Here is a 531,198-nt window from a genome sequence, read left to right as displayed (position 1 = left end):
TGAGAGTGGAAGGGTGAGGGGGCTACGGTGTCTGACGCCACAGAAGGGAACCCAGACCACTTCCTCTCCACCGTGTTTGGATCCGGAAGGTCCGTCTGCTCCATGTGCCCTTCTCAGCGGGGACAGGTGCACATGGATTAAAGGATTAAGACAAGAACTGATCTGACCCTTGTAACGCCCTCTCAAGGAAGCAGAAATAGAAACCCTGACCACAAACTTGGGCTGGCTTTTGCAGTTTAAAAATGTACAGCTAATCCACACTACTATGACTTTTTAAACAAATTGAAGTATAGTTATTTACAATATGGTATTAGTCTCAAGTGTACAGCCAAGTGATTCAGTTATATATATTTTTCAAATTCTTTTCCATTATAGGTTATTACAAGATATTGAATACAGTTCCCTGTGCTGAACAGTAGATCCTTATTGCTTACCTATTTTATGTGTGGTAGTTTGTATCTGTTAATCGCATACTCCTAATTAATCACCCCCCCCTCCTCTTTGGTTACCATAGTTTCTGTTTTGTATATAGATTCACTTGTGTTATTTTTTAGACTCCACGTATGAGTGATACATAATATTTGTCTTTCTCTGTCTGACTTACTTCACTCAGTATGATAATCTCTAGGTCCATCCATGTTACTGCAAATGGCCTTACTTCATCTTTTTTTATGGCCGAGTAGTCATGGTTACTTTTGAGCTTTAACTGTAGTAGTAACGTGCGATCACAAAGGGAATTGTGAGATATTTCTTATAGCCCAACCTTAAGTATAAAAAAATGGAACTGAAAATGAATTCAACCCATGAACCATCATGGACACCTACGGGATTGCTTGCTCTGCATGTGGGAAGAGTGGTGTGGGAGAGGGGGCTGCAAACTAAAAAAATGTGTGATGGAATCTCTGGTCCCGAGAAAATGAGTCAACACCTGTGGTAGAAAAGATGGCTTAGGAATGAATTAGTACCACTCTGTGTGTTGACAGTTTGAGGCTACATGTGCTAGTAGTTTTCTAGAAAGAGATTTTCTACATTTTGAGAAATACTGAAGAGGTAGGAAAGCCACCAATGTTTGAGTCCACCCTGTGCTTTCTGATGATCTGCATGTAGGCAAAGTCCCTGTGCCTGACCCTGGGGGAACAGTTTCCTCTGCCAGTAAGTGCTGCCTGGGGAAACCTGCAGCAACCATCTTTTTGGAGGCCCGGCCAGACTCAACTCACTGTACGGAACAAAGGTCCTGAAAAGAGACTCCCTTGGAGTGGGCTCCGAGCTCTTCCCTCCGTGATCCCCTGGCACCGTGGTCCAATTCGTGTCCCTAAAATTGACCCATCCTACAAGAACTCCTCCTCTTTGGAAGTAGCCGTCATGTCACTGGGGCTGGAGCCCAACTCTGGCCACAAAAATAATGTGGCCAGTGGGTAGGAACTCAGGTGAGGGAGGAGTAATAGCTTCAGCTCGGTTATCTGTAGGTTTCTGATGACCCCCTTCCTACGCTCCACCGCCGCCACCGCCGCCACCGCCGCCACCGCCGCCGCCCTTCTTCTCTAGGAGAGGGAAACAGCTGGCTTTCTGGACACTGGTCTCAGCAGACCAGGAGCTGCATAACTAAATGCCAAGCAAGTAACAGAAATTACAAAAGCCTGCTGAGTGTCAGGCCTCCTGAAAAGGCATTCAGATTCAGGGAGTTTTGCTTGCTTATTTTTGTTTTAACGTTGTGCTGGCCAAACAAAACATATCTGCCCGAATTCTAACTACACAGGCCGCCAGCGTGTAACTTCTGATATAAACCACTCTTTCTTTTATGGACAGCTTTTAAAATGTTATTTGTCTATTTATTTTATTGAGGCATACTTGATTTATTACGTAGGTTTCTGGTGTACAATGTTGTGATTCACAATTTGTAAAGGTTATACTCCATTGGTAGTTATTATAAAATATTGGCTGTATTCCCTGTCTTGTACAATATATCATTGTAGCTTATTTATTTTATACATAGTAGTTTGTATCTCTTAATCCCCTACCCCTATCTTGCCCTTTCCCCGCTGGTAACCACTAGTTTGTTCTATCTGTGAGTCTGTTGTTTCTTTTTTGTAATATTCACTAATTTGTTTTATTTTTTAGATTCCACATAGAAGTCACATCGTACAGTATTTGTCTTTCTCTGTCTGCTTTATTTTACTAAGCATAATACCCTCCAAGTCCTCTCATGGACAGCTTTTAAGGTACATTTGTAGTGTTGGTGGCCTAGAAGAGTGATTCTCAACTCCAGTTGTGCACATAGGTCACCTGGGGAGTTTTATTTACTTACTTACTTACTTAGCTGGCTATCTCTTTTTAAATAGGCTTTATTCTTTTAGAGCAGTTTCAGGTTCATAATAGAACTGAACAGGAAATACAGAGTTTGCACATAGCCCTCCCCACCCACATATACTCCCCTACCCTCAACATCCCTCATCAGTGTGGCATATTTGGTACAATCGATGAACCAACACGGGGACATTATTATCAACCAAAGTCCAGTTTACATTAGGGTTCACTTTTGATGTTGTACATTCTGTGGGCTTTGAGAAATGCATGATGACATGTAGCCACCACTGTAGTATCATACAGAATAATTTCATTGCCTTAAAAATCCCTTGTGCTCCATCTATTCATTCCTCCCTCCCTCCCTCCCTCCCTCTCCCCAAATCCCTGGAAACCATGATCTTTTTATTGTTTCTGTAGCTGTGCCTTTACCAGAATGTCATTTAGTTGGAATCTTACGGTTTGTAGCCTTTTCAGACTGGCTTCTTTCATTTAGTAATAATGTCTTTTAAGTTTCTTCTATGTCTTTCATGGCTTGATAGATCTTTTTTTTACTGCACATATATTTTTAAGTTTACACATATGTACTGTTCATTGATTCTAAGAACATTTAGAGCTTTAGCTTTTTAAACTTATATAGTTATCAAAGGAATAAAGCCAACCACAAAATAAGAATTAACTCAAAAAGATACACAGACCCTGCTATTAACAGCAACATTATTTATAATTGCCAAGATTTGGAAGCATTCTAAGTGCACATCAATAGTTGAATAGATAAGGGAGATGCAGTATACACACACACACGTATATATGTAATGGAATACAACTCACCCATTAAAAAGGATATTTTGCCATTTGCAGCCCTTCATTCACTTTTTTTTCCGCTTCAAAAACCAGAATTTTATAACTGGCAGTTATTTCCATTACATCAAAAACAACAAAATACTTAGAAATAAACTTAACCAAGGAGGTTACCTATACTCTGAAAACCGAAATGACACAAAGAAATGGAAAGATTTCTTGTGCTCTTGGATTGGAAGAATCAACACTATCAAAATGGCCACACTTCCCAAAGCAATCCACACATCCAGAGCGATCCCCATCAAAATACTCATGACGTTCCTCACAGAACTAGAACTATTCCAAAATTTATAAGGAACCACAAAAGACCCCGAATAGCCAAAGCAATCTTTTGTAGGTCTTTTTTTTTTTCTCTTTCTTCTTTTTGTTCTCTTTTCTTATGGTTAGATGACTAGAGAGGGTCCTTTAACATTTGTTGTAAAGCTGGCTTGGTGGTGCTGAAATCTTTTAGCTTTTATTTATCTGTGAAGCTTTTGATTTCTCCATCAAGTCTGAATGAGAGCCTTGCTGGATAGAGTATTCTTGGTTTAAGCTTCCCCCTTGCATCACTTTAAATATATCATGCCCCTCCCTTCTGGCCTGTAGAGTTACTGCTGAAAAATCAGCTGATAACCTTATGGGAGTTCCCTTGCATGTTATTTGTTGCTTTTCTCTTGCTAATTTTAATATTTTCTCCTTATCCTTAACTGTTGTCAATTTGATGACTATGTGCCTTGGTGTGTTCCTCTTTGGGTTGATCCTGTGTGGTACTCTCTGTGCTTCCAGGCCTTGGGTGACTGTTTCCTTTCCCAAGTTGGGAAAGTTTTTGGTTATTATCTCTCCAAAATTTTTCTCAGTTCCTTTCTCTCTCTCTTTTCTCTTTCTGGGACCCCTATGATGCAAATATTAGAGCACTTCATGTTGTCCCAGAGTTCACTTAAACTATCCTCATTCCCTTTCTTTCTTTTTTCTTTGTTCTGTTCTGAAGTAGTGATTTCCACTAATCTGTCTTCTGGCTCACTGATCTGTTCTTCTGCCTCATTTAGTCTATTCTTGGTTCCTTCTAGTGTATTGTTCATTTCAGTGATTTTGTTCAACTCTGAGTATTCTTTATGTTTTCCAACTCTTTGCTAAAAACTTCACTCTGCGCATCTATACTCCTTTTGAGTTCTCTGAACATCTTGGCCATCATTGCTTTAAACTCTTTCTCAGATAAATTGCCTATCTCCTCATCACTTATTTCTTCTTCTGGGATTTTATCTTGTGCCTCGGCCTGGGAGATACTCCTTTGCCGCCTCCTATTGTCTATCTTTCTATGTGTTTGTGGAATCCTTCCACAGGCTTTGGGATTGTTGTTTTCTTATTTCTAGTATCTGCCCCTGGTGGATGAGGCTGGACTAGAGGCTTATGCAGGTTTCCTGGCGGGAGGAGCCAGTGCCTGCCCACTGCTGGGTGAAGCTTGGTCCTGGACCTCTGGTGGGTGGGGCTGTGTCTAGAGGCCTTTGTGGCTTATTAGGAAGTCTGCTGACAGGTGGGGCCGTGTACCCACCCTGTATGTCGTTTGGCCTGAGGCTTCCCTACAGGCTGTTGGGTGGTACTAGGTCTTGGTGCTATTGATCCAATCAAGATGTCAGCCTCCAGGAAAGCTCATGTAGATTAACACTCCCGGAATGTCTGCCACCAGCTTTTCTGTCCCCTGAGTGAGCCGCATCCATCCCCCACGTCCCCAGGAGACCCTCCAAATCCAGCAGGCCAGCCTGGCCCAGGTTCCTATGAAATCATTGCCTCTGTCCTTGGACCTGGTGCACATGAGTTTCCATGTACACTTCTCAAGTGAATGGAGCCTCCGTTTCCCCCAGTCCCATGAGGCTCCCAGAGCCAAGGCCCCCGGCCTTCAAAACCAGATGTCCTGGGGTCTCCTTTTCTTCCCAATGCTGGGACCCGAGCTGGGGAGCCTGACGTGGGGCTTAGAGCTCTCACTCCTGTGGGACGGCCTCTATGACTTAACAAATCTTCAGCTGTAGGTTGCCCACCCAGGGAGTATAGGGTCAAATTATATTGCAAACACACCCCTCCTACCATCCTGCTGTGGTTCCCTCTTTATGTTTCCAGTTCCAGATCTTTTTTGCTAGGTTCCAGTCTTTTTTTCGATGGTTGTTTAGCATTCAGTTGTGGTTTCGTTGTAGTCATGAGGAGAGGCAAGCTCGTGGTCTTCTGGAGCTTTAAAAATATACTTATAAATGAGTTCTTGATTCTACCCTGGAGCAATTCATTCAGGATCTCTGGGGGTAGGAACTGGGCATCAATAGTTTTCAAAAGCTTCCTTAAGGAGTCTGTTGTGCAGCTGGAGTCGAGGACCACTATCTTCAGGCTGCCTTGCCGCTGCGCTCCCAAACCCACAGGTGTAAAGGCAGCACTGAGAAGCCAACAGGAAGTGCCCTTAATACCCTTTGGGTGAGGCCTAATTTGCAAGAGACACTTTCAGGATGTTGCTGGTGGGCCCTGCAGTTCCTTCAGACTCCCACCGACCTGGCTTACACCTGGCCTGTGCCAGATTTAGACTCAGCCTTGACAACTTGACCTAAATATCTTTCCCTATAACTTTTCCCTCTAACTACCCACCCCCCAACAGTTGTATCCACCACCAAACCCAAATGCTGAGAATTAGACCTTGACCTCCAGCAAGGCATGAATCCAGTCCCTTTATGACTCCAGAGGATGTGGTTAAAAACAAAGGGGTTGAATGGAAGAAAAGAGAACAGAGCCAGAAGGAACAACATGTAAGGAAAGAGAGAAGGGAGGAAATGTTGGGTTAAATAGCAGCAAAGGGCCCAGCCCAACCCCAACTTCAATGCAGGTCACACAAGTCCCACATGGTTACGTGCAAACATGGTCACAAAGAATTGTGTATTAGTGCCAAACTTTACTGCCACTTTATCAAAATTGAATCTGCTATCAGCTTAAGGCTTAAAGTGAGTTGCTTTATTTTGGTGTATCCAGGCTCCTTTGTGGTGGATTGCACAAGAAATAGCTGAGAAGTGAGTCTGTTATAGGAATAAAGTCCTCTCTGCATCTTCAGTTTGAATGTCAGGCTGAAAGAAATGATAGTCCAACTTCCATTTTTTAGATGTGAAGAAACTGGGGGCCAGGATGGTGAAATGATTTGTCTGAGGTCGTATAACTCTCTTGTGCAAAGCTGGAAGTGGTATCAAGATCCACAGTCAAGACACACTGCTAAACAATCAAGACATTCATCTCTACTAAGTCTGGGTACAGCCTCAGAATCCTTCGCAATAGGGATTCTTTAAGGCCCACTATCAAGGGGTCAGAGTCAGCACTTGAAAGGAAACCTGTTTTCCTCTCTGTTCTAGGGTATGCACTGAGAGGGAGGGGGACCCTGAAAGATATATTTATAACCCACAAGAAACCCTTTCACTTGACCCCATATTTGGACATGCAGAGCCCTGTATCATTTCTGTAGTATCTATTTTAGACTGGGTGGGTCAGTGACTCAGAGGAGCCCTATACTAGGGGAGGGAATCTGGACACTGAGTATCTGGAAGAAAAGAACAAATTTCAATCATCCAAAATTCCAAATGTAGCCAAATAACCACATAATTGACTGCAGTTTAAAAAAAAAAAAAACCACACACAATTGAATACATTATCTACCAATTGCTGTTATTAAAGGATAAAAACTCATTCCCATCCCAAGTCATCCTTAAAAATGAAGCTTAAAAAAAGTTGAAGGCATTTTAATTCCTTCTGGATACTCATTCTTAATTCCCAGCCTCTTTATTACCCAGCTGGGGGTTTAGCCTTTCACTGCTGGCTCCCCTTGTGTTTCTCTCTCTTCAGCTTGGACACCACATTGACCTTGAGGTTTAGCAGTGGCTCCTCCTTCATTCTCCTGTGGATTCTCTCTGGCTCATGTGAAACAGAAAAGCCAGGGGCTCTAGATAGGCTCTCAGTGCCCAGGAGACTATCCCAGGGAAGACCCCGCCTCCCTCTCCCAATCTCTGCCCGGCTGGCCAAGCAGCCCCACGGCTGTGATCACTCCCTCAGCTCTCTCTGCTCCCTGACCCTTGGGTCAGTGCCTCATTTCCTCAGAATCAATTTTTTCCCCCTCAAATAAGTTTCTCTGTCTCATATTTTAGTAATTATTTATCCATCTGTCTTTCCTAAGAGAATTCATACTTCCTGAGGACAGAAACTATGTTTCTGTCATTTTGTACTTTACAGTATCCAGTAGGTTCTACAGTTAATGAGTCATTATATAAATGGGTGAATGAAAGAAATAAAGACAAAAATGAAGGAAGCAATTTTCCTATCTTTGTTTATGTCGATGGTTCTCCCTCTAAGGGAACTAGCGATTTCGTCCAGCTGTACGGATAAAAGCAGAATTAGAAAAGAAACATTTCAAAACACAATTTTACAAGAGCGTCTTCTGGCTGCTTATGTCAAAAATAAGAACCCAATGAACCTAAAGTTAATGTTAATTTTGAAAATGTGTTGATTTGGTGCTTCTTGGTGATTTAATACAGATGGCCTTTAGACTGGGGGGAGGGGCAGAGAGGGTGCATAGAATTAGCACAGAACCGGCCCCAAAGAGACCAGTTGAAAAAGGAGTAAAAAATGCCCCCCACACAGCTCCCCCACTGGCTGGCTGCAGAGCCCTAACCTGTTGGAATTAGATCTCTGAAAACTGTAATAATTAAATAATCAGACACTGAAAGCCTATGAGTCATCAGATCTGGGCATTTTACCATGGATATTTCTTGTCTACAGGCATAGAACATGAACTGGTTGACTCGGTAGCATGGGTTGTTTAATTTATTAACCAACTGGACACCCTTATCTCCTAGCAAAGATCAGGGGTCTAAGGAAAATGGGCAGGTAAGTTTTATTGGCCAATATTCTTCCACTGGAAGTATTTCCTTTGACACTATCTGTTTTTGGTGACAACTTCTGTGGGATGGGATTTGCCCAACTTTTTTTTTTTTTTTTTTGCCAGTCTTACGAAAAAGAAGATTTCCTCTTCCTTTAAATGAATGTTCTGTTTTCCTAAAGAAACAAGTCAGCTTTGCCATTTGACTAAATGCCCCACACCATGTAGCCCAGGGCTTATGCGTGGCCGTTAAGGCTCTCAGGCAGGTAATGCCATCTGCACATGCCTCAGGGGGGTATCTCTTATATGACACCAAACAAACATTTGCAACTTATTAAATAACTACTTTATTTTTAAAAAGCTTAACTCAGAGGGTACATTTTGTCATTATCCCTGGAAGATTGCTTATGGCTGTATAGTTTCCTCAAAGCCCACTGTGGAGTCTTCGACTTCTTCTAAAATTACAGATGAACCCCATGAAAAATCCCTGCCTTTCCAATTCTGCTACCAGAAAATTGATCCTTAAGCAAGTTATGTATTTCTTCTGTGTCAAGTTTCTCACTCTCTGAAATGGTTGCAATGCTACAACAATCAGACAAAGAAAAGAAAGAAAAGGGAACCAAACTGGAAAGAAAGAAGTAAAACTGTCATTGTTTACTGATGACATTACAGATACATAGAAAATCCTAAAGACACCACCAAAAACTACTAGAGCTCATCAATGAATTTGGTAGAGTTGCAGGATACAAAATTAATACACAGAAATCTTTTGCCCTTCTATACACTAACAATGAACTACCAGAAAGAGAATTTTTTAAATAAAATCCCATTTATCATTACATCAAAAATAATAAAGTATCTAGGAATAAATCTAACTAAAGAGGTAAAAGATCTGTACTGGGAAAACTATAAGACACTGAGAGAAACTGAAGATGACACAAACAGATGGAAAGATACATCATGTTCTTGGATTGGAAGAATCAATATTGCTAAAATTGCCATACCACCCAAGGCAATCTACAGATTCAATCTGATCCCTATCAAAATACCAATGGCATTTTTTCACAGAACTTGAACAAATAATTATAAAATTTCTATGGAAACACAGAAGACCCTAAATAGCCAAAGCAATCTTAAGAAAGAAGAACAGAGCTGGAGGGATCATGCTCCCTGACTTCAGACTATACTCCAAAGCTACAGTAATCAAAACAGTATGACACTGACACAGAAACAGACACATAGATCAATGAAGCAGGACAGAAAGTCCAGAAATAAACCCATACAGTTATGGTCAACTGTGACAAAAGAGGTAAGAATATAAAATCGGGAAAAGACAGTTTCTTCAATAAGTCGTGCTGGGAAAACTGAACAGCTACATGTAAATAAATGAAATTATTTCTTTCTCACACCATATGCAAAAATAAACTCAAAATGGATTAAGGACTTAAATGTAAGACTGGAAACCATAAAACTCCTAGAAGAGAACATAAGGACAACACTCTTTGACATAAACTATAGCAATATTTTCTGGATCTGTCCTTAAGGCAAAGGAAACAAAAGCAAAAATAAACAAATGGGACATAATTAAGCTTAAAAGATTTTGCATAGCAAAGGAAACCATATAAAACCAAACAAAATAAAAAGACAACCTACTGAATGGGGGAAAATATGATATGCTTAACAAGGGATTAACAACCAAAATATATAAACAGCTGATGCAACTCAATATCAAGAAAACAAACAACCCAATTAAAAATGAGTAGAAGACCTGAATGGACATTTTTCCAAAGAAAACGTACAGATGGCCAATAGGCACATGAAAAGATGCTCAACATCATTAGTCATCAGAGAAATGCAAATAAAAACCACAATAAGATATCACCTCACACCTGCCAGAATGGTTATCATCAAAAAGACCACAAATAACAGCTGTTGGTAAGGATGTGGAGAAAAGGGAACCCTTGTACACTGTTGGTGGGGATATAAACTGGTGCATCCACTATGGAAAACAGTATGGAGATTCCTCAAAAAACTAAAAATAGAACTATCATATGATCCAGCAATTCCACTCCTGGGTATGTATCTGAATTAAAAAAAAAAACACTAATTCAAAAAGATACATGCACCCCAATATTCATAGCAGCATTGTTTACAATAGCCAACATACGGAGACAACCTAAGTGTCTATCAAAAGATGAATGGATAAAGAAGATGTGGTATATGTAAATGTATGTATGTATGTGTGTATACACACACACACACACAATGGAATACTACTCAGCCACATAAAAGATTAAACTCTTGCCATTTGCAACGAGAATGGACCTGGAGGGTATGGTATTATGTTTAGTGAAGTAAGTCAGAGAAGACAAATACTGTATGTTATTACTTATATGTGTAATCTAAAAAATAAAATGAATGAATACAACACAACAAAAACAGATTTGCAGATACAGTGAACAAACTAGTGGTTACTAGTGGGGAGAGGGAAAGGCGAGGGACAAGATGGGGTGGGGGATTAAGAGATACAAACTATGTATAGAAAAAATAAGCTACAAGGATACATTGTACAGCACAGGGAATTGTGTCAATATTTTATAACTTTAAATGGAGTATCATCTATAAAAATTTTGATTCACTATGTTGTATACCTAAAACTAATATAATATTATAAATCAACTATACCTCAATAAAAAATAGAATAAATGAAAAATCAAAAAAAATAAAATGGTTTTGATATCTGGTCCTACTTTTTAAACTGTCCTTAGGTAATGTATGTGCATGGAAATACGCATTCACAGACAAACACATGGTAACTTGTGGACGTTCTAGTTTGTTAATAAATTATAAATGCAGATTCAAATCTCTTTGCTCTAAAACCCAAGTAGTTCAAATGACAGATTTGGCACTTTTAAACCATGTAATCTTGGGAAATTATTTGCCTCCTATGAAATTCAATTTTCCATCTATAAAATGGAGATAAAGAAAACATTTTTGCACAGTCATTGTAAAGATTACATTAGTTGATTTACAGAAATATACTCAGCACAGTTTCTGGTACATTGTGCCTTTAAACTGTTAATTTCCTTTTAAACTATTATGCTTTTTAAATTTATGTTTGCAGCTCTTGGGACATAATGTGGAAAAAGATATTAGAAACACACAACTTACCAAGACTGAATCAGGAAGAAATAAAAAAATCTGAACAGACCAATTTCTAGTATAGAGATTGACTCAGTCATCAAAAATCTCTCAACAAAGAAAAGCCCAGGACTGGACAGTTTCATTGGTGAATTTAACCAGACATTTAAAGAATAATTAATGTCAATCCTTTTCATATTCTTCCAAAAAAAACTGAAGAGGAGGGAATACTCCCAGATTCATTTGATGAGGTCAGCAAACCCTGATATCAAAGCCAGAAAAGGACACGACAAGAAAAACAAACTATAGGCCAATATCCCTGATGAATATGATTGCAAAAGTTCTCAGCAACGTCCTAGCAAAGCGAATAGAGCCGTACATTAAAAGAATCATTCACCATGACCTAGTGGGATTTATCCCTGGGATGCAAGAATGTTTCAAAGTATGCAAATCAATGTGATCTACCACATTAATAAAACAAAAGAAAAAAATTATATGACCATCTCAAAAGATGTCAAAAGAATTTGACAAAATTCAATATCCATTCTTGATAAAAACTGGTAACAAATGGGTATAGAGGAAACATACCTCAACGTAATAACCAACAAATATGACAAGCCCATAGCTAACATCATATTCGTGGTGAAACATGGAAAGCTTTTCCTCTAACATCAAGAACAAGACAAAGCTGCCCACTCTCACCACTGCTATTCACTCCCAAAACATATTAGGGTGTGTTCTTTGTTTATTTGTTCCCCATCTTTGTTACCCGACATCTTGTCAGATGAGTCTCTTGGAAGTTTAGGATAAATATACACAAATACTATCAAAATTCCATAGCTTGTTAAGTCCCAGGAAATGAATGTTAAACCTCCTTCCCCTCCTCATACAAAAATTCTAAACACAGGTCAGATTTCATTTTGAAACACTAAGAAACTGCCCCTGATTCCTCCTCCTCCTGCCCTGTTCCTCCTCCCTACTCTGTCTAAAATAAATGGATCGCCATCTAGGCTTTGAAATTTAAGCTATTTATGGTAACTTGACTTCACTGTCTATTAACAATGAAGAAACCTCCCTGAAGGGACTACTCCACACAGATGCACCCAGGCTTTAACAGCCCAAAGAAATGTTCTCCAGTGTTCCTTCTTTGCAAGTTTATTCCTTGCCTGTTTTATGATGGCTGGTAACTGAACCAGGCTACAGAAATAAATAATTATCGGTAACCATGTCAACCTATCAGAAGATTCAGGCTCCATTTTCAAATACACACACATGCTGAAGCTGGGAATCTTCACTTTGCAGGTTGTAAAAACTCTTAATCATTTATTTAAAGAGAGAAATGTGATTGTGTAATTGTGGACCAATGAAATTTTATGTGGTTGATGATTTCATCGATTACCTCAATGTTTGACAATCTTATTAAACTGTTTTCCAGAAAGAGTCCATTCAATTCAAACTCTCATCCTCTGAAAATCATAATAAGCCACTTTGGTAAACACACTAATGTATATAATCATTAAGCTTCTCTATAAAGATTATATTTCTGTTTCTGCAAGATTTTTTTTTTTTTTTGGTATGAATGTGAGCAGTAAAGTTAGAGCAGTCCTGGTGTGATTTTCTAGCTGGGAAGCTGGGAGTCGTTCTACTCAGGGCTACTGCATTGTGCTCCAGGAGGCGCCATTTACATACAAAACAAAGTGAATGATGCTCCCTGTAGTTGTGCAAGGTTCTAGTCCTGATTCAACCGTCCTGAACCTCAGTTTCCATATCTGAAGAATGGGAAGACTAGTAACACCCAGAGTGGTTATGGAGGTCAAATGGCAATGCTTGTAAAGAGTTGAGCACAGTTGTCTGGTCCATAGTAAGCGCTCAAGAAATGGCAGCAGCATTAAAGACGGTAACAATGCCCAATATTGGAAACAATGGATTCTGCTGAAGGAGAGGTGATCTGCATGTTCTCTTCCAGTACCAATGTTGTGATCTGGAGGTGGTTCCATGTAACAAAGACAACGTAGACTTTTCTCTTTTTAAATTATCATTTCTTTCTCCTGATGAAAAGCCATAATTTTAGTTATTTAACTTACATCAAAGAGAGAAGTTTATGATTCTCCCACTCCATGAATAAATGCAGTGTTTTCTTTGAAGTGAGTCACTTGTAGTACCATTTCTTGAAGACATCAAGACCCAGCACCTCGCTGATATGCCTCTGTAGGCTTTATTTTTCCCAGGACATAGTGCACTGAGAATTTTTAGGAAATAAACACTTACTTAGTTATCTACCTAAAGAGCAACTAGGTTATTGTTCACAAAAGCTATGCTAGCCAGCAAGCTCAACTGGCCAGATAAAAATCAAATCAGAGAAGCAGGAAGTTAGTAGACGAGAGAATGAAGTTCGGGATGGAGGCTGGGAAGAGTGTTCAGAACTGGGTCTTTTAGTGGTACATGTGCACTCATGTTATATTTCCAGCCAAAAGACCACTGAGAGGAGAGCAGGCCAGGGAGACAGGGAACTGTTCTTGTCCTAGCTGCACCCCTGCGCCTTAGCTAATCACGTAAACCTCTGGCTTTCTATGTCTTCATCTATAAAATGAGGGAGCTGGATTAAAGCAGCATTTCTCAAACTATCTGTTAAGATCCATTTTATGAGAATCCTCAGTGAAAATCAAGTAAATGCAGAGCTGCCTCTGGGAAGTTGGGTAGGTGAGTCCAGAGGTAATGACCCTCACTTCTTACCTCTGGCAGCTCCAGAGGGAAATCAGAGGGGATCCATCCAGGGGTTCCTTGGAACATAGATCGAAAACCACTGAGTGGAATGAAATGCCTTCCAACTCTAACACTTCCCTCTCTAGCTTTGATCTGTTTCCTCAGAGAAATGACCATGTTTGACACTCAATTATGTAAAGTTTTATTCCTCATCATCCTTCATAGCCTCCTTTATCTTCCAACAGCTCTGCATGGAAGCCATTATTTAGCTAGCTTTGTTCATGGGCAAATTGTAAATCTTACTTGCCCAAGGATTTTGAGGGACACAAGGTCAGAGCCAAGATTTAAAAGCTGCAAACCTTGCCTCTGGTACACAGACTGAGTAAGAGACTAGTTTTAACAACTGTTCCAACTCTTAGGGCTGCAATTCATGCTGATTTTCTTTGATTCAAAGTGTTTTGTTTGTTTGTTTAATCCTCATCTTCCAAATAACTGGATTTCTAGAGTCAATAGCCATGCATGGTGAATTGGTCATGAAAAATTTCATGCCATTTTATTTATTAGACTTCAGTGAAGTTGCTGGAAAGCCTAGAGGGAAAGCAGATGGTTTAATAAAAATATTCTTTCCCAGTGAATTTGGGGTACTTTCCTACAAGCAATTACAGACCATTATTTTCCTTGTTATACCTTTAGTCAGACAGATGGCACAAGACAGAGAACAAGAATTCTAGAGAGTTTCCATGGCAATCGCAGCAGGGCCTTGGCCTATCTGGTGTAATACGCAGTATCTAGGGTGAAGGTAGAATCACAGGGATTCTTTCTGCAACGCCCACTGAGTTTAAGCCTTTCCAGTGGCATTGGTTGAGTTCCCCATTGTCTCAAAAGCAATCTCCTAGTTATTGGGAGAGGAGAGAAAATGTCAAAGGCAACACATTATTGGCTTTTCCTTCTAGAAGTTTACAGTATTGAGTGACACATATACAGGTACTATAAGGGCACTAATGAAATCCGTAAGTGTGTCCTTAACATTGGGTTTCCTTTAAACAAGTGCTGTCCACTTAGGCCGTGGCATGGATGCAATCCTTGTAACCTGGGGTAGTGAGCAGCTTCTCTGCATGCCGCAGAAGAGGCGTTGTATAGGAGCCCTGGGACTCTGAGGACGGGTTCTGAGCCAGGCTGCCTGTGTTCATATCCAAGCACTGCCGTTTCTTAGTTGCCTGACCCTCTGTAAGTTAAGTTTGCTGTATCTCAGTTTCCTCATGTATAAAAATAGGAATCATAATGGTATGTAGCTCATCAGGGAGCTGTTAAGAGGATACTGTTGAGTTTATGCACGGAAAGGGCTGGGAACAAGGTAGGCGTTCCATACGTGTTCAGTGTTAGCCAGAGGTATAAACCCTCAGTGCAATTTTATTCACCGGTTTTCAAAAGGCCAAACTCATCTGACCTAGAGTAGACAAAGAACAGCGTGGTTAAGATGATACATTGTCTAGCTCTGTGACCTTTGGCAAGCATCTTCACCTCTCTGAGCCTCATTTTCCTCATCTGTGAAATAGAGAGCACTCTATCCACCTGCTGTGGTGACCTTGTAGAAGTGAGATGGACCCCCTACCTAAAATTTGGCTTGGATGTTGAGACCAAGTATGCCGCACAGACACCAAGGGGGTCTGAAAAACTTTAGAACTCACAGAAGGAGGCTTCCTGGGGACAGTAAGGTGGGCTCCAAGAATGGTTTAGGGAGGCAAGGAAAGGACACTGGCTTTGAGGTCTTAAAATGGGACGATGGGGCTGGGGTGATGGTTCCCCCTTGCAGCTGGGGTTTACATGGCTTGACTTCCCAACAGCGCCAAACAAGGGAGCACTTGGGCTTTTTTTTTTTTTTTTTTTGTAAGCTTGCCAAGATCTAGGGCAGAAGGGCAAGGGGCCTGGTGGGGCTTGACAGCAGCTGAGCATCAAAGATGGAGTCAGATTCATTATTATATCACCTTAGAGGCTTGTTGTCAGGATTAAATGAGATTATACACAAACAGCATTTAACTCCGTGGCTAGTAAATGGTAAATACTCAATAAATGTTACCTTTTGAAATTAACACAGTTCCTTTTAAAAAAAATCACTCCATTTTAAAACTCACCAAAAACACAAGCAGCAAACAGAAACAGATTCACAGACATAGTTAACAAACTTGTGTTTACTGGAGGGAAAGGGAGTGGGAAGGGATAAACTGGGAGTTCCAGATTTGCAGATACTAATTACTATATATAAAATAGATAAACAAGTTTTTTCTGTATAGCAAGGAAACTATATTCAGTATCTTGTAGTAACCTATAATGAACAACTATGAAAATAAATATATGCATGTATATATATGACTGAAACATTATGCTGTACACCGGAAATTGACTATACTTCAATTAAAACAAAAAACAAAAACACAAGAAGCAACACCATCTTTTCCCTTGTTCTATTTGTTTATAACTAGGTGCACTTTTTAAAAAACTTCAACATAATCTCTATATGTGAAGAAAAAATTACCAACAGTCTCCAGCAACAAAAAGGCCATGTTCTAAAAATTCTGTTTTAAATTGTCACTTGGAACACTTTTCCCATAGAAACAATGTTATAAATAGAGTTAAGTTCCCAGAGGGATGCTCAAATTCTTCTTAAACCATAATATAGCTAAAATAGTCCTTGACAGAGTAGAGAACCCTGAATCCTACAACAGCATGCGGACCTCTCAGAACTCCAAGCTTTCCCAGCTCAAGGTGAACCCAAAGAAGCTACTGCAAGAGCAATAAAAAGGTGTCTGCAGAAACCGGGAACCATCCCTGACTCCACATGGTATCCATTAAGCCCCATCGATGCCTTGACTTTCTCCCAGCCACTCTCTTCCCCTTTGCCTGGTGGGCACTGAGCATCCACAGGACTCACTTGAAGCCCATCCCTGTCTCTCCTGACCCAGTAAAAGTGCACAATAGTATCCTGGGATCCCCTGCTGTAACAACTCTGAATACTTGAGCTTCCCTTGTCAGGGACTTATCTTCCCACTGGACGGCGGCTGCCTTCCCTGTGCCCTCAACACGTAGGACAGTGTAGAGACTTCATCATCATTTGCCTCTTCAATAAATGAATTTCATTTAACATAAGCAGACTCCATGTGTACAAGGTATGAGATCAACAATGAAAACCCCTTGATACAGTTGAAAATTTCTGAAAGATGCATTTGATCTTTCTGAGTACCATTGTCCTACAGGCACTTTTGGCTGGAATCTACATTTAGATTTTTTTTATGGAAATATTTACACAAGAGCATGTGTGTATGTTTAACTTACATAGATTTTTTTTTCAAGTAATCACCACCTGGCTGGAAATTTTAACCAAACTCATACCAATGGGGCAGTATTATTTTTTTTTATAAAGTCATTATTGAGAGAATTTATAGAAGAGTTCAATATTAATGTTCTTCTAACAACAGGCAATGAGATAAAAAACATTTGATGCTCATTCTTTGAAAACTTTTCCTTTACTTATTCATATAAACACGCCACCAAAGCCTCATGCTATTTCATTAAATGCAATCATTTTACTTAGTCTTTGCATTACCCTCACCAAAGCAAGTGTGGACAAAAAAATGTCACCTGTCATTTCAGTAAACAACGAGTGTTGCCTGCCATCAAGCCATCCATCAGCCACTGCAGCTGCTGCCCCCGACCCGGATGGTGCACCCAGAGGGGAATTCAGGATGGAGAAAAACATGATGTGGGCCCTAAACAGTTAAGATGCATATCTAAGGAATAATTTCAATAAGCTCAGACTCTGGCATCTTCCTATGCATAGACAAGCACTAAAATCATTAACTTGAGATGTCTGTTTGGGGGATTAACAGTAATCTTTTGATGTTTGACTATGTTAGTTGTTTTTTTCCAGGAAAAAATCTTATATATCATAACCCCTCTCTCATGTCTTTGGAACAGTTCCTCAGAGCTATCTGAGAGGATCCTTCCCAGGCTATCGTCCTCAGCAAGTTCTCCAAATAAAACTTAACTTGCAACTTGTTAGGCTGTGCATTTTTCTACAGTCAATACTGCATCCCTTTGGAATCCGTGTACCTTAAATATCCTGGAGTGTGCTCCTTTACTTTCAATGCTGAGGACTTAATTGTTGCTCTGATTACTCAGTATCCCACACCTAGGAGTCCGGGTAAGTTTCACTGCAGTCTTCCATGACCAACACTTCACAGCAGCCTTTAACCTCCAAAGTTACATGGTGGGTTGTTGAAAGCTAATTCCTATTGAAACTCCCCTGATAACACTAAAATATGCCCCAGGAACTCTTTTAAAGTTCCATTTCTACACAGAGATTGCACTTTGTATTCCCAGACATTCGGTGGTTTGAGAAGAGTTTTACCTCTTCATAATTATGCCCCATGTGAGTAAAGTAAGTGCTCTAAAAGTCCCTGGACTTTTCCTAACAAGCTTTGTACTTGGTAATTATTAAAGCAGTCTCTACAATTTGACTACTGCTTTCACTTTCTTGTGGGTGCATTGAAGAGAGGGGTGGCCGGCTGGTCGTGTTAAAAAAGTACTTCGAAGGCTGTAAAAGTTCCCTATTGACATAGACAAAATTTGAATATCAAAAAAGGTTAATTGCAGGCTGCTAACAATAAATCACAGTAAAATTTGCCCCACATTCTGCAATTTTCAGAACATTGTGAAACTAGGTATGACTTTTACCAATAAATCTATGTTTAAAAGTCAGATGCCCCTGGTTGTCACTGCTATACCAGCCTGCCTTTCCTCAGGAGACACACAAGAAGCAAATGAAAATCTTCTCTAAATGTCACACATTTGCATAATAATAACACCAGCTATCACCTCCATAATGCTTACTGGGTCCCAGGAACTGCTTTATGCCCCTGACACAGGTTAACACATTTAATCCTCACCACAACCTTGGAAGGCAGATGTTATTCGCATCCAGGGAAAGTAAGGCAGAAAGACCATCAGAAATATTATGCAGGGTCACGTACTCATGATATTTGTTGTAGCCAGTACACCTCAGCTATAAAGTACTGATTTGGGGGTGTGTGTGTGGTATTTAGGTCTACTTATTTATTTTTAGAGGAGGTACTGGGGATTGAACCCAGGAGCTCATGCATGCTAAGCATGTGCTCTACCACTTGAGCTATACCTTCCCCCAACCCCCGATTTTTTTTTTAACTTGATGAAATTTTTCTTTTTAAACTTAAGTTTATTTCAAAAGGGAACTTCATGTCTCTAATTGTAAATGGAAAATCAGTATCACTTGCTATAAGTAGGAGGTAACTGTGAACACGGATAGGATGAATGCAATACAATAGTATTAACTTCTAGCTTGATTCCCTTGCCTGCCAACATCAGAGATTTGCTTTCTCTTTGTTAAGAAGTGGGGGAGTAGAGAGAAGCAGGTGTTACCAAGGTGCTAAAAATATATTAAAACCAAAGTATAAGACAAAACAAATAACAAAAAGGAAAATTTAAAGTATGCATTAACACCAGAGTGAGACTTTCTCCTTCATATAATTGTAATGAATGAAAGATTCAAACATTATTTTCTTATTATGTGCCGTGGTTTCCAAATCTGATTGTGTGCCCTCTTTGCCCTGTGTCATCTGACTGCCCTGAGCCTCAGTTTTCCATCTGAAAACAAGAACAACCTCAGAAGTTTAGACGTATACACGGAGCTGGGCACACAGTAGGCACTCAATAAAGCACTATGATCAATGCTTACTTCCGGGGGCAGGGAAAGATGTGCCACCTCTCTTAGTTCTGTGCCTGATGTCAAGCGGAGCAGGGGCAGGCTGGGGTAGGGTGGTGTGACAATCACATTCAGCAGAGGCAAGGTAAAGATGCTTGGAGGGCTACTGGTACGAGGAATCTGCTTATCTGCAGATCCTAAGTTGGGGTCCTATGTAGGTGGTAAGGAGAAACAGCAAAGTTCAATTCTGAATACCTTAAAACTGCTGGGAAACAAGGGAGATCACAGAATCCACTACCCCTGGGGCCATGGGTCAGGACACTGACCCTTTGAACAGCAGAACCCTGCCCTTGGCCCCTAAGCAGACAGAGGCAGCCAGATACAGCACTCCCTTCCCAATCACTGTGCATCTTCCCGCTCAATGTCCCTTCAACATCCTTCTCTTGAACCAATCAGCAGCCCCAGGCTCTGAAACCCGGAAGGCTCTGAAGACCTATAACCCCTATTTCCAGAGTCTGGGTCCCAGGATCTTAATTTCCAAAATGATTATTGGCTTCAATGCTATCTACTAATTTGCTAAAACCTTAGTAGCTTTTCTTAGAAAATCAGAAAAATGTTACTCTCTTGCCAAGCCCGGATCACATCCATTCTCCAAAAACTATACCAAACCAATCCAAATCCATTACCCAGGGGAAAAAATTCCACTTGGGGCTTTGGTCTGTCTCAAGACAATTTTGAGTCCCTCGAGAGAGCACTTGCTGAGCCACATGCTGCGGAAAACAGCCTGACCTTCCAGCTCCCTCTCCAAAGAAGAAAGACAGTGAGGGAAGACAGAAGGACAGCCTGAGAGACAGACAGGTTATAAACCTGTCACTGAGTGGTGCAACCAAGTTGCAGAAAAATCAGAAGCAGGAAGCCCCCAGACTGCTCTCCGCCAGAGGGGCTGGGGGTGGGTGCCCGTGGACCGGGCAAGAAGACAGAGGAGGAAACATTTAGTTCCAGGAGAAAGAACACCATGAAGTGGGACTGGCTGTGATCAAAGCAGGTTTCCAGAGAACCCAGCTTCAGCCAAGGCTGCATTAGTTTGGTGTGTAGAGCACTACCCTCATAGAGGAAGCACGTGAAGAAAGAGAAACACTTAATTTCACCAAAACATATTCAACTGGAAAGAAGGCAAAGAGAGGGAAAAGAATCAGAGGAGTCCACGTGAAATATTAAGTGGAGATGAGGCCAACAGTACCCAGAAGCACGGTCATTAAGAACTTCCCTGGAGCTCCTCTGGGAACCACAGCAGACATTATTCCCAAGGCCAAGAAGACAGCAGCCGCCTCGGCCTATTCTTTCTCTGAATGGACAGGGCAGGGGAAACACTGCCGGGGACTTTACTTAAATGCAACTTGAACTCTCGCCACCAGCAGAGGTCTCCCCATGCCCTGATGCGGGAATGAGTGGGTGTTTTACATTTGCATCTGGCAGGTGGTGTGGAAAGGTAAGAAAAGGCCTGTGCTTCCTCTCTGTTGGGCAGTGCTAGCGCTACAAGTGATGGAGATGCTGGCAGAGCCTCTACAGAATGCAGTGCGTGCACCTACATGGCCTGTCCCAAGATAACTTTCTCGGGAACATGAAATTGCTTTTTTTTATTAAAGTATAACATGTCCCTTTCCCTGCTAACCCCCTTCTGCATCTCACCCACGTTTGTCTGATCAGCAGGCTGCTCAGAATCACGTCAAAGGGGAGATGTGGGGAGGCAGGGGTCAACCACACTGTAATGTTTAACTATATTACTTACAGCAACTGGAGAAAACTCATTTTAATTTTCAACTCCCAAGAGAGGCCAAGGCCAAGGGGATTACTGTAGTATCCCCTGGGGACATATTGAGGAACAACCTGCTGAAGGGCATGAAAAATAAAATGAGTGAGGCCTGTTAAAGTCAGCAGCCTTGCTGTCCCCTCTCTGTTTGCAGGCCTGATGTGGGCAGAGGAGCAGAAGAGACAGAAAAGTAATGATTGGCAGTAGAAGGTAGAGAATCACACGCCTTCAGGTGTCGATAAGTCATATCTCTGAATGTGTTTTCTGATTAGAGACAGAGAAGTCAGACTGGGATGAACCATTGCAGAGATCTGATTAGTCAGCAACGTACTTCTGTCAGATGAGTAACCGAACCAGACTCCTGGTGAACACAGGTGCTTCTGTTAGACAGATGAAGCTCTGAGGGCATTGACAGCCCTACTTGGAATATTACAGTAGTTCAAACCTCCCAGAATCTTTCAAATGATAATGTTCCACTTTCAGCAATCAGGTGTTCTTTTAAAGATGTGACATCAAAATTGGCCGCCATAATTATTTAAAGAAACGTCGTAAACACAGTCTTATATCTATTCAAAAAAGGATGACAGCTGGGTACCAGACCCTTGGTGCTGTGGTACCAATGTGAAGAGGCAAAGCAGAAGCCATCTTCGCCTTGATGGAACTTAGTCTCATAGGGAATATAGACCTTAGAACAAATAAATAATTATAACTGTGCTATGTGCTCTGATGGAAGGACCTAATCTTACTCAGGCCTCCCTAAGGAGGTGACAGCCTTCTGAGACTTCAACAAATAAATAAGGGATGGTTGGAAACATTAAGAGACGGAGGGAGAAGAGAGTTCCTGGAAAGAAAGGCATCTCTAGAGGCCGAAACATGAGACAGTATAGTACGTATGAAAAACTGAGGGAAGCCCCAGATGGGAAGCTGTGAGGGCTGGACAGGGGAGACAGCCAGGGACCAGTTACAGAGTGCCTTCCAAGCTCGACTGATTTGTAGCTTTACCCTTCGATTTTAGTAGGGAAGTGACATGGTTAATAGATCCCTCTGTTTGCATACTGAAGAATGGATTGGCAAGGGACAAGAAATGGTGTGAAGAGTGAGTCAGGAAGCAAATGCCCTTGTCCAGAAATGAGATGAGAGTGGTTTGGATCAGGATGGTAGCATGTAAAGGAGAGGAGTGAAAGGAATTTCAAAAATACCTTTTTAAAAGGTACTTGGGGGCGAAATAAAATTTAGAGACAGAAAATAGTGTGTGAAGGGCCAAGACTGACTCCGAGGATTCCAGTTTGCCTCAGTGGGTAGATGGTCGTGACAGTCCTTGATGCAGGAGACACAGGAGGGGGAGCAGCTTTGGAGCTGCCGGCAGGCCTGAAAGGGAAGATGGCAAGTCAGGCTCTGTGAATTGCTTTCTTGGAGGACGGGCTGAGCAGGCAGTTGAAGATACGGGTTTAAAACTGACATAGACAGACAGGTAAAGTCAGAGGTTTGAGGTAAAGTCACACACATACACGCAACACACCAGGAACAAAAACTACCCCGACCAATTCTTACCTTTCCCATGTGTGATACTCGGTGATTCTCTGTTCTTTCCCCTGTTCCGGTTAAAACTTCTATGTTGATTTAATGGCCTGACAATGAGTTACTACCCACAGTTTGAAAAGTCTAATTTAGAGAAGGCATGATGAGAAGAAAAGAGGGTCCAAAATAGAGCCCTGAGGAAATCCATTGTTTACGGCGTAACTGGAGAAGGTGAATGTCAGCAGTCTTGAGTGAGTAGGCCGTGGGACCCAGGTCAAAGTTCACAATAACTTGCACGTGCATGAGGTAAGAAGTAAATGCACGCATGTGCCGATAGCATGAGTAAGCATTATGAACAAAACGCACGCGCAGGCACAAAAAAAGGATAAGTGTCTACACCCCCTTGGACTGCAATGAAGTGCTCTTTTGCTCTGTGCTGGCTCCTCGCGCCTTCTTCCAGTTGGGCAGCTCACTTCCTCAGATCCCTCTCCAGCCTCCTGAGGCTGACAGTGAAGAAGACCGATCGGACGGCGAGGTGGGTGCCAGCAAGGTCTCTCCTTTCACTTGGAAGTTGAACACAGCAGCTCCAAGGACCACATCTTCACCGTAACTTCCAAAGCCGAGAAGCGCCAAGTCTCTACCTTGGGACTCCTTGTTAGAGCAAAAAAGACTTCCTAAAAGCCCCCATCAGCCTTCCTTTCATCTCATTGGCCAGGACTGGTCACGCCGCAAGGCCCAAGCCAATCCCTGGCAATGGGAGTAGAATTACCGTGATTGACTTAGGCTGATTGACAGGCTAATCCCATGAAGCGGAGGAGAGGTTACTCTCTCCGAGCAGGAGGGAGGGTAAACACCTGACCATTAGCGCTCTAACAAGGGGCTAGGGGATGCAGGCACGTAGCCTCTGTGCTACTTAATGGTGGTCCAGGGACCAGCTGTATTGGCATCACCTGGCAGCTTGCTGCAGGATTTCAAGCGCCACCCCAGACCTGCTGAATCAGAATCCGCACATTCTCAGGATCCTCAGGTGATTCACAAGGACTTGCAGTTTGAGACGCTCCAGCCTCAACACCAAGGGCCCTCACGGTGTCTGCCACATCACTTCCCGCTGCTCCGCTCTTTTTCCATTTCTTCTCTCATTTGTCAGTCACAAACCCCGAGCGCCACACATGCTTTGCAAGGTTTTGCTTCATTTACTCTAACAGGTCCTCTTTTCCTTTGCTGCATAGGAGATGGAGCAGGGTTTTAGTATAACTACAACAGGCTTCCAGCTGTGCCCCACCCAAGCCAAAAATACTGTTCCTTGAGATCACCCTGGTCCAATAAGATGTGAAATCCAAATCCAAATTGCGGGGGTTTGTCTGCTTTTTAACTTTTAAAAAATGTTTAGTATAGCACCTTGTACTGAGTCTAGGGACTGCAGACTCTGCCTGAGAACGTCCACGCGCAGGAGGGAGGCAATCCTCTCCCCGAAGCCCCAGCAAATATGTAGTATGGGGGCAGGTTCTCATTTAGCAAGTTCTGTCCCGTGTTTGAGGTTCTGGACTTTAAGAGACACATAGAGGACCTGGAAAAATTTCAGAGAAGAACAAACCGGGAGAATCGAATGTAAGAGGAAATGTTAAAAGATCGACATTTGCTGGCAGAGGAAAAGAAGAATGGGAAGTAATTAACATGTAGAACTGGGTGACATTTTACTGAGGCCTCAGCCAAGAAGCAATATTCACTAATTTTTGTTCTTGCTTTCTTCAAAAATAGCAGGTGTTGGGACTCAGAATTTGACAGATTGTCGAAGGTTTAACATATAATGTCTTTCTCAACTTTCTTCCTACTGATTCATTCATTCGTACTTATTGATCACCTGTTATGTACCACGCACTCTGCTCAGACAATCTTATTTTACTCTAGTTGGCAGGAGAACACAGCCTTCTAAGAATGGTGAACATGCTCAGACGGTCATTCATTTGAGACGACCTCTGATACAGTTCTGATAAAATGCGGCAACCTTGGTATACACGCACTGTGTCCTTCTGTGGCATTTATACTTCCATAGTCTGTGCCCAGATGACGTCTCCAGCCTCTTATTTCATTGCTTGTCTCATGTAGCTGCTTCCCTATCCCATCAGTCTACCCATCTTTGCCTGAACCTGCCAGACCACTGCATGGGGTTCCCTTAGTTGGAATGCCTCTCTTCCAAAAATATCCTTCAATGCTTTGAAACCCTTTGAGCTTGTAAAGCTCATCTGTATTCTTCTCTGCAAAGGCTTCTGTGCGCATGCCATTTAAAATCCATCCTTCTTTCCTCTGTGTTCCCCTAATGCGATGCTTATTCTATAGTTTGGCGCTTATTCTCCTCTGCCTTGTGGTTGCTTGTTTGCATGTCTCACAGGACGTTTTCTACGGACAAAGACCATGTCTTGTTCTTTGTCTCCCCCCAGCACCTACTGCATGCCTGGTGAGAGGTAGTGCCACTCACCAAAGATTTCTGGCTGTTAGAGACTTCTTGGTCTATAACAGGTTTTCACTTCTTGGTCCCCTGTTGTTGGGGACACGTGGCCAATTATCACCAGTGAGTTGTAAGTAAAGTGGTGTGTGACACATCTGGGCCAAAATTTAATCCCCAGTGCAAGACACTTCAGGTCATTTTTCCTCTTGGCTATTGTGATTCATGCTCTAGAGAATAGCTCATCCCTCAGCTAGAATTATGTCAGCTAATAACAGAGCCCTAGCTGACCCATGATGGACACGGGTGAGTGAACATGAAATAGATTTTTGTTACTTACAGTCATTGAGATCAGAGGTTATTTGCTACAAGGCAAAGCCTAGCCCATCCTGACTGATACACTTGTTAAGTGGTAGGTGCTCAGTAAATACAATGAGTCTATAATTTTCTTTAAAATCCATTAGAAGCTGCAATTAATAATTTTATCAATTGTAAATTAGTCAGGTGAAATCACCAGATTTAAACTCAGCTGTCAAGAGAGGCATTGTGATACACGATGAAGAGTGTAGGAGACAGAACCAGTTAGGTGTGGGTGTGCAGACTGGCTCTAAATGACCTTGCTCACTGCTCCTTTCAGAACTCAGCCTCCTCCAGTCTCGACTGGGGCTTATGATAACTACCTTGTGGAGTTGTTTTGAGAATGAGAGCTAGTAAATGAGTGGTACCTGGCACATGGTGGTACTCAACAAATCGTTATTAACAATTGTCTTAGGCGCATCTTCCATGTTGGACCAAGTGATGTGGTAAACATGAGAAACTATACATATTTCAACTTACACCAGGGTATTCACCGCTACTCTTTCGATTTTATACATCAGCGGCAAGTTGTCCCCGCCATGATTCTTTCACTCATCTTTCAAAAAATAAATTAATTCGGGCCCCTACTGATTAAAAAAAAAAAAAACCCGTGAGACTACTATATGTGAAGAGATACTTTATGTGCAAATCTCACTTCTCATTCAGACAGAGGAATATTTTCATGAATTATTCAATTTTACTCTTGCTAGACACCAGTGATTCATATGAAATAAATAGATGCCTTGAAAAAGGGAAAGGGGAAAAAAAGTAAGACTCTGGATTTGTTTTTTAGTTTTTGTGGATAGAAAATGGGAGTCATCAGCTTTTGGGCTCTCAATTATATTTATAAAATTCGAAAAAATAATTCTGGGTTCGATGAGCAATCTTCTCTGCAAGGATCATATTGTCTTTTGCTTTCTTGGTTTGATTTCCAGCACTTGTTCAGTTGTAGTGAACTGTTCATCCCATTACACTTAAATAAAGGTTTCTAACAATCTGAGTGTCACAATCCCATGATAGTTTACAGCTCCTGTCATGGCGTTTTCACAACTTGATTACACCCCTGGCTGTGAGGAGACATGATTTAAGTCTCTCAACATAAACAGAGAATGACTCATCCTTCTGAGACAGTAAATAGCAACTTGGGTAGATCAACACTATCTTTATACTTCTTAATACACCTGCAACTTAGAAACATATCCCCTTGGAAATATTTTATACATATTGTGATATGTGCTGAAAGAAATATTGTGTTCCAAAGATAGGTTCTTGTTTCTAGGGCTTTAGTAAGAGGGAGGAAAATCTCAACCTTTGTATTTCTCAATCCAACTAAAGATCAACTTTTTTTAGTGAGGTAAAATTGGTACATAATTTGACACATTATATTAGTGTCAGGTGTACAACATAATAATTCCATCTTTGTATACACTACAAAGTGATCACCACCATAAGCCCAGTTGCTACCCAACACTATAAAAGTCACCCCCTTCACCCATTTCACCCAACCCCACCATCCACTTCCCCTCCGATAACTACCAATCTGTTCTCTGCATCTAAGTGTTTTGTTTTGTTTGTTCATTTGTTGTTTGTTTTTTAGATTCCACATATAAGTGAAATCACACAGTATTTATCTTTCTCTGACTTATTTCACTTAGCATAATACCCTAAAGGTCCATCCATGTTGTCACTAATGGCAAAATCTCCTTTTTATGGCTGAGTAGTATTCCTCTGTGTGTGTGTGTGTGTGTGTGTGTGTGTGTGTGTGTGTGTGTGTGTGTAAACCACATCTTCTTTATTCATTCATCCATCAATGGACACTTAGGTTGTTTCCACATCCTGCCTATAGTAAATAATGCTACAATGAGCATAGGGGTGCATGTCTCTTTTCAAATTAGTGTTTTTGATTTTTTTGGATAAATTCCCAGAAGTGAATTGGTAGTCCTGTTTTTAGTTTTCTGAGGAATCTCCATACTATTTCCCATGGTGGCCTCACAAGGATCAGCTTCTGTAATAGTACAGAAAGGTAGGAGAGGAGGGGGGAATCAAACCAAAACCCAGGAAAGCACACATACATTGTTCCCTCCTCCCAAATCCCCCTTCCTCCCTGCTTCCCCTTTCCACCTCCTGCTCCACATCTCTGCATTGGTCCTCACCTATTCAACTGAAAAAACAATCAGACTGAATCAGGAATACTTACGAACTACTGCATGCCAGACGTTTCAATACTACAAAACTGACATTTTCTCTCTCCTCAAGGATCTTACGATTTAGTGCCGAAGAAATAAAGAAAAATGAGTATATGTACTCCAGGATGATGAACTATGAAGTTTCATTCGAAACATGCTACCATTAAAAATGTTTTAAAAAACTAATGTTGTTCTAGCAAAAAAAGCAAAATACAAAATTACATATACAGTGTGACCCTAATTTTGTAAATATCCATTCATATCCTCATACACTCAGAAAAAATATGGGGATCAAATTGGCAGGCTGAGCACACCTGTCTGCTTTTCTCTCTCCCCTAAATTCCACTGAAATTCCAAAAAAGGAAAGTTACATTCAAAGATCAGAAAATGTGAAGATTTCCCAGAAAACAGAACAAAGATAAAATTGGATTGAATGAGCAAAAGAAGCCAAAAGAAGAACACTGCAAAGGTAAGCACGAATCTTCTAGAGGGTCTTCAAGCTCTGGGTTAACAGTACATGCAGGGAGGGACCTTGTCAACAACTATCTGGTCAGTAAATTAAAAGACTACATTATCAACTGATGGGTTTATCATGATCCACGCATGTCCCTCATATGCCGAAATTCTGGCAATGGTGCATTTGCTCCTGTGTTAAAACCTCAATAACTGCTTTACCAGTGAACGTGGGTGGTCTCCTATCAGAAGGGCGGATTCTGGACAGAGAAGTAGAGCAGAACTTGATAACTCTATACGTACAACAGTAAAAACTGGAGTGGGGAGAGGTGGCAAGAAAAAGAAATCGCGAGACGTTTCCGATATAAGACGTTCCCGATATAAGACGTTCCCGGACCTCAGATGCTGGAGAGAGGAACCTCCCACACCAAGCTACTCTACCTACAACATTCTACTCTACACACCTTAATCAGAACCTTCATTCACTAGGATGATTATTGCAGCCATAAGATAGAAAAGCAGCCTTGTGAAAAAAAATCATCAGACTGCTGGATTATTGAAAATATAATCACCATTACTTCAAAATTGGGCTGGATTCCCAAATGGACACAGATGAATAATATTTTAATAAGCCGCAACATTGGGCCAAAAAAGTCTTTCAGAACAGTGCAAAGATATACAGATATTTCCAGACGCTCCTACATCTGTCTCGAGAGTTTGTAAGGGAGGTAAGCAAAGGCAACTGATGGAAGGGCATTCAAAAGTTCAGAGAGGACTGTTTTCCAGGACTGAAGAAACATTATGAACTCATGGATTTTTATGTAATTTATTTGTTTCAATTCATTTCAGTTTTTGAAACTTCAATGCTCAGATTGCCCCATCTTGGGCTAGTACTGTGGTTCCTGACTAGGGACAATTCTGATTCCCCAGGAGACATTTGGTAATGCCTGGAGATATTTTTGATTGCCATGGTTGAGTGGATAGAGGTTAGCAGGGTTTCTAATAAACAGTGTACAACAGGGCACAGGGAAGCCCCCACTGCAAAGGATTATTTGGCTCCAAATGCCAACAGTGCTGAGGAAGAGAAACCCTGGGCTAGTACGGGCCCCTTCAGGTTGGCTCCTACACCCCTTAGACATAACTCCTGGAGTTTTTGTTAGTTTCCTTGTTCCTCGGGTCAATATTACGTCTCCTAGATCTTCTGCCTGAGACCTAGAGTCAGACATTTTTTACAAAGATTTTGTTTTGTTTTGTTTTGTTTGTTTTGGTGGGAAATGGTAGATAGAGACCACAATCTGAGTGCTATGGATGCTTTTTGCAGCTGGGTTGTCATTGCTTCTAAATGCCTTTTCAGCGCCAGATTATATGTAATTTTCATAAAGAGAAAAATAAATCATGAATCCATAGTGCTTTTATAAACTAAAATTTAAGATCATGCAGCTCCTATTTAACTTCTTTGATTTTTATTTGCATTTTATACTGAAATGTTGATCTATACTGACATTAACCTACTTGACTTACTCTACAATGTACATATAAAATTTTTGAAAACAATACTCTATATTTTTACTAACAATATGACTACTTAATACATATTTGGATTTATTGGTAGGTTTTGTTTTTGTTTCCTTTTACGTTGAAGTCTTTCCCATTAAGTGATAATACTGCATTAGACTTAGATTATTTTCACCCAGAGCCCACAGTTTATATTAGGATGCAGTCTTGGTGGTGTCCATTCTATGGTTTTGGACAAATTTATGACATTTATCTTCCATTATTATATCAGCCTCTCCTTTTTTACACTCTAAACTCCATTCCGTTTACTTTGCCTTTTTGTCTTATCAACATATTCTGGAGATCATTCTATACTAATAAAAATATATTACTCATTTCTTTACAACTATGTAAGATTATATTATGTAGCTGTACCTTAGTTTATTCAACTGACTCATTATTCATAGCCATTTGGGTGTTTCCAGTCTTACGTAATTACAAACAGTGCTGCTCTAATCAGTGGATCTGTGCATTTATACTTCTGGTTTTTCGCCAGTGTATCTTTGGAACGAATTTCCAGAAATGTGATTTCTGGGTCAGAAGAAAAATACAAATGTGATTTTGCTAGATTTTGTGTTCCCACCAGTAACATTTGAGAGTGCCTTTTCCCAAGCCTTACTAACAGAATGTGTTGTCAAACTTTTGAGATTTATCAATCTGATAGGTGAGAGATTATATTTTAGTGTTTTTCTTAAGTAAGGCTAAACATTTTTTCATTATTTATAGGGTATTTTCATTTCTTTTTCTACGATGTACGTATTTGTATATTTTGCTCATTTCCCCCCAGTATAGCCCTATCTCTATTTCTTTTGTATTTTTAAATTTTTATACAATCTTAAAGGTTACTTTCCATTTACAGTTATGGAGGTGGGAAATAGAAAGTTAATATTAAAGAGAATTTCATGAGGTGGGATACAGAACCCACTGCATATTTACAAGTCACCAGCGATCATGCCAAGGGGCATAACTCAGGCAGTCAAATCTGCCCTGGTTTGAGGCTTCTGCTCTGATGCAAAGTGGCCACAGAGGTATGGTCTCCTTTCAGTTTTCTAAGGCTCCAGAAAGAAATTAAATCTCTTCTGGCTTATTTATGGAAGCTGAGCTCACTCTAGAACAGAATTTGTCTTCTTGTTTGGTCTTCAGACATGACCCAATTTCCTCACCAAAACTTTACTTAGAGAAACAGAGGGGGCAGCCCATAAGCCATGTTTGCCTATTTGATTTTTTAAAACATTATTTGAAAATTTGGTTTCTCTTGCTAACAAAGATTTTGGCACCCCTATACGCGCTGTTCTCTAGTTGAGTGCCTCACGGGCCTCACCCCACTCAGGCCTTGCTCAGAGCCCTAGGTTCATGCCAGGGTGACTATGAGTCTCGCGTGCTGGTTCAGCATCTTCTTCCCTCACAGCGCTACCTGTTTTCTGTGGAGCATTTGTGCCCTGCCAACCTATAAATGCCTCCCTTTAAATCTTCCTGAGGGAGTGAAGGAGGAAAAGAGAGATGGGGGAAAGGGTTGAAAGCAAAGAAAACAAGGAGCGGGAGAAGGAAGTGGCCAGTGCCCAGTGAACCCGCAGGTGTGAAAGGCTAATCCGGAAATCACTCAGTAATCACCACCATGAAATCAGAGCGGGTGACCTCACTCACTACGCAGATGCTCACCTTCCCCACCTCCCACAGAGCCTCGCTTCCTAAACCGAAGTGACCTTCTGAAATCTGGCCACTCTGCCCCAGCTCTTGGCCCCAGACCCCTCCTATGCACCACTGTCTACACACCATTAGCTTCCTTCCAAAGTCCCCTCCCCAACTATTTCTCATCCAGAGCAATATGCTTTTCCTGCTTTCAAGAGAATGGCCCGCGTGCCCAGTAAACAAAGACTGGAGCGCAGAGGGCTGTCAGAAGTTCCCAGGCACTGATGTCTTCCATGGGAGAGTTTGAAAAAAAGGGTGAGGTTTCGGGGGCTCTGACATTGGAAGGCAGAACAGTGCTGGGAACTCGGCTGCACTCCATGTTCAGAACAGCGCTCGTGGGTCGGTCACGCTCAAAGGAACAGAGTGTTGAAAGAGTGATTATGTTTTAAGATAGTTTGGCTGCCCACCAAACAACATGCTACTGCCTGCTGCCAAGTCAGGCACTACTGCTGATGGGTGAATTTTTAAGAATGAGAATAATAAATAAATAAACTGATTTAGAAGCAAGACATCATTTCTTAGGTGGATCTCTTGTGGAGGGGATGACATTGGCTTGGCTTCCACTGGGTCTCAGAACATTTCTCTATAGAAGGTGGGCCTCTGTCCACGCTCCTCCGAGTATCCATTTTCTCGTCAATCCCGTGCTGACCATATGAACTTAGGTGAGTCATCAGTCTCTGTCTCTTGCAGTTTCTCTGCTTTTACATGGAGTCAGTATTCTTGGCCCCTTCCTCTTGCACTCGGTGCTGGCTAAGTGGTGAGGTGGGCAAGAACAGGAAAGCTGGCTGCGAGAGAAGGCAGACCCAGAAGACAGGGCAGGGCCTACGGAAGTCCAGCCAGGGGCCCAAAGGTCTCCCGAAGCTGACTCTTTAAGGTGATTTTTAAAGAGTTTTACTGGCTCTTTATTGGATTCTTTTCATTTTTCCCCAGCCCTGAGGATTTGGCCCTCTTCTCTCTTCCATCCTTACAGCTGCTTTTCTGCTTGGGTTTCCGCCCCTTTGAGACTGATGAAGACCAGGAGGCTCTCTCCCAGCATTTGTGCTACTTCACTGTTAGGCACGCATCTACTGTTATTTTTCACTTTTCAAGAATGTTTCCACTGCTAGTGATTGTGGGGAAAGAAACACACACACACACACACACACACACACACACACACACCAGGGAAACCACAAGTAATTAGGATTTTTTAAAACTACAGATCACTGTTTTACTTACCCTTGGTCATTTCTGAGGGCAATTATGCTCACAGAGCAGTAATGCATATGGTTCAGAACTGAAGCAGAGTTACAGTAAAAAAGTAATTCTTTAATCACTTATATATTTAATTCTGACAAGAAACACAAACATGCAAAAATACTTGGCCTGTGTACTGATACATGGGTGAGAGTGGGCATCAAATCAGGGCAGTATTCAGAGCCAGCAGTACACAGAAAAGAATGATCTAAAAGTTTTTTTGTAAAACATCAGTATTTTCAATAGTGGAAAATTTAATTCCTTGCTTATTACATTTATAATGGGCACTGCACACAAAACTGCTTCTTCCATTGGGAAAGTAAATGAGAAATAATAGTAATGGAGCAGCGAAGAAGAGGGGAAATGAAGACAGGAGACTTTTGGGCAGGAGACTTTTGGCAGGGACACGCCAAAGCATCAAATAAAAAAGGAAGGAATCAGGGCATGAACCAGACCTGGAATAGGGTGTCTACAACCAAAGACAGACAAGATGGAAGAAGCAAATTCCAGATAGGAAACAGAAGGCTGGTTCCGAAAGGATTTTTTTTGAGGCAGTGCTACATAGAGCAACGATACAGCGGAGAGGACAGGGGAACATTTTTTTAGCAAAATCCTATCAAAACAAATTTCATTTAATATGTATTTTATGAGGGGCAAAATTGCAGGACTTTTCAGAGCCTTTAAAATGAAATTCTGAGATGTGTGTGAGGGAGGGTAAGGATTGGACTGGCAGCACATGTCACACGTATTTGTTTTGCATGGAGGTGGAAACATGCCACACATATTGCGGGGATGTTCTTTTATCAAATACCTACAGCTTATTTGAGAGCAGGAAGGGTGGGATCTGGTTTAAATGTTTCTAGTAAACCAAGAATGGTGGCCAGTGGCTGAGTAAGAAGCAAAAATAAATTATCTAACATCTATGTACGAACCAGAAATGATCCTAGGATGTCAACACTTGGGTCCCAACAATAGGAAAGATACAAAATCAGAATCAGAGCAGAAGTCACCAGATCGTTACCATTTACAACCATCCTCAGAACTCGCCTCACTTCCACAAAGTTCTGTCTATTACAGTCCTTCCAGCCAGCACTCTCTTTCCCCTCCTGCTGATGCTCCTGTTTGAATCAGGGAGTTCACCCCTGGGCTTTTTTCTTGGAATTTTTCCAACATCATAGTGTGAGGGCAATAAAGGAAGATTCACTGAGAGAGGCAAGCCAAACATGGTAAGAGCCTTAAAAAATATATCTTTTTAAGACAGAAAAAAAGGAAGACGCCATTAGGAAAGGACTTGCTGCCAAACCACAAAGAAAAGAGTTCAGCAAGGAATGTGAAATGTCTCTAGCATTAGTTTGGAATCACCTGCCATGGGGATTAAGAGACCCCTTTAATCAAAAGATGGGAGACCTTCCCGCAAATAACTGGGGTCAGCCTAAGGTTCTGTCCAGCTCAGAAGAGCAAGACAGTGATGAGAAGCCACCCCCTCCTGCAGTACACAATGCTGTGTTTTTAGGTCAATCGTCCAAGGATATTACGGTTACTTTCAATAGTTAATGAATAGCTTCTAAGTGCCTGCTTCATTTAATTGTCCAAAGGCCAGCTGGTCTCAGAATGTATAAAGCCTCGAGCTGGCTAATGAGAGCACTCTCTCTGGGCAGAGGAAGCCAGGAAGTGGCCCGGTCAGGGAGCTGGGTTCCAAAGGAGCAGGGATGCAGAACAGAACCAGTCTGCTCTGTGCCTTTGCCCTCCTGGTGGGCTTTCTGATGATCTGCCTGGGGGCCTTCTTCATTTCCTCAGGCTCTGCATTCAACTGTCAGGGGAAACTGATCCTGGCCTATCTGCTTCTGCCTCTGGGGTTTGTGATCCTTCTGAGTGGAATTTTCTGGAGCACCTACCGCCAAGCCAGTGAAAACAAAGGGGTGTTTAGCCGTGTGCTCAGACAGCACCTTGCTCAGGGGGCCCTGCCCCTGGCCACAGTGGACAGGTATGTGCTGGGAAGCCAGAGCGTTGGGGAGGGCTGAGATGGGGCTGAGTTCTGGAAAAGGTAAATGGTTTCTAATCCCACTGTGGGGCAATTTACTGTCCCATGGGGTACGTGTCTGCAACTGAAGCTACATAGTCAGGGAATTACTCTGGGATTAGCCATCAGGAAGAATGCTGCTGCCTTTGGGGAAAACCACGAAGTAGAGGGAATTTATCTCAGAGAATAACCACCCCCATCCCCACCACTGAAAACCCACCTAAACCAATTTAAGAGGCTCAACTCAGGTTTTTGCGTTGTATCGTGGGAACTGTCCCCAAAGGCAGGTGATGGTTAGTTAGCCCCCATCGCCTGGCTACCGGGTTATCAGGAAAGCAAGTTCCAGACCAAATTCTGCCACACAACAAATGAGAAATCAGACATGAAATCATCTCTGCAGTCTCTTCGTGAACTCAGTGAAGTCCCAGCTTCCTGTCCTCTTAGGTGCTCTGATCACACCTTGCATGAAAGAGTTCTTTGAGGGAAAGCAGTCATATTCCAGAGGTAAGATGTGGTTAACCTCACCACCTCATACCCATTAGGTTGTCAAAAACATAGAAAATATCAAGGTTAGCAAGCATGTGGAAGAACTGGAAACCTTGTGCCCCGCTGGTGGGAACGTAAAGTGGTGAAGCTGCTGTGAAAAATGGTAGGAGGTTCCTCAAAACATTAACCAGAATTACCATTTGACTTAGAAATTCCACTTGGGGTGTACAGACAAAGGAACTGGAAGCAGGGACTTGAACAGATATTTGTACACCAATGTTCACAGCAGCATTCTTCACAATAGCCAGAAGGTGGATGGACGGACAAACAAAATACGGTATATGCACAAGATGGAATATTATTCATCCTTAAAAAGAAAGGAAATACTGATGTATGCTATCACATGGATGAACCTTGAAGGCATTACGCTAAGTGAAATAAACCATTCACAGAAAGACAAATACCACATGATTCCACTTACACGAGGTACCGAGAGTAGTCACAGTCACAGACAGAATGTAGAACCATAGTTACAAGGTGCTGGGGGAGGGGGAGTGGAAAGTTATTGTTTAATGAGTGCAGAGTTTCAGTTTGAGATGATGGGAAAGTTCTGAAGATAGATGATGGCAATGGTTGCAAAACCACATGGATGTTTTTAATGCTGGTGAACTGTACACTTAAAATGGCTAAAGTGGTAAATTTTATGTTATGTATATTTTTACTACAATAAAAAATTTTCAGTTAACCGTATGGTCAGTAGCAGACAACCAAAAATCTCCTAATTCTTGGCTGAACATAGGATTATTTAGGGATAAAACCTCAGGCAATATCCTTAAGGTACAGGCTGTTAGACTCCACAAATTCTTTTGCTCGCTTCTTCTAAAATATATCTCCTTCATGTATCTTGAATATAAGTAATTTTATCCAAGACAGCTGATTTTGACATTATTATGCTAATTAATAAGATACTAATCACAATAACCAAAACCCATCTCAAATGTTTATTATACTAACCTCAAGGTCTCTGGGTTTGATTAAAAAATTAAACATAAGTGAAGTCATTGTAGATGCTTCTAGAGTGATGATTTTTTGGTATAAATGTTAGATGACTGCCCCCAGAGTGTGAATGCCTGATAAGAGTGACTGGTGGCCTTTTAGCTTAAATTTACTAACGTGCATAATATTATACTCTCTGTGCTGAAATACTTAAAATTATGGACATCAGGACACCCCTATTTTACTGCCTCTTTCTGCTGTGTCTAAAAGATGCCCAGCTCACTAAGAATGGCTAGTAAGTCAGTAAATGAAAAGTTGCATTTCTTAGAAGCTTTTGCATTAAAAATGGGTACCCAGCTTGAGGTATCAAAGCAAATGAGTCTACAGTGGTAGAATTCAGGACACTGGGAATGTGAATGGGTGTGGGGAAGGTGGGGACACTGGGAATGTGAATGGGTGTGGGGAAGGTGGGGACTGGAAGAAGTGGATGGGATATGGGGGCAGGGGGCAGTCATCCTGGAGCCTCTCAAATCACTCCAGGGAACAGCTCACCCTCTGTCTTCAATGTCTTTACACATGTGCCCTAGGACACAGCCTTGGCTATTCTGAGCAAAGCCAGAGATTTATGCTGTACAGTAGATAGCTCCTTCAGCTACTTGGCATTGGGCCTGGTAACATTTGGAATGGAGCTGTGGCTACAAATGGCAGTCCCTGTTCTGTTGTGGTTACACACCAAAACACTCCCTGTAGGCACTAGAAGGATTCGCTCTATAAATACACAACTCAACCAAGTTCACATTCTCTCTTCCTCACCTCCACACCATCCCTAATCTCATTCATGGTGGAGAAGCCGGAGAATTTAGCAGTTAGCAGCATTGGACAAGATTACCATTTGTGCCATCAGCTCTGGTACGAATGGCTCCTTTCACCATTGGCCTGTTGGCATGGAAGGGGCCACTACTGAAATCTACACAAAGCTGTCAGTTCAAATAGTTTGAGAAATGAATTTTGTTTCACTTTGAAACTGGTTGCTAAGACTTGAAAGAATGATAGGAAAGAGAGAAGCAACTGACATAGTTCAGGAATCTGCACAGAGCTGGTTTTCGTTCATTATTTTCTGGGCAGTGATTATCCAAGACGGTGAGTGCAACTGAGCAGAAGATGATGTGTGTGAATGGCGGCGAAGACGTGAATGAACTAAACAACTGGGTAGAGGGAGGTTCCACAGTCAAGGCCCCCAGGTCCCCACCCCTGATAAGGATCTCATGCTGGAAGTTCCTGGTTCCAATGAAACAAGTGAAAGAGAATAGCTTGGAATAACCCACTGGGAAAAATATGACTGTAGAGAAACACATCCCAAGGCTGATAGAGAGGGTTCTCCTGGAAGAGCGGTGTTTTTTTAAAAAAAAACTAGTGATGTCAGGGAAGAAGAACATCTGTTTCAAAATCAATGTTTCTTAACAGTTTAACTTCACACAATGTGATCTGAGAGAGGCAGACATATGCCGCTTTGGCAGTAACCACTTAAATAACATATGTATGTTTGTGGCATTTTGTCCCCCAGGCCAGATTTTTACCCTCCTGCTTATGAAGAGTGTCTTGAGGCTGGAAAGCAAGCCTGCTGGGCAGAGGAAGAGGCCTCGGGTGTTCCTCCACCTCCGTATACAGAGATGGGCCTTAAATCTGAGAATGAAGATGACGCCCACCCGGAGGCCCCACCATCTTACGAGTCCATAGCAGGTGGGGTGGCGGCAGCAACCCCACCGCAGGATGCAGAGGGACAGAGCTGAGAGTGCTGGGGCCGGGGAAGCTCTCCAGCACTCATGACACACCCTCATGGGATGCAGCTGCTAATAACAAACACACACAGGGACTGTGGGAGGAAAAGTCACATCAGTGACCCCACCCGAGAGCTCGCAGAGGGGATGCTGTGGGAGACAGCAGTGCAATTCCACACACGTGCTTGGCCTGCAAGGGCAGAGTGGGGCCCTGGAAGGGTGTGGTCAGCACCACGCAGTTATTTCAAAGGATTCGAACTAACCCTGACCCAGGTGAGCTTTTTGACTGCAAAACTGATGTGAGAGCCCTGCTTCACAGAGAGCCTTTCTGCTCTCCCTCAACTTCTAGCCCATCACCTCGGTCCCCAGCAGAGAGGAAGAGAGGCCCCTGGTAGGGACACCGGGTGCTTTCATGTACCGCATTATCTAATAATCACGAAGGGAGAGTATCCTGGAGGTGAAGGGCCATTACTGTTTAAATTCTAGGTTTTGCTGGGTGGTTTCATAGTTATCCTCATTTACTGTATTACCCGAGTGACACAGAAATTCACATTGTAAGAGATTCGTCCCTGGAACCTATGACTGTTATTTTGTATGAATTTATTTTAATTATGTGTATTTTATTTCTATGTGAAAGGAAAGCGACTTCAATATTTGCTTTCCAAATGGCTCAAAGGCAAAATTTTAAATGAGTATTTTAAGAACAGGATGGTTGGACAAGCAGATATCACAAGATTTCTTAGAAACCCAAGTTGAATAGATAGAATACTTAAAAATTCGTAATACACAGGATTCAGGAAAAAGAATTTGTACTCGCCATTAATTTGCCTTAATACAGAATTTGACACAAATCTTGAAAAGTTTTAAAATACACATGAATCTATTTTAATAAATCATCCGGTAAATCTCTAGGATTTGAAAGAAAGGAAACCATATTGTAGTACTTTGATCATTAATAGAAAACTCTTTGTGTTTCAAGATATAGAGCCAGGCATTTTTAGACTCAGGACGTTTATTTTCAAGCCCAATTATTCCTATTCAGCGTTATTATATTTTATTATGGGTTTTAACACAAGAGGACAAATTGGGTGGCGGAGTGGTGGAGGGAGAGGCAGCCTGATGCTTTAGAGCTTGAGAAAGAAACTTCATCTCTTTGGGCCTCAATTTCCCCCCTATCAAGTGAGGAATGTATACTGGGATTAACATCTAGCAGTTAGGGAATGCCTTTTATATGGCAGGCTCTGTGCTATGAACTTGTTAGGCTTTTTTTTTTTAGCCCTCACTATATCCTTCAGAGATCAGTGCTATGGTTATTCCCATTTTACAGATGCATAAATCGAGGCTTTGAGAAGTTAAGAAACCTTTCCAACAGCACAGAGTTATTTCCAGGAAGATGAGGAAGGGTCCAGAGAGGGGCATGGGAAGACATACATACTTCACACTTTTGTGCTCAGATGGGTTAATTTAACCCTGTTTTACTTCCCTCCTCCCAGGGAGCAGTTTGGATTTCTCTCCCCTACAGGAAGTGGGCCCTCACAGGGAGTGGAGCCCCAGGGTTGCTGCATGATCTTAAAGCCCTTGGAGAGGCAGCAAAGCTTGCCTCAGGGCTAACAGCCTGGCTCCTTTTAAAATGTAAATAAGCCCTAGGAGCTTGGCCCTCACCTCATGGTATAGTTTCCTTTCATACTGATGATGAAAGATGGTTCCTAGTGATAACAGACAGCCTTGGAAGGGCACAGGAGGGCTTTGGACAATGGTGGGAAGGATGAAGGGCTTTCAAGAAGGATAAGGGTGGCAGAGATGGGGTGGGGCCTCTGCGGCCTCCTCTTCCCTCTTGTTGCTGAGTGCTCAGATAAAGCTTGTCCTGACAAATACACAGGAAGCCATAAAAGGAAATCCCAGTTCCTTTACACAAAGCATGACTTTAGGCATCCATGATTTGAATCCTTGACATCAAGAGCATAACTCGATATGAAGGTCACTCATGGTTGTCCAACAGGAAGGCAATCATTTATCAGCAAGGCAATGTATTATTTCTCTCTTGCCATCTCTTTCCATTCCTCTACCGCGATCGTTAGCCTGAAATTTTCCTCGGGGTCTGAGCACATTCACTGACCTCAACAAGCTCTATCACTGGGCATTCGTCCAGAGTTTGAACTTGGAATGGATGGTCTTTCCAACTACTGGTAGTCATGTGAAACCAATGTAATTTTGGTTTACATAAGAAAATTGTTTTAATCTCTTTACTGCAATAAATTTTGTACTTAAACTTTCCTCCCTTTTTTGCTGTTGTTCTGTATCAGGAAAAAAAAAAAAAAACAATAGAGGTGCATAAGCCAAAGTTTTCTTCTCCATGTGAAACAAACACAGCATCCAGATGAGTTCGTCCTTTTGTAAAGCCTAACGTGATTGAACACCAACTACTGATTCAGAAAATAAGCCAGGTGCTTTTCGAAAAGAAAAACTACTAATAGGCATTTGTTGCCTTCTTAAAAAAAACATACTCTGAAGCGAACATCAAGAGCAGTTATTACCCCCAACAAATCCTGCCTTTGAGAGACCCAGCAATTAAAACGCACTGGGCAAACCAGATGACAGTACCCTGTTGTGATTAGTAAGAATTCACCGGCCATCCCTGGAGGAAGAGGGAGTAGACATTGTATCTCCTCTTCCTGAAGTTTATGATTAAAATTAATGGTGATGGATTGAGAACCACGATTCCGTGAATGGCAGAGGGGGTGTCACTTTGACTATGAGAAAATGGAAAAGAAGCAGATCTCTACTACAGTCTTTGCCCATTCCCTCCTCTCAAATGTGAACAGTGGGCTCACATGTCACGGGACAAGGGAAATTCTCAGAGGTGATGGCTCTCCTGTGTTTTAATCTTATCACGTTTCTCTAAGTAGCAAGTGTAAGTACCCCCCCCCCCACCCTCCTGCCCCTGCCACCGCCACCACACAAACACGCATGCCACAGAAGATGAGCACAAGGTCGTTTACAGACTACATTGTGCTGCATCTTTTGTATATCTGAGATGTAGTGTGTATATTTTTGGCCCCTCCACTCAAAAACTCACAAGCACTTTTACTGACAGTCCTATCCATCCTTCAAGTTTCTACTTAAACACACAGTCTTTGGTGAGGTATCTCTCCAGCTCACCTGTTTTGCAGGGCATATACGAGGTGCTAAAAGACATGGAAAGAGGACAAAGGCACGGGTTTAAACCACATCTCTTCACCATATTCTGTAATAGTCCATAACAACTTAGGGTGATTCACCTACCAAGTAAGCTGTCAACCGCATGAGCCATCCACTGATAAGGTTTCCAGCCGGTTGGAGTGGAGCAGGCATTCCGCCAAGCTCTGCCACCTCAGATAATCTCTAGCTGTTTGTAACTGCTAAAGGGCCAAAGACTGATTTACTGGCTGTTACAGCATTCCCAAAGGCACGTGATTTCTCAGATCCTTCTCCACTCAGGAATGGAAATCTCCTCCAGGCAGGTGTTTGGGATATCACGGTCCACGAGTTTCGAGAGTGCTTAGTGCCGTAATCAAGAATCAAATTGGAGTCATCTGTTCTATCACTATCAGTTCCCGCAGGTGTGTTTCAAATGCCCCACACCCACCATGGCTGATGGATGTGCTGCCAAGGTAAATCCCATGCCTTACACTGAGCCACACAGGCCAATCAGAAGTCACCACGCCATTATCCCTGCCATTGCCTGTATCAGTTGCAGAGAAGACTGGCTCAGTGCAGCCAACTGTCAGCCCGTTGGGCCACCATGGGACTGATCATCAGTCTGAGGCTTCCTGTGCAGACAGCCTTCATGTCACGCTCAAGCCCTTCAACCTGCAACGTCATGCAGCACTATTTGTCCCATGAGTGCAGTGGATGTAGGCTGCACCTTGGATCAGTTAAGACTGATAAATGATCGCATCTTCATAATGGCTGTCTACCTATTTTCAAGGTCAGCTAATAAACTCAAGAATCATAGATGAGGCAAAGCAATTTTTTGTTCTAGGGGACTAGCTGACACCTGGCAAGATATTTTGCATCCTTGGTCCCCTCCCACTAAATGCCTCCCTAGCACATATACACCCACATTTGCAACCCCCTACCCCGGGTGGGTAGTGGCACTGCCCTGACTGGGAACCACTGCATCATAAACACTGTTGCCTGTCATCGTTCCAGAGGACGTAGTGCAGGGAGTGAACCCTTCAGTATGAGCCGATAACAAGGGTGGCCCTGACAGTTGCCACACTCTTACCATAGTTTCTTCTATGCTTGTCTCCTGTGGTCCCATAAAGTTCTTGGACCTCTCCAGGCATTTACTCCTAAGAAAGGCGGATAGCTGCAGCTCTGTCTTTAAGGACACAAAGAACATTACGTGTGGAATTATGACCTCCTGTATTTCACCTCTCCAGAAAATAAGGCAAGAGGACGCGCATGTATAACTCGGCAAGAGAAGCCTGGATTTTATGTAAAGCAGAAATCATCTTCTGGCCATGTGAATTTGAGCAGCTTCCAGAGGCAGGCTCTGTCCCAAGCCACTCCCGGACCTTCCCTTTGGCAACCTTGCTGAGAAAAAGCTCTGTGAAAATAGGTGGCTGTGCAGCTGCTTCTTTCCAGAGCTGGGCGCAAGCATTTGCTCTGCCTGGTATTTATAATACTGTGTCTGCTTCAACCCCACTCATCCAAGCCAGCTTCTCGCAGGACCCAAAGCAAGCCTCCACTCCAGCTATCCCACCTCTCCACTCCTAGTCTTTGTTCTGGCTACATTCACCCTTGATGAAATTATATAAATGGTTACCAGGCCCAGAAAACTCCACTCTTTGTGGAACCCCAAAATGCCTAGTGCCTTCTATCTTTCAGTCAATCCCCTGTGCGTTCCCATAGCAAGTAGTCTGTACGACTGACTTTCATGTCTACTTGATTCTTTGTGCACGTTTGCCATAGCTTCTTGTCCCCAAACTACAAACTCACAGGAGCAGGAATAATGTTTTCTGCATCTGTCTGCTGTACCCAAAACAGGACTCTGCACAGAATAGTTGTTCAAACCATGTTTGCTGAATAAATGAATGAATAAATGTATATTTGGATGACTGGACATACATGACTCCATACTGAAATAAAGAAACAGGATTTTGAAGTCAGGGTTAATTTACATTTGAACTTCAAAATGAGAGATGATGAAAAGTTCAGCAACTTGAGAGAAAATATTGAGAGACAACAGGCTTAGCCGTCTCAGCCTAAGGATGCATCTCATCGTGCTGCCCGCCACGGATCTCCACCTTAAAGAGGATGAGAACCAAAGCAGCAAGGCAAGCTGCATCCCACTGCTGATACATTTCACAACTAGTTCCTTAGCCGCTCAGCTCAAAACCACCCTCCTGTTGTTCTGAAATGAAGATACTTATGATGCAAGACTAGATGTCACGATCATTTCTTCTGATGCCCAAAGGCAGTTTTTAGCAGTTTGGCTTCTCTGTTCCATTGATTTACTAAAGCCCCAAGGTCATAATAATGAAAATCAGCCCTTGCAAGGGTTCTGAGTGGCAGACTTATCCGAAGTGACCACTACTGGAGTTTCTCAATGAAAGAAACAATAAGCAAAAACCCACAATTCTCGCATAAGATTGAAATCAGGAATTCCTTTGTTTTATTGGATACTAAAGGACCTAGCAAGTTTCTGGAAGCATAGATAGAAAATGGAAACAAATACCTTGCTGGGAATGTTTCCGGGCTTGCACTAATCTTGACTACAGCCATAACGCATTGCTCAACAGTCAAAGCACACCACATCATCTGTGCAAATGACGTGATAAGTGAGTGTCGTTCCCAAGGAAGCAAAACATATGCAAACAGGTCCCGTGCACCGAGGGTTCTGGCTGAGTTCTGATAGGGCTGCCAGAGCTGCAGTAGCCTTTTTCTGGGTAAAGAAAGCCAGTGGTGACCCTCTGCTTTCTTGTAGAGGACCTCACCACCATCTCCATCTCATCAGGCCCATAACAGTGCTGCCAGTAAGGTTTTCTTCCAGCATCCACTTCATCTTCTCTTTTTACAGCATTTTGCTGTCTCCTTTACAGCCATGGTGAGTAAGATCTGAACTGTGTCCAAACAAGTGCATGAAAACAAGCCCTTACTGGGAGATAAGACAGCAGAGAGAGGAAGTCAGGGAGATGGCACACATGGTGGTATTTTGTCTTCTCAGCAGGAATTAGGATTAACCCATGTGTCCACCCGGGTAATAGAATGGTGGATCGGCCTGAAAATGGTAAGCATTCACTGGCAGAGTCCTGCCAAGAAATGACCTCCCACCTGCATAATGAATGGCTGAATTTGAAGGAACGCAGCCAGCTTAACAGCTAAAATTATTTACGACCGAGACAGAAAAACACCCTTTGCTATGCTTTGTTGAAAGTGTGCCATGGTGATGTGTAGAAAGCTCTAGAAGACGCGTGAAGAGGAGGCACAGGGACTTTGGAGATGGGAAGGAGGGTGAGTGGGCTGCCAGGTGGCTGCTGGGCATGAAGTGGGCTATGAGGAGTTCAACAACTTTTGCCCGTGGGAGACCTGACCTGGGATGAAAAGTTAAATTGTCCCCCTGCTGAGGAAAGTCTTCTTAGGTCTGCCCAGGGGCACCTGGGGCTTAGGGTCAGCTGGCTTCTGGCACTGCATGCTCCTCGGTTATTCCAGAAGCTCCTCTCACTTGGCACCAATGATGCACAGATGCCATGACCAGAGTTCTCAGCCCACTTATTCTCTTCTCAAAAGGGCAGGTTCCCTCGTGTGATCAAACACAAGTGCCAAACGATAGTGCAGCTCTAACACACCAGCGAAGACTCTGTTGCATTTGTTGAAACAGACTAAAACCCAAACAGATTTTTTTTTTCTTTTCCCATCTACTCCCCCATCCCACCCTCCCCCCTCCAAGCAAATCATCATTTGGTGTTTTTCAAAGTCATAAGAGGCACAAACAGGTAGCAAGAAGGCATGAGTGAAGTGTCTCCCGCCGAGCACACTCTTTTGGCCCTGCTGAGTGGTCTTCCCTCCGCTCAGGTGATGACAGTGGGGCCCCTCCGGCCGGTTCGCTCGTGAATCTGGGATATTTTCAGCGCGATGGCAATGAGAGGGCTGAGCACCGCCTGGAAAAGGAGGAAGAAAGTCTGTGAACAACTGGAGTCAGGCACGGGAAGGCCCCAAGGATGGGTTTCTATCAGAAGCATCTGGATTCAGTTCCGATGTGTGGCTCACGGGCGGAGTCTCTCGGGCAGGACACCTGTTCTCAGGGCTGTGGTTTCCTCTTCAGTCAGAGAAGACTGGAATGGGCAGGGTCGGGGTAGGAGAGGGAGAAGATGATCTCCAGAGTCTTCTCTGGCTCCCAGAAACAGCGCTCTAAGATGAGAACTTGGCAGTTAGGGCGTTTTACCAACAGAGCGCTGTGAATCAAGTTCAGAAAACCACCCCCCAACCCCGACTTCCTCGGCCACACTCCCTCCCTAACACGTACCCTTCCCCGGCCCACACATGCACATACACACGTAAACTGCAGGCAAAACGCTCCTTCTCCATCCTAAGACCATGGCCTGAAGGACCTACTCTCTTGAAGTTTCAGAGAAGACAGACTGATCCATGGGCTAGACCTGCAGAAATAACTGCTCGTTTCTTTCCGTCATGTAACACAGTGGCTCAGGGGCAATTCAGTGTCCTCTAGAAGGAGGTGGGGGGGTGGGAGGCCTAAGGAATAGATTCTTGGAAAGGCGAAGAGCAAGAATCACATCTTGTCTTTTAGCTGCTCATCACTTCGCTGGAGTCAGGTACTGTTTTCCAAACTGTGGAGCACATGCTACTCAAGATGATTTGAGGTGGTGCAGGAGATTATTTTAGCTGGTGCGTGAACACGGCACCAAACCACTGTTTTCCATTCTTCTCCCATTCTCCTAATTTCATCAAGGAGAAAAATCTACTTGCTGCCAATCTTCAACACTTTTACCCAGACACAGCATGCCTCGGGGAAGAGTTAGATGGAAGGTAATATCATTGTGTGATTTTATTGAATTCATTTGTATGGTGAATTTTATTTATCAAGGGATATTGTTTTATCTATCAAGGGACTTTATTTATCAAGGGTTACTGTTTTTTCTTCCATGTGGAGCACTGATATAAACTTTCTATAATAAATAAATAGATTCAAATGAAAATAAAGTAAGTCCATTTAAAGGCAAAGACTGATAAAGGGATACTGGGATAAGGGGAAAAAAGATACCATCTTTAGGAAAACAAAACCTGTCTTTTTGGAGGGGAGAGGGAGATTCTGTAACTTGCAACCTTCACCTATTCCTTACAGATAGAGGCAGGAAGGGGACGCATGCATTCTATTCAGACAACAAGAGCCCAAGCAAACACCCAGGGCACCGGAAGCACACATAGTCCAGTGTGTCCTGAGGAGACTGTGGACACAGAGCCGTCCTGAACAATAAGCGAACAAGCCTTGTTTGGAGGGACCTAAACACCGGGGCCAACTGTCAGGATTTAATGCATTAGGCAAGGGGAGATGCTGGAGTTTTTGAGCCAAAAGGTGACACTATCAGGGCTGTGCTTTGGAAAGATGGCTCTAGCAGAAAGCCCAGTAGTTTAATACATTTGTGGCTAAATGTATTGAATTAACTTACTTTCTAAAGATGGCTAGATGAAGCAGCTCAGATGTCATCTTGGAAGCTAGATGAGAGATGAAAATCTAGGGAATTCTGAGAGGGAGCCCTAAAAGTGCCCCAATTTGAATTTTTTTTGTCAGTCTTGTGGAATGGGAGCTGCAAGTCACAATTAATTTAAGGATCAGAATGAATTTTTTTCTTGCCTGAGTGTGTAAATAAATATATGCTGGAATGAATGGTCACACCATGAGGGTGGGAACTTAGTCTAATTTAGGGCTTAGAAAATGCCTGCTATTTAGGAGCTGAATAAATACTGGTGGGATAAAAGAACGTGATATCAGTTTGATGAGAAAAAAATGACGGGGCAGATAGAGACTTCGGTGGCCACTCATGCAGGGCACTCTGGGTGACTGGGAGGGTCAGAAGTACAGAATTTTTCACCGTTATGTTTTTCTTTCGAAATCATAGCTTTGATACACGTGAATCCCAGAGACTTCTCATGTCATCAGTCATGCATCATGGAAAAGAGAGAGGGGAGATTAATTTTCCTCAGGCAACTGAAAAGGCCCTCAGGTTGGAGCATGGGAGGAGGGGTTAAAATCATAAGCCTGCAGGTGTGAGATTCTTGAGAGGGAACTGGACACAGAGCTTGAGAAGCAGGGAGGAGCCTGGGATGGTCTAGTTTCATCCTTTCATGTCACAGACGAGGAAACTGAGCCCTGAGAGGAGACCTGATGGGCCCCGGGTCACATGTCTGTTTGGTGGCTGAGCTGGGATGAGAATATAGTGATTCCTCCTCTATTGCTCTTGCTGTGTGTGACACAGTTCTAAATATGAGACCTGTGAGTGAGAAGGAAAAACAGCAGACAAAATGAGCCTACATGGAGGGATGGGGGGAGAAAAGGAGGATCATCATCCCATTGTACCAAACAAGCCCCATGTCAGACGAGGGGTCGGAAAGGACTGACCAGCCATCCTCACTCACCAGGAGCAGGTTGACAGTGGGGAGAAGAGCATTGGTGGTTTGTTCCAAGATGACTCTTCGTCAATAAAGGAAATAAACTAATAGTGACTATAATCCATTAAAAATATAGCATCTTCCTTCTAATTCCAGTGCTTCTTAGAGTACCTGACATAGCTTTTTTATGCTCAGGAGTAGGAAAGAGCGAGTGCTCATCCTGCAGCAAACCGAGACGGCAATGCACCCATTCAGCAGGACTCACACTGTGGCTCCAGGGTTCCTCCTCCACCTGGAGAGGTGGGTGGATGTCGCTGTCAGCTTGAGTTAATAAGCCTATCTGGCTAACGAGGGAAATGGAACTTGTCTCTACTTAAAATTTTGAAATTTTATCATAGATTTTTCTGCATTGGTTTTGATTTTTTAAAATCTTGCATTACAATATTTATCTTGATCACTGAGCTTTTTTTGGCACCCTGTTAAACTTTGCAACTTGCTAACACCACCCTCATTCTGGCCCTGTGTTAAGTTTTAACCTGTTCATATCCCCTGGAAGAAGAGAGACGTTTTTTCCTTTCATTTTCTTTCCCATCTTCTCTCTTGCTTTATGTTGTTGATGCTTTGATTCATGCTGATGTAAACTAGAGCCATAAAGAGAAACCCCTAACAAATGAACTTCTTACCCTGACTGGTAATAGACAGGAGAGGTGTAAATGATCTGAATGTCACAAGACTCAAAGTAAATAGTTAACTGATTTTTTCTTTTTTTTGGGAGAAGAATAAATCGCTAACTACAAACACAATCATTTATTAAGTGAGGTTTGTTATAAGGCCCACTTTATAAGCGCCCTGCCCAAAGAGGCAAGTGGGGGTGGAAAATTAAGCCAGCTCCTCTCAACAAGCCAGGCATCCTGGCAAGAGGCTGCATCTCCCCAGAGGAAGGCATGCCTTTTGTCTTCTCACCAAGGTGCCCAGCCCCACCATCCTGTGCCTTTCTACAGAGGGAGCCTTTTAAAAATTTGCACGAAGATGCCCTAGAAGCCAGATGCTGCCCTGTTTATAGGAGTCAAAATTTTAGGTAACAAAGATAAGATGACTAGCTATTTAAAACCCATTTGAGAAGCATCTAGAAGAGAAACTGTAACTGAAAACAAAATCAAATCTGTTTCTTTGCTGATAAAAGTTAAGTGAAAATGATAAACACTGCTAACATTTTGCTCTTTATTCCAATACATACAACCACGCTCCTAACTTTAATCCCCGTTTCATGGAATAAATCTACCTGTCTATCTTGTTCCAAAATGGACCTAAAAATAACCAAAATATAGAATATGAAAAATGACTGTAGATAAATCTGAATTCCGAGCCCAACCCCAAGGGAACCCATCTATCTTATGAATATCAGAAAACAGGCCTCTATAAAAGCTCTCTTCTGAGAGAGAGAAAGCCATTCCAAGATATCAGCGGATGAAATACTCCCAAAGAAGTTCAATCAAAGCAAAAATTAAACTAAACCAGGGCTTTGGGAATGCAGTGACGAGCCAAACAGAAACCACACTGACCAGGCAGGCTCGGCATCCTTCTCCACCACCCTCCCCACCTTTGCAGTTGATCTAGGACTTCAGGAAGCGAAAGGCGGCGCTAAGGTTGCAAACCCAAAATAAAGGAGAGAAGTCATGAAGCCAGTGTTCCTGTTTATTCAAATTGGAGCTGCATTTGGTTCCACGCTTGGGAGTATCATGCTGGGTTGGAGAAGGAGAGAAAACAGATGTGCTGGCCAGCCTCTGGGGGGCACAGCTGAAAGGCATTACACAGGATCTTGGTGGCCTTTCATGGTCCTGTCCTGCAAACACAGACCAGCCTGCAGGAGTTCACAGCCTCTGTTTCATAGAAGTGCTCTCCGGTCACTCTTTCCTTCCCCCTTTTCCTCTTTCCTCTCTTCTCCCTTTCTCTGCCCTCCTCACACTCCCCCAACCTCCACCGTCTGCCACCAAAAACATTGCAAAACGATGGGAAATGACTGATTGGTTCAGATCACCACAATTTCTGCCAGCCTCCTCAAATGTCCCTATCGTGTCATCAATGTTTCTTTCCCTTCATTGGTTCTCTCCACAACAGACTTCACATTCCCTGATGTGGAATCCACCTGCCAGTTTAGAGGGGAACTAGAGTTGCCCACCCCCTCTACTGTCACTTGCAAAATCATTAGCAAAAATATAACTGAACTGTATAAGACTGAACGCAGAGGTTAAGAAAAAAAAAAAGAACCATTATCCAGTTCATGTGCGCAAAGGACTCTCCTTGTAGCCATTCGCCTCCTCTTTTCCCCTCTGTTCCCTAGCCACTTCCACAGCCAAGGTCTAGGTTATCAGTCATCCCTGTAATACTTTAAAAAACTGAGTTGGAACAATAAGGTGATTCAGCTTGACTCTCTACGCGTAGATCCTAGAAAGCCTTGCTCCTTAGAGATGGGTTAAAAGCACCAAAAGACGTCTCCCAAAGATTAGTCAGCAGACTGCTACCTGAGGGCGAAGTAAGACTCGCCAGGGGATGCTGCTGTGGGCTTCCGTCATGGAGATGCTGTTTCAGTGAATCTGGGGACCAAGCAGGGGAGGTGTAGCTCTAACAAGCTCCTGTGGTGCTTCTGGTGCATACCCAGGTCTTCAAATCACAATTAGAAAGTGGTGTGCTACCTGCTCTAGAAGCAGTAGCCTAGAACAGTGGTTACAAGCATGGACTCTGAAGACAAAATGCCTATTCTACCCTTTATGAGCTGTGCAAGCTTGGGCAAGCTACTTAACCTTTCTGAACTTTCATTCGCTTTACATGAGATAGGGAGCAGTTACCTACCGAGATGGAGCTAGATTAGGGCATGCAAACTGGAGAACAATGGCCACCAGATCTACTCCATGATCGCTTATTTTTGCTGGCACAAAATTAATATATATATATTTAAAAATATGAATTGAAATCCTTTAGATGGCATGCCAGTCCTAACTAATAACTTCCTACTGTTTTATGCCCTGCTGCTCTATTCACATTGGTGAGTTATCTGCCTGTCATTTGAATTTCTGACCTCAAGGTTTGAGCTTTAAGATGTCCAAAGATCTTACATCCTCCCCACCCTGGAAGAGTACCTGGGTTTAATGACCCAAATGGAACATATATCAGGACTATGGGGTATCCCTGAAGACCAGTGATTCTTAGACATAGGTGGTCATAGGTTTCAAGGTGTACTTCAGGATGGTTAAACCAAGCTTGGAACTCCCTACCTCCTCAAATGCATGGTGTCCACTGGACATTTGAAGTTGGTGTATGTAACAGAATCTGAACACATTCACATTCACATTCATCCAAATTAGCTTACTTTTCTACTTTTCTTCCAAAGGATTAGTTACAAATATTTGGTTCCAAACCCCTCAGAAATGTAGGCTCAGAAAGTCTATTTCAAATAATTGAAATATAATAAGTCTATTTCAAATAATAATTTACGTTCCCTTTCTTTCACGGCACTACGCATCACTGTGGTAGTCCTTGGTGCCACACACCAGTACCTAGAGTTCCTCTCCTCCCTGCAATGGAAGGGTGAGCTTACAGTCCCTCTTATAGTCAGAAAGGGCCCTCTGACAGTTTCCAGTCAGTGGGTTAAGAGCAGGGGAGATACGATCACTTGCAGCCCAAGCTCTTCCTCTCCTTACAGAAACCAGCTGTAGGGGAGCAAAGTTTGCCACTCCAAAATGTCTCTTTAGCATGCTGATTCTTTTGAGCTGAAAACATCAAGTCCTAAAAGACTCAGAAAGAAGTTTTGCCTTCCCCCTAAGTGCCTAAAAAAAAAAAGAGAGAATTAGATAGAGGACCTGTTCCCAGAATAGAGTTATCGCCAGAGATCTCTGCAGAGAATATATGCTGGGTATGATGGTACAGAGTGCATCAGGGAGCAGAGTGCACTCTGAGTCCCATTGTCTGTGCAGGACCCAGCAAATATTTATTTACCAAACATTTGCTTCTCCATCTCCAGGTCAATTGCCTTCCTCCCTTTTGAAGTCCCTGCCCTCAACATCCTCTTTTGTCTTTAGCTGAAGATGGTATTTAAGGTGAAAGGTTCAGCCATTTTGGCGAGTCACTCTGTGCTTCTGGGTCTCTCCCACTGTATACATATTATCAAAATTTTGTTTGGTTTTCTCTTGCTAATCTATCTCATGTCAATTTAATTCCTAGACCAAAGAAGAAACTAGAGAGTAGAAGAAAATTTCCTTCTCCCTGACACTGTGATGTTCCAGATGCCTGTACTGTATACCTGGACACTGAGGAGCGCACCCAGCCCAGGTGTGGTGAATATATAATGGGAATTAGAAGCAAACCTTATTTTCAGTGGTGGTTTTAAGCCAGTGAGATTTTAGGTTGCTGGTTACCATGGTATTGTCTAGCCCAACTGGACTGACTAAAAGATTATTCACTAAAATGAAGTGGGAAACGCCATTTCAAAAACACTTTTCCAAATCAGAAGGTATGAAGAAAAAGAATGTCTTGGAAACCCCATGCTGCTGACTCTTTGTTTGCTTTTAGGCATGGGGCCATCTTTATTATATCGGATATTCTGAAACCAATTAAAAGAATAAGATTGATGTAACAGTTATAAAACATGGCTGCACATTCTTTGGAATTCTTCCCATTAAGAGGTGGGGTCTACTCCCTTTTCCCTTGAAACTTGGCAGGCTTGTTCAACCGATAGAGTTTGGCATTAGTGCTGTTTTATGGCTTTTGAGCCTGGGTCACAGAAGCCCCGTAGCTTCCTCATATTGCCCTGAGCAACCCTACGTGTGAGAAGATGGACTCTCCTGAGCCCAAAAGCTGAAGAGATCTCCAGAGGATTCCAGGTCCCAGCCATTCGAGTCACTCTGTTTTTCTAGTTTTCCTACTGGAGACCCGAGATATCAAGGAGCAGAGGCAAGCCATCCCACTGTGCCACGTCCAAATTCCTGACGACAGGGCCCAGGAGCACACTGAAATCACTGCTGTAGGGGGCTGCTAAGGGTTAAGGCGATTTCTTAAGCAACGGTAGCTGAGCAGTCTAAACCAAACAGTGCTTTAGGCTGATACATGGCTTGACTGTTCATGAGTTGGGGAAAGATGTTAAGGCTTAAGTAAAATGGGAGACCATATAGCATGTTGGTTGAATGTATGAATCCATTTGGCTTGGGCTTAATTCCATCTCCGGCACTTCCTAGGTAAGGTTCTTAATCTCTCTGTACATCATTTTTGAAATTGGGATGCTAATACTAGTTCCTGCTTCCCGGGGTTGTCGTAAACATGAAATGAGACACAGTGTGGCCCTCAGCAGCATCCCCAGGCCTGTCTCTGTGGCTCGGTCACTGAAGGCTGCCAGGAGGCCTCACCCTGTGAACCACACAGCTTGCACATAGGAACATCAGAACGTTCCCACTCTTGCCTAAGCAGTCTTGGAAGCCAAAAATTGTTATGTCTCCTGGCTAGGTGTAGGTCACAGGCAACAGAACTGGCTATGCAACAAGGCAGAGATTGATTTATGGGCTCGTGAAAGTCTTGGGAAAAGGAAATGCCTCCTCTTGCTCTCATCCATAGTTTGTGCTTTGGGTTCTTCAGCGGTTTTTAATGGCAGACACTGAGTACATACTGTGTGCTAAGCACTCTTCCAAATTCAGGTATGGAGTTAATTTTTATCACAGGTTGTTATATCTTTATATAGTCTACAATAGATATATCTATTCCATGATGTAGGTCAGATGATCCCATTTTACAGATAAGAAAACTGAGGCTCAGAGGCATGCATAACTTGCTCAAAGTCACACAATTGGTAAGTGGCAGAGCCTAGCCCAGAACCCAGTCAGTGCCGTGATTTTAACTGCAAAGCTGGGCTGTATCTCACTACCCTAGACTGCCCTTCTACTGAGAGAAAAGTTTTCATTTTCTGAAAATTTAAAATATTTGCCTTCATGCCTTTACTGTAAAAAGTCTCTCTGTCGCAGGTACACTATTTGAAAACTACCTTTTTCAGAACTGTGAAGTACAGCAATCACAGGGAAGTGCATAAAAGTTATGTACTTGAGTTGTATGTAAAGCTGATGCTTGTAATTCTGGAGCCCTAGAGCGTCTGAGTTCCACATGAACTCATCAGATCGTTTCCCTAGTTAGCATGACATAGAGTCAGCACATAGAGCCTGTGTCCAAGATTTTTCTCTAGCAATACTCTTCATGAGATTAAAGGACTTCATTTTGATTCCTATCTGCAGAATTTTTATTATTAATAGACGATTTAGAATTGGATTTCTGTTTCTATTTTGTTACTACTTTCTAACCTAATTGCCCTTGTGATAATACTCTGTATCACTTCATTCCCTAGTATATAATTAATTTTTACATGTGTTCCTTGTGGTATGAAGAGAATTTGTATGTTGATGTTGTTTGGTGTAGTACCTACATATGTCCATTAAACAAGGCATGTTAACTATGTTGTTCAAATATTCTATAGTCTTACTAATTTTTCTATTTCTTTGTTCTAGTAATTGCTGAGAGGGTGTTAAAATATTCCAGAGCTATTGTAGATTTCTCTTTTCTTCTTATATTTTTGTCAATTTCTTACTTTACAAATTTAAAATTGTTAGGTCTTCCTGGGGGAAGGAAATCTTCGATCATTTTGAAGTATCCCTCTTTATAGTTAGCAATACTTTTGACCTTTATCTGAAACTAATAGAGCCAGATTTTTTATTATTTTATACATTGTTTTCCATTTTTTTAAACTTTCAAATTTTCTATATTTTAAGATGTATCTCTTATAATGAGCTTGTACTTGTCTTTTTAAAAAAAATCCAGACTTTGTCTTTTCCCTGGAGCATTTAGTTCATCCACATTTAAAGTAATACAAATATATTTATATTTAAATCTACCATCTTACATGTTTTTTATTTGACAAATCTGTTTTTTCTTTCTTCCCTTGGATTGATTTTTTTATGTTATTCTCTTTTCCTCTCTTAGATTGAAAGTTACATGCTTTTCCTCTTTTTTCTGTGATGGTTACCTAGAAATTACAACATGAATCCTTGATCCATCAGAGTCTCATAATGATCTACACCTTTACTTTCCTCCAAGAGATGCAACAGTCTTAATATATCTTAACTATGATTACTTTCACAGTGCTCAGAGCTATTGTGGTTGTATATTTTAGTTCTTTATAATATTAGTATGATAAATACTTGCAGCACCACAAGACATTACTATTAATGTTTCATACAGCCAGTGTTCGTATAAATCAACACTTTTAACGTTTCTTTGCATTTTATTTCTTGATGCATCTCTGAGGTTCCATGTGGGCTAATTTTCCTTCTAACTGAAAAACATCTTTGAGACTTTCTTTTCGTGTGGGTCTGCTGGTAGCCCATTCTCTCATTTCTTGTTTGTCTAAAAATGTTTTTATTTTGCTTTCATTTCAAAAAGATAGTTTCTAGACTGTCAGTTATTTTATTTCCACCTTTGGATTTTCAGTGTTGCTGTTGAGAAATTAATTGTCAATCAAGCAGCTTTGTCTTTGATTTTTAGATTTAGATTTTTTTTTGCCTTTGTCTTTGATTTTCTGCAGTGTTAGTCTAGACAAAAATTTATTTTTATTTATCTAGAACCAGTGGGCTGATTTCCTTCACTGGTTCTGGGAAATCCTCAGCTATCATCTTTTCAAGTTTTACCTACCCCTCAGTCTCTCTCTCCTCTCCTTTTGAGACTCGAATTAATTCTGTTAGACCTCAGTGTGTCCTACATGTGTCTTACCCTCTATTTTAAATTTTCTATTGATTCTGGTGCACATTGATTTATCTCTTCAGGTGCTTTGTAATTTTTTATTGTTTGCTGGTCATTTTGTATGAAAAAATTACTTATAGAAATACCTTGAGACCTAGGATATTGTTTGCATCTTTCACCTCCTTCTGTGAGACTCCTTAGGGTGCTTTGTAGTTCAAAACCATGGATTTATAACCCCTGGGTTACAGTCTGTACTCTGCCTTTGGAATGATTCCCTGCGAGTTTACAATTCCCAACATGGGTTACCATACCAAGATCTCTGCCTTTGGTGAATTCTTAGCTCGAGCTATTTTTCCTTCAGCCACATGAATCTGCCACCCAAGTCTGCCCCTTAGCTGCCTCCTTTGGTTAGTCCTTTGGGCAGCAGGGGCAGCTGGAAATAGACCAGGCTCTCCACTGGACCTGACACCTGTCACCCACACCTTATGGAATTCACCAAAAGCAGCTGTTCCTAGCACTTCTCCTGGCTAGGCAGACGCCCCAGGACACAAAGAGCTCTGGCTCATTTTCTTACACTCCAGCCACCTTCCTATTTGTGTTGCTATCTTATTAGGTCATTGGTCATTGATGCCTCTCAAAAGACGCCTTTATAGATTTCTTTCAGTCTTTTTCTTTTCAGAGGAGGGTTAGTCTGAATCACCTCGCCCACCCACAGCAGAAGCTCTTCACACAGGGGTTGGTTTTGTTTTGGTAATTATTTTCCTGCCAATATTTAAAAATCAGATTTCACATGAAAAATCTAGATTTCTGAAAATTCAGAAGATGTGGCAACTTGGGCTCATATATTAATAATAATTAATAACTGGAGAGAGCTGAGTGTCACCAGAGTTCCCACCGTCTTAAACTAGCCCCAGTCCCGGATCTGCTGCCTGTCTTGGTGGGCATCTGAACTTGCTACCATTGAACAAGCAATGATGGAGCAGAAGCCATGAAATGATTTCAATATTAATAAGCATACATCTTACCTAAAGAATTATATATCCAGGAATCTAGGACATACTAATTAAAATTTTTTCCTTTTTCTGAAATAGAGATTCTCACTGTGAGGAGCTTTAAGACTGTGAGAGAGGGCTGGCAGATTTGCATGAAGAGCCCAGAACACATTTGGGGAATGAAGGTGCTGAGATCCTCCCTAACCCCTATTCCCTGAGATTCAGACTCAGCATGGACTGAGCCAACCATGACTAAGACACAGGACTGTAATCCACGAACTCTCCTCTCAGCCCAGCCCTCCCCGGGAAATATCAGAACCTGGCAGAGCAGCCACGTAAAGGAAGCCCAGAGAGAGATGCTGAGACCCTAGGTCCACTCTGGCAGGGAGAACTCCTGGCTGAGTGGAGCCCTGAGAATATGGGCTCCTTTCCTCTCCCATCTTGAGGAACTGCCAAGGCCCAGGGGCATCTTCAGTGGCCTAGCCCCGCCATCTCCTTTCAGGCCCACCCCCGAGGAGCCCAGGCTGGGATGGTGATACTGCTTCTCCAGGGGAAAAGTTAACAGCCTCTCTGCATGTCCTACAGCTGCCACCCCCAGCGCACCTGGTGTAACTGGCTACAGTAACACTGTGGCATTCCCTAGCCTCTAGAAGGTACAGCCTTCTAAGAGAGGACCAGCCCTTTGGAAAGGATTTGAGGGCATAAACGGGGGTAGGAAGTCTGACAGGGAGACCAGACTTCCCACTACTCTGGAATTGTGGGGCTCACAGACTGCATCTGAGAATACTCTCAGAGGATGGGCTGGGTGCATCAACGATCTGCCAGACTAAAGATGGGCACCCTGACTAGTCTCATTTATTTTTTCATAGGTGAGTGCACATCCCTGTATTTTTTGATAGCAGATAGCTTGGCACCCTCATTAAGACCATGGGCTCTAGGGTCTGGGTTCAAATACCAGCTGTACTACTTAGAAACAGTAGGTTATTCAACTCCTTGGGGCCAAAGGTCTCCCATTTGTACATCATGAATGGTTGAATACCCATCCCACTGGATGGTGGTGAGAATCAGACAGAACACACACAAACATGGAGCAGTCTCCCTAGCCCAATACAGGTGGGCACGTGATACATGCTAATGAATATTATTATTGTTCTTGTTATTCTTGAAGCAGGAAGCCTAGCTTGCTGGAACAGGAGGGTGGAAATGAGTGGACTAGCATTCTAGCCCCAGCACGCTGACCTTTAGCAGTTAGACAACAACCCCTCTGCCTCCTGCTCCCTTGTCCATAAAATGAATACTGAAGTTCCTATGATCTTATCTGATGGAAGAGCAGATAAAAATAAAATTAAGAATATCACAAGTATTCTCAGCAATTTGAATGAAAGACACCCAAAGCCACTCCAGTCAGAGGGAAGATCTCTCTCTAACAGTGCGATGCTCTGGGCCCCAGGAAATCCCATCTTTCTTTCTGTTTGTGTGCACTGGGGGCCCCCTCTATCCAGCCACAGTGAACACAGTCAAGATTGCAGCTGGACAAGACAAAGCTGAAAAGAGAAGGAACAGAGGTTGCTGCACTCAGAACACATTCCTCCGGGGGTGTACCCCCCTTCTAAAGCAATGCGTTTGCAAGGACTGCCACACGGAGCACGAGGAGCAGAATTAGCATGGGAAGAAAGAGAACTTCTGCTGTGAAGCTGCTTGGACCTTAGCACAGGGCAGTGCCGCAGGCTCGTGAGCACTGGGCTCTGGAATGACAGAAGTCAGCCCTCTGCTCAAAGCCTCTCCCGTGACATAAGGACTGTGAGTGGAATTTGTGGACAGTGAACATACATTTTATGAGTGCAGTGACTGAAGGTTTCCTCCACTTTTGACAAAGGAAGATGTTCCTCTGTGGACTTTGCCCTTGAGATGCAGTTACCATACCACCATTAAGTACTTTAAGTATGTTATTGACCTTTACCTAGTAACCGAATTGTGCTAGACCCACAATTTTAGCAAGGCTTCCTATCTTGGTAAAATTAAATCAGAACTTTCTTTGTCCCCAGGTTATTCTGAATCTCTTAGTTTGACTAGTACAACTGTGCAAAGAAAACACAGTCTAACACTGCAGAGTTGGTACTGAGGCAGGGTTTCTATGGAGATGCAAAGTGAAATTGATTTTCTTGTTTCTTTTTTTTGTAAAGTTTTCTGAGAAGAAGAAACAGGTCTTCAAAGGTCTTGGGACATTTGTCTGGGTTATTTTCTGCATTTCAGGGGGTAATTTTCCAGAAGGAGGAGGGAAAAGCAGAGGCTAGATCCACACCCCCAAGCCTCTAGTCTACAAATGCTTCCAAGCGGTTTGGCTTTAAAGGGATTTATCTGATCTGGAAGGAAAGCAGAGGTGGAAATAAGGATCCTGAAGGTCGTCACAGCAGGAATGCTCAGACTTGAAAGGACACAGATCCCCTGGGAAGCTTGTTAAACTGAAAAATCTGATTCAGCAGGTCTCTGGTGGGGCCTGAGATTCTGCATCTAAGAAGCAACCAGATGATGCTGATGCTGCTGGTCCAGCGACCACCCCTTGGGCAGCGAGTTGCAAATACTGATAGAAATAGTATAAATTATTTTGCTTTTCAACTGTTCAGCGAATCTTATCCATTACACAGATGGTGAATTCATCATGACTGCAAATTCTGAAATACCCTATGTTAATATAAGTAAGGGTGAGTAGTGGGATTCACCACATAGAAATGCCCATGTGGTCAAAGACAGTATCAGATGTATAGCTGAAAAATCTTAATCAATCATCAAAGTATCTTAGCTTTTGTTGAACACCATGCTGCCCATTCCTGAGATTGTAACTAAAAGGAAACCAAGAACAAGAAACGACAACAGACCTGACTTCCTAAGGGATGTGGGGCTTCCGTGGGGTCACTGAGAAAGCATCTAAAATGCAATGGTACCTTGTTACCAACTCCTGGAAGCCCCATTCACAGCAGAACACAATGCCTAGGCACTCCTGGCTTTGTTCAAGTGCTGACACGGCCCACACTTGCTGCCCATATCTAAGCATTCTCCAGGGCTCTCTCCCATACCTTTCTTTTTTCATCCCGTTTATCCCCGAGTCCTTCCTGAATAGTTTTCCTTTGTCTTCCAGCATAGTTACAATGCTGCTCATCTGAAGTTCATTTGTAAGCAATCACTTTAAATAGAAAAAGAAGGATTCTTTTCTATGAGAAACCAAACCCCTGAAAAAGGAATTCAATTTCATGAAACAAACATGCTTGAAGACATCTTCCTTTCCTGTTTTGCTGCAATCAAAAGCCAGGGAGAATTTTGGAGATTTCCAGAGATATTTGATACTTTTTTCCCAAAACCTTAAAAATTCTCTCTATATAAACACATGTGGATACAAATGTAGTTTTACCTTTTACCAAATGTATCATTCACCTGAAGTCACTTGGATGTATGTGTTCCTGAATGTAATCAGAAATTGTGCGTCATGTTCGAAAAGACCAGGGTCAGCAAACTACAGCTCTTGAGCCAAATCTGGCCCATTGCCTGGTTTTTGTATAGTCTGTGAACTAAGACTGATTTTTACATTTTTAAATGGTTGGAAAAAAATCAGAAGGGTATTTTGTGACATGTGAAAATTATATGAAATTCAAATTTCAATGCCCATAAATAAATTCACTAGTTCGTTTATGTACTGTCTATGGCTGCTTTTGTGCTACAATGGCAGTTGAGAAGCTGCAACATGGACCGTATATCTAGTGTTATGGGCTGAACTGTGTCCCCCTCCAAATTCATACGCCGAAGTCATAACCCCCAGGACCTCAGAATGTGACCTTTGGAGATAAGGTCTTTCCAGAGGTAATCAAGTTAAAATGAGGTCATTGGGGTGGACCCTACTCCAGTGTGGCTGGTTTACTTATAAGAGGGGGAAATTTGGACACAGGCACACATAGAAAGAAGATGATGTAAAGAGATACAGGGAGAAGATGGCTATCTACAAACCAGGGGGAGAGGCCTGGAACAGAGCCTTTCCTCACAACCCTTAGAAGGAACCAACCCTGCCAACACCTGGATCTTGGACTTCTAGTCTCCAGAACTGTGAGACAACACTTTCTGTTGTTGAAGCCATCCAGTCTGTGGTATTGTTCTGTCAGCCCTAGCAAACTCATACAGCCAGTAAGACAAAGTATTTACTAACTGGCCCTTTACAGAGAAAGCTTGCTAACTCCATGGGACTAAATTTTTGCATTTAATACTTTGAAGCCAGTAAGCACACGCTTCACCATCAGCAACAGAGACTCCAGAAATCCTCTTCAGTAAGCCTACCCTTTATTTAACACACACCCTAATCTTTTAATCCTTTCTTTCTGGAAAATGGGTTGGGAAAAAACAACACATTGCCCATTATCTTGGATAAAATAAGACTACTGAACAACCCCAACTCAGCACCTCTTGCTTCAAGCCAGGAGGGCAGCAAATTTGTTCAACCAGCTCCATGGACATAAGGATTCTAAGTGATGGGAGGAGGGAGAAAAGAAAAGGAGAATGGAAACACAGGAAGAGAATCTTACTCAGTTTTGAACCTTTCAGTACAGTATTGTGTCTCTAAAACACCTTGTCACAAGGCCCTGGCATCCTCTTATTAGTCCAAGATCTTTAGAAGCTGCCAGTTCTCTTGGGATATCTCCCACATATCCAGTTGGCTCTCAGAGAATTTAATGGGAGAAGATAAGATAAGACAAGTTAATTCCGTTATAAAACAAATCGCTAATTTGCCTGAGACTGGTCCTCATGCGATCAGAAAACTCATCTACATTGCTATTAATAAAAATAATGGCAAAAATAATAATATTAATGATAACGAACTTTTACTGAGCCTTTTTTATGGGCCAGGCATTGTTTAAAACACTTTATATGAATTATCTCATTTAATCATCATAATAATCCTATGAAACAAAAAGTATTTTTATCCCCATGTGACTGATAAAATAACTGAAGTGCGCAGAGATTGAGTTGCCCAAGGTTACAGGACTGGAGAATGGCAGAACAAGGGCTCGAGACCAAGAATGTAAGATTCCAAAGCCCAACCTTTGAATGGTGGGCCATTTGGCCTTGGTGGTTGGAAAAACAAAATCACGGTGCGCTCACAATTTTATTAACCTGAAAAAGGTATTCTGTTTTCTTTTCTTCTTCATATCAAGCATGTCTTTTATTCTGATGCTTTGACATCCTGGGATCTTGCTGACACTGAAAGGGACTGCCCCTTCCAGCGTTAGCTAATTTCTAGAGACAGCAAACCGCTCCCATGGGAGCACACCTTTCATATGCAGATCAATTCAGAGCCCAAACCCCAACCACCTCCCTTACTGGGCTCCCACACTCGGACCACTATCCACTAACCCTAATCACTCCAGGGCCAGGTACCAGACAACCAGGAACAGTTCCCATGCCCCAGAGCCTGCTGAAATTTATCAAACTAGCCAATCCTAAGCTTACTTACCCTGCCTTCTTTGTTCTTTGCCATGGAAACCACAATGAAAGCTCTTGCCTACATTTCCCCGTATTCCTTCTGCCTCATAACCAGCCCCAGTGCTTCCGCCTGTGGCCCTGTGTGGAGTGATGTGACCCTTCTTTTGGGAATGGTGAGTAGTAAGCTATCTTTTCAGTGAGAACTGTCTGCTCATCTGTTGACCTCACCATACCCAAATAGTAATAAAACTTACATTTAAAACCCTCAGAGCCTCCTCTACCTCCCCCCACTCCCCATCACTAAGTTTGGAATACTCAGGCCCCAACCTACCAAACAGTGCCTCACAGATGACTTCTACCAACAAAAGTGCTCAGAAATGAAACAAAAAAAAACTAAACCCAAGTCCAAACCAAAAAACAAAAACACACCAGAAAATTGTAAAACAAGAATTTCATAAACCTTTCATAGCATTCTGGTATTGAAATGCTGCTCTCCTGAAGTTTGTCACACCTCCCAACTTTCCTGGGAAGCAAAAACAAAGGGCAAGGAACTCCCTCACCTGCATCCTGAACAGAGTTTCTCTTCCTGGGATTAGGGTATCAAACTTAAAATCATCCAAGAGCAAACAGGAGAGCTAAAACAGCCACACTCCTCACCCCAACTGCTGGATCCTGTGTTCACCATGGGAAAAAAGCAAGACTGTGGTGGGAAACTCAGCCAATGTCTCCTCCTCCTGGGTTGGCTGGAGTGCACAGTCTGGTTCTGAGCCTTCTGAAGGTCACAAGGCAAACTCCAGGTTCACCATCAGTGTTTATTTGCCAACATACACCCTTATTATGAGCAAAGGATTTACTATCCACCCCAGAAGGGCACTGATTCAAAGAAAGCCTGAATCGCTGCCAGCCAGTGAGCCTTTGGTAGGTTTTTTGCTGAAAAGCATGAAAACCCGGTTGTGCTGTGCATCTGGGCTGGAACAAAGAGGATGCTGGGAAAGTCCGATTGTGCTGGCCACAGCTTGTCAAACCCATTCATCTGGTGAGAGGAGTTATGGCCAGTGACCCTCTGGACTTGTGTGGCCAAAGCAAATTCATTCATGCTCCCTTTTCAGGCTGAGTAAACAGAACCAGCAAGGCTGATTTGTGTACATAAACGGCACCAGGTTAACCAATAGCTGGATAAGCATGAGCTTTGGCCACAGCAAAGCAGAAGCCCCAAAATAAATAGCATTGTAAGGAAAGAAAAATCAAAGTTTTGTTAGATTTCCTTACATTTATTTTTAAAGATAATTTTGTATTTATTTTGAATTACATATGGGGATGTGGGGAGGGAAAATATCATTTTTTTAAGTGCTTTGGTCTTTAATTCAAAATTGACCCAAAGCCAGGATCAAGGCACAACTTTTAGCTCTTCTGCTTCTTAAGACCACTAGGTTCTTGGGGTAAACTGGCAATACCAAGACAGTCCTCCAAGATGTGGAATAAGGGTCTTTTTGAGGTATAAACTGCAAACAAGGGAGCTCTCTGAGATAGGCTCTGTCTGTGGGATTGACACGAGAGGTTCACAGTGGCAGTCAGCTATCAGGGCACACACTTTCCCACAAGTCCTAGAACATCCACAGTGTGGCTGGACACAGTGGCTCTGCCCCCAGCCAGCACACACTCAATACCTTGAAGGGAGTTTAGATCCCAGCAGAGGCCGAGGGGAAGGCCCATTGTCACCAAAACCCTAAACAGCCCTGGACTGTGAGAGTCACTAGCCCCTTCAAAACTCCTGCCAAATCCCCAGCCCAGGGGAGTTCATCACACACCATCAGATGACCACACCAGGAAATGTTCTCAGTTCCAGGGAAAACAATCCATCGAAACAGCAGAGCCTGAGTCCAGATTTCAGTATCTAAGTGAGCAAAAGAAGAACTGTTTGCCCTGTATTTATTTTTTAAGGAGGCAATTCAACTAAATGAGTAGAAATAAAGAAAACTCATACATATTTGCTTCTTAAGTTCGGCTCCAAGAGACTCATTTGTGAAAACACAGCTGCTCTAAATTCCTCTCTAGACCACTAGAGGGAAATCTAACCCACCTGACCAGGACTTACTTCTTTTCTTCTTCTTTTTTAAAAATAATAACCACAGAACTAAATTTTTAAGGCTCAAGAATACGTTGAAACGTTATCTTTCTCTGTCCTTGCCACCAGTGCCCATATTTTAAAGTGATTTGAATCTATGTGGTCATGGAGACTTCTAGAAAAGCCCAAACCAGCCATCCTAATTGAGCAGGAGCCCTCACAGTTGGGAAATTGTTCCAACAGTCATCCTGAATCCCTTCCAGTTCAGCTTGAATTTATTTCCTCAAATTACATATTCATCAGTTATGGAGAACAGCTGGTCATCTTTCTCTGCATCATATTATTCTTTAAATTCCTGAAGACCTCCAGGTCACGCCTCTCTTTCAAGCAAAATGAGCCAGCTCTTTAACTTGGCCATGGAGTTTGCATCCCAACCCTTGAACCACGTGTTTCTTCTCTAAACTCACCCTACATCACTCCACCCTCCCCTACATTTCCATGTTACAGCACTACAGACTAAACTCGGAGGAGCAAAATAAAATGAAGTATTTCCTCATGTTTTCCCTTGCACGTATGGCTATTAATACAACCCTGTGCTGGTTTTCTTTTTAAATAATAACATAATGTTTTTGATATATATTTATCTAGTATGATTCCAAAACCATGTATATGTGTATGTACATGTATCATACAAACACATACATACATAAACACACATATGTATACATACAGATACATATTTTTTATCTTGTTATGGAAATCAAATGCTTAAGTTAGTATCACTTCTGAATTCCATTTTTTCCACATAACATAAATATTATTTCGATTTCTAACTTTATTCTCCAAGTTTTTAAACACTCACTTCAGATCCCCAATTAGGTATACATAACTGGTATGTATTTAGAACATAATTCTTTCAAAAACCTATTCATGGCTAGTTCAAATTAAGGGAGAGAAACTGATTGTTTTCTAAGCATTCACATTTATCAACATTTGTAAGTATAGGATAATAAAAAATATACTTGGTCTTTGTCCCCTGCACAGAACTTCCAAAATCCCTTGAATTTCCTGAATGATGAGTGTCAATCAAAATAAGCCCTTTCAACCATGCCTGAGTTGATGCCAAGGAGGTGACTCTTGGTGGGCCCCTAGACAGCTCCAGGACGAGGGCTGTAGCCCAAGGAACCAACCAGGCAATGAGAGGATTGGAAGTCGGTGCCCAAACCCCACTTCACAGGCAGTGGGAGAGGCTGGAGTTTGAGTCCAGTCAACAATGCCCAGTGATTTAATCAAACTGCCTATGTAATGAAACTTACAAATACCTCTAAACAACAGGATTCAAAGAGTTTCTGAGTCTGTGAAGACCTCAGGATGCTTCGAGAGCACCATGCCGGGAGACGGCAGGGAACTCGGACCACCCTTCCCCTCATACCTTGCCCTATGTGTCTCCTCCATTTGGATGTTCTGAGTTGTATCCTTTATAATAAACCACTAATAGTAAGTAAAGTGCTTTTCTGGGTTCTTTGAGTCATTCTAGCAAATTATCAAGCCTAAGGGGGAATGATGGAGACCCTTGAATTTGTACTCAAATGGGCAGAAATGTGGGGAGCCTAGTGTCCGAAGTGGTGGCAGTCTTTTGGGACTGAACCCATTACCTGTGGGTCTGGGCTAACTCAGGGTAGTTAGTGTCAGAACTGAACTGAATTGTTGGACACCTAGTTGGTGTTTAAGAATCAGAGAATTGGTGTGAGAAAAAAGTCTGTCGATGGATAACACTGAACTGAGGCTCCAGGTGCAGCCTTGGCTTCAGAAGTACAGTTTAGAAGAAATTCTCTCTCCTCCGGACCTCAAGTGTTACCATGGACAATATGGGTTTTGTAAAGACCTAGTCTGAGTCTCCAATCCAGAAATTACCTGATCCTTGAGCCTGAATGTTCCCTGACTCACTTTACTTACCTGCAAAAGCAGGATGATTACTCTGGGGACCCTTGGAACAATTTGTAAAATAAAGGATATATTGAAAATATGTAGGATGATGCCTGGCACACTGTAGGGATGTTAAAAATGACAACTGGCTTATTCAAACCCTCAATCATGGAAGAAAACCTGATGGTGGCACCAAGGTTCATACTAAATAGTTCCTTGTGTGATATAATCAGTCTGAAATATTCCAAAGTAATTAACACTGAATATAGATCTTCCTCAGCTCAAGATGGGTAACCTCCTAATAACCTCATCTTAAGCTGAAAATACCGTAAGTCAAAAATGCATTTAATACAGCTAATACTGAACATCATAGCTTAGCCTAGCCTGCCTTAAACGTGCTCAGAACACCTAACATTAGTCTACACTTGGGCAAATTCATCTAACACAAAGCCTATTTTATAATAAAAGTGTTCAATAGCTCATGTAATTTACTGGAAACTGTACTGAAAGGGAAAAAGAATGGTTGTACGGGTACGGAATGGTTGTAAGTGTATCGGTTGTTTACCTTTGTGATTGTGTGGCGGTGGCTCACGCCACTGCCCAGCATCCTGGAGAGTATATGGTACCACATGTCACTAGCCAGGGAAAAGATCAGAATTCACTTGTGGTTACCAGGGGGGAAAGTGGGTGGGAAGGGATAAACTGGGGAGTTCGAGATTTGCAGATACTAACTACTATATATGAAATAGATAAACAACAAGTATAGCACAGGGAACTACATTCAATATTTTGTATTAACCTGTAATGAAAAAGAATATGAAAAGGAATGTACGCATGTATGTGTATGACTGAAACATTGTGCTATACACCAGAAATTTATGCAACATTGTAAACTGACTATACTTCAATAAAAAAAATCAAAATTTGAAGTATGGTTTCTACTGAATGCTACTGCTTTTGCAATATCAAAAAATAGAAAAACCGTAAGTTGAACCATCATAAGTTGTGAACTGCCCATATTTCATTCAATTGGCAAAACTGTATTGGACATTTGCTGCCTGCCAGGTGGTATTCTGTGCATTAGGGAGAGAATGAAAAAAAAATTAAGCCTTCGCCTCCTGGTGCTTTTATTCTACTAGGTGGAGACAGACAGTAAAACAAATAAACAAGTAAATATATATGTGAGATGAGACTATGTGCTGCTAAGAAAAGTAAATCAGGGCAAGGGAGCTAAGCAGTACTCAGGTGTGAGGCCTATTTTATGTATGGTGGCCAGGGGAGCCCTCACTGAGAAGTGAGAGGCCAAGCCATGCAGATATTGGAGAGAAAAGCATTCCAGGAAGAGGGAACAGCCACTGTAAGTGTCACTGTGTTCTGGGCATGTTCACAGAACAATGGCTGGAGTGGAGAGGGAAATGGATGAGCAGTGAGAGATGAGCTCAGAGGGAGAAGGGGGCCACTTCCAGTAGAATCTAAGACCACAGGAAGGGTTTTGGCTCCTCTCTGAGTGAGATGGGGAGCCACTGGAGGATTTCAGAGGAGTGATCTAACACATTTCTTGAAAAAATTCTTTTGGTTGCTGTGCTGAGACTAGGGTGTGGGCAGGAAGTGGAAGGGAAGAGACCCGATAGGGAATATGGCAATAATCTAGAGAGAATGGCAGCTTGACCCTGGGTAGAAATGGTAGAGGTGGTCAGATGGGATCGGACTCTGGCTGTGTTTTGAAGGTCGTGTTGATAGGATTTGCTATTGGATGTGGGGTAGGAGAGAAAGAAAAAAAAGAGTCAAGGATAAATCCTAGATTTCTGGCTGAACCTACTGGAAGGATGGAACTGCCACATACTGAAAGAAGTAGAATTTGGGGGGGGTGAGGGAGAAAGGTGCTGGCTCGAGCTCAGTTTTGCACATGTCAGGTTGGAGATGCCTAGAAGACATTCAAGTGGAGCCCAGTGGGAACTGGGAAGTCTAGAGGGCAGCGGCCCACACAGGCACAGGCACTGAAAGCAGGTGCTGCCTCTTCTACTGTTTTAGATTTCAAGATCAATCAACTACACTTTAACTTAAAAAATAAAGTGATTCTGAAAGTTAAAAAAAAAATTTTAATAAAAATTAAATTTCCTCCCTAAAAGTTTTTTTTCAATGTCCTGTTTTTAGGGATTCCCAGTTCATCTAAGTCTTTGCTGTTCAAAGTGTGGCTCCTGGACCAGCAGCACAATATGCCCAGGGACTTGTTAGAAATACAGATCTGACTCAGATCTGAGTCAGAGTCTGCAGTTTAAAAAGATCCTCAGGTGATTCATACACACATGAAAATCTGAGATGCATTCAGCTAATCAGAAGTCTCCTGGGTGATTTTTAAAACTACAGGCCCATCCCAGGATAATTATAGTCAATCTCTGGGAGTGGGCTCAGGCACTGTGTCCTCACCAAGGGCCCCAAGTGGTTCCGATGTGCAGTCTGGACGAGAACCACTGATTTAACTCTTCCCTTACTGGCCTGCTCTCTCTGTTTACACTACTAGGTTTATATTGCTGATGTTCTTAGAAACTCCTCTCCAAAGAGATGGGCAGATCGAAGACAGCACAAAAGTGTGTAGCTGGAGTAACCATCTGGGATAGACTCAATTATTATTAGTGCCCCCTTCCACTCAGAAGTATCATGGTTTAGATGATAAATTATATGTCCTCCCAACATAACACAAAATGGCTCTGTGCTTTATATTTCTGGATTATAAAGTCATAATAAGAACAGGTAGAGCAAAACATTACATGGCCTTCCTTTTGACAGATGAATCCAAGGCAGAGAGACTTCAGGTGCTTAGATATTAGTTTTTAAAGTATTGTATGTACAGCTTATCAGAAATACATACTTAAATTCCCTTGATTTCCGAGGAGGGCTGGAGAAAACCTGGCTCCTTCCAGGGCTTAGGTGGGGTGGGGTACTGTTCTAGTCTGCAGCTAAAGTACCAAAGCCAACTGCTGATTAGCAGAGAGCTGATTATCAGTCTGTGATTCTCCTGGCCCTTAGCAAAACTTCTCCTTCCTTTTCCTTTGGGCTCTTTTGTTATTCATTAGCTACTCCACCCTCAAGTTCAAAGGGGCAAGGAAAGAAGGGGAATAAAAAAGTTAACCTAGCAGCCCTGCTAATAAACTCTATGGGAAGGAAAAAGAAAACAATTGGACTGTTCCTGGTTACCTGTGAGTTGAAATTCTTTTGGCTCATCCCTTTTCCCAAATTATTACCAGCTGGTTTGAGGGCTCGTTGAAGGCCTACTGATTGCCAGTAAAATTAAAGTAATCTTGTATTTTTAAAGCTATGTAATCTTCCAGAAATAGGCCTTGGAAGTTTTCCTTCCTGATTTACCAAGGGCACAGGGTGAGGGCGAGGCTAACCACCTCCTTATCTCGTCAGAGCCCTCCCCTTCCCCTTCCTCCCCTCCCCACCAATTCACAGGTACATATGAATAGAACTTTTAAAAAATACTTTTTTGATGTAGATAAGAAATTATTTTACATCTGCTTAAAACAAATAGCATGATCACTGTTAGGCAAAAGGACCCAAGTGGAAAATCTACACGCAAGAGTAGAGCCTCCTGCGTATAGACTGCATCACAAGGCTTCCTAGTTGCCTCACCAGGATAGTTATGAAGGCTTCCGCAAGGCAGCCACAGTGTTAGTGTTTAAAACATGTTATGTTCACATGTGTTTAAAATGTCTGGGAAAGAAACTATCTACGGGCAAAGGCAAAGAGCCAGATGCCGACGAGATAGTGGAAGGGAACTCTTATTAAACAGCAATCATAAGGGAGTCTTCTTGTTAAATAACTTGAGTGTGGATGGGTATTGAGTTGGGGGTGTGAAAAAAAACAAAAAATACCTGTTGACTTGGAATAAGATTATCAATGGAATCTCTAAAGATTAAAGAGATACTTTACTGGGTTTCTGAGTGCAAGAGATAGTGTAAGGGTCGGGGAGGGTGGGGGTCTGTTCTCTGCTTCCTGGACTGTAAATCGGAATAAGCTAAAAAGGGTGGGAAAGGTCTCTGCAGCTGAGAAAGCGTCACAAGCTGGTGTTGCCCTGCCAGGCCCTGGACCAGTAATAACGTTAGCAGCTTGAGGAGCAGGCCTTGTTTTTTTTAATCTCTGTTAACTGTGAACCAAAGGCTTTTCCTTCTAGAGCTCTTGGAAGGCAGAAGCAGGTGGTCCTGGAAAGCTGTGCTGGAAGGAGGCCCCCAGTGGTTCAGACTGCATGCCTAGGTACAGCTCAGCAGTAACTGAGACCGTGGGCCTGCTCAGAGATGCTGCTTCCTTCTCCTCAGGGGTTTAGATGCCTTTTAAAATCTTACTTTAACTTGTATCTGGACTGAAATGTATTACACAATAAATTTAGCTTTAAGTTGGTGAGTCAATGATGTCTGGTAGTTGAATAAGGAGTTCTATTTTAATCTAAAATTTTTAGCTAGATCATAAACTAAATATTCCGTGGCCCACCTAGCTAGGTCTGGGAAAACCCTCCCTTATGATTAGGAAGGGAGGGAATATCAGTGATTAGAAGAGCTTTATCAATGAAGGGATTTCCCAACCATTCAAAATGGTAAAATTTCTAGACCAACAGGATGGGAAATCCACACGGTGACTATAACAAGCATTACTTTTGTTTTTACCCACAGATCGAAGTATGTACTTATCACACAACCCTCTAGCAGCATACTTGTGGTGGTTTTCAGCTTCAAAGGAAGTCTTTTTTAAAAAGTGGCACCACTTGCCTTTTGGGGACCACCTCAGAGAGAGACTCTTATGTACCTAGGATTCTTTTTACACATGTTTGATGGCCTGGGCATCATACTTCTGCAGTCAGTACATAGGTAAATAAAAATAAGCAAATATCACAGCCACTTACCCCATGCAAATAGGGAAAAGAATGCTGAGAAAAAAATAGCCTCAAGTCAGAATGAGTCAGAGCTGGTGAGGCCAGGAATGTCATTCCTCACCCTGTACGTAGCTCTGGACTTTCAGGCCCTTGCTTTAATCTGGCTTCCCAACATGAGATGTTAGAAGAGTTTCATATGGAAAGAGGGGGTTAGCCTCCAATTCTTGCATAATTTGGTACTATCTTGGGTGAAATGTACTCACTAACAAATTATGTTGGCAGAGTTTGGCACATCCCTGCAGGGAATGCCTGTGATCCTGAGAAGGAAAGGCCAAGGACTCGATGCTGGCCTCATGCTCTGCCCCTTCACACTCTCGGTGACCCTGACCACAGCCCCCGGCCTTGCAGGTCTCTACTTCCCCATCTGGGATAATTTTACTCCAGACATCTGGTGACAGGGTCAGGGGTAAGGATCTATGGTACCATTTTATCAAGTATTTTGAGACTCTTCAAAGAAAGAAACCATTAAAAAAAAAAAAAATCAAAACCTAAAAATACTGAACTACTGACAAAGAAAGATAACCCTCCCTGGTGCCTTACGCCATCCATGCCACAACTTTGGCAAATTATAACCGAAAATTCTGGGTGATTCTAAACTGAGAAGCAGTGTTTTTCTTTTCTTTTATTTCTCCACAATAGAAGCATTGTATGTGGAACCAATGTTTTCATCTCGAGGAACTGTCTCATCAAGACTGCCTTAAAACCCAGGTTGAACTAGAGACCAGCGGGGGCAGAGGCAGCCAGCAGTGTAGCTGGAAGTGCCCGACACGATAGCGGGTGCTTTCTGGTGTTAATTAATGTTGCCTGGAGCTTTAGCAGATATGAGAGTGGGGATATGGTTGTGCTCTTGCTTTTTTAAGTGAGTTTTTAATTAGCTCTGCATTGACAACCTGGGGGAGCTGTGCCAAACATAGGCTAGCCTGGCTTTGTCAGTGCCCTCCCTTAACTTTAACTTCAGACCAGCCATGGCCCCTCCCTGCTCTGCAGCAACTCGGAGAAGAAACCCAGGGTAGTATCTGTACTGGCACTTCAAGGTCATGGTCCAACCCAGAGTTTTCCAAACACTTGCAAATTCATCATTTATATGAGTACAGTTGAGGCTCTGAAGAGTTTGGCCAGCTTGCCACTAACACAAAATGTCCTTCACTTACCTATACAAGGTGCCTCTCTCGAGGTCACCACAATCAGCCAACTGCAGGACAGTCACGAGAAGCAAGCGGTTTGGGAAATGCTGATCTAAACTCATCACAGATGCCAGAGAGCAATTTTTCTGTTTCAAACACTGCAGTGAATGAGTTAAATTTGTCTGGAGTCACTCTAAGCTTGTCCTTCAGCTGGAGCTATCAGTGCTCCTTTCTAGAAAGTAAAATCACCCCGACCAAAGGCCCTCAGCAGCTCCCTACATTTGCCAGGAGAGGTAAGATGACACAGTGCGGAGAGCGCAGCTCTGCCGTGGTACCTGGGGCTCCCGGTCGTGGCCGCTGGGGTCCCTCTCGTAGCTTTCTGCATACAGTCTGATGGTGGCCCGCACGCCGCTGGAGGAACTAAGCCGGAAGATGAGCCGCGATGCGTCGGAGAAAATGATCCTCAGGCCCTGAGAGCAAGAACATCCAGGATGGATCAGGGAACAAATGAATGCACAGGCAAAAATAATGAATACTGGCTTTGGAGATCAGACATATTCCTAGGACCCAAAGATGCTTGGCATCATGACAACTTATAATTGGCTCTCCCCCTACACCAAGCAGGACAGCGAGGCGAACCTAGAAGCTAAAGCTGCTTCAGGTTAAGTATTTGTCTCCATTCTATTTCTGCTGCCTTGTGGTTAATGTGGGGGACGGTTAGGAGCAAAACTATGAACAGATGCTCAAGTTCCCTTGGTCTGGTGATGTGGGAATCAGGAAAGGTGGAGGTAACAGGGATGGGATGTTATTTAATAAATGTCCCTGGAGTCAAAGTTTGTCCCTTAGGAACCTGCTGGATGTAACTGGGTAAGCAATTTATCTCTTACAGTAAGACAAATTACCTGTGTTAAAGCTACCCCCATGTGATGTTAGACTTTGCTTTAAGTTCATCTCCTCTTTGTTTCTGTCCTTATTCCCAAGTTCTTCTGGTAAGCAGTGGAATCCTTCAATAAAATGCTCAGGGCTGGAGCTTCCACTGGGTTCTCAGGGTTTCTGTACACGTCCCCATCCTCTTGGTTGTCTCCTTCCTTCTCACTTGTAAGACCTGGCCACAGGGTGGGGTGGAGCCAGAGCTGCAGTAGCACCTCCCATGGCCACCCAGGATTTGATTTTGGCTCAGAACATCCCCATTCTCTATGCATGTTTTCTCATTAGTGGCCTTGATATTTTTTAAAATATGACCAGAAGATCATAACTTCTGTTATGACTTCTGTTGAAGGAAATTTGTTTTCTTAAAACAACTGATAAAGTCATTGTCATACGTGAGCCTATTGGCAGGGGCCAGAGGAGAGAAAGCAAGGAATAACATAAGATGTTTGGTCACTTGCTATTTCTGAAGAAGTCAAAATCACAGGCAACTTTGATATCAGACATTTTCCCAAAGAAATTTATCCTTGAAATTTCTCGGGTCTCAACTACTGCTTGTTAAGAACAAGCCATAATTTGAAATATTCATACATGTCATATAAATCTGACTGTCAGTCCCTTACCCCAACCCCCATCTGGAAATAGCGGCTGGGGAACACTGTGATTCCACCTGAGTGGTTTTCTGCTTTTTAAGTTCTGTAGGCATATTTTGTTCCAATCCCAAAACAAAAAGCTTAGTCTCTTTTGGAGTAGTCCAGTGTCTGCCACAATTTGTGTCATAAAAAGGAGCCATGTCCCTTTCCTGGAAGCCCATCACTCTGTGACACTAGCCTTGTAGACAGGATGATATCGTCCAGGATTCATTCACTGGGCACACATTTTAGAGTGACCCTTATGTATCTGATACTGGGCTAAGCCCTGGATATACGAAGGTAAAGAGTATTTGTGCTCCATAAGCCTGGACTGTTCTATTATAATGAATAAAACTATTCTCTTAACTACCTTATGCTGCTGAAGTGAATAGTTAGGACATTCCAAATGGAGCAAACAAACCTATTTCCTACTATCCAGAGAGTATGGTACACCAAATTCTGTTCAGACTGACAATGAAGCCCCAAAGGTTGATTCCACCACTGTATTCACAGCCGTGTTTTTACCAACTCTACGGCTGAAACCCTAAACCACCTATTATTGCAGATACTAAATCACTTGATGCCACCTTTTCTGACGACCTCCCAGATTTAATCTTTGAGATAGCTAGCTTCATTACACAATTAACTTCCCAGATTAGTTTATGACCGGTGGAGGGTATTTAAGAATTCAGGCCATGATAAACCATCAATATATATTACCTGCTCATAGCTAAGCCCTTTTTACAGTGAAATCATGTTATATTTTTTCCTGAGGGCAGCCACATCTTTGGCTGTACTCATGGAAGGTTGGTTAGAATCTACATCGGGTAGCCTAGAATAGATTTTGCACTTGAAAAGATGATAAAGGAGTGAATAGCACACATCAGCCTGATGGAAATAATCTAATGTCTTCTCTCTCTCCTAAGGAACCATGAGATCTTAATAGAGAATCCATATTGCTTTGTGAGACCTCCAGGTGAGGAACATAACAATTCTCCTTCTCCACATGGAACAAAAATGCTTAGGCCCAGCCCAGTTCTGGCTGCAACAACCCTAAGTTCCCTGTCTGTTGAGTGTCACTTGGATGTATGAATAGTTTTACTGGATTGCTTTGGGGTCTGCCTGTTCCTCCAATGAACTTAATGAGTTTGCAACCTGAACACAATCCATGTTCTCTCCAGCATGTATCATCACCTACTATCAACTAAATTATGAGGCCAAAGTCACCACTGACCAAGACTTGCCAAGTTTCTAAACATTCCATAATTCCAACAAAAGAATACTGATGATATACTTTGCTTTTTAAAATTCTTTTAGGTTAAACTAGGGGTTGGTAAAACAGTATGTCAGCCAAATTTGACCAGCCACCTGTTTTTATAAATCGAGTTTTATTGGAATACAGCCACACCCATTCACTCATGTGTTGTCTGTGCTCATGTGCTGACTGCAAAGCTCAACTATTATGACAGAGACTGGCCCACAAGGGTTAAAGTAATGACTACCAGGCCCTTTACAGACAATGGTGACCCCTGATATAAACCATTCGATTATCCACAACATGGAATATGTACCTGTCAACTCTACCCCAGAATATCAAAAATATAACCATAAGCCCTATTGAAATCCCAGTAGAGGGAAATTATGAAGACTATTATAAGGGTGTCCCCCAGGTATTCCAGCTTTCAGCCATAGGTTTATCTGGACATATATTTGGCCTGAATCAACTTACTTCTGGTCACCTACTCAAGACAGAAATGGATTTATTAAATTTCATTTTAGTTTTATATCCTCACTTTCACTGCAGGGTCTGTAGGGCACTGGTGGTTATAAAATCCATTTTTGCAGTCACTACAGGAATATTGTTGGAGACTATGGAGCTCCGCATGAGACATTTCCTCAAGAGCCAAGATTAGGAAAGCCTTTCCTTCCCTGAGGAACCGGTATTTTTTTGTCTTTCTGACAATTAGAACTTTATAACTAACCATAGTTTCCATCTCAATATGGCTGCCAGGACACTTAATGCCAAATTTGAGTTCAGCCCAAGTGGATCGTTATGACTTGCATAATTATGAATTTTTCTTCTTCTGTTATTGACTCTCCACTCTTATTTATATTTTCCCTAGTCTTGATTTCTGTTTCTTATTTATATTCTAACAACTTCATTATGTGTGTTTGCTGCCACAAATCCTCCTGAAGAAATAAGGCCCAGTGCAAATGAATAAAGTAAGTTTTCTCAACGATCTTAACCCTAAAGTGTTGGAATCGCTGAATTATGTCTTTGGGTCCCTCCTTAGCTGATAAGCTCTGGGAGGATAAAACTCTTGATGTTCCCTTTTCACTATTTATCAACTGACACAGCCCAGGATGATGCCTGTACACAGTAGGCCCTCTGCAGATACTTGCTGAATGAATGTCACTACATGTTCAACAGCTAGTGTGAGCACCACTGGAAGGCCTCGTTCCACATTTAACAAGGCCAAATGGAAACACATTCATTCTCCCCTGGTGAACTGGCACTCCCACATTCACCTTAAAGAGTAATTGTAAAAGATAGTGTGTCTCTTCATCCTTCATCTTTAAGGCAATTGTCAGTTTTAGCTAAAAACAATGGAGTTGAATCATGGTAGGTTCCGGACAAATCATTAGCTAGCCCATTAACTGCAAACTTTACTGCACATCGAAACCAGCCAGGGTGTCTTTAAAAAAATAGTGGTACTTGGTTCTCACCACAGACATTGTGATTGGGTTTGCATGGGGTGTGACTTGGTAATTGGGATTATAAAAGTTCTCCAGATGATTCTAATGGGCAGCCGTATGTGGACATCACTGTAGTAGCTTTTTACTCTGAGTCACCTGCCTCATGTATCAAGTGACTCACTATACTACTCAGTCTTACGCAAGATCCCCTTAAGATCTGTGGTTTCTTGTATACACCACCATCAGACTGGGCTCTTGTGAGGCCATAACACAGGGGCCTAATAAAACATCATGTTGCTGCTGAGTCCTGAAAACTGCCCCCTGGTGTCTTGTCAGCAGCAGGACCACTAGAAGTATCTCCTCTTGAGCATCTGAAAATAATTGTTTCTAGTACACTCTCCTGAGGAATTCCTGAAGCAACAGTGAAGGGATCTCTGATACCACCACAGCCACAGCAGTGACGGAGCTGGAGTTTCCCGGATGACACAACAGTCACAGCTCAAAGAAGGGACACAGATGCCCTCGTCCATTCGAAGACACGGTGAACTACGGGGTGGAGTCTCCTCAGAGCGCTGCACTAGCCAGCCTAGCATTTCTCTTCCCTTTGAGTGTCATAGTTGCATGCGTCAGTGGCCCGGGGGGGGGGGGGGTTCTGCCCTTCTTAGCTTTGTCCCAATGAAAAAGGATTATTAAAGAACCACTCCACACAACAGTCCTCCCATCTGCTTCCAGCTATCTCTGTAGCATTTCTTTTTCTCCCTAGATTTTTCCCCGCTTTGGTTTGCTGTTCGTGGAGAGTCAGAGTTTGGAAATGATACAGGAATAACAACTAGAGAAGCAGGCTAGAATTCCGCCTTGGCTGGTTAGCCGGTGGTCGTGAGTCACTTAATCTCTCTAAGCCTTTGTTTCCTAAAAAGTGGATGAAAAATAATACAGCCTGGCTTATGGGGTTGGTGCAAGCAACAGATCAGAAAATGTATGTGGAAAGTCCTTTGAAAATGATAAATCACATATAAAGAGTTATTATTCTTATGTTAAAGCTTCTGCTGAAAATGGTATTATGCTCTAACTTGTCCAAATTTCCAGATTTTGCAAAAGATTGCCACATAAAGCCTAAATGGCGATGGTTTGAGGTGCCATGCTACATACTTATTTTTAAATTAGGCAGAATTAAGATTAGTTTTATTTTTAAAACTTTGCCACATCCTCTGAAATCACTGCTAAACACACGGATCTGTTACCATTTATTTTTTCCACACCTCACACTGAACGAGCTTCTCTGGCAATAAAATACTCCTTCCTGATTGGTCGATTTATTAGACTCCTAAGATCCTGAAAGAAGGACCTTAGGGTCATGCAGGCCATCTCCTTCTTTTACCGAAAAGAAAGAGGAAGTCAAAAAGTTTGCTCAAGGTAACACATCCAGTAAATTGAGGAACCAAGGTTTCAGCCTAGGTCTTCTGACTCCAGGCTTATAATTTCAGGTTGAGCCATATGAAACCACTGACAACCATACATTGCTTCTCATGTGAAATCTATGAACAATATCTCATATGTTTTGTACGGTCTCCCAAACTGGCACAGAGCCTTACGTAGAGTAGGTATCTGATAAATATTTGATAAATGAATGTTGGGTTCTTTTTTTTTTTTAAGCTCTTGTGTAAATCAATGCAGGGAAATCTGCAAGTTGCTAAGTACATGCAGAGCTGCCAGATGTTAGTCTGGAGACGATAGGACATGTTGCAGCCAGGTGGGGCAGGAAGAACTGTACATTACCAACAGTTATTTGGCAGCATCTGACCTAGTCAAAGACTGGCTTAGGATGGATTCCAGGGGAAAACAGCACATGGCCCTGAAATCTAGTACAATGTCGCATATACAGTCATTTGGCCACCCCAGGCATGTGAACCTGGAGATAGGACAGGCTTGGAAGAGAGAGACTCTGTGAGATGAACTCAGATGTTATCTCCCTTGGGAAATCCTTAGGATTTATCTGGAAAGCTTCAAGGTGAAAATATTGCTGTGTAACATCTGAACCATATTTTGTAGAAGAAAGTATGCAGCTTATAATGCAGAAGGTTTGGATTGGACAGACATATCTCTCCATGAAAAAAATTACCTAGATATTACCCCCATTCTACTTTAAGCCACAGAATTAGCTGCGAGCATGAGTTCAAAAGTGGCTGCGCAGGGCAACAGCTAGTCCATATCATGCCTTTATTTAAATTACAAACAGTGCCCCCTCTGGAAAGACAAATTACAGAAAAGCATCCTTCCTCTTGGCTGGTCTGGACTTCAGCTTCTCCTCTCCCGTTAGGCCTGTGCCTTTTGCAGTGCACTGACTACACAGCCATACCCAGCTGCCCTAACCCTAGGAACAATTCTCATTTAGCCTTTTTTACCACCAGCCAGCACTCTTGGGGGCCAATTGTAAATAATTATCTGGGAAAAATGAAGGTCAAATGGCTTCTTAAGTTCACTTTTAAAACACCCATCCAGCAAAAACCATTAGGTGATGAGAGGGCTACCTGGGGACTGAAGACTTAAAAGCTAGTCCTCATCCAGATTCCAACCATCAAGCTTGGAACAACGGAACTAGTCACACATGTTCCATTTTCCTGTGTCTTTGGCCAAAATGGCTGCTGATGCCTGTTCACTCAACACCAGGCCCAGTTCTGGGTTATTCTGGTTTCAGACATACTTTACCCAGACAGGGGGTAGTTTCCTCCCTCAGTTCCTGTGATAGTTTGCAGCTTTTTCCTTTAGTATTTATGTTTCCTGGTGATGGCCACCCCCTTGACTACATACAGACATTAGTATTTCAGTAGGAAGTAACTGGGATGCTATTCCAGAATGCTTAGACTCTTAAAGCACATCTTAACAAGACTCTACTATCATGATTTTAGAAGAGTCCTAAAGCAATCAACTTATGTCAGCAGAAGGTAATTTATTATAACAAAACTCTTAACCAGTCAGAAGCAGGGGAGTAAGAACTTCTCAACTAACCAAAAACTATCTCCCTGTGTCTGTTTTCAAATCAGCCATCAGGTCGTTATAAAGCACTGAATCTACGTTTGGTCCTTGGAAGACAAATAGGCAAAATCATAGAAAAAGTATCCAATATTAAACAAATGTGATTCATGGTTTTCAGGTGTCCTAGCAAGAGAGGCCCAGCTGTCTTTGCTCACCACATCTACAGTGTTGTAGCACGAGCACTGGAGTTGAGAACCGTAACCACAGCTATTGTAACATCGCATTGAGAGTGTGATTGCCTATAGGAAATCCTAGCTCTTTACCTGAAAAGCTGAACAATGGCATAAGTACATCTGATGGAAGAAAAGCATGTGGTCTGATAAGAGAGTTTCACCTGAGCCAGCTCCCAACCACTCTTCAGGGCACAGCTTCAATATCACCTCCCCATGAAGAGCTTTCCAGAACCCTGGTTTAGCTTCGTTCCTTCTGCTAGGCACTTCCAAATAAATTATTTCTCTAAAATAATGTTCAGTAAACTCCGTAGTCATTACAAGTTTAATGTCAGTTCGTCTTCCCTGCTAGCCTGTCCTCTGCGCTGCTGCACCCTCAATGCCCAGCAAGCTGACTGGCACGTAGTAGGTGTTTGGAAAATACTCATCAAGTGGATAAACACATGAATGAATCAAACTTCTACTACCTTCACCATACTGTACTACGGTGGGAAAGGCAAGTATATTTTTTAAGGGGAATTAAAATAAAAAATCACAACGTCCAACAGAAAGAAAAAGGATTTTTTAACCCAAATTTGATCATGACATGCATGTAATAGTAACACTTCAATCCCTAAACATTTCTGTCACTCAACATAGGAGATACTAACATTAAAATTTAACTAGAGTCCATAGTGGGGATAATCAGTCTAGCTAAAGTGATTTCTTAAATTCTACTTCTAGATGCACAAATCACACTCCAGTAAATGGCACATTAAAGGAAAAGGATTGTTAATACTACAGTCTCTTCAGCTGGTTCATTGGAATGTAACAAAAGTTGAAGCTTGAAGTTAAAGGTTGACCAGTTAACTCTGAAGAGAGAGCGCCCCAAGTTTTCCAGCTGACACTGTTCAGTTGCCTTCATACGAGGTCACCAGAGATGAGGCCTCAGTAAACTTCTCCATGTCTGTTGACCAGGAGTTGGCAACACCACAGTATATATTAAAGCACTATGTGCCAGACTAAACTGTGATTTCAAGACTGCCAATTCACTTTCTTAATTATTTATAAATACAGAAATTAAAAAATACAGGCACCTTCTTGCATATTAAAGTAACAACACTAAAAGCAAACTGACTTCAGAATCAGTCCTCAAAGTGTGCTTCTTCTCCGAAATAATTTCAAATGGTTATTTTTTTCCAGGTTGAGGACAACATCAAAATGTTTCCACACGGGCTGCGTAACTTGAAGAGGTATTAATGAGCTCAGAGTCAGCCTGACATAATCAAACTGGATTCGGCTTTTTCCACATCAGGTAACTGGTGTGCACTTACTTACATCAGTTCTTTTTTTTAATATCAGCTGAACTTTTACTTGCAAATGACTTCAGCACTCATAGAATTTAATGATTTCTGATCTTGTTAAACAGAAATAAAGGAGTTGGATGAGTCATAGAGACTCGGTTAAATTTTGCCCACAAAGTGTCACGGTTTCTCATTTCAAAGCTAATTTTCAAAACACAGGTCATAGTTCTGGCTTGATGCCCACCCTAGTGGCAATATACCATCACTCAGTACTAGTACCATTTGTCAAACTGTCTTTCATTCAACACACCAGGATTGGAGTACTCCTTCTCCCAGAGCCACGAAGAGTCTCATAATCATGGCTACAAGGAGGAGATGGGGAGGGCAATGGTAAGAGATAACTTGGTTATCGATAATGTTCCCCGAGATGTTGATGGTGAGGGGAAGGGAGAGAGTGCCAAGCACCATGGAAAATCTTGATATTTGCACAATGAATTCATCCTTGAGGAAAGGCTGGGCCACACCTCTGGCCTTAGGGAGTCACCTAACCTTCCCTCATCTCTCCCATCTCTTTACAAGGCATAAACCGGGAACCACTTAAATTAGTCAGCAATTTGATCAATCTGCTCCCCTACTCTCAGAGTCGCTACTGGCTGTTTTTCCCACTCACATTTGACAAAACCATCACCATTCATCCATGTGACTAGATTTTACCAGAAAATAACCAGGGACACAGGCTCATGGGACCACGGAGAGACAAGCTGCAGCTGTTGAGTTGTGCCTCCTTAAATTGCTATTTCCAAATCAGAGTCTCTCTTGGGTCCTGTTTAATGGAAGGCACACATCAACTTTTCTCTTGGCGCTCAAGGTTAGAAAAATATTGGACACTTGGAAGCAGCCATAGACCCGACAGGCTGCAGTGAGGCAGTGAGGTTCCTGGGGTTTCCTTCTTGCTCCTTGAATGACCCCTACAGGATCTCACAAGAAGAATAGACTTTGCTGAACATTTCCACAACAGTGGTGTGGATGTGGGGTGGGGAGCTTATCACCAGAACAGGATTTTAATTTCATTTTGGATGAAGAAGCGTTTCTTCTGTATCTCCAGAGATATATGTGAAACAGCTTTTTTCCCACTGTCTGTTTCCTGACTGACTTCAAATGAAGGACAAAAAGGAGACTGAGCTGTCTTAAAAAACCTTCTTCTTTCTGAAGCAAAGTGTATATGTGTGTAGGGGGTGGGGAGGCAGAGAAATATGAGTTTGAATTAATTCACAGATAACTCAGAAAATGAAGAGTCAGTCCTACATCTTCATGTGACACCCTACAAAGTTGTATGTTGTCCTGTGGGTTTTTGTACCCTGGATTTTCTTATCATTTATGGCTCATTAAATGCTACAAATCTTTCTTTCCCAAAGATGCTCTTTTAACATAACTTATTTTAGTTAACCGTTTATTAGTGTTTATTATGTGTCAGGACTTCATATGTACTACCTGACTGAATTGTCCCAATGGTTGTATGAGGCAGCCACAATTACTATTCCTATTTCCACAGAAAAGAGAAAAAGGCACAGGGAGGTTGGGTAACTTGCCTAAGATCACCCAGCCAGGAGGTGGCAGAGCCAAGACTCAAATCCAAGACTTTCTGACTTTAACACGGCACACTTAAGTGCCACTCATGCTCTTTCCTCAAACTGATATTCAGACAAGTTAAGGACTCTGATAAGGGGGAAGGTACCGATAATTCTTGGGCATCAAATGGGTACTAGCTACTGTGCCTAAGGGCTTTATAACTCTTTCTCCTCACACCTTCTCCATAACCCAATATGGTGATTATTGCCAGCATGCCATCCCACCACCCTTCATCATGTTGAAGTTCAAAGAAGTTAAGTAACATGCCCAAAGTCACAAATCTCGGCAGTGACAAGGCCAACCTTCAAACCTATGTCTGACTGACATGAGAGAACACTGGGGAACCATAGTAATCTACCTCCCACAACAAACGGAGATGCTGCATTATGTTTCTTTCGGGTTTTGCTAGGCAAAGCATATTTCTGCTTCCCCCTATGGAGGTTAAGTCTCCTTGTATCTTAATTTTAAAATAATCCATAATGTAGTAGGTTATTTTCAAATTATAGCACTCTATAATCAAAAAGACATATAACACGGGCTGATGAAAGCGTGCAGAAATTGGAGCCCTCATACACCACTAGGAGGAATGTAAAATGGTACAACTGCTTTTGGAGACTATATGGCAGTTTCTTCAAAGGTTAAACACAGACTAATCATTTGACCCAGTAATTCCATGCCTAGTAATATACCCAAGAGAACTGAAAACCTATGTCTGCACAAAAACTTACATGAATGTTCACAGCAGCTTTATTCATAATAACCAAAAAAGTAGAATACCCCCAAATGTCCATCAACTGATAAGTGGATAAAACAAAATGTAGTTTATCTACACAGTGGAATATTATTTGACAATAAAAAAGAACGAAGTACTGATAGACAGTACAACGTGGATATACCCTGAAGACATTTTGCTTGAAGTATCCAGTCACATAGGACCACATACACTTTTGTGAAATGTCCAGAATAGGAAAATCTATAGAGACAGAAAATAGATCAATGGTTGCTGGGGGTAGGAAGGGAGATGATAGCTAAAGAGTACATAGTTTATTTTGGGGGGTGATAAAAAATGTGCTAAAATGGATTGTAATCATTGCACAACTCTCTCTATATATTATAAACCATGGAATTGTACACTTTAAACAGGTGAATTGTATGGAATGTGAATTATATCTCAATAAAGCTGTTGTATGTTTACATTAAAAAACTGAACCATGAAAAAACCAATACTACGCATTTGGTAGGCTCTCATGAAATATCTACTGAATGAAAGCACCAAAGTACTTTATGACTATTTAAAATAACACTATTTTATTTAAATTCAAATATGTCTTTTAGGAATAGATATTTATTTTGCAACAATGTTCCATAAAATATGCCCCAGACTCAACTATCCCCGGAATTAAATGCTGATAATACAGACATCCCATGAGTAGTGGAAGTTTAGCAATGGCTCCACCTGTGGAAGAATTCCCCTTCTATGCCAACAGGACCAGCTGTGGTCAAAGAACCATCTGTGACTTGCTGACAACAGGGATGCTGCTGAGTGTTAACTGGTCTTTACTGAGCCAAACCCAGACCTGCAAGAAGCTCTAGTGTGATCCAGGGCCACCAGCTAATGAAGGTATCACTTGGGTCCTGGAATCTGGGCAGATGAACAACTATCCTTCCTTTATTACTAGAGAATTTCCCAAGAGCAGGTTCTGGTAACACATCTATTTATGGCCACCTTTCAGGACAGACGAAAGAGTATGGGGGGGAAAGTCAATAAATGCCACGTAAAAATGGAAACCAATACTCGGGGCTGAAGCTGAGGGGACGTGAAATAAATCAAAGTCCAAACTTAAGATCCATTTGAGCAATGAGCCTGATGTGAACAGTTAAAGAAAAGTCAAGGAAAAAAGCATCCAAATACTGAGTGCATTGGAGAAGAAACAAGGCAGAGTATTAGCAGATTTAACGGCAAAACAAATGAGCTCAACAGACAAGCTGTGCATGAGTAGATAAAGTCCAGAACCTACCAATGACTAGACAAGCATGTATAAGAAGATAAGAATTTGGGGATTTCAGAATGGAACTTCGCTTAACATTACTCAGGGTGTCTTATTTAGACTATAAATGTTAAAATGTGCTTCCAGAGTGGCCAGTATTGCCATAGCCAGTAAATAAAATTGAGAAGAAAAATAATTGTAATAGGTTTCACTGTCCCTTACACAATTCACAGGGATGAGATCATAATAGAAGTTGTGGCTGATTGTGCCACTTACCTTCTGTAACAATTCTCAACCATAAATCTTCCTTTTGGGTTTATGGGGCAAATTTTTCAATTGTTTCTTCCACTACAGGAGTAGCAAACCTATCTGACTAAGCTCTTATCATTCCTCAGTGACATAAGGTAATAAGAGGTGAAACATCCCTGCATCTGGGGGTCCCAAGGAAAGGGATCTTTTGCTCTTGGAAACTTTTCTGAATCTGTCACATGTAATGACTGCTGTATGGAGGGAATGCAGGCTGCAAACATTTCAGAAAAAGTGTTGGGTCTAAATCTATTTGTGGCACTGGCCATCAGTTACCAAGTGGAAAGAACACAGGACAGAGAGCCAGGGCCCTGTGTTCTATTCCACCCTCTGCCATTAAGTAGGTAAACAACCTTTCCCAAGGGCTTTCCCCTCTCCTAGCTACACGGCTGTCATCTGTAAAATGAAGGGCTCAGGGTAGATCACCCCTGAAGACCTCTCTGGCTGGAGGACACCTTGGCTCTCGACTGCTTGATAACCTGTCCTGGCGATTTCCTAGCAAGTACCTGTTTCTTGGTCACGGTGCCGTCCACGGGGTCCACGTATTCAAAGCTGTCTGTCTTTGCCACACTGTAGACATGGCTCCCCACTGCAAACTGCTGGCCGATGAAGGACTTGTCTGTGACCAAGGCCTCCAGGTCCCTCATGATGTAGTACGTCGTCTTGGGCTCTAACCCCTCATAGTCAAACCTGGTGAGGGAGGGCAGGGCACAGGATAAACACAAGTCCAATCAGAGAACCAGCAGCTGGGTGAGCCTCCCAAGGCCATCTACACATTGGTTTCGTTTCCATGGAAGAATTGCACATAAAAGCACCCATAGCTGGTCTCCCCTCCTCCCTTGCCCCCGCACGCACAATCCAGTCCTCACACAGCAGCCAGCATGATCTTGAAAACTTCAAATCATGTCAGTCCTTTCCTTTAAAACCCTCCAAAATGTCCGTCACTTTGAGAACAACATCAAAACCCTAACCGCAGTCTGTAAGGCATTGTGGGATCAGACCTGCCCACCTCCTTGCCTTGGATTTGTCTCGTTCCAGCCACTCCTCTCAAGTCCTCAGGACACTTCGCCCTTCCTGCTTCGGAGCCTTTGCTCTTGCTGTCTGATGCCCCTCTACCTGGTACATTCTTCCTTAGGCTACTCAAATAGCTGACACATTCTCTTCCTTCAGTTTTCAAATTCAGTGTCACCTCCAGAAAGTGACCTTCTCGGACCAACCACCTAAGGTAGCTTCCCTCCATCTCTCCCCAGCTCTCATCATCCTTTATATTTTATTTCAGTAGCTATTTCAATGTATATTTAATTTGTATATATATTTGTTTGCTTATTTCTTGTTTTTGCCCATGAGAACTGTAAGCTCAGGAAGGCAGAGATCTTACCTGTTTTCTTCTCTGTTGCTTCTGGGGTTCTTCTGTTGGGTTTATTGGCGGGAGGCAGGTAATTCGGTTTATTTACTTATTTTAATGGAGGCACTGGGGATTGAACCAAGGACCTCGTGTATGCTAAGCACGCACTCTACCACTGAGCTATACCCTAACCTCTCTGTTGCTTCTGATAAACAGTGTTTTGTAAGTAGTGGAATGAAAGGTGGAAGGAAGGGAAAGAAGGAAAGAGAGGAATCAAGGCAGGAGAAGAGAGACGGAGGGAGGGAACTCAATGTTCCATAAAACTCTCTTGAAAACTTGGAAGAAATATCACAGTTGTTCCATTAAAAAAAAAAAAAAAGATCCTTCTAGCCAAGAACATCAAATATAACAATGAGGCTGGGAGGTGATTAGGGGGAAAAAAAGACCAAAAATAACACCTACCTCATTTGTTGTTGTGGGTTTAAATATGATAATGCATACCAAGTAGTTGGCACGGTGCCAGACACCAGTGCTGAAAACTATTAATTACTTTAACATTTATGCACTACCATGAAGACACTGTAGGGTCTTTCCCAATGTCAAGTCCTAATGACACACCCAGGGGGTCTGTTTAAGAAGGAAGCCCCAGGAGGGGCAGCTGTGCTCATGTGGCTGTGCTGGGATCTCACACCCAGGCTCTCTGCAACACAGGGAAAGGAGGTGAGTGCTCAGAGTGACTGAATGAAGATCTGAATAGTTGATACTCCTTTTTTTCACCCAAGATCTTTGGAGACTTCCAGTAAATGTCAGGGTATTCGCCAAAATGGAGAACATGGGGTGATACCCTGCCCAACAAAGGGTCCCCTTCACCTACATCCCTTTCTTTTATTCTCTCCCTCCGACCCAAGGTGTGTCCTCCCCACCTTAGAAACAAAGCACAGGGAACTCTCTCTGAACATTCTTTCTCAGCAATGTATGTGTTCTAAGCCTAGATTCTCCTCAAAGACAGTGTTTTGGGAAGGTCAAGACCTAACCAAACAGAAAGGGCAGGAGGATGGGATAAGACGGTCTAGTAGGAGACAGAGAGGCACTGAAAGAGATTTAGAAGTTGAGAAAACACAATAACATGATAGATCACATTCAGTCTATGGCTGAGGTCATCAGAACAGCTGCCCAAGCTCTCATCATCCTTTATATTTTCTTCATACACAGGCAGGTCCCTCCCCTCTTGTGTTCCACAAACAACGCCCCCTGACCATCACCACTACCAACACATTTTCAAGGGAAGACCTTTTAAAATGGAGAATTCCTTCTGGGGTCCACTCCTACAAGGAAAATCGTCTGGCTTCTCAGATAACAGCTTCAGGCTCAGTATCAGTTGAACCAAAATTGTTTAATTGTCTCCTCCCCACCAACAAAACAGTCAGGCTAGGAATCATTTTATTTCACAAGCACTTTCAACCTACATTTCCCAGAGGCTGAAGGAAATGTTTGCTTTCATTCTACCTATTCTGTCCTTCCATTTTTTTTTAATCTCTGTTATCTCCTTGGACAGAAAACTAAAACATAATTCAGTGTCCCACAAGGATTTAAATCTCCATTGCATTATTTTCTCTAATATGGTATTTGTTATGAAAAGAGTAATTATCATGTAAGCTCTTGGCCACAAAAAAATGAACAATATTATAAATACACTTATCATAACACCACGTCTTCAAAACACTGGCAGAAAGCTAGATAATCATTCCACAAATTATGAGGAACACATCCCTGACTCAAAGTGATCTCACTAAGCCAGAGGCTGGCAATCATAATATATTTTATCAGGTTGAATTTTTTGGAACAGCTTCAGGTAATAAAAGGATCCTCTGTGCCAATTAGTCCCTTTGGTATGCCAAAAAAAAAAAAAAAAAAAAAAAGCCCACAGGATTTTTGGCACTTGTTAGAAATACCAGTGAATAAAACAAGTTCCCACCAGCCTTGAAAGTCCTTATTTTATACTACAATGAATAATTTGCAAACTATCACATCCTCAGCCTTCTTAACTAAACAGGAACCAAGAATATTATGGTGCTGTCTGCATTTCCCCGACCACTGTTGTCTCTTTGATTTTAATAAGTACTGTCACAGGCTTCCTTCTTCTCTGATATTTGTCTACGTAAATGACCTCTTAAGAGAAGAAACAATCACCTTATAAGGGAAGTCTAAGGCTTTCTTTCTGTCCCTTAAGCTCTTGAAGCACAACCAAACATCCAAAAGTTAACTGTTCGTAAGCAAAGCAAATGAGCCACAGTCTCTGTTCGGAACACACAGAGAGCCTCTGAGATTTCCCCAGGATTCCCTTGCCCTCTCCCCACATTCTCTACAGTTAACACCCTTTCCTACCCTAAACCACAGCTTGGTACTACTTACACATACCAAGCATATCTAGGTACACATATCTAGCAGGCAACCACACAGCCAGAAGACTTTGCCCCCGATTCCTGCTTTCTTCAACAACAGGAAGTGGTAGAGACCCCCAAACCCTAAGTTCTTAGCCACTGACCTTTCCCCTTCCTCCTTCCCAGGGTAATACTTCACTTTTCTGTAACTCCTTTCATGGGGACAAAACTTTAGCAAAATCTGGGGCTCCTGGACCATGTGGTCCCTTCAGAAGGATGCCAGCTCAGGCATCTGGGTCACTGTTTGGACCATTAGTGGGGAGGTAGGACAAAGTTAGAGAGAGGATTACAAAAGCACCCTGACCTATTGCAATTTCTGTCTCTTCCCTTCCTGACTTTCCTTGATAATTATGGGTGGAAAACCAACAATAAAAGCCCCTGGTCTGGCAGTGGAACATCCACGGCCACCAAAGGACCTCTCAGATTTCCTCTCAGGATGGCTGCCCACCTCATAGGCACTGATGAAAAGATTACAGAGTGACGTCACCAAGGGAGGGGATATTTGTGTCCCCTAGTTTGGTAGTCCTTGACACCACCCACAGCCACTTACGGGGGATTATCTGGCTCTAGCCTCTGTGTTTCTCAGATTTTCCTGAAAGATGCCTCTTTCTTAAGGTTCTAGGCTCCTGGTTTTAAAAACCTTCTCTAGGAGCAGTTCCCTAGGGTCCACACGGAGACCCTTGCCCTTCTCACCTGCAATAGTAGTGGCGGCCAAATTTGGCCCAGTGATCTCGGACAATTTCCTCCACACTCTGCTTCCGGGCAGCGATAATGGAGAGCCAGACCAAGACAGCCCAGAGGCCGTCTTTCTCCCGGAGGTGATCAGAGCCTAGGGCAGAAAGGAATATTCTGCTGAGGGTTTGTTCATGGGGGAAAAGTAAAAGCTAAATAAACCATGAAGACCAGTTAGCACTTGAGTTTTATATTGAAATGGTTGCACATATTTATCTAATCTGTTAAATATATGTTCCACGATATACTTACATTTCCAAAAATATGCAACTAAAATTCAAATAACATAAAATAATACTGAAAAATAAAATAAAACCCTAGAAATTGTTGAAAGGCTCAAAGAGCCGAGTTGACATCACATTTGATTAATGATATCATTCATTCAGTAAATAGTGGGTGATTCTTACAATACATCAAGCATTGGTCTAGGTACTAAGGATACAGCAGTGAACAAGATAGCTCTTCGCTTATAAAGCTTGAATTCAAGTAGGTGGGGGCAGGCAACAGAAAAGCAGGTGAAAGAACAAGACACATCAAATAAGGACAAGAGCTATGAAAAAAATGAACTGGGTGATGATGTCACAGAGCATGACATTAGCAAAGACTGCTTTCCTAGAGCAGTGTAGCTCACTTAGCGTGGGACTGAATGGCGCCCCCCCCCCCCAAAGATATGTCCACTCAGAATGTGTGAATGCAATCTTATTTGGGGAAACAGCTCTACAGATATTATTAAGTTGGGGATGGTGAGATGAGATCAGCCTGGATTATCTGGGTGGGCCCTACATTCTAATGACAGATGTTCTTAGAATAAGAAAAGACAGAGAGGGGAGAAATACAAAGGAGCAGGTGATGTAAAGACAGAGGCAGAGATTGGATTTATGTTGCCACAAGCCAAGGAATGCATGGAGCCACCAGAAATGGAAAGAAGTGGGGAAAGATTCTCCCCTAAAGCCTTCAGAGGAAGCGTGGCTCTGCCAACACCTTGATCCTAGACTTGTCTGGCCTCCAGAACTATAAGAAAATAGCTTTCTGTTGTTTTAAGCCATCCAGTTTATGGTAATTCATTATGGCAATCTTAGGAAACTAATAAGGTAGCCCAGGTCAGCCCCACTGAGATGACGACTTTTGAGCTGACGCCTGAGAAGTAGGAGTCAGCCGTGCTGAGATCTGGTGACAAAGCATCCCAAGCAAGCACCAAGCCCCTGAGGCAGGAAGGACCTGGGAAGCTTATTCGTACAGCTATTTATATAGAAAAAGAGGGAGTAAATATTGTGGTATTCACACAAATGAAATGTGCAGGTGAAACACGCAGCTTCCTGTGCAGAAAGAACCCAGAAGAACGTGCTGGAGGCCTGTGTAAGCATCTGTCTATTGGCCAATTGTAAGCTCTCCCTAAAGCAAACAAAGCCCTGAATACCAAAAAAAAAAAAAAAAAATGTGTTGCAGTGTAAGAAGGGTGGTATAATGGAATAAGCATGGGGAAGGCTTTGGAATTGAGGTTTAAAACCAAACTCTGCTACTCCCCAGGCATGTGAGAAGTTATTGCAAAGGTGTCAACCTTTCTGAGCCTCAGCTTCTCATCTGTAAAATGGGGACACCCTTGGGCATCTTGCAGGGTTGTCGTATGACTTTAATTAAGCTCAGAGGGCAGGCTCTCCAGTCACATTGTTCATACTCAAATTCTGGCTCGGCCACTTACCTTTGTGTGACTTGGTGTCCTCATTTGTAACATAGGTAAATAATGGCCCCTACCCCATGGGTTGCTGTCAGGATAAAGTGACTAAATATGCCTAGATATTTAGAACAATGACTGGGATGTCACAAGCAGTGGTTGTTGCTGTTGATCTTATTGGTAATTCACACAAACTACCAACATGGTGCTGATTCCTTGATACACACTGAGGCAAATTGTCCTCAGTTATTCACATAATTTTATCCTGACTCTAGCAATAGCAATGTCTTAAGAAAGGGGACTCAAACCAGGGGGTGGATAATTTCTTCTTGCAATAGAGCAATGAGAATGGACAACAGTACTCAGGTTTCATGGCTATGAAACATACAGAGAAACTCAAAAAGGGAGACCAAAGCTGCTTAAACTTTGAAAAAGGGCTGAAACAATACCTTAGTTAAGGCAGACGTCTTGGGAACTTGTCACCAAAGCTATGAACCATTTATACTTCTTATTTCATTTGCAGTTTTAAATGTTAAATGCTTTTTCCTCAAAAAGGGAAACATACAACCTTGAGAGGGCAGTAAAGATACTTAAAAGGAGGATTGATAAAGTCTCTGCTGCTTCTATACACTGATCAGTGGTCTGCTGAGGACACATTTGGATGTCTGGCTGCGGCTGCCTCTAGCTTGAGAAGACCCTGGGCCTTTAATCATCACAGCAAGGAGTGACTCAGGTCCCATCCAGGGAACTCTGCACACTGCTACAAAAATGGAAGAAATTTGGAAGGTGCTGGGTTAGCTCCGTGGCCAAATGCCAAAAGAACAAGTGTAGGAAGCCCTGCCCAGTGGGATAATTTTAAAACCTTTTGTCCTTATATAGCTGGAAAAAATCACTTTTATTTACTGGCTAGAGAGAAATACCTTTTTGTTTTAAAACACGGGCTTTGCATTCCTTGAACCTCCAGCTGGACTACACTACCTGGAGATAGATCCATTAGATGCTGTTAAGTCTGTGAGATAAGATGTCATAATTTAGGGCAGAGAGACATAAAGTTCTCTTAGCAGGATCCAAAAAAAAAAAAAAAAAAAAAACCCACAAAAACCCACCTCAACTATTTGCAGCCAACTGCATAGTAAATGGTAAACTGGCTTGGATATCCTAACCTATAAATTAAATATCTTAGATATCCTCGCCTACAAGTTAAACACTGCCAAGATTCATAAGGGGCTGATGATCAACGAAAATTAACTGTGCTCTTTACAGCTCTTTGAGGAGGGGATAGAGACACCAATGACGGCACAATCAGATGTTTCCACTGAACTCTTACAGGGCGCTTTGGAGAGGGTTTTGTGGATACAACTCTCCTTTTAATAACTCTAAGGCAAGTAAACTATAATGTCATATTAGTGACAGATAAACAGGAAATGTAGAAAATACAGAGGTATCAGATGGTCTCCTAAAACCCCAATATAAACAGAGTGAAAATGGAAGGGAGAAATGCTCACAGTAATGACAGAACTAACAGAAGTTCTATAAAAAAAATGTTTTTATAAGTCAATCAGAAAAAGGAATTCCCATAGAAAACTGCATGGATGGGTGCAAATGAACAATTTTCAAGAGAAAAATATTAATAGTCAAAAACATTTAAACAAATGTTTAATCTCACTTTAGTCAAAGAAAAGTCCATAAAACGGAATCCTATTTGGGGACTTTCAAATTAGCAAGTGTTCGTTAGGAGCAGGGGAACACCTAGTACCAGCAAAGTACCAGTGCCAATGTGTACAGTTCAGTAGAGTAAGTTGGCAACAATGATCAATAGCTTTAAAATAGTGCCCAGTTTTGGACCCAACTATCCCATTTCTTAACCTTTAGTTAAAAGGACGTTCACTGAAGCAGCTAAAAGAAGAGGGAAAGTTGAAAAAAAAAAAAAAAAAAAAAAAAGAATGCTAATAGGTAAAGAACAGGAAATTGTGGAAAATCCACACAAAACCTTGGGTAGACAAAGTATTAAGAATCTTTGGTAACACCTAGAATGATGTTAGTCCAATTTTAATAAATGTAAAAAAAATCAGCTTACCAAAAAAGAATAATCAGTAAATTTTTGTAGAAAAACACACACAGATATGTATCTATATGTGTGTGCAGGTGAACAGGAGAAGGCTATGCACCAAACCTTAGCAGTGTTATCTCCGAAGCAGTGGAACCGCAGATGGTTTGCCTCTCTCTGCAGTATTTCCACAATAAACGTGTTACTTTCATTATAAGGAAAAAATACAACTTTTAAAGTTGTCAATGCTGTGTAGAAATTCACATTTGAACGTATCAAATCCCATGTACCAAGAGTTAGCTGGGATATTAGAGGGGTCGATACCACTGATGTACAGGTGATACATTTTGAACCTGTTGCTCATCCCATGTCTTAGCTTGAGTAATAGCTTTTTAGAGCATAGAGACTGAAGAGGACCCCCTTGTGGGGCTCTCAGGTCTTGGGGTTAGGATCAGGGATATACGGCTTTAGGACTTGACAGAAAGTGAGGCCAGAGAAGAGGGAGCACTGCTGAGCTGTCAACACTGGCCTTGGGGGAAGCGAGGCTTAGGGGACGGGTTTGTTCACCTCCTGGGGAGACCCCACTAGCAAGGACAAAGCTTCTGATTCATCTCAGCAGCCCCCAGGGCATGGCTGACTGGGGGTGCAGAGGGGCTTACCCAGTCTGTATTTAACTTCCTTTCTTCCTCCCAGGCAAACTCTCAACACTGTGAAGGGTTAAACAACTGTTTGGCGGGGGGAAAAAAGCAAATAAAACAGCTCTTTCAGGTCCTCATTTCATACATTCACATCTGCTCCACCTTTAGAAGATGAGATTCCAGAGAAAATTCTTCCACACTAACATTTACACATGTATTCTATTGCCAGTACACTTTTTTAACAGATTTTTTAGAGCAGTTTTAGCCTCATAGCAAAACTGGATGAAAAGTACAGAGTTCTCCTAATAGTCCCTGTCCCCAAACACAACCTCCCACCATCAACCTCCCACACAGAGAGGGACATTTGTTACAGATAATGAACCTACACTGACACACCATCACCCAAGCCCATAGTTCATGTTGGGGTTCCCTCTTGGTGTTGTACATTCTCTTTGTTTTGACAAACATGTATCCAAGCTCATAGAATCGTGCAGAATAGCCGCACTGCCCTAAAATCCTGTGTCCTCCTGCCCTCCCTCCTAGCCCCTGGCAACCACTAGTCCTGTTATCATCATAGTTTTGACTTTTCCAGATTATCATATAATTGGACTCATACAGTATATGGCCTTTCTAGTTTGGTTCCTTTCTCTTAGTAATAGGCACTTAAGTATCCTTTTCATGTCTCGATAGCTCATTTCTCCTTAGCACTGAATAATACAGTAAATTTTTTAAGTTTCCTTCCTCTGGATTCCTGGCTGGTGGTGTGACCAGAGCTTCTCACCTGGTTTAGAACATTGCAAGGAGGCTTTACCCATTATTTCCAAAGCCTGTAAATACCACTCAACTGGCCTTCCTCCATCCAGGCCAGCCCAGCCCAGCCCAAAACCTGCTCAGACTTAACTCTGAGCAGCCGGAGAAGCAGCCATGGGCCCCATCAGACACCAAAAGGAGGACATTCAGCTCTGCCACAATGCCAGCAAAAACTGGCACCAAAAAAGGGTTTATTTTTTTCTCATCAGAAATATCCCTATTTTTCCTTGCCCCAAATTAGACTTTGAATTTTCTCAAGCTTTAAAAGCATACTACTTTGAGCTAGGCAGTACACCAGTAAGGGTAGTGACCTCACCAAAGAAAAGGGAAAAAGGGTACAGAAAGGAATTTTCCTCAAATGGAAGTGCCAACATGGGCAAATCAACTCAGTAAAACATCACACATATTACTAAGAGACAGATCAAGTCATCTCAGCTGACATTCAGATCAGGAAAGTCTGAATTTGTCCACTGGGAAAGCATAAATCACTTCACACCTGTTGCCAACTCCAAGCTGGCAATAAGTTAGTGGTTCTCAACCAGGCTGCCCAATAGAATCACCTAAGAAACTTATTTAAAATACCAATGCTCAGGCCCCACCTTGGACCAATAAAATCAGAATTTTTGGCAATGAGACCCAGGCATTGATATTAAAAATAAAATTCCTTGGGTAATTCTTATGTGCAGCCAGAGTTGAGAACCACTGTTTTAAGAGGAGGCTACTCAAAATAGTCTCATACTGTTGGCAAATTACTTAGCTGTAGTGAACCAGGCCTCCTCCTCTATTTGCTCAAATTTGGCACTAAAGGAATGTGGACACTGGTCTCTAGTTCAATGGATGTAAGTAGCCCTACTCAGTGGGGGCCTTTCACTGGAGTTAGATTCATCAGCATGTTTTTTCCCTGCCCCTTTTGTCTGAAAATCTTGTGAGGGCCTTGCCAAATCTGGCATAACCAACTTATCCTGCTGTGTCTGGGACTTTCCTTGTTTTAGCACTAAATGTCCCACATCTCAGGAAACCTCTCCATGCCAGGCACACCAGAGTGGCTGGCCATCTGATAAGAAAGGCCGCTCGCTCAAAGAGGTCCCTGGTGGTTTTTAGGATATGTGCACATTCAGCACATACCCTAGCACACATACTTCCTAGAGCCAGAAATGACAGGAAACATATTTATATATATATACTTGCTCTTAAAGCAGAATTACACAGCAAGATAAATTCCATTCTATTATCTAATGTTGACAATTTGATAGCTTCCTTTTACAGATAAGAGATTGAGGCAAGGTAATTTGTATGACGTCACATGGCCACTAAGTGGTGAAAAGAAGGGTCACACCTGGGCAGTTTGGCTGCAGTGCCTGCGGACATAACTATTACTGGAATGGCCCGGTCATGACCATGGTCCTCAGGAGCTGCAATGCAGCACATAAAACGCCCCATGTGGTTAGAGCTGAGGCCGCCCTTTGGAAGATCTGGGTAATGGATTTGCACTTCCTCCTCCTTACAGTAGACATTCAGGAAAATGTGCCAAATCTCCCTTTACTTCTCCTCTCCTATAGATTTACCATTTTCATTTACAAATATTTTCATTAATTTGCAGTGAAATTCTTCCCATCTTCTTTTCATCCACTCAAGACAAGGATTGTCTTTTAAAAATAGTGAAGTTATGAGGGAACACTGGGTGGTACCCCTTGCAGGGAATTTGAGATTTGAGAACACGCTATTGAATTGTGACAGGGTTTTGTTTTTTTTTTTCCCAATGTCTCAAAGTGCTCGTATTCAGCTCTTTAAATCTGGCTATAGAGCAGGGCTCATGGAAAAATTATAGCTTTTTCATGCTTAAGAAGAAATGAGTTTTTAAAAATCAATGCTCTAAAATGCTTCCCAATTAGAGAGCAAAGCTGTTCTGCGTGTAAGCGGGCCAGAGCCGGCTGTCAGCTCAGAAAGGTAGGATGGTGGTAACTGATAGGTGTAGCTCATGCTGTGCTGTGGGCATACTGGCTCCCAGTGCTATGTGATAACTTTGATGATGATGATAGCATTTGACATAATAACACTGCAGGGCTTTTGGCTAATACCCTGACCATAGTAACACCCTGTAAATTCCACGAGGGAAGGGCCTGCGTCTGACATTACTTGTCATTCTATCCTGGCCCCGGTTTATAGGAAATGCACAGTAAACATTCGTTGAATGAATAAATAAATGATTAAGTGAAACTCTAGTACATAGTTTGATATAATTCATCAGATCCACTCCTCACCAATAGCTAGAAACAACCTGGAAAGCTATATTGGAAAAAAAAAAAAAACTAGACATCATCTCGTTGAACAGATTCATCTTATAAATGAGGAAACTGAGGCCCAGAGAAGTTAAGTGATCTGTGGGGGGTAGTTCAGTGACAGAGAGGGGGAGTCAAGATTGGAGCCGGGTCTGTCAACTCCTGGTGCTGCTCTGTTTACACGACACCAATCTCCCACGTCCCCTGACATTCATCCCATCCCCATCTAAAAGAATAACCAGATGGGAGAAAAGGATCCCTCAGCATGTCCTTAAAAAGGGGCAGCAGAGTACTATGGGGCCAGTAAGACTGGGTTTGAATCCTGGTTCTACCATGTGAGCCTGGCTGGCAGCTTGACTTTCCTCCCTAAGCCTCAATGACCTCATCTGTAAAATGGGGGTCATTATGGCCCCTGGTTCATTTCATAGTTGAGAAGTCTCAACGAAATGATGTATAGGAGGCCCTAGGTATTGTACCTACCACTGAAGAGGTGCACAATACATAACAAGTACTAGTGCTGCTTCATTAGCACGTGCCCTGAGGCAGCTAGGCCATCCATCCCAGAGGAGGAGAAAGCATTAACAACGTGCAGGCCGGCCAGCTGACGCCCTTCCCTCCCACGAGCACGCCAGCACAGGAAGGTCAGGGGCAGTGGGACATCCTGACTCAGACGTCCCATCCCATTTCTTTGTCACCAGTGCTGATGGGAACAACACAACTCTCTAAGAATTGTCCCTTGGTGGGTCGTAAGCTGACCCAGAAATCTCTCCAGCAGGTTTAAGGCCTGCACCACCACCAGGACTAAGAATCTGTCACTCTGTAGTCATTATACTTTGTTCTCAGTGAGGCCACCCAGCAACTAGGGGAGAGAAGGCGGGGAAGCCTCCAAGCACAACGTTGGGATTGCATCTGAAATACCAAGAGACGAGCCCCCTTGTTAAAAGTCTCTTAGTAGACACTGTGGAAAGAAACCTGTTTGGAATTCTTCAATCCGTGGCACACAGGATTCCCAGCCCCAGAAAACCCTGGTAAGTGTGGACACAGCCTCAGAGGCCCCTTTCCTTCGTTTCGGCTCCACACTGGGGTATCACACGACAGCCGCTCTTGCCACTTTTCATCAGCTTGGAGGATGAATTGTAGGGTCAATGGAACTGGAATTATGGCAACCCCAAGAAAAGGAATTTTTTTTTTTGATGGAGGCATTCTTCCCACTCCTGTGGGAGCTCTCTTTCCCAGCACAGGGGTTGATAGTTTACAGAGGGGCCAGCGAGAGTTTCAGTTTTCAGCATTTACAAGGAGGCTCATGGGGGTGTCAATCACAGCACCTCTGGCCCAGCCTAGATTGAATTGCACATGTGCACACAGACTGTTTCAACCAGCCCAGCAGAGAAACTGCTCTCCTAGCGCTGATAATGCTGTCATCACAGCCGCCTTACGTCACATCTGCGACCCAGCCAAATTTACACAAATTGGCCAGAAATAAGAGAAAGAAATGTGGTAGAACTTCAATTACCTGAAATTCACAGATATCTCCTTCTCTATCTTCAAGACTGGACAGCTGTGAAAACTGCCAACTGAAGAGTTAATGATGATCTAAACAGGGAAAGAACTAAAGTTTTCCTTTATTATGTCTCTTACAAAATATATGGTATTAAATAAAATACTTCTATAAGTAAGAGACAGTTAAACCTATTCAATATTTGTTCAACAGCACTACGGGGAACCCAATCTTGAGTTAGGATATACACAGTTGATACGTGAAATCTAAATGAAGGAAGAAATATTGACCTGGACATTTAACTATTATAAACTGTTAACAAACGTTATAAATGTTTAACTGTTAGGGGAAATAAAATGTCCATTCACAAAGCAACTGGAGAATAAGTCAGTAATATAAACCGTAAGACAATAGAGTAGAGGATGTGCTAAAGGCTGTAAGAATTTTGCACATACAAAAGATCACTAAAGCGAGAACCTGGCTACTGGTGAATATGGCTATTTACAGGTCATTGTCAGCACCCTGCACCCCACCCCCAACAAACACACACACACACACACACACACACGCACACACACGAAATAATCAAGTTAATAAAATGAATTATAAATACTTAACAATGTTGAGAATGTTAAATCTGTTCATTAACACAGGGTCTGGGAAGGAGTCTTCCTAGAAGCACTTTGTTAGCTATTAATTTGACCTAATAATGATATGATTGAAAATGTCAAAAATCTATTTTAAAATTTTATATAATTCTGATTTTACTATAATTCATAACCTCCTTGTTCATCACCTTCCCACTGGTCTGCATTTGAGTGGTTTTGTTTTTATGAATCCTCACAAATCTTGAGATACCCTAATGCCCATATTTCCAAAAGTACAAGCACTCAAGAATGATAAAAATATAAATACTAATAATGCAAAGAAGAAATACCAAAATGGAAATTCATTTTTTCTTCCTCCTTTCCTTCCACCCACCCTGCATCCATCTTTGCAGCCTTTCCTCCATCCTTCCTTTCTTCCTTCCATTCTTCAATCCACCCTAAAAACACTCAAAGCCTGCCATATATCAAAGAAATAGAGCTGAACAAGACAGACTCGGCCCCTGGCCTTGGGGCATTTACAAATGCATGGCAAGCAGAGGGATCCAGAAAATCTCAAAAGACTAGAGAGATACTTGAGATTTCTTCTGACATGAAATATCGTCATACTCTGGGCCTCTCCCTTTTGTGCTAGAAACTGGGCAGATATAAAAACAGCCAAATTCAAGGGCACCAGGCTGTCCTCCAGAGTTCAGAGTAGAAACAGTGTGACAACGATGGGCATGCCATGTTGGTACCAGGGGACTTGAATTCAGTTCAAAATTTCCAGAAAGAAATGGACATATACAAAAAGCTTAGCAATACTCCAGCACATACTAAGTGCTCACTTAAAAAGATAACTGTTGTTACCGTGAAAAACTCAACAGAGAGCACTTTCTTGGAAAGAGTAAACACTGTTGTGTTGCCTGATTTTATTTGACAAATTTGTACGGTTACTGACATTAGCTTTTTAAAAATACATAACAAAAGTAATAGTAATACTCAGGCTAGTGGTCAGCTTGGAGCTCTTCCAGGCATTCACAAACAGGGCATTTCTTTATGTTACCTGTGATGTTATAATTCATACACTCCCCAGATGGTATGACTTCTTAGAAAACTGATGACACTGGTGGAAACCAGTAGCACATCATGAACAAATGCCCCCAAACTTCAAAGTTTTGGGGTTTTTTTAGATCTTAGTTTTAGCATTTTAGTACGTCCCCTTTTGTGTATGGGAACAAGTCCAGATTCATTCTAATTTGGAACATTAGAAAAGTAGGCAGAATGACATTTTTTAGGTGAATAGTTTTCTTCTATTTGAATCTAAGGATTTATGAAATCTCCTTTCTATCTGTAAAGAGTTTTCCAAAGTCCTTCCCAGAAATGAGTACCTGGTCCTAGCACAAAAGATGCTTTGGCTTCTGAAATGACCTTGGCTCTCTAAGAGAGCAGTAAATACAGGTTTCCTATTGTCCAGGACCTGGACCTTTCCATGGGAGAGAAGCTTGAACTCTGATTCTATCATCAGCATGTTAACCGTGGAAAGTTCTGAGAGCTCAAGATGCCGGGAAGGGAAATTTACACTCAGGGTATATCCTGTTCGTCTTGGACAAGAAAACTTGGCATTCTTGAGCCTGGGGCAGATCCGTATTTTCAAAATTTATTGGCACTGAACTATGCATTCCTAGTTGGTACACAGCTCCATGCCCCAGGGGCACTGAAAAAGGCCTCCACTCAAGAAAGCATTGATGAGTTTAAAAAGCATCTCCCCAGAGTCATGCCTAAAACCCTTCCATCTCTCTGTGTTCTCCTACCCTAATTAGCTCACTTGATTTTGAAACCTATATCCCGAGGTGGATTGGGAGCTCCTGTAATCAGCTGACTTCTACAGGTTGGAACTGTAAGGGGTCAGGGAGGCCAAGTAGCCTGTCCGTAAGTAGCAGGTGAGGGATTGAATGTAATGATCAGCCTCACTTTCCTGGGTCTCTCGACTTCCTGAACCAAACCTGGAGTGGCATCTCAGGCACACTCTATCCTTCCTGATGAAAAACAAATACTGGTTCTCACTGGAGCACTGTTTCCTTCTCCTAGCTGCACACCAGAATCACATGAGGACACTTATTTAAAACGTAGATTCTTAGGCTCTACCTTGCTGGGGATTCCAAATAAAGGTAGGATAGAAAATCTATATTTTTAGCAAGCTTCCCAGGTGATTCTTACACAACCAGCTCAGTGCCTGTCTAAGAACCAGCATTAATAAAGAGCAGAATGAAGCCACTTTCTCCTTCCAAGACTGAGTGGTCCAGTTCCTCAGGCCTTCTAACAGTCATTTACGGTCGAGTGCTGGAGAGATGGCATTAGTCATTGCTTTCATCGGAAAGACTGATTAGTACCGTGGAAAGCGGCACACACCGCAGGGCACTGTTTTTCAGTTCAATTGTGGTTTAACTCAAGTGGAGGCCTTTTCCAGGCGCTGGGGCCCTGGGTGAGTCACTTAACTACTTCCTGGGCTCAAGAGCTTCATCTGTCAAATCATGCTAATGCCACTAGAACCTGAAGAATGCTGGAGGAGGCGATACTGTTAGGGCTCTATGCCTTGACAAATCTCTTCTGCTCCTTGAAAGGAAAATGACAGACAAGTATAACAGTGACAGACTTGTAAAATTTCCTTCCGGTCCAGCCTACACTTTGCAATCAGCACAACAGTCTGAAAGCAAAGCTTGCTGCTGGAAAGTGGCTGCAGGCAGACCTCCCTCCTGTGCAGACCACGGTTTCCTATTTCCAGCTGAGTCAAGTCCCAAAGTCAAAGCTAAACAAGCAACAGGCTTCAAAAATGAGCCCCTCCCCACTGGTATTTCCAATACTGTTTCTTGATACTCTATATGTCACAGGTTAGTGAACCCATGGGCCAAATTTGGACTTAGGCCTATTTCTGTACGTAAATTTATTAGTACACAACCACACTCATTTGTTTATGTATTGTCTGTGGCTGTATTTGTACTACAATTACTGAGTTGAGTAATTGTGACAGAGATTGAACATATTTGGGAAACACTGCTCTAAACAAGGTGAACACCTGGCTACTTGTAACACATGTCCCTTGCTCTCCCACTTCTGTTCCTTTCTTGACATTGCTCCCTCCACCCAAGGCCCTGTCCTTTCATCTCTGTGTGTGCAAACCCTTCCTATTCTTTAAGAACTACCCAGCTTCCATCTCTTCCATCCAGTCTGCTTTGAACCTCTAGTCCCAAGTCATCTTCTCCTTTTCTCATCTCCCACAGCATTTTTTCTATTCCTCAACTGTGGCTCTTTAAAGTTTCTGGTTCGTAGAAAAGTCACTTATGCATCTTTCTAATTATGAACTCTAAAGCTCTTGAGTTTCTTAAGGGCATGGTCTTAAGTGTTTTGTATTCTACATACCATCCAATGCAGCACTCTTGTAAGTACTGAATAAATGCTTGTTAAATTGAAGTCGGCAAATATTTGTTATTAAGGGTACAATATAGTTTATACATATTTTATCCTTTAATTTTAAAGACTATAAACTTGTAGTATATTGTAAGCACTCAATAAAGGTTTATAAAGACAAAGAGAAAGAGGGGTAACCTGGACTTACCAGTTTCCATTCCAGTTGCTACAACTGTGCTATTTTAGTAACCAGCAGGCAGAATTATTATAACAATATATAGTCTGATTTTTTGAGTCACAGTCACTGGTTTAGACATACAGAACACTAAAAAGGACACACAGAACATCCATTTTTTAGGACCTCAGCAGCGGAAAAGTGTAACAGTTTCAACTGTCCTGTGCAGACCTGCCATCCATACACCATGAGATCAAACAGCAGGACCTGAGAGAGCTCGATATGGCCTCTCTTCTTCCAAGGAGACAAAGATGCCTGCCAGCCTTTCTATGCCATTAGTGGCAATGCTGCCAGGGTCTTATTGATTTTGGCAGAAGAAGAATACTTCCTAGGAAAAAATTCTTTCAGGAACCCCAACAAATTCTGAAATGCAGTCATTATGACCAGTTAGAGTGGTTTTACTGAAATCTGTTTAAGCATGACCAAATAAGACTTATTCTTAGGAATTCAAAGATGGTTTGTTATCAGCAAATCAATCATGACATTTCATTACATTCACATAATAAAGAAGAAAAAACATTAATATATCATTTGGTTCTGAAAGGACACCTTCCAGTGGCCATTTCTAATATAATTCTAAGTAATATGAGAACAGGAAAAAAACCCAGTTTTAGTATTTCATGAACTATCACAATTGTAATTTAATATTATTTTGAAGATTATAGCTAATTCAATAAGATAAAAACATGAAATAAAATGTCTAAATATTAGAAAACACAAAAATCTTTTAGTCATAAATTATATGACTGTATACCTTAAGAATCCCAAGAAAATGTAGAGTTTTTAAAAAAGAAAATGCCATAATTAATAACAGAATCTGTTATGGTGGGTTGTAAGCCAGAGAAAAGGCATATTAATCAATAGCTTCTCTTTATATAAGCACTAAACAAATTAGAAAGGAAAATGAGGACATCAACATTAAAATCAAAGCTGGTAAAAGCTTTACAGGACATAGGACCCAGTTTCTTCAGTGAATAAATTAGAAAGAGAAAATGTAGAGGGAAGAAATGCAGATAAAAAGAGAATTAAGAGCTATCAACTAGTTGTGATTTAATACCTTTGGACCCTAATTGTAAAATCTATTAAGGGGAGGAATGCTGAGAATAGGAGGAATTATTAAGCAATTACTTTTGGAGTTCCACTTCTGCACTTCTCTACAGGATGTGGAAATCTATAAGAGAATATCACTCCCATCATCCCAGTAATAAAAAATGCCAGGAAACCCACAAAGTCATAGCTTTTTTTGAACTGATTAGAGATCTGAGAGTCACAAGCCCCTCCAAAGAAAGACAGGACACAAAACCATCTCCCTTCTGGCAGAGCACAGGATAAAAAGGATGCTTCCATACAGGTGAATAATAAGAAGTCACATTAGAGTTTTAAAAAATCTTAAAGGCCACCTAGAGCCCACCATGTTAGTTTAAAGTTGTCTGGAGTTCCAGATATAAGGGGCGCACTTCCCAGTTCATTAACATAGACTTCACTGGGTACTTACAAGAAAGATTGGAAAACGAGACAGAGACTTGGTGGTGCTGACATGCAGATGATCAGCTCCTGCCAGGAGACAAGCATGAAAGAAACCCTTCCAGTTCCCCAAATCTTTCTTTCATAGAAAACAAGTTTTAAGCTCCTGGATGAATGAGCTGCAAACCTTCTCACATCTAGGACCCAGTCAGAGATCCACTGCTACTGAAATACTGAAATAGAGTTGTGCCCTTGTAGAAAGGGTAGGAAACCCTGGGGCCCAGAATCCTATACCCGTACTAAGCAGAGGTTTGCTGCCACTAGAGAAGGGTTGAGGACCTGGTGATGGAGATCTGTTTTGTATCACAAACATGCAGTAACTGCTGAAAGCTGTGAATGAAGCAGAAATACTGAAAAATCTCCACCACCCCATCCTCACTTTCTGTGCATAGTAAAAATATCTTACTTGTGGAAGAATTTGAAGACTGTGATACTATAAATACTATAACAGAAACAATAAAATCAAACACAGCTCAACTCCTGACTATATTAAACTTAACCTTGCACACTAATGCCTTGATAGAAGTATGTCTATTTCTGTGTGTAAATATTGTTTACCCAAGTCTCAACTGTTCATATATATATGTGCAGTCCAGCATTCGGTGAAAAATTATGAGATGTACAAAAAAGCAAGAAAGAGTAAACCATTGCTTCATCAAGAGACAGAGCAGTCAAGAGAACCAGAGTCAGAAAAGAACCAGATATTGAAACAATCGGACAGAAAGTTTAAAATAACTATGTTTAATATGTTAAGTGATCTAACAGAAAAGATAAACAATAGATATAAACAGATCAGGAATTTCATCAAAGAGATGAAAATTATTTTAAAAAAAAGAGTTGGCCGCCTCTCTCACTCCCTTGTCTTCGGAGACGGCCCACACTCTGTGGAGTGTGTGATCTACTTTTACTTTAACCTAAGCACCCAACCCCCACACCTCATGGCCTTTCTCTTGCCTTCCAAAAGTTACATATCTCTCTAAATAAATCTACCTTTACTCAAAAAAAAAAAAAAAAAAAAAGTCAAAGAGAAATGCTAGAAATAAAAACAACATCAGAGATGACAAAATCTTTCCCTAGGCTCAGAAACAGACTGGACACAGCTCAGGAAAGAGTCAGTGATACGCCAATAGAGATTATCTAAACTGAAACACAAAAAGAAAAAAGTAAACAAAATGAAATAATGCATGTAAGATCTTTAAGACAACATATGCTCACAAATTATCTAACCTATGAGTAACTGGAGTCCCAGAGGAGATGGGGAAATAGAGAAGGAGATACAGTCAAAAGCAAAGGGCTGACAATTTTCTAAGATTAATGAAAGACAGCAAACAACAGATCAAAGAATCCAAAGAACCCTAAACAGGGTTAAAAATAATACATGTACTTAGACATATTTAATTAAACTGTAAAAAAAAAAAAAAGATAAAATGAAAATAACGAAGGCAGCCAGAGGTGGGAGGTAGGGGAAATTTAAATACAGAGCAATAGCAGTAAGAGTTAGGGCCCACTGCCTGGAAACTACGCAAGCCAGAAAACAATGGAGTGAAATCTTTAAAATACTGAAAGAAGAAATTAACTTTTTAACATTTTAGGTGTGATAATGGTACTGTGGTTTTATATATATATATTTATTTAAAATATATTTTTTTTCAATAGCTCTATAGCTAAAGATTCACACTAGGTTCACAAAACTCAGAGAGGAGGCCTCCCTTGTAGACGAGGGTAGAGATAAAGTAAGATTGACCATGAGTTGCTGAATTGATGATGATGATGGTTGGAACTAGGTTATGAGCACATAGGAATTTGATATGACATTTTCTCTCTCTCTCTCTTTCTCTCACTATATATAATAGTGTGCATGTATAGTGTGCATGTACATACACACACACATATATATATATTTAATTCCCATAGTAGAAAATTTTTTTAAAAAGAGACATTTTTTAAATGGAAAAGAAATGAGCAGAAAGAGGTGAGTGTGTCATAGCACATATTCCACTAGGTTCTCTGATTTTTTTTTTTTTTTTTTTTTTTTTGCCTTTAACTCTCCCTCCAGCTTTTGATTCACAGTGAGCTCACAGGTCCCCAGACTGGGGTCAGAGTGCTGGAGACACCATCTCTAGTAACACCAAGCCCACAAAGCCTACCAGTGCCAAAGCTTTCTTCTCCACACAGAGAGCACCGTCCCGAGTCCATCAGATTTGAGAAGAATCGCCATCCAGCTGGGGTCTCATACACTGGAACCTTCATTGATTTGGCCACTCTAAAAAATGAAATTCGAGTCAATGGTTAATTCATATTTCTCCTTTCCTTTTTCTTTATCTCAGCACATAAGTAAGTCTGTAGGATCTGTTAATGTCATAACTAGATTTTTAGAACATCCTGAACAACATGGACAGTTTTCAAGATGTCAAGCCGTAAGGTAGAGAATGATAAATAACCTATTCCAATGGTACTCAATTTTGCTTTCCCCATAATATAGAAACTCTTAAGCTAATGCATAGAATATTGTCACATTTATGTTTCCTTTCTGTATATATATTCCTTTATCTTTGTGATAAGATCCCAGTTGGGGATCTCAGAGTCAAAATTAAGGTGGTATTTGGGTTCAAACACTTTGGAATATTGTTTGACAGTATCCACTAAAGATGAATGCATATATATATTATATATATAGCCTATGAACCAGCAATTCAACTCCTAGAAATTACTAACAACATGTGGTTGACACTGGTGCACTGCTCAGCTTCACCTGCGACACACACACGCACACACACATTTCAGGACTTTTAGGACTGGAACAGTCATTCTACCAGCTGTTAGGAATGTTGATGGCTGACAGCCCAGAGATGTGACCCCCACTCTCCGCCAAAGAGAGATGTCTCACTCAAAATAATGCTCCCTTCCCTCAGTCAATCCTCCTCCAATGACTGGCAAATGAAGGATGTATAAAGGTCTAGCCTTCTTGCCCCTACTTGGCACAACTCTGTAGGTCCATTCCAGCCACAGAGCTCCCGCATAGGCTGGCTGAGACTCTGTTGTGCCTGCATTGCAGTCCAAGTTCTCTTTCTGTCTGATCCTCCTTCTTTACTCCCCCCATAGGTGTTGCTCTTGAAGAAAACTTTGATCTTGATGGCAGAAAGAAGTAAAGTTCCTCCAAGCAAATCTCTCTCAGGGCTGCTTCCTGGCGAACCCAGTGTGTGACATTACTCAACAGAGTATGTACACAAGACTTTACAAAAATGATCATAGAATCACAATTGGTAACAACTGAAAGAACCTAAATGTCCATCAAAGTAGAATGGACAAGTGATTTGCAATATATAATGCAATACCGTAAACTCCTCTGATCAAACTACTGCTACATGCAACAACCTGAGTGAATCTCAGAGATGCAATATCAGGAAAGAAACACCAATAATAAAGGAATACACACTGCACTGCTCCATTTCGATAAAATTCAAAAACAGCTAAAGCTAACCTATATTATCAAAATTCAGGCTCAGAAGACCAAAGAGGTCAAGAGTTTTGTTCAAGATCTCACAGAGCTAAGAAGCAAAGCTAGAATTTGGACCCAAGTCTGCTTAATTTCTGCTCATGTTCCATTCTACTACACCAAGCTGTCTCCCCAAATGTTTTAGTACTTCAAGACATACACAGATCTCAAAGCATGAGCTGCTACCACAGACACTGGCCTGAAGAGTTTCATCTTCCCTACATGGAAGCAACAAAAAGAGAAAAACACCAAATGCCTGCCACCAGCAAGGTTTAGTTCTTTGTAGATTATAAGTACAGAAGACGACCATGGAGAAGAACCAGTGAGGGTATCTTGGTGAAGAAGTGGAAGAAAAATAACACATAAGACAAAGCACACCATGTAACAGTGATTTTTTGGGGTTTGTTTTGTGGCTTACTAGAGGAAAAAAATACCTAGAAACTCTTGCCACAGGAAAGTGAACCCTTCTCTTCCCGTAAAACCCAAATATAATGAGTGTGCTCAGGATCTTGAGAAATTGGGTGCTAAGTCTCTTCCAAGTTTGCTTTGAAAAGAAGCACCTTTTAGAAGCTTGGGTGTTACATCAAATGTTCTGTTTTCTCTTTTTCTCAATAGTCTCAACAGTCTCAATAAGAAAGATATACAATCAGGCTTAATCCTGGTAAGAATAATGAAATAAATCCTCTCCAAATTTTAGAGCCAAGGTAAGTTTTCAGAGCCAACAATTTCATGGTCAGAAGATCAAGGAAGGAGAAATAATTCATATAAAAGCCTTTGAAGGCAGCACATAGTAAAGCCTGGGTCAAAATTAGTCTAGCTACAATGAATGTACATGATTACCAAATAGAACGTGCAACATGGGGCAGAGGTGAGGGTAAAGGAGAGGCTAAAGGGTGTTCCCTGGCCAAAACATTCTTGTTGGTTCAAAGCCAAGTTGGCAGATCTGAAGGGAGGGGTAAGGATTTCCCCAGCTCCCACCCTTCTCAATTAATCACTGTCACGCGGTCATCAGGGTGAAGGCTGAGGCTGCAGTTTAAAGGACCGGATACTTCTATAACTATGAGCCACAGTTGCAGCTATACAAGCTAAGATAAACAGTATGGGTAATTAAGTTCCAGGATCCTGAGCATGAGTTGATTATGTCCTAGAGTCGGAAAGGAATTCCCCTCCCTTCTCCTTTGACTGAACTTGGGATCCATCCCAACCATAGCATTCAGCACACACCATGCTCTGGATTGGTTTTTGGCAGGATGCTCCAGTGAAGTCTCTGAAACCCTCGGGTACAGAAGCTAAAAATGAAGCTGCTCATGCTGAGGGTCTGTACCCCTCTCCTTGACTACCGTCACCATGTGTTGGAGACAAACACAGAATTCACTTTGTAGCAAAGACCAGCATTTGAAGGAAAAGGAAAAAAATGAAACTGGGCCACGATTTTCCTGCAAGTGGGAGTGAGTCCAGGTAGCCAAATAACCCTGTGAAGGATAGAAGCTCCTCAGGGTGGATTTTAAAACCTCTAAAAAGGTGGCTCAGGTGGGAAATAGCCTCAATCTGTCTTTCCAACACTCCATGCTACTCCCACATGCTCCTAAAAAACTGAACCATCTCTTATTTTCTAAATCTGCCTTTGCATTTTTTTGTTGTTTATTTCTGAGTCCTTCTTATTTTTCTTGTTACCTGGATTAATCTTCCTTTATAATCTCACTTGAAATACTTCACGTTGCTTCAAAACCTATCTTAAATGCCCTGCCATCATGAAGCCTGTGGCAAAACCTCCTGGGTGGTCAACAAGTGCATCTCTTTTCCTGGACACACGGCTGGACTACACTTGCCAGCCTCCCTCAGGGCTCACTATGGCCACATGGTGGAGTTCTAGCTAATGGAACCTGAGTGGAAACAACGCACACTCTTTTTCAGATATGGCTATTAAGACTTCCCATCCTCCATGTTCTTTTCCCTCATGCCAGCATAATGGAGACAAGCCTAGCAATCCTAGAAGCTACATGTTGAAGACGGTGGACAAACAAGTTGGAAGGATCTGAATCTCTGGATCACCATTTGGTGCAGTAGAATATTACTGGATACAATAATGAAGCATTGTATAATTAGGTTAATAGGTATTTAGCATGCATAGAATAGGAGAAGACATTTGCATCACATACATCCCCCAAAATACTAATATCTAGTTTACATAAGAAACTCGTACCAAAAAAAAAAAAGATAAGATAACCTTTAAAAAATGGGCAAATGTCTTGAATAGGCACTTTACAAAAGAGGATAGTCAAGTGACTAATTAGCATATGAAAAGATGCTAGAAAGAGTGGTATTGCCAAGTGCTGGTGAAGATTTGGAACTCTCATGTATTGTTAAAGAAATGCAATTTTTTTTTTAAGTGGGCAAAGGATCTAAATAGAAAAATAAATTTCTCTAAAGAAAACATACAAATGACCAACAGATATATATGAAAAGATGCTCAACATCACTAATCATCAGAGAAATGCAAATCAAAACCACAGTGATATATCACCTTACACTTATTAGAATGGCTATTATTAAAAAGACAAAGGATAAGAGCCAGCGTGGATGTGGAGAAAAGGGAACATTTGTGTATTGTTGGTGGAAATATAAATTGGTACAGTTATAGAAAATAGCATATCGGTTCCTCAAAAAATTAAAAAGGAACTATCATATGATGCAGCAATCTCACTTCTGGGCATTTACCCAAAGGAAATGAAAACAGGATCTTGAAAAGATATCGGCACTCCATGTTCATTCCATCATTATTCATAACAGCCAAAATATAGAAATGACCTACACTTCCATTGACAGATAAGTGGATAAAAAAGATGCAGCAAATAAACACAATGAACATTATTTCACCATAAAAAAGAAGGAAACTTTGCCATTTGCAACAACATGGATGAAACATGGAGGGCATTCTGCTAAGTGAAATAAGCCAGACAGAGAAAAACAAATACTGCATGGTATCACTTATATATATGGATTCTAAAAAAAAAAAAAAAGCTGAATTCATAGAAATGAAGACTAGATTGGTGGTTGCCAGGAACTGGGGGATGAAAGAAATGGGAGGATATTGGTCAAAGGTTACAAATTTCCATTTGTAAGATACATAAGTTCTGAAGACCTAATGTACAGCATGATTACTATAGTTATTAATATGTATCGTATACTTAAAATTTGCTGAGAGTAGAATTTTTTTGTACCAAAAATAAGTAACTATGTGATGAAAGTATTAATTAATTTTATTGTGAAAATCTTTACAGAATGTATGTATCAAATCATCACATTGTATACTTATATGTTATGGTTTTATTTGTCAATTATACCTCAGCAAAGCTGAGGGGAAAGTAACCAAAAAAGCTAGTCATTGGTGACAGAAATCAGGATAGAGGTTTTACTTTTTTTTCTGGGGTGAGGCCAGGTAGTGATTAGGATGAGGATCAAGGGAGCGTCAGGAAGGCTGTTCTGTTTCTTGATCTACAATGGTAGTTACACGGGTGTGTTCACTTTGTTACAAGTCTTTGAGGTACATATGAGTTGTACCTTTTAAAAATACACAGTATGCTTCAATTAAACATTTATTTAAAAGTAAAAGCACTCTGTAATATTTATGACTGAGAACATGTTGGAATTAGCCATGTTTACATCATTCCAGGAAACAAACTACTGAAGATGGAGTTTGGTAGCATTCTGAATACGCTGGTTAATGTCTAGTAGCCACGTACCAAAACTGCCCACAAACAAGTCCTTCAGTATTGTCACATCACTCCCAGATCCCTTCTTTGATGTCTGGCACTGCTGGCTGGAGCTGCTCTGAGGTAAAAGGCTTATGGGAGTTTGTACTTTAAAAGCATTTCTAAGGCAGCCTACTCAGCTCACAAATAAGAATTAGGCAGAGGCTAGCCAGGCCTTGTTTTGCAATACCAATCTCGAACGCCACTCTCCAACTCATCTTTTGGATGGAGCAACTCAGACCTCCAGGTAAAATAAATATAAAACATGAGGCTGTCATAATAAGATGACCACCAAAGGTTTTCAACTATATATATATATATCCATCAAAGGAAATGATGTATAAAGAAAAGAAAGTGCGCTAACCACTGCAAAATGTCCTGCAGAGTTAAAACTGTTTCTGGTATTGAATCTTTCACTTAACCCAAAGGGAAATGGACATATTTAAAGAATATTTACAAGGAAAAGCAATATATAACTGCATGTCCCATACTCTCTATAAAATTCTAGATTTGGGCAAATGTAAAACAAACAAAGGTGGACCCCAAACCCAGGGGCCTTTGCTGTTTTACCTAAGAGCCTCTGCACTTTCATCTTAGGGAAGCGTTTGGGGGAAAATAGGACCCTCCCCAATTAGATTTTAACTTTCGTTAGGAGACATAAGGCAGGCATATTTCTAAGGATCATGACTTTACTTAAAAGAAAAAATTTGACCAAAGATCCAAGAGTAAAAATACGTAAAACTGAAACAATCACAGGTTTACTGTCTTAAGCTAGTAAATAATCTGGAACTCTGTGTCTGGGAATTAATAAGTGTCTTGTGTTTACTATCTTGATGCTTGAGCACTTTGATGTGAACTGTTCCTGGTTCTAATTATTTTCAAAGAAGAAAAACTGTTGAGGGACTAGGGCTGGCAAATTTTAAGCCGCAAGTGTTCCAGTTCAGTGGAGAGACAAAGACAAGATTGTCAGCTATCCTTTAGATTCCCACAAGACTGCTCCCTGAAGAACAAAAGGTGAATCATCTCGTCTTTTTTGTTTTGCTTTGAATTTGTGGGTATGTAGACATCTTATTGAAGGTTTTAAAATATCCTATATAATACCCTTGGAAGATTTAGAATCAATTCATTTACTCCAACAGACAAAGAGCAATACATAAGAAATGATGTGACAGCTCTAACCCGGGAGATAACATATCTCGCCAAACAAAGCTTCTCTTCTTTCTTAAACCCTTTCCTTTGTGTTCTCTTCTGGATTCAATTAGAATCTCTTCCTGGATGGTATTAAAGAAATCTCACTGATCCTATGTCATAAAACAGGAGAGAGGGGACATCTGGGCATGGGACATTAAGCAAATATACAGTAAGTGGATACTCATTTTAAATGAAGAACAAAGCCTAGAGAAAAGGAGTATTCGTGTAACGATGCATCGAGATTCTATGGGTAATACTGTGAGCAGAGGTCAACATTGAGATGGTATGGCATTATTAGTTTTCCCAAAGATCCGTGGCCTAATGTATGACCCTGGTGGCTGTTTCCTGGGAAACAAGTTCTGAGTCAAGTCATCAGGTAGCCGTCTCTCAATGGGCTCTGAGAAATCGAGTATGTATGAAAGGTCACAGAAGCAGCCATTCCACCCAAAAGGTACCATATACTCAAGATTGCACTTACCCTTCCAGGATTTTCAGCCTTTCTCAGGATTGGGTTTAACTTTGCCAATAAATGTAAAGAAAGCTCATGCCACATTAATTCTGCGCTAATATTATCTTTTTAGAAAGTTTTGGTATAATGAGACATAGTGATGATGAAAGGAATTATTGAAAAAGTTGATGTCCTTTTCTGGGAAATGATGTCGACAGCACAAAGTAAAGCTGAGTGGACCGGAAGGGCAGGCAAAGATGCACAGCTGTGGAATCCAGTGCAACCTCGGCACGGATGAGAGGATGGAATATGGATTCTGATTGCCCGAGTCACCATCCAGCTCCATCCCTTCTTGGCTGGATGACTTTGACCAAGTTACTTAAACTAAAGAAGCCCAGTTCTTTCAGCTGTGAAATGAAGTAACAATGAATCTCCTTATTCAGGGAGGTCTAAACAGGGTGATTTGGGGGAAGCCCCAGACACCCAGAGCAGTGAATGGAGAGCAGCAACAGCTATTAGCATCGTTCCCTTGGCAGCTGCCACTTCCTGCATTTCCCCCAATCTCCTGTCCAAGCAAACTACTCTTAAAAAGAGCCTTCTTAAAGTACCATGCAGCTTCAGATCCTGGCACACACAGTTCACATAGATGGGAATATTCTTTATATCAGTGACAATCCCAACAGGAATAGACGATAGACTCAAATTGAGTAATTTGAGGAGAGTTTAATATAGGAACTATTTACACAGGTGTGAGCAGTGGAGAAGGGGTGCACAATGGGCAGTGCAGCCCCCCAGGGCAAGTAACATCAGGGCTAGCATTACCCTACCCCCAGGCTCATTCCTGGAACAAGAGACAGAGCTGGGCGGAGAGGGCTGCCTGGCAGGAGCCATGACCTTCAGAAGAGGCACGCTGCCAGACCATAGAAACACAATAGGGAGAGAAATAAATTCCTGACCACATTCTCCATCAACTGTCTGATATCTGCAGGGCTCCCAATTGTCCAAACCCAAGTGAAATCTGGGAGGAAGATGATACAGTCTATAGAGGTCAGCCCGTGGGCCAGAGTTTAGGGAAAGCATGGAGAGGAGGTCTTGGGGGAAATGGAAGATACCCAGCACTCTCTTCACTCAACCCCCTAGACTCAGGCTACTTCTGATGGTCCAGGTTAGTCTGTCCAGTCCCTTCTTTGTGCTGCCACCGTAAACCCCACCAGTTACATACTCAGCCTAGAGAATTGCCTTAGATGTTGGGACAGGCGACTCCCTCTAATCTATGAGTCCCTAGAGGGCAAGGGCTCTGACTGGCACAAAGCAAGTACTTAATGACATTTGTTAATTCCATGCAAGCATCGTGGGTTCTATCAGAACACAGACTTCTCCTACATGGGTATAAAACGTCATTCAGATTCCAAAACTAAGTCCCTCAAATACCAGAGACTACTGAAAGCTCAGGATAAAAGTAAGTTACGGTGAACAAACTTCCAAATGGAATTACATACAAAAGAGTTGACTGAAAAGACTGACAACTTTCCTTCTAAATAAGTGTAAGTGTACCAAGTCCAGCACTGTTAAATTTATTGTGAAATGATAGGAGATTATGGTAAAACTAGTCTCTCTTTATCTTTGTGGGATTTCTCAGAACTAAATGCTCATTTCACCGTAAAACTTTATAAAGAGATGGTAGGGGCGTATTTCTCGTGTTTACAAATAGCACCTCGTGGGGCTGATGTTTCATGCAGCACAAACACTGGTTAAGATAAACCAAGAAAAATATTCTTCATATGACTACGGCAGGGGTGTGCTTCAAAGGACGTTACTCCCACTGAACACTTTTGAAGAGCAAGGGAGAAGGAATATGTCAAATAATCTTAAGTCACATCAAGGATTCTCAGGAAGATGCCTTTCCCAAAGAGGTTTTGAGAGATGAACTGCAAGGGCCTCCCAGGGAAGCAGGTACCTCTCCTCCAGGTCCTGGGCAGCAGAAAGCTCTGAGCTCAGCAGAGAGAGGCAGCCCAGGGGAAGGACCAGGGCGGGTGGTTGACAGCAGGGTTCTTCACTCTCTAAGTCTGATCCTGGGGTTCAGTCCCTAGGGAGGTGGGAGGGGAAAAGGAAGGAGATGGGGAAAGCAGCTGTTTGCTTTCAGAGTGACCTGTGCAGTAGGATGGACTCGTCATCTCTGGGGGATGGGGACCAAAATAGGTTGGCAAGAACACACAGTTCCTGAAATTAATTGAAGAAGCAGAGCCTCCACGGGGAATCAGAATGCCACTCAGCTGCTCTGTCCTGCTTCTCAGAGACTGACGCATGGAAACATTTCTCTGTGTGGATCCATTCCATGTTTTGGGCCGATGCTGGGCCTAACAGGGGGCGCACAGAGGAGGGGCAGAGTCAGGAGAGGACATGATGGCTTCTGGGCATTGTGAACCACTGCAGGGCACAGTTTTGTGCGAGAGGAGCAATTCTCTTAAGGTCAAGATCTCCCTTGAAGGGATGATAAAGATGAGTGGAGCAGCAGAAGCACCACTCTGTGTCAGCCCAGGGCTGAAGCCCTAGCAGTGCCTTTGTGCTAAAGGTACTGCATCCTCTTTGAGACCAAACATCTCCCATACAGTGTTGTAGCAGACTGCCTTCCTTACACGAGAGCACTTCAATGCCATCTGCTGAAACACTGTCACAATAAACGTTTAAGTATAAGTGTCCTCAGTGTGAACAGTGCCTCTTGGAATATGGTACCCTTATACAGTGCACAACCTGTGCAACTGGATGCCACCACTCCCTATCAGCTTCACCTGAATGTAGCCAGAGGTGACGTGACTGCTCTCAAGGCCCTTAAACATATTCCTTGTGTATCAGCTGGTGGATCACACCCTCCCCAATAATCATCTGACTGAGGGTAGACCCTAAAGCCTTTCACAGTCTTTTAACTGTTGAAGACACAGCTCTGAACAGCACATTTTACTTTTCTTCATCCACATGCCCTGTCCAGTAGCATTCGGAAGTGGTGAACACTGAGTGTGCATGTGTGAGAGGCCTCAACCCATATCATACCAAACATATTAAAATACATCCACATCTCACATAAAATCATCTTTCTGCTTTAAAAGAATCTTGAAAGGATTTTTATAATTTGGTTTTGGCAATGAGGCTACCAGTCACTCATTTAATTAACTACTGACAAGATTTCTCACCTATCATGCACACTTGGGAATTCTTTCAAAATGAGAAAATATGTCTTACAAATTATCTTCCAGTGTTATGATTTCTTGCATACTAAATTTAATAATAAAGTGACAGTATGTTACATTTGTACACATTAAACTAGGCATTTCATCACACTGATGTTGCAGTTTCCTTCATCTTGGAGCTACTACAGTTGACCCTTGAACAATGCAGGGGTGAGGGGCACCCAGCACCTGCGCAGCTGAAAATCCAAGTATAACTTTATAGTCAGTGCTCTGTACCCGCAGATTCAACCAATCTCGGATCATGTAGTACTGTGGTCAGTATCTGGCGAATGAAATCCACGTAAAAGTGAACCCGAGCAGTTCAAACCCAAGTTGCTCAAAGGCCATCTGTAACTGTTTTCAGATCTCTACTTTTAAGTCCATGAATATCAAAGACCCTAGGCAAGGGGCTGAGGGTGGCAGTGAGGGACAGCATGACCCAGGTGCATGTGCGCATGTGTGTTTGTGTGTGCTTGTGTGTGTGTGAGCATATGTGTGTGGGCGGGCAGGTGTATGTATGTATATGTGTGCGTGTATGTATGTATATGTGTGCATGCATGTATATTGTGTGTGTGTGTGTGTGTGTGTGTGTGTGTGTGTGTTAGGGACAAGGGAAGGTGGTGTAACTCTTGTCAGAACCATAGGTCATTCCTTGCGTAATAGGGTTTCAGGGAGAACGCTTCATCTTCTCCTCCACTGTATCCCTACAATATTCTGCATATACCATACTTATTTTCAGCAGGTCCCAGGAATTTATTTCTGAACACCCCATCCCAGAATTCTCTCAGCCAGCTCCCACTTTCTCTGCCAATATACAAAGCTGTTAATTATGCCCCATCTGGAAAGCCAGATATGGACGCATGCAATCTCGGCACACTAACCGGGTACTGGCTACTGACTGAGTTTCTTTGAAAATCTCAAGGCAACGTTCCAAGGGTCAGAAAAAGATACGATCATTCACTTGTAACAGATTTTCTAGCTGGATGAAATATGATAGTTGAGTTTTCTCCCCTCATGAAACCAGACATGCATATTTAACTCAAACAAAAGTAGCAAAATGACTTAATATGATGTAAACTTTCATAAACCTAGAGTAAGATGACATCTGTGGGGTACAGATAGTGCTTTTAAGGGCTTAATGTGGCACACTAGCTTGGGTGGGATTCCCTCTTCTATTGTCTAGATGGAGGTGCTTGATTACTCAGCTTCACAGATGAGGCCAGTGCTTCCCACACTTTCTTGATAATAACAATCATCTGGGGGTACTTATTAACTATGCAAATTCCTAGGCCCCTCCACTAGACTATCTTGAATTAAGTAGGTCCTGGTTAGGGCCCAGGAGTCTATGCTTATAACCAGTAGTGTTTCTTTTTTTTTTTTCATTCACACAATGTCTGGAGAAAAATTTATAAACTATGGTGATGTTTATCAGAATATTAATTGAAGGATTAATCAGTATCAGAATATTAATTGTATGTATCGACAGATGCATAGATGATCGATAGATAGCATTTTTTACAAAAAGTCCTAGAAAAAAATTATCATTTAAAAATTAAACTTCCAAATGCAAATTGGTCTTAGCACATAATCAACCATTTTGTTTCAGAATCATCCACACTTTCTAAAACATAAGTTATAGACATGTATGAAGCATACGGTATATTTTTCTTTTGTAAATAAGAAAAGAGTTTATCTGGGATCTTAAATGCAGTTTGGGAGGCACAGATTCCAGTAGCAACTCACATGTGCTCCTGAAGTACATAATATTTTAATAATTTACAAATTCTTATTTAATGTTTGTCTTCCTAAATATTTGGGAAAAAATACAGATAATTTCATCTATTAAATGTGGCAAATTGATTTATAAAATAAATTTAAATGTAAAAAGATAAATTTTATGGCAATATACTGAAGAAGACAACAGTACCATTACCAAGTCAAAACTAGAAATAACTTTTAAATGCTAAATCATAAACATCAAGAATATCTACTGTAAAGTTTAAAAATGTTCAACAGTATTGCTTTTTTCACACTGAAGTATTTTCATATTTTTCACTTTCAATTTCTGATACATATAGTATCTATTCTAGGCAGGTAGATTGTTTTCTCTGGTTTTAATGCAATAAGCAGATCATTTTCTTCATGAGAAAAATAATGCTGTCAGTCAATTGTTAACGTACTGAAAACTCAAAGATTATATAAAATACACTTGGGGGCACAATTGTCACAACATACCTCAGTGTAATACAAATGAAAGTCTGCTTATACTCTCCATAAATGAGGAAACCAGTAGTTTCTTATTTCTAGAAGGGTTTGTAAAAAACTCTTGAGTTAAGATAAACTATATGCAAATGATAGTGATCAATTACCCAATGCAACAGTGTGTGTGTATACATATGTGTTCAAAATATTAATAACCCAATTTTGATGCACATATTGCATAATGTCTAAGAAGTCCTCAGAGGATGTTATCTGACTGGGAGTCCAGACTCAGGCTGACACTAACCATCAGGGTTAGCACAGATGTGAGTCTGTCTTGGGAGGACATGGACGATGGCAAACCCAGGCAGTGCGAGGCTCAGCTCTTGCCTCACCACCATACTCTGAGCAAATGTGAGCAACAGAACCAGCCCCCAAACCTGAAAGTATCGCACTGGCTTTGAAATCTGGCTTTGAAACCTGGTTCAAGGCACAGCTCTTACACTTTAAATCGTCTCTTATCCTCTCTTACTTGGGGTTTGCCTTTAAGAAACTGGAATAACAACAACACCTGCTACTGAGAGGGGCTGGTTTTACTTCCCCACTCATTTCTCACGCAGTGCTCTAGGGAAGCTGTGCAGGAAAGTGGAACAAGCTTGGGCTTCTTGGGTGGACCAACCGGGGTTCAAATCCTGGCTCCACCTTTGACTGACTTCTGCTGGTAAGTCGCTGTATTTCTGTGAGTCTCGGTGTCCTCACAGCAGGCGACGGGGGTGGATGTGACACAGTAAACATCCCAGAAATGCAGCACAATTTAAAAGGAGGAAATTCTCCCCCTGGTTGGGGAAAGCGGGTCTTTTGAAGGCTTCCAAGGAAAGCAACTCACCCACTGGTGATAGCCTGCAAGGAAATGGGGGCTGCCAGCATGTCTGAAGCTGAGCTGGCTGTGTGGGATCAGGACCTGCCACCACCCTTCTCCACACCAGCCCTGTGGACCCGCACAGAGCGTTTCCTGGGAAGGCGCTGGGTGTGAATTGAAAGGGCTTTGCCCTTGGGGGCCCCAGGGCACTTACAGCTGAGCCTGACATCCAGGGAGTCTGTCCTCCCTCAAAGGAATACTCTCCAGTTTTACCTTCCAGGGACTCCAAAGGCTTGCAATTTCCAGATAAGCCTTCTTTCTGCCCTCCAGGACTTGGGGATACACCTTCCCTCACTTTAGCTAGCTGACTCTTCTGGGAAGACGCTCCAGACCCTCAGAAGTTCCATTAGGGTGATGAGATCACCCCACCACAGGAGCCTCTTCCGCTCTCCCATAGCCCCAGGCAGCACATCGGGGTCCTGGTCCATCTCCACCAGCAGCTCCAGGAGGACAAGGGCTGTGTCTTTCTCTCAAGGCCAACTCCTAGCACAGGGCCAGGTATTGAACGGGTGCTTGAGGGATATTTATTGATTGAAAAATGGCCTCTGGGCAAGAAAGACTACCAGAAACTCAGAGGTGGGGAGCTTCTAATACGCAAAGCCCCAGCAGCCTTGAGAATCACTGCAGGGAGTAACGGGGTGCTCCTGATGGGAGTGGGCTATGCCTGTGACCAGAAAAGCAGTTTGAGAACCTCTGATCTAACCAAGAAGAGAAGCGAGGTCCCAACCAGAGCAAATTTGTTAACACAACTAGCACGCGGCTCTGGGGTATCGGACAGAAGGCTCTGGGTGAGACCAGGGCTCTGCACTAAAGGTGCAGGGGCCTCAAATGACGTCGCATGCAGGCTTCCCTGAGTGTTTCCTGCACCCCATCTTGGCCGGGATGATTCGGCTACCTGGTTGCCCTGGCAGCATGGCTGATGCTGGACCCACCCAAACACAGTGGCGGGCATTTGAAGGATACACAGTGTCCTGTTTCTGTCATCCTGACCTATCCTGCAGGACTTTGTTTCCTAGGAAATGTAGCTCAAGCGGGTGAATTTCACAGAAGGGAGTGAGTGTAGAATTAGCTGCAACCACAGGAGACAATCTATGTACCTACAAGTGGAAGCGCCCCCTCCCTTCAAGGCTCCTCTTGCTCTTACCTCTTCCCAGACTGAGCTGTCTCCTCCTTCCCCTTTGAATTCTCACCCAGAATTGGCATCAGTGCTCTCTTTCCTCCCCCTGTCTTTGGTGCAATAGCTCTAGGAACAGAGGGTCTACTGCCTGGGAAGGGAGTAGGGATGCGGTGGGATCAGCGAACACCTAGTGAGCATTTACCTAGCACCAGGCACTGAGCTGGGTGCTTCCGTGCATTCATGCGTTGATTTCTCCCAGCAATCCCACGAGGCAGGCATTATTACCATCCTCCTCGTGCTCTATTGTTGCCTCTTCCAGAGAAAGCGCTCCAGACCACAGGCCCTGTGGCAGGTGATCTGAGCTGATCGGACCAGGGCTGAACTGGATTTCCACCAGGTAGACCTCAGAGAGCAGCTATGTCTCCACCTAACAGTCCTCGGAACCTCACTTTACTTCCTTGAAATTGCTATAGGTTTGCAATAAGCCCTGTCTTTGTCCTGGCTCTATACTTGATTCATTTCTGCCCTTGGCAACCAAAACGCCTGGATTCAAACAACCATTATCACCAGACTACAGACCACAAAACAGAGGTACCAAGAGATTAAGTCGTTTGTCCAGTGCCGTAACTGATAAGTGGTGGGTCGGGGATTCAGGCCCTGACCTGCCTGATTCCAGGACCTATTCTCTGTACAATGAACTGTGCCAAGACATTCCTCGGGGTCGCTAAGAATACGTCTGGATGTGTTCTGCCTCTAAAGAAAATCTGTCTGTAAAAAGAGTGCTGGATCAGAGCAGTGGGAACTATAGGAAATTCTTGCTGCAAAGAGCAGAACTATATAGCTCTTCTGGCAGCAACTGTAATAATAATAAGAGCTAACATGTATCAAACATTTCCTATGCACCAGGCACTGTGCTAAACACTGCATAATGGATTTTGCAGCATTTATCTTCTCCAGTGTTAGATAAGGACGCTGGGCCTCAGAGAGGTTGTGTAACTGTGCCCAAGGTCTCAGAACTAGGGAGAGGAGGCTCTGTGGTTCACGGCCAGCCTCTCTGAACTCGAGACTTCACGCTGTACAGAGACAAATGCTGTAGTGCAGATAAGACCCATCTGAAATCTTTAGGAGGCCGTGGTCACCTTGCTGCAGCGTCATAATTATTCATAATGGGGAGGGGAGGGTTGTCCAAATGAATGTCAGGATGTGTAAGTTGTGGAGTTCTCACTAACAAGTCAGAAGACCAAGTTGTGAGATAGGCTTTTAGTGAAAACTAAGAGGCCGACAGCCCTAGGCAGCGAGCATGGTCCTCCGAGGTTTCCTCCCTGGAGCTCGGCGCCAGCAACCCTCTGTGATTTATGGCTCTAAGTGACACAGAGCTTGCAGGCACCAACCCTGCAGTAGCGAAGAAAATGGATGGGCTGCCTGGGGATGTTTTCCCTGCACGCACCATGTTCCCTTAAAAGGCCTCGAGTGTATATACAGTTCTGACATGAGGGCAGAACCAAATAACACGGCGGTGCCTTGCTTTCCCTTATATGGTCAAGTATGACAATGGCACCCTCCCTCCTAATTTATGAAGCGCACGAGTAGAGGAATGTCGATCAGGAGATGTGGGGATGGGATGTTTCACCAGAGAGAAGATAGAAAGCTCATCCTGCTGGCAAAGGACTTACCAGACCAAGTGGAACAGAATGCATACTTGCTGAGGTCTTTGTTTTGTTTTGTTTTTTTAACTCTGAAGAATAAACACTTTTGTTCCTCTCTCAAATATCAACATTTCTTAAAGCCAAAGAATATGCTGAACTCCCTTCAAGTATCAGGGAAAGAGAAAAATAAAGCAAGAATAAAAACTTGCAGAATTTATCTCTCATGCATTTGCCCCCTTCAACCCTAGACTTTGTTCCTCCATTCAACACACACACACACACACACACACACACACACGGCATATATACAACCAATCTACCATCTGAAGAGACAATTTCATTCAAAACATAACACAGAAATAGGACAGAGTCCTATTTAGAAGCAGCCAGTTCCTATTAGGAACGCTCTACAAATGCAGAGCTCTTATCTATAAAGGGCCTTAGCCATTTTGTTAGAAGCTATAGACCAAGTTTTCCCATCCAATCTCTGACCTAAGATAGGAACCAATAAAGACAAAAGGGTATCAAATGAAAATGTGTAGGAAAGTGCTTTGTACATCACAAATCATATGACATCCACAGTTAACTCAAACACAGTGTTAATGTACTCCTAGAATTGTAATTTTTTAAAATTACTATTTATTACTTTGTGTGTTACTTAGTACACAATCTGGTTTCCTGGATATAAGCAAGTATAAGTTACATCACTATTTAAAACACTTCCACCCTTGTACTTTTCTTTCATTTGGTCAGGACTCTGAATCTATCTGAAGAACATGCTGGTCCAAATGATCAAATTCTTCTATCCTGCCTCAAAAAGCCAAGGAACCCTTGGCTGTTCACTGTAGGTTTTAATGGCACATTGTATAAGCTAGTAGACCGAGAAGGATTCAGGCATTTTATACACATAAAGCATATTCCTTCACTAGTTACAAACAACATGTATGCATGGAGAACACTGAGTGAAATATTTAAAAAGCACTTTGAGATCCCAAGAGGGAGGGTGCAGTATAAATGACAAGACTCAAGAAAACAATGGTCAGAACAGGCATCATTAAAAAGCCTGCAAACGACAAATGCTAGAGAGGATGTGGAGAAAAGGGAAACCTCCTGCACTGTGTAGGGATGTAATTTGGTGCAGCCACTATGGAAAACAGTATGGAGATTCCTTTAAAAGCTAAAAATAAAGTTACCATATAATCCAACAATCCCACTCCTGGGCATGTATCTGGAGAAGACACATGCACCCCAATGTTCATAACAACACTATCTACAACAGCCAAGACATGGAAGCAACCTAAGTGTCCATCAACAGATGACTAGATAAAGAGGATGTAATACACACACACACAAACACACACAATGGAATACTACTCAGCCATAAAAAAGAATAAAATAATGCCATTTGTGCAACATGAATGGACCTAGAGATTATCATACTAAATGAAGTCAGACAGAGAAAGACAAATAGGAGATCACTTATATGTGGAATCTAAAAAAAGATACAAGTGAACTTATTTACAAAACAGAAATAGACTAATAGACATAGAAAACAAAATTATGGTTACCACAGGCGAAAGGTGGAAAGAGGGATAAATCAGGAGTTTAGGATTGGCAGATACAAACTACTATATATTAAATAAACAGCAAGGTCCTACTGTATAGCTCAGGAAACTATAATTCAATATCTTGTAGTGACCTATAATGAAAAAGACTATATGTATAACTGAATCACCATGCTGTACACCAGAAACTAACACATTGTGAATCAACTATACTTCAATTTGAACAATAAATAAAATAATTTAATTTTTTTAAAAAAAGAAGAGAACAACAGACAGTGCATCCTTCAACACATCCCCAAATGAGATGTGTTTAATGTGAAAGTGTAGACTGGAGGCTTGACTGCTTAAAAACAGAAATTTAGAAATCAGACCCCACTGATCCCAAACACATGTCCACAACCGTAAAGGCCTATTTAAGAGCCTCATACAACTGGCATAGTAAGGCAAGCTCTCCAGGCACTCCTGGTCGATCTCGACCCTCCAGCCTTACCACATGGCCACATCCGAGGCAGGGAGCGTGAGGGGCATGAAGAGAAAATGCAGGAGCCCTGGGTGGTTGTGCCTCTTGTCCACTACACGGATGAGGGTAGAGCCCCTGGCTACCCTGGTGTCCACTCTCTCCCCAGCATCTTCACACTATCTAGGGGGCCCACAAGGGAGCTTTCAGGGGCATGCCGGTTGCCCTACCTTAAACATTTTTAAATGCCTGCAGCTCCAACTAAGGAGGTTCCCTTTTGTTTGACTGAAAACCAAACAGCTAGTATGCAAGTCCGCAGGCCTGCTCATCTGCATCAGAACTACCTGACACTTTTGTTTAAAATGTAGATGCCTGGGCTCCAGTCAGCAAGGCTGAATCCGAATCTCTGGGGACAGGGATTTGGAATCTGCATTTTAACAAGGGCATCTCTACCCACTCAACCCCAGAAAGATTCTAAGGTGCTCTAACATGTAAGAACCACTGCTTTACACACTCAAAAAAATCCTGTTGAATTTAACACGGTCTTATACTCAGCTAGGGAATACAGCCATGGTCCTGGTCCCAAAGTATACTTCTAAGATTTGTAGCAAAACGGGATCTTAGGGAACAGCTAATGCAACCTCTTCATTCTTTGAATAAGGAAAGCAGAGGTCCAGGAAGAGTAACGGACTTGCCGTGGGGTCATATTGCCAGCTTACGGCAGAGCCCTTTGTGAGTTCTGGTCCTGGTCCAGTTCCCAGACTAGTGCTTGTTCTGCCACAACACCCACCGCCCTGCCTAGCCCTCCCTGCACCAAACCCACGCCCAATCACACACTCCCCAGAGCTGTTTTGTTTAAAATGTGGAATACCCAACAGTGGTGATCTGGAAATGGTTGTTTCTGCCTGTCCAATATCCAGCCCCCTTCTCAAGGAAACAGGTAAACTACTCCCTTCCCCACTGCATGTCACTCAAGATGATCCCCTCTTCCCTGGCCAAAAAGAGAACATGTAACTCACCCTAGACTGAGCCTTGAGTGAAGTGACTTGGGGAAAATGTATGAGGTTTCTTCCTTGATGGGGAAGGAGAGATGGCCCATACATAATTCCTGCCACCTAGGTTCCTACTGTTTCTAAGACCAGCTTTCCCTCTGATTCTGAGAGTAACCCCTTATCCTTCCACTGCATTCCTCTTAAGTAATCTAAAATTGGTCTTGTCCTTTATATGCCAAGAGACCTGCCTGACCCCTGCTTCCTTAACCCCAAACCATAGATTCACAAGCATTTGATTCAACCCTATGGAAAGGGAAGTTGGGGTTAAATATCTCCTTTTTAGAAACAGAAAGGATATGAGACTTTGCAGTTGGATAGGCAGGGGTGCAGTACTGAAAACCCCTGTCTCCATCAATACCCACCACTCTACTCTTTCAAAATAGCCTAGTAATTTGCTCTTGACCCTCATCATCCCTAAACTGAAAGATACTATCTGTGCAGCTGAAAACAGAAGTAGTCATGAACCCACAACTGCAAAGTGATCCAAATGACTCTTCTAAGTAGTATATGCAATCTCAAGATCCAGAGCCAAGAAGTTATTGGGCTCCACATCCACAGAAGTGGACAGATTCTCCTCCTTGTCAGCCTGAGTTTAATCTTTAATGTCCTCTCATCAGGGCAGCACTGTGGTCCCTGACATGCGGTACATCTGTGTGCAATTTCCACAAAAGAGGAGCAAGGCTCAGTTATTTTAAAGCCACAAGTGCCATTAAGGTCTCTCTGCCAAAACCCACATGGCTCTTTTGTTACAAAGCTATACAAATATTTGTGTTTTCTGTTGGACTTGGCAGCAAGGCAAACTTTCAGACTATCTACTGCTCTTGCTTTAAAACAGCTGCCTATCTCCTGCTGCAGGTTATTTACTATTTATTGTGATTCTCCAAAATAAGTTCTAAGTTTTTGGAGGGGAGTTCCAAAACTCTTTTGTTTAGGAGACTCATCATTGGGTAGTTGCTCTAGAGAAGTGCTGTTCAACCCAGACAGCACCTTAGCATTAAGAGGAAAGATTTTTAAATTTATTCTAATTTTTAAAATTAATCTACAGTAAAATGAACTTTTTGGTATATTCTAGTCTATGAATTTTGATGTATGTCTAGGTTCATATAACTAGCACCACAATCAGGAGACAAAACATTTCCATTACTCTCAAGAAACACCCTCCTACAGTCATAATTATCCCCATCCCTAGCCTCCGGTAACCATTGGTCTGGTTTCATCTCTTTAGTTTTGTCTTCTTGAGTGCTGTATAAGTGGATTCACACAGTATATGACATTTTGAGTCAGGCTTCTTTTACTCAGTCAGCATAATCACCTGAGATTCATACATGTTGTTGTGTATCAGTAGTTTCATTTTATTGTCAAGTAGTATTCCACTGTATGGATGTACCACAGTTTGTTTATCCATTCACCTATTGAAGGACTTTCCGTTATTCCTATTGGGGGAATATTACTAACAGAACTGCTGTAAATATTTGTGTCCAGGTTTCTGTGTGAACGTTAAGGTTTCAATTCTCTAGGATAAATACATAGGAGTAAGATTATAAAGTCACACAGTAATCATCTGTTTAACTTTATAAGCAATTGACAAACTGTTTTCCAGAGTAGCTGTATGTCCCATCTTGCATTCCCACCAACAGCGTATGAGAGCTCCAGTGTGCATCCTCAGCAGCACTTGGTATTAGCAGGGTTTTATTTTAGCCATTCTAATTATTATGTAGTGGTATCTCAACCTGGTTTTAATTTGCATCTCCGAAAGGCTAATGACATTTAATATCTTTTATTGTGCTTATTTGGCATCCATTCATTCTCTTTGCATCAAATCTTCAGCCCATTTTTAATTAGACTGACAGTTCCAGTTCTTCCAATATCCTGAAAAAATTATATTTTCTTCTGTGAATTGCTTTAGCACTTTCGTCAAAAATCACTGGCCATATTTATTTAGGTCTACTTCTGGACACTCTTATCATGTCTCATTGATCTGTATTTCTACCCATTTGCCAATACCACATTGCTTTCTGCTAATGAGAAAATGTGATTCCTTCAGCTATATTTTTCTTTTTCAAAATTGTTTTCCCTATTCTAGTTCCTTTGCCATACAATATAAACTTTAAAACTGATCTGTCTATATCTACCAAAATCCTTGGGAATGTTTATCGGAATTTCATAAAATCTATATATTAACTTGAAAATAAATGCCATTTTGCTGTGTTGAGTTTTCCAATTTTTGGTCATGGTATGTCCTTCCATTTAGGTATTTTTTTCATCAATGTTTTGTAGTTTTTGGCATATAAATCCTGTATGTGTTTTATTAAATTTATGGCTAAGTATTTTATTTTTTTAAGCATTGTAACTAGCATTGCCTTTTTCTTTCATTTCAGTTTCCAACTGAACATTGAGAGTATACAGAAGTACAGTTGACTTTTGAGCATTGACTTTGTATCCTCTGCTCTTTGTTTATTAGTTTTAGGACTTTTTTGTGGATTCCTTGGGATTTTCTATGCAGACAATCATGTCATCTGAAAATAAGAACAGCCTTATTTCTTACTTTCCACTCTATATGCCTTTTAATTCATTTTCATGCCTTATCATATTGGCTAGGACTTCTGGAAGAATGTTGATTAGTAGTGGTGAGAGTGGCCAACCTTGTCTTGTCCTGATCTTGAAAGGGGGCAGGCATTCAGTTTTCCACCATTAACCATAATTTTAGCTGTAGATTATTTTGTAGATGCCCTTTATTAGATTGAAGAAGTCTTCTTCTAACTTTAAATGGATATTGACTTTTTGTCAAATAATTTTCTGTCTTAATTGATATGATCTTTAAACTGCTAATAAAGTATATTACACTGATTGATTTTTGAATATTAAACCAGCCTCACATTCTCAAGATAAAACTCAAATTTTTCTTTTTATATGTTGCTGTATTTTTGTATTTATATTTTGTTAAGGATTTTTACACATAAGTTTAAAAGGATAAGTTTAAAAGTTTGAAGGATATTGGTCTGTATTTTCCTTTTTTTATACCACCTTTTCTGGTGTTAGTGTCAGAGTAATGCTGGCCTTATGAAATGAGTTGAGAAGAGTTTCACCCTATTCTATCTTCTGGAATAGACTGTATAAAATTTTCTTTTTAATATCTGGAAACATTCACCAATGCCTATATCTGTACTCAGAAGTTTATATTTTGGAAGGCTTTAAACCATGGATTCAATTTCTTTACTAGCTGCAGAAATGTTCAAATTATCTATTTCATTTTGGGTGAGTGCTGATAATTTGCGTCATTTGAGGAACTGGCCATTTCATCTAGGCTGTTTAATTTATTCATGATGAGCTGTTTGTAGTGCTCCCTTATTTTCCTTTTTAATGTTTAAAGATTATGTAAGGGATAGTTTCATTCCTGATACTTGTAATTTGCGCCCTCTCTTTCTCATTGTCACTCTTGCTAGATTATCAGTTTTATTCATCTTTTCAAAGAACCAGCTTTTGGATGTTGATTTTTTAATTGTTTCACTGTTCTCAGTATCATTGATTTCTGCTCTTACCTTCATCACTTCCTGTCTTCTCCTTGATTTATATTTATTTTGCTCCCTCTTTTCTAGTTTCTTAAGGTGGAAGCATAGATTATTGATTTGAAAACTGTCTTCTTCTTTACTATGAGTATTTGATGCTATAATTTCCCCCTTCTGTAATGCTTTATCTGCATCCTACAATTTTTTAGGTGTTGTATTTATTTTCATTTAGTTCAAAGTATTTTAAATTTTCCTTGAAACCTTCTCTTTGATTGACAGACTGTTTAGAAGCATATTGTTTAAATTCCAAATATTTAGAGATTTTCCTTTTATTATTGTGTTAGCAATTTTTAGTCTAATTCCTTTATGATCAGGGAACATACAATTCTTCTATATTTTGTTATTTTTATTTGTTTTAATGACCCAGGATATGATTTACCTTGGTGAATGCTCCATGCACTTGAAAAGAATACACATTCTGCTGATGGTGAGAGTGTTCTATAAATGAATATAAGACACAGTTGATGGATAGCGTTGTTCAGTATTTCCATACCCTTGCGGATTTTCTGTCTAATCTGTTTGGTTTTGTCTGTTCTATCAGTTTCTGAGAGAAAATTATTGAGTCCTCCAACTGGAATTTTGGATTTCTCTATTTCTTCTTCCTGTTCTGTCCACTTTTGCTTCATGTTCTTTGAAGTTCTGCTATTAGGAACATATACATTTAGGATTATTATGTCTTTTTAGCAAATTGGCCCAACATAATTTCAGTTTTCAAAGACTCTGCAGTACTGCTGAGTTCTCAAAGCCAATGTATACTGTTTAAGGTCAGATCCATGCATGCAGTTTCATACACAACTTGAGGGTCAATTTTCCTGACTCTACCCTCTTTTTGATCTCCCTTATACTTTCCAGCTTCCCTGGGGCTCTTATTGGTACTCTGATCAGAAAGCTGGCACTTTACTTACTCCATTCTGCCACACACTTCCCATGTCTGCTCATTTCTAGGGGTAGGGAGAGTCAAGCAGTGGGAAGACTGAGAAGGAAAAAAATGGTGTTTTTCCCTACTCTCTTGGAACTACTTCTCCAGGTGAGAGAATGTTTTCCTTCCCTCTAAATGTTAGAATGCTGTCAGCCACCTTACTACTACTGCTACCACTCTCGAATTTCTTGGGAGCTATGGCACAAGAGAATGGAAAAAAGAGAGGAAAAGAACAAAAATGAGGAATTTGCCCCACACAAACTCTCTGAGTGTTAAGCTCTTTGAGCCAGAAGTAAAGGAATTATCCTCGTGTTCTATCTGTGCTGATGTTCACTTCCAGGTTTTAGGCAGCACTGAGTTCAAGCTGGAGGGTACTCGACACACACAAAAGGCAAACTCGTTACCAGTTTGGTGTTACTTTAAGTTCTGGTCTTCTTCCCCAACCTGTCTGCTACCGTTTACTTTTCAGAGTCCTCAAATAGTTGTTCCATACTCCAGTCTAAATTTTACAGCTGCCTTCAGTGGAAGACAGGGTGGATAAAATGTGCTTACTCCTGCTTACTTAAAATCAGAAACAAGAGGGGAGCTTTTTAAACCTTCAGATTCCCTGGCTCCTCCACATCAGATCTACCAGATCTTACAGGGGAATTGGAAGTGGAAGACAGCAACGTAGATTTTTGCAAAGTGCCGCAGGAGATCTCGATGCACAGCTGCCCTGGAGAGCCACTTCTCAGGACATGGTCAAGCCACAGTAGGTTACCTGCAGCTGCTCAGATTCTGCCCCAGATTACCCGGTTATGGCTGAAGAATGCAAACGCCAATGCCTCCACAGGCCACACAGTTCAAGCAGCTAGCTGGACCTCTGACATCAGAGGATGGTGGGGACAGCGGTGAACTAGGAAGCCCATGGCTGTTAAAGGTGGCCTCCACTAAGCTCCAAACAACTATTTCCATGAGGGAATGCAGGCCCAGGAGTACCAGAACTGCAATTTTTCAAACTAAACAATAACAATCTGGATTTTTATAACAAAATCTCCCAATTTTTAAATGGTAGCAAAATAATTAAAAAATAGAACTGCAGGGCATCCGTTTGCTGTTTCTGGTCTAGAGAAACTGGTAGCATTTCTATAAAGTAATTTGGTCGTGCATATGTAGTATATGCGTGCGTGTGTGCGTGCATGTGTGTGTGTGTGTATTTCTTTGAAAAATTTCATCTGTGTCCTTGAGACACCTGGAAATCCCTTACATAGAGCCAAACTATTCATTGTTTAGAAACTCTGTGGTGCAGCCCCATGGGTGAAGTATAACACCCTTTCAAAAGAAATATTTACCAATTTATAGATAGTTGCCAATGAACTGGGCTTCCTGAGATATTACTAAGAATTCCTTCTTTCTTTAAGGCATATCATTTAATGGAACTTGCCAAGCTTCTTTTTCCTCCACTATTAATATCTTTTATCAAAGCCTCTTCTTTCAACAAGAACGCAGAGAAAATGAAGCAAGCGGAGGAAATTAGGAAAAGAAAGAAAAATCGCAGAAGTTACTTAATTTACATTGCCAAGAATTTTTAATTTGCAAGTTACTGAAGGGTATGTGACATGTCTCATTTAACTTTAATTTCAAAGTGATGTGATCTGACAGGGATAATGAAGTGAAATGCATGCTACAAACATTTTATATTCAAACCAGTGCTTAGTTATTGTCAATCATAGAAAATCAGGAGTTAGTTATGCATAAATATGACACCACATTTTACTTTTAATGAAGCAATCGATTAATAAAGATGAATTTACAAGTAGTCCGAAGTTGGTTCACTTAACTGGTGAGAGCATATTGCTATCAAATCTGAAGTTAAATACCTGAATGTGTCAGGAAACGTATCTGAGTGCACAGCATAGAGTGAAAAACTGGGGCTTCGGAGCCAGATAAACCTGAATCTGAATTCCATCCCCCTAACTTATGAGAATATGACCTTGAGTCTTGGTTTCTTCATCTGTAAAATGCAGTTAATAATGAAAGTTTTTAACTCACCTTTTCTGACTGCAAGGAACAAAGTCTCAGCTCAAGCAAGTTATCTCAAATAATAGGGTAGGATTCTGTGGGATGAAGTACTTTGTAAGCATACACTTCAGAATGAGGGCATACAAATTTTGACCACGAGGCCAAGTCTTTAAAGAAATCCAGGAAACAATGAACAACCAGGCTTCATGTGAATACACTTTTCAAAATCCTTCTCACTGGCATCCTCATCTTCCATCCTATGTGTATTTTTTTTTTCACTTTTTCTTCTAGGTTCTGTTTTTCTTGTTACTCTGGCTCTGACTTACCTACAACTTCCAATCACTTGTGACTGTCATGACCCCACCAGATCCCTTCTACTTGATGACCTAAAAGCTTCTGCTCCTGCTTAAGGGGAATTCTCACTTGGTTCTTACGTATTCAAATGACTAAATTCAAGATTATTTTAAAAGAATCTCATAGTGTTTTAATTTCCTGTTTTTGAAGAACTTTTTGCTCTGTTTCAAAGGACACTGACCAAGCTGTGAATAGGCCACATTTGAGCTGACTGTCCATCCCTGGCCTAACTTGTTATGGCTCAAATCATTTAAAAATCAAATTTATACCACTCTTTGGCACTCACCATGGTTAGGTTCCAACATCACAGAGGGATCAAAATTCTAACACTAGGTTTCATACCTCTGGCTAACTAGCTCACAGATTATTTACAAACACTCTTTTGCAGAGTAGGCCTAAAAATATCCTACCAGTGCAAATTCTAAACCACACCAGTATCAGTTGGAATAGACTTCAAATCCACTTTGATATTTGCTGTTTTAACCCAGGACTGTTTCCTTGAGGGAATCCTAGGAACTGGTGAGTACTATATTTTACAGAGGATGGTTCCAGACGTCTGCAGACTGGTTCAGTTAAGTAAGGAAAGAGCAAAATCCCCATCATTCTACCTTTCCCCTTCTTTTGGCTCTGAGCCCTTAATAAGCAGAAGGTTGAAAGAAACCAAACGAACATCTTTCCCAACCTCTTCATTTTATTTATGTATTTGATTTTTACAGGGTTCAGGGAGCAAAACGTGGCCTTTAAATGAAAGATCACCATCACAGGACTGCTATATCTGACTTGGAACTTGATGAAAACCAAATCTGTTCATTGACCAACATGTCAAATGTGCCCTGTGCAAGTACCGGGGAATGTTTAAGAGCATAAACACCCAGCCATCAAACTGATTTGAAATGGACAAAATAAACAAAATCTGGCCTAAATGGGGGTCTGTTTAGTAATGTCTCTTAGCTTTCAAAAAGCCCTGGAAGAAAAATTCACAGCTTGAATATCTCAAAAGATCTTTCAGGGGGTTAATGGATGTGTTTATTAATCAAAGCTAAATCAGAAAGGACTTAAATTACCTTTGCTCTCGGCAATCTTTTAGAGAGGAGATTTTCATATTGGTTTGGGCAGCTCTTAACAGTTCTCTGAAATTGGGCAACATCAATTTGTAAACATAAAGATTCATGGCCATCGGAACTCAAGGATCATCACCTGCCTTACTTCCCTCATTTCACAGAGAAGAAGCCAACACAGAGGAGGGAAAAAGCAACTTGCTCAAAGTGCACAATTAGGTAGCAGTAGAACTCAGAATAGAACCCGTGCCTTTTGGGCCAAAAGTTTTTTTCCTTTGGGGAGGGTTGTTAATTCTGCAGCAGCAATTACAATTTTGAAAGCATACTCTCTTTGATCTAGAAATTGCACTTTTAGGAGCCAATGGTATAGAAACACTAGGACAAATGTGCAAAAATCACATATACCAGGATATTCACTGCACCATTGTTTGTAGAATGAAAAACTGAAAGCAACCTACATGTTCAACAGTGGGGGAATTATTGAGTGCAAGAGTTCATTATCACGCAATGGAACAAAACAGCTGTTAAAAAGGATACAGTGTATGTAAATGTTCTGACATGGATGTTCATGACAAACTGTAGAGTGGAAAAGGGAATTTTCAGTTCAAAGAATGAGTATGACCTCATTTTTTGTTTGAAAAACAAATTAAAATTGTGTGTGCATATGTGTGTGTGTTTGTGTATGTGTGATGTCTGGAAAGCCACACGCCCTTGTTTACAGTGGTTATGTATAGAGGGAGGAATTTTAAAAAACAAAAAGTGGCACAACAAAAAGGTCCCAAGAATAATAAAATAACCTGAGAATACGTTAGTAACCCGAGGCACACTGCACTCAGGAAAGGCTCCTGGACTGCAAACAGCTCACGCCTGAGCAGTGTGAATTCCCCAGGCGGACTGGATGGTGGTGGGGTGTGGGGTGGCTCTGGCTCTGCGCTGATCTCTAGCAGCCGCCACCAGCCCTCTGTTCTTTGATGTGAAAAATGACGTTCTCTCCATCTTACATAAAGTGCTTTTCAAACCCAAATTTCATTCTTCCCAGCCCTCTTCCAACAAGCTGCCTCTTTCAGCTTTTCCTAGAGGGAAATTCTGGAAAACCACAGCAAAGAGTCCAGGAAAAGCCACCCTCCTTTCAAGAAGGAATAGACTCAGACTCTTCACAGTGCATTTTGCCCCTATATCTGTTACAATTCTAGGAGAAGATTGTAAATGTATTATCTGAGGTTTCTCTGAGCACACATTCCACTGCCATGGGCTTAAGAACTGTGGATAAGTTGCCTCTTTTGGAAAGCTTAACCTAAGCTAAGTAAAGCTAGGGCTTTAATAGCTGTATTAAATCCTTGTGTTCTTTTAAAAAATGCTTTTGAGACAGAGATAAAATTTATTATTATTTGAGTATTCCTAGCCTCACTTTGAACCCTGGAGGCCTCTGCTCCCCAGTAAAGATAATTTTGTCTCTGCCTGCTTAGTGTCTCCTCTTTGCCTAGCCTCTAAAGAGACTTTTTTTTTTTTTATTTTGCCAACCTAATTGCTGGGTTCCTGTTATACAGAATAAGAGGAATGAGAAGAGGCAGGACTAGAAAGACAGAATCCAAGAGGTAAAAAAAAGAGTGGAGAGCACTGGGGAGTCATGGAAAAGAGAAAGTGGAAAAGGTTCCAGGTGGTCTCCAACAGTAAGGAAATGGAAGAGCAGGGTAATGAGAATCCTAGGTAAGATCCATACACTGGGTCCCCTTTAACATGTTCTGAGAACTGCAGGCAAAATTTAGAACCACAGTTCATCTGCTTTTGGCTGTTTCTCTGAATGTCACATTGCCCTGAGACTTGGTTATGTAAGGCCAGAATTCATTGTTCTGGAAACAGAAAAGGCAGTTTTAAGAGGAAAACTTAGAGCTATAAATGTATACACTGAGAAAAAAGAAAAACATCAAATAAACAACCTAACATCACACACCAAGGAATTAAAAAAAAAAGAAAAACAAAGAAGTTCAAAGCTAGTAGAATGAGGGAAATAATAGAGATTTGAGCAGAAATAAGTGAAATAGAGAAAAGGAAAACAATTGAAAAGATTAAAAAAATTGAGTTGTTTCTTTGAAAAGATAAACAAAATTGACAAACCTTTAGCTAGACTCACCAATAAAAAAAGAGAGGAATCAAATAAATAAAATTATAAATGAAAAGAGGAAATATTAACAGCTGATACCACAGAAATACAAAAAGGATCATAAGAGACTACTAGGAACTTTTTGCCAGCAAATTGGATAAATTAGAAGAAATGGATAAATTCCTAGAAACATACAACCCACTGAGACTGAATCAAGAAAAAACAGAAAATCTGAACAGACCAATGAGTAAATTGTATGTGTGATGTTTTTGTACCCTTTAAATCAGTAATCAAAATCCTCCCAAGAAAGGCCCAGGGACAGATGGTTTCACTGGTGAATTACACCAAACATTTAAAGAATTAATGACAGTCATTTTCACATTCTTCCAAAAAGTTGAAGAGGAGGGAACACTTCCAAATTCATTTTATGATGCCAGGATTATCCTGACACCAAAGCTCGATAAGGACACTACAAGAAAAGAAAACCATAAGCCATTATCCCTGATGAATTTGCAGAATAGATGCAAAAATTCTCAACAAAATAGTAGCAAATCAACAGCAGTAGTAAGTTCATCAGCACATTAAAAGGATCCTGCACCTTGATCAAATGGGATCATTCCTGGGATACAAGGATAGTTCAACACATGCAAATCAATGTGATATATCACATCCATATAATGAAAGATAAAAATAATATGATCATCTTAGTTAATGCAGAGAAAGCATTTGACAAAATTCAATATCCATTCATGATAAAAACTCTTAACAAAGTGCTATAGAAGAAACTTACCTCAACATGATACAAAAAGCCCACAATTAACCTACTCAACAGTGAAAAGGTAAAAGCTTTTCCTCTAAGATCAGGAACAAGACAAGGGTGCCCATTCTCACCACTCTAATTCAACAGAGTACTGGAAGTTGTAAGCAGAGCAATCAGGCAAGAAAAAGAAACAAAAGGCATCCAAATTAGAAAGGAAAAAGTAAAATTTTCTCTGTTTGCAGATGACATTATCTTATACATAAGAAACTCTAAAGATTCCACCAAAATCTATTAGAACTAATGAATTCAACAAAGTTGCAGGATACAAAATCAACAAAACAATCAATTGTGTTTCTAAACACTAACAACAAACTATCTGAAAAAAATAAAGAAGACAATCCCATTTACAATAGCATCAAAGTAATAAAATGCTTATTTGTGAAATCTTAAAAAAAAAAAAAAGAAATCATTGACAGAGAGAGAGTAGATTGGTGGTTGCCAGGGGTGGAGGAAGGGTTGAGGGAAATGGGTAAAGGCAGTCAAAGGGTACAAAAATATCCAATTATAAGATAAACTAGTTCTGAGGATGTAATGTACAGCATGGGGACTGTAGTCAGCAATACTGGGTTGTAGAATTATTAAGTTGCTAAGAGAATAGGTTTTAAAAGTTCTTAGTACAAAGGAAAAATGGTAACTATGTCAGGTGATGGATATGTTAACTAACCTTATTGTGGGAATTATTTCTCAATAAATATGTATATCAAATCATCACATTGAACACCTTAAACTTATACAATGTTATATGTCAACGGTATGTCTATAAAGCTGGAGAAAAAAAAGAACTGTGGTATAAAATTCATTGCAAAAACTATTTACTGAGAAAATTTAAATATTTGATGCATTTGTGCATAATATGATTGATTACTCTTATTTCAAATATCAAAGAACCTAAATTCAAAGAAAGAATTAAGTGAGAAAATAATCTAATTAGGAAAGAACAATCATCTAAAAGTTTTCAAACTTTCTGGCTGTCTTTGTTTCTAATCATAAAAGAGACAAGATATGGAGAACTCACGTACCTATACATAAAGGTATCGGAAAGAAAATCTGAGATTTCCCTAAAAATGGGAAAGTTGAAGCCATTTTTACACCTGGAAACAACGGCGACAAGTCTCCAAATTAGATATAATATCCAGGGAAATTTGATTCCAGAAGAGTTGATGGATGTACTTAATGTCATTGGGCCTTGAGAAAACCATGACTAAATTAGGAAATAAGAATATCTGAGGGTCAGTGAGGAAAGTACATAAATGCTCTCCTAATGTTGCTCTTAATTATTTACTTCTCATACTAATGACATGCTAGAATAGATTACAAACAAAGAGGACATCTGCAAGCAGACTTTATTTTAACAGAGTAAACATTCTGGAAAGGAAAAGCATGAAATGCATTCATTTGATTATCCACAAGACACGGAGCTGTCTAGGCCCAGGGCCACAGCTCATGTACTTCCACCACAAGCATGAGAATTGGGCTATGAAACAAACAAACAGAAACACAGCCACTCTAGCGCAGGCTAGGAAATTCAGTCTGTGGAAGGATGACAAATATCTCAAGGTTATATTTAAAAAGACTATGGAGAAGACAAAAGGAAAGTGTATATTTCCAAAAGCAATAATTTTTGAGAGCTATTTCAATAATACATGCTTATTTTTCAGGGTATTTCTACATTTCAAATGAGATATCTCAAGATAACAACAGAAGTTTTTCACTTGGGTTTCGACTTTCAAATAAAGCTCAAGGGTGTTAAGAGAATAAAGTGAAAAATAACCAACCTCAGATACCCAGATACTGCTCCTCCTCCCAGCAAGACCAACACTGAGCCCTATTCTAGACCACTGCATTCTTCCCTGGGTAACAGGACTGTGACGTTCATCTCCAGCTCTGGCTGTTGTTCAAAGGATGTGGAAGACAGGATAAAAAGAAACTGTCTTAAACTGCAGCAATATAGATTATCTGTCAGAAAGATTTCAGAACTGTGATAGCCATTAAACTCTGGGATGGAGGCTGGGGAGAAAACTGTGGCCCATTCTTCTCCAGATGCTGGGACAAGTAGAATAAGTGCTCTTTAATCCAAGACGGTGTAACTCATAGGAACCAATGAAAAATTATACTTGGGGGAAATATTTCACCACATTTCATTCCAAGTATATTTTATACTATTTCATTCCAAAATGCACTTGTTTCGTTTTACTCCCCAAAACACTGACAAAGAACACTGTTAGGCATTGAGTTTTGTCTTCTGTGGGATATAAGGCCAACAAATACTTCTTGAAGGGAGAGTATCAATTGGCAGTTTGGATTAACTCTTTGATGTAAGGCTGAGTTTTATGAACCTTGTGTTAGTAGGAAGTACCATTAAGTGTCATTTTACTGCTTTAGAATCTGGATTGATTTCTTGGTTGGTTGATTGGTTAGTTGGTTGGATGTTTGGTTGTTTTTTTTTTTTTTAACAATTGATTGTATTTACTCTTAACAGAAATTAAGAAAAATGCAAACTCCCCACACTAGGCATGTATTTAGTTTAATTAGAACTGTCTCATTTCAGAGGCAGAGAATTAATATTTGCTTGAGACCCTTAAGGTGATAATGGAAACTAATACATACTAAAAGCCTACTGTGTGCTAGGAACTGCTCTAAATGCTGTAGAGCAGTGCTTCATATAATACTTACAGCAAGACTGGTATAATCCTTACAACAGTACAATTATTGAAGCAGACCCTAAAGTATTTAATCTATATACCTTGGACCACTGGACGAATCTAAACCAAGACAATTTCCATCTTCATTTTGCAGATGAGGAAAGCAAAGGACAGAAAGGCTAGAAGATTTGTCCAAAATTACCCAACTAGTAAGTAACAGCGTTGGCATTTGAACTCAGCACTGCACCACTGGTTCCACCTCCCCAGTTATGTGGCAGTGAGTCTACACAGGAAATCTGAATTGTGGGGAGCATTCTCCATAACACAGATACTCATAGAAATTCCACAAGTTTCATCGGATTTATGTGCATGTGAGGCTGCAGAATGTGAAAGACAGAGATAGCAACTTCTGGGGGAAACTGGGTCTCTAGCAGCTGCTCTGAATTAACTTTAAGGGCCAACATTAAGAAACGAGAAGCACAGAGCAGAGTTTCCTCTAGCAGGCACTCCTGGAAATCCTGATTCCATATAGCATCACAAACTCCAGATCTATATTTCCATACTCCTGACAGGTTGTTAGCTTGCAGCTGAAACAGAAGATGTGATCTTGGCTCAGGGGAAACAGGAAATTAGCATGTCTGCCTGAAAGCCAGTCAACAGAGGCAAAGCCAGTCAACAGGCAGTTCTGAAATAGGAGCTGAAATGAAAAAGTTGGAAAGAATTTGCTTATCAGTATAAATTTGGGATAATGAAACCATCCATGGATAGTCGACAATAAATCAAACACCTACCAAACCTCTAACTACATCTGCACATATGAAATTGCAACCAATACCTCATGCAAGACACCTGTGCTATATCCATCTTCCTGCTGACACTTAAAACTTGTGGGTCGTTCGTACTGTCTAAAAGGTAGGATATCTCTCTAGTCTCAGAGATAAACATTGTTTAAGTGACAATATGGGGCAAATATCTTGCTGGTCAAATTAGAACAATTAATAAATATTATCAGAGTTTCATTTGAATTTGATAATATTTATCAAACCTTATTTATTTAGTCCAAGAACATTTATTTTTAAACTCTACAGATGATAGGACCACAATGCATAATAAAGTGTATAATTTTTTAGCCAAATTTGAGGAGCTCTTTAACAGAGCATAAAAGGAGAACCACAATGTTCTAAATCCTAAAGAGGACTCCAAACCATTGCTCAATGGTGAGAAGTCCAACATGAAACAATCTGGGGTCTGAAAAAACACGTTTGAGTTCTCTGAGGGTTTCCACAGAAAACAACAGTAATTAGAATTCTGGAGCAGAGCTGCCCTCTTTGACAATCTCTGCCCTCAGAGTTCAAGCAACACCAATGCTACAAGAGGCTTCATACTAGACTCAAGATTGGCTTTCAGCCAGCCTTTAAGAAATTACATAGACTCCCAAGGAATCAGTTGCAAAACAACTCAGAGTCTGAGGCCAAGAAAATTTTTTCATTACTGTTTACTCAATTTTTACTCCCCTTATCAAAGTTTTCCAGCAAGAGACAAGTGGCATACATATGCTATTTAGACACAGACTTATTCACACACCAATCAAAAGCTCAGAACTCTGATCTTTCCTGAATTGGCCAGAGACCCCCAGCATCCATGCCCACAGCAGGTGGCCTTATGATGCTCAATAGGCTCAAACAGGGATTTTCTGCTCCAGAGGGGATTTGGAAACCCTCCCTACACCCGCTGTGTCAAGGAACTCTGTTTTCACATCCTGGCTCTCACAGCGCAGTCTGGAGTTCTCTGATACAGGATATGGTTATCCAGCAACACAGCAGAAGCCCCTTCTGTCATCTCAACCTCTGTAACGAGAGCTTGGTTACAGAATGGCAGGTATTAGGGGTAGATGATTAAAATATTTGACCAGAGCAAGAGCCTTCCTTGAAATCATATTACATGGGTCAGGACAGCTCCACCCCTTAACCCCGTCTCAGGGAATTCGCAGACTAAAGACCAAAGTCTTCCACTCCCACTGGGAACTCTGTCTTAGGGCAATGAGGCCACCTGTGCTGCATCTGCCTTTCTCTCTAGTTTCTAACACCAGTGTCTGCCATTTTTAACAACTCTTTGATGAATGTATGTTTGGGCAGGTCAGGTGACCGTTAGGAGCCTATCCTGTATTAGCCATCTGCTCAGTTAATTTCCACTGAACAAGCACACCCTGAGATCTTATGACAGGCCAGGCCACGCTGGGATGCAAAGATGATTAAGGCGCCGTCCTGCCCTGGAGGACCCTGTAGTGTAAGGGGAGGCCACATAATTCAATTGTTTTGATAGAGCCTAAAGATGGAAATATGGCCACCAAATGTGGATTCCAAATCCTGCTGGCTGCTTTCAAGAGGGCATTGAAGCATTCTCTGACATTCTAGGAAAGTTACCAAAGGGAGGGGTATTTGGATGAAGGAAAAGCTCAAAAGACAGGACAGATAAAAAACGTTCATTCACTTTGACTCCATAATCCCTCTTCTGGAACTAGTCCCAGAGAAATTGGTCAAAAAAAAAAAAAAAGCCTAAATGTAGAAAGATGTTTTTCACCGTATTACTATAATAGGGAACAACTGTAAACCATTTAAATGTCCATCAATAGAAGAAAAGCTAGTAAATTATAGCACAACCTAATGTTAAATGTAAAAAGTAGGACACGAATTTGTAGAAGGTACTGTGACTGGAACCACAGATACATAAACAAAGATCAGAAAGGAACTAAAGGTAATTACACAGATGTATAAGGAAACTGCAAGCTTCTTTTACATATCCTTTGGTTGGATACTCCCAACAACCCTGGGAGATACTATGAACCACATTTTTTAATGATTCTGAACCACATTTTTTTAGTGCCTGAGGAATGGAGATTGTGCAGGATATGTGACTTGTCCAAGGTCAGCACAGAAAACTTAAACACAAGAAAGACACCTAATCTCAAAGTCCTTTCCATCATACTACTCTGTTTCTGCAAAAATGAGAATTGTTGCTGGGTTAGTATATGTGAAATATTTGCTAATTGTAAATTATCAGTGTACATTGTTCGATAATTTAAAGTGCTTTCAGTAGTAAATTTAACTGTTAAAAACGTATCTAGAGTAACACAGAGGTGTTTCACACACCAGATAACAACAAAAATCAATTTTTCTGAGAACTAGGAGGTGTTTCTTTTTTACCTAAAACTGAAAATCAGGAAAATGCAAATCCTAGTCTGCTTACAATACAAATTCATCTTGATCCCAAGTGAAGAAAGTTACTTCGGGCATTCCTTGTCCTTTTTGTGTCCTGGGTTTACCGACAGTGAAAAGTTAAAACTTTGCTTTAAATTATAAAGTCAATAAAAGTTGCTAAGGCGTTATCATACTGTTTGACCAAGTAATACAATTGCTTCAAGATGGTTCCCCTCCCACATACCAAGCAGAAAATAATTTTATCCGAATGTCTAGCATGGAGCTGTGCTGTATTAAAGATATTTCTGGAATTTGGGGATCTTAACTCCAAAATAGGACAATGCTTAGGATAGGATTTGATCCAATCCCAACATTCTCTAACAGTATGCTCTTGACTTTTTCTCTCCATTATGTATATTAAGGAATGAAACATCAAATATACATTTGCAAAATTCCAAGTCCACGTCCTCCAAGACTCAGGCACAATTGAAAGGCTGTGGAGCAACAGGACCTTGGAATCTGCATTACTCAGCACTTTACTCTCTCCCCCTTTCATGGTGGATTGGATTGTTATGACATCATTAACCAGATGGGACACTTTCACCAAGAGCTTTGCCTGTCATCTTTTGAAAACAATGTGGCTATTTGGGTGTTTCTACTGTGTCATCAAGGGAGTTGCCTCTCTTGCCTTCCTCTTGCTGGTTTTTTCTCACTGAAGTTTTGATGTAGAAGTTTGATGACTCTTGCTTGTTCCTAAGCTTGTCCTTTTGTCTGCCAAAGTGCAGAAAACAAGAATGAGGTGACCCTGACTAGAAAGAGCATACAGAGAAATTCTCAAAACAAACAAACAAACAAACAAAAAACCCCTCATTATAAATCGTGAATTAATTACTTATTTGGAATAAGAAACCTCACTTTTTAATTTAAGTATAGGTTGATTTACAATATTGTGGTAGTTTCAGGTATACAGAAAAGTGATTCAGTTGTACATATACATGTATTTTTTTTCAGATTCTTTTCCATTAAAGGTTATTAAGAGATACTGGTAATAGTTCCCTATGCTATAGAGTAGGTCCTTGTTGTTTGTTTATCTGTTTTACATACAGTGGTGCATATCTGTTAATCCCAAACTCCTAATTTATCCCTCTCTCTGCCTCTCCCCTTTGGAAACCCTAAATTTGTTTCCTATGTTTGTGAGTCTGTTTCTGCTTTGTATCACTATTTTAGACTCCACATGTAAGTGACAGCATATGATATTTGTCTTTCTCTGACTTATATCACCTAATATGATAATCTCTAGGTCCATCCATGTTGCTGCAAATGGCATTATTTCATTTGAGTAGTATAGCTGAGTAGTATTTCATTGTGTATATATACATACATATACCACAACTTCTTTTTCTAATCATCTGTTGGACACTTAAGTTGCTTCCATGTCTTGGCTACTTTAAATAATGCTGCTGTGAACACTGGGGCACATGTACCTTTTCGAATTAGAGTTTTCTCCAGAAATATGCCCAGGAGTAGGATTGCTAGATCATATGGTAAGTCTATTTTTAGTTTTTTAAGGAATCTCCAAACTGTTTTCTATAGTGGTTACACCAAATTACATTCCCACCAACAGTGTCAGAGGGTTCCTTTTTCTCTACACCCTCTCCAACATTTATCATTTGTGGACTGTTGAATGATGACCATTCTGACCAGTATGAGGTGATACCTCATTGTAGTTTTGATTTGCATTTCTCTGATAACTAGTGATGCTGAGCATCTTTTGATGTGCCTATTGGCCATCTGTCTTCTTTGCAGAAATATCTATTTAGGTCATTTTTTGACTGAGTTAAGATGTTTTTTAATGAACAGCAAATGAATAGATAGAGACTTGCATTAAATTTGCGTTGCCAGAAATGTGTTTAGTCACCTAATAACATTAATTTCAGATAAAGAAGGAAGGTCAATTTTGGACATTAGAAGACATATCTGAGTAGAGAGGGCAACTTGAAATGAGACTGTCAGATTTTGGAAGGGATCTTTTAAATCAAATAGTTCAACCTCCCTCCTAATAAAAAATCCTTCCTGTAAAATCTATGACAATGAAGCCAACTAGCTTCTGTGCATTTCAGAGCTTCCATTTCAAGGACGTCCATTTAATTCCTTTGCAGAGAAGAGTTAACAATTAAAGTTTCTCTTATATTGAATCAAATTTTGTGTCTCCCTAAAATTTCTACCAGCATCTGCCCTCTGATAAAACAGAGAATAAACTCGTAGGTTAGGATCTCTCTCAAGTGATTCCCAAGGAACCCTACTGCCCTAAGAGACGTTAGTAGCTGCACCTGGGTTGGCAGTTCTTTGCTCAGATAAGTTTGGGAAAGACTGCATTCTGTACCCCTCTATTGGAGAATCACAGCAACCTGTTAAAAGCTGTGAAAGGTTCTTTTTTTTAAGAAACAACAAACCCTATTCTATCTTTAATTCATCCTTTTTCAAACTTATCTTGTTTATGGGACCTCTCTGCCTTGATCTGGAATACCCATTAATGTTTCTCACAAGCAGTGTTCTAAGAAACACTGTGGGAATTGCAAGACTAGGTCTTTTCTTTGGTAAACATCTCTGGTTTTGCCAAGAGCTCCTCATGGGGATAATTTCCAGACACTTCACCATCCTTGTTCATCTGAGATCGGGCGTGCAAGAAAGGCAGATGTGGGAAGGGAGGAGTGAGAAGAGGAGTTCTGAAATGATAGTAGGAGAGAAATGACCACAAACTGCATCTCTTTCTAATTTTGTCAAGGGACATGGCAGCAGTGACTGGATAAGTTTGAAAGTAAACTCAGCCTCCTTAAATTCAGCCCCATCTTCCCCATTTAGGTTAATTCTGTCTCCTTAATGCTTTCCTGTTTCCTATCCACTCTGTTCTTCCCATGGCAAGGAGAGCAGAAAGAGAAGAAGGAGGTAGAGTTACACATATGCATATCACAGTTTTCCTGTTCAAAATGTGGTGTAGTATTTGAGGACAGTCTCTAATTATTCATGGAATGCTAATGGGTCTTCAAGGACCTCAGCCTCCAAAGAAAAGTGAGAGTAAAATAAATCACCTGCATGAAAGTGTTTATCACTCTCATATTATTGCTGATTCAGATCTCAACCATGCAAAGCTTTTCAGTCCTGCTCCTTAGAACCTTCTCCCTTCAAAGGAGTTGTGCCACCCTAGAACTTTGCTACTTTTAAATTCAGATTATTGTGTATGTGTTTTTAAGTATTTTTGCCTTCATAGAATGCTTTTATCCTATTACTTATTTTTCTATCCGTATGCTAATTTATTTTATTTTCCTTAATTATCTCATCTACATGTTTACATTTTTTACCCTCTTAAATGGGGAAGAGGGACCACCAGAGCATGAAAAGAATCTTGACTATCAGTTGTGCTACCAAGAGGGAGGAGGTAGGGAGCTTTCGCCCCACCCTCATTATCTCCTTCAATCCCTCTCAATAATTTAACTAAATGAGAACAAAAACTGAGTCCTGGCTGTGCAAATGAAGTTTCAAGACAATTCCTCTAGACCCCTTCTGTAAAGATTATGGTAACTACCCACCCCCCATACAGACTTTTTGAAACCAATTGGTGTTATTAAACACCTTGTTAAGTCATCAAATCATTATTTTGTCATTGTTGGGGATTTTTCCTCTTACTAGCTCTGTCAAAAGTTAGGAGAATTACAGTAAGTTTTCTCACTTCTATACAGTTTCCCCCCAAATTATTGCATATTTAAGAATATTTACCTATTTTGATGTTGTTATTTGATGTGTAATGATTTACTCATGACAGTTATTTGAAAACAATAAAAATCATCTTCATTGCTTTGCCATTTTCTTACCTTGATTTTTGCTTCTCTTTCTTTTCTCCTAATTTTTTTATATATCTTTGCCTGTTTTACTTTTAACCATTTAAACTCCCTTCTGAGAGTCCTTGTCCTTTAAAAAGATGTATTAATTCTTTTATATTATAATCCATCCATGGGCACAAATCAGGGACTTCTTTCTGTCACCTTGCTCTGTACTTTCTGTACCTTTATACTTGTTTGCTAATTCTGTCTACTGCTATAGGGACTCAGTTTTACTGCTTTTATTTTCTTCAGTGATTTGGCAGGAGTACATCCCATTCTTAATTCTATTTGTAGTTTATTCACTCCATACATATTTGTTGAATACTTACAATATGCAGGTACTGGACCACCTGCTTTAAACTTCAAAAAAAATTATAATTAGAACACAATGTTTTAAAGTAAGGTTAGGAGTAATTTCTCTTACACACTGATACTTTAAAAGGTTGGCATTTTGATCATTTAATCACAACCTTTAATTGCTCATCTCCATTCTCAGTATAGCTAATGTAAGCTAAGCTAAAACTCATCACTTGACTCTCGTACTTGTTCTGAATCTCAATACAGATGTTTTTAAGCCTTTCCCCAGATGCAACTGAAATGTTAAGATCTGAGGGACAAAAAACAAATGTAGAACTGTCTAACATTTTAAGACCCAAAGAATTCTTAACACACTGTTTCAACGGCTTTTGGAATTGGAAAGCCTATTAATCACAGAGTACAGTGCAGTGATTTAAAGTCATCTCAGACCCTTCCATGATTAAGAACTTTGGAAATTACATCCTATAAGGATTTTTTTAAAGACATGATGACTCAAAATAAGATAACATATAAGCAGAACTCAGAATTAATCATATGTAAATGCAATATTAATGAACCCAGATTTAGATTATAATCTCTCTCAGTATGATTTCTGGAAAATCAAGCTTGAGTTTTTATTTCATTCGTGTTTATTGCATGATGGTATTGATCTTATCCCAGTTTATAGATCCAAGCTGAGATATGGCAAACTCAGGCACTATAAAACATCTGGTTGATTACTCTAAAGTTTTACAGAAGGATTTTGAGGAGAAAAACTTGTTAACCAAAATTTCAAAAAATCTGTTCCAAGACATTAGATCCCAAACTTTGCTTAACTGCTTATTTTAATTAAGTGTTTAAACAGATTCAGAGTACATTCAAAACAGTCACCCTGTTTTAAAATAGGGTAACTAAATTTACAGACCTATAGTTTGCTAAACATTCATTTTAAATTCTATATCATCTTTCTTCTCTACAAATTGCTGGTACTCATGTCTTAATCTAATATTCTCCTTTGAAGCAAATATCTTGTATCAGTCAGGGTCCAATTAGGAAAGAAGAATCCACTCTAGGTATCTCAAGCAGTAGGAATTTAATATGGAGAATCAGCTCCCAGGAGATGGAGTAGTGAGCAGCCAAGCAGAAGAGAGTGAGATCACCCAGAGCTCTGCAGTATCAGGAAATGGCCACAACCTTCAGGGCTGCAGGAACAACAAGAGGAACGCAGATGCTGCAGCCATCCAAAAGGAACTAGCTCCTCACCTCTGGGGTGAGAAAGGAAGCTGGCGGCAGACAAGGGCCTAGGAAATGGAGCTCCTGAGATACAGGGCAGAGCAAGGGAAAAGCAGTGAATGGATCTTAGTGCACAAGTGAAAATGACCAGAACACATCTTAATTCATACTTGTCACCTTATGTCCTCTGTCATGGACACAAGCACCCACACGTGCACAAATGTGTGCACATAAACGCACATGCACTCATACACACATACACATAGCACATTATTCATTCATCTGTCTTTCCTCAGTCTCGCCTTCCAGAGAAGAAATTATCCATGACCAAAGCATGAATCCCAAGTTAATATAACTTCTTTCAAAACTTCTATGATCATCATAAAAACTTAAACTTCTGTAACACTCCACTGTTTCATAGCACATTCAAAACCATCCATGCTTTTTTATTTCAGTTTTCACAGCCACCACATGAGGCAATTCATGTATTAACATCCTCATTTTACAAATTCGGAAATTTAGAAAGATTAAGGTATCTGACTAATGTATGGCAGAGTTAGGTCTAAAGTCTCGGAATCTTCAGGCACCAAGACCAGAATCTTTATCTTCTGCCTACTGAAGAGTGCCTGAAGGTCACAGGTGAGCAAAGTAAGATCTCTAGGCTCTAAGTCACCATACCTGTCTGTAGACTAATAAAGGAGGCTATACTAAATTAATCACAGGAAACACTCAGCCTCTCTTAATTAACTTTATGCTCCAAGTTACCCATTTTCTGACACAAATGAACTTATTTACAAAATAGAAAAAGACTCACAAACATAGAAAACAAACTTATGGTTATGGGGGAATAGAGAAGGGTGGAGGGATAAATTAGGAGTTTGGGATTTGCAGATACTAACTACTGTATATAAAACAGACGAACAACAAGGTCCTTTTGTATAGCACAGGGAACTATTTTCAGTACCTTGTAATAGCCTATCATGAAACAGCATATGAAGAGCAATAAAAATATGTATAAGTGAATCACTATCCTGTACAGCAGAAATTAACACAACATTGTGAACTGACTATAATTAAAAAAGCTACCTATTTTAAGAAAAGTTCATCATAGCAATAATTTGTACAGTGCATGACAGCTTCCAAAGTGCTCCCCATTTCCTTGTTCAATTGACAATATTCCTGAAATATATCATGATAACTAGCCCGTATCTAAATTGCAGGCATTGTAAGTGCATAAGCTCAAGGTCAGTGGGGCTTTTTTTTTTTTTTAATTCCTCACAGATAATATGAATTTTGTGATCTACTGCATGAATTCAAAGGGATCCGTTTCCTTCGTTTGAACTCAAAATCACAATTAGAGGCTTTTTCTTCAAATGTGACCTATTTCTGACTATTTTCCCTGACCCACAAAACTCACAGACCACAAAGCAGCTCTGACTCTATTTGGAACACACCACACCTCAGAGGTTTGCCGCTGGGAGTAACACAGCTCCGAGGTCTTCAGAGTCCCAGCGTGAGGGTTGGACTGTACCTGCCACCGGTAATGCAGGAATGGCCAATCCCATTAAATAGCTGGGACTCCTCCTGGTGTACATGTGCATAGAGTGTTTGATAGTAACCCGATGGAGTCTAAACAGTGACAGCTCTAACTACTGAAATCAAGGCACTTTCCATGCATCTGGCAACTATTCTTAAGCGGGTCTGCATATCCAAGGCTGCCACATCGTTCAGTACGGAGCATCAGAGCCTAACTGGAATCTGACTGTAACAGTCTTCTGGCAGGGCTAGCACTCAGAAGAACGGAGAGGACTTCTCAACAACGTGAAACCCTGACAGAATTATCACAGGAGGAGAAAGGGCCATTTCAAGAGACAGAAAGCCTGTCCTAGTTGTGACACCAAAATCCTCTCGTTTCTGTTATGAAAACGTTCTGTTTGGGCTCTGAGAATATGCAGAGGGCATGCTTCTGTGTGTGTGACTGACATTTCCAGACAGGGAGCATTTAAAGGCTAAGGAAAAAGAACAGTGAGTACTGGTTCCCATGAAAGGCTTCTCAACAGGGCTAAGTGCCTGAGGAGATGATTTGCAGAAGTGCTGTGGGAGCCTCCCAGGTCACACTTCCTCTCCCAGGTCCTTTCAAGCATGGCTGCGTCAAGCTCAGCTTTGAAATGCCCAGCGGGGTCTGAAGCAACACCCACTGTGGCCCTGGTGGACGCAAATCTCCCCAGGCACAGCTCCACACACAACCAACTCCTTCCAATCAAGACACCCTTCTCAGTGGGGAGGGTACAGCTCGTGGTGGAGCGCATGCTTAGCATGCAGGAGGTCTGGGTTCAATCCCCAGCACCTCCATTAAAATAAACAAACATTTAAATAAATAAATAAATTTAATTACCTCCTTTCCTCCACTAAAAAAGGTTTCTTTTCTCTGTCTGGACACCTAGCTGGTGGTAGAAATGCAGAAGAAACAACACTGAGGTCCGGGAGCTGTTCATTAAATCTATGTGTGTTTTACTGTTTTGCCCAGAAAATGTCCAGTGATAAGTACTCCATATATTTGCTGAAAATTATGAGCAGACAGAAAACTTTAAAACTTAAAAAAAAAAAACCTCAAGACATTATATCTCCTGTTTCTCTTCTGGCTCAGACCGTTGAAACTACCTGTAACAGTGCCTTTATCTCCCTCCTAATTAAAGAAATAATATGCAATGGAATTGAGATTGATTATGTATTATATTAAATCATATTAATTTGGTACGATTTCTTTCATCTGATTTTCCTGTCAAAATCCCAAAGCAGGGGTTTATTTCTATGCACATGGAGGAGGTGGGGGAGAGGCACTTGGTAAAGTAGTAAGTGAAAGTTACAACCACTGTAAAACAGGCCACCAAATCCTTACCACGCTCTCTTTTTTCAATGGACCCTAAGCTCACATAAGTCGGATTCCTCTGGCTGGATCAGTCTGCCCTCTGAACTTCCATCTGCCCACACCTCCTCTTCCCTCCCTTGGACTCTGACACCCAAATCCAGAGGCTGTGGGTTGGTAGGAGGGGGGTCCAGGCAGGCAACCTGGTGGGGGTGGGGGTGTTCCAAAGGGAAAGAGAAGAGGACCTTGACAAGGGGGCCGGTCATGCCCCACTCCTAGCAGCCAGCTGATAAAACCGACTCCCCTGGGCTCAGACAGGATTAGGTGAGGTGCCACCAGAGGCACAGCCCCTCGCAGGGCCGGCGCTGTGAGTCATCTGGACAAAGAGCAGAGGCAAGGTGAGAGGAACAGAAGCCGCCTGCAGTGGCAATGCGGAGCCCAGTTCTCTTCTTTCCTGAACACAAGGCATCCTTTCTTTCATCGCCCTTTCAGCTCAGGACAAGTTATCAGTGACGGGGTCTGATTTCCAAAGCGCTTCTCTCTCACACCCTCAATGCGACAGGATGTTAACCAAAAGGTCTGTGAGCTAAAAATAAGACCACTTGTCTATCAAGCGGAGCCCAGGGGCAAAGCCGGGTTCAGAGCCCGAGAGGCTTTTTGTTAAGCCAAGCAGAATGGGAGGACACAGAAACCCCACAGGGCAAATTCTCAGGGGATGCCTTCCTCCGAGCTCATAGAGGTAGATAAAGAAGCATTCCAGTGGATTTGCCCTGTGAAGTGGGGCACTGGGGTTTGGCAGGCAGGTAGGACCTCTGGAGTTCAAATAAGCCCGCGGTGCCTTCGGTCAAACACAGCAGAACAAAACAAGGGACCCTGCAAGCAGGTGAGCACGAGACAGTAATCCGGGGGGGAGAGAGAGCAGAACCAAGTGGAGAGAAAGGGCTTCCATGACGCCAAGAAGAACAACTCTGGCTCCTGTCAGGGCAGAAACAGGGCAAAAAGGAGAGATCAAAGGCAGGAGGATGAATTCCCTCTCCTGGCTGGTGTCAGAAAAGGCTCTGGCAACGGTGTGTCTCCAATGAAGTGTAAACCAGGCAGGCAGCGGTTACTGCCGGAGGTTCTGTAACACAGACAGTAAAATTAAAGTAGCCATGAAGCCAACGGCAGGGGAGAGACATGGTCCAACCGAGGCAGAGCTGAGAGGCTTTTCCCAGCTTCCTCCAAGGTCTGGCAGATGCCATCAAATCCTGGAAAACATGGGTGGCAGAGTAAAAGAAAAACCTTTCTTGACAGCCAGAAAAAGAAGGCAGGCCTCAGTGACTACAGCTGAAGTCAGTAGGTTTTGAAGACAGGTTTTGACCTACAATTTAGCAGCATCTATATGCTTTTAGCCTCTTCTTGCTTGATTAGACATATAGTGTATCTTTTCCAGCACTAATTTCATTTCTCAGTACAACTTTGTGGTTAAAAATGCCTGACCTATATTTTGGATATTGCTGTGAAGGACAGAAATAAGAGGATGGGTGACTCAATGTTCCATGAGATGGATCATACAGGTACTCGGTCAAAATTCTCCACAAACACAGATGGCCAACAGGCACATGAAAATATGCTCAACATGGCTAGCTCTCAGAGAAATGCAAATCAAATCTACATTTATCACTTCACAAGGTCAGAGCACTATCGTCAAAAGTCTACAAATAACAAATGCTAGAGTGGGTGTGGAGAAAGGGAACCTTCCTAAACTGTTGGAGGGAGTGTAAACTGGTGCAGCCACTATGGAAAACAGTATGGAAGCTCCTTAAAGAAAACTAAAAATAGAGTTACCATATGATCCAGCAATCTCACTCCTGGATACATGCCTGGAAGAGATGAAAACTCTGATGCAAAAAGATACATGCACCTGAATGTTCACAGCAGCACTATTTACAATAGCCAAAGACATGGAAGCAATCTAAGTGTCCATCGACAGACAAATGAATAAAAGAAGATGTGGTATATATGTACAATAGAGTATAACTCAGCCATAAAAAAGAATGAAATAATGCCATATACAGCAACATGAGTGGACCTGGAGATGATCATACTAAGTGAAGTGAGCCAGACAGAGAAAGACAAATATCATATAATATCACTTACATGCGGAATCTAAAATAGTGATACAAATAAACTTATCTACAAAACAGAAACAGACTCACAGACATAGAAAACAAAACTATGAATACCAAAGGGGAAGGGAGACGGAAGGATACATTAGTAGGAGTCTGGGATTAGCAGATACACACCACTGTACTTAAAATAGGTAAACAACAAGGACCTAACTGTATAGGACAGAGAACTATATTCAATATCTCGTAATACCCTGTAATGGAAAAGTATATGAAAAAGAATATCTATATGTGTGCAACTCAATCACTTTCCTGTACATGTGAAACTAACACAATATTGTAAATCAACTATACTTCAATTTTTAAAAATTCTCCACACACAGAGATGCAGTACAAGCATTCCACTCTTCCGCCAGGGCCCGGGAGAGCACACTCTCCCCGTTCTCTGACTCTTCATTGCTTCTTTCCGGAGGTCCCCCAGGTTTGGCAGAAATCTGGGAGTGAGTGAAGAGCTATCACATGTGCTTCTCTGCAGGAGTAGCCTGAAAGCTAAAGGCATAACCCACTGTCAATGAAGGGGCTCCAAATATAGTTCTGTTACTGTATCATAGGACCTTCTGCTAAATCTAATTTAAAAGCCATGCCTATTTTGTCCATCTTTGCTGCAGACTGTGCAAAGACACCAGCAGATCACCATTCCATCAAGTGGGTGGTTATCTTATCAGGATGGAGAACTTACAAGAACTTACATGGGACCTAAGCTTGCCCAGTCTTCACACCTCCTGTTGGTATTTGATCCTGACTTTCCGGCCAACCTGTTGAACCCCATGAGGAAAGAAACAATCTGTCAACATTCAGAGCTAAGGAGGAAATAGCATTTTTGAGATAAAATCCCCTTTGTGGCAGATGTGTATTTTACCAGCTTTATCAAGTGTCTTTCCTCAACAGCTGCACAGCAGTAGATTTCATAAAATAACAAAATCACACATCATCATGAAAGCTAGAAGCACCCCCTTTGAGATTTCCTGCTTAGAGGACTCTGAGATAAGAGCTAGGCACATTTCTGCGTTATCCCACCATAACTGTGTAAAGTTTCTCTGCGTGCCTTAATTTTTTTCATTACCTACTTTTCAGAGGCCAGGCACAAATAATTGGATCTGCATAACTCAGGGAAATTTTAGGGCTTTAAAACATATCAACACCAAATGAGAAGAAAGAAAAAGTAGTCCTAATGCCTTATCTGGGTTCCCCAGGAACAGATTTGAACCCTGAAGCAAGGATTCAAGTACACACTTTGATCTGGGAGGTGGGGGAGAAAGTGGGGAGAGCGTAAGCTGGGGAGAAGGGAAGCAAGACACAGAAGGGAAGAAAGTTAATAAAGGTCAGGCTCTCAAGCCAGGTATCACAGTAGGTAACTGAATCTTAATCTTGCAAAGATGCTCTGGGAACCTGTGAAAACACATGGCTCGGGAACCCACTGAGGGGCAGGGGAGCCATGGTATTTCTACACCAACTCTCATTAGGCACTCGTGCAGGAATCCCAAGAGAGCCATCCATACCTCCTTGTGTGGACTCCCTTGGACTCAAAGGACTTCATTAATATTTAATTTTTTTCCTCACTATTTCAGTGTTTTGTTTCTGTCTTTATTTTGAGGCTGGCAGGAAGTCATCCGCTAACTAATAACCAGATCAGCAGAGCATTTGTGGGAGGAATTCCTCAGATCCTACATTCTCCCAGGAGCAGGCATAATTTATTTCAGATCTGATAGAAATGCCACTCACTCTGAGCCCTCCAGAGGCAAATACCAACTTTACTCTTTTAAATAATGTCAGATACTTTTGAATAGTGTCAGATGCCAATTTTACCCTTTTGGATAATGAAAAATGAGGCAGTTCTTCCTATAAACCAATTCTATAATGCTAAAGCATCTTTAATTAATTCTAGGTAGTAATTCTGAAGGTGGGGAGTGGAGGCAGATATAGCCTAAGGGGTAGATGACAATCTCTAAACTTTTATGAGTGGATGTGAGTCTGTGTGTTTGCACACTTGTTTCACAGATATTTTGACACCTTAGGGGGAGAATCCTTCTCCACAGGGAGACATTCTTACTCATGAGAGAAGATATGGTGAAGAATGAAGGCTGAAAAGTGTACACCCATCATTGAAATCCAGAATAGAAATGGGATGAGAGAGAGAAAACATAAAGCTAAAAAGACATGAAGAGAGAGTCAGACAGGTTTCCAAAGAAATGGTTTCGTTTGAAAGAAGAAACAGCACCAGGATACTCTCAGATAGTGAGGCTTACTATGCCCATATTTTGACAAATGAGGTCACATTGTGCTGCCTGTTCAAAAAGTCCCCATCCCAGGCACAGCCCTGGCTTGAGAAATGGAACTCACATCATCACATCAGGTTTCCCACTCATGCTGATGTTGGAGCAGATGAAAGCAGATGTTTCCTGTCAAAATGTGAATCTCTCCCCAAAGATCACATCAGCAGCCTCCATCTCTTCAAGCCACACATAAGACCAGGGGCTTCCATGCAACTGGATTTCTCCTTAACCTCACTGTCCCATTTACTAGATCCGTTATCCCTAAACTGCAAGCTCTGGAATACCATGTTCTTCTCATAAATGGAACATGGCACGCAGTTTCATAAAAGGGAAACACTATTAAGAAAATGGTCCCAGGAGCCAATTGGAGGAAATAGTCTCTGATATGCAGCTGCCATGACTCACTGACACTCTTAGCTTAAAAACACCTAACACCTTCAGGGGGTCGCAGGGGAACCCAGAGCATGAGCCCTGAGATCAAGAAACACCCGTGGAAATGGGTCCCGTCAACAAAGGGTGATTTCATCAATTACGGAAAACCCAGCCACTTGTGGAGAATATTTGGCAACTCTTCAGTAGTGCATCCTTTCCTATTTTAGGAAATAGAAAACACTGAATAAACAGAATATAGGAAACAGCATGTGATATTTCTCAGAGTCATAGAGTCTGTTAACTCTATGACTCTCAACTAAGGTATCATGAAGCAAAGTATGCCTAAGGCTCACTTCCAGTCATCAGAGACATTCTGATTTAGAGAAAACATCTTCTTCAACAAGCATTTCATAAAATTGAAGACTTAGGTGAGGGAGGAAAAAATAAGGCAGACTATGTTATTAGGTAATAATAACAGCAGTATCCATTGAGTGCTTATTCTCTGTATTAGCCCATTTGAGCTGTACAACAACCTGACGAGGTCAAGCACTCTAATTTTCATTTGACAGATGAGAAAACAAGCACCAGGACGTTAGGTAACTTCCCTACATTTACACAGCTGAGCCACGGTAGATCTCACACTTGAACTCTGGTCTTTGTGAATTCAAAGCTCTTACTCCTTGACACCATACTGTAGCACCTTTTTTGGCTCACAATGGATAGTATGCTCCAGAGTGTTTTCTCTTTCCCTGACCTGATTTACCCCTGCTTATCACAACGAGCAACTACTACAGTCAAAGCATGAAACTCAGACTGAAAAAGAAAGAGAAACAACAAAACGTGGTCTCTGTTCTTAAGGAGCACAGCAAGGTCTTCCAGTGAGAAACACCCGTAGCCTAAGAGAAAGAAGTTCCATTACAGCCACAAGTCTTTTCAGGAAATGTCCGTAATTCTAGAACGTCCTTGAATGGTGGGCAAAAACTTTAAATGAGTTAGCAGCTACTGACAGTTGCCCACCCAAAGTCATTCACACTGACACCCTCATTCACAGAACAATGACTTTATTATTCATCCCCAGTAAAAGTGAACGTGCTATAGAAAAGGAAAATACTGCACTGGACAGCTTCTGGAAAAGTTTTCTTGACTTTCAAAAGACACATATATAAAAGGCAGTCCCTCTTCTCCCATAGAACTACATCATATGTAGGGGAAATAGCTAGAGTTTCTGGAGCCTTTCCATGAGGAAAGCTCACCAAGGACAAAGACCACGCCCTGAGGACGCCAGAACCTAGCTCCTCACTGGTGAGGCTGAGGCAATGAATGAGCGCCCCGCTCCAGCCAGAACTAGTCCTCTCTAGACACTTTAGTAAGTGAGATATACCTGTCCCTTATTGTTTATGTCATCTGGAGTTCAGTTTTCTGTTATTGGCAACTAAAAACCACCTTGTTTCCTTCTCAAAAACCTTGCTTCCCAATCTCTGTGACTATATCATAGCTCCAGAGGTACGGATGGGTGTTAGTGGACTTCTCCCACTATGAGCATCAATTTATTTATTTATAAAATGAAGAAAATAATACTTTTTCCCTTAGGTTGTGAGTTGCTATATCTTTTATCTTTTCTTTGGTAGACATTCCTCCTCTTCCTCCTCCTCATCATTAATATCATCATCAATATCATCATCAACATTTATGTCATCATCCTAACTTCTTTAGTCTAAAGAAAAGAAAAAAAAGATTTTCAGCATGTCAAAGTTTAGAGAAAATAATACTTTATATCTGCAGAGACAACAGTATTCCACACAGAATGTTTAGAACATCATTTAAACCTATGGCAAAGACTGCTAGCTGCCCCTCTATAACCATTCCCCCCTTCCTTATTGATAAGAAAGCCCTTGATTTTGAGCTGTGCACATGACCATTCCGAGTGAAGACTCCATTTCCCAGCTTCTCTTGCAGCTAGGTATTGCCATGTTATTAAATCCTGGCTTGTAGGACATAAGCAAAAGCATCAAATACCCCTCTGTGAACTTCTTTAAAAGACAATGTATCTATCTTTGCTCTTCCTCTTTTCCTTTATCTTTGACTCCATTCACTGCATGAAGACTCAATGGCTGGAGCTCCTGCCATCTTGAAACGTGAGGGGAAGAGCCACATCCACAGAAGGCAGAGCCATAAGCTAGAAGGAATGTGAGTCCCTGGGAGCTCTGTGAAAAATAGCCACCACACCAGCCCTGACTACCTCCCTTCTAGAAGGGGAGAGTCAGGCTTTGAGAAACGACAAGAACCAGGGATAAGGTCAGATGTACCAACATGCTCACTCGCATATCTCCTTTTGCATTTTATTCAGCTGTTTCTCTATGAGAGTTCCCTCTGTCACCCGACTCTGGCTCAATGTCATGCCTGCCCAGAGCCACAACACATCTCTGACCTACTCCAGGAGGTGGTCCGTAGGTGGAAGTTTCCTCTACAACTCCAAACAGCCTTGTCCAAATAAACTCACATTCTCAAATTTCTCATGTTCCTGGCACCCACCTGCTTTGATAAGATTCATGTATATAAACTTCATCTGGTGAGGAATACTCACCTTTCCACCTCCCAGGTCTCTCTCTAGTGCACCAGAGTAATTAGCTAATGGGTTTGTGGATAAAAGGACTACAGAGCTTATAAATTTTCTAAAAGTCATTATAAAAACAAGAAACAACTATTATAACAATAAGTTGGGACTGAGATGCTAACTGTTAAGAAAGGACGTAGCTAGTGGTGTATTAGTAACAAAGAAAGCCATTTTCACCAATCCCTCCTCTGTCCTCTCACCCCTACCCACAGGAATGCCACAACGCAATTCATTTGGTCATAGTATTTCTCTGATTTTACTTTTTTAGCTTTTGGCTGAACTACAGAATACGCTGTGAAATGGGCAAGTGCTTACGTTATGCACACAAATCATATTATACCTTTTAATGGGATGTGTATATAACACAACATCAAAATCCTATCACCAGAATTAGCAGTGGGGAAAAAAACTTTGAGCTCTGTATAGGGGTTTAACAGTTTGGGCTAAAATTCAAACAGACACAGGTGTGTTTTAAAAGAAAAAAAGGAAACTCAGTTTTCCCAGAAAGACAATTTTTCTAAAGAGACAGGATTTCCAGGGTCCAACAGTCCAGGGGCCAGCTGCTTCTACAGAAGCACCTGATAGAATGAACAAAGCACTTCTCATTTGTAATGACGGTAAAGGACATTAATAAAAAGGCAAAAGATCAAATGGGAAAGGGTCTAATTCTGGATCCCTAATTTAAAGATTCCACATACACATAGAGAAGAGCTAAAGAAAATTAACAACCATTACTTACAAGGTAACCTGAAAAACTACAAATACAGATATTCAAGGTTCACACGGCAGTCTTCTAAGAGCTCTGTTGTGCTGTGAGATGTGAGGGACCCACAGAAAGGAACACAACCCAATCACTGTTATCTACACGGGGGAGATGGGATTTAAGTGCACCCACTGGTTACAGTTTAGTCCAAGTTCCTCAGTGTGGAACAACTGGAGACTAGTCATTAGAATCCACTCTCCATTCCAGAGTTTGTTATCTATAAAACTCCATCACCATGATAATAATGCTAACCTTCCTTGAGCTCTTACTGTGAATGGCACTGCTTTAAACATTGTTCATCCATTTATTACCTCATGTTACCCCAATGAGAGTGGTGCTGTCATTATCTCATTTAGCATGGAAGACCCTGACTAGGGAACCAGCCCGAAGTCAGAGGACCAGAGAGCAGAGGATTCAAATCCAGTAGTCTGAATGCAGAGGCCAATGGAAGTCAAGGAGTACCACGTTCCACTTAGCATATGAACATGTTTGGGAATACTGGGAGGCAGAAGTGTGTACACTCCTTAACCTAAGCCCTCTCTCTCTAGCACACATACTCCTGACCTCCCACTCCTAAATTTAGGTAGTAGAATCTGTGTAAGGCAATCTGCAAGAAACAACATCATGATCTGGAAACACTCTCTGAGTCCATCATTAACATTCATATCGAAGCCAGGAACCTCTCTGAATCTAGCAGAACGCCTTCCATGAGAAGAGTAACAGATTTTGTTGACAGTGAAGTTTGACAAAGGAAGAAAGGATGCAGAAGAGAAGATGAATTCCAGCAGTGTTTCCAGAACCTAGCAGTATGCTTGGCACAGAGCTCGTGCTAAAAAATGTTTTTTGAAAAATGACAAAGTGGAAGGGATGTAAGCAGAGAGGAAGGCAATAAAGGAAGGAGAGAAGAAGGAAGCAAGGAAGGAAAGAAGGAGAGAGCAAGAGAGATAGAGGGAGGGAGGGAGAAAGGAAGGAAGGGGTAGAGAAGAGAGGATGAGAAAGAAAAACAGATGAAGCACTTGCAAGGATCTGAGGCAAGAATCACTGTTTGAACTCTAATACCACTGTCAGTTACTGGTAAGTAGCAGAGGGTCTACAGGGGTGTGGGGCGGTAACAAGAAGAAAGGCAATTTGAGTTCTTAACCAGGTCCTGAATTCTCCCTTCAGAACTGCACCCCAACGCACTCACCTAGCTCACATCCCTTTGCCACCTATTAGGTCCCCAGTTGCTGCAGATACTCCTTCTGGAAGGAGGAAGAAAAGCTCTGCTTTGAAGGACACCTCCATCCATTCTCTGTCACTTGGTTTGGGAAGGAATAATTGTCGTCCCAGCTCCACTTAATAAGGGAAGGGGCTTAAAACTTTCAGCCTATCCCACCCTTCATGGCCTCAGTGAGACAATGGGGTAGAGAGATACAAACCCCAACCAGAGTCAAGACTCAAGGAGATGTTCTCAGTTGCTTCTTTCTAGAAAAGTTTTGTCTCATAGACACACATACACACAAAAAAAATCCTTTATTCGCCTGGACAAGTAGTTTAAGAGTGAGGCTTGGAAATCCTATAGACATTTGCTCCCTCAGAGAGAGAACCTGGAGAGCCAGAGGCAGAGAACCTGAGGAAGAAAGTGATACCTTCTAAGGCAAAGCACACAAGGAATATTCAGGTCTCACTGAGCTGCTGGATAAAGAAGGTTCACCTGAGGCCAACTCTACTTCAGTCTATGCGGACCAACACATACCCTTTATTATTCAGGTCCCATTCCAGCCAGTTTTCTCTCATTTGCAGCACAAAGATCCTGACTGACATAATCTCTCTGTGAGTCCTGGATAGAGATCGTGCATTCTTAAACACAGGCACCAATTCACCAAACAGTTTTCTTTCATGCTAGAATATAAACCACTGATGCAGCTGGGGACTCTAAAAGAACTTGTAATTCCAAATGACAGATTTAAACCTCAGGCAGAAACTTGATCAGAGATGAGATGATGGACCCGCAGGTCTGAATTCTACCCTCATCTGTGTGAGGCATGCAGACAGGGGCTGACATGATTTTTCTTTTCTTTTTTTAAGCATCGATATCTTAAACCCAACTGCCAACACATTATTTTCTAAAGGAGCCAATTGTGTTTAATTGGTATCTTTCATGTTTCTGCACATTAGTGTTGTCTGTGTGAGATCAAAAACCCTTAGAAGGAACATACAGGCTTAACCCCCTTTACACAGAATGTTACAGAGGAGGGCTGCTGAAACCTGATAAAGGGCTTTTCGTGCAACCACTGCTGATTTACCACTTCACGCAGATCCTGAGGTAAGGGTATAAAATTCAAACCTTACCTTGAACTCCAGTCAACATTTTCCTGGAAGTTTTAAATTAAAGCCAGGAACTGCTTCTTCTAGAGCTTTACTAAACAGTAGTGATATTCAAGGTCAAAATTATAAGACATCTTGGGGTTGAAATTAATTGTGCTTGTCTGATGTCATCCATCACACACCTGGGTTCTCCCTATACACACACCAATAGACACAGATGACTTTCACCCAAAATACAGTCAGAACTGTTCTCCTGTTCTCAACAACAAGGAACAGCAAAGAAATTTTGACACCTGGAATTACACAATCTGGTACTAGTCTCAACTGCTTCCTTCTGGATGCACAACCTTGGGCGAGTTACTGAATCTCCCAATGTCATATTTTTCCTATTAAAAATATGTTGATAATAGCACTGTCTCAAATATTTCTGAGGGTTTGTGTGAACATCAAACAAAATACTGTAATGGAATTCACTGTAAATAAAAGTGCATTTGCCCTCTTGCTCTTTGCTGAGGAGGCAAAACTTTGGGGAAATTTCTTGATTCCCTTGTGCATCTCTCTGAGATACTATTCTTCCTTCAGCCTGACAAGTAAGTGAAATCGATGATATTTAGCAATTTAAGCCGTTTCCAACAGGTTCAGCTTAATACCGCCCTGAGAAGTTGGGCTTGGACTCCATTAAAAAAATTTTTTTGGTGAGAGTTACAAAATTCATTTCAAAATATAAAGCACGTAGAAAAAGCACATTTTTTTGGTACAAAAATCTCTTTCTCTCCAGAAGGATGTTCAGGCCTGAGGTGATTTATTATTATCCTCCATCATTTAAAAGCACTGTCAAGTGCCAACGCTTCTCTGGCTGCTTGACAAAGCATACAGTTCAGAGTTGTCTTCCTTGTATCTTTTATGCCACCAATAAATTTGAAATGATAGACCTTGAAATCTTAGAATTTCCAACTCTAAATGTAAGTCTTTTCTAAGACAAGACTGCAGGTAATGTATTGATTTTCTGGCTCACCAGATGAGGAGGCAGTGGATAGTGACTCCAAAGCCCACTGGACCCACCTGAATCCAGCCAGTGTTTACTGATGGTCTGGAAATGCATGTCTCCATGCTGGGAACCAGGGTCATTCAAAGAGCCATGACCCATGATACTGATCATAAAGGAAGACCCAAGAGAAATGCTGTTTTATTTTCCGATAAATAGGGTTTGATTATTTTCATCACCTTTATCAAGGTATAACTGACATAAAATAAATAGTTCCATGAATCTTGACAGACAGACAGGTAGATATAGAGTTGTGCAACTACCATCATAATTAAGATATAGAACATTTTTATCAGCCCAGAAAGTTACCTCGTGCCCATTTGCATTAATGAATGGGATTTATTTTTAAATTGTATAAATATTTTAAGTCACTAGAAAAAAAAAAAGAGGAGGTTATTTAACCAAATGGACCCTCCAAAAACCAAACTGGAGATTATAAACAAAGGCAGGTCATGAAGTCAACACTTCCATTGGAAAGCAACTGCATGCCACTCTGTTATGTGCTCTAGACTGGATGGCACTGAAACCCCTGCTTAAAATGACCTTTAATCCCCAGTCAGCCAGGGTGGTGTCAAGGAGATACTTTCAGTACTGGCAGAGTCCATCAATGGTCAAAATTACTTGCCAAATGCCAACAAGTGCCGAGTCACTTGGTGGAAGGGCTGAGAACAGGACGCTGGACACCCTTAACAATGACCATGCCTTTCTACAAACAGAACCAAAGACTGGCAAAGAATCCTTGCAAATATAGCAGGCAAGAGAGAGCTGATTTCTAAAAATGGTCTGTCCCTGAGTCCACGTGGGAGAGTGATGATGACTATATATTCTGGAACTTGGGTCACTTAATGCTCATCCAAAATTGTTTTTCCAAACGACACAGATAGCAGAACCCAAGACGACTCTGAATAATTGAAAAAAAAGATGGTTTATCCAGCATCTCCAAAGCTCTTGCAGCTTCCAGTCTTAAATGTTACCACTTTATTCCTCTCACTTTAGCTAATTAATTCTGTAAGTGCTCTCTACTAAATGTACGCATGAAATCACTTTCTCATCCGACACCAACTCTTAGAAATACTAACAAGCAGGGCTGAATCCTTGTCAGCAACTTTTCCAGTCGGTAAATACAAAAAGCATAGAGGAAGGCAATGCTAGGCATCTTCTAAGTGTCCTAGGAAGAAATCCATTTCTCACCCTACTCAGCAGGGCAAGGAATAAAAACCCAAGCTTAAGTTCAGGCTGTGCTGAGTTTTTAGTTCTTGATTAGATAATAACGGCTATGTTGTTGCTTTCTTTTACCTCACTTGTATTGTTATAGTCAATACTCACATATCATTACCAAAAATCAACTCACTACAAACTTACCTAAAGGTAAATGAAAACCGTAAGTCAGGCACGGTTTTATTAGACCCAAAGAAGACTGTGCAATTACACATCGTTCATTGTCTTCTTATCATTCTTTTACTTTTCCCGTGCAAACAGGTGATACAGCAACGACAAATTTATTTTGTGCAAAAGTCAAAAGAAGCATGTGGGTAGTCCATGGTAGTTAACTTTTAGAATTATGTGATTAGATCTGTGGAGTCACTTTTTCTCCCAAATAAAAAGTAACCAGAAAGGGGGGAAATCTCATTCATTCATTTAACACGTGCTTATTGGGAACCTACTCTATGTCAGGCACTGGCTAAAACCTTCACCTTTGAGGGGCTCACAGGACATCAGGAATCAGACAAGCACATGTTTTCAACCCCTGTGATGATTGTGATAAAGGGGTCTCTGAAGAACAAGTTCCATATGCTGCTTTGGGGTGGAGAACAAGACATCAGAGGAGTATTTACCGAGAAGGTGATGCTGCCTCAAGTCTTGAAAGATCAGGAAGAACAAAAGTGGGATACGGATGGGGAAAAGGAACACATTTCAAGGAAATAGAGCAGGTTAGCAAAGGCACAACAGTGCGAGAGGACACCAAACTGGGAAAACCATAAGCAGCACAACACATCTAGAGGACAGGATAGAAACGTAGGCAAGAGTGCGATGTTCGTGATTTGAAGATTGCGTATGTTTTAGAATCAGGAGACAGCATCTCATTCTGCAGGCTTTTGAAGTCACCAGGACATTTTAAGCAAGGGAGCATGGCTTTCTGCCTTAGAATGATTGCCCTTGGGGTAGTCCAGAATAGGGAATGAAGAAGAGGAGGTCTGGGGCTAAGGGGACTAGCTCCCTGACTATTACAAAAAAAAAGCCCAAGCAAAAGATTTTGAGAATGTGAACTAGGAAAGTAAAAACAAGGATGGAGAGGAAAGAATGACTCATGAAATATTTAAAGGATTTTCCCAACAGGACCCAGTGACCAATGGTGCACTGGGAATGAAGAATAAGTAGTCTAGGATTATGTTAGGTGATACACTTAGACAATAAACATAAACAAGAAGGAAAAACATTTCTTAGGGAAAATTTTAAAAGTTGCTATTTACACATATTAAATTTGAATTGTCTATAGTAGAGCTGTCTACTGACAGCAATTTGGATATAGAACTTGGGTAAATTTTTTTCTGAAGGAAAAAGATAAAAATCGGAAGTGCCTAAAATTAACAAGGGTCTAATACCTAGAATATGCAATGAGCTCATGCAAATCCATCAAAAAGGGGGGAGAGCCCTAAATAGAAAAATGGGCAAAGGACAGAAATAGACAATTAACAGAAAGGGAAGCCCAAAATCTCTCAAGCACCTGAAGAGATGCTCATTAGTAAAATGAGAAATAAAAATTTAATATGGCAATGATAGATTACTCTCTATTCCAGTGGAGGAAATAATCAGAAAGCTAGACCATAGAAGTATTGGCTAAGATTTGAAGAAGCAGGACCTGGTAGAAGAAATAGACTAGTGAAGCCATCCCAGAGTACAATCTAACACAGGATTTGGTCAAATGAAGTATACACACTGCCTCTGGCCCGACAATTCTGGTCTTAGATACACATGCCAAAAAATTCTCACATAAATCCCAAGGGGGCTGTGCAGCACTATTCACTGTGTGGGAGGTGAGAGGCAGCCTGAGTGTCAGTGCTGGGGGAATGGAGGTGAAAGTGGACGCGCACCACGGACCACCACGCAGCAGCTGGAAGCCACACACGAGATGCGCACACAGCCGCTGAGAGTATCTGAACACAACGTCCTCAGTGGAAAAAAGAAAGAAACCAAATGCAATTTATTATATAGTACTAGTTAGTCACAATCATTTAAAATACATGCCAATAGAACAACAACATATACAAATCAAAATGATACCCAACAAGCCCACATTTGTGGTTGTCTATCAGGGGAAGGCGGTCAAAGAGAAATACATTAACTTTTTATTAATAAGAAATGAGTCTCCCATCGAACAAATTATGAAAGGATTGTTCAATGATGAGTATGATTCACTCAACTTGCTGCACCTGAGGTCCAAAAACCTGGGGAGAGGATAAGACAGGGAGATCAGCAAGTCGGGATTACCAAAAAAGACTGGCCGTTGCACTGGTTATGCTGCTTACTCTTTGTTTGCCACCTTCCACCCTAGAGTCTGCATTTCCTTCGAGGCCCATCTTTGCCCTGTTCATTTCCCTAGGCGGCCGACCTCTACAGGTTGCCCCCTGGCTTCCAGTTGGGTTTGGTCAATAGGGCAGCGTCAGCAGGAGATCGGAGGGTCGGGAAAGAGGGAAGTTGGGGTATTTACACCTCCTTGACAAGTTCCATCCCTGACAACTCCAGACCTCACCAGGCTATGGTTACCCTCATCCTTCCTTGACCCTTTAGTGCCGGGGGAACTGATATTGTGAGTCCTGGGGTGCGTCTCCATCACTTCTTGATATTTTTGGTTTCCTTAATTAACATCACACATACTTCTGTGGACCAGGTTGTGAGGTTACAACTACAAAATACTTTTTAGCAAACCCTTTTGAGGGTGCCATCTCTTTTCTCCCTTGACCCTGACATGCACAGCTGTGGAGAGTTTTAGGGCAATAACTACTATAATAAAGGTTTTTTTCTTCTCTTTTTTGTATTTTAACATAGGCTATACTTGAACATCTTTATCTGCTAAGGCAAAATAATTTCTATCATTCTATAGCACAAAGGAGGTTGGGAGACTGAGTAATTACATAGTAGTTCACAACACTATCTCTCCCATTACTGCCATGAGTCCTGACTGATTTTGGAGACAAAACAGCACAGATCTAAAGGATGCATCAAGGACCAAGGTCACTGAAGATAAGTAGATACTTGCATACTTGCACAATTAACACTGTCTGGATTCCAAGGACCAGCTGAATACATTCAAGATAAAGCTACAGCACACATTTCAGACTGGGGACTGGCAACAAATAGCTGTAGACTACATTCTGAAAAATAAGTATTTTCACATGTGTTATGGGCCATTTCTAATCTCAGCATCAAAGCCGGGTCCAGCTGCATGTTTCTGATCTTCTGGTCTTACCTCAGAAAGCCCTTCCCTGGCCACCTTGTCTAAGCAGGATGCTTCATGTCCACCAGCTATTACTACACCAAGGTCATTTCCCCTGTTATAATGTGTGTTCATATATTTTTTCTTATTATTATTTATCTTCTCCACTATGACTATAAGTTCCATCAGGGCAAGGGACAGTTGCCTAGGACCTAAAAGGCCCTTAATAAGCATTTCTTGATTGAATAAATGGAGAACAATAGGAGTGACAGAGAGCAAAAACAGGGTAGAAGAGCATGAATTTCCTTCACCATCATATTTGTGGGCAGTGGACCTTACATGGCCTCCCTTGTAGTCAAAACATACTTCTCAGATCTGGCTCCCTTGCAGTGTATACGAGGATGCTAGCTAGCCCTGTTTGAGGCTCTAAATATCTCTAATGAGGACAGCTCAAGTCTGCATGTGTTTGCCTTGTTTTACACAGCATTCAGCACAGCCCCACGCACAGATGGGCACTTCATAAATATTACTGAAGGATGATGACACAGAGGATTATTTAGTACCTCCTCGTGGGGTGGAGACAGACCTCGGGCCACAAATATACTTTGAATGTGCTTTACTTCTCAATTAATTTGAACCAAAATGATTTCAGCAACACAGATTCATCTGCAACCACAAATCAGACACATTCCGGACAACAAAGCCCCAAAAGAATGCCATTTTTTCAAGGCTGAAACTGCATTGTTCTGGGGTAAATGGAATCCTTGTTTTAGTGATACTGTAAGAGGAGAAATTAAAGATACTAAAAGTCTTCCCTTGGGGAACAGCAATTATCTGTGAACAATGGAAGTTTGTCTGAATAATTCAACAGTTTCAAGGGTGCAGGCCCCCCTTACTCTGGAATCCCAGAAGTTTGGGCAAGTGTACCATTTAATGTGTCTCAACCACTCAGTTGTCATCCTTCTGGGCCTGGCATTTATGGGCACATTACTATGATTTTATTAATTAAAAAAAATAACCTAAATGGGAAGGTTAACCACTATCAAGATAAAATTTTGAGACTGCATCTATTTTATTAAGAAGAAAAAAGCTTATAAAGTGTCCATCATGAGAATCCACCTGGGACTACACAAGAGATCAAATACCCAAAGCAAACCCCCACGTCAGGGCCCCACAGAATTCTGAATCCCAACCAGTAAGCATGAATAATCCTTTTAAATGGTCACTTACATATCAGAACAGGTTCTTTGTGAAATTTCTAAGCAAGGCCTCTGGTTTCTGACTGAAACAGAGATTTATTGGGAAGGGGGGATAAAGTGAAATCAAGAACTACTGGGAAATTTCCACAAGAAAAGAGGACAAATGGTTTTTGCTGTCAGAATGAAACCAGCCTCTCCTGGCCAGGCTTTGGAAAGCTACTGACACAGGAGAGTTGAGCAATATTCTCAAATGGTTTCTCAGGGACCATCCTGATCAGGTTGTACTTACTGGGCAGATGCACTAGTTTCAAATTCTGGGCCACTTTCTTATTAGCTGTGCAACCTTGTGCAAATCACGTAACCTCTCTGATAATTAGTGTAACATCTTTAATATATTGAGGGTAATTCCTACCCAACCGCCTTATTAAATTATTGCAGACATCAAGTGACTTCAAACTGATGAAAATTCTTTCTAAATTATAAGATTCTGTATCAGTGGAAGGTGTTATTGAATATGCTCCCACAATATTAAATAACCTACATAGCATTCAGGATATGACTCTGGGTTCTCCATTTCTAGAGATGGTCCCATTTTTGTTTTGCTCTCCATGGTTTTACTGAATCTTTTTTTTTTTTAAGGAAAGATATAAACAAAGGCAAAGTGGGGGGGAAAATGGAATCGTACATCCTACTTTTTGGTGCTGTTAGGCAAGAATTTTAGACTGAGGTTGGTTCAACATCATGGGTTTGATATCAGTATCATCACCTGCAGGCAAAGTAGGGGGCATCCAAAGGCATGTGATTCATCTCCCCACTGGTGGAAGAATAAAAGATCGATTTACAGAAATCAGTTCTATTTCTAATTACTAGCAGCAAGCAACTGGAAAATTAAATTAGAAAACTATTCCATTTACAATAGCATCAAAAATACATAAAATGTTTATGAATAAATCTAACAAAAGTCATGTAATACTTCCATGCTACACTACAAAATATATGTAAGAAAAATTAAATTACAAAGTATGTGAGAGAAATTAAAGAAGCTAAATAAAGTAAGAGATATATCACATTGGTGGACTAGAAATCTCCATATTATTAACATGTAGCTCTTCCCAGATTGCTCTATGGACTCAACACAATCTCAGTCAAAATCTCAACAGGCTTTGGGAAATTGACAAGTCAATTATAAAATGTATATAGAAATGCAAAAGCTCTAAGATACATAATTTTCCTATATGAAGGAGAAAAAGATTTGGGGAAGTCACCTGATTTAAATGTTTACTTTAAAACTTCAACAATCAAGACCATGTAATATTGGCATGAGGACAGACAAACACATCAATGGAACAGAAGGGAGAATCTTGAAATCAACCCACATATATGTAGTCAACTGGATTTTAACAAATGCATCAAGGGAAAAGTAAATTCTTTTCAATAACAACTGGACATGGGGAAAAGTGAACCTGGACCCCTGCCTTATACCCATACAAAAATTAACTCAACATCATCAGAGACCCTAAATGTAAAAAAATAAAGCCACAATGATTCTAGAAGAAAACATCTTTTTGTTTTCTCTAGGGAAAATATCTTTTTGACCTTTGGGTAAGCAAAGTTTTCTTACAGAGGACGAAATAAGTATATACTAACTATGTAAGAAAAAAATATTGGACTTCATCAAAATCTAAAACTTATGCTCATCAAAAGACACCATTAAGGGCATGAAAAGGCAAGTGACAGGCAGGGAGAAAATATGTGTAATACATATATCTGACAAAAGACTTATGTCCTGCTGAATTCTTAAGCCTTTTGTGCAGCAACATGGATACTCCTGGAGAATATCATTCTAAGTGAAGTAAGCCAGAAAGAGAAAGAAAAATACCATATGCGATCGCTCATATGTGGAATCTAAAAAGAAAAACAAAAACAAAAACAAAAACAAAAAAACAAAGCATAAATACAAAACAGAAATAGACTCATAGATATACAATACAAACTTGTGGTTGCCAAGGGGGTGGAAGGTGGGAAGGGATAGATGGGATTTCAAAATTGTAGAATAGATAAACAAGATTATACTGTAAAGCACAGGGAAATATACACAAGATCTTACGGTAGCTCACAGAGAAAAAAATGTGACAATGGATATATATATGTTCATGTATAACTGAAAAATTGTGCTCTACACTGGAATTTGACACATTGTAAAATAATTATAAATCAATAAAAAATTTTAAAAAAAAAGACTTATTATCCAGGATATATAAAGAATTTCTACTATATATATGTTCATGTATAACTGAAAAATTGTGCTCTACACTGGAATTTGACACATTGTAAAATAATTATAAATCAATAAAAAATGTTAAAAAAAAAGACTTATTATCCAGGATATATAAAGAATTTCTACAAATCAATAACAAAAAGACCAACAATGCATTTTTAATTGAGCAAATACATTTTGGACAGGTACATAACAAGACAGTTTATAAATGAACAATAAGCATATGATAATGAGCTCAACATCACTAGTTATTAGGACAATGCAAATCTAAATCAAAATGAAATAACATTTTGCACTGACTAGGATGGTTTAAAAAAAAAAGACTGACAACACCAAATGTTGATGAAGATAATGAAGCAATTAGAACTCTCATACACTGCAAATCAGAGTATAAAATGGAAAAGAGTTTGACAGTTTCTTATAAAATTAAACAGACAACTACCCAACAATCAGCATTCTACTCCTAGGTATTAACCCTGGAGAAAAGCAGGCGTGTCCACAAAAGACTTGTTGTAAGAATGTTTATAATGGCATGATTCATAGTGGCTAATAAATGAAAACAACCCAAATGTTCATCAAGAGGAGACTGGAAAAATGAACTGTGATATATTCATAAATTGTTATACCGCACTGCAACAAAGGGGAATAACTAGTGACACATGCAATGGATGTAGATGAATCCAAAAAATCCATCTTAAATGAAAAAACCAGCAACAAACAAATACATAATATGTGATTCTATTTCCATGAAGCTCAATAACAGGCAAAACCTAAATTGGCAGTAGAAATTATGACAGTGGTTGTCTAAGGAGCACTGGAAGGAGGGTGGGGGACTTTTTGGGGTAATGGGAATGTTCTACTTCTTATTCTGGGTGGTTGTTACACAGATGAATACATTTTTCAAAACTCATTGAATTGTACCATTAAGATTACTCATGTCACCGTATATAAAATTTACTTCAGGAATGACTGAATAAATGGTAACGCCATGAGGAAATAACCACACAAATCCAGAAGGTGGGATTCTGTGGGACAACTGGTCAGGTCTCTTCAAAAATCATTGTCATTAAGTAAAAGATAAAGGAACTGTGCTAGATTAGAAAAGACTCGAGGGACGTAACAACCAGATGCAATATATGGTGTTGGACAGGATGCAGCTTTGGGAAAACCATCCATTAAAGACATTCTGGGGACACTCAGGGGAAATTGGAATATAATCTTGGTTTTAGATGACATAAAAATGTTTTTATACAAAGTTGGAGATTGTTGATGGAAAAGAAAAATGTTACAAAGCAGTATGTACTTTCAGATCTCTTTTTGGTATTATAAAAAGGCAAATGTGTATTATACATATGATATATGTTATATCATATGTATAATATACAATTTATAACCACACATGTAAATTATACATGTATAGAAAGAGATCCAAAGGAGATATACACTTATCTATTAATACAAGTAAGTCAGGGAGGGAGATAGGATGTTTACATTTTCTTATTTTTCTGTGATTTCTGACTTTCCACCATGCACAAGCACTGCTTCCACAATGTTGCTTGAAAATATTAGACTCTAAAATTCACTGTTTTATCAGACAAGTTAAAAGATGGATGGGTAGGGAAGGGAGAAAGAAACCTCAGATTGATCTACTAAGTGACTCTCCTGTTGGGCATCTTCCACGCGTATCTCATTTCATTCTCACAAGAAACCTGTAACGTGTCATCCCTGTTTTTATGGAACTAATGATAAGTTAGCATTTTCACGTAATATTATCTGACCTCAAGACTCATGTTCTTTCCACCTCTTTTGTAAGTTTTATTATTAAATATTGATGAAGAATTTACTATGAACCAGGTATTCTGTTAAATGCTTTACAAGAGTCATCTCATTCCTACCTCATAACAATCCACGTAAGGATGATACTATTAGTATCCTTATTTTAAAGATAGGAAAACAGAGGCACAGAAATCAAATAAGACTCCCAATTTCCCAACAGCTAAGAAGTAGCACAACCAAGAATCAAGTTCAGGCCACCTGATTCGTCACACTCCTACCCGGGACACCATACCACATCTCTAAATTCTCATGCTTTCAACAAGTTCCCAAGGGAGTAGAGGAGAACGAGTGACAGCTACCAGCACAGGGGACATTGACATCAGAGGTCTACCATGAAGTTTTCATGGTGACATCCTTGCTTACCTGTCGAGGGCTGTGCTGGTGGGCATACTCCTCCCAAACCCGCGGACCCCCATCTGACGGAAATATGGAATGCAAGAGAGGTTGGCGGCAATAATGGCCAGGGAGTCGGAAGGGCTCACGAAGAAGCCATTTTGGCCTAGGATCATATAACGGTCCTGTGGGAGAGAATGTGTGAAAATGTCCAGACAAAGGCACCTGCTGCTAGCAGCCCGTTCCCATCATCTTCACAAGCCACATAACTGCCATCCCATATTTAAGCGATGTAAAACAACTTGAATGAGTCCAAAGAGGGCCTGGGAAACCAAAATCCCTGAATACTGTAGGGCCCAGAATCTTGACACAACTGGGAATGTATCCCACCTGTCGACATGTGAGGATGACTACTTCAGGCTTCAATAGCCTTTATATTCTTAATTCACACTTCCCCCCAAGACATAAAGGAGAACACAGATTACTGCTGAAGTGGCTGGTTCTTTAACATGGTGATTTCTACAAAATCAGCCATGAGTAAAGATTTATTGCATGAATTTTTTTTTATAAAAAGAAATAACCTCTTTATAACAGCATGCTTACTTGGAACTAAGAAGGGTAATGGCTATTTAATAGCAATACTTAGCCACTAAACAGAAAGGCAGATGCAGAGCCAGTTAGGATTCATACGCCCCATGGACGTCAGCCCGAGAGGTATTCATTAATTCTCTGGGTTCCAATGCTTGGGTCATTATCTGGTAAAAGGATAGTGGGCAGAAAACTTTCCTACTTACCCCATCAGCATCAAATGCAGCTCCAAAGCCGTATTCCCCTCCTTTCATAGCTTCCAGAAGGGTCGTTGCATATGTCAAGTTGGGGTCAGGATGCTGCCCTCCAAAATCTTCCAGGGGAACACAGTTGATTGCAGAATTGGCTGGGGCCCCCAGCTCATCACACAGAACTTTTCTCACATAGGGTCCCATAACTGGAAAAAAAAAAAAAGATACAGAGTAATGTGGAATCTTTGCAGAACCCCTCAAGAGTGTTTTGTTCTGCTTAGAACAAGTAAGGTTATGTAATAGCACAAGAAAAAATAAATTCCACAAGTTTTTTCAAGACACCACAAAGAATAATAGTTACTTCAATGACTCCTCATTGAGTACCTACTGTGAACCAGTGACTGTGTTAGGCATATAGAAGTTGTCTTCAATAACCTAGTTACGTGAAATTTTTCTCTAAAAATTTTCTAAAATGTCAGAAAGAAATCGACTACCTAATAATGATTCATTGTCTGTTACTTTTTATGTATTAAAAGCTTTACGTAAATATATGCAAAAGCACTTAAAGGCTCTTGTGCTCTGGCAATGTTCTTTGCCTCTGCAATCGCTTTAACTCTGCCAAGTGTATAATTAAACTCTGTAAACCACTGACGCGTATAAAACCTAAGCACATTTTACAAAAAAATGCTAAGGGATTGTGTTTTCCAATTCAACAGACTTTCATGGAGTGCCTAACACGGAATGCCTGTGTGAAGAACGGAGGTCATCAAGGGGCACAAACACCCAATTCCTACACACCTGGACTCACTCTCATAGTGGGATGAGTCAGATCTACAGGTGAGTGGTTGCAATGGTAAGACTAGATCTATTCAATGTATATTTATGAAATAATTAGATCCAATAGCTTAAAAGAAGAAATGACCACAAGTGGGGCTTCAAGAAGGAGGCAGCATATCTGGGAGGACTTGGAAGAATATAAATTTGACAGGGGTGGGGAGTGAGGATGCCATCCAAATGGAAAGAACATTATGAGCAAGGGAACAGCGCCTGAGGTAGAACATACAGTACATTTGGGGACCAGCATGTAATCCTGTTGGCTGAAATATACGAAAGTACTGCTTTCCATTTATTTTCCACTAATGCAACAAGAGCCTCAGACAGTGAACATCTTTTGATTTTGCCTGCCCAGCACCCCTTCCACTAGTAGCAGCATTTTGGGTTTCCTTTGGAGAACCAAGCCTTTTCCCACCTCAGTTCATCTGATCCTGGTGTGGCTCAATCCCACTTCCCCCAAGGCTGGGGAGGTGACCTAGGTCTGTCCGTCAGTATCCTCCATCCCTCAACCAGAGCGACTGATGCAGAAATGAACATACAGTGCAAGCTAGGCAATGAGGCTCAAATCCAGAAACATTGCTTAAACTATTTGGAAAGAAAAGCCATCTTCCCTCTAGGCCAGATAATGCTAAGGCAAGAAACCGAAAGATCCTTTTCTGGAGAATATAGCCAGCCCAACAGGAAAGAACAACACAGCCCAGCCAGAAGACCTCAGAGTAAAACCGGTGGAAGATAAGTTCCACACATGGGCTCAGAGCTCCCAACAAAAATTTTAGTGCCTCACTCTTAAACATGCCAGAGAGCCAAGGACCACCAAACTTTTGAGGCATGCATTAAAAATGAGACCAAAGCAAACAGAGAAAAGAGTGACTTGAAGGAAACAGAAACTACATAGGCAGAAGAAATCTTTTGAATTATGTATCCGTCATACCCCAAAAGAGACCAACAAGATATGGTAGAATAGCTAAAACTGGAAAGATTGACAATACTGAGTGCTGGTGAGGACATGAAGAAACGGGAGCCTCCATACTCTGCTGGTAGTGCAAATGGTGTAGCCACTTTGGAAAATAGTTTGGCAGTTTCTTATTAAGTTAAACATATACATCATCATATGAACCAGCAGACCCACTCCTAGGTATTTGTCCAAAACAAAGGAAATCATATATTCCCATAAAGACTTGTTCACAAATGTTTATAGCAGCTTTGTTTTGTGGTAGCCAAAACCTAGAAATAACCCTAATTATATCAACTGGTGAATGGATAAACAGAAATAGTGCATCCATATGATGGAATACTACTCAGTAGGAACAAGAAATAACTACTGACATGTACACCACCATGAATGCATCTCTAAAACATTATGCTGAGTGAAAGAAGCCTGAAGAAAAAGGCTACATATCATATGTGTCTATTTATATGGCTTTCTGGAAAAGGCAAAAAGCGGATGAGTGATTCCTAGGGACTAGGGGAAGGAGGAGAAGTATGGCTACAAAGGGCCACAGAAGAACTTGTTGAAGTGAGAGAAATGTTCTGTATCTTGACTGTCATAGTGGTTGAATGTTTGTCATATGTTTGCAATTTTACTGCATATAAATTATACCTTGGTAAACCTGATTTATTTAAAAAAAAAAGATATGGCACTCATGAAATATGAATATGAAACTATTTTTTAAAACAGGTTATTTGGAAAATTTAAAAAAATGGTTTTGGGAAATGAAAAATATGAGAGTGGAACTGAAAAACTAAATGGAAGGACTTAGAGATAAAATTGAGAAAATCTACCAAAAAGAAGCACAAAACAAAAAGAAGGAAAATGGGTGGTGAGTGAAAGAATAGTATAATTAAAGGTCCAGCCCAGTGGGATCAATATCTGAACAACAGCCATTCTAGAAAGAAAGGAAAGAGGAAGTAATGGAGGAAATTATCCAAGAAGCAATTCAAGAAAATTTCCCAGAATTAAAGGACACAAGTTTGTAGATTGCAAGTGCCCAGCACAACAGAGGAAAACAGTCCCACACGAAGGCCCATTACGGTGAATGGAAGGAACACTGAAGATACGTCAAAGGCCCTGAAGCCTCCAGAGAAGGAAAAAAGAAAGATTTCATAACATGAAGTCAGAACAGCATCAGATTGCTCAAGTTCAATAGGAGCAGCTACAAGACAATGGAGCAATGCCCTCAAACTTCTGAAGGAAAATAATATCCAACCTAGATTTCTATCTCCAGACAGGTATCAATTCAGAGTGAACATAGGAAAAAGGCATTTTCAGATGTGCAGTGACTCAAAACATTTACCTCCCATGAGCCTTCTCTCTCAGACTTCCTGGAGAATGTGTTCCTCCAAAATGTGGGAATAAATCAAGCAAGTGGAAGACAAAGGATCCAGAAAGAGGAGAGTCAGTATCAGAAAGGAGTAAAGGGAATTGCAGGATGATGACAAATGGAGATTCCAAGACCACTGCAGCTCAGAGAGCAACCAGTGCAGAGCAGAGGAGATCCCAGGTCTCCAGGAAAACAAAAGGAGAGGAGATTTAGACACTGGAAGAATAGGAGGGTTAATAGTGGCAAATATACTTAACAAAAACTAAACAGTGAGAAAACAAGGCAACTAATTCCAAAGAAGTAAAAAAAAAAGAAAAAAGTTGTACTGTAAGGAAAATATAACTATAGTTTTTTGCATGGCTCAGCAGTGTTATGATAATGCAGATACTAGATACTGATCTTACCAAAATGATGATATAATTAGCTTCAGAAAGTATGCTTGGATTTAGTGAGTGGAAAGTGTGAAAAAGAGCTACAACCTCATCTTCTATAGTACAGTCATTAACACCTTAAATTGAAAAGTCAACAAGGAGCAGTATATTCATGGTATTTAAAATAGGGAGATAAATACCTAAAAAAAAAAAAATCACTGGAAGAGTTGTTTGTTTTTTTAATGGTTGCCTTTGGAAAGTAGGAAATTAGGGGAAGGAGCTGGGAATGGGTTTTTTTCATAATAAACTTTATACTATTGGACTTTTTAAACTATGTACATATACTGTGATCAAAAAAAATTTAATTACTACAGTTCTGCTATCTCAAATCCACACTCAAACAGGCATAGCCTCAAAATCATTTGTTCAAGCTTTGTTTTCACTTGTATCTAAAGAGAGAAATCAGAGCCCTGAAGTTTTCCAGAGCATCCCAAATACCTGAAGATACATAGGTTGTGTGAATACCTACAAATCCAACCTTCCTCATAATCCCAGAAACCCCACAAGCATAAAGGTCTCTTTATCATTTCTTGCCCACCAGTTGGTAGAGGACCCCATGCTTACCTCCGTGCATTGCGTCAACCCGGATCTTCAGTTGGCCGGGCCCAGTCAGCAAACTCTTGATGGCGTTAAAGTCAAAGATGGTCCGAAGGAGGTTGAGATAGATATCCACTGGGTCCACAATCTCCACTAAGGATAGGAAAGCAAACGGAGACACCAGTGACTACCAGTGAAGGGTTCTTGGAAGCATAAAAAAGCATGAAATTACGATCACAATTCCAACATAACCCCACACATTTATGTGAGAAGCAAAGTGTCCATTTGCAAACAAGATCACAAATTAAAGCGCAATCAGGATGCTACAAACTTTTCTGATAGTCAAACAGTATAAAAAAAATCTCAAGTTATAAATGCTTCTTTGCAAGTGAAAAAATCAACCACCAGAATAAAGTAGTTAAGATAAAACTATACTACACCTATTGTCCCTACTCCCACCTTCTTTCCACCACCTCCCTCCCTAAAACTGAAAGCACCTCTGTGCTCAGAGGCATCCTGGCACAACGGGTTGCCTCTCCTGCGGGGATGACCGAAGAGTGACTCAGCTGGCACGAAACAAATCAAGAAGTGACCCCCTACTTTCCAAATGCCATTGTGCCAAACAGATCCAGGTTCTGAACTGGTGATGAATGATATTTTTCTGAGTTTGTGTGCCATCTCCTGGGTGCCCAACCTAGTACCAGTTTCAGGGTGTCAGATATGTAGAAATCCTCATTAAACACGAATGTTCTCCAGTGTCCTGCACTATCCAATGACCAGGAATCCAAAACAAGTCTTTCCCATTTATTTCACAGATTCATAAAACCCAGAATATATCTCATTTTCAAACTTAGCAATCAGTATGTAATTAATACTCAGAAAATACTTTCCCTAAAAGTAATAAATATCTTATTATAAGCACTAAAATTTGTCCACGAGCCGTACCTTTTATATCTGTAGATAAAATCTGAAACTTACATATGTTGTTTTTCAAATTTTTCAAATACATACAACTTTGGAGTCATGAGATATTTAAACTTACACTAAAGATATTAACAACCCATCTTTAATAATTTTTAGTACATCTAGGTGCAATATTTAATGAATGAGATTTTAATATGTAATATGAAACTCTCCCTTCATCTGGTTAAATACAAATCTAAAACTATTTTTCCTTGCATTTAAATGTAGTATGTGTGTCCATTCAAATATAATGTAATTACTTTTTAAGGAACATAGATAGTTTTTAATCATCTTTTGACATGAGAAGGATATTAATCTATAAAATAAATTCACTAAAAATTCATCTATATGAACAATATATCTAAAAATGGTTAACATGGTAAACTTTATGTTGCATATATTTTACCACCATAAAGAAACTATTCTATAAAATAAAAGGTTATGGCCTGAACATGTTTGAAGTTTTACTCATTCTGAAATACAGGATAATATTTTTGGCATTTCATCCTGGTTCTTTAATTCCTGAACCACTTGCCTAACTACATGTGGTATTTATAGCAGATAACACATAGTACCGAACAGAAATGTAAAAAACAAGAAAGCAAGCAGAATTCCGTGAAAACTGAAAGTTCACATCACACAGTTCACGTTCTTCATCTTTTAAGGTGAAATGCCAAAGACAGATTTGTTTCTGATTAACTCAAGCCTTGCTCAACATTTAAAACAGCAAGAACACAGCACATAAATTATCCCAATTATCTCCAAATTCCTCCTGGGAGCCAGGAAATTTCTTTATCTACCTCTTTGTATCTGTAGCATTGTAGAAAACTCACCAAGCTAGCAATGTGGCTAAAGCAGTGGGCCTGAATCTGAGCTAACCAAAGGGCTAGGTCTCTTGGACAACTAATAAAATTGTGAAGATACCAAAAATTAGTGAATAAATAATAAATAAATACATACATACATACATAAAATTTCTTCCTGATGGTAATGCTTCATTTTTCTCAGCTGTCTTATTTCCTAGTCCTTCCAAATATATGTGATTAAGAATACTTAAATCATTTGTTTGACATAAAATATCCTTTGCTTTTAGTTGTCAAGTGATTATGTGGACATACATGTGTCTTTGTGTGTATACTTCCAACTAGATTAATAAAAGCAGGAACCCTGCTTCCAGTAAGTATCACATAGTTTTCAATTAATTTCTGCTTACTAGCTAAGCAAGCAACTGACTCAAAGTATTCCAAGAAAAATGTAGTAGAGTTGGCCCAACACTATGACTCTTGAACATTCCATTTCAAGCTCTTCTCCGTCCCTAAAATAAGACATGGCCGTGAGCCAGGCATTTCATCTTTTTAGCTAGATTAAGTTACGTATAAAATAAGGATACCACCTTAACACAAACAGGATTTAAGCTTCTAGGGGCACTAAAGGAGTAAATAAATGTTAGTATTTATTGCCATTTGTATGTCTTCTAGGAAAAAGCAATAGTATAAAATAAAGGGTGAAAAAATTACACGCATATACGTGGTATTATTGCTGTTATATAGTTCAATATTAATCTATAAATTGAAAGGTTATAATCTGACGACTTAGAAGTTTTATTCACTCTACAATATAGCATATTTTTGGCAACTTCATCCTGGTTTTTTTTTAACTCTTGAACCATTTTCCTAAATCCATTTGGTACTTAATGAATTCCTTTCTAAAATCTCCTAATGTGGAGTGTGGTATAGAGCAGGTGATCAATGATTGTGCATTGAATCAAGATGAACGGCATGGTTCTGGCTTGGAAAAGAAATGCCCACTTTCCATGGGAAATTTTAATAACCTCACCACATTGTTGGTCTCTCCTCAGTTATCTAAAATATTTCGGCATCTTCACCATAATTGCTTAGAAAAGCAAGACACGTTTTGGCAATTCACCGCCTATTCTTGGAACACTGTCAAAGAGTCAGCCGTGAAATGTTCCCTATGTCAAAAATGATATAGAGTTTGGAAAGTGGTTTTTGAGAGTTGCCAGTTCTAAATATCTTGGCTGCTCTCGCTCCAGTCTGCACCACATGCAGATTGCATCTCGTTATCAAGGGCCACTCATGAGACTGATCATTCCATCGCTTCTGCGTGCGCTCTCCCCCGAAGAAACCAGAATCGCCCCCATGCATGGAGTTATTCTGACTTCTTCAAAACAGAATTTCTCTATTACCTCTGAACGGTTTGAATTTGTTCTCCAGGTCAAATTCTTGTCTTCCTAGTCGAGATAGGTCAATTCGAAGATCAGGGCATATGGCGTATTCCTCGATTGTTTTGCTGATCTGGTAGATTTTGTCTGACACAGCATCTGGCGCAGGACCTAAGATTTGAAAATAACGCACCACTAAAAATAAATCTGCTTAAAAAGTCCATCAGAGAAACGTTACCTCCTCCTCCTCCACCAAGCCAGAGAAAGATTCATTTGTTCTCTAGACAATGGTCAACACTTCACAGTTCAATTAGCCTCAATATTTTTTATTCATCCACTACAGAGGAAATGTGGTCAGCCTCACCTGTTCCATGTAGGCCAGTAACCTACAGCTTTGTTTGTTTTAATCCACTTCTAAGCAATGATACGTCGTCCCTAAAAATAGTTTCACACCTGCCAGGGAGACCCGGTTATGTCATCAGCTTTATTCAGGATGTGAGACACAAACAGGATATGCATTTGACAGAAGCGAGGGATTCCAGATTTAAACTGCAGCTTCCCAAGTGCACCTAGAGAAAGAAACTGTGATTTCTACTCCCAGGTCTGCTGCCTAGTTGAGGTATAAGCTGACCAGGGTACATTATTTTCCCCAAGTCACACTCTCTAGTGACCCCCCCCCCAATAAAACTGCAAGTCACACTCTCTAGTGACCCCCCCCCCCAATAAAACTAAGTGAGGTTTAAGTGAAAATACCTCATGCACTTCCTTAGAAAGGTCAAGCCAGCAATTAAGCTGTGATAGGCTTTAAATGAAGTGAATATGAAATCAATAGTTGTCCTCCAGTTTTTCTTTTCTTTTTAATTTTTGTATCTTAATGCAAAGCATTTAAGTTTTTTTTTTTTTTGCAACAACTTTGGGAATCTAATAAATAAATAGATTGAAAGATCTAAAATAAAAATGACAGAGAGACTGAGAGTTAGGTAACTTTGTATACTGACCTCACTTACCAACTATAACTTTCTACTGAACAGAAATCATTTCTTGATTTCTTTTACATCCCAATCCTTAGAGCTACACCGTCCAGTTCTATAGCCACTAGCCACATGTGGCTGTCAAGCACCTAAAATGTGACTAGTCAAACTGAGATGTGCTGTAATTATAAAACACACACCAAATTTTGAAAAGTTAATAGAAAAATAGATTGCATTCATATTTTTATAGTAACTTGCTGAAGTGATAATATTTTGGATACATTAAGTTACATAAACTATATTATTTATTTCACCTGCTTCTTTTTACATGGCTACTAGAAAATTTTAAATTACATACATTGCTCACAATGTATTTCTATTGGACAGCGCTGCCTTAGAGCACAGCACTGTTACTGCCTCCCAGTAAAGGTTCACTGACCATATGAGAAGGGAGAATGACCAAACTTGTCAAATCGCATACATTATATACATGCAGATTTGTGCTATAGCAATTGTACCTCAGTAAAGTTAGCTGGGAGGAAAGGAACAGCAAGAGCACCATTTCAGCAGGTGGGAAAGAATTTTACTCATGTTTTCTTGTATAGGAAAAGTGAAGACCACAAAGAAGTAAATGTAGCCCTTCTCAACATTATTCACTACCATCTCTTATACTTTTGCAAAACTTACAAAGTAAATAGTCTTATTTAGCTTTTGCATTTTTTATGCTTGCCAGATGATACACAAATATCCTCCTGCCTCCCAGGCACCACACTATGTTCTTGGGCTGTTTCCATCACTTTTTTTTTTTTTAAGAGTTTCTGAGTTTGTATGCCAAAGCACACTGATTTCCAAAAGTAAAACAAAAAAAAAGTTCTAGCAGGACTGGATGCCACTCAACCAGCCATGCTGATAACCTGTAAGTTCACCAGCACCCTTTGTATTCCTTTGCATCTCCCCAGTCCACATCTCCCATGCCAGTGACTTACCTCTTCATTTTAGTCAATGCCTGGTACAGTCATACCATATGTATTATTGTCTCTTGAAATCCTTCTTTCAAAAATATCAAATTTGAGTGTCTTCGACCCCTAAATTCCTAATCCTCCATTTACCCTACTCTGCACCCCTGCTGAACCTGTTCCTCATTCCTATACTGATGCCCATCATCACTTGATTAATCCCAGGCCATCGGTCCATTCTCATTTCACTGGTCTCTTAACCCAGGAAGGACCCTATGGTCTAGCATTTAAGCCTTGCGTTGGTTAACATAATGACACAAGGCAACATTTACTGAAACTTACATATACCACATTTCACACCTTATATGGAATTTAACACTCACAAAAAGTAGAGGAAGAATTACTAGTATCATCATTTTCAAAATAGGGAAACTGAAACTGGAAGAGGTGACCTTAACCAAGGTCACATCAGCGGTAACTGACGGAGGCTGGGTTTGAATCCTAATAGTCTGATATCAGCTCAGACACCCTTAACAACTACCAGACCTCCAGATGCTCTGTCACGCCCACACTGCCATCCCCCAATCCCCGGAATTGCAGATTGTTTTCCTAAAATATTCAATAGTTGCTACAAGACTAAATGTTGGTCCTAGATGTGCTTTTTTGTAAAGCAGGATTTCTCTAATCACACCTTCAAAAACAAGGCTCTTTGTAAGGTGGTTCTTTTTTTTTTTTTTTAACTTAACTTGAATAATATTCCTTCTCTGGATAATGTCCAAAATGGCTGCGAGGAGGGGGAGATAATGTACCTTCCCTTCAGGATGTGCTATTTTGCCTGGGGCCAGGAATAATTCATAATGGTAACTGCTGTTGGTTAAAATGCAGCTCCCACCCATGTATACACCAAGACTCAGTGTGTATACACCAAGACTCAGTGTCCCAGTTTAAAAGAGATTTAAGAGACTTAACAACCAAATGCAATGTATGGTTCTGGAATGACTCTTGGTTTGAACAAAACAGATTTGGGAGATACTTGGAAATTTTTTAATATGCGTTAGGTTTTAGACGATATTAGAGAATTAGTGTGGTCATGTAGATATATAGGAGTATGTTTTTCTTTTAAAGAAATGCATTCAGAAATATTTAGGTGTGAAATGTCTTTATGCTGTAATTCACCTTAAAATTCTTCAGGACAAAAAAGATAAGCAAAATGGAAAAACAAAATAATGGACACATGGTATCCATTTATTATTCTTCCTACCTTTACATATGTTCAAAAATGTTTTTAATTTACCCCTAATACACATATGCCGCCCCACCAGGACCTCTAAACAGTAAAATTTCTATAAAAATATATGAAAAAGTGAAATAATTCCAAGCATGTCAGTGAGAGAAAGTCAACACTCTAGGAAAGAGGGAGTGCAGGACTTATGCTAAGAAGTTGTCCGTCTGGCCCTAAGCAGCCACATGACCTTGAGCAAACAGCCTCTCAGGGGGGCTAATTTGTTCCTGTGTAAAATGAAGAAAATGATCTAAATTACTCTGAGGGTATGTCCCAACTTTAAACTCCAGAGTCCTTCCATGTCAGATCAGCATGAGCATTCACTCATTTCACTGTGCTGAGGTGTGCAGGGGACCACGACACCAAATGAGTTTGAGACCCCATTATGCCACTTTCTTGTCATGTCACCTTGGGCACCATGATGCTTAATTTTATATGTCAACTTGCTTGGACCACAAAGAGCCCAGATGTTCGGTTCAACATTATTCTGGGTGTGTCTGTAAGGGTGTCTTTGGATGAGATTAACATTTGAGTCAGTAGACTGAGTGAAGCACAGGGCTTCCCCCAGGGTGAGGGGGCCACAACCAACCCACTGAAGGCCTGGACAGAACAAAAAGACAGAGAAAGGGAGAAGTCACTCTCCCTCCGGCTGTCTACCGTTGACACACTGGTCCCCTCCTGCCTTCAGACTTGGACTCAGACTGGGACTTATACCATCAGCTCGGCTGTTCTCAGGCCTCTGCACTCAGATCAGAGCTATAACATCGGCTCTCCTGGGTCTCCAGCTTGCCAACCACAGATCTTTGAACTTCTCAACCTCCATAATCCCATGAGCCAATTCCTTATAATAAATATCCTTCCAGAGCTTCCTCAACTTATGATGGAGTTATACCCAATACACCCATTGTAAGTTGAAAATACTGTTAAGTCAAAAACGCATTTAATACACTTAACATCATAGCTTAGCCCAGCTTACCTTAAGAGAGCTCATAGCACCTGTATTAACCTACAGTTGTGCATAATCATCCAACACGATGCCTATTTAATAGTAAAGTGTTGAATAACTCATGCAATTTATCGAATACTGTACTAAAATGGAAAACAGACTGGTCATATAGGTACCGAGTGACTGTTAAGTGTATCGGTTGTTCACCCTCGTGACTGGCTGGGAGCTGCACTCTCCGCCACTGCCCAGCACCACGAGAGAGAACCATACCACATGCCTCTAGCCTGGGAAAAGATCAAAATTTTAAATTTGAGCAAAGTATGATTTCTGCTGAATGCATATTGCTTTCACAATGTCGTAAATTCAAAAAAATCTCTGAATTGTACCATCATAAGTTGGGGACCATCAATACATTCTGTTGGTTCTGCTTCATTGGAGAACACTGACTAATACAGGCATCTTACTAGATTTTTCTGAACCATTTCCTCTCTGCCTTGCTTGTCTAGCATCAGAGGGTCACTGTAAGACTATCACAATATAAGAGAAAAGAGTTCATGATGATTAAGGCATATTCTGAACCGCATACCTCCATTGGCAACATTAAACTTCACTCCAAACTCTCCCCCAGGTCCTCCAGGGCAGTGGCTGGCTGTTAGGATGATTCCACCAGTGGCTTTGATCTTTCTGATAATGCAGGAAACAGCAGGTGTCGACAAGATGCCATTCTGTCCAATAATCAGTCGACCAATCTAGATTAGCCAGGGGAAAAAAGAAATCAATTCAATTACATGGGATTGAAGTGCATTTCATGAGAAAGTGTCCCAGGCTCTGTTATCAAGCACTAGAATCACTTGGCAAAAAGAACTGAGTGATCCCGCTCCTGGGCATATATCCAGAAGGAACCCTACTTCAAAAATACACTTGCACCCCAATGTTCATAGCAGCACTATTTACAATAGCCAAGACATGGAAACAGCCTAAATGTCCATCAACAGATGACTGGATAAAGAAGATGTGGTATTTTTATACAATGGAATACTATTCAGCCTTAAAAATGACAACATAATGCCATTTGCAGCAACTTGGATGTCCCTGGAGAATGTCATTCTAAGTGAAGTAAGCCAGAAAGAGAAAGAAAAATACCATATGCGATCGCTCATATGTGGAATCTAAAAAAAAAAAAAGAAAGAACATAAATACAAAACAGAAACAGACTCATAGACACAGAATACAAACTTGTGGTTGCCAAGGGGGAAGAGGGTGGGAAGGGACAGACTGGGAGTTCAAAATGTAGAATAGATAAACAAGATTATACTGTATAGCACAGGGAAATATATACAAGATCTTGTGGTAGCTCACAGCAAAAAAAAATGTGACAATGAATATATGTATGTTCATGTATAAATGAAAAATTGTGCTCTACACTGGAATTTGACACAACATTGTAAAATGACTATAACTCAATAAAAAAATGTTAAAAAAGAAAAGAAGAAGAACTGGGTGAGCTTTATGTTGGGGGTTTGGGAGGGGGACGGGGGTGTAGCTCTGACGTTGTGTTTCCTGCCCAATGTCTCCAAGACCATTTGGGACTTCCACACCTAGCAGTCAGTCATTAACCTATAAATGGGATCTGCCTCACTGATATTCAGTAGTCTGAAACACCTGTTGCTGATGACCAAAGGTTTCATTGGAGTCACACAAGAAGTTCTTAGTTTGTTACTGGTTCAGAAACTGGATGTGTACATGCTGGAAATTATAAGAAAAAACAGCACTTCTCTGCTTCACCTTCCTTCTCCACCTTATCACAAGCTCACACAGTAGGGGACCTGATCTGCTCCAGCCTCATTGTCAGCAAGTGTATTTTAACTGTACTCAGAAGGCCCACTCTCCCAAAGGCAGGAATTTTATTTCGGCCACCATGAGACAGCATGTGCTGGGGACATTGGAGAAATCCAGCCATGCTAGGCAGAGATCTGGAGGTCATCCATCAGTGTGGCCAGACTCCCTATAGCTACAAAACCGACGCTTTTAAAAAAAAGAAAGCAGCACAACCCTGCAGAGCATTACTCCACATGCTTTGTTTTAAAATAGGGCCCGAGGTGGGGAGGGTATGGCTCAGTGGTAGAGTGCATGCCTAGCATGCATCAGGTCCTGGGTTCAACCTCCAGTACCTCCCCTCAATAAATAAATAAACCTAATTACCTCCTCCCAAAATAACCTAAAATAAGACCCAACATCTTCCAATCTGGTGGTTCTCAAATGTTGCTACAAATTAGCATCATTAATGAAGCCTAGAAAATTCTCAATACTGACTGCATTCCAGACTAATTATGTTGGAATCTTGGGGTGGGATCCTGACATTCACAGTTTTTAAAGCTTGTCAGGTGACTCCAACATTCAGCCAAGCTTGGTAATCAAACCCCCTCATTACTCAAAGGACCATCAACTTCAAGTTTGCAAGAAATACAAAACCTCAAGGCCCACCCCACACCTACTGAATAAGAATCAGTACCTTAACAAGATCCCCACCCCTCCTTCCAGATAATTCATTAGTCCATTAAAGTTTGAGAAGTACTGATGTAGCCCAGAAGCCAAGGCAAGCTCTTGTGTTCAGCTCAACAGCAAAGTCAACCAACAACAGAATTGCTAGAAGTGGGTCACTGACCAAATGTGACAATGAGGAAAGATACAGGGAAAAAAAAATTTTAAGAGCAAACACCAGAGCTCCCCAAACCAAGCAGTCTTGGGATCACTTAGCATGGAGAGACCCACACATACCGCAACATTCCCAGAGTACATGTTTTCAAGTGGATGAGGCAAACTATTAACAAATAAGCCTAATAATAATAGTAGCAGTAGTAATTACCAGTTTGATATATATTGGAAAAAATCAGTGAAATCAGCAGGGTTCTGTGCTAGAGAATAATGGGGCATCAGTGTTAATAATAACAATAATAATTATAGTAATAATAGCTAAGGGAACATGGATATTATTCTAAGTAAAAATGGGAATACATGGAAGGGTTTTAAGCAGTGGAAGTGACCTGATATAAGTTACATTTTTAAAGATCATGAACTGAGCAATCCAACTGATCTTACTAAAAAGCAAGTCATATCATATCAGCAAAACATTCCAATGACTTTCCTTTCCCCTCATCAACCCAAGGTAAAGCCAAAGTCTGCACAGTCTACCAGGCCCTACACGATCTGACCCCCATCACCTGCCATTCTCCACTCCCCTCCCTCCCTCTGCTGCAGCCACACTGGCTGGTCTGCTGCTCCTCACATACATCAAGCATGCTTAGGACTTTTGCATTTGCTATTTCCTCTGCTTACAGCACCCTTACCCAAGTATTCAAAAGCCTGCCCTCTCCTGTCCTTGGGATGCTGTTTCAATGTCAACTAATCAAAGCTGGCACCCTTGACAGCTCCATGTAGTGCAGAAGCACCTGTAAGTCCCTAATTTCCCTACTGTCCTCTGTTTCCTTTACTCTGCTTAGTCTTCTGTATTACACATATTACCCCCTAATATTTTCCATTTTATTTGTTTATTTATTTCCCCCAATATATATAAGCTCTAGGGGCTTTTTTTCACTGCTATACTCTGAGAATCTAGAACAAACCTAGCATATAGTAAGCACCCAGTGAATGTATGTTGAATTAATTAATTGGAAAAAATGAATGAATGATGAATGAGTGGCTGCTATGTGAAAATGCCTTAGAGAGTGACAAGAACAGAAGGAAGAAGATCAGATGAAAGGCTGTCACAGCAGAGCTGAGTGTGGACTAGAGTGACCTGGACTAGACTAGAGGCAGGAGAAATGAAGAGAAGTGATTATAGGTGAATATATGTTTGGAAGGAGAATGAACAGGACATGTGGGTCAAATAAACTGGAAGAGAGATGCTGTGGTAGCCAGCCTCCAAGATGGCCCTCATGAACCCTGCCCTCTGGCATTCATGCCTCAGTGCAGCCCTCTCCCACACTAAATAAGGCAGATCTGGATGACTAGTAGAACATTACAGAAGTGTTGGTGTGACTTTCAAGGTGAGGCCATAAACGGCTTTTCTGCTTCTGCCTTGCACTCTTGGACTGTTCATTCTGGGGGATACCAGCCACCATTTCACAAGGATACTCAAAGAGCCTGTGTAACCACCTGTATAGAGAGAAACTGAGGCTTCCCACCAAAAGCCAGCACCCCCTTGCCAGCAGTGTGGGTGAGCCATCTTGCACTGGATCCTCCAGCCCTTTAAGCTCTCATGTGACAAAGCCACCACCAAATATGCAACTGTGACCAAGTCAGAATAACCCACCTCCTATCCTACAGAAACTGTGAGTAATAATAAATACTTGTTGTTATTTTAAGCTACTAAGTTTTGTCATATTTCTTACACAGAAAAGTAAATAACTCAAACTGGGGCAGTGAAGAAAGTAGTCAACCCTCAGCTTCTAGCTATAATAACTTTATGGGTGGTAGTACCATTTATCAAGATGGAAAAGACATAGGACAATAATTACACTCATATCATTATCCAGGGCCATGATAAGTCATGTTCCACATGATTTTGTTAAAATTTATGTAATCATTCCACAGAAAACAAACTTATAATTACCAAAGGGGAAAGAAACGGGTGGAGGGGTAAATTAGGAGTTTGGAATTAACAGATACACAAGACTATAAACAAAATAAACAACAAGGACCTACTGTATAGCACAGGGAACTATATTCAATATCTTGTAATAACCTATAATGGAAAAGAATGTGATATATATAGATATAGATAGGTAAATAGATAGATAGATAGACAGATCGATCTGATGTAACTGAATTCCTTTGCTGTACACCTGAAAAACTAACACAACATTGTAAATCAACTACACTTCAATAAAAATTTTTTAAAATAAAATAAATAAAATTTATTTAGTAATCCAACTCATTTTATCCAGTACTATCATGAAACAGGCAATGCAGAAGATCCTGCAGATATAGCAGTGGATACAAATTAGTCATTACCCTCAAGGAGTAAGTCTGTAGATTCAAGAATCTGAAACATATTTGTAACATTTGTTCATAAGTTTCCCTCTCTCCCATTTTTCAGAATTATTCTTAAAGAAATAATCTTCAAAGAGGAAAAAGCTGTGCATGTGTTGACACTTCCTACAGCTGTATTCATTAGAGGTGAAACATTTAAAACAATCTTTATAAATGTCTAACAATGAAAAACCTATGAAATAAAGTATGATGTATCAACTTATAGAATATTCCTCAGTCATCTAAAAGGACAATTATGAATTTGGTAGAGCTGTAGCAGACTTGGTCCACAGAAAGCTATGGCCTCCTTCTACAGGGCAGAGTTCTTGCTGAGGACCAGCTGCCCAGCCAGGGCTACATTTTCTAGACCACTTTTGCTCCTAGCTGTGGTCATGCGACCAGTTTTCACAATGAGTAATAAACTAGTGTGAGAATGAAAACACAAGTAACGTGTTCCTTCCAAGCGAAGGATGTTAAGAAGCAGATAGGCCTTCCCCTCGCTGCTTATTTACCCTTCCACAGACTCAATACAAGCAACCACATGGTGCTAGGAGATGCCAGAGCCACAAGACGGAAGGAACCTGGGTCCCTGTCTCACCGGATGGACAAGGGTCTTTCCCCCCAGCAACACCCACATTGTACTATTATGTGAGTGAGAAATCACTTTCTATTGTTTTTAAGGCAATAAACATTGCCTACATTTCAGGTTTATTTGCTAAAACAACCTGCATTTTCTTTAGTAGTAGAAAGGGAACATAGTCAAAGCTTTAATGCTAAGTCAACAATGCTGAAATCTAAACAACTTTTATGCTATCATAACAATGTACAACCACGTACACTTTGGGGCTAGCACTTAGAAAAACAGGGAAATCAATATGTACAGTTTATTTGTTAAATAAGAGAGATTATAGATACATTTTGTCTTATTAAATTTGAACTTTTTGGAAAAGGTTAAAAGTGAGAAAATATATTTGAATAAAATTTCAACCTGAAACATTTTAGTTATAATTGGAGGATTAACATAAGATTAAATTCTAGTTATCTGGAAGTTTTACCTGGGTGGACCTGCTCGTTAAGCCACTAATACCCGTAAAGTGAGGTAGTTCTGGACACTACACATAACTCCAGTTGAGGGACTTCTGAGAGGCGACAAGTACTGCAAAAAATGCAGGAGAGTGACAGATGAGGCTTTGAAGGTAAGCGGTGGAAAATCGTGAAGACGTTTGTGTCCCATGTGAATGCTCACCAAAAGGTGACCTCAGCAGAGGAGGATTTTATTAACAAGTGTATATGTCAGCCACTTCCCTGAGCCACTCCTGTCATTGTCCAATGGGCTCGTGAATAAAGCGGCCATGGTGGCAGGGAGGGAGGTCACGCATGGACCTCCACTTACCAAGGCTGATCTGCCTACAGCCACTGCGGAGAGCCCCATCTGCCCACAGCAGAGACTGACCCTCATTCCAAACTCCACCTCTGTGTTCACATCACCTTCTTGGTATGTCTGTTTTCTCCTCTTCTGTGAACTCTCCCTCTCCCAATTAACCTAAAGCAAATGTGGTCAGAAAAGCTATGGAAGCCCTGCTGTATAAAGAAAAATTACCCAACTTGAAGTTAAAAGATCAAGATGTGAGTCTTGGCTCCACCCCGACCTAAGGCAAATCACATCACTTCTCTGAGGCTTCACGACTTCATTTGCAAAGCTGAAAGGGCACAGGGTCATGAAAATTCACTTTAGATGAGATTGTATAAAGGGAAACTCTGAAATTCAACATAATATACATCACGCTCTTGCCTCCACCAAATGCCCTCCCCTATCCCCTACATTTAAAATTCATTTGTAGATCACGGATTATCCCTAAACCACCACTTCACTCTCTGAAAAAGTCTTAGGAAAATTACCCTCTGCCAATGTTGCAGACTGCCACCTTGCAAGGAAAAGATGGTCTACTCACATAAGTAGCTTTAGTTTTTTGTCTGTAGCAGCGGAGCAGGCAACATCTGACTTTTATTCCTGGGTGGAACCCAGACCACAGCCTGGGGAGGTCTGAGCCATGGCATTCTGCTGCTCCCTGGCCAACCCTCCCAAAGGCATACTGGAAGGACTGCCGCTCCCATGCCATGCCAGCCTGTCTTTGGCCAGAGGAAGGGGAACCCCACCCAGCCCTGCAGAAGGTGCCCCAACCCGGGTGGGCTTAGTCCACTGTCACTTACACACACACCTAGAAGGCACATGGGTACAGATCCCAGGGTCCACAGGTAACCATGAGAACTCTGTCACACCAGTGCCCGCAGACACATATGTGAGGCACACACTCTCCCAGATACCCAGATACCCAGGCCCAGCGTGAACTTGTCCCCACCCAGGCATGACTTCCAAGTGTGCTTGGGGAAGGGAGGATGTAGCAGGGAGCCCGCATTTCCCACAGTGCAGTCACTTGTGATCGCTCTGAGTCTGTTCCCTAACTAGTTGCCAGGGCCTTCCACCAACTCTTAAACTTCACCTGGACTGTATCACTGTTTACTGCCCCCATGAATGGGCACAACAAGTGCCAAGGGAAACAGTATGCCCCTCCCTATGCCACAGACCAGTGTTCCGAAAAAGAGAATATTTTATTTCAGACAGCTTTCTCCCAGCATGTCTATTCTTTACCATAAACAGTGAATTGTTTAAATTATTTTATTTCTGATGACCCCCACTTTTCAGAACACAACCAACCACTCTTCTAAATTAGATTTAATATTAGTTCAGTGTCTAATTAGCTCAAGTTAAAGTCCTGGAGAGCAGTGATATACAATGTAAACCCTCAGGCTAGAATCTCAGAGTGGACGCATAATTTTGATTCCAAATGACATTCCCCCAGTAACATAACACTAATGAAAGCAGGATTGTTTTCATGTGTGAACTCCCTTAAATAAGATTTCCCTCTTAGGATTTCCTTTTAGCTTTAAATAAGTTATAAACAAAAAGAGTCCCACGGAGAGAAAAGTAAAAGTAAGCATGACATTTTACAATATCCTCCTTTTACTGTGTCATTTCCCTTTGATTCCCAAAATGAATGAGAGAGAGTGAAGAGAGCCCTAAACAGAGACTTCCTTGATGGTTGGCAGAGAGAGTGCTGTAAAGGACCACACAGCCACCGCCACATCCACTTACGAAGTGCACGGAAAGCCATATACACAAAGATGCCTGTTTCTCATCTTCTCATTTTAAAAAAAACAAAAACCAAAAAAACCTAGAGCCAAGCTGCCATGGATGGTAGGGCTTCAGTCCCTCAGTCCCAGCTGTCAGAGAGAAGTGCCAGCCCTTGACCAGTGCTGCACATGAGTAAGCAGGAGATGGCTAAGTGGAATTTTGAGAAATAACAAACTCAAGACATGGATGTGATTATCCAAACATCAAGGGACTTCTCCATTTGCACATGGATAATTGTGCAGTTATACGCTTTGTTACATGGAGACCAGATGGGAGCACCCGAGCTCATCCTCAGCTGCCTGCTCCCCTGGAAGTCTTTACACACACACTTAGGGGCTGGAAGGAAAGATGAGAGTTCATTAGAGACAAACAAGGTGGATTTCACATTCGATTCCTAACATCTGAACAGGTGCAGAAAAGTCACAGGCATCTAGAAGACTGACCCAAGTTCTGTTCTTCAATCAGCCCAGCAATTCTCAAGATTTCATTGATAAGATCCGGTAATCTAGCTTGCCTTTTTGCAAAATGGGGGTGATGAGATTGGAACTTATGTCCCTACTGGTAACTAGGTAATTCAGTGCTTGAAAATCCTGAAATGTTTACCTTAAGATGTAGAACTTGGCTTGCAGAAACAAGAAAGGGCTCTGTCTGCTGCAATTTTATGAGGTGATCAACTCAACTGGATACCAGCTGGCATCCACATACGTGTATTTTAATTGATTATGATGACTATCAGAGAAAAACACATAGCTATAAAGAGAGACTGAGATTTTGGTATCTGAGATACTGAGAGACTGAGATTTTGGTATTCATTGGGAAAGGATGCAAAAACAGACTTGCCACATACTGGCTATGTGACTTTGAACAAGATCCTGAATCCTCTGTATCTCAAGTTTTGTTTCCTAAAAGATAAAAGGTGAAAGAAAGTAACATAGCCAAACTCCAGTTCAGTGTCTGGTACCCAATAAACTCTCAGTGTACTTCCCTCACCTTCCTTGTGGGTGTCATTTCTTAATTCTTAATTATGGGAATGTCTAATCCTTAGTAATTGAATGAATCTGTTATTTTCTAATTACAAATATATATGTATATATATACACACACATATATATTTACATTTACACAACATTTAGGAAGTATACATAAGCAAGGAGAAAAGAAAAATCGTCTGTGAACTAAACATGACCCAACATTTCAGTGTCTACTGTCTGTCTGTGTGTCTTGGCGTCTCTCCCTCTCCATCTCTGCTCCATTTACATACTCACATACGTCCACAAAAGGGATTTTTGTGGAGCCTACATCTTTCACTTAACCCATCTAGCCCCTCCCTGGAGTCTATTTTTCTATGTCACTGAATATTTTCCCACAACATGATTTTAGTGGCTGTATAGTCTTCCATTATTTAAATGTCCCACAGTTTATTGACCAAAATAAAAGTGTTCTTTTACCTGAAGTTTTTATATGTGAAACTGAAAAAAATCTTTGAGGACTAAACCCACACTGTAATAAATTAAACTGAAAGTAGCTTGCTGCTAATTAAATAGAAAATTAATTGTAACATGCCTTCAAAAGTATGTCTTCTTTTTTTCTTTAACCGCCAAACCTGCTCACTAAAACACTGCCGAAGCCCACGGGGAGGAGTAACAGGACTACGTCTGTATCCTTCCTTGTGTTGGCCCAGATCTTCTTTCATTGCCCCATCTGTGCCTCTGACGTGTACACCCGCTGGTGTGTCCCAGGCTGGGCTGCTGACTTACCTGTGATGCTGAACTCACAGCAGAGAGCTGTCCATGCAAGAGCGATTCCTGCCTGGAACAGCAGAGTTTACACTATTTACACTCCTTACTATCGGTCCATCTGACTCCAGCACAAGTTCTATTTGTTATCGTAGAAACATAGGTCATTTGGGAACATTTAGTTACCTCCTTCAACTCTATGCTGTCTTCGAAGATTTCTGACATCTGGGACTCTGATCTACTGTCTTCTTGAATATATCCAGAGAAGAAGATGTATCTCTGGGGAGGGGGTGTCCTGTGCACATGTGCATACACATATGCTACTTGATAAAGTATCTAAATGCTTCAGAACACTTTCCATCTGGTAATTTTATAGGTAGACAGAAAATAATATGTGTGTGTGTGTGTGTGTGTGTATTTTTTCCCAGAAAAATCTCAGTCTTTCTGTATAGCTGTGTGTTTTTCTCTGAGTAGTCGTCACAATCAATTAAAATACATTTATGTGGATCTTTAAATAAACTCCATCAGACCAGCATCTATCTGGTTGGGAGATAATTACTGCCCATTTGCTAAGTGTCCCCACCCCTTAGACTATGTTCCAGTGAACTAAAGACTTCTGGCAATCATAGATTTACAACTCAGCAAGATTAAACAATTTACTGTTATTTATGACAGCAAAGCTGGGTCTTCTGTATTATATTCCACATTAGCATCTGTCACTTTACATTTGGGAGATCCTGTCCAAAAAAAGAGTATGCCTCTGAAGCAAACATTCAGCAGGGCTGCAGGAACAGGCACCCTGACAAACATCCTGACAAAATACTTTAAAGCATCGCTAGAGCTTGCAGCTGTGCGTTTTCAGACCACTCGGCAGATGAGCGTGGAGACGCTTAGCCTCTGCTTGGTTTGTTCCTCTCAGTAATCTCTCACATGGCCCAGTCCATTAGGCTTGAAAATCCTCATGAAATGAGCAGATTAAGATCTGGCCTGGGTTGGGGGCAGTGGAGCGGGTATGGAGGGGTGGGTCTGCTCTTAACACAGCCTGAGCCTCAGAAAGGTTTCAGGTTGAAAAGCATAGCATTGACTCAGCTAATTCGTAACAGGAGATAATACACGGACAATACAAATGTAAGTCCTTTATGTTGAGTTGAAGTCTTTGCCAGGGCAGCTGCTGCCACCCCAAGTACCATGACAGGGTGTGTCCGCATCTGTGTTTATGCGTACATGAATGAGTGCGTGTGCGTGCGTGCGCGTGCGTGCTGGGAGGGGCGAGAGGATCACGACTTCAGCAGCCACCACCCAAGCCTCAGCCAGCAGCGAGGAGGAAGTGCCGAAAGTCAAGAGGAGGTCTCACCAAAGCAACTGTGAGCACCACATCAGCTGGCCCCTTCTGACCAGTACAGCTACAGAGAATAAAAAGCACATCTGCACATGTCCTTCTTTTATTTTAATCGGAGGAAAAGAGTCTGATAATAATTGTGTTATATGAATCAATAAAATAATTGATAATAATCCATTACTTCATTCAATCCTCCCCAAAACCCTGGATGATGTGGGAAGCAAGTATTAGAACTTTCCCGATTTTTATAAATGAGGAAACAAACCCCAGAAAATGAGGTGACTTCCCCACAGTCACAAAGCTGCAAATGGTAGTGCCATTATTCAAATTCAGAGCTTCTCCTTTTCCTTCCCTACTCTTTAGTGACGTATTTAATTATGAAAGCAATGCATACATATGTGTGTGATTACTTAATAAAGAGAAGTATATGAAGTAGAAAAGGAAAGGATTCTGCTCCCCCCACCACACCCACTCACATACTGCAGATACATTCACTGTTAACTGTCTGGAGTATGTTCTTCCGGCCCTATTTTCTATGTCTATGTTATATTCACAAAAGTGGGATCGTGCTACACATGATCCTCTACTAATGGCTTTGTTCCACTTAACAAACTATCATCCACACCTTTCTCATGTCACATATAGATCCACCTCCTTTGTTTATGGATATTAATGCATTCCTGGTATGGTTGTCTCATAAATTATGTACCTGTTCTGTACTGTTGAACATATAAATTGTTTCCAAGTTTTTCTTCGGCAAAATGCTGCAGTGGGTATTCTTGTACATACTGGTAAACTTTTCCGCATTTGCAAGAGAAAATTTACAGGACAGATTCTTAGATTAAGGGATTCCTGGTTTATTGGACAAGTATTCTGTTAATTTAGATACATACTGTCAAATTGGCCGACCAAAAACTTGTATTGGTTTAACTTCCACCAACAGTGTACAAACATGACAACTTTACAACATCTACACCAGCTCTAAGTATTTTCTGTTTTTTTCAAATTAATGAATTGTTTTTGTATTTCTTTGGTTATTAATTAGGTTGATCACCTTTTCATGCACTTGTGGTTGCTGTTGACAGTATTTCTTCTAAATTGTATGAATTTTCTTATTGATTTGGAAAAGCTTCTCATATATTATAGATAGTCACCATTTGTTTTAAAACTCTCCTCCCAGTATTTTGTGGGGTCTTTGGTCAAGCAGAATAAACTTTGGTCCTCGAATTTCAAATTCTTTTCTCTTTTTATTATAAATCCCTAAATACAAAACTAGATACCCCTAGCTACAATACCAGACTCTTATTAGAGGAAAACAATAGAAAGGCAGTGATTATTCTATTTTTACAAAACACCTATTAGTAGAGATGTGGAATGGGAAAGAATTTTCTGTGACCTTATGCCAAGAAAAAGAATTTCTTTGGGGATTGAATGTTCCTGAAAATTTTCTCTTCATACAAATAAAGGCATTACTCCAAATCTGACGTCACTAACAATGTAGGAGATGAAAGATATTTAAAGACTCAGAAAATGTGGATTTTTTAACAAGTCTTGTATATATCCTAGACATCCTCCTATTCATAATTAATGAGAATCAAGTCAGATGAAAGAAACTAAAACTTTCCCTTTGGCTACGCAAGTATAAACAGTAAAGGCATATTGGCCAAATCTTGAGTGTTTGCAATTAACTGTCAAGGCTGTAGGCTAACAAAGGACATTGCAGCTCAAGATTTTTACCTTCAATTTTAAAATCCCTGGGAAATTTAGACTTTTTTTTTTTGCTGCCTATCATACCCAAATAATCCTATTCAAATCTTATTACAGTGTTTGTTCATGTCACGGTTGTCTAACAGAAGGGTGGCCAGGACCCAGAAAATGAAGGTTAAGGTTGGTGAAGCCAATACCTCTGCTTAGACTCCCCCAAAATAGGTTCCAACTCCTATTTCTCAAGGCTGTACAGAAACTAGCAAACTTCCAAAGTTCACTAAGAGCTCAAAGAGAACAGATGTTTTATAGAAGATTCTTAGGCTAAGTTTCAAATATAATGTTGCTGATGTGTATCTGTCTTCTCAATAAACATCATTATGCTTTATCACAAGATTTAATAAAGCAGCTTAGTTAAAAAAAAAAGCCATCTGGGTCTCTGGACACATTAAACAAAGCTTAAAATAACCCACCCCCAGCAACTGGGAGGACCCAGCTGTTCTTAGAGCCTCTCCCACTCCTTTTACTTCCCCATAAAAATGTGAATGAAGACTTGAGGCTAAAGGAGTCAAGAATGAACTGATCCATACAGGGAAATGGATGGAACCAAGGGCTCCCTAAAATTTGCTGTTGCTCACGTGATAGATTTCCCATTTCCACAGTCCAGGGATGAGGATTTGGAAGAGAAGCTTCCTCATTGTGCCTAGAATGGCATTCAGTTTTTCTGATACAGATTTTTACAAACTTTAACTCTTGTTATATAATAAAACATTTTCTTTTCATACAAAAAAAAAAAAAGACAGAACAAAGCTATGGAAGGCTCTTTTGGGTTTTTCTAATGCAATAAAAACCAGTCCTTTCTAATGTCTGGGCCATAGCAGCCCATCCCACTCACCTACTCTGTAGTGAACACCAGTAGTAAATACAGAGCTATCACCACCTGGGTCTTTTTTCTTTTTAGAGACAGGATCTGGAGCCAGCCACACCCAGATTTCCAGATCCACTTCAGGAGAGAAGCCTTACGTGTTGAAGCACATATTTCCCTGTCTTGCTTCTTTCTTCTTTCCTGCTTCCCACCTGCCACCATATGCTGCTCTGCTTCTCTTCTAAATATATGTTCCCCGTCTTTGGGACCAAACCAAAATTTGTTCCCCAGATAGTTCTTGTAAATGCCAAGGTGAGTATATTCTCATTCTTTGGAGCAAACACCTCTTCGTGACCTGTTGGGATCAAATACAATCTGTGCTAGCATCTCTCCAGAGGGCCCGCCTGAGCCCCTTGCTGACCCAGCTCTCCTCAGGTCATTTCACTTCATTTTCTCCTTCTAAAAGATTTGGCGATGCATTGAGAAAATCTTGAGTTCTGTAAGCTGCACTGTATGCCAATATTATTATCATTAATGCTGACTGTCATATGGCCAGCACAATGCATGGCTAGCCTACAAACGGATTTTCTCTTGGCTAAAACTCGTAACAGAGTTCTAACTTGTTTTAGTCCATACACACAGTCAAATCATTATTATCTGAGCTGTATTCAAGTGACCATAATAATACTCTTCGCATTTCTTAATGCTGTGGACGTTACAAAATGCTTTCGTAAATAGTGTTTCATTAGATTCTCAAGATAATTCAGTGATGCTGTCATCCCCAATTTATAGATGGTAAAGTAAGTGGTTTCTATGTATTTCAAGAGGCCAAAGCATTTGCACTGCAGCTTGTATGGCAAAGGGAGGAAAAGAAGGCAAGCCTTCCAGTTGCTGATACAATGCTTTTCCTACCACACCTCGTCGCCTCCTGGGCTAACGTCAAAAGAGAGTGTGGTTATCACATGAAGAAATCTGGTTTGGGTTTGCCAATTAGGTATTTGTAGTATTTGGTGACCTACTTTTATTTAAGCTGTAGTTGCTTTGGGTTGTCTGGCTCTATTAAAAAAAAAAACTACACACATTTTAAATGCTGTTATAAAACTGGGCTGTGATAGAACTGTGCTGTCAAGTACGGTAGCAGTCACTTGCAGCTATTTCAGTTTAAATTCTAATTAACTGAAATGAAATAAAATGTAAAATTCAGTTCTCCAACAGCATCAGCTACTATTTCAAGTATTCAACAGTCATGCGTCTTTGTTGGCTAGGACAGTGCAGATTACAGAACATTTCCATCATCATAGTAAGTTCTGTTAGACAGTGTTGATAAATGTCATCATTCAGAGAAAGATGACTTTAGAAAAACTCAGCAACATATTGAGGCAGACACAGTGCTATCATCTGTCCAATATTAAAGGTAGTTTAGGACTAAAAAAGATTATAACAAAGAAGAGAAAGAAAGAGGGATGCCATTGGCCACAGACGGATCCACCCAGAGAAGGGCAAAGGCATTCTTGCAGACATTATGATGCATTTAGCTCTTCAACTCTTTAAGACATTAGAATAAATTGATAGATAGAGGATCTAAACCCCTGAGGAGGATCTAAAGCAGATGGAAATAGAAATAGGATAAAAAAAATCAATTAGTTACAAACTAATTTTAATCACAATTCATTTAAATAGCACTATTTATTCTTTGTACTTAGTAGTTACTTTTCTTCTGCTCTTTAGCATGATATAGTTCGAATCTTCAAAGAGTGATGAAATACTTCTGGGGATCTTTTAGACAAATTCACATAGTCACATAAAAACCACAAAAACAGGTTTAAAAAGTACCTTTCATTATTCACTTATCTATTCAAATTGATTATAGAAAAATACAAGAGTCCATAGTGATATTCAAAAGAGTGACAGCAAAACAAAACAGAATTCATGTGTCGCCAATGGAGGTGGCTATTTCTCCAAATCCTTACTCTGAAAATTGGTAACTAAAAAAAAAGAAAGAAAGAAACATATATCCTGCCTTTCCAGAAGATATTACAGGATAATCAAATAGCTCAGCAGTGAGGAAAATGCCCAGTTTATAGAAAAATTTCAGCTAAACCATGTAGATGGAATTAGAGAATTTGAAAATCACTATTTTGAAACCACTGATGAAATAATCAGCTCAAGCCAGTATCATATTAATGCTAAATGCTAAAATAATTGAATAAAGGTTGAAAAGGAACTGACTATTCACATGATACAAAGCTTGCTGCACAGGCTACTAGGTAATCCCAAAGGGAAAAATAATGGACGATACCAGCATATCTGTATAATCATCTCAGCATCACAAAGGGTGGAACAACCAGAGATTATGTTTCCTTGTATTAAGCAACTGAAAATACACCATCTACACCATCACCTATGAAATAATCTTGTAAAAAAAAAAAAAAAAAAAAAAGAACCTGAATCTAATTAAGCCTTTAGAACTTACTTCTAGTACACACACAAATGGGGAATAGAGTGAAAAGTTTAATGACACCATAAAAGTAATCAGAAAATTCCAGAAAGGGGTGCAAGAGACATTCTACAGGACAATCAACCAAACTAGTCTCCTCAACAGATCAATATCACTAACAAAATAAGAATAAAGAGGGAAGTACTTTCTAGGTTAAAAGAGACTTAAGACAAATGTAATATGTGTTCCTTCATCAGAAGAAACTAGTTTGAACAAATCAGCCAGAAAAGACATTTCACAATAACTGAGGAAATCTGAGTGTGGACTGTATCAATAAATGATACAAAGAAGTCATTTTTTATTTTGCTTGGAATGATAATGTTATTGTAATTATCAAGGAAAATGGTCCTTTTTTTTTTTTTTTTAAGAGACCCACACTGAAGAATTTAGGGGTAAAATCACATTTTCTTTAAAGTGCTTTAAAATATTTTAGCTCTCATAAAGATAAAACAGATATAGAAAAATGTCAACAATCTAGGGTATGAGCATATGGATCTATTCTCTCCACTTTTCTGAAAGCTTGAAAATTCCATAACTTTATAATAACTTAAATAAAAAAATTTAAATTCCCAAATTGTACAGATATTTGAGAATCTATTTCAACTTTATGAGATATTAAAACATTAATAGTGTACTTTATCATTTTAGAAATTCCAAGCTTCTGTTCTTCTCCAGCAATTAGATAATCAAACAGCAACTACAGTTTTTTACAGAAAAATCAATTCAAAGCAAGATTTTTCAGAGAGAAAGAATGCACCCTACCCAGTTAGATTCAAGTCAGTTCAAAGAGAATAAATTCTATTTTCTACTATTTTTCTAGCCTGTTAATGAATATCCAATGGGAAATCAAAAAAGGCCAAAGCATTTCGAATCAAAGTTCCCCACTCATGAGCATATCAGCAGGCCAGGTCAGGAGGCAAGTGCATCCCCATCAATCTGCAATCATGAGAGACCAACCATGTTTACAGTGGTCCCTTTAAAGCACCTTTCTCCTCAAGCCAGCCTTCTGATTATCCACTTTGCTTTAGCAAAAGCTCCTAAGAAGGTGAACAAAATGAGGAAAAGATTGCTGAAAAATGGCTGTTTAGAATTTTCATAAAAGTTGACCATCCCTTTCCCTGGTGCCCATTCATCTTAGAACTAATATTTTCAGATTATTTAAGAGCTGAGGCTTTTATGTGGACTTTGCCATCCCATCCTTCACAGTAACTGCTAGATTAAATTGGATTCTGTTTGAAGCACATATTAACATACGCTAACTATCTCCTAAAATAAGCACCACTCTTAAAGTTACTAAAATGTGTCTATCAGAAAAGACCTATTGAACTAAGAGGTTGAAGAGTCTTTAGGGTAAAGTGTGCCAAGAAATAATAAAGCATATTAATAATTTGCCCAAGCAAATCAACAACTGTAGCTTCAAAAACATCCTGAGCTGCAATAAATATGGTAGAGGCTATGTTTCTCTCACTCCTTGGGAAAACTGGCCCAGGAAGGAGTGTGACAGTGGCTACAGCTCTCCCAAGTCTCCTTATTCTCCATCATTTCCCCGGAACAGCTTTGTCAGACAAGAGTAAAAGACCATTTGTCAGCCTCTCTCCAAATCCCTGATTCAAGCCAACTTTCACCAATCCCAAGTGAGGAGCCAGAGAGAAATACAAGTCTGGTATCTCCAGCAGCATCATCTGCTGGGGATGGAGATCACACTTCTACCACCCGACTCATCCCCACCTCCAGCCAGGCCCTGCTTCTCCCAACTGCTCTTTGGTTATTTGAAAAAAAACAAAAAACAAAAAACAACTTTCCCCATCCCTGAAACACTGAGAAGGGGAAATTACAGTAAACAAATGTGAAGCATGGACAACCTCAAAACTTTTTTTTTAAAGCAAGAAATGAGAAAATAAAAAAGAGAGTTGGAAAGAAGGGAGGGAATTCAAAAGCCAGATAATTGTTTAGTTTCACTTTTTCAAAGGGTCACACTCATTTATACATCTGCAGAGGTTTCACTTAAAGAAAAGTTCTATGTGTGTGGATCTGATGCGTTAACAAGGCAGAAATTCTTTTTTTAGACAACGTTTTCCACAGAGAACTCAAGGACTCTTGAAGTTAGGTATCCCTCTAGAGATGCTTTTGGCTTTGGAAAGGAGGAAATCAGGGTATAGGGATATACCAAAAGATGCGTTGTACGATAAGGAGAAAGGAGGGAGAAGGAGAAAAACCCAAGGTCTGAGTTTTCAGACTGTAAAAGAAGACTGCAGAGGTCGTGGGAGAAGGGAAAGAAAATGAGAATGAAAACTGCAAGGGAGAAGAGGCATGAAATGCTGTCAACTGCCAAAGGGCATCTTGAAAAGAAGTTGGGAATTGCTTTAAGAAAGGCATTGCAAATCTCATTTCTGAACATTTAGAGATGTGCCTCCCGGGAACTGAGAGCCCAGGCTGTATATTTTCAAATGGATCTCCGCCCCATCTCTTCCCTAATCAAGTCAATCATGAAATAACTGCACAGGGTTAACGAACCAATGATATTAAATACCTTCAGGGTCCAGGCTTGCCAAATATGTCAGGGATCAACATTGGAGAGAGAGAGAGAGGGAGAGAGGGGAGAGGGGAGGAGGAGAGGAAGGGAGAGAGAGAGAGAGAGAGTTTTCTGAGACAACCACTGTTAAATTTGGCAGAGCCGAGATTTAGGGTGGAAGATGATTGCAAATAGGACACGGGTGGCGAGGGGAGCTATGCTGGTATCCTAGGAAAGAAGTCTGTTTGGGGACGAGTGTAGGGAAAGCTGTCAGAGCAAATACTGTTCGAGGGCTGAGAAAGAGAAAGTCGAAAAGAACCCTGAGCAGGTGCGAGGCAAGGGTAGAGTCCTGGGGAGAGTTCAGGGCGATGTGGCAGGTAGGGGATACCCGACGGGAATCGAAGGGCGAGGAACCCTTAAGGCCTTTCTGAGCGGCAGATGCGACACAGCCCGAGTGTCCCGGGTGTGCCGGGAAGGCTGTGGGGAGCGGCGCTGGCGGGACGCGGGCGGAGGGGACCTGGGGGAGCGGCGATCCCGGGAGCGTGCGTGGTGGGAGTCGGGGCTCGGCCAGGGCCGGGCTGGTGGAGGGGGCAGGCGGCGGCGCCGCGGGTCGCGAGGGGCGGCCGGGTCACTCACCCCGTTGGCCGCAGCCATCTGCACCACGATTTCCGTGGCCGTCCTGCTGAAGTACCTGCCGTCGCTGCCCACCACCATGGTGCAGCCCTGGCGGTCGCGCAGGTCTATGGACGACAGAACGCTCTGGATGAAGTTGGGCAGGTAGTTGCGCTGGCCCTCGAAAAGGCCGGTGGGCCTCCTCAGCCCCCCGCCGCCGGCCGGCCGCTGGTCCTCATAGGGCGCCGTGGGCACCGTCAGCACCGGGATGGGGCTCCCCTCCATGGCGCCTCCTGGCCGGTCCTGCCGCGGCTCCGGGAGCCAGAGGGAATCTGCGGCCCGCCGGGGCCCCCCACTAGCCTGGCGGCGCGCCCGGGCTCCGCCTTGCGCCCAGGCCCCTCCGCGGCCCGCCCGCGCCGTGCGCCCCGCGCCCTCCCGCCGCACTGACAACTCCTCCCTCTGCACGCGGCCCCTCGCTGCCCCCTCAGAGTTTGGTCTCAACCTTCCAAGAAAGTTTGCTCCCGCCCAACTTCCTCTCCGCTTGGAGCGCCCGAGGTGCCCGCAGTTTCTTCTCCCAGCTGAACTCACTTTGGGGGCGTCCCGGAAACCCCTTCCCAGTGCCAGCTACCTCGACTCCGGGGTCGCCTCCTCTAGAGCCTGGCCCGAGCCTTCCCCCGTGATCCTGTCTCCCCCGGGCACAACCTCCGCTAGAAAACAGCCTGGCGGTGGTGAGAGCTTGAGCAGGATTTGGGGTCCTCTCCCGCACCCGCAGCCCCTCTCCCCTCCCACCCGCAGCCCTGCCTCCAGGCCTCCCTGGGAGTGAGCGGTTTACAAGGACCAGTTTCTCTTTTGAACAAGGATAGCGGAGGGAGTTGGGAGGGGGCTGAAACCTTTTGCCATCAGCGAACAGCCCCAGACAAAAATAACCCTGGAAAGGCGAGCTGAGAATTGTTATCTTCTGCCAGCGCTGAAACTGGAGGCTGGGCGCTGCGAGTGTGTCTGTCTGTGTGTGTACACCCCCCCACCCCCCACCATTTGTTGCCGGTAATCACATACTGTCAGGCCCTTCAGTCCAGCAGGACCCACCCAGCCATCCACACTTTGCTCCAGGCTCTCTTGAAGGCAGCGCACTTTTCAGGAAGAAAACATTTTTTGTCCTTGCGTGTTTGTTGTGGGTTGCAACAGCAGCCACACAGACGGGATTTCCTTCTTCTTCTTGCCTTTCTCACCCTCCCTAGCCCGGCTCCTGCTTAGAAACAGGCTGTCCCACACTGTTTGTCCATACTGCCAAGCTCTTACCGGGAGTCATCGCTTTCACTCGGAGAATGGAAAAGCCCTTTTTAATACCTTACCGATGTCCGAACAAACCCAAAATAAACAAGGACAGGGTACAAGAAATGGGGCTTTCATATGCATTCTCCCATGGCAGGTGGGGGGCAGAGATGTTCTTCCCACTCTCCATAAAGCCCACCAAAACTCCCAAATCAAGAAATTCTCCATAGAAAATCGGAGTGAAGAGAGAACAGGCTAAAAGGACAAAGCCCAAAAAGGGAAGAAATAAATAATTTTGCTTCTATCTCCTTCCACTGTCAAAGCATTTTTGCACCCACTGAAGTCACTGAAATCTCCTGCTGCTTCTCCTCCTCCAAATGTTGTCCACTTCCTGGGACTAAGCTTGACTTGCTAGGGTTATAAAGGGTTTGATCATAGTAAGATGACTATGAATAACAGCTCACACTTACATGCTGTTTTGTAGCTGATAAAAGGCTTTGCATCTGTTTTCTCTTTGGAGGCTCAAAACAACTAAAACATATAGGAATGGCATTTGTATCATTCTCATTTTACAGATGAGAAAAAGGAGGCTTTCTGTGAGGTTGAAAGAAGTGCCCAAGATGGCATTGGCATTCGGTCCAAATTATTGTATGGCCCCTCCCCTTTTTATTAATATCATTAAAGTGTGAAGTCATCAACTGAATCCTGTTGGGGCTTTTTAGCTTTTCTCTTAAAACAGCAAAGTTTTTGTTTGTTTTTGTGAGTTTTTGTTGTCATTGTTGTTTTCTTTCTACTCTGTCCTTGAGCCCCCAAGAGTTCATCCCCCAGTAAAGTTCCTGACTCTATGGATGAGAGAGCCTTGTCTTAGCACCAGATAGAACATAAACTCTTCTAAGGACCTGTGTATATCTCTATGGCGTGGGATTTTTTAAATCACTTCCTAATAACATTTTATTTTGCAAGGAAGGACAGCATCATTCCCAAAAGAAGAGAGGGTGGTTAAGTCCTCTGTCCCAGTAAAGAAGGAAATGATGCAACCCCTAAACCGCAGAGATGAAGGTCTCTGGGGCTCCATCACTCCACTTCTAGGACCTGCCTCTCTCCTGACATCACCATCACCCTCCCCTGCCACAGCCCAGCCCCTTCCAGAGGGCTGAGGACAAGTCACGTACATCTCAGACAAGATTTTACAGCTTTACCAGCCATGAGGAAAGCCTCTTCCCTTGGTTCTAATCCTCAAATTCCCGAAGACTCTTGATTGGTCCAGTCTGAGGCAATGTGCCCAATCACACAGCAGAAACCCCACGGTGAAAGGGGAAACAGTCCCTCTAAAGTCAGGGGGTACTGGTCCCCAGAGGGAGGAGAGACAGGCAACCAAACCATAACTGTATGGCATACTCGACACTCTCACCCATCAAGTCTTTCAAAAATTATTGTTTCTCTGACTTCATATAGCACTTTACATCACTCATAAGGAATTTCAATAAAGCTTCTACAATGCTGCTACACCTTTTTATATGTCTTCTCTCCTCCAGTTGTATGTGACCTTGGAATAATACCTTACCCTCTCCTGACTTCAGTGTCATCACTGTGAAATGGCAAGTATTATAACCCCTACCTCATCAACTGCTGGGAGGATGAAGGTATTAGTACAGTGCCTGACAAACAGAAAGGCATTCAGTAAATGTTAGATGATTGTATCATTGCCAGCAATGTCATCTTTGTCATTATTATTAATGTCCTATATAGCCAGAACTACAGTTTATATCTTTGGAGACCACTACTGTACGTGAGGATCTTTGGGCAAAGGTGATAGCATATAAAGTTTGGTTGAATTAATCTGTGGTTTTTGCCAATGGAAACTCAAAACATATAGAGGAATTTGCCCTTGAAGCATACAAAAAGGGTTTATGAACTAAAGAAATCTCTTCAAAGCTGCCCCAGTTTTGATCAAGTTAATTCCAACAAATGTGTCACAGTGATGGAGACAGGAACCCAAGAGGGCCCAAAAGGCATTTCTTACCTGCCCACAGTTGCTTGCTGGTAAAATGAGAAGGTCAGATTAGATCAGTGTTTCCCAAAGGGTTTTCTGCAGAACACCAGTGCCTCCCAAATGCTGCACAAGCAAGGGTATCATGTCCGAGTAACTTTAAAATATCTTGCACACTCTAGCCCATTCTTGGAGCTTCACTACGCACGCTTTCACATCGAAAACTGAGGGGTCCTGCAGAAAAGACATCGGTTTAAACTTTTTTTTTTTAAACTGGTGCTTTTCAACCTACACTCACACAGCCAGTTTGCTTAGGGAAAGGGTCTCAGACCAGCTTGGCCACTCCAGCTAGTGACAAGCCACTCCCTGCTTTTGTGTGTCCTCAGTGGGGTAGGTCAGGGATAAACACATTTACCTGGTTCTAAGGGGCTGGTCACCCCTTAGAGCAGAGTTCAGAGCTTTTCAGCAGGGTGGGTCTGGGTCACAAAGAAGGGCAGCCTTGTTCACCTACAAATGCCGTTCAGCCTTCTCTGAGCCTCTAGGGAAAGGCCTCTCACTGAGAATTCTCGGCATGAAACAGGAGCAACAGATACATCCTTCCTTCCCCTTAGGATTTCCTTGTTCTCAAAAAGGTGTTAGCCGCCACCTTCATGCAGAGACTACACTACCTGGCTCAGCTAGACGAGTATTTCTCAAAAAGAGAATTCGGGATAGAATGAGTCTTGAAACGTTTCATACTTTATCCACCTTCTTGTAAGCAGACAAAGCACATTAGCAATATTAGACTTCATGAAGTTCTGCAGGAAAGAAACCTGTTTAACGTTAACCTAGCATTTCCAAATTTTATTTGACTGTGGGGCACGTTTCCAAAACACCTATTAACAGATCAAGGGCATTAATATTCCATGAAACACTTTAGATCTTTGGGGTCTCTTCCAGCCACATCATTCTATGATTTGCTTCTTTACTTATGAGGCATTAAAAGATTCATTTCTATCGGACTTCCATTTAGGAACTTAGCAGAATGTGCAAGAGGGAGCAGGTAAAATTGCCCAATTAAAAAAAAAAATACCCTTGAGTGATTTTGAGACTTAAAATGAATTTTATATATATATATATATATATATATATATACACATATACACACACACACATATATTTACATAGAATTTTATTTTCTATGTTCTGTTCTTCCACATTCCCCCACCCAGATCCCCTGGCTGGCAGGAAAGTCTGGCACACTCATCTGGCCCATGGTTGCTCTATATTCCTACTGAGTTGGAGTTCACTTCTAATCACACAAGTAGTGCTAAAAACATGCTGTTGACTCATTGACTCTACAAGCAGAAGAAAGGCCAAGAGTACAGGACAAGAGGCAGAAAAGCAGGTGGAAAATGTTACAAGGAAGTTCCTCTAAGGAAGGGCTAGTTTCCTTTTCAATCTGACCAAACACCTTCTGGTCATGGAGAAAGTCAATTATATATTTCTCCTAAAATACTACCTCCCACTAAGCCTTCTGTTCCCCCAACAAATGAAATAATATATAGTGATTCCAACAGAACTTGATGCTTCTCTATTTCCTTCAGTGTAAGGCCACTATGTGACTGTTCAAGTGATGGAAAAGGGCATGTCACCTGCGTATCTTGTAAATGTTTCTGCACTTGTCTCTGTGTTCTCACATCTCAGGCTTCAAAACTTTGCTTCCCACCTTCATCAGTGACTACCCATGCAGCCTTGGACAAGTTGCTTACCTTCTCTAAAGTTCAGTTTCTGCATCTGTAAAATGGACATAACGCTAACTACCTCCTAGGGTTGATGATCATATTCAAAGAGCCAATACATGGAAATTGCTTAGCACAATGCTTGGAATATAATAAGGGCTTAGCAAATGCTGGCTGTAATTATGATGATGACAATGATTATTACCATCACTAAAATAATAATTATTGCTATTATAATCATTATTATAATAATTACTATAATATTTTTACTATAATAATAATGATACTTAATCTTTGTGTCAGATAGTATTGTCTTTGAGGCAGCAACGGACCAGGTCTGATTAACCTTTTCAGCATAATATCTAGCATGAGAGCACATGCAAATTAGGGAACTAGTGTTAAGGATGAAAAAAATTATTTTTACGAGCCTTAAAAATTTTGTAAGTAACTGTGCAAAAACAGCCATCAGCCTCACACATGGAAAATCCAGTTCTTCTGGAGTTGGTTTTTGGAGATAGCCACAGGATGCCTGGGAACACTGAAATGTTGTTTTAAATCTCCTGAGGCCGGGGCAAGACGGTGATGGGCAAAACGCATGCAGGTTTGTTCTCCTGACTTCTGCATGTGCTGGCCCCAGCTTTGAAAATCACTTAACGTTGACTAACTCGTAAAAATGATGGGTTTTGGAAAGCAAAAGGTTTCATTTTAATTCATTCTTACCTAAAACTAATAGGCCTCTGATCTGCCAAGGATGAAGATTTGATGTCCAAGAGTCCCCCACTGAATCTGGAAACAGCAGTGACAGACAGTAGCAGAGTATTAAAAACTTTATAAAGAGTCTTATCAAAGTTCTTTATTTTAGAACAGGCAAAAAGGTTTACTTTTCTAAAGGAATCATAATACTTTATGACAGTTGAATTTTGTAAAGTCTTCAAAAAGGAACACAATTTAGATCTTTATTAAAAAGGAAATGTATTTTCCATGTTTTACTTAAATTATATTCCATTCATCATTTGCAATCATAGCTCACATGGAATTTTTGTTGGTGGTTTTTATGTTTGGGTTCTAGAAGGGACCCCAATATATGGCTAATCTCTGAACAAGTACTTTAACATTCCTATGTAAAGTCACGTTTTAAATGCTATTTTATATCCATCTATGTCATGAAGCTAAATAGCAGGTGTGCTGTACAAGCCAGTATTCCTGCCTTGTGAATGCTTTTTTTTTCAGCCATGAGGTCTGGGTGAATTTGCATGACAGGTCGTGAAATACTGCGTTATCAGGACCAGCCAGTTTAATGCCATCCTCAAGTCCCTCAAGCCCAGCCCAGGCCCAGCGCAGGTTTTTTTCAACCACTTATCAGGAACCACTGTCCCCAGCAATTCTAGGCACCCTGCCGGACAAGTTTTCTCCATGAGATCCTTCCAGCTTTTCCCTCATTCCTTCAGAGCACATCTACAGAGGACATATGCATTTGAAAAGTGACTCAAGCAAATAGAGAAACAATGCACACAGCAATGGCATTCTAAGCTAGGGTTTTCTGGACACGCTGTTTTAGCTCAAAACAGTGCCAGTGGTTGGGGTTTCCTGGGCTAAAATATGGCTCCCAGCTTCACAGGGATGCCCAAGGGTCCTTCGTTGTTTGGCATTTTTCCCCCTGTTTCTCATGTTTCCTTGGAAACCAGAAAGCAGTCACATTTCATTTATCATGGAATTGATTTTTCCAACTTTCAGTAGGAGCTGAAATCAACCTGGGGGTGTGTATCCAACAACTGTTCTCTTTGTGCATCTGAGATTCCCCCAACATGTGTGACTTACTCAGGGACATTGTTTGTGACAGCAGTTTAGAGCTCAACAGTAACATTTTGTCACTGACCCTGCCAACAGTCCAACATAGGGTATTATTCCCTTTCACTGTGTCCAAATTTCTGACAGATATTAATCATCGGGATTCAAGCATGAGTAAATGGAATTTCTGAGAATTCTTAGGAATTCCAGAATTCACATTAGCATTCTGTAATTTTCATAATACTTGAAAAATATTTCATAATTTTTGAAAAATAGTAAGCGACCATAATAATAAGCAGAGAATCGCTTTTCTGTAATAGGACTGTATGAGAAGTTTCCATGGTCTTCTCTTAAAAAAGATGTAATAATAAATGTATGGTTTATTATTATTAGTATTAACCAACATATTGTGATAAAATTATAAAATCCAGTAACACGTAAAAATGCTCTCTATCTGAAACAGACACAGGATAATAGAAAACATTAAAAAGAAATGAACATTAACACAAAATAAATGCTAAATAAAAATAACTTTTAACTTGGAAGATAATTCCACAAATATTTTAAAATTATCATTCTTAAATAAAATTTCTGACCCCACAAAGCATCAATTGTCCTCTCCAACAGAATTCAAATAATGCAGTATTTGGATCTCCTGGCCAGGTTCAGAGTACTACAGAGAAGCAAATGTCAGAATACCCAATTTAAGGATATATTTTGTTTCCAAAACCTGGTTATTTCTTAGAACACCACTCAAACAATTCATTAAAAGCACATTAGGCCATAAACTTATTAACATTCATTCACAAGAAGTATTCGCCGTCAGCAGCAGACAGAGCCATGAACACACACTTAGACACTTAGAGTGACAGACACAAAAAAGAATGACTGACGCTTCTCTTCCGCTGCTCACGTCTCTGTTCCCAGAAGTGCTGACCTTGATCTTCAACTCTGTATCAATATTTCCTGCTCTTGCTTCCAACTTGCAATCAGTCGGTTTCTTTGAATCAGTAAGGTCTCCACATGGACTATTTAATTCTTTAATAATTCTCACACGAGAATTTTAACACTTCTTCTGGTTTTCTTGATTTCTCACTGATTTTTCTCAGAATCCAGAATTCAGGAGTCCATATACATTTCCCAAGAAATGCCAGGAAGGAATTCATAAATGGAAACACTCTCCTTGTGTTTCTTTTCAGAAGAAACCATAAACATAGAGCTTTCCTTCTCATCTCCAAATTTTCTCTGCTCACTGTGGTTTCACCTCTGGAGATGCCCTGCTCACAATTTTCCCTCTTCTGGGAATAGCCCAAATACCATGAGGTGGACAGGTTCTTGGTGGCTGTTTCCTTTCTGTCTTACCCTGCATTCCTGACCATATACAGGAGGTTGACCTAGGGAGGATACCTGGCACAGAAGGATTTTCTTACTGTCTCTGAAATCTGAATATTGGAACTCAAGACATATAGAGACTGGGGGCCGCTGTGGTTTGGCCATAATGATACTGATCATGGGTGTGGGAGGGACTGAATCTACAGTTACCTGTTGCTCATATCCCAGAAGCTGCCCTAATTCCCATTTCTCAGTCATGGGATACTTAAGATGCCTCCATATTCTTCATGAAATCCCTCTACAGTTTCAGCTAGCCAGAATTAGTTTGTTGCTTTCAATCAAAAGAACCTTAGCTAATACATCATTATTCCCTGGCCCTAATTCCTTTTTTCCCCTTTTTTTTCTTTTTTAAAATTTCATTTATTTTTTAACACCTTTATTGTGGTATGATTCCTGTACAGTAAACTACACATATTTCAGATGTACAATTTGATGAATTTTGATAGCTGTATAGGTGATAATGAAACCACCACCACAATCAAGACAGCTAACACTTCCATCACTCCCCAAGAGGTGCAAATTTCAAATTCCCAATTTATCCCTTCCCACCCTCTTTATCCCCTGGAAATTATAAGTTTGTTCTCTATGTCTATGAGTCTGTTTCTGTTTTGTAAATAAGTTCATTTGTCTTTTTTTTAGATTCCATGTATAAGTGATATCATATGGTATTTTTTTTCTCTTTCTGACTTACTTCACTTTGAATGACAATCTCCAGGTCCATCCATGTTGCTGCAAATGGCATTATTTTATTCTTTTTATGGCTGAGTAGTATTCCATTGTGTATATATACCATATCTTCTTTATCCAGTCACCTGTCAATGTACATTTGGGTTGTTTCCATGTCTTGGCTATTGTAAATAGTGCTGCTGGGTATATATCCGGAGGAAAATATAATTTGAAAAGATACAGGTACCCCAATGTTCACAGCAGCACTATTTACAATAGCCTAGTTCCTTTAACTTTCCAGGAAAAGAAGGAAAAAGTGACAACATAAGATTCCATTTATCTATCATTTGGAAACACACAAGGAATACTAGTCCAGTTTATGATACATATATGTAGTATGGAGATAAATCGTGAACAGTGTGCACATCTATATAAAGATCATGGTTGCCTTGTGGGGTGGGGGAGAACATGGGCCAGGAAGAGGCACAAAGGAAGACTTCAACAGTTATAGTAATGCTTGATTTCCAGGTGATCACGTGACCCAATTTGCCTGGAGCTGTTTAGTTTACATTTGTTATCCCAGCATAATTACCAACAGCAGCCCCCTCTCTCAAGAGCATTCCAGTGTGGATGTTAAGCTCTATGACCACACTTTAAAAGCACTTCAGATAATTATAGAAAAATACTTCTCCACATTTTCTTCTACATTTGAAATATTTTATAACAAAATGTTTTTGAAGGGGAGGTAATTAGGTTTTTATTTATTTTATTTATATGGAGGTTCTGGGGATTGAACCCAGGACCTCTTGCACGCTAAGCACACACTCTGCCACTGAGCTATACCCTCCCTCCTCAACTGAGCTATACCCTCCTCTCTATTTTTTAAGTTGTTACATATACACAATATTGCTACCAAAGCTCTTTACTTTGATATCTGAGCCATGAATCCCTCTAGAGCACCTTCTGCATACAGCTCTTGTGAGGATTCAGTTGAGACCAGCTCTCTGAAGCACTCATCAGTGACCTGCACTGAGTTAGAGACAGTCACTATTAAGGTGACATTTCTTTATATTAACCAAGTTTCTGGTAAGTTATTTAGGGATATTTTAATTTCAATATTGTATGTAGGTTACACATTCATGGGGTTCAAAATTCAAAAAATACAAAAAAGGCAATGAAAAGCTTTCCCAGCCCTGACCTTGTTCATCTCCCTGGAGACAACTAAATGTTTCTAGATTTTTAATATTCTTAAAGAATATCCTATGTACAAACATATATATTTGTGTGTATATATTACCCCATTTAAAGCTCACAAAAACTCTTTGAAAAGATACCATTATTACTCCCACAGCACAAGATGAAACTGAGACTTGGCAAATGAAGTGACTTACTTAAGGCCATATAGCTGGTAAACAACAAAACTCAGACTCAAATCTCCTAACCACTACAGGTATTGTCCCAAATTTTGAAAAAGAGAAAGTGGAATTAACCTACTAAAATGAAGGCCTATTTCAGGCATTGAAGAAGCAGGCACCCACATAATCAGGCTAATTTGGAAAACTCACTTGCCCAAAAGTATCTCCCCTTCTCATATGAAATTCCACCATTTCAGAGTTTTACTTAGGAGCTTAGAGTGACCTGCTTATCTCCTAGACCTCCTAATTAAAATAGAAATAGAAACCTTGGAAGGCCAAATATATACAAACACTGGGAAATCTGCAGGCTCCCCTTCCTAAGGCACGGCCCTGAAGGGGAGGGTCAGATGGGGTGAGTAGGGGGCATCCTGGAGTAGCAGGGACGGGAAACTGAAAGGCAAGATAGGATGTGACAAAGAAAACCCACCTCCTGGTTTCTCCTTGAACTTGCCCTGACTGAGGTTCACTAGCTGCAGCCACTGACCACCATTCAGAAGACCAGTTAGTCTGCTGGTTTTAACATGATGATGAACACCGATCTGGTCCCTTCATCCAACACTTGCATCTAGCTCTTCTTTTGACCAAGGACACACATGCTGCCGGGAAGAGTGTGGCAGATTCATTCTCCCACCCAGGAACCTGAAGGTTCTGAGTTAACCAGGACCACCTCCATAATAACTGCCGGTTTATATCCTGAGTCGTGAGTGACAGTCCCCTTCCCTCCATGCATCAAATTCTTGGTCTGGCACAGCCCTTAACACAGCAACATCCAGCTGTCTGGTGGGCAAGTCCCAGGCATCCAGAGGCAAGAAAACCCATACTAGACTCAGGAATAATGGACCAAACTGCGTTTCTGTCTGAAAAAGGATATTAAGAGCTTCATTCAGCTTGCATCAGAGCCAATCCTCAGAACCAACCGGAAGCTCAGACATAACAAATTATAAGATGGAGGGAAAGGAGGGGTCTTGCCTTACCTTGGCAAGAGCTGGCAACTGGCTCGCGTGGTATAAAATATTTGTTCTGAACAACAAGTTTCTATTGCACAGCACAGGCAACTATATTCAATATCTCGTAATAACCTATAATGAAAATGAAAAGGAATGTATATGTACGGCTGAAATATGATGCTGTACACCAGAAATTGACACATTATGAACTAACTATAATTAAATTAAAAATAAATAAATAAAATAAAATATTTGTTGCAGAGCCAGATATTTGCCTGATAATTTGGATACTGCTTGCACAACCAGAAAAATAACTTAGGAAAATGTGTTGCTGTCTGCTTCTTAGGACTCAGCTACCTATAATTACAAGGGAAGGCAACATTTTCATCCAAAATGAGTGCCTTTGTTTGCCTTGGCTGCTTATTCTAACATCAACAGCCCCTCAATAGTGTTGAAGATCACAATTAACCCCCTCTTTCTCCATCCTTCTCATTCCTCCCATACAGTTTCAGTTGCACAAAGTCCACCATTAATAAGTCTTTCTGCTGAAATCTGGCTGAGGAAGAGCATCCAGACACAGAAGACATAGATCAGGGAGTTTCTTCCTACTAGAACTGCTGCTTTAGCTTAACTTGAAAAGGTCCACACCCACTTCCTAATGGAAAACATCTGAACCACCAGGTCTTCCCACCAGCAAGACAACACTTCTGCCCTCGGCATGCTCCATTCTCCATGCAACCCACAGATTGCTTGCTGAGAAACAGAGCCTGCCTGCCAAGAGAGCAACATTCCACCAGACCCTGATTTAGCAAGACATTTCCATATCATACCCCCAACTGGCTGGAAATCCTCCACTGCTTTTGTGAGAAGCTCTAACTCATCTTGCTGAATTTCCTGATTTAAAAGTCTAATTCATCTCACCGAAAGTGTGACAGAAGGAAACCAAGTCCACCAGGCTTCTCCTGCCAGATTGCCCCAGACCAAAGCTCTTGCATCTTCACTCTTTTAAAAAAGATTGGTCCAAATATGCTGTCCAGTGGGTACCAGTCCATTGGTCATCCTCTTACTCTTGCTGCAGAATCTTGGCTGATAATACTGGAGGAAAAACAAGTTTATCAATTACAGCAGCCACTAAACTCACTCCTCCATGAAAAATAATAGCAAGCCTAATGTCTCTTAAGCTTATGAAATAAGCACTGCAAAAAACAAAGGAGTCACAGTTTCAACATGTGACACACTTTCTCTAAGCAGTGAGCTACCTAGAGATGCAATGTTTACATTGCAAACCCTCCCAGAGTAGGGATTATGAGGCTCAGCTGTCCTTCAGTGTTCTGGGATGAGGGAGAAGATAAATAGGTCTGCCAGGGGACAGTGACTTAGGGAAAAAGCCTATGAGAAAAAAGGAAGTAAATCTATTTGCTAATTATAAAAATCACACACACTTACATGCAACTATACGTACATACATGCATATATATACTTTTTTAAAAAATATGGCTTTCGGGGGGAGGGTATAGACCAGTGACAGAGCTCATGCTTAGCATGCACTAAGTCCTGGGTTCAATCCCCAGTGTCTTCATTTAAAAAAATAATAATAATAAAATAAATAAATAAACCTAATTACCTCCTCCCCCAAATAACTTAAAAAATATATGTATATGGCTTTCGCACATGTAATCAGCCCATAGTGACTTCTCCTGGCTAATTATCATGGTAAATCTTTTCTCCCTTTCCTGCATCTTTCTGGGTTCCTTTTTTTTTCTTCTTTTATATATAAATGATCAATTCACTTTCCATAATTTGTAGTCCTCTCCCCTTACCTCTCCTACATTATCTATTTATACCACCATCTGCCACAGCTGCTGGGCATCCTCAAACTCTGCAACCTCCCTCTTATGTTAGAACAGTCAGGCATGTCCCATAGGCACCACTACATCATCCATACTACTTTATTTAATTTTTTAATTGTATTTAAGAAAAACATCAAGATTGCAAACCAGAAGGAGACAGAGCTGCCTCCACGTATCTCAGGAGAAATAGAGTATCATATGAAGAAAGTTTATCCTACTAGTCAACAGGAACAATCCTTCTGATAACAAATCCTCCTCTGAATGCACTTGCCAGACTGCTTGGAAATGCACACGGGAAAATGGTCCAACAGCACCACTTACAGTAAGAGCTGTTAAGTGCAACGGAGCCGGTTCATGTCAGCAAAGAAAAGCAAGCTGGCTCATCAGAAAGGTTGACCTCCTCAGATCGCCGCAGAAAGACTGTGCCCAGGACAGGAAGCCAGTGCAATTAGTTTGTCATCACTTGAAAGGAACACACAGATTCCAGCAAATCCTGGGGAGGAAATGTTCATATCATGCTGTGCTGACCGATGAGGAATGACTCCCACTTGAGACAAACTGATTTTCACCAAAGGCTCCCAGTGTCTGGAAATATAGACCAAGGAATTACATCTGGTATATATAAATAAAGTGTTTCTTCCCTTGTAATCAAGGCTCTCCTTAAAACTCAAACAAATCCAGACTTTAGGATCTGCCTCCTCCAACTTCTAACTAATTTGCTTTCAGGGTCTCTAGGTCAAAAAGAAACACAGCACAGAGACATTTTTCTCCTTAAGGATCATACACAAGTTCACTCAGTCTGTTTCTTTTCCACATAGATCAACAAAGCCATCAGACCACCATCCTCCCTTTGGCTCCTTCTTGGTTAAAGTAAGATAAATCTTAGACTCTGTCTGCAGATGGCAGATTACAGGCGAGGGAGGCTTGGCTGGGGATACTTGCCTTTGGAAAAGTCCACTCACGCCTCTGTACACAAGCAAGCCAGAGTGGAGAGGCAAGAGCAATTATGATTGTGTTTCATGTGTTTCAATTTCCCAAACTCTACAATTAAGAATGGAAATTTCTGTTTGTCCCTTCCCATGTGTTGGTGAAAGAGGGAGTTTCAGTTACCCCTTTTATTGGCTACATGTTTAAATTTATCAGTGACTCCATCTTCACTTTGCCTGGGGAAACCCAATTCAGAACACACTTTCAACAGCTTTAATGTCCTCAAATCAAAGAAAAGAATCAGCAGTAATATAAAGTTCATAATTCAAATAAGGTCTTGTTTTATCTCATTTTTATTTTTAATGCACCCATCCCTTCGAGTGCCATAATCAGATAAGATCACAAACCCTGATTGGGCAAAGATGTTATTAGAAAATGCAGTTCTTACAACTCAGTGTCTAACCACACTTTTAATAAGCCCTCCACCCTTCCCTACGTATTCCCCATTAGACATTCCTTCTCAAATTTAAAATCATAGATAACCAAAATGTGATGTCTTAAGAGAGTCTAGTGACTGACCAATCCTGTAATTTGATGGGTGAAGACATTAAAGCCCAGAGGAAGTTAAGCCATTTGCTCCCAATGCCTTAAGTAAATAAAAGGGAAGATGACCAGTTGACCATCCCCACTAATGTTCAAGGGCAGAGGCCCAGGATCACAAGGTATCTGTAAATTGTGCTACGCTCCTGCCTTCTCATTTAAGAATTTCAGAAAATCCTTATTTTGAGTCAGAGTCAGTGACTTCTTTTTCAGGCTCATTGACTCCTGTCCTCATGGGCTGTCACATGACATCCTGCTATCAAATCACACAAAGACCACTTAGCAAGTTCAAGAAATGAGCCCAGCTCCTTTCCCCATGTCTGGTAAATGAGATCTATCCATTAGAAGTTGTCAGAACTGAAACTTGCAACTCCCCCTGATTTTGATTTGTGCATAAATGAATTATTGTGTTAAGACAGCCTTCCTTGCTATTAGTGAGCAAGACTTTCTTTTTTCACATTTTTATAGTGAAATATTAAATTAAAAAGTGGGGACTTGTTTATTTTCTGACCTCTTATCCACCTATAATTTTCCTGTGGACATGAATGATTTGTTTCTGTCTTCCTCCCCAGTGACTAAAAGAGTATCTAGTGCAAAGCAGGCACTTGACAAGTATTTTTTTTTAATAAATGATTCCAGCAACCCAGTACATGAGTGTTGCAGAATGCCTACCCTCACAAGATCTTGTGGTAGCTCACAGTGGAAAAAAAAATGTGACAATGAATATATGTACGTTCATGTATAACTGAAAAATTGTGCTCTACACTGGAATTTGACACAACATTGTAAAATAACTATAACTCAGTAAAAAAAAATGTTTAAAACAACAACAACAACAAAAAGAATGCCTACCCTCTAAATGATCTAATCTCATGCAACCAATCAAAATCAAGGGCTACTTTTTTTAAGCTCTCATAGCCCTTTTTGCATCCGCTTTCTCAGTATTTCTCAAACTTGAATCATTCTCATCCTATCCTCGTAATTTTGCTCTGTCAACTATCTCTATTTTTATTTATTTAAATAGGCTCACTTTCTAAACTTAAATACATGTTTTTTAAAAGGAAGCTTTATAGCTATTATATATTGAAGGCCAGTATCACTTGCTCTAAGTAACATCCTCATAACAATAAATTCACAACTATTAAACAAATTTGAATGTTTACCCACACACACTCTAAATTCATGAAAGATGTGCATATGCTTTGGAAAATAACTCTGCATTATCTACTCAGTTTTCTCAGTGTCTCTAGGAGATAGGTAAGGCAGGAAAAACCTTGGGCCCAAAGAGTTAAGGTGGTGGCCCAAGCAAGACAGCAGCCAGATAAAGACAAACAATGACTGGGAAGCCAGGTCTACTAAACCCTTGGTTAATGCTTTTTCTTTGATCCCCAGATTCTGTTTCTCCAAATGTCGCTGGCAACCCAGAAGCCTCAGTTTTCCCTGGAGGCTTGTAAATACTATAGACGTTCAGGCTCCACCCCAGGCCTACTCAGTTAGAATCTGCATGTTAACAAGATTCCAGATGTTTCAGGTGCACATTAAAGTTGGAGAAACCCTGGTCTAGACCAACGTTTCTCTAACTTGGCAGCACATTAGAACCATCTTGGGAGACTTAAGAAATACTGATACTCTGCCTCCCAGAGTTTCTGATGTAAGTGTCTGGGGTTTGACCTGGGCCTAGGTAGTTTTTCAAAACTCTTCAGCTCACAAAAAGCTGGCAGCGTATAAACAAGCAAAGTGTGTACAGCCAAGTTTAAGAAAGAGGAGTCTAGATCACTGGTTCTAGAATTCTAGCTGCCTCCAAATCACCTAGAGGGCTTGTTAAGCCACGGATGGCCCGGCCCCGCCCCCAGAGTTTCTAGTTCAGGGTGTCCTGGTGGCACGGGAGAATTTGTATTTCTAACAAGTTCCATGCTGAATTTGTATTTCTAACAAGTTCCATACTGGTCCTGGGAACTTTGAGAATCCCTGCTAGTTAGATGGACCATACAACATCAAAGCTCAAACTCATTCTAAGAACTTTTCCAGGCGCATTAACAAGCTGGAGTTTGAAGCAAACATCCTAAGGGTGAAAAAAGTTTCATTGTGAACTATTTAAGGCATTTCATCTATTCCCTCACATATTCTTATTTCTCTCAACGTAAAAATGTTAGGGGTAGCGCCCAGCTGACTTGCCTTCATCATCAGAAAATCTTTTCCACCAGAATGAGGTCTACACATAAATTGTAAAAATATCTTGGGATACAGCCCCTGGAAAAGCCCCGAAGGAATCCAGCTCAGGGTTCCAGCCCAGGTGGGCAGGTTGCAGCCATCCCTGCCTGTGCGAAGAGCGCCCCCTGGAGTTCTGCGGCAGGTGGTGCCCTGAATCTGACATTTGGCAAAAACCACAGCCTCTGCTTTCCCTCAGGAAGGCACCCAAAACCCTTCTAAGGAATCCCTTGAAACCCATGTTATGTCTAGGACAGCATGCTTCTCTGAAAGCTCTTTGCCTTTTCATCAGATTTACTATACAGAAACAAAGAAAAAACCCCAAAGACTCAAAGGTTTCTCTCTTTTCAAAATTCATACTCAATTCATTGCACATTGCCATTATCAGTCTGTGCAAAGACCTCCTCTTGCTTTATTTTTTTTCCCTCTTATTTCTGATCCCCACATTCATCCCCCTTACTTCTTAGGCAACCTCTCTAATATGTTAGAGTATGTCCTTAAATATGAGTGTACCCCTGCAGAAATAAGTAGGGCTGTTTTGTATGCATATGTGGCTTAAAATCACACAATGGCATCATATTATAAATCTTTTTTTTCTTATTATTGCACTCAACATCATGCTTTTAGGACCTATCCATGCTGATTTATGTCCACCTAAGATGCACCCAGCTACACTTTGCTTATTGAGGAGTCGCCTTTATACATCTGTTTCTCACGCTGAAATCAGCATGCTTTGGGGTCAGAGCATTTCAGATTAAGCAAGATTGTTTGCTGGAGTTAATCTGACACCAGATGCATTTATCCCTCTTTTAGGACTGTAACTAATTCCTTTCCGCTCCATGTGGCCCTGCTCGCTAGCTGGCATCACAGGTGTCTTCTTTAAAAAGAAAAAGATTTTGCGCCTTGGTTTCCTGGCAGTCCCCCACTTTGGGGGCTCTTTGTCACAAAATTTGTACCAAAAAGCATAGAGATGGACTCCTCCAAGAGAAAAGTCTCTCTAGAATCTACGATTTATCCTTGCTTAAAGAAGATCATTCCAACCAATGAAAAAGTATTTTTAAAAAAATAACAAAAGTTACCTCAATCTTGGATTACAGGTTTTAAATCAAAATGAAAAAATAGTCAAATTGCTTATCAGAGAGTGTTCTGTGCTTACTCTTACTTACTCCTTTTGCAGATGTAAGTAGTAAATCCAAAACCAAATTCTAACAAGAAAGTGAGGTGAACTCCCACCAACACCCATGAGGAGGAAATTGGCTCATACAATCACCCTTAATTAAAATGTATAATTTCCACATGTACGTGAGAGAGAAAAAGAATGCATCTTTGGGCCTATTTCCAGCCCAATCCTTCAAAATATGTGAAATTGTACTTCTTTATCAACTGAACCCTATAAAGTGATAAATATAAGATACCAAGATTTTAAATGTAAGAAATACTTTCCTCAAGATTCTGGGATGAGCCCTTCACATGTCCGTAGTCATAAATATTAAAAATAACTACTGTGTTTTAGGTGTTTCTAATGTATCAGGCACTGTACTAGACATTATTTGCACATTTTCCCATTTAATCCTCATAAGCCTAGGACATAGATTTTTTAATCCCTGTTTTCAAGATGAAAGACCTAAGACTCTGAGAAGAAAGAAAAAGAAAACTTGAATTCCATTATGCAAGATTAGCTCATTTCCCCTGAGCCAAAAATTACATCTCCCTTCTCCTAAAGCAATATTCTTTAACTTGTTTCCCCCTCAAGGGCCCATCCTCCCTCTCCTTCTCAGACTTCAGCCCCCATCTGGAATTCTCTGTGAGTACCCACCGCCTTGGTATTCTTCCTCCCTTCTCCCCTCAGCTCCTGGAAGTCTGGGTGCGTCTCACAGCAGTGACACAGGAAGCCACTTCCTTGGTCCATAACTAACTCAAACTCTGAATCTCCCTGAACCCATGGCCGTCCCCTGTCTTAAATCCACTCCTGCCTAGATTCCTTTGGCGCTACATGGTCTCAAGTCTCTTCTGTCTCTTTCCACATCTGCCCAGATTGCCTTGCTGATTCTTCTTCCTTGGCCACCCTCATGCATCCATCCAGGCACAGCACAACTCCTGCCTCAGTCTCTTTCCTTAGTTCCTGCTGGTGTCCCACCAGCCCCCTCTCCCTCAGACTGGAGCCTGTGTGTTGGGTAGTTCCCTTCCCCACCCCTAGACCCTCAGCCCTTGCCCACCAGTGGCTAGCACAGGTGCCTGCCAATTTCTCAAACTCTGCCCCTTCCACAATTTCCCAGTGTCAGCCATTTATTACCTCTGTGAGCCTGGGCCTCAGTTTCCTCTTGTATGAAACAAACAGCATGAACACAATGATCTCCAGTGTCCTTTTCAGGTGTGTCATTCTTGCACAGTTCCTCTCCATAAACAGAGCAAACTCAAAACTCTTCAACCCGGCATTCAAAGCCTTCCACTCTATGCCCGCAGGCATCTCTCCCTGCCCCCCCCCCACTCCTGGAATACTCTACAGGCCTCTCAGCCTTTCCCTGAAACAGACCTGGAGGTGCTTCTTTATCTCCAATATCTGCTTGCCAAAGTCCTGGGTGAACTCCAGAAATCTCCACTCCTCCAAGCAGCTTTCTCAATTGAAAACCATTCCCCTCCCATCCGTCACAGCACTTGTGACAGTCTTCACAGTGGCAGAGCTTGGTGAATTCGCACATGGCCCCGCCATCTACCTGGGAAGTTCTAAAGGCATTCTAGACTCCTCCAGACCTGTAGCCAGACAACTTACGTTTATTATTTTCTGAATATTATGGCATTCTGGCATCTTCAAATACATTTCTAGCTGAGGAGAGACTGTCCCTCCCAGGGTCAGCCAATTCTTAGAGATCACAAAAGGCCCAGCCAGAGCCTACTTCTGATATGCAAACTAACCAGTCCAGAGTCATCTTTTCTCTTCCTGGTCCTTACACCCCAGGAAACAACATTCCTCTGCCTTAATCATCCCAGGTACCAGGCACAACTGAAGACCGCCCTGTAGCCCAAAGCCCACCAAAATTTCTCACACTAGCCAGTCATAAAAGGGAACCCCAATACAAGCTGTGGCCTAAGTTCTCCCACATGAGACCGTCTTCTGCCTCCAGACCACCCTGGTGTTTGCCCCTGCAATTCTGCATGGCGCGCAGTGACACCCTCTCTGGAACCTGTGAGTACAAAAAACTTATTCTTTCCAAGCCTCATTTTCATTTCCTTCTGTGGCCACACTGACTTATCATACCATATCTAATATGAACATTCTCAAGTCAGGGTTCAACTTCAAACCCCACTTCTTATTAACTCTAAAACTGTAGGCTACTGAACATGCCCAAGGCCCAGTAGGATAAGTTAATACCGCTGGCCTCAAAGGGTTATTGTAAGGATTCAATGAAATAACATACGCAAGTATATACATAATAGAGCTTAATAAAAGTTATATTTAAATTACATTTAAAGGTTTAGTATAGTAGCCAACATATGATAAATATTAGTTGCTATTAATACTGTTATTATCATTATTACTGGATTTATTTTTCTATCCATGGAGCACAAGGATACACTGAAAAGCAAGAGGTGATGTGATAGTTCTAAAAAGGAATAGTAGCCAACTTGGTCATCTTTTTGAATGAATGCAAAGGCAGCTCCAGGTTGTCCATCTGAAAATTAACTTTAGGGTCCACAGTGTGGTGGGGGCAGGAAAGAGTGTGGAAAATTAATTTGCATAGAATTTTGCGTGACTTTTTTTTTAAAGCTGATATTCAGTATCAGAAAATGTTGTGGGTGCTACAGTAATCAAAACAGCATGGTATTGGCACAAAAACAGATATATGGATCAATGGAACAGAATAGAGAGCCCAGAAAGAAACCCATACACCTGCCGTCAATTAATCTTTGACACAGAAGGCAAGAATATACAATGGAGAAAAGATAGTCTCTTCAGCAAGTGATGCTGGGAAAGCTGGACGTCACATGTAAAATCAGTGAAGTTAGAACACTCCTTCACACCGTGCACAAAAATAAATTCAAAATGGCTTTAAGATTTAAACATAAGACAGGACACTATAAGTTTCCTAGAAAGGAACATAGACAAAACATTTTCTGACATAAATTGTACCAATGCTCTCCTAGGTCAGTCTCCCAAGGCAATAGAATTAAAAGCAAAAATAAACAAATGGAACTTAATCAAACTTATAAGCTTTTGCACAGCAAAGGAAACTGTAAACAAAATGAAAAGACAACCTACAGACTGGGAGAAAATATTTGCAAATGATGTAACCTCCAAGGCTTAATTTCCAGAACATATAAACAGCTCATACAAGTCAATAACAAAAAACAAACAACCCAATCCAAAAATGGGCAAAAGACCTAAGTAGACATTTCTTCAAAGAAGACACACAGATGACCAACAGACACATGAAAAGATGCTCAATATCGCTAATTATCAGAGAAATGCAAATCAAAACTACAATGAGGTAGCACCTCACATCAGTCAAAATTGCCATCATTAAAAAGTTCACAAATGATAAACTCTGGAGAGGGTGTGGAGAAAAGGGAACCCTCCTCCCCCCCTCACTGTTGGAGGGAATGTAATTTGGTGCAGCCACTATGGAGGACAGTATGGAGATTCCTTAAAAAACTAAAAATGGAGTTGCCATATGGTCCAGCAATCCCACTCCTGGGCATATATCCAGAGGGAACTCTAATTCGAAAAGATATATGCACCCCAATGTTCATAGTAGCACTATATACAATAGCCACAACATGGAAACAACCTAAATGTCCACCAATAGATGACTGGATAAAGAAGCTATGGTATATTTATACAATGGAATACTACTCAGCCATAAGAAGAATGAAATAATGCCATTTGTAGCAACATGGATGGACCTAGAGATTATCATACTAAGTGAAGTAAATCACACAAAGACAAATATCACATGATATCACTTACTTGCAGAATCTAAAATGTGATACAAATAAACTTACTTACAAAACAGAAACAGACTCAGAGACATAAAAAACAAATTTATGATTACCAAAGTGGAAAGTGGTGGGGACAGGTAATAAATCAGGAGTTTGGAATTAGCAGATACAAACTACTATAAATAAAACAGATAAACAAGGACCTACTATATAGCACAGGCAACTACAGTCAATATCTTGTAATAACCTATAAAGGAAAAGAATTTAAAACAGAATATATATATATATGTATATATGTATATATATATACACACACACATACATTTTATATATATATAAAATTGAATCATTATGCTGAACACCAGAAAATAACACACCATTGTAAATCAACTATACTTCAATTTTTAAAAAAAATTTTTTAAAGAAAATGTAGGTGGTAGCTGGTAGAGACTGTGGGAGAGGCTCCAAACAATTAGAGAAAGTGGAATCTGTGGTACCACAGTCGCCAAAACAAGAACAAAGACCAATAAATAGTAACAGTCACATGACCTTAAACTTCACAGATGTTCAAACAGATTATGCACGAGTTGTTTCAAAGAACTGTTTGTCCATCAGGCCCAAGTCCATGCTTTCCCTGAGTCAAGGAGTAAATCCTGATGCTTCCTGCCACTCTGCACCATAAAGTCAGGAGGTTTATGTGGACTGAATGTCTGTGTCCCCCCCCAAACTTCATATGTTGAAACCCAACCCCCAGTATGATGGTATTAGGAAATGGAGCCTTAGGGGGTTTTAGTTCATGAGGGTGGAACCCTCATGAATGGGATTAATGCCCTTGTAAGAGACTGCATGGTGCAGGGTATAGCCCAGTGGTAGTGTACTTAGCATGCAGGAGGGCCTGGGTTCAATCCCCAGTGCATCCATTAAAAAAATAAATAAATAAACCTAATTACCACCCCCCCCAAAAAAAAGAAGAGAGACTGCAGAGAGCCCCTTCACCCCTTCCACCACGTGAGGACACAGCAAGAAGGCAGCCCTCTATGAACCCAGAGGCAGGCCTTCAGCAGACACCGAATCTGCCTTGGTCTTGGACTTCCCAGCCTTCAGAACTGTGAGAAACAAATTTATGATATTTGTAAGCTACCCAGTGTATGGTAATCTGTTGGAGCAGCCCCAAACAGACTAAGACAGGAGGGAAGCACCAAAACCGCAGCCTGGCAGGTGGATTTTGTTCTGGAATTCCATGCTCCAGTGGAGAGAATGGGGGGAGGGGGGATCTAGGGGTAAGTCAGTCCCTCAGATGAAGGCTATGCGATTTTACATTTGTACTCCTCTGCTTTCTAGCTCTGAGTATTTGTTCACGTCTCCTACTAACTTTGCTGTGACATTTAGGAGAGCCTGAATTCTGCTACCTCCATGAAAATCTGACCTTTTTTCCCCCACACCCTTGACCTAGCTTTCCTCCCTTTTCCTGGCAAAGTCACATTTTTTTGCATCTAATTAGCCACTTTTCTATTCATTTTCTTGCCCTCACCTCACCACACCTACATCTTATCATCTACCTAGCCATCTACATTTCAGTGTATGTTGTCCTCTTCCTTTCTCTGTGAAATAATTTATAATCTTGGAAGGTGCAAACTTCCTTCATTGGCTTATAATCTGCTTTACTGAGTTTTCATACTTGAATTTTCTTCCAAATCAAACAATCAAAGAGATGATTCCCACGCCGGAAGAAACAACATCATATACACGAGGAGAAACATAATTTCATATATGTCATATACATGTGTGTATATATACATATATACAAAATCCATAAACCCTGCTTCCCATTTCTAATTAAGCTATAAGTTAAGGCAAGAATTCATGCAGCAGCTAGAAGGCTGGTGAGAAGAGGAAATGTGCATAGTATTTTAGGCAGTTTGGAAATAAACAGAAAGGATGGAAGCAACCTTGTGGCTTCAGAAGGTGGGAGCTCCCAGACTCCTGTCTCAGACCAGGTGGAGCGGTCTACGACTGGTTCTCAGGCTGCAGGGATGTGAGCAGCTCCACCTCACCTGACTGAAGGCAGCCTGGACCTCCCTGGGACTTCCTGCTTGGACAGCTGGCACCTGTAGGGCTGATTCATTGCTGTTCTCCCCTCACCTGAATGCTCTTCGTCTCTGTTTTCTCCCTTTTTCTTTTTCTCCCTTCGGTACAAAGTTTGACGTGACCACTGGGATCTCAGATACTGATTCTTACTCTATTATTCTGCCTAAAGATAACAACCCTTCTGACAGTATGGAGGTTCCTTAAAAAACTAAAAATAGACTTACTATATAATCCAGCAATCCCACTCCTGGGCATATATCCAGAGAAAAATATAATTTAAAAAGACAAATGCATACTGATGTTCCTAGCAGCAGTGTTTACAATAGACAGGACATGGAAACAACCTAAATGTCCATCGATAGAGGACTGAATAAAAAAGTTGTGGTATATATATACATAAATATTACTCAGCCATAAAAAAAGAATGAAATAATGCCATTCGCAGCAACATGGATAGACTGAGAGATTATTATATTAAGTGAAGTAAGTCAGACAGAGAAAGACAAATATCAAATGATCTCATTTATATGTAGAATCTAAAACTAGAAAAGATACAGATTTTATTTACAAACCAAGAACAACTCATGAACATAGAAAACAAACTGTGGTGACCAATGGGGAAAGGTAGGGGGAGGGATAGATTAGGAGTTTGGGATTAACATCACTATATATAAAACAGATAAACAACAAGAACCTACTGTATAGCACAGGGAACTATATTCAATTTCTCATAATGAGTTGTAATGGAAAAGAAACTGAAAAAAAAAATACGTATGCATATGTATGACTGAATCCCTTTGCTGTACACCTGAAACTAACATTGTAAATTGACTACAGTTCAATAAAAAATAAGAATTAAAAAAAAAGGATAGTATCCCTCCCTCCTTTGAAAATAATTCTCATGCTCACTCTGAGGAATCATGCTTTCGTTCTTTTTTTCGTCCCTGGACCCTGTTAGAAGCTGTTCCTCCAGCTCCCAGTCCTCTGTGGTAATAGCCTTCGGGGCCAGTTCTCAATAAAGTGGAGGGCATAACAGGAACACTTACCCTTCTTATTCTGCAGAAGGCTTTTCTGGAGTTGCGTCTGAGATAAGGTCTCAGCAGAGATATGCCTTCTGAGGCTATAGTTTAGCAGATACAGGGTTTAAGAAAGCATGAGCCCTGGAAAGTTAATACACCCATCAGAGGGTCTTTCTCAAGAGTCATGGCTGAGTGCCTGATGCCATCAAAGGGCCTAAATCCTCCGGGGCGGGGCGCTGCTGAGTAAGCAGGAAGCCATGAACATCATGTTCAGATATGCACACATCAGAGCTTGTATTTTCGGATGAACGTCTTGACTCCAAATTGTACTGAATTGCCCTCCGTTTATGCTGCATGATGTAATAAAAGAGCAAGGGTTTTGAATTTATGGACAGAGGTTTGAAGCCCAAGTCTATAAATTACAACCTGTCAAGCTACAATTAGAAATTACAATTAGCATGTATGACTGAAGCATTGTGCTATAGACCAGAAATTGACACATTGTAAATTGTCTATATTTCAATAAAACATATATACAAGAAAAAAAAAAGAAATTACAATTAGTCTTTCTGGACCTCAGTTTTGTCAGCTGCAAGAGAGGTGATAATAATACCAGCCTCCCATGCTTCTGTCAAGAACTGAAAGTTCTCATCACGAGAAAAAATATTTTGTAACTATGTGAGGTGATGGATGTTCACTGGACTTACTGTGGTGATCGTTTTGAATATATATATATATATATATATATATATATATATATATCAAATCCTGTTGTACACTTGAAACTAATATAATGTTATGTTGATTATACCTCAATAAAATTTAAAATAAATTAAAATAGAAAAATATATTGGTCTTGGGAGAAAAAATGTTCCACATTTAATAATAAGGTAAAAAAAAATTAAAAAGCTTTCTCTTACTTTATGTAGCTTCTACATAAATTGCCACCCTGATAGTAGATGCAAACCGGAGCTTTAAAGAAAAGGATTTTAAATAATGTATGTAAAAGTGCTCAGTATGGCGCTCATTACAGTTAGCCTTCAGTATTGATGGGTATTGGGTTTTTTTCTCACTGAGGCAAAGGCCCATTTCATTTGCACATGGATGTGAGTCTCAAGAGCAACTCTGTTAGGAGCAAGATTTTCCTCAAAAAATAGCTTAAAATCTCACATGCATAAATAAATTTTGATTCAGTCATGGTTCCCACGGTTCTGGGTCCTATAGTGGAGAAAGGACAAAAAAGTTACGAAAGCAGGAGTTACTAATCAACTGCCTATCAGAACAGAGGTTCTAACTTCTAAGGAGACTAATGTCTTCATGGGACCAACTAGGATGACTTCTACGCAAAACGCGCTCCAACAGGAAAGATAAAGCAATGATTTTTCAGTCCTGGCTACATATGAAAAATCCAAACAATTAATTTAGAATCACTTGAAATGGAGCCCAGCATCAGAGTATTTTTAAGGGCAGTGATTCTGGTGCACAGACAGCATGAAAAATCACCAGATTTTTTTTTTTTAATGACCTATTGGATGGAAGGTAAGAATTCACTTTTAAACACTTGAAATTTCTTCCAAATCACACCTGAGTCTCAGAATAATTGCTGCTAAATCACAGTCTGAAAAGTGGCTAACAGCCTGGGAGCAACCAAGACGTCCTTCAGTAGGTGAATGAAGAAATAAATTGTGATGTGTCCAGACAATGGAAATTACACAGCACTAAAAAGAAATGAGCTATCAAGCCATGAAAAGACATGGAGTCGACTTAAATGCATATTACTAAGTGAAAGAAGCCAATGTGAAAAGGCTACTCTACATAATTCCAACCATATGGCACTCTAGAAAAGCCAAAACCATGGAGACGGTATAAAGATCAGTGGTTGTGGGTTTAGGGGGAGGGAGAGATGAATGAGCAGAGCACAGGGGATTTTAGGGCAGTGAAACTACTCTTCATGACACTGTAATGGTGGATACATGTCATTACAGATTTGTCCATAATGTAAACTATGGACTATGGACTTTGGGAGATAATGACATGTCAATGTAGGTTCATCAGCTGTAACAAATGTACCTCTCTAGGGGCAGGGGGATGTTGGTAATAGAGGAGACTATGCATGGGGAGGGGAGACAGTATGTGAGAAATATCTGTACTTTCCACCAATTGTGCTGTGACCCTAATACTGCTCTAAAAAATAAAGCCTATTTAAAAAAGAGGGATAAATTCAGATTTTGAGATTGGCAGATACACACTACTATAGGTCAAAATCATGAAAATTGAGGTCCCAGGAAGTACCAGGATGCCCCAAGTATAGCTGACTCATCACCTGAGACCAAAAGAAGTGGGTCTGCAGTTAAAGAAGCAGGTCAACTAAGGCTCCAAAAAGGAGATGGAGCAGATGCAATGGGAAGTCTGGAAGGAGAGCAGGAGCCAATCTGACAACAAGACATGAGGATGCAGAGCAAGGTAGTCATCGAATGACCCTAGTGGACAGCACATTCCTTGACAGGCAGCCTGAGCCCTCCTGCTGGAAGGCTTGCTCTGGATACCGGTGAGCACGTCAAGTAGGTGCTAACACCACGAAGTTGGTTTTTAACTGCTGTGTGTTGGCTGTCTTTCTAACAGGCACAGAGGACACATGTGCTTCCTCACTCCCTTTGAAGTGAGGCACAGGCATGTGGTTTGATCTGGCCAGAGGGATGTGAATGAAAGTGAGTGGGCACTTCCAATGGAAACTTTAAAAGCCACTGCACACTTCAACATGCCTAGGTCACTGACTAAGGATGCCTCGTGTTAGAGCGAAAATTAAACTTTTTTGTGTTAAGTCACAGAGATTCAGAGGTTGGTTATTACTGCAGCATAACTAGGATCTACTGATTAATACGCTACAGTTTGAGATTATGAATGGAACTCTTTTAGTTCAGAGTTTCTTTGACTGCCATTTGGGGTTGGATAATGCAGTGTTGGAGGAGTGGCTATGCTGTGTCTTGCAGGATGTTGAGCAGCATCCTTGCCACAAGACACCAGGAGCACCCCTTCCCCAGTTGCAACAATTAAAAAATGCCTCCAGACAGTATGATTCCACTTATGTGAGATATCTAGGGTCATCAGATTCATAGAGACAGAAAGTAAATGGTGGTTGCCAGGGACTGGAGGGAGGAAGGAATGAGGAGTCATTGTTTAATGGGTACAGTTTCAGTTTTCCAAAATGAAAAGCGTTCTGGAGCTGGCTAGTGGTGATGGAGTCACAACAGTGTGGATGTACTTAAAGCCACTGAATTGTCCACTTAAAAGTGGTCGAAATGGTAAAGTTTTATATTACATGTGTTTTGCCACAATTTTTAAAAGTGGAGGGAAAAAATGTCTCCAGACACGGCCACATGTCCCCTGGGAGGCAAAATCACTCCTGGTTGAGAACGACTATTCTAGCTGTAGCAGCGCCTCACTGAAACGTGGATGTAAAAATGCAGGGCTAAGGCTCGGTTGTTTTACATGATTAAAGGTTAGAATTTCAACTCTCCAAAAATGGTTTTTATCTGCTCTGATTTTAGGCCAGGATCTCCACAATGATTAAACAGTTTGATCCAGAAAAGGTTCCTCCCTATGGACCCAAAACCGATGTGATAGAAATAAGCCCTGCGAAAGTTTTTACATTATTTTAAGCCTTTCCCTCCATTTGAGAAACAGACTGCCCTAGGGATTTTATTTGGAATAATTATTCCTAAAACCCACTGGTTCTTCACATAGACGCTAAGGTTAAGAGGCAAAGGAACACTGAAGCAATAGAATGGGGAGAGAGGAGGGGCTATCCAGCTGATTTGTGATTCTACCACTTGGAAGTGCTCATGGGTTTCCCTTCTTGAGTTCGCCTTGAAGAGCAGTCCTCAAGTCTGAGGAGAAAATTAAGGCCAACACAGGAGTCCAAGTGGCAACTGGCTCTGCTCTCTGTGAACTGAATTCCATCTGACATTGAGGGCTTCTAATATCCACCCGCACCGCCACCACCCTGCCTGAATTACCTTGGGGAATTCTCTTTCTATACCAACGTTGGATACATTCTTATCCCTCCATCCTTTTCCATATTGACTCCCTCCCACTGCCACAGTCTAGGGCCATGACATGGAGGGCAACCCAAGTGCTAGATGAAGACTTCATCTCAAAGTCAGGGACAGGCGCCCTTGTAGGCAGGGCTTTTCTCTCTGGCCCTTAGGGACATTCTCCAGGCTGACACGGAAACTGCTCCCCCAAAGCTCTATAATAGGCATGAACAGATTACCCTCCTCTTCTTGGTTCCCATGGCCAGAATCCTTAACTAATTCTCAACCCACAAAGGAGGGCTAGTTTCACAAGCTGTTGTTTCAGCTGCTCACTTCAACATCTGCTCCTGATTTGCTCACTGAACACCTCCAACACGCACAGGGCCGCACAGTCATGCTTCAGCCCGCTCAGCATTTTGCCCCCTCCACCCATGAACACATTTGCATCTGCACACACCTGTCCCACCCCCTCCTACCCCCAGTGCTGCCCACCGTTGTTACATGCACCTGTGCTCCAGCCCGCTACTCCTCGAGAGTAGCACCATCATTCCTTGCTCTTGGTCCAGAATCTGACCTTTCCATCTGCAGGTCTCGTCATGTATTCAACAGAGTAACATGTTTAAGTCTCTCCCATCTTGGAATTTAAAATCCTTCCTTTACTCCTGCCTCCCTCTCCAACTTCTGAAAGCTTCTACAATATTCTTTGCTACTTATTTGCCTCTGGGTCGATCAGTGACCCCTGCAAAATTCATGTCCTTCCCAGAAACCTAAGACTGTGATCTTATTTGGAAATAGCGTTGTTAACAGATTTAATCAGTTAAGTAAAGGGTCCAATATGGCCAGTGTTGAGCACATGGGATGAGCACTGATCTCTAACCGCTACTGCTGTGAGAGAGTTATGTTCTCCCTCCTTTCCCCATCTCTGCAGGCATCTCGTTCTCCAGCCAGTCAGAATCACTGTCTCATCACACTGCGTTTCCCTGGCTCTGGCCTCCACACACACTGCCTGAATATATTTCCCTCTCCCCTCTCAGCCCGAGAACTCAATGAACACACTTCAGGACCCATCTCCTCTGTGGAGCTGCCCTAGCCACCTCTCCAGTGGGGTTAGACGTGCTCCTCACCAGGCCGTATAGGATCGATCCTCTGTCAGAACACAGATCATACTAGATTATAATAAATTGCACCCGGTCAACTCCTCAGGCAAGGACTTTGCCTTATTGATCTTGGCAATGCCAGCACTGGCAAAGCCAGGTCAGTAAAGGTTGTGGGATTAAGTAATGCGTTATTCAAGGCAGAGTGGAGGTGGGGCACAAATATGTCCCAGGCCACCTGGGCGGTCTTGTCCTGGACACAGTCCTGATATTATTCCCAGCACCCCGTTCACTTTCAATAGTGTCCCCATGTGCATAATAAATTAAAAAGTCACTCTAGGTATGAGAGCCGTGATTCTCACCCTATCAGACACAATCTCCCTTTGTCTAACGACTACTTTGAAATGTCTCCATTTACTATGCTTAAAGCTTAAATAAAATTGATAGATAATATAATCTCAATTTCCAAATAATCGATGTAATGCGCTAGATGGAAGTTAAAGATTTAAAATGAAAGTAGCTTAAAATAAAATTATATGTATTTTGATGTACAAATGCTTGGGTAAATGACTTACAGTAAGAGAGATCAAAATTACCCTCTCACCTGAAACAACTAAAAAACTGACAAAAGGTATGAAATAATGGTCTTCAAGACACCAGAATTAAGCAACAAAGAACAGCAATTCCCCAGATTCGGGAAACAAACGAGGTGAGCCCTTCCACTGTCCCAGTTTACTGCCTTGGGAGGGTTCCCAGGCCACAGCACAGGGAAGGGGATGCAGACAGAGCCTAGGGGTGTTCCTGAGCGCAGAGGACAGAGCTGGGAGTCTGGGAAGGCTAGAATTCCCCAAGCAGGGTACTGGGGAGAAGAGTGCTGCTCAGAACTGAAGCAAACACTCATCTCCCTGTGCATCCGGCAGAGCCCTGACCAGAGCATCTGTGTGAGAAAACTACCTGAAACTGGAGAAAGAACGATCCACGAGGGAAAAGCAGTGGGTGCTCACATGGGGCCACAATTAGTGTCTGTTGTCATCAGTCAGAGTGGAAAACCTCAATGGAGATGGGTTTTTCCTCATTATGACGCAAAACAAGCCCTAGACCAAATACTGTTCTTATCGCCCAATGAAGCAAGGTCTGAGAGGCTCAGACCCTTTCCGAGTAGCTTAATGCTGTGACAGAACAAAGCTCAAGAATATTTATAGGAATACAAACCTATCACATACCCAACAAGGTAAAATTCACAGTGTCTGTCATCCAATCAAAAATTATCAGGGCTGTGAAGAGGCAAGAAAATACAACACACAAAAATAAATCAAAACCAATCCAGAAATGACAGAAATTACAGAACTAGTACACAAGTACATTTGAAAAGTTCATGTAACTCTATTCCATATGTTCCAGAAGCTAAAGACTGAGCATTTTAACCAGAGACACGGGAGATCGAGGAAAAGACCCAAGTTCAACTTCTAGAGATGAACGTTACAATGTGTGAGATTAAAAAAATACACTGGATGAGATTAACAGCAGATCAGACATTGCATAACAAAAGATAAGTAAATTTTAAAACACAGCAATAGAAATTACCCAAAATGAAACAGAGAGAAAAAAATATTTCAAAAAATTTAACAGAGCAGCAGTGAGCTATCAGACAACTTCAAGAAGCCTAAGTGGGGAGGATATAGCTCAATAGTATAGTGCTTGCCTAGCATGCATGAAGTCCTGGGTTCAATCCCCCATACCTCCATTAAAAAGAAAAATAAATAAACCTAATTACCCCCCCAAAATTAAAAAATTTTAAAAAGAAGCCTAACATATGCTAATATATATATATTTGGAATGGGGTGGAGGAGGAGAAGGGACAGAAAAAATACTTAAAGAAATAAAAGTTAATATTTTTCCAAATGCTCAGGTAAGGCTAACCTTGAAGACCGTGAACTAGACATGTGCGTACGTTTAAACATGTAAATCACCATGACAGCGACAGCTACAAATGCAGACGGTTGCAGGTGGTGTTCTACTGGTAATTCAAATTCAAATGAATGGTTTTCTTCCTTGAGTGGGACTGTCTGGTATATTTCAGGACGTTAATCAATCCTAAACCTCAACTCAAAAAATGTCAGTAATGCTTCCCAATCACTGAGCCCAAAACACAAAAATCCCTCCCTAGAGTGTGGTGCCACTTCTCTGAGAGCCATTGGCCTACAAAAGACCAGAGCCAGCAAACTATGGGCTGAATTTGTATGGTCTGTCAGCTAAGAATGGTTTTACATTTTTGAAAGGTTGTGAAGAGGAGAAGAGAGAGAAAAGAGAAGAGGAGGAAAAGAAGATGAAGTAGAAGAAAGAGAGGAAGAAAAGGAAAAGTGACAGATTATAAGTGGCCCATGAAGCCTAAGATAAGATTTTGCTGACCCCTGGTTTATATTCCAGAAGAAAAAAGATATTATATGGCCCATTCCCACAAGACATTTATAACCCAAAGGGGAAATGTATGCTAGGATTCAATCCGAGAAGCAGAACCACCATGAGCAATATGCAATAAGGGATGTATTACAGGGATTAAACTTCATGCAACTGCAGGAACTGGTAAAGAACTACTGCAGGCTGATGCCTCTGTGCCTGGCGGGGGACGGAGGTCACTGCAGGCTGAAGAAAAGCTACACCAGATGGGGCAAGCAAGGACAATCGGGAACCCACCAGAGCCAATTGGAACCCATGAAGACAAACTAGAGCCTGTGACTCTCTCACCGCCTCCAATCTCATTGATGAGCGTGACTGAGAAGCTGGTGCCCTCTGCTATGGAGCTGCATGCACGCACTGTCTCTCTATGGCTCTCACAACCCGTGGGCTTACCCAGCATTGCCCATATCATACAATCCTATAGTTGCCTGCTTTCTTGTCTGTGTCTGGACTCTAAGCCCTGGTGGTGGGGGCTGCATCTGTCCTGTTCATCATTGTATTATCCCTTGCTTCCAGCACAGTACTTTGCACAGAGTAATTGTTCAATCAACATTATCTGGGTGAATGAGTGAAAACCAAATCGACAAATCAAGTGAAAATTAAGCTGGGCAGAAATGAAGCAGGTGATTTATTCGAGAGGAGGATGCTCCTGTGCTAATTCTAATTTTAGAGGTGTTGTGGTGACTTCATGTTATTCTACGGGGCTTCAGTGGTAGACAAGAGCAATTCTCTTTATAAACAGGAAGAATTTACCCAAAGGGTGTGTACTTCACCATACTGGTCTTTGGGAAGTGATGATGCACTTGATTGTCCTCACACCAGAAGGTTGAGCTAAGCTAGTAGGAGACCTGCACTGGGAAACTTCTGACAGGAAAGAAACAGCATGCCCAGTACACCACCCACGTGGAACAGGAAATAAAAGATGCCCTCCATGTAAAGACTGACCACGACACAAGAAAAAGGGTATTAGGCAAGGTTCCACCAATACTTAGGGATACGTCATAGTTATTATCATCATTAAATAACAGTTAACATTTATAGAGCATTTACCCCATGCCAGGCTAAGCACTTCATGTGCATTATTTCAGGTAATCTTCACAATGAAATCTATAATTATCACCATTGTATAGATGCATACATGGGGAAATTGAGACTTTGAGAGATTAAGTTGTTTGTCCCAGGTCACAGAGCTAGTAAGAGGCAGAACTGAATTGCAAACCAACATACTTTTCATCCAGAGACCCAATTCCTCACTACTACCTATCCTTGGAAACTGGGCTATTCTCTGAGAAAACATGATTCTAAGTTTTATTTAACAAACAGAAGCTGTTTCCCTACAGTAGGTATTTAAATAGTTTCAGTAAACATTGGAAATCTACTCCAGGATTAACATTTCAAAACTATTGAATATCAAATATATGTGTATATACATATTTGTATATCATATACAGATTTGATATGTGATAGCATATTGATAAAGTGCTGAATGCAGTGAATCTGGAAATTCAGGTAAACAAAAAATACCCAACAGCATTATATAAAATACCAGCTATTTACCAAACAAGTATCAAATGATTAAGAGTATGACCTATTAATTAAGGTATTAGAACATACAAATCCAGTTTTACCTAAAATCTCTATTTGTTCTAGGTGAATAATACTTTTTGAACAACATTTATAATTTGAATAATATTTAGGCCCATCTAACCTTAAATTAGAGCCCAAAATATGTACCACTCTTTTACACACTTATATTATAGATACAATAGATTCAAATTAATTTCATGTGGAGAGAGCCCTCCTATTTACTAGATGGGATGCTTTGCAATTCATGAATTGTTGAATAAAGCCCATTAGATCTTCAAATTAAAAAAAAAATTCACATGTATTGGTGACAACATGCTGGGAATTGTTTGGGATACAAAGATGACTAAGATTTGATCTCTACCTACACAAGGATTCCAGAGACTGGGGGACACTGAAATCTCTGCAAATAACTGCAGAAGGAGACAAATGATAATGAAAACCCAATGTAAAATGGAAGAGTGGAAATGGAAATTGTATTTAGTACACATACTCATTAAAATTATAAAGACTCCCCACAAATTGGCATCTTTTAATTTTTATTAAACATATTTCTTATGTTAAAGTGCAATTTTTTTCTGTCCAGTCTAATTTCTTTCATATTTCACAATTCCTAAAGCTGTTTAATTTAGAATTATCCTAAAATGAATTTTCTTCTCATGAGCACAGAATTTATGCTATTCCCCTACCCCTGCCCTCAATAAATGTTACCAATTTTCATTCTGAAATACAAAACAATATAAAACATAAAATTTTGAAACATGTCTTTGGAACTTCAACTAAAATTTTAAAGGTGCAAAGAGGTTCATTCATGCCAAAATAAGACTAGATTTAAATTTTTAGACAAAACATTTGATTGGTAATTTTATATTTCTATAAATATACGGAAAATAATCTCATGTTTATAGTTGTAAGAAAATGTTTTATTTACATTTAGGAAAAAATTATGCCAGAGTCACACTTGCCCTAATAAAATAATGTTTTCTCAACCATTGACTCTTAAAGGTATCTTAACTAAGCCCTGCCTCTCCACGAACAATATTATCATTTGCTAATACTCAAAAGTCTAAATAAATAACTTTATCCCTGGGAATATCTTTAAATATTATTAGAATATTATCTGTAACCACAAGATCAAGAATGCCAAATTCTTGAAGACAGCCCAGTTTCAACAACAAAAATGCAATTAAAAAAAAAAAAAAAAAGACTGGTGAAACCTAAAAGAGACCTAAGAGACTCTATCAACCAAATTGTGTAGCCCTTATTTGCATCCTGATTCAAACCAGCCAACTGAACGAAAACAGTTCTGAAAGGACTGAAGATATTCAAGTACAGCTTGGATAAATTGATGCTATTATCGAATCATTTAGGTGTGGTGGTAACAGTATTGTGGTCACACTGATGGAATACCTAGTGTTTAAACAAATGTTCAAAAACATCCGTGGATGGAATGATAGGATATCTGGGATTTGATTTAAAATAATCCAGTAAGAAAGGACTGTCAGCAGATAAAGATTAGCCCAGCCAAGGGGTACACAGAGGTTAATTATATTAATTTCTCCACCTGTGTATATGTTTAGAAATTTCCATTATAGAAAAATTTTCAATAAAGGATAAAACACTGCTTGAAATATAGCATGTCTCTTATACAACAGATACCTTGAATAACATGATAATACAGTCACCTTAATTTTAACTTATAAACCGTGATAATATTAAGGTAGTTGAGCAATAGGAAACCAATGTTAAACTGAATTTCAGACTGAGTCTTCAAATCCTTTTTTTAACCCACACCTGATTTTCTTGGTTTTTTGTTTTGTTTTTGTTTTTGTGGGGCAAATTTTGGTATTAATAGCTAGTATCTATTTAAATTGTTTGCACCTAGTGATGTATATGGAATCATGAATGGTTAAAACCCATTTAAATAATTTCAGTGTTGATATAAAAATATGGCCATTAAGATTAAACTATTTTTGTAGAAATTACAGAAAGGTGACATTAGCAATTAGACTAAGATTACAATTTAGACTGGAGTCATATGCTAACGTGGGAAGACATTTCTAAACATTCTTCCTAAATGCTGGGGAAAATGAGAGCTATGAGTCCCCCACACTTCAATAAAATGTGAAGGACGGGCTCAAATTCTTAGAAAATGAAATTTGCTCTCTCTCTCTCCCCCAGCCTTGCTCATTCTTATCGCCATTTTGATTCCATTTTCGTAGTCTACTCTTTCTCTAGATTTTCTACTGTCTGTTATTGCATCCAAGTCAAAATGAAAGGAAAGCGGGTGTCTGGTTTAGGGAGAAAGATGAGAGATGAGAGAGGTTCCTGAATCATGAGCTACGTTCCCTTGAAAAAGCAAGTACCAAGCATTTGGGATTCCCGATGTACGCTGGAACAGAGCAAATAGAACGTTACCTTGGGGCCAGGTTGCAAGGCGCGGGGCGTGCAGGCTACCGATAAGCACCCAGGCTTGCAGCCTTCGGCCACCTTGGGGGACTCCAGTCCTCCCGACCCCCGGACGCTCTCCCTCCTTCTCTGCAAGGGGTCCCCACCTCCACTCCTATCTCTGCAGCCCGGACCGGAGGGTGACTGAGGGCTGGTCCTTCCCCAGCCCGGGGTCCCCGACCCCTCCGCCTCTCCCTAGGCGGGTTTAGCTCAGCTTCCTGAGTACATCTGGATCCAGTGCCCGCGAGGGGCGCGAAGTGGAGCAGGGTCAAGATTCCCTGTGGCTTAGCGCGGCTGCGTGGGGCTGTGCGGGGTATGGGCTGCCTACCTCCACCACCGAAGGCTCGCAGCGGGGAGGAAGCGGCAGCTCCAGCCCTGCAGGCGGAGTTCGTGGTACTGCGGACGCCTACGTCGAGGGGTGCCTCGGTTCCTGGGGAGCAGGAAGGGAACGAGTGAAAATCACCCTCTGCTGACTCCTCTCTGGGGGCCATGGGTTAGGCGGAATCCTCTAGTCCGGTGTGGGCTAGGCCATGTCCACAGCTCCTCCCGGGCACTACCTCGGGAAACGCAAAGAGCGGAGCCAGGGCGCAGGGGTGGGGCTCTGACTGCGCCGAACCTTGGGGAGTCCGCGTCTTGGGGAGAGAAATGAGCTTGCTGGCGTGCGGAGCTTGCTGGCGTGCGGAGCTTGCAAGGAGGATTTGGGACCCCAGTCTCCTTGAAGGCCTGGGCCTCTGCAACCCACACGAGGCCCAGGCAGAAGAAAGTCGCGAGCGCCCATAAGGCTAGTAATTCAGGAACCAGACGGGGCCCAGGACCACTGCCTAAGGGTCCTCGGGGGAGTTTCTTAATTTCTCTAAGTCGCAAATTTCTTATCTGTATAATGGAGTTTCCGTAGTGTCTTCTAAATTGGGTGCTGGGAGAATTAAAGGGCAATTCACTGCCTGCAGATTGGGAGCAGGAGAACGAGTAGTTGATATTGTTACTATTATTATTAATAGTGTTATTATCAGCGTGCAGAACCTCAGGGAGGGTTGCTTTTCCCCGGTTTCCGTTTTGCCCTCGCCCCAGCCCCTCTGTGCCTCCCAAATCCTTCGCACTCTGCTCCAGCCCTTAGGCTCCACTACCCCAGCTGCTCTGGAGTTATCCAGTTAGCCTGGCCTCAGGAAGACGAGCCCGAGGGTTGAAGATGACCCCGGACCCCCATCCCTTCAAGCAACTCGGAAGCAATGTGCCTCAGGCGTGAGGGTTTAACGTGGACCCGCATTCTTGCCCAAGCCTTGGGAGGCGGCCAGAAGCCTCGGAAGCCTGAGGCGCCCTGACGTCCCTACTCAGAACCACCGGGGCTGGGGCTGGGAACCAAACCTGCATCCTCGCGCTCGGCGCGGTCCAGAACGCGGCCCGGCCTGCCCACTGTGCCGAGCACCACGCGCCCTCAGCACATTCCCGACGCCGGCCGTCCCTGCCCAGGAGGCTGTGGCGCCGCCGCAAAGCCGGCGGGAACGCGCCAGCCCCGCCAGCAGAAATGGCTCGGCAAGCGCTCGTCGTCGTGGGTCGGCTCGCAACCGCTGAGGCACCGGGCGCGGTCGGCTGAGCGAGCCTCGCGGGTCCCACTGCGCGAGCCCGCGTCAAGGCCCGGCCTCTCTGCGCAGTCGCGGCTCTCCGTCCAGGTGGACCTGAGCGCCGCGTTTTGATTAGAGAAGAACAGTTATTTACTATTCCACCGAATCGATATTTTGCTGGAAAATTCATTGTTCGACGTGGTTTCATTCGGTAATAATTTGGAGCTTGGGAAGCTGGCTTGGGCCGAGCACCACCCTGCAGTCACCCGTGTGCGTAGCTCGGCTGGTCTGGCCTGGGCCGCGGGAAAGAAGACTCCGCGCCTCCTCAGGGGGCGTGCGGGAGAGTTGCGGCTCGGCTCTGTGTTCATCCGCGGTTGTAACCGGCGCTCCGACGTTTGTTGACCGAATAAATGAATGAATGTGGGCCTGGAGAGTTTCTGCACAAGGGGCAAGGTGGAATTGGAATGTGAACGGGTGAGTTGTTGGCTTGGAATTGGCTCCCTTTTTATTCTCGCTTGTTTCCAGACTCTTAGACCAGACTTGCAGAATTTGCCTAAAGGATCTTAAAGCTGAGGTGGTGAAAGTGAGACAGCCTGAGTTCACTCTTGGGCAAAGCCTGAGAGAGAGAAGGGAATGAAGGGGATGAGGGGGGTTTGAGGGATCGCCTGCAGGCCGAGAATAGAGGCCAACATAGGCAACTGGTGTTGCCTGACCTGCGGGCGAAGACGACAGGTGCAGAGCGGAGGGCAGAATCGGAAGCTCGAAGCTCTCGTCCGGCGGCTACCAAGGGGCTGGGATTAACAATTTTCCAGGACATCCCCGGAACCGAACTGCTGCAAGCCAGGAGGAGGTGGGGATCACAGGCGGAAGTTCCGAGTAATGGAATGGAGATGAGAAGCTGGAGTAAAACTGGACCTGTAAAAACGTGTGTCTCTATATGTTCCCTCCCTCCTGGAAAGAGAAATTCATAACTGGAAATTGAGTAGATGAGGTGGAACGACCTTTCTTACGCTCACGGAGTGGCTTCTTCCAAAGCGGCCCGAAATACAATTCTTTAGAAACGTGAGCCCTACCCACTTCAGGGAGAGCAGCAGTGTCTCTAGATATTTGCTTTCTCTGGCTGAAGTATTTCTTGATGAACGTCTTCGTCTTGTTTCCCTCCCACCCAGTCACCAGAAGCTGAGTACAGTGAAACCTTTCTGGTTGCAAAGTTCTTTCAGAAATTCTTTTCGGGGGCCGGTGGGGGGCGGAGTTCTTTCTAAAGAAAGGGAATTGGAGTCCCTAGAAGGCACCTGCCTGGAGAGTTTTTTAAAATTGCAAATTATGGGATCCGAATGCTGCATTTGATATTTCTCTCTTCTTTGGGTCCTGGTTTTGAAAGTTCTATTTTTTAAATTGCCTCCTCCCTCCCCCGATAAACTTTGACCACTACATTCCATATTTTTAAAGACAACTTTTTCAACTTCAAATATTTGGAAGTTTTAGAAGCTATTTTGAAAATAATTGTCAAACTAAATTGTTTAATTGGGAGGGAAGAACCACGTTTTAAAAGAAGTTTCATTTAGAAAGTGAATAATAAGAAATAATATAAAATAAACGATGTCATGTGATTTAGCATTTTATTTAGTCTGTATAGTTAGGCATAATTTTAACATCTCTCTACGGAAGATGGCACATCAGACACACAGATCAGAAATAAATCCTCTGAAATTAAAATTCTACTTATATTACACATCGATTTCAGGAAGACGTAAAGAGCATAAGCATTCTGCACTGGACTTGGGAATAATACCTGCAGTTCCTAGGGAGTGAAGACGGAGAAATACGTTGTGCATTGGATGCTGTATTTTCTTTGTATTTCTTTAAATACCAGAACACAATGCCCCAGTCATGTTCATAATTCCTCTGGTAATGTGCAAATCAGAAAAGCTCTGGAAGCCACAACTGGAAAAGAAAAGCTGAGACTTGACGCTGACGCGATCGAACGTTTACGTTCAGGTTGTCTTAAGGGAACAGTAACCGTTAACTTTTCCTTTGTAAATACTTCGCAGAGAACCAAAATTAGTTGTTGCTCGGCTGTGGGATTCAGATGCACACGCCTAGTCCCGTCTGTGCAAGGTGGAGTACGCCAGGGCAGGCGGCAAGGAGAGAAGGATCTGGGTGGCTCCGCCCTGCAGCTTGGCTCGTCTTATGCCTCGCTGAATCCGCGCCAGGGTAGGTGTGGGTGCTATTCAAAAGGCCGGCGAGGGCCGCTCTCTGCCTGAAGGGACAACCAGCGACGTCAGCCTAGAGGCCCCTCTGCTCCGGGCTGACACCCCAGTAGCGCCGGGGTGGCGGACAGGTGCTGGCTCAGCAAAGCGACCTTGCTAGGAGCGCAGCCCCTGGTACTGTACTGCGGCTGCTGCTGTTGCTGCACAATCGTCCGGGCAGCGGATGCCGCGGCGGCGGCGGCGGCGGACACGTGGAGCAAGGGGACGGCGGCCTGGGGATGCAACAGGCACGACGGGCTCTGCAGCAGGTGGCAGTAGCTCCACGGGGTAGGGGGCCGACTCTGCGCAGCACCTGTACTCGCTCCCCGGACCCCTTGCATGATACTCTCGATGCTGAAGGAGGTGCATCTGCTTCCCGGCAGCGACGCCAGCCCCTTGCCCCCCTCCCAAGGCTGGGAGCCCAGAGCGGGCTGCAGCGCTGGAAGGGCGCCGGGGGTCACCAGATCCGCACTATGCGCTTTGCTGGGAGCCTCAGCGTAGGCGGGGGCGGAGAGCAGCAGGTAGCGGAGCGCATGAGGTTGTAGCAGCGTACATGGGCGGTTCTCCGTGGCGGCCCCCAGGACAGGCTGCAGTGGTGCCGGGGCCCCGAGCAACAGGCCAGGATAGGAACCGTGCAGGGTGGCGGGCGCAGCGGGCAGGGGAAATGGGTGGTGCGGGTGGGCTCCTGGGGACGGATGGAGGCGCTTGAAGCGCTTCCTGCGCCGAAGGAAGCTGCCATTGTCGAACATGTCCTGGGAGGCGGGGTCCAGGCTCCAGTAGTTGCCCTTGCCCGGGTGTCCCGGCTCTCGGGGTATCTTGACGAAGCAGTCGTTGAGCGAGAGGTTGTGTCGGATGCTGTTCTGCCAGGCAGGGAACTTGCGGCGGTAGTAGGGGAAGCGGCCGCTGATGAAGGCGCAGATGCCGCTAAGCGTGAGGCGCTTGTGCGGGCTCTGCAGGATGGCCATGGTGATGAGCGCGATGTATGAGTAGGGGGGCTTTGCCGGCTGCGGGGCGTCCCCAGAGGCAGCTGCAGATCCCGTCGATGCCCTAAACTTGGGGCCAAACTCGGAGGAGTCGCTCGGGCAGCCGCTGCTCTCGGTGCGCTCTCCGGGAAGCGCACCCGAGCACCGCCGCGCCCCGTGCAGCTCCGGCTGGTGCAGTTGCTCTAGGGGCCGCTGGCTCCCCTCTGGCTCCTCGTCTTCCTCTTCCTCCTCCTCATCTTCTTCCTCCTCTCCCAGGATATCGATCTCACCGTCTTCCCCATTGGAGCCCCGGAGGCTTCGCGGTGTGGAGCGAAGTCGCTCAGCTCTTGGCAAGTTCATGGAGTAGGAGGTCCTGCAGACGCCGGAGAGGTGGCGGCTGTTCACCTGGCCCTGGGTAGGCCGGGCTGGAAGCCTGGATTAAGAGTGTTCTGAGAAGCAGGGACGCTTGCCGTTACCTTTTTAGGTAGTCTTTTTCTTCTGCCAGTTTCTCCTCCGTTCCTACACCATGTGGCAAAGATGTACTTTGCCTCTTATTAAAGCTTCTTCTAGTCCTGGTGTGGTGGACACACCCCCTTTATACCCTTTCCTGCCCTACCTCAGAGCGCTCCCACTTCCTCCCGACGCAGTCCAATGAGGGTCCTTTGCGCATTACCCCACGCGGCAAGAGCTTTCAGCCTCCTCCTCCTCACACCCACCTGCCATTAAGGAAGATGCTCCACTCCTCAGGCTTAGCCAGCCAATAGGGCCAGGAGTTGCACAGGCTGTTAATGTGCTTCAAAAACCGCGCAAATAAAAAAGAGGTAGGAAAATATGTGCCCCCAAATCCCAAAATGGGAGGCAGGGGGTGGGGGGCGCAAAGGCACTGAAATGTATACGGTGTTAGGTTGTAAAAGAATGTGTAACAGTAAAAGTGTTTTTGTGTTTCATAGCTGGTTAATCACTCATTTTCATTGGTGTTTTCTGTCCTCATCCAGAATGATGAGTGGAAATTTTAATGTTTTAATTATATCCCGAGCTCAGACTGGAACATGAGAGGGTGTTACGTTGTCCCTATTACCTCCATCTCAGTTTCCCAAAGTATCTGACTCAACGTTTTCAGAAAAGGCTGATAAGTTCTACCAACAAGTTGTAGAAATTCAGCGTGAAGGGAAAGCAGGGGGGCTAAAGAGAAGTCTTATTCCAGCTGTGATTGTCAACTTCTTTGAACATTTAACCAGAGTATTAAGTACATTTTATACTGCGATCTTGCATACACAGACTTACATAACTAAAGTGGGTTTCATAAAACAAGGGATCACGGTTACTTTTTTTTAACGGCCATGACCAATTAAATTGATTCTGCCACATACTAACTGGCAGAATCCCGTTTTAAAAATCCTTTTCACAAAAATGGCCCCTGAAGTCCAAAGGATGCAGTCTGTGAGTCACTCTCTCTCTCCTTCCTTCCTTCCTTAAAAAAAAAAAAAAAAAGCCAACATTAAGCACTTTTACTGTAATAATAAATACTAAACTTGAAACTTAAATGGGAAAAAAGGAGGCTGCAGTTTCAGTGTCTTTAAATCACCAGGTCATCATTCCTTACTCTCAATGGAGAGAAACAAGACGACAGAGAACACTGTTTAATTTGCTTCACATCCTTGGAAGTAACAGGATTTTTAGATTGGCTTCATTTAACTCAGCTCAGGGAATAAAGTAGCAATACAGCACAATGTAACATAATGTGCGTTATATAACTAGGGATCTTATGGTGAAATACTGAGCAACAGTATATATTCATAATTGAATGCCCACCTACTTGTGAAAAGAATTTGAGGTGGCATCTAATAAAAACGCAGCATAAATATATTGTATTTTGCCATTGGTTGTTACACAGTAAATCTTTCATTAGTGTTTTTAAAATGACAGTGAATTTTCACTGAGAAATTGGAAGCAGGCTAACATAACATATAGCAGCTTAAAGTAGCTAGTTTCTTCGGGATACAAATTTGAAAACAGCTTTCTTGCAAGTCTTTAAAAAGTCTTATCCTCTGCTTCTGAGGTGTTTACCCTCTAAGGCTTCTCAGTTATGTGTAGCTTGAAGTAGTACAAATAACAGAAGGTTTCAAGCCTACCAGATTTGTGTTTGAATCCCAAATTAACCAATTACTACTTGTGTGAACTATTCAACTAAGCTTCAGGAGGGCTGGGACAGGTGTCTTATTCATTCTTAGAATCCCAGATGCCTCCCCCTTAGCCCCCTGCAGCTAAGGTATATTTCTTCCATCAGCATAGGAATCCGATTACCTGGAAAGGAGGCATTGTTAGTTTTCCTAGATTCAACTTCTATAGGGATTTTAGTTATTTAAAAATGAAAAGAGAAAAGTAAGGGGACTTGTAAAAAAAAAAAAACCAGAACAGAAACAAACAAAAAAACCCCAAAAAGCAAAACCACCCCCACAAATGGAAGTATGTCAAAGGGGACAAGGAGACAAGAAAGAGCTCCCAATGGCCAAAGCTGGGATAGTGTTCGATTACCCAAGGCATAAAATAAATATTCATGTGTCTATACTGGTTAAAAAAAAAAAAGAAAAGAAAAAGATGATTGAGAAAATAAACAGGAGAGGCAAATCTCCCCTGCAGAAGAATTCCAAATAAATTATGTAGGTATTCTGCCCTCGAGGTAGTGGCATATAACCCCTACTCTTTTACTGTGGGCAGTGCATAGATTTCCTTCCAAAGAATACAGTATGAAGTTGTGGGAAGGTGAATGACATCCTGGAGAAACCTGACAAAGACTTGCGATCAGGTAACCAATGTCAATGTCAACAGTCATAAATCATGTTGATAGTATACACCCTTGATACGAGATGAAAATGGGAGACATGACTACCAACTGTAAAGCGGTGTCCTGGGTGGGATCTTGGAACACAGAAAGGACGTTAGGTAAAAACTACAGATATCTTTGGTTAATAATAATTTAACAACATTGGTTCACTAATTGTAACAGATGTACCATACTACTGGAAGATGTTAAATGTGTGAGTGTAGCAAGCTGGGGAAAGAATATGGGAATTCTCTACTACTATCTGCTCAATTTTTCTATACATTTGAAACTGTCCTGAGAATTATATTTTATTTAAAAAAAATTAAACAGGAGAAAAAGGGCCTGCAGCCAAAAAGTAGAAATTCAAATGTTCAACAACCGATGAGTGGAAGAACAAAATGTGGTATACAAATATAATTTTTTTCAGCCATAAGAAGAAACAAAGTGCTGATACATGCTACAACATGGATGAACCTTGAAAACATCATGGTAATCTAAAGGAGTCCCAATAGGCAAATCTCTAGAGACAGAAAGTAGATTAGTGGTTGCAGGGGGCTAGGAGCTGGGGGAAACGGGGAGTAACTGCTAATGGATACAGTTTCTTTTGGGAGTGATGAAAATGTTCTGGAATTAGATAGTGGTAGTGATTGCCACCACCTGTGGATATACTGAAGTCATGGATTGTATAATTCAGAGGGTAAATTTTATGTGAATTGTATCTAAATAAAATTAATATACAAAACATATCAATGTAAAAACAAAGAGCTGTATCAATGAAAACTAAGTTAAATGCTTTAGAAAGACTCGACTATGGCAAGTCATTCTTAAAACAAACAAACAAAAAAAGCCTTTCTGTCCCATCTGATAAATTTTTTAGTGTTGCCTTACTTTGTGCTCATGAAACTGTGAAACATTTAACATGGGGCCTAATGCTCAGTGACCACTCAATAATATTTGGAGATTACTTCTTTCCTAACACTGAATAGGTTTTTATCCTGAGCAAACCTATCAAGGGCTCCCCAAACACCATCCTACTTTGAAAAACCAAACTTTCTACGCTACTATAGAGAATAATGATGATGTCTGGTTTCTCTCCATTTCACTCTGAAAATTAAAGGCAATCTGGTTGATTCTAATACTAAATAAGTAAAGTTGATTCTAATATTAAGACTAATTCTGAAGGGGAAAAATGTTTATTTCATATCAAAGTAGGGCAAATTGCTGGACATTCAAAGACAGAATTCACTTTTTTCAGTATCACTTCCACAATGGATGGCATTTCTAGAACTGGGAAAGTCATTTCAAAGCAATCTAAAAATACAGTTTTCCCTTCTACATTAGTAATCCAAAGGAAACATTCCGTTTGTAGCAGCTACCAAGCCCACAAATGTTTACAAGTCTTTTAGATTTGGTTGATAATTCCCTTTAAACTTCATGAACTAGGAATCACAGACCCTTTCAGTCACCTAGTCTTCCTTCGCCCACTGGGTTGAACCTCCCTACAGCTATCCTAAACTCAGTACCAACGCTCCTGCTCCTTTCACTAAAAGCTGGAAAAGCCCAGGAAAGAACCATCTGTTTTAAGAACCTGTGCAGAAGCTTGAATAATTTATCAAATCTTTCTGGAAAAGGATAATTCATATCTACTGAAATTCTGTATCCAGGGTGCTTTAAATTTAATCCCTGGAACAATCCAGAGAGATTTGCATTTTATCTCCATTTTATGAATAAGGAAGCAAAGGCTCAGAGAGATTTAGTAATTTATTCTGTATTACTCAGTGTCCTATAAAGTTACAGATGAACTACGCCTAAACCTTGATTATCATCATCACCATAATCATAATACCCTGCAAATTTTCTATGATTAGCAGAATAATGGCCCATGCTGTTAGTTACCGATTTCCATTATAAAGATAAAAAATCTTCTCTGGAATATCTATAGCAGCTTCCCAGCTCCTCTGAAGTGCAGGTTAAATTGGTAATGGCTCTGATCACTGAAAAATACTCCATTTTGGGAAAAATAAGAGTGAAGAATAGGACAATGTATATTTAAAAGACATATAAATAACATAAAAATACAGTGAAAAGTCTAAATTAAAACAAGATGCCATTCCATCCAGAATGGCAAAGGTTAAAATGTGTTACCCAGGTGTGGAAAATAGGTACCTTTATATGCTACTGTATTATGGTAAACAGGCACAGCCTTTTGGGAGGGCACTTTATCAATATCTATTAAGAATTTTAAATGCACATCTCCTGGAAGCTAGTGATTCCACCCTTTCATATCTCTTCTAGAGAAATATTCTCACATAAGAATAGAGACGTTCACTGCAGCACTGTTTACAATTTCAAAAACAGGAAACTAGCTCATCTGCCACAATGACCACAACCACATCACTTGTCCAGCTCAAAACCCTTCACACCACTTCCCAGAATAATCCAAATGTTTTGCTTTGTGCCATAAGGAGCACAAAGCCTGGCCCTGGCTTACAATTCCAATCCCACCTCATACCCTAGCTTCTGCCACCCTTGCCTCCTTCCTCATCTTCGCTAGGGAACGCTATGCTACTTCCCACCTAAAGGGCCTCTCTACTACTCACTCCATCTGTGTAGAACCTTCTCCCCTACTTTGCATGAATGACTCCTTTTAATTACATTCCTAACTTAAAAGCTACCTCTGGCAACCCTGGTGAACCTTAAGGGTATTATGTTAAGTGAAATAAGTAACCAAAAGACAAACAATGTAGGGTTTCACTCATATGTGGAATATATAAACAAATGAATAAAAGAGAAAAACAAACAAAAACAAACATGTAGACACTGAGAACAGAGCAGAGATTACCAGAGGGGAAGGAGGGAGATGAGGGCAAAATGGAGGAAGCTAATCAACTGCATGGTGAAGGATGGAAACTAAATTTTTGGTGGTGCACCCTGTAGTGTATACAGAAATAAAACTAGAATGTTGTACACCTGAGACATAATGTTATTAACTAATGTCATCTCAGTAAGAATTTTTTTTTTAAATGACAACTCTCCCCAAATTGTACTATAGATTCAGTGCAACCCCAGTTAAAATCCTAGCAGGCTTTTTGAAGACACTGACAAGTTAATCATAAGATTTATATTGAAAACCAAAAAATCTAGAATAGCTAAAACAACTCTAAAAAAGATCAAGATTGGAAAATTTACATTACCTAATTTCAAGACTTACTCTAAGGCTATGGTTATCAGGACAGTGTAGTGGTGGAGTAAGGACACCATATAACTCAATGAATCAAAATATTGTCCATGAAAACACACACACACACACACACACACACACAGAGCAAGTGATTTTTCAGCAATAGCGCAAGATGTAATTCAAAGATGAAAGGGGTTTTCAACAAGTAATGATGGAACATTTAACTTGAAATGGATTGTGAAGCTAAGTTTTAAGAGCTAAAATTAAGTTCCTAAAAGAAAACATAGGAAAAATCTTTGTGACATTGGGATTTATCAAAAGTTCTGAAACAGGGCACAAAAGAAAAAAAAAGCCACCCCTCCTCAGGGAAGTGCCCACTCACTCTAAAGACGGTCTTGATTTTTATCAGCCTTCTTCAGGTACCTCATTTTTTCTCATTTTTCTATGTCCCTCCACTAGAATGTAAGCAGTAAAACCTGGCCTTAAACTGTCATGTGTAGTTTCAGCCCCATCAGTAATACTGGGCAAACCTGAAAGCTCTCAAAAAACTTTTTTTTAAAGAAATGTATTCTATGTTACACTATGAATTTCTGTGTTGCAGTTAAAGACATTTATATGCACTATCATGGAAAAATCGAATAGTTTTTTTTTTAAGCTAGTTGTATTACAATATATAAAGAATAATGTTTTATTTAAAACACACATAAAAATAAAACCTTTCCTTGAGGACATTTATGGCAAGTTCGTAAGCTTCCTAAAGAAATACCTTAAACTATAGCTTTACTATTGGAAAATAATTCACTTTGGGAAACGAAATAAACCATAATATGTGTAAGTGAAAAGAAATGTCTAAAAGGATAGACATTAAACTGACAACACTGCTTACCCTGAAGAAGTGACAGTGACTGAAGGAGAAAGGTCAGGGGAGATTGACTTCATCTGTAATGCTGGCATTTTTACAACACAAATGTATTCATGCAATACTTATGCAATGAAAGATACTTAAAGATTAATATATTTTAAAGAAAAAACATATTTATGAGTTTAATAAACACAGATGTTTAAGAGTTTAGATTAATGTTACCTCAAACATTTCTCCTACAATAAGACAATTAATTATAAGCCATTTCTCATGGTCTAGGACAGATGAATCTAAATAATTATTATTTGTCAATGAACATTATGAAATATTACCATGACTACGTTAATTATAAACTTTAAATTGTTAGCAAGAAGAAAATATTTATCTATGCTCTGTTGTGGGCCAGAAGCTAAGCTGGGTGCATCACAAATCTATTTAACCTTCACCACAACATTGAATGTTTCATATTATCACTGTCCACTTTAAAAATAAGAAAACTAATCTCAGATAAAATATTTGACCCAAGATTATACAGCCAAGAAGCAGCAGAGCTGGAATTAAAGCCCAGATCTGACTCAAAAATCAGCTGACTTTCCACTGAGCAATTTACTGCCACAAAATAAGTGTATTCTCTCAACCACGAATTAAGAGAATAGATTCAGGAGGCAAATGGATAAATAGAGAAGTTATATGAAAAAGGTACAGAATGCAGGGGAAGGGAGACAGATAATCTAATCAGTTAGCCTGCCTCCAACCAATGCAACCACTCAAGATACGCAGATGTAAATCTTTTATTTAAAATTCTGAAAAAATGTTCCAAAAGTCATTTTGACAGCCTTCTGATATTCAACGACCATTAGTTTGGGAAAGATCATCCTTAAATTCCAGCCAATCCTTTCTTCTCTTACAATCTGAATATAGTTATGCTGACCTGGCCTGTAGTAGGAATGGGAGAAAAGTAACCCATTGTATACTTACACACCATTTATATAAAGATTCTTAAATCATCAAAAATTACCTGCAGTTACATCTGAAGTTCTGTATCTTGTCACTTTTAGCTTACATTGAAAATTAAAGAAGTTCAAAAATACCAAGATGAATGTAATACCAGTAGTAAAATCTACTCTAAAATTAAAAGGTCTGTAACTGAAATCTTTGAAATAGATTACAAAGTGAATGGTTGAAATTCCATTGCACTGACTACCACCAGTAAGGCTTAGAATTTGATTAAGAGATGGTTTCAGTTAATTTCTTTGACTTAGGTTTCTTCCACTTCTAAGTCTGTACTTACAATAAAACTTTTACTACCTTCAGTAAAAAATGGTGACATTATTTGTTTTTAAAAATTTTTTGTTACTAACAATAAAATTACATCCATGCAACCAGCTGAAGTTCTAAGGGAAAATGACAATGTTGAAGTAAGTTTCATCATCATTATTATAAATAACTTCCATGGGTGAGAAATTCAGCCTATGTAAACTCCAAAGCCAATTCTGAGAGACATTTTGGTGAATCATCTGTCTACACAAACACACACACGTGCACACACACACACACAAACTTCAGAGGATACTTTATTGTGTGAATGTCAAATGTTTTACAATACTGATTTGCTATATTTTATGTATTCTATAAAATAAATACTATTTTAAAGTACACTGAAATTCATAAGAGAAGTAATGCAAAGAACAGACACCTACATCTAGTAGGAAATATATCTAGTAGGAAACTTATTTCCAATTTTATCATCCAATCCTTTTGATAACGCTTCTAGTGTTATGGACAAACTTGATCTTCTTTGAAATGTGTTGTCCACCATTTTTCTGTTTCAGCCACAGTAGCTATAAATAGTTGTTTAAGGATATCTTTATCTAAATTCCTGCCTGTAAACAGAAACAAAATATGGTATGATTATATTATGCTTATTAAAATAACACAGTTTACCTATCAAGTCCAGATCATTAAATGCTTCATGATTTTCAGAAATTTACAAAAACAATAACAATTAGAGATTCCTTCCTTAACTTTCCCTTAGAACCAAATTGGCATTTGGATTAATCACTTTTCTAAAGTTATTTGAAGAAGAGTAAAAGGCTTAATGAATTCTTATGAATGTGTTATCACATAATTAAGACAAATACATTAACCAGAAGCTTATCTGGATTTACAAAAGTGGTTCAGATAGGCTAAAACTGCTTAAGGAGCACATCATATCTGTTTCAAATATATCTTTTACTTTGCTTTAGAAATTTAATTGCTTGTCACCTACCAATAAGAACCAATCGATTTGTTCTCTCAGTGTCGTCTTTCCAGCTCACTGGAGTCTCCTCCAGATCATACAGCTCATGGACACCTTGGACAATCACTTGCTGTGGTTTGTCTTTGATCGACACCAGCCCCTGCTCAGAGAATGACCAATTGGCCTCAGTTTGAATTTAAATGCAGAAATCGAGGATCAATGTTAATGGATTCATTATTCCTATTCTTTTTTAAAATACAAACTCATGAAGAAGATACTGTTAAAATTTACTTAATTTCAGTTATTTGTGCATCAAAGAGTTTCCTAAAGCCTCCAATTTTTACAAAGGTTGCTGTGCGCATGGATTTTTTTAAATGATTTACTATTTCCAATGATAAAGTTAATACACATACTAAGATGTTTATTCAGTGTTTTCACAACAAAAAAAATCAAAACAACAAATGATAAAACAAGTTATGTATCAAATTCAACTGCCTATTCTACTTTTAGGGATTTTATACTTGTTTCACAGTTTTAGTGGGAAAATGTGAGAAGTTAAATAATTTTGGTGATAATTTGTTTTTGAATAGGTTGCAATAAATGGAGTAGATAATAATGAAAAAAGGAAAAGAAAAACATTTACCTGAATAAAATTTGTTTTATATTGATTTGCAGAAATAAGGAACAAATTATCTGACAAACTAGCTCCTACTGGAATGAAATAATTTCTCTGAAATAATGTTTGTTATATATATTATAAAAATAATACATATATTGAAAAATAGTAAGAGACACATCTCTGTCATTTCTACCACACAATTTTTGTGTATTTTTGGTGTATTCACGTATTTTGGGTGAATGTTCTTCTAGTTTTCTTTTCTCATGCCGAGTTTTGTCCTCTGCTTTTTAAATTTGAGTTTTAACGTGAAATAACAAACTCCTCAGAAAGAATTACCTAAGCATCAATTTTATATTTGTATAAAGACTTTAGTTAACAACAAGGTCCTGCTGTATAGCACAGGAAACTATACTTAATAGCTTGTATAACCTATAATGAAAAAGAATATATAGCTGAATCACTATGCTGTACACCAGAAACTAACACAGCATTGACTATACTTCAATAAACAAAAACAAAACAAAATTTTTCAAGTCTTATGAAAGATGAAAAAAAAACTTTGAAGTGTCAGCTGTTATTAAAGTTAACAATTTAAACATGTTCATTATTATAAGACTAATACTTTGCAACAGCGAAGAGAAGGAAGTCTATGAAGAGAAAGACCATGTTGCCTCAGATGCCCCAGTGTTGCTGTGATGAGCTGAAGGCCAAAAGAATATTCAAGGAGGAAAACTGCAGAAAACCTATCACATATCTAAGGACAAAATTCAAACTAGGATAGTGCAGGATGAGCCACTGAACTCTGTACAGAGAACTGCTGGTGGTGTTAGTATAAACACCCAAACGGCTGCTATTCTAGGTAACCACTCCACTTCAGTACTAGGGGACAAAAGCAGTCATAGAATGAAACATGATCTTTCAATTAAGATCACAGAATGCACATGAGGATACAGTCATAAAGCAGCAGGATCTGGCTTAGTTCTTTCTGGTGGGAATAATGTGGGCACAGACTGGGATTCACCTGTGTTGCTCTTCAGCACCAATCCCAGGTAGTGCTAGCACAGGAAGTAAAGAAATCTACACCTAGAAACTGTCATTCTAATGACCCAGGAAGTTGGCTGCTAACTGGAGAATCCAGTTACTAACAATAATGATAAAAAACAGTAATAATAAAACCTTTTGCACACTTCTGGAACCACAAGAGAAGACACACAAATGACTGCTGACTGGTTAAGCACACAGCCTAGAACACACTGCTCCCTGGGAAAAAAACACCTTTTGTGACATAAATACTCAAATGTCAAGAATATGAATGGGTTTCCAAACACAGCAAGAATTCTAGTCCTTTGTAACTTTGTTTCACAGTATAACAAATGTTTAGTGTTTGCTAAGTGCATCAAGAAGCGTAAGGTTCAGTTGCAGGAAGATTTCTATTATTCCTCTGTTAATGAAGCTCTCTCAGAAAAATCAACACGAGAAAATGTTCAGTTTTCTCTGACTGACCAAGCAGTGTGCCAAGGGGAGGAGAGCTTCAACAAGTTAAACTCACTGGCCAGATTACTGCTTGGAGTACCTGGGAGTAGAAAGCAGGGATCCCATTTCAAAGCACACAGGTTGTTTTAGCTGCAACATTCAGTGAAGCTGTGCAAATAAATCATGCTTTATGCAATGACTTCCAAAGCTTTTTTTCCAGCAATGGACATAAGGAAAAACGAAAACAGATAAAGGTCATTTGTACTAAAACTAGTGCTTGTGTTTAAAACTACATCTGATTTTATGAAACAGCCAAGAAAGGGAGTTTGTCCAAAAGTTTAAAACTGTAAGCTGTGTACCGCACCTTTAGTCGTATGACCTCCATGCAGTCGTCATCCCTGTTTCTCACATTCTTTTCCCACAGGAGATTCTGTATCAAGTGACATATTTTAATAAGATTTCAACTACTGCTAATAGGAACAGCTATGTGGCAAAACAACTGATAAATCATTAATCAGTTAAAAACTGCACTCACCTGAATATATACATTTAGACTTTCTTCCTTTGCATTTCCTGGTACTTCAAATGTGACTGTAACAATACTCTGTAAATCAAGAGATAATCAATAATGATTTTTATAGTAATATTCAACATATTTTTTAATTACAAGTTTTAAGATGAAAAGTAAGGAAACATTCATGGAAATTTATGTTGCCTTAACTATATTAAGTATATCCTTTTCATCATATTTGCTGATTTTTGGTATCTGCAACTCCATGTTCTATATTCTGTAAAGTTGATCAATGGTTAGTATTTACACAGAGAAACTCTTATGAAATGGTTCCCTCTTTAATACATTCTTTCCAGGATTCTCAGCACTAAAAAGGGAAGGTAACAAAGACAGTGTATCAACCATGTACTGAGGAAGGTACTTTTGCCTGGGTCACGTCATCTCACCTTCTCATTTCCTCATGACAACAATCCTGTGGAATAAAGGGAATTATTTCCATTTTATAAATTCAGGGAGATGAGGCCTAGAAAAAAATCAACTACCCAGAGCCAGGAATAATGTTCTCTAGGAAAAATAAACACAAATGAGAGATTCGGTTTATCTCTGACCAAACAAGTGCCAAGGGGAAAAAAGTTCCTAGAGATGAGAATAACATAATGTCACCTTTGGTTTCAGAAAGCTGATGGGTACTTGCAGGTTCATCATACTATACAAATTTTACGTTTGAAATTTTCTACTAAAAAGTTTTTTCTAATGCTCTAGCAAAAGAAATGTTAGGAAGATAGATATAATAAAATCAGCAAAATATTAAAAGCCATTGCAACTAGGTCATCTGCACAGGGTATTCACTTTTAATATTCTCTCTACTTTTGTATATCTTTGAAAATGTATATATTAAATGTTAAAAATATACACACACATTAATTTGCACATACCCAAGGTCCACTCCTGGAGATGTGAAGGGTGGGGACCACTGAGGGTCCAATAGTTTTTAAAAAGCCACAAATGACTCTGATGTACACCCCGCAGCTTTTCATTCTTATAACAAATATTTACTGAGAACCTACCATATACCACATCCTGTGTTAAGCAATGAGGAATTTATATTTAGGAATTTATAGACTACCATAAGGGAAAAGCATTTCAACTCAAACTACAAGGCATTATAAATGCCACAATAGGGGTACATTCAGTATATTATGGGTGCAGATACTGGCTTTTATAAAGGTTCTTGAAAGCAAATACTACATATTCTTCATCACCCAGAAGATAAGAATGTGATGTGCTTCAAGTTCATCTTTATGACTAACACTGAGTATCAAAAAACAGTTGATTTTTCTCAAAAATCCTACCTCCAGGGACTGGTACTTCTCTTATTCACTCAATAAATAAGATGTATGTTTTCATGGGTTGGAAGAATATTGTTAAAATGTCCATATTACTGAAAGCAATTTACAGATTCTATGCAATCCCTAACAAAACACCTATGGCATTTTTCACAAAACTAGAACAAATAATCCTAAAATTTATATAGAACCACAAAAGACCCAAATAGCCAAATCTTGAGAAAGAAGAACAAAGATGGAGGTATCACACTGCCTGATTTCAAACTATAATATAAAGCTGTAGAAATCAAAACAGTATGGTATTGGCACAAAAACACACACACAGATGAACAAAACAGAATAAAGAGCCCAGAAATAAACCCACACTCATATGGTAAATTAATCTATGACAAAGGAGGCAAGAATATACAACAGGGAAAAGACAGTCTCTTCCATAAACAGTGCTGGGACAACAGGAGAGCTAGACGCAAAAGAATGTAACTAGACCATTTTCTCATGACATGCACAAAAATAAACTCCCAATGGATTAAAGACTTAAATGTAAGAACTGAAACTATAAAACTCCTAGAAGAAAACAGAGGCACTATGCTCTTTGACATAGGTCTCATCAGTATTTCTTTGGATCTGGCTCCTCAGGCAAGAGCAACAAAAGCAAAAATAAACAAATGAGACTACATCAAACTACACAGCTTTTGCACAGCAAAGGAAACCATCAACAAAACAAAAAGGCAACCTACTGAATGGGAGAAGATATTTGTAATTGATATGTCTGACACATGATTAATATCCAAAATACATTAAAAAGTCATACAACTCAACATCCAAAACAAAAACAAAAACAAAAACCCAACAACAACCCAAACTGATTGAAAACAGGCAGAAGACCTGAACAGACATTTTTCTAAGGAAGACATGAAGATGGCCAAAAGACACATGAAACATCACTAATCATCAAGGAAATGCAAATCAAAACCACAGTGAGATAATTACTTCACATCTGTCAGAATGACTATTCTCAAAAAAGACAATGAATAACAAGTGTTGGTGAAGATGTGGAGAAAAGGGAACCCTCATGCACTGTTGGTGGGAATGAAAATTAGTATAGCCACTATGGAAAACAGTATGGAGGTTCCTCAAAAAATTAAAAATAGAACTATCATACAATCCACCAATTCCACTTCTGGGTATTTATCCAAAGAAAATGAAAACACTAATTTGAAAAGATATATGCCCCTCGATGTTCAATGAAGCATCATTTATTTATAATAACCAAGATATGGAAGCCTATGTGTCTATCAATAGATGAATGGATAAAGAAGATATGTTTTTATGGCCGAGTAATATTCCATTGTGGACTTTCACAGTGGAATATTACTCAGCCATGAAAAGACTGAAATCTTGCCATTTGTGACAGCATGGTGGGCCTAGAAGGTATTATGCTAAGTAAAATAAATCAGACATAGAAAGAAAAATACCATATGATTTTACCTATATGTGGAATCTAAAAAGGAAAATAAATGAACAAACATAACAAAACAGAAACAGACTTAGGTAACAGAGAACAAACTGGTGGTTGCCAAAGAGGAAGGGGCAGGGGGATGAGCAAATAGGTGAAGGGGACTAAGAGGTACAAACTTTCAGTTGTAAAATAAATAAGACACAGGAGTGTAACCTACAGCATAGGGAATTTAGTTGACAATATTGCAGTAATTTTCTATGGTGACAGATGGTAACTAGCCTTATGGTGACCATTTTGTAATGTATAAAAATACTGAAATCACTATGTTGTACACCTAAAACTAATAATACTGTGTTCTATAATAATATTGTAGGTCAATTATACTTCAATGAAATAAGTAATATAGATAACTGAAGATGAATATTCTATTAAGATAGGTTTCTAAGAGAAAAATGCTACAAACATGGTAGTATAGCTCCCCCATAAATATGAGCCAGAATGAAGACAAATGAACATGATATGTTGGCCCTATTATAATTAATGATTCAAAAAATAAGTGATAGTTTCAAGATAGAGAAGAAAATGCTATACACACTGCTCACTCACATGCTCCCTTCTTCTATGTTTAAATGGAAGAAAGAAGTTACCCATAAGCTCTACCATCATGACTTGCTTAAAAGAAAGATGGGTACAGTGAAAATATACTTTCTTTGTTCCTAGCATCTTCAATGTTTACCTCAGGAATTATAGTTTTTAAAACACTTTAAGGAGTTCAAACTTACCGTGCTATCTGAAGCTGAAACTCAAAGTCAATTTTTATTAAATAAGCCATGGATGCTTATATCAGACTTTTAGTTAAAAACTAGGCTACATATAGGGGATTAAGAGGCTCAAACTCTTACGTATAAAATATGCTACAAAGACATATTGTACAACACATGGGGACTACAGCCAATATTTTACAATAACTATAAATGAAGTATAACCTTTAAAATCTGTGAATCACTATATTGTACACCTGTAACTTATATAATATTGTACATCAACTATACTTCAGTTTTAAAAAACAGGCTGCAAATAGAACCCCTAGGCTGTTTTTATGCAGTAATTCCCACCAGAAGAACTAATCAAAATATGTTGACTAACCTGTAGAATGGAAACGCTAAAAGGCATGATTTTCTAAGATTCTAAATAATTCTGGTTTGATGAATCCCTATTATGCATTAAGAAACCAGATTAGATGACCTCAAAAGCATTTAAATTCTAAAAACTCTCAAAGCAGTTCACAAATACTTTTTAAAAAACAATTCTAATAAGACAATCCTAAACAGAACCAATTTAGTTAAAGAGTTACCTTAAAAACATTTTAAAGATGTATTTTACCTGATCAAGGTGAAGTGGTGTTGCTGGCACATGTTGAAGTTTTTTCTGCAAACTAAGAATAACTGATTAGAAATTCAGAATTCAATACAATTCTGACTTAACCTTATATATTACTTCGAGAGACAAAGCTAACTAAGAAAGAGTTTCCACAACTGAATCTATTACATAGTACCACTTTTACATGCTGTTTACATAGTCTAGTGGAGAAACACTGGCAGATTGTTTAAACTTTTCTTAAAAATGTACATACATTCACATACATGCATATACTCACAATACAGAGAAAAACTAATTTTTAGCAACACTATTTGGTGTGGTTATATATGTCAGTAGATTTCTTTTTATTTCCAATAACTCTAATACAGGCCTAGGAAAATATACATAAGCATTTTACAGTTGCTCAGAATTTCATCAAATCTCCCCTTGCTTCCTCATATGAAAATAATGCTGGAACATAAAGAAAGTTAGAAGGGTAAATATTTCCTTTATCAATGTTTTTCCTTGAACGTGTCTACCTTTGAAAAAACAAACAGTTTTCATAAATGGAAGCCTTCTATATAGTCAGTTACCAGTGGTTGAGAGAAAACAAAGTCAGAATCTTAAAAATACAATGTACTGATCTGAAAAGAGCAAAAAGATCAATATGGCATAACAAATTATAACCATAACCACTGCAGCATACCTTTAGAGACTGATGGGGGTAGGTCAGGAGAAAGAAAAGGACTTAAAACCTTGCAGATGTTTTGCCTTGAAGAACAGTGAGGGGTAAATTAGTAACAGCAAGTGTAGGAAAGAGAAAAGACTTGTAGGAACTGTTGGAGCAAATGAGTCTCACTTGGGGGTCCTTGTAGGAAAGTGTCAAATTAAATCCCTCCCAGCTGGTTGCTCAGGAAAGGATTCTCTTGTTAAGCATCTAAGCACAGTGAAATGTTATGCAAAGGCCTTATGTGATTTCTAGCAGGGGCATCACATTCAATAGCTACTTCTTCCAGTGTCACTAATGCATTAGAGCTGTTCTTCAGCAAGTGTGGAATGAGATCACCTTAGAAAATGTTTGAAAAATTACATGTTCTTTCCCTATGTTCAACATTGAATGTTGTTGGACAATGACTACCTACAACTCCCACAGGGAAGAAGTTTTCCTCTACCCTCTTAAGTCCCTGCGTGGGTCTCAAAATTAGACTAACAAAAGATTAATAAGAGAAATTTATTTAATAACGGTTTTATTTGACAAAGGAGCCTTCATAGGGAAGTGAAGACCTAAAGAAACAGTTAAACCTGAGTGTGTTTATGCTAGATTGATGAAGAGTAGAAAGCCTTGGAAGGATATGATAGCACAGAGTATGAGCTGAGCATAGTAAACCAGAGGAAACTCAGCAAGGCTAGTGCTTTCAGATTCCTCTGTGTGTCCCTTTGTCTTCAGAGATAAGGACTTTCCTTTCCTCCAAGTATAGATAACATACCTGTCACGTAAGGGTTCTATGGCTCATTACATCAGAGGAAATAAGAGAAAATACTTGCAAATCATGTATCTGATGAGGGGTTAATACCTAGAATGTTTAAGAACACCTATAACTCAGCCACAACAACAACAACAAACAAATAATACAACTAAAGAATGGTAAAGTACTTGAATAGACATTTCTCCAAAGATAATACACAACTGGCCAAGAAGCAAATGAAAATCAGTATGGAATCATTAGAGAGATGCAAGTCAAAACCACAAAGAGCTATCACCTCACACTCAATGGGTTAGTTACTACCAAAAACAACAGAAAATAACAAGTGTTGACAAAGATGTGGAAAAAATGGAACACTCGTGCACTGTTTGTGGGAATGTAAAATGGTGCAGCTGCTATGGAAAACAATATGGTGATTCCTCAACATACTAAAAATAGAACTACCAAATGATCCAGCAATCTCACTTCTGGGCATATATCCAAAATAAAGTAAGATCTCAAAGAAATATCTGCACATCCAACCCATGTTCAGGGCAGCATTATTCACAACAGCCAAGAGGTAGAAGTAACCCGAATGTCCATCAATAAGTGAATAAATAAAAAGTGATGTGTACACACACACAGGAATATTACTTAGCCTTTAAAAAGGAAGAAAATCTTGTCACATGCTACAAAATGGATGCCTTGAGGACTAAGTGAAATAAGCCAGTCACAAGACAACTATTGTACAATTTCACTTATTTCAGGTATCTGAAGTAGTCAAATTCTTAGAAACAGATAATAGAATGGTGGTTATCAGGGGCTGCAGGGAGGGGAGAACAGGGAATTTTCATATAACAGGTACAGAGTTTCAGTTTTCTAAGATGAAAAGCTTCTATAGATAATGCCATTACAAACAATGTGGATATACTTAACACTTCTGAACTGAATACTTAAAAATGGTCCATAGAATGAACAATATCAAAAGTGAACCCTACTGTAAACTATGGACTTTGGCTGATAATAATGTGTCCATGTTGGTTCATTGATTGTACCAAACATGCCACACTGATGAGGGATGCTGAAGGCAGGGGAGTATGTATATGTGGGTGGTGAGGGCTATGTCGGAACTCTTGTCTCTTCTGCTCAATTCTGTTGTAAACCTGAAACTAATCTAAAAAAATAAAGTCTACTAAAAAATAAATAAATAAATATTTTTTAAAAAGAGTCATCTAGGAAAAAAAAAAGGTTAAGGATCATTATAAAAAAAATACTGATGTCCAGAGAAGAAAGATTCACTCTTTCCCTTATGAAAAGGATTCCCTCTGGGGAAGGAGGCAGGAAACTGATCCATCACTATGAGGAAAGCAGTTATCTGTGGGAACACCCCAAACTAAAATTTTCTATGTATTTCATGCATTTTCTCATAGAAAGAAAGTATTACACACAGCAGTTGGTAAGGAAATATTAATGATTAGTCTCTAAAGTTAACTACCATTTACATTATAATTTCTGTAGGAAAATGCATGTGATTTCCAAACATCCAGTTAGCAGTATCTTCAAGAATATAAAAATTAGGAATGGTCTTGTATGCCAGAGGAATGACAGGAAGCATAAATCAAAAGTGCAAGTCTGTAAATCACTCCTGTAACTCCTGTAACTGTGGAATGAAATGTGCATTACAATAAAAGTGTCCAAAATACAGGAAACATACCTTACTCCAGAGAGACTGTCAAAGGCATGAAGATCTAATACATTCGAGAGATCAACTCTGAAAGGAAGAAAACCAAACAGTGTGAAATTCTGTGAAATATATTCAATTAATAAAGAAAAAAAATCTCTATTTTGCCAGAAATGTAGACATAAAGGTTGATCCATATATACTATTTTAGGAAACACAGAAAAATGACAAGCAAGGAAAAAAAGCTGTTGTAAATTTTTTTTTATAGAATTTACACTTAAAATTTTAAAAACTGTATGAATCATATATGACCAATGCAGGAAGTTACTTGGTTATTGCTTCAATAAACTATAGTTTTTTGTTTGATTTTACTTTCAACTATCTTTTCAATCTTGAAAATTTGAGCTTTTCGAATACATTTTTATAGCAAAAAATAAAATCAATTAAAGAACTGAAACTTTTCAAAAGCAGCAGTTTATTACTCAAAAGATGAAGTGAGGTAAAATGAACAAATGGAAATACCATAGTAGTATAGGTACAATGTCTCTGGAATTTCTTTCATTCCACCTCCCCCCTTTCATGACATAACAGGTAATATCATAAGAATATGAGGAGTCAAATAACCAATGTATAAATAGTCACTCTAGGACCGTTATCTACAGCCAAAGGATGTGATCTGATTTTATTTCCTTCAGATGGGGTTGCACAGAGACTGAAACTTCCCAGTTAGTGCTCTATCTGAATAAACGTTATTCCTTAGAATTATTTACTGGTAATTAAGCCTTATTAGGAAAGCAGTTATTGAAGTTAGAAGAGAGTATCATATCAAAACTTAAGTTTGGTTTAAATACATAAAAGTAAATTTATAAAAACTAGCGACCCAGTTCCAATTTTTATGTCAGGCTATAAAATAGTAAAAGACAGTCATTTCTCCATATCAAAGCTACAATGAAGGAATGTTTACAGAAAACAACAACAGCAAAGTTTCAAAATTAGACTCCAGGAAATTGCCAAACATTGAATAAATTTTCTCACAAAGAAAACAAAACTTTGTCAAATTCAAAAATTTTTTAAATATGAAAACACGTAAGCTAAGCCACCCCCTTTAACTTAGGTCTGACCAGCTGGGCCCGCTTTGTTCATTCTCAATAGTCTGCATATATTCGTACTTTTAGCAACAATACTCTGTTAGATTAAGAACATTTATCCTGGCACAAGGCAGGCAAATTCCCGTCTTATTAAAAGAAGAACACTCCAGAGTTCTATGTTAATAGACTGTAACAACATTTCAAATTCTGGACATTCTAGATGAGCAGAATTAGGAAAATAATCAAGCAAAGAAGTAAATGTTCCATGACGAAATTTTTGAATATCAATTTACCTATGAGACCAAAGCCTTATAACACTAAACATACTTCCTTTTTCACCATTACAGTTGAGCAAATATTTATACTGACAGGTGACAAATGAATGAAGGTTTCCACCAAGTTCATCATCTTTACTTTAAGAAATAACTTAAAGTTTAAAAAGTTTACACATGCCAACTGTGTGAATACCAAAATTCAGGCCAACTGTGTGAATACCAAAAGATAGTTCTGAAACACAAGAATCTAAATTGACTAAAGTTTTCACTGCAACAGTGTCCTTGAGAATATTTATCATAGATTTAGAAATAATTCTGCTTTATACCCAGATTCTTTTGATAATTCCAAAATAGACAAGATCAACAATAGATCTGTACAGATTAAATTCTACAGAGAATATTAAAATATCAAAGTCTCTCATTGTATCTCACCAGATTCTCAATGGAGAGGAAAAGAGGAAAAAGTCTAAGGTTCCAGATGAAAGTTGCTATGGATTTTCCCCAAATCTAGTGCCACCATGAAAAATAAATTCCTTCACTCATTCAAGGCATATGACTAGAAGACTAATTTCCATGGCATCCAATTTCATTTAATTTCCACCTTCAGAGATAAAAACATCAGATCTTTTCCAAAACATTAATACAGATATTAATAAAACAAATTAATACATAAGATAAATTAATAAATAAAAATAAAAAGGCTATTACTATCATGTAAACACTGAATGGCAGAATGAAGCAAACAGAGGGGGAAGAAAAAAGTTCCAAAGTTCATCTTTTCACCTCATCTCTTGAACTATCTGTGCCAGGAGTACCTAGTTCTTCTCCTTATGCAGAGCTTTCAATTTTCTCTAGGTCTAAAGACTGCTTTAAGTAGCCTAAGACCAGGGACAGGAGAATGATAAAGGAAGATGGCTCTGGCTGTCTAAGAGGAAGGGAGTTCAGCTCTTACTCCAGGGATATAGTCATGTTTTCAAAGTTCAGTTAGTCTCAGAAACTGGGACCTCCAGACAACCCAGATCTATGAGTTGTTGATACCATCCAAAACTAAGTCTTGAACTCCAGAGCTAAATTTCCAAATGCCTTCCCCAGTGGCATCTCAAACTCAGTGTTTACAAAACTGAACTAATCCCCTTTACCAAACCCACTGCTATCACCAGCCTACCCCAAATTGCTCTTCCTTCCTGTATTTCCTAGCTTGGAGAATAACACCATACTCAATCCATCTCCCAAGAGTCATACTGCTTGTAAAATCCTTCATTAATTCCTTGCTGCCTACAGACGAAAATCCAAAGTATGTGTCATGGCACTCAAGACTCTCTGTGGAAAGTTCTCCATCTCTACAGTCATACCTCTTTTTCTCTCCACAACATAATGCAATGCATTCTAGCCATTCTAAAATATTCACAGGTTTCTGGAATACAAAATCTTCCTTATGCCTGGAAAGCCACTGCTACTCTTGTCCATCTGGAAAACTCCTATTCATTCTTTAAGACTCAGGTCAATGATCAACTTCGCAGTCAAAATTTTCTGACTCCTCACCAAGAAGAGTTGAAGAGTTGTTCCTCTATCTTTCTGTTCTTATAGGATCCTGTGAATCTAATATCCCTATTAAATTAATACTATTTAATAAATTACTTTTGCTGTTTTCTCATCTCTTCCAAATGACTAATCTCTGTAAAGGCAGCATTTTTATGTAATATATTGCTTAAATCCTCAACATGCCATGAAATGCCTAGCAACGAGTGGAATGCTCAATAAACTGCGAATTGATTAACTTATTATTGATCAACTGGACTTTGGGTTTCCTCTGTTCAGTCCACCTAAATCTCCAAGATTAAAAAAGAAGTCTGCAAAGGATAAGAATGGCACTTCTAATCTTCCACTCCTACTTCTGAAGTCCATTAGAACTTCCTTTTGCCTCCAAATCAACTTAAGTCTAACCAATAAGACAATACATCATTCTCATTCCATAAATATTCAAGGTAAGCCTTTTCTGTATATGTTTATTGCAGTTTTATGATTGTCAGTTTTAGTACTGTAAATGCTGCCATCCATAAAATGCTTAAGGTATTAAAAAAAAATTTTAAGTACTATTTCAGAAATGCACTGGAAAACACCACACACTGAAGAAACAGAATAAAAAAGGAGATATTATTCACTTATTTATTCATCCATTTGAAGTAACAAAATTTAATCACTGCATGTTTTTCTGTAATTAATAGACTAAATATTAGAAATGTTATATAAACATCAGAATTGTTACCAAATAAACTATTCAAGATGAAACCTTTATGCAGGACATAAAGGTCCAAAATGATAATCAACAAAAAGAAAAATTAAGCAAGATAAATCCTGGAGCCTTTAAAAATTTGATTTACAATGTTCGTAAATACAAACCAAATAAATGCTATTACAACATAACCACAGCTATTTATGGACCTGATTTTTAAAAACGTTATTTAAGCATTATGTGGTTGTCTGTGTGCCATTTTATAAAGAGGAGAAGTTTTAAAGAGAAAGAAAATGGTAAAACGCAACAGGAGGAAGACAGATACTGAGGAAAGGCGCATGGTATGAGTTAGGTTATCAGAGATTTTCTACTTTGGAATTTGAAATGCAGGGAGCACATGTGGTGTATGCTTGTAGAAGACTTAACACTAAGGGCATTCTTCTGCTACCTCGCCAGCAGATGAGTGGCTTCTGAGAATGCATACCAAATTAATTCCCCAGCTGCTCACATGCATATAAGCAGCTGCTGCTGTTACTGCCTAACACTTAGGGAAGTCTGTCAGCACCTCTAATCTCTACCACAGCAGACAAGCCACTCAACTAAGGCCTCTGCAGGACTTCCAAGGAAAGAATCTCTGAATTAAGAACTGGGTGGCACTGGACTGCCAGCTGTGAGCCTCAGAGCTGCTGGCTGCAAGTTGCTGGGTCCACAGCTGCTGAGCCATTCTCGCTAAAAAATGAGCTTAACAGAATGCCCCTGTACAGAAATTTTCTGAAATAGTGATAGCGCTCAATGCAAAATAGAGTTCAATCTACAGAAATCCATTTTACAGAGGTTTTAAGAACATCTCTAGTTTATAAAGTAATGTGTATCTGTATGAACAGAATTTTAAAAAGATAAGAACCTATAGGAAATCAAAATCAAAATTTTAAAACGAATGCATCAGGAACTTCAAGCTAAAGGTTCCATGTATTTTTATAAGACAGTTTATTTTTGTAACTATGAAACACTAAGAATATTTTTAAAATATTAAAAAGCCATTTACATACCTTACATTAAGATAAGATTCCTATTAGTATACCTTTTCAGATTTCTATACTAGTTACTTCCTTGAGTGGTTCAAAGTCCTATTGTCTTCTTCCTCATTAAAGCAAAAGCACAGGTATATAGAATAATCATGGCTCTGTAGTCTGAGTTACAAGAAGGAGAAGCAAATATATTAACTAAATATGCCAAAGTAATTTACAAAGGGCATTTGAAACATTTTTGGCCTCATTTTTTAAAATGCACACCCCTATATTATAATCAAACATACTTATCAATTACTTACTATTTATTATTAACTAAAGTTATATATTGTTAATATTAGCCATGGCTTTGAAAAGTACCTTGATCTTTGTGTTTCTAAAATTTTTCCCAGTCCATTTATTGATCTGAAATAAATATAAAAATGAAGAAAGTAAAAAAGTAAATGTTAACTTTTTTAAAAAGCATGCCATCACATTATTTCTAAAACATGAAGCAGGTATATACAAACACATCTAGAGCTAGAGGAAAACAACAGAAAAGCAAATTTATATTTCTTTATAGTTTAAATAGTCTTTTCCTTCTAATTATAAATCAGGTATATTCCACTTATGCATTAAAACATGATATGCAAAAATCTACTGCACAACTTACAGACTAGGGGCTACTTTGTGATTTATAAAAAGATCCTTCACTTTAGAAAAAATGATTAATAAATAGCCAATAATTCTACTGTTCTTTAAATGAGTAGATAAATCAAAATTTTAACTGACACCTGATCTTCCTCCACACACATTGTGGAAATGGCTATACACATACTAGAAATAAAAACTTAGTTACGAGTGGCTTTGACTCCAGGTTGTCCTCAGTATTCAATCACATATCCAGTTTTTGTGGGGTTTTCGTTTGTTTGTTCTTTTGTTTTTTGATAGAATAACTGCTTCAGTTCCCTAGCTAGGATCTCTACCTACTCTACTGGTCCTCTCCTTCCTGATACTATGGTAATGAAATATGGCTCCCTTTGTATGGAGCCAAAAATACTTGTTAAATCCTTTTTAATATACTGTACATCTTTTCAATTTACATCATCATTTCCATTGACTTTAGGGTTACTTGCTGAAGATATCTGCTATTTGTTCAAGTTTTTTCTCATGGGTAAGGCTTCCCAAACAATGATTCTGAGACAAGTCTCTCTAATAATTCACAAAACTCTTAATCTTCTCTTTTGAATATACTCTATAATCTGATGGCTATTTCTTCTCATGTGTTTACCTTCTTCCAACTCCCCAAATCTAATTCTGAGTCAGTCTCAAGTCTGATGTACAATGGAGGGTAAAAAGCCAAAACGGTCTGTAATTTATCAAAGTGCTTTGTCAAATTCTTTCCTGGTATTGCTGAACAGTACTGGCTGGCCACAAACTGGCTATGTCAATACTGCTCATGTTAGAGATTCAGCTTATATAGTCAATATGAGGATAGAAAAGCCCAGTAGTTACAATTTCTCCTTTTATGCCAAAAATGCTTGTGACATAGATTACATTCTCATTTCTAGTAATCACAATGATGCAGAGGATTTTGAAGAGAAACAAAATTTAGGAGACCAGTGTCAAGAGAGGGTAAAAGAAGTAATCTCCATCTACCACTTTTATCTGTCTAGACTTCTCAAAAATATCAACCATATTTTATTTCTTTCATTTTTTTATTCAATGTAACCTGAAATTACTACATAAACTAAGAATAAATCTACAATCTAATAATAACAATAATAGCTAACAGAGCACTTACTATGTGTCAGGGACTGTACGAAGTTTACCAACACCATCTCATATAATACTCAAACCAAACGCAGATTTCAAAGTCCATGATCTTAAGCATCACACAACACTGTGCAATACTACCTTATCTTCTACATGGAGATATTTTTACAGTTTTTCATAGTAAAGTCTGAGAGGATATTACTATTAAAATAAGATTAAATATGCAGAAAACATGAATTCCTTCCTCTGCAATTATTAATCATTGCAGCCAAAATCCTAATCAGCCTTACCTTTACTGATTCAATCTATAATATATATGAACTGATCTGATCGACTCAAAATCTGATGTCAGCAGATTGTACCCATTGAAGATGACCAATAATATAAGCTATCGAATAGTCCTTTGTAGACAGCATTTATAAGTTTAGGTCCTACAAGACAATTAAAAGTCCCTGAACTTTAACCTCATTTGAAAAGTCCAAATGATTGTTGAATCTTTTAACACATAACTGAGTACCATTCACAGATACTGATTCAAGACATTAAAGTTAGCTAGAAGACAAGCACAGTGAACTGATAGTTAAGGAAGACCCAAAGTCAATGAGGGTTCAGGGAAAAGTGAAACAAACCACCTGAGTTAGGGAAGACTTCACAGGAGGGAGGGAAAAAGAGGTGGGGGGAGGGCGAAGGCATGAGTTCTAGAGAACGGATAAAATAGCTTTTTAACAAAAAAAAAAAAAAAAAAAAGAAAGGAAGAAAAATACAGACAATGAAGGAATTCAAGGATTGACAGATTAAGAGTGAGAACACATTTAAGGGAAGATATATCCATGGGAAATTAAATAAATTGTTCCAGGTAAAATTGGGAACTTCATGTAGGGGAACAGCCAAAGAGAAGACAGGAAAAGGAAGATGGAGTCAGAAGACCCTGAATATCAGTCCATGAACTTTGAATTATAGTTGACCCTTGAACAACTCAGGGCCACCAACACCCACTGCAGTCGAAAATCCTCATACTGCTATCTCTGCCTCAAAAAACAAAGGAATTGATAAATCACTCACCCAAGGACAGGAAGCTGAAAGAGTCTGGATAGAATCAGGACTCACAACCTAATTCACTTTATTCCACATATTGTGATCTCTAATCGAACACAAACTTTTCCCCATACTTAATTTAAAGATCTGTAAAATGAAAATACAGATACTATGCTTAATGGGAAAAAAAATACACGTATAAGTGGACCTGGGCAATTCAAACCTTGTGCTGTTCAAGGGTCAACTGTATATTCCAAAAGCAGTGGGGAATAATTTTATATATTACTATTTATATAATAATTAGGTAACAACAATATATGTGATTTCTTAATGACACTTGAAGCAAGTCAACATTGAACTTAAAAGTTTCTACAAGGTAGTCATGATAAAAATATTTTATATAGTACATTTTGAATTTGTATGAACTTAACACACATTTCTAATTTTGTACCTAATAGTTGTTCTTAATTTGTTTAAATCCTCTTCTGAAACCAAGTCTGTTTTATTGATGATGATGATATCAGCCAAAGCAACTTGCCTAAATTAGCAAAGAACAGATGTCAAAAAAGAAATGTTATGAAATTTAAACTAGAAACATCTCCTTCAGATCAATTAGCAGTTAAGAAGTATACAGTCCTCTATATATAATGATCCAATTTACTCCTAATCTACTTCTCATCCTTCAAATAGTACAGGATGAATTGTATTCATCACTATATAAGTTCAGATTTCACATTATTCATTCAAAAATATTTACTAAGTGCTCTTACTTGCTATTTTGAAACTACAAAGATAAGCCTCAAAAAATTTATAGTCAAAGATATTTTACAATTAAGATGATTTTTAACTCATTATTTTCTTTGTAAATAAATGTATAAAATCCAGACATCCAATATGGTAGGAACAAGGACATTCTACTTACTATAATATTCCATGTAATAGTCACCATAATTTTCAAAGAAATACAGAGAACAAGTTCACTTAACATTAATACTATACTAAACAGTTTTTTTTAATTACACTTCAGAAGATATAGCAAGATCTTGAACAATCTTTTTCTTCACCGAATATATATTTTCTCTGTAAAATAGATACACTACAGAAATTCAAGTTAAAGAACCCAGTTGGCAGGATACTGGATAACAAAACACCTTATTATAATTGGACATTCTATTTTCTATTAACAGGAGTAGTAAAGCTGTGGATTCTTTAAATTGTCGTCAATTCCCCAGGAAAGTTTAATCACTAGACTATTTGTTCCTAATCCTAGTTTTATGTTACCTGAAGGTACAGATGATTATTTCAAAGAACACAACCAACTTCTCAAAAATAAGTTAATGTTAATTCATTGAAAAGCAGATTTCAACAGTATGATTGAATGTGCACATCTCAAAATATAAACGGTTGCAATCTTTAAATTGGGGGTATTCTATATTTAACGTTATTTGGGCTTTTATAACTTTCTATTTGGCTGATTTACATTTTCTACAATAAACACATTTTAATAAGGAAAAAAGTTACAAAAATATTTAGGTTCAGTCTAGTGTGAATCAGAACTATATGCCAAATGCATTGTTTAGGCAGGATTACAAAACAACTGAGTCCCACACTCCAAAAATGACAGGAAATCAACTATGTCTGCAGTCTATTACTTATGTCAGGATCATCAGGAGCAAATCAGTGTGGGACTCCCTTTTAAACCCAGTAGCATGTTTAGTAACTATCTCAAAACCTTTTTCCCATTAGCAAGAATATGCTTAAGGTAGCCAGACTAATTTAAATATTCCAAAGCCCAAAGAACAATTAAGAACAAAAAGGTATTTAAACAAAAAATGTTCTAAATGCCAAATTGCAACAAATTTGTTTATCTGTTGTTCTGAATAACAGTGATCCTTTGAATCAAATGAATTATTGTTAAAGAAGGCAGCAAGGGAGCCAACTCTTTTTTAATAATCATCTTCAATCCCAAAGAAAGTATGAGAATAATAAAATATTTTTTAAATGTTAACATTTTCCAAGTTCCCCACAAGGAATGCCTGTGCCCAGCACTCACCTGTGCTATAATATCGTTTTAAATAAAATTTTAGTTATCAGACCGTTACAAATAGTTACCAATTCAAATACAGAAAAAAAAATTTCCTTTGACTGTTTTTATACTTCTCAGTTTGCTTTGGTTTTCATATTAATAATTTTCTTTTTCCAAGTAGCCAGTAATCAGTATACACTTTAAATAAATGAATACCTAGAAGCTTCATTGATAAGTCCATCAGGTTTTTCTTCTGCTAAATGCTAAACAAAAGCAAAGTTTGAAAAAAAAAATTACTGTGATGTAACACAAAACCTAATGTCAACACAAAGGATTTTACTTTAGAGACTCCTTTCTTGCCTCTAATAAAAACTTCAACAAGTTCTATTACTAAATACACAAATTCAGAACTAACGTTTCTGTCTGAAAGTGCTACCTTCCTCATTGGTAGTTTTTTCCCTACAGTGAACCTGTGGGGGTTTTTGAGGAGAGAGTGGGGCACGAGGGCTGACCACCTCTTTTTCTTAAAAGGAAAACCTTCCAGATTTAAATAATGTCATAAAAACATAGAACATTATAGTTCAGACTTCAGGCATTTTCCTTTTTATAAAACTGTCTGTATTCTAGATATTCATTATTACTTTAAAAAAAGAGAGAGAGATAACCACTGAAATTATACTTTCTTAAAAGCTAATAGACTTCCCCCCATTCCTGTCCTTACACTGCACTCCCCATCCCAAAACCACATACAGTATGAACTCAGTACTGAGCCCTTTTAATTCCCTGGAAACAAATTAGCTGTGGGAAGGACACAGCCCCATATCTAGCCTAAAAGTAGGTTTTTAATTTTGAAACTTACACTTGAATGATTCGGCCTCTCAGTGCTGACCTCGCCAGAGTCAAGCTAGCTCCAAAAAAATACTGACTTTGACTTAGAAGCCCAAGAGGTAATTTTGATCTCTCTGGAAGCATTTATTATTTTTCCATAATCCTAGCTATATCCCTAAAGTCATCAATGCCATAAGGTTCTTCTCTGAAAAATGTTTCACTGTCATTACCTTACCCTCAGTATATGTTCCCTGTCACAACAAAGAGCTGCCTACTGAGGTTAGAGGCAATTCAATTAATTAATACTTCCAGTATTTAAATCAAACTCCACAAGTTATTAAATCCTTTTACACATATTATCTCATTTAGCCTTCATAACAATTATAGGATATGGTTATTCTCATTTTATAAAAGAAGAAACTATATCTAACACTGTCACCATCACAGAATATCTTATTATAGGGTTATTTTTCAAAAACTGAAAATGTGCTCAGTAGAAGTAAACATAATTTTTAAATCTTTGTGAAAGCTTTTTATGTCATATAAAATCAGTCTCACAGACACTGTTACACAAATGTTAATAACTGCATAAGAGTATATGCATAAAGATTACCTAAAAAATTAAATTCAAAATTACTTCTTCAATCCAGTTTCACAATTTATGGGAAGGTAGATCATTAAGGTATTTGGATAGCTTGGAACCTAAGAGCAAGTTATAATTTTATTCAATAGTCTTGGTAAAATCTACGGAGAAAAACTTTTCTTCTTCTAAAAGTGCACCAAATTCTTTTTTTGGGGAAACTAGCCTAAGCTAAAACTACAGCAATGATGTGCTGCTTTCCACTTTAGGTACAACCCTATAAATTCAACTGCAGACCCACTATGAAATTACAGAAGTCACAGAACTTGAAGAATACTGTATCAAAACTTGTTTTTTGTCAAAAGACCGAGTTTATTATGTTTGCTAATAATTGTTGGCCTCAGGCTATAACAAATCCTATTATTAGGTCCTCTAGGGAATAAGAGCTATTACCATCCCAGGAATAGCACCTGGCATCCAGGATCAACAAATATTTGTTGAATTCTTGTTAACATGCCCTGTTTGTTGACATAGATACATGGATGCTGTTATTTGAAAAATTTTACATAATATGCAGCAACAAATCCCCTTCTATTCCATAGTAAATCTGTTTAATAGAGATGTATTTTTAGCAAGGCATCTGTCTCTGGATGATTTTATAATACTGAAGTTCTTTTAAAAATTGGAAATATTTTCAAAATATCCTATTTTTGACATTTTGGAAGATTTATTTATACATCAATTTGGGGGTTTATGGCTATGAGCTGGAGGAATATAAAAAAGATATGGCAAGAAAATCAGAAATCTGGTTTTGAATTTCCATACCCAAACGTAACTAATAAAATAGCAGTTTCACAAAGTAACTCGTGTTTTTAATGCATTTCTTCAGAAGATTAGAAATCTTCACTCAGAGCTAACGGGGATGAACTAACGTTTTACTACCTCCAGGCAGCCAAGAAGTAGTGATACTCCTTCTACTATATTTGAATATAAAAATCTGTTAAAATCTCCCCAAATAAAAACCTGCCAACAGGTACAACTCTATTAAGAATATATGTAATAATCACATGAAAAAGCAAAAGAGCTAAATGCCTCTGTTCTTTGCACACATGAAGGCTATACAAACATAAAGAAATAATACGTGCTAACATTTATTTTCTCTGGATATCAGCCCAACATTTCCCTTATGCAAATTCTTACCTTCCCAAGTCACATTCTGCAAAAAGACTAAAACCAATGTTTGCTCTTCAAAAGGTCATTCTCCAATAACAAATTATACATTATTGGTCATTAAGTCAGATGACTTCCATTTACAAAGCTAAAAAATGGAAATTATGACATTCTATTCTACTTTTACAAGCAAGGAAGAAAAATTTTTGCAAAATTTTTTTCAAAATATTTTATATTTATGTGTGTGTTTGTGTGTATCCCCAACAGATTTCACATCTCTGCTTAGACCCTGTGGCTTTTACTTATATGTCAAAAAAGGCAAAAAAAAAAATTTGGTACTAAATAATCCAACATATCAAAGACGTTAAGATTCAACCCTCTAACTCAGCATACCATAAGAAAAAAAGATCTTTTGAAATAACACCAGTAAGAGCTATTTATAAGCTGTCCTTTTCTACAGAAATAGAAACAAGCTGGATCGAAAGAAAGAAAAAACACCGTTGTTGACCAAAGTGGAAATAAACCTAGTGCGAAAGTTGTCAGATGAGATCAAAAAAAAAAAAAAAAAAAAAGCAGCAGCAATTTCTTTCCAATGGATTGGTTATAGATCTAACGCTATTTTAGCTTTAAAAAAAGATTATTGCATAATGTCAGTCTATTTATTTTTCTGGTCTTTCCAAGGCAAACTGTTTTCTGACTGAATTGTTTCAACAGCTTGTGCAATATAACAGAAGAACCAAAAAGAAACCTCTGACTTGACCTTTTCTGTGTAACTTCATTCATTGATTCTATTGCATTAAACGCTGTCACATTTGTAGAACTGAAAAGAACAATGTCAGTAGTCTGGGTGTCAAGTCCTGAGAATAGAGAGCTGTCATTTGAAGTTGTCCAATTCCTTGCCCATGATTAAAAAATGAATATTTCAGATCAATGGGTGACAATCCCATTAGAGTGATAGCCCATGATATCAATTACCACTTCAGTTTCAATTTGGCTGGCTGGCCACAGGGTACCATTTCTCAGCTTTACTTGTGATGGGCTGGCTCTGTGAAGCATGACACCCTTAAATTGCTGCCCATTATCCAAGTGTCATTACTTGTACTGCCTCAGAATTCTCTGAATCACAAGCAGCTACTGAGCTCAAGCTTTGCAACCAGAGGAATTGGACAAGTTGGCGAATTCTTTATATAAAGGAAAAGTTATTTATCTGGCACCTGACTTAGAAAATCTAAAGTTTCCATTATCCTGACAGTAATGTCAGTTTTGTGTAGGTATATTGATTTAATAATTTAAGAGGTTTCATCAAGGTGGCAGGGGGTTAAACGCTTACTGTGTTTGCATTATTCAGAATGTTGCTTTGGTTTTTTTTTTGTGGGGGGGTGCTCTACCACATTGACAATAGATTCTATTTAACTCCTCTCCACAAATATAAATTTACATATAAATTTATTCCCATAATCATAAATACATAGTTTGATTTGCTGTATGGCACTTTATCAAAACCACAAAATATCCTATCTATCCTGTAGCTACCCCAAATTTGGTAATAAATTTATATAGAAGATGGATTCAAACATACCCTGTAAAAAACACTCAGAATAAAGAATTCGACTTTTTTTTTTTTTTTTTTTTGCTTTCTCTGTAAATATTTTGTTAGAAATATCATGATTTCAGCTTCTCAGTAAGACAGTAATATTTGGGCTCATCCTTTGATTCTTAAGACACTATTAACAAATGTGGACTTTAAAATCTAAAAAGGAATTATCTCCAAAACTTAAATTAGGGTGGTCTATCTGTGAGGAAACCAAAGGGCCAAAGAAGGGGTATTAGTAACCATTTGACAAGCCTGCCACCCTAACTGTATTACTCTATGTAGCAAGATGCTTTTAAAAATCTTACTAAGTACATTTTATAAATTGAAGTTCATTTAAATGCATTTGAGGACCTTGATAGTTACAAAAACAGTCACAGCAAGATGTCTTTTAAAGGAGAGTCTCTCTTTCCTAAATCTATATATAAATCCTGATTTCTTCAAAATAAGATAAAGGAGTGTTTTTTTTAAACTCAATTATCTCTAGCTTGTGTCTTACAGCAGTTTTAATAAGAAAAATTAACTCTCGTATGCTTTATCAAGCTCAATTTCATCTATCAAACAGAAAAACTTATTGATATTAGGGCCGAATCCTTATGAAGGGTTACACATACCCAAACTTTACCCTGTATTACTCTTATTACAAAATACTACACTTCCAATTATTATTGCATTAAACAAGAGTAGCAGAAATAAATATTTAAACTAAAACACAAAATAATAATTAAAAGACACACAAATTTCATTGATTGTTCAGGATACTTTAAAAAAAACTGTTTTTGTTAAGGAATATTTCAAATGGACACAAATGTAGAAAAACTAATATAATCAATCTCCGTATACCCAGTTCTGAACAAATACTTAGAACTCACAGCAATCTTTCAACTTACTTTTAGTCCATATTTTGAATCCACAACAGTTATGATACCTAAAAAGGAATTAATCTTTTCATCATCTTTATACTTGAGAATGAAAATCAAAACTAATCTCAGTTCACAAATGTCACTCTATAAAATACTGTTTTTTCTCTTGCCAACACTGCAATTTAATTCAATTCCATTAATAAGTAGATGCATTTCAAATACGTACTTACGCCTAGTGCTATTTCAAGGCACTAGACAGGATATAATATAAACAAATTTTTCAAATTAAATAAACAAATAAAAAAGAAAATAAGATTTCTCTGGCCCTTAAAAAGCTTACAATTCAAAATATGAGAGATAAATTACATAATATAAAGTGGAGCATGATCAATTACACAAGATAGCTTATCTCTAATTTATTTTCACATAATCAAAATTGAAACATTTCTCAAATTATTACGTAACAAATCTGAGGCATCTTAGAATATCTTATTCCTAATATCTCTAATCAAATCTACCTCACACAACTGTTTTACATAATATGTACCTAAGTTTCCAAATGATCAATTTAGTTTGGCAATGTCTGAATTTAAATGCTAAATAGTTTTTTCAAAGGATAACAGCAGAATGAGTTTAGTGATGCCTCAGGAAGTCAACCAGCTACATATCATATATATTAGGGTCAAATGATGCAAATTCTTATCTTCAAGGGAAAATAAAAGCAGAAATATGACCTTCATGCTATATATGTTACTTAGAATAAAAAGCTCTAACATACACTTAAGTGCATAAATTAAACAACAGAGAATATAGGAAATCTACATAGTATTTTAAAAGGAAAACTTTACTGGGAGCACTAAATTGGGAGTTGAGAGTAAGATTGACAATCTAGTTCTACCACTATTTGGGGCTTTAGAACATGTATGAACAAAGACTTACTTTATCATAAAACTAAACAAGTTTTTTTAAAAAAAATCAATGCAAGGAATTAAAATTACAATGTGAACAAAAAATGATCTTAACCATAACTTTAACACTTTACTCGAAAATAAAAAAAATCCCATTTCTAAACTTACCATCAAGATAAATATCAACCCCTAATTCAGCATCAACCCAAAACATAGAAGCTACAGCACCTGAAAATATATATGATAATATTCAGCAAGTAAAAACATTTCTTCAAACTAGGAAACACAATTCTATATATAATGTTTCAATTTGCCCCAATGGAATAGGCAAACACATATATGAATTAAAAATGGATTTTCAACCTTCTTAAGGAAATTACAGTCATAGAACCATTTACTACTTATACAATTTCTTCTCCTCTTACTTCCAAAAAAAAAACCAAAAAACCCAACAACTTTATATACAAACCCAACATCAAACTTTCTCCAATGCCATAATTTACCAATAAATTTTATCAAAAAATTTGGGCAGAATGGCTGTGTGCACATAGGTTTTATTTTTATCTTCTCTCCCCTGAATAATCATACAGGTCACAAATAATTATCAAAACAAAACATAGATAAATCCAAAATCACTTGGCCAAAAAATTTAAGTTTACTTGTAAGTTTTATAGACGAAAAAGAACAAAAAGTAAAATTATACACCCCATGGCCTTATTAATAAATTCTTACACTATTTACTAGTACTGATATAAAATCTGGAAAAATTTTTAGTCGAGAAAAATAATAAGAAATTAAAACTTGCTTTTGACAGAAACTGGTTTACTATCAAACCACACATCCTGATTAGTATGCCACAACACTAGAAAGAGAAAACTGACAGCAAAGAAAGAATTTGATTTTTTCAAAGCATCACAGGTCCAGTTAGTGACAGAGCTGTCTAAAAGAATGAGTACTAGGGAAAAACAAGGATAACTGAACTCATTCCAATGTCTAAAACTGTCTACCTACCCTGACGAGATGTGGTCCCCCAAGCATCATTCTGTGTCAACAATGAAATACCTGTCAGCTGTTTACAGTGATTACTCATGCAGGATATAGCAAGGGCCACAAGATCTAATGGTTTCCTGATACTTATTGATTTTTTTCCCAAAAACTTAATAGTTTTCCAATTTGACTGAAATAGGATTTGTGAGTAACAGGGGCTGAATCAATGCCTGTCCTTTTCAAGGAAATTACTTTACCATGACAATTATTTAGCTTAGAACCAGAGAATGTCAGTCTCCTAAACAGGAAACAACTGAATTGCCAATAAGAATTTTCTTCACCTACCTGGCTAACAACATGATTTTAATTAATGAAGGAGAAAAGGTAAATCTGCTATGAATATGATTAGTCAAAAAAATTGGTCATTTTTTAAAAGTATTAACCTTTTTCACTCAGTAAAATTCCTAACATTGGACATATTTAATTTTTTAAATTCATTTATTTCTATTCAGATAGCTTGTAAGTCCTATAGTAAACATCTGCCTGGGATTGAGTTGAACTGTAAGACTGTACCAGGGCTTTTACTCTAATCTGATGTGTACTTCTAGTATCATACTTCCTAGGCTACACAAGAAAGAACTATTTAAAATTTGGATGTAGGTGTTTAACAGGAGAAGTACAAACGAGAGAATGAAGTCAGTGGTTCTAAGCCCAGGGTGATTTTTTTCCCCAGGGAATATTTGGCAACACCTGGAGAAATTTTCGGCAGTCTCAACAATTGAAATGCTACTAGCATGTAGTAGGTAGAAGCCAGGGATACTGTTAAACATCCTACACTGCACAAGACACAATTATCCAGCCCAAAATGTCGTTTGCACCAAGGTTAAGAAATCCTGAGCTAAATTATAGAATCTCCCTTCTTCAGAACCTAATAAAACAAAAAAGAAAAATAAACAAAATAAAATTTTGAAAGCCAAATTTTATCAGCAGCAATCAAATGTACAACCTTCTGCTATAAATTTTGGGTGACAGTAAAAATAAAAAACAGAAAGTTCTATGTGACTTATGTAGTTCTTAATTCTATCCCCATCCCCAATAAGAGGTTATAGGGAAATAGTTTACACAATCCTAACATTTATCTGACACAGCTCTCAAATGGTGAGAAGTAGAACTGAGGGAGAAATAAGCAATACAGGGAAAAGTTAACAAGAAAACTTCAAGGGTGAAATTATCTAATCATCTCCACATTTTCAGGGGGAGGGGATCACTTTCTAGGGCTCAGCGCAAACTGAAAAGAGAGGTCTGAAGCTCAAGGATGGCCCTGCAAAAAGCATGGGAAATCTATTCACGAGTAGTTTGAGCAAATCCTGGAGGGGAACACTTGGTATTTTAAGAGAGCAGAGCCTAAAAATCACATTGCCCACCTGGCTCTCTCAGTCACCCCTTTTCTCTTTGCTTCCCCATCCCCGCTCCCAGCAATACCCAGCTTTCAAACTGAGGCTCAAGAGACACACGTTCACGTAAGATGGGTAGAGTATTTACAAGATTCATCAACACCACATCTAAGTAGGTAGAAGTTCTCTGAGCCTCCTACATCAACCACAAACATGCTGGAAAAACTATGCTCAGGTACTACAGCTTAGGAGAAATAAAAACAAGCAAAAAGGGGGGAAGAAAAAATTGAACAAATGAATGGAGCATACCAATGGCAAAGAACCTGTTCTAGAAGGAGACATAACCCAAGAAACCAAAAAATATTCCTAAGGGCTTCTCTGTAATAAGGAAGGTAAAAAAAAAAACCAAAAAAACCCACAATCTTAATTAAAAGCAAGCTCTAAAGCAAAATAAAGCCGAATAACATGAAAAGATAGTTTGTGGTATTAAAGAAATAAACTTAGGGCCAATATACCATTATTTAATCAATTAATTCATTTAAAACATCAACAAACATTAGTGCAAACAGAATTACCATCAAAAAGGAAGATTTGAGATGATTACAATAAATGCAGAGGCAAAAGATAAACCAAAACATTAGAAGATAACAGATACCAAGAGCAAAGAAAATTCAACATAAGAAAAATTGGTGTCATAAAGGAGAGGACCCAATAATTTGACACAAAAATTCTTCATGATAATAAAAAAGGAAAATGTCCCTAATGAAGAACTAAACCTACAGACTAAAGATTGTAATCCAGGAAAACATGATTATGAATGACACCTCGATGTATCTTGGTTATATTACAGAACTTTAAAAATAAAGAAAAAATCTTTCACGCATTTTGGATGAAAAAGCAAGTCGCTTTCAAGGAGGTAGAAAAAAGTCAGACTTTACTACAGTAACACTCACTGCTGCAATATAATAAAATGACTACAAAGTTCTAATGAAAATGTTCTCTAAATATATTACCTCCTGCCAAGTTGTTTTTCAAGAATGAAAACCACGGGCAGACATTTTCAAACATTAAAGGAAACAACAGCACTGAAACTCAAAAAATACAGCACTCACAAATCCTTCTTGATGAAATGAAAAGAGAAAATACTAGACAAGAAAATCCAGCCAATCAAAAATACTAAGAGACCATGAAGCAACATTTTCAAGGTTCTGAGGGAAAAAAGTTGTGATATAGAAATTTTATACCTAGTGAAGTAATCCTTCAAGTATAAAAGACAAAAGACAAGTATTTTCAATAAATGAAGTATGCAAGATCTCAGGGAATACAGCACCGGAAGCTTCAAAAGATTATCTGACTAAAAAATTCAGTCAATCAAGAGACAGATCAGCTCAGGAATGGAGAAGCCATAGTGCTGGTAATGAGCACTGAAACAGTTTAAAGATAGAACTAAACAAAGTACAACAGAAAGTAAATGTTAGAAAAGGATACTATCAACCAAAGCTAGATGGGAGAAGGTGGAAGTATATTAATTCCCTCATCCTTTATGCCAGAGAGTCAACAGATACTACTTTTACAATTGAAATGTGTAGTTTAAAAAAATAACTTGCCCTAATTGTTTATGTTCTTTGTCAATCTTTTCCTTTTTTTTTTAACTCATATCTTTTGCAGTGAAGCATTTATCTGATATTCAGCAATCCCTTCACATCTTTCAAGTTCTCTTCTTTGAGGTTCAAGTAAAACTAAATTAATAATTATTAAGAATAGCACAAAGAATGTGATCCCATCTTTATAAAATTACTTCTGCATATTTACACAGCTCTCAGAAGCACATAGAGCAGGACTTCCCAAACTTACATCTAAGAATCACCTGGGGGTGCTTATTAAAACAGACTCTTAGAGATTCCAATTCAGTAGATCTGAGGTGAGACCCAAGAATCTGTATTTTTCACAAGCTCCCAGCTGAGGCTGACACTGTCATTACACAGACCACAGCAAGTAGCCCTGGCACAGAGAAATCACTGGAATGAAATTTACCTGCCCGTATTTATATACCTGCCTGAGATATAGGGCAACTTTTCTTTAACTTTCCTCTTTGTATTTCCTTCGGTATTAATCATTTTAACAATGAATGTTTCATTTTTACCCGAACAATAAAAATTATTGTTCTAAAGAAAAAAGAAACATTAACCTGTTTATACCTAACAATTTGTACAAAAGTTTTCTCTGAGATTTTATTTAACTTTTTCTTCCTCTGAAAAGCTGAACTGTGTTTTATTAAATTCATGTACTCTCAAAGTTACAAGAATTTTTCTCAAGAAGCTACAATGAAAGAAACTGACATTTGCTATTTCAAAAAGAGGCACACAATATATTTTCACATCTTACCAGACTTAAATTAATATTTAACACCAATGTAATAGTCCAAGACCTATCATCAGTCAGGCCTATTGAAAAAGTATGAAAATGTATGAAAAATCCATGCCTGCTACAGGACCAAAAGAACCCAACTCAATCTTAATCTGAAAACATAAGGACTATGTTATTATGTAATACTTCAAAATACAGTTAACAACTGATTGCATCTGAACCTTCAGTACACTCCAATATTTCTTTTAAACAATTACAATCCTTTCAACAAATTATTCCCAAATAGTACTTTAACATAGTTTTATGGCACAATGCCACAGACCCAAATCAAAAAAAAAGAAATACTGGTATGGGTCAGACTTACAAAACTAAATGTTTTGCAAACTAGGAATAAAAATGTTATCTAAACATTATTTGGGTAAGAAGGAAAACAGAAACCCATTATTAGAAACAGATTCTGTGTAGCTTTCAACAGGGAAGTTTAGATGTAACTCTATTCAGAGGGAAAAACTTCACAGATAATCGTTATTAATTCCACACCAGATAAAAAGCCCAGTAAGCTTGATTTAATGCTGTACCTTATGACAGCATTTACAAATAAAATTATTTCAAGTTTAGTAGTAGAAAAACAAAATGTTAACAATCAATTTAAAGGGAGTAAGTATTTCTGGGATTAAAGTCCAAAAGCCCTTAAATATTTCTAAATGACCCTCTAAAAGAGCTAAATTAAAAAGTAATCATAAATAAGATATCTGTAGAGTATAACCAATCAAATATATACTAGAAATAGAATGTTTTCTTTTTCCCTAAATTTTGTTATATTTCCCTAATATTTTTAACCACTTTTGTTCATATCAATCACCCTAAATCAATCAGTAGAATTTCAAATTCTATTAGCATGCTAAAAGTACCAAGTACTTGGATCATCATTCATCTGCCAAAGAAACATGACAACTCAGAATTTTTCCTCTTTCAAACAAAAAAAATAATTTTTTTTAAATCTAAAGCTTTAATACTCATTTTAGATATTCTTCTATTACATTTATTTTAAAATGTTTAAGAACTACATTGTGGTTATTAATAATAACATTTCTTACCAGGATCTGCTAATCCAGTGGTCTCTAATAATATGTAATCAAATTTCCCCTTCTTCTGCATCAAATTCTCAATAGCCCTAAGGCCATTATCCCTGGAGAATACCAAAACATAATATACAGTTGATTGCCTGAATATTTTAAAGTAACCATAACAAGCATTTTAAAACATATTCAGCAACCTGAGGCAAAAATATATTTAGGCATGTGAAAATTTAACTAACTCCCAGGCTTCTAACAAAATGTCCATTCAGTATTTACTGGGGGATGGATGCACATATACTAACAGGTAAAAAGAAATCAGATATATAAAGAGTTGTACTTTAATTTTATTAAAATTAAAAGTGGAGGGTATTTTAATATACCTGACTAATGTAAGTCAGAATCTGTTATTTTTATAGCTTTATGAAAGAAAAAAATCAATATAGAAAATAATGACAAAATTAATGAATTATATAGTAGCTTAATATAACAGCTAAAGGGACATTACAATTAAGTAACTTTCAGTTCTGTCCTGAATTAGGGTAGCAGGCTTTAATTTTTCTTTTTTCTTAATAATATCAAAAGTGCAAGAAAATACTTAATTTTAGTTGTTTAATAAAAGCTGTTCTGTTTTAACCTTGTTAATACATCTGACTCAAACACCTAAGACAGTAAATGATGTAGAAGAAATTTAATTCAAGAGAATATACAAAATCAACAGTACAGGTAATTTTCCTAATTCACTCATATTTGTGTCACTCCTTTTCTAAGAGCTGTTATATTGGGGAATGAAATAGACACTGTCCTTGGAAACAACCATAACTGGTGGAACATAATGTGAGGTTTTTCTCTTTTTTCATGGTCATTTATTTTTCTTTTTAGAGGTTAAATTCTTAGAAATAGTACCAATGACATTAAATTCAGAATAATCATTTTTAACATATGGGATTATTAATTAAGTAAACCCTGACATCAAAAACAATTAAAAAAAAACCTCAATAAAAGGACCAAAGCATTAGAGCAGACAGAAAAACAAGACAGCAAGAAACACTTTAAGAAAATGCATCCTAATAAGTCTATCTTGCATTTGAAAATACAATGAAGCAAACTATGTAGATTCAGTTAAATTACACAAGACAGTCAAAGCCAGAAATACAACCAATCAACATTTATAGTAAACCAACAAGCACACAGTGAACACACTCCTCACTTTACGGAACAGCAGAGGCAACCGTTCCGAAGTTCTAGCCATTCTTCGTAGAGTTCTCCACCTTGGCTGACAGCTAAGGATTTCTCCACTGCACTTCCTAGAATAATCAATGAGAAGCTCTCTTTAGATTATGTCCACTAGCCAACCAAAAACAAAGATGAGGATACTCAATAATGGAGTGAATTTCAATGCAGGAAATACATTTTATAACTCTTATTCTTTCATTTAACTCAGGCTGTCTCAATATTTTAAACTATACTACTATAGATTATTTTAGCTTTTATTTCTTTAAGAGGATTTAAGCCTCTAAAGAGGCAAATACAAAACTGATGAATTATATCTACTTCTTAAGGCCTCTTACTAGCATGTTTCCATTTCCTAATAAAGTAGCTATTTTAAAGGCACTCTTTCTCATCCATGGCCGACTCTCTAGATAGACCAATGTTTTACATATTGGTTTTTACCTGCCTTTCATCCTCTTAAGGAATTGTCTTATCTATTTTTTTCTTTTCATTCTTCCTCTAAACTGTTTTTGTTTCTACTAAGCAAAGTGTTCAGTATTCCCAGGATGAGTAGAAAAAAAAAAAAAAAACTTAGTTCATTTTGAGGAAGTTTGCTTGGGCAGGGTATCAATGTGCTCACTGAAAAATTAAATTTTAGCCAAATACACATACATTTCCTAGCAATGCTTACCTGAGAAAGAATAAAGAATATCTGAGGCTCTGAGGTGCTTGTTATCAAGTAAGAATGGTTTAAAAGTCTCACTTTTCCTCCAGTAAGGAAACATACCAAAGCCAGGAAAGAGTTTTAAATGTCTGGTAAAGCAAATGGCCAAAAACAAAAAAAACTGAATAAATTTTCACTCACATATATTTTTTGTTTATATTTCAGTTAGGTGATGATAGAGTTTTGAAAGGGGTTGTTACAGAATTCAGGCTGGAGAACATTAATATAACAATTAATAATAATACAGTACTGCAAATGCTGTAAAGGACAAAACTGTAAAAATGGTCCAGAAAGAATGAAAGAAAGTAGTTAGAAATGTAATCAATGTCCAATAGAAGATCAGCTAATAATAAGCTAGAATAAAAGACTATGATTAAAAAAATCTTAGGATTGTTTTTTTGTCTAACAGGACTCTAGTTTACTGAAACTCTCTTTAGTTTACTGAAACCAGATATCAAGCTCAACTAATAGGCCTCCCCTCCTGTTCATAACCCTAGCTCCTTTAGTAATTTGCGAATGAAAAAAAAGGTAGACTTTAGGAAATACTCCATCAGAAATTACATTTTTTGGCTAAAAGTGACCTTTCATGAAAATTCACACTTAAGAAAAACTTGTAAAAGTAATCAAAGAATTGTGTCTAACACTACTGTATAATTTTTTTAAACACAGTTCAACACTAAAGATAAAAAACTGGAATATTAAATGCATGTATTTTCACAAATAAATGAAGTTGCTTGTGGATGAAGACCGCATGTTTATTTTTTAAACCTTTAGTTTTAACTGTTTTGCAGAATAAACAACATTCAACAAGGTAAATTTATAAAAACTGAAGCATTTCGAATATTTTTCAAAAGTTGCAATTAAACAATATAGACAGTACAAAAGGACCTTCTAGTTCCTGGAAGATTTTCTTTTATACACTTAGATTTTTACTTCTAGAGTTATTTATTTTATGTAAAAATCTAATTTCATTCTGTTGGCATGAGTTCCAAAGTTATACAAAATTAAATTTTATAGAAAATATCTGATTTCAGTATCTCAAATCTGTGTAAAACAAAATTTGACAAATTAATCTAATTTTTCCAAAACTATCCACAGCAATGTATTCACATTATAATATCTTGCATTTTCATTTTTCTATATGGAACATCAATCTGCCAGCTGAATTAACTGTCCTATAAACTCTCACAGCATGGAACTTACTGAACTTTACTTACCTTCCCCAAATTCGTTTAAAATCACTGCTACTCTTTTATTATGTTGCTCTGTCAAAATATAGTTCAGAAGTGTTGTCTTCCCAGCACCTATAAAATATGTTTTAAATAACAAAATTCAAAGACTAATTTTAAAGGCCCAAAAAAGACAGTCTTCATGCTGTTTAAAATTTGCATGATATTCAAATATTATTTAACAATGTATAGAAGATTCTAGAGGAAAAGATTAAAGTACCCTTTGAAAACTATTAAAAATGATCTATGTTAACATAAAATTTTATAAATACTCCAAGTGGGATCATACAGCTTTTTTGACCTCATATGACAAAAATAATATGCCTTCTACAAAACTTACAATACAATTGAGATAAGGGCATCTCAATTTTTTATTTAGTACCAGAATCATTGAAGTAATGGCTTCTAAGGAATGAAGTTCTCATGTAGTTTATAAAATATAAAATATTTAAATCCTTCACATGATGATAACGCTTCTTAGCCAAAAACACATGGTTTACTTCCCAAAACTTTACATATAAAGATCTATCTTTTATTTCAACATCTATCACTAAAGAGACAAATTCTGACTGACTATATGGCTACTTTTAGTATGCTTAAAGCAATCTATAATATTGATTACACACACAAACCCATAATGGAGAATGTATGTAGGAAATGTTAACAAAAGATATAATTATCAGTACTAAGAAAGAAAAATTCATAAAGCTACACTAACTTGATCCAGCAGGTGGCATATAAACCTAATACATTCAGCTCAAGCAGAAGAAAAACACTAGTATTGTGAACCATACACACCAAAGTTCATGGAGGAGAAAAGAAAGAAACCCTAACTGCCTGCACATAGTAGTGTAGTTCAATTGTATATGTCACTTATTTATCTGTTTTTCTGTTGGTGGGCATTTGGGTTGTTTCCAGTGTTTTGCTATTATAAATAGTGCTGGTTAAGAACTTTTATAGGTAAACTTGTACCCATCTTCTGAAGTCCATTTAGAAATCTTACAAGATTTCTAAGGTGCAACTAGGAGAGATTTACTGAGTAATAAGGTATTAACATCTTCAACTTTTTAAGGTCCTATTTTTTAAAAAGCAACAGCTTTTAGGGATGGAAGGCTTGTGTTTAGAGCGCTTTGGGAAGCTCAACATCACTAAAGTTTGACGTTCAGAATGGAAGGCACAGACGTTAAGGACACAGGGCAATGAGGAGGTTCTTAAAAATGGTCCAGGTGTGAGACAGATGCCCTGAACTGAGTCCTGCACTAAGCGGTGGCAGTGAAAATGGAAAGGAAGGGGTGGACGTAAGAGACCTTCTAGTAGAATTACCAGGGCTTAACAATTAATCATATTATGAAGCAAAAGACTTCAAGACATAATTCAGTCATTCAAAAGTCTGCTGTGGACCAGATTTTATTCTGAGCCTTGATGAAAAGTGCACAAGACAAGGACAAATTGTCTCTACCTTCAGGAAGCTTAGAAACATTAACAGTAAGAAGAAAAGTATTCCTGGGGCCAAAACACTTGGCACCTTTTTGGAAGTAAAAGTAGTTCAATGTGGCTAGGCCACAGTTTCACAGGCTAAAGAGGTTGTCAAGAGCCAGACCATATAGGAACTTGTAATTCATGTTAAGGAATTTGAACTTTAACCCAAACAGAAACCACTGAAGGGTGTGACAGACTGACATTTATAAAGATCATTAAGGTTAAAATACAGAGGATATATTAAAGGGCAGCATGACTCAAGACTAGTTAGGAAGCTTTTAGAATAGTCCAGATGTTTGAGATCACAGGAGCAGAAGGACTTGATGGGATGGTAACATGAAGTTTTGGACATGTTGAGTTGGGTCATCAAAATAGAAACCACTAGGTATGAAGTACGAACAGAGGAGGGAAAAAAATTTTTTAAAGAAGCCAGAGAAGTAGGTGAAAATATCAGAAGAAAAATGTGATGGAAACCAAGGGAACAATGTTTCAAGAAAGAGAAAATGGTCAAGAATAAGCAATGAAACTATCCCCTAGATTAAGCAACAAAGATGCTGGCATTAGTTCTCACTCCTAAGCTTCAGACCATTAACTCAATGCTCTTCTGATCTAGCAGTGAGCAGAATGAGGAAGAATGAGGGGCAAGTCTGAACCATACTATTTTGGACAAGGAATTTACTCAACTTCTCAGTAGAGCAGCCTCTGAATAACAGTAGGGAAACTCCTTTCTAAATAAATAAACTACTTTATAAAATTAACCCTGAGTAAGAATGAAAATAAACAGGCTACAAAGAAAAATTTTAAAAAAGGAGGGGGATTTAATTCCCTTTAATTTAATTCCTATTTTTATGTAAAAGGTTCTCGAGTGCACCAAGTTTGTATTTGCCTCTAGTAGCATTTAGGAATGGTATTACTTTCCCCAAATTGGCTCACTTAATTTTCATTTCTTAACTTTTCCCACACTTTTAATATAGTATTTATTCTAGCCCTTCTATTTAACTGTAAAGTTTTAAAATGATACTAGTCAAACTTTTCCAATAAAGTATTTCTAGTGTAAACGCATAAACTGTCTTTCAGTAAATTTTATCACGTTTTTAAAGCCATGAATCCCGTGAAGTCCTGAACGTCCTCAGTCTGAAAAATACAGTCTTGGAAGGCAGAGTAATTTTCATTCTTACTCATTCTCCTACCGTACTTTACAAACAGACCTCAAAAATAAATGTTGGAGACAAGAGTACTTGCAATGGTATTATTTCCATTTCAAGCAAGGTAGGTAAGCTTCAGAAATGTAAGGTAACTTGTTAGAGATCATATGGACAATTATGGGCGGGTTCGAGCGTCACACTGCAAAGCCACAATTAGTTTCAAAAAAGCTAGGCTAATATTCAATCTCACTTGATAAATATGACCCTAACGCAGAGGGGTCTGGGCATCATTAATTAATCCCTGAGATGAAAAGCAACCCATACGGGGAGCAAGTGACCCAGCCCCTACCTCAGAGACATTTGCTGTCGGTCAGAAGGCCCCGATGCTTAAGGAGAAGATGCACTGTCAGCCCCCAAATCCCAGGACACCAGCGTTCACTGCATTTTCTAACCGGGATGGTTAGTTACCTAAATACCCGGTGATAATTGTGACTGGGATCTTAGCGGCGGGGTTAGAATTTTCCTCCTCCTCTCTTTGCTTCGCCTCAATGGGGACCAATTCAGGACAATCCTCCTCCGCCTGCTCCTCTTCCTCTTCCGCAGAGCCAACAGGCTGAAACATCCCGGCCAACAGCACAGCACACCTCCGCTTAAACTCAAAAGTCGGGATCCAGACGAGGACCTGCAGCGGCGCACTCAGAGCACGCCGCGCGTATTTGACGTCATCATGCCGCGACGGGCGCCGCTTCTCGTTCCCGCCCCCGATTACCTGGACTCTGGCTGAGGGACCGCCTCTCCTCTTAGACGCGTAACGGGGGGAGGTGGGCACACCCCGGGGCTTGTTCTCCAAGCCTGCGCAAAGCCGAGCGGTGTTATTAAGGATCAGCCCTGACACCCTCACTGCGCCTGCAGCCTTAATAGCTAATGGCTGGCTGATGGTAGGACTGAGGCCTGGGTGGTTGGAACTTCAAGGGATAGCCAGGCCTAAACAGCTCCCACAGGGAATAGACTTTATCAACTTAACGTTTCTTTTCTTTTTCTTTCTTTCTTTTTTTTTTTTTAAGGGGGAGGTGATTAGGTTTTATTCATTTATTTATTTCACTTTTTTAGAGGAGGTACTGGGGATTGAACTCAGGACCTCATGCATGCTAAGCATGTGCTCTACCACTTGAGCTATACTCTCACAGCTAACATTTCTTAGTATCACTTAAAAGAAATTTTTTTTTAGTTCATAGGAGAAAGAGGGGGAAACTATAACACTACAAAGTTAATCGTAATTTTTCTACCTAAAACAGGGAAAGTTATCTTTAATAATTGGAGATTTCACATGTATACCCAAATTTTTACGATGTACATGCATTACTTTTATTTATTTTTCTTTCTCATGTTTTATTTGGATTCAGGTACCCTGATTCATTTATTACATTCTTTGGTTTGTGACACTCATCAATAATCCTTGGATAGTCTGGATAAAGAATGTCACCTGCCAAATCAGTACACAAAGGATGTTGCAGACAGCCATCAAGCCATCAGCCTCTGCAGCCGCCATCAAGCCATCAGCCTCTGCAGCCACCATCAACTGTGCACCCTGAGGGGATTCAGGATGGAGAAAAACAGGATACGGGCCCTAGATAGTTAAGGTGCATATCAAAGGAATTATTTCATTAAGTTCAAACTCTTGCATCTTCCCATATATAGAAAAGTGCTAAGTTCATTAACTTCAGATGTCTAGTTTTCTTTAATTAACAGTAATCTTTTGATATTCTGACTATATGGGTTTTGTTGCAAAAACTTCTATATATACTGATTTCTCTTTACCTCTTTGGAACAGTCCCTCAAAGCTATCTTGAGTGTCTGCTCCAAGGCTTAACTCCTCAGTATGCCACTTATTAACACGTAATTCTCAACTATCAGCTTGTGCATTGTTTTCAGTTGACAACAGACCTCCTTTATATTTATATATATATTTATGTATTTTACAATAAACTCCTTTGACCTCACCTGTAACCCAAGAACATCCCCAATAAGTTTCACCTAGTCATGTGTCTGTCTCCTATTCTAACCTTCTGCTTCTCCCTAAGATAGTAGCCACTATCATGAATAGGTTATAGATGATTTATCATTCCCTCTTTTCAGTTCTGTCACATATATATGTACTTAATATGTTGTTTAATTCTGTTTGTCTTTGAATTTCATAAAAAGAATAGCATATAATATATACTCTCCTAGGGTTAGCTAATTTTCTGACTCCACTGTTGTATTATATTGTTATGTGACTCTGCAGGAATTTATTTAGCCATTTCCTGTCAGTTGTTTCCAGGTTTTGCTCTTATGACCAGCATTGAGTGACCTTCAGCATTACTGCCTGAACAGAAGCTGTTAGAGTCCTGACAACCTACTCTTACGTACTTTTCAGGCAAATTCCTGCAGTCTCTCACATGACTCTGGCTGAACATTATAAAAGATCTCTTATTCTCACCAAGAGCAACCTGTGCCCTATAAGACAGTTCAGTCAAGATGACGGACAAGTAATGCTGTAACAGTAAGTAGCCTCTGTCAGAGCAAAAAGAGTTTTATAGAGTAGTCAAAAGTTCAAGGCACCCCAAATGTCCATCTGATGATGAATGGTTAAAAAAATGTGATATACCCATACAATGAAAAATTATCTCACAATCAACAGGAATGAAGTACTAATACCTGCTACAAGGTGAATGGACCTCAAAAGCATTATTCTGAGTGAAAGAAGGCATTCACAAAACATCACATATTGTATGGTTCCATTTACATGAAATGTCCAGAACAGGCAGATCTATGGAAACAAAATAGTTTAGTTGTTACCAGGGACTCGGGTACATTTTGGAAGTGATGAAAATATTCTAAAATTAATTGTTGGTAATGGTAGCAAAACTCTATGAATACACTACAAACACTGAATTGCATACTTTAAATAGGTATATTGTACAATATGTGAATTTTATCCCCATGAAGCTGCTATTAAAAAAAAAAAAGCTCCTCTGTGCATCAAAACGTGGTGGTGCAAGTGTGAATTTTCATGAAAGCATTGCCTTCAGGTCTTGCCTCCAGCAGTTTTAAGTCCTGACCTTCCGAGTAGAGTTATAGTTTATGGTGATTTTGTAATTAAGCCATACTTAGGTGTGAGTATAAAGATTAGGGCTTGAAATTTTCCCTTTAGTGTTTTTCTGTAATACTCTTCAGCAAGCTACCTATTCATGAATTTTGTAGAGTTCTACTGTTTTCTTTTCTGATTCTAGTAACTGGGCAGGATTTAGAAAGGTTGTGTCTGAAGAGGTGAGGATTTTGATTTATTTAGTTATGTTGCTTTCAATCTCAATTCTCCTTGTATGTCTAAGACTGTTTTTACTTCTATCTTAACACAGCGCTTACCAATTTTGTTCATTCTATTTTGAGTGAGATTTTGTTGTTATTTAATCCAAAATGCCTTTTAAAATAAGTTTTTAATGTGTCCTAAATATAATATTTTAGATTCTGTTACAATTATTCAATTCTATTCTGTAATCTATTACAATTTTTTTTCCCATTTTTTAGGGGAGTAGGTAGTTAGGTTTGTTTGTTTGTTTGTTTGTTTGTTTGTTTATTTATTTTAATGGAGGGATTGGGGACTAAACCCAGGGCTTCATGCATGCTAAGCACACACTTTACCGCTGAGCTATATCCTCCCCACATTTCAATCTGTTCTAATGTAACTTTAAAATTTCCTCAGTTTTGCAATTTTATTTAATCTCAGTTGCTTTATGGTAAAATAATAACAATAATAATGTGTGGATCCCTTACCATCTGATAGTTATTGTGTTAAGCATATTAAATGCATTATCTTATTTAACTCTGTAAGATAAATGTTACTTGTATGCTCATTTTATAAACAAGGAAACTGAGGCTTAGAAAACTTAGATATCTTGGCCAAAGGCATAAAATCAGTAAATGACAGCCCTAGGGCCCAATCCAGATCTTCCTGACACTGAGTCTCGTGCTCTTCTAAATCAGGGATCTGCAAACTTTTTCTGAAAAGGACCAGGCAGTAAGTATTTCAGGCTTTACAGTCGACAGGAAAATTCAAGGATGTTATGTAGGTACTTAGAGAAAACAAATTCCACGAATTTTGAAATTTGAACCTCATAGAGTTTTCAAATGTCATGAAATATTCTTTTAATTTTTCCAACCTATTAAAAATATAAAAATAATGCTTAGCTTGCAGATTGTACAGAAAGAGGCAGCAAGCCATAGTTTGCCAACTACTGATCTCAGCTAGTATGCACTGCCTTGTTAAGCTGAAATAAAAGAAATTTTGCAAAAACAGATCTCCCTTGCTATTTTAAACTCAGTTTGTAAATCATTCACCATTGCAACAACCTCCTGCCCTCAAGAGTTAGGTACCAAATTATATCACCGTACTAATAGTCAGAGGAGGGTCTGAAGCTGAGAGGTCTAAATCCTCTAAGTGCACTAATCCCTGGTGTTGGAGAACCAATTTAGGCAGCACTTGAGTCTTTGCATTACAGTAGGAGCCCTCCTTCGTTGGAGCAGAGCACAGCAGATAAACTCTCATGCTGCCTGGATTCCTGCAGCTCAGCTTTGTAGCAATAACCCTGCCATATGTCCTTTGGCATAATTCCCTGCTTCTCCCTTTGCCTCATTTTTCTCCTTTGAATAGTTGTGACACTTGCCACAAGAAAAACTAAAGATTGTAGCTACATCCAAATCAGAGGAAAGCTAAAAATAATGCCAATTTGGTTTTGTCTTTTTCTCTCAATTTTGCAACTTCCTGCAAAGAAAGATCACACATTAGTGAACAGCAATAACCATTGACTTAGAGAAAAGGAAACTGAGGGTTTCAAAATTAACCCAGTTCCTCTTATCTAGCTGTGGGTGGTAAATAAATAAACAAAGTATTTTAAATGCTAATATTTACTGATTTATTTGCTATTTTTCATTGGGTATATATGAACTTAATGAGAATATCTCTTTCTTTTTTCTTTTTTTAATTGTAAATAGACCTTTTGATTTCCCTATTTTATTTTATTTTATTTTGTTGTTTTTAATGGGAACATCTCTGAAAGGCCAGAGGCCAATGGTTTTTATTCTTGTGACTGCCTTAGTTAAGACAAAATATCAGCATTCAAATATCACGTAGTACTCTGTTAAGATAAAAAACCATTGAAAAGAAATGAGGTAATATTCCTTCCCCAGAATATTGAAGGTGACTGGCAGGTGAAATAGGTACATTTCTGTATTTTTAGGGAGTATGTCTTTCATTTCAAAGGCTGTCAGTAATATTATTTGAATTCGTTATCTTAGGCTGCAAAACTATGCTATTAATAAGGCTTAGTTTACAGTCCAGTTACTTGTAAATAAATTCCCCACAAAATTAAAAAAAAAAAAAAAAAAGAAGAACACTATTCAAAGCCTGTGATCTGGCCAACTTCAGTGGTGTACTATTCTCTCTAAAATATACTATCAGATAAAGAGCGGGCCTACAGCAAAACTGAAAAAATGTTGTGCAATGATTTTTGTGTAATGGTTTAGGAGATGGTCTAAATAATATCCTCTTCTATTGTCAAGAGAAATTGAAAAGTGATATTTGTGGCTTTATTTAAGTTTCACTTTCTAACTTTTATGGCTTTAAAGAACTGTATGCCAAATCCACAGGCACCTGCTCATGATTGCTTAAATGTAAGTAAAAGACACAGAAACGAAAGTGAAATATCTCCATTCTTCCTTCCTCTTGCAATTCCTCCAAGTTCTCTCAAAGAGTGTTTAATTGCACTTAACTGAAATACTGTGCTATCAGCAAAGTCAGGTGTTTCTGGTTTCGAGACCAATGTCTTTTGAGCCTCATAGCTCTGTCTCTCTGTTAGGTATCATGATTTTACTTACGGAAGAAGATTCATTTTTTAAGATTGATTTACTTTCTTTACTCTTATTATTTGAATGTTTCCATTCTGTCCTTAAGTCTCAGTGTAAGCTGCTCCAAATACAGAGCAGCAAATGTTTTCAAACCACCCAGACACTTCTGTATCTCTATCTCAGTCACTTTCTTTGGGAACTTCCTTCATGTCAACATCCTTTAGCACATTTACTGCTTCTGCAAGCTACCTTTATTTTAGCAGTCCTTCCAAACTTATGTGTATAATAGTCGAAATTTCCTGTGGTTCCTGAATACTGTGTGGTTCATCCCCCTCTTCTTTAATGATAGCAGAATCCCTAATTTTTAAGCTAGATATGTGACCTCCAGGATAAAGACTATAGTTCCTAGTCCACCTGGTAGCTAGGTATGGTCATGTAATGAAGTTCTGGCTAAGGGACTGGATGAGAAGTGTTGTGTGGAAGTTTTATGGAATCTAGTGGCCTTCATTTCTTTTTTCTTTTGCTGCCTGGGATACAACAGTGATGGCTGGAGTGCTTTTTGGTTACTGAGAATGGGAGTCATACCCCGGAAATGAGGGAGCAGGGACCTAGAAGCAGCCCATACCCAGAGTAGAGCTGTAGGAAAGGAAAATGAACTTCTGTGATGTTTAGATTTCTGTTCATGCCACTGAAACAAATTCTAACCAATAGAGGGTTGCATTTGTTTAATTGTCTTTAAAATAGTATAAATAACACCTGAATGTATTCCAATTAGAAAAAATTCAAAGAGTACATGTATATATGAGGTTGTACATATGTGTATATTTATGTGTATGCTGACACATGTATGTGGAGCAGTATGTTTGGAAGGACACACGTCACTATAATGACATGGGTTAGGTGATGGGACAATGGGGGAAGAGGAGAAATGGTTACCTTTTGTTTTTTAAATACATCCTCATATCATATAACTGGTTACAAAAGACAAAAGATGTCTACAACTTTTTAAAATGGAAACTAAACATTTAAAAATATCTATCAAAATGTTAATTTTATTTTTAAATTTTTTTAAATGTTAATTTTATATGCCTTTTGACCTAGAAATTCTACTGATGGAAATTTGTCCTATGCATATATATATGCAGACCTTTATGGCATGACATTCATAACAGGTGTGTTGTAGATAAAAATGCTGGAAAAATCCTAACCATCCACCTGAAGGGAAATAGATAAATAAATTTGGCTTATGCATACATTAGAATATTATGAGAGATTACAGTTTTGCATTGTATTTACATATGAAACTGCTAGAAGCATCTTTATTTCGCATAGCCTCCAAGAGAAAGTTGGACAGAAAGGAGAATCTGAATGAAGCATTCTGATTAACAAGAGAATCTACACTGTAAGATGATGTACTTCTGATCATAGGGATGGTAAATTCGTGTACAGCTTAACTGAACAAATTTAATTTTCTATAACATTCATATTCTACAGAGTAAATAAATGATTATAGTTTCCTTTAACAAGCATGTTTATAAAGTATGTTTACATACTTTAAAATTAAAGGTGCCATTCCTGGGAGAGTAAATAAAAACTCTGAAGTTAACAATTGACTTGCCTAGAGAGCTACTTGCTCTTTTTCAGTAAACACTTAAGAGAAAAATTATTTAATATAACAGAAACAGAACACATATATGGTAAATACATATCATAACAGCAACAGAACACACACAGAACTTTGCCCTACTTGGCTAGTGCTCCTTGTTCACTGCACTCTGTGATCACCGGAATGTAAATATTCACTTTATTACCTTTTCTGAACAGAATAATAACCAGAAGAGTACTTTGAGTTCTAAAACCTCTTGAGTCAATAAGATTCTACCTTTCCAAAGTTTGCATCAAATATCATTGTGACCCATAATTTCTCTTTTAATGTTAAGTGAAGCAGAGTCAAAATTTTAGGTTTAGAATGTTTTATTTCACTAATACAAGAGTCACTAAAAAGATATGTTTTTAAGTAGAGAAAGAAAAATGCAGAATACAGTGGTTCTACTGGGAAGGGAGGAAGAGAAAAGAGAATGGTTAATATATTAATTAATTAATATAATGATTATTATATTAACCATATTTTGTTTTAGTACTTCATTTAAAAGTCTCTATAGCAACTTGTTTTCTTACTTACTGCTTTCTGAGCAATGGATTACATTTTGGTCACCACTTCACCATTAATTTCTTATCAATCCCTTGACATTTTCCCAGCTGAAAGGTAAAACATCTTTTACCTTTTAACTTTGCATTTTGAAACTACTTCAAAATAACTTAGAAAATTTACAAAAATAGTACAGAGATTCCCACATATACCTTTCATCCTGTTCCCCCTAATTTTAATATCTCACACAATCACACCACAATTATCAAAAGCAGGAAATTAACACTGATACAACACTACTAACCAATCTACAGACCTTATTCAGATGTTGCTAGCTGGTCTGTTTCCTGGACCAGGATCCAGCATAGGATCTCACATTGCCCTTGGTTATCACATTCTCCTTAGTCTACTTTAATCAGGGGTGTTGCTCAGTCCGTCTCTCATGAACTTGACACTTTTGAAGAGTTTGTTAGTTATTTTGCAGAAGGTCCCTCAAATCACGTTTGTCTTATGCTTCCTCAGGATTAAATTCCGATTATGCTTTTTTGGTGGGAATGCCACAAATTGATGTTATATCCTTCTCTGTGTGTCACTTCAAAAGGCAAATGGTATCCATATGTCCCTTCCTGGCAATGTTAACTTTGATCCCTTGGTTAAAACGGTGTCTGCCAAGTTTCCCTACCAAAAAGTTAGTATTTTCCCCACTGCAGTTAGTAAGTACCTAGTGAGAGCTACTTGAGACTATGTATCTCATTTTTCACCACACACGGGCTTTAGCTCACTAATTTTATCATCCATTACTTTTTTTAAATTATAGCTTTACTAGGGTATAATTTACCTAGCATAGAATTCACCCCTTTTAAGTGTACAATTCAAGAGTTTTAATGCATTTATTCAGTTGTACAACAATCACCACAATCTAGTTTTAGAACATTTCCATCATCCCCAGTTCTTTTGTGTCTGTTTACAGTCAATTTTCTCTCCACCTTGGGCCCCAGGCAACCATTGATCTGCTTTCTGCCTTTGTTTATACAATACTAATCTTTTCCTCATTACTTATTTGCTTGACTTTTTACTCTTGTTCATCTGCACAGTAGCAGACATACATAGTTTAGTAATGAGAAGACTTAAATCTACTGTATTGTTTGATATTTGACACAGGACATTTATCAGCTTGGAAATCAAGAGAAATGACATTCATTGTCATTCATTGACCTCAGACTAAAAATAGCCTTTGGAAATTCTATATATTAGTAGGACTTGAATGATCCAGGTGCTTTAGATCTTCAATTAATTCATGAATGTCTTCCCAATTAAATTCTCTCTCTGACTATATGAAGTCAAAGGCATAATATTTTATATCTTATAAGCTTTCAGTAACTCTGATTTTATCACATCAATGTGACTTGGAAAAATATCAAGGTCCAGAGGTTTAGTTTCTTTGTTTTGTTTTGTTTTCCTTTGGTTTCTTGTGTTACAGGTCTTTACTCCTTGATTTGCTGTTTAAAATTATTTTCATCCAGAGCCAATTTAGCTAACTCAATGCAACATAATGTCAGGGAATATTATGTCTTTCTCACACCCTCCCAGTGAGTATGAAAAAGCTTCATCATTTTAGAGCTGCCAGCTGGCAGTATATAGACCAAATGGAGTTCATAGCTACATTTTTTTTTTTTTGTATACAGCAATGCTTAAAAAATAAGGACATTTTAATTTGTTAAAAGTTACATATCTTGCTTTTTTTCAAAAAATCCTTAAATCTTCTGATACAAGGCTCACGTTTCCATAGCTGGAGCTATGCAGTGGCGGTCCACTTGAGGAACAGAGCACATGCTCTTTGGTTTGCCTCATCCACCAATTCCTTATTCAGTCTCACCAAGACTGCTTCCCTCAGTTAAGCTCCTTGCCTAGCATCATGGGACATTTGAGTTTGTTATCTTAGGTTGAAACATGAACAGTAGTTGTTGGATTTTTTTTTTTTTACTTGAGCCGAAACAAACAATAAATCTCACTAATCTTTTTTTTACATAACCACATATTTTTACATTAGAAAATTTAACTCTTTTCATCCTCCACCTACACCTATACCTAGTACACACATTGTTTCTATCTCCCCACACATTCAATGTGTTTATGTTAGTTGAATTAATATTTATTTTAACATTATTATAACTGTGTACAGATGTTCACAGTTGAGCCTCATGGTGTCCTATGAGTATTTTTTCTTTCCTGCTCAACTTTTCATTTTCCCTGAAATTCATACCTTTTTTTTCTTGTAGTCTGCTTATTGTCATGTACTTATCACTAATTTACCTCAAACTCTTAAACACTTGTCTAAATATCCTTTTCATATGTTCGAATGATCAGGTATTTCTTCAATTTCACATTCCTTAAAAAGTCTGTCCTAAAGTCTTATGAAAAAAATCTATCCTGGAGTCTTATGACACCTTGATCTTGGACTTCCAGCTTCTAGAACTGTGGGAATAAATTTCTGTTGTCTAAGCCACCCCATTTGTGGTATTTTGTTATGACAGACTTAGCAAATTAACACACCAGTGTTTTGAAACTGCACAATAATGTGCCTTGGAGTGGGTCTAATTTCATCTATTATCTGGGCACTTAGTAGCTCTTACAATCTCCAACCTCATGTCCTCTCCTTGAATTTTCTAGAATTATTTTATTGATGATTTCCTTGCTTCCATTTTCTCTGTCTCTCTCTGTGGAACTCTGTAATGCAGCTATTGAACTTCATATTCTGATCTTTTTTTTTTAAACTCATTCTCCATCTGTCTTTTTGCTCTATTGCCTGGGAGATTTATTCAACTTTATCATTCAAACTTTCTTTGAATTTTTTAGTCTAAATGTGTGTGTGTGTGTGTGTGTGTGTGTGTGTGTGTGTGTGTGTATAATTTCCCAGATCCCCTCTTTTATTCCCTTAATATTCCTTTTAAAAATAACGTAATATTCTTATTGCATGGGTGCAATATCATCTCTCATCCTGCTGTGGATATTAATAGTAGTTTTCTGATCCCATCATAGGCTTGGTTTCTTCCAAGTTACTTTTTTGTTTGTTTGTTTGTCTCTTTTGATCTCTATCTTTCAAGTTGGTTTTCCTTAGATGTCTGATAATCTACTCAAGTTTAGGAGGGAGGTACTAAAAAAACATTTTTGAGTTTCTGATCCCTTGGGTGAGCTTTGTTGACTGTCAGCTTCAGTTTCGAATCATCTGGCTGGACCATTTACTTGGGGGCACTCTTGATTTCTTTCCTCTCCAGGTGGTCAGATACCCCAGAGAAGAACATTCCAATCTCCAGAGCTCTGAAATTAGAACAGAGGTAAAAGACTTGGGATTGTATTGTGTTATAAATATTTCCATAAATGTTTCTGTCTACATTACTGAATCTCATCCCCAAATTTGCCAAGTGTTCCCTAGAAAGTTATTCTCTGTTTTAGCTTATCCAGGCTAGGAGAGGGACAGTTATCTGGCTATACAGGGTTGGATAAAGGATCAAGGTATCTAACCACTTCTTAAACAGACTCACAAACCGATTTTTCTGTTTTTAACACCATCTTTATCCCTATTTCTGAAAGTACCTGCTATTCCCAGCATTTGAGGAGGTCTGTGATGTAATCAGGTACTTTCCAGCTTTTTCCAAGGCAAGTTAAGGGATAATCTTTCTCAGGTCTATTAAATTGGATACCTCTTGTCTATATGGTTTCTAAATTCCAAAATCTCATTGTTCTTGTCTTCCGTCCTAATCTCACTGTCATTGTAGGTTTCTGTCTTAAAAAGCAATTCCTTTACTGTCATTTTACTGGGTTTCAAGAGAAAGCCAAAGTAAATGCGTATATTCAGTGGCTCACCAAATTCAGAAGTCAATTTTGCATTTTTACAAGGGAACTAAAAACTGGCTCAAGAGGGTTTGAAGACAAACAGGCCTGCTTTATAATTTTGCTAGTGGCCATCCTCACTCTATGTATCTGGTCAACAACTGTGTCCGTGGAATGGAGATTACGACTCCAACGCATGCTTTTGTTTGAGCAGCCATGTGTTCATTCACTTTTATGGTTCACTTGTCAATTGAAAAGGAAATTCTAATTCTAGTGGCTTTGACTCTAGCAAAGGAATCTTGCAAAACTTATCTTCCTGGCTTTAGTAGAGAGCACAAATCCTCCCTCCACCCCTGATTTTCTTCCAAAATAACAAAGCCTCCAATTTTTGAGTGTTCAGTATGTACCAGGCACTGAGTGAGGCATTTTTACATGCATTGTCCCATTTAATCCTCCCTATAACTCCATAATGTCCATGCTATTATCCCCATTTTGCACAATGGGAACTTGAGGCTCTGAAATGTTAAAGAGTTTGGTCTGCGTCACACATCTATTAAGTTGTGAAGCAGGGGTTTAAATCCAAGTCAGCCTGAGTCCTGATCCCCTTTCACTCCACTATGCTGTCTTAATGATTATTTCTTCCTGGGCTTGTTGAGTTTTCATTTTCATGTTCCCAGATCATTTAATTATGTTCCCTTTTCTTTTTCCAGTCTAATTCTTATTCTATATGCCCTATGTCAGTGAATGGCACCCCATTGCTTCAGCCTTTCAAAATGGCTAGACCACCCTTCTAACTGTATCAGGGTACCTTCTTACACACTTCACACATCACTTCCTTGGGAAAGATTCCATGACTTTTTGAGGATCGATTTGGTGCCTTTTCTGTGCTCCTGCAACAAATACAGAATCCTGTTTGTTCTATTAAACCAGTGAGTACCCTGTCTAGAAATGATCTGTTTCCTTATCTATCTCTCAGCTACACTAAACTGTGGGCTCCTGAGGGCAGTGGCAATAGCCGTCTTATTCATGTGACATGTCTATAGCCTAGTGCAATGCTGGGCACGTAGCAGGTGCTCATTAAATATTTTGTTAATGAATGAAGTTATACATACACCTCAGTCTGAGTGAAAATTTTTTCTCATTTAAAATAATGTTCTAATGATAGTTGAACATTTGTCAAACAGGATTTCAGAAAAGACAAGTCTTTAGTGCTTTTGATTTACCATTCAGAATACAGATAATATTTGAACTCCCACAATTAAAACTGTAGTGTGGATGTTAATCCATGAAGTAGATGCTGACAAGTTTTCAAAATATTTCTTGAATTTCATTGTGGAATTTTAAAATGTGAATTTTAATTTATATATAAACTGAAAGGCCATCTTATCTCAGACAAAAGTTTGTCATGCTTTGAAGCCTTCTGTTCTAATTGGGGAAAAAAAAAATCCCATTACATAATTATAAAGTAAAATGCAAGGACTAATGTGAAAAGTATTTTTGATCTCCAATTGTTACTGTGAAAGGATCTGTTGCCATTTTTCTTGAGGTCAATGTGATAAACTTCTTATCATAATTCCTGAGGAAACAGAAATTCATACAACTGTTATCAGAATTTATGCAAAATGTTTCTTAGAAGACATGGCTTTCCAGCTCAGTCTATGATTCAAAATTAGCCAAATTAGAAGAGCAGATTGATGAGATAAAATACAAAGAATGGGGAGAAATAATAAACTCTTTCCCTGGATGAACCTAACCTTTTACACAGCCTTTTAAAAATTGCAAAGACTTCAGCTGTTTTGTCTTGATACCCAATACAAGCCTTTAGAGTGACTTGAGAGTCCTCCCACGGATTCCATGTGGAATCGGGGAAGATCTGGGGAGGCCACCGTCAACCTTTGAGCTACCCTTGAGGGAAGAGAGTCACTGATCAAATGTTAGTTGTCCAGATATATTCATACCAAGGCCACACAGTAATGAGAATCATTTCCAACTAAAGGCAACAATATGGATGAATCCACAAACAAAATGTTGACCAGACAGAAATGTTCCACTTACACAAACTTCAGAAGCAGATAAAACTGATCTATGGTGTTAATAAGATATCAGTTGCCCTTGTGGGAACTCACCTAGAAAAGGGTAGGATGGGAGCTTTTGGAAGCTAATAATATTCTTTCTTGAGCTGGGTGATTTTTACATGGATGTGTTTGTTTTGCACATTTATCATTGTGTACTCATCTCTATGTATATTATACATTGAAAAAAATTACTAGTGGAATGACGCATCAACAGTAGCATTTTCCAATAACCTACTCCAGTCTCCAAGAGCTCCTAATATAGGGCGATTATACCCTGAACTATGGCCTTCCTAAGTGGGGCTTAATGGTGGGATATCTAAAACTACAGTAACAAAATGTTGAAATGTAAGTTTCACTGGAATAAATGAATACAACAAAATAAGATATTCCAAAACCAGACCAGTATATGCAGAAATTACTAAGGAAATTCTGAGAACTGTTTCCATGACTCTTGGATTTCTGCAGTTTTTTGTTTGTTTGTTTGTTTGAGTTTGTTTTTTTTTTAAGAAGAATTTGCCAAGTAGAGTTCCCATTTCTGTTTAGGGGGACAGAGGACATAAATGAGGGAGGGCTGCCACTTCCTTCCAAGTCTTCTAAGACACATTTCAGAACTTGAAAATGACAATTTAATTGCAGCTGGGAGACACAAGTATGCTGCCTGACTCCTGACCAAAGATGTTAAATGGCCTGGGGCACAAATTAGAGGTTGTGTTGGGATCAGCCAGGATTGTCAAGACAAGGAGTTTGTGAGCAATTTCAATGAATCAGATGTGGGCCACATGGAAAAGATCCAACCAAAAGTCATCTGGAGTCCTGTCAAGTAGGATCACTTAGAAAGTGAGGGACTCTACAGTGGGAAATTAGAGGGGAGCTGCAAAGGAGTCACCTTTGAACACTTGGAATAGAAATGCACAACCAGGTAAAATGACCTAGAGGAAAGAAATCTCCAGGAGAACAATCTTCCAAAGGACCTAAGTTAGCCCCAAAGAAAACAGTCAGCTTTGAATAGTAAGAGCCTCCTTATCTCATCATTCCTCCAACCCCAAGCAGTTAGAAACTGCCTAACCACCTGGGATGGGAGAAAAGAGAAGTGGCACAAAGTGGAGAGAAGAAACCAACCATGCATCCTTCCCCTCTTTTGCTACTGCAGGATGCCAGGTTGAAGCACACCCCAGCTGGGAGAGTATTTGCCATTAAAGGTAAGGTGGAGTTTTGATCAATATCTTGGGCTAGATATTCTGGTCTCAGGCTTGAAACTATGTTTGCAAAAAGAACTTTGACCTAAGAGTAAGAGAAAAGTCACAGGGCCTGCCCGTGTTCCCATATGAGACTGACAAAGATTATTTGCACTGAGTGCACTTTGAAGAGGCAGTGGGAAACCATAATAAAGATGTGCTTTGATTCCATTTACCAGCCATACACTCATTGGGAATGGGTTACATGAGCATTTACATTAATATATTCAGTTTTTATATTTTAAATAATTTTTAATTTTTTATCGAGTTATATAATTGGTTGTACAGTATTATATGTTTTAGGTGTGCAACATAGTGAGTCATAATTTTTGTAAGTATACTCAGTTTTTAAAAAGTTTATTGCTGAACAATGACCTGGTCCTGGAAAGAGAACCACATCAGGATCCTAAATTCCTAGTATGTCTGCTCATACAGATTACTTATATTTTATCTGCCATTTCTTCAAGCTGTCCTTCTCAACTTTTAAAATAGTCCAAGCTAAAACTTCAGCTGATAAAAGGTTTTAATCTTACACCCTTTAGGAATATTTTCATTTTACTTGGTGACTCTCAAACAACTTTGGTATATAACAGAGTCACTTGGAGACCTTGGCTGACTTATAGAGGTCTATGTTGCATTCTACTTCAATGAATCTGGGCTCCTATGTTTGTTCTTAGTTCTCCAGGTAATTCTGATCCTCTCAAAATTTGAGAACTTCTGTCTTAAAAGACATAAATTGTTAGTGGGTGGGAAATAGGTTTGGGGGCATGGCAATCATAGTGCCTGAATCCAACACCCATGTTGTAAGAATTCTAGAGATCACACAGATAAACTGTGCCATAGTATTGTATCTAGTCTGTGGTGCTGCCCAGGCAGTTGTGTGCAAGGATGAGGGGCCTCTGAGTCAGGCAAAAGAACCACCATGCAGCCTGCTCTTCCATCTTCCGAAAGAAGGTGCTTGTCATGGTGTGTGAATTGTTAACGGTAATATATGGGGCATGGGGTGAAGTGAAGTGGAAGACATAGAAGAACATTGAAATGGGAATAAAAGCACTTCAAAAGTTCATAATAACTTTGATCTGGTGCTGACAGGCTTCAGGGGCCAACAAAATTTCTGAAATCCTATAAACTTACCTGTTTCTGTTTTTTTTCCAAATGGCTCAAGGTAGTAGGGGAGATCATAGTCACTTAAAGAAAGATACCCTGCTCTGGTAACATATTACTTAAAAGGGTGGATATAAATCAATAAGAAAAACTCTAAGGCTTTAATAGGCAAATGGGACAAGATATAAATAGACGCAAAAGAAAAACACAACTATGTAATGAAATAACATAGAAAAATATTCAACTCCTTTAACTAATAAATACATAAATAAAATATTTTAAAATTTATTTTTAGCCAAGCAAACTTGCAAAAATTAAAAATAAATGCTTGTATTAGTGAAGGTATAATGGAAAGTTCTCATATACATTGGTGATAAGTAGGCACAAACTAACAAAACCCAAAATTATGTTTGTAATGTTTATTTTTTTAACTTCTTTTTGAAGAATTTTCAAATTTACAGAGCAGACACTTTTGTATCCTCTTCACCTAGATTGACTAATTATTTTGTTAATTTATTGTTATGATTTGAAATTTTAATATTTCTAATATTTTTGTCATTGTCATCATCATTAATGACCATCTGAAATTAAGTTGCTGACATCATACTGTTCTGCCCTTTGCCATAAATACTTCAGCGTGTACCTCCTAAGAATAAGGACATTCTCTTATGTGACCACTGTGCAAGTATCAAATTTAGGAAATGTGGTTTTGCTGCCATGCTATTATCAAATACACAGTCAGGGTGCAGACTTTGCCGGTTGCCCCGGTAATTTTATTTACAGTATTCTCTCCCTGATCCACGACCCGCTCCAGGGTCCCTTATTGCCTATACTCACCGTGTTTACTCTCTTCTAATCTGTACGAGTTCCCAGCCTTTCTTTGTCTTTCGTGACACTGACATTTTTTTAAAGACTGGCAGTTGTTTAGTTGACTGTCCCTCAATTTAAGTTTGTCTACTTTTCCCTCATGATTTCATGCAGGCATTTTTGGCAGGAGTTTATAACTTTTGACCTTATAAATTCCACTTCTGGGAATCTGTTATGAGGAAATAATAGTAAACATATAAAAACAGTTTTAATGTTTTATCTTTATGTGGTGATGGATGTTCACTCCCCTTATTGTGGTAATAATTTCATGATGTATGTAAGTCAAATCATTATATTGTATACCTTAAATGTACAGTACTGTATGTCAATTACATTGCAATAAAAGTAGGGAAAAATCCAATTTATATGACTTCAAAGCAACACAAATGCCAGATAATGATGGAATCACAATCACACTCTCTGAGAGCGTACTCTATGACCAGCAGTATGCGCTGTGCTTTGTGGGCATTATCCTACTTACACTGAAATGAAATGAGAGTGGCAGCCTTAGTGCCTACCCAATAACTACTCTCCCCTGTGTCCCTCTTTTGTTTTGGCAGCTCAGGAGAATGAATTAGAGTACTTCTAAGCCAAACATGATCACCTACTTCTGTCTCTGGATACTATTTCCCCACTTCCCTTGTAGCCAAGGAGCACCAACTGACCCATCTCTAGCTGGTGAGTACTAAAGGCAGGTTTCCTGGAGGACTTCTGAGAAAGTCAGAACTTCACATGGTGAAAGCCTTGGCCCCCTTTTTTCTTCCTTCTTGGGATGCTGGTGTGTGCTGTGGCCGATCGGAGTCATGGGAGCCAGCCAACTTGTAGCCGTGAGGTCACTGAGAGGGACAACCAACGTGACAAGGCCGGTGTGCTGAGGATGGCAGAATGGAGGAATGGAGAGAACCTGGCTGCTTGACTGCATTGCTGAGTTGCTGACCTAGGTCTAGACCTCCTTCCTCGGTTTATTTGGGTAATAAACTTAGAGATTAAACTACTTTCATTTAGACTTTTAGTTATTTGCTTCTGTAGACATTTTGGCTAATGATAATAACAGGAATAATTATATGTCACTTACTAGAAGAGTTTTATGTTTCTTAATCTCTATAACAATCCTGGGAAGAGGTGCCACTATTAACCACATTTTACATGTGAAGAATGTCAACTGTAGACTAAAATAAAAGCCCACCACTAAGTCACCCCAAGGTAGATCAGAACTCAACTTTTCCCTCTGCAGGGACAGCAGAAACTAAGGGAAGGAGAGAGTACAACATTTAGTGGATGCCTGGGAAACTGCCCAAACAGAAAAATAAACCAAGGAATGGATCGTTGATTCTTTAGGGAGAAGATGGTAGACTGATAGAAAGTGGGTAAAGAGGCAGGGATGATACTCATGTGGGGGCACTCCAGTGAGGAGCAGAAGTAACCAAATCAGAGGACCAGCACCGGGCTTTCTCTCCTCAACAAATCCTCCCTCTCTCTATGCGATATGACTTTGGGAAAATTGCCTAAGTCCTCCTGTAAAGAACTGTTTATTTCTTCATTAATGTCTTGTGTGGGTATGCTCAGGTTGAGGAAGACAGGGATGGCAGTGCCAGATGTGGGAGACATAATCCTTACCACCCTGTGCCCATACTCTACTAGACAGTCCTTATTGTGGACTGTCAGGTGGCAAGAGATAACCTCCAAGAGACAATGACCTACATACAGAAAAAGCAGTCACTGTTTGGTGGTTTTCATTGCCTTTGGGATGAAGTCTGAATTCTTTAACAAGGTCCTCACATTCAGGTCCTGCCCACCTTCAGAGCTTCATTTCTCACCACTCCACTCTGCATCCCTGGGCTCCATAGTTTTCATCCCTGGCATGCACAGTGGTGTCTCCTGGATCCCTGCCTTTGCATGTAGTGCTCCTTCTGCCTAGAATAGCCTGAATGCACTTTTCTCCATCGAGTGAATGTTTACTTGTCATTTAAGACTAGTTCCCATGTCACAGGGTCAGCAAAGTCATTCTTCCTCAGCGTCAATTTCTCTGACAACACCCTGTCCACAAGAATAAATCATTTCCTGTCTATGCTTCCTCACTCTCACAGTTTTGTGCAGCAAAAATTTCTGTATTGTCCCGTAGAACTCAAGCCTCTTCTTTCTTTGGTAACAGGTATCTTGTTCCTAGACCATGAGTTCTGGGAAGTCAGGGAACAAGTATTATTAATCCTTTTGCCCCTAATAGCGTTTAGTTCAGAATCTGACATATGGGAACCACTTGGAAAATGTTTGGGGGATTAATGGAAGGCACACAAATAATAATGAGGGAATTCATTCATTCATGAATTAATCCAAGGTCCTTTAATTACAAAACGTGCTATGGTATGAATATTCCTATTGAATATGAAACAGCATTTACCTTAGAATATAGCCTAACTCCTACATTTAAAATGCTAATATACATAGTAAGATAAATATATAACAGATATATATATATACACACACATATGTATAATATTTATGTATACAGTAGTTCTCCCTTATCCAAAGGGGATATGTTCCAAAATCCCCAGTGGATGCCTGAAACTGTAAGATAGTATTGAACCCTGTATATACTATATTTTTTCCTAAGTACACATATTTGTGATACAGTTTAATTTATAAGTTAGGCTCAATATGAGATTAACAATGACTAATAATAAAGTAGAACAATCATACAATATATTGTAATAAGTTATGTGAGTGCTAACGCTCTCAAAATACCTTAGTGCACAAATTTAACGCCTTCCATATTTATAAGCACTTATCATGTACTGTGGCTGTTACTTTTGCAGTTTGAAGTATGACAGCAAAACCAGTATGAATTTCTTTTTCCTTCTTCACAATTTCAAGGATAGAAGATTCATTCTTAAGATTCATAGATCTTAGCAATCTCAGCATATGATGTTTTTTCTTTCCTTATTAATTTGAGAACTGTCACCTTTTCACTTGAAGCACTTTACGGCTTCTCTTGGCATATCTGGATTGCCAGATCACTACTCTTGTGCTTTGTGGTAAAAAAAAGTAAAAAGGGCTACTTGAACACAAGCACTGTGATACCGCATATGATAACCAAGACGGCAAGTAAGTGACTGTGGAGCAGATATGCTGGACAAAGGGATGATTCACGTCTGGGCTGGGAAGGAGCAGGACAGCAGGAGATTTCATCATGCTACTCAGAACAGTGTGCAATTTAAAACTTATGAATTGTTTATTTCTGGAACTTTCCATTTCATTTTCAGACTATGGTTGACCAAGGGTAACTGAAACCATGGAAAGTGAAACTGGATAAGGGGCACTAATGTATATATATTAAGGGAAAGTTTCTTAATTTTTATTCTCCATAGCACTTGTCACTATCTAATATATTTCATATTTACGGATTTCTTGTGACAACATGAGAAACGAAGTGGAGAAAATTAGAAACTCCAAATTCTAATATCTGAGCTATGGCTGGCTTTAAATACTAGCACAGAAATCTTTCTGTTTCGGTCCTCAATTATAAGACTATAGAAAGACATTTACTTGCTAGTAATAATCCACGTGTTAGTTTGATTTCTCAACCTAAGAAATAAATCCAAAACAGGACTGGAAGATATTATAAAAAGGCACAGCTGAAAAACTCAAGCAGTAAAAAAGGCTTTTATTTCCTTCTGAAAGAAATGTGAACTTGGCCACTTTCATTCAAGTTCACTTCAACGAGTATGTATTGAGTGTCGCCCTCTGTTCAATACTGGATCAGCTCTTCATTCATTTATGCAACATGAACTCATTGAACACTGACTTTGTACCAGGCATTATTCTAGGTAATAGAGATAGAGTAACAAATAAAACAAAATCCCTGCACTCATGGAACTTATATTCTAGAAGCATGAGGCAATAAACACACAAATAAATAATATATATAGTATGTTAGATAGCAAGAAGTGCTATGGAGAAAAACAAAGGAAGGGTCAGAATTAGGGAAATGGGCATTACAATGTTAAATAAATGGTCATAGAAGGTGGCGTTTGAATGAAATCTGATGGAGGTCTTGAATGTTTTGGGAAATAAGGGAAGAAATGTGCAAATGTCACCCATTTGCATTCCACTAGGCTATGTTTACTGGTAGTGACCTATTTAACTAATTAAAGGGCACAGTCAGACTGAATGAGATACTCTTTTTCGCAGAGGTGAAAGTTGACAACTGGACTCAAACTTTGAAGGATGGGCAGAGTCTGGATGTGATGTTGGTGAGGATGGTAGGAAGAATGACATGAGTAAAGAAGGCCCTCAGGCAAGAAGACCACTGATTTCTCCAGTTGGAGATCTTCCTTGCTTCAACAGAGAGGTAAGGGACAGAGTTATTACATGAAGTGGAAAAGTCACCATAAGCCAGTAGGAGAAGGTCACATTTGGTCCTGGAGGCTATTGGAAGCCACTAAAGTTAATTGAGCAGGGAAGAAACATGATAAAACAAATGTTTTAGTAAAATCAATACAGTAGTAGAGTCAGATTCAGTTGAAATAAGGAGACACTACAAGAAGGAGCCATTTAAAATCTTATTTTTGTTATCCAGACACTAATTTATAAGAGTTGGGCCAGAATGGAAGTAGTGAGAAGAGTGGTGTTTATAAAGGAGAGATATTTATAAAGAATACATGACAGGCTTTGCTAGCTGGTTAGTTCTAAAGGGTAAAGAAGAGGAAAAAGTTAGAGCTGACACATTATAAAGAAGTGAGCAGATGATGTCATTCGAGTACCAAGGACACTGTGATCCAAACTGAGTGTGACTCGCTCAGGATCACACAGTCACTGAAAACCTGAAGCTAGAACCCAGATTTCCTGTTTTCCCCATCCAGTACATGACTCTAAAGTTTTAAACTGGCAACTGGGAAATAGTGCCCCAACAGGAATGGGTGATTATGGAGGCAAGCTTACAGCTGGGTAGAGGAGATAGAGCATTTCAGTTTCATGATTGTGGAGTTTAAAGATATTCAAGGGAAAATATCTGGGAGATAGGAAAAACTGTAGGACTGGAAATGTCCTGTACAAGTCTGTGATCTTGGGCCAGTCACTTAACCTCTCTGAGCCTCAGTTTCCCCAGTTGCAAAGTGAGGATAATGTTATTACTTAAGGGTTGTTATTAATTAATTAACTATTGATATTTGTAAAGGGCTTAAAACAGGCCCTGGTACAAGGTAAGTGTTACTTGTTTGCTGCAAAAAATGAGATGCAATGTAAGGAAAGAGATTGGTTTTCTGGGGAAGTAAGAAGAAGATTTGGGGCAAACTACAGGAGAATTTGGGATAATTGATGTAATGTCTGTCATAGACGTCAAGGGAGGAATTTTATGAAGGTGAGAAAATCAAATGGCACAAAGATGCAGAGAAGGAGGAAGGCCAAGAGACGTCATAAGGTGTGGAAGGAAGGAAGGAGGCCTTCCAGAGTAGGCTTTGGACAGAGGGGCAATGAGGAGAGAAGTCTTAGAGGGAAATAGGAGGGAGTGAGAAAGGGAAGCAAGGCACTTAGTTATTTTTGAAGTTACCCAGCAATCTGTGATTATACCCAAGAGCAGATAAAGTTTAAAAATAGGCACTTGCCACATTAGTAGATCACACATTCATGGTGAATTATTAAAAGGCTGTTAAGGAAATTTTGAGTCCTTTCTCCATCATTTCTAAGCAGGGAATTGACTGGATAGAAGATAATGATACTGGCCTTACTTTCATAGTTAGGTACCAAATGCTATGTTGAATGATTTAAATGCAGCATGGGCTGACATAGATGGGAGATTTTAAGATTCTTCCCATACGCACACACAAAAGAGGTTTCCTTGGTTGCAAATTCTGAAAATTTGAGATGTTCTCATTACACTGTGTGGACATTAGTATATTTTTTCTCTGTATGAGTGTATGTCACAAACATTCAGAAACTGAGAGAAGCCCATCTGAAAGGCTGACAGTACAGAGTGGATTGAAGACTCTAGTGTAAACATTTTTTCTACAAATCATCAATTTGTTCCTATTTAAGAAGTTCTTATTGAACTGTTCTCTTAGTATTTTTTATGTAAATGTTTGCTTAGAAATTCCAGTGTAGTCAACATACCTGGGAGAATTTTGAAGGTCAGAAACTCCACATTTCTAAGAGCTTTCTTTCCTTTGGATCTCATTTCATAGTCTATATACTGTTAGACTTAGACCTTTGTCTTATACTATGCTTAAGGGCATTGATACATGAAGAGGGCAGGAGAGTTACCTAACCAGTTCTGAAGAGTTACTAAACTACCTGAGACAGCTGAAACCAGAGAAAGAAAGGTCATGGGCAAGAGACAGAATTCAGTTCTCAGGTATTTTAATATTAGGTCATAAGTTAGGTTCCATTGGACCAGCACTATCCAATAGGAATATAATGATCTACATATGTGATTTTAAATTTTCTTTAATGTGTCCGTTTTAAAGAGGGAGGAACAAACAAGTGAATTTCACTTTAATAATATTTACCCAATACATCCAAAGTATCATTTTAACATGTGATAAATATAAAAATCATTGACAAGATATTTTGCATTATTTTTTTCTGTACTGTCTTCAAAATCCTGTGTGTATTTTATACACTCAGCGCATCTCAATTCAGACTAAGCATAATTTTAAGTGGTTAATAGCCACATGTGGTTAGTGGCTACCATATTGGACAGTAGTGTAGCTTTGAACCAAACATATCTCCGTTTCTTGTTTTTTGGGTAAGTTGACAAACAAACGCATTGCACAGAGAGTGCTCTAGCATAGTAAAACTTAGAGCAAGCCAGTAAACACGGACTTCCACTCTCGTGAGCATTGGAACTTTTCTTACTTCTTTCTTGAGTTTGGGGCTGGACTTAGTACAATTCTCAGTCTGAAACTTTTCTTTTCTTTTTTTTTAATTTAATCTGCCTTCTCTCGAGCATGGTGTGAACTCTTAATAAGGCCTAGAGCAAAGAATTCCAGGGTTGGTTTCCCGACCTCGCCAATTCTGCGGGGCGGGCGGAAGGCGCGCGTTTCCAGCTCTTGCCCACAGGCCCTGGCAGCCTCTCAGCTTCGGGCAGATGGAGTTTCCGGCGTCGCTCAGTGGTCGCCGGGTCATCCGCCCGCGCTCCTTTCTGCCTGAGGTAAGGGCCTCAGGAACAGCGCGCTGACGGTCAGAGCATCCGGAAGGCAGTTCCGCGGTGGTCCACACCCTCCTCGCGCGCTGCTCTCTGCGTGTCAGGCCAGGCGCCGGGTGGCAAGGCTGGCCGCCGCAGCTCTGAGGTTGGGCCCTCCCCCGGGTGATTTCAGCCCCGAAGGTGCAAATGCGGAAGTTTCCAGCGGCGACTGACAGATGAGGCTCGCGCCCCGCTCGGCATGCGCTGCAGCGGCTCTGAGCCGCGCGGGGCCCCAGCTGTGCGCATCCCGCGACCCTAGGGGCCGACGAGCCGCCGGCGCGCGATGGCCACGCTGCCCAACTCAGAACGCCGCGCGTTCGCGCTTAAGATCAACAGGTAAGACGCGCCCCGCAGCGCGGCGCACTCGCGGCCGCACGGCCCCGGCCAATGGAGCGTGGCGCTGGGGCCGCTCCGGGAGCCTCCGCCGGCCGAGACTATGGGAGTCCCGGGGGCGCGTCCGAGACCCAGGGGTCACCGGGGCCCCAAGGCGGCTGGGGTGGGCCAGCTGAGCGCGGATGGCCTGCACGCTGGGCTCAGCCAGCCCCTCTCCAAGAATCCCAGCCTTCACGGTTGCCCTGAGCCATCAGTGTCCCTTCCCAGATCAACCTCTCCAGTCACCCCAGTGCCTCCTCTCCCGCGCCGCCCTCTGGGTTCTGACAGGTGGCTGGGCTCGGGAGTATGAAGGGCGCAGGGTTAGCAGTGCCGGGCACGCCACGGAGTTTCTTATAAACTGCACCTTTCTTTGAGGATGCTCTGAGAAGGGGCAAAAGAAGTGGTTGAAATGAGAGTTTTTGCTGTGAGGCAGCTGCTTCAAGACTTCTGTTGTTCTGAAGAGGGCTCTTTTCCCTCTCGTTTTATTTTTCCAGAAAAAAGTTTGGCTCCTGCTGACATCGCTATTTTTATTCCCTGGTCCAAAGGAGCCATGAAGTGGAAAAAGTGATTTTTTAAATTCTCCCTTTAAACAAACAAAAAAGGAATGGCCCGTGGCTGACATTTTTACATTTCCAGCGCTCCCGGCAAAGAACCAAGAACATGGATCCAACTCACCATCCAATTCATAATCAAAATTGCACAAACTAAATGTAAGCACATTTACTGCTCAAAGTTCTCACCGGAGGTGCTTTAACTGCATTTTTTCCTCCACTGAAAACTGCTGACAAGTGTTTGGAGACATTTTTGTCTTGCGCTGAGAAATCTAGACTGTCTGGTTAAAAGATAATATGAAATTCATCCTGAAGGGGCAGCTTATTATTTTACTGCCCTCACTGCTCTAGGATTTGTTAGTCTTTGAGCTGAGCCTGTGAAAGGCTAGTTCCACGGTACATTTTTGTGCTGCTGGAGTGTAAAGAGGTTTGAGCGAACGGGAATTAGAAGCCCGGAATAATACGGCAGTAAGGACTTCCAGAGGACGTATTCAGCTTTATTGGCGATTTTATTTCCACCTGTTGTGTAGCTGTGAGCAAACCATTCCTCTTACCTTATTATTTCTTCATCTTTAAAGTGAGTCTAATTATTATTGTGTACTGTATATGAATGTTGGAGGCCGAAAGTTACTGGTCAAAGGGCATAAAGTGTATCGGGGATTTCCCTATGGGTTTTTTTTTGTTGTTGTTGTTGTTGTTGTTTTCTGCCTTAGGTTTCCTGCCTGTTGCCATGCAGGAGGGGCAATTCGTTTGGGGGTTGTGGGGAATGAAACTGAAGTTATTGATGGATGTACCACTTGCCACAGCTGCTGCTCTACCGTCTCTGTAAATTTTAGGTCAGGTAGTATGACTCTGACAGAAAGATGTTAGAACTTGGGGTTGGGTGGAGTTAACCTGAGGAGAGCAGTGGGACCTGCACTAATCCCTAAAGGCAATCTTGAAAGCTGCAGAGGGCTTGGTGTAGCCTGGGGGTCAAGAATAAAGGCCCTGGCTGGAATCAGATCTGCTTGCAGATTGGCTCTCTGCTCCAGACTAACTGTGACAGTGGACATGCTATTTAACCTCTCTAAACTTTGGGTTTTTTATATGTCAAGTGGAGCTAGTCATAGTACCTACCTCATATGACTGTTGAGAGGATTAAGTGAAATAATATGTGCAAAATGCATGTAGTGTCTGGCTCAGAATAAATATTAAATAAATGTTAGCTGGCCTCGTCAACATTACCATCAGCTTCATCATTGTCATTATCATCTCCATTGCCACCATCTTTACGATCCTAAGAAAGGAAAGTAGGAAGGAAAGCTAAAGTTGGAGAACTTCCCATACAGAGACCAGTTGGGCTGGATATGATGATGCCATTAGCAGGTTGCAGCTGCCTTGGGGTGGATGTCCTCCCTTTTATGTCTTCCATCTCTGTGCTGGAAATACTGGACACATTCAGTGGAACAGAATGTGTGATGCAATCTGACCAAGAAGAGCCCCACTCAAGTTAAGTAAAATCTAAAAGATTCCCTAATCCTCAGGCAAAAATCAGGGTTGGATATTCCTGTTTTGAGGGGTTCTATTTTCCCTTTTGAAGCATTTTATATGTTTGGGTAGAAAAGGTATGCTAAGGAACTTGGCAGAAATTATTATTCAAAAGAGTGGATTAATAAGGACATACCTAATATTAACATAATATTAAAATTTACTATTCATTTGTTTGTTTACTATGTCCCAGACACTGTGTTATGTATGTAATGGGGTATATCATTAAGTCATGCAAAAACCCCATGAGATACACCTTAAGTCTCATACAGAAGAGGAAAATGAAGCTTGGAGATATAGTTGCACAAGGCCATGTAATTTGTTCAAGGCTGTGCAAACAGCAGTGGCAGAGCTGGGATTACAAACTGCTCCAAAGACTGTGTTCTTAATTCGACATGTGCTATTTTGATCCATGCTTCCTAAGAATTTCCTTTAAAAGCAAGGAGGGAATTAATTTTTTAAAAAAATATCATTTCAGTAGCAGCAAATTGTTCTGATCCATGTTTAATAAGTAAACAAACTAACAGTATGATGTTTTGCAATTTTGGAGTAGGAAAAGAAAATATTTTCCCTTGCATGCCTATCTACTATTTTTTCTAATAGATTAGCTTACAGAAGTAAGACACTGTTGAAATATGGCCATCAGTACATTCAGCATGGGTTTATTTTTTTTCACTTTTATGCCCCAGTGATACAAAGTATCCGCTACAAGTGTTGGTGGGGTAAAATCATTGTGCTTCCTATTAAAAAAAATTCAAATCTGATGTATTAAAAGTTTTATTTGTAAAGAGCTCAGTTCTGCCCACACCAGCCTTCAGAAAGAGTGAGCTGACTACCTCACAGTAGGAAAAGAATGTTTCCCACTGTTCCCAAATTCTGTGGCTTCCTGCAAGCAGCATTGCCCAGTTCAGGGGCAGGCAAAGCGAAGCTACCGGTATCCATTTCCTCATGATTGCTGTAGCTCTTTCATCCTCTTAATGAAGCCTAAATTTCCAGGTGTTGGAAATCATTGCAGGACTTTTTTGGTTTCCTTTTGAGCACCAAGTGCAATTGTCTGATGTGACTGTATGACTTGTTACAGTTAAACATTTCTCTAGAACCCACAGCTCAGGGAGATATTAGAGAAAAAATCCACCATTGAATTTTTCTGAGCTGGAAGAGTAAAATTTAATTTCTCATAAATGTTAGGTATTTGTCTTCATTTCAGTTTAATTGTCACTGACTTCCTGTGCACAAAGGAATGACTAGATCAGAGTTAGGCAGTTCATAATAATGTTTGCATTGGGGATTTCAGGCAATGCTGCATTAAATATCATAATACAGTCCTTTTATGAGTGCCAAGTTTTATTAACTACCTCTTTCTCCTACTAGCATATAGGGCTTTCATATATAATAAAAATGAGTATTACTATTCTGAAAACTCATTAAACAAAATTGTAGTATCCTTCAAACACAGAACAGATGTAGATCTAGATTAACTGTTAAAGTAAAGTAAGGATCTTGAGTAAAGGACAGAAGTGCAGAATGCAGAAAAAAACAGTAATGGGTCCAACAGACATTCCGGATTGGAAGGAATAAATAATGATAACTTGTGCTTATATAATGCTTACCCTAAGGCAGGTATGGCTCTAGAGCTCTACATGTCATAACTCATTCACCCCTGGGAGAACGAACAATTACTGTCTCCACTTTACAGATGGAGAAACTGAACACAAAGCAGTTATGAAATTGTCCAAAGTCACAGCAGCGAAGGGCAGAGCTGGGATTCACATGCACTCAACCTTGATCCAGAATCCTCTCCTTTAACCACTAAACACCATGCTGCCATCTCAGTTTTGTTTTTAAATAACAATAAGATAAGTAATAGTTTTATAAGTAAAATTTAACTAGTTAGTATGTGCCGAATCTTGTGCTAAGAACTTTACATACCTTCCTTTCATCATTGTAGAAAAGGAAAAAATGTAATGCGTAATAATTGTCATTAAAGTGATTTTATGGAAGATAAAAACAAGATCCAAGAAGACAGATTGCATTCAAGAACAATCCCAATAATTTGAGGCATAAAGAATAGAATAAAATGAAGGTATTGAACTTTTCCTAGGAAGTGTTTGCTAATTTTGTCTGCAAAGATGATGCAGTCTTTTCATGCAAAAGTGTAAAAGGTGTAAAAGGATGCAAAAGTGTAAAAATATATGTAATCATATGTATAAATGTGTGTCTGCAGTGAAACGGTACTATTCTTTAGTGGTGATGGCAGAACAGGGCGTGGGTCCTTTCAGGAATTGCCATTTGTCTGACGTGTTCTAGACCAAAGACCACAAGAAAAAGCTTCAGGCAACTGAACTCAAAATTTTGGTCTTTCACATTCAGAATCACTTTTTTTTTCTTCAGATTCTTGGAAAAGCTCCACTTGAACTTCAGGTATCTAGTTCAATTGAAAGGCCCTTCTGCCAGGGCGAAATTTTCAGTTGGAGTTCTTTGAGCTCTGATAGTTCACATGTACATGCAGAGCTAATGTTTACTTCTGCATGGAAAAGAAAATATAATTACATCATGTGGTTACCTAGGGAGATGGTGAGAGCTCAGGGGACCAGAACTACCATCTCAACTCCCCACACAGAGCTAGTGATGGAATGAGATGATATTAAAAGCACCTCAATTTGCCATCCTCTTTAACAGGCAGGAATGTGACAATACTCAGACTTCTTGCTGGAGAAAGGCTAAGAAAAAATGGTGTTTAGTTCTTTTCAGTGGTGAACAACCAGGTGCTTATGTTTTGGTCAATAACAAGGATTAAAGCAACAGGAATGTGCTCTCCCTGTTCTTCCTTCAAACGCTCAGTCTAATTTACCACCAGTCAGCACCTGCAAAGGTTCTCTAGACTCTAGGAAAATACAACAGTTTACATAGTTATGGTTAAGCATGATCCCTGTGCTTCTGGAGTTTGCACCTTAGTAGTGCAGTTTGCTATATTGACAGGTTGGAGGTACACAGAATAAAAACAGAATAATATGTCTGAAAGTGTATACACAAAGGCATCTGTATACAGGGGTGTGATGAAATCAAACAAACTGGTAAAGTCGGCCTAAGGTATAAGACCATTATATCATTTTCTACTGTGTTCAGATCAAATGCAAGATTAGAAAAGGAGAAACGGTAATGGCAGAACCAGAGTTTCTCCTGTCTTCTATCCTTTCATCTATGTTCATCATTAAAAGTAGGAAAGTACAACAAGCAAACATTTCTATCACCCATTAAGTCACAGCTGTTAACTTTTGGATGTACATCCTTCCATTTTTACAAAAATGAGATCATATTTCACATACTGTTTATGCTGTACTTTTTACTTTTAAAAATATGAATGACTCTCCATGTTAATCAATGTAAAGCTATATTATAATTTACATAGGCTGTGTAAAATTGTGTTGATTGGATATACAATGATTTATTGCATCAATTCTCTATGATTGGGTCTGAAGACAGACAGTTTCCACTTTTTTATAATAATGGACAGAGCTTGATGGAACAGTCTTATGCACATTTTTACGTGCAAATATTTCCTTAAAATTTCTATGAGTAGAACTGATTACTCAAAGGAGAGAAACCTTTTTCAAGCTTTTGATACACACGGCCAAATTGTTTCCCAGAAAAATGATACCTATTTACACTCCCACCAGTGGTCCTAAGAGCGCTTGTTTCCTCACATTCACACCCGCTGCCTGTTTTTATCATTCTTTTAAATCTTTATTGGAAATCTTGACCTCTTCTCTTAAATATCTCTTACCTCTTCCTGTTCAGCTTCTCTCCCAGATCCCTGCATGACCTCCAAAGTCATTTGTTAGGGATTAAAATAGTTTTGCATTTCTCCTTTTTCCTTTGCTTTATGTACAACTAAAAGTGGCAGTAACCTTTGTCTTTCTCACTGTCTGTGTCTGTTCGTTAAATAGGTGGATTAATAATAAAGGTAAATTGTTCTAGCAACTTAGTTCTTTTTTGATTCTGGTTTAGACTCTGGTTGGCCACACTTTAATTTGCTTTTATGTTGCTTAATGATCTAAAATTGTACCTGCCCTTCCTTTGCATAAACTCTAGCAATTTTAAATGAAATAATAAATAGAAAAATCAAGATCCCTTTTCCTCACAAAACAAGATACCAGGTGACATAGCTCACTGTATGAGTTTTCCCTTGGATCAGAGTACAGAAAGATGGGGTTCCTTCACACTTTTTTGAGTTCCTCTTCCTCCAGGATTGGCTTTGGGGCTAACACATGTTAGTATTGCTCTGCTCAGAAACCTCAAAAGCCTTCAGGAGATCTATCATTCTCATTGGACAGCGGGTAAGATTCATCATTCTTCCGTAGAAGAGGCCAAATGTAAAAATAGCAGAAGGTTACCTAGTGATATTCAGGCTAAACTGGAACTAGATTGAGGAATGAAGAACTGTAAATAATCCACCCCTTCATCTTCCTCCCATCTCTTGACTTTCGAGCACATGGATAAGTTAGTAGGCTTGTAAATCCTAGGCCAGTTAGTTTGATCATTATTAATTCATTCATTGACTCCAGCTGTTAATGGTCAGTATGTTCTAAGTGCTGTGCTGGGCCCTGGAAATACAAAGATAAGCAAGTCATGGCCCTGCTGGCAAGGAATGAGACATTAACCCACAATATGGACCAGAAAAGGACGGAGCCATCCCTTGCCACCTAGCCCTCCCTCCAGGTATTGTGTCTTGCAAGTGGTTATCTTTGGGGACGTGCCACTTATTCCAAGGATACTAGCATTATCCAGAACAATTTTTAAAATCCTTTTAGAATTACTTTCACAGAGTGGAGTACATTTATTTTAAAAAAGTAAATCAATGGTATGAAATTTTTTTCCTTTGACAGAGAATCTGCTCTTTTTTCTTGTTTGAAAAGTTCAAAAATATAGAAAATACAGATGATAACATAGCAAGTACCTAAGGGCCCACTGACCACCAGAATTAACAAATGTTAACATTTGGTCACTTTTACTTTCGATATTTTTAAATGAAAAAAGAGAACATTACAGATAAATTTGAAGTCCCCCTTTGTTCTACTCGCCCATTCTGTTCTCCCCTCTCCTCCTTAAGAGGCCAGCATTATCACCAACATGTACTTTTATTGTGTGTATGTGTGTGTGTGTGTGTGTGTGTGTGCACGTATCTGTAAACAATATGTTACATGGTTTCTGGAATGAGCCAAAGTCTTTAACATTCAAGCAAGCCTGTTAAATTAAGTAATATCAGTTTGAGTTAAAGACAAGAAGTGACTATAAAGTAATGGAGCCACTTTTTTAGTCTCTTCAAGTGGCTCTGAAGGCAGTTGCAAAGAGAACTTCCAAGAGTGATTTCAGGAAAACAGCTCCATCAGGATAAATTGCATGGCACTTCTTGTGTGAAATTATAAAGAACAATAATTATTTAGATGTGTACATTCTGGTAATGTTTTTCAGTCACTCCTTACATTATAGTCACATTACTCATTTCCTAGAATGGCCAGGAAATTTTTCAAAATAAATTTTTTTTCTCTATCAGATGAATGAACTTATGATTTGCATTTGACTTGAGATAAATAGTTAGGTCACTAACATGTTTACTTTTACAGAATATGATTTTAAGAGCACAGAATAAAGATTTTGTCTTATTGCCTGGACATATGATTAGGGAAAGAATGAAGATTAGCAAAAGAGGTTGTGGCACTTGCTCAAAAATCTTTATGTGGATATTTTGGCCTTGGTAAAACCGAGTGGTTAGGCTGGATTCTCCCCTGTTTGTTCAGGGAGATGTGGTTCCTCTGCTGTATCTTACCTCGAATTAGACAAGTTGGGAAGAATGGACGTGAATAGAAATGCTTTTCCCCAAATCTCTGCTCTGCCTTGCTCTGCTCTATGTTGAGTACACAGGGCAGTACTCAGCACAGAGCAGACACCTTTTCTGGTGGAACTGTTTGAGTTCTCTGTACTTAGTTCTCTGCTGGGTACTCTGAACACTCAAGAGAAGTTGGGGTCTCATCAAAAGTTACCCACCTGGGAACCAGGGTGTTAGGGAGGCAGAGGGAAGCTAGTCCTCATGCAGTAATTTCGACTAGAATAACCATGCACTTCCCCTCAGGCTAGTAGAAAAACTTAGGTTCAAAGTCCACTAAAAATGCACTTTATCCTGCTGTTTAACATGAATGTTGTTTCAAGGCAACGGTGTCCGCCTATTCTCTATGGGAACAAAATTGCATTTTCCTGTTAACATTCCAAGTGGTTTGCTTCACCTGCTAATATTTTACTTTTTCTTCCTAAATAACTACCTACTCTCCCAGTAGCCCTTTAGAAGGGGTATCCAATTTGCCAATTGTATTTTGTTTCCTCCCCAGTAATTTCATTCCACTCACAAGAATTTTTTTGATTGCCTATGACTTTCTCAAGGCATTATGAGAGACAGGAAAACAAACCCCCAAACCAACAAATATATGTCCCCAGAACTCAGCAGGAGTGAGCAGATTAACATAGGTGAACACGGGCGATGGTGTTTAATTGTGTGGCCAGGTGAGGGTTAAGGGCAGGAATGGAAGGTTGACATAACTCAGAGGGGAAGGAAGGAGTAGCAGCCCTGGGGGGTGAGGAGGTGAGGCTTCAGCCAGGCCCTGTAGGACGGGGAGGTGATTGACAAGTGAAACTGACATAATAGGAAGGAGAACTGGCAGTGTGCAGAATGGATTGGAAGGGGCTCCTTGAGAGGGATAAGGAGCAGCTGCAGTCATTCCAGTGTGAGGTGATGAGGTCTGGATACGTGGGGTACCGGGAATGGAAAGAAAGGGGACTACATCTACAGACACTTCCAAGGGAATCAGCTGGACTTGAGAAACAACTAAATATTTATTCATTCACTCATTTCATAAATGTGAATTGTCGTCTACTATGTGCCTGGCAGTGTTTGTTCTAAGTGCCGAGGCTCGAGTGGTGAATAAGCGGACAAAGTTCTTGTCCTGAAAGAAGTAATTTTTCAATGGGAAGACAATAAAGAAATAAACCAGGAAATATCAGATAAAATAGGTGCTATGCAGAGAAGTAAAAGGGCCACATCAGGTATGCGGATACTTTGGGTAGAATGGTCAAGTGAGGAGATGACCTCCAGGCCAGGACCAGGCAGGGGAATTAGCACATGCCATGTCCGGGGCAGGAATAAGGCTATTGTGTTGGAAGAAAAGAGGGCCAGTGTGTCTGAGTAGAGTGAATGAGGGGGAGAGTGGTAGAGATGATGAGAAAAGTAGGCAGAGACAAAATCATAAAAAGGCCTTATGAGCCAAGGGAAATGTTTAAATGTTATTCCAAGTGCACTGGGAAGGTTTTGGGAGCAGAGGCACGATGTGATTGGCCTTTGCGTTTAGAAGATCACTCTGGGTCCCCTAGAGAAGCAAAGAGTGGAAGCAAGGTGAGCAGGTTGGAAGTGGTACAGTATCCAGGGAAAGGTGAGAACAGAGAGGGAGAGAAGCAGTCAGCTCTGGGACATATTTTAAAGACTGGGTTGATGGATTAGATGTCGAGGGGAGGACAATGAGAGAAGAAGAGAAATCAAGATGTCTCTGAGGTTGGAGGCATGTGTGGATGTTGATGGTCTTAACAGAAATAAAAAAAGACTGAAGGAGGAACAGGGTTTCAGGCTGAATCAAGAGTTTAACTGGGGACATATTAAGCCTAAGGTATGTATTAGCAATTCAAATGGAATTACCTATTAGGTAGTTTTATTCAGGAACCCCAGGCTTAGGGGAGAGGTCAAAACTGGATATTTAAATGTGCATTGCCCATATAGAGGATATTTTAAAATAATAGGAGGAAGAAAATATTTAAATTATCTTGGTAAGTTTTTTAACAGCCACAAAGCTATAAGAATAGTATGATATCATTTTTTATGGAAGAATAAACATGTATATATCTCCTTATAGAGATTAAATAGATTGATCCATGTGATAGAGAGGAGACCAGAAGCACATGTGTCAACATGTGATAAGTATGTGATAATACCTGGGTATTAGGATTATTGATGACTTTTGTTTTCTCTTGTGTTTGGTGTGTGTGTATATGTATATTTTCCAAATTTTCTTCAAAGAGTGTTTTTGTATTTGGGTAAAGTAAAGTTTATAAAAGAGGTGACACCAAGATTTCCATTCTGAGGAAATTGGATAAAGATAGTGCCAGTGAGAAATTATGAAATATTAGGAATTTGAGTTAGTTTTAGGAGGATGATTTTGTACTTCTCTGGTAATCTTTAAGAGAATGTGGCCAGTTTCACTTTTCCATATATTTGCTCTCCCTCCCTGTCAGAGAATTTTACTTTTCACCTTATTGAAGGTGATGTGGTCACTTTGAGGTGAGCTTTCAGAGCTAACCTGGCCTTTGTTATGTCATCTCTTCCTTTCTATGTAACGGACAATGTTCCATACACAGACTGATCTGTCAACCTGTGTCCTGGAATAAAGACAAGTAGAGCAGAGCCAAGTTGCTCTCTGGAAGTCTTCATTTTTATAAACCACTAAGATTTTTTGGATTATTTGTTATGACAGCAAAACCAAGCCTACCTGGCTAATAGAGATGAGCATAAAATATACAACATTCTTGATGGCAGTTTAAGATGAGAAACTTGGAGATCAAGATGGGAACTATTGATTAGGAAGTCATCAGTAAGGTGGGGATGGGAATGAAGAATGGAAACATTTTCTACGTAGAAAAGCATCGTGGGAAGAAAAGAGGAATGGGCCCAGGGAGTCACTGCCAGTTGGTACAAGAGAAGAGCTACACAGAGAGGAAGAAGAATGTGGCTGAGATGTGGCAGACTGGGGTAGTATTAGAAAATGGAGCTAGCAGGACAGTTAAAGAGGTCAGATGCCAAATTATCAGGACAAAGGAAGAGCTGTTGGATTTGCCTTGACAGTGGCCAGTGTGAACCCCTGAAACAGCAGTTTTAGTGGCGCTGTGGGGAAGGAAGTCGGGTTTCGTGGGTTATGGAGGGAGTCAATGCAGAGGAAATGGAGGAAGCTGGCAGAGACCACTCCTTTCAAAAGTCTGGGTGAGGCAGAGAAGTGGGGCAGTGGTGACCAGAGGCTCTAACATGATTTTGACTTTTACACAAACATAACGTGTAATGCGGAACAGAGGATTCTTGAATCTTAGAAAGCATGCTTTTTTTCCCCCATAAAATAAGTCTAACATGTGAATAAGGATATTTTGAATACCTGATAGTGTCTAATATGTAATAAATTTTGCTTGGCACTAGCAATAAGTAAAATAGTCTACTTATATCTTTGTTTCCTGGGAGATTTTGAAACTCACTGACACTGTCCTGTATTATCTTTAAGTATATGGTAATCTTCTCTTTTTTTTTAAATTTTGTAATTTCTTTGTGTGTGTGTGTATTTATTTACTTACTTATTTTTATATTTTATTATTTTATTTATTTTACAATAACATATTTTTTACATTGAAGTATAGTTGATGTACAATATTATATGTTACAGGTATACAATATAGTAATTCACATTTTTTAAAGGTTATACTCCATGTATAGTCATTATAAAATATTGGCTATATTCCCCATGTTGTACAATACATCCTTGTAGCTTATTTTATACCGTTAGTTTGTACCTCTTAATCCTCCACCTCCATCTTGCCCCTCCCCCTTCCCTCTCCCCACTGGTACCACTAGTTCCTTCTCTACATCTGTGAGTCTGTTTCTTTATTATTTCCTAATGGAGGTACTGGGGCTTGAACCCAGGACCTCATGCATGCTAAGCACACACTACCACTGAGCTACACCCTCCACCACCATGGTAATCCTTTCTGTTTTGTTATCTTTGCATTTATCTTCATGTGTTTGAAGTACAAAAAAAAATTATAGGAAAGACTATCAATATCAGTTATATTTTGCTGTTTAACAGACCACCTGTTGTGGGTTGAATTGTGTCCCTGCAAAAGATTCCTAAACCCTGGTATTTGTGAACATCATCTTGTTTTGGAAATAAGGTCTTTGCAGTTGTAATCAAGTAAAGATGAGGTCACACTGGATTAAGGTGGACCCTGATTCCAATCACTGGTGTCCTTCTGAGAAGAGCCACAGAGCCACAGAGATGCACAGAGAGGAGGCCAGGTGAAGACAGAGGTAGAGATTGGAGTCATGCCACCATATGCCAAGGAAAACCGAGATCTGCCAGCAACCAACAGAAGCTAGCAGAGGCCGGGAAGGATTCTTCCCTAGAGGCTTCAGAGGGAGAAGGTCATGCTGACACCTTGATTTTTCGACCTCTGACCTCCAGAATAGTGTGAGAATAAAACCAGGCTTATGATAATTTGTTCTGGCAGCCCAAGGAAACTGATAGATTACTCCAAAGTTTAGTCATGTAAAACAACAGCAGTTTAGCATTTCTCGTGGGCAGTTCTGCTGGTCTCTCTGTGGTCATTCATTTGGCTGAAATTCCCTAGTGTCTGGACTGAAGCCGGAGCATCAGAGATGGCCTCAGTCACAAGTCCAGGGCCTTAGGGCTGGCTGTCCCTTTGCACATGGTCCGCTTTAGTAGTCTAGCTCTGTATTCCTTACACGGTAGAAGGAACATTCTAAGAGGACGAAGGTGGAAGCTGCAAAGCTCCTTGAGGCTTAGTCTAGAGCTTTTATGCCACATTCCTTTGTCAAAGCAAATCACAAGGCAACCCAGCTTCAAAGGATAGGGAAATGGACTCAATCTCTTGATGGAAAGAGACGCAAAATATTTGACCATTTTAATCTATTACACCCCGAACAAAGAAAGTAATCATATCCCATTTCAAACTTCACATATTTAAGCAGAAGGTCTTGTCATTCTCTGTTCAGATCACAATACCCATTTCACTGGCAGAGAAACTGAGAACAGATTAAATCGACTCATTCAAAGTTACCAATGAGTCATGCTTTATGAAAGACAGCTATGTGTCTGGAAGAGCTAAACACAGTCCTGCCTGGAGGCAGGTGAATACATTTAATAACTTCTTGGGCTTCTCTTAAGTCCCATAATTGCATTGGTGGAGCCCAGACTGCAGAGCTGTCTGGTAGGGAGATGCAGCAGCAATTTGAGGATATTAGGGAAAGAGGTACTTGAAAATTGCTATGTGCCATTCAAAGGGGCAGGATTTGACGCTAAATTAAATGACTAGGAAAAGGGCCTCAAGAGTTACCAAACGGGCTTAGAAATTCAGTGACTGCTCTGGTCCAGTGTAAGTTCTAGGCTGGGAAGAATTACAGTGGGTAGAAGGAAAGAATGGAGCAGGGAGGCAGAGAGATCAACCTGTCAGGAAGGTATGTGCCATGGCTTGTCTTAGAAGGTTCACCCTTGTGTGAGTTAGGATTGCTTTTAGCTGCTTCAAGGAACAGACAACCTCATAAACAATGGCTGAAACAAATTAGATATTTATTTTTCTTGAATAAGGAGAATTCCAGTGGTTGGCAGTCTGGGCTTTGTGTGATCGCCCAAGGTACCATTGGAGACCGGGTTCCTTGCGTCCTTGTGTTCCACCATCCTTAGTGTGTGGCTCTCATCCTTATGGTCAGAAGATGGCTCTTGAAACTCTGCATGTTGAAAGAATATTGAACACAGGGAGAAGGGGAAGGGCAAAAGAGGCATGTCAGCCAACTTTGCTCTCTTTTAAGGAACTTTCCCAGAAACTCACACAATGATGTTTGCTATATGCCTCACTGATCAGATCTGTGTTACAAGAGAGATTGGAAGGTAGTTTTTATTAGCCCATCACATTGTCAGCTCCAACAAAAAGAGGGCTGAGTTAGAAGGAAGGGTATAAAGGCTACTGATAGGCAGGTAATGGTCCCTGCCATTGCTCCGAGCAATTGCTGTGGGTACAAATTAGTGACAGAACTTCCATTGTGGCACCTTCATCCCATGAATACTTGTAACAGATCCAAGTCCATTTAATTCCAGGACCCTTGCCTAATGAGGAGGGCTATCCAGACTTATAGGTCTATTATTGATCAAAGGAAATTAGCTATTGTTACAAATAATCCCAAGATCTTAGTGGATTAATCCAGCAAAATCTAATTGCATATCAGTGTCACAGTCTGATGCAGGTCAGGTGGCTCTCCTCTAAGCAGTGACTCAGGGACTTAGGCTGCTTTCACCTTAAGGCTCTGCCGTCTTGTGACTTTCAGATTTTTTCTGGTATCATTCAGCCATTGGCCAGGAAGAGTTAAAGACTGTGCCTCTAATTCTTAAATACCTCAACTCAGAAGTGGTACACATCACTTCCACTCACATTCCATTGGTGAGGACTACTTGCAAGTCCATTGAAGTTCAAGGAGGGCTGGGGAATAGAGTTCTTGTCTGGAAGCCACTTTCTGGCAACAGATTTTCACTGTGAAAGGGAGCATGAATCTTGAGGGGTCAACTAGCCATTTCTGCCACAGGGTCCCAATCACAAAGAAGGAGCCAGTAACAAAATGGCAATAAAATATGTGTAGGCCTGGTTTGCTGTGCCATTTATGGATAGATAAAAACCAGGTGGTCTAAGTCACAGCAGTATGAGTGTGGAGGCTATAAGGGAAGCAAACACCAAAAGCATATGCTGAAACACCTGAGATTCTAGGAGGAGACAATAAGAGTACAAGGTATAATTATCCTGTAAGGCAGGTGGCTGGTCATAGGAAAAAACAACGTAAAATCAAATTGCACTCAAGGACACCAGAAGTGCCATGTGCAACTGGATACTTTCTAGAAACTCCACAGATTGACAAGGAGCCAAGTTGCTCAGCCTTTTTTTTACCCCGAGAATAGTTTTTAAATATTTTAGGAAAAAACCACAAGATTAAGATGTTTTTAAAGCTTTTGAGTTATTAACTTAGAATTAACATTTTATTTGACAGGAAACGAGATGTTTCTGATGTAAGAGAAAGAAGCATTCTAAAAGGTTCACTCCCACTTGACGAGTAACAATGTCATAGTCCAACCTCCCCTCTGAGACAGGAGACTTTGTTTTTATTTTTTTTTTAATTGAAGTATAGTTGATTTACAATGTTGTGTTAGTTTCTAGTGTACAGCATAGTGATTCAGTTATACATATATATTCCTTTTCATATTCTTTTTCATTATAGGATATTACAAGGTATTGAATATAGTTCCCTGTGCTATGCAGTAGGACCTTACTGTTTGTCTGTTTTATGCATAGTAGTGTGTATCTGCAAATTCCAAACTCCTAATTTATCCCTCCCTCACCCCTGTCAACTTTAATGAGAAGCTGAGTCACTTTTCATGACTGGTTCACTTTGGATCTGTTGAATCCTCTTGTTTATTTGCCTTTTAATCATTTTAATAATCTGTGAAATCAATCTTCCTTATTCATGCTGACATTTATAGTAATAATAATAATAAGTCACAAGGCTCTTACTGCAATGAGAAAACAGGTTAAACCTTCAAGTTGGAATTTGGGGAGGCAAGCACGTCAGATTCCTTTCCCAACTCTACTGATTCCCAACAGGAGCATCTTTCAAAAGTTCTTTAACTTCTCCAAATCTTAGTTCTCTCTTTCGTAAAACAGAAATATTAAGAATACCAACATCACCCAGTCAAATGAAATAATATCTAGGAAAATGCTACCTGAATCAAAGAGCACTCCATGCATATTAATGAAACATCAGTAAAATAGGAACAGGCGCCATGTTTCTGTGATTCATGGAGTGAATAACATTGGTCATAGACCTAGCACAGGGAGGTCTCACACTTGGTCACAGAGGGTCTCAGAAAAGAAAACTAAAAGTAAATATGGACAAAGTAAACTACACTGGAAATGAGAAATGCAGAAGTATTAAAAACAGTCACAACGACATAAAGTAAAGTTTCAACTCATTTACAAAACCTGTCCCCCTAAAACACACATGCATATGCACTTTTCTCCAAAAAGTAACTTTTATGGAGAATCTTAGCAGTTATGAAAGACAATAGAGAGAATTTGGTAGAGCCACTTAGGTAATGCATGTCATGTGATCACCAGGAATGTTTATATAAGATATAAAAGAAAATGTTGAAACAGTAGAATCTTTGAGGACAAATGATTCATCCTGAACAACAGTACCAATAGTTAGAGACTGGAGACCTAAGATGTTTCCTATCCTTTCATAAAGTGAAATATGGCTTTTTATTACAAAAGCTATATATGTGACTTATAGAAGAAGCAGAAGTGCACATAAGCAAAAAAAATTTTAGTGAAAATATTTCTAATTTTTTAACCTAATTACTTTTAATAGCTTGATATATATAGTTTTCAGATGTATGCACCTACATGCATGTCTCCTACAAAGTTGGAAACATGCTTATATGCTGTTTTGTAACCTGCTTTTTTATTTAAAAATATATAATGGAAAACTTTTCACATCACTAAATATTCTTGCATTACACTTCTAAATGAGTGTATAACATTCCACTGTGAGAACAGACTATCATTTAACTAACTCTCTTCTGAGCTACATTTATTTCCAATTATTTACTAGAAACAGCACTTCACTGAATAAATTTATGCATTCAAATTTACTTACATCTTTAATGATTCCTCAGGATAAATGCTAGAAATTGGATCACAGACTCAAATGTATGTATTGAAAATATATATTTTATAGTATATTTATATTGTTTATTATCATTTATTTATAATATATATGCTATATGCGTGTGTGTGTGTGTGTGTGTGTGTGTGTGTGTGTATTTCTGTCTAGTTGTCCTGACAGATTTTGTGTGACGTCTCTAAAATGAAGTTTAACAATATTTGAAAAACATGGCATCCCTGAACTTTGCCTTAATTCTTGGGGAAAGTTACTGAAAGATGGTTTGTGTTCAGATAAGTATAAACTGGTAAGGCCAGTTTTTTATAGGTGACATTAAAAAATCAACCCCAGAAGACTGAATTGAAACCATTATTATGATTGAGTCAGTGAACCTGAAGGTAAATTTGATTTGGACAAATACTGTTAATTCATTAGGTTTCCTTGTGGGCTCAGTCTTTAAAATAAATGCTCTTCTGGATAATCTTGGTCCTACTTGAGGCTATCCTCATAGGAATTACCAGCATGTCCAGCTGTACCCAGGAATCTATAAACTATCCCTTTTAAGGCAGTTAAATGTATATTTTCTTGAAGAGAGTAAAGTTATATTAGATGTGTAAGATCACCTAGAAAAAATTGTTAATTTATTATGCATAGATTCTTTCTTAATGCCAGAGTTATGTACTATTTATGTTTATCTGATATTTAACTTTCTGTTATGTCTCCTTGTTAATTCATTACTAACTCATTCTATAATTCATCCATCCATTTATGTGACATATTTTTCTTGAGCACTTACTGTGTGCCAGGCACTGCTTTAGACTTTGGGGCTATAGAAATATCCTGCCCTCAAAGAACTTAGGTTCTAATGGTGAAAAAAGATAATCAATAAATGCTCAGATAATATATAACACAATGTCAGGTGGTGTTAACTGTTGTTAAGAAAATAACACAAGGTGGGGGCTCATGAAGACACTAAGTCATCTTGGATTGGGTTGTTTGTTTTTTTGTTGTTATTAAGTTGTATGAGCTGTTTATATATTCTGGAAATTAAGCCCTTGTCAGTTGCATCATTTGCAAATAGTTTGTTCCATTGCATAGGTTGTCTTTTTGTTTTGCTTATGGTTTCCTTTGCTGTGCGAAAGCTTGTTAAGTTTGATCATTTGTTTGTTTTTGCTTTTATTTCTATTGCCTGGGTAGACTGTCCTAGGAGAACATTGCTAAGATTTATGTCAAAGAATGTTTTGCTTATGTTTTCTTCTAGGAAGTTCATAGTCTTGTCTTATGTTTAAGTCTTTAAGCCATTTTGAGTTTATTTTTGTGTGTGGTATGAGACTGTATTCTAGCTTCACTGATTTACATACAGTTGTCCAGTTTTCCCAACACCATTTGCTGAAGAGACTGTCTTTACTTCATTTATATTCTTGCCTCCTTTTTCAAATATTAACTGACCATGAGACTGTGGGTTTATTTCTGGGCTCTTTATTCTGTTCCACTGATCCATGTCTGACCTGAAATATACCACTGGTTTCTCAGTTTTGATTACTGTCACTCTATAATATTGTCTGAAGTCTGGGAGGGTTATTCCTCCAGCTTTGTTTTTTTCTTCAGTATTTCTTTGGCAATTCTAGGTCTTTGTTAAGTCATGTTGAAACAACCATGAATATTTGAGTCACACCAGGCTTCCCATTTTACCACTTCCTAACTGGCTTTGAGCAAGTTACTTAGCTTCTCTGGGCCTTGATTTCTTTATCTGTTAAATAAAAAGATAATGTACTACTCCATAGGGTTGTTATGATAATTAAATGAGACTGTATAGAAATTACTTACTACACAGGTGTTTGATAGGTGTTCTTTCCTTCCTCTTCTCTTTTGGAAAGTGATTTATTATAAATAATTGAATTCTCACTTGCAATTAAGAAATAAGTATATTCTTTATTCCATATTAAAGAAAGAGGTGGGTACATTAAAAAATTGTTTTGTTTTCTGTGCAAAATTAAATAGCAACTGCTCTCCACAGAGAAGGGCAGCCTGAGTCTTCACATCAAGTAGTCCTAGTGATTCAGGTTTTCTTTTGTCTGAACTCAGCTGTCTTGGGTTGCTACACACATCCAGCAGGGCCTTAGAAGAATCATACATTTCATCTCTCTGGGCCTCAGTTTCTTCAAGATAGAGTTATAATAGATGATTTCTAAAATCCCTTTCAGAGGTAACATTACCTTGTCTGTCCTTTTATAAATTCTTCTCCACTCGAGCCACTCGAAAGGATGACTGCCAGGTCCCAGACTGTCCTTGAGAAGAAACTTGGGATCCAAGCCTATAAAAAATGATAGCAACTCAATGATGACTTTTTTTTTTTTTCTAAATTTTGTTTTAGTGAGAAGAAGTAGAAAGATCAACAGTTTAATTTGTCTTCATTGACAGGGAAGATGGTCAATGAGAAACTGAGAAACCGGTGGTATATTTTGGGTCAGAAGGAAAGAGATAGACACAGTGTGATCACTGACCATTATTTTTAAAAAATTAATTCTTGCATTTTTTTCTAGCACTTACCACATCCTTCACATGTGTTACCTTGTATAATTCTCATAACAGCCTAAAAGATTAAAAGGTGTTCTTATCTCAAAGATGTGGATTTGGAAATAGGCTGGGTGAGGTTGTTCAGTTTACCCAGGGATGTGAGTGATAAAGCTGTGGTGGAAACGTAGGTCTAGCTGAAACCAAATCCATTTTCTTAACCACTTCTTGTTACTGCCAACCATTACTGCCAGCAAGCCAACTTGCTTACTAAAATAAGTTTTCATCATGGCCTTGCCATGGAATTTGTCAAGATTGTTTTCTCCATATGCTGTAATATGTTTAGTTTTGCCTCAGAGAGGTTAGGGGATTAATTTCCAAGAGAGGTGGACTGTGTCCACTCTAAATACAACTCGAGGTAGCCTTACAGCATCTGACAATCCTGTGGTGGTGTCTCTTCATCACAGCTTGAATATGATTTTATGGATTTTTTTTCGTCTTTCCATTAGAGTGGGCCAAAGCAGACTTGATTTTTCTCTGAAATTAGCCATCTTACAAAGATGCATTTTCAAACTGAAAATTCTTTTTCTTTTGCCTCCACCACATTATCAAAACTAGAAACAATCCGCGAATCGCACTGCCCACCTTAAGGGGCTGAATCAGTGAAATAATGGATGAGACTTGATTTTCAGATGGAGGAGAGAATGTCTGGGATATGGGGAGGAGACCTCTCAGTGTCTTGGTGTAATAAATACATTTCCACTCACATCTGGCTCCTTCAAACCAGTGCCCATTCCCCTCCCTGAGTGCTGCTGCTGTTTTGAACCGCACTGTACACTCACGGATGGAGAGTCCACTGTTGCGTTCATTTTCTGGGAAGACGTCACAGTGTGGAGAAAGAGACGCTAGCTACCCTGCTGATCAGACTTGGGTTCTAGTCTCTACTACCAGTGAAATTTGAGTTTCAGATACAAGAAGAAAGATCTGATTGATCCCCTAACGGTTCAATATTCACTGGTTGACACATGCATTGTTTAATGTCAAGCTTCCCAGGGTGCCCCAATTTGGACAACTGCTGTGTTCCCAGCTGCAGAGCTATGTTTTCCCTTCTTCCCTACCCTTCTGCACCCTTCCCCCTGAGGCCTCAAGTGGCTCCAGATGAAATGGGTTGTGTGCAGGTTAGAAGCAGACAGATACAGAGTTATTTCATATATCTCATTGCCCATATCTAGGTGACTCTGACGCCAAATGTGTTTTCCATCCTACCCCCTGAAAGAGAATGTCAGTGAAAGGGACCCCTTGGTCCACAGTCCCCCTTTCTTTCCATAAGTCCATCATCCATCCTCAAAGACAATCTGTGGTACATACTACTCCAAAATTTTGTTAACTTGGTCTTTAATATTAGCTTTCAGTGTTTTTTTTACCACCATCCATAGAAGGAAACACACTGTACATTACAATCCTCCCATTTCATACACACAGAAATCTCTTTTCTCCTCCTTCATAGAATTTATCACATTTATGTGATTGTGTATTTAATGCCCCCACTGCTGCCCCACCAGCTCCTAGTCTATGGGAGGCTTCAAGAGGATAGGTTTTCTCACCTTCCAATTTGTAGAGCTTAGCACAACACCAAGCATATAGTAGATGTTTAATAAATATTCATTAAAGAATCAATAAGCTAATTAATGTGGCCGGCCTTCCCCAGGTCTTCAGGGTTCTGCCCTAGAATTTTATCACTCTTCTCAAGTCTAATGGTTGCTCCCAGCTGTGAAGGTTGGAAGCTCAAAATTATTTGAGGTACTTCCCACCATAGCCCGAGAAGGCCCCACTGGTGTTTTTCTCCTTGTCCATCTGTGGTCGATCATGACAGATTGGCCAATGGATTTTGAAGATAGCCGGCTGCTGCCTCTCCAAGTTCTTGAGGGCAGGTGTCTCCTCCAAAGGAGCTGATGGAAGGGCTCTCCAGGGGCAGGGCAGACCCCTGGAAGTCACAGGACACCTGGGTGTTCCCATTGCTGGTCATATGTTTTGCCCATATCAGGCAAGTTTGTCATTCTAGGTCATCCACCTTCTGAGGCTGCTTTGCTGGTTCCCGATTTCAGGTCCCAGGCTCCTAAAGCCTCACTCAGCCTACTGTGTACAGGGCAGTAGGCCATCTTCAGCTAATAGCATGGGTAATTTAGCCTTTCAGGATATTTGCTGTTTTTTAATAGGTGGCTTTCAAAGAATTCATAATACATCTCTAAATGAAATCATTAGGCATCTTGAAAAAAGGTATAGAAGTGAAGAGTTCTTTCCACAGAACCCCGGTGAGGTTCCTCCTCCCTACCGTGGGCTGGCTCCATTTGTGGTACTGCTGTGTCGAAAGGAAGACACTGATATCTTGAAGTACCTACTCTGTGCAAAGTGTCAGGCATTTTCCCAAATGCCTCTTATCCTCACACAGTTCCACGTCATTGGTAGAGTAGAAATGCCATCTAAGATCCGTTGGATAGCACCAAGATGTAGATGCTAAAACTTTAAACTCACTAGACCAAGTGATATGGAACTTTGAAGTAATTTTTAGACAATTTAGGCAAGCAAAAAAAAAAAAAAAACAACTAAAAAGTGCACCCCAAAACTGTTGTGTGTGTGCGCGTGTTTTACCTGTTTTTTAATTGGACAGAGGCAGAAGAGACATAGGAAATGGACTGTAGGAATAGTTAAGGGAATACTTCCTATGGTGGACGGAAGGACAAATACATGTTTGAAACCTTTAGAATATACCTATAAAGTGATTTCATTTTTCTATGTGATCTTCCTATTGAATCCAGATTGTGGGCATATAATTCAGAGGTAATTTACCAGATTTAAAATAAGACTTTCAACAAGTCCAAGAAAGTTAGATAAATTAGATGGTGATGCTGTTGAAAAAATGAGATTTACCAGCATTTCTTGTCTTTGAGTATTCAATTTAGAATTTCTTAATTAGCATTGAAAATTATGTGTGAATACTGAGTATTTCAAAAGTTTTAAATGACCGGCTAATGTTATTACCACATGCAGAGTCACTCTCTGAAGAAGCAGAACTGACTCTGGAAAATGGGGAGTTTCCAGAAATAACCTTATGGATGGGCATTTGTGGCCTGATACTGCTACTTCATTCTAGAGGACAGAGTGAGGTGAGGGCAAAACTGAATGAAGACTCAGGGAAGGAGGACTACCTCCACTATAAGTAGCAGTGAGGTCATACCCTCTCAAGTTGGACACTGTGCTCCATCTTCTCATTCTTCTCTTTGTACCTGGTTGTGTTTGCCACTGTTGTTGCTGTAAACACTTCCCCTAGCGGGGGCTTCACAGGATGAGGTGAACGTGAAGGCGAAGGCAAAGGACTGCTGGGAAGTTGCCTTCGATCTGGGGTCAGTGCCAGGAAATGCAAGCTTTCATGTCCAGATGTAGCCCTATGGCATGGCATGTGAAGAACTGCCTTCACATCTCAAATTTGCCACACTGAGTTTCAGTCTCTACCAATAGCCTCTTTAAAGCAATACAGAGGCAAGTCACCATCCAAGGCTTAGCCTGCCTCTGACTGCTGACAAATTCTTCATGAAAGTAAATGAAAAAAGAACAGTCAGTGATGTTTTATATACTGCCAGCACCAATGTGACAGCCTCAATAAATTTCCCTTCAGAAACTTAATATATAATATCAAACCTTTCTCCTCTGTTCCTGGTTAGTTAGAGTGTATCACATTTCAAAAGATATACTATGACTTTTGGTTATAGCATCGAAATAATTCATAACACCCTGAAAGCTCTATAAAGTTGCCATTGGCCAAAGGCCCTCTCCCTTATTTTACAGCATGGGCTTCGTAAGGAGGAGCCATGTCTTGTGACATCTGAACTTCTTGATTTTATTCCACAGGCTAAGGATCTTTTAAGTTGTCATTATGTCCTGACACAAACATCAACCAAATCTTTAGGAGCATGTGCGGTTCAAGATGAGAGGGCAAGAGAGGGCTGGGTTGTTTATTGTTAAACTGGCAGGAAATAGCTAAGGCTCATGTGCTCCTGCTTTCAGTTGGGCAAAAGAGGATAAATTAATTGCTTTATAGAAATTCCTTTCTGCATTCTTTAGGGAAGAATTTTCCATATGGGCCAAATGATCAAACTGGGCAATTTTGAGCTCAGCAACTTTGACACTGTCCCTTGAAGGAATGAAACAAACAACTGATTTCCTTTGAAAGAAGACCATTTATAATAATCTGTCTGCTCTGCAGAAAATACAGTAGGCTGATCACGACAAGGCCGTCTAATACCACATGATACTGGGGTTTTCACTGCTGGGATTCTCTTTTTTTTTCCCCTTCAATTTAATGCTTCCCCATGTTTTGGGAATAAGATTTACTTACGTGGAGCAGCTGCTGATGCTTTTCTCCTCAATCCCAAATTTATTCAAGTACTATACTGAGAATTAACAACATCTAAGGGACCTAAAGGAGAGGAAAACAAATTAAAAAAAAAACACTAAGGACAATTGGTTAGGAAGGTTGATCATGTGTATAATCCCAGGGAGGGGCTTCTTGAAGGAGGGAGAAGGTCAACACTGTGTGATGCAACTGAAGGTCGAGTTAGAACAGGACTGGAAAGAGATCACTGGCTGCCCAGTGTATCAGGGATGGCTTCTGCACAGGATGAGAGTGGGAGCCTGAGAACACTGGATTAGGGATGGCAGGGCATGGAGGAAGTGGAGGCTGGGTGGTCAGGGGAAGGGGAGAGATGAGGAGCTTGAGAATGAAGGGGAAGGCTTCCTTTTCTGATGAGACCAAGTTGAGCAGATTTCTAGGAAGAAGTGAGGAGGCAGAGGATGGACAGTGCTGGTCAGGATTGTATATGAAACATTTGATGAGGAAAGATCTTGAATAAAAACTTGAATGAAATTTCTGTTTCAGACACCCCTTCTGCCTTTTTCATCCCACAGCCCAGAAAAATATTTGGTGCATTAACAGATTTTGGGTTTCAGAGGGCTTCGGTTTTATTGTGCTTGAGATTTGTTCCCTGGTGAAACATGAAGAGATAAAACTGTACACAAAAAAAGAGAATCATAGTTGATGAAAAATCAGCCTTCAGTAATTGCTTTTAAATCTTTTACCCATTGCTAGTATGGGTGTTTGAATTACATTTGGAACATATTCCAAGACTACTTACCCATGGAAGGATTAATGATATTGGAGCTGGGTTCAAAGTCTCAGCAACAAGCCAAAACCTGTTCTTTTCAGTAGTCAGGGTAAAGTTTAATATCCCTTCTTCAGAAGCCTTTCGCATGTTAGGCTTTCCATTACTAAGCTGCTGGAAAAGGAAAATGCCAGAAGTTTAGCTCTTATAGCAGCTATCTTATGCAAGTTACTTAACTTTTGTTAGCCTAGGTTTCATATTTGTAAAGTGAAGGTAATACCTACCTCATAGGGTTGTTGTGAGGATTAAATGGGCTAATTAAAACAGTTGCTGTCAGACAGTAAGCACTCAGTTAAGTATGAGCTAGCCTTGTAGTAATAGTAGTTATAGTAGTAGGCTTCTCCAGGTTATATGGATTATGGATATTCAATTACCTCTGGTAATGGTGAATTACCAGGTTGTCTCTGTTAATGGGGGATTATTTTAAGGATTCAGCACAAAGTAAGGAGAAAAGGAAACTACTTAGCCAGCACATTAGGTCTGCTGATGCAAGGGAGGTTTTTTTTTCCCTTGCCAATACTTACAAATTACAGATTTCATATGAAAACCCAGGTTTCCAGTAATAATAGGCATGTACTCCTACATGGCAGTGATGGCCTGGAGCTAAGTAATCCCTCACTTCTCCAGATGGATCTGTAATCTCAGGTTTGCCAAGGTTAGTATCAATGTCTACTATTAGGTATGGGCCTAGGGCCTCCATGTAAGGCTGTTCAGGTTTCTCACTGCACAAAACACCCAGCTATGAAGCCAAATAGAGACTGAATTCCTACAACCTGCCAATGGCATTTCTTACAGCCTGACAGATTTAGGACTCAGGGTGTTCCTCTTTTCTCTACCTGTTCCTCCTTCCTCCTCTGCTAACACTGTTGACATCTTTCCATTTCATGGCTTCTGCTCACTTGTAGCTTCTACTGCTTTACAGATTCTGCTTACTGCCTCCTCTCTGTGTGTCTTTACCAGGTTTAGCAAGGTCAACCAATTTGCTCAAGATCACGTAGGTAGGTGATGAAACAGGATTTGAACAAAGATTATCACTCCTTGGAAAATGATTACTGGATATAAGTTAGCATGAGGATATTGAAGGTAAATTTCTTATTAGATTTTTTTTAAATTTCTATGTAGATTTCCTTGCCCAAATTAGGACAAGTTTTATTGTTAACGTCTACTCCTAGCCAACCTGCATTTAAACCAACTTGTTATTTCCTAATCTAAGGAAAACTAGAAAATGGGCAAAATTGGTCCTAGGGTGTCCCAAGGCATAGTGTTCTTTGTTCTGTCCTTCAGAGACTAGCCTTGAAAACCTGATTTTACCTTCTTTACTCTCCATCTGTCCTGGAAAAAGGCTGGACCCCCATTCCCACCATTGCTTTTGGGGACTTGTTATCTTCCTCAGTCACCTAGTTCCCCATGGCATGGTCAGGGCTCCATTTCCTCAGTGTTCCTGTGTGAAAGTAGTGGAAAGAGATTAAGCTGATAAAGTGAGTGACCTGACATCACAGTATTATATATTATTCTCTCAAGTGACTAATCAATTCAACCCAATGAAACACTTCCTAGAATGCTTTAGAGTGGTAGAAATTACAAACATAGCCAATTACAGTTGGTCAGGGATTTTTACCCCCTCTAAATTATAACACACAGGTTTCTGCCCATTGTGCCTGCTTAAAGCAACGTTCTTTAGAAGAAAAATACCACAGTCTGCTTTCTAGAGCATTGAGAAAACAGAGTTCTTGTTCTGGCTTTGCCACTTGCAAGGCTTGTTAGCTTGAGGCCATCCGTGGCTTAACCTGTTTGTTGACTTGTCCCTTAACCTCCCTAAATGTTGTTGACTGGTCTTGCGTACATCATAGGCAATGAGTCTCTGGACAGGGAAGGTGAGCCTTCATAAGGCTCTAAAAGTTGTGCCAAAATAAGATACTAGCAAAGCTGAAGACATGTTCAGCTGCTTTCTTGCAGGAACACTTTGCCCTTGACCAAAAGTGATGCCACAGAATAGGCTGTATGAATTCAGCTTCGTTCCTACCACGTGGCCACTCTGCTATGTGAGATGGCTTCATGTCAGAAATTTGTTGTAGATTTTTTTGTTTCTAAAATCTCACTCATGTTCATTGCTGTGTATTAACTTCACCCTAGTGTGTTTTGTGCACAGACGTCTGGTACAAAGGTATTTGAACACTTTCAGGAATTATAACTATACACTCGAGCTTTAAGCAAAGAGGGTGGGTGCGGCCAAGATTTTGAGATGTGTTCAAATGCAAGAGGCTTTAAAAATACAAAGTGTTCTAGAACTGTAGGAAGTTAAGGCTAAGAATTATTCCCTTGTTGAAGGTCAAAAGTAAAGCTATTTTCTGGAAAGTGCTTTTCCTTGTGTGTTTAATAGTTGAGAATTGCATAGGAGAGCAGTTCAATAGGAACCATGATATAAACAGTAAGATACTTCTTAATGTAATAGCCAGACCCAGAGCAGAATTTGCAAACCCTTGGTAGGCAGACGGGTGGCTGAAGAAGAATTTGGTTGGCAAGATCTCACTGAGAGATGCACTTCCATTCCATGATTTGGTATGGATTAAAATTTCTGAACAAGACCATGCTTCTAAACATTCATGGTCTCTGCAAAAAATATGAGACCAGAAAATGAAAAATCCCCAACTCTTATTATTTGGTTATTGGCCAGTATTCTGGCTTAGATGAGTGCATGCCTTCTGAAGCAAACCCTAAATTATTCAGCATTTGCAGTGTAGTCCATCCTACTTACATGAGCCATATTACTTTTCTATAATTTTTTCCCTGCAAAAAAAAATCCTCCCTTTCCATCTTTCCTCCTTTCTCTTTTTTAAATTTTGTAATCTGAAGTAACCTGAACCAGTTTAGAGGTGAGGAGGAAAATATTTACTTAGGTTATCCTGGGAACCTTGACCTTACTGCCTTAGGGATAAATCATTCCCCTCCTGAGGGAAGTGGGAAATTACAAACTGGGTCACAGACACACATTCTTCTCCTAGTTCCATCTGAGTGAGCACCAAGTATGTATTGTTACCTAAGATTTCAAGGTTGGTTTAATAATGAGCTAGGTTTCTTGGTCAGGTTTCCCATTGGCTTTGAGTTCATAAGGCAGTCATTGCCTGTCCTCAAAGTGTGCTTAGGTGGATGGCACCTGAACCCCTGAGGCTGTTGAAAGTGCAGGTTCTGGCCATGCTCAGACCCATGAATCAGACTCTCTGGAGGTGGGGCCCAGACATCTGCATGGTTGACCAGCTTCCTAGCTGATTCTTAGGTACACATAAGTTTGAGGCTCTGCTGGAAGGAAAAGGCTTCCAGGACAGAGACAGCAGAGGAGGTGTTCAAAGTTGGGTCAAATTAGTCTTATTGTTAATGTATTAACTTGAATATCAGGAGCTTTCATATTAAAGTTTTCTAAAAAAGTAAAAAAATCAATACATAAAAGAAAAGATTGTCATATATGCACCCATTATAAGTATTTTGCATAATTTTCTAGAGGTCTAAACAGAATGTCTTTAGGTCATCCTTATAATTATTTTGAGACTCTTTCAACTGTTTTGATTTTAAGATGAGTAATAAGAAAGAATCATTAATTAATGGAGAAAGAAAGAAATTTCTTTACATGCAAACCTTACTTTTGGCATTTGTCTCTTTTTTTAAACATTTTTTATTGAGTTATAGTCATTGTACAATGTTGTGTCAAATTCCAGTGTAGAGCACAATTTTCAGTTATACATGAACATACACATATATTCATTGTCACATTTTTTTTTCACTGTGAGCCACCACAAGATCTTGTATGTATTTCCCTGTGCTATACAGTATAATCTTGTTTATCTATTCTACGTATGCCTGTCAGTATCTACAAGTTTTGAACTCCCAGTCTATCACTTCCCACCCCCCTCCCCCTTGACAGCCATAAGTTTGTATTCTATGTCTATGAGTCTGTTTCTATTTTGTATTTATTTATTTATTTATTTTAGATTCCACAGATGAGCGATCTCATATGGTATTTTTCTTTCTCTTTCTGGCTTACTTCACTTAGAATGACATTCTCCAGGGACATCCATGTTGCTGCATATGGAGTTATGTTGTCATTTTTTTTATGGCTGAATAGTATTGTATAAATATATAAATATAAATATACCACATCTTCTTTATCCAGTCATCTGTTGATGGAGATTTAGGCTGTTTCCACGTCTTGGCTATTGTGAATAGTGCTGCTATGAACATTGGGGTGCAAGTGTCTTTTTTTTTTTAACATTTTTTATTGATTTATAATCATTTGCAAGTGTCTTTTTGAAGTATGGTTCCTTCTGGATATTGCCCAGGAGCAGGATTATTGGGTCATATGGTAAGTCTGTTCCTTGTCTTTTGAGGAATCTCCATACTGTTTTCCACAGTGGCTGCACCAAACTGCATTCCCACCAGCAGTGTAGGAGGGTTCCCTTTTCTCCACAGCCTCTCCAGCATTTGTCATTTGTGGACTTTTGAATGATGGCCGTTCTGACTGGTATGAGATGATACTTCATTGTAGTTTTGATTTGCATTTCTCTGATAATTAGTGATACTGAGCATTTTTTCATGTGCCTATTGGTCATTTGTATTTCTTCCTTGGAGAATTGCTTGTTTAGGTCTTCTGCCCATTTTTGGATTGGGTTGTTTGGTTTTTTTCTTATTAAGTGATATGAGCTGCTTATATATTCTGGAGATCAAGCCTTTGTCGATTTCATCATTTGCAAAAATTTTCTCCTATTCTGTGGGTTGTCGTTTTGTTTTACTTACGGTTTCCTTTGCTGTGCAGAAGCTTGTAAGTTTAATTAGGTCCTATTTGTTTATTCTTCTTTTATTTCTATTGCTTGGGTAGACTGCCCTAGGAAAACATTTCTGAGATGTAAGTCAGATAATGTTTTGCCTATATTTTCTTCTAGGAGGTTTATTGTATATTGTCTTATGTTGACATTTGTCTTTTTAAAAAGTTCATATAACTTTACCATTCATGTCCTCTAGTTTCTTCTTATCTCTCAGTATTAAGAATATACTCATAAGTATAAACTTTGCTATACTTTTAAATGATAAGTATAGTATCATTATTCTAATATTGCACATGGGGGAAATTACCACAAAAGAAACCTCTTCTCTTCTCTGCTCCCAAATTAGATGAGCTAGTGTTTTTAGCCTGTATTCTTGACTTAGAATACATTCCTGGTCTTTCCTTAACTCAGGCTTCTCAATTTTGCCAAAACAAATACTCTAATAACTGTCATCTTGAATAACTGTTTAGTGCACAGAATGTGCTCACACTTATTAGGAAGTAATTTAAGGGACTTTTTCCTCTGCTTCTATCACACTAACATGCCCAGCACTTCAGTAAGAGATAAGTAAAGGAATTTATTTTCATAAGTAGATAGAAATTTTGTTAAGGATACAGCCTCAGGATTTTTATGGTAAATAATGGATGGAACACAAGAATGAGGTGCTTTCTCTCTGAGGCCACCAGGAAAGAATATTTGCAAAAGTGATAAAGGACATGGTGATTTCCTGGAAAATTTTGGCAGAAGGCTGGGCCTTGTTTCCGAAATAGGGTGAGTGCCGAAGTTAAGTGAGTGTAAGTATGTCCATTCTGCAAGAAAGAAACCTGGGAGGGGAAGACTTGGCTTTTAAGGTCAAAGAGTCTCTGCTTCAGTACATGATCCAGTCACCCAATTCTTCCCTGCTTCAGTTTCCTTTTCTGTAAAATGAGGATTTACCTGTCTCATGGGAGAGGTGTTATGAGGGTGGATTTGGCTTTATAGAATGTACATGATACTTGGAACTTATAGAGAAATAAAATTTAGAAGACTTCTTTGCTCTGTGAGTGGCTAAATTTGCTTAGTTGAGGGGAGTCTGGCTACCTTTCTTTTTTTGAACAGTTTCCCCTCATTTTGGCCATTTTCTTCCATGAAGGCACCCAAAGACTCCCTTACCTCTAACACTTGCTGTCTTGAAACTCAGTGGGCCAGGAGCGGAAAAATCACTGGCTAGGGCAGTGCTTGATACCCAGTAATGGTGGCAGAAGCTCGGGTATCACTGTTCATTCAAATACCAGCTTCTGAAGGGCAGGGACTTTTGTCTGCTTTCCTCACTGTAGAACCTTGAACAGGCCGGTGCTCAAAAAATACTTCCTAAAAGAATAAATCAACATTGGACTTCTGGGCTTGTGCCTCATCTTTCCTTTCTACTTTTCTCAACTGAGAAATTCTCTTCATTCCACACCTTTCCTCATCTTGCTCATTCTCCAAAACACTCCCCCTTCTAGTCTCTACCCCCGCTCACTTCAGAGCTTTTTCCTTAAGTAAACAGTAGTTCACTATTAATAGCTCAATAACTTAGGAACAGGGCAGTTTCTCTGGTTTAGGAAGCATAATTCCCATCCTCCAACCTAAAATAAATTTTGAGGAGATGATTTGTAACTGTGGAAGAAGGGACTGGGGGAGGTGGTTATTTTGGAGTACATTAAATATTAGCATAAAGTGGCATGTTTTAGTTAAATCTGGCTATGTAGGAATTTAAGCATCATTAAATGAATGAATGTGTGTATCTTGATCTTCAAATCAACTAGCTAGGCAGGGGTGGTTAGACTGAGGAAGGGTGATCAGATGGCGAAGTCTGGAGTCTGAGGGAGGATGAGTACAACGCAAAGGCAGGCTCGAAGACAGAGCTGTAAGTTGTCTGCTACAATAGACCCGTGGTTCTCAGACTTGACAGTGCATCAGAATCACCTGGAGGGCTTGTTAAAACACACATTTCTGGGCCTACCCCAGAGTTGAGGGCTTAGTAGGTCTCAGGTAAGGCCCAAGAATTTGCATTTCTAGCAAATTCCTGGGGGAATGTTGTTCCGGGGACTGCACTTTGAGAACCATTGCAATATAGAGCATGCAGGAAGATATAACCAATCTTATACTCAACTCAGTTCATATGTCCAGCACAGGTTGAAGCCGTGTTCAAGGGCAAATAAAAGCTGTCTCTCTCAGTCACCTCAATAAATTAAATTAAATTCCACAGTTTACGTACGAAACTCACAAAAAAGGAAGGAGTTCAAATCACCCATTTCATCTTATGGTAAAAGGCACTGGCACTTCACAGCTGCAGTCACCTTGGGTAGCAGAGGCCAGAAGGCTCTCAGGGTCTTACTGAAGGAGCTGGCCATGCCTAGGACAAATAACTTAGATAAACCACAGATCAGAGTGGAGAAATGAGGCACTTTTCATCAATAGCACCCAACAATGTTTGTTGAGTTTGATTGAATCCAGGTAGATCAGGAAGTGGATACAAGGTTCAAACAAAGTTTGCTGAGAACACAGTTTTATTTAGAAATTGCAGGAGACTTAGAAACAAAATAATAATGATGAAAGGAGCCCTCCAGAGACTCTTTAGATGTCCAGGCTCATTCCTCTGTGTCTTAGCAGAAGAATTTACATTACTCAGAAAGTTGAAAACATGGTAGGTTAAAAATGTGTGAGTGTGTGTGTTTCTGTGTGTGTGTGTGTGTGTGTGTGTATACATAATTTCTGTTATAAGATTATGGCAACCACAGCACAAACAATTTGGAAAAAGAAAAGAGAATGGGGAAAATCCTTTGTTATCCTGCCTCTCTAATACAACTGTGAGATAGTATTTCATTCTAGTGGTTTTTCTTCTATATATTTTTAAATAGTGCACTTAAATTTAAATAACCTTTTTTTGAGTTTATATAACCATAGTGACTAAGAGCACAGTCTTTGGAGTCAGATAACTTTGGGTTCAAATCCTGACTACAGACATTTCCACTCCTGAGTTTTGCATTTGTTACATTTTTGAGGATAAGCTCAGTTTAGAGAGTTCTCGTTTGGATTCAGTGGAAAGGGACACATTGGTGCTCAGCACGGGGCCAGGCGTAGTGTAAGGTCTTGATAAATAGCGACATGATTTCCTGTTCTTACTAAAAAGTTGTGTCAACCTGCACGGTCCTAATACTTTGGAACTTTTTCTCAACATTTAGAAACATACCTATTTTTATTTCATAAGTTTGGCGAAATTTCATTCCGCAAATTCTTCCGTGGTTCAGACACTGCTTTCAGGATCTTTTATGACCAACTTGTTGAGAGCTTTTATTACCTGGGTTTTCTCAAAGTGGACACACCAGAAGAATCAAAGCTGAAACATAGGGATGACTGTTTGTGCTTGAAGTGAGAAGTTGGTTCAGTTGTACTTTAGCTAGGCTGTGTGGCTTTACTTCTGGATCGCAGATTCTGACCACACCATTGCAAGGACCACATATAGACATCTAGATGATGGGTTGCTAGGGAGATGGGTAAGAAACTATAGGTGGAAAGGTATTTTCTTACTAGAAAAACAACTCCAAGCTCAAACCTGGCCAAATTTACATCTGCAAACTGGATCTCTCATTTCTGCTCTAGACTGACTATCCAGCTGCCAAATTGACCTCCCCTTGGAGTCCTCTTTATTAGGACCACAAACTCAGTATGTCTAGACCAAATCTTCAGCCTGATGGAAGGAAACTAACCATATAGTCCTGAGTTTACAGTTACCCTGTAAACAAAGGGATTAACTTCATTAGATGGTAGCTCCCTGTCCACAAAAGGCCCTTATTGAAGACCTTGGTTTTGTTTATCACCTAAACAGATCTCGACTCCACAGGAGAGTTACATATAACAATAGGCAGAATAGCCAGTTAGTTCGTTAACTCCTTAAAGTTGATGAAACCATTTTGTACATTCTCTGATTTGCTGGCTAGAGTATTAATTAGTAAAATACCATGAAAGACAAACACACAAACCCTTTGATCCAGCAATTCCATTTCTAGGACTTTATTCTCAAGGTATATTTGCAAATGTATGAATTAACATATATGCAATTTATTGAATATTATTTGTGCCAGCAAAAAAAAAATTGGAACAACACAGGAATGTAAATTGGTGCAACCAATTTGGAACAATATGGAGGTTCCTCAAAAAATTTTTAAATGTTGCCATTTGCGACCATATGGATGGGTTTTGAGGGCATTATGTTAAGTGAAATAATTCAGAGAAAGACAAATAACATATGATCTCACCTCTATGTGGAATCTAACAAAACAAAACAAAGCAAGCTCATAGATACAGAGAACAGATTGGTGATTGCCAGAGGCAGGGGGTAGGGAGTGGGCAAAATTGATGAAGGAAGTCAAAAGGTGAATAATTAAGTTGTAAAATAAGTAAGTCATGGGGATGTAATGTACAGTATGGTGACTATAGTTAGTGATACTGTAATGCATATTTGAAAGTTGCTAACAGAGTGGATCTTGAAAGTTATCACAAGAAGAAAAAATTTTAATGAAAAAAATTTAAATTAAAGTGTGGTTTATTTCCAGTATTGTGTTAGTTTCATGTGTACAGCAAGGTGATTCAGTCTTTTTTTATTCTTTTCCATTATAGGTTATTATAAGGTATTGAATGTAGTTCCCTGTGCTATAAGTAAATCCTTGTTGTTTATCTGTTTTATATATGATAGTGTGTATTTGTTAATCCCATACTCCTAATTTATCCCTCCCTCTCTTTCCCCTTTGGTAACCATCAGTTTGATTTCTATGTGTGTGAGTCTGTTTCTGTTTTGTAAATAAGTTCATTTTTACTACTTGTTAGATTCCACACATAAGTGATGTATAATATTTGTCTTTGCCTGTCTGACTTACTTCACTTAGTATGATAATCTCTAGGTCCATCCATGTTGCTACAAATGGCATTATTTCATTCTTTTTTTATGACTGAGTAATATTCCATTGTGTTTATGTGTGTACCACAACAAGAAAAATATTTTTTATAACTGTGTATGGTGACAGATGTTAACTAGACTTATTGAGGTGATTATTTTGCAATATTTACAAATACCGAATCATTATGTTGTACACCTGAAACTAATACAATTTTATATGTCAGTTTTAACTCAATTTAAAAATTGGAAAAACAAAAATGTGTAAAAGAGATTAATTAATAAACTATTGCCCATGTATGTAATAGAGTACACATACAACCATAAAAAGGAATGAAAGCATTCTTTTGTACTTTTCTATTAGGTGAAAAAAGCAAAATGCAGATCACCCATGAGTGGACAGATTGTGGCATATCCATTCAATGTAATACTCCTTCACAAAAAGGAACAAACTATTGGTACACAATACAACATAGATGAACCTCAAGTATTGTGTTCTAGTTTGTGTAAAAAAGTGGAGGAAAGAATATATGCATGTCTTTGTGTATGTAGTGTATACACACAGAAGATACACAAGAAACTATTGTGTGGATTGTCTATGTGGACGGAACCTACATAACTGGCATACAAAATTAGGAGAGAGACATTTTACAGTGTCTTTTTTTTGTATTTTTTAATATATAAAATTATAAAACATTATATATGCAAAATAAAAATAGAATAGCTTTTAATTACTCTGTCTAGATATTATATACAGTTTTTCTCTCTCTTTCTTTTTGGTTTTTAATTCGTTTTTAAAATCTCGTTTATTTGGCCTGTGTCGACACATGTAAAAAAGGTGATGCTTAATATTGTGCCATAAACAAAAATAAGCAATATTTAGAAAGCTAGTATGTTTTTGTTGATTTCTAGTTTAATTCCACTCTGATGTCAAACTACCTGCTCTATATGACATATGACCTTTTAAATTTGTTGAGATTTGCTTTATGATCCAGTATATGGTCAACTTCAGTAAATGGTTCAGTGTGCACAAAAAGAATGTGTACATTGTCATTAGATGTTCAGTTTTCCATGTAAGTCAATTAGATCAAGTTTATCATCTTCAAATCCTATATAGCTGTAATTTTGAAATCTACATGTCCTATCACTTACTGAAATAGGTATATTAAAATCTTTCACTATAATTGTTGATTTAATATTTCTCCTCTTCTGCAGTTCTTGCTTTATACATTTTGAACCGTTATTACTTGGTACATACATACTTAGAATTGCTGTGTATTTCTGGTGAATTGCTCCTTGATCATTTAGGAAATGTCCTCTTTATCTTTAGTCATATGTCTTGCCTTAAAACTTTTTTGCCTGGTTACTATAGCTACATGAGCTGTCTTTTAGCTATTTTTGTGTAACTTTTTTCCACTACTTTGTAAACAGTTTATCTAGGCATTTACCCAAGAGAAAAGAAAGATTATGCCCATATAAAGATTTACACATGAATGTTCATAGCAGCTTTATTTTTAATAACCAAACCCTGGAAATAACTCAAATGTCCATCTACAGGTGGATGGATAAACAAATGTGGTATATACATGCAAAGAAATACTCCTCTATAATAAAAGGGAATGAACTATTGATACACATTAAAACATAGATGGATCTTTAATTATGCTGAGTGAAAGAAGCTGGACAAAAAAAGGAGATATATTGTCTGATTCCATTTATATAAAATTCTAGAAAATGCAAACTAATATATAGTGACCAAATACAAATCGGTTACCTGGAGACAAGGGATGGAGAAAATTAAGAAGGAGCATGAGGAAACTTTGTTATTGCAGTGATAGTTTCATGGGTGTATATCTGCATCAAACTTACAAATTGTGTACCTTAAATATGTGCAGTATATTGCATGTCAAATATACCTCAATAAATCTATTAAAAATTAAATATGTTTCTTATACGTAACAGTTTTTTTATGTAATCTAATGTTGTCTTTTAATTGGAGAATTTAATTAGTTATATTTAATGTAATCACTGATGTATTTGAATTTTTTTTCTTTTTCTTGAGCCTTTTCTTCCTAAGGCTCAGATAACTTATCTCAAACAGGAGGGTAATACAGCTATCCTGCCTATTTCCCCTAGGTCATTTTGAGGAATAAGTGAGATTGTTATACATAAAAGTCTCAGTATGTTAAAAATCATTACAGTTTTCAGTTTCTTTCCTGATTTTCAGAAATGAGCAAGATGAATCCTAGGTAAAATTCTAAAGTAGATGTCCCTTTTTAACAAAAAGGTTTATAACTAAGCAGATCACCTAGTGTTTGACCTGACCACATTGCTGTACTTTAAAACTGGATATGATGTCCTTTTAAAAAAATCTTTCAGCCCCCTTCACCCATTTCTTCCATGCCAATTCCCACCACTGGCAACCACTAATCTGTTCTCTGTGTGTATGAGCTTGATTGTTTTGTTTTGTTTTAGATTCTACATATAAAAGAGATCATATGATATTTGTCTTTCTCTCTGTCTTATGTCATCTAGCATAATACCCTTGAATTCTATCCATGTTGTCACAAATGGCAAGATTTCACTCTTTTTTATGGCTGAAAAATATTCCTCTGTGTGTGTGTGTGTGTGTGTGTGTGTGTGTGTGTGTGTGTGTATCTCTTACAGTTTCTTTATGGGTTCACTCATTGATGGACACTTAAATTGTTTCCGTATCTTGGATATTATAAGTAATGCTGTGGTGGAAATGGGGGTGCATATATCCTTTTGAATTAGTGTTCTCATTTTCTTTGGATAAATATCTAAAAGTGGAATTGCTGGATCATATGGTAGTTCTATTATTAATTTTTTAAAAAACTCCATACTGTTTCCCTTGGTAGCTGCATGAATTTGTATTCCCACTGACAGAGCACAAGGGTTCCCTTTTCTCCACATCTTCACCAACACTTGTTATTTGTTGTCTTTTTGATAATAGCCATTCTAACAGATGTAAGTTTCTATCTCATTGTGGTTCTGATATGCATTTCCTTGGTGACTAATGATGTTGAGCATCTTTTCATGTACCTGTCTTCTTTGGGAAAATGTCTAGTTAGAGCTTCTGTCCATTTTAAAATCAGATTATCTGGGGGTTTTTTTGCTGTTGAGTTGTATGAGTTCCTCATATATTTCAGATATTAGTCTCCTATCAGATACATGATTTGCAAATATTTTCTCCCATTCAACAGGTTGCCTTTTAATTTTGTTGTTGGTTCCCTTTACTGTGCAGAAGCTTTTTGGTTTGATGTTTATTTTTGCTTTTGTTGCTTTTGCTTTTGGAATCAGATTTTTAAAATCTTCACCAAGACTGATGTCAAGGAGCTTATCACCTATGTTTTCTTCTAGGAGTTTTATGGTTTTGGGTCTCATGTTCAAGTCTGTGAGTTTAAATGTACAATCCTACTGTGTTTTTTTCCCCTATTTTTCAACCTGTGTCTTGTATCCATAGAGATTACAATAATACATACTTATTATAATTCTACTATTAATATTTTTACCATTTTGCAGACAATACAAGAACTTTAGAACATATGAACTCCATTTACCCCTCCCATCTTTTGTGTAATCATTGACATGTATTTTAATTCTATGTTTATTTTAAATTCCACATTATTATCATTATGATTTTGTACAGTCACTATCATTTAGATTTACTCACATATTTACCCTTTTGATGCACTTCATTGCTTTCAGCACATCTGTGTTTTCAACTTCTGTCTGAAGAACTCTTTACCATTATTTTTAGTATAGCTTTGTTGGCTATAAATTCTCTCAGTTTATTTTTACTGGAGGTACTAGGGATTGAACCCAGGACCTTGTGCATGCTAATCATGTGCCCTACCACTGAGCTATATACCCCCACACCCTCTCTCAGTTTTCATTCATCTGATGAAGTCTTTATCCTTTATTTATGAAGGGTGTTTTCACTGGGTGGAAAATTCTGTATTGGTAGTTGTTTTCTTTTCAACACCATAAAGATTGACATTGCATTGGTTTTGGACTTTTTCAGTTGAAAAGTCAATTATTAGTCTTATTATTACACTTTGAAGGTAATGTGCCTTTTCCCTAGATATTTTCAAGAAGATTTAAACTTTTTGATTTTTCAGCAGTTTTATTGTAATGTGTCTAGATTTGATTTTCTCTGTATTGATTCTGATGTGGGTAGAGCTTTGCAAATTTACTTTGGTATTTTTGTCAACAATATTTCTTTAAATATTACTTCTGCTCCTGTTTTGTTTCTCTTCTTCTTTTGGGACTTAAGTTTACGTACGTTAGAGCTGTTTCTTTACGTCTCAACACATTTTTGTGGAGAACTCCTCTTTCTGAAAAAAAAAAAAAAAACAGTTACAAACAAAAAGTACTCAGTATTTATAGGTATTGTTTTAGGTGATTAGGCTGCTTCATTAGGTGGTGATAATGGCAGGAGAGAAGCTAATGAATATGGTGACATATAAGGGCTGAGAGGAGGAGGTCCCTTTGAGAATCACTGAAGACACTGAGTAATCCTTCTTCGCTAGGCTTGCTACTGGAATCCTCAAACACTTCAGTCATCTAATAAATATTCATTTGTTTTCAGAGGAATTTTCCAAGTGAAAGGGATCTGGGACTCCCCCTGTGAGGAAGAGGCATACATTCCACAGCTTGTTAATAAGGGGCAAACTTCTCCTTGTAGTCATGTTTCTGCCTGTTGAATCTTTACAGAAGCTGTTACATTTACGGCATGTCTGTTTATGTGGAGAGGTGGAAAATATGAGAACACTAAAACTTGAAATGTTTATTTTGAAGCCTCAGGCTGATGAACTTCTGAGGAAATCATTGCTCAAAACATATGCATGTATGTATATGCAAGGATGGAAATAGATATTTGTGTATGTAGATAGATATAAATACAATGCATCTATCTATACATTATATAATGAATATATATTATATACTTCTAAAATTTGCTACAGAAATTCATTTTGTAGCCTTCTAAATTTAAAGGTGTGCATCACTAAAAGTATCTGAGGATCTCAGAGAAAGCCTTAGGTCATTTTTATGTGGTCAACTCCAGGAACTACTCACTTTTGAGCCACCTCTGTTTTCAGCCTTATCCATGCCCTGAACTGCGATCCAACCCTGTGTTATTTACATCATTCAGAGCTAGTTTTTCTACATACAGCAAATTTTAAGAGCTTTATCATTGTTTTAATATGACACTGCCCTACTTTATAACTAAGGAAGTTTGGGGAGTAACATTTTTTCACCACTTACCTGTTGTAAATCATTCCTAGTCCTGAACAATGGCTATTTGGCAAGGTCTAATTATACCAGGTGCTTGTGGCTACATCCACTTATGCCACCCACAAATGTCTCTAATTATTATTTATTACTACTTGTATACTTCACACTTTGTATGTTTTTATAGTCAGTTGTTAGTTTCTAAGAGTAACTCTGTGTAAACTAAGAGTAAATTATATGTTTGCTTTTCTTTATTCCATTCCTTTCACTGTTGTTTAAAACACGTCAGATTCAGGAAAACCCTAAACCCCTTTAAATACTTATAGACAAGAGTTTTCTTCTTGAATCAATTTTAAAATCCTTTCAACCATTTTGGCTGCTGGCCGTACCAGCATACAGTGAAAGAATTTTCTTTTAGGGCTGAAAGCCAGAGAGAAGCCTTCTGGGGTTGTTCGGTTTCCTAGCACAGCTGCTGGTGTAGATCACGGTGCTGACTGTTCCACTTGGAGATTCTTGAGCATCTTTGCCAATTAGAGCTGGAAAGGTGCCCAGGAGATCACATAGGCCAGCCCCTTCATTTTACATGTAATGAAACTAAGACTCAGCTTGGTTAACTGATGGACTTGACCTCAAAACAGTGGGCAAATGGCAAAGCTCAGGACTCAGTCACTGAGTTCACACTCTTTTTTTTGTTCTTGTAGCTATATCTGTGGTAAAGAAGCAGGGCAGCCCAATGCTTAAAATACTTAAAGTAGGAGTATAGAAACCTAATGTCTAGATGTCATGAAATGGTTTTAAAGATGCCTGAAATGCATTGTTTTCTTTTCTGTCAGGCCTGCTCCTACTGATTTTTTTTTCTTCAAAATGTGGTTCCAAAGTCCTCTTATCCCAGAAACCTCCTAAGCATTTCTAGTTTGAATTTGAATTAGTAACTCCCTTCTCTTCTCTCACAAGGCACTGTATGTAGTCCTGTGTTATAATGCTTATTATATTGTATTATAATTATTTATTCCTTTAGCCATCTGCCCTCCTCCCTTCCACCCACTGGGCTGAACTTCCTGGAGCAGCAACAGTATCTTCTTGGACTTCAATCCCTAGCAGTTGGCAGTGAGCCTGGCACCGTGTATGCTGTTAGTGTTTTATCAATGAATGAATGAACCAACTACTCTCTCATAGACTTGTGCTATCAGTGAGTCTTATGCTTTCTTGGACATGAAAATTACCTGGAGTTGCTGGTTAAAAATGCAGTTTTGCAGGCCACATCACAAGAGATGCTGATTCAAGACTCACATAAGGCCTAGGAATCTGAATTGTTATTAAGCTGCTCATGACTTGATGCAAATGGTTTATAGGCCATACCTGGCGAGCTCTGCTCCATCATTAATTCCACTGGTACTTAGTCCCAACTGTATATATCCCAACAATCTCTCCATCTGAATAAATGCATAGAACTTTGCCACCTACCCCGTTCCACCCTTCTAACCCCTGAGTAAGGGTATAGACTTTGTAGAAATAAAGAAGATAATATTTTTAAAGCATTTTGAGTTATTAGAAGTAGAGTATCTTAGCTCAGCAAGGAAATATGATATAAATCTATCATCATGAGAGTTATCTTAGACACACTGAATTTGGTCTGAGACCCAAATGCAGAGGAAATAAAACTCACCCACAGTACCTGCATGGACACCACACCTGTATGAGCTCTTGCCCTGGTGGGCTTGTCTTATTTGTATAGGCAGGCTCCCCATCACGGGGCCAGCGGAGAGAAGAAGAGGGTTGATTTAGACACTAAGGAGGGTGCTCTTTTGAGAATAAAGTTCCATATCAATAAACTTAAGAGCTGATGTTGACATAATTTTTAAAAATCCCAAGTAGTGCCCCTATGCGGCATGGTACTTTATATACACACATTATTTTTTTTAAATGATAACACTAAGCAACTTTACAGAAAAGCTGAATGGGAGAGTTATTAAACTACCTTTACCTAACTTCCAAAAGGATTTCTGAATCTTTTCGTATAAGGTTAATTTTTTATACATTTATTGTTTATTTATACATATATATATATTTAACTTTATATGTATATTGTTTAATATTTGTGTTTTTTTCCTCATATTACTTTTTACTTGTAATTTATTTCTTTGGCACATTTCTATACAATATTTAAATCGTAAGATCCTATTTAATGTATTTTATGTTATTATGTACTCAGTGTTCTCCCTGATGTTGGTTATTTTCAGTTACTTGCTATCATATACAGAGTCCTTATGCTCATTTTTGTTTGAGTTATATTTTTGTTTGTATGAATTCCCTGGGGGTATATTCTCCAAAGTGAGACGGTTAGATGAAAGAGTAACGACAGTTTTACAGTTCTTGTTGCTTATTGCACTATTACTTTCCAGGTACACTGAACCGATATAAAATTCCACAGCATTTCCACTTAGCTTGACCAACATGTACATTTATCATTCCAGCTGATTTTTTTCTAGTTTCAATGTGTGTAGGGCCTCTCCAGAGATATTTTAGTTTGAAGTTATTTAAGTGAATCCAAAGCAGTTCTTTTCCACGTGGGATGATTTATGGTTTTCATTTTAAGGACAAACAGTTCATTCCTTATTTGACAGATTTGAAGGGGCACGTTTAGTTGCTCTGTAGAAATGATTCTGTAGGGGTAGGAGATATGATTGGGGCAGGCTTGACGTGTCAGGAAAGAAGATCGTTTGTAGGAAGCTTATGAGGGGGACAGCAACAGGAATGCCAGCTGACCCTGGTTGTGAAGGACTGGGGAGCTGGAACACGCTGATGGCATGATGAAAAAAATACTGGGGCTTGGTTGTAGGATGGTAACATATACTTCAAAACGAAAGTGAGAACCTGTCCCTCCTGCCATTCTATGATTCTCTCAGAATGCCACTTCCTTTCATGAATGTTTTCAGATATCCCCATTTCAGGTAGACCTCTCTGGTCTATGACAGGAAGGGCTTTAAATTGGCCATGAAATTAAAACTCATTATTTGAGAGGACTTGGCGGGAGGACTTGGAGGCAGAAGACACAGGAGTAGTCTTATCTGTGAAAGGCAACTCGGTCACAGAAAAGGACCTTTGCTTGACTGTCTCCACTCTTCATGAGAGTAGTCAGCTTCTGAAATAAGCAAGTGATACTCTGGCTCTGCTAGTTTGGGTTCCTGTGGTGTCAAACTCAAGATGCAATGTTGTTTGTGCAAAATGAACTTTTTGTTTGGGGCAGTAGTCCATAACCTGTTGATTTTTGAAATTGATGACTATCCAACTTGTAATGAAAATCAGCCTCTTGAGCACTTGGGGTCCAAATCTGAAATTTTCCTTCCATTTCTGGTTGTCATGCAGATTTTTGCCTCACTCTTTTCTCTGTAGAACACTTAGACACACACACGTTTATACCTGTATCTATCAGCTTTGTTTAGAAATAACTCATGTACCACACATTTCACACATTTAACACGTAAAATTCAGTGGGATTTTTTAGTATATTCACAGAGTTGTGCACCCATCACCACAATTAATTTCAGAACATTTTTATCTCCCCAAAAGAATCCCCATTCCCGTTAACAATCACTCCCCATTTGCCTCAACCCCCCTCAGCCCTAGGCCATCATCTATTCTACTTTCTGTCTCTATAGATTTTCATATTCTGGACATTTCATACAAGGAATTATACAAGGAATTATCTTTTGGTTTAGCTTCTTTGACTGAGTATGTTTTCAAGTTTCATCCATGTTGTGGTATAGATCAGTACTTCTTTCCTTATTTATTGCTGAATTATATTCCATGTATGATATACCGTAAATTTTTTAATCCATCCATCAGTGGATGAACATTTAGGTTGTTTCCACTTTGGAGATGCTATAAATAATGCTGCTGTGAGAATTTATGTCTAAGTTTTTGTATGGAAGTATGTTTTCATTTTGGGGGGTAGAAACCTAGGAGTGAATTTGCTGGGATACATGGGAACTCTGTGTTTACCTTTTGGGGGAGGTACTGCCAGACTGTTTTCCGAAGCAGGGACTTGATTTTACATTCCCACCAATGATGTATGACTGCTTGTCCTCACCAGTACTTGTTATTGCCCATCTTTTTAGTCCTAGCCACCCCAGTGGTTGTGAAGTTGTATCTCCTTGTGGTTTTGATTTGCATTTCCCTGATGGATAATAGAAGACTTACTCCTAATTCTAGTATTTTCTCATACTTTTTTAAAAAAAGAAAGGAGGAAAATACTTCAGGAAATGAAGGAGTACAATGAATGTGGGCTGCTGTAACTTCTCTGGGGTTTCACTCCTCACTGCATCATAATGTAAGGGGCCACCATTGACAAGACTGCTGCAGCCATTTTCTTCTCTTCTCATATCTATCCATCATTCAGAATCCTAGGAAGGAGAGAGAATTGTCCTGTGTTGGGTTATGGGCCCTTTGATTTGTAGTCATACCTGTACAACATGAGTGTGCAAATCCTGAAAGGAAATTGAGGTGCTCTTGGCTTGGGAGAATGGATGCCATAGGTGGGACCAGACAAATTTATTGCCTCTCTAAATGCACCACTTTGCCAATGTTGGGAGCTGAGCAGATCGTGTCAGAAACCTCATCATGCAGGAAAATTAATAATCATGCCCTAGTATCCACTATAATGGAGAAAATACAATATGCTTTATTTATAATATTTAAGTATTGTATGTTAAATTATAATTTTTTAAATGTATGTATCTCTTGGATACATAGCCTGTTTCAAGTGCAGAATCTCAGTTAATCATAAATAATCTGTCAGTTTCTAGTTATTTTCTGTAGGGGCCTCGTGGTTTAAATAGTTTTATGGACTAGCCTAAGAATCCAGCCACTGAAGACTGATTTAAGGAGAGACTGTGTTCTGAGTTCCAGGGATGTTGTCTGAGGACTCAGCAGTGTCACTGTGGCTGACTCAAAGGATCGCTTGCTAGGAGCAATTTGGAACAAACACAGTCCTTGGAATTCCAGGTGGCATCTCAGGTGCTGGCAGGGAGGTGGTAGTGTCCATCTAGCAGCTCTCTGGTGTTTCCTGTTATTGCGGGCAGTGACCAGAAGGGCTCAGCTACTTGAAAGGAGAGTGACTGGATCAAAATGGCAGCCTGGGGTTTAAAGGACTCTAATCAGAGCCCAAGTGTCCTCATGTAGAGACAGTGCCTCTGAATGACCTGGGAGAGAGGAGCCAAGCACCCTGGATCTTTTCCTTGGGCTGTAAGCTCTTCCTCTTCCTCCTGCTATCGTCCTTCCAGTATTGGGTAACAGCCATGACTGCAGACCTGGGTGTATGTTGTCACACCAAAGCTACAGCATCCAGCCACAGGGCACTGAGGACATTTTACTCACTTCTGCCAATTACCCTCCTAAAGAATAAGTTTTATAAAATGGTATCAAAGACTGTATCTATAATTGTGATGATTTTTTTAAAAAATAACCACTCCATTTAGATTTTTCTGTTTGACCCAAGGTATTCTTCTGCGGAAATAAGGAAACAGTTTACCCTCCCACCAAACCTTGGCCAGTACCATCGACAGAGCATAAGTACCTCTGGCTTCCCCTCTCTTCAACTAGTAAGTATGAATTACAGGCTTGCTTAGAGAATGGTCAAGGGCAGAAGTGCCCAGGGTGTGCTTTGCTTCCTGATTCTTCTTAGATTTTCCCCACTGCTACCTTCTACTGCCAACTACCAGCTCTTACCTCTGTGCCCACTTTTTGATATTAGACAATTTCCCTCTCTCCCTCCCTCCAGTAAGGCTTAGAGTGTGAAGTGGACCTCTCAGGGTTGTGATTCTGAAGTCTCTGGACTCAGTGGACATCCAGATTACTTGATGTCACGACCCCAATTATGATTCACAGAGTGGGGAGGGGAAGGATTAGCTGGAAACTTAATACCACTTACAACATGCTTTTATTGGAAAAATGTACTTCAAAGTCTGAAAAGCTAAATACAAACCTTCAGCCACATAAATCTTTTTTTTTTCCTTTTAGAAGTGTAATTTACATACAGTAAAATTCACTCATTTTTAGTTGTACAGTTTGATGAATTTGGCTGATTTAGAGTTAACTTGTACTCAATCTAAATATATATCTTTACCCTAAGAACCACCCCGCCCCCCCCCCCCCCCCCACCATTAGGTACCTTCGTAGTGGAGCTCCTCTCCCAGCCCCTGGCCACCGCCCCAGTCAGCAACGACCCACTTTTGTCATCATAATTTTGCCTTCTCTGAAACCTCACCTCATTGGAATCAGCCAGTACAAACCTTCATTTTAAAACCCACTCCCCCTTTTGAGCTGAAAATTGCCTACGTTTGTATATTAACACCAATTCGAGTGTGTGTGTATGCATTATATTATTTGAAGACTAAATGCCAGACATGTGCCAAGTGCATTAGATCTGACTTAAATGAGATGGTTTGTAAAACCAGAAGTGAGTATTCACTTCCTTTGTAAAAGAGCTCCAGCCTCCGCTGTATTCACTTCCTCACACACAGCCCAGCCGTACTTTCGTACTTTAGTGGTTATCTTGAGGAGGTTAGGTTATTTTTTGCTTCTCACTTATTACTTCAAAACCACTTCTGCTCTTAGAAATTTTGTAACCTTCCACTCAGCTTCCTGTAGCCGCCATTTTGTCTCCTGTAACAATTTCCACGCCGTGTAACTGTGTATCTTTTAAAGGTATGTTTACTGGAGTGCTTTGTAGTTATTTCAGTAGGATAATTTGTGTGTTGTGTCATTGATGAAAGAGTAATACTAAAAAATGTATATCACCTTTTACTGGAAGAGGTAATTTGCAATGGCATCTTCAAAAAATCCATTTATGACTTTGGTGGCTTGCTAAACTGCCCTTTTTATTTGTACTTTTCCTGTCTGTTTCAAAGTCGCAAATTACAGTAAAAGCACATCATGTGCATAATATTCATGCTTTCGGGTGTATTAGAGATGCTTTAATCCAGGATGAATCAGATACACTTTTTGGTTTTATTTGGTGCTGATATGTATTTCCTTGAAAACCAAAAAAAAATTTTTTTTTAAATTTCTAACTCAAATTGTATTCCAAAATATGCAAGATGCAATTAAAAAGTGACTGGATACACTTTTAAATCTTAAGATGGGGGAGATGGGCTCCGATACTTTGCTTTTTTGTAAACTGACTGCAGCTTTCTGCAGTGGCTGTCTTGAGAAATAGTGTGTACATCACTACTGAGAAGCTGTAAGGAAGTTTAGCTAACAGGCTGTAACCCCTTAGCTGCATGCCAGCCACAGCCTGAAGTTTCTTTGGAGAAATCTCTTTTACTTAAAGTCCCAAATTAAAAAAAAAAAAAATTGCTTCCTATTTGCAGGCATTCTTTTCGTGATTAGGCTGCTTTAGTAGGTTCTAAAGAAAGTGAATTGGGATGAATTCCTTCAGTAGCGAGGTGGTAGAATTAACATGTGGCTTTACTCCCTTTCTAGTGGAAGACACTAAAGAAGTAGCAAAAATGTTTCACTCTACAAAAATCATGTGGTCCTAGCTGTCATAATTTATTCCTGGTTCTTTTTGCAAATGAATAGCCTTTAAAATGTATTTCTCCTGGTTGATTCCAGCTTACATTTTCTGAGTATCTTTCCCCTGATCTCTACTCTGGCTTCTGCACAGTATATTAACCCTGTTCCTTCTTGTTCACTGCATGAAGAGCAGGTAGCAGGAGGGAGCCAAGAGGACCTTATTTGATTCCCCTTTTGTTTTTTAAATGTATGGCCCATTCAGGAAACCCCATCACCGTAATGTTTTCCTGCTTGTCCTGTTGTAATGTCAGAATGAAGTGGCTGTTCTTTCCCTTGAGTCATCTTCCCGAATGAAGGTTCCTCCAACAGAAATCATCAACTTAACATGGTTATTTCCCTTTAAAAAATTATTTCATTTCGTAGAAAGATAATGGGACATTTTGGGAAGGTTCATTTCTGGCAAGGCAGAGGAGTAGTTTATCACCTAAAGACTCTCAACCTTAAAAAAAAACTTTTCTGAGATGAAAAACCATAGGCTGTTCATTGTATGATTTTGGACAATTGAAAAATAAGACTAAGTGCATTTTGACCTTTATTTCTCTTACCTTTGATTATAGAACCACCATTTTAACAACCTCACAGGCTGATATAAATAATTGTTAGATTTTTTTAGAAGTATTTAATTGGCAACAAGTTATTTAAAACCCAGTGAGTTGTAAGTTTGCTGTTATTTTGCAGGAGGCAGGAGCTTGCAGTCAGATGGCTCTGGGGTGGAGTATAACTGTCACTTATTAGTTATATAATTTGAGGCAGGCTACTTCCCCTCTGTGAAGGCTTCAGTGTCCTAATTTGCACCATTGGCACAGTCATGCTACCCCAGTTAGGGTTAATATCGAATGACAGAGCAGATGCTGTGTGAATAGAGGCTCACATTGCTGTCTGTGTATTTAGCACTATGGGTTCACTGTGGGAGATTTTAAAAAGAAGGTGAATAGTAGATGGTTTTGCCTTAAGGGCTTTCTGATCTATCAGGGAGGGCAGATAACAAAGAATCCTTACTGGCCTTGAGGGTGGTAGGTGTTCAAAAGAGAGGAAGATCCATGATGAAACAGGCTTGACGGCAGAGGTTGAGAAGGTTGAGAGGAAGGTTCTCCGCCCTGGCTCTCATTAGAATCACCTGGGTCCCTGAGAGATCTACGAGTGGCCAGAGAACAATTACATCACAGTCCCTAGGGTTGGGGCTTGGTATCAGTCTCTTAAAGGTCCTTTAACGTGGGACTTTAACGTGTGGTCCAGGTTGGAGATCAGTTCAAGAATTTACATGGGTGGAAGTAATACAAATAGTAGGAAGCACATAGAAAAGTAGGGGTTTTTTGGTCCTGGTTGCTCTGAATTTCAGAAAGTGTGGTGAGTGAGGACTACTTGCTAATCCTAAGGATATATTTTTGTATAAATGTAGTGGCTTCTGTTATAAATCTGATAAATTGAATGAGAGGAAGGATGTGTTTGATTTGTATGTGTGTGTTTGTGGGTGACGTTATTGGGTTTTTGTTTTTTCAACTCATTGTAAATGTTAGCTGTAACATTTTCAAAGTAGATAAAATATTTTAAAATTTTGCATTTTTGAGTATGAAGAGGGTCCACCATTTAGAGTTGTTTTTTAGAAATAATGCAATGATGATAGACTTGCCCTGGGTCTATTTGACACTCCTAACACTCTTATCAGAGTCCTTTGTGGCCAGTGCCAGAGAGAGCAGCTTGTGAATAGAATCACCTGTGTGTAACATCACCCATTGGCCTTGGAATTCTCCATTGCCACAGCCACGTGAACAGATTGGCTGGACACTCTCTGATGCCAATCATCTAGGCAAGCAACTCTGTATTTGAGGTATTCATTAAGATGAAACTGTAAAATATGAAAACTATTTTTTTGATTTTTCTATGTAGAAAGGAAAGTGAAACATACAAGAGAAGAAACGTTTGGGATCTTTGCCCTAAAGTAGAAAGGATTCGAGATACTGTTCGTGTTTAATAACCTTAACCTACATTTTTATAGGGGGAAAATGTTATTTTTAAAAATGAGAATAAAAAAGTTTTGAAGCAAAATGTAATGAATCAGCTGGACCATAACGGCTCTGGCTGAAGAGAAGGATGTAAGAAGCCACATCCTGCATATAAATCAAAACACCATGGTTACATGGCATGTTTGTATATAACAGTCAAGGGGCGGGGAAGAGGAGGTCTCATACCTTAGCAAGCATTCATTTTGTTATATGTTTAAGCTTCTGTGCAACAAAGCAACCTTTTTGTCTTACTACTGGGGATAATCTAAATGGTGGATCACTTGTTAAATAGGGTCCTCTTTTATTTTTCTGATGCTCTTGTTATTTTGTGCTTCATCTTTCAAGGAGTTGGGTTATCCTTAAGTTTCATTGATTCACTGGAGGGGACATGATGGAAAATGAAGATGTCAATACAGTTTTATGCAGATTCACAATGGAGGGCAGCATGAGTGACACCCTGCCTGCAGAGCATGAGTTTCATTACTGTTATTGTAAAGCAGGGGAATCAAGTCAGTCTTGGTAAAAACAGATTGATGCCCATTATGGCATGTCACTGAAGCCAGAATGTTACTGTCTTCAGCTCTGCTTACTTAAAGATAGTCAAAAGCGAAGAGGACTGTCTTAAGGATTCATTCATTCAGGAAATATACACTGGGTCTCGTTCTGTGCCAGGAATTGCTCTAGGAGCTGGAGAGACAATAGTAAATATAACCAAGGGTCTGTCCTCATGAGCTCACATTCTAGGATGAGAAACATAGACAAGTAAGTGGATGTAGACTATATCAACGGGTAGTAAGTGCTTTTAAGAATGACACAGAGATAGGGAATAGAGAGTGACGCAGAAGAGGGGGTTGCTTTAGATTGGGTGGGCTGTAAAGGCGTCTGTCTGGAAGAGAGACACTTGGGAAGAATTTTAAATGAACCGAACCGGTATTTGAAGGAGGGTTATTCGAGTTAGAAGATACAGCAAGTGCAAAGTCCCCAAAGCCAGAGTGTGTGGCACACTCCAGAAACAGTACAGAAGCAGACTGTGAGCTGAGCAGAGAGGGCAATAGGAGTTGAGATCACAGAGGAGTCAAGGCTGGGTCACAGGCCTCAGAGACCACGGAATAACCTTGGCTCTTACTTTGTTAAAGATGGAAAGTCACTGGAAGCCCAGGCTTGGCGCTATCTAAATTTTTATTCTAAGGATTGCTTATAGGGTTCTTTTTATAAGGATCACTCTGGCTCCAATGTGGAGAATAGATCGGGGGGGAGAGCAGTTAGGATGTTGTCACAATAACTCAAGAAAATGATAGTGGTGCTTTGGAATGGGATGGTGGCAGTAGAAAAGGTGAGAAGTGGTTAGATTCTGGACATATTTCTGAAGTAAAATGGGTAAGGTTTTTTGACAGATAATATATAAGATGTAAAAAAAAGAGAGAAGTTAACATTGACTCCAAAGATTTTGCCCTGGGCAGCTGGTGAATTGAAATTGCCACTTACTGAGATGCGGAAACTTGGAAGATATGGGAAGAGCAGACTGGCAGGAAAATTAAGAGTTAGCTTTGACTTTGTTATGTTTGAGAGGCTAGCAGATCACTAAGTGGTGATGTTGAGGTATAATTGGAAAAATCAACCTGGATGTCATGGCAAAGGTTGAGGCTGCACATATAAATTTGTAATTTAAAAAAGAGAAATGAAAAGAAGATATTTAAAGCCATGGGCATGGATGAGATCATCTAGGATTAAAGATTCAGACTGAGAAGAGAAGATCTTTTAGGACTGAACCCTGGGACAGTGCATGGTAGGAGGAGAAGCTAGAAAAAGTGGTATCCCAAAGGTAGAGACTGAGGGGCTTCCAGGTACATGGATTTTCAGAGACTGGGGCTCACTAGGACACTTGGTCCCCCTCCATGTGAAGAAATTGTTTCAAGAAAGAAGGAGCAATTAACTGTGTCTAGTATGCTATAGATAAACCAGGAATGAGCAACAACCATTGAATTTGGCAACATAGAGATCTTTGGTGATTTTGACAAGACTTGTCTTTCATGAACAGCCAGGTCGACCGTAGGGGTAAACATGCATGAGGGTACAAGCCCAGTGCACCTGGAAGTATCAGGCCTCTTCTGCCAGCCCCACCAAAAGCAGCACGATGCATCCTTAGTGCATCGGTCTCTGAGTGCACCCAGGTCCTTTGTGATAACCCGTGTGATTTGAGTCATTATTTAACTTCTTTGTTATTCAGTATCCTTAATGTGAACTGGTGTCCAGATTTGTTATTTTAATCTTCTACCAGTGTGCTATCTGCATACTATGTTGTGCTAAGAGCTACATAGATTAATTTTGAACTAACATGGTTCTGGTGCTGTAAGAATTTTTGATTTCAGAACAAATTGAATCCTACCTCACGTCTGGAGAACTAGCCTTTGATGTGCGTTGGGGACAAGAAAAAACTCAAACCCCCTTTATTTAAAAAATGAACATTTGGCTGTGAATAATTTAAGCTTTTAGAATATTTATAGTCTTTTGTGTATTTCTCATCTTCTATTGACCCGGTCTCTGAAAAAGTAGCTAGAAGGAAATACTGCACAAATCACTAGAGAAATGTTGAAAATTGTTTTGAGGGCAGTGACTGTCTCTCCTCGACCTAGCACTGGATTGCTCAGGACCTCAGTTAGTATTTGTTGAATGAGTGAAAGAGGGCATATTAGTCCAGGTTCGGCCGGAGCAGTGGAACCAGTGGGAGATGCATCTGCAGTATATATATTAAGGAATTGATTACAGGGAACTGGCTTACCCACTGGTGGTGGCTGGCTAAGCAAGCTTCAAGTCCTCAGGGCAGTCAGGAAGGCAATATCAGAGCAAGCTGTAACTCCACAGGCACGAGCTGAAACTTGGAGCCCTGAACTTCCACCCGCTTTGCAAACGCATCTAACCTGCCTGCTTAAGTCAGGCCACCCAAGCTAATCTTCCTTTTGATTACTTATAGTCAACTGAAATTAGGGACTTTAATTACATTGGGAATACCCTTCACAGCAGCACCTAGATTAGTGTTTGCATCAGTAGGCATGTGTATGCTACAGAGTAGCTGCAGCCTCCCTTTTGTCCTCCAGTTCTGGCAAGAGGAAACCCTTGTAGCCCACCACGTCTGGAAGAATACTAAGGGAATTCAGGGGAATGTGGTTCCACCAAGCCAAGCTGACACATTACAAAACCATCACAATCAAAGCCTGATATAGGGTGATTTGCAGTCTTAAGTGTTTTTTGGTTTTTGTGGGGGGGGGTTGCTTTTAAAAATGGGGTTTTTTGCTTGTTTTTATTTTGATTATTGAGGGTTTTTTCTCATATTATTTTAACAAATGATAGACATGATGAGATAATTCATTATATAAGATGGCCTTGAAATTACTTTGGGTCATACCATTTAAACTAGCCTTGAGTTTACACTGACTAGGAGGCCACATATAGCTCAATAGCTGAGAAAATAAAAACAGTGAATTTTCATGTTTGTCTTTTAGGCTCCCGAAAGCTCAAGCCCTGCCCTAGGGACTGTCCTTACGCACCCTTTCCCAAACTTCAGCCCCTAACAAAATGCGATCTCACTGTAACTCTCTTCAGTATTTGTTTTCTCCCTTTGGTTCTCACTAATAGGCATCATGTATGTGTATGTGTGTATGTGTTGATTGCTTTGTAATAAAACCTCCTCTTGAGATTAAAACTTCAGGTAGTTTAGAGAACAGAAATCTTTTCTGGTCCCTGGTTATTATTTGATAGGTAAGAGGAACAACTTGCTCGGAGGCCTAGTTGGCAGTAATTGAAATCTCCACCCAGTTGTCAACAGCAGGACTAGTTTACATCACATTTGGAATGAAGTGTCCTCCCTTGTTAGTTTCAGCATACAAAGGGTAGGGGAAACTAGTAATTAATTACCAGCTTGTGTGTGGTGCTATCATAATACCCAATAATTCTATCATTATGGTTTATTTTTATAGTCTATTCAGTCCTGAAATAGATTCAGACCTTAAGAGTTTATGACTTTATGGTCAACTGTGTATATTGCATTTGGCCCATTGCCACACAGTTAGTGCTCAGTGATGATACTGTCATCTTTGTCATAGCTGCCCCTCCAAAGGAAGCATCATTTTACGTGTGAAAAGGTGGCCAATTCACCATCTCATGGTTGACTCAAGATCCATGGAAAGACATGTGAGAGTAGCTGCCTTCTTCTGTACTCTTCTGTATCCCTAAGGTCCAACCCAGTGACTTGCATTTGACAGATGTTCAGCAAATAATTTCTGAATGAGGGAGTGGGCTGTCCTTTCCCTTTGGCTATCGGGCAACCTGTTGGGTAGGTAACAGGTGCCATTACAGCCAGGTTTTTTTTTTTAATCAATTTTAGGACATGATAAGGATAATACTTTGGCTGGACCTAAATTTTTTTCTCTCTGATGACTTCACACAAATGCCATTTCTCTGTGGCAGCCTCTACTTACTAATTATTAGTGCTAGTGTCACATTCCTTCAAACTGTGCTTCAGTATGATTTTTCAGTATGTGTTTTCAATGCCTCTGCTTAAATAATTGATATTCTTCATGACAAATTTATATTTATTATTACTTTAATTAATTACTTTGCTGTTATTACTTTGAGTAGCCAGTCTCATAAGAAGTTCAGAGTAGGACTTGTAGATGTTGGTAAATAGGTTTTTTTTTTATTCTCTTCTAAACACATTTAACCTTGTGTTTTAATTATTTATGGATATCCAGATTCCCTGAAAAGCCTGCAAGAGAAAATAAAATCAGAGTAGTTAAGAACATGAGCCTGCCTAGGTTTGAATTCCAGATGGGCTACTTCCCAGCTATTGTAACCATGAGGAAATTATTAAATCTCTAGCCTTCAATGTCCTCATTTGTAAAATGAGAATAATAAAAGTGTGTGCCTCACAGAGTTCTAGTGAGGATTAAGTGAGATAATGTATATAATGACTTAGCACAACTTCTTGGCATGTAAGAGCTCGACAATTATTAGTTCAAAGGTATATACTTTACAGGAATAAGGCTGAGTATGCAGACAATGCAGTTTCTTCGTTTTGAGTTGAAGTCATTTCAGTCCTCACCTCTGAATTCTCTGTGCTGCACTGTGATAAGGCGTGGGAAAGTCCACCTTCTCCTTTGCGGTTGGTCTTCTGTAAGTCTGCAGTAGATTTTTTTGTTCTATGTGTAGAGTGGATGATGCCTGTGCTTCCCTCTGGCAGAAATCAAATGTCTCTTTGCAAACTCTGTCCCCACCTGGCTCCTACACTGGCTGATCTCTGGCTTTCTGGGCCCCTGCTGGTCCCAGTTGCTTTGTTTTGAGATGCCCTCTGTAAGGACTACGGTCCCTGTAGGAACACAGGGAAACTTCCCTGTCCTCAGTCACACCACGCTGGAGCCTTGGGGAACTAGGGGAATGCCTTTGCTCTGTGCTGCTGAGGGATGTCCTGTTGCCTTCTCTTCTGCTCCCTTTGGCCCTGCGGGCATAGGGAATTATGTGAGCCAGCCGCTTCGAGAATCTCAGCCTAGGAAGGTGTCTGTTCGCTCAGTTCTCAGCTTTGTCCTCACTCCTTCGCACATCACTCCTGTCTCCATCAGCACCAGGACCCTAAGTGGGAGGAGACAGGGCCAGCCACACTTACATGTGCCGATTTTATTGCCTCCTCCATGCGTTGTTCCTCCTCTTCCACCTGGAGCCCTTACTCTGAGTCTGGTGTATGGTTTCAGGGTGATGAAAAACCGGTTTTGTCAGCACTTTCTTTGGATTTGTCCTTGTTTCATAACAAGGCAGTACAAGTCAAGAATCCGAGGTGTTTGTTGGGCTGATGACTCCAAGTTGTCTGTCATAAATGAACACCATACAGTTATTATTATTATTATTATTATTATTATTATTATTATTATTATTATTATTATTATTATTATTATTATTATTATTACTACTACTACTACTACTACTACTACTACTACTACTGCTACTACTACCACTACTACTATACATGTCAACTTGGTCTAAGTGATTCTTTTATTCCCTTATGGCAGTGGTTCCCTAAATCTAAATGGATTTCACAAGCTAGAAAAAATATTTGTCAATATTGCAAATTTTTTCTCTTATCAACTAAAGAAAATTACTTTTTAAATTACCATCTATTTCTATCATTTCTTTTATCCCCTCCCTCAACTATGGGGGGATATAACTGAAGAGCAAAAAAAAAGGGATCCTTTTAGACCAAGTACATTAAGCCTTATGAAAACTCAGCCCATTACCCTTTGTTTGCTCATTTAGCTGCAGTCAGTGAAAATTTCTTCCCAACTGGCCCCAGTAAGCCCAGCAGCAATTGGAAATCACTGCCTGGGAGTGTCTCAGCCACCAAGTCTGGTTCACTGCGGGCTGTGATTACGAATGCAGTACTTTCAAGAATCAATGTATGGAGTAACTCAGGCCAAAGAAAACACCGTACCTAAATCCTCAGACAGAAGGACTGTTGAGTTTGCCTGAATTTCTATAAAATTGCCTGTAATTCACTGTTTCACTGTATTTGGGTAAACATGGCCTCAGAGAGCTTTTGCAAGAGAAATTATAAAAATGCAGCAAAGCCCTGTGATCTCATTTTGGATCTCCTCAGGAATCCTCATCAAAATGCAATTAAGCAGAGAAAAATTCTGCCTTGGGGTGTGATTTTAATTACTCATCATGTTCTGACTTGACTTTCCATGCTGCGGTTCTTTAACTTTCCATATCGCTGCTTCTGTGTGTGACAGCTCCTCTAAAGGCAGCCCCCCTCAGTTGTTTGGGAAGAGTCAAGCGCTTTGGAGAAGAGAGGGAGGGCTGGTAACACATCTTCTCTCGCCTTAGTGCTCTTACTCCAAAACCGTGTGGCAACCTCCTTTTCCTCTCCCTGCCCCAGCCTCAGTTTTATGATCCAGTGGAGCCAGTGGACTTTGAAGGACTTCTGATGACACACCTGAACAGCCTGGATGTGGAGCTTGCCCAGGAGTTGGGGGACTTCACCGAAGACGACTTGGACGTGGTCTTCACATCAAAGGAATGTCGAACTTTGCAGCCTTCTCTGCCGGAGGAAGGGTAAATGGCATTCTTAAACTGTGGATGGGATTGTGACTGTCTTGACTGTTCTCGGTAAGAAGGGAGATGCCCTTCTGGCATCTTCTGGACGTCTCTTGCAAGTAACATTATTCAGATCTATCAAGATGTGCAGGATGACTCCTGTGGTACTGTCACCCCATGTAGATAATTTTTTAACTGGTTTGAGCAGAGGCTCTGAAAAGCCACGTGGGAACTAAGCCTGCTGAAGGGCTGCAGTAGACAAAATGAACTGCTTAAGAAGAGGTAAAGAGGGCGGGCTCTGGAGCCGGACTGCCTGCAGGTCAATTTGGTGACCGTGGGTGAGTCATGTGACCTCAGGAAGCCTCAGTTCCTCCATTTGTAAAAATGCTCTTAATAATCATTGCAATGCCTCCATTCAGAAGTATTTTATTTGTTTCAATAGATGAGATTGGATTAAGTGACAAATGTAGGTTCAATCCACATTTATTGAGCATCTACTATGTGCTGAGTACTAGGATAAAAAGATGAATGAGGCAAAGTTCCTTCATTTGGAGAAAGTTTTATCAAGTGGGAAAACAATGGGGGAGAGCCCTGTAGTGGGAATATGGGCAGAGCTGTTTAGGGCTGTTTCTATAGCAGGTTAATCGATGTGTTTACAGGTGTGGTATCAAATGATGGTATTATGTTTAGATGAAGCTCCTGTTATTTCCATAGTGTAAAAAGCAATGTCTCTTTGGAGGTTTCAGATGAACTTTCATTTGTATTCATTTTCGAAAGCAAATTAAGATTCACATCCTCCTGGACATTTTCAAACTTTTGCTCTTCCCCAAAAAGCCCTGGAAAGGAGATCATGAAACACAGCCCCTGCCCTCATTACTTGGGATATTCCAGTTCCCTTTTGGATTTTATTTCATCACAGTTAAGAAGGTTGGATGACAGGGATACAGTATTTTTATGACCCTTTGCTCCTTGTTTATTTTTACTGAAGTATAGTCAGTTACAATGCATCAATTTCTGGTGTAACAATGTGCTCCTCCTTTAGAAAGTTCTCATTCACATAGGACAGCGGACCATACACTCAGCTCTAACATGCTGAAGGTACTCACTTCCCAGAAAACAAAATCACGGTGATCCTTGGGGAACATTTTTCCCTGTTGTCAGTCCATTTATTCAGATGTGACTTTTAATAGGTAACACCTATTATTGTTACCTTTGGTAGAGAATGATTTAATTTTATTTTTTGTGTAAAATTTATGGTTAATTATCTTCATATGATATCAGAATCTGGGGAAAACCTGTTTAAAATACTTACATTTAGAGGTAGGAGAATTTTTAGTTTTTTGAAAATTGATAGAAGTGGTAATTTTTTTCTTAGCATCAATTTTTGAGTAGAATATTGCCTTGCCACGAGAATCTATAACTAATATGTTATCTGTCTGATGGCTTTAAAACAACCTCTAATCATGGCCCAAAAGTCTTGTGTATACTTAAAGCCCAGGAAAGTATCATCATCATCAGAGTAAACAACAGCTGACTCCTGCTGAACCTCTGTGCCTTTTCAAGAACTTCATGTTGGGCTGTCATGGTGTAGTGGGTATAAGCCTGCACTTACAGGGAGTGCCTCGGGCCAAGTCTATGCTCTCACACTTGCTGAGTGACTTTGAGCAAGATTCTTTTTTATCTCCTTCCTCTGCAAAATGAGAATAATAATAGTGCCTGCTCTATGGAGCTGACAGCTCACTAAATTAATACCTGTAAAGTAATTGCGTCAGTGCCTAGCGCAGAGTGAACGGCACCTAAATGTGAATTATCACAGGTAGGTTTTATTATCTGCCAGATGTTGTTCTAAGCCCTTTTCACACAGTGGCTTACTTCTTCAGCTCAGCTCTCCAAAGGAGAGCACTATTCCTCTCTGCACTTAAGGTGAGGAAACTGAGGCCCAGAAGGGATGAGTGACTGGCCCAAGATCATGTAACTAATTAGGAAGGGGGCTGGGATTTGGGTAGTCAGGGCCCAGGACCACATGTCTGACTTCTACATTATTCCAGCTAAAACTAACAGCCAGCCCACGAGGTAGGTACTGTTCTTACTCTCTTTTTACAAACCATAAAATTAAAACTTATAGTATTTAGATCAATTTATCTGTAATACTAACATATTTGGGGAAAAAAAAGGCAAAAACAAACAAACCAAAAAAAAAAAAAAAACCCACCTTTGCTACTGTGGGGAATTAGTGATTTCTAAATTCCAGATGAAGCACTTGAAGAGTATCTCATGATACAAACCATGCAGGTGGACAAAAACCGCCCAGATTAATAATCACCAACCAAAGCCAGGGCCTGCCAGCTCCTTAAAGCACTACTCCTCTTCATGGCTTTCAAAAAGGAAAACACGCATGTCCTAACAAGGTTACACATGGGCAGAAAATATGCCCAGATTACGCCTGTCAGAGATTGGTATTTCTACATACTGTTTTGTATGTGATTATAGCTAGTTCTGCCTGTATTGTGTTGGAATGCCTTCCGGGATAGGTACAGTCTAACACAATTCTCTGTCATAAAGAAACCCACATGCCAACATGTTTGTCTCATCAAAGTGAAAATGTTATCGCCTCAGGAATACTTCAGACACTTGGAAGCAGTGGGTAAGAGTACCCTTCACGTTCGCAGTTGACAGGGATTTGAAATCCTGCTGCTCTCCTTGGTTGTGATATAGGGGAATGCTTTGTTGTCTTTACCTGGTAGTAACATGTGTTATTTCATTTTCCACCTCATTAGGGTTGAACTAGACCCTCACGTCAGGGACTGCGTTCAGACCTATATTCGGGAGTGGCTAATTGTGAACCGGAAGTAAGTTCATTTTTTTCCCTCTTTCTCTATATATGTATTTATTTTACATTGTTAGTTTTTATCACTTATATTTTTAATTAATAAACTTTTTTAGAGCAGTTTAGGTTTATAGGAAAATTGACTAGAAAGAAGTATTGAGAATTCTTATATACCACCCGCCGCACAATCTCCCCTATTATTAACATGTTGGGGTTTTTTGGGTTTTTTGTCCCGAGTGACCATGAATATTGATTTGGGGAATTACAAATAAATTTTACCAAGCTGGCAGATTCACAAATACAAAATCCGTGAATGATGAGGATTGACTATATTTTGTATTACTCGCCTGCTCAAACAGCTCCCTACTGCCTGCCATATCAATATAAACATCACTTTCTTGCCTTTCAAGGGTCTTAATAATCTGGCCTAGTCTGTATACTAACACTTCTTTCCCTCAATTCCTGGAGCCACTCCCTGTCTCCGGGCCTGCCTCTCTTCCTCACTGTTGTGCCATGGCACCAGCTCAGTCCTCTCTCCACACCTTTGTTCTTGCTGTTTCCCCTCTGGGCGTGCACTCCCTTCTTTCATCCCTCTGCCAAATCCTACATATGGATAAAAGGTTAGAGCAAATTTCTTTTTCCTTTGTGTAGCTTTGTCTGACTAATTTATCCTTCCTTGGATGAGTCTTAGTAAGTGTGGAACCTTGGGTACGATTAATGAGCTGATATTGATACATTATTATTTACTAAAGTCCGTAGTTTACAGTAGGACTTATTTTGTGTGTTGTACATGCTATGGCTTTGACAAATGTATTATGACGTTTATCTGCCACCAGAGTGTCGTACAGAATAGTTTTCATGGTCTTGAAAATCCCCTCTGCACTACCTTGTCGTCCCTCCCTGGCAACCACTTAATGTTTTCACTGTCTCCGTAGTTTTGCCTTGTTCCTCCATATCTTTTTGTGGCTTGATAGCTCGTTTCTTTTTTCACTGAAAAATATTCCACTGCATAGATTTGCTATAGTTTGTTTCATTCATCCATTTATTCATCCATTCACCTATCAAAGTGAGATAGTTACATTTTAAGCACAAAAAATAGAACCGTTTTGTTTGGTTTCCATTCTGATGCATTTCCAAGGGGGTGGGATGGGGGAATTAATGAATGAAATTTAGTCACATTTAAATTTGTGACCAAAAATAAATTACTAGCTTGCCTTCTAGTCAAAAAGGCCTTTCTCTCCTGGTTTAATTAAATGTTCTATAACATTGTCCTGAGCTTTTTGTCTGCATACTAATGACCTGGACAGTATTTTTTAATGAGAAACATCTACACACCCTGAAATTCTCAATCTGTATGTATGTACATGTTGGGGAGCCAGCTGGGGAATGTCTGCGATGAGAGGCACACCCCATTAGAGAAACAGCAGAGGATCTGTGATGATGCATAAGTAGTTTGAAATTCTAGTGTCCTCACCTGTCCTGTACTCCAGTAAGAATGACTGTTCTATGGGATAAATGATGAAAGACTTTGGAGACTGGGTTTTATCCAGCTCCTGTAAGTGTGCCATTGAATTTGTGCTGATGTTTTTGGAGTAATGTCATGCGTACCGTTTTCAATAGCTGAGAAGGAGAAAGCTTGTACAAAGTAATTAAAGAGAAAGTTAAATGCTAATCCGTCATCTGTTCTAATTCGAATGGAAAACCAAGTTTGCCAGGAAGTCAAATAAGATTATGCTTTGCTAGTAATAAATAAAAGAATTCAGAACAAGTTTTTCTCAGACTTTTAAGTATTATAGTTAGAGATACTTTCTGGATACGAAAGTTCTAAAAAAATCTGAGAAGGGACAATAAATAGAAAGGTCCATTTTACTACATTTTGTTTTTACTTTCTATTTGGACACTGCACTTTTTCATTCCTCCTGGCAATTCCCATTGGAATGTTTTTCTCTATCTTTAACAAACTTATAAGAAAAAAGAATTCTTTTTAGAATACTCGTAAAAATTTCAGAGATTATAGGGAAACAAAAAGAGAAAACACAAATCACTCAATTTCACTACAGACGGCTAACCACCATTAACATTTGATGTATTGCATTTGAATCATGTTTCTTTGAATATATATTTGTATAAAAAATTAAATGAGATTATAATACTATTTTGAAGCATGCTTTTTCAATCTTCACAGTGAGTGATAATTATCCCTCTTTGCTATTAAATATTTTTCCTCAATGCAGTTTTTAGTGGTTGCATAATATATTTACACAAAAATTCAATTTTAATGTGTAGATGATCTCTTGTTTTTCAGTGTTATACCCAAATGTCACAATATTCTTGTGTATAGTTATGATTTTTTTTTCCTTTGGAATAAATTCCTACACAAGGGATATCTGTGTCTAAGGGTATACACAAACTTAAAGATTTGGGAATAATGTATCAGAAAGATTATTAACAATATATGCAGTGAATCCTCAAGAATATTGGGTGTTATCTTTGAATAAATTTCCAGTTTTATTTGTAAAGAGGCCATCTTTTATTTGCATTTTGATTATTTAGATTGGGCATTTTTTTTCCCGTATAATTGTTGTCCTTTGGTAAGTTTTCCTTGGTGCTCTGCTTATTCATTGAATTTGTGCATCTATGTTGATGTATTTGTCTGGTCTTAATTACCTTTAGGCCTACTTTTATTTGGTAAGGATATTAACCCATTGTTTATCATATAATACAAATTCTTTATTTGGTATACTCTTTGTCTTTTAAATTTGTTTATAATTTTTTAACATTCAGAATTATTTATGTAATAAAATTTATATCGACAATTTTCCTTATGATTTATATTTTTGCTGTCATACTTAAAATTTAATTTAAAAACGTAGTGTTATTAACTAAGAATTTTGGATTGAAACGTTAATCTAGACGGTTAGGCACTTTGATCATTCCTTCTGTTCCCTTATGTTCTCTTACATGTCTCCTTTTGTGTTTATCTCTTCTATAGGAACAGTGATTGTTCATTTATTTATTCTATGCAACTCTGTGTTTTTTTATTTTCACAAAATAAAGCAATGTCTGTTTTAACTTCATTTTTGGGCAACATACTAAGGATGAGGATTGCCATTGGCCCCATTATCTGGATGCTTGGGTAATGGACCAGTTTGTTTTCCAAAAATAAGCTAATGGATAGGTAGATGTGTGCAACTTTGAAACTCATTGTCAGTTTCTGGCAAGCTTTGACAAGAGCTTTAATAAGGAAGCTCCTTTTTCTATCCCACTGTTTGGTACTCTGACTCTGAACATGAAGGCTACAATTCAGAGCACATACCCCTCCCAGAGATCATTCTGCCCAAGCACACACCCCTCCCAGAGATCATTCTGCCCTCTTGTGAAATATCCATAATATTTCATTAGTGGGGAGAAGCCAGTACACTATTGCCAAATGTCCTTCATCTCCCACCCCTACATACATTTTTCAGCTCAGTTTGTTTTCTACAAGTTGTTTCTACATCGTTGTAGAACGATGGTAGAAAGAGAAAAGCAAAGAAGATAATGGTTCAGTGGTTCATGTGAGTGAAACCAGGTGGAACCTGTAATAGGCTTCACAGATGAGCCATTACAGTGAAGAAGGGATATTCAGATTTCTGAATGTTACAGGCATTGACTGCGCAGGGGCTGGCAGGAAGGAAAGTACTAAGTGTCTTCTACTGAGTCCCCTTTGGGGAGAGAGTTTGGTGCCTCCTCTTTCCAGCTCCATCTGATCCACAGAGATTCTGTCTAGACTTTGACATGAAATTATCTGTTTTGGTGAGTTTCCATTTTTTCTGTGTCTTCATAGGCCCAGGAGTCGGAATAAGACATAATAGTGGTTGCTGACTCTTTGTTAATTAGTGATTCATTAGCTCTCCTTTGAGTTTGTTATTTTATGTGTCAAATAATGTATGCTGTTTTGAAAGAAATCAAATAATACAGGAGTGTATTAAGTACAAAGCTAGTTTCTTGCCACACTATTCACTTGCTCCCTGCCCTTCTTTTCAAACCACTCTTTTTTAAAAACTATTTTTTAGATTTATTTTTCATTGCAGTAACACTGGTTTATAACATTATATGTTTCATGTCTCCAACATTATATTTCTACTTCTATGTACCCTACAGCATGCTCTCCACCAAAATTTAGTTTCCATCTATCACCATACAGTTGATCCCCTTTACCTGTGTAGTCTTCCTTCTGCCCCTTCCCCTCTGGTAACCCCTACTCTGTTCTCTGTTTATCTATCTTTTTGTTTCTGTTTTGTTTTTTCCAACCCACTCATAATGGCATGGAGTTCACTGTGTAGCCTTCCAGAGCTCTTCATGTCCTCATAGATATATATAGATATATAGATATAGATACACACACATATATGAATATTTATATTTTACATGAATATTCATGTATTCAAAGCACATATGTGCAAATACATATTTTATATATATACACATAATATAATTTTTTAATAGTGTCTTTGGCATCTTTCCATACCAGAGACCTATCACGTTCTTTCAAAATGCTGCCTAGCATTCCAGGTGTGAAGGAGTATACCATAAATTATTGACTTCTGTTCTGTTGAAGGACACTGCAGTTGTCTTGATTTTTCACAATATAAATGAGACCTCTGTGAACATGTATGCACATTTGCCCCTACACATGGGTGAGTATTTCTGGAGGTAGAAAAGGGACCAGTGCACATGATACATTCTGATAAGTATTGCCATATTCTTCTCCAGAAAAGTTGTAATAATTCACTCCATTACCAGCGGGGTATGAAACTGCCCTTTCTCCCCATATCCTTGCCAATGCTGGATATTATTGATTAAAATAAAATTTAAATTCCTCCAGTCTTATTCTAGTTACCATTTTAAACTAGAAGCTATTATACCTACTTTCATAATATTGTTTTCTCTTGCTGAGTTGTCTTCCCTTACCTGTCCTAAAATCCCAGTTAAATATATACCTACCATACAACCTGAAGTCCTACCCCTAGGTTTTACCCAAGGAAAACAAAAACCTGTGTTCACATAAAAATCTCTATGCAAATATTTATAGCAGTTTTATTTGTAATTTCCAAAAACTAGAAACCACCCAAATTGCACTCAATGGAATTAATGGATACACAAATTCTGATACATCCATGAAATGGAATACTACTCAGCAATAAATTGGAACAAATTACCAATACATGCAGTAACATAGATGAATAAGTTATACTCTGAATAAGGAAATGAGACTAAATAATATAAGATTTCAAGAGAAATATTCAGAATAATTTCTGCTTTGGGATTCTGAAGGCCAGCAAAATAACAAAATTTAAAATATAATATATATAAAGCAATAATTACATAAATCATATTATTCACAAATGTCAGTTAACAAAAATGTATTTGGGGAGACCTTTTCAAACACTTCCTCAGAAGAAATAACTATTTTAAATGTTTATGAAAATGATTTTAGTTCCAGTTGCTCTACATGTGCAAAGGGTAGTAGTAAAAAAGTAGTAGATCCATGTGTGACCAAACTTTATTTATATTACAATATTTATTTTCTGTTTTCTAACAGATCTTTGAGAGAGCCTTACATGGGATTTCACAAACCTGCCGGCTTCTCTTAAGTTATTCTCACCAATATAAATGTAGTCAGCAATATCTATGTGTGTGCTGGAGGGTCAGCTTTGCTAGTGTACAGAATCACTTTGGGGGGCTCTCACTAGGGATTCAAATGAAAAGCTTCATGTGATCTAATGTTCTGGGGGAAAAACCACCCAACTCAAAGTAGTGGCAAATACAGGCAAATATTAAGTGGCTTCTTAAGATTACAGTACTCTAAATGACAACACACTGAATTAGTGAATGGTTTTCCTGAAAAATCCAATATTAAGAGGGAACATTCCCAAAGGAATGCACTAACATTAATTAATTCTAAAAAGGAAAGAAAACCGTGAATTAAAATTCAAATTTCACACTCGCCCTTTACCTTTCTAAGGATGTTTACACTCCAGAGGGTTTTGATGTCATGGGTTCAATGTCACATATATCTTCATAAGGAAACCTGCTTAGGCCACAGAAAAAAAATCAGGAGGCGACTTAGCTTATGTGTGTGGTAGCCTTGGAGACCAGAACTATGCCAGCTTTAGCTTTTGGTCTTGTTTCATAAAATGCACTTATTTCCAAGAGTGTTTGTTTACAAGTGAATCCCCCCCCTCCCGATACACACATAAACATGTACACACACACACACGCACACACCCACAATTACAGCCATGTGCCTGCCTCCATCATCCTCAAGTCACTTCTCTCTGGGCCTCTGTTTCTTCATCGGGTGTGGCATGGACATGGGGTGAATGCTAGGGCATTTCCCCCAGCTTTAAGATTTTAAGATAAAAAGTTCATACATTATACGTGAAAGAAATCCAAACAGATTTCCTTCTTAAAAGAAGTTCAAATCTTGGAGAAATGAAATTTATTTGGCTTTTGTTCTTTTGCTATTTTTCTTTTTTTTTAAACATTTTTTATTGATTTATAATCATTTTACAATGTTGTGTCAAATTCCAGTGTTCAGCACAATTTTTCAGTCATTCATGCACATATACACACTCATTGTCACATTTTTTTCTCTGTGAGTTATCATAACATTTTGTGTATATTTCCCTGTGCTATACAGTATGATCTTGTTTATCTATTCTACAGGGATAGACTGGGATTTCAAAATTCTTTTGCTATTTTTCGTGCACACAGATGCTTTCCTTTTTGTCCTCGGTTTTGTTAGAATGTTTTCTGGAATCCTTTATGTGGACCCCAAAGACACTAACAAATGGGCATTTTTTTTTAAAAGTGAGTTACAGAATAGTATTAAAAGTTCATTTCACAATATGTATTCTCTAACCCTATGTGTGTGCCAGCCCTCAGGCTTTGGGGGGTGGAAAGCATCAAGACTAAATGTAGTCCATGGCTGGGGATTTGAAACCAGAGCAAAGTGTGCTCCTCTTCCTCATTCTGGATTTAGCCTCTACTTCCCCATTTTAAACTCTCAGCAAAGCTCCCCGTGGCAGCAAGGGTAAAGTTGGCCGGAGAGGACAAAACAAGGGTTGGCAAGCATGTCAAGATGACTCATTTCAAAAGTGCCAGCCACAGAAGGCAGAAACCACCATGGGGTAGGCGGTGAGACTGCTGGCTAGGTACCACCACCTACCAGAGTCCCAGCCTCATTACCCCACCCAGGCATCTGAACCAAATAAAGCCATGTTCCTGTTGAGCCTATTTGCAGACAAGAGAGAGATGGGGAAGTAGCCAAGTAGTAGAAAGACTCAACATGAAATAAGCACAACCTATTACTTCTCAACACAACTGTTACTTTTCTTTGAACACTATTATGACACATTTGGGGACAATCCAAAGAACAAACATATTTTGGGAGCATTCTCTTTAGCGGCAGTATGGTGGAGTAGACAGAATCTGGACTGTAGAATCCAGGACTTGGATTTAGGTGCTGACTCCTTATGTAATGGCTGTGAGACCCTGGGCAAGAGACTTAATCTCTCTGAGCCAGTTTCCTCAAGTGTGAAATGAGGGGAAATGTTGGTCATTCTGAAGGCTTGTTGGGAGGATTGAAAAACAATACATGTTCCTCTTCTTCTTTTTCCTCTTCTTCCCATACTCTTTCCTCTTTCTTTTCCCTTCCTTCTTGTACGATTTGGTGTGAAAATCATCAGAGCAAGGTAGCCATCTATACCTCAGGGTAAAGAGGGCTGAGGAGGACCAGAATAAGGAGATGAAGGCCAGACACGGAGAGGAGGGCACACATTTAGAAGGGCTGCCTGGCACAGAGAATCAGACTCTGCATGGTGTGAGGAGAGTAACTGAGCCCAGCGAGGAAAGCAGGAATGGTCAGTAACTGTTGGGGACACGTAAAAACGACGTAAGGGACTCATACTGGTCAGATCGGGGACGGCTGGAGCACCAACATAAGTAATAGAAATGGATTAAAATGTATTGAATTAAAATGTGTCGAATAGGAAACTGACTCCGTTTTGATACAAATAAACTGAAAGCTGGATGAGGAATTGGGCATTTACAATAATCAAAACCAAGTGAAGGGACTTTCTTAAAAAAAAATGACTGGCCTGTAATCTCAAAGTCATGAAAGTCAAAGAAACACTGAGAAATTGTTTCAGGGTAAATAAGACTAAAGACATGTGACATCTAAATGCAATGCAAGACTTTCGACTAGATCCTTTTGCTCTAAAGGGCATTTTTGAGACATTTGGTAAAAGTTGAATGGATCTGAGGATTAGATGGAAATAATGTATCAGTATTAATTTCCTGAATGTGATGGTTGTATGCTAATTATGATGGAGAATGTCCTTGTTTGTAGAAATTATACACTAAAGTACTCCCGGGTAATGGAGGATTAGGTCAGCAACCTCCTCTCAAATAGTTTAGGGGAAGGAGAAAGTCTTTGTGCTGTATTTGCAGATTTTCTGTAAATTAGAGGTTGTTTCAAAATAAAAGGAAAATAATACATGTTAGGTGCCTGGCATTGTAGTAAAGAATATTCTGGGTCCCATTTCCCATCCCATGCATCCATTCTGCAGCTGCTGTGAGTGTAGGAGCCGTTGTGCCCAGAGACATTTGAGCAATTCACTCTACGTCCCAGGCCCCTAACCTCCCACTTTGGGTTGGTGGTGGTGACCAGTGCCTGGCTGGTGCACTAGCACTGGCACAAGGGGTACCATAGTCCCACCTCTTGCCTCAAAGTGGGATAGCAGGACAACTTGTAATGTGACCCCTCCAGAACGCCCTGTGTATCAGGCCAAGAATTGATCTGAGCCTTCATCCTTAGTTGACTCCTTCTGCCTCCCTATCTCCCTTACAGGCTTTTCCTAAGAGCACGCTCTCGAAAGTCATGTGCACCTGAGCTCCTGTCTGGGGCTCAGCTTCCAGGGAATCTCAACAAAGACAATCACACACCAGCTCAATAAATGATGGCTATGTTAGCATCAATGACAATACCGTTAGATGCAATAATAGTGCATGTGTTACAGACCTGGATACACTCATTTTATGGATATGTTGAACTTAAAGTCTCCTAACATCCTTATTTCTGCTAAACTGTATTATTTTCATATGGGAAATTCACCTTCTCACCAAAAACTAAAGTAGAACTCTGAAAAGTGCTCACTTTAGGATTCCACTTGTGGAATTCTCCCAAAAAACAGTTAGACACTGGAGTGAGGCTGTTGGTCTGACTAAACTTGTTCCATTTCACCCCTTCCAGGGAGTCCTTGTGGATTTCCTTTCGCAGGTGTGTTGCTGAGGCTATGGTTTAGATAAGATTTAGGAATTCCAATTTTCTGGTGCCTTAGTAGCAGTGGTTCCCAGTGAGGGTAATTAATGCTTCCATGTTTGACTGTCTCAGTTGCTGGGGTGGGCTGCTGCATTTCACATCCTGCGGTGCATGGGGCATCACACACAGTGAAGGATCATCCCAAATTCAGCATCCAGACACAACTATCAACTGTCCTGCTGGATATTCAGGGAGGTGAAAAACCAGTCTGTATATATCCAAGCCAAGACCCTCTACCATCTTCCAAATATTTTTACACTGAATTTTCCAGGAAAACAACAATCATGTAAATACAGGGGTAATTAAACTTTGTGCTGATTAGAGCTATACCAAGAGTTTTCCCCCATTTTGGAAAAAGCACATTACTGACAGCAATACTGCTTTGTGGTGTTTGAGTCACCCATACAACACACCTGTTGCAGTCTGCTTGTGTAGGTGTTACATAGTCACAATGATTTGTCCTGCAAGTGCCAACAGCTGTTTCATTATGTTCTCAGGTGTAATTGTGTCCAGGTATTTGCATATTTACATGATGCTGTTTTATGTATTGTGTTTTTTTTTAATTCTCCTTTATATAACAGTTGGGACATTTTATTGACTTCTAAAAATGAGAAAGTTGATGGATTATAGGCAGCATTATAAAATATTTGTTCCAGAGAAAGATGGCATTGGATCTGATAGATCTGGAACACTTGTCTGAGAGGAACATGGTATGGATATTTGTTTGTTAGAGTTTAATTCATTCTTGCATTCAACAAATGGTTATAAAATACTTCCTGAGAATAAGGCACCAAAGAGGAGGCAAAGAGGAACACACTAGACTCCTAGCTCTAAAGGAACCCTTATCCTCAGTGAAGTCACAATCTAGTGAGAAAGGGCGCATCTTTAGCAGGGGAGATAAAATTTTAGACAACTAGAATGTAATGTAGAGTATGACAAAGCTTCTAAGAGAAATACAAACAGCATGCTTTGAAAATTCAGGGAAGGGAGTGGTTACTTTTGGCCAGATCAGGGTAGGCTTGGTGCAAACCTGGCCTTTGAATTGGGCTGTAGTAGGAGTGGATTCATGGGGAGGAGGAGTCTGTGCCTAACAGGTCAAGAGTGGCTCAGTGATTTCCACAGTTGGGTTGCTCTTTGTAACTGCATAGGCTGATGCGCCTGGCTTGCTTTCCGTACTTTTAGAGAGCAAATAGCTAAGCACCTTGACAGCCAGCACAACAAATGCATGTCATAATAAGCAATTATTGATCAGGGAGACATTTTTATGGTGTTTTGGGAGTAACTGAATTATATGCACTGATGTGTTTGAATTTTAATTGTTTACCAGTTCACTGGGAGTAAAATATGGAGTAATAAAACAGATGATACCCCATTCCTTGATATCCCAGCTCTCCTTGAGCACGACCTTCCTTCAGAATTATCTTAATCACCCAGGATGAAAGACAAAGTCTAAGGGCTTTTATGACGCTGCCCATAACACCCATGAAATGTTTCACTGTCACTGTGGATAATACACCAAGAATAAATAGCATGTAAACAAGTTTAATTACTTAAGAGTTCAACTTTCTACCAAGACACCAAGCACGTTCTTAAGTTAATCTCTTTTTAGTTCATTAAAGAAAATGACAGAAGAAATAATGCTTAAAATATTTACTATCACCCGAAGGATGCCAGCAAACAACAATCCATACAAAATTGTCAAAATATATGGAAATGAGATGAGATAAACAAGCAACCATGGCACCATTCTGTTCATTAGATTAATGGTCATTTTCAAATGCAATGAAGAGAAAAGCACTGTGATTTTTAGAGCAAGGACACCAAACTGTGCTATAGACGGGAGAGAGAGAGCATTGAATTCATTGAAGACATCTTCCAGTCTAAGTAATAGACAAACATCTCAAGTAGGAAAATACATTTTTCCCAAAAGGAGAACATGGATTTTGTGTTTCTGTGTCATTTAATCTTTCCCTGTTAAGTTAAAAAATAAAACTTTCCTCTATCCTTCATGGGCAGCAGTATTTGTCTGATTTAAAAGTCTCAATTATAGAACCTGAGTGGCAAATGTCCTATAGAATTATGAGAGTGGGAGGGAACACAAGTGGCCATTACTCCACTCCCCTGCCCCCTAAGTGGGATTCAAAGCCATTATCACAGAGAGCAAGGGCATAAAAGACTACCCCTAGATATTATAGAGAAATGTAATATCAGCAAGGAGATAATTGAGGAATAAAAGAGCTAACTAAATCAGCATTTGACTGTATGGTTATGGATGACAAAGGCATGTCCATAGAAAGCAAAGTGGCTTCATTAAACACAGTCCTCCAGAGGAAAGTAGTTTTTCCCCTTTTGATGCATTAAAATATATGAGATGGAATTTGGGGTTCATTCCTTTGACAGACTAATCTAAGTGCTTTTTCTGAAGTCTTCAGAAGATCTTATTTCACTTGAAAGGGATAGTTTGTATAGGTTGAACTGGAACTAGATAAGCTCTAAAGTATGTCTTATGATTTTCCAAATCTTATTTTTTTCCATGAATATGTGTTTTTTAGTGTCTATGATGTGAAATCTACCCTTAACCATTAAATTTAAAGAAATCTTCAACAACACTGAGTTGTCCCTTTTTTTTTTCCTTTGTGTGGAGTATCTTACTCACTGGTTTAATTTAGGTTATTTGTCAATTAACAGGCACAATTCAGCCATATTCTGTAATACTGTTTAATAAACATAATGAGTAGTAGCTGATATCTATTGAGTTATTGCCACAAGCCAAGAAATCTAAGTATTTTACATATGTTAATTTGTTTATTGTATGCAATAGAACTGATGAGGTAGGTATTATTCTAATTCCTGTTTTTCTGATAAGGAAACTGAGGCACAATGAAATAGAGTAATTTGCTTTAGGTCACACAGTTTATAATCTGTGGAGCCAGGACCTGAATGCCTTTACTCCTCCTCCACAGAGTCTGCCATTCTGTAAAACAATACAATAAATCATAGCAAAGTAACAGAGCTTACATTTGATGAGTATTAAATGTAGGCATTATCCTAATTAATGCCAGGCACAATCCTAAACTTCTATCCATTGATTTTGAGGTAATTACAATTTGTTCTTTTTAGATTACAGTTCTCTGTGTTTGGACAAATGCATGCTGTTGTGTAACCACTGCTACAATTGAGATGAAGAACAGCTCCGACACTCCCCCAGTTCTCCCGTGCCTTTTTGTAGTCAGCCCTTTCTCCACGGCCAGACCCTGGCAACCATGGATCTCTTTTCTGTCCCTATACCTTTGCCTTTTCCAGACTGTTATATAAATAGAATTCATGCAGTTATTTTCACCACTCCCCCCAAACCCCCCACCGACTTCTTTCATTTAGTGTTGAATACTTGCTGTGAGCCACTGTGCATAACCCAACACTTCACCCCTCCCAAAAAGTTACAATCTGTATCAGATTATTGCAAGTATCTCTCTTACAGTTCCTGCTTTATCTTTCTGTCATTTGATCTGCCTAAAAAATCCTAACGTCATTTCATGTCCCTTTACCAGCTTGCTCAACGGTTTTCTAATGATGTAGGAAATCAAACAAAATGGGTGTGTATTTGTGTGGTTGAGTTTGCAGCATGTTTTCCAGGAAGCCTTTGAGTCGTAAAAATTGGGAATACACATATTGATTTCTGTAGTTATTCTTTGACAACTTAAATCTGTTGCCTTTTTAGTAATGGTCTAATTTCTTTCTCCAGTGACAGTGCTAGACCTTTTATTAAGTCCTTCCCATAGCAACACATTCTTTTACTGGAGTATAGTTGATTTACAATATTGTGTTAGTCTCAAGTGTACAGCAAAGTGATATATATTTTTTCAGATTATTTTCCATTATAGGTTATTATGGGATGTTGAATATAGTTGCCTGTGCTATACAGTAAATCCTTGTTGCTTATCTATTTTATACATACTAGTTTGCATCTGTTAATCCCATACTCTTAATTTACCCCTCCCCCTACCTTTCTCCTTCGGTAACCATAAGTTTGTTTTCTATAATTGTGAGTCTGTTTCTGTTTTGTATGTAGATTCATTTGCACTTTTTCTAGATTCCACATATGTGTGATATCATGTATTTTTTGCAGCACATTTTTTAAGCATAATTTTAATGGTGTGCAGAGAATGGCAGTGGAGGATGGTAGCAAAAGATATTTGGTACATAAATCACTTATTTCTATTTTTTCTTAACCATGTTTCGCCTCTTTAATTCATTACTAAGAACATTGATGTGGAGATTAAATGTTTTCCTCTATTTTTATCTTCAAACGACCTTTATTTGCTGCTTCTGCACTTCGCTAGATTTATGCCAGCCTCTTACAGTAGGGTCATGGTTTAGCTCCAGCTTGGAGCCAAATGCCCCGTAGCTGAAATGACCACACCTCTGAAGTGGCATTTTTCCAGGCTACTCCTGCCTTTAATAATGAGCCAGCCAGGAGGCAAGTTTGTACCTCATTACAACAGAGCCTTGTATTAGGACTGGTGCATAATTAGTTGAGAAGAATTACAACTGGTCCTCTCTTTGCAAGATCTTTCAACACCCCATCTAAACTTAAGCCATTACTTTTATTTTTAATCTAATGATTTTGCCCCCAACCCCTCTCTCTTTCCTACTAATAACAACAATGAAAGAAACCAAGGAAGTTCGGAGATTTGCGGCTTTAAGAAGACTGGATCCCGAAAAGACTTTCACAAGACGCTTCAGAAACAGACGTTTGAGTCAGAAACCTTGGAGTGCAGTGAACCCCGCGCTCAGGTATTTCCTATCAACAAACATAGTTACCAGGTTACGGGACTGTTCTGCCATGGCAGGCTGTCGATTTTTTTAAAACTAATAAGAAGTCCAGACCCATAGAATATCAGAGTAGGAGGAACTCTACTGATTGAGTCAGTGTATTTTTTTTTAATTCGTTTGTAGCTATAGAAATCAGTGTTCGCTTTAAAACCCAGAAGCCTAATAATTAAAATAGATTAAAATGGAGGGGCTTTAATTGGGGGGAGGGGGAGGGGGATTGGGCCCACCCCTATAACGATTCCAGCCCAGATTGAGAGGTGACCCCTACTCCCCCAGCCTAAGGCAGGCTGCAGCATGATTAAAAGCTCCACCCTGAGACAGACTGCCTGGGTTCTCTTTGTGATTCTACCACATACTAACTCTGTAATCTCAGACAGGATAACTCAATTCTCTGGGCTTCAGTTTCCTCTCCTGGAAAACAAGGATGATAAAAGTACCTAGCTCATGAAGCTATTTGAGTATTGAATGCATTTAGGACAATGCCAGTTCACACTTGGTGCCCAATAAATGTTGGCTACTGTCGTTATTATTACTATTATTATTATTATTATTATTATTATTACAGAGCAGTTACAGTTTAAAAGTCAGCATTCTATACACCTGAGTTCATGGCAGCATTATTCACAGTAGCCAAAAGTGGAATCAAGCAAGTGTCTCTGGACAGATGAATGGATAAACAAAATGTGGCATACACGTACAGTGGACTATTATTCCGCCTTAAAAGAGGGGGAAGTTCTGACACATGCTACAGCATGGATGAAGATGATATGCTAAGTGAAATAAGCCAGTTACTGAAGAACCAATACTGTATGATTCCTCTTATTTGAGGTATCTAGAATGGTCAGATTCATAGATGCATAAAGTAAAATGGTGGTTGCCAGGGGCTGGGGAGAGGTGGGATTGGAGCGTTTTTATTTAGTGGGTATAGAGTTTCAATTTTACAGAATGAAAAGAGTTCTGGAATTGATTGCACAACAGTGTGAATATACTGGACACTGCTGAGCTGTACACTAAAAAATTGTTTAAGATGGTAAATTTTATGTTACATATATACTTAGCACAATTAAAAAAAAATTTAAAAGCCAGTTCTCTAGTCCAACCTGTCCATTTTATAGGTGAGAAAAATAAAACATAAAGGAAGAAATTTGTCCAAGTTTGCACAGGACTTCTTCTAAACTAGTATAGTTTTCAGCTTGCAGGTACCCTCATAACACAAGCATCTCACCATGCTGAACATGTCTGGAGGTTTTAAATAATACCTATTTTTCAAGCTACACTCAGGCTGACTACTTCATCTTATGTCTGTAGAGGAATTGGTCATCAATTCCAGTGCTAAATCTGGTGGGCTTACTGAAGCATAGGATATCTGTATGCTGTACCCTGTTCAGTGAGAGATTTAAGGGATTTTTTCAGCAGTAATTTTTTACTAAATTCAGTTTTCCTCATGTAGATGACCAACTAAACTTCCTTGTATCAGTCAGACTATCACTAGATACTTCCACAGAAGAAATTTAATGTAGGGAATTGGTTAAACAGATTTTGGAGGACTGAGAGGACCAAAAAAGGAAAACTGAAGTCATACAGAAATTGTAACTGCAAGAAACAGCACACTACCCTAGGGCTGTGGTCTCTGACAGTGGTTCTTAAACTGAAGCTTTATCAGAACCCCCTGAAGGGTTTGTTTGAACACAGATTGTTAGTCCCCCTCCAGAGTTTCTGATTTCCTGGATGTGGAGTGGGGCTTGAGAATTTGCTTTTCGAATTAGCATTTCCCAGGAGATGCTGATATTGCTGGTCCCAGGACCATGTTTGAGAACCATGGTGGGTCTTGCAGGGGGAGCTTGGAGTTGTCAGAATCTAGAAGCTCAGAAGAGGGGCCTTCGAGTGGGGACTCCAATATCTGAGGAGAGGGCGTGGTCTAGCTAGTGGTGGTGTCAGAGGAAAGATCTCATAGAGGCTGGGAGTCTGGACTCAGACCTAGGAGAAGGAATTGCCCAGTTGGTGCTCGTACCTCCAGGGAACATAAGAAGAAGGTTGTTCTGGAGATGCCAGAAGAAACTGAAGGCTGGAACCAGCTGCCACTACTGAGGTGAGAGGAGCTGCAGGCAGAGAGGAAGGGGCCAGTCCCTTCTCTCTCCAGCCCTCCAGTCCCCCTGGAGCGCTCCCCACTGGCAGATCCTAAAGGGAAAAGTAGCAGAGCAAAAATGCCATTCGCTGAGTTGCAGACACCGAATCACAGAGCAGAGTATACAGGGGTGAATTCAAAAGGTGAACGACCAGCACACCCAAAAAGCACACTCCCCCCTCCAGCCCACTAACAGAGCACTCAGCCACTGGCTGGGTTTCACAGCCAAGCTATACAAAAGATGTGTGTTTTTAAGTATTAGACTAATACTCCTCAGGGAGAGATCCTCAGACTAGCAACATCTTCCCTGTCAGTCATTCTTATGCAGCTTATTGAGTGGAATTGTGAGGCCAAATGCCTGAATTTACGTAAGTTAAATGCATGTATGATGTGACTCCATGATACACATGTATTTCATAAAAATTAGATCATATCATGTGCACTATTGTATAGCATCCTTTTTCTTATCAACAAGACAATATTATATGACCATCTTTCTCTTCTGATTACATCACCATTTGTTTGTTTGTTTTAATGGCTGCATAACATTTCATTGTATGAAAGTTCCAAAATCTCTTAATCTCAAACGTTTCTTTTTTGGGGGGCATTTAGGTTTCTATAATTTTGTTATTGCAAACAATGTTCCAGAGATACTCTTGTCCTCACATCTTTACTCATTTGTCCAGTTGTGGTCTTAGAATTAATTCTGGAGATAGATACAGACATCGATATTCAGATGTATATATATAGAGAGAGAGAGAGATAGATATATCTTTACATCCTTCTGAAGTGTCTTAGGAAATCTAGTTCATTTTCCCAGTAATCTTATAAATTCTAAGACGAACGAAAGTATTAATATTGATTATTGCTAACACATGCAGTTTAGGTAAAATTTATGATCTAGGAGAGTAGGACTTTTATGAGGTATACTGATGTCACCAAAAATATGTATTATAGAGATATTGTACAGCAGTATGTCCATTGATTAGAACTTAGAGAATAACATTTTACCATGAATTTTACAGGTGCTTATAATAGATCTATCTATATTCTTACAACATATTATTGATTTTGTTATATATTTTTTGCCAAGTCTGTAGTTAGGTATCCAGCTCCCAATTTCCAAGATACGTCTAACGGAATAAACCATCCACTTTGTGACTGAAATAAAAGCATTTTTTTCCAAACCCACTGCAGCTGAGTGAATACTGGTTGAATAGCAAATTCCTTTTTTTTGTTTTTCCTGGTGCTTATTCCTATAACTGTTATTTAAGTCCTGTAGGTAAGTGTCTCATGCTCACATCTCAGTGTTCGGAAACATACTACTGTTCAGCTTTGGAGTTTATATAAAGTTTAATTTGAACAGTTCCTCACAGAGCCTTATTTTCCAGTTTCAAAAACGAAGTTCCAGAGTTGAGATTAGGTTGAGGTCCCTTTATTCCCCAGGCCTCTCTCCTTTTCCTTACACCTTATTCCAGTCCCATTCTGCTTGAGCACGAGATATGATGCGGTTCATATGAGGCTTTGCTCCCAATCTCCAGAAAAGAACATGCCCCCAGATAATAGCAATACAGTACTGTTTTCAAGCTTTTCCTCAAGAACAGGTGTAGCTACACCTGATGAGTAATGACCTGCTTCCAGGCGGGAAGGAGACATGTCATTTTAGGATACTCAGTCCAGGAAGCTATGATGTCATTCTTGTCAGAAACTCCTTGAGGCCAGATTCTGTAATCTCATGTTGGAGCAGTCTTGAGACATCCCAGATCCTTTAGTTCTCATTTTAGACCCATGGTCTCTCTCACCAAGATGTGTCTTTTGTCACAGGCCGGGCCCCGCCACTTAAACGTGCTGTGCGATGTATCTGGGAAAGGCCCCATCACTGCCTGTGACTTCGACCTGCGCAGCCTGCAGCCTGACCCGCGGCTGGAAAACCTCCTGCAACAAGTGAGTGCTGAGGACTTCGAGAAGCAGAACGAGGAGGCCCGGAGGACCAACCGGCAGGCTGAGCTCTTCGCTCTTTACCCATCAGTGGACGAGGTGAGTGCAGCCATCCCCATGCTGGAGAGTTTCAGTGAAGACACAGAGAGTCTTCAGGAAAATAGCATGGCTCATTATTCCTGGGCAGCGACGTCAAGATGCTTACTCATATGACTTCTGGGTTGTTCTTTTCACTCAGGCAAGCCTGTGTAACAGCAGAGCAAGTTACTGATCAATCAAACAAATGAGGTTCATTAATAGCAACTAGGATTTTCATAGCACTTTACAAAACACTTTCACTGATACCATCTCATTTAATCCTCAAGACATTCTGAAAGTCTACATGCAGTAATCCTACTCAGCCAGTTAAGCCATTCAGTTCTTTAAAGGTATATTTTGCCAAGACATATATTACTTAAACCTTGATGTTCACTAGTGCTTTAAGATTTGTTTTTGATTGTCTCTATGAACAAGAGAGACCTGCTTTGAAAACGTTTCAGTCTAAAATAATCATAGTCTTGCTTCCAATGCAGAGAACACCCAGATATTGATTGTCCACTCTCTATATTGGAGCTGACCCAGAACAATTTGACTGAGGCTTTGCCTCTAGTCACTCCCTGGACACTTTGGATGCGATGGGGGATGAGCGTTATTCAAGCCTATTTAGGCTCCTTATACTTCATACAAGGCTCTTAGTCTTCCCTTCTGCATGTCAGAATATCTACACTTCTGGGTCTTGCCAGAAACTGATTACCATAATCTCTTTGCTGTCCACATTTTATTAAAAGTTGAGTTGCAAGAAATAAGATTTGGGGAAATTTTGCATAAAATATACACCATCCATCCATGCCTCTAAATATTTGAAATGTGGCCTTTCGATCAATCAAAACCATCCAGGAGCCTGATTTTCACACCTTGCGAAAACCCCACCCCTGTGAATTGTCTCCGGACTTGCCCTTCGATGAGTTTGTTTGTCACTGGTCAGCAAAAAGGACAATAAGAGAGACAGCAGTCAGGAGGCATGATGTGTCCACTGTACAAATATTATTGAGACCATTGACCTAGTCATCATCCAGCACCTGCCTCATGAAGATCTGAAAAGAGCTGGTCCCTCAGGTCTTTGGACAAAAGAGAATTGTACTTTCACTGAGAAAATTTGTATGCTTAGAGATTGTGCACATCTTATAATTGACTCTAATTACTGAGAGGCAAATTTCTATTCACTTCTGCTAAATCTGGTGGCTGACTTATCAGTGTCCTGAATTTACTTCAGCTTTCTTCTCATTTTTATTTTCAAACCGCCTTGGATTTTCTCATCTACTTATTTTACTTGTAGTGGCCTCAAAACACCCCCCCTTTTTTTTTTTAATTGTCAAGGGCCTCAAATCCTTTTTCAAATGAGGTAGATTTAAAATAAAAGTGAACAACATGGGCAGTGTTATCTCCATTCTTCAGATTGCAAAGAAAAAATCAGAGAGGTTAAGTAACTTGTTCAAGATTCAACAGACAAATTGAATTATAGAATGGGGACTCCCAACCCATTAACTCCAAATTTCATGTTTTCCTGTTTATTTATCTATATATGACTACCTGGTATTTTAGCACATATCACAGAAATCCAAAGAGGACATAAACAATTACATCTTACAACTTCTCAGTTTCCATCTACAACTTTAAAATTTTTCACCAACTTTGTCAAGAAATATTAAATCTGACTGATTTGACCTTCACTTGCATTCGTCTTTCTCCCAGTTTCACAATGGAGGTGCCAGTAGGTAATGAAAAGATCCAAAATGGACACCAGAAGGGAGAAAACAATTAAAGGGTGAGAAGAATAAAATTCCAGTGAGGCATCAGCTCATTACATTCTCCCTCATGAGAGTAAATGGGCAGATACCCAGTCTTGAATTGATTACAAGGATGAATCATAGACTGTGTTGAAGGAATTTTGTTTTATGGTCTTTGAACAGCACAGAAACTGAGTTGAGCCTGAATGTTATAATCTAGCAGAGGTCCTAATGGGGCCTGCCTTACTGAGTGGGGAGGAATGCTTTGTAATTAGTGTATAGGTTATTTGGAAATTGGTAAGTCTAAATGCTTTAGGGCTTCTATAGCCCTTTAGTATGCTGAAGCTGTACACATAGAAATTGCATTTGTACTTGTAATTTGTACTTTCTCCAAAGAAAGTCCTGTGGAAAACAGGTAAATTTCTGGCCTACCATGTAATGATTACAAATGCTGATTTTTTTGACAACGCATTAATGAAATTATTTTATATTATCGTTACTTTATTTCCTGGTGAGGAAAGTTAGAAGAGAGGTGAAATATTGTATCCAAATTATGACTGAGTCTACAGGAGAGGCAAAAGTAAAGCTCAAGCACCAAGCTTCTACAAGGTGAGCTCTTTCCCAGATTCACTAATTCTATAAAAGGCATCCTGTGTGCTAATCCCTAAGAAAGGTGCCACTATACTCCAAATCATAGAGGAGTTTGCCTTAGGACTCTTTTGGTTGCAAATGGTAGAACCTAACTAAAAACCAATTTCAAAAAATGGTGAGGACTTACTGCTTTCATACTGAAGTCACAAGTAAGCAGATGTAGAGTTGGCCTCAGGATCCATTGGGTCAACTAATAGGAGAACATCCTCTCTCATATTCCCTCTGTGTGTGTGTCACTGTAATTATCTATCTCCCAGGAAGATGAAGACCACAGGCATCCACTAAAACTTCACATTTCCTCTTCTGCTTCTTTGGCAGTTTGTTCCTATTTCAGATAACTGTAAAGGCACAAGAAATTCCTGCAGGTTACAGGAGACTTAGGAAATACATGAATATGTAGACCTTGTTTGGATCCCGATTTAACAAACTAACTATACAAAAATTGAGACAGCTGGGGAAGTTTGGAACTGACTACATACTTTATGACAATAGGAAATTATTGTTCATTTTTTTAGGAGTAATAATGGTATTCGTTATGTGTTTTTAAAAGTCCTTACCTTTTGGAGATCTCTACTGAAATAGTCACAGATGAAATTACGTGATATCTGGGGTTGTGCATCTAAGCAATACCGCATTGAGTTGGGGAGCTAGCAAGTGGGAGTATAGATGAAAGCAGGTTGCCCACAACTTCAGAACTGTTGAAGCTAGATGGTGGGTAAAGATGGCTCATTCCATATTCTCTCTGCTTTTGTATATGTTTACAATTTTCCATGTGAAAAACTTTTTTAAAAAAGGACTCCAAAGGTTTGACTCCAGAACAAAGGTAGTCTTAGAAACCCGTGAGTGTCTTTATGTTGAGGTTGCTTTCCAGCAAGGGGCCCCTTCCTTTTCAGATGTGTCTTTTCTGATCACCCTGAAAATTTCAGCTCGCTTTGAGGGGCTTCAGCTCAGTGTAGGCGTCAGAACAGTGCCTCCTCTGAAACAAACTCAGCAATTCCACCCAGCAAGATAGCCAACCTTTTAACACAGAGGGGAATAGAAAGATAGAGTGGTGATGAGTTTACCACTTAGACTAGTCCACCAAACTGGGCACAGATTTACTAAGATTTACTGCTGTTTGTTAAAGTATCCTGGTTGCCGTGGGATATTTGGGGTATCCTTCATAGCCCCGGAAAATACAATTAGACGTGGCTTTATTCTTTGGACCCTTGTGAGCTGCAGACCACTCACCAGGGTTTGGATAGCCTACTGTAAAAGCAGGAATGAAAGTTCTTAGGAAAATTTGCAGTGTTTATCTTTGCATACATGAATGTAATTAAGATGCTGTGATAGCTCAGATTGAGTGTTTAAAATTACAGTAGGGACTTGATACTTTCCTTTAAGGCTTTAGTCCCTATGTGGTGAAATAAGCATATCTGTAATTTGTCATTACCAAGCTTGTCTGTACTTAGAACTGTAGCAAGTTCCAGCTGGGCATTTGTATATAGAACCTGCAAATTCACCCCCAAGTCTCTTATCATCTGTTTAAGAACCAAGAAAGACACTGTATTATAGTCTTAATGGTTTACAGCCTTAAGTGAACTGTTCTGACTCAGATCTCAAGTCTAAAACTCACATATTTACTAGTAAAGCCCTTGGCAGGAAAAACATTCTGACTGTGTACTTAGAGCCAGCCAAAAAAAAAAAAAAAAAAAAAAAAAAACCAGCCAACAATAGGTATAAGATTTTGCAATGCCATCTGGTGGATGTTATTATGCCATATCCACGTTCACATTTCCTTCCTTCCTCCCTCAGATACTTGGCTTTCAGAAGGGAGAAAATGTTGGCTGCAAATGCTGACTTTGAAACTTGGTGGTTGGATAATAAACTCCCTTGTAGAAGTCAACGTGTTATTCTGTGATTAGAAATAAAGCAAATGCAAGTTGTCTTGTTTAGTTGATAGCAGCCTTCCCTCCCCTGGGTTAACTCCAGCTGGAACTCTTCATGGAAATTCACTATTGATTTCTTTTACAATGTGATTAATAATAGGAGGATGCAGTGGAAATACGTCCGGTACCAGAATGTCCTAAGGAACATCTGGGCAACAGAATATTGGTCAAGTTGCTATCCCTGAAGTAAGTATCAGCCAACATGCTAACCACTATACTAAGGTCTGTCTTGTTTTTGTCAAATGAAAAAAATGCACAACCTAAAAGTTGAGAGTTAACGTTTTAGTTGGTGGACTTCCAGAGGACTTAAACCTGGGTGGCCTCTCAGTTCACTCTAAGAGGTTGCTCCAAAGAAGCAAGGGAGGAGCCAAGATATATATGAGTTTTTCCAACAAAGACCAGATAGTCAGAACATTAAAAGATTACTGTTAATTAAAGAAAACCAGATATTTCGAGTTAAGGTATTTAGTGCTTTTCTATGTATGAGAAGGTGCAGAAGTCTGGGCTCACTGAAATCATTCCTTTGATATGCACCTAGCTGCCTGGGGCCAGTGTCCTGTTCTTTCCCATCCTGATTTCCATCCAGGTGCGTGGTTGGAATTGGTGGCAGAGGCTGAGCTGCCTATTTGTCTGTATCCTGAGTTCCCTTTATTCACTGTCAGGGCCGCTGATAGTGGCTGATGACTTGATGACTGCAGCAGCCTTTGTTTACTGATAAGTTTACTGATATTCTTCATTCACAGCTTTCGGATGTAGACTGTGTCTTTTTCATCAGAGCTCGAATCAGGGAGGACTCCCACCCCCAACATACCTCTAACAGTGGGCAGCTGTGAGGTAGTCCAAAAAGCAGAGTCTGGAGTCAGCTGGTCCCAGATTCTGTTCCTACCAGGCCTTTGACAGTCATCCTTCCGTAACAGAGAAGGCAAACACTAAAGCTAGGCATGTAGGTAATTAATTGCGTTAAATGCTGTACAGTAAGAAAAGTAACAGTAGAGGCCAAGAGTGTGCCGGAGTCTGATCTAACTCACGAGAGCTGATTGTATACTTCCCCTCCCAATTCTTTATTCAGTCTGTGTATTCAGTGGAGTCATGTTGGTAGTTGGAAGTTGCCCATGGTGGAGTGGTGGAAGTATTTACAACATAGAACTCAGACGATCCTGCAAATTAGAGCCTTTTTTTTTTTTTTCAGAGACTCTTGTTAAACATTTACCAGCACACCACTGTTAAAAGACAATAAAAAAAGCAACTAACACTCAGTCTCACTGCCAGGGTACAATAGAGAGTAGTGGGGACTACCGCACGCTATCTTAAGGGGGCACTCACTACTAGCTAGGGCCAACTCACCATCCAAGTAAACAAGCCCATTTTGATCAATTGTCTGATTTTTTTTTTAAAGAGAAGCTAGGAATCTAGATTTTCCTGCATAATTTCCTGACTTCTTAAATATTTTCTCATTTCCTTTTGAAGTACCACACAAAGCAGAGCATGTCTGCAATTTGGATTCATCTCATGAGCTGATGATTTGCCACATTTACTTTAAAGCAATTGTTTCTAAACTTTTTAATTGTGTTTTTAAGAAGTCACGTGTTCTGTATACATGCATATTTATTCTGTACTTGCATATTAAGTACTATACATATGTAAAAACATTGATCAGTCAGAAATTTTGAAGGATGAATTAAATAAATCAAAGTGAATTCTAGTATTTTCTTTCTGCACTCCAGGGGGTTGTCTTGCAGACCCCCTGGAGTGCTTGCATTTCCTCTCTGCAGACTGCTGCTTTAGAGAATTAGTTCTTCCACATCTTCAAATCACAGATTCTTGAAACTGTTAAGTTGTTACCTAGGCCAAAGTACATAAGCGTAACATTTTTTCATACCCTATTAGGAAGATCATTCATCTCTTGAAGTCAATTCATGGACCCCTTAGGCATCACCTGGTTTGCAATTAGGGCCTTTGGATTCTGGATTCAAGTGTGAATTTCAGCCCTGGGAACTTCTCTGGGATTTTGAGTTCTGGTAAATGAAGTAGTTAGACCAGATGATGTCAAGTTCCTATGTGCTGTAAACTTCTGATTCTAATGCAGAGCCTCGCCAACTGCCCCCTCAGAACACAAGCCAGCATGTCTGCTTACACAGTTGTGGGGCTCTCTTGATATTGTAGCACCCTCCTTAAGCCAGTTCTATGAGTTGCAGGGCAGGGGATGGGGGTAGTTAGGACTTTTTGTCTTGTACACAGAGATACGTAGCCTATAAGCCAGTTCCATGTCACGTAACAGGTACAGAAAGGCAGACTCTAGCCCTTGTGAGCTGACCCAGAATGAGGAACCTCCTAGCCCTTCAGCAGGAGGATTGAGTGGAAGGGGCTGTTCCGCTCCCCTCTGCATTGTTCAAGAAATCCACCCCATTGTCTGAGCTACTCACCCACCCCCACGGGAAGCACATCAGGCTACTGTTAGGTACAGTAGCTCTGCCCTTTGGGATTGGAGGAATTCTCCACTGTGATGCTTGACACTAAGCCACCTAGCCGTTCTCCATAAATAAATGGCAGCTCTTCTCACAGATAGGAAGACATGGCCGCTAAGATAGTCGTGTGTTACAATCATTATTAAGAAAACAAATTGAGTCACTTGAATTTCTCTTGATGAAAATTGTGAACTGTAGTTTCTAGTAATTTTTCCCCCAAACTACCAAAGCAGAAATTAAGTAGAATTGAGGTGTTTGCTTAGTGAACTTGACCTGCTCGAGTGTCTTGAATCGTATTCATACCAACATAAACCTGCAAGAGGGGAGATAAACCAAAGAGACTGTCTTAGCTTTAACCACTTTGAATAAACTGGATAAAAGAAAAGAAAGTAAGTTCTTATAGGTAAACCTAGAATGTTTAAATATAAATAGTAAAAATTAATGATCTTAAGTTTTATTTGTGGGAAAATAAACATAAAATTTACCATCATAACCATTTTTCAGTGGTAGTTCAGTGGCATTAAGTACATTCACATTGTTGTACAGCTGTCACCACTGTCCATCTCCAGAAGTCTTTTCGCTTCCCAAACTGGAACTTTGGACCCACTAAACAATAATTCCCATTTCTCTCTCCCACCATTCTGTTCTCTGTCACCATGAATTTGACTACTCTCTGTCCCTCACATAAGTGAGATTATGTGATACTTGTCCTTTTGTGACTGGTTTATTTCAAATGAAGACACTCATACAATCTTCAAGGTTTGTCCATATGGTGGCATATGTCACCTTTTAAAGTCTTTCTTTTAAAGACTGAATAATATTCCATTGTATGCATATACCACATTTTATTTATCCACTCATCCCTTAATGGACACCTGGGTTTACTTCCACTTTCTGGCTATTGTGAATAATGGTGCTCATTGACATTGTTTATAAAGTATATTCACACACAGTATCTTATGTGCTCCTTACAACAATCCCAGGAAACAGGAAGAGCAAGTGTCTTTTCCTCATTTTACAGATAAACAAATGGAACTGGGAAAAGGAAGTAACCTAGTTAGGATCCCAAAATTAGTAGGTAGTGGGAGAGGGAACAGAGCCCAGGTGTGTGTGACTCGGTGCCCTGAGTCTGCCATCCTTCCCAGCTGCCTCATTTCCAAAGGTGCCATTTGACCAACTGACCCTTTGTCTGTGCCTACCTCTGCCCAGATTTTCTTCTCAGAAAGTTCTCTTTTTAGACAAAGCTATCCAATGATAAGAGCATCCTCTCACATATGCCTTGAAACAAAATTTGGCCTAATTTGCATGACTTCTGCAGTAATGGTGGTCCAGGGCCTGATTACTAGGGCTCTTAGCTGGTAATATGGTGGGTTATTAACCTGAGAAATTTGGAAGTGCACATCTGGGCTCCATATGCATCCTATAACGTGTGGCAGGATTATGCTTTGGGGATGCCTTCTCTTCAAACCCATCATTTCTGGGGGAATTGGCAGTTAGGGCCAATATGAGGCCTCCTCTTTCTAGCTCTCATTGGGTTCGCACACCTCTGTGTTTAGCAGCAGTGCTCAGTCCCCTGCCCCACCTCAGCTCAGCAGCGGTGATGGAGTTAGGAGGGGCCAGACATTCACACACATCATAACCCAATCTTCCTCTGGTGTTCCCAGTATAAATCTAAAGAAAAACAACTGAACTTTTCTTTTTTTTTAAACTAAGTGAAAAGACCCAGCCCTTAAAATTGAATAATAGAGATTCCTATTCTTGCTGTAAAGTGTAAACTGTACACAAGGACTTTACTTAAGACAGAGACTCAACCCTCTGAAAACACAGCAGTTATAGTGGTCAGAAGTGCCACACTGGATTAGACTAGGATCTCTTCCGCCTGCTGTCTCTTGCAAAGGCACCAGCAAGCACTTTGTGGAAGAATGCACCATCCACCATGATCTCAAATGATTACGAATTTTCCATGAACCTCCCATATTTCTCTATTAATATTATAGTGTGAATGTCGTATACCTGGAGCTATCCAAATATTTCTGGATACTACTTACATTTTTAACCAGATTATATATCCAGGCACTTTCAGAAAATTCAAAATTATCCAAGTTAGAATCATATAGACTTTTCTGTCTTTCTCCGACAGGTTTGAGATCGAAATTGAGCCTCTGTTTGCCAGCATTGCCCTCTATGATGTTAAAGAAAGGAAAAAGGTAAGAAAGCAAAAAAGAGCCCATCCCTGAGGGCATCATATAGTGTTCATTGTCTTTGGGCTCATATTTTTAAATCTCACTTCTCTGCAGCAAAAACAGATCAGATTTGAAAGCAAATGAACTTTGATATGTCCAGTTCTATTGCCTTTGCAGTTTTTGAAGAAATGGCCTGGGAACATTGGTCATTTATGCTTGTTGAAGAATATTGAAGGGAAAGTCAGCTGGAGGTGGTAACCTGGCTGAGATAGAGAAATGAAATAGCAACATATGGGGTTACACATAAAACAAAGCAATTTAAATACGGCTGTAACAAGCTCAGATGTGCATGTAATGTTTCCTCAGTTTGGGGAGTTTTTTGCATTGTGAAAAAGGCTTATCATGAATGGAAGGCATCTTGTGCAGTAAATGTCTAAATTTGCCATGGGGTAGAAACCTCACCGACTATAATGTGCTTTTAATTGAAAAGACTTCTCTATGAATATTTTAATGTTAAGTCATTTTGTAACTCCTAGAGGAGGACAGAAATAGGAAATACTTCTGCCTCCCTCCTCATAACTATTAAGTATTTAAGGAAGTGGGTGCTTTCTGAATAAATATTAACAATCACTGAGATTTGTGTTAGGGTAGGTTAACAGAGACCTCCCCCCAAATTCAGTGATTTAAAGCAGTCGATCTCAAACTTGCCTGTGCATGGGAATCACCTGGAGGGCTTGTTAAAACAGTTGCTGGGCCCACCTTCCAGAGTTTCTGATTCAGTAAATTTGGGGGCCTGAGAATCTGCATTTCTAACAGGTCCCCAGGTGATGCTGAAGTTGCTGGTTGGCAGGATATGAGTGGGCACATTTTGAGGGCGCTTGGCTTAAAGAAGGAGAATTTTCTTCGTTTCTTAGCAATCCAGGGGGAGGAGGGGCTGGGTCAACAGTGATCTGCTTTACTCAGTCATTCAGGAACCCAAGCTGGCAGCATCTCTTCCATCCTCAGTGTGTGTCTCAGTGTGTGTCTCCTGAGTCACCCTTTCACTGTCATCGCAGCTCCTGATAAAAGAGGAAAGATGGGTGGGGGAGGCCTGGAAGTTTGACACATCACTTGCACTCACAATTCGTTGGAAAGAACTGAGTCACATGCTCACTCCTAACTGCAAGGGAGGCTGGTAAATGTAGTCTCTGCCTTAGAGCCACTTCTTGCCTGTGAAACTATTGGCAATGAAGGGATGACCCAGCGCCACAGTGGTTCTTAAGTAACTCTACACTGGTGAGCCACGGAGCTTTTATCATGTCAGAATCTTCAGTGGATCTCCACTACCTACAACATTAGCAACAAACTCTTCAGCTCCCACGCCCCACCTTCTTCAGCCTTTCTTCTTTTGTCTCCTTTCTTTCTTTGGAGAGCCCAGGCGGACCCCAGCTGGACTCCTCGCTGTTAACCCAGGTCCTCCAGCCTCTAAGTTATTTCTGTGCTATACTCTCTCCTTGGTCCACCATCACCCTCCAGCTCTGCCTGGCAGAATCTTCTTCCAAGGCCTGTCCATCTCACACACCTCCCTTATGAGAAGCATCCCCCATCTCCCCAGCTGGATGTGACCTCTCACCTTGGGAACTTCCCCAGCACTTTTTTATATGAGTGTGGTCCCTTATCATTTGTTCTTACTGTAGTTGATACCTATTTGCCTTTTCCTTTATTCTTGATTGTAAACTAATTGAGGGCAGAGGCAGTGCCCTGTTTCTCTTCAGTTCAGGACCTAGCACATTGCTGATATTCAGGAGATTCTGATGGGTTAATAAAAATTTAAATGTATCAAGGGATAGCTCTTAAAAGACTTAAACATATCTAGAGATTGTGACAACATATATATCAGATTTTCTGGCAGCCTCTAGTCACAAATCATGTTTATGACTTATTTCTTTGGCAAAACTTTTTTTTTCACTTTTTTTCCTTTTTTTAAAGATTCTTTTAAAAAATTTAAAAACTTTCAAATTGAAGTATAGTGAGTTTTCAATGTTGTGTGAATTTCTGGTATACAGCATGTTTCAGTCCTACATATACGTAGATGTATTTGTTTTCATATTCTTTTTCATTATAAATTACTATAAGATATTGAATATAGTTTCCCATGCTATACAGAAGAAACTTCCTGTTTACCTATTTTATATGTAGTAGTTAATATCTGCAAATCTCAAACTCCCAATTTATCCCTTCCTACCCCTTCTCCCCCTGGTAACCATAAGTTTGTTCTCTATGTCTGTTAAGTCTTTTTATGTTTTGTAAATAAGTTCATTTGTGTCTTTTTTTTTGTAGATTCTACATATGATTGATATCATATGGTATTTTTCTTTATCTTTCTGGCTTACTTCACTTAGAATGACAATCTCCAAGTCCATTGTTGCTGCAAATGGCATTATTTTATTCTTTTTATGGCTGAATAGTATTCCATTGTATAAATATACCACAACTTCTTTATCCAGTCATCTGTTGATGGACATTTAGATTGTTCCCATGTTGTGGCTATTATAAATAGTGCTGCTCATTCTTTTTTTTTCCCTTTTCAGTTTTATTAGGTAGAATTATTACAGTTTAACTGCACATACATATTATATTGCATGTAAATATATATATAGAGTATACTGCACATTTTTTTAGTTTACATATATGTACCAATTATTGTTTCTAAGAACAGATTATAAATTTTTAAAAAATGGTTAAGATGGTAAATTTTACAGTATGTACATTTCACTGCAATTTTAAATGAATAATCTGAAAAAAAGAACAGATTAGAGCCTTAGCTTTTTAAACTTACATAGTTATCAAAGGAATAAAGCCAGCTACAAAATAAGAATCACTCTTTAAAAAAAAAGTTTAGACCATGAGAACAACAAGTGTAACTTATTTTTCATTTGGCCACTCATTTACAGATCTCAGAAAATTTTTACTGTGACCTGAACTCTGACCAGTTCAAAGGATTTCTGCGTGCTCACACACCCTCTGTTGCTACATCCAGTCAGGCAAGATCTGCGGTATTCTCAGTCACCTATCCATCCCCGGACATCTACCTAGTAGTAAAGGTACTTAAACACAATCTGACTTGCATATTCTGATGTTATCATTATTGCGTTATTCCCAGTGCATGTTTAGAATGAAAGAGGTGTCAGAATATATCTACATGTCCTCTGTGAGATTCACTTTATTTCCCTCTTAACTTTATTCCTTTTCCTTTACAAGCAAATGGTGTTGGATACTAGAATGACTATAGGTTTTGGAGTAAGGTGGTCCTAGGTTTGAGTCCTGGCTTTGCAACTTTGTAGCTAAATGACTTGGGTAATTACCTAACCTTTCTGAGACTTAGTTTTCTCATCTGTAAAGTGGGGATAATAACACCTCCCTACATGGGTAACTTGTGATTGCAAAATAAAGCCTGGCACTTACAAGCACCCTTCCTCCTAACCAAGGAAAGCATCCTCAGCTATCCAGCTCTGGGAGGCTATGGAGAAAATCTCAGGTCGAGTTTCCTAATTATGTTTATGTTTTTCGAGAGACCCATAGTTAAACATCCACAAGTCTAGGCTCTGACAGTTTGAGGTGTAGGCTGTAGTTTCCAAGCTTCACTCTCCTTCTTTAACTCCATCTTACAGACCATGTCTAGTGAGAGTCAAAGTGTGTGGGAAATGTAAGTGGAAGGATCTTTCATTCTAGGCTGTCCTCTTTGCTGATGCTAAGAAAACCACAGATTTTCTCTACACACCAAAATGGCTGGTTAAAGTTAACAGCAAACATTGAATATTTTACCTACCTTAAACCAAATAGTTTGTCTCATTGACTCTTTACCCCAAAATTGTTTTTTGTTTAATTCCAGACATTTTGATTTCATGTACACCCAACATTCCAGGTCTAGAACATTTTCTAGTTAGTGCAGTGTTTTATGTCCATAATCCCATTGATTCCTCCATGCTCTCATGGGAGTAGCGTACAGATTCCAAAACATTCAGGCGATTTGGAGGTCACTTAACAAGTGGCAGATATCCTTCTGTTTTAGCTTCCTTTACACCATTTTACAAAGATTCTGAATCTGAAAAGTCACTGTAGCTTGAAGAGAACTTATTTAAGCTTATGGACGATAGAGTTAAAAATTTATTGTATCTGTTGCTATTCTACTTCACGTGTGTCTTTCCATTGCAATATTACTTAGATTTAGACACATAGGAAAATTAATGTAGAGCCCACTCTAGCAGCTCTGTAGTTAATTTTAAAGTTCTCTCACAGCCTGAGAAATCAAAGAAGCCAACACTTGTTCTACAGATCCAAATTTTACTTCCAACTCCACTTCTCAGTGAATTACTCCATTTTGGCTGACCCATGGTTAAATATTAGCAGTTACCTATAGGTGACTATCACTTACGAAATATAATCCAAATTTTTCAGATATATAAATGCATTCACTTGGCAATGATAAACATTCTCTAAATGGCTTGGATATAGTTAAGAAATTTAAGTCTACTCAGTAAGACAGTCCCTGGTTTGCTTCTGGTTTGTTTTTCTTTACTGTTAACACCAGTGTTGTTGCTTCTTCCTCTCTAAATAGGGCTGAGAGAAGCCTCTTTACCTTAAAAAAAATTCCCAGGCAATTCTGACATGCCCCTTTCCCTTACCTACCATGGTTATGAGGACTCATGCACTCCTTTTATACATGAATGATGAAGGGCCATATAACAGGCTCTCTTAGCAGCCTGCCGCTCCTTCTCACAAAGAACCTGGAGTTAGCCTTGTCCAGCTTGGTGAAGGGAATAGTACCTGCTGGTCTGGTCGAATCTGGATTCTCCTGCTTCCAGATTCTGGAGATCCTTTCCTGTGCTTCCACACTATCAGTTAGGCACAAAGTATTTCAACCAGAAATAACCTAGTGATGAAGGGTGTTTCATGGAGTTTCAGAGGAACTTGCATGGGGCACTTGCACAATACACATGACGTCATGGCATTCCCGTTCCTTGCTGCAGGGTCCTAATTAAAAGGTTCTTTATCTTTGTTCTGAGTTCATTTTAAAGACCACATTTTTATCCATTGATCTCATGGAAAAATTAGCTTCTTTCCAGTTTGCTCTATAAACTCCTGACCATGACCTTGAGGAGAATAGGGACCAGGTTTATCTTGTTCACCATCTTATCTCCCCAGTAGCTACCATATGGATAATACTCAACAAATGGTTTTTGAATGAATGAATAGATGGATAATTGCTGACTGACAGGAACATAGGTCGGTCTCTACCTCAGGTGCTGCCTCAGGTGCATCTCTCAGGAAGATCCGCCTTGTCTTCAGGTTATGGCAGTGGGAAGGGGTTTTTTAATTCTTTTGTGAGAAGAGAAACTTCCTGCTTACAGTCTCCCCAAGACAAGTGTTCATCGGGCAGCCCCATGCCACTTCCTTAGAAACTCCATGAAACACCCTCCATCACAAGTTTAAATACTTGGTGCCTAACTGCTAGTGCCTGTAAAGAATGCACGCCTCTTGGGATATGTTGACCCAGAATTCTTTTTCAAGGATCATCTCAACTCTTGACACAGACAAATGGGATTAAATCCACTTGTTTTGTCTTCAACATCTAAGTTCAATGAAACTTTCTTTAAGCAGAGGATTAGGAAATTTCAGATTTCTGCTTTTCTTCCTCTTAAACATGGTGCCCAAATTTATGGCCAGTCAGATCCTTCACCTGAAGCAAGATAGAGGAACATGCCTGACAGTAGTGGCATCCATTCATGTTCACAGTCAGTTAGCAAAGTGAAAAGCTGCACCATCCTACTGCTTTCCAGTTCCTTTCCAAGTCTATTAAATCTGGAGAAGTAGCCCTAATAGGAAATACAAGGGAGACAATTATAGATAATTTATTCTGTTCATTTATTCATTTTGTAGAAGGCTTTAGTCCCTAACCTGACTTTTACAGAGATCATATCTCTTTTTTACATTGCAAGCAATAATAAAGAAAACAAGCTATTCACTTCCTACATATGTCTCATGGGTTTTGTATTATAAAATAACTTTTATTGCATTTTTTATTGTAGGCATAATACTTGTTTATTGTTTAAAAATAGAAAATACACATAAGCAATAGGAAGAGAATAAAAATAGCGTATAAGCCTATCACACAAAGATAAGTACTGTTAACATTCGGTGTGTATCTGCTCTCATCCTTTTAATATGCCTTTATGAATTTTTTTACAAAACTGTACAATACTCTTTATATTAATTTTTTAATCAAAAACATCTATCCTGGACATCTTCTGATGTCATCAAATATTGTCATAAAACACTATTTTGATGGTTGCAGAGATTCCATTATCTATTTGTAATTCACATATTTTATTTTAATATTATTTCTGTTGGTAGATTGAAAAAGTCCTTCAGCAGGGAGAGATTGGAGAGTGTGCAGAACCCTACATGGTTATCAAAGAAAGTGATGGTGGAAAGGTATGCTCTTTTGAGTATTGCTAAACGGTAACATCTTAGAATAAGCAGATACTTTTCAGAAGTGTTCCACAAAATAGTTAATGGGGTTTAGTCGGTAATATGTCCCCATATGAGACACCAATAAATTATATCTAAACAAAAGAAGGAAGGGAAACTGGTCATGGATGATAACTTTTTAAAGAAATAAATTATTAAACTCAGTAAACTCAACACATGGTGATGCACACACCAATGTCTAATCACAAAACTTGACTGGGGCAAAGCCACATCCTATTGTCTCAGTTCTGAGGCTCTGACCCAGCTGGTTGGGAGGGTCACAGACACCCCATGAAACTAAACAGTGCCTGAGCTCTCCTGGCCTTCCTGCACAGCATGGACCACCATTCTTTCTGGTATGGATATTTGGAAATTAGCTGAGACTGCTGTACATCATAAATTTGTTAGTACAACGTAAGTGCTGGGCCTCTGAAAAGGACATCTCTTCTCAGCATCCATTTGTAAAAGTTTCCAATATGATTTTTAAAACATGGCCTTTCTGGAATAAGACTTGCCTAACAGCATTCTACTGCAGACTCATAAATTTCAAGTAAGATTTATTGAACTCAAGATACTTGTTTTTTTAATCTATCTTTTATTCTGAACCTAGAATGAATATCTTGGAAGTGTTGTCAAACTAATAAGGAAGTCGTTAGGAACCCTTACGGATCTCTCTGGAATCTTCCAAGGCAACTTTTGAAAAACAGGCTTTCTAAAGAAAGAGCCTGATAGATGATATACAAAACTTTTCATCCTAAGATTCTGTCATGTGAATCCAAGTCATGTAGCTAGCCTCTAAAAGAGGTGCTTGTTGATTGGCTGGTATATTAAGCCACAAGACTTCTGGGTTGTTTTGTTTTGTTTTGTTTTTTTAGATGAAAGTGTATTTAATAATTAAATGTAGCCTTTCTTAAACTTTTAAAAAGATTCCTCCTTTTCTATTCCGTATTTCCTTATCAGTTGGACTTCTGGCCTGAGCTGTGTTATTTTTTTGCCTCTTCACTCTTTTTAATCAGTAAGGTAGCGATTTTGGAGTTGGCTGTCATGTCCAGGGCACAGGCAGTTGACTTGGTGCTGGTGCCATATTGTTTGTTTGTTTCTGCTGTCTCTTTCCGTTTTCCTCTAGAGTAAAGAAAAGATTGAAAAACTAAAACTTCAAGCTGAATCCTTCTGCCAACGTTTGGGGAAATACCGGATGCCCTTTGCCTGGGCTCCCATAAGCTTAGCAAGTTTCTTCAATGTCTCTACCCTGGACAGGGAGGTAACCGATGTGGAGTCCATGGTTGGTAAGATTTCCAACTGCGGTGTGAAGGAAAGGGCTCCCCACTGTCCCAACTCTGAGATCAGCTGCTTATTGGTGGGGGGGGAGGAAGGAAGGAGATGACTAGGATGAAGCATGATTATGACTGGATTACAAACACTTGATTCGACAGTGATCCCCAAGACAATTTTCATGAACTTTGTGGAGTTTAAATATACTCTTGTAGTAAGATTTTTGGTTGGAATTTTCTGGACAGTTTGACACGTTAAAAAGTCAATTTTCAGTGGCCTTCTCTTCTTCAAAGTATAATTCTTGAAAATAACAAGAAAATATAATAATATAATCTATAGTGCGTTAAACAAAGGCACCATGCTTGGCTCCGAAATAGAAGAAAAGCCACTGCCACAAGGGCTTCAAAAAGCAAAACTTGGGTTTCTCAGGAAAATTTCCAGTTCCTTAAAGTTTATGTTGCCAAGTGCAATGAAAAAAGTGAACGCCAAAGAATATTTGGTTACTGTTCTGATTTATTTAGCATATTTTTCTTTTTTATTACCCAGCCGGCGATCTGAATTCTTAATTTCCTAAACTGGGTACGGAACTATTCAGGAGGGTTACAGAGTTTTCAAGTCTATCTCCCCCAACCTGTGGCAGTTTCTGTTTTTCAAAATGTTCTTTGTATCCAGCAAATATTTATGTCTACAGTCACATGTCTCGGGACGTTTGTCATGCATTCCTTAGCTCTGCCACTTCTGAAACGTTGCCTTTAGCAGAGGAGTGGAGGAAAAGTATTGTGTTATTGCTGCTGCTGCACTGGAGTTATTGATGCATAATTACCAGTCAGAACTTCTGGGTTATTTCTGATATACCAACAACAAACCTCATTTTAGTGCATCCTGACCTTCATACAACAATGTGTGTGTGTCTGTTTTATGCCAATTTCTATGTGGACACAGTAGCCCGGTATTTGAAAGGGTTATACGTAGAGCTTAGAGTACACCAAAAGCTAGGTAATTAAGGCATAGAGCTTTCTGGGTCCTCTATCATCTCTGGGTCAAGGATAGATTAACCTGACTACACAGGCTGATTCTTAAGGAACAACCAGAAGATGTAGTGTATTATATACTAAGACAGCACAGCAAGTGTAGGAGGGCAGTGGCAGCAAGAGGCTTCAGTTCAGCATCACAGCACGAATTAAGGGGAAAAGAGTGTTCAAAGACGGGGTTGGAGCATTAGAGTTCTGGACAATTTGACCATTCACAACAGAACCCCTGAGTTTCAGAGTATAAAAGCAAAAAGATCCTTACCTAAATCTCTAAAGGGGGTGAGAAATAACTAAGCAGAGTATCAGGGACCATGCTGGGGTGTGACTCTGTTCTAATTACCTTTAGGCAGAAACTCACTTCTGCTGCCTGGTCCACACAGCAAGAGAAACCTGGGATCCAGAATATACTCCAGCTGACCCGTAGCATGTTTGGGTCACAATCCCAAATGCCTTCAGGGGCATTTGAGTGCATGCCTCTCCCAACGGAATGCGAATGTAAAAATAAAACAAAACAAACACTGTTGACCAAATAAAGCTTATCTGCAGACGCTGTTCTGCCTGTAGTTCTAGACTCCCGCTGGGTGGCACCTGGCCCACCCTGTTCTCCACGTGGGAGGGCACTGCAGTTGCTCACGGCCTCTCCACTATGGTCAGGGGAGAATTAAGGGCCCCAACAGAGGGGTCTAAGAATAGGGGCCAGGGGAGGGAAATCTTCATTCAAAACAAGAATGGCCATGTTCTTGTGTTCTTATTCAGTGACCTTAAACATATCTTACATATGGTAAAGTTAATAACTGCTGTGTATTCAAACAGAAAGGCAAACTTTAGAATGACAGGTGTTTTCCATAAAGGGAAAGGCTCTGCGGGTGAGCGGAGAACTTTGTCCCAATCTCGAAGACTTTCGGAAAGAGCCTTCTCCTTGGAGGAAAATGGGGTCGTGAAGCCCATGACTGTCAACAGCTTTTTCAAGCAGGTACTTCTTCATGTGACAGTGTATCTGGATGTGTCCCCTTATAAGAGCACGAATGTTGGAGCCCAAAGTGGGATTATATATAGTTATTAAGAGAACAAGTTAGTTAACCTCACCAAGCCTCGATTTCATTATCTATAGAACAGGGATGAGGGCACTGGCTTCGTGGGGCTGTTGGGAAGGTTAGATGATGTGAGATGTGTAAAGCTCTGCTCAGAGTGCCTGGGATACAGCAAGTGCTAAATGAGTGCTAGCTCTTTTAATTGAGAGAAGGATTTGTTCCCATTAATACAAGCTATCCTGTTTGAGCTGTCATGGTCAATTCATGTATTAGGCTGTGGAAACAGTCTGGCTAAAATATCCATTTCCCCCATGGCTCAGGGTTTGCTGGCCTGGATGTTGTCCATCTCACCACTGTTCCACATGCAGGCTTTTGAGAGCCGCCTGCTTCCTCATAGAGTGTGACCGTGCAGATGGTGCTCTTTATTAGCTCAGAAATTGTCGAGACTACTTAAAAAATGAAGAATTTCCTTGCATAATCAAATTCATAGAGACAGAGTAGAATGCCAGAAAGTAGAATAGTGGTTGCTGGGGATTGCAGGAAGGAGGAATGGGGAGTTATTTAATGGGTATAGAGTTTCAGTTTTGCAAGATGAAAAAGGTTTGGAAATTGGTTGTACAGTAAAGTGAATGTACTTAACACTGCTGACCTGTACACTCAGAGATGGTTAAGGTGGTAATTTTACATGGTATGTATTTTACTACCAAAAAACCCCAACTTGACTTACACTTGGTTTGACTCTGTTTTGGAAAATTTTCCACAGCTCAGTGCCCTGGGGCATTTCAAGGGTTAATGTTAACAAATTGAAATGCAGAAGGGGCGTGCCACTGGGTAAAGATGGCAGGAGACTGAAAGGTTTCTATTTGGGAACCTCTCCTTCCAATTGTGTTACTTCAGAGGGAGAGGTCTGACTTAACCGCGTCAGAGCTTTCTCGTCTGTCCTCAGGGGTGAGACGCACCCACCTACCTACCTTCCTTCCTGGGCCGTTGTGGGGATCAGAGCTTTTGTATGTGTATCCCTCGGCAGCGTGCCTGTCCCATGGGGGCATATGGAGGGAAGTATTGATGCTCAGCCTTCTTAGACAAATGTAAAGAATCTGAGGACAGAAAAAATGATGGAAAGATGCTTTCTCCATCTTCATACTTTGAATGAAGAAATAAACTTACTCTTTTTTGTTCCAGGGAGTAAAAAAGTATCAGTGGGTTGAAGTTATAGGGGGAGGAGTTTTTTTTCTAAATTTCTAATGGTCAGACAGGCTTCCCTAGAAATGCACTAAAAGCCTGTCCCCTGAAGGACTGATGAGAGGCTGAGTGACAGTCAGGAGTGGCAGAGAAAGGATTTTGGCAAGAGGTTGACTAAGTGACTTCAGGGTTGCCTATAATCCTCGTATCTATGAAAGGCATGTTAAGGTAAAACTGAAATATAAAAATCCTCCAAGAAATCCTTGGTCTGGACTTCAGGAGTCCATGGTGCATCTACACTAACCCTGACTTCTCCCTGGCAGGAGGGAGATCGCCTTAGTGACGAAGACTTATTCAAGTTTTTAGCTGACTACAAAAGATCTTCATCCCTGCAGAGAAGAGTCAAGTCGATTCCAGGTGTGGATGGCTTGTCTTTATCCACTTTGCTGTCCAAAAGACATTTATAATTAGACACATTATTTGTGGAATGCTACAATTGATAAAATCATGTTTTGCCAAGTGAAATACAGGATTTTGTATTAGAAGTTAAAGTCTACTTGTTTTGGCAAATCTATCAATGTTTGCTATTTTTACTAAAGGACTGAGTATGTAAATAAACAGCATCTGGTTGCGCACTCAGATAATCAGATACTTGTTTGAACAGAGGAGGCTCTTGTATCAAATGAAGTATTACATGGCCCTCCTCGTATAAGAAAAAGTGAAAGGTAAATGCTTTGGTAGAAGGTGCGGGCACACCTTCCTTACTCTCAGCTGAACAGCCCCTGAAGCACTTCTGCAGCCCCTGCGGTACCAGCGAACCTAGTTTGAAGACCACCAAGTTTCAGTGTTTGTAATTTTATGAGAAAGTACTGAACTGTGTATACTCAGAGCATGGTAGTTCTGGAACGGACTTTAAAGATTCTCTAATCTGTTCTTACTCATTTTATAACTTTTTGCTTTTTAAATTCTGGAAGCTAAATCTCAGAGTTGTCATGACGTGATTTTTCTCAGACCTTAGGAAATTAAATTAGCTGGGAATTCCGAAATTCTTATACTCCCACAACTTATCCCTATTTTCGTAAAAGAAATGTAGTACAGCAGTCTTCCTTGATTCCCGTGTACGCACGTGACAGTGTCTTTACTAAGGCAGGCCTATTTTCTCTCCCTAGGCTTGCTCAAACTAGAGGTTTCTATGGCTCCGGAGACAGTCAATTGCTGTCTGACCCCTGAAATGCTGCCAGTGAGACCCTTTCCTGAAAACCGGGGACGTCCACACAAAGAGATTTTGGAATTTCCAATCCGGGAAGTGTATGTCCCTCATACTGTGTACAGGTAAGAAACAAAGGCTCTTGGAAAACTATTGAACCCACACTTTGAGTTTTGTTTGGAGAATGTTTTGATCATTCTTCAACCTATCTTCCTACTTCCTAAGTTTTGGAAAAAAGGAAATCTGATGTTTACATAACTATAGATAATTGCTAGATCACTTTCTAAAGATGGTTTATCTCTTTTTTTTTCCACAAGAAAATGTTACTTCAGTCATAATTGGAATGTAGGATTATAGCAGACATATTCCTTCCAGAAATTAAAAAATCCTCTTAGTCATGATCTTGGTTTTCTTATGAATAGAAGGACATATTAGGAAAAGAGCAATGCAATCAAAAATGTTCTTGTTGTCTAAAAGACGGGTTTTTAGTTCGAGACCAGCTCTGTCTAATAGAATTTATAGGATTGATGGAGATGTTCTGTATGTGTGCTGCTCAATACAATAGCCTCTCGCCACAGGGGGCCCTTCAGCATTTGAAATGTGGCTAGTGCAGCGTAGGTACTGAAATTTTAATTTTACTTGACTTTAATTAATTTGAATTCAAATTCAAGTAGCTCCTTGTGGCTGGTGGCTACCATATTGGGTAGCATGGAGCTAGACAGAGAAAGCCAGAAATGCTAGGCTGCTTCTGTTTCTTGGAGGCCCTCCTCACAACGGGTGAGAGGGAGCTTGTTCATCTGCCAAGAGCATGGCTGCTCAGGTGCTTTTATTTTTTATTTTGAGAAAACTTTTTTTTAACGCAAGGAAGAAAGCTATCACAAACGTTTTTTCTCTTCCATCTAGAAATGACATTCTGTTGTTTCGTGTGTGCATGCATGTGTATGTGGGTGTGTGTACACATATACAATCATGCTGGTTAAGTTGAAGTTTCCTTTATCCTCAGTCTCCAGTTATAGACTCCTACCTTGCCTCTCAAATCACATTATCTGAACTTATATGGGTCCTTTCTATTTTCTCTGGTTTTACACACACTCACACACACACACACACACACACACACGAATCTGTGAACACTGAATGGTATCATTTTTATATTCATTTAAAATGTACATAAATGGCTTCATACTCTACATGTTAGGCTGTACATGTCATCCAACAGTATGATTTTTTTCTTTCTGTTTGATTATTACTGTGGACTCATGAATTTTACTGATTCAGGGTGTTACACTCAGTAGCAGTCATTATCCTCTTTTAGTTACCCAAATTTTCATAAATCTAACCAGTGGGGATTCCTTAATAGCTTGTACTTTAGAAATATTACTATTGATTTATGTGGAGTTCTGCCATTCTTTTTAACTGCTATATAGTATTCCTTTGTGTGAAGAGACTATATTTTACTTCTCTATTTCCTATTTTTCTATTGATAGATTTTTTTCAACGTTGGGCTCTTATAAATATTGTGCAGTGAGAATGTTTGTCTTCGTCTCCGCGCACATATGTGAAGGTTTCCCTAAGCAATATGCCTAAAAGTGAAATTATTGAGTTCCAGGGATGTACATTTTCAGTTTTATTTATATTGCCACTTGTTTCCAAAATCATGCCAGTTTGTGGTTCTTCCAACAGTATAAGAGTTCTGATTCCCCCAAATCCTCACTCACACTTTCCAGTATAATGTTTGTGGATGTGGGACCTCTTCGTTTCAATATTGAAGTACACACACAGTTTCCGCTTTTAAATCCTTTCTGAAGCAGCTCTTGTTTTTCTCTTCTCATTCCTTAAACAGCAATTCAGCTAAGTCTCTCTTCTAGATAAGTAAGCTTTCCTAAGATGCAGTAGTTTAAATTTTCCATTCCCTAGAGGGAGATGAAGATATGAAAATGTTTGCTTAGGGATGCTATGTTTGTATCTTTTTAGAAACCCTACCCTACAATTGGGGGAAAAATGCTCGTGGCATTGGAATAAACGTGCACCAGATGAACTCTATAGTTATTCACTTCCCCTCAGCATTTAATCACCCATGGGAGGCATTTACAACTCTCTCTACTCCTTGCTGCAAACATTATCCCTTAATTACATCACAGCAGGACTCAGAAAGCATTAGTGCCCATACTGATTCTGAAATATAGGCTTGCTAAGGGGGACATGTCTGAATGGATTACTGTGGACCCAACCTGGCATCATGACAAACAGACCCACAAGTGCAGAGTGAATATTATGTAGCTGTTCAGTACACTGTGGAAATTACAAGGTCACCCTGTTAAAAACCCAGTCTTTACTCTCTTAGGAATGATTGTAAGACCATGCTTCCCTCCAATTTTGGTCTTCTCTTGACTACCGGGTCACCATATTTTGTAGCTATTCAGGGAAGGAGAGTTATGGTGAACTTGGTTCAGAATCTTACCATGTGAAAATGTCAAGAAATTTAAGAAAAAATCTTGTCTAAATCTCTCAGGCTGTTGTTAAATTTTTAGCATTTCTTCTCTAGGCTTCATATGCTTTGTAGTGGTTTTGATTAGGATGGTCTTGACCGTAACCCCGTCCTTGACTCATTCCCCCCTTTCCTACTCCACCACCCCCATTTCACAGAATGGAAATGGAAGACTCAAGTCAGGTGTGAACCCCCAGGTCAAATGGGAAGCTGACTCAGTTAAACCTAGGTGACCTCATCTTCTCATTTCTGTCACAATTTGTAAGCTCATGTCCCTTCTGTCCCCTCCTCTCCAAATCACAGTCTCCTTTCAAGCAAAGGTCTCTAAACCCCTTTACGTTGTGGTATCAATAACAGGTATGGTCTGAAGTCTTGTCTCTCCCAAGAGTGTTATTTCAGTAGAGATGGCAGTTCCTGTTTCTTTTAGAAAAGTTGTGCTTTGACTAAGTTGAATTCTGGACATCATTCTAAGGGTCTGGCACGTGGGATGGAGTTTCCTGTTGACCTTGCTATTTCCATGGCTCTACTTCTGGTCATAGATGTATCCCTTTAAGGAAATCAGGTAAATGAAAATCAAGGTTTACAGAGCAGATGAATTTGGAGAGAATTCTTTGTTTTATAGAGGATTCACCTCATAAATTTGAAATGTGGCTTGGCATGACAGTCTGATCTACCTGGAACTTGTGGAAAATATCTCTACCGGGCCAAGCAAGGAAGGCCTCCAGTGACAAGGCCAGGATTCAAATTTCAAATCTGTGGACCTTTCACATAAACTTCAGACTCGCTTGAGTAGCAGGAACTTTGACACGGACCAACGGCACATGCTGTCCAGACCTGAGTGCAAGTTGTGGCCAGTGTCACACTTTGCAAGATTCTCATATGGGCGGTATTTCAATTTCATACCATATGAGTAGAACTCAGGGTAGTTTACCTCTCTTAAAGGAGCAGCTGCTGGGGAGCCTCAAATAAAATTTGCCTGAGATAGGCCTAGATGCCTTCCTGCCCTCAGTCTCCCCATTCTCCCGTCTCTCAGAGGTACTTCCTTTGACGGCCCTGCTCCTTCAGGTGCCCTCAGTCAGGGTCACTGTGTTGCCCCCAAGGGGTACCATGCACGCCCTATTCTCTGTGGATGCTGCCGGGTGCCTTGACCTTATGCAGATCACTTTGAGGAGTAATCTAGATCAATTATAAAAGAACTGCACTGGATGTGGAAGTACCCCCATGAACCAACGGCAGCTGATCACTCATATAACAAAGACTCGCTCTGAAAGAAGAGATGAACTTCTCGAGCCAGAAGTACTCACTCCAGGAATGGCCAGCATCTTCCAAACCAGAGGCTTGGACCTCTGCAGTGCATGAGCAGCCTCTGTGGGTGAGAGGTGTGGAGTCAGACAAGCATGCCCCAAAGCAGACCCAGGCGAGAGCTTTGTTACAATCACAAGCAAAGGGACAGTCATTCTGAAAGCAGAGCAGGACAGCTGGGAAAATTAGGTGGATAAACAGGATTATCCAAATCTGAGTCTGGCATTCTTTTCTCCACGTCCAGATGAAGAAAAAATTCTGGGTGTTAGCCCAAGAACACGTTTGAACCAACTCCTGGCTTATTTTCCATGTGGCCCAACAGCTGGTAATGAGGACACCAGCTGCCTTCTGGTGGGGGCGGAGTGAAAACAACACAGGCTGGGCCAAGGCCCGGCGAGATCTTTAAGGGCATTTCATCCTGTGGCTCTCACAGGGGTCTGTGCAGAGATCACAGGTGCTGAGGTTGTAATGAGCTTGTTAAGCTCCTTGTCATCCCTTTAACTGGTGATTACATTAGAGAAATCCACATAAAGTGTGTTTTCATCTCTCATCCCAGCCCCCAAGAGCCTCTGAGGTCTTTTTTTCTAATTATCAGACTTGCTGTGGAGGACTGTGCTTGCTGTGAACAAGCATAGCAGTTAGAACATGATTTCTTTGATGGATAATTAGCTGTTTTCAGGCTGCCTCCTAGTTAGCTGAGTGTTCTCATATCAGAAGTCTGCATTCTCAAAGCTCTCCTGATATCTGGTTTAACAGGGAGGTGCCTCCCACATCACAGTGGAGTTTTGATGAATACTGCCAGATTCGCATCCTATGGGAAGAAAGGATAGGATAACTGTGCAAGTGGATCTGGAATGACTAGAAGTTATAATTTAGTAAAGAGCATTTCCAAGGAAAGGAATGAACCAGAAATAATTCTGGGTATAGTGTTTAGGGAAAATTGGGCATGGGGAATGGAAGGTATCCTTTCAAGGAACTTTCTTTTGTCCAATCTGAGCCCAGTTGTCTCTATGTCCAGAGAGGATCTTTTCAGTGTTGGTGGGGTGGGGGAGGAAGGGAAGGGTGGTGTGCCTCAGAGTTCATTGTATAGCTTTATAAATATGCAAGTATCTGTTGGTAGGAATGTAATTTGATGCAGCCACTGTGTAAAACACTATGGGGATTCCTTCAAAAACTAAAATAAACTTACCATATGATCCAGCAATCCCACTCCTGGGAATATATCTGGAGAAAACTCTAATTTGAAAAGATACATGCACCCCAATGTTCAGAGCAGCACTACTTACAATAGCCAAGACATGGAAGCAACCTAAATGTCCATCAACAAATGACTGGATAAGGAAGTTGTGGTGTATATATATATATATATATATATATATATATATATATATATATATATATATATATAAATATATATATAATATATATGTATAATAGAATACTACTCAGCCATAAAAAAGAATAAAATAATGCCATTTGCAGCAACATAGATAGACCTGGAGATTATCATACTAAGTGAAGTCATCAGAGAAAGACAGATATCATATGGTATCACTTATATGTCAGTCTTAAAAAATGACACAAATGAACTTATTTACAAAACAGAAAGAGACTCGCAGACATAGAAAACAAACTTATGGTTGCCAAAGGGGAAGGGCGGAGAGAGGGATAAATGAGGAGTTTGGGATTAGCAGATACACACTACTATATATAAAATAGATAAACAGCAAGGTCCTATTGTATAGCACAGGAACTATAGTCAATATTTTTTACCAATAATCTTTATTCAATCAATAACCAATAATGAAATATATATATATATGTATGTATAACTGAATCACTATGCTGTACACTAGAAACTAACACAACATTGTAAATCAGCTATACTTCAATAAAAAAAAAGAAGTGCCCAGCCCTACCTGGAGACTCCCATCCAGGAGGTCTGGAGTGGGGCCTTACGGGTACAACATCTTTCTTTAAGAATCAAAGCTTCCCTCTCCCTTTCATGGTACCTCTTAATGAATTTGCTCACTGGAGTCATCCAAAGGGCCACAGTGACTCAAGCCACTGGAAACTCAGCAGGGAGGGCCGTCCAATTTAATCTGCCTGACCTGGGAGGCAGTCCCAGCGTATGCCGGACTGTCGGCTGAGACGGGTCTGGCAAAGAGCAGGTACTTTTCTGTGAAGAATCTGCAACACAGCAGAAAACTCTCCATGTGAAGACAATGTTTTTTATGGTCTAATGCTCCTCAGATGCTGTACGAGTACTCCAGTGTTATTGTTAATTAATGATTAGTAGTTTATGATGTGACTGACCCTGGTCTAAATCACCATCGACATAATGCCTTACTTAAATAACTATTCCAAATAATAACTCCCCATTATTATTTGTTTCTTTAGTTGTTTGAATTTTATTTATTTTGGAATAGGTAGCCTATTTTAATTGTTCAATATTTTAAAAGTGTAGAAGTACACAGTGAAAATTCTCTCTACCATGCCTGACCTCTAGCCATACAAGTTCCTTCCTTGGGGACAGTCTTTTAATATATATAATACACACACACACACACACACACACACACACACACACATTTGAGTTTATTCATTTATTTACTCCACACATATTACTGAGTTCCCAAAATGAGCCAGACCCTTTTCTAGACACTGGAGGAACACTCATGAACCAAACAGATGAAAATCATGTATATTTCACAGCTCAGTCCTATTTTTGACAATTGTGAACAGCCATCTTTAATCAGTTTCTTATGTATCCTTCCTGAAATAAACCACATGTGTACAAGTCAATACAACCCTGCATTTTTCCTCTCAGAATGCAAATATTGTGTAATCTTCACGCTCCTCTGGTCCTTGATTTCTCATTGAACACTGTATTATGCACAGCACTTCTATGTGAATACAGGGAACGACCTTGTGCTTTTCTACACCTGCACTGAATCTCATTGTATGAACGTATCATTATTTACTTAACCCCAGACTAATGACCATCTAAGAGGCTGCCAATCTTTTGATTTACAAATGATGTTACAATGAAAAATCTATAACCTTTCACATATGTGCAAGCATATTTATTGTATAAATTCCAGCTTTTCACCCTCTAAAGGAGTGTTTAAATAACTCTGTTGTAAGTATAAGACAGCCCTGAAGCTCAGTCCTTGATTTTCCTAGATTTAGCAAGCAGTTGTTTGTGGAACTCGAAGCTTATTATAAATACTTTATTTAGGAACAGCGGTGTCAGCCCAGACAAAATCTAATCATTTGAATGAGCCAAGTAATGGAGGAAAAGGCAAAGTGAATTCCTGATGCCAAAATTATCTAGATAATTAAGTTCCCTGCACTTGACTTTGATCTGGCAAGGTAGTCTCAGTAATAAATCAGGAACACGATCCCCGCTTTCCTGATGACTTGCTCCCAAACTCAGTCGTCCTTCTTTTGAGAAGAATGAAAAACTCAGGATGGAGCCTTAGGGGTACTTAAGATTACTTAGCAACAATGTCAGGTTTTACAAAGCTCTCCTTCCAGTACAGCATTTAGCCACTTGAGGGCACAATTCGCTCACTTTCTAGATTCAAACACAGCAGTGTGGTATCTCTCTCTATTTCAAAACAGATGGAGTCGTGATTTATTAAAGGAAAATGCATATTTTAGTTTTTGCTTTTTAAGCGCAGAACCAAGAAAAACTGGGAAAACATTCCAATGTCCCAAATGATCAGGGTTGGCACTTTTTTTGCAAAGGATTATATTCTACACCATCAGCATCTGCCTCCTTTCTTCAGTAAGTCATGATATTAGACATCTGGCACTTTTTGAAAGTTGTGGTGGAGAGGAGGATGGAGAAATGTATCCTGTGATAAAGAGAGCAAAATTTGTTTTGGGGGTGTGTTGTTTACACATTCACCAATCCTGCTTCCAATGCATAACTAAAAGAATGTGGGTAGGCAGTAATGAAATAGTGGTAAGGAAGTTCTGTGCACATCAATGTCACTGATTCCACAAGTCACAGCCCCTCGTTCGTCTCTATTTTATACTCATTCCCTTTCATTCCATCATGCTTTGGTGTTACTGCCTGTACACTCCTGTCCTGACAAAAAGCCCTGCTCTGTCCATTTACTGAGGGTTAATGTCATTTTTCCCCATAGATCCTTTACTTAGATTTCAGCAGGAAGGTTCGTGAAGCATCCTGTTTTTACATGGGTTGGAAATGTAAGGTTGGTGGGGGCAGAAGAAATGATGATGGAAGTACAGCAGATCTGGGCCTGCGTTCGATTATGATGATGATTAGTCTGCCTAGATTAGAAGGTACTTCCTAAAATTCAAAAAAACTGCTTTCTTTGATTTCCATACTTCTGTTAGTTTTTTTAATTATTATTTTAAAATCAGTTCTTTTATCTTCTGATGAGATATCCTTCAGGGAATTGTTCCCTCTTATTTCTTTTGCCATTTAGGGGGAAAAAATTCTTCTCACTGTTTAGCTTTTCATCCTTTGTTCTGACTTTCCTGTGTACCCTATAGATCCACTTTTCCCGTGAAGTGTTGGTCCAACTCTAAAGCAGAGGTGTTTTAACAGCTCTCCATTGATGGATGTCCTGTGGTTTTAAGGTCTCAGATAGGCAGCAGAAGTCAGAATGCTCTGGGGCAAAATGTTAGATGCTTTGTCAGGGTCTTCCCAGGGCAAAAGTGAGGTTTTGGGCGGGAGCAATGCAGACTAGCACCGCAACACAAAGTAAAATAGAACAATGAGTAGGGAAGGACTGAGTTTTGACAGTGTAATAAGGTAATTTTTTAAAAAACCATGGCTTATCATTCAGGTGTCATCTACCTTTTATAATTAAAAAATGAATTTCATTTATCCACTGGTCTAAACAGCAGAAAAGTTATGAAACTTCCAGAACTGTGCTATTCCACCTCATTTGTTTAATGTTCTTTGTTTGACAACCTTCAAAATGTAAACTAAGATCCATGCAATGGTGTGGAGATATAAATATCATAGTTTAATAAGGATAAATGTAGAGAAACTCAATGGTTCATTTTAATGATTTTTAAGAGATTTCCATGCCCAGGCTAATAATTGTATATTTAGCAATAAGAAAATCTCAAAGCCCATTTCTCATCTTTTCCTGGAGATAGATTTTTTATTATTTATTTAAAAGAAACATGCTATTTTTTATTGAAGGATAGTTGATTTAAAATACTATATTAGTTTCAGGTTAACAACATCGTGAAGATACATGTATATATAGACTCATACCATGTCTTAAACCAGTCATTTCTTGATGGACACTTGGGTTGCTTCCGTATCTTGGCTAATGTGAATAGTGCTGTAGTGAGCATTGAGGTGCATGTATCTTTTCAAATTAGTGTTTTTGTTTTCTTTGGATATATGACCCACAGATCCCTTACATAGATTTCAGCAGGAAGGTTCGTGAAGCATCCTGTTTTTATATGCGTTGGGAATGTAAGGTTGGTGGCGGCAGAAGAAATGGTGATGGAAGGTTTTTGAGGCCCCTCCGTGCTATTTTCATAGTGGCTGCACCAATTCCCACCAACAGTGTACAAGGGTCCCTTCTCCTGGAGTTAACAGTTTTTAAAACTGAACGTGTGCTTCCTTCGGTCTCTCTCCGCTTACTTGATGCGGGTGACGTGGGCAATGCTTTCTCCCCCATCAGAGTTCAGAGACGACGAGTGCCACACTTTTTTTGAGATTCCCTCCATTTCACAGATAGGAAGCAGACCACAATTTCTTTATCTTACATTTAATAGATTTAGACTTCTGTTATGTCAAGGTACCAGTTAATGTCCGCGAGGGTGACATGCACAAAAACACCACATACTGTTTCACTTTTGAGAAAATTAAAAGGAGACAGACTCAGAAACCTTAGATCTCATTCTCTGGCTCAGGATTTGTTGAATTTGCCTCCAGAGCAGGGGCGTGGGAATCATTCTTCGGTTAATTTTATTCTGCCTCCCCATCTCCCACAGATCTTCTAAGCTTACTTGTCCTTCCCTTACCTTGTCCCACTCTTGCAGAAACCCACCCCCTCCTCGCCCCAACCCATCCCACAAGCCTAGTTCAGCGCAATCTTGGAGTTCTGTTCTCTCTCTCTTCTTACATCCTTGATCTTTACATTTCCTGGTTGCAAAACTTCAGACCTCACAGTCGTTGAGCTGAATGCTGCCCATGTCCACACCACCCAGGAAGTTCAGGTGCTACTGTAATTCTTTTGTAGCATCCATGAGCTATTCTTACTGGGGAGAGGAAAAGGGAAGGGGTTTCTCTCATTCCCGTACCCAACCCGTGTGTGAAGGAATCCCGTCAGTGGCTGCTTCCTCTTTGTAGGAACCAACATCAAATTTTCAGTCTGTCTTTACTTCGCGAAAAAGCAAAATGATAACACTTAATGCTTCCCAGTGCCCCTCCCTACAAGATTTTGAAACCAGTGAAATATTGTCTAGATTGAACATAAAGAGCATCCTTAATGGGGAGAAATAGAGGAAGCGTTTTCTCCAAAGGGGAACCACTCTGCCTGGAGCGGAGGAGCTCCAGTGCTGAAGAAAGGACACAGGATCAGAGCCAGGAGACTGGGTCTCAGCTTCATCTTCTGTAAAATGGGATAACCCTGTGATGTTGGGGAAGATTAATAGAGACTCTACCCAGGCAAGTACCCTGTGAAATGTGAAATGCTCTACAATTAATTAACTTGTTTATGTGACGTATATGCTGTGGATCCCTGATCTGTTTGTAAACAACTTGAGGGTAGCAGAGATTTGTACTGTTTCTCCCTTTGGGACCCAAACAGTTTTGCACATGGTGGAGCTGACTCAGTTAATGCTTTTTGGTACTGGCATGTGGAAGGGGACACGGCCGGTTGATTACTAGCTGAGTTTACTAGTGTTTTGTTCTGGTAGGGGTTGGGCGGCACCACGGCCCCAGCAGTATCACTGATTTCTCTGGCATCCTAATATGCTGATTATTTCCTGTGTAAAGTCCTGGTAGAGACTGAATGGCTGTCCCAGTTTGCCTTTATTGTCTGTCTCTGGCTGAGATTCAACTCTAAGTAGGTGCCTAGGGAAGGCATTTCTCTTGTGGGAAAGTTTTGATGTGGTCTCATCCCTGGGGACTGGATTGGACATAAAGAAATCAGTTCTTCTATTGTCTTGTTTTGAGAGATTAGCTATGGACTTGTGCAGGTCAGGAGGGTAGACAGTTGGTGACCACCTTCCATAACAATTATGGCTGGAAAAGAAGCCCTATTTCTCTAATACGCCTGTGGGGGCACCCTTCTCACTCACAGATCCCCAAGACTCAAATGCCACAAAGCTGTCACGGGAAAGGCCCATTGATAACCAATCATGTAATATTTTTTGATAATCACATTATAGTTTGCCTTCACTGTTCTCTTTCCCACATCGATTGGAATTCAGGTTGGGCTCCTATGCTGGTGAAACAGACTCTGTTAGTTTATGGGACCTACTCAGTAGGTGAAACCACATTCACTGAATGGGTTTGATGACATAGAACAGAAGGGGAACTCATGAAGGGTGGAAAGTTTTCTTCTTTCCATCCAGAATCTGTTTACTCACGGGGACAGGATGGTGGCAGTGCTTTCTGGTTAAAGATGTTGTGACAATAGTTCCCTGGCCAGCAATAGGCAGTGTTGTGCAGACCCTACATTTTTGCCCTGTACTTCGTGTTTCTAACACCCATGTACACCTTTCCCTAAAGACAGTAAGAATTCTTTGAAAATCAGGATTTGTCCTGAAATTTAGCATTTACCCAATAAATTATTCTATAGGCAGGTCAGTACCTCCCAGGAGTTCTTGTGCTCTCTTGGTGAATGTTGGGTATGTGACTGGAGAAGGAGCGTGACAGCACCAGCAGGACTCTTACTTGATTTTGCTGAATGTAAATTTCAAGACAGGCATGGAGTAGAGTGGGTGGGTGACTCCAGACATGCAGCTCTGAAGGTGGCCACCTCCAAAGTTGGATGAGTCCCTGAATAGGCCTAAGGACCTCCCTGCTCCTCCAAGGTCACTGACTTTTACAGGAACTATGGCGCAGAGTGTGAGCACAGGATCACTGGAGTGATGAGCATGATCCCACCTGACACCCCATTGGGGGTAGGCGTAGGAGCCCAGAGAAGGATACACTTCTTTTATGTGATCTCTATAATGTCTTCTCCCAGAGTTGAGTTGAAATGAAACCAAACTCTAGCACGAGGAGAAGTGAAGTCCATAATGTTACTCAGTCCTCCAGGTGGTCTGGGGACAGGCTCAGCCCCTTGTGGACATGTCACTCCGATATGAGTGTAGGAATTGAGAACTCTCCTCTCTCCTCCTTCCTCGCCTCTGTCACAGAGCAGGATCCCTGTCCTTTGAAAATCTTGCCCGCCTAGCAATACTTGTCTGATGCAATTACCTAACCAGTATTTTTGAGCCCCTACTGTATGCCAGGCACAATGCTCAGTGCTGAAAGGGACAAAGAGGAGGCCTGCCCCTCCTGGGAGGCAAACCCCAGTCTCCTAAGAGACACCAGAAGCACTCACAACAGCACTGATCTACGGAAAGGCACACATGCAACTTTGTCCTGCAGTCACTTGAGATCTTTGCAGGTTCTCCCACCTCCAAAACCCAGACAAGCATTCTCGTTCACTAAGTACCAAAGCAGGTATGTGCTTCCAGAAGTTGTTGGGGCCATCTGGACAATTTATTTCTTAGTAGGCCAGCTATTCTCCAGTTCCAGTATTTTCTCCCCCAACCCAAACCAAGGCATCCGACAATATTAAAATCACCAGGAATGACAAAGCAAGCATTTTAACCAATAGTACTGATTTATTCATTGGCTATTTTTTTTAATGGATAGAGAGAGAACTACTAAAGGTTCTGTCTGAAACCAAAAGAAAAAAGCCAGCTTCAGCAACAGTAAAAATTGGAAATTTTCTGTTATGTGTGTGTGTTTTTGTCAGCTGGCAGATTTGTTTTAGGAAACTATTTGCAAAGCCTGGAAAAAAATGTGCTCCCTCTGTCTCTCCAAAGAGCATACAGGTTGGTTCATGTTAGTCCAACACGTGACAGTTCTGCCTGGTGGACTTTTTAAAAAAAAATGCAGCCCAGAATCGGAATCAAAATGGTTTCTTTAAACATGAATTTTAGGTATTTTACAAAGCTAAAATTGTTGAAATGTTTGTTTTGTTTGTGGGCAACTTTTAAAAATTTAGTGTTTTAAGAGAGTAAGAAGCATATTTGCGGTAGGTACTTTTTAACATTCTTCTTATTTTTTATTTGACCTGTCACAGCCTCTTTAAGAAACATGAATTCAGTTAATTGAATCAAAACTAGAACCCAAAAATATTTATTTATGTATTTTCAAGTTCTCAACTTTTCAGACGTAGCTGGTGATTGGATTGACTCCCAAGAGATTATTTTGATATTAAGAATATTTTCCTATAGGAAGTCATGATATTATATTCCTGAGACCAGGAATAATAACCCTGAGATCCAGTGAAGGGATAGAAATTTTACAAGGTAAAGCATTTTTTAGGGAGTCACATGTTTAAATATCAGTGAATACCTACCAGATACTTTTTAAAAAATGTATAGTATACCCTTGTATTAGTTACCTGTGGCTGCATAACAAAAAAAAACTTCACAGCATAAAACAACAGTTATTATCTCACGGTTTATGTGGGTTTTCCAGGTGCGGCTTAACTGAGTGCCTCTGACTCAGGGATCTCAGAAGGCCACGGTCAAGATGTCAGCCAAGGCTGTGATTACCTCCATGGTCAGCTAGGGGAGGAGTCACTTCCAAGCTCACTCATGAGGCTGTTGACGGTATTCAGTTCCTCTTGAATGGTTAAATGAAGGGCCTTAAGTCCTCACTAGCTGTTGGCAAGAGGTTTCCTTGAATTCCTTGCTACGTTGATTTCTCCTTGGGCAGCTCACATGGCAGTGGGCTTCTTTGGAAAAAGAGAGAGAGAAGCCGGAGTCTTTTTGTAACCTAATCTCTAAAGTGACATCCTGTCCCTTTTGCTGTCTTCTCCTGGTTAGAAACGAGTCACTAGGTCCAGCCCATATGCGAGGGGAGGGAACTACACAGGGAATGAGAGCACCAGGAGGCAGGAATCACTGGGAGCTGTCCTAGAAGCTATTACCACAGTTCTTAATCAAGCTACGAAAAATTGGGGTGCTCCAGCTGTGTGCATTTGAAGGAGCATGGTGAGGTGGGAGGGTGAGTGAGAGAGGTTAGATTACTGCTGCACATGCTGAGGGCAGAGCTAGCTGTGGAGAACTCATCAGCCTGGTGGATTTCTAGGACATCTGCAACATGTCTCTCCCTGATAGAAAAATAACCACTCCTTGACAGATCCTCTGAGGTGAGAAGAGTCCCCACCCCTAGCCCTCCCTTACTAACCCATACTCCAAAGAAATAAGACTACCATGTAGGGGGAACTTGGTTTTTTTCCAACTAGGTTAAAGCAGATTTCCCATTTTCTTAGATTCACAGTGGTAGAGGAAAAACCCTAAGCTGAGCATATTAAGGAATTAGGGCATTTATCCCCTTGCCCAGCAGGTAGCTCCTTATCGACCCCACTCCCCTTTACATCACACCATGCATTCACCTCCCAAGCATCTGTTAATATATATAAAATCTATATAAATACATAAAATCTATATAAGTCCTCCGAGTGAAATCAAAAATGTAGCTATGGAAGGGCGAGTTTTGCAGGATATCTGAAATGTATATTGCTAATGTATTTCCAATTTGCTTATGTAGAATAAAATACATTCTTATTCTAGTCATCCAAAAAAGCCCACTGAAAATAGAGTTCTAATAAACCAACTGGGGCTTGATCTATGTAACAAATTTCTGAGCTCTCCCTAAGTGAGAATCACAAAGAATATTCAAATGACTTAGACCTCAAAACCACATCATGGTAGCTGGGAGTTGGAAGAGCTGCAACGATCCAGTGAACCTCTTGATTACATTGTCAGTATCATGTTTAAGAACATTTTAGGAAAAAATATGGAATAAAAAATTTGGAATTGGGTACCTTCCCACCTCCCCTTACTTTGTCGCTCTCCTTGACACCCTAAGCAACTGGGGATCTTCCCCAAAGCAGTGCCTCATGGTTAATAATTACCCCTTTATCCCTTTTATTTCCTTTCTCCACTCATATCTACAGTCCATAAATCTAACCTTTTTGTAAGAAGGAAAGAAACTGCGTAAACTAATTCATATGAAGGTGGGAGTGAATGATATATAAGCCACTTAATAGTTCAATCTGCTAAGCCGAGTCAAAAAAAATATTTGGTCACATGGATATCCTAACCAGTAAAATTTCAGTTAGATCAACAAAATATTGCTTTTAAAAAGGTTCAAGCAAGGTTGGAGAGAGATTTTTCTTTTTTTTTCTTTAAGCAGTCAGTTTTCCCCAGTAGGTTTTGAATGCTTGTATATTTGTGGTTCTTTTTAATGGGAATCTGATCTGGGTCAGACCTACAATCATAAACATCCCAACTTTCCCTTTGGGTCTCTTGCTATTGAAAACTAGCTGGACTTTTCCTGAACAAGGAAGTGGGTTTTAAGGAGAGTGGTTATGCTTTCACCTGTTTCTGAAAGGTGGTGTTCTCTTTGCCCCAACTTGAGGTCCTGTTTTATTTCATAGGAATGATGGTTTTCCAAGCTCTCACTTAAGAGGAAGTTTTATCTGTCTCATAAAAAGAAGGGATGGGGACTGATGTAACAGAACCAGTACTCTGCAAATAGAGGAGCTGAGAGCATTTTGTTCTTTCATGTTCAATTCTTAGTAGTTATAATAGTTGTTCTATGTAAAGACGCCATATTTGATGTCCAAATTGTAGCTCATCTATTGAGAAAGCCTAGATTACTTCCAACCCCCAAAAGTCTTTAAAAGTGGTGCAGTAACAAGTATTAAGAGTTTGCTGTTGGTTTCTGTTTTTCTCTCCCTCATTTGATTTCCGTTTTTGAGTGCATTGTTTTTTAACATAACAAGACTGTAGAGAGAGAATATGGGGTCATTTATTGTAGTGTTTCTAAACAATGTGGTAATATTTTGTCTGTGGCATCTCAACTGCATTTGCTTTTTGTGGGCATGGGGGCGGGGGCCGAAGTTCAGAATACAGTACCGGCATTTATACACAACATTGCAGCCTAGCCCAAGGAGCACGAGGTTACTACAGGGCAAGCTGCTGCTTGTAACTGTCCCCAGTGCCTCCTTCCAATCTTGTGCCACTTCCCAGGGCAGTCAGCCTTATGTGGACTCTGGCTGGTGCCCTAGAATGAGTTTCACATTCTGTCTTTCTTGCTCTGATTTGTGAAGATGGAACATTCTCTTCCCCCTACACCTTAGGATTTTTCTTTCCATTTCCATTTTTCACTGATTCCTTTGTGAGTTTTTGCTTTGATCTAACCTAAAATATTAGAAATAGGAGTGAAAACAAATAATGGCATGAGACCATGGAATGACAAGACAAATGTTTTATTTTTAAGCATTTATTTATAAACCTTCCCATCCTAAAAAGTGTCTGAGGCAGCTTATGGAGATTGTGTAACAAGATGTAAAATATCTAGGTGAAAGGAAAATAAGGAGAAAGAAATCAGTGTAAACCTCGGTAAGGTTTAATACCCAGAATATATTTTAATGTGCTCAACAGTTCATTTAAAACTCAGTTGCAAATCTGACTTTGAACTTCCTAGCAGCCAAGCCAAAAAAAAAAAAAAAAAAAAGAAAAAGCCACAATGAACTACAGGATTCATGTCTGCCAAATTAGAACCAGACGAGTTCTCCTGGATCAGCGCTTCTCAAACATGAACGTGCATTTGAATCACCTGGGGTGTTGTTAAAATGCAGGTTCTGATCCAGCAGGTCTGAGGTGCAGCCTAACTGGCTCCCAAGTGATGCTGATGCTGATTCTGGTGCTGCTCCTCCATGCACTTCCTTTGAGTAGCGAAGTCTCAGCTCACCCATAAGTACTTACAAAGCATGCTCCCGCTAAAATATATAGCCACGTTAGGTTTGCAGGTTTCCTACGTGATTCTGGAATATACCAGATATTAAGCTCTGAGATGTCTAACCTCTACTAAAATAGTTTGTTTGAGAAAACATCCTTCAGCTCTTATAAATAATTTTAATAAAAGACCACATCATGATAAAGTTCTGGTGAGTCTGATTGTCGACCAGTGAGACTGTTTACTGTTGTTCTTAGAAGCAGCAATGGTTACAGGCACTGGGTCTAGTGTGAGCCTCAGGGCACTCAGATTTAAATTACACTGTGCCATTTGCAAGCCTTGTTACTTTGTGCAAGTTATGCAACCTCTCTGTGTCTCAGTTTTAGCATCTGCCTAAAGAGACTAATAGTAGGACCTGTCATAGGTACTATTAGTTACTATCAGAATGGTGCCTGCAAACAGTAAGGATTAAATATGGTTAGCTACTTTTATTATTCCATTTAAAATAAATTTTCCTGGGAGTGAAATGTGAACGATAAATAAAACCACCTCCTCAGCTGCTCACCTTGTCTGGGTACCTCAGAATAACATACCTAGATTTGCAATTTTCTTTGGAATGTTTGATTAAAAGACATCAGATAACTGTAAGGTATCACTGATATTAATAGGCATTTGAATTTTGTTCTGCTGGAATCAGAATCCGTTGCTAACACATTATGAAAGGGAGTGAGACTCACCAGAGTTTCTGTGTAGTTTTTGAATGAGCGCGTCCTAGTCATATAGAGGGTTTTGCTGCATTTCCATCAGCAAATAGTTCATCAATTCTTTGGCTCCGTCTTTGCAAAAAGGGCTAGAGGGGGAGAGTTTTAAAACACAAGGAAAGAAAAAGAAATTGCTTTGAAATTGCCAAAATAGTTAGGTTGAGAGTGTTTATTTAAAAGCCTGGAGAGCTTTTTATACAGAAAGCTGTTTCGATAGTGTTGTTATCAGGAGAGACAGGCATTTACTCCCCTGTCTACTTCAGTCTAGTACATGTTGCTAGTGACCTGCTATTAAATCAACACTTGTGTCTCTAGCTGTAAGAAAACCAATAAAACAGAAAAACCAATTTCTCTGGTATTTTATCCTTTCCCTTTCCCATATCAATAGCCAAGTTCCTTTTAAGACCTCCCTAAGCCCAAATCATCTGGCCACACATCCTGTAAAACATACTAAGATGCACCCACTTCCTTATTTATTACGTGTACCCTATGTCTAATTTTATAACAGTCTGCAAAGTAGGGGGGAGCTTTTTTTGCCTGTAGGTTAAACTGAGTAGAGTGACTGTTGACTCGTTGACAAAATGTTACTTTTGATAAGCATTTAATTTAAAATTCATTCATTTTGATTTTGAGGTTTACTTTTCATGTTTAGGAGCTAATCATTTTTGAGGATCTCAGGCATTTTTTGGAATCCTGAGACACTCACAGATCATAGATTCTTGTGTCTGTCATCCTAAGAGAAAAACACGACCCGGCTTGCAACCCAGCCCCAGCTCAGAGTGGCAAGTCATCAAACACTTGCAATCTTGTAAGGAAATGGATTTCAGTGACTGGATAAAGCCGGGGAGTGCTCCCTCCAAAAGCATTTTGCCATTATCTTAGAGGGTGTGAGAGAGAGAAAGATGGGAAGAGGGTATATCAGAGAGATGGAGAAGGAGAGAGACTGAGGGACACAAACAGAGGCAGAATAAAACATACAGATTAAAGACAGAGAGAGAGCCACCAAGAGATACACAGAGCGATGTAGATAAACTGAAGGATGGAGCGAAAAACCCAGAGAAATTGATCCATTCCTTAAGTAACATATTGTAATACCTCACAGTCATGCAGAGTGTTAAAAGTTGCCCACTCAGCCATTTTACACAATCTTAATAGGAAGAGAATCTTCATCTATGTCATATTTAGCAGTTTAAAAAGCACTTCTCCAGTATCATTACATTTGAGACTTAACTCCAACCTTTTGTATCACAAGAAAATTGCCTTGTCCACCTTCTATTTGTAGAACATTCTGGAGTTTTTTAAAGGGCATTCTCACCCAATATCTTATCTGGTGAGGGCTGCTAATCAGGGGTTTCCATACAAGCCCATCTTCCCGGGTATACAGGCAGCTTAGATTCCAGGCATTACTGACACTCAAAAGACAGTGAAGATAATCCAGGCCCCCAAATCAGCTATTTTTTTCTCTTTTTTTTCTTAAAAAGCATGTATTTGATATTATTACTTTGCTACAGGTTCTATAGTGAAATAACAGAAAGAAAAAAAATTGACACCAATTCCATTTCAAAATCAAATTACCTTTTTCATTTCACCATATTGTATTTTAACCCTTACCCTTTATGTGCATTTAATTTCTGAATACTTACGGCCTTCTCGTACGTAACCTTTTATATTCTAAATTTTCATTCCACATTATGCAGTGAGGATAAGCCATTTAACTCACTTCAGTCTCACTTTCAAAGAGATACATAGGAAGCACCAAGGATTGTTTGAGCTTGAACAACTGTCGCTAATCCTTTGGCTCTCTTTGAGATTTCCAAGGCCCTGTAACAGTCTCAGAGTATAGATGGCTAGGCTTTTGGCTCTATGGTGTGACGGGGTGGTCCTCCGTGTACTCCTTGGCAGGTGTGGGAGTGAGTGACACACATATGTTTTCATTCTAAACTCGGTTTCGGTTGCCATTACCAGACATAGAAGATACATAGGCATTTGCATCCCAAAGGATCCCAAAGGATTAATCTACACCACCACCCTTCTTAACCAGGCTTTTACACAGGAAAAATTCCCCCAACTTGATGAATCTTACCTTTGTGGCCTGTTGTTCAGTCTGCTAGAGTTGAGGCCAACTCAAATTATCAGTAACAAGCAATTCACCATGATGGCGCCCATCACCCTCGTAAGAGAAAGCCCACCTGCCTTGAAGAGCACAGCCTCCTGCACCTTGTGCTCCAGTGAGTTTAGCTTCTCACTGAATTTCTCCCTGGGCTTCATCCCTGCAACCAGCAGATGGAGGCGTTCATTCCTCCTGTCGGGCTGCTCAGCTGTCCTCCCCAGGCCTCCTTTCTTCCTCCCCTGTTGGCCGACTCGTGGTAGAAGCTCAGCCAAGGAGGTGTTTCCAAGTGTCCAGTTGTTTAAACAGGTGGCCAGTGTGCTTTTAACTCTAGCTCACTTGTTCCTTGAGCTCCACTCCGAGCTGGAGAAGCCCATGGGAGAGAACATTGATGTCATCCTGGGAAAACATGGCAGGGCAGTTTTTCCCTTTGTTTCCTTGCACTGGATAAATAGACTAAGCTGAAGAGAAGCCAAACTGAAGTTTTTGACATTGTGGCTCTGAAAGATTTCAAGGTTACTTGAGTTTAACATATTGTCAGCAAAAGAAATAGAGGATGATCCCAAGACAGTAAAGAGCAGAGCTGGATCAACGATTGGATCTAAGAATGACCAGCTTCCACAAGTTAACCTCTAACTTCCTGGAGCTGCTCAGTCACAGCAGTTTTAAAAATAAGTTGAGGGGCTGTTGCTGAATCAGTGGAAAGAACGCGGAGATCCTAAAATAGTTTGTAATCAAGAGAAGCCATGGGAAGCGGCTCTGGAAGGGAAATTGTTGATTAATACCACCTGTCCTGTTCTATGTTGTGATGCATATGACTGAAGAGAACCATTTTTGTCCTCGTTCGGGGAAAGCTGAGATTATACTAAAGGCCTTGCACATACATTGGACCTGTAGTTACTATAGTAACTCAAAATAACTTTGCCATAACAGTTGATTTCTATTTCAGTTATGGGCTGTCGTCTCAAAAATTGTTAGACAATTTAATTCTTAGGATTCTTCCCTAGCTAATATGAGGCATTTAATTTACCACATATAAAATGTGTGAATCTGAAATAGAATATATATATGCAAAAAAACCCACATGAGCCTGTTAACCATTTGTTAGTAATTACTCTTACCTGGTTTAGGCTCTAGATTATTGACCATGCAGGCAGATCTTCCCTTCCAAGAGAGAACATTATTATTTTCTTACATTCCTTTCTTAAAAATCATGTATACTTGAGGAGAGGATATAGCTCAATGGTAGAGTGCCTGCTTAACATGCATGAGGTCCTGGGTTCAATCCCCAGTACCTCCATTAAATAAATAAATAAACCTAATTACCTCCCCCCACAAAAAAACAAAACAAACAAACAAAAATCAAGTAATGGAAGCAGTTACTACTGATACAGACATTCAGGGGTGCATTGTTTGTAGAGAATTTTTTTAAAAATACAATACAACTTAAAAGAATATTTTTAATCACACAGATTTCACAAAACATATCACTTAGCATTCTTGCCGGTAAGAAATATGATGATCCTTGGGAAATGCATCTTCTTAAAACAAATTCTTAAGCAAAGTCAATTAATCTTCCTGGAAGTCAGCCTTCTGGCTTGCAAAAAGCGATATTGGACTAAATTCTTAGGAAGTTCCCTTCCTGCTCTGTACTCTGTGGAAAGTGCATTCAGTATGGGGCAGAACACTTGAATGCCCGTGGTGATGATGTTTGACTACATGGGTTGTCACCCCTTTGGAAGCGGTGTACAAAATCATTGACCAGTGTGGTGGGCTGTGTGGGAGAGGCAAGTGGTGCCCCTTTATTGGAGTATAGGAGTGGGTTTAGTGACAGCTAACTTGCTTATCCAGTCTGGCAGGACTACTACTGTTGTGATTTACACAGACCCTTTCATCTAGCTACTTCAAAGCATTTTTACAAACTCTGCCTCATTATTTCTTCAAGCACAGCATAAAGAAATGTTGATTGGTATCTTTTCAATTAAGTTAAAGATGAAGAATAGAACTAAAAGGGATTCTTCCAAAAGTATACTGCATTGCAGAGGGACAAGATATATAAAATGCTCATCACAGCTTTGTAATTTGCAAAAAAGGAAATAATCTTAATGCTTATCTTTGGAGGCCATTTGTGTGAATAATGGCATCTTCATAATATGGAATCATGTTTATTTATACTGGGAAAATGGTCATAACTGAACAATGATAAATGACCACAAAAATAAGATAAAGTTTTGTATATAAAATATTTGATAAAAATGTTGTTTATTTAGAGGGAAAAAGACCAGAAGGAAATTCTCCAGTCTTAGCAGTGATTTTCCTCAATGCAGCAGGATATCAGATGGTGGCTGTTTTATTTTTTTCTACTTTTCTGTACTTTTCAAGTATTCAAGATTTTAAAAATGGATACACATTATTTTATAATCATATATTGTTTGCATAATCATATGTACATACGATCATGATATAATTCTAAAAGGGAAAGAATGATGAGTGGCGGGGCCCAGTTAAGTAGGACGGTAGGAAAGAATCCTTTGAGGATCTGACACGTGAGCTAAAACCTAAGAGATGAGAAGGAATCAGTCATTTTGAGAACCAGGAGAAACTCTTCTGGTCGGAGAGAATGACAGCTACAAAAGCCCCGAGCTGAGAATATTTGGAATATTCTAGGCCTTGAAGAAGGCCACTTCCTGAAAAGTAATGACTGGTAAAATCAGAGAGATCACCAAGGGCCAGGTCATGTAGGGCCCATGCAAAGATGTTTAGGAACCCCTTGTAGGGTCCTGACATAATCTATTTTACACTTTTGAAAGATCCCTCTGACCAATACATGAAGAGTGGATTGTAAGGGGCAAGTGTGGAAGTCAAGAAACTGGGAAAGCGTTGCAGGTATCCAGATGAGAAATGAGGGTGGTTTGGAGTGGAGGGTGTAGGTTGGGGCATGTGTCTGACTTATTAGCTCTATGAAGGGAATAATCATCACCTAGCTATCATTTACTAAGTTCTCACTCATTCATGTGCACTACAGCCCTGTAAAGGAGGCACAATCATTAAGCCTGCTGGGCCTTTGGAAAAGCTAAGTAACTTGCCCAAGGCCGGTTCTCTGGCTTCAGAGAACCACTCCCCGACATAGCCACTCCATAAACATCAGCTCTGCCGATAGGAGTGGTGGCAGCGGAGGTGAACAAGGGTGAGCAGAAAGGGATATCCACCTCACACATATCCCCGCATCCCATCTGTGAACTGCCTCCTTCCACTGTTCCACGGCCTCTCCTGATGGCATCTGAGGTTCAGCTATATCTACCTGAATCGAAATTGGGCTCCCCCAGTTTGACAAAGGCAGATTTGGAAGGCATCACTGAGACAGCCATGTTGTGGAGTCGAAACAGTACTAAACTGGATCCTGTGCCCACTCCTTAGCTAACTCCCAGAGTGCACTGTCACTTCACCTCTCATGGCCTTGGCTTCTCATTGATAAAAGCTGGGGCTCAGGCGAGGTGCCTCCCAGTTGGCACACCCCAGGATTCTATACGAATCCCTTCACTGTGTCATCCATGGTCTGTCATCTTTTTCCTGGGGAGGCCACCTACATGTCACTGACATTTGAAGCTCATTGAGTATTCTGCCCATCATCTAAATTTAATTCTTTTCCCTTTGTTGAAATCATTTTCTCACATTTATCTTCTTTTTCACTTGAATATAGGAAGTAGTCAGTTCACATGACCATTCACAGTCAGTTATGACTCTATTAAAACAGAGTTCAATAAGTGGGTAAGATGGTGTCTAGAAAGAGCTGGAAACAGAGACTATCAGGCAAAGGGAAATGTGTGTGCCAGTTGCTACGATGCCAGGGCAATGATGCTACAATCCAGTAGGCAGAGTGGCCTGGAGAGGTCAAAGGACAGAACAACTCAAATCTGTTCCCAGCACGGTGTCACCCCCATTCAGCCTCCAGTGAATTGCCCAGTCTAGAGAGACTAAAGTAAGACATAGGAAATCCTATTCATTTGCCTCCATGGCTTTTGAACTTGCACATGCAAAATAGTGGCTCCTGTGTGTTCTTGGTAGAACACACAATATTCCAAGTATCCTTTTCTTTTCTGGAATACCTGAGAGCATTTATTATTGTGCAGGATATTTCAGTAGAGAATCCTTGTGCTCTAATGTTTCCTTCTTTGATGTGGAATGTTCCTCTGTAGCCAAAGTTTATTTTAATGTTTTCCCAAGTGATTTCTCAGAATATTAGACTTATGAAGTATACTGTGAAAGAAGAAATCAATGAAATGAGTTCTGAGGTCAAAACATTTGGGGAAAGGATCAGAATCTCTCCCCCTCTAAGCAATTCTCAAGGCACATTGGCCTGTTTAGGTTGGTTTACCCCAGTCTTTCCCAGTAGCATTTGATAAGCTACCCCCCTCCACTTCCCCACACACTTGTTAACGTTTTACAGAGGTTCTGTAGAACAGGCTGGACCACACTGGTTTGTGGTGTGGTTTTCACTGCCCACCAGGCTAATGGAATTAGCCTTAGCTTGATACCTGGTGTAAGACTAAAGGTTTTATGACAATCAGTGAAATAAGTATCTTTGCTGCTAACAACGATAAATTGTATGAAACAGATTACAAAATCAAATTTCAAACTCACTCTGAAAGTGAAGCTAGATTATGGCATGTGATTTTTCTTTTAAAGAAGGCCTGCTTCCCACTACTGGCCCCTCTAATCTCCTATCTACTTAGCTCTGAGGGTTGCTCCTATTTCAAAATGGTCAGAGATTTCCTCACATCCTTTTACCATACCAGAACAGAGGTTCTGAGCAGGAACCCACCTGTCCCTGGTAGTTCACAAGAATACTCTCAATGGCTCTCCCTTGCACATTAGCTTTGTAACATGGCTCCTGCTTTATTTGTACATCTGGAACCAAATTATTTCCTTGGGTCAGTCTGCATATCCATCAGACCCAGGTCCACTCAGCCCATTCATTTGGTCTTGTTCAAGGTTGTGGTTATTAGTGTTGTAACTGTGGATATTGTCGTAGCAAGGAAAAGCCATGGAGTAAATTCATGGATTTATGCAAATACTGGTCCAAAAAGACCATTTTCGTGACATGCGTGCACTCACACACAGAGGGAGGGTCATTGTGGTTATCACAATGAAGAGGTTAGAGCTGGAGAATGGAGTCAGTGTCAGCCTAGTCTTTCTCTTTTGGTTTTCCAGTCCCTGACTACCCCATATCTCATAAATCAAATATTAAAATGTTTCCTCTTCTGCCTCATACTTGAATATTGACTTTACATTGACTTGTTCCAATGGAACAAACTTTACACGTGAGCATGGACCCAGTAGGTGGCATTGACTATATCTATTAAAGATAGGATGTTTGCCAGGTATAATTGTATAGATCTGTAATGCACAAATTCACATATATAGTTCACTGATTCTCAAATGGGAGTGATTTTGCTCCACCTGGGGACATCTGGCAATGTCTGGAGACATTTTTGATAGTCACAACTGAGTAGGGGGAGATACTGCTAACATCCAGTGGGTAGATGCCAGGGATGCTGCTGAACATCCTATTGTACACAGGACAGTCCCCTCAACAAGGATTGTCCAGTCCAAAATGTCACTAGTGGTGAGGCTAAGAAACCCTGGTATTGATTCATATGCAAATCCTTGTAAAGTTTTACGAAAATATTCACAGGAAATCTGGTCACCTGAACCTCCTTCTTGGTCACTGCCCTCCTGGTGTCTAGTTCACACAAAGGTTGTTTTGTCGTCTTGAAGCCTTTGGGGCAAGAACGTATCTGTTTGGGAGAACGTGTTACTCAGGAGTTACAACTGTGGTCCAAGAGTGAGGAGGACAAGACACTTTCCCAGAGAACATGACACTAACGAATTGAATCAGCTTTTGGCGTACTGTTGATGGGATCCAGAAAATTAAGGTGAGCTTGTCTCTGAGAGATGTCATAAATAACAGTCTGAAAAGACCATTCTTATCATATTTAATGGGAGTCTTACCTGAGGGAATATAGCTTAGAGGTTAAGAGCGTACTTCTGGATCCAGACTGCCTGACTTCAATTCCTGATTGTCATTTCCAACCTATATGATTTGGGGCGTTATTTAACATCTCTATCTCATTTTTTCCTCATTTGTGATGTGGGGGTGATGCCATGAAAATAGTACCTACCTACAGGATAATTGTGAGAAACTAAACAAACTAATACATATGAAGTATTTGGAACATTGCCTGACTTAGGATAAGTACTATATAAATGTCAGTATCACTGTTGTTTCTTTAATTCAGGAATATGATTAACTGAAAGTATAGGCATTTATTTGTTCATTTATTCAAGTATTTTTTTAGCACCCAGGTACTGTTCTAGCTGCTCAAGATATATCAGTGAATCAAAAACATCACATAAAAATCCCTGCCCTATGGAGCTTACCTTTTAGTGGATTATACTAGTAATAATGCAAATAGAAAGAAAAATATACAAATTTGTAGTCAGCCTAGTACCTGTCCTATAGTTGTTGAGTAGATGGATATATTATTCATAGGGTTGTGTTATTGTTATGCAGCTAATTGGGCTTGGAGGTTTGAACTGTCATCTTAGATGAGAAAAGAAAGTCAAAACAATACAGAACGTCATGCCAATAAGAAACTGAAACTACTACATAAACATTAGAAAGAAAAAAGAGAAAGAGGAGAAATGAAATTAGGCCATCATTTATGGCCATGAGTTTTGTTTAAGATGAGCTGAATCTTTTTTTTTAAGTATAATTTTTTAAAATTAAAGTATAGTCAGCTACAATGTGTCAATTTCTGGGTACAGCATAATGTTGCAGTCATACACATACATACATTCATTTTCATATTCATTTTCATTATAGATTATTTTAGAATATTGAATATAGTTCCCTGTGCCATGCAGAAATAATTTCTTTTTTATCTTTTTTTTATATAGTTGTTACTGTTTGCCAATCTTGAACTCCCAGTTTATCCTGTCCCACCCCCTTTCCCCAAGGTAACCATAAGTTTGTTTACCATGTCTGTGAACCAGTTTCTGTTTGTAGGTAAGTTGATTAGTGTCTTCCTCTTTCTTTTTTTCTTTTTTCAGATTCCACATATGAGTGATATTTTTTTGCTTTCTTATCTTTGTATCAGACATATTGTTACCTATAGGCAGAATTTCACACTGCAAGGCATTAAGACTTTCTCAGCAGCAGCAGATACCTCTTCATGTGTCACAAAACAGAGAGCAGTGTGGGTTATTATCAGATGACTGCAGCTCAAGAGGAAGCATCAACACTGACTCACTCTTGCCTCCGAAAACACTTCCCTTCTGAAAGGAGAAACTCATTCAAAACGATCACTTCATGTGTGCAGGCGTTAGCATTCCCTGAAGAACTTGGTTAAAATAAACTCTAGACCTTACTGATTGGTTCTTCATCTTTTGCTTTTTTTCCCAGAAACCTTCTCTATGTCTACCCACAGAGGCTGAACTTTGCTAACAAGCTAGCATCTGCCCGGAACATCACAATAAAAATCCAGTTTATGTGTGGAGAGGATGCCAGCAATGCTATGCCGGTAAAGAGGGAAATAAACATTTGCCTCCAACCAGGGTGGGCTGAACGTCCCTTGTCAATTCACGCAGACAGACTCCAGGGCTCCTCAGCTTTCTTTCCTTGTCTAAGACGACAGTGTGTATTGATTCAGGCCAGCACTACCCCGAAAGTACAGAGGCTTTTTAAGCTGGTCCAGTGTTGGTCCCAGGATACTGATGGGGAAACAGGGCCAGTCTAATGTGAAAGCCTCTTTCCTAAATTATTCCACAGTGAGCTGTCAAGTTTGAAAGTGCAGATCATTTTAGAGAACTGAAAAATATCATGTATTCTCTCCACACCACCCTAACAGCCCTCCACCCTAAGTAGAGAGATGGGCCCAAGGCATCAGCCACGTTTGCTGTATGTACTTCCAGATGTACTGCAGGACGCACGTACCCAAGCCCTGATCCACAACTAGACATGAATATGAAGTACTGCCCGGTGATGATAAACACACGTCATCTCAGCACCTTTAGGAGTGGATCTTCATCCTGACACAAAATATAAATCAAATGATAAATACATAATACAGTGTTCTCTAAGGAACCCAGAATGCCAGAATTTGAATTATTTTAACTGTTTGCCATTAAATAAGTTGGGTGGTTAGCTACTGTTATTTTCTTTAAGTCATAGAATTCAGCTAATATACCTTTCTAGTGAAGTCATTTTTTTTCCAGTTCTTCCTTTGTTCAAATATCTACCTTTTTTTTTTTTCTATCTTCCTAATTTCCCACCTACTTCCCACTGCAAGGTGTCCTCTTGCAATGGTGGTGGGAAAGAAATCCTAGAGGAGGAACCGCCCACCCCATTCTCTCTGCTCTGGCCCCTGACAGGTCCTCCAGGACAGCCAGGTACAGCTGTGCAGATTTTGATGGTAGCCAAGGTACCCAGTGTGGGGTGAGTCAGGGCCAAATTCCAGCCTGTCCTCCACTCACCAAGCGCTGGGACCTGGCGTGGGCAGTACTGCATCTAGTAAGGAGGGTTCTTTTTTCTTTACCCAAAAGTGAATCCACTTGTGAAATCATGTGTCTTTATGGCTGAATCAGGCCCAGGGAGGTGACTTTTTCTCAATAGCATAAATGTGTGGCCAGCAAAGGTCCTGATAACCCAAGTGACCAAGGGAAAGAGCCTAGACCAGGGATCTCTCATTAAGGGCAAAACTATGTCATGTTGTGCAGACCTACCAGCAGAGGCAGAGTCGGGGGCACTGGTTTCCCAGTCCCAGAAACTTGTAGCCCTTTGGGATCTCAGTTGACCCTTCATAGCCAGTTCTCCTGCATCAATGTGCAGTTGGGCCAGTTGTAGGACTCAGCATTCTTAATATACGAAGTGCAGCTCTGTGAGACCAGAACATCCTATTGGACTGATAATAGTTGATATGATTTACCCAAATATCACAATTAACTTGGCCCTTTCTATACTGGTGAACAGGTCATCTTTGGAAAATCCAACGGGCCTGAATTTTTGCAGGAAGTGTACACAGCCGTTACATACCATAACAAGTAAGTATATTTCAGAGCTCTAAACACATGCCAAGATTGTTTCCTTATCTCCTGGCTTTTCTGAACCCTTTAGGTGATTCCTCCCAACAGTTTTTATAATTCAGGGACTAGGGTAGAGAGGAAATCCATGCCAGTTCCCTGATTCTGTGTTGGAGACACACACTTTTTACCATTAACTGTAACTGGGAGAAGATGTCTTTAAGAACCTAGTATTGTTTTGACTTTTCTGGAACCTTTTATTCTTCTATACAGAAAGATTTTATGGTGTTACATAAAGAAATTAATTTCTTGCCTTGCCTTGAGATACTGAAGGGGCCAGAAACCAAATCTAGCCCTCCTTGCTCTGTCTCCTTGTCTTCTACACACCACTCCACACCTACACCTCTACCTGCTTGAAGAAGATTTGAGTTGACCAAAGGAGAAATGGAACACTCATTTTTATGTAGGTAAATTGAGTCACAGAATAGGGTCTAAACTGTTATTCACATTTCCAGGTAGGGGAGCAACATCTGTAGAGAGTCAGGTGGACTTGGGTTTGGTCCCGGCCCGATAACCTTGGCCCATTTAAGTACCTCTCTGAACCCACCCTCCTGGATTGCAATGAGGATTAAATGAGTAAAGTACATGAGGCCCTTAGTAAACTACTTGGGACTTCATAATTCAATAAAATCAGGTCCCCTTTCCTTCCTGCATCATTCATTTCCCCAAAATCCTTTGATGCGTGCCGGCCATGAGCCAGTCCCTGTTCTTGGGGTAGAGATAGAAAAGGAAGTCACAGCAGACTCCGAGCCTCATCCCCTGTGCAGATTAAATTGTTGGATTTTCCCATTGTGTGCAGGGATTTTTTTTTTCCTCCTGACAAAGCTTTTAGTTTGTAAGTAGCCTTATGTAAGTGAAATGAATCCAGTGACAGGAGCTTGGTCTCAAGAACATCCAGCTTGGGAGCAGACTGATGTAAAATGAAAAGCAAAGCACCAAGCAGGCCAGTTCTGAGGGGCAAAGGGCCCGTGATGTTACAGTTTATAGTCAGAGAAGCCATCATTCTTGCTACAAGTTATTTGTGTGTAATGTGCTTTTGAAACAGGTCTCCTGACTTCTACGAAGAAGTGAAAATTAAGCTCCCTGCTAAGCTCACAGTCAGTCACCACCTCCTGTTCACCTTCTATCATATCAGCTGTCAGCAGAAGCAAGGAAACTCTGTCGAAAGTCTCCTGGGATATTCAGTGAGTTGTTTTCCACTTGCAGGTTCACACTGAGGTTGATGGTGCCTCCGAGGTCCCTGCAGAGATAAACAGCTCAATTTTATTCACTTGCTTTTTTTCCTGTCAGAAGTAGCAAAATGTGGCAAACCAGATGATAGCAAAGAGCAGAGATGACTTGACTTAGCAAGTGACAAATTTCAGAAACAAAAGCTAGTTGTGACAAATATTGAAAGAATCCTCATTTCTTAAAAAAAAAGCATTGCTGTGTCCATTATTTCTAAATTTTACATATATGCTTCACACATAAAAATAGCTCTTTTTTCTCCAAGGGGAAAAAGTTATCTCTTTACAATATATAAAAGGTAAAGTAAACGTTGATGTTGTCCAGACACACACAAACATTGGCTAGAAAGAAAAATGCTACTACTTTGGCTCTGAAAGCAGTGAATCATTGACATTACCATCTCAGGAACTCTCAGGGAATTTAAAATGCAAAGAACTTGACAGAAATTACTGCCCCAAAACAGCCCTGGTCAATACCTAATCATTATTTAGTTGCATTTGATTATTGTGAACTAGATAAATTGCCAGAATTATATGCTGTAATAAATGCCATTTTATTCTTTACATCATCTGTTTCAGTGGCTGCCAGTTCTCTTAAATGAACGTCTTCAAACTGGATCCTACTGTCTCCCAGTTGCCTTGGAAAAGCTGCCACCCAACTACTCCATGCACTCTGCAGAGGTAAGCAGCAAGCTGGCCGTAGCTGTTTCTTGTCTAGCCGTGGTCTTGGTCCACCTCTCCAGACCCACTTCTCATCCCCTTAAACATGACCAGGGATGCTCAACATGTTGTTGGGAGCAGTCATCTGTGAGCACGTGGTGTTTTCTGAGAGCACCTCGTCCTGATAGGATGGGAGAAATACCTGGCTGTGGGACCTCATTCATTTGGACTGTCACCAGTTCAAAAGGTTTGGTAGATGCAGCCAGTACCCAGGCAGCATTACCTTGCATTATCTACCACAAAAGGATTTACAAAGTAACATGTTATTAAAGGGGAAGCAGATAGAGCCCACCTGTGACAACAGCTGCTCCCGGCACCGATCCTTACCAAAGGTTCCCGTGCCAGATTCCGTCCGTCTCTCCTCAGGGTCAGTTGGCACGGTCCCTAGAGGGATTTAGGGCTTTTATTCCTCTAAAGATCCCAATGTCAATGGTCCTTTCCTTCACCCTGTTTCCTGTGCTGCCTCTTGCCCACCCACTCTGGGCAACCCACCCATTTACAGAGAGCCCCGTGAACCCTCCATTCTGACTGCACCAGCTCCCATGCTTCTCAGTCTGATTGGTGCAGGTTTACATCAATAAGTATTATTTTGAAGCAAATCCCAGACATCATATCATTTCATAAGGGCTCTTTTTTGAAACCATCACAATACCATTGTCACTTCTTAAAAATTAGTAATAGTTCCTTGATATCTTCAAATATCCAGTCAGTGATCAAGTTGCCAATTATCTCATAGATGTATTTTTTTTACAGTTGTTTGTGAAGCAGGATCCAGATAAGGTTCATACATATTGTTGCTATGTCTTTTAAGACTCTTATTTAATCTATAGGTTCCCCATTCATCTCTTTTGTTTTCCTTGCAAATTTCAGTTGAAAAATTTCCTAAGAATTTGAATTTTGTTCTACCTTTAGAGTGAAATTTCTTCTCTACTCCGACTACCCATCACCCATTCCACTTTCTATTTTCTTTTTCACCCTGAAGAGAGAAGCTTCCTTTACTGTGGGCCACAGAGGAATGCCTGGCTTTAGATCAAAACTGCTCTCCTCAAAACCACCTAAGATCAACCTGAGTTGTTCACAGATATTCCCTGATTGTGATTTGGACACATAGACCCTTGCTGAAGCCCTCAAAACCACCTTTTCATCATCAAGCTGCACATTCTAATTTCCTAGAACATCCAATTCCCTTCTTAATGCTGCAGAACGAACTTAGGTTAGGAGACAACCAAAACTGGATCCAAAAATCCAGATTCTCCCATGCCCTAGCTATGTGAACATGAGTGAGTTGCTTATACTCTCTGAGTAAGGGTGTTACCTGCCTGTAAGGTTGCCGTGAACATTAAATGATACAATGCATATCAAGTAATAAATTCAATGCTTAAGTAAATATTAGTTCCTTTTTCCTACTTACCCTAAACTATCTTCATCAATATACCCTCAGCTTCTCCTGATATCTTTTAGACCTGAACTGTCCAGTACAGTTGCCATTAGCCACATGAGGCTATTAAAATATGACTAGTTCAAACTGAGATATGCTGTAAGAATAAAATACAAACTGGATTTCAAAGACTAAGAAGAGAAAAATGAATGTAAAATATCTCATTCATAATTTCTTACATTGATTACATATTAAAACAATAATCTTTAGGCTATATTGGGTTCAATAGTATTAAAATTATCACATTTTTAAAAGGTTTTTTTTAATGTGGCTACTAGAAAATTTTAAGTGACACATATGACTCATATTATGTTTTTAGTGGATAGCGTTGCCTTTAGATCAAAGATGACAAATTCCAGTGTCCCAAGAGTCAGACTCATTAACAGCGAGTGCCAGGTCCTGGTGGAATTTGTTCCTGCCCATGGAAGGTACCAGCCACTCCTACATTCCGTAGATCCCATGCTGGAATATAAGACCAGTGTTATTGTATCTCCCAGTCTCAAAAGCAGTTTGAAAGTACCCTTTCACGTGAAATTGTCTGACTTTCAAATTTTGACAACGAATTCAACAAAGTTTCCAACGCTGGGCCAAACCGCACTTGTCTGGGTTGGATACAGCTTTGGGTCCCAGTTTATGACTCTGAGATAATTCCAAAGGTCCCCACCCCAAGCACACATCCTACCCCTACAAGTACAGCCTGCTTCCTCTGTTAAAATGGGAGACACAAAGTCCACACTCCTGTGTCTGGGTCAGCCTGGGTGCCTCACTCAACACTGTATGATGTCTCTAGAGATGACAGTTACAGTGGATTTGAAGGCAAGAAATGGTCTCTAAGAACTGCAGGGCTATTGATATATAAATGGTATCAAAGAGTCATTTTGAGTGATTAAAGCAGGAGCCTAGAAGGAAACATTTTCTTCTGCTACTTGGAAACATTTTGTTAAAAGGGAGAGTAACTGCAGGCGCTCAAACACAATAAGATTTCAGGTCTTGTAAAAGATATTCTGTGCTTTGTCTTGACATCCCTGATTAATTAGAAAATCACTGAGATATTGCTTTATTTCTGTTCCTAGAATCAAAGTTTATCATTGCTGGGTGGAAGTTTAAAGACAGATCACTCAATTCAAACCCCTGCTTTCAGCATGAAAAAACAAAGGCCCAGAGTTTCATTGACTTGTCAAAGTCAGAATAGGGGGAGGGAATAGCTCAGTGGTAGAGCATGTTCTTAGCATGCATGAGGTCCTGGCTTCAATCCCTAGTACCTCCATTTTAAAAAATTAATTTAAAAAAATTTTCTAAGTAAAAATAATTAGTTTGATGCAGAACTGAACTTGAACCCAGAGCTCCTAACTCCAAAGCCAGTTACATTAGTTTTCCAGGGAGTTTTATATTTGTAAAACCCTGACATTTACAGTCAAGTCGCTTTGCTCTGCTTGTTAGTAATCAGAAAAGGGAACCGAATTGCTAACTTTGTTTTCCTTATTTCCTTTTAACACAGAAAGTCCCTTTACAGAATCCACCCATTAAGTGGGCTGAAGGACACAAGGGAGTATTCAATATTGAAGTGCAAGCTGTTTCTTCTGTTCACACCCAGGTAAGGAGCATCAAGGTCAAGTTCAAATCAGAGCCATAAGGCTAATAGTGAAGACAGGCTACAGCAGAGAAACCTCTAAGGACAGTCCAATTAAAAAATCAACGAAAATCTTTGTGATGGATAAAACAAAAATCATCCTTAGTTTTTTGTGGGATGTTGCAAGCCTGTTCAGATGTTATTTGTTGTCTAAATAGAAAGACTATATAAAAATGATGAGCACCTAAGTGAGGGAATCTGGTTCCTGCCCTGTTGGCTGAGAAATTTTGTGGAGAGACTTCATTTAAACACTTTCCTGCTGCTGTCTCATTTCCCTCTGTAATTCTTGCAATTCTGCCATTTCTCCAGCTTTTTTTCTTTTCTTTTTTTTTTTTAATTCTTCTTCCCCTCCTTTTTCTGCCACTGTCTGAGTTTTGCATCTGCTTAGACCCCTGTGCTGACAGTGTGTTTGCTTGTCTCAGCTCACAGAAAACATCAGAGTCCACATTATTTTTCTTCAGTTAACAATTTTTGAGAGGCTCTATTTGGTGCATATCACCCTACAAAGAAGCTCACAACTGGGGTCTGAAACATCCCTGTCTTAGAACATAAGATCTGAAACACGGAGTAAGAGTTTCTGCCTAGAAGGGGTGGTTTGATTGTGTCTGTGAATCCATCGGTGAGGGGCCAAGACCCACGAGACCTGCCGTCTGCCTTCCCAGGACAACCACCTGGAGAAGTTCTTCATCCTCTGCCACTCCCTGGAGAGCCAGGTGACCTTCCCCATCCGCGTGCTGGACCAGAAGATCAGTGAGTCAACACTAGAGCACGAGCTGAAGCTCAGCATCATCTGCCTGAACTCCTCCCGCCTGGAGCCCCTCGTGCTCTTCCTGCACCTGATGCTGGACAAGCTCTTCCAGCTGTTTGTGCAGCCCATGGTCATTGCTGGCCAGACAGGTAGGGGGCCCGGGGGGCCGGAGGAGACAGGCAGGGCCTCGTTTTATGAAACATGATTTCCCAGAAGTCCCAGGAGCAGGAATGGTGTGATCTTCCTTTCCTACTGAGGATGTGAGTCCAAGGGAGGCCACGTCCAGTGCTGTTTTTCTGAGACTCCCTGGATGTTAAAGAAAGAAAGAAAAGAAACAGTAATACAGGATGCTTAAAATTACAGTTGTTTAAAATAAATGTATTGAATGATTGTAGGCAGTTTTTCCAATTCCATTCCTAGTAATTGACAGATTTCTTTTACCTCTAAGATACCTTTGTTCACTTGACCAACAGGGAAATGCGATGTTTTAAAGAAGTAAGACAACCCATATTCAATGGAAGGAAAGGAGCTCTCTCAACTGAAGTTCAAATGATCACTTTTTTATTGAGATGTAATGCACATACCATAAAGTTCACTAAAGCATACACTTTAGTGGTTTTTAGTATATTCACAAGGTAATGCAAGTGTCACTAGTGTCTAATTCCAGACCATTTTCATCAGGCTCAAATGAAACCCCATACTCCTTAGTAGTCAACCCGCTCACCCTTCCCCTCTGCCCCTGGCAAACACCCATCTTACTTTTGAAAAAATGAACATGAAATACACTGGGTAAGACTTTATTTGAAAATAATGTCCCGTAAGACCTGGGTCCAGTGGTTCTTCCAACTCCTGCAGAGATGGACTGGCTGCTGTAGGGCATCTTTGTTTGACACAGTTTTCAGCTGGGCTCGTATTATTCTGTGCTCTCCAGCCCAAGTAGATACCTTTGGGTACCATCTGTGATCCCAGTACTGTGTGTGCTAAGAGTAGTGGGCTTTGCAATAGTAACCAAGAGCATATCAGAACCCAGAGGACTTACAGCAAAGAGCAGCAGCACAGGACACAAGTCCTCAAAGGAACACAGCTAAATATTTTTGGAGGGGTTGAAGACATCCCTCTGGGAGAAAGAAGGAGCAGCCCACCCCCCGAAAGAAGATTATATTTGAGATTGCTTTGAAGTAGGGGTAGAGGAAAAGAAGTCAAGGTGGGGACACTGAGATGAGACTGGCAAAAGCAGAGCACCAGAGTGTCTGGTTCACAGTGAAAGAGTAGTTGAGGAAAAAAGTGTCCAAAGACACTTTTCCAGGAGTGTCAGAAAAGAAGGAATCAACACTGTTGCGCTATGGAATATGAGTAAGTTGGCGGGGAGAAGTAAGAACTTGTAGTCTGGGACACACCGGAGAGACTTCAGAACCAGGGAAGAGCATGACCTCTGAATCCCTCGGTTTGCACTGGGTCCTGGAATGCATCTTCTGTGGCTCCACAGAGAAAACATCCTGCGTTGTAGGCTGACTTGTCACTCATGTAGCTATTGCCTCTCCAGCTGGATTCCTGCCAAGTGGCCATCTCTACCAGACCTAGATTTCTTTCTGTGGAATATAAACTTCATCACCAGACAAAACATTCATTCACACGTTTTGCACTGACATTTGGGATGGGGTGTTGGGACAGGCAGAACAGGTAGAGGCACTTAATCTCCAAGCCTCTTACTTGGGACTTATCTGTGTCAGACACCATGGAGGGCACAGTGGGGAGACAAGAAAGTATGAGAAATGCACTTTGCCCTGGAAAGGCTTCCAGCCTATCAGAGGGATGCGGTTTACCACTGGAAACTGCCAAATAATCTTGTGATTGGGTGTCACTTAAGCCCTGTACTGAGTGACGTTAGAGGCTTTGTGGAGGAAGTGGGATTGTGTCAAGGCTCAAAGGGTTGGAGTGATTTTGTGGGTGGAAGCCAGGAGGGCTTTCAAGGTAAGGAAACAAGCACGAGTAAAATTGCAGAGGAGAGAAGCAGAAGTGATGAGGACAATATAATGATTGCTGTATTTTAAGGAAGTTGAATTTGAGCAGAAAGGGGTACCAGGTTGACTAAGTAGGATGGAACCAAACTGTGGAGGGCTTGGAGCTTCTGAACAAGAGAGTGTATAGGGTGCAGCATTGTTGTATGGGTTCACTATGGGGAATGACATAATACACATACGTTTTTAGATTAATCTGTGCAAGAATTTGTGTTGTGCAACAGCCCATTGCAAACCACAGTGTGCATAAGAATCATCTGAGCATCTTGTTAAAATGCAAATTCTGACTCAGTCAGTCTCGGGTGGGACCTGAGATTCTACATTTCTGACAAGGTCCTAGGTGCACTAAATAGCACCAGTTTCCAGCATGGTTTAGACAGGAGAGGATGTCTGCACAGGCTCATGTCTTTGTCCTGAAAAACCACAGCTCTGACAGAAGGAGGAAATGTGAAGTCATTTACAGTAAGCAGAGCCAGCAGGCGGGGGCTTACTACAACTCACCCTGCCCCAGGCCACCATCTTGGTCAGCCTGGTTCAGTTGGTCAGTGGTCGGGACTCCTTGTCCGAATGTTGCACCTCGGATTCATTAAGGACCCACTGTGGGACCACCCATCTTCCTCTTTGTTCCTCAGCTAACTTCTCCCAGTTTGCCTTTGAGTCCGTGGTGGCCACCGCCAACAGTCTGCACAACAGCAAGAGCCTGGGCAAGGACCAGCATGGGAGGAACTGCCTGCTGGCCTCCTATGTGCACTACGTCTTCCGCCTTCCGGAGCCGCAGAGGGACGTGCCCAAGTCAGGTAACATTGCCCTGAGTCTGGGAGTCTTCTAGGCACCCTCACCCCTACTCCACTGCCCCGTAATTCAAAATAAAATTAAAAGGCCAAAAGTTAAATTTTATTTTTCAGAATGATATAAAACTTACATGAATGCTAAAATTAAAAGCTTATTTCTAGATTTTTCACTCTTGCTTTCTTCCTGCCTTTTTATACTCTAAGCACTTATTTTTTCTGCCTACTTGATAATCCCTCACTGATCTTTACTCAGTTGGTCATTTCTGATTCAGTTGAGGATCTCTTTTTTTTTATTTCCTTTTTTTTAATTGAAGTATAGTTGATTTACAATGTTAGTTTCTAGTATACAGCAAAGTGATTCAGTTATATATATATACATTCTTTTTCATTATAGGTTATTACAAGATATCGAATATAGTTCCCTATGCTATTCAGAAGGACCTTGTTGTTTATCTATTTTATATATAGTAGTTTGTATCTGCTAAAGGATCTCTTTTTTAAAAAGCTGGGGAAGTGACAACAGATGACTAGGATTCTAGGAAAATAATATATATTCAATAGCAGTGGTCAGCAGTGGCTCCTAAACTTTTCATTATGAAAAAATGAATCCCTTTTCTCATTTACCCCAAACTAAACTTCTGAAATGATCATTTATTTCTCTACTCTTTTGAATTATTTACATAGGTAATAGTCGACCAGAATGTCTGGTCAGCATGGTATAAAAAGTAGCATCAAAAAGTTAATACAATTTCAGGCCCTAACAAAAAAACTTGGCATTTTCATTAGTCTGTGCAACCTCATTTCAAGTAAACCTGTAATTTCAACTGAGTTTTTAAAAATACTAGTAATATCTCCTAGACTCACATAATCGCCTTTGAACACATGTAAATACTTAAAGGTAAAAAACATTGATATATAGTGTGTATTTATCCTCATAAGGTTCAGATGATTCCTTGGATTCTCAAATCTCAGAAATGCATGACTTATAAAGCTGTCATCACTTAAATATTAATAAATAAAGCATGTCCACATTTCCAGCTTGCCTTGAGAAATCAGAACCTCATGGGCTGTTTCCCCATGGCAACAATAGGCTGGAGCAGAGGAGAAGCCCCTACCTTTCGATGAGGCGTGTGTTTCCACTTTACCACAGTCCTCACCACTCGCTACTGCCTTACACCTTATCTTTCCCCACAAACATTGCCTCCCCTAGACATTTGATAAAAAGACCCTAATCCCAAAACCTAATCTGGTGGGTTTCCACTCCACTGTCTACCCCATCCCTCTTCAGTTCCTTCTCAAGCCCAGTGAGTGACTCTGATCCCCTGTCTGTTGACATGTCTATACCTGGTGGGTGCAGGTGGCCCCACTGCCCTCCCAGACCCTCGCTACCACACATACGGACGCACAACTGCTGCCGCCGTGAGTTCGAAACTGCTACAGGCCCGGGCGATGAGCAGCAGTAACCCAGACCTCGCAGGGATGCACTCCACAGCAGATGAGGAAGTTAAGAATATCATGTCTTCAAAGGTAAGGAAGATGTCAAACTCTGGAGAGTGACATGGGCTTTTTTATTTTTAACTAACACTTGCAGAGATAACAAAATCAACCATTACTGCTGCCTACTGTGTTGGTCAAACGTTTTGATGCTCAACTTTCGACTTATTACTGTTCTTTTCTTTTGAAGTGACTGAGACTGTTCTGAAAGATGCAGGGACAAGACTGGCACTTGAGGGTCTGCCCAGAGTTACTGAACTCTGGTGGGAAGTTTTTCAAACATAGCTGTTTTAGCCCCACAGAGTTGGTGAATACCATGAGTTTTACTTGCAAGGGGTAAAAATTAGCTTTAACTGTTTTTGATGCTTAGAAAGTTTTTCTTATTTTGTTTTATTTTTAAATATCTGCCTTTTAGTTTCATTAACATCCATAGATTGATTATCCCATGTAAGAATCCCAAAGATCAAAGTCAAATTTTATAAACAAAAGTTGAGATCCTGAGAGGGTTGGTGACTTGCCCTAGATTCTTTTCCTTCTGTGAATTCCTTACTTTTTCTTATAATCGTTTTATTTTGTAAAAGTTTTAGATTTATAGAATTATTATCACTATATGACAGAAACTGTTTGTGTACTCAGTACCTTGTTTCCCTATTACTGACATTTTACATTAGAATGGCACATTTGTCACAATGAACAATATTGACTGTAATTAATATTAACTAAACTTTGTATTTTATTCAGATTTCCTCAGGTTTTCCCTAATGTCTTTTTTCTGTTCTAGAATCCCACTCAGGAGACCACATTATATTTTGTAGTGATGTGTTCTTAGTTCCTGTGGTTGGAACAATTCCTCAGACTTTCCTTGTTTTGAGGACTTTGACAGTTTTAGGGAGTACTGGTCAGGTATTTTGTAGAATGTCTCTCATTTGAATTTTTAAAATTGTGATATAATTCACATACCATAAAATTCACCCCTTTCGTGTATAATTCAGTGGTTTCTCATATGTGCACAAAGCTCCATGGTTCTTCATCTAAATTTTCTTTCCAGTTATCTTTGGCCTCAAGGTGGCAAAGCTTTTAGAATAATGTCATTTCCTCTGATGAAGATAAATGAAACTCTCTAGGTTTTGACGTCATTTCCTCTTACACAAATCACCCACTTGAGACAGGGAGTCTGGAGACCAGGATTGGGTCTCGGCTCTGATACCACCCAGCCCTGTGGTCAAGGGCAAGTCAGTTCCTGCCCAGAGCCTGATTTTCTTATCTCGGTAGGGGTTCTGAACTCTGGATGAATTTAAGAATCAGTTATAGATCTAGAGATTCTGATGATATATAGTTGCATCATATGAAATAGTTGCTATCTGTCCTTTTTGACTTACAGGGATATGCTGGAGCTGACTCATACCAGTTTCTGAGAGATGACTGTTAAATTTTCAGAACCAGTTGTTAAACAGGGATGTGATTAAAAATTAAATTACAGAAACTAACCATTAAATTAATTACATGAAAAACAAAGGTAATCTAAATGCAATGTGGTATCCTGGATTGCATCCTGGCACAGAACAGGACATCAATGGAAAAAATTGGTGAAATTCAACTAAAGTCTGTGATTTAGTTAGTAGTAATGTGCCAATGTTAATTTCTCAGTTTTGACAAGTGTGCTGTAGTTATGTAAGATATTAGCATTAAGAGGAACTTGGTGAAGGGTATCTAAGAACTCTCGGTACCACCTTTGCAACTTGTCCATAAATCTAAAGTTATTCCACTTTAAAGAGTACTCAAACGTCATCCCTTCTTAATTATTTTACTACATTTTACTATTATCTACGTTCCAGGGATTTTTTATGCCTATTGTGTCTGTATGGTGGAAATACCATACACTGGTTAGTTACTGCACGTCTCTTCCCAATACCTATTCAGTAATATCATGTTAACATGAAGTCAGCCACAATGGAAGCATTCACAGCACAGAAATTGACAAATTCTGCAAATTGGCCCCTCCCCTCCGAGAGCTGGTTATTGAGCATTTGCCAGCACACCGTGGTTCAGTGCTGTATTTAAGTCCCCTTTAAGCAGCATCATTTTGGAATGCCGAGGGGAGAAGTGGTCAGCAGCTATTATTGACAGCCTTGATTATTGTGGTTTCCTTTAATGAAAGTAAAAATATTAAATTTCTATGTGGACTGGGTTAACAATTTTTTAGTTATTTTATAGCAAGAGTAGAAAATTTTGTTCAGCTAGAAGAATCAAGCATGATCTTCCTTTCAGAAGTGGTTTGTTTTTGTTTTTGTTTTTGTTTTTGACAATTTATTACAGTGTTTAGGAGACTGGGTACAGTACCATGCTAACCCACAGAGAGGCACTGTTCCCACACAATTTTTTTCCTGCTCTTCCAATTAAGCCAGGGACTCAGAAAGTTGAAGGGACTATTCAGCACCTTGTGGTTCTTAACTAGATTTTAACTATGGGTGGCCACCCACCAAACTGTTGGCAGTGAATATTTTGGAGCAAGTAGAGTTAGGTGTTAACTTTACTTCCTTTGCTTTGTTTTATGTTTATTTTTGGCAATTGTTTTACCTTTGTAAACAGAAAGGGAAAAAAAATGTTAACAATGAATTCTAAGCTTATGATCTTCCAGGTAGTTAACTCATCTTTCCAGGGGACCACTTTTGGTTGACTGCTGAGCCATGGATTGTGTATTTCAGATTGCTGATCGCAGCTGCAACCGAATGTCTTACTATTGCTCTGGCAATAACGATGCTCCAAGTTCAACAACAACCCCAAGGCCAGTCAGCAAGAAGGTACTGAGCAGGGTAGTGTGAAGATAATTTGCCCCGTCTCTCACTGTTATGAAAATAGATGCCATCAAGTACTCTCCTGCCTTGTTCCTGCCCTCCTAACACACACACATACACACGCACGCATGCACGCACACACACTTTTGCAGCCCTGTCCTATACCCCCCATTTTTTGACCACCTAAGTACCTACTAACTTAGTGGTTCTCCAGCTTACCAGGCACCAGAAGTACCTGGTTGGCTTGTTAAAACTACCTGTTGTCTCCTACCCCTAGAGTGTCTGACTCAATAGATGTGTAGTAGGGCCCAAGAATTTGCATTTCTGACAAGTTCCCAGCTGATGCTAGTCCAGGAACCACACTTTGAGAGCCACCGCATTAGCTTCTTTTTTTAGTAAAAGGAGAGTTGGGGATGATTCATCCTCAACAAAGTGAATGGCAATAATTAGGTATCATTTATTTCAGTACTGTATCAGACATGAAAAGCTTCCTTGTAATTTTCTAATCGGTCCTACCAATGAGTTCAAAGACTTTACTAGCTGTTAAACTGCTCACCAGTTCTCTATATTAACAGAATTCTCCAATTGTTGTCACATCCTGTGTGGTCTAAGGAGTGGGAGATTTAAAAAAAAAAAACTGTCTTCCCCAAGTTTTCTCCTCTGCCAGGCACCCATGAATCTCAGCATTTTAGTAGTTACTTAAGTTAAAGTCCTGAGTGTCTTTCAAGACCCCCATTAAAATGTAAATATGCTAATTTAAGGATAACACAGGGAGCTATTTGCAATAGCTAACACCACAGGGATATGTAAAGGCTCACTTTGGACTTTGGGGGGAGGTCTTGCCAGGGTCCAGCGTGCCAGACTTGGCAGTAATCTGGGCCCCATATGTCTGGGGAGAGGGACCAGGAGTTAATTCTAAAAGGAGAAGTGAAAGAAGATATGGCCAGGTGCTGAAAATAATTTTTTCACTTACTCTAAATCTTAGCTTTGGGCTTTGCAATAACTGATTACAAGTACCATTTTCCTTCATAAGAACCATGAATTGTCTACAGCCTGGCTTCCCTCTGGCAGGGCCTGATTTCTTCTGGGTACAATTGCCTTGTTTTGATTTTGTTTCTGGTCATTTCTATGACCAGAAGAGAATCATTTCATTTCAGAGGGAAGTGTAGCCATTGTGTTTCCTTAATGGCTAGGCAAACAGGGCTTAGCTGCTTGCCTATTTTCTGTAACCTCTGGAGCAAGGTGTTCTTGTAACAGTGTTGCCTGGTAAGCAACATAAATTACTTTAAGAAGTGGCTTATCCTCCTCTAATCTCCTCTTGCCATAAGACTCTGGCAGTCAAACTGACCTATTTTCTAGAGGTTACCTTTGAAGCCGGTGAAGCATGTCTTTCCTACAGTGGGAGGATCTGGGTGTAGCCAGGTGACATCACGGGCAAGCTTAAACCACCTGCTAGATTAACATGCAGCCCTGCACATCTCCCAAGTGGGAGAGTGTCCCTTAAGTCTCACAACAGCACAGAAACATGTTAATGTGTATTAAGATTATAGAGATTTGACTCACCTAACATAATGAGATGGCACTAACGATAAGCTGAAATACTTCAGCATTCTCCATTTGTCCCGATTAACTGTCTGGAGATGCAAATAGGATACTCAGGCATCTGCATAGAGATTTTTCCCATTTGTCTCCCTTTAGTTTAGCTGAGTAACTGTCAGATTTTCCTGTATAGAAGAATCAGTATGTTGTGTTGCATGCCTACTGTACAGTATGGGTAATTTTAAGGTTTGTGAAAGGTCAGCTTTGCTCTAATTAATTTTCACTTTGGGTATTGACTTTAAAACTTAATATACGCCAGTACTCTAGAGTATAAGTAGTTTCAGCTTTCTTACCCACTGAGCAATAAAAAATGAGTTCAGCTGTATTTATTCTAGGTTATATGGTTGTAAGATGAATGAAATCCACAGAAAATGCCCCGACATCATTTTTGCCATCAATTAGGGTGACCAACATCCCGGTTTGCCTTGGGATGCAGGACTTTCCATTTTAAGGTCAGGACAGTGTTGATGAAAAAAAAAGCCCAACCTAAAGTTGAGAATTATATTTTATTTAAGGACATTACTAAGAGCTATAGCCTGGGAATTAACCTCTCAAATAGCTCTGAGGGACTGTTCCAGAGAGGTAAGGGAGGAGCTAGGATATATGGGAGTTTTTGCTGAAAGAAAAACATGATTGAACATCAAAAGACTACTGCCAGTCACGAAAAACAGACATCTCAAGTTAATGATTTTAGTGCTTTTCAATGTATGGGAAGATGCGAGAGTCTGGGCTCACTGAAATTATTCCTTAGATATGCATCTTAACTGTCTAGGGCCAATATCCTGTTTTCTCCATCCTGAATTCCCCTCGGGGTGCACTGTCAGTCAGTCGGCTACAGTGGCTGATGGCTTGATGGTGGGTCACATTTGTTTACTGAAATGGCAGGTGACATTGTTTTTGTCCACAACAGACTCAGGCAAACAGATGAGTTGATCACCCTACCTTTGGTCTTAAACTTGTTCCCCATTAAAGCTGTTGTCAAGAGCATTAACAAGTATCCAGACAAACTAGGGAATGGGGAAGATGCAAAAGGTGTAAAAATCACTGTCTGCTATGTTTGCAGTCAGATGAGCAGTCAGATGACTTCATGGGAAGTATAGATGGGAAGTGTAGATGCAAAGTGGAACTGAGAAGCTTTTCAAGCATCTGACAACCCTGGGGCATAGAGGTTTAGGAGCTGGGTGAGTTCAAGCTGCTACCGCTGTGCCTTTTAATGCAGATGATCCACTCATAAACCCAACCCTTCACGTTTCCCACAAAGCCATAGTGGGATTATAAAAACAAAACTTGTTCGTCTGGAAGGGAAGGGAGTTGAAATAGCTCCCTGCACCAGCAGTGTCAGCATCACTTGTGAACTTCTTAAAAATGCAAATTCTCAGGTCCCACCCCAGAACTGCTAAATCTGAGACTCTGGGAGTAGGCTCAGCAATCTGTTTCTTTTCCCTTTTTGGGGGGGTGTGGTGTGGATTAAGTTTACTTATTTATTTATTTTAATGGAGGTTCTGGGGATTGACCCCAAGACCTCGTGCATGCTAAGCATGCACTCTACCACTGAGCTGTACCCTCCCCCCAGCAACCAGTTTCTTAATGAGCCCTCCAGGGGATTCTGATGCACATTTAAGTTTGAGAACCACTGCTACCAACAGAGTTTATCGATGAGAAAACAGAGGATAAGGAGAGGAATGAATGGCTTACACATGGTCACATGGAGTTTATGGCAGGATCTGGAAGGGAAGTAACAGACTGTCCCAGTTCTGACTGCCACCCAGGATTGCGTCCCCAGTAGAATGCAGGTTCACTCCCCTGCTGAGGACATCCCGTCAAACCTAGTTCTCCAGGAAGTTACTACCTACTTAAACTGCCCTCCAGCCTCAGATTATTTCAGCATTGGGCTTGCCATCCGCTGTACTCTAAGACATCTAGGATGCATGCATCAGCACTCACAAGCTATTATAATTGGGGTTGGTGAATAAAGCAGTTAGTACAGACTGCATTACATAAGTGTGATGTTTTTGTGTTTGTTGTTCAGCATTTCCATGAGGAGCTTGCCCTGCAGATGGTGGTCAGCACTGGAATGGTGAAAGAAACAGCCTTCAAGTACTCCTGGTTCTTCTTTGAGCTTCTGGTGAGATTCTCGCATGTGCCTACCTAGACTCCACAGAGCACCAGAAGCACCTTGCAGACAGGCAGTGAGGTTTCCCAGATTAGGAAATGACATTTTATCTACTGAGCTGCTCCTGCAGAAAACCTAGGATCATTCCTTAAATTTTAACTCTCCCTCACCTCTTCACCCATCTTCCTCCGAATCTTACTAATTCTACCTGGGAAATCTGCCCCTGCCTGCAGCTTCCTGCCATCTTCACTTCACCCCGCCTGGCCAAGCAGTCACCAGCTCTACAATCACTGCCTCTTTGCCTGCCTGCATTCATTTTTGCCCTCTGCGCATCCAGTCTGCATAGGGCAGATAATGACACTCCCCTCTTTAAAACCCTTCTGTGATTTTCAGGGTATTGGAAAAAAATCACTTTTTTAAAAAAATTTTCCTGGGTGGGAGGTAATTAGGTTTACTTTTTTTTTTTTTTTTTTTTTGATAGAGGTATGGGGATTGATCCTAGGACCTTGTGCATGCTAGGCATGCACTCTACCACTGAGCTATACCACCCCCCCGCCCCCGCAAAGCACACATTTTATCATGGTCTAAAAAGCCCTTGTTTGACTCTGTTTCCCTTCATCCCTAACCTTCTCTTAGGCTCTGTCCCCCCTTCATTCAGCCACAATGTTTCCAGTTTGGTTCTTTGAAGATGCCAAGGCCTATTTATTAATTATGTGTTATAAGCACTATCCTGAGCAGTTATCCCCAGTGCGCACATGGGACCCTGAGGCTAAGTAAGGATTTGCCCAGCGCGCTCAGCCACAGAAGGGCAGAGCGTCAGTTCCACAATGCTCTAGTCCAGGTGCTATTCCTCTGCCATTTTGCTTCTCCTTGGAAGCTTACAGTTACAGAACATTTTCTTAGCCTAACGCACGAACACGCAAGACTTCTGTATTCCAAATGCAGCTTTAGTGCAGTGCCGCAATTATTATTTCATTCCTAGTCGGAGTGAACTCAGCATCACTAGGCCTAGTGGCTCCTCATGGCATTTCAGAGCTCTGTGTTAAAGGCAGTTGGCATTCTCTGCAGATACACTGGTGACTCTGTCCTTCATATAAGCCCAGTAACAGTTGGCATTCCAGAGGGAGGAAAATAATAACATCTAAAATGTACTGTGCGTCTTACTCTGTATGTGCCAGGCACCGTTGTAAGCACTGTCTCATTGGATCCTCAGACAACCTCCAAGCAGGAGCTTTCCATCACCCCCAATTTACAGATGGGGTTGGAGGAAGGGTGGAGGCCGTGAGGAGGAGTCTCCAGGTCAGTACCACTTCACTGCCCCTAACTGCAGGGAGCTAAGAACCATGGAAAAGGTGAAAATTGCTTTTGATGTTGCACATTTATTTACTGGGATTCTGTAGGCCCAGGAGAGAAAGCAAAAGCTAAAGCTGAGAGCCCTCCTTCCCTCTAGAAGTCCCTTATGGTAAACAGATGCAGAAGTCGGAAACAAAGTCCTACTGATACGAGCGCTTGGAGGGCGTTGGTTAACATGCAGATCACCCAAGACACCCGTGATCCAGGGCTCTGAAGGTTATAAGCTAAGTCTGTCAGGGTCCTGGCAGGACAGTGTTGGCATTGCTCAATAGGGTTAACTGAAAAGCACGTACAGAGGTACTCTGCCCAGGTTAAGGGCAGGGTTACAGGAGCAGAAAAGGGTTGGTGAGGCACCCAGGGAGCAGGAGGTGCTGGAAGTCTTTCTCTCTCCTAACTCTGAAGAAGCAAGGGTATGGATCAGTGTAACTGAGGCCGAGAGAAAGCTGAGGCAGATAAGAAGGTCCATGTGACAGGAGCTGGTATCTTAGAGAAACACTGCTACTGCCAGAAGCAAGCTGCAGCAGGGATGAGGGCAGTGGAGTGGATGTGTACCCAGACCACTCTCCTCCCGCCCATTGGTCCCCTGCTGGTGCCCCTTATTGGCCGCCTGCTACCAGAAGCCCAGTTTCAAGGAGTCTGGGTTATGTAGTCCATAGAGATCAGCTTCCTGGGGCTCAGAGATAGATGGAGAAAGGCAAGAAAGGGAGCTGGGGGCTGGAGTGGAGGCCAGTGGAAACTATCAGCCCCAGCCAGAACTTTGCAAAGAAACTGATCTCAGGCTCAGACAGGGCGCCCAGTCCTCCATGCGTTGCTTGGTCATTTGCCTTACAGATGCCCAGGAAGTTGTTCCAAAACCAAAACAATTTTTTCCCCAAGAAACTTGAAGAGAAAGGAACTACAGCCTCCTTGGGCTTAGCCAACAACCTGGGCGATTTAACACCCTTTAGTTGTATTGATGACCATGTGCTAATGAACAGCCACTTTGGCATCAGAGTGGTTGAACACAGTCCTTGGGCAGATTTCACACTTGCTAATGAATAAATCCCCATGCTTCTGGAAATTGCTGAGCCAGACTTTGGGGACCCAGAGATCAATGGTGACCTAATTTACCCAGGACATAAAGTTCTACACCAAGGGTTGCTTGGGACCCCTGCTTTGAATGGGTCACAGAGGCCAGTGTGGAGGCCTTATCCCACCCTACAAATAATGGGCCCAAGATCCACTTTTATTTCTACTGGATGTCCCTCTCTGGAGATGCAAAGGACACAGTAGCCGGCAAGTTGCTAACAGTCTGGCAAGAGGCCATTAGTTGGAAATACGGTATTGTGAGAATTATTTGGTTGTGGGAGGGCCAAACTCAGCTGGCAGGAGCAGAATACAACAGTGGGTTCTAAAAGCCCGGTGCTGGGGTGGGTTAGACAGGGAATCAGGAGCAGGTAGCCCAAAACAGAGGGGCCTCCATCTTCCATCCTTTGTTAGGACCTCAGTGAGAGAAGCACTTTGTCAGACAAAAACCGGGTCCATTCCCCACCTCTCATTTGAGTCCCCCACCAAGTGCGTGGGACTGTTGGGTACAGACACGTCTGTGTTTCCTGAGCCAAGAGGGACTCCACAGTGAAGAGAAACTGCGGTTCTTACACTGGGCGTCGGGATTTTATGATCGTAAGTCTTCCTCAAGCTGGCTGTGGCATTATCTGAAGATAGGAAACCCATAAAGCCTTTCTGTTTTTGCTTCTTAATTTACCTCTTTTTTGTTGGAGTATAGTTGATTTACAATGTTATGTTAGTTTCTAGTGTACAGCATAGCAATTCAGTTATACATATATATATTCTTTTTCATTATAGTTTATTATGAGATATTGAATATAGTTCCCTACGCTCTACAGTAGGACCTTGTTGTTTATCTGTTTTATATATAGTAGTTTGTATATGCTAATCCCAAAGTCCTAATTTATCCCTCCCCCATCCTTTCCCCTCTGGTTAGTTTTCTATGTCTGTGAGTCTCTTTCTGTTTTGTAAATAAGTTCATTTGTATCATTTTTTTAGATTCAACATGTAAGTGATACATATGATATTTGTCTTTATCTGTCTGACTAACTTCACCTAGTGTGATCATCTCTAGGTCCATTTGTGTGGTTGCAAATGTCATTATTTCATTTTTATGACTGAGTAATATTCCATTGTGTATATATACTGCATCTTCTTTGTCTAGTCATCTGTCAGTGGACATTTAGGTTACTTCCATGTCTATTGTAAATGTTGCTGTTAATACCTATTTTTTTTAATCTCTTTTTGTCTCAGTGCTAAAGAAAATTGCCAGCCCTGCAGTCTCAGAAACAGAAATCTGCTATTAGTGCATAAAAGTTCTCCCATGTAGCACTTGGGAGTGAAATCATTTTCCCACACACTGTCTTTGTCCCTTCTTCTTCCTGCCCTGATCTAAGGGGTCGCCTTTAAACAAATGTAGTTTAACTCCTAGAGCCATTTCGCTTTGCAGTGACTCTCAGACTATCATGGACGTATTGATGGAAAGAGTAGGCCCTCCAACCACAAGCTCTCCCAGTCTTTCCCATCAGACTTACTAACAGCTCTGAGCAACTTCCAACAAGGAGAAGACACAACCTCAGACTGTATCCAAGGGAGCTGTATTGACCCACAAATCTACTGGCCCAGAAAGAAGTCCAAAAAATAAGCATGATCTTGACTTAAAATTGTGGTCAGCATTGAGCCGGTGTTGTACTAGTCATAATACAATCAGTGATGGACATACAAGTTTTTATTTAAACTACATATACTTACATATCTATATATAATAATGATAGATAGATAAATATGTATACTTGGCAAGTTAGTCGTATAAACCTCAAAACATAATTTCTCCGAGAGGCAATGTTCCAAATAGTGGTTAAGTTTCCAGCTGGCGTACTGTAGAATTGTTTCTAGAAGAACTATTCTCCCCATTCAACTTGAAACTTGACACATGAGGAACATTTCTCTTTGCTGTAGTTTCAGGGACAGAAATGACTTCAGTTCACGTCAAAACCAGTCTCATAAACAGCTCCTTTTTCTGTAATGTGTTGTGTGCCACGATAGGGAGGTACCTCATTGGTCGTGGGGGTGCTGCCTTCCCAGTTAAGAGCAGGGGAGTCTTATGACTCTGAGCTAAAGAACTGAGCTCCCTGGCTTTGTCAGCAGCAAGAAGGAAGCCCTCTGACTTGGGGTCAAGAAGAGGACACCCTTCCCACCTCCTGCCGCCATGGTAACCATCCACGTGTCAGGAGCATTTTTCAGTCCAGCGCCTGCTTGGGCCACCACCAGCACAGATAAAGTGTTAGAAAGTCCATTGTTAGTGAGCTTTTCTTCCAGGCTTTTCCCCTTTTCCACAGCATACAAACAGGTCCCCAGTCACCATGTTGACATTTCCCCTATCTTCTCTGTAGGTAAAAAGCATGGCCCAGTATGTACATAATATGGACAAACGGGACAATTTTCGGAGGACTCGCTTTTCTGACCGTTTCAAAGATGACATAACTACTATTGTTAATGTGGTCACCTCGGAGATTGCAGCCCTTTTAGTAAAACCTCAGAAGGTAACTGTGTCCTTCAACTCTTTACTTCATAAATTTTTACATTAGGCATATGTTATTTGCATAATCAAAGAAACAATAATTAAGACAGTAATTAAAATGTAACTAAATACAGTGTGTTACGCATTAGATGGGGGCCTGGGGTGGGGCAAGGGGGTGGCTATCAAGAAATTATAATGGTTTGCAATAGTTTAAATTATTGCATCAATGTAGATATGAGAGAGAATATTTTTGTTCTTAGGAAATACACTCTGAAGTACTATGGGGTAAATGGGAATATTTGCAACCTACTCTCAAATGGTTCAGAAAAAAAATTCTATATGAAGAGTGATAAAGCAAATGTAGCAAAATGTCAAGTATTGATGAATCTAGGTAAAGTTATATAGGAGTTCTTTTTACTATTCTTGCACCTTTTCTGTAAATTTGAAATTATTTCAAAATAGAAAGTTAAAAATATGTAAAAGGAAATAAAGCAAAATTCTGAAAGGTAACTATAAAATTTGAGTCAGCAGTGATCATTGTTAATTAATACATTTATCATTATGAAGAGTTGGTATACTACCATGTATTCGAGAGAAAAAAATTCAATTTGGTTATTTCTCTTGGCAAACTGTGAGAGCGGCAATGGTACGTTCATTTTGGCAGCATGAAAAATGAGGCAGAGTGAGGAGGCTGATAAATTTTCCAAAAGTCACACAGCTAGCAGCAAAACCAAGACTGAAGATTCCAAGCCCAGAATACTCAGTTACATAAACTGTCCAGAAGTGGCCCATGTGGAGGATGCTGAGAGCATGAGGACTTGCCACTCCGTGGTAACCATAGAAACTTCTTTATCGGGTCTCCATAGCCGTGCCAGTGGCTAGTCAGCTTGGCCTGAATTTGCAAACTGCATGCACATCCTAACAAGAGGAAAATATTTTCAAATCATATTTTCAATATTGTCAGAGCAAACTTATTTATCATTCTGAGAATAAAAGACATAAACATGAAAAAGTGAACCCCCGATTGCTCTGAAGTGCTGTAAAATCCCTCATAAATATGAGCACTGAGAAGTAATAAAAACAAAACTCTGGCCTCAATTCATGCAAGAGTTCACTCTACCGTGTATGACTCTGACCTCTCTTAGGCTGGGAATGCTGTCTAATTGGAGAAAAAAAAATCCTTAGGTTAAAACTGATTCTTTCATCCTGATTAGGTTTTCTGCAACAATCCTTACAAATTAACAATCTGTCTCATTGAAGATATTGAATACATTTCAAGTTACTTTTGCCAAAACAGTAGTTATCAGAAACAAATAAATTATAGAAGAGCAATATGATAAATATGAGAAACCAGAGTGAAGAAAAATGTTTGCAACATAATGTTGAATGCATAAATTCAGGACCCTATTTTATATAGAGAATGAGCTCAATTATATACAGAAAAATACGCATTAGGAAAAAAGCCTGGAAGGAAGTGTACCTAAATAATAGCAGTAGATAAGGAATTACTTAATTCAGTTTAGCACTCAGGGCATGAAGGAAGTTTTGAATTACATTTGCTGCCATTTTACAGGGTTGCCTGCTTTGCTCAGTATCTCCCAAAGGGGCGCTGGCTGAAAACATAGGACCCACCTCTCCCAGCTTTCCCAGCAGGGACCTGGGAGTTTATGACCAGAGTTTCCCACCAAATGACGTGGGTTTTTGTGTGTTTGTTTTTGAGGAAACTGAACAGGCGGAAAAGATGAACATCAGCCTGGCTTTCTTCTTGTATGACCTTCTCTCACTCATGGATCGTGGCTTTGTATTTAACCTCATCAAACATTATTGCAACCAGGTGAGTTTTCCCTCGACACAACCGTGCACAGTTCCTGCTTCCTTCCCATCAGCGTGTCACTCTCTGCCGTGACACGTTCACTTATTCACTGCCAAGTTAGACAGCTTAACTCTTGTACATTCTGGGTTTTGTGGTACATTCTCCACGTCATTTGTTTTGTAGCGTGGACATCACAGACACACTGGTTTGCGTGGATTTACCAACCCAGCACAGAAGGGCCAACAAGTTACTCTGTGGGAACTGAAATTTGTTAGTGAGATGAGCTGCTTTCCTAAATTTAACATTTAACAGAAATTACATGACTGTAGCATTCAAAGTATGGGGCCCCTTTTCACATATTAGGGTGATTAAATTGCAGTTGTGAAATTCTGACATTAAGGAACCCTGATGAAAATCAGTCAAAGAGACAATTTCTCTGAGCACAAAGCAAATACTGTCGTCCTGTGGTGTCTGCAGAGGATTGGTTCCAGGATCCCTCCCCAGCTCCTCCACGGACACCGAAATTCATGGATGCTCCAGCCTCTTAAATAAAATGTCACAGTATTTGCATATAACTTATGCATATCCTCCCGTATACTTTAAATCACCTCTGGATTACTTATAATAGCTAATAGAATATAAACTTGATGTGAATAGTTGTCAATACAGTATAAATTCTATGTAAATAGTTGCCAGTGCAGATTCAAGTTTAGCTTTTTGGGACTTACTGGAATTATTTTTCCTGAATATTTTCAACCCTCAGTTGGTTGTACCCACAGATACAGAAACTGTGGCTATAGAGGGTGACTGTATTTTATAGTCCATGGCATCTTATCAGTGCCACCTCCCCAGATTTTCAGATGGAATTCTTTTGTTCACTGTCCTCCTCAAACTATCCCCAAAATAGAAGTATAAGTAGCAGTCATTACTGTTGCTACTCCTTTCCTTCCAGAGTCCTGCTTTAGCCACTATTACCACTATCACTGCCACTGTCATCACCACCCGCCACCATTGTCCTCACTGCCACCAGTGTCATCACTCACCACCTCCACCCCCCTCACCACCTCTACCTCTGTCACCGCCATCACCACCACTGGTTTCTTCCTATGCACAAAGCACTGTGTTATGCACTTTATAGAAATGGTATCGTTTGATCCTTGCAAGATATTATTGTCAACATTTTGCAGATGGTAAAGCTGATGTTTAGAGGAGTTATGTAACTTTTCCAGGGAAGAAAGAGCCTTGTCTGCCTAACTCAAGGTTCAGTGGATTAATCACTCTGTTCTACTAGGCCTGCCTGGCTCTCCATGGTTAATCCCTTAATGACCTATAAGTCATTCAACTTCTATTGGCCTCATTTCCTCATTTGTAAAATAAGTCTCTCCCCTCCCCCACCAAAAGACCATGACTTTCCTAAAGAGATTCCTAATAAGGACTTATAAAAAGGGAACCCTAAAGAAACATCAGAAGTCCCAGAGCACCAACGCCTTGTGCAGCCTGACCTCCTGATCCCACATGGATCTTCTGTCCCGGTTCCTCCAGAACAGAGTGGTGGAGGAATATACCATTTTTTGCCATCCCTCTCAGGTGTTTTTGATGACAAATCACTAGATGGTTTGCAAATATAAATTAACTTCAAATTAATTTCAAAACTTGAAGTTGGATATATGGAAAGGCGAAACTAGAACTCTACTATAGGCCTGGGTTAACTTCTGTTAAAGAACAAATTTATCCATGACACTTGTTAAACTGTAAGGCAGACTTTATTCAGGGCAATCATGATATCTATAGGGACCACTGCTTTGGGTTTTTCGGTAGGGGAGAAAGATTGAGTTTGACTCTGAATGTGACAGGAAAAATGCCAATTTATAGCCAAGGAACAAGGTAGAAACGGTCAGTGAGTGAAAAATTGCTAAGGAAACATCTGGGGTAAAGGGAGAATTCTGGCAAAATGAACCTAACAGGATTCTTGCTGAAGGCAGGCCAGGGTGATCAGATACCACCTAGGGGATGGTGAGGGATGAGGAATTTGGTCCGATCTCAAGAGTGATCAGATGTCAAGGGTGGCGGATTCTGGCTTAACTGATTTAGCAGGATCCTTGTCAAAACTGGGCTCTTAAGGAGTGCCCAAGGCCAAGCCTATTTGAAAAGGAGCTCAGAGCAGTTTGACGAGAGTTTGGTCAAAGAGAGAACAGAACCTTTGTCACTGCTCACATAGAGGCAGTTTTTATTACCAAAATACAAATAAAATAATCAAAAGGAGATATCTGCTTGCCCTGCAAATACACGTTTTTATTTTTTTCTCTTTCCTTTCTTTTCTCTTTTTAATATTTTCCTTTCTTTTGAGTATACTTCTAATTTATCCCTCCTTTTCTCTCTCTGTCCTGTCTCAGCTGCCAAAGAACCTTAGGTTAGGAATCCAGAGACCTACGTTCTAATCCCAATGTTGTCCTTAAACACCTCTGTGTTTAATGAAGCTTCAGCATTTGGGGGAAGTAGCTTCCTAGCCTTCAAAAAGCCAAGGTTGGACTAGATTTCTACAGGCTTTCACGTTCTGATTCTATGCTCTGTGTCTGCCTGTGACATTCATGGACATTGCTTAGCACAACTAATAGCACACAGGCCTAAAAAGACCACTGACCCCAATGGTGATTTAACTTATTGGTCCCAGCTATCTAGACACAATGTGAACATTGTTACCTGAGGCAAGTTCAGATCTTCCAAAGTCCTCTGATTTGCATAACCTAATTCAAACATTTTGTCATGTTTTCTATCGTTTCTAGATTTTGTGACCGTGAGCATTATCTTAGCCATTTATGACTAGTCACTAACAATAGACAAATCTAGTGTTTTAGTTGTTCTGTGTCACTTTCAATGAGCCACTAAGTTAGCACCTATCCCTTTCCCTTGGGTAGGGCCGCTGAGGCTTCTGCTGTGGGTCCTGACCTTTGGAAAGGATGCACCTTAAACTGCACCTTAAAACACCACTAAAATTATTTTTGAAATTTCTATCTTTAATAAAGTTTCAAGGAATCTATGAAAGACAGCCAGTGTGGCCTTCTTTCAGATGCAAATATCTTGTGCTTTCAAGTTCTGATAGTTGGCTTGACCCAGTAACTTTTTGTGAGTGGCTATTAAGTGATGGACATTAAGTCCAGGTTCTAATCATTTCAATTTGCTGCTGATCCTGTTGGTCAAAAATCAGCCAGTAATGCACATTGATAAGAGTAAGGGTTCTGGTAACTATTCTTACACAGAATTCATGTATTTTATTTTTTACATAATAGTATTCATGTGTTTCAAGTAAATGTCTAAGTACAGAGTGATTCTGTAGACAAAATGCCACAACACAATGGCTTCTCCTAAAATGGCTGAAAATACGTGCTCATTTAAATTATATAGTTTATAAAATTGCTCTTGAAGTGCATGAAGAGGAGGCACATCCGTTTGCAAGGATGAGATGCTCGGTTTCCTGTGCTGGGGTGGCAGAGTGTTTATGATGACACATTGAGAGGCAGAAAGTCCATCAGGACCCTCCTTTCCCAACTTTGCCTTCAGAGATGCTGCCTCTGAGTCATGGCCCATAGAACCTGGGTCCTTCAACTGTCAACTTACCTGAGAGAAGCAAGAGATCTCTTCCAGACTGTCACCTTTGTCAGCTTTTCATTGCTTATTTCAGGGCTTGTTTATTTAAAGGAAGATTTTCCCGGAAAACTCTTCTAGCTTTCTCTTTCTTTCCCCTCCACTTCCTCTACCACTCTGGGGCAAACTCTTTGGCTTTTTTGCAAGGAGTACATATTTTTCTAAGTAATTCAATGCCTTATCTAGGGAACTGGTTTGAGAACTTCCCAGTGGGGCCTTTAATTAGAAACCACAAAAGAACACTTGTGGCATTAAAGTCACCCAGTCATATTCCATTAGTTTTGTGTGGCCCCATGTGGGGTCAACTCCTTTCATTTAGTTTCTCAGACTCAGTGGGGTTTTTGTAAAACTAATTATATTATGTTACACTGAAAACATGCCTCCAGATTATTTTCAGCACAGGCTTGCCGTAGTATTAGAGATTTGACAAGGGTGGGGGTCCGGCAGGCATCTTCATCTTGGACAGCTGTTAGGCTAGAATCATTAATGGGAATAGTAACAGATGAAAACATTACCTCCCTGTAATGCCGTTTGCTGTCTGCTGCACTGTCCTATTCGTTTTTATTAGATTGACTGCCTTCATCTGGGGAGAAGGGATATTTCTGTGCCTGTCCACTTCAACCCCATTCACCTTATAGTAAACACCTCTTTCTTCTTCTCATCTTTCTTCTCAGCTGTCAGCCAAGCTCAACAACCTCCCAACGCTCATTTCCATGAGGCTGGAGTTCCTGAGAATCCTCTGCAGCCACGAACATTACCTCAATCTGAACCTCTTCTTTATGAATGCCGATACTGCTCCAGCATCTCCCTGCCCCTCCATATCCTCCCAGGTAATCAACTAACTGAAAATTTTGTTTAAGCTATTTCACTTAATTAGCTTCACTTAGCCATTTATTCCTGTTAAGATTGGTCTTCTTAATTAGAAGAAGCATCGAGATGTTCACACCAGACCAGTCGATCCAGACAAACACGTAAGCACACTACCCAAAGCTGTGCCATCTTGCTAATCATTTACAAGCTAAGTGATTGTTTTCTTCCTCAGCTCAAGGGTCCCAGCTGAGGCCAAGCAGAGCAAGAAACCCACATGCGCTGTAAAGACCATTTAACTTATAGACAAGTCACAGGTCTTCCTTTGTCTGACAGTCATCTTCCCACTTTAGCTTGACAGTCTCCTTTGCTCGCTTCCCTTTTCCTAAATCCCAACACCTTAAAATTTATGAAATTGTAGGTTCCTTTACATTGATTCCAAAATGGTCTAATAGTAGGGTGTTCTTTTTTTGGTGTTTTATCTTTTTTATTGACATATAGTTGATTTACATTGTTGTGTTAGTTTCTGGTGTACAGCATAGTGCTTCAGAGATATATATATATACTTACACATATATTTATATTTTTATATATATATTTGGTTTCATTATAGGTTAGTACAAGCTATTGAATATAGTTCCCTCTGCTATACAGTAGGACCGTGTTGTTTATCTATTGTGTATATAGTAGTGTGTATCTGCTAATCGCAAACACCTAGTTTATTCCTACCCACCCCCATAGTAGTTTTTAACATGGATCTTACATCTTTGAATGATCCTAGAACTTTCTGCTGATTCTGTCATAGAATGGAATTCAGCCCAAGATGATTCCACCTGGAATCATATTCCAGATAACTTAGCTCTTGAAACATGAAAAAAAAAATCTCATTATAAACTAATCAAATGTTCTGTTTTATAGAGTGATTTCTAACAACTCTTGTTCTTGATCAGCCGAGAAGAGTGACACTTGTATTAATATTTAGAGACAAGGCTTTGACTGACATGGAGAACAGTGTTTGCAGGTTAGGTTCAGTGGGCCCCAGATTCTACTGGATGTTAACTGGTATTATGCAAATACAGAATTCCAAAGACATTTCCATTTTGGAAATCCTGTATTAACAGTTTTCTTTGCAGTAGTCCATCCAAGAGTCTTTAACTTGCTCGTATGAATTATAAATGCCCACGGGGTGGGAGAGGAAGTGGGAGAAACACTATGACAAACAGTGATTACCAAAATGATTGGATTCTGGAAATCTCTTTTTTCCCTTCCATCGATTATTCAGGGGACTAGTGGCCTCTAGAAAAACTAAAGAAATGCTGTTTTATAGTCACATTCCACTTCTAGAGAACCAATCGGTAGCTCAGAGCAGCAGGCAAGATTTATTCCTCTTAGGGTGTATTTCTGATGCATATTCCTTGATACTAGACAAAGGAGAAGGCTCATCTTAGTAAGTTTTTTTAAAAAGTCTTAGCTATTCATGCCAAAACACATGATCCAGATGTGCACTCCATGACCACCTTCCTGGGAACGGGGAAAGAGCTGACTCACAAGCAGCCATTCCAGATGTGCCTGCTCTGCCCCGGGCCCTCTCCCACATTTCCCTTCCAACGGCAGCCTCATCAAACTGAAAAGGCTTTCAAGAGACATCTGAGATTCTCTCAGTGAAATACAAAGTATGTCCCCAAGATAAGAACTCAGGAATTGCCTAGGACTGGTTAATCTGACATTTCCCTGCCTGACGCCACTTCTAGTTTCCAGGCCAGCAAAATTCAGACAGTGTGTGTAAGCCACATTCTGAAGTGTGACAGGAGCCTTAAATAAAGGTGGCAGTTTATTACAAAGGAATCGCCTGCTCACAGCCATAGCTTTGGATACAGTCCCCATCTTCCTTACCCAAATGTGATCCTAGGATTTTAATCTTCTTTGCCAGGAAAGCAGCATGAACGTTCTAAGTCTTGGTTTCTTCATCTGTCACGTGGGGACATGAGTGGTACCTGCTTCCCTGTACAGTGCATACGGAGCTCGGTGGCAGCACGTGTTCAGTAAATACTAGCCTTCATGTTTTTAATTCCAGTTCTCGTTACTCATAGAACTGCTCCTTACATTTCTGTAGAACTCCAGCTCCTGCTCCAGTTTCCAGGACCAGAAGATTGCCAGCATGTTTGACCTGACACCGGAGTACCGCCAGCAACACTTCCTCACCGGGCTTCTCTTTACTGAACTGGCTGCCGCCTTGGACGCCGAAGGGGAAGGGTACGTTTTAGACATTTAAAATAGAACATGGAGCCAAAAAACGTATGGTCCTTACTAAAGTTTGCGGTCCAACCTCTTTTGCTTGACAAAAAATGCTACCATTCACCAGTTCCGAAGAGTGAAAGCAGCCATGTTTTGGGAAAATGCTGCTATAGGAAAGTGGAAAGGCAGGGGGAAGGGGAGAAAACCATGAAACAGCTCTTTTCAACCACTTATTCACTGAGAAGAACTTGCCAGTTCTACTATAGCAGGTTTCCCAGGGATGCTTGATAAGTGAACTCCTTTGAAACAAAGCTGTTTTTAAAGTACGTCCCTGGGTGATTGGTGTGCATACGGAGGCAGCAGCAAGATAGATGCCACTTGGCTCAAAGCTGACAGAGGAAGCAGCCACTGATGAGAAGGTAGTTGCCCCATGTCCAGATTAGGTTTCTTGCAAAAAGACCTTCCCAGTCTAAGAGAGATGCCACAGGTCCAGGACTTACAAATTCTTTCACCACTTACAAACCTGATCACCCACGGGCAAGTGGCAATATCTAGACTTGAAGTCAGTGAACAGGGACTTTTTTTCTTTCCTGCTTTCCCTCTGCTGCATAAGCCCATAGGATCAGACCCGACTGGACAGAAGCAGACAGGCCTTCCAAAATACTATACATTCTGTTCAACAGTTACTGAATGCCTACCATGGGGCAGACACAGTTGAGTGTCGGAATATATCAGAGATATATCAATGCACAAAACTGACAAAATACCCTGTGCCCATAGAGCTCACCATTCAGGGCCTCAAATCCAAGTATTATGAGAATTGGAAAACAATTTAGGTTCAGTCGTTTTGGTGTTCAGATTAGGCCCACAGAATTGAAGGAACCTGCCCAAAGTTACACAGCAGAGCCTAATCTAGAGCCACGGTCTCCTGAGTCTCTCCCGTGGGCCCACCCTCCTGCACCACGTCATCCCACTGCCCGGGACACCTGCGTTCTTCCTTACTCTGCTGAAGAAGTTTTTGGAATAGAGCATGCTGCTTAGTGGCAGCGTTGCTGTATATTATAGATTCTCATTTAATCGGAAGTTCTCAAGTTCTCTCAAAGTGCTTATAATTTTGTGAAGAAAACAGGGCCACCCTTTTGGAAACAATTACAGGAACACAAATTTGTGTAACTTTGATGACAAACGTGTGCTCAGCACTTTGCCCATACTGATCTCGCCTAATGAGTGTTAGGTCTCTGTCTCCTTGTAGGTCAGTGTGGGAATCTCATCTTCTTAGCTCTGAATTCTGCCTCCTTCCAGAAATTCGGGTGTCGAGTCTATCCTTAGAGAGCTTCATTTTCCAAGGCTTCAATTTCATCTTCTTTTCTCAACCCTAAATAAATCTGTCTCAATTTTCTCAATAGAACATTCTACCCTATAACATAAACTTCCACACAAAGCGCCCTGATACATATGCTGGGAAGGTGCTGGGAAGGAGGCTTGTGCACAAAGAAAATTGCCTTCACACACACACAGACACACACACTCTGTCTTAATTGTCCTTGAGTAACACTTGTTTACAGGATTTCTGAAAGTACTCTTCAGTACTCACATAAGCAGTGGTTTCTGCTTTCCATTTCACTTCTGGTGATACGTCTAGGGAAACAGCCTTGACGTCTGTTTTGATTCCTTATAAAATTGTTGCTTTTATTTTACTAGCAATAGAGGATGTTCAGAGGTCATCATGTAATCATGTTGAATCACCTAGGTATGTTTTTCAGACACACACACACACACACACACACACACACGGTATCTTTTCTACCTCCCAGAGCATAACTAATTAAGAGCGTCACTCCTTTGGCAACAGTTATCCCCGATTGCTGAGTTGTCAGTTACCCTCCTGGAGAATCATTATAAATACTGTCACAGACTTTACCATGTGGGCAAAAACCTCCGAAACATCTTATGTTTTAACAACGCTTCCTCTTGATTAGTACTTCCTTTTGCTGCCAAGGCAATTAATAGACTCACCAACACCTGCCCATCTGAGGTGCAGGGCCAGTGGGACTCATCTCATACCTGAACTCCTAAAAGGAGCCATAGCTCTAGTTTCTAAGGGATCTCTCTGGAACCGCCCCTCCCCCTTTGCCTGAGGGTGTCCCCAGATGTCCACACATCATTAAATCCATAGTGATTTTCAAGCATGTGGAAAGATTATCTAGCATCTTTGAGTTATGCTACCAGATTCTTAAAGAAGAATTAATTCCAATCCTTCACACACTCTTCCAAAAAAAGAAGAGGAGAGAATTCGTCCCAACTCATTCTATGAGGCCAGCATTACCCTGATGGTAAAAGCAGACAATGATATCACAAGAAAACTGCAAACCAGTATGAATATAGATGTAAATATCCTCAACAAAATACCAGCAGACTGCACCCAACAACATATTAAAAGGATTCTATACAGTGGCTAACTAGGATTTATCCCAGGAATGCAAGATTGGTTTAGCATCTGAAAATCAACTGATATAATACATTATATGAATAGAATAAAGGACAAACCCACTCAGTCATCTCAATAGATGAATAAAAAAGCAGTTGACAAAATCCAGTACTTCTTTTTGAAAAAACACTTAAACCCTGTAGGAATTTATGAGAATTCCCTCAGCCTCATAAAGGCATCTATGGAAAACCTACAGCTAACATACTTTTTGGTGAAAGACTGAATACTTTCCTTCTAAGTTCAAGAGCAAGACAAGAATATTCACTCTTGCTTCTTCTGTTCAGCATTGTACTGGAAGTTCTACCCAGGGCAGTTAGACAAGAAAATGAAATAAAAGGCATCCATATTAGAAAGGAAGAAGGAAAGCTGTCTCTATTCACAGATGACATGACTTGTTTATGGAAAATCCCAAAGGACCCACTAAAAATTATTAAAGGTAATAAATGAGTTCAGCAAGGTTGCAAGGTACAAGACCAATACACAAAAATTAATTGTATTTCTATATGCTTGTGATGAACAATATGAAATTAAGAAAAACAATTCCACTTAAAATAGCATCAAAAGAATAAAATATGGGGGAATAAATTCAACAAAAGAACTACAAGACTTGTACACTGACAACTACAAAACACTTTAGAAAAAAATAATGAGATCTAAATAAATGGAAAGGCATGACAGATTTCTGGATCAGAAATTTTAATATTGTTAAGATGGCAATACTCTCCAAATTATCTACAGATTCAGTGCAGTTCATCTCAACATTCCAGAGGGCCTTTATAGAAATTGACAAGCTGATACTAAAATTCATGTGAAAATTTAAGAGACCCCAATATAGCCAAAACAATCTTGAGAAAGAAGAAGATTGGAGGATTCACACTTCCCAATTTCGAAACATACTACAAAGCAAAATTAGTCAAGATGATGTGGTTCTGACATAAAAATAGACATATAAATTAATTAAACTGGATTGAGTTTAGAAGTAAATCTTCACACTTATAGTCAACTGATTTTTCAACAAGAGTGCTGGAACAATTCAATGGTGAAAGAATCGTGTTTTCAACAAATGGCCCAGGAAAAGCTGGATATCCACATTCAAAAGAATGAAGTTGGACCCCTATCTCACACCACATACAAAAGTTAATGCAAAATGAATGAAAGACCTAAATGTAAGTGTTAAAATCATAAAACTCTTAGATGAAATCATAAGGGTAATCTTCATGAAATTTGATTAGGCAGTAGTTTCTTAGATCTGACACCAAAAATACACCCAACAAAAGAGAAAAAAAAAAGTTAGATCTCATTAAAATTAAAACTTCTGTGATTTATAGGACATCATTAAGAAAGTGAAAAGACAACAAACAGAATGGGAGAAAATATTTCCAAATCATAGATCTAATAAGGGATTTGGTTCTAAAATATATTTTTTAAATCTTACAACTCAATAATTAAAGAACAAATAACTCAAATTTTTAAAGGACAAAGGATCAGAATAGACATTTCTCCAACAAAGATATGACCAATAAGCACTAAAAAGGTTTTCAACATAATTAAAAACATATCAAAATCAGTTAAATATCCCTTCTGTCTTAGTTCCTTTAGACTGCTGTAACAATATCATAGACTAGGTGGCTTATAAACTGCAGAATGTATTTCTCACAGTTCTGGAGGGTGGGAAATTCAAGATCAAGGTGCTGGCAGATTCAGTGTCTGATATGGACACACTCCCTAGTTCATAGATGGCCATCTTCTTGCTGTGTCCCCCATGGCAGAGGGGGCAAAAGAGCTCTCTGGGGTCTCTTTTATAAAGGCACTAATCTCATTCAAGTGGACTCTGCTCTCATGACCTAAAGCCCTCCCAATGCCCCCACCACCACCAAACACAATCACACTGGAGATTAGGTTTCAACATACGAATTTTGGGGAGGGGATCACAAACTTTCAGTCCATAGCATCTTCATACCCACTAAGATGGCTTTAATATAAAAGACAAATAATAACAAGTATTGGCAAAGAGAAAAATAGAACCTTCATACACTGCTGGGGGGAATGTAAAATGGTGCAGCCACTATAGAGAACAGTTTGGTGTTTCCTCTAAAGACTAAATGTAGAGTCACCATGTGATCTAGTAATTCTACCCTGAGGTAGATACTCAAGAGAAATAAAAGCTATAACCACAGATACTCATAGCAGCATTCACAATTCATATTAGCCCCAAAGTAGAAACAACCCAAATGTCCATCAGTTGATATGTGATGTGTCCATGCAGTGGAATATTCTTCAACAATAAAAATGAATGGAGTAGTGATGCTACAACCTGATGAACTTTAAACATCATGCAAGCAGCAGAGCCAGGGCTAGAACACAGGCAGTTTGTCTCTGGATTCTGTACACGCCCACCCTACTTTCTTTGGTTTTCACATTGTCACCCCATTGTTTAGGAGCATTCTGGTCAACCTCCCTTCACCACAACCTTTGACTTTCTGTGTTGTGCCAACAGGATCAGCAAAGTGCAAAGGAAAGCTGTCAGTGCCATCCACAGCCTGCTCAGTTCTCACGACCTGGACCCGCGTTGTGTCAAACCAGAGGTAAAGGTCAGAGTCGCTGCCCTCTACCTGCCTTTGGTTGGTATCATTTTGGATGCTTTGCCACAGCTCTATGACTTTACAGGTAATGACACCATCTATTTCCTTCTTAGGATTGATAAAGGACCCCTGCCAAACGCCCCACTAGAATGAGGTTTCTCTTACTAGCTCCAGTGCTGATATACTTATGTGAGCAGTTCTTCACACCTGTGCTCTCCAACCCTTTTTAACATAGGTCCCATGTATACATGTATTTTTTAAGGCACATAACCGTATGTATATTTTCTATTTAGAAATTGTTTTATTCATTCATTCATTGGTCCGCTGGTATGTGATGAATGTTACAGGCCGTACACCACTAAGGGTGAGATAATAACAGAATTACTCCCTTTGGAGATCCCTGCTCTAACACCTTAAAATAAAGGTGTTCCTTCTCTTTTCTTATACGAGTGTTTAAGGAAAGAAGCAGACTCAAATGACCCTTAACACCTGTTCCATGAAAGAAAAAGTGTCATGGTGTCTATCACTATTGGAAATTCTGCCGTGGCAGAAGAATTTTGCCTTTGGCACTAAGAAGCTCATTCTAAGGTTAGAAGTCAGTATCACCCACTTGGCCACAAGAGGAAAGGATAGATTGTCTAAAAGGCATTTGTGTACCTCCTGAGTTTGTTTGCATATTACAGTGTGGATTAGGGAAAGCAGACAAATAGAAGTACCATCTCCCCAAAATAACAGCTTCTCTGAGACCTGAGAAGACAGTCCTGTCTGCCTGCCCTCCCCATAGGACACACACACGCGCACGTGCGCACACACACACACACACAAGTTTGGCCACTTCAGAGTGGTTCTTGCTTTTCCTTCAGTGAAAGGGAAGCTCTTAGAAATTACCAAGCTGCTCTCTTGAAGAAGAATCTTGAGGAGTGTTTACTTGAGCCCAGCACCCTTGCAAGCAGTCATGCTCAGAATCTTGGAACCATTCATGTTTTCCTGCTTCCTCCAAATGCAAAGTGTTATGTATGACTAAATTATTTCTAAAATTCTTATGGTGACAATTATTTAACTCATAAAAATGAACCCAAAAATAGGCAAAGAAATTATGGAAGCAAGCTTAGCATTTGCAGGCTAAGATGCATAGAGCTTCCTCTGATGGTGCCTGCCTGGAGGGCAAATGGAGAACAGAATTGTCTTCAAAATTTAAAGATGAAATTCAGAGCATGACAGGTGACTTGCAGACCATTTCTAGAACTTTGCTTGGATGTTTCAAGAAAGTTTCATTTGAAGACCTATGACTTATTTGTCGAAGCAGGGAATCATGTTAGCACACATTATCCAAAGCTTCTGTGTTGATTAGAATTTCCAAATCAGTCACTTGGGGTCAGAACTTTTCAGCACTTGGTCTTTGAGGCTTTGTGGTTCCTTTATGAATGTACTGAATTTTATAGTCATGATGTATCTAACAAGTGGGAAAACAGTAAAAATATTCTATTATTAGAGGTAATATAGTGCATCTATTACATATGAAATCTTTCAATTGATAAACTAGTAAGACTATAGTATTTTTTAAAAAGATACAGCTGAATTCAGATTCCAGCCCGTTTATTGCTATATGTGACTTTGAAAAGTTCCTTAGCCTTTTATGTCTTGGCTTCCTTTCCTCAGCTGTGAAAATGTGGTAATGATGTCTATATCTTAGGGTTGTGATAAAGATGAAATGAGAGATCTTCTATAAAAGCATTTTGTGCAGCAAATGTTTATATTCTTCCCTCTTTTTCTTATCAGCATGACCCTATGCATATTTGGAGGAACTGAGAATGCGTCCTCAAATTCCTCCCGATAATGTTATCGGTTCTTAACATGATTGCCACATACTCTTCATTTCAACGTTTGTTTAAAAACTCAATTGCTTTTAAAAAATAGTGAATTATTATTTTTAAAAATTGAGTTCTGTTTTCAGAAGTTTGGCAGGTGAAAATACCGTTCAAACTCTAATTTTTCTGAAAAATTGAAAGTCAAAACACTATAACGTTGACAGGTCTAATAAAATTACGAGTTTTTAATGAGTCAGTCTCACATGTTTTAACACACTTTTCTCAGCACTGCTTAGACAGATACTTTCTGTGTATGTGATTGATCATGGTCTTAAAAACCAGCCTTTTAAATGGTGGACCCTTATTTTGTTTACATACATATAGATCTATATATAAATACAGGTACATCTATAATACATAGATACAATAAATTAGCATTCATTTTAAACATTCAAAATTTAATAAATTACTGCTGAATTTGTGATAGGAGCTTGTTATTCTCTAAGGTATTTGTTTAATTTTGTAACTGTAGGTTCCTTTCTATTTGGTCATTTGTTTAAAATATATGAATATTGTAAAAACATCATATTACAGGAAAGTGTTATGAAAGCTCTGAAATTTTTCTCACAATTAAAAAATTAATTTCCAGCCTAATCTTGTGCTGGACATTTTGCCTCTTTCATTAGGCTGCTTTTTCCTATAGATGGTAAGAGATAAATAATGCCAAATCTCAGGTTTAACATTACTGTGCTGACCTTAGTAACTACGTATCAGTCACACAGGAGGTAGTGGATAGGAAACATAGGGAAATACTGTCTTTTCATTTTTGATGGCGTGAAGGATTTTTTTCGTAAGACTTTTTAAAAAGCAATTTTGGGTTTACAGCAAAACTGAGAGGAAAGTACAGAGGTTTGCCATTTACCCCTTACCCCCACTCATGCATAGCCTCCTCCGTTTTCAACATCCACCACCAGGGTGGTGCACTTGTTACAATAGATAAACCTCCGCTGAGACAACATAATCACCCGAAGTTGATACTGTACATTAGGGTTTACTCTTGGAGGCCTACATTCTAAGGGTTTGGACAAATGTGTAATGATACGTGTCCATCATTGTAGTATCGTGCTAATTAGTTTCTCTGCCCTAGAATTCTCCTGGGCTCTGCCTATAAATCCCTCCTTCCCCCAACCCCTGGCAAACACTGAACTTCTTACTGTCTCCATAGTTTTGCCTTTCCAGAATGTCATATAGTTGGAATCATACAATATGAAACCTTTTCAGATCGGCTTCTTTCACTTAGTAATATGCATTTAAGTTTCCTCCATGTCTTTTCATGGCTTAATAGCTTATTTCTTTTTAACATTGAATAATATTCAGTTGTCTGGATGTGCCATAGTTTATTTATCCATTCACCTACTGAAGGACATCTTGGTTGCTTCCAAGTTTTGGCAGTTGTGCATAAAGCTGTTATAAGCATCCATGTGCAGATTTTTGTGTGGACATAAGTTTTCAACTCCTTTGGGTAAATACCAAGGAGCACGATTTTTGGATCATGTGCTAAAACCAATAAAATTTTAATTGCAGCCGCAGATGCCCGTAGTGGAAAAGGTCGTGCCAATGGCTCAGATGAAGAACAAGAAGGGACCAGTGCAATTAACCAGAATGTGGCACTGGCCATAGCTGGGAACCACTTTAATCTGAAGACAAGTGGAACAATGCTGTCTTCCCTGGTATGTTGGGGCACTTTTCTCTTGTCTGTTTTTTATTTTGTGCCTTTTCCCATCCTCCAGTAGGCTTGTTCTTATATTCATCTACCAGAACCCAACCTAGAGTAGACAGTGAGCGTTCTGCCTCATTGCTTGATGCTGGAAAGACGCATCATGAGGCTAGCAGTTGAGAAGGGAGATGGCACAGTTGAGGCAGTGCACAGTCAGACAGGATTCTGGCAACAGCAAGAGACTCACAGCTCAAATTCAGACAGTTTCAATGGTGGTAAGTTCAAAGCTCAGAAAACGAAGAAACTTGAACATGGGAAATCTAGGATCACTGCAAAGGGGCTCAAACCAAGGCTCCCTCAGGTGGGAGGCTTCAGCAGTGTTCATTCTATGTGTTTGTTATTCATTCTGTGTCTGCCTCAAAAAAGAAGATTGAAGGGGGCTGGTCACTTGGTAGGGTGTGTCTTCAGCCTTTCTAGCTCCCCAGGGAGCCTAAGCAGGATTGTTTGGCTCTGTCTTTTTACACAGATTCTGTGGGCTTGAAGAGGGGCTCCTCCGGGAATATAGCCCCTGCTTCACTGGAGGTGGGATCCACCTCTGTTCCTTGCTGAGCTCTGGCAATCCCTTTGTCAAGACAGCACTGCCTCCTCCAGCTTCATTTAACTTTGCATTTCAGTGTGGTGTTCCCATGTGCAGAGATCTCGACCTGGTTCTTTCCTGGGAAGGCAGCATATAGACCTCACTCTGCTTTGCTAGGTGACTTTCTCCTCTTCCCTCCTGCACAAATCCCCCCGTCCCTCATACACCCCCATGAAAGCTGAAGAGCAGAGAAGTAAAAAAGAGAAAAGACGTTGGAGAGTTGACATCACTCATCCAACAGTTTAATAAATATGGTGTGCTACTTTGGACTCTGTGACAAAGAAGCTAAATCTTGAACAGTCAGGGTATTTCAGGAACCCAGCCAGGGAAGTTCAAGGCTATACGTCCAGACCTGCTGTCTCTAGGTGAAGGAGAAATACTTGAAGATCTTAGCAGCTTAGAAGCCCCTGTGTATCACTGAGATTGAGATTGGGGGAGGGATGACGTGGTTAAGGTCCCCACGGCAAACCACCAGACCACACTGTTCCAGAAACAGAGGCTGCCCACAGTGACCATGGCTGAGTGACTGGTTAGAATGCTGCCTCAGGCAAGCCCCTTTGCCAAGCAGCCCAGCTCAAAGAACACAGCTTCCCCTGCCGCGGGGAGGCAGGGTTCCTGGAAACAGATCCCCAGCCTAGGAAGAAGTCCAGTTGCTGTGTCCTAAGAAATGAGCATCCCTTTCACTGTGCCCGCTGCTCAACCTTCTCCCCTAAGTCCATCTCCCTATCTGCCTCCTTCCAGCCCTACAAGCAGTATAACATGCTGAATGCCAACGTGACCCGAAACCTCATGATTTGCTTCCTCTGGATCATGAAAAATGCTGATCAGAGCCTCCTTAGGAAGTGGATTGCCGACCTACCATCGATGCAACTCAACAGGATTTTAGATCTCCTTTTCATCTGTGTCTCGTGTTTTGAATACAAGGTACACGTAGGGTGACTCAGTTTCACACTGGCTCTTATCTCCCAAGTTCTATCCTGTCCTGTCACTGTTACCCTTTGTAGGGCTTCATTAATTTTGTCTTGTTTCTGTAGTAAAGTCCATAACCTATTTGCATATCGGTAACCTAGCTAGATATTATAATTACACCGTGAAAAGATCTCTGCCTTCTGTAGAGAGAACCTCATTCCTCTTAACAGGATTTCAACTGTTGCATCCCCCAGAATATATATGTTGCATATGTCCAAACTGGCTGATGTCAATGTGGGGTGTTCCGTCTTTAGGATTCTCCCCATGGGCAGAGATCCCACAAAACTTAATATCCTTCTGCCTCTGTCCCATCCAGGGAAAGCAGAGTTCTGACAAAGTCAGTACCCAAGTTCTGCAGAAGTCAAGGGATGTGAAGGCCAGGCTGGAAGAGGCTTTGCTCCGCGGGGAAGGGGCCAGAGGGGAGATGATGCGGCGCTGCCGGGCTCCAGGTGTGTTGGGTCAGCCGTTCCTGCTCTCCGCCAGTGAGCTTTGTACCCTTTGTGGGAAGGAGTGTCCTCCTCGCGTGATGAGTAGACATCATCACTTTCTTAAGATGTTATAGTAATAGAGATAAGCAGGTTCAAGCATGATGTGTGTAATGTTAGCCCTTTGCCTCTAAGAGAAAGCTCCCCTCTTGAGATCACAGGAACCCTAGAAATGTCCCCAAATGTCATCTTCTGTTTAAAACTTGTTGGTGGTAAAATGTCCCATCCAAGAATGTGAGTCATAGGACGTGATGAACTGTGTATCACTCAAGGCCGACACTTCACCCCAAGCTATTTGAACATCTGTGTAGAGCATGGTCAAGACACTGGAAAGTTCATGTTCCAAGATTACCTCCCCAAACCATGCAGGGCACTGTTACAGTGGAACCAACCCCCGCCCAGTGGTCTTGGAGTGTCCAGCCTTCCAGGGATCCCATCACACGAGGAATGATCTCCAAAAAGCTGAGCTCTCCTCTGTAGGATAGAGTGAAGTGTGCAGGCACCCCCAGTCTTATTCACTGTGCTCAAGTAAACAGAGTGACAGCTCCTTCTATGCAATGGGACACAATGGCACAGAACTTGGAAGGAGCTGAGCTTTTTCAGTGGGGGTCGGGCACCCTCATGCAACACCAACACTCTCCTTTTCTGTAATTCAGCAAGAACCTCCAATTTCACCGCAGCCCTGTGTTCGTGAGAAATGTGCTTGTTGACACTCCAGAAAGACAGGCGTTCTTCTAAACTCTAGCCTATTGTTCAAAGACCAGGTCAGCCCGGACTTGACGGACCTGGCTCTGGGCTTTGCCTCCTGCCAGCATCCAGCATGGATTCTAATTAGTCAGAGAAGCTGGGCTGCCTCCTCCCAGTTGAGCTTGTTACGGAACTTCTGGTTATCTTGCTAATGCTAATCAAATTCCTATCGTGCATTTCTTAACTCCTAGGGAATGACCGATTTCCAGGCCTAAATGAAAACTTGAGATGGAGGAAAGAGCAGACACATTGGCGGCAAGCTAATGAGAAGCTAGATAAGTGAGTCACTCAGCAACTTTGTGCTACTTTTACCTAAACTCCAAAACTGTTTTTCCCAGGCGACTTGTGTTACTGAGACAGCTACATCCTTCCAAGCATAAGAAAATGAAACGTTATTATCTGTGTAAATTCAGCTCATCCAAGGTATAAAGCGTTACGACTTCCAGCTCTTAAACATTTATCACATTCATAAGCATTTAAAGAAAACTAGTATTTAGCAATCTCAGCTAGCTTAACAAAAGCTGCTGATGAGGTAAGACAGTGTACCCAGGACCACATCATTTCAATCCATATTTCCACTCTAGGAATGTGTACAAAGATGTATATATTCAGTGATATTTATGTCAGCATTGCATAAAATTATTTTTAAAAACTGGAACATTCTAAATGCTTGAGAATAGGGAAATACGTAACGAACTATTAGGTTGGCATTTAAATGTTTTCAAATCATTATAATGATATGACAGATGCTTATGCTATACTGTTACATGAACAAAGAAGAAAAGACACTTGTTTGTAGAGTATAGTCTTAAATCTCTAACTACACATAGTAAATACATTTTTAAAAGACTAGAAGGAAATTTACCACAACATAGACCATGGTTTTCTTTGGGTGTTGAGAATATTTGTAAATGAAGTTTTCCTCTTTCTACTTCGCTGTATTTTTTTTTCATTCTTTTAATCGAAAACTGTCAAACATATCGAAAGTAGAGAAAGTAGGATAATGGATCCCTAGGTACTCATCACCCAGCTTCAACAGTGATTCCAGCTTCACTTGGATTTCATGAGAACAGATGAACTGATGAATAAAACACTCTGATTCCTTACAAGAGGACCTGAGAGAGAAGCAGCACTCGGCAATTTCCTATTCCCTAATGGATGGTAGCCAGTGACGTCCAGCAGGATGTTAGATGGCCTGCCCCACAGGAATGCAGACTTGCTTCTCATTGGAAAAGGCAAAAGGCCTGTACTTGACTTTGCAACCCCAAGGTGGTCTTCAGAAAGTCAAGACACTGACTCTTCCCTGACCAGGTTCTGAAGCATCACCCTTTCCTAATTTAGCAGCATCGCCAGTAGCCAAATTCACATCACACCCAGTCTCACTCCCTCCAGCTTATTGCAGAAGCTTCCTTGTCTCAGATCTGGAGCTGGTTCTCAGGCATGAAATGCAAGAATGGCCCTGAAGCTCTAAACAACCATCTGATTGACTACCCTAGTTGCTAGTAGCAACCAATAATTGTTTTCCTACCCATTTTGTTATTTTTATAATTGTCATCATTATTCATAATAGTGGGGATGAGGCTGGCCTGGAGACTTTACCTAGAAAATCCTTGTAACCAGGCACCAATCACAGAAAGCACCCTATATTTCTTAGTTACCTGTAACCAGCTGCTTTGTTTTCCCTTCATGATTGAGTATTCAGAAGATTTCTTTACACTGGGAACACAGATTACTGTCATTGCAAAATGCCCAGATTTGATATGCACTTTAATTTGACCTTTTTTTGTTTCTTAGAACAAAGGCAGAGTTAGATCAAGAAGCCTTAATCAGTGGCAATCTGGCTACAGAAGCAAATTTAATCATCCTGGATATGCAGGAAAACATTATCCAGGTGAGGACCACAAACATCTGATCTATTCAACATGAATATGTTTCCTGGAATTTAATAAGGAATTCTTTACAGAAAATTGTGGAAGAAATCAGTGTGATCTAAAATGCTTTTTCTTAGAAAATGAAGTTGGGAAGTTCACTGTTTACAGTAGTGTCCACCTTACAAATTCCAGAGATACTTTACATTCTTCTGGCTTCATTGATTTGCTGCTCACTTAGGAGTTTGACAAACTGACCCTCGTAGTTAAATCCACCTGAGTGCCTGCCAAGTTTATAATGTGGTTGGCGAGCTTATAGTTCACTATCTAGAATAGGGGTGGTAGGTAGCCTTTTTTTTTTTTGATGGGTCAACTCCATTTGAATTATGGCTGATGTCTGTATGGGAACTAAGATTATGACTGGACTAGGTAAAAAGAGTGCTAAATGTGATTAAATGATGTCTGTTTCGGACACAAATTAGTGAAGAAAAGCCATTTGCACCATAAATTTGCCATCCCTGCCATAGAAAAGTGCAGCATCACTGTGAACTTCACAGTAATACAGTTCACCATATGAATTTCATCTTCTAACTTAGCATTTCCAAAAATTCTCAAGACATCTAAGTGATAATGGGTTTTTGGTTGACCTGAAAAATGGGTCCTTACATGTTTCCAATGAGAAATCATTTACTAGAATAGACCCAGTATTGCTTTGTAGGGCTGGAAGAAGAAATATTGTTGAAACATAGCTGAACCGTAGTAATCCATCTTTTAAGTTGTCTTTTAAAAAGTAATTACTGTACAGAAATAACAACAAAAAGCATGTTGTATCTTTGATAAATACTTGGTATCAAATATTTGGCATCACGTTGATTATGTCTTTATGCAATACTGCTTTGAGTGCTGTATTCTTAACACCCATCCTCAACGTGTATTTGCAGTTTTCGGAACAGCTGAAACTTGCCATTGTCTTTGGTGGTGTTAGTCCTACTGCAGTTGATAAATAAGCTTCTATTTAGAAACACTGCTGCCACCAGCAGCCCCTATTGTACTGGGAGGCTCACAATTGTGTTATGAAGCCCACAAGGAAAGCTGAAGAACATTCCAAAAGCTGTTGTCCAGGATGGGGGGAGGTGTGCCTTATAACTTAGTTCAGTAGCCCAGAACTAGGCATAAATCCCAAATCAGTTGAGAGTTTTGAAATAAAGTCATGTGAAAATAGGTCTTCAGCGCTCACGGTCATGGAAGGTATGTGTAGTGCTTTCCCAGGTCCTTAGGATCTTAGACTGAGAGATGGAACAATTAGCATTACTGTGCTAACTACCAAAAGCATCTACTTGTGTCTTCACATCTCAGTTCACTGGCACAGCACAGGGATTCAGTGATGCTGTTCTTTTGTCCCCCCAGGCAAGCTCAGCTCTGGACTGTAAAGACAGCCTGATGGGAGGCGTGCTCAGGGTACTGGTGAATTCTCTGAGCTGTGATCAGAGCACCACCTATCTGACTCACTGCTTTGCGACACTCCGAGCTCTTATTGCCAAGGTAAATATGGAACGCTTATTTTCTTACTCTTAATTAAGAGTTAAGATTCTCATCTGTCTAGCTTCACATTTCTCATTTCAGGTGCACCAAAACCCACAGACCACTGTATTAAGTGCCACTGCGGTAAATGTGTTAAGTCTCACTAGGAAGGAGGCAGGTACACTCATTCTGTGGGACTCACCATGCAGAGGGAAAACAGTGCCTCTCACACTAGAAATGTGGGCCAAATTGTAGAAATTTGAAATTTAGCTGCTTGCTAGAGACATTAGAGTGTAAATCAATTAAGCAACTTTGTTTTTCACCTATTTTTTAACCTTATCTGAGTAAGATTAAAGTCCTATACGTAACTCCCATTACTAAGTCTTACAAAATGTCACGTCATAAAATGTCAGAAGGTTTAGAAATAAATTTCTCGTAGCCTGAAGTATATAGGTTTTCCTTAGTTAAATTGGTCTATCACAGATTCCTGTCTCCCCCTTTATTGAAAAGCTTGACTGATGCCTCCTACCTGAGATCTTTTATATTGAGAAAACAGAAACACTGCTGGCACCAGCAGCCCCTATTGTACTGGGAGGCACACAACTGTGTTTTGAAGCCCACAAGGAAAGCTCTCCCCTGTCAGGATCATTTTCTCTTTTTCAATCACCAGTGATTTCCAGGGAACCCAATAAACTCAGGACGAGTTATGACTTCACCAGGGAATGCAGCATGGCTAACCAGGCAGCTAATTATGCAGCCCTGATCTTAGCTGAGCAGTTCATAATGAGATCTTAAGTTGACGCCATCATTTCACTTCATCTTCTGACTCAAGTAGCTCATTATCTTTATGGAGCAGTGTCTTAACTCTTCTGGGCTTTTTGCTTGTCCAAGCAGACATTTACATATTTCAACAGGCATCTAGTCCAGAAAGTGGATGAAAGTGCCAAGTGATGTCTAATGGCCCCTTGTCTCTCCTAGTTTGGCGACTTGCTGTTTGAGGAGGAAGTGGAGCAGTGCGCGGACCTGTGTCAGCGAGTGCTGCATCACTGCAGCAGCAGCATGGACGTCACCCGCAGCCAGGCCTGCGCCACACTGTACCTCCTCATGAGGTTCAGCTTTGGAGCCACCAGTGTAAGCGCTCAGGGCAACCCAGAATCCATAGAGGGAGTCAGTGCAAAGCAGTGGTTTCAGAAAAGTTGGTACTATTACAATTGACTTCTTTCCTGTGTGGAGGAAACAATTGAGCATGTAGGTGGATAGCAGCTTTTGTTTGTTTGAATTTGCATCTAAAAGTGAATACTGGGCTCGCTTTGGCGGCACATACACTAAAATTGGAATGATACAGAGATTAGCATAGCCCCTGTGCACGGATGACACACAGATTCATGAAGCTTTCCACATTTTTTGATATCAAAACCAGTAATTGTGAGGGGAGGAGAGTACAGATGCAGGATACTTAAAATGCGTTTGAAGATAAGAGATCAGCAACTAGAAGCAATCACGTATATATACAGAATGTTATACCAAAACATTATGGTAACTGAAAACAGAAAATCTATAATAGATACACACACACACACAAAAAAGGAATCCAAACATAGAAGCGAATATTAAGACTAATGAATGCAGTGGTTTCCGTCAGTGTGTTTCAATAAGAAATGCATGAATATATGTAGATTAAAAGTTGTCATCTGTTGGGGGGAAAAATGCAACAGAATTAGGAATTCAGAAGAGTTTGTCCCATTTCTAAATGCTGATTGACTGGTACCAGAATGAACTGTGGAAGAGAATTTGAAATGATCGCTATCATCTACATCTGCGTTTCCATTGAAGCTTAACAGCCTTTGGAATTCAGCTCTATTACAGAACAGTCAGCCTTTGCCCTAGCTGTCTAGATTTTGGTGTGTTCTTTTGGAATTTACATTTGCGGTCACGTCAATGAGCATGCTAAAGTGATATTAAAAGATAACGTTGCCGGTGGAAGAAAGGCAGGGTCTTCAGAATGTATGAGGTATAAGTATTTAAATGCCTTTAGGACATTCCTCAGAGGCCCTGGGAATAGCCATGTTTTGCCCTGGGCCTGGAAGGAAAGGAGAAACAGAAAGTTGCTGTCTACCCAGAGTCCAGAAATCCCAGAAATCTTGCCCATGAAGATCCTGCTCCTCTTTGCAGTTGAAATATACTCCCAAGAAGAGGAATCATGGCACAAACGGAGACATCCCGTAACCTAGCTCTGTAGGAACCTTCCTTGCCAGATGGATGTGGCCCAGTCGTCAATGAAAATTTAAAAGGCTCTGACAGATTTATATCAGAGCAAGTTCCATTTAAACAACAATATGAATCTTGAATAAAGTATAGCTCACATTTCATTGGAAAAAACGGAAATTATTGAGACTGGGTAAAAGAAACATTGGGGAGTTACTGGTATCTGGCTCTCACGCCCTCAATTATCTACTAGCTGAGTGCCTCTTATTTGTTCTATCTTTATTTTTCCTGACGCAGAACTTTGCAAGAGTAAAGATGCAAGTAACCATGTCTCTGGCATCTTTGGTGGGAAAAGCACCAGACTTTAATGAGGAATACCTGAGAAGATCTTTAAGGACAATTTTGGCCTATGCAGAAGAGGACACAGCCATGCAGACCACTCCCTTCCCCATGCAGGTAGGCTGAAGAGCATGCCTGGTCTCATGCCTGGGATCGGCCAGTTAGAAACTTGCATATAACATATATATATGTGTATCTGTGTGTGTGTGTATATGTGTGTAATATTATATAACTATACATAATATATAATATAAACATAGTTTTATGTTATATAACATTGTATAGAAAATATATACATTATTATGTCATGTGCTATATGGATAATTATATAACATATTATCATATGTATTATATGGAATCTAAGCTCAGGGCCTAAGCTGCCTCCTATCTTTTTGTATAAAAAGCCCTGATGTTCTAGAGCACAGTTTAGGGGCTTCAGGTTGCAAATAACTGAAACTAGTTGAAAGTAATTTAAACAAAAAAGTGTTGGAGAGGAAGATAGTATAAGGATTCAGGACTAATACATGGATCCCAAGGGCCAACTAATATCTGGGCCTCAGAAGTGCCTGGACCTACAAAGATGAAGGTCACAGAGGGTCCGGTCTAGACTCCCCTGTGATCTCTCCTCTCTTAGCAAAGCCTGTCCATGGCTGCCTCTTGGACTTTCAGTGCAATCCTAACTTGTTATCAGGGACTACAAAACTGAGATTGTTTGGGGCACACACTGTTTTGCAGGTGGAGGAACTTCTCTGCAATCTGAATAGCATCTTATATGACACGGTGAAAATGAGGGAATTTCAGGAAGATCCTGAGATGCTTATGGACCTCATGTACAGGTAAAATTCTCTGATAAAATCAAAAAGTGACCATACACAATAGAAAAACAGTGTCGCTAACCTGTTGTCCTTGAAACTTTCTCAATCTGTCTTCAGAATTGCCAAGAGTTACCAGACATCCCCTGATCTGCGACTGACCTGGCTCCAGAACATGGCGGAGAAACACACCAAGAGGAAATGCTACACAGAGGCCGCCATGTGCCTGGTGCACGCGGCCGCCCTGGTGGCTGAGTATCTGAGCATGCTGGAGGACCACAGCTACCTGCCTGTGGGCAGTGTCAGCTTTCAGGTGGGGGGCAAGTTCAGCTTTTCCTTTTGAAGAATGGTTCTCAACTGGGGACATTTGACAATCTCTAGAGATGTTTTTAGTTGTTACAACTGAGGGTGGGAGGGTGGGAGCTACTGGCTCTTAATGGGTATAATCCAGGGATGCTTCTAAGCATCCTACAATGCGTGGCACAGCTCCTGCCACAAGAAATTGTCTGGCCCCAAACATCTATAATGCCAAGGATGAAAAAAACTGCTGTAGTGTACTATATTTGCCTCTTTTAATTGCTTTACCATCTTTTTTTTTTAAATTATTGCTTATAATAAATGTAGGGTCTATAGGCACTTTAGACATTTCCAAACACCTTCACATCCATGCTTTCATCTGGCGTTCCCCATCAACTAGTGAAGCAGGCAGATAGAGAAGGTATTATTACTCCCACCTCACAGATAAACTGACGCCAATTTTTGTAAGGTCATTTAAACTCTTTCTGGAAGGCCTGTAGTTGGCACAGTACACTGACAACTGCGAAAGTATTTTTTCCAAATATTGGAGAAATTATTTCCCCTCGGGGCCCATTCCTTTAATCATACTCTTCCACTCTACAGTATTCTCCTCTCTAATCCAAAATCAAGAAAGAGCCAGATTGACCAGGGAAGGGAAAAAAAGGCTGAATCAATACTTGTTTAGGATAAACTGAAAATAACCCATAATTAGCACAGGAAAATTGTCTGCCAGGCCTGAAAATTAGCGCAGACTGAGATGCACCATGACCACTTGAACTGTTTTGCTCAACAGCTGACTACAGTGTTTAGAGGAAACAAAAATTTTATGAGTACCTTTAGAAGCATAATCCATAGAAATGACCCTCCCTGAAACCTGTATGAATATGGTATAGTAATAGAGCCCTTTTCAGGCCAGACTTGCAAAGTCATTTACAAGTGTCTGGATTATTCTTGTTTGAATTTACATGACTCATTTTTATAAAAGGCTTTGTTTTCATTATTGTTCTTCAACACACTTTTGTGATGCTGTGTGAACCAGAAAGGGAGGACAATTCAAAGTAGCTTTCCCAGGCTTGGAGAATAAGGTGTGAAAACTGTTGCTGGTAGAGCCTCTGGTTTCGTGGATACTATTAACCAGCCAAGCTGGGTATTGCTTCATATTATTAACTTCTACTTTCTTATGGTCTTCACTAACAATTATATTTTATCATTTCATTCTCAGCAAAAAAATTTATTCTCAGTTCAGAAGTGTTTGTTATAAAAGCCAAAAATTAAGTTATTATCCAAAAAGCATAAAAATATCGCATCTGATTTTGAATCACATAGAAGTGAAGAAAGTTAAAAAAATCATTTTAGATATATTTGCTTCTTTTGTCAAATTTATTTTGGCCTTGGATATTAGCAAGGATGAGTATTATAAGTAATACTCTTTCAAGTCCCAGAAATCTTCAAGTTTACCACTTAATGTGGAATTATATCATCCTCTTATCTTGTATAACTGAACTATTTCTTGTAATTCTTTTATGCTTTTTCCCATTTCCTGTATTTTATTTGATATTTGTCACTAAGTGTTAGTGGCATGTCATTATTGTTTCATATTTAGCAATTTTTATTTCACCTAGAATTCTATTGATTTGCTTGTAAGTCATGCCAAGTCAAGGTGAGTAGAATAGTTATTCTAGAAACAACAGAAAAATTCCAGATTGTCCCTACACAGAAGCATATAGCTCTGTTTTTTCATAGATCTTTCTTCATTCATTCATTCTTTTAGGTGATGTTTATTGAGCACTGTCTTCATGAATGTTACAGTCCAGTCAGGTAGAGCAACATTATGTAACTAATTCTCCCATTCCTTGTTCAGTTACAATTGGGATAAATGCTGTAATAAATGCTGTAATAAAGAGGTACCAGATGCTGTGAGTGTTTATCATGTGACCCAGCCTTCTCAGCTACAAAAGAGAAGCCAAATTATATTGATGACTACGAGCCAATTCTCTTTCTTTCTAATAAGATATACCAAATATTTTTGGAAAGATACACATGCAAGTGACAGAATACCTAACCCAGACTGACCTAAGGTAAAAATGGAGTTTATCAGCTTGCATGAGCACCATGAGTCTGAAGGAGCACCTGCCAAACTGAACCAAGGGGCCCAAACAATGTCATCAGTCCTCGGTGTCATCACCACTTCCTGTCCCTGCTTTCTGTTATGTCGGCTTCGTTCTTCACAGGCTTCCCGTACTCCCTGAGAAGTATTTATGTTTACTACATCTTCCGAGGTGAATAGGGAGATGCCTCATTTCTAGCAGTTGCAGAAACAGTCTCAGTGCTTCTTACTGGTTCCGACAGGGTCATGTGCTCATCCCTGAACCAATCACAATGGCCAGAGAAATGGAATGCTGTGATTAGTTAGGCCAGAGCTGAGGTCCATACCTGGAGTTATGGATGGTTTCCCAGGAGGCTTTACTTTCTAGAAGGATGAAGGAATTCTGGGCAGCATTAACAACAGATGTCCAGTGTTGATTTCTTAAATGCTATGTGCTTTAGTTTTCAACCTTGTTCTGCTCCAGTAAAATTGAACTTTTGGAAAAGAATCATAAACTGGAGATAAATAAATCTGTGCAAGGAAAATAAGTCTGAGGCCATTGAATTCCAAGGAAGTGAGATCGCTGAAGTTCTGTGCCCCAGGGTGCAGTATTTATTCCACAAATGTAGATATGGATACATTCTCAGATACTGCTGTTACTTTTACCTCCCTAATTCTGAAGCCAGGAAAATCTGCCCAGAATCTTTTCCCTCTGACTACAGCTAATAAGGCTGCATAACTTCAAATAAGTTCCTCTACATGTAGAAAATTACGTACAGTTCTAATAGTATTTGTTTCTTAGGTTATTAGATTCTTTCAACTGAATCTCTTGGACCATCTGTTATCTCTAGTTCAGAAACATCATAACAGAAAGACCAGGTTTGGAAGAAAGACTGGCCACAGAAGGTTCTGAGAGCCTCCTATATTCTTAAAACTGCATTACAATATTGGATGTGAAGATAACGGACTGTAACAAGCTTCTCTTCCTTGACTGCTGAGGATGATTCACTTGATCCTGCTAGCCAGGCCAAGAGGCAGACAGATTTTATTTCATTAGCCAACTCTGGTCAGTTGGTAGTGGCTGACTGGAGTACTATGCTGAGAATTTTGCGACCATATCCAAGCTTCAGGGAAGAGTGCTATGATGATTTGTTACATCTGCCATGACTGCAGGCATAGGAAGCAATGGCATATGTACTACCTGTTTGCAATTCCTAAGCTGGAAAAGTTTCCAGCTTCTTTTGTGTTCCATATGCATTTCTTCTATAGCTGTGAGACAGGTCGAAGAATACAATTCTTGGCCTGTCGTGAGTGTTAGAGTCACTGCCAGAGCAGAGCTGGGGGAGGCAAGTAAGGCACATAAAGTGCAGAATTTAAGGAAGCACTCTCTCTTGCGGTCAAGCAAGTTCAGGGTCATGACGTACAGGACCCCGAGAGTGAGTATTCCCTAAATTGTGTGCCCTGGGTTTTTCACTTTGTTCACCCTACCCCTGGCTCTGATCACTACTTTCTCTACTAGAAACTTTAGAAGACTTTAAACTCTGTGGTTTATGTAAAGGAAAAACATGTAGAAAGGAACCAAACATCTGTGGGAGGGTGGGTGGGGGATTCACTGCTACATCGCTAGAAAAACTTCCATTGTTTGTTGGCCTTTGCCTTTTAAACATTGTGACCCCTGGTGGATGTCCCATACCATCTTTTCACTAAAGCAGCTCAACTGTTGTTACATTGAAGTAAGTTTCCTTAATGTACCTCCCAATGGCTAAAAGAAAAGAAAATTGTGAGTTTTTAAGACCAGTTGTTCTGTGCATCCTTTCAAAATGAGTAACAGCCAGAGCCTCTTCTGGATGAAATTACAGACCTTGTGTGGTCACAGGCTGGTGAGGCTCTTGGAGTGTGGGGCTTCCTTATCCCTACGTGATGGGTTCCTATGATGCCTTTTGTTAGTCAGGTTCCCCTAGTCTCCAGGCTCATACTGCTATCTCTTCCAGAGTATTTCTTCCAATGTGCTGGAGGAGTCTGCGGTCTCCGACGACACCCTGTCACCTGATGAGGACGGTGTGTGCTCTGGCCGGTACTTCACTGAGAGTGGCCTGGTGGGCCTCCTGGAGCAGGCGGCTGAGCTCTTCAGCACGGTCAGTGCACACGGCCCTCCCTCCCGGGCCTCCGGGGGTGGCCCAAACTCCGGTGCTGGTGCCATCAGTGCCGGTCTTCTTGCCCAGCCAGCTCCACTCCATGATGTCGCCACGTGCAAGGGTGTGCAGGGCAGGGGCAGGGCTGGGGGACTTTGAGGTATGTAAATTGCCTCAGCTCTCAGGGAGGCCAGAAAGCCTTTCATCCCTGCAATATTCTGGTTTTCACTGCGTGCTCTTGGGCTGGGCAGCAGTTTCACAGTATTATTTCTATTTAATGAAGGTGGAAACAAAGCCACAGAGAAGTGAAATGGCTCGCCCAGGGTTACACAGTAACATGAGGCATGTTCTCACTCCCTCATTTTCCCTCTCAGAGAGAGAACTTTTTAGGTGGAGCCTCTGGGAAGAGAGCAGAAGAATAAACAGACAGTCTTCCTTCCTTACAGAACCTCAGGGTTCTCACAGACCAGGACCGGCTCAGAGAAATATGGGAGCGGAAACCACTGAGACTCCCCTCATTAACCTAATCTGAGTCTAAACACTCCTAATAAAAGAAAAAATATATGTAGATTAAGTCACTGGGAGAGATGCAAGGCAGGGAAGAAAGTCTCTTGTCCATTTTCATTTTAATAATCTCCCTCCCCCTCCACCAAATTTTAAGCCAAGTGAATATTTAATAATTTACTCCATTTAGCTGATCCAATTTTGTTTTCATCCTGATATTTTTCTTTCCTCTCTACTTTTCATTTCTAAGTTTCCACACTATAATCTGTGTATTTTAATTATTGTTTTAACTATTTTTTAATTTTCCTGCTTTCCCTTTCAAAATTTTTCCTGAATTTCAATAAAACCAGTTAGTTAGAATCCTACTCCTTTCAAGCATGAACATCTAGCTACAGGGGGACCCCTGGTGACATTTTAATATGCTAAAGCTGCCTTCCTGAATTATTCTTAGTCCCTGCTGCCAACCTCCTGTCCTATTTTTTCTCCAGGAAACCCCTTTTTCCGACTTAACATTATCAGATAGGACCATTTAGCATGTGTCTAGCAGTTTGAATGCTACAACCATCCCAAAGATACTCAGACTCTATTCCTGCTCTGTAAAATATTGTGGTGCCAACAATAAACCCACTTTCCAGTGCCTAATGCACTCTGGTTGCTCTTAAGTTTCCAGTGGATTAAATTCTCTTTGATTCTTTTCTCCTCTTTCCAAGGGAGGACTGTACGAGACAGTTAACGAGGTCTACAAGCTGGTCGTCCCCATCCTGGAAGCTCATCGAGACTTCCGGAAGCTGACCTCCACTCACGAGAAGCTGCAGAAGGCCTTTGACAGCATCATCAGCAAGGTAGCTGGGGCTCCTGGCTAACAGGTCCTCTAACCTGGCAGCAGGTGACCCTGTCCCAAAGGTGCTCAGCCCTCCTCCCTCTCCAGGGAGTGATTTCCCTTAAGGACATCATTAGCGTAGCTCTCACCTACCAACGGGAAAAAGGCTAGGAATAGACAAAGGACCATAATCCAAACTACGAAAGAAGGCAGCTTGAATTACTTTACAACCAAGAATATGAGAATCTTTTAAATTCCCTTGAAAGAAGTCCTCAGAATCTTTCATGGGATTTCTTTTGCTATTATTTCCAAAGCTTATTCCATAAACATTAAATGTTTTTAAAGGAGTGATTTCTGTTTGAATTAGCCACAGGAATAAAATGCTTTATAACAAATAATAAAGGACTCCAGCCCTTTGCAACCCAATGGAGCCTCCCTCATGAATTACATAACTAAGGGGAAGTTTTCTTATTTTGTTCACCAGGGTCATAAGAGAATGTTTGGGACCTACTTCCGAGTTGGTTTCTATGGATCCAAATTTGGGGATTTGGATGAGCAGGAATTTGTTTACAAAGAGCCTGCGATTACCAAGCTTCCTGAGATCTCTCATAGACTAGAGGTAAGACAAGTGATTCTGTGTGCCTGACACTGTGCACTTTACAAAAACAAGTTCGAGTGGGTCATTACCAAAAAACCAAGGGTCATGGATTCCTCTTGATCTGTATGTAAAGTTTCCCACATTGCATGTATAATATGAAGGCATCAGGTGAGATCGTGAGGTAAAGCAAGACAGGGATAGTTTTCCTCTAAGATTCTATATATACTTTTCAACGTCTGTAAATTTATATGCTGAAGATTTACTTTCCAGAGCATGCAAATTCAGTTAATTTCTTGTGCTCTCTTATAAACTCTTGCAAATTTTTGTAGCAGTTTTTCAGCTTGAAGTTTATCATCTTGATTTTGAAGTAATCTGGCCAGATTATCGAATTGTCCCTAGAAAATGCTGGGTTCATCCTTTTGGTGTCACCAGACAACACTTTCCGCTTCTGACGTGGAGATCGTGACAGTGGGCGACAGTAGGCCACCGTGGCCGGGGGTGCGGTGAGCTCTTCCTGCTGATCCAAGGAGCACTCCTCTTTGGATAATTAGAGTCAGTGTCCCATCCTATGGGCTGGCAGCCCCAGTCCAACCTGCTGTTTACTTTTGATCCATAATGTATCAGAAGAGAGCAGCCTGTTCTTGAAGGAAAGGCTGGAGAAAAGGGGAAACAGCGTAGAGAAAAGTGAGAAGAAAAGAAGCAGACAGTGAAGGGACTAAGTCAAGCACTAAGAACTCAGGAGGAAAGTTACAGGTGCCCCCAAAACAAAACCATCTCAGGCTGAAAGACCAAGGTCCCCTGAACCGCTGACAATAATTTACCACTCCTTATGCTTTCTTACTATTGCTTTGAATTTAGGCCCTTCTGTAGCTGTCAAACTTGAAACACTTTTGTTGCCAGTTTGCTCTTTATACAGTCCACTCATGCCAAATGAAACAGGAGACTTTAATCCTTACTTGACTCAAAGAAGCCATGGCTCAGAGTGGTTGGGTGACTTGCTCAAGGTTATTCAGCTCCTGAGAGGAGCTAACCATTCACCCCAAGCCACTTGGTTCCCTAATGTTTCCCTAATTCAGGACTAGAAGCATATATTTTGTCTTCCTGTGCTCTGTGGTTTGCCCCATTACAGGACGTCTGATGACCTCCAAGTGCCTAGTGTACAAAACGCAAGAACTAAACAGTGCCTTACTCCTGGAGCTTCTTCAGAAAATGTGATGATGTTAGTTGAATTAGAGTCAAGCATACAATTTATAGGGAAGCGTGTTTCAGTTTGCAGTGCTAGACTTTCTTATATTTTTGTTTTTGTCTCAGGAAATGCTGAACTTGCCTCATTAGCTCAGAGGGATTTTCAGTAATCGATGAGCAAATGCTCCCTTATACTTGTTCCAAACTTACTCCACTTTTGAGAGACAAAGAGTTGCATTATTTTAAAGTAATCTTTATAATCTGTTGGTTCCTCCTGCCTAGGGATTTTATGGTCAATGTTTTGGTGCAGAATTTGTGGAAGTGATAAAAGACTCTGCTCCTGTGGATAAAACCAAGTTGGACCCTAACAAGGTATGGAAAAATTGCAAAAAATAACTTTCCAGGTCTGATCCCCTTTGTTCTACCCCCAAAACATAACATGACCTCCTCTGTCTGGACTCTCCAAGTCATTTCAACACAGCCACATTTTTTCTGTCTAGAGTTAACTACTATTTGGTTAGGTCCTAAAGAAACCATACTCAAAGGCAGGAGGTACCATTTATTAAAGGCCAACTGTGGGCCTGACACCACATCATCATTTCATCCTCCTTTAGCCCTTTGAAGTAAATGTTGTTATTCCTACTTTACAGATGAGAAAAGTGAGGCCCAGAAAGGTTAAGCAACTTTCTAGGATCATGCAAGTGTCAAAGCCAGTATTCAAACTCTGGGTCGTTATCCTCAAACCCATACTTTCAGTCACTTCTCTTTTCTGCCCTTTTGTTAAAACTTTGAACCCTCAATTTAAAACTTGTCAAAAGATACAAATTTGTCACTGACAGCATTTGGTGGAGACATTCCTTCCAGCCAAGTGCAAGGTCACTGGGCTGTTGAAAGCAAAGGCTGTTGATGAAAAAGACTTGGACTTGAGTTTCCTCCTTTTTTGCATGAGGGTGTCTTCTGTCTCACCCCGAGCTGGGGGTACTGCAGTACAGTTCTGCTGCTCACCACCCAGTTAGTGTCAGACTCTGCAAGTTACAGTCCTGCACGAGATTTCCCTCACTTCAAATGCCATCTTCAAGTGGGGCCGCAGCTCACCTGCACTTCTGACCAGACAGCTACAAATTTGGGGGTTCCCATGGCACCTCTCAGTAGATAACTACCTAGAATGACTCACAGAACTCAGAAAAAGGCTATATTGATGATTACAGTTTTATGATAAAGGGTACACATAGGGCAAGGTCTGGGAGGAATCCCCGAGCTTTAGTGCCCTCTCCTTGTGGCATCCAGGCATGTCACCCTCCTGGCATGTCAATATGTTGTTCACCAACCAGGAAGCTCCACTGAGCCTTGGTGTGCAGGGTTTGTACTGGGGTCTTATTACATAGGCATGATTAATTATATCATCAACTACATTATTAAACTCCATCTCCAGCCTCCTCCTACCCCAGAAATCAGGTTGGCCCAGAGTCCCAACTTTCTAACCACAAAGTTGTTCTTTTTGGTGACCAGCCCCAATCCTGAAGCTATCTAGGGACCTACCATGAGTTATCTCATTAGAGTAACAAAGACACTTCTATCACTCAGAAAATCCCAAGGGCTTTTGAAGCTCTGTGCCAGGAAACAAGGACAAAAACCAGATACATTCTTTATTATAGCACAGGGTGATGCCTGCCTGCTCAGCCCAGCTCACAGACAGATATGTACATGGGAGGGCTCTCTAAGCTGCTGGGGATAATTCAAGTTCAAGGTATTATTAAGGGCTGGGGGACTGAGGAGCAGTTGCCATCTGGCAGCCTGTGAAATGAAGAGTCCAAACTCCTCTCTCAGTTCTGTCCTCCAGGATATTACGAAGATGATGCAAGTAGGGAGGAATTGGCCAAATGGAAAAGTTTGTTTTTCTACATATTTCAAAGGACTTGCTCATTTCAGACGCATTCCCTAATCTAGGCTTGAAGCAATAACTGTGGTAAGTAGCTGAGCTAAGCTTCAGACAGGAATATTTGAGGTCTTTGAAAGACAGGATTGGCTGTGTGCCCATGGTGATCTGTGCACAACACATGCCACGTAGAGTCACCGGTGACATCCCTGACACAGGGTGCTCTTTTCTCCTCTGTTACATGCCCACGGTAGGTTGTGAGAGCTTTAAATGAGAATCTGCACCCAGAATTACAAGCAGATTTCACCACACTGAATACTGATTTGTGGTCTGAGGTCAGTGACCTCACGCATCCATTTCACTGGGTGGGTGTTGCAGAGTCTAAGCTCATTGTCATTCTTTTTTTTTTTTTTTTTTTTGATGCCTTCTTTCTGAATAAGTGCTCTTCTTCACAGTGTGTGTGTGTGCGCGCGTGTGTGTGCATGTGTGTATGTGTGTGCATTTTTAAATGAAGCACATGAAGTAAAATTCACTTTTTTGGTGTTTATTTCTTAGAGTTTTGACAAATGCATATAACCACCACCAAAATCAAGATATAGAGAAGTTCCATCACCCCAAAGTATTTCCCCATACCTCTTTGAAGTTATTCCCTCCATTTTTAGCCCCTGACAGTCACTAGTCTGTATTGTCTTTGTAGTTTTGCTTTTTCCAGAATGTCATATAAATGGACTTACACAGTAAATAAATGGAATCATATAGCCTTTTGAGTCCAGCTTCTTTCTCTTAGCACCGTGCAGCTGGGATTCATCCATGTTGTAATGGTTCATTCCTTTTATTGCTGAGTAGAATTCTGTTGTGTGGCTGTACCACCATCTGTTTATCCATTCCCCACTTGAGGGGCATTTGGGTTGTTTCTAGTTTTTGTCTATTATGAATAATGCCACTACAGACGTGTGCACAGGTGTTAGTGTGAACACAAATTCTCTTTTCTTTTGGGCACACACATCGTAGTTGGTTTGCTGGGACGGGTGGTCAGTATAATTTAACTGTATAAGAAACTGCCAACCAATTTCATAAGGAAGCTGAACCATTGTGCATCCTACAATCACTGTATGAAAGCTCCAGCTGAGGGGAGAGTCTAGCTCAGTGGTAAAGTGCATGCTTAGCATGCACGGAGTCCTGGATTCACTCCTCATACCTCCATTTTTAAAATCAAATTTAAAAAAAGAAAAGCTCCAGCTGCTCCCTATTCTTGTCAGCCCTTGGTATTGTCAGCTTTCTTTAGTTTGGTGGTTCTGTAAGCATGTAGTGGTCAGGGTTGTTCTGAAAAGGAAAGCCTTGCCTCTTGTGATAGCAGTTTGCAGATTCTCCTACCAAGTTTCAGTTGGATCATCAGCTCTGCCAGGAGGGGTGACTCGTGGACCTGACTTCACATGGGCACACTCCCCTCTCCTCCTCCCAGTCCTTTCTCTCATCTCCCTGGGGGGGAGAAGAAGGATGGCCGATGGTTGAAGTCTCTTCTGTGGCTTTTGTGAGCTCAGAGGGGTGGTGCTGGGGTTGTGTTCCAGCCTGCCCCTCCCCATTCTATGCATTCTGGGTGACTGTCTGCAGACCTGCTCTTCCCCTACCTTCTCCTCCTCAGGCCTACATACAGATCACTTTTGTGGAGCCCTACTTTGATGAGTACGAGATGAAAGACAGGCTAACCTACTTTGAGAAGAATTTTAATCTGCGGAGGTTCATGTACACCACCCCCTTCACCCTGGAGGGGAGGCCTCGAGGAGAGCTGCACGAGCAGTACCGGAGGAACACCGTCCTGACCACCATGCACGCCTTCCCCTACATCAAGACCAGGATCAGCGTCATCCAGAAGGAGGAGGTAAAGGCACCCAGGGGGAACATGCTCAGGATGGAGGCCGCTGAATGCATGGGCCTGGGTCACCTCCCAAACCTCCTTCATGGCAGACTGGAGTGAAAATCTGAAAGGGGACACCCTTGAAATATTATTATGGTGGTTATCCTTGCCCTCTCCTGGTGCCAGGGAATTCCATTTGGGTAGCACACAGAATCACTCACAACCAGACATACTATAAACATTTTCTTTTACTTTAAAACACATCCATGTCCACTTATTTGTCATTCATTTTGTGTAGAGCCACAGTCTTCTCTGTAATTTGGGGTTGGCTGATCACAATTCAGCATTGTCTTTCTTGTATAAACCCCACCCCTAAGGCATTGCCCAGGATTTTCAGTTTTGGTTTCTGTTAAGCAGAGTGAGAGCTTAAAGATCCTTGTTAAACAATAGGAGAGCAGAATGCGTCTGAATTTTTATGATTTTTTTTTTTGCCACTAGCCTTTTACAGTTGTTTGGGCACACCTAATAAGACAGGAATCTTTATAGCAACTCACTTTCATAATGTCTTGCCCAAGCATTAGCTTGGTTTTCATAGAAACAACTCTCCCTTCCACACCCATAGTTCACCAGTTTATGCGTTACTTAATTAGATTAGGTCATTAAAATAACAAGAATAGCAGGCATAATGAAGCTGGCAAATGAGCCCAGATGAATCGTGCTGAACATACACCTCCCTGGGCAGGAGCCTGCTGCCTGGGCTTCCCAGAGAGTAGCCCACTGGCTCAAGTGTTCAGCAGCCGCCTCCAAGAGTGCATTTCGCAGAGGACAGAGGAGGCCTAACGTGATGACTCAGCTAAGAGCAGGTGCGTTCAGAAGGCATCTGCTGTATTTCTTACTGTTTTGGACTTTTGAGCACCAGGACATGTAGGCATAGCACAGAAATAAGCTCATGGTCCCAGTAAGAGTCCTCACAATTTTTCTTGGCCATTTGTAGTTGCCCAAGAACCTCAATGCTCTAGCTTGTTATGGCTGTTGCAACAAAGTACCACAGACTGGGTGGTTTAAACAATAGAAATGTACTGTCTTATAGTTCCAGAGGCCAGAAGTCCAAAAGCAGGGTGTTGGCAGGGCTGGTTCTGTCTGAGGGCTGTGAGGGAAGGATCTGTTCGAGGCCTCTTTCCTTAGCTTGTGCACAGCCACCTTCTCGTTATGTTTCCTCACATTATCTTCCCTCTGTGCATGTCTCTGTGTCCAGATTTCCTCTTCCTATAGGGACAGGTAGCCCATATTGGATTAGGACCCATCCTAATGACCTCCTTTGAACTTGGTTACCTTTATAAAGACCCTATGTCAAATAAAGTCACATTCTGAGGTACTAGGGGTTAAGAAATGAATTCATTAATTTAGAGGGGACGTAACTCCACCTATAACATTCAGAAAGAACCATATTCCAAATCAACAGAACTTCGCAACTATCTGGTTGACCCTTAAGAGAATTCTGTTTACTGAGAATCCACCTTCAGGGTGGGTTGGAGAAGGCACACACGATGCCAAAATCTTGTGTTATGGCAGGGAAGAAAATCTTGAATGCTGTGCTTCTAATAGCTTTCCCAACTGTAAGTTGAGTAGCCTGTTAAACAAATGGAAAGGAAACCTAACAGTGTAGAAAGAACACAGATTTTGAATGTAGCCATTGTTATGGTCAAAATCCAGCCTCCCCACTTCCTACCTGTGTCATTTTGTGGCACTTACTTAACCTTATAAATCCCTCTTTGATTGTAAAGTGGAAAGAATAGAAGGTTGTTTAAAGGAGTAAATGACACATATATGTAAACTTCCTGGAACATAGTGAGTACTCAAGAAATGTTAGGCCCTTCCTTCCTCTTAACCTGTCCATATTATTTTAAATGGCTCTGAAAGCCTTAGCTACTGCTTCAAACCCAGGTGCCCTCTTTGTCATAGCTCCAGGTTTGTCCATGGCTTATAAGACCAGACGATGACCTCCCTACGTTTATGTCTTATGTTCAGTTTGTTTTGACACCAATCGAAGTTGCCATTGAAGACATGAAGAAGAAGACCCTGCAGTTAGCGGTTGCCATTAACCAGGAGCCCCCTGATGCCAAGATGCTTCAGATGGTGCTGCAGGGCTCTGTCGGAGCTACTGTCAATCAGGTAAGAAAAACCAGCTGGTGGCAGCTCCTCTGGTTCTCGTTATTTTGATTTCATTATGTGTCTGATGCTGCCTTCATTGAGGTCGATGAGGAGTCTGATCAACATACAAATGATGTTCCTAAACTTAGACTGAATACCTGAGGCAGTCTCTTCTACTTCATGTAAAAACCCAACGTAGAAAAGAAATCCTCGAGATCAGTGGACCACGTCTAAGGGGTACCATTTTCTCGGAGAAGTCTTCACTTGGGGACAGTCCTGACAGTGCGATCCCACTCTGGGTCTGTTGGAATGCTGAGTCATGCCCAGCTTAGGCAGAGCTGTTGCAGGGCTTGTAAGCATGCCTGTAGGAGAGAAGGGAAAGGGTCTAGGACATCCCACCCTGAGTCAGTCACCAGATGAAACCAGGAGATTTGCTGAGCAGGAGTGACCTGGAACCCAGCATATTGGGCCACTTCAGAACGGACTGGAGCTTCTCAGACCCATTAGAATCCTCACTCCCAGGCTCAGCATGGAACTAAGCCAGTCTCAGATGCATGGAGTATGAGCTTAGTTCTCTCTGTCTCGTGCGCTTCCTTAACTTCAGATCTAGATCTGCACACCTCCACATGCAAAAACTCAGTGAGCATCATGACTCTTTTGTCCCTCGGCACAGCTGGATTCCCCTGCATAAATTGTGTCCACACAACATCAAGGGAACAGAAGTAGCAGAGAGGAAACGTGACTATAATATTTCCAAGACCAGAAAATATTAGGAAGCCTTTGCTAATATCAATCCTTTAATGAAACTGAAAGACTTTCTAAGCGTATGATCACACTTGTACTTTGAATATCTCTGACTCAAGCCAGCAGTTACACAAAACGATGCTTGCTTCTTGGGCAACTAGGCAAGCGGATATAAATGGATGGATCAAGACAGTCCCCATTTTCAGAAAAGCAACCCAAACACATAGCCTTTGAGGTAGTATATTACCTTTACATATGAAGAAAAACTTCTTACTAATAGCATTTGATTAAGGAAATACATTTATACTTTTGAGTATCCCCCTAAATCTCCAGCCTCCTCCTAAGAAGTCAACATTTTCCTGAGAAGTTCAAAACCTTCCTTGATTTTTTTATTTGGGTCACACTAACTACAAAACTGCACGCTCAAACTTAGAAGTCATGCCAACTTTTTCTCCCAAGTAATTTCGTTTTCTCTCCAACATCAGTAATGTTTTTCACTTTCTCCATCAGGGACCACTGGAAGTAGCCCAAGTATTTTTGGCCGAAATTCCAGCTGACCCAAAACTCTATCGACATCACAACAAGTTGAGATTATGCTTTAAGGAATTCATAATGCGGTAAGAGGGGAAATGGCTGGGAGTTCAGGAGAGCACTGGTTCTGGAAGAGCAGTCCCCAGGCCAGCAGCTTCAGCATCACTCGAGAAATCTGCTAGAGAGGCAGATTCTCAGGTACCAATCAGACCTACTGAGTCAGACTCTACAGAGGTGTGGCCCAGCAACCGGCATTTTAACAAGCCCTCCAGGGGATTCTGACGCACACCCAAGTTTGAGAAGCCTGCGCAGGGCAGCACTGCTTGCACCACTCGTAAGTAATTAGTGGGGAGAGTAGAGCTCAGCGGTAGGGCGCATGCTCAGCGTGGGTTCAACCCCCAGTACCTCTGTTAAATAAAAATAACAAGTAAACCTAGTTACTTCCCCTTGCCCCCAAAAAACAAAAAAGAGTAAAAAGAAACGTAATCAGTAACTAACACTTAAACATGCTTTCATTTTTATCATCTCACATGTGCCTCACAGTCACATTGTAAAACAAGTCTTATCACCATCCTCATTTTCCAAAAGAGGAAATGGAGAGATGGGAGATGATTGCATTAAGGTCACACAGCCAGTTAGTAGCAGAGCTGAGTTCAAACCAGGTCTTCTGAATCCAAACAGCCCACACTTCCTTCAGGGTGCTGATAGTCCACTGATGCGTTGGAGCCTGAAGGCTTCTTGGCACTAGCTAGTCTTTGTAATTTCCCATGTCAGACAGTAACTTATTCTTAGAAATGTAAAAAGACACTGCCTCAAACTGAGAGATACAAGGAAGCTTTTAAAACTGAGGCATCACCTCTGTGGCAGTTCCCAGGGGGAGACAAGCCCCATCTCTGCTCCTGAATTCTGCAGTGGATCTGCTCCAAGTGCAGCCTGCTCAGTCTAGGGCAGAAGTGAATCTTTGGACACATCTTGCAAACCACTGCAATGCAGACAGGCACACTGGGACTCCTGTGGCCCTAAAAAGAATGATGATGAAGGATGTGATGGGACCTCATGAATGAAGGAAGGGACCTCACCCATAAGAGAGGAACATCAGAAAAACGTATACCAGTGTTCCTTTTCATCCAGAACCTTAGAGTAGCATGTAGAGTGTAGGAGTAGCTTCACTTGGCAGATGGGGATAAAGAAAGCTAAAGGGAAAGTTTGTTAAACTCAGTGAAAACTCACCAGAATGCTGGTGCTGGATGAGGTTTTCCTCCTTCACAGGCTTTGATGAGATGTAGGTATAAAGGAAACATTCTTTGTCCTGCAATGAATAACAGCTGCTTAGTAATAGAGGGGGTGAGTGTGTGTAGCTGTGTGTTTTAAGTGTGCGTGCACGTATATACGCATGCACACAAGCAGAGATTATATTTATTGGCTTGTATTTGAATTGTTTCCTGTATTTCACAGTAATTTTGACATTACACGAAAGCTAGATAATTTTTCAGTAAACGTGCATTTTCACAGAACAAAAGGCTAGAAAAATATGGGGGGAGTTTTCAGGGGATCCATTTAATTTCCATGTGTCTTCATTTAAAATGAGTGATGTTTAAAGATCCCTGAAGGTGGCAGTGGTCTGGGCCTCCCTGGACCTCTACAAGGACCTCTGAAATGTTTAATGAGCACACACTAGGACCCAGGTATGCTATGACTTGTAGGAATACAAGAGCTGGACACTCCTGTGCTCCTGATGATAGGACTTTTATCTGGCTAAATAACAACACAGTGCAGCACGTTCTAAGAGCTGTTGAGAGCACACAAAATAGAGGCTACAGAGTTTGGGAGAGAATAGCCATTTGCAGGCTTGGGTGGCTGGGGGAGGCTTTGTCGAAAACATCACTTAAACTTTGTCTTGAGTGTAGGGGTGGTAGGAAGAGAGTAGCAGGAAAACAGAGCCATTACTGGTGAAGGGAGGACAAGACTCAGAGGCAGGGATGTCTGTGATGCATCTGGGCTCCTCTGAGTTGGCAGGAGTGGTGCATTCTGTGGGCGTGCCATCACGAGGACGAGAGCCTGGGGAGACAGGTCATTGGAAAACAGGACTCTGAATAGACTATAAATGTAAAGGGAAGCTTGTTAAGATAAGTGATTTTTTTGTGTTTTAGTTAGTGTGTCCTTATAAAATCCCAGCTGAACATGCATTTCTAATGAGCTCCCAGCCCCAGAACAAATGACTGCAGAGAGCCCCGGGGCTGGGTACAGCTAGTCCCAGGCACGACGCACAAAAGGAAGTGGGTTTTCTTAGGGATAGTCTTTTAGCAAAGTCACGTATTAAACTTCTGATGGTTAAGTTATCTTTCTCCCCTAATAGCGGGCAAACATGCTGGATTTTCACAATCAAATTCACCGCATAAAAAGTTGTTCTCTAACCCTCCCAGTGATTCATATGGGAAATCAGGCTTCTCCACCGCTGGGTGGGCCACTGCCCTGTTCTAGCAATGCCACAAGAATAGGCATCAGTGCTTCTCAAACTTGGCCATGCAAACAAATGACCTGGGGATCTTGTCAAAATGCAGGCTCTGATCCAGTAGGTCTGGGGTGGGCCTAAGACTCTGCATTTCTAACAAGCTCCCAGGTGCTGAAGCTCCTGGATGAGTAGAAGCTGTTAAGTTGCAGAGTTGCTTATTACCCACATCTCACATTTCTTCCTCCCTCCCTCCTCACGGGCTTCATCTCTCAGGCCACGCCTGTTCCCACGCCTTCCCTTTCCTCCCTTCAAAACAGCAAAGGTGCCCATGCTGTTACACTTTGGAACAACTATAGATGTCATTCGTTCATTCAGCAAAAGCTGGATGAGCCCATACTTTGTTCCAGGCACCATCCTACACATGTGCAAGTACGAAGTCCCAGTACAAGTGAGACACGTCTACAGGCAAAACAATACTTCTGCTCACTATTTCATTGTCCAAGTCAAAGTACATTGACTTCTACTTTATTTCACATAGACCAAAAGTAGGCGAGATTGTGGTGAAGGCTGCATAACTGTATCAATCTCCTAAAACTCATCAACTGTATATTTAAAGGAGTGAATGTGATGATCTGTAACTTACACCCTAAATACAAGTAGGAAATGAGGAAACCTTCCTTTCCTCCATTGCTTAATTACTTCTCAAGTCCAATCAGCAAGTTACAGCTTTGTAATGAATAGAGGAACTGTGCTGTCAAGTTGTTTGCACTGTTGTGTTTTCTCCCCACTTCTGCTGTCAGCAGAGTTGACACAGGAGTGGAAAATGTTTAGGGATGAAACTGTTCTCAGGTTTTACCTTGAGTGAGCTCCAGCTGCTCAGCAGACTGGGGCTGGAGGTCGATAAGCCTAGATTTCCAAGGTGAACATAAGTGAGCCTTCTGATGCTGACTGCCAATAGCGGAAATGCATGCTTGCTGGGTACACTGCGGCTGGGCCCCACTGCTGGGCAGTGGCCTTTCTGACTCAGCTGTAGCAGAACAGGATAGAGCCAGGAAGAACCTGGCAGGCTGACTTGCTGCAGCTGACGCTCATCCAGCCAGTCCTGCAGTTCTTCAGATAGTTGCCAGTTGGGACCTCGATCCCCTCCTCCTTTTTCTCACGATAAGAAAAAACACATCAGGGTTTCAGAAGCCAAGATGAAGGGGTACAACATTCTGTTTCCCTCCTCTGCCCCTCAAAGCACCCAGACCATTTTAAACACTGCCAGTCTGTGTTTTTAAGTTTTCTTCTTCTTACATTTCTGTCTTAGCTTGGGCCACTAGAACAAAGCACCACAGACTGAGTGCACAGTGCCAAAGTCTGGCAAGTCCAAGATTAAGGTGCAGTAGATTCTGTTCCTGGGAAAAAACCTCTTGTTGCCTCATAAATGGCCATCTGCTCACTGTATACTTAGGATAGGGCTTGGCACATACTAAATGATGGAAAAGTATAACATGTTTTTACACTAGAGCAAAGTGGGGGTGATGATGGTCTGTCACCCCTACTTTGCTCTAGGAGAGGCAGGCCTCCTCGCTCACAGCCACTTGGTCAGGTCATCACACACTCAACACCATTTCATCCCCATAAACCCATTTTATAGATGAAGGAAATGAGGTTAAAGGAGACTATGATTAGCCCAAGGTCACAAAGCAAGTAACTGGCAGAACCACAAATTAAACTAGTCTTCCATTGGGACAGGCTGCCCTTGGATCTGGGATTTGGTAGAGGTCAGGCTGGGATGGAAGACATGAAGAGGGCAGGATTAGAGAAAGCCACTGGGAAGTGCCCAGGGAGATGGCTCTGCCATGGGACCCTCACACCCACTGCAGTGCTTCGGGTGGAAAGGCCGGATGCCCTTCGGTGCCCTGCCCCCAAATAATCCTCCCTTACCTTTAAGTGCCTGGAGCATATGTGTCACTCCAGTCACAGGAGGAGGATGGGGGCCAATCTCTTAGTTTCTCCAGTGTCTCTCCCCTCCTTCTAGCAGCTATGTTTTTTCAATGGGCCTCAGGTAGAAGCTTGCTAAAGTATTACTAGGAAGATGATCAGAAAGGCAGAATACCACAAACTGGGACTCCAGAGAGAATAGTTCCAACTTGAGACCAAGGCCTGGATTCTAGCTGGAAGGGTCAAGGTCTTTCCTAGGCAGCATTTGTAGTGTTGGGGTTAGAACTGGGGTTGTCGAGCCAGGTCACCTAGGTTCAAACACCCACTCTGCCTTAACTAGCTTTGTGACCTTGGGCAAGTTACACAACCTCAGTTTCCCCAACTGTAAAATGGGGATAGTAGTCATAACTACGTCTTAAAGTTAGTATCAGGGTAAAAACAGTCAATTCATAGAGCTTAGGATACGGCTTGGCACATACTAAGTGACTGAAAAGTATAATAGTATTCAGTGGGGCAAATAGAGACCCGACCAATTTAAGTAGGAAGGAGACTTAATCTGATTTAAATGTAGGCATTGTCTGCCCAAGACTTGTCTGCCCCCATAAGGTTTGTACCATAAGACATAGTGGGGCTGTTGAGACATCAGCCTGGGAGCAGCGGGATCCTGGATTTCCATCCACCTCTGCTGTTCCCACAGGTGTGTGACTCTAGACAGGGCACTTCATCTCTTCACATCTTAGTTTCATTAACTATGGGGGAAGAAAGGGACTGGAATATAGAAATCTCTAATAGTCTATCATCATTTTCATATTGAATAGTTTCTGCACTCAGACTGGGCCTATCAGGAATAATAAAAATAAGTGTTCTAGATTTTAGCTATGCCCCAGTACTATTCTAAGCATTTTATATATTCAACTCATTTAATCTTTACAAACATTTATGAGGTCGGCTAGTATCACCGTCACATCACAGGTGAAGAAATTAAGGCATGGAAAGCTTAAGTAACTTGCCTCCTGTCACAAAGCCAGTAAGCAGCGAAGCAGAATTCAGAGCTGAGCACTCCAGCTCCAGAGTCTGTCCTTTTTACTACAGTGCTGTGCTTTTCTCTCTAGGAATGACATTCAGTTGCTAGTAACAGAGAATGAAAGTAAGAGTGGCTTAAATAAGATGAAAACTTATTTTCTCTTGTATAAAATAAGATCAGAGATAGTCTTATCAGAGATGTGTGGTGGCCACATAAAGTCATCAGAGACCCTGGCTCTTTCCATTCTTTCACTCTGCTATCTTGGTTATGGTGTACCCATCCTCATAGCCACAAAATGGCTGCTAGGGCTCTGGCCATTGCAACCACATCCTAGGCAAGTATAAGGAATAGAAATGAGGAAAGAGCAAAAGGCTATACCCATTAAAAGAGCTTTACCTAGTGATCTCATCTTATATCCCAGTCAGCTGTCCCTATCTGTAAGGGAGGCTAGGGAATATAATTTTCCAGGTGGGTATACCACCTGGAGTTCTGTTACTAAGGAAGAGGGAATGGATGTTGAGAAAGCAACTAGCAATTTTTTGCCATTCTGAGGGACTGATGTGTGAGCTGTGCTGAAGGAGTATCACCGAGGAGGGAGGGCAAGAAGTGCAGAAGGTGAGGGCTACATGACCACCCTCTCTGTAGAAGAGACACCTACCTCCTTAGATAGAGGACTGTGAAAGTTACAAAAGCCAGGCACCATGTTCTGGAGGCACAACTTCCTGCCTTTTCTAGTCCCCATCTGTCTGGTTTCTTTAGGATTCTGACTGCTGAAAAACCCCAGCACACTGACTATAAGAGAATGCTTTTGTTCAGTGAATTTATCAACAAAGGGAGCCCCAAAGGAGGTGGCTATCTGGAACAGTGGTATCACTGAGTGAGAGTAGCACAATTCAGATGTTCGTGGACCTAAAGAAAATGTTACAGATAAGACCATTAAAAAAAATTATTTGCAGTGTAGTTATATGATCCTGTGTACATTTCCCAAGAGATGTGGTTCTTTGGGAGGGAAGTTTAATGCATGGCTCACTTTAGTTTATGGGTTTAAATTAACATAGTGGAAATTAATTTTAATAAGAAAATCTAAAGAATATAATCCAAATGGAAGGAAGAAATAAATGTGGAAAATGTACATGAAACAATTTTATAAGTTATAAAATTTGTTAAAATAGAAAGTTACTACAAACAGATGAATTTTTTCACTCCACTTATCTTTTTAAAATACTTGTCTTTTTAAAACACTATGTTTTAAATATACACACACACACACACACACCTATATATATTACTTTGCAACAAACTACCCCAAAATTTAGTGCCTTAAAATAACACCAAGGACATTTAATTATTATGTAGGTGGTTCTGGAGGTTGGCTAGGTGATTCTTGTTCAGACTCTAACTCAGTAGCAGTCAGATGGTGGCTGGGGCTTGAAGCATCCAAAGGCTTCCTCACTCACATGTCTGGTGTCTGGGCTGAGAATACTCAAACAGCAGTTGGTTCAGGATTCCAAAGGTGCCTGTCCTGAGACAGAGAGAGAGAAGAAAGGAGTAAGCACCAGGCAGAAGCTATATTGCCTTTTATTACCCAGTGGCACAGCATGACTTCCACCACGCTGCGTTCACCGAGGCAGTCATAAATGACCACCTGACTTTTGAAGAGAGTGTGGCAAGTTTCTGCAAGAGCACAGAGGATGGGCAATTATTGCTGTGGCCATTTAAAAAAAAAATCTTAGCATCACAGCTTCTCAATGAATTGTCCCAACAACCCTCGGCGATTGTATGAGATTACGTCCCCATTTTACAGATGAGAGAACTGAGGATTTCAACAGTTAATTCATTGTGCTAATGAGTAGGAACTCAGTTTCAACCCCAGCTCTGCCCACATGTAAAGCATCTAACCCAGTCTAGGGCACATAGTATGTGATCAGTATATGCTAAACTACCTATTATGACTTCTGATAATAAAAAACACAGAGAATGTAGTTACTTCTCCCCAGATTTGCAGAGTAGACATCCCCAAGTTAGCAGTTAGCTTCTGCAGCCCTTGCAGTCTGCCAATGTTACAAGCCCGGGCCTTTAACTCACCTGAAACTGATTTCATTTTACATGTGGTGGTAGCTCATAACTGTTAGTTGAGGCAATAAAAACAATAATAAGGGGTGATGTAGACTTCTCAGGATTCAAAGGCTACACACCTCCCCTTCTTAGCTCTTCCCTGAAACCTTTGGTATGTAACCTTAGGTATCCTACAATTTGCTTCAATTGATGTCAAATTTAAAAGATGGGCAAAAATCCAGTTAAGGGAGTTTTTTTGGCTTCTGGGGTAAATTAAATGGAGTCATTCTTCCACAGCAGGCTAATTCCATGATGAAGCTGTGGCCGTAGCTACATGCCACCCTCATTACCTTTGACTGTCATCCTGAACATGTTTAATAGAAATGATTAGGTAAAAAGGTCTGGGTGTCCCCATAACATAGCTAAATCTAGCACCACTATTAGGAAAACAGTTTAAACCACATTAATCACAGGGATCCTATTTGTCTGAAAGAAAACAGATTATTACTGTGTATTGCATGTCAGCTGAATTTCAACCATTGTGTTGTCCCTTCAAGGTTTGTCGAATGTTAAGTTCCCTTGGATAGAACAGTATAAAATAAAAGGTAAGGCTTCATCAAGTTTAAGTAACATGATTTTCTTCTATGGTATGTGCCACGTTGTCTGGGAGACAGACTCTGGGGCTGGAATACTCCCCCCTCTGAAGCCTGCTTTGCAGCTTATTGGCTTTGTGACACTAGGCAAGTTACTTAAGCTTTCTGTGCCTTAGTTTCTTCACCTGAGGTGTGACGGTGATACTAGCCGACCTCAAAATTTTTGTAAAGATTAAATGAGTTAAATATATGAAAATTTCTAAGCACTTCAAGCGCATATGAAGTGTCACCTCATTCTCTCCCCACCCTGATACTTGCCTCTCAGATGCGGTGAAGCCGTGGAAAAAAACAAGCGTCTCATCACGACAGACCAGAGGGAGTACCAGCAGGAACTCAAAAAGAACTACAACAAGCTGAAAGAGAGCCTCAGGCCAATGATTGAGCGGAAAATCCCAGAACTCTACAAGCCGCTGTTCAGAGTTGAGAGTCAAAAGAGGTAAGAGGAGGATGAAGGGTAAGGCGTGAGGCTCAGCAATCAGAAGCGCAGGACCGGGGCGAGCGGGGGCGGGCCTGGAGTCAGGGAAGCCGCCAGAGCGCGCGCGACCCGCCCCGCTGGCGTCCTGATCCCCGCCCCGCACCTCCTCCTTGAGCTCCCCGAGGCCCCTGCACGCGGCCTCTGCCCGCCGTCTTCCCAGGGCCCAATTGCTGCCTGCGTTTCTTCCCGCACAGTGTGAAGGGATGGCGGCATCTTCCCTTATTTACGTATTTATTGGGTTCTCCATGATTGGTGACCTTTTCTAGTGAGTGATTTTTTTCCCCCTCCCTCTTTCTAAAAGGCTAATTGATCTTTCTTTCCTCTGTTCTCTTTCTCCCTCTCTCTCCGTAATTTCAGAGACTCCTTCCACAGATCTAGTTTCAGGAAATGTGAAACCCAGTTGTCACAGGGCAGCTGAGGAAAGCTATCTTCACCCATGAAGACTGAGGCCCTGTGACCCCGGAGAAGGACCCGCTGGTACTTAAAACATAGGACATTTACCACACAGGACAGATCACATCCTCCCTGACCAGACAGCATTCTGGAAGCTCTGGGATCCAAGTGACGATGGCAATTACACCCTAATGGGGTCTGACCAGATTTGGGGCGTGCTAGGCGATGGAAGTAGTGGAGTATGGTTCATCAGAGGTGCCGGTGTATTTATTACGGCATATTTTTTCCCATTATCGCGCAAAACAAGGCATAAACAGCGTCTCCTGCTGAATGGTCAGTCACCATCTAGCCAAGGGGTGACTTCCTCTCACCTGTATTTAAATTTAATCTGTATTTAGATAAACCCAAATTGCCCTAGGAAAAATGGGAATAGTTGTCCACCAACCTGTGCAAAGCAAACTTCACTCCTTCTTTATAGGAAAGGAGAGTGAGCTTGCTGGAATGCAAAACCTTTCAATAAATCTGTAAGGGGAGGCCTTACTAGAAATCAAAAAATCATGAAGGCTAGAAATTTGGGGATGGATTCATTATTTGTGAATTTGTTACCCCTTGGGTAACGGTGGACTAATTGTTGTGTAGTTATTTTTGCTTTACCGTTCTGTTACGTTAAGTTAATTTAGCATGCGCTTATAGAAGAGCACCGTGGAAGCACTGATACAGCAGACGTGTGGTACGCTGAGCGACCTGCTGAAAGTTGCAGGTGCTGCAGTTCCTTAAATTGAAAGAATTTTCCTCTAAAGTTTTGCATATTCCTTATGTTTGCTCTTGCTTTCTTTTTTTCTCCCCCTCTCTGGGGCCAAGTTTATTTTTACAGAAGGAGACTATTTCTGCTTTAATTTCTGAACATTGTGCTGTCCATCAGCGTATGTACATCAGCTACAGAATATATTCAGCTTTGGATTCTTTTGACAATGTACTTTAGGAGAAAGATGAACAAAGTTCTTATTTGAGAATTAAATTATATATTTTTAATATGACTGATTACCTTGACTGGTACTCAAAATATAATAAGAATTGGAAGCAAAATGTCTCCCTTTGCAATGTGTGTTTTTCATTTTGACAACTCATAACTCTTTTGTAAAACACTTCAGAGAAGAAGAAAGATGCATAATCACGGCCTTGGTCAAACAGTGCTACCCAGGATCCCACCTCGTATGCAGTATTTAATCTTGCTGGTCACGAGAGAGAATGTAATATGGAGTATTCCAGAACTTTTTGTGTACACCATCAGGTATGCATGAATTTATAGTCTGAAAGAGGACTTTTTTTTTTTTAATTACTTAAGCTTACCAGTTTAAGTGGCAAACTTTTTGTTTTTTGGGCATTTGGGGCAGAACTCTTTCTAAAGTATATTATGTATTTAATTGCTTTCTTAAATGAGTATGCATGGCATACTTTAATTCCATATGTTGTTTAGTTTCTTCTGTGTGAGAGACACTGGGTGAGACCAAGGTCCAACAACACTGTCACTGCCCTCCAGAGTACCTCATTTAGTGAGGAAGAGCATCTCATCTGTGTGTACGTGGCCATAATACCCAGCAGACTAGGACAGGCCCCATGGAGTGTAACCTTTTCTGAGTGACTCCAGGATCACCATTATCAACACCTGTTGTATTCTGCCTCAGACAGTAAGGGTTAGGTGTTATGCAGGGCTGGCTTTTAGCTCTAAGAGCCCTAATAATCCTGTGACCTAAAATACTCCAGATCAAATGTCCTCTGCTTTTAGATACCAAGGGCTGGGGCAATCAACCTCAAGTAAAATCTATAACCCAACTCATGGGTACCCTGTGGCACTCCATTTGGGAAGCCCTGGCCTAAGAGTAGTTTTCGGTTGGCAATCTTTTATAAGGGACAGAAAACTAAACTCAAGTCAATGTTTTCAAAGAGGGTAGTGTAGTTTACTGGGTCATTTAACAGATTAACCTAGAGGAGAATTGGTTCAGACTCAGCTCGATTCAGGGCCCACACACCATGTCCTGGGTCCATTTTTCATCTCTGCTTTCTCTTGTGTGGCTCCATCCTCAGGCTTTCAGCAGTGGTTCCTGGAAATTCCAGGCTCACCCATCATGACAAAGGCAGTCCTGAGCCTCACAACCTCATACCACCAAGCTCCACAAAGAAAAGAAGTTCTGGGTTCCAGAATTCCCAAATTCTTTGGTTTGCTCTGGTTGGAGTGGCTCATGCTAAGCAAGGTTCTCCCCTCGCAGAAGAAGCAGGGTCAATACCGACTCAAACCACAGGGCTAGCGATAGAGGGATGGGTAGTTCCTCGGGGAACTGGGAGGAAAGGGGAAAAGAAGCATAACAAACCACAGGGGTTCCCTGCGGAACATTTTACTTCAAAGTAAATGCATTCAGAAGAAGGAACTTGTAGGGAGCTCAGGATTACAGGGTTTTTTTTTTTTTTTTCATATCATGTTCACAACCACTGATCTGGAAGGACCATCCCTAGGAGGGGAGATGAAAAGGATATGCCATACATGAAGGAGGACCCAAGGCTTATCATATCCTGAAGAAGAGTGGGGACTGGGACAGATAGGGGTGGACACTCCCATCCTCGGGAGTGTCTTGCCAAAAATGATGCAAATGATCAGGAATAGAGCTGAGCGGGGAGGGGCACTGAGAGAAAAGTGAGAGCAACAGGGAAAATGGAATAAAATTAGGTTTGAGTGGAAAAAGTCAAGCATCAAAATTATGTTTCACCCTCATCTCTGTGTCCTCAGTGCCTGGCCCATCGTGGGCACTCCACGAATGTTTGTAAATGACCAAAATACTGAATGAAAGTGGTCATCAGTGATGATTTCTGCCAGACTATTCCTCTTGTATCTCTGGGCCAAAAGCACCTAACAGGATAGACAATTTGGGTCAACTAGCCCAGGAGGAATGTTCCCTCTAGACTTTACCTATTATCAATGAATGCATGGGCAGGAATTATGAGGATTTGTCCCCCTTTTCTGCTGTTTTCCTTTGAGTTACCATAGACCTTATCCTTAATAAGAATCACAGCACCTGATTAAAAAGCCAGGGCTCAGATGGTCACTACGTTTTCTGCTATAGAATTGGTGAAGGAAATGTAGCAGAGCCTCAGCTGAAAACTTTTCAGAGAGTTGTCTACGTTCCTATGTTCTTGGGGGAGCAGTGCTCTCCCTGGAATGATGCTACTGAGTCCAACCCAGTTCCTGGTCTGATAATGATGTTTGCGACATTAGCTTGACAGCTAAATGGCTTTCGCCTTTACTGTTTTCCCCACACATTGGAAGATGGCAAGTCGCTGGTTGCCAGGGTAAGGGAGCAATTAGCAAGGTGGTAGAGCTCTAAAGGTACAACCGAGGAACCAGCTCTCTTGTCCCTTGTCATTTCCTTTCTGCAACCAGAGAACATGACATGAACGAACTGTTCCTTTACCTAACAGGATTATCAGGGTAATTAGATTAAAAAAAGAAAGAAGGAAAGCCTGTGTGACTGCAGAAGGTTTCTGGACGAAGGAGCAGAAGTCCCACTTTCTTATTCTTCCACTCTCTAGTCCTGCAGCTCTCTGATCTTCAGGTCTTTCCACTGTAAAAAAAAAAAAAAAAAAAAAAAAAAAAAAGGATGAGTTGCTCTGTCTTCTCCCAACCTGCTGAGGAAATCCAGTGAGACAATTACCGCATGGGGACATGTTTTGGCGACTCAAATGTGCTGCCCCATGTGTAAGGAAGCATTATTTACAACTGACACCTCCAGAAAGTTTAGCCAGGCCCTCACACATTGCATTCACTGCTGGCAGCAAGGATCAAAAGCAGGCCAAAGGTGCAGGCAGGACAGAGGCCTGACTTACCAGAAAGTAAATGCCTGGTCTATTCAACCTGCAGTGCCAGTTTACATGGTCTGGTCAAGGCCAACACAAGGGCCTTCAGGGTAGAAGGAAAAAAGGGTATCAGTGGAACTGAGAGGGTGCACAGTGGCGCCTGGAAACCCAATCCAACACGGCTTCCCTTCTCCTCAAGTGCAGCATGTTTCCAGTGCATTCCTCTGGAACGTAAATACACAGATTCTAACAGCCCACCTGTGGCCCCCAGCCTGTAAGTGCTCCCTGAGGGTATCAAAGCACACCGACTTCCACTTGAAACAGAGCCAGTGAGAGGCAAGTTTCCCCAAGAGTAATAAGGAAGAAAGAGAGGACTTGGCAGCCACGACGCATTTGCAATAATTGAACTGCCTTTGCTGGTTGACAAGCCCAGGGTTTATGGGCAGCCTCACCTGCTCCACTCCACCGGCTCCAACTTTGCAGCCAGAGCGCGAAAGTCTCCAGATACATATCAAGCCAAAAGTTTCTAAAGAGGACAGCGTGGAGGCAAGCAACTGATTAGGAAACTCAATGGCCCTAATCCATGGAGAACTGAGAGCAAGGAACCCCAACAAGCGCAGCTGTTTAAACGCGGGTTAGAGAAATCAAGCACACCTCCCCCCCCCGGGGGGGGTTTTACTGCGCATGCGCGCGCGTCGGGCGTTTGTGTTTGGAGCGAAAAAGTGCTCGGTCTCAGGCAGTGAGTAGCTGGAAACTGGGAAATGGGGGTGCTGTACAGCATCAACGAGGGATTCGGGGAGGCTCGGGGGCCTTATTTCTCAGGAATTGTGAAGCTACAGGAAAAGCTGTTGAAGTGGGAATCAAGTAAAGTAATAGTGTGGGAAACGGGCATAGTCCTAAAATCTCCTTCCTGGGACGCCTGCGACTGGAGGATTCCAGAAGGTGCAAGTAAATGTGTATTTGGAATGAAAGGGTGGGAGGAAGTGTGTGTTGGCCGGGGGTGGGGGTGTCTAGTGAAGTCTCTGGGCAGGAACCTTCCCCTGGCTCCCGGGCTTGGTTTCACCTGCCGGCACTCTGAATCTCAGGGCAGGCTCGCACGGTGGAGGACAAGCGGGGCCGGCTTTCCTGCAGATGCGGAAGCAAGACCCAGTCCCTGCCCGGGGGAGAGCAGACCCACTCCAGTAGAGGCACGTGTGCACACAGCTTTTGTTGAAGTTTGAAAGGGTCCCCACCCTCCATTCCACCTGAACTCCAGCTTGGAACATAGCCACAGCCTAATCCCCACCCCTTCTTGAAACCTTTCTCCCATTCCTCCAGCCCTTACTGGCCCATCGCGCTCTGGTTTTGTCTGTGTGGACTGTCCCCTCCACTTGATTAGAAGTTCCTTGAGGCCAGGAACTATCCCTCTTTTTATCAGTGAAGAGATTGAAGATCAGGAAGTTCTTATCCAAGTAGACACTAACCATCCTGGGTAGTTAAGACAGACCTGTTCGTAGTTCTTATGTTCTCCAACTAAATAATGCCACGTTTACTGTTTTGCATGGGGCTAGTCAGAGTCAGATTGATAGAGAAAATATCATTTCTTCAAATAAAACTAGATTGTGTTGTCACTGGGTAATATGAAAGCTTACTTGGTTGCTTATTTTTAAGGTAATACATGAAAAAAAATCTATAGTTCTCATTGGTGGGAAACTGCAGTGGGATCTTATCCCCCTACCAATGTCTCCTTCACCTACTAGACTGAACCTGTCTTTCAGAGCCAACAAAGCTGGACACCGCAAAACCCCAGCCCCAGCAGAGGCAGTGAATATTGGGTACGGGGAGGTGCACAGGGAGGTTCCCAAGAGAGGGATAAAGACACTGGATGAGGGTGTGAAAGAAGGAACTGTAAGGGGGTAGGATGGGAGCGATGGGGTGGGGAGCATACTGAGGACAGAGTTCAAGAGGTGGCACTGTCAGTGTAGGAATCCCTCCTTCTGGGAGCCTAAGTCAGCCGTCTTCCCTGGCATGGGACAGAGTCAAGTCAGATAAAGTCACTGTTTCTGGTCCTTCCTCACTCAGCTGTTCTGTGAGGCTAACTGACATTTTAGTAAGAGAATGCAGTTTCCAAAACCTCCATCATAGTGGATGTTGCCATCTGAGGACATGCCATCTGAGAACCATCCAGCAAGGACCAGAACTGACTCCCTGGGCACAAGGTACAGTAGAAAGAAATCCACTCCCCACATTCTTCTCTTCCTTTGCTTCAATACTCTTCTCTAGAGCAAGAAGTGGCTTTATGTGATTGAGAAGAAGGGCTCTGCTCCTCTAGGGCCAAGTTATATCTCCAAAGGCCCAGACAAGGCCTTGTACCTAACTATGGGCACTTTGTAAGCAGCTGATGAATGAAGACAGGCATTTCCACCAGGTTATACGTCCCACCTTATCTGCAACCCCTGCCTTGCCCACGTCCCTGGAAGGGGCAGGTGTCTCTTCTGAGTGACCAGGTTCCTGCTATTCCCCCTGGACCATGGCTGACTGACCTAGGAAACCAGTGTGATCCCTGAGGGACACGGCGTAGCCTTGGGCCCTGAGTTTCTAACTCTCATTTCCACTTTCCTGAGGTGTAGTTCCCCAAGTGTCCTCACATATTCCATGGTTGAAATGTTTGACAGGGAAATGATCACCATGTGAAAGACTCCTAATGGGACGTCAGCACATCACAGCTCTATCTTTTACCATAATTCTTACGATCCTTGGTGACCTAGAAGTGTCCTAAAATGAGGCTTATGCTGGTTTTCTGATAGGGATTCTATTCAGAAAATTTGTTCTAGTTAGCTAGGAATAGTCACCACTTATTTATATGTGTGTTATCCCCCAACAAACCTCAGGCATCTGTGGTCATCTGAGAATGATCTGGGAATGTGTCCAGGCGGTGATCTTGCACGAGAAGGAACAAGAGTTAATTTCAACATGAGATTAAGCCAGAGTTAATTAAGAAGCTGAAACAGCTGTCCCTATGTGATGGCATCTAACAAAAAAAGACTTTCTATTTATATTATTCACTGTTTTGAATTTTCTTTGCTGAGCCTTCTTGAGTGTCATCAAGGGGTGAGTGAGTGTGCAGGTAGGTGCCTGACTGTCTGTCTGACTGTCTGACTGTGGGTGGTGAACTCATCATGCTAGGTCAGCCATGAGATCAAGATTAAATGCTAAGTCAGCCTTAAGTGAAATAGTGACATTCCCCAGCACAGAGGAGGGCAATGTGGGCTAGTGTTTATGAGCGCAGCTCTGGAATCTAAGACGGTGAGGTTCAATTCTTGTCCTGCCTCTTACTCATTAGTGATTGCAATGGACTGAATGTTTGTGTCCCCGCAAAATTCATCTTTCAAAACCCTAACCCCCAATGTGACAGAGAGGGTGGGGGCTTGTGGAGCTGATTAGATCCTGAAGGTGAAGCCCTCATGAATGGGATTAGTGACCTGATAAAAGGGACCTCAGAGAGCTCTCTCACTCTTTCTGCCATGGGAGGATACAGTGAGAAATAGGTAATCTGTAACCCACAACAGAGTCCTCACCCGATACTGAGTCTGCCCTGTGCCTTGATCTCACACTTCTAGCCTCCAAACTGTGAGAAAAACTTTTCTGTTGTTTATAAGCCACTGAGTCTGTGGCACCTTGTAATGGCAGCCCAAATGGCCTAAGATAGAGATGTTGGACAAATTGATGAACCTTGTAAGCCTTGTCTATATAGTGAGATATGTGGGGACTAAATAAGATAACCCACGTGACACAGTTGACAAGGGGCCAGGCCTTGAACAAGGGCTTAATAAATTTCAGCTACTGTTTTATTTACTGAGTGAAATAGGTGAATGTTCAGTCTTTGACACCCCCCACCTTTTCCCTCCTGTCCTTTCTCCAAAACGGTACGTGTGCAGTTTGTGTCTTGCATACACTCTCCATCGTCTGCCATTTTGTTGTCCCCTCTTGCTACCCATCCCCTCTTTTCTCTCTCTGTCGCCACATCACTTCAGCTTCCTCCCCCGAATTGGGGATGAGCACAGGAGAGAACAGAGGAGAACAAAAGGCAGAGAGATTTTGGTGTTAGGGTGACAGTGCAGCACTCGGGGGCTGTCTGGACGTTCCCATCGCTGAGGATAGCATTTTTCCCAGGATTCCTAACATAAGGAGAAACCTTAGCCCCCACTTGATGACATCCAAACCCCTTATTTTATGGGTAAGGAAACTAACCTATAGAGAGGACCTTCCATGGCCTCCTCATGGCATTGGCTAAGCCTGAGCAGGAGCCCAGGTCTCCCAGATTCCCGCCCAAGAGAAAAGGAGAATGACAACCCCATGTTTCCATCTCAACCAGGATCTCCTGTCTTCCCGAAGCATTTCACCTACTTTCTTGCTCAGCTGTGGAAATATCTAATTATACCAAGATTTTGTACCACAACGGACCTCTCATCTCTGTGTACTAAGATGCTCATCTCTTGGGACATCAATAGAAATAATATTAATAAATAACTATTGTCTTCTTTTTGAGAGCTTACTATTTATCTTTAATTTAAAAATTATTTTTTATTTTTATTTTTTCCCCTTTAACGGAGGCATTAGGGGTTGAACCCAGGACCTCCTGCCCACCAAGCATGCATTCTGACCTATACCCCCACCCCTGAGAGCTTACTATTTTTTAAGCAGTGTGTTAAACACCAACTTATCTTATTTAGTGGATTTTTAAAATAAATTTATTGTATTGAAATATAGTTGATTTATAATGTGTTAGTTTTAGGTGAACAGTAAAGCAATTCAGTAATACATATGCTTATTAGTGGATTTTTTCTTTTTTGTCTTTTAAAGTTTTACATTTGCAGCTTTAGAATGAATGAATGACTTTTGAGCCAAAGTGAGCAAAGCAAAAAAGGTAGAAATGGGTTTTCTAAAATGTTTTTCCCTAAATTAGTTCTGTTACATTGTATGAGCCATCTTTCTAAGCCCTAGTTTCTCATCTGTTCAGTGGGGACATGAACAGCTACAGGGTTATTGTCTGACACCAAGCATTCAATAAACAATAATAATTATTATTCCATTTTGCAGTTTGTGTAGGGGTTGTCAGGGAGTTTGGGTGATGGGTGAAAAGTTAAAGGGCATCATGAAAAGTCTGAAAAAAATGTAATAAGGCTAATATATTTTAAATATATTATTCTTTTTTATACTCTGAATGACTTTTCCCCTGCTCAGTTTGAGGTATCTCTGTGCCTCGGGGAGGACTGAGATTTTTATAACAGGACTGCAAAGAGAAAAAAATGTACATGTCCAGCTTTTGACTTTCAAATTTGAGTTTCTAGAAAAACAGTCTTTAAATGCCAGAATTTGTAGAAAAAAGAAAAGGATTTTCTAAATTCCTGTCACTCCCATTAACATATCAACAGTCAGAAGACTGGACCTGAGCTCTAAGCCATCGGTAGAGAGAACTGAGGTTTGACCTAAGGGGTGTCCTTGCTGCACAGAAAAGATGGATTGTTTTTCCCTTCCAAACTGAGACAGTGCCAGAAGAAAGGACAGAGGTTGGAGGAGGAAAAGTGACTCGTGTGTACTGGCTTCTCCATTCAAGGCTGAGATCACAGATGGTAGATAAAGTTAGGGGAACGAGCCCTGGAAAGACAGGGAAACTGTCCTGCTCCTCACGAGACTCAGCCAAGGGACCCTCACACAGTGGCCCCCACCAACGTGCAGCATGGGGGAGGACAGCATGGGTCCTTAGCATTCGGAGGAAGCCAAGACACAGCTTTCTCCAGTTGTCCCACATCTGGGTTTATCAGACACCAGTTGCCTCCACTGTGCTGACCAAGTTCAACCTCAAAGAGTTCAAAGTCATAAACTAGGAGTGCACCCACGAGGAAGTTGGTGCCACATCTGCCCTGGCCCCAGGATTGGTCACCTGGGTCTGTCTCCAAAAAAAGGTAAGTGATAACATTGCCAAGGCAACCAGTGCCTGAAAGGGTCTAAGGATGACAGTGAAACTAAGCATTCAGAACAGACAGCGCAGACCGAGGTGGTACCTTCTGCCTCTTCCCTCATCATCAAAGCCTTCAAGTGACTACCAGAGACAGAAGGAAACAGAAAAACATTAAGCACAGTGGAAATAGCACTTTTGATGGGATCGTCAGCATTGCCAGACAGATGTGGCACCAATTTTTAGCCAGAGAACTCTCTGGAATCGTTAAGGAGATCCAGGGGCCTGCGCAGTCCATGGGCTGCAGTGTTGATGGCACCACCCTCATGACATTGTAGCTGACAGCAACAGTGGAATGCCCATCTAGTTAAGAACTGCAAAGAGAGATATTTCAATAAAGGATCATTTGACAGCTAAAACAACAACAACACAGCTGGTTATCAGGCAGAGGGTCTGTATCAGCCTCTCTTGGCCTGGGCCTCCTCAGCCCCAGGTGTCACAGGAAGGACTAAGGCATCTCACCCAACCTCCAGGACATGGGTGCAGCTGAGTTGAGAGTCAGGCTGCCCAGATAAGGGATGGGCTGACCAGCCTAAGCCAGGGACCAGCTGAGACACAGCGTGGTTTGCAGGGTCACCAAAGCCAACTAGGGGCTATGTTGACTGAAGAAAAACATACAGCTTAAAGTTGCAAGTTGTGTTTTATTCAGGGAACTTAAAACTGAGGACTGCAGCCTGGGAGACAACCTCTCAGATAGCTCTGAGGAACTACTCTGAAGAGGTAAGGGAGGAACCACGATATGTAGGAATTTTTGCTGCAGTTGAACATCAAAAGATTACTGCTAATCACAAGAAACAGACATCTCTAGGTTGTGATTTTAGTGCTTTTTCTACAGGAACATGCAAGAGTCTGGGCTCTTTGCAGTTACTCCTTAGATATGCATCTTAACTATCTAAGGCCAGATCCTGTTTTTCTCCATCCTGAATTCCCCCCAGGGCACACCCTCAGGGGCCGCCCCAGTGACTGATGACTTGAGGGTGGGCAACATTTTTTTGTCTGCATCTGGGAGCAAGTCACAAGGGAAGACCCCTCCTTCCACCCCCAGCCCTGACTGAGCCAGAAAGAGCCAGTTTTCCCAAGCACCAAGGTCAGTAGTGCAAGCAGCCAGGTACCCAGAGACAGGGTTGAAACCAGCAACACCAGCAGCCTGAGCTCCGGCTGCCATAACAAAAGCGCGCAGGCTGGGTGCTTTACACCACGGACACTTTTTCCCTCATAATTCATAGCTGAAGAGGCTGGGAAGTCCAAGATCAAGGTACCAGCTGATTCAGTGCCTGGTGAGAGAGCTGCTTCTGGCTTGTAGAGGGCAAACTGCGTGTTCACGTGGTCTTTCCTTGGTGTGTCTGTGTGTGCAGAGAGAGAATGAGATCCTCTTCTTTTAAGGCCACTAGTCCCATGATTGGTGAGATTAGCTCTACCTCTGTGACTTCATCCAACCCTAACTACCTCCCAAAGGCTCCATCTTCTTGAACCATCACATTGGGGGAGTTGGGGCTTCAACATATGAATTTGGGGCAATATTTAGTCCACAACACCAACCCCCAGTCATAGGTGTGCAAATGTAAAGCTTGCTCTTTCCTATTACTGCAAGCACCTGCCAACTCCAATGCACCAAGGCACCATCTTGGAAAGGAAGGCAGGAAACAATACAAGATGAGCCATTTACCGTAAATCAGAAGCAGAAACAAAACAGCTCTTTAAAACATTTTTTTAATCAAGGAGACTAAGATACAGTTAATGGTCAGTGTGAAGGAAGCCAATGAGGACAGTTTGGTCAGTTGTAGGAAACAAATAAGCGACACTTACTTTGCACACTGAATATAATTTGATAAAAATTTTACACCATTGTATGAAGGAAAAAAAAGCACCCATAACTCTATCATGCTAAAACATCTTTAAGTTATTTCTTTTCCACTTATTCTGCATATGCATGATTTTTTTAAATTACTTTAGCAATTTTTTTTATAATTGAAGTATATTTGATTTACAATGTTGTGTTAGTTTCTGGTACACAGTATAGTCATTCAGTTATACATATGTATTCTTTTTCATTATAGGCTATTACAGGATATTGAGTATAGTTCCCTGTGCTCTACAGTAGGACTTTGTTGTTTATTCTGTATATAGTAGTTAGTATCTGCAAATCCAAAACTCTTAATTTATCCCTCCCCCATCCTTTCCCCTTTGGTAACCATAAGTTTGATGTCTATGTCTGTGAGTCTGTTTGTGTTGTGTAAATAAGTTCGTTTGTGTCATTTTTTGATTCCACATATAAGTGATATCATATGGTATTTCCTTCCTTTTTCTCATTTATTTCACTTAGTATGACAATCTCCAGGTCCATCCATGTTGCTGCAAATGGCATTATTTTATTATTTTTTATGGTTGAGTAGTATTCCATTGTATATCTGTGTATATATGTACTACAACTTCTATATCCAGTCATCTGTCGATGGACATTTCTTCCATATCTTGGCTATTGTAAATAGTGCTGATGTGGACATTGGTGTGCAGATGTCTTATCGAATTAGAGTTCTCTCCGGATATATGCCCAGGAGTAAAATCGCTAGATCATACGGTAAGTCTCTTTTTAGTTTTTTAAGGAATCTCCATAGTGTTTTCCATAGAGCCTGCACCAAATTACATTCCTATCAACAGTGTAGGAGGGTTCCTTTTTCTCTACGCCCTCTCCAGCATTTATCGTTTGTGGACTTTTTAATAATGGCCATTCTGACCAGTGTGAAGTGATACCTCTTTGTAGCTTTGATTTGCATTTCTCAGATAATTAGCGATATTGAGCATCTTTCCATGTGCCTATTAGCCAGCCATCTGTCTGTCTTCACTGGAGAAATGTTTGTTTAGGTCTTCTGCTCAGTTTTTGATTGGGTTTCTTGTTTTTTTGTTATTGAGTCATATGATGCATGATGATTTAAAATAGCTATAATATCATTCGCATAATTTTATGTAGTGCTGTTTGTAAAATTCATCAAAATTACTTTTCCATGCTGCTCTTTAGTCCTCCTAATTATCAGTGTTAATGGGTACATACTGTTAGTTAAAACTCTTGCAGTTGCAAATAACATAAAGCCAACTCCAACAAGCTTAAGGAAGAGAGGAATTTAATGTGAAAATACTGGGATTGCTCACTGAACTGCAAGGACCAGGCAGCCCTAAGGACCTAAGTATTGGGGGCCAGGGGCTTGATGTTACCAGAGTTCTCCACTGTTTCTTTTCTTTCCAGACTTCTGCACATGATGGGGGCCATGCCCCCTGCAAATGTGGGGGTCAGTCTTAGACCTCGCCACCAAAAAGGGAAGACAAAAATCTTTTCAACAGAAAATCTAAGGGAAAGCCTTCGACCTGAATTAGATCATGTGTCCATCCTGGACCAATCACTATGATGAAAAAGAAGGGCTATAGTGGCCCTTTCTGAATTGACTTTTCACTCCTCTGGGGAGAAAAGGGGTGGAATCTGTTAAGAGAAGAAGGGTAATTAATATTTACTACACATAATTGATTTAAACAATCTATTGTTTAACATTTGGATTATATCTGATTATTTTGCTGTTTGAAATTATGCTGGTTAAAATCATTTGCATGTACACTTCTCTTCATTGGGATTTTTTTACTTGCAAGAGAAGGGAACCCATGAGCCAGGAGGCTAAACACATAAGTACATTCTGACTGATCACATTTGCCAAGTGGGGAAGGAGAGAATAAAGGAGTTAGATGACTCCCTTAAGGTGATTCAGTGACTAAGTGACATTGACTTGAAAACCTGCATCTTGATTAAGATCAATGAATCAGTTCAAATTGCAAAGGAAAATACTTTCTCAAAGTGAGGAAAGCTATACAGGACGAAAACCTACTATATTAGATTTTTGTAAAGACTACAGCTGAAGGAAAAGAGAAAAATCCAAATAGTCTCCCATTTCCCCCACTCTGGCAGCTCCTTTCTTCCTGACCTTTGGCTCTCCCACAAGGAAATTCATGACAACATTGTTTTCAGAAGCCAATACCATATCTTCCTGTCTCTACTTGCAAGAAAATAACTGGGCTCCCAATAAGGATAATTGGAGTTAACAGTGATTTATTATACATCTAGTTCTCCGGATGTCCCTTCATGTTGAGATTATTTTTTATGAAAACAGAAAAATAGGGAATTTCTTCCCACTCATCAGGTTATAACAGGTCTCCAATTCACTCTGTCAAAACTAGAACCAAAAACTTTGACAGAGTTTCCTTAAGACAGAGAGAAACACAAAAAAACACATTCCATCTGGTAAATAATTGCTGGGGTTGCATTCCTGTGCATTCAGGCACGAGCTAACCTCTGTACAGCATGAAGCTGTGAAAACCTCTGGGCCTAACAGGGCAGGGGCAGAATGAGATAAGATCTACTTAGATCTATCCTGTCCTCAAGTTGCAGCATTCTGGGGTGCTGGCACATCCTAGACTCTCAACTCATTTAAAAATCAGATGAGCTGGACAGACGTACGATTATTCCAAGACGACTGAGAAAGCTCACTCTTAAGTACGTAAGGTTGGACAGACAGGTGCAGTCAATATTCTACAAGAGTGAAGAGGGATATTTGCCAAGGTCATTTTACAATGACCAGAGTTGCAGAACAAAGTTAAATATAGTTCTAAGTTACCTGCAGTCTTCTGAAAGAACTGGTTGGAAAATGTATCTAAAAGGCTGTATCAGTTTTGTGATGGAATGCTTCCAAATAGGAAAAGCATTCAGCAGTAAGCAATGAGCTACCCAAAGGATTTAAAGTAGTTAATTTGTAGCAGGTTAATTTCAGCTGGCAAGTCTAAGTTATGATTTTCACAAAGGAAGAATTCCAGAAGCATAAACAGGAGAGCCACATGTTAGAGATATTGTGAGGAAGATCCAAGAATATGGGGATCTGGGCTCAGATTGGGACTCACAGACTCAAATGCCTTTAGGGGTCAGGCAGATAAATTGTGTGAAAGGTTAAGGCATTAGGAAGAGGATTGAACAGCAGAGTGCTGGACAGGCACACCCCACCTAAAGGCATTCAAACTCATTATTTAAAAAAAAAAAAGCATTGGTCTGGCCAGAAAAACACTATCTGCAGAATTTGGCCTATGGGCCAAGAGGACAGTTTGCTACTCTTGGACTTAAAGATCCTTAAGCCTTCTTTGACTCCTGGGTTCTGTAATGTTGTACGAAGAAATAACGCCCTTTTATCTGTTAAGAGCCAAACAGCTGTGTTAACCTTTGTAGTAAGAGGAGGTGGGGTTGCCTAGAAATATAAAATATGGTCTCTGACCTCTAGAAACTGAAAAATATTTTTAAACAAGATTTGCTCATACAAAGGTAATTAACAATTCCAGGCAAAATGACACAAAGTCCTATAGCCACTCAGAGGAAGAATTGCTAATCCTCAGTACCTCTGTTAAATAAATAAGTAAACCTAATCACTGAAAACAAAACAGAAGTGAGGAGGTGGAAACCCTTTTCAGAATTTGAATCTGTCTTTGAAACTACTTGGTATTTGCAGCACACACTTGGTGGCGTATGCACTGCCGTTGGTAGCTAACAGTGACTCCGTGCCCACAAAGTGCCCGTCTGTGCCGTCCGTGCTGAGCTCAGTGTGTGTGCGCCTGCACCTGCTTCCTCAAAGCAGCCTCTAAGGTGGGGTCCCTGACTGTCCCCTCTTCAGTGGCAAGTAAACTGAGCCTCAGAGGAGTAAACTACCTGCCCAAAGTCACCCAGTCAATGAGGGGCACAGATTCCCACCCAAGTCTTCTGTCTCCAGAAGCTGACTACAACCGTTGACCTCTGTGCGACACAACTTCATGTTCCTGCACCGTTCCTCCCATGGACGTGTAAATGCACACTCTACTGCGGAGGCATCTGCTGGCCTGTCATTTGATGTCAGCAGCCCTTACCTCCCAAACAAATCACCCATTTGACGCGGGAATTTGTTTCAGTTTTTCTCCAAATAGTGCAGCCTGCTCACCACGTTAGCATCACCAGGGGCACTTAAAACAACAACAACAACACTGAGGCCTCAGATCTAGCCCCTAGATTCAGATTTAATAGGTTTGGGTTTGAACCAGACATTGGTATCCTATAAGATCCCCCCAGGTAATCCTAATGTGCAGGCAGGGTTGAAAACATGGGCTGATAGTAGTGGTTGAGGGCGAGGGCTGGGATCTCAGTCTGTCACCATGGACCAGTTTGGCATCTGTGTGAGCCTTAGCTTTCTCACCTGTGAAATGGGAATTACAGAAGCGTGTACTTTACAGGACTGATCCTGGAAGGGTTAGGTTAGAGGGAAAAGTGGTATGTGATGATGACTATCCCTGGCGCTACACCCGAAAGCCTTACATGATCTAGAATGAGGTTGAAGTTTATAGTTTCTCATGCAAATACACCAGTGGCTACAGGAGAAAATGTGTTCTTCCTGCTTTCAGCCAAGACCTCCTGACACCATAGGGCAGAGGAGGCGCTGGGCAGGCACTTTTGGTAACTTGCTAGCTCTTTCAGAGGCTGAAAGGCGAATGCCTTTCAGAGCCAGACAGCTAACCTACAGGTGTGACGTAACTGGCTATAAGGCGTGTTGAAATCGGGTGTGAATTGGAGAGAATGCCCCCTGAAGGTCAATTAATTCATTAAAACAACAACAGCTACCCCTAACAATATGCTGTTGGCCAAATAGATTGGTCTGTACTCAAATGCAGCAGGTGGGCTGTCAGTCTGTTCCCGAGGGGCTCCAGCGGGGCGCTGCCAGCAGGCACTTCCTCTTCCAAGGGTTTCAAGGACACTGGCCGTGGCAGTGAAGGGACCTACAGACCATATCCAGGCTTGTTAGAAGCAGGCAGGCAGCTAGTGTTTCAAAGTACCCGCATTGCAGTCCAGCAACCCCCACTCTAAGCCCAGCTCTGCCAGAGACTACCTGTGTGAGCCTAAATTCACTTCCCTGGGTCAGTTTGCTCACATTTCATTGTGGCTAAGATGATCTAGTCTTTGAGGTTGTCGTGAGGATTAAAAGAACAATAGACGCAGAGCGCTCAGCTCAGCACCTCTGCTCTGAGGAAGCACTCCAGATAGGCCGGCTTTTGTTTGTTTCTGCCATTCTTCCACAAAGTAAGGGGAG

At 40.2% G+C, this 531,198-nt stretch overlaps 5 protein-coding genes, 1 long non-coding RNA gene, 1 other non-coding gene and 1 pseudogene across 14 annotated transcripts; 4 read left to right on the top strand and 4 right to left on the bottom strand.

Moving 5' to 3' along the window:
* Positions 1–32,141: 32,141 nt before the first annotated feature.
* On the top strand, positions 32,142–40,407 carry TMEM252 (transmembrane protein 252). Of its 2 annotated transcripts, XM_010999739.3 has the most exons (3): positions 32,142–32,279; positions 34,651–34,837; positions 37,920–40,407. In XM_010999739.3, exons 1-3 carry the CDS (start codon positions 32,270–32,272, stop codon positions 38,143–38,145), a joined length of 423 nt encoding a protein of 140 aa, XP_010998041.2. In that variant the 5' UTR covers positions 32,142–32,269; the 3' UTR covers positions 38,146–40,407. The 2 variants fall into 2 exon arrangements, with proteins under 2 accessions (XP_010998041.2, XP_010998031.2); XM_010999729.3 differs by lacking the exon at positions 32,142–32,279 and having other exon boundaries at positions 34,481–34,837.
* Positions 40,408–43,764: 3,357 nt separating this feature from the next.
* Positions 43,765–203,987, bottom strand: PGM5 (phosphoglucomutase 5). Its single transcript, XM_031449819.2, has 11 exons — positions 203,224–203,987; positions 184,297–184,459; positions 179,580–179,726; positions 176,438–176,563; positions 172,303–172,493; positions 171,539–171,693; positions 106,035–106,150; positions 89,154–89,289; positions 85,181–85,364; positions 72,345–72,479; positions 43,765–45,278 (listed from the first exon to the last, which is right to left on the bottom strand). Exons 1-11 carry the CDS (start codon positions 203,482–203,484, stop codon positions 45,189–45,191), a joined length of 1,704 nt encoding a protein of 567 aa, XP_031305679.1. The 5' UTR covers positions 203,485–203,987; the 3' UTR covers positions 43,765–45,188.
* A 38,821-nt stretch (positions 203,988–242,808) lies between these two features.
* LOC105106217 (forkhead box protein D4-like 1) lies at positions 242,809–245,905 on the bottom strand. The gene has a single exon (XM_011000059.3). It carries the CDS (start codon positions 244,765–244,767, stop codon positions 243,478–243,480), a length of 1,290 nt encoding a protein of 429 aa, XP_010998361.2. The 5' UTR covers positions 244,768–245,905; the 3' UTR covers positions 242,809–243,477.
* A 6,142-nt stretch (positions 245,906–252,047) lies between these two features.
* On the bottom strand, positions 252,048–291,142 carry ZNG1A (Zn regulated GTPase metalloprotein activator 1A). Of its 4 annotated transcripts, XR_010382681.1 has the most exons (16): positions 290,886–291,142; positions 287,782–287,868; positions 285,839–285,935; positions 284,650–284,741; positions 278,973–279,032; positions 277,924–277,961; positions 273,081–273,127; positions 271,290–271,376; positions 268,409–268,453; positions 263,458–263,514; positions 260,305–260,356; positions 256,141–256,209; positions 255,970–256,035; positions 253,544–253,673; positions 252,975–253,157; positions 252,048–252,210 (listed from the first exon to the last, which is right to left on the bottom strand). XR_010382681.1 is itself a non-coding variant. In XM_010999718.3 (15 exons), exons 1-15 carry the CDS (start codon positions 291,037–291,039, stop codon positions 253,051–253,053), a joined length of 1,188 nt encoding a protein of 395 aa, XP_010998020.3. In that variant the 5' UTR covers positions 291,040–291,142; the 3' UTR covers positions 252,048–253,050. The 4 variants fall into 4 exon arrangements, 3 of the variants coding, with proteins under 3 accessions (XP_010998020.3, XP_031305678.2, XP_031305676.2); XM_010999718.3 differs by having other exon boundaries at positions 252,048–253,157; XM_031449818.2 differs by lacking the exon at positions 290,886–291,142 and adding an exon at positions 290,767–290,880 and having other exon boundaries at positions 252,048–253,157.
* Positions 291,143–291,854: 712 nt separating this feature from the next.
* DOCK8 (dedicator of cytokinesis 8) lies at positions 291,855–515,311 on the top strand. 4 transcript variants are annotated; one of them, XM_031449810.2, is made up of 52 exons: positions 291,855–292,057; positions 292,834–292,959; positions 305,506–305,554; positions 308,122–308,239; positions 311,750–311,909; positions 359,976–360,078; positions 370,979–371,154; positions 373,914–373,985; positions 388,001–388,124; positions 392,113–392,325; positions 396,732–396,817; positions 401,237–401,303; positions 404,213–404,362; positions 407,673–407,753; positions 408,916–409,075; positions 410,944–411,065; positions 412,629–412,722; positions 413,475–413,637; positions 440,621–440,738; positions 442,187–442,257; positions 443,342–443,480; positions 444,102–444,203; positions 447,179–447,274; positions 447,973–448,207; positions 450,709–450,873; positions 452,225–452,394; positions 455,067–455,162; positions 458,785–458,880; positions 463,662–463,811; positions 465,510–465,623; positions 469,919–470,074; positions 472,165–472,304; positions 477,272–477,441; positions 480,749–480,894; positions 482,260–482,442; positions 482,804–482,936; positions 483,911–483,998; positions 485,514–485,610; positions 486,995–487,129; positions 488,087–488,239; positions 489,611–489,769; positions 490,388–490,488; positions 490,585–490,777; positions 494,839–494,982; positions 496,194–496,325; positions 496,788–496,922; positions 498,369–498,458; positions 501,605–501,841; positions 503,846–503,989; positions 505,223–505,329; positions 513,619–513,789; positions 514,186–515,311. In XM_031449810.2, the coding sequence occupies exons 7-52, from the start codon at positions 371,027–371,029 to the stop codon at positions 514,244–514,246; spliced, it is 6,087 nt and encodes a 2,028-aa protein (XP_031305670.1). In that variant the 5' UTR covers positions 291,855–292,057; positions 292,834–292,959; positions 305,506–305,554; positions 308,122–308,239; positions 311,750–311,909; positions 359,976–360,078; positions 370,979–371,026; the 3' UTR covers positions 514,247–515,311. The 4 variants fall into 4 exon arrangements, with proteins under 4 accessions (XP_031305670.1, XP_031305669.1, XP_031305672.1 ...); XM_031449809.2 differs by lacking the exons at positions 291,855–292,057; positions 292,834–292,959; positions 305,506–305,554; positions 308,122–308,239; positions 311,750–311,909 and adding an exon at positions 314,799–315,074; XM_031449812.2 differs by lacking the exons at positions 291,855–292,057; positions 292,834–292,959; positions 305,506–305,554; positions 308,122–308,239; positions 311,750–311,909 and adding an exon at positions 316,220–316,238.
* LOC116152644 (uncharacterized) lies at positions 328,617–338,751 on the bottom strand. The gene is made up of 3 exons (XR_004136202.2): positions 338,671–338,751; positions 333,980–334,077; positions 328,617–328,787 (listed from the first exon to the last, which is right to left on the bottom strand). It is a non-coding gene; the product is annotated as an uncharacterized LOC116152644 (long non-coding RNA).
* LOC116152814 (U6 spliceosomal RNA) lies at positions 488,410–488,513 on the top strand. Its single transcript, XR_004136520.1, has one exon. It is a non-coding gene; the product is annotated as a U6 spliceosomal RNA (small nuclear RNA).
* An 8,143-nt stretch (positions 515,312–523,454) lies between the features above and the next one.
* On the top strand, positions 523,455–524,372 carry LOC135322356 (large ribosomal subunit protein uL11-like; annotated as a pseudogene).
* Positions 524,373–531,198: the final 6,826 nt, after the last annotated feature.

The sequence above is a fragment of the Camelus dromedarius genome, chromosome 10, assembly GCF_036321535.1.
Source record: "Camelus dromedarius isolate mCamDro1 chromosome 10, mCamDro1.pat, whole genome shotgun sequence".
In the NCBI taxonomy this organism is placed as follows: Eukaryota; Metazoa; Chordata; class Mammalia; order Artiodactyla; family Camelidae; genus Camelus; species Camelus dromedarius.
The sequence above is the reverse complement of the archived record's forward strand: the minus strand, read 5'-3'. Positions and strand labels throughout refer to the sequence as shown.

Coding starts and splice junctions, on each gene's coding strand:
- ZNG1A (XM_010999718.3), bottom strand. CDS start 291,039: ATGTTTCAGCCTGTTGGCTCTGCGGAAGAGGAAGAGGAGCAGGCGGAG. Junction 277,962..278,972: donor GGTTGATATTTATCTTGATG/GTAAGTTTAGAA, acceptor ATTCCTTTTTAG/GTATCATAACTGTTGTGGAT. Junction 273,128..277,923: donor ATTCAAAATATGGACTAAAA/GTAAGTTGAAAG, acceptor GCTTTTGTTTAG/CATTTAGCAGAAGAAAAACC.
- PGM5 (XM_031449819.2), bottom strand. CDS start 203,484: ATGGAGGGGAGCCCCATCCCGGTGCTGACGGTGCCCACGGCGCCCTAT. Junction 89,290..106,034: donor AGAAGAAAGCTTTGGCACTG/GTAGGCTTTGTG, acceptor TTTCTGCCCTAG/GCTCTGATCACCTCCGGGAG. Junction 72,480..85,180: donor GCACCGTGACCAAGAAACAG/GTACTTGCTAGG, acceptor TCTTGCTCTCAG/GGCCTGAGGATCATTTTCTC.
- TMEM252 (XM_010999729.3), top strand. CDS start 34,563: ATGCAGAACAGAACCAGTCTGCTCTGTGCCTTTGCCCTCCTGGTGGGC. Junction 34,838..37,919: donor CCCCTGGCCACAGTGGACAG/GTATGTGCTGGG, acceptor TTTGTCCCCCAG/GCCAGATTTTTACCCTCCTG.
- DOCK8 (XM_031449809.2), top strand. CDS start 315,022: ATGGCCACGCTGCCCAACTCAGAACGCCGCGCGTTCGCGCTTAAGATC. Junction 412,723..413,474: donor AAGAGTCAAGTCGATTCCAG/GTGTGGATGGCT, acceptor TTCTCTCCCTAG/GCTTGCTCAAACTAGAGGTT. Junction 447,275..447,972: donor TTTCTTCTGTTCACACCCAG/GTAAGGAGCATC, acceptor CTGCCTTCCCAG/GACAACCACCTGGAGAAGTT.
- LOC105106217 (XM_011000059.3), bottom strand. CDS start 244,767: ATGAACTTGCCAAGAGCTGAGCGACTTCGCTCCACACCGCGAAGCCTC.